Source organism: Hermetia illucens, chromosome 4 (genome assembly GCF_905115235.1).
Source record: "Hermetia illucens chromosome 4, iHerIll2.2.curated.20191125, whole genome shotgun sequence".
In the NCBI taxonomy this organism is placed as follows: Eukaryota; Metazoa; Arthropoda; class Insecta; order Diptera; family Stratiomyidae; genus Hermetia; species Hermetia illucens.
In genome coordinates, this window is record NC_051852.1 from 28,847,376 (window position 1) to 29,402,089 (window position 554,714).

The 554,714-nt window shown below is 42.7% G+C and overlaps 8 protein-coding genes and 1 non-coding gene across 17 annotated transcripts; 5 read left to right on the forward strand and 4 right to left on the reverse strand.

Moving 5' to 3' along the window:
* The first annotated feature begins 18,264 nt into the window (after nt 1-18,264).
* On the forward strand, nt 18,265-58,178 carry LOC119654451 (4-coumarate--CoA ligase 1). 3 transcript variants are annotated; one of them, XM_038059862.1, is made up of 6 exons: nt 18,265-18,444; nt 30,111-30,742; nt 38,309-38,519; nt 56,063-56,620; nt 56,679-56,793; nt 56,859-58,178. In XM_038059862.1, exons 2-6 carry the CDS (start codon nt 30,479-30,481, stop codon nt 57,496-57,498), a joined length of 1,788 nt encoding a protein of 595 aa, XP_037915790.1. In that variant the 5' UTR covers nt 18,265-18,444; nt 30,111-30,478; the 3' UTR covers nt 57,499-58,178. The 3 variants fall into 3 exon arrangements, with proteins under 3 accessions (XP_037915790.1, XP_037915788.1, XP_037915789.1); XM_038059860.1 differs by lacking the exon at nt 18,265-18,444 and adding an exon at nt 18,902-19,073 and having other exon boundaries at nt 56,859-57,498; XM_038059861.1 differs by lacking the exon at nt 18,265-18,444 and adding an exon at nt 19,139-19,163 and having other exon boundaries at nt 56,859-57,498.
* Nucleotides 58,179-68,978: 10,800 nt separating this feature from the next.
* Nucleotides 68,979-346,377, reverse strand: LOC119653564. Of its 2 annotated transcripts, XM_038058277.1 has the most exons (16): nt 345,742-346,377; nt 322,466-322,645; nt 322,343-322,403; nt 242,581-242,711; nt 210,208-211,575; nt 203,251-203,417; nt 160,156-160,322; nt 159,990-160,084; nt 158,817-158,918; nt 139,847-140,059; nt 86,959-87,160; nt 80,679-81,798; nt 80,383-80,579; nt 80,184-80,315; nt 79,899-80,080; nt 68,979-70,127 (listed from the first exon to the last, which is right to left on the reverse strand). In XM_038058277.1, exons 1-16 carry the CDS (start codon nt 345,796-345,798, stop codon nt 69,933-69,935), a joined length of 4,569 nt encoding a protein of 1,522 aa, XP_037914205.1. In that variant the 5' UTR covers nt 345,799-346,377; the 3' UTR covers nt 68,979-69,932. The 2 variants fall into 2 exon arrangements, with proteins under 2 accessions (XP_037914205.1, XP_037914206.1); XM_038058278.1 differs by lacking the exon at nt 158,817-158,918 and having other exon boundaries at nt 345,742-346,376.
* Nucleotides 346,378-373,356: 26,979 nt separating this feature from the next.
* On the reverse strand, nt 373,357-373,428 carry Trnaq-uug. The gene has a single exon. It is a non-coding gene; the product is annotated as a tRNA-Gln (tRNA).
* A 593-nt stretch (nt 373,429-374,021) lies between these two features.
* On the forward strand, nt 374,022-429,193 carry LOC119653408 (mitogen-activated protein kinase kinase kinase 11). 2 transcript variants are annotated; one of them, XM_038057973.1, is made up of 11 exons: nt 374,022-374,911; nt 374,980-375,487; nt 387,754-387,916; nt 387,991-388,157; nt 388,236-388,411; nt 394,738-394,938; nt 404,361-404,502; nt 405,183-405,368; nt 421,958-422,336; nt 422,395-422,762; nt 422,828-429,193. In XM_038057973.1, the coding sequence occupies exons 1-11, from the start codon at nt 374,564-374,566 to the stop codon at nt 423,718-423,720; spliced, it is 3,531 nt and encodes a 1,176-aa protein (XP_037913901.1). In that variant the 5' UTR covers nt 374,022-374,563; the 3' UTR covers nt 423,721-429,193. The 2 variants fall into 2 exon arrangements, with proteins under 2 accessions (XP_037913901.1, XP_037913902.1); XM_038057974.1 differs by lacking the exon at nt 405,183-405,368.
* A 14,123-nt stretch (nt 429,194-443,316) lies between these two features.
* On the reverse strand, nt 443,317-495,278 carry LOC119656202. Of its 3 annotated transcripts, XM_038062589.1 has the most exons (17): nt 494,995-495,278; nt 493,858-494,920; nt 483,798-486,304; nt 476,280-476,951; nt 474,727-474,993; nt 468,106-468,535; nt 467,604-467,910; nt 460,674-461,082; nt 460,484-460,616; nt 460,291-460,422; nt 459,936-460,076; nt 459,405-459,875; nt 458,847-459,284; nt 449,331-449,509; nt 448,666-449,231; nt 443,884-444,056; nt 443,317-443,809 (listed from the first exon to the last, which is right to left on the reverse strand). In XM_038062589.1, the coding sequence occupies exons 2-17, from the start codon at nt 494,005-494,007 to the stop codon at nt 443,759-443,761; spliced, it is 7,026 nt and encodes a 2,341-aa protein (XP_037918517.1). In that variant the 5' UTR covers nt 494,008-494,920; nt 494,995-495,278; the 3' UTR covers nt 443,317-443,758. The 3 variants fall into 3 exon arrangements, with proteins under 3 accessions (XP_037918517.1, XP_037918519.1, XP_037918520.1); XM_038062591.1 differs by lacking the exon at nt 474,727-474,993; XM_038062592.1 differs by lacking the exon at nt 458,847-459,284.
* Nucleotides 495,279-495,324: 46 nt separating this feature from the next.
* On the forward strand, nt 495,325-503,854 carry LOC119656206 (vesicle-trafficking protein SEC22b). 2 transcript variants are annotated; one of them, XM_038062598.1, is made up of 5 exons: nt 495,325-495,713; nt 495,776-495,885; nt 495,951-496,206; nt 496,262-496,321; nt 503,495-503,576. In XM_038062598.1, the coding sequence occupies exons 1-5, from the start codon at nt 495,639-495,641 to the stop codon at nt 503,561-503,563; spliced, it is 570 nt and encodes a 189-aa protein (XP_037918526.1). In that variant the 5' UTR covers nt 495,325-495,638; the 3' UTR covers nt 503,564-503,576. The 2 variants fall into 2 exon arrangements, with proteins under 2 accessions (XP_037918526.1, XP_037918525.1); XM_038062597.1 differs by having other exon boundaries at nt 495,338-495,713; nt 496,276-496,321; nt 503,495-503,854.
* Nucleotides 503,855-504,054: 200 nt separating this feature from the next.
* LOC119656205 (box C/D snoRNA protein 1) lies at nt 504,055-525,543 on the reverse strand. Its single transcript, XM_038062596.1, has 4 exons — nt 525,334-525,543; nt 511,845-511,941; nt 511,036-511,781; nt 504,055-504,471 (listed from the first exon to the last, which is right to left on the reverse strand). The coding sequence occupies exons 2-4, from the start codon at nt 511,916-511,918 to the stop codon at nt 504,179-504,181; spliced, it is 1,113 nt and encodes a 370-aa protein (XP_037918524.1). The 5' UTR covers nt 511,919-511,941; nt 525,334-525,543; the 3' UTR covers nt 504,055-504,178.
* LOC119656204 (folylpolyglutamate synthase, mitochondrial-like) lies at nt 511,364-518,652 on the forward strand. Of its 2 annotated transcripts, none has more exons than XM_038062595.1 (7): nt 511,364-511,509; nt 516,368-516,534; nt 516,634-516,792; nt 516,861-517,177; nt 517,230-517,410; nt 517,560-517,900; nt 517,961-518,652. In XM_038062595.1, exons 2-7 carry the CDS (start codon nt 516,406-516,408, stop codon nt 518,349-518,351), a joined length of 1,518 nt encoding a protein of 505 aa, XP_037918523.1. In that variant the 5' UTR covers nt 511,364-511,509; nt 516,368-516,405; the 3' UTR covers nt 518,352-518,652. The 2 variants fall into 2 exon arrangements, with proteins under 2 accessions (XP_037918523.1, XP_037918522.1); XM_038062594.1 differs by lacking the exon at nt 511,364-511,509 and adding an exon at nt 515,863-516,249.
* Nucleotides 525,021-549,612, forward strand: LOC119656203 (folylpolyglutamate synthase, mitochondrial). The gene is made up of 8 exons (XM_038062593.1): nt 525,021-525,191; nt 533,782-534,082; nt 534,173-534,346; nt 540,292-540,608; nt 544,211-544,391; nt 544,455-544,729; nt 544,796-544,873; nt 549,042-549,612. Exons 1-8 carry the CDS (start codon nt 525,097-525,099, stop codon nt 549,445-549,447), a joined length of 1,827 nt encoding a protein of 608 aa, XP_037918521.1. The 5' UTR covers nt 525,021-525,096; the 3' UTR covers nt 549,448-549,612.
* Nucleotides 549,613-554,714: the final 5,102 nt, after the last annotated feature.

Consider the following 554,714-nt stretch of genomic DNA (forward strand, 5'->3'; position numbering starts at 1 on the left):
TATGTGAATGGGAAATCTTGACATTCAGATAAAACAGTAAGGAACTGTTCACATTTAGAAATATGTAATTATAAAATTATTTACATATAAACTTGACCTGGGAAGATTCACTAAGCTCCCTCAAATATAATATTGCAGGGAGATTAAAATTTCTCTAAGAAACATATGGTATGAACCTATTTTGCACTACCTTCCACGGCTGCTCTTTAAACTATTATATTTTGAATCCTTCACAAACACACAAAATATTTTAATTCGGTGGTGGATTCGAAGTGGTAAGATTTCGCCAGTATGAAGGACCTGTTAGAAACTCAAAAACTTCCTTATTTCAATGGCACCCTGGGAGACTCAATTTTTAAGGTTTTATGTAAAACAAAACCTTATTAAAATCGGTTTACTGTCTGTCTGTCCGTCTGTCTGTTTGTCTTTTCTAATGGATGGAGGTGGAAATCTTACAAAGACACTGTCGCGCCACGTTGCAGCAGTGTGTGGGATTCTCACCCGGTAAAAACCACCCCCCCTTTCTCCTTCTTCCTTCTCGGCGAAACTGCCGCAAAGCATTACTTCGCGGAGTGGACTGCGCTTTAAGCGACCAAACCTTCCATTCTTCGCGTTCTCTTTGCGCGCTCCGCTTTTGCAAGTTCCTACTGTATACTTTTGATTGCGGGGTTCACCGTACATCATTTTCCCTCCGACCGCATCATTTCCCTGACTATATTCTGTGGGCTTAGGTTGATTTTCAAGGAGTCTTCCAGGCTCCTCATATCTGAGTAAAATCGTGGACAGTGGATATAATATGCTCCGGGTCCTTAGGTGTGCTACCACATTTAAGTCCAAAGGGAGAATCATCCAGCCTGAATTGGAGCAGATTCTTCCTGTAACCACCATGCCCTGACAGAAATTGCGTCAGATGGTAGTTAATCTTGCCATGTCGTCGGTGGATCCAGGGGGAATCAAAGTACGGGTCCAGCGACCCCTCTGCGAGTCATCCCACTGTTGCTGCCACTTTTCCAGCGACTCTCGCCTTGCCGCCTATGGGTATTCTGCATCCTTTTCAGGTGGATTCATTTTCTCGTACAGACGGGGTGTCTCACTTGCAGGAATGTCTGTCGGGATCATTCCCGCAATAACACACGCTACCCCGCCTGATATTGTTGTAAAAGCGCTGCACACCTTTGGGGCCACTAAGCGGTAAGTCGTATTAACCCTCCTCCGATTACTCTTACACGCTAATGCTTCCTTCCAAACTGGTGACGGGTATAATAGTGTGGAGCGAATCACTCCGGCTACAAGTAATCTGCGACTGTATCTTGGGCCTCTAATGTTAGGCGTCATCTGCGCTAATGATTCGCTGGTATTTGCCTCTTTTTCACGCCCCCCCCCCCCCTGCCAGGTATTTGATAATAGGTTTCGAAGTGATGATATGACCACCAACACGAATATTAACCGTATTCCTCTTCCTACGGTTGGTAATCAAGACCGCTTCCGTCTTTTTTTCCACAAGGTCAAGCTGAACCATCTCCAGTTACCCTTTTAAGGGGCTAATGGTTTCGTTAGCCTACACTTCAACGTCTTCTGGTTATTTTGCGACGACAACCACAGCTAGATCATCTGCGAAACCGATTATTGTGGCCTCCTTTGGCAAGGGAAGGACAAGGACCTCATTGTACGTCACGTTCCACAGGAGAGGGCTCTTTCGAGTATTTTTCCTACCATGTCGATGAGGCAAATCGGCCGGTATGATGATGGGTGTCCTGCGTGCTTATACGGCTTCGATAGCAAAACTGATTTTTGCCTCTTCCCCCGGTCGGAGAAAACTCCTTTGTGTGGTCTTAACAGCAAGTTTAAGAGCTCTATTTGGAACAACATCCAGACCGGGCGCTTTGTTATCACCAATTCTTCGGCAAATTTGCGCAAGTTCCTACTTAGTTACCGCAAGTATGGTGTAGACGTCCAATGCTTCCTTGTGTTGTTTACTCTCCCCTTTATCCGGGGGAAGAGCGCCATTATGATATCGAACGGCAGATGCGAGTAGGTCAGCTGTGGTTTCCACCCTCTCATCTTCCTCATAACCACCCTGTACGCTGTTCCCCAGGGGCTTGAAGCATTCTCGCTTGCTGGTTCGTATAGCCTGCTTAAGCCTACCTCGAAGGTCCACATATTGTTGGAAGGTCCTTCTAGCTCGAAAATATGCATTTCGTAACTCCGCGATCATTCCACCATCCGTCATAGCCTCGGCATAGCAGCATCGCATGCTCTCGTTATGTATATCATCATTTGCTCTACCTTTTCTGTAGCCGCACCACCAGGTTTGTGGCCTCCCAATAGCATCTCTAGGAATGCATTCTCCTCAAACTTTTTTACCGACCAGCCCAGGGAGCGCACATCGCCCCATGACCCATATTCGAACTGGAGGAAAATTGCTTGGTGGTTGCTATGAGTATAATGCGTACTGACAAACCATGCCATTCTCCTCGCCAATATGGTACTCACATATCTTACATCGACTATTGAGCCCGACCATGTCGCACGAGAAGCGGAAACATTTTTCGTATTTGCAAGCACCAAGTCTAGCTCCGCGAAAGACTCGAGCTGGATACGGCTCCTGGTGCTCATAATGGGATTGCCTCGATCCAGGGCCCACGCATTGAAATCAACCGATATAATCTTGGGGTATCGACTTCTTGCATCCGAGACTAAGATACCTAGCATTCCTTCGAATTCTGTTATCGTCGCGCTTGGTGGAGCACAGCAACTGTATATGTAGATACCAGTTATATTTACCCTAACGAATCCAACTTCTGGAAACTTCATCACTTCTTGAATGGATTGATTTCCACACGCCCATATTGCCGCCTTGCCAGTTACATCTGCAGTCCAGGCACCGCTCTTATTATTACGATAAGGCTCGCTGATTATGACAGCTCCGATTCCCTTCTCATAGATGATCTGCGAGAGAAGGTCGTGCTACTTCGCAGTGGCTGAGGTTGATTTGTATCAACCTCATTTCTTTACTGCATTCAAGGCTCTCCTAAACATTGGACATCTGCTGCTGCCAGCAACGTACCGACAGTCGACGCCCTTTTTCCTCTTGCAAAGCATACATTCAGGCTCAGCCTTGCACTCCCTCAACATATAACCTTCTCTCCCACATTTTCTGCTACTTTTTGACCTGTCACTGTCACCGGTGCCTTTCGCCGCTATATGGCTAAATTGCAGGCATCGCTGAGTCGGCCAACCGCAGCATTTTGAACGCTGTTTCAGCTGATAAGCTTATAGTTGCCGTTTGCGTACCCCTGTATGCCTTTCTCAGTCCTCTAATTGCGGAGCCTTACAAGCCAAGTGGTACAAGCTGCTTTTCTAAGACGTCACAGACATGCTCCTTAGTCGTGATTTCATCAATGTTCTTACATTGTATAACAATCTCCTACTTTCTGGCCCGTACTTGTGTTTCTTCTCTTAAAGATTTCTCCACCTTGCCAAGGATTTTCATCCGTTTTGCCCGGGGACTTTTTCAGCTCCAGCATCAAATCTCCTTTTTGGGAGCGTCTGACCTTTTCTCCAAGGTCCATCTGCTCAGGATCGGATTTGACCTTCCTGAGGATATCGGCATAAGTCATATCACCTTTTTGGAGATGATAATTAATTCAGGCCATAATCTTCTTTCATGTGTCGGATTTTTCTTTCAACTAACCTTTGAAATTGCAAAGATTCACGCAACCGAGTGGAGAAATTTGGACTCTTGCCGGCAAGCGAAAATCCTTGTCAAGGAGCCTAGGGCCACTAGAGTGGCATTTTTGTTGTCCCTTAAGAAGTGGGACATGAAAACCCTAGTAGGACTTTTGATGGGACACTGCCCTTTAAACTACCATATGGAAAAGATTGGGGCAGTGGTTTCGGCTGTATGCAGCCAATGTGAGGAGCAGGAGGAGACGGCCCTGCACTTTTTAGGCAGCTGCCCGGCGTCCTCAGATCTCAGACGAAGACACCTTGGCAAGGTTTTCTTCAATGTAGAATCTGAACACTCTCTGCCTCTGGAGAATGTTCTAAGATTCGCTAAAGCCTGCGAACACCGTAGGCGGGAAACCATTGAATAGACAACTTACGGGGATAGTACAATGGGCCTAACAATGACCTGAGTGCTCGGAGCTGCAGCTCCCCCCATTTAACTAAACTAACTAACTAACTAACCTTGGTCCATGCTTTCTTGGATCCTTTTTGGAGCTTTACCTCCCTTGGTCAATTGAAGCCAGCGCCGCAGTTTCCACGATTTTGATAACTTTGTTTGCTTTCGCCTTTGCCTGTGAGGGGCCTTTTCATGTACTGTGAGGATCCGAAAGAATGGTTCGCGTCCTCTCTACTCCTCTTTTCAAGCTTACCGCTCTTTGGATTTTGAGGGGATGCCACTTGTGTTGCCTGGATGTTGCTTGATTTCTTTGAGGCATTTTTTCGTCCTTGACACGAATAGCTCGTGTGTTTATCCTTTATGAATTCGCACAACTCTACTATTTTTCCTGCGAGTAGGGCAAACGATGATTCGTCTGTATTCTGACACTACTCCCCTGCTTGGTTTTCACCCTGGGCACTTCTGTATTTATTAGCCTTCCGGGAGCTTCCCTGATTTCCTTCCTTCATCAGCATTGATTTCGGAAGAGATCGCAGGATCGTTGAGCTTCTCCTAAGTGTAGCAAACACTAAGTCCTGCGAAATGTTCCGACCAGATGTATTCACCCCACTATGGGCTAATGAATGACCAGCTTGTGGGACATCTTTTCTTGTATTTTGAACAGGCGTTCTCGAGAGTGATGTAATTCTTTTAAATGCCTCTTTCACCAGGCTACTTCTAGTATTCGATGCAACGTTAGCCAAGTAATCCGCCACCAAGGCACTGCAGTGCCTAGATCAGATTTTCTCTCTGCGACAAGCGATGGAAAAACTGTTGGAATATGGACATCAGTTGCATCATCTATTCATCGACTTTAAACCCACCTATGATTGCATAGCCAGGGTAAAACTGTACACGGCCAAGAGAGAATTCGGTATCCCGACGAAATTAATAAGACTGACTATGCTGACCCTGACCAATGTCCGAGGCCAGATAAAAGCAGCAGGATCACTCTCAACCCCATTCGACATCAACAACGGTCTTCGACAAGGGCATGCCCTATCATGCGTCCTCTTTAACCTGGCCCTGGAGAAAGTGATCCGTGATGCTGAGGTAAATGCAAGAGGTACGATCCTCTTTAAGTCCACCCAATTACTGGCCTATGCTGACGATATCGACATCATGGGAAGAACGACCCGAGACGTACAAACTGCCTTCATCCAGATCCAGCAGGCGAGATTTCGGGCTGCACATCAATGAAGGCAAGATCAAATATATGGTGGCAACGTCAGCACTAAAAACCATCCGACCTACAACATCAAACCGCACTGGTTAAACGGAAGAATAAGGATAGGAGACTACAACTTTGAGACAAATCACAACCGATAACATGATGATTAAATCCACCCACGGCTGTTGGCAGACAATAGAACCTATTTCATTCTACAAAAACTGTTCCGTTCGAAACGTCTCACCATAGGGTCAAAGCTCTTACTGTACAAGACAATAATCTTGCCAGTCCTCATGTATTCCTCGGAAACTTGAGTTCTTAGCAAAAGAAAAATGCGCACTCTTGGCCACGTCCGAGAGAAGAATCCTCAGAAGAATTTTTTGTTCTCTACATGAGGATGGACGATTCCGTAGCCTACATAACGACGAAATCTATGAACGATGCCATGACCGTCCAGTTGTGGATAAAATTCGGTTCAATAGGTTACGGTGGGCGGCAATGGAATTACAGGGAACAGAACATAGCTATTCTCACCGATAGCCAAGCAGCGATCAAGGCACTTAGGTCCAACCAGGTGAACTCTAAACTGGTATGGGAATTCCTTGAGGGACTGAATACACTTGGCTGGATACTTTGGGTTCCAGGCCATGCTGGGTTGGAAGGTAACGAGGCAGCGGATGAACTAGCCAAGAAGGGAGCAGGGATACCTTTACACGGGCCAGAACCCTTCTGTGGAATCGGAAACGGTTTCATGGCTATGAATCTAAAAAATGAACAAAAACGGTTGGGGGAACTATATTGGGCGGGCCTACTAGAGATGGAGCAGTCCAGGGTGCTTATTGGGGGATACGAACCCATGCGTACAAAGGGTTGCTTAAACCTCACCAAAAGGAACCTCCGAATCATAGTGGGAACTTTCACTGGTCATTGTCGGCTGAACTATCACCTAGGGAAGCTAGGGATATCTACGGACACTGCCTGCAGGTTTTGTGAGGAGGAGGACGAAACCTCTATACACGTCCTGGGACAGTGTCCGGCACTTGTGCAAAGTAGGTCGAGTCATCTGGGAGAACACTTAATACGAGATGCAAATCTGAAACATCTGGAAGTAGGGAACATACTGAAGTTCCTAACGGTTACAGGCCTGCTTGAGATACTATGATCAATAGGTACACTATAACCAATAAAAGGGGCAGAATAGTTCTTCAAGGACGCGGTGCAACTTTCCCTTAACAGAATAATAATACGGTGGGCGGGTCACTTCTAGCAATGCGTAGGTCAGGACGCCAGGTAGCTTTTAGAGATATCGAATTGGTGGACCTCGGCGCAAAACCGGGATATCTGGAGTTCCTTATTAAGGCAGGCCTAGACCGGGTACCGGTTGTTGCGCCGTTGATGATGACAAATAGCTATTGATTTCGCGTATAGTCTATTATTCAAATTCACTGTTACAGTTTCCAAAAGATCCAGATTCCATTTTCTGCTTTTTTTTCAATAACTATGAAAAGACACACGAACTGTACTGTCGAGATAAGCACTGAATTCCTCTGTAGGATTTATTCGTTTACGCATTCTTCTCAGTAATTTATGTCAATTCCTCGAAAAAAGTCAAGATCACATCGATTTTGTCGACTCTATTTTCTGTCTAAGCTATTTACCATTAAGCAATCTGTTCGTGTCATGGACCACTTCAGAGGCGAGCCCCCCAATATCTGCTGGTCAGAAAAAAAATATTTTCAAATTTAACACAACCTCTAGACTCAGACAAAATCCAATCGGCTCATAAATACTATTTGCTCACTGATAATGCTCATTTGTCTACAGAATATTTAAAATTTAGACTAGATTAGAATTTTACTCGTGCAATACATGGTCGCTGATAAGAAACCTATTTACAAGTCATGCACGTGCATTTTTCAATTCCTTATACAAACTGTGAGGTCAACGATTTTGGAATTTGAGACGAGAGGCGTGACTGTCTTCGATCCAAAGGTTGCAGGCTTCTAATATGTTTGTACAATGTATATGCAACTTCATTCTGATAAGAAAATCATTTAGTATATTTTAACTTCGAACATAAAACTCCACCTCGCAAGCCAACTCCAGTTTGTCGTGTAAAATGTTGTTGGCTCGAATGGGTTAAGAGGAAATGCTGCAACTGCTTAATCGATAATTTTATATGACTCAACATATGTATGTAGGTCAAAGCGATGAATACACTCAAAATAGATTTTCCTCAAATCGTATGCATTTCTATTTATAAAACCACACCACCGACGACAAGCCCTTTTTCTTAGCCTATAAAATGGAGTTGAAACAAGTTCCTGACCCCGAACGCAGCGATAGTGTTGGCACGTCTTATTCACTTCTGCGTCGGCGTGGGAGACGCTTGTTGTCTTACGCTTGTTAAATTGTTTATTTCGGATATTGCAACAAGTGGCTAGATCACCCACCAGTTTCGACATATTCGAAAGTATCCACATCAACGAAGTGTTGAGAACAATGACTACTTAAAATACTTAAGGTAAGCACTCCAGAGTGGGGCATGAGTGAATAGATTAATAAGTTGTTAGATGCAGTCTTAGTAGAATAAGTTCTTAAATACGTTTGTGGGAAAACCTGTTTTTTATTTTGCTCCCTCCTATTAACAAATTCACAAATTCACAAATTAAACGCTAAAACCATCAAAACAGTAGCTTCTGGTATCCGAAAGAAATCCATTTTAATTTTATTATTATTCACACATCGGACAAGTGCCGGACACTGTCCCGTAACGTATATAGACGTTTCATCACACTCCGCACAGAACCTGCAAGCAGTGTCCGTGGATGGAGTCTCTTTTTGGTGAGGTTTAAGCAATCCTTCATGCGCTTGCATCCCCCAATGAGCACCCTGGACTGCTCCATTCCTGTTAGGCCCGCACAGTATAGTTCCCTCAACCGTTCCTCTTCATTTTTTAACGTTGTTTCTGGCCTGTGTAAAGCCCTTCTTGGCGAGTTCGTCCGCTGCCTGATTCCTTGCCAACCTAACATCGCCTGGAAACCAGAGTATCCAGACCTTGTTGAACGAGCCGAGCGTATTCAGTCTCTCAAGGCATTGCCATACCACCTGGTGAGAGTGTCGGTGAGAATAGCAATGTTCTGCCCCTTCTAGTTCCTTTGGAGATTAAAAGAGGCGCATCTGTTTATGGCGTATATTTCTGCTTGGAATATGCTAGTCTACCTACCCATTGACTCCAAGTACATTTTCCTTGGAACAATGACACCAGCACCCGCTTCCTCTGCTGCGACGGATCCGCCAGTGTACCAAATAATCAGTTTCTGGTTTAAGCCGTATGTCGCAGCCACGCTCTCCCAGTTTGCCTTGTTACTCCAACGTCTTTCAAACCTCGTTGTCATATTATCCCTTGCTTCGGTTTAGGTAGCTCCGCGCCTCGCTGATACTCCTGGAATCCTGAATATTGCCCTCCTTGCCTGCAACTGTATGTGCAGATGGAGAGGAGTTAATTCCAGAAGGACTAGATGTGACATTACATTGGGCATGTCCTCACTGCCCCACTGATACACACACAAGCCAGTCTTTGAAATTTGTGTAACTCCCTGGCTTCTGTACTGAGTTCAGTTCTTTCTGTCCAGATTACCGCACCATAGGTAATCATTGGCCTTACAATTGCAGTGTTTTTTTTCTTCCTATGGGCCTACAAGTCATCAGAGCCCTCGTAGCTCTCCGACAAGTGTTTCCGCCATGCGCTTTCCAGAGTAGTTTTTGTCTAGCGTAATTCCCAAATATTTGACCTCTGTTTTTCGTTTAGCCTCCATACCATAGAATCTTATGGCGCTCAGGTGATCAGGCTTACGCTTCCTAGTGAATGGTACTATGGTGGTTTTGGCTGGGTTGATACGCAGTCCCACCTTCCTGCACCAGCCACTAGTAACCTTTAGTTCAGTTTGGATTCTATCACATAGGGTGCCCTCATACTTGCGCCTACAGATTAAAACAATGTCGTCCACCCCTTGAACCCTTGACCTGTATTCCAGTATTTATTAGTGCGTCCAGGAGCTCGTCCACTATCATACTCCATATCAGCGGTGATAGTACCCCGCCTTGTCGACAACCTTGAGTAGTATTCATAACAATAGAACTTGTACCTGTCGGTACTTCTAGTTGCCTACTCTCTAGCATTTTGCCCATCCAAAAAGGCAGGGTGTTGCTCACTCGCCTGCGGGTCAGGGCATCTTGTATTTCTGTGTGCGATGTGTTGTCGAATGCTCCTTCGATATCCAAAAACGCACACAGTGCTATTTCTTTTGTTGCTATGGCATCCCGTAGTACATCCATCAGCTGATACAGTGTTGACAGTGATGTAGGGGATTACACTTTAGAACTTTACTTCAAATATAATTGCCTATGACCTTCTCCTACGTTTTGAGTACGAACTACAATTTTGGGCAAATTGATCTGAATGATTTACGGTGAAAAGGATCCTTTTTATCCGCTTTCGGAATAAAAACCACCTTTACCCGTCTCCATGCCCTTGGTATATATCCCAAGGAAATGCTGCCCCTTATTACCCTCAGAAGGGACTCTAAGATGATTCCTATGCCTCTTTGAATTAGTACTGGAAAATGCCATTTATTCCAAGTGATTTATTTCAGTGATTTAAAAGTTCCCATTGCCCACCTTAGCCTAGCTTCTGAGCATACCTCTTTTGCTAGCTTCCTGTTCTCCTTTCTTCTCGTTTTATTCGTTGTTGGGGTATCAGACACAGTGTTATCGCCTGCCGCCGTGGAATAGGACCCCGGGAGATGAGTTCTGAGGAGCAGGTGTACTCTGCCCTCTTCATTCTCGGTAAATGTCCCATCTTCCTTATTCAAACAGACGGAGGATATTGCCCCGTCTTTGGCTACAGACTTTTAAAATCCTAGTTGTTTCTGTGATCTGTTCGATCCCTTTACAGAATTTCCTGAAGCAATCAGTGCATTTTTGTACCTCGGCCAGTCGCCGGTTTGTTTTACCCGGTTAAATAGCTTTCGTATCTCTGTTCTCATTCTGGCTAGGTTTCTGTTCCACCATGGTGCATCCCATGATGACTTAACTATCTTAGCCGAACACCTGGCCTCATGTGCATCAATGATGACTATGTTGAGATTTTCCACCACCATTTCTAGTTCCAGTTCGCTTCTGATGTCACCGCCCACTTGAAGGTGGGCCTGTTGTTGCTCAGGTGCGTTGCATAGGATCCCCAATCTGTTCACCTCGGATTCCTTATTATTCTTTTTATTTCGGAGTTACCGTCAATCTCGAATCTGATTATTCTCTGATCAGACTCAGAGGTCTCATCCGACGCCCTCCAATTCCTGACCAACCCGTTCATTAGAGTATTTCCTAGAGTTATGTCTAGTACTGTAGCTGGTCAGAAATGTTGGAGTGTTCCCTAAGTTATATATTTCTAACTTATTGCTAAGAATAATTTGAAGAAGGTATTCACCTTTTCGATTAGTGTCGCTGCTCAACAGACTTCGTGATGCACATTAGCATCGCAGCCAAGGAGAAGTGGTAACACCCACTTTTCACAGTACTTTACCAACTCAGCGGCTTGTATCTTCTTAGAAGTATCCCAATGCTATGACTGCCTATCGAGTGCTCCTGCCGGCTTCCAATGAGTCTTGGATAACCACAAGGTCCCCAGTCAGGAAGTCTGAGAGACGTTCGTTTTTCACAAGAGGATCATTGCATGCATGCCTCCTCCTTGGAGACCGCACATCTGCTTCTGGTACACCTAGGGCTCCTGAGTCAGCACTATTCTAATGTTTTTGGAATGTCCATAGAACTTGCCATTGCAATGCGATAACTGCAACTTAAATGCAGCTTCAGAATCGTAGTGGTTTATCTGGACTATCTTAATGTTGGCCATTGGCTCTGTTATTGTATGGAGCTCTTCTCCAGTGACAGAGTATCGCCCTCTTCCTCCGACATGGCGCTTTCCTGCGCGTCGCTGTCCACCCTGAGCCCTCGACGTCCTAGGTGTCGACCGTCCAGCTTCTGCTCTTCACTGGACAGCAGGTCTACTTCCCTGGTTGATCCAGTCCTCTCCGCCTCTATGACTTTGAAGGCTTCTTCGGGGACCTCGGTATGCTTTTTCACCCGGTGTTTCCACTGATATGTCTTTCCTCGGCTTTTCCCTGTGGGCGTACACAGGTATGTTGATATGGCAACTCCGAAGTTTGATTGCCTCCAGGGATCGGTCATCTATCCCGATCGGGAGGCGTCTCTTGCCTTCCACCTTGCTTCTGAACACTCTTAATAATCGCGTATGGAGATCCTCATTTTGAGCGATTAGGAGGTCGATGAAATCTTCCGCCTCTATTGTTGTGGCTTTCGTGAGAAAAACTGTTACGGTGTGGGCTCATGGTATATCATCCCCAGTACATATTAACAGTTCTGCTCCTTCTCAGGCTGATAATTTAGAAATTATGGTCCTAAGCCCCTCTGCAGTGTCTTCGTAGTGCAGTCCACCAGTATATGACCTGGTCGAAAGCGTATCCCGGTGAACACAAATTTCGCAGTCCATCCCTTGCACATCTGCCTGACAGCAAGGTCTTCGATGGTTTTCTGGCCATCACGAGTGAGTATTTGCTCGGAAAACATTTTGGCCAGTCGAATGCCCTTGACCGCACTAATGGCAGGCTTCCTGATTCCTTCCTTCGCCCCTGACCTCCCCGGATTTTTCCCCACGAGTATGAGGGTTGGGAGGTCTGCCGTGCCATAGCCCCCCGCAGCACGGTAAGATTTAACTTACTCAAAGAGGCGACTAGATGTCAGGGCAGCTTCGTTCGAATACTATCAGTTACCCCCAGTTGCAAACTATCGAATAGGCACGGTTCGCATTACACCCTGGATTGAGAGAGGTGTGTTTCGATTCCCCAATCTAGATTCTTAGCGTTTTGTTAATAGTAGGGTCACATCGTACAGGGTGTAGCTATCACCACTCACTAACGGTATTGGTAGACGAGAGACTTGGCTAGTCACACATCGCTCTAGAGGAGAGACAGCTCAAAGAGAGATGGGTTAGCCTAGCTATATTCCGCGTCAATCTATCCTGTAGTGCACAGCTTGACTCCAGATAAATGGAATAACGAATGTACCCGCTTCGAGACTTTCAGTATTATATATTGTGTATGTAAGCTTCTTGTCAAGGGTTAAGCCTAAATAGTCGATGGAGGAACTCCAGAGAATGCTTTTGAATCAATGAAATCCAGATTCTTTCCTGCCAAGTTTACTTTTTGGAGTTTTTAGTGAAAAAATTGATCTGGTTTGAGAAGCATTGTTCGGTAAAAATATTGATAAAGTTTATCCAAAAATGTTTCTAATATCGTGCGCTTCTTACCCGACGTAATAAATACAGGTACCGTCAGCGAAAACTGAAAGCTGCCATAACAGTGTTTCTGGGATGCCTGCTGTAAATATGTTGAACAGAATCGGACTTAAGCAAGAGTTTTGTGGCACACTTGCTGGAATTTCTCTTTGATAGGAAATGTCACCATTTACCTTCACGCGAAACGTACGATTCGCAAGAAAGGTTTTGATGATTCAAATAAGATATAGTGGGAACTTAAGGGGGTCACCCCGTGTGAAGGCCCTTTTTTTCACCTTTTTTAGAATTTTTTTGTGAAGAACTAGGTGCAGGCACAAATGCGCTTCTTTCACCATATATTTATTAGTATCTTGAGCATGCGTAGTAATTTTGCCAGCTCGATACCATAGTTAGTTATTAACTTAACTACAGTCCGCAAACTAGGATTATTAAAAAAAATTGAAAAGTGAATTTTTGGTGCCTCGCTAACCTTTTTTTGTGAATTTTGGTGGTTTTTCAAGGCTTCTTTAATGAATAAAAAAAACTACTGAATGAATCGTAATTATTCTAGTTTGCGGACCGTAGAAATATGTTCTGAATAAGTCGTGAAAATTTCCAAGAATTTCGTTGGGTAGATTTTGGGCTATAGTGGCAGCAGAAAAACGCATTTGTAAAGTAGAATGCGATTTTTGAACATAAAATCTTTACTAACCGCTAATCTGCTATATCTACTCTATATACCTTAGGTTTCTTGAAGAAGCACAAGTGGAGCCTTGGCTTCAATTCTTAGGATTTTAGCGAAGTCATTCCGACCGATAAATACGCGCTTTATAAACCTGGCATGTGACATTTTACTTATTTAATAATCAATTTTAAAAATCACTTTGCCCACATATTCTTATGGTTTTGGTTTATGGAAATTAAAACGTAATACCGTCTTCGTCGCTAGAAGTGACTATTTTATTAAGCAAATATCGATATTTCAGGAACCACTTGTTCCCTTCTTCAGTGCACGGATGTATACTGCTGTGAACCAAGTTGAGTCTCTATTGGCGCCCCTATTTGTTCTGACATTCATCAAGGCTGAGAGCTGGCGGCGTTCGATCAACAGGTAGTCAATTTAGTTGAAAGTGGTCCCGTCTGGAGAGGTCGATGTATCTTTGTGGGCCGTTTTCCGCGCAAACCAGGTACTTCCACCAACCATTTCGTTTGACACTGTTAATTGAATAATCCGCAGTCTCACCTGTATGAAGAATTGTTTGACAGTTTGTCTGAACTCCTTACCGTCAGATTCCCTTCCCTCCCTTTCTTCCTTTGTGGAGATTTCAACCTCCCCATGCTCAACTGGCCTAATCATCCTAGTCTTCCAATTCCTTCCAACAACCTCTCCCATTCTTCCCTCCCACTTTCTTTCTTTATGTATACTTGCTCTGCTCTGAATTTCAATACCACCAAAAACTCCTTGGGCCGCACTCTCGATCTCTTCCTTTCCAACCTCCCCGAGCGCCACCTCTCTTTATTTCCTGGCACATCCCCGTATGTAAAAACCGACGCTCACCATCCCGCGGTTGAATTTGAAGCGGAGCTCCCTCGTTCAAAACCCAAAACCAAGCGTAAACCCACTAAGTTCAACTTCCGCAAAGCCAATTTTGACAGTCTAAACTCAGCTTTAGCGTCTTTCAACTGGGTACATATATTAAGTAATTCATCGTGTGATCAAGCTCTTAACACCTTCTACAATATCCTCTCTGATCTCCTCTCCTGTTATGTCCCTTCTTCCCCTCCGTGCCTACGTTGTTACCCAACTTGGTTCACAACGGAACTTCATATTAACATTCGCTTCAAACATACACTGAGGAAGAAGTTTCGGGCTTCTAAAAATGACGCCGACCTTGCTCACTTTAAAGCTATACGATCTACTGTGAAGTCAATGGTCAGAAAAGCGCGTAAAAGGTACCTATTGAGCGTCGAAGCCGCCCTTGCCCACGGTAACTTAAAACCCTTTTGGTCTCACGCTCGCAACTCTCGTAATCCAACTCAATCTGTCCCTTTTTCTATCAGCTTCGCTGACTCCACTGCCAACTCCCCACAACAATCATGCGACCTTCTCTGCACCTACTTCTCTTCAGTGTTTTCTCCCTCGAGCCCTTCACCCTCTACACCTTTCATAACCACAGACTCCTCCGAATCACTAGCCATTCCTCTCCATACGCCTTCCTTGGTTGAGTTCCTCATTGGTAACCTTGACCCCAATGTCGGACCTGGCCCCGATGGGCTTCCTAATCTCTTCCTCCTTAACTGTAGAAAACGTATTTCCCTCCCCCTGTGTATAATCTACAACAAAAGTCTAGACGAATGCTACTTTCCCCGTCTCTGGAAAGAGGCCCTTATCATTCCTATCCTCAAGACCGGAGACCCTTCCCTTGCCGTGAACTACCGCCCCATTTCCCTTCTCTCCGCTTGCTCCAAAATCCCAGAAAGATACGTCAACGACTGGTTGACCGCGCACTTCGGTCACCTCATTGTCAAAGAGCAGCATGGTTTCGTGAAACATAGATCAACGGCTTCAAATCTTCTGGTCTTTACCAACTTTGTTGCTAAACGCTTGAATTCACGACAGGAGGTACATGTTGTTTATACTGATTTCTCCAAAGCCTTTGACACCGTTGACCATAACATTCTCCTCTCTAAACTTTCTTTGCTAGACTTCCCTCCCTCAGTCATCTCCTGCCTTTCCTCCTATCTCTCATACCGTTCCTGCAAAGTTTCTTTTCATGGTCACTCATCTCGTTCCTTCTCTCCTTCCTCTGGTGTCCCCCAAGGCTCTATACTTGGCCCCCTACTCTTCCTGTTTTTTATCAATGATCTCGCCTCCATCCTCACCTCCCTGTGTTTGCTTTACGCAGACGACCTTAAATGATTGGCCTCTGTTTTGTCTTTGCTGGACTGAGCTCTCTTGCAGTCCAACCTTGATAATTTGGTCCGTTGGTGTTCGGTAAACAAGCTAACGCTGAATGTCAGCAAATGCCACTGTGTGTGCTATTCGCTTAAACCTTCGCCAACATTCTTTTCCTATTCTCTTAATGGACAACCCCTTTCACTACTGACTTGCTTCCAAGACCTGGGTATAATATTCGACGACAAACTTCGTTGCAATTCCCACTTCGCTGACATCATCAATAGAGTTTGCAAAATCCTGGCTTTATCCTAAGTTCCTCCTCTGACTTTACCTCAATTCAGCCCTTCTTAACACTCTTCAGTTCCCTTGTCATAAACATCCTTGAATACTTGACTGCCCCACTCTTGAAGTTGTACAACGCAAATTCACCCGAACCCTCTTTCTGTGTACCTCCCATTCTGTAAATGTAAATAACCCAGTTTCTGGCTACGTTCTTTTACCAGAATCCGCTTCAGCTTTGAGGTTCCCTCAAAAGAGTTAGTGTCTTCGCAAAAGCGTCTCCATGATGATCATTTAGCCGATCTTATGCTCTTCCTTAGAGCCCTCTGCGCCTCCGTGGATCTCGGTGGAACTTGGTGTTTTACCCTTCTTTGGCATCCTAAGTAGACAGCTTTCTTCGAAAGCTTCTCTCATGCTAGTTGTGCTCTACAATGCTCTACACTTGGCCCCCTACTCTTCCTGTTTTTTATCAATGATCTCGCCTCCATCCTCACCTGTCCGTATTTGCTTTACGCAGACGACCTTAAATTGTTTGCCTCTGTTTCGTCTCCATTGGACTGTGCTCTCTTACAATCCAACCTTGATAATTTAGCCCGTTGGTGTTCGGTCACCAAGCTAACACTGAATGTCAACAAATGCCACTGGATGCGCTATTCCCTGAAACCCTCCCCATCATCCTTTTCCTATTCTCTCAGTGGTCAACCCCTTTCACTACTGACCTCCTTCAAAGACCTGGGTGTAATATTCGACGATAAACTTCGTTTCAATTCCCACTTCGTTGACATCATCAATAGAGCTTCCAAAATGTCTGGTTTTATCCTACGTTTCTCGTCCGACTTTATCTCAATCCAGCCCTCCTAACACTCTTCAATTCCCTTGTCAAATTCATCCTTGAATATTGCTGTGTAGTGTGGTCCCCCTGCCGCATCCGTGACGGTCGCGCTCTTGAAGCTGTACAACGCAAATTCACCCGGACCCTCTTTTACAAAAAGAACCTTCTACGGGTTGATTATCCGTCACGACTCCGCACCCTCAATCTCCCCTCCCTACAGCAACGCCGTATCTTCCTTGATATGTGTACTCTTTTCAAACTCTGCAATGGTCTGATGGACTGCTCCGCCAACTCGGATATTACTTTCCGTATCGCCTCGTCTCATAACACACGTAATGCGGACATTTTTGATGTGCCCTTTGCCGAGCTCGAGATTTACTTTCACTCTCCGATCCCGAGGATTTGCCGGTCCTACAATGCCCGACAGCTTGGTTCCTTTGACGCTATGTCCCTCTCTAGCTTTAAGCGCAAAATATGCCATTTACTTGCTTCTCCCTCTGAGGACAATATGTAATAAGAAATTTGCTTTCTGTGTATTGTCCTCATTAAATAAATAAATAAATAAATTTGTATTTTGATGTAAGCTATGGAAGCCGACCCTACTTAGCTGTTAAAATACCCAAGTATGATTTTGATATCATATCTGGGACAGGCTTCGAGGGTTCGTTCTATTGCCTCCTAGAAGGTTTCCTTTTCTTACTTTGCAGTCTTCTCTGCAGGGGCGTGAACGTTAATAAGGCTTATATTTCTAAATTTCCCTCGTAAGCGCAGAGTGTGTAGCCGCTCGCTTATGCTTTCAAAGCCGATAACAGCAGGTTTCATGTGACTGACTAAGAAACCTACTCCGAGTGCATGGTTTACTGGATGGTCACTACAATATATGGTGTAGTGACTCTTCTCCAGGAAACCGTAACGCTGTTACATTAGTCCTATATTGGAACAGGGTGTCGGCGGGTGTTGTGGCTTCGTAACAATTTGTTTTCCGTGTAGGGTTGTCAGCCCTGCTCAACCCCCAACCTGGAGGAGCAGTTGGTACAATTTGTCGGGGAGACTCGCCTTCATCCTTCTCCGTCTGTAGGTTTTCGTTAAGAAAGAGCTCCCAGCGGTCACCACGTGGAGGTGGAGATATGGTTTGGTAGTAGAGCTGTTGGTGTTGGTTCAGTAGTCGTTTCGCAGGTTTTATGCTCCATCGTGGGTACCAATCCACGTTTCGGCCTGGGACCTATACTACCCTTTCACCATAGAAAATACAATATCTTTTTAAAATTTCCTAACTGGATGATACACCAAGGATATACTCTTTTTCAACCTTGCATCAAATCATGATTGGTATTGATTTTACCCAATCCTACAAAAAAATATCCATTTAATTTATATAATTAAACTAAAAACTCTCTCGTTCACACTTACTACTCAGCACAATAGTTATGCAGTTTTAAACAAATTCTGTTCAACAATTTTAATAACACTCCGATATCTGGAGCTGTTCTCCTAAAATCTACTTACTAACTGATAGTGGCTAACGGCTAGATGGTTGTTCGAATTGGAAACAGTCGCTCTTCGAGTCCCAGTGAATTGACTAGGGAATTTGAAGCGCACAATTGATGTGATACTAAGACAATAAGTGGAAAGTGTAATTAAAGTAATCACGCTACTCGTTGAGTTCTTTAGCATTGAAAATCTATAAAAGTTGAAGTGCCTTCCATTCCAAACGTACCCAAGCTCAGTCGTTCATGATTTTCAGGTGATATATATTTATTTCTCAGAATTTTTCTGTGTTTAAAAATAGATACTATCTGAGTCTGTTTACAATTGAATTATAAACACATATGAGTGTATATCTGGTTAGTGCTCGATCCCCCTGCGTGAAGGAGGGCCCGTCCATACTGAGAGTTCTGCTTGACCCTATTAGTGATTTGTTCGCAAAGCTAATCTGAGAGGCAAGTCAGCTGTATCTAAGCCTTGTTAGCACTTTGCTCGCATCTAATTTATTGCACTTCATAAATTAAGATAAATATAGAGCGGGTGCTAAAGTTAGATAGTGCAGTATCAGTCTGATGTCAGTTCGCCGGGGTACACAGACACGTACAACTACACCACAGAGTTCAAGTGGCTTCTCCGATTGGACTTTGGCACCGGGTTGAGCTCGAATCAAAGAAGTTGTCCAACCACATCCAGTCTCACAGTGAAATTTCAAGAGTTGGAATCGATTACATCCAATATGCTTGTTGGCTGAAAAACTTTAATAAATTGTGGACTTTGAACTTGATAGAGTGGTTTCGACGAAAGGTGTACTATTATCTTCTATATTCGGACGCGTGCTTGCAGTGATCTTTGGACGCTAAAAAGTTAATAATAGACAAATTAGAACAGGTTGGTTCAGGACCACAATAGTTGGAAAAGATACTCACTCATTTGAGCTTAGCCAAACGCGCCACGCACTCTTTAATTCATCACACACAGGTGAAACAAGAGGGACATTTGAAATACAACGTATCTGGTGTTGAGATAAAATTCACTAATTTATTGTAAAATTAACTGTTGCGTGTGTTCGTTACTTATGTATAATATATTATCTATGACGGGCGAAATCTTTATGTGGCTGCTATTGAAATGTCTTTATAAATTTGTTATCGGTTATGCTGATAAAAGGATTACATATAAGTAGCTGATGAGTTTTTTCAGTCGAGAAATAAGAAAGAAGAGAAATAAGAAACTGAGGAAATAATCAAAAGATACTGTGCTTCTCATTCATATGCGAATTGAGATATTTTCGCGCATTAGACGTCACTCGTCAATATTGAATACTACACACTTTTTGAAGATTTCTTGAGGTGAAAGTGAATGTGAGTTTCATTGACCCAAAGTTTGTAATGCTTTACGTATCTTGACTTTGCGAATATTGCACTCAGTCAATTGGTCCCAGTTGCGCAATGCAATGAATGCGAATTTCAATATTTTGCTTTACCGAATATTTTCTTCACTGCAGTTTGTATTTCTTGGGTAGATACTAATCTTTAGTACTTATGTCTTACAAGTCACCGCGAGTTGCATTTAACCCCAATTATCTTTGATGTTTTTGTTTGTTGCTTTAGTAGCTAGTCCGAGAAAGTGAGTGATGCTCTTCACATTTCTTCTCCTTAAGCCATTTAAATTGAAATGCTCATGTCTATTAACTGTATTTGAAATTTGCAAGAATATGGAACTTGAAACCCTGTTGAAAATCGATAATATGTCTCTTGGGAAACCCTGAGAATTATACTTATCAATTAAACCTTTAAAAAGGTCTTCTATTGTATTACTGCTGACTATCGACCATTGATTATTCACTAACAACTATTGACTCAACCTCACAAGATCGAATCGACACCTAGCTTTCTAATCCTTAAATGAAGGAAATTCACAACTCTTCCAGAATACAACTACATTTACTACATCCATCGACTCTCCACATTCTTCTTTTTCTTCACCCTTTGTCCCGTTCACAAGCAGGGTCGGCTCCTCCTGATTAGTTTTGCCATTTGGCTCTATTGAATGCCTGATCTGGGTGCAATCTCGAGGCTTCTAAATCACCACCCAACGTGTCAAGCTACCCTTGTTTCGCCCTACCTTTTGGTCGTTTGCCTTCGACTTCAATGTTCAGACCAATCTTGGCAAGTGAATTCTCCTTAGCACGAATTCCGTAACCATACCATCGAAGACGCCTCTTTCGCAATTTTTCCACGAACGATGCAACCCCATAATGATCCCGGATATCCTCATTTCGGATGTGATCAAAACGTGTCACCCCACTAGTCCAACGTAACATCTTCGCCTCCATTCCCGCAAGACGTCGATCATTGTCTTTTATAGTCGACCAACACTCAGACCCATAAAGGGCGACAGGACGGGCGACAGTGCGGTAAATTTTAGACTTGAGACGTTCGTTAATACGTCGATCACAAAGGACACTAGTTGTGGAACGCCAGTTCATCCAGGTTGCGTTAATGCGTAAAACAGTTTCATAACGCAGTTCTCCATTGGCTGATAGCGTTGACCCGAGGTATTAAAATCGCTCAGTTCTGGGCAGATCACTGCCGCTGACAGTGATTGTGCCTGTTTCATGGGGATCGGTCGTCAAAAATTCAGTTTTGATTCGAATCAATCTGAGACGGTATTGCATGAGGCGATCATTCCATTTTGGACAAGTTGCTCGAGATCATTTTTGCTATCAGATGCTAGGAAAACATCATTTCCATAAAGCACGTTGGATATCCCGAGTAACTGTATCCATAACAAGAACAAAGAGGAGTGGTGAAAGGGCACTTCCGTGATGAACACCAACAGAGACACGAAGCGGTTTTGATACATCCGCCATACTTCGAACTTTACTTTTCGGAAGGTGGTAGAGCAATTAAACCCAGCGCACGAGTTCTTCTGACACGAAGTGTTGTCGTAAAGCATACCAGATGAGTTCGTGTGGTACACGGTCAAACGCTTTCTCTAGATCCAGAAAGGCAATGTAAAGAGGGCGATGCTTCTCACGGTGTTTCTCCATGAGTAACCGCGCAGCGTGTATTGCGTTAGTAGTTCCGCAGTGTTCGACAAACTCGGCTTGATTCACGGTTATTTCAATGATTTCGTGAATACGGTTGTCAAGAATGCGTTCAAAAATCTTCATGGTATGGGAAAGTAACCGGATCGGACGGTAATTTGAACATTCTGCTGGACTACCTTTCTTTTTCCATATTGGAGCAATGGTACTTTCTTGCCAGTTAGATGGTATTCTCCCTTCCTGAATAACCCGATAAAAGAGTTCACTGAGCCACAGTGTTGGGTCCCAGCTCTTCGCTTTCCAGAGCTCAGATGCGATGTCGTCAGGTCCTGTGGCTTTCCCCGATTTCATTCCTTTTATAGCCTCCTCGACTTCAATTGCGCTGACAGTGAGTCCTTGAGGGTTTAACGTGAGCACCTGTCTGGACGACTTAATTCCACGGTCTTCTTAAGACACGGATTGATTTTGTGACCACAATCAGAGACCCGCAGAGACAAATAACAACGGTACCAGTCTATACCAAGTGCATGGCTTAGCATTTATACTGGTGGATGCAAGACATACCTAAATCGCTATCGAACTAAGGAGTACGGCACCCGTGTTGAAACGCAACACCACGTCGAGATCTCTTCTCGCTTGAGCATCACCAACAACTCCCATGAAGCTCCCACTAGGGGGCCAACCGCAACCAACCGAGCTATACTCACTTACAACGGGAGTTCACCCGAAGTATGAGAGTCCAGGAGCTATTCCGGTTCCTATGGTACCAGTATATCCCTGGTAAGGTTTCTTGACCAATTACCACTTCAGATGAGTCCCCGTGCAGACTCGGGTCTGAACGCCCTGATTAGGCCTTTGGAGCATTCGCCTACTGCAACCCGGCCGGCAAGCCAAAGTGAATACAGCGTAAAGATTTTTGTAATGGTTCGCTCGTATGACAGCGACTGTTTCCCGGTTGACATTCATATAAATTTGCCAATTAGTTAGCGTTTTATCGTCGAGAAATTTGTGGTAGAGGCGTTTCTTTTCACGGACCTTCATTTTAAAATCATTATTCCAAAGCCAAGTATCTCGGTTGATGTACCGCTTATCCGGCTTGGTGACCCCGAGGGTTACAGAGGACGCTTGGTATGTAGATCGTGTCTTTCATTTGGTTCCACGATTCTTCCACATTCGTAATGGTCGGTAATCGTGTGAATGAGATCGTTTCTTCTTTCTTCTTAGCAAATCGCCACCATTTAATGCGCCGCGGGCCAGTGCGTTCTTCGCGCTGTTTTATCGGTGGCTTAATTCGCCTTCCTGCGAAACGGCCGATGTTGAGGTGTAATGGTCTCATAGGGAACGGCTTTGCAATCAGTGACAGTGGTAAAATATCGGCGTTTTGTGAGAATATAGTCGATTTGTGATTTACTGTTCTCACCTTTTCCGAAGGGCTCTTGCGAGTTCCTCGGTCTTTCCGGTTAGGGTACCGACATTTAGCGTGCAGACACGGATTTGTTTTGTTCGTTTTGTTCGGACTGACTTGCTTACGTCCTGACGGCGTCCATGCGTCAAAAACCCATTTCTCGACAGGACCCTCTCCATATTAAAGCTACCAAATTGTCTGAAACTATGAGGTCTATGAGTTATTTCATTGCAATTTATTATGGATTGACACAGTTGGCCAAAAGACCATCTGAGTTGGCTGTAGCCAACCAAGAGGCAGAGCTAACCCAAAAGGATAAAGAAATGGAAAAGTTGCTAGCTACACTAGAGTCCTGGAGGAGGTGCCCTTTAGTCCTTTAATCCCGGCGTTATCAAAGTTTCCGCGAATCCCTTAATCTATGCTTGGGATATGCGTTATTTTGATTTCCATTTTCTACATTTAAAATGTATTTTCTTTAAGTATGAGTGAATGCGCATTCCTTTCCGTGGCTATTCATTTCGTATGACACCTATATACATATATTTTATACTTTAAAATCTTTGTGATGCATCCCGCAACAAACAATCTGAGAAGTTTATTTAAATTTCACTTCCAGCAAGACCATTATTTCCGTAACCAAAAGTGTGAAAGCACTCCCACAATTCGATTCCTAGAAATGTAAATTTTCAAGTAAGCTGAAGTAAGATAAAGTAAAATATGGACTTCGATGTGTGATTAGTAATTCTAAACTATATCTATGTAGGTAGTATTGCAATTCATGATGACAGGAACAATCAATATTTTTTATATTTCTAAGTATATCTTATAACTCGTAACACAGAGTTAAGATAATAACCCTGAATTGTTTTATAACTATCAGCTTGAAATGCAATCGGAACCGTATCACTCGACGATATCAAGTTTGGTTATATATGAAATGTATGCTTATCACATGTCAGCTATTCACAGCGTAATGAGGGGGGATAAATCAAAGAATATGATAAAATATCGCGTTATCCTCAAAATATGAGCGCAATAAATTTGTCAATTTTTCGGGAAGCTGATATGTAAAATCAATTCGCAATTTTGGGGCGGTTTCGCTTCATTGAAAAACGAAATCAATCCTATTTTGAAATATATTTTTTTTTGGGAGTAGGCTAGGTAAATCTGTTTATGCACAGAGTGTTGGACTCCCGCAAAAGTACGCAGTCAGACTATCAATTAAACACTTCGCTGTCATCAGAAAACTAGCCTGGAACCGTTTGACACATTACTTCGGGCTAGCCGTCCCGCTGTCCTGGCTTTGGAAGCCTTTAAGTCAGGGTTCAGGCAACCCCTTACCATCCGGTCCCCCCCGCCGGTCGAGTTCAATCGCAATAAGAAGAGCCCGAACATAATGCGAATTTCTCTGACAATGTTTTCTGGAACGAGCTCCAATGTATCTGTATAAAGCTGAAAACGAAAGCCATCTCATCTTTCGCAAGAGCAAAAAGGTGTGTTCAGCGTCGTCTGTCGCTCCATTGACGAATACACATTCAGGAGATCGGGCCTTCCCAATCCTGTACAGGTTAGACTGAAAACCTCCATGTCCGCTTAGAAGTTGGGTTAGGAAGTAATCAATCTCACCGTGGGTTCGGTTCAACCACGGGTCTAAATTGTCAATGAGCCGCGCAGTCCACCTGCCCCTTAGCTCATTTTGCCAAGAGAATTGTCACTCGGTGAGGGTCCGCTGACGTTCTTCATGGGCAACCACCTTTCTTAAGTTTTCCCCCTTACGACGGTAGATAGCTTTACGCTCCTTGGCAAGGAGAGCAACGGGGATGACTCCCGCGATCAGCATCACAGCCGGTTCCGGGACGGTGCGATAAGCAGACGCCACTCGCAAACCTCCCCGCCTCTGCACATGAGCAAGGCGCTTACGACGCACCTCCTTGTCAAGGGCATCAGCCCATACCTCCGCACCATAGAGCAGGACCGACTACATTGCTCCATGAGGAGACGTCTCCTAGTAGATATGGGGCCCCCCCACCATTCGCCATTAGCCGACTCAAGACCGCGACTCCAGCTGCAGCCCTGTCTGCTGCTGTTTTGATTTGCTCCAACAAGCTCATCTTCGAGTCAAGCATTAAACCATGGTATTTAACCGTTGGATTTGGTCAACTCACCAATCGATATGGGACGCAGAGTCGGGATTCTCTTTCTGGTCAAGATAATTACTTCGGTTTTTGCCAGCGCCAGGCTGAAACTATGAGCAGTCATCCATCAATATGCCAGGTCTGCTTTGCGCCTGTTCAACAGTCCGTCCGGCAACAAGTGCTGCAACGTCGTCTATATAACCGACCAGGTGCGACTATTCAGGCATATCGAGTCTGAGCAAACTATCGTCGGAAGCGTTTCGGAGGTCAGGCCCTAGGATGGATCCCTGCGCTACCACCACGTGATTTCCATCCTCCCCTAGCCCTGTAACGTCTCATAGAGTAGGGAGCGATCTTTCAGGTAATCCCTCAATATCCGCAAGAGGTAGCTTGGCACGTGAAATGAGTTTTCTAATGTGCCTATCATATCTGTTCATCTTGCGGAATTGAAGGCATTTCTGACATCAAGTGTTATGAGGAGCACTATTCGTCGAGATTGGCGGTTGTGTGCCTCGGTTCAATGGACAGCATCCACGATCTCCATAATAGCATCTGCCATAGATCCTCTGTTCTGAACTCGAACTGCCTTGGGAATAAGTCCCCGGCAGCGCAGATCGCTTCAGTGATGAGCTTCTCGAGCACTTTCCCGGCCGTGTCTAGCAGACGGAAGTTTCGGGTCTCCTTTACCCTTGCTGATCAGCGCGAGTTTGGCCACTTACCAGCGCAAAGGAAAAACCGCCTCCTTCAAGCAAGCGTTGAACGCCCCAAGCAGCAAGTCTGGCCGTTGGCGAAACACCAGTTTGTAAACTTCCGCCAGGATGCCATCAGGACCTGGCACCGTCTTATTTTTCATAGTGGAAACCGCTTCTTCGAGCTCTCTCATTGTGAAAAGGGGGCAATCCCCGACGCTTTCTGCACTACTGCCATCAACCGGTTGACATTTAGTATGCAGGGCTTCCGCAGAGCCCCGATTTTCTGGGTAACAAGCTTATAATCAAGTGTCCACGGGTCCTCTTTAACCTCGTTAACCAGATTTTGCCAAGGCTTCAAAGTCGCCAGCTTTGCTTTTATACTGTGCCTTTATGGCGCATTCCCCCTCGTTGACGTGTAAACGTTTTTCCAAACCGCGGAGCTTATAACACTCCCTCCGTAGGTCGGCAATTTCTGCTGTCCACCAGTACATAGAAGTCTTGCCGCGACTGGGGCCCCTCCGGGGCATGGAAGCCTCACACGCTGTCGTTATCTGGCTCATCACTGAATGTACGACGGTGCCAACTGCGAGGCTATGAACCTCCGGAGCGCCCTCCAGCGCGGCTCTACCTGCTCCAAGAGCTTCGACGAACTTCCCGATGTTCATCCTCGTGACATTTCACCCGCAGGGGGAGCGTCGCGTTGATGCTCGCCGGCAAGTAGCGTCAACTACTTCGAACGCGATATACTGGTGATCACTTGCCGAAAAGTCTTCCAGGACTCGCCACCCGTCAACCGTTGATGCCAGAGATGAGGCCAAGTCCCTGTTTCGATATTGCCCGCTGATTAGCACTAGATCAGCATTTACCTTCACAGCAAACTGTGCTAGTAACTGGTGAGCGGTTGCACTCTAGTGCATGTTAGTTTGTAAAATGTGGAACATACCATTCGCACCGTAGCCCTTTCCAGTTCCGCCCTACAGATTGGACATGGTCTCGAGCCCGCAGTGCGTGCAACGCTCTCACCAAACGCGCCACGATCCCTGCAGAAAATGCAACTTTCGCTTTCATTGCAGGTCCTCGGTTGGTGACCTACCTGGCCCTACCTCCGGTATGCTGTCCTCCTATCCGGCTCTTTGCAAATTGCTGATGTGTGTCCATAGTCCAGACACCTATAGCACTTGGTAGGGACTATCCGCATTCGCATCCTGCATACTACTCATCCAATTTTGATACTATCGCTGCTAAAGAGTTTCCTCGCATATTGCTCGAGCCTTTACAGAGGTGATACCTAACCGGGCTGTCGACGCTCCAAGTGCGCCTAATGTGTCCCGACGTGTATCGGCCATTTGCGGTTCACCGAGAGGCTTTCTCCACTGCCTAGGACCCAAAAATACTGCCAGCTAGGGGGTAAGAACTGGTTACTCGGGCACCTCGAGGCGTCATACCCCGTATCGGAAGCGACCACTTAAAGACCGCTGACGACCCCTGAGGGGGAGAACACCTCGTAGATGGAACTGAACAAGCGTTAGAAATCTATCATTGTTGCAGTACGTGATATCTTTTCGTCTCCAATTGGCGGGACTTCCATCATCATTATCTACGGCGCAACAACCGGTATCCGGTCTCAGTCTGCCTTAATAAGGTACTTCGCACAACCCAGTTTTGCGCCGAGGTCCACCAATTCGATATCCCTAAAAGCTGTCTGGCGTTTTCTTTTTTTACCGCTGATATTGCCCTTATGGATTTTCCGGGCTGGATCATCCTCATCCATACGGAATAGCTAACCCGCCCACCGGAACCTGTTGAGCCGGATTTTATTCACAACTAGACGGTCGTAGTATCGCTCATAAATTTCGTCGTTATGTAGACTACAGAATCGTCCATCCTCATGTAGAGGCCAAAAACACTTCTCTCGAACGCGCCCAAGAGTTCGCAGTTTTTCTTATTAAGAACCCAGGTCTCCGAGGAATACATAACGACTGGCAAAATCATAGTCTTGTACAGTAACAGCAACCCTGCGCGAATTTCGTCTTGCCTTCATTAATGTGCAACCCGAGATCTCGTGCCGCTTGCTCGATCTGGATGAAAGTAGGCTGTACATCTCGGGTTATTTTTCCCATGATGTCAATATCGTCAGCATAGGCCAGTAATTGGGTGGATTTCAAGAGGATGGTGCCTCTCGCATTTATATCTGCATCGCGAATCAACTTCTCCAGGGTCAGACTAAAGAAGACGCATGATAGAGCATCCCCTTGCTTTAGGCCGTCGTTGAATGGTTGCATGGACTCCCACATTGGTCAGGGTCAGCTTAGTCAGTCTTATCAATTTTGCCGGTATATCGAATTCTGCCATGGCCGTGTACAGTTTTACCCTGGCTATGCTATCATAGGTGTCTTTAAGATGGTGCAATTGATGGCCAAATTCCAACAGTTTTTCCATCGGTTGCTCGAGAGGGAAAATCTGATCTGTTGCTGATTTGCCTGGAGCGAAGCCTCTTTGGTATGGGCCAATGATGTTCTTGGCGTATGGGGCTATCCGGTCTAACAAGATAGAGGAGGATATCTTATAGATGGTACACAGCAATGTGATACCTATATAGATGCTGCACTGCGGATATCCCCCTTGTTATGTATGAGACAGATAATGCCTCATTGCCAATCGTCAGGCATTGGTTCGCTGTCCCATACCTTGAGCATCAGTAGATGTAATTGGTCGCCTCCATATTTAACCAATTCGGCTGTAATTCCATCGGCTCCTGGCGACTTATGGTTTTTAAGCCGATGAATTGCCCGGACTGTTTCTTCTATGCTTGGTGGTGGCAGCATTTATCCGTCGTCTTCAGTTGAGTAATTCATAAAAATACTCTACCCATCGCTCCAATATCCTCATTCTGTCGGAAATCAGATTTCCCTCTTTATCTCGGCAGGATGAGCATCGAGGTGTATAAGGCTTCATCCTGCTGACTTGTTGGTAAAACTTGCGCGCCTGGTGCTGTCACTCCCTGTACTTTTCGAGTTCACAAACTTGTTGGTTCTCCCAGGCTTTTTTCTTCCATCTGTGAAGTCACTTGTCCGCTCAACGGAGCTCTTGGTAGGCTCTCCCGCGTTCTCTGAGAATCTAACATTACTTGGTATGCGGCATTCTACCGTGCCGTTGCTAGCTTACATTCATCGTCAAACCAGCCACTCTTCTCTATTCTTGCGACTGTGGCCGTTCTTAAGATGGTTGTGAAGAACATTTGTTGGTGTTTCATCTCCAGGGCATCTGTTAGCTGCGGTTATTGCGGCATCCATTTACCCCTTATAGGTGTTATGGAGGGCTGTGTTGTGAATGGCTTCAGTATTCACTCTCACCTGATTCTCAGAGGAGATTGTAGGTGGTGTTGAAATTCAGCAATATGCCAACTCCTAGTGATCATCACGTGGAGGTGGAGATAGGGTTTGGTAGTAGAGTTGTTGGTGTTAGTTCAGCAGGCGTTTCCCAGATTTTATGCTCCACGTTTCGCCCTGGGACTTACACTACCCTTTGAACGCCGGGTTGGCAATCTAGAGTTACACTGGTTAAATTTTTAACGCGTGTCCTGCCTATTCGGACAGGCTCCGACACAATTGTGCTTGGAAGTATCATCACAAAACGTATTGAAACATTCGTGGTTTATCTAACCTACAACGAGTCTGGCAACACAGGGTCCAGTGCCCAAAACCTAGTGACAGCTGCCACCCACAGGCCGAAGTCCTGGCCAATTCCGGTTCCTACGTACGATCATCATGGGCCAGGCCAGAGAACTTAGCTCTCTCTCTGTTAGCATGCCGGGACGTGATAGTCAACTAAAATTTTCAACACACAACAACAATTACAAACAAAACACAGTTGCAACAACTACAAATGCACTCGTTCAAGGGCTTGGCGCCAAGTATTTAAAAATACGCTACTTACATAGCGCTAGAAGATTACAGTGGCAGAGGGACTCAAAGCCACTATCTCTTCCGCAAGCCTGAGCCTGTACCCGATAATCGTTCTACGCTGATAAAATCTAAACGAACACGAATTTCGCTTTGACATTTTTGCAGCCCTCCTTGGAATAGCCTATCTATGGATCTATCTTTGAAAATTCTATTCTGAAAGCCTCCTACTATGGCTTCCCTCTTAAGAGATTTCGTCTAGTTCGTACCGCAATCTAGTGAGACAGGTCTACGGTAATAGAGTGTAGTATTTAAGCGAACCTTTCTGGACTACGCATAAATATTCATATTACGAAAGTATCTGGATATTAAGCAACTAGAGCTTTGGAAGTGTCATGATGTTTACAGCAGTAACCAATTCCATTCCAGAAGGCTCGGTAATCATGTATCTGTAGACGCAAGTTACCATTTCCATGCCCAATACATCATACTATCCAAGGAAAATGACCCAAATCTTTGGACTTCCTCATCCTCAATCGTTATTTATCAATAAACATGTTTGACCAAATGTTTTTAAGTGAAACTATGAAAATAGACAACATGCTAAAAAAAATTTTACCATTCTAATATGTTCCCAGCTTTATTTTCAGCAAAAAAATTAAACTGCTGCAGATCATAATTTACAGTTCCTTGCGAAAGTCATCATGACTATCACTAATTCTAATCTTTTTTCTCATTGCAGCATTAAATCCACGAAATAAAATCCGTTTATTGTCTTATCACATTTTAAACGCAACGGTCCATAGTGAAAAATTTCGCGGATTTCTGAATTTCACATATCATCACTGCCACCCTACTTTGTTTACAAAAACTACGGGACTTTGACCGCATATATGATAACCTTATCAGCTGGTTATGTTTTAAACAATTCCTTTCGTGCCGTGAAGCTTTAATTTATTAAAAGATACCAAAGTGTAATCATTTGATTGTCTGTGCTCAGTGAAATCGGCGACTGGCAGCCACAAGATAGTGAAATAATTTGTGTTTAACAACGCATAAGTACTCGGTGTTAACTAAGTCTAAGTGAATTAACCCCTCAATTTGCATATAATGAATTCGTCATCAGGACGAGTCTTAGTGCGACAGATTGTCAGTTCTTTGAGAGCTGCAACTACATTGCAAAATCAACAGTCGAAAAGATACGTCCAACAACAAAGTAATGCCGTAAGTGAGGCTCATGATAAGTGCTCATGCTACACCCCGTCGGAAGGATATATCAGAACCTCGCCGTTTGACCCTGTTGCGATCCCCGACCTCACATTAGATAGATATGTTTGGGAGAATGTCAACAAGTGGCAGAATAAAATCGCAGCAGTAAGTACCCTTTAATATCTATAAATTATTTGAGAAAGATTCATTTATAATTTGTTCATTGTCTGGCAATTTTTTCATAATCATACTTCGTGACCATTCCCTTATTTCTTATCTTGTAACCTTCATGAGTATATTTAGACAAGAATGTCAGTTCGGCGGTATCTTGAATTGACTATTGTATAATAGAGACCGATTAAATTACAGTGCGGTCACGAACAGTAAGAACACCCCGAAGCGGCTTTTATCAGCTTTGAAACCTCATTTTAGCTGCTTCCTACTATAATATCTTCCGAATGTGCATTATCTTTCCCACCCCATTTACTGCAACTACTGCAGGTTGCATAAATACGACTTATCGCATTATGACATGGCATCTCTGAGGTTTACAGTCAGTCATACGCCGCGAAGGCAGACTTTACGAGCAACCCTCTCATTCAAAGCTTTTGTACTTCAATTAAATTATAGTGTTCTGATTAAAGCATGTAAGTTATGTAACTGAAGCAGCAATTGAACAGCACTTTCTGCTCTGATGTTTATTTATACGTGGCGTATACTTACACATGTGTTTATCGGCCCCCTGAGCGACCTTGAGGCCGCCGGCGCGACCAGACCTACCTAAGTCCATTTCCATTGCCCAACATCAACGCAGGCCGCCAATGTTTTCTATTTTTAATATTTGCTTGAAACGATTATTTTTATTTTGATGATAATTCTGATTCAGCGGAAAATTGTCGTTAACGTTCAGATTTTCGATTCTAGATTTCAATTGAGTTCGCTATCTGATATTCACATCATTGAGGGCTTGCGGAATATTTTCGAATTTGTACAGAACTAAATCACATAGCGTTCCAGATCAAGTCCCAGGGTCTCTAGGTTTATTGCTTTTGTATAATTTCCTAGAACTGATAAAAAAAAATAATGGGAATTTCCATTTTTTTAAAGAATCTTTATTTATTAATTAACATTGTGCCCTCTACCCTCCATTATGTACATATAATACACTTATTCCAGTTTTAGAACCTCAGCTCCTTCAGAAAAACCAACATTTTTTGAAAACAACTTTCTCATTTAAAAATAATGGACATCACAATTTTAAAAGATACTTAATCTTAGCTTATAGATATGGAATTAAATTAATAAGATTTGCTTGCGTTGTTTGTATCGTAGCGGATGCGCTGCACCTGGAGGAAAGACGGCAAAAATCTCCAATTGTTGTAGATGGTTTATTTGGGTGGAGAAAGCGAGGTCAAAGGGGTTGGAAGGGTTTGGGAATGGTAAGCCGTTTTGTTTGGGTGAAGGTACATATTGAGAATGGGAATAGCGACCGGTACCTTCTACCTTCTCTGGCGAACAGTCGGTTATCACTTATAGGAAGTGAGGAGTTGTGGGAACTGGTTCTTATGGTGGAAATATTCCTCATCGGTCTCGATCCGCAGACACTGGGGGACTAGTGGATTCGGATATGATTGACCCCTTTCTAAAAATTTCCACATATCTGGCCGTCATGGTATCAATGCACGGCTTATGGGAAGAATCATAGAGGATTTGGTTTGATATGTCTCCGTTCCATTGTCCTGGTGAAGGATAGGATTTAGTGATTTTTTTTTTTGTGAGTGGTGGTGTAAATCTTAAAAGACGCTACTGCGTCAGGTTGCAGCAGTGTGTGGGATTCTTACCCACTAAAACCACCCCCACTTCTCCACCCATATCCTCGCGGGACCACAGTGAAGTATTACTTCGCGAGGAGGGCATCGTTCAACTACTTCTTTCATTCGCACATCTCGGCGAGTGGAATATAACATGCTCCGGGTTCTCGAGTGTAGCTGCGCATTCGAGACAGTCTGGAGACTCATCCAATCAGAAGTAATGCAAGTACTTCCTGTATCCACTGTGTCTCGTAATGAACTGCGTTAGGTGGTAATTTAATTGCCCATGCTTGCTTACTTCGCCAGGAGATCCAAGCAAATCATTCCCGCGATGACACATACTGCCTCACCTGATACCGATTGGCCAATATGCCGAACATACCCTTCTCTGGTTCGCTGTGTTATCCAGTGCGCACGCCCAGACAGGAACCGCGCATAGCAGGATGGATTTCATGACCCCTGCGATAAGCAGCCCACGACTAGATTTATATATTTGGCATCACCCTTGCTAGAGATGAACTAGCCTTTGCTGCCTTTTCGCGATAGTCCAGGTACCCCTTGAAGCTCAACTTGGCATCGATCATGACCCCCAGGTATCCAATGATCGATTTTGAATCGACCTCGGAATTACCAAACCGGATTTTGACAGTGTTGTTTTTCCTGCGATTGGTAATAAAGACCGCCTCCGTCTTATTTACCGCCAGGTCCAATTTCACCATTTGAAGCCATGCTTTGATAACATGAATGGTTTCACTTGCATACAGTTCCACGTCCTGGTGGTGTTTCTCAACTACTACCACTGCCAGGTCGTCTGCAAAACAATCAATGCGCGAAGGTTGAGCATTCAGCCGTACATTATGTTCCACAGCAGGGGCCCCAGTACAGGACCGTCGCCCGTCTCGTACCAAAGAAGTCTCTTCAAAGTCTCGATTATCCAAGCTAAGTAACCAGGGGTACCCAGTTTAGCCAGGGTGCCCTTAATATAATCCCATTTGGCTGGGTTAAAGGAATTCCTGACATCCAGCGTTACCACCACGCAGGGCCAGGTCCACGATCTTTGCAATGCAACCGTGAACCGCACTCTACGAAACCCATACTGCCGCTCCGGTAGACCAGTCGCTAGCTCGACGAACGGAAGCAGCCTGTTGTATATCACCCCCTCCAACACCTTTCCCATAGTGTCTAACAGACAGATAGGGCGATATGAAGAGGGTGCGCCAGGTGGTTTTTGGGGCTTCGGTAGCAGAGCCAACTTCTGCCTCTTCCACTGAGCGGGAAACACTCCTTCAACCATGCATGATTCAAATGTACTTATGAACCATTCAGGGCTTTGTTTGGAATCCCGTTCAATCCCGGAGCTTTATTGTCTCCAATTCGTCCACAGATCTCCCGTAGTTCCTCCTCGGTCACCCCGGGGATTGTGAAGACGTCCTGTTGAACCAATGGATGTGGTCCGCTTTCTTTTTGTTGTGGGAAAATAATTGCGATTATTTCGAACAAGAGTCGCGAGCACGTCATTTGGCGTAATTTTTGCCCACGAATCTTGCTCATTATAACCTTGCAGCGGTTCATATAGCCTTCTTAAGGCTACTTCGCTTTATTCTTTCTCCGACTGCTGATGTTCTGGCTTCCCTCTTGTCCTTTGACAAAGCTTCCTCGCTCGCAGACACCATGCTCTCATCAACGCGATTTTTTGGTTCCACCAATAGTTTGGTTTCCTACAGTGATGGCGTCGCGGCATTGTAGAGTCGCAGGCATCAGTTATCCGGTGACATAACTAGCTGACTTTTTCCAGCGCCGTCCCCTTGGGGACGGAACCTTTTACTAAAGCCGCGAGGAATGTGTCTTCCTCGAAAACTCTGAGTGGACCACCCAACTATCCTGGTTTTTCCGCTTATGGTGCTCAGTCGACTGTCGCCTCCCCCGTTCCTGATGTCGACAAAGAGGGTCTGATGGTCACTGTAGGTATAGTACTCACTCACCCGCCAGACCATCCCTCTCGCCAACGAGGTACTGAGGTAGGTTAGATCGACGATTGAGCCTAGTCCTCTGCCTCGGAAGGTGGGCACGCATCCAACGTTAGCTAGTACGATGCCCAGCTCAGCGGAGATTTCAAGCAAGATTTGGCCCCTGGTGTTCGTCACTCGACTTCCCTAGTCTAAGGTCCACATGTTGAAATCGCTGGCAATGATTTTGGGGTTGTGGTCTCTATCGTCCAACACCAAGCCGTCTAGTGTCTCCTCATATTGCGCTAATGTTGCACTAGGAGGAGCATAGCAACTGTAGATATAGACGTATTTGACTTTCGCCCGTACAAACTCGGCTCCCGGGAATGCCATTGTTTCCCGATGAGTCTTTCACCCACGTAGCACTAACGTAATTTTGGTACGGTTGACATATTACCGCGACGTCCACATTCGAGTCTCCAATGGTTTGCGAGAACAAGTCTTGAACTGCCTCGCAATGGTTGAGGTTGATTAGTATCAATCTCATTTAGCCGAATCGTAAATTCAGCTCCCTCCTATATGCCGGACACCTGCCACCACCACCAGGGTATATTGATTTGAAGGTGTCGTTTATATGGTTTAGTAAAGTGAGCGATATTGGATAAATTAGAGGTGATTGTGCCGCCTACATAGACGACTTTTTTAACAGTAGGAATAGGAATTGAATTGATATTGAGGAACAGGTTCTTGGTAAAATATCGGTAAAGATCATTCAAATATGAATTCAGACGAGCTTGCCTGCAGACTATGGCCTTTTCGGATGTATAAATTATAATGTCATTGGCATATTGTAGGATCTTGACAGGAGGATCGGGCTTGGGAATATCCGCTGCGAAGAGCGAGAAGAGGGTTGCAGAAAAAACATAACCTAGGGCAATTCCAGCAGGACTGATATAGGACGAAGACAATTGTTGCTAAGCGTTGACTTTGGATTGCCAACCACCTAGAAAGCTAAAAATTAGCTTGCAGAGGTGCGGGTGGAAATTAAGGATGTTGCTGAACTTGTAGACTAGTTGCCATACGGAGTCGAAAGCTTTCTTTATATCCAAGAAGTAGGGTATTGTGGGTCTTTTACTATTAATTTCGAGCAAGATATCGATTTTGAGAGGGCGTGTTCAACCGAATGACCAGTTCGGTTGGCGGACTGGAAATCAGGGATAGTATTGTTCTTATCACAATCCTCATCGATGATTAATTTGAGGTTGAAATTATGGAGATAGGCCTGTAGCTATCAGGAAGAAAAGGATTTTAATTTTGCTTCGGGATAGGAGTGATTTGAACACACTTCCAACTCATAGAAAAGTGGGCGTTCAGCAAGCAATGTTTAATCAGAGAACCCAGGAGAGCGCTGATGGTTGCAGAGCATTTTTTTTAGGGTAATGGTTGGAATTTTATTAAACCCAGTCGACTTTTTGTTATTACTCTGCTGAATGGATATTACGACCGTATTGGATTTAAGGAAGTTAATTGGTGAGATAGAGCCAGTGCATCTGGGTGTGAGATCACAAAGATTGTTCTGTTGTTTTGTTATCAAGCGGTACTTCATCCAACTTACTTTAGTGCATAAAGCAATTTCATAACACAGTTCACCATTGGCTGATAGCATTGACCCGAGATATTTAGATCATTCACTTCTAGGCAGATCACTGACAGTGACAATGTCGGACTTTCCGACAAAAATTCAGTTTTATACAGATTCAATTTGAGACTGTTGATGCGTAAAGCGATGATTCTATTTTTGGACAAATTACTTAAGATAAGCTTTACTACGAGACGCTAGGAAAACATCATCTGCATAAAGCAGTGCAAAGGGCGCTGGACGTTGAATGTCCCGTGTGATAGCCTCCATAACAAGAACAAAGAAGTGTGGCAATAGAGCACCTCCTTAAAAAACATCGAAAGAGACTCGAAACAGTTTTTATACACCGGTCACACTTTGAACTCTACTTTTCGGATTATGGTAGAGCAATTGGACCCAGCGCGCGAATTCTTTTGGCACTAGGTGTTGCCACAGAGCATACCAAATGAGTTTATTTGGCACACAATCAAACGACTTCTCCAAATGGAGAAATGCAATGTGTGGTATTTTCTTCCCAGTCAGATGGTGTTCTACCTTCCTGAGTAACCCGATAGAAGAATTCATTGAGCCACAGTGTTGGGTTCTAGCTCTTGACTTTCCAGAGCGATGTCGTAAAGTCCTATACCTTTCCCCGATTTTCGATTTTATTCGTTCTCGATCGCCATTCCAAGTGCCCAGTTTATCATGAAGATTTTTGTAATGGATTCCTCGGGTAACAGCGGTGGTTTCCTTTGGATCCCATTCTTACAATTTTCTCAATTGGCATGCTTTTTATCAACGAGAAACATGTGGTGAAGACGCTTCTTTTCATGGATAATACATAAATGAATAGTGCACCAGCTAATGTAATGGTCAGCTTCATCAGCCGGTCATCAAATCGTTTGACATTTTTTAGTGGTATTATAGAAACTTCCAGGGACAGCAATGCCAACGATCTAATGTCTGATGCGTTCATAGGCGACCCTCGTTCGCCAGGGCAATATTCATGTCCACAGTAGCTACCTCACAAGACTTATTGGCCTCTACTGTTTCCTCAGCAATTTTTGTCACCGTACCTTTTTTTGAGGCACGTTGTAAATGCTTCAGCGAACCACCTTGGAGTTGCATTAACGACCACTACCAGAGCTTTGTTTGGAATGCCATCAAAGCCTGGGCTTTATTTCCACAATTTTCTTTGCGACTTCCAGGACTTCTTCAGTGGTTACCTCAGATGTTTCATCGGAATCTCTCTGGACAGTGGATAGATTCGATTCATTTGAAACTTTCGAGAAGGGGGTACTAATGATATTACCTAGCAAATCAGGGTTGGTGATCGGTGTTGAGCGTTTACCCTTGTTTGATACCAGGACTGCCTTGTATGCACCTCCCCATGGGGCAGAGTCCGCTTCTGTCTGTTAAACGAATTTTTTTCGGAAACGGTTATAATGATTGACACAAAATTTGAGGGAGATGTGGCTCACGCATACAGTTGCATTATTCCACGTCGAATTTTAAGGGGGGGGGGGGGGGGGGAGGGGAGTGCCGATGGATGCAAAAAAGGGGTGTATAGTCATGTGGGGTATCAAATAACGGTATCGGTTAGTACTTTCCGAAACCTGTGTTAGTTTTAACATTTGTTGGAAATGTGTGGAGTACGGGAGGTCGAAACTGATCATTTCTTTAACGGACCCATTCTCAGAAACTACCCAACCAAAAAAATCAGGAGGCTGCCGCTATATGGTGCCTAGGCACCGAAGTGCCCTACATACTTACTATAGTTTTTAGTTATTGGCTACAGAACCCCCCTTAAATTTGTTCTAGCACCACGAAGCAATAACATGGAGCATGATTCTACACACTAGGTGCGAAGGTGATAGCCTTTGTTATAATCCCTAGTATGCCACGAAAGATACAGTCAACATTCTTTTCTCTGGTCCTGAGGACCCTGTTAACAGTATTTAAGACTTAAATTACGGAGGAGACAGAATTGGTGCATAATAATATATTGTATAAATACATCCATTTTTACACCTTTAACTCACCAGGATTATTTTAAGCTGCGAAACTATTGCCACGTAAAAGGCAACGAGTTTCTTGGAAATTTTTTAGCTAGTGTTGGAATGTATCCTACCGGATGAAACTATTCTCATTAGATATTGGGATGTTGTGTAACATAAATCCTGTACTCTGCATCTCGGTACCCTTATATAGGGCACAATTCATGATGCCACATAAGATGGAAATATTAGTCAACTAACAATATGTCACAGCCTCTTTATTCTCACTACTGATATTTGCAATAATTACTGAAATTAAATTTGTTCATAGAAGTAATAATAATTTTGGTTTTTTTCAGACATGCATCGTTACAGGACGACAATACACATATGCTCAGTTACGGGACCGTAGCGCTGCCTTAGCCCTCCGACTTCAGGAAAAATTCAAGCTGAAACCGCGAGATGTGTTAGCAATTTGTCTTCCAAATATTCCTGAATATCCTATTGCATTTCTAGGGAGCGTGGAAGCTGGACTTACAATAACTACCGTCAATCCGATGTACACAGCAGGTAAGAAAAACTTTCTTATTTCAGGGAGGTCAGAGAAAGGGAAAGATTCAAGTAGGATAGAGGTTTATCCTTCAGAAAGGAAGAACGAAGGTATCTTGAGCCTAGGCAAATGGTTGATCTAATAAGGAGACACTTCTCGAACATAAAATCTGTATCGCTGTTCGATTCTATCACTTATGTCGCTATAATTGTCGGCAGACTGAGATTGCTTTCCTTCAATTAACGCACTACATTCCGAGCAAGTGCATTGTCCTCCTTGCATATTCTCCCACAAACAACTGAACTGCATCTTGCAATCATATTGCAAAGTGAAATATTTACTATGAATGAGTAGCGAGTCTTTAATAGGTTTCAATTAAATCCAATTGAACTTTTTCTAGAACAAACCAACACAGAATAGCGACAAACGTAACACTTCATTAATTCGAATCATTTGTAAATCAATTTGAAAAAATTACATTCTCGGTCAACAGATTATCAATTGTATTAAAATTAAATGCTAAATTCAACATGAATTTGTTTGCTTACGCAAATGTACGAGTGTGCAAATGTCAGCACTGTTTATAATTATAATTCATTTATTTATTGTTGTCTATCATTATGGGTGGGTTTTCCCGGCGCTTTAGCAGATCTCGAAGGTATGGAAATTATTTTTTTAATTCAGAGATGCCAGAGTTATAATGACCAATAATGGTTCCATCTGTTCTAGATAATTCGGTGTCAGTGACATATTTGTAATATAATATGAATACATTACTTGATTTTCAAAATATAATTATAGCGAGCAAAAATATATTATATGAAGCAATAAAAAACAAATTCGAAGTGGTTGTGATAATACATATTAATACCATATGAGGGGACTTTGGCACCAAATCTGAACACTGGTCATGGTTGAACAAAATGATCCGGAAATATGCGAACTTGACTCCATGAATTGTGGAACCGTTTTCATTCTTCCACATAACTCTGAGCAGAACCCAAACTGAACAAATCGCAGCTTCAGAAATCATGGCCAGAAAATGCAAAGGTAGAGTGGAGACGCCAAAAACCACACCTTGCTAAGAGGCGAAATAGGAGAATAACTGATTAGGGATAAGGTTCCTTATAGATCTTGCATCTCAATCGTGGTATTATTTTCGGCCCCATACGCGCGATTCCGAATGAGAAAGACTGAATTCTCGCGATTACCTTTTTGTTTGATTTAATGATCTGACGCCTTCATCAATCTGTGCACAAATTGCTAGTTTTGGGGTTGCTGTCAATACTGGAGTGGTGTGGGGCCGAAAATTTTGGGAAGAGGATGAATGAGTCATCACAAAGGGGTGCCTCCGAAAAATTTTGGAAAATTTCAAATTCAAATTTCTAATTTCAATTTCCGAATGTTCCGGCTATGTCCGGCTGAGCTATAAACACATAATATCACGAGCTAATCCTCGCACTGAGATAGTTCGAAATTTCGGATTTTTATTTGCAATGACTCATTGAACTGAAGGGTGGCCATCTGATCATCCAGGTTGACCAGAAACAATCATCCAAAAATCTAAACTGTTTGAAAGGCTCTATACTAACCAGGCTCAACAACAGCTAATAGAAAACAAACAGTCATAAGACCCTCCCCCCCCCCCCCCCACTTTTGCCCGTTTCAACGCCCTTGGTATATATCCCAGGCCCATGCTGCCCCTTACCACCCTCAGAAGAGACTCTAAGATGATTTTTAGGCCTCTCTGGAACAGTGCTGGGAAAATGCCAGCTACTCCGGGGGATTTCAGTTGTTTAAAAGTTCCCACTGGCACCTTACCCTAGCTTCTGAGCATTCCTCTTTTGCTAGTTTCCAGTTCTTCTTTCTTCCCCTTTTATTCGTTGTTGGGGTATCAGACAGATTGTTGTCGCCTGCCACCGTGGGGTAGGACCCCGGGAGATGAAATCTGAGAAGCAGGTGTACTCTGTCCTCCTCATTGTCGGTAAATGTCCCATCTTCCTTCTTCAAACAGACAGAGGATATTGCCACGTCTTTGGCTACAGCTTTTTAAAATCCTAGTTGCTTCTGTGATTTGTTCGATACCTTCAGAGAATTCGCTGAAGCTGTTCCGTTTTGCTTCCTTGATCGCGTTGCTATACGCAGTCTGTACATTTTTGTACCTCGACCAGTCCCCGGTTTGTTTTGCCCAGTTGAATAGTTTTCGTACCTCTGTTCTCATTCTGGCTAGGTTTCTGTTCCATTATGGTGCATCAATTGATAACTTAACTATCTTATCCGGACAGCTGGCTTCATATGCGTCAACGACGACTGTGTTGAGGTTTTCCACTACTGTTTTTAGCTCCAGCTCGCCCTCGATGTCACCGCCTCCTTGAAGCTGAGTCATGTTGTTGCTCAAGTGCGTTGCATAGAATTCCCAATCCGTTTTCCTGGGATTCCTTGTTATTCTTTTTATTTCGGAGTTACCTTCAATGTCGAATCTGATTATTCGCTGATCAGACATAGTGGGCTCTTCCGACACCCTCCAATTCCTGACCAGCCCGTTCATTAGAGTATTTCCTAGAGTTATGTCTAGTAGCTCCTGGCTAGCACTGGTCACAAATGCTGGGGTGTTCCCAATTTCTCCCCTATTTCTAACTTATTGCTGAGAATAAATTCAAGAAGTTACTCACCTCTTCGATTAGCGCAGCTGATTCCACAAACTTCGTGATGGGCGTTGGCATCGCAACCGAGGAGAAGTTGTAACGCCCTCTTCTCACAGTACTTCACGTTTGATTGCTTCCAGTATCGGTCATCTACCCCTTGCCCCTCACCATGCTTCTGGAGACTCCCTATAATCGCGTATGGAGATCCTCATTCTGAGCGATTAGAAGATCCATGAGATCTTCCGTCTCTATTATTACGGCTTTCGGGAGAAAAACTGTCACCATGTATGCTCGTTGTATATCATCCCTAGTACCTGTTGGCAGTTCTGCTCCTTCCTAGCCTGGAAATTTAGAAATTATAGTCCTAAGCCGCCCTCAAGTATCTTCCGTCGCGCAGTCGACCAGTATATGACCTGGTCAAAAGCGTATCCCCGTGGACACAATTTTCGCACTCCATCCCTTGTACATCACGACGACAAGGTCTTTGATAGTTTCCTGCTCCTCGTGAATAAATATTAGCTCGAGAAATATTTTTGGCAGTATGGCCAGTCAAATGCCCTTAACCCCACTAGCATAGCTAATGGCGGGCTTCCTGATTCCTGCCTTCACTTCTGACCTGCCCGGGGTTTCTCCCAAGATGTGGATTTTTTGGAAGCAATTCCTTCATGCGGGCTAATCTCCGCTTTTCCCCGCTTCCTGGACTTAGGTCTAGCCTGAGCCTTCTTAAGAGCCTCTTCTGGTTTCAGGCCTTCCTTTAAATAACACAGGTACTATTTAGCACCTGCGCCACTGAGACCTGTCTCCTTCCTGACATCTGATATATTTATGTCAGAAGTTCGTTTGCTTGTCGTTGGTTTTAGAGCAGTGGTGTTAATCACCTGGCTCTCAGTATTTCGGAGATGTGCCTCCGAATGGTTAAGAGGTTTGTGTGGTGTACGGGGTCTCGCTTGTTTGGTTGTAGTTTTTTTTTTGTTTTGTTTTATTACTGGTACTCAACAAGTATGGGCTTTAGGAGGTCCGCCATGCCATAGCCCTCTCACTTGAAGTCGATTTCAATATGGGTGCCCCCATTATCGGTGCGGGCAAAAATATTGAATGAAAAAAATTTGTTTACACTTGCCAAGCAGGACCTTAATATTCTCCTCCTTGGCTCGGTCACTTTAAGTGCGGAGCGGTAGATTTTGATACAGGGGTCTCCACAGCACTCCACACCCAGCTGAAATCAGTTCAGCGAAAGTCCGAGATGTCACTCTCTCAGCTTAGAGAACCGAACCGGACGCGCCTCGAGCGGTTTCCCCGGGAGTAATTGTCTCCCGGAAGACATCGCCACTGTCGTTACTGATAATTAATGTCATTTTGTCTTCGCCGCTTTCCACGTCGTCATTCTGTGATATGTTGCCAAGAGTGTCAGAGAGGTGATCAGTGATGTCAGCAAATTTATCCACTTCGACGATGGCCTTGGGGTTCTCTTCGTTGACTAGGGTGGTTGAGTGTGATGACTTGGGGGGTGAAGCGCTCCGTAGGGTAGTTTCTTCTTCGAGCCACCAGCAATGTGGCCACGACACCGTTCAAATCGGGGTCACCACTGGAAATTACAGGCAATTGTACCACCCGGAACCATTGATCACTAGCAGGGAGGACTTCGTCAACCCTACACATTTGGAAAGAAAATCGTCGACTTGGTCTTGGATCCCATCGGTAAATTAGCCGATCAATGCACTGAACTCCAAGGTTTCCTGACCTACTTCTCCTTCGGTGCTGGCACGGGATCCGCTTTCACCTAACTGTTAATGAAATGTCTCTCTGTTGAATCTTCTTCTTCATTTTCTTCAGCCTTTTTTCCCGTTCACAAGCGGGGTCGGCTCGTCGTGATCGGTTTCGCCATTTGGCTCTATCGAATGCTTAATCTGGGTGCAATCTTGAAGCTTTTAAATCCCCATCCAGCGTATCAAACCACCGTTGTTTCGGCCTGAATTTTGGTCGTTTACCATCGACTTCAATGTTCTCTCTGTTGACTATGATAAGAAATCAAAATTGCAAAGAGAAAATAATATAATAATTAAACGCGTCTACACCTTCATGAGGTTGCGACCAGAAGAAGGGGGACTCGTGGCCAAATCTAGCAGTGATGCTCTGCCGCTCGATCCAACGAAACTTTTCCTCGCTGGACCGGGCGCTTTGAGTGTGAGCCGCTCTAGTACTCCAATGCAGGTACATTTACGGAGCGGTAGATTTCGTCGTCCGGTCGTTGGTTATGAACACTCCCTCCGTTTTTTGTTTCGCTTTTTTAAGCTTCACTTTCTCCACACTTATTTTTAGAGCGCCGATATCTTTTATGTTTACCTTAACATCCTCAGATTGCTCAGCGACGGCAACTGCCGCCAAATTATCCCAAAAATCTTATACTCCTTCGACACAGGGAGGACAAGGACCCCATTGTACATTACGTTCCAGGAAAGAATAGTCAAGATTGAGTTTTGTGCTACCCTAGCCAGATAGACCCTCACCACTACAGTACCAAAGGGTCCGTTCCGAGTAACTAGAAACACAGTAGGTGAAGACGTCCAATGTTTGTTTATCCCTATTGATGTCTCTTTTTGCAAGGGGAAGAAAGTCGTCACTATATACGTCCTTCCCTGAAACCGAGACGATCGCAACAACTGCCCTGTCCGCTTCTTCTTAACAACCGGGTAACTCCTTTCCTAGTGGTTTTGGTTTACGTCCACGAAAAAATCTTTAAAGCATCTCGCTTGCTGTTGGGTATTCCCCGCTTAGGCCTGCCTCGACGATTCTCAGAGGTTTTCTGTTTCTCTTTCTTACTTCAAAGTATGCAGCCGACAATCCGCCAAGCCACGCCCTCCCATTTTAGAGGATTCGCGTCCTCGGCAATGCAGCGTTGCATGCTTATATTATGAATGTTGTTATTTTGAAACCGCACCCATCGTGGCTTCCCCAATAGCATCTCTATGGAAGCATCCACCTCAAATGTTTTCATACATCAAACCTGATTTCTAGCTCTGTATCGGCAGAAAAGCACACTTTCGATTTAAAGGAAAATAGCCTTACGGTCGCCATACATCCGCGGTTCCTTTGTGGAACTTTACCTGCCATTGAAACTGGCCGTGCTCTCCTTGTTCGACTCTTTCCCATTCCTGATGAGAGGCCTTTTTGACTTTATCGTCGATATTCCGACACTACTCCTCTTCTTCCTATTCGGTGTGTGCTTTCCCATAGTTGATAAATTTTCGGTAGCTGCCCTGAAGATCTAATTAATCTAATCTAATTTCTGCTTTATCTCCCGATCCCCACCCCTCCCTTGGTTTGTTTTCTAAGATGATTCGATGTATTTCAGCTACCAAACAGGCGATGAGTTGTCTCCCGATCGCGGCCTTTGTCAGTTCAATACGTCCCTTTTTTCAGATAATGCGAAATCACGTACTATTAACTGCGTTTATAGAAAGCTGCCGCCTTATCCTTACCATAGCCGTCATTACAATATTTTTAAACTCACTGATTTGTATACCAATGAATCACGATGTAGTGATTATCAATGCTGTTGCAAGTGATTGATTTGAAATAATTCAATAAACATCTGAACTTATCACTGCCATCATCTCAATGGCTGATTTTTGACAATGCAATATATGACTGCTTCATTTACAATTTTCTCAAAATAGACCTTTGGTAATCGTCAAAACAGTCGACACGTAATTGCAATAAGTTTATTAAACATGTCTGGTCAGATAATGTTGACTTTTGCTCTTCCGATCGTTGTGAATTCAATCCCGTTCTTATCTCTATATCTCCATGGCATAAAGTTCACTGTGTGTCATATTCATCATTGGAAATCACACTGATAGGATCTTCAAATTACTGGCTGACTCAACTTATTAACGTATTTCGCATGACTAAATCCATTGAAGAAAGGTAAACTTAGGCGTCATTTTATCCGGCGCCAAGTAAAATCCGGCTATATCTCCAATAATCACCAATTTGAAAAAAATTGTGGTTTTCCTATCAGGTACCCATTTGTTCATCAAAGTTCAATGGCATCTCTCCCTGCTTTGTTTCTATTTCCTGCGGCCCTAAACCTCTTGTTGCCTAACCAGTAACCCTTCATTAGTATTAGAAATTACTTCAGTTTCTTAACTCTGTTATGAGTTACAAGAAGGGTGTATCTAATTACCAAAATATCCTATATGGAGTGTACCCCAACGACCATGCCTATGCGCCATAGCTGCCAGAGAAACTTGCACTCCTAACCCACTATGCTGCTCCATATAACTCTAGAATGGTCCATTCTTCAGCCATTCTGCGATTGTAAGAGCCATTTGATAGCATAATCTGCAATGAAATTGTACCCTTTCTTCATGTATAGCCTAGCCACTGATATATCCGTCTTCTCATCTCGTCCTCCCAACCAAGTTCTTCATTTGATATTATCTCAGATCAAGGTACTCCGATGACACGTCGGACACATATAGCATTGAACTTTCGAGTAACAGCGACGGCGACTTTTTCAAATAATTGGCATATCCAGATTTTAGACAGAATAGCAAAAGCGGATTTGCCGCAGTCAACGTCCCAGGCCATTCATTTGGGTGCCGCCACCTTGACCAGTAACAACCCTACCAGGTTAAACGAATTGATCAACACTTTCGATATTTTGCCCATTAATTCAAAAGGGGAGAATACAATGACCTGTCAAACTGAGAATATTGGGTTTGTTAGTGCCTATCTCTCCAAATCCAGAGCCACTTAACCAAGGGCCATGACTCCAGCAGTAAGAGTAAATAGATGTCATCAGTGAAGTTGAGTGTTTGAAGGAAGATGTCATGGTCCATTAAGTCACTCCATATTCTCTGGAAGAAATGTTCCTTGATGCATTGTAGGATGATTTTAGCTAATACCATCACGACGGCAGAGAGCGCACAAACTCCTGCCCAATTATCACAATCAAGACGGATGCAGCGCTTCGAAATTTTGATGATCTTTCCTTCTTCCACTCACTGGTAAAAACTTCAAATTCCCAGGTTTAACGAATAGTCCTGGAGAAATGATGTTAGAAGTGGCGACTTTACTCCGCTTGGAAACGCAAGGATGATTTTGCTTCCGTTGAAACGAGAGATTACTTTGGCATCTCGGACAAGCTTGTCATATGGAATTCGCCCTTTTTATCGGTTATAGCCTTGGTCCAGGTGTGGTCGAAGAACTTTCAAATCACCGTCTAGCGTATCATGACATCACTGCTTCAGTAGAGCTTTTGGTTATTTCCCACCGAAGTCGATGTTGAGGTCAATCGATCCTCGAGATTGCCCGATATTTGCACGATGGACGTAGCATTCCTTCCTTCTGCATTTAACGTAAAGTTGATAGCTTACAGTAAAGCCTTCATATAAAATTTAAATCGAATTTAACAATACCTTTGGAAAATGGCTCCTTCCAATAAGATGGGCGTATTACGTTCATTTAGTCAGTTTGTTAAAGTCAAATTCAATCATACTCAGTATGCAGTAGACCCGTATCCCAGATTTTGTCATCTCAAATCTCTACCAGCGGGGGGGGGGGGGGGGACCATGGAGAACTAATTTGAAACCGTTTGTCACATTACTTCGGGCTAGTCCCCGAACTCTCCCGCCTTGCGGAGTCTTCAAGTCAGGGAATTCCTTTCACCAACGGGAAGGGAGAGGAGGAAGGGAACTGTCAATTCAAGGAAACCCCTGCCATCCTCTCTGGTTTCTCTTCAGTATCGAATAAACCTTTCGACTTTTACCAGGCTCATAGTAACGATCAGAACTGTGTATTAATAAGTTATAAAGTCATACTGATCTGGAATCTGTTAGAAGGCTATGGGGGATCTTTGGCGAATGTTTGTTGAAGTCAGAGGTTATATCTCTCTTTCCCCTTCGTTGTGATTCTATAAAAGAAGGCAGTGTTAAAAGGATTAATTTCCATAGTTTATTTTATCGAGTACCCATGGTGCAGTGGTGAAAAGTTTCCGATCAAGCCGATACAGTAGACGAAGTAATGGTCGTTATGGTATCTAGCCGTCAACCGAACTACTCCACTGTAAACGATTTTGGCATCTCTCTCAACAACATATGGTAAGAGGCCAATTTGGGCACAATGTCACGGCACTCCTGTTAGTCACAACTTACCGGACCTTAAGACGTCTCTTCCCTTTTTCATAACACGCTTCACTCATTTCCATTCATTATATGGATTCTCTGAATATTTCGGCTCCGCCCGGTTGATTTTCACATGTTCGCTGTTCTACTAAGGATATGATACTGAGTACGATAGTTTTTCAATTCAAATTCTTTTCCATTTCCGTCATACCAATAGATATTGCACAGCTGTTTACGGTTTTCCGCATTCCAGTGGAAACCAAAGGTAGAGCTTCCATAAATGGAATCACTGAGCAGATGATGCTTTAAATCCCTGCATGGTAAGTTTGGTGGAAGCAAACATGTGCAACATTCTCAGCAATAGATTCATGTTTGCTGTCCTAAAAAGTGAGGAAATAAGTAAATTCATCCAAACCAATCTTTCGGATGCATCCGCTTCCTGTTGGGATAAGATGAGAAAACACACACAAGAAAACATCTTAGCGACATCGACATCGGGCCAGTTATCTACTTCGTCCCTACCCTAACGATGCCCAAAGATTCCATACCCTTAGTAACTTGAAAAAACAAAAGGGGCATCGCGCGATTCTAACGAAAGATCAACACGCGAACAAAACCTGGAAACAAAAAAATGGGGTCTCGACTGCCCACGTTTAGGAGTAAAACTCCGGACCTGAATGCCGCGATCAAGAGGGAAGGTGCATGACGGATCGGATCCTCAATCGATGCGTCTACTGTCTCAGATGTGCAATGAAACGCGGCCTTTAGGGCTTCTTTCCTGCCTTGACACCCTCGAGCCATTATATTGGTGGATGCCCCTTGTTTGTTTGTTCTCAGGTGCCGCTGCGAGCTCACGTGTCGGTTAAGGAGATGTGAAGTTTTTGTAAAATAACAGGGACTGAAGTGTTCTTTTACTGCCAGTAGAATGGCATATAACTCTGGAATATAGTCGCTATTTTGCGGAAACCCTTCTAAACCCGGCCACAATCTATATCTCAGACGTGTCGGTAAAGATGATTATATCTGCAGTCTCGAAGCTATCCAAAACAAAGAAAGTAGTGAAAATTGACGATGCAGGTCTACCAGATCCTAAGTGTAGGTCCACAGAAAGGTCGCGCTGATACCTACTTCTCTTCCGATGATCACGAAAAAGTATATATTCTCTAAAACGAATTGGAAATCCTAGAAGCCTTCTACTGTTTGGCTATGGCCACCTGTTATCTCACTTTTACAGCACCAGGATACCACTTTATGTTGCGGAGTCATCAATTTTGGGTCCCTGGTAGAATCGTACTCTTTCCTCGTTGAGAAACCAAACCGTTCTAGTCCCAAGAACGATAACAAAAAAAAAGCAAAGCCCTCTAATGGGCATTCCCACAGACATCTTATTTCTATCGACTTTATAATGACCACAATCTGAACCTTCCGTGACAAAACCTCTTCGTTGTCTTTTTCAGTGCTTTTCGAACCTCTATGACCTGATTTCAGTATTCAGTTGATTCGGTTTTCTGAGCGCTGTTAATAAGTGCTTTTGCTCATCTTCTCTATCTTATCAAATACGACGTGCTTCTCCCTTTTCATGCGTATGTTGAGGGTAGTTTTCCTCGAAGATTTCTCTCATCCGATTGTCTCAATTCTGGTAATTCGATTTGCCGTGGCTCCGGCGCTCCATACATGTTTTTTCGTCTCCCGGTCGTGCTTCTACCAATTTCAAAATGGGGCAAGTGAAGATAGTGTTCAGTCCCTAAAAAAGTATACACATGTGGTCTGAAAATTTAATATCATTTTATACCTGGCGCTTCCCGACAAGAGGAAACTACCATGCTATCGATCACTGCTCGTCTCAAAGAAGAGCCTTCACCGAAAAATAATATATATTGAATTTTTGAGGGTAAAGTTCTTAGGCTCTGGCTAGCGCTAGTACCCATTGGTAATCGCGTTTTCGCATGCATGGTACCAGTAGACCGCGAAATTTGAGCCACCCATGAGTACAGAATCAGCTAAGCGTAGAAGAGCCCTCAACGAACTGGGACAGAGACTTTGTTCCCCAAAGTAGACTCATTCTAGACTATTGCGGCTCACTATCTTCCATACGATGCGCTGCTAAAAATCACATGGAGAACAAGACAGAGTAGGAAACAAACGGAAGAAGAGGTGACTGCTTTCGGGCACCGTACGAAAATGTGTAGGTTTCCCAGCACCCAGCGCGGAAATACCCGGCAGGATTTCAGAGTGCACAAGACCTCGCAAAATGATGCGACTAGTGGTATGGATGCGAAAAACGACTATTTTTTTTTATTTTCTAGATAGATGAGTATAAACTTATAACTAACTTAGGTAGTCCCCAAGTTAACAGTTAAACTTAATCTGAGATATATAATGAAGCCTAATTTAACTTATCACTAAAGAAATATATGAGAAAAATATTTGCAGATCATTTTGGAGGAAAAGCTGAAAAAACCTCCACCCGTTGAGTATATTTAAAAAAAGGGTGGGGCGGGGAAGGAAAAAGGAATGTGGCAGGATTGGTGACATGCGGACGGGGATGCGAAACAGGGGCTAGGAGAGGTGCGGTTTAAAAAATTGGGAGTCAGAGTAATTGCCTGCATAGAAGATTACTCTACCTTGGGGATCAAAGAGACGGTTATGTGTTTGGACGGATAAGAGGCACAGAAGGCTCTAAAGAAGAGCATAAGATCGGCTAAACGATCATCTTCGAGACGCTTTTGCGAAGAGACTAACTCTCTTGAGACAACCTCAAAGCTGAAGCGGATTCTGGTCAAAGAACGTAGTCAGAAACTGGGTTACTTACGTTTACAGAATGAGAAGTACACGGAAAGCGATGAAGAAATGGCAAATCATTTGCTTGAAGTACACTTCCCAGGCAGCATCCAAAATCTAATCTCGGGGACAACAGGTGCATACAGCCCTCAACCGAGAGATTGGAATCTGGCATGCAAAGTAGTATCACTGGAGCGAGTGAAATGGGCATTTAACTCGTTCCACAGATATAAGTCTGCAGGTCCGGATGGCATCATTCCTGCGCTAGTAATAGAAGGAATGGATGCCCTGGGTCGACACATTCGGAATATATATCGGGCATGCCTAGCACACGCTTATATTGCAATTATATGGCGGGATGTGAAGGTGTTGTTCATTCCCAGACCAGGAAAGCCCACCTACACAGACGCAAAAAGCTTTCGACCGATCAGCCTAATGTCCTTTCTGCTAAAAGGACTAGAAAGATTAGTAGATCGGTTCATAAGGGATACACACATTCATAAATGGCCACTTCACCATAGGCAACACGCCTACCAGAAAGGCAAATCCACGGAGACAGCACTCCATGAACTTACGGCAAAAATTGAAAAGGCGATGTCCGATAAAGAATACACTTTAGGCGCATTCATGGACATCGAAAGTGCCTTCAATTATGCCTCATTTGCGGCAATTTGTGATGCGGCAAGACAGCATGGAATCGAACCGCTGCTAATCAGTTGGATCCTTCACATGCTAGAGTGGAGAAAAATCCGCATATCGGTCGGCCACAAGTCTATTGAAGCAGGATGTCTCAGGGCCTGCCCACAGGGAGGGGTTCTCTCTCCACTGTTATGACTCTTGGTGATGGATACCCTGCTGTGGCTCCTGGAGGACAAAAAAGTCTTCTCGCAAGCATTTGCGGACGACCTAGCCGTAATAATTACCGGCAAGTTTGCGGACACAGTATGTGACCGCTTGAATGCAACTCTGCATCTAATCCACAGCTGGTGCCTCCGCAATGGACTCACGGTGAACGCTAGAAAGACTGAACTAGTTATGTTCACTAGGAACGTCAGGTGGGGCAGCTATACGCTACCCACCTAAGCAGGGGCGGAAATCCAGCTGGCACAAACAGTCAAGTACTTAGGAGTACATTCCGACTCCAAGTTAACGTGGAAGCATCATATCCAGGAACAATACCAGAAATCCTGCAGATTGCTCTGGTGCTGTAGGAATGCGATAGGTAAGACCTGGGGACTTTCACCTAAACGGATATATTGGATGTATACATCCATAATAAAACCCATTTTGATGTATGCATGCATCGTCTGGTGGCCAAGACTGAACTTTGCTAACAGCCGGAAACTGCTAACGCAGATTCAGAGACTTGGTTGCCTAAGTATTACTGGAGCAATGAGTACTACGCCGACTGCGGCACTTGAAGCCATCCTAAATTTACCCCCCATCCACTTGGAGGTGAAACGGAAAGCAGCCAACGACGCATATAGGCTCGATACCATTGGGGCGTGGAAAGGCGGCCAATCCAACGGGCATGCGTCTATCTGAAAATTCCTTGAAAAACATGCGGTAGCCCTGATGCCGACCGATCATATGGTTTCCAGATTCGTCTTTGAAAAGACATACACTGTCGTAATCACCGAAAGAGAAGAATGGTCGAGTGGCCATGAGTCTTTTCAGATTACAGACCTAATAATCTTCACCGACAGGTCAGTCACGGAGGATGGATCGGGTGCAGGCGTGTTCTCGGAGAATCCGATTATAGAACTGGCCCGACCCCTCGGAAAAATGACGACCATATTCCAGGCGGAGATATATGCCATTTCATTGGCAGCAGAAGAATGTCTGCGACAAAAATGGAGGGGTCGCACCATTCGAATCTGTTCCGACAGTCGGGCGGCATTATCAGCACTAGATGGCAACAACATATCAAGCCAGTTGGTGTGGAGTTGTCATCAGGTGCTGCTGAAACTTGGCCGTCTGAACGAAACATTCCTGATGTGGGTGCCGGGGCACTCTAACATCGCCGGTAATGAGGGGGCTGATAGACTGGCTCGCCGAGGGTCTGGATCCACAATGATGGGGCCAGAACCAGCTCTTGGAATCCGACCATCTACTGTCAAGTCTACTCTGAAGGGTGAAATTGCAAGGATTCACGCAACCGAGTGGAGAAATTTGGACTCTTGCCGGCAAGCGAAAATCCTTGTGGAGGAGCCTAGGGCCACTAGAGCGGCATTTTTGTTGTCCCTTAAGAAGTGGGACATGAAAACCCTAGTAGGGCTTTTGACGGGACACTGTCCCTTAAAATACCATATGGAAAAGATTGGGGTAGTGGTTTCGGCTGTGTGCAGCCAATGTGAGGAGGAGGAGGAAACTGCCCTGCACTTTTTATGCAGCTGCCGGCATCCTCAGATCTCAGACGAAGACACCTTGGCAAGGTTTTCTTCAATGAGGAATCTGCACACTCTCTGCCTCTTGAGAATGTTCTCAGATTCGTTAAAGCCTGCGAACACCGTAGGCGGGAAGCCATTGAATAGGCAACTTACGGGGATAGTACAATGGGCCTAATAATGGCCTGAGTGCTCGGAGCTGCGGCTCCCCCCATTTAACTAAACTAAACTAAACTTGGACGGATAAGAGGATCTGGGCAAACAGATGAGTCCGAAGAAGGTTATCTTCCACGATCTCATCTGTATGGCTTTGGAGACAGGAGGATTGGGATGCGATTGACACCTGATCAGGAAATTGAGGGCATGACGGACAAGGAAGGCATCAATACGTGGGGTTTGGCAGGACTCGTAGACGATCAGTTTGGAAATGTATTTCGAGCGGTCTTCGTTTTTAAAAATGTTGGAGCAGTGGCCAACGATTCTGCGCTCTTTGAGGCGGAGTCGTTTCATTTGGAATCGGGAGCAATCGGACCACAAAATGAAGCCGAAAATGAGGAGAGGTCGGATAAGCTGCTTATAACAAAACAGCTTAATCCTTTTCGAAGTAGGGATATTGTATTTAAGGATAGGATATAAGGACCTGAATGCACCAGTTGCGCGGTCTAGTGGGATGGGGAACGTGAGAGAGGCGGGAATTCATTGTTACTTCTTTTACAGTAGAGATGGGATCGTCGTGAATTTTGAGTGATAAAGATCTGATGTCACTGCACATTTTCGGCGTCATTCTCATGTTTCCATGGAAGACAATGGTCTCACATTTTTCGGGATTTAAGGAAAGTTTCCAACGGATGAGACGATGTTAAAGCTCGTCTAAATAAGCATTTAGACGATCTTCATCGTGTGAGATGTCTTTGGTGGCGGTATAAAGGAGTAGGTTATCCGCGTATTGAAAGATTCGGATAAGACACGGGTGTGGAGTTGGTTTTGCGGATGTCAGCGATGAACAGGGAGAAAAGGGTTGCAGAAAGGACTGAACCCTGAGGAATGCCGAAGGGACAAATATAGGACGAGGAAAGGTGCTATTGGATGTTGTCTAACGATTGCCGCCCATCTAGAAAGATAATAATTAGCTTACAGGAGTGCTGATGGAAATTGAGACTACCGGTGTGGATGATAGTTCTGGACTTAGATATATAGGGAGCATAGTCAAAAGCAACTGTTAACCTGAAGACGAAAAGCTCATTTGAACAAGCGTGTCAATTGTAAAATGTATGCAGTCTGCAATCTTTCTTCAAAAATACATTAGCAAAGGCAGGAAAAACGAACGAATTAGGAAAAAGCGAAAAGATTAAAACGTACCTGAAGGGGACTTCATCCAGGTACTCTCCAGATAAATAAATAGCGAATACGAATGATGGAGCAACGAAAGGAAAGGCAATAAAACGAAGAGGACTAGAGCGAAAGGATTTGCAGTCCTTGTCAAGATCCGCTATAAGACCAGACCAGAAGAAATAGGAGGGAAAATAGTTTCCCTGTTAAAAATAAAACGGAATGCTTGTTGAATTAGGTCCGAAACTAACCGACAAAAGTACATTTCGGAAAGCGGTGAAGGAGCTACTGAGGGAGATGGCTTTGGTTTCTAGCCTGGAGCTTATTTGCTTTTTGGAAATCCAAGAACCTGACTATCCTACAGGAAAGACCGTGGGAGAGGCCCAAAGGTAAACAATACCCGCGTAGTACTTCTACAAATTCTAGAAACGAAAAATTCACTGTGGTGAAAGTAGTCTAACAAGACCGGGAAAATCAAAATTAGTTTGGTAGTATGTCGGACACGAGTAGAAGCACCTCCCCCCCCCCCGCCCTAGCGTTATAGGCGTTTTAAGTATGGGCCGTAAGTAGGTCACAAAGCGTGGGCTTGCAATCAAGAGGACAGTATCTTTTTCCATAGGAATCGTAGCCCGGCAGTGAGAGCGTTGTTCTATGTCCTTCAAGCGGAGCGTAAAAATAAAAGTACAACGCAGAACGAGACGATGCCCGATTTTGGACGCAGGAAGGGTCTTAGGCACAAAGCAGCTTATCATACATGAAGGAATGCTAAGGCACCTCACCTCACTTGGGCATGTTTCATCAAGACTCAAGAGGAAAATAGAAATTGAAACGTGTGGTCCATGCCGAAATTCCGCCTTGGAAAGAAACATCTCCCCGTAACCTTCGTGTCAAAACCACAACCGTCTCCAAGGTTATATTGGAAAATTTGTTGAACCTCCCGGAAAAGATAGAGCTACACTGAAACATTAACTTCACATTTGCCTGAAGGAGAATATTTTTCCTTATCATTGGAAGATACCAAGGTATTCACAGATCTACAAAGAAAAAGCAGACCGTTAGTCGCTTGCATGCTTAATGCAGCCCTGGTACTTGAGAAGTGCATCAGGAGTAAACTCGATGAAGCGATACGTTTAAGAGATTTATCAAATAAATTCTGCGTGTTGTGGGGGATAATCTTGGGGGCACCTCCTACTCTCTGAGACACTGGAGAGTGATGTGGCGCGGCAGGATCTGCGGCATTCGAAATTTATTTCGAATGTCGCGGATACGGACGGGTAGATGGCGCGGAACTCTCCACTCACTCATTTTCTGAACGCACCAGGGGAGTGGAGAATTAGCGGTGGAAAAATGCCGTTGGTTGGGACAGTAAGGACCGCATGGAAATAAGTCGGTCTCTTCTGTTCCCAACCGCGGCGGCGAACTGATCGTTATCTATTTCGCTATTAAATAAATTTAAATTTGATCGTTGTCTATTTCGCTATTAAATAAATTTAATTTAAAAATTATCTTCAGAATATAATTCCAAAATATAATTGCAGTCAAAGATTCCAACGACAATTAGCACACGTGTATGAAGCATTAACTCAGATCAAAATGGTCGAATATTCTAAGAGTTGCCATTAAACATGACAGACACAAGGTTTTTCATTTGTAGATTTAGTTTAGTTGCTTAATGGCTGGAAGGTTTGAAATCCTTCTGCTCAAATAATAATAGATAAATAACGAAGAAATACATTTTTTTCTGCGGACTGAGATAGTCCTCCGTTCACATTAAGTGATCATGGACTGCCAAAACTTTAAGGAGAAAGTGTCTACTTTATTTTTGGTACATGGAACCCTCAATTTTCCAAAAGTTGAACTTCGGTCTTATCGAGAAGAGAGGCCACTCACCAGATGCAGTCTCACCTCTACTTTTCAAGCCGCATAATCAGAAGTAGTATTGGTTGCTTACTACTGAATTATATCCAATGAAATCTTTTAATGTGAGCCTAGTCCGACAGAAAAAACATCATTTTCTTTTAGGGAATCAGGCCTCAACTTATAGGTTGTTCCTTGGTCAAAGGTGGAGCAGCGTTTCTGGGCGGAAAGATTGTAACATACGTGCGCCTTCTATTATTCCCCTCTTCCGAAGAAGTTACCCGTTTGCAGTTTCGCAAGCTCATGAAGCCTCCAATCCTTGGAGAACAAGGCCTACTTATCTTGCCTCTTATACCATGTAAACACAATAAAAAAAACATACAAAACAATCAAAATGTTTAAAATCACTAAATTTATGTCTGCTTTCATTTTTCAGAGGAAATCGGTCGTCAACTAAACAACAGTAACGCCCAAATGGTTATCGGCACAGTAGCAGGGTACCAATTACTAAAAGATGCCTGCAAAGCAGCAAACAGACGAATTCCAATTTGTTGCATTAAAACCCATAAAAACGATTCAATTCCCGAAGGGGCTGTGGATTTCTCCGAAATTATTGATCCGAAACACTGTGATTTTAGCCAACTGAAACCTACTGGAATCACTATCGATGACATGGTTGTCTTACCCTACTCTTCGGGTACAACTGGAATGCCCAAAGGAGTAATGCTATCACATAAAAACATCACTGTCAACTGTGAAATGACCTATACAGGGTCTCCATATCCACCACTATTAGAGGACACCACAGAAACTGTGCAAGAGGTTTGCCCTGGAATTTTACCATTTTTCCATATTTACGGATTGTCGTTGATTATGCTGGCTAAATTGAAAATGGGTTGCAAGCTAGTCACGATGCCACGATTTAATCCAGATGACCTCATCAGCACACTTTACGAGCAGAAGGCAAGCATCTTGTATCTGGTACCGCCAATTAGTAAGTTTGAGGAGTCTTTCATGTTTGAACGCCACTAAAATCTCCATTTTCCTTGCAGTCCTATTTTTGATCAACAGTCCAAAGGTTCAAAAGAAGCACATGGAACACCTCAAGGTTGTAATGTCTGGTGCTGCTCCCATAGGTGCCTTAGATGCAGAAAGGCTGGTTACGAAGTAAGCGGAGTTAATCCTAGTTATCTTGCAGTTGTTTTCATAAAAATTACCACACTATCTTATAGATATCCCAATGTGGCATTCGTCCAAGGATACGGAATGACAGAAACCTCCCCTGTCATAATGATGGGCCACCGAGGGATGACCAAGTATGCTTCAGTTGGATTCGTTACACCCAATACAGAAGCGAAAATTGCATCTTTGGATGGTGAAAACCGTATTGGACTCGGACCCAATGCCGTTGGCGAAGTTTGTGTACGAGGCCCTCAGGTAATGAAGGGCTACCTGAACAACGAAGAAGCAACAAAGGACATATTTCTGGATGGAGGCTGGATTCGAACAGGAGATGTCGGCTATTACGATGAGGAAGGGTATTTCTTCATCACCGATCGAATGAAGGAACTGATCAAAGTGAAAGGTTTCCAAGTACCCCCAGCAGAACTTGAGGAGCTACTACGGGATCATCCCAAAATCTTGGATGCTGCAGTGTTGGGTGTACCTCATGAGAAACATGGCGAAGTGCCACGAGCCTTTGTCGTGTTGCGCCCCAACATGCAAGCTACTGAGAAGGAAATCCAAGAATTCGTTGAAGAGAAAGTGGCAGTTTACAAAAAACTCGACGGAGGAGTTAAGTTCTTGGATGATATTCCGAAAAGTGTTGCGGGAAAGATTTTGAGGCGCGAATTGAAAGAGAAATATTGTTAGGACGTGGAAACTACGTGGTTGAATTTGTTGTCCGTATTGGAACGCGCTATATCTGCGTCTTTCATGCATTTGTTAGTTGTGGAAAGCGAAATTTTATTCTGTTGAGTGTTTTACGGTGATATAATTTTGTATGTAAATTCCACTCTAAATTAATTAATCTAAAACGTTGTCATCATGTAAATAATTGTCCTAAAAAATTTTTTAGCCCGGACAGATTCATTTACTGAAGAGGTTTAAGTGTAGACGTAATTTTTCCTGGGGACGCACGAAGTAATCCGAAAAAGGGCACTTGCCCTAAAGTTGACCAAAATCATGCTGTACCTTTGGGACTGTGAATGCGTTTAATGATATAATCCACACAAGAATTTTGTGAATTATATTAACCATTCCGACTAGAAATTTAGGACTTAAATAAGAGGAAGTGTTATGGCTGGCAAATGTAAAAGATATAAATGCAGATTTGAGTGTTTTTAAAAATAGTGCGGTTTTTCTCAGTGTTTGACAATAAAAATATCTTCTCATTGTTGAAACTATAAATCCTGGACCACTATATTTTGCGAGGAGAACTTTCGATATCACATTTACAATTTTTTCGTGGCGATAGTCAATTTGTATTTGTACGATATTAAGAACTATAAGAATAAAACATAAGCAGTATTTCTATAGGTTTTGTAAATATTTACATAGTAAGAATAAACGTGTGTCTTTCAAAGTGTTTCTTAATCAATCCTGTTCTTTTATGGCACTACAGTCTGATGTTGATCCCAAGTCTCCTTCCGTCTTCCCGCGGGGTTCATAGCTACGCTTTCCTCACTACTTTTGCTCTTCGCAGTTTATCCTGGATTGCTCGCATCCCAATCCTCGTGGCAAGCTACCATTCTCCGGAGAAAATTTTCTTTGCCTCTAAGTTCTTTCTTAATTCCACGGACCTAGGACATTGGAAGAAAACATGCGCTGATTTTTTGGGCCCTGTCGCAGCTCGGACAATTACGTGAGATATCCAATTTAAACCTGTACAGGTATTGACGGTATCCTCCATGGCCGGTGTGAAACTGGCTGAGATTATAATTGATCTCCCCATGCTTTCTTTCCAACCACTCCCCGATGGAAGGGATCAACCTGTAAGTCCAACGACCCTCATCTGACTGGTCCATCGCTGTTGTCAGCTGCTTATGGATCTCTCCTTTTCGGCTTTTTTCACCTGCGATAAAAGAGAGATGGACCTATTGTTGTATATGTTTAACTGTTTGGGATGTCAATCGGCATTATTTCCGAGATGACGAACGCTGCAACTTCTGAGGCAGTAATGCTTTTACGCAAGTATGATTTAAGTGCTGCTTAAAATTGAGTTTTCCGTCTATCATATAATATTTGATGGCCAGCTTGGAAGTGATGACAGGATGCCAATTCTAATGCAGGGGTAATTTCTCTTACGGCGCTTAGTGATGAGGACCGCTCCCGTCTTTTCTTCTGCAAGTGCCAGTCCAGCACTCTCTAACCAAGTCTGAACAACACTGATTGCTTCGCTTGAGTACAACTCAGCATCTTGAAGGTGCTTTGCGACCACAACCAGTGCTATGTTGTCGACGTAACCCACCATCGTGGCCTCCTGGAATCGGAAAGTTAAGTACATGATGTTCCACAGTAATGGGCCCAGTATAGAGCCCTGTGGGACACCCGCGGAGACAATATACTCCATCATTGGTATTATACCAAAGCGTCCACTGTTGCAAGTAGCTACCGACAATAACAGCGAGGTAGGTGGGAACACCAATCCTCACCAGGGACTTTCGTGTAAGGTTCCAATTGGCCGAGTTAAATGCATTTCTCACATCCAAGGTGACCACCGTACAATATTTGGTGATACAATCCCTTCCGTGAATTGCATTTTCGGCCAAGCCAGTAACCATTTTGATGGCATCAATAGTTGATCTAACTTTACGGAACCTATACTGCCGATCTGAAAGCCCTCCTTGACTCTCGACGACCGAGAGTAATCTGTTATAAATTACTCGTGTCTGGAAGACATGTGTCTATAGGAAGACAGTTCCCCTGGAGGTTTGCCAGCCTTGAGCAGCAGTACCAGCTTCTGCCGCTTCCATGGTGCAGGAAAGATAACCTTGGACAAGCACGTTTCAAACAGCTCCGCGAACATACCCGGTCTACATTTGACGCAAGTTTGAAGGCCTTATTTGACTTATTCGACGGCAGATTTCCATCAGCTCGTCCCTGGTTGAATCGGCGTCACATTCAGGGGTGTTGAAAGGTGTCAGTACCCACTTCTGATTAGAGATTACTTTCAGCAACAGCACGTGATCTGGGGAGATGTATGGCCTCTGAATTGTCCTGTCATGATTTTATAGGCGCTATCTCAAGGACTTATGTCCGCTTTCAAACAGAGCTCCTTAATACATTCCCTCTTACTCCGCTGGATGCGGAGCTTGAGGTTCTTGTGGGCTTCCCTATAGCCATGCTCCTTTTGCCCTTGATCGATCCTACCTATTGGCCTCTGAGCCGTTCATCTGGCTCGGTGACAAATCAATCGAAGACTAGTAAGTTCACTATTCTGCCAATAATTGAGTCTTCTAGTAAAGAATGAGCTTCTCCTAAGCATCGATGCGTCACGTGCTTTAGACATGCTTTCTGTGACATGGAGAGCTCTATCCGTGGAGATGCCTGCTTTGTTAGGCAGATCTAACTACACCTTCATGAATATCATCATGAATTATCCTGGTGTTTCTTGTATTTCGGCTTCCAGGGTGCGGATATCCTGCCCTGTCGCTCCGTCTTTTGTTCAAAGGTGATTGCCTGGCGGTCGCTGTACGTGAAGCCCTAGCTGACAAAAGTCAGATCTACAATTGAACCAAATCCCCCTTTCCGATAAGTGTTCACATCACCTTCTCTTTGCTGCCTCACTCGATGGCCCACGAATTGAAGTCACCGGCTATCACCTTTGGACTCCGTCCCCTTGCGTCGTGAACAAGAGTATTTAACAGGTCGTCAAACTCAGGCAGTGTGAGGCTCGGTGGGGCATAGCAGTTGTATACGAATATACCGCTTGTTTTTGTGCACAAGTCACTAGCCGCGTGACCCATTCTGTATTGTGAATCTGCGACCCATATACCACCATTAAGATTTCTGTACGGTTCACTAATGGTAGCAATCTATGGTCTATGGTCAGCGCAAGCAAATCCTGTGCGACCCTGCAATGATTGAGGTTTATTTGTATTAACCTCATCTTTTCACTGTACTTTACGCCGGGGGCATTTACCATTTCCGGCAATATCCCTCCTTTCCTTCGCACAAAATGCATTTGGGGTCTCTATTGCACTCCAGCCATAAGCTTTTCTTAGGCTCACGATAGATCCATCCCTGAATTCCTTCAATTTGAATTGTTGCTTCAAGGCAGTGCAGCTGTCTTCTCTGAATTTTACCTCATCGAGATAATTGCACTGTATATAGATCTCATGTTTTTGCGACATTCTCTCCAAGTGAGTTTATAATTTGGTTACGAGAGTCGTCAGTTTTTCTCATGCCAGATTTCTTCAGCTCAAACATGAGATCCCCTTCCTGGGTTCTCCGGATTTTAGTGACATTTCCGCCCAGTTCTTTTAAGTCGGGGTCAGATTTCACCTTTCTCAGTATCTCCGCATACGATAGATTTCCTTTGCTGGAGATTGCAATTGCCTCTAGCCGAATTCGCACCTTTAACTTCTGTTCCTTTTTTTATTTACGACCTTGGTCCAACCACTGATTTTATTTTCCATCGGTTTTGCTTCGCTAGCCAGCATTCCAACTTTGGGCACATGTTTTCCCCCTTTTTGAATTTTTAGTTCCATTTGTTGGAATGATCAAGAAGCCTTTTTTCCTTTTTTGACGCCTGTTGATTCCCCACAGTTTCCTGCTTTTTGTTTCGCACTCTCTTACTTCATCGAAGGCTAGGGTCGCCACTGATGGGAGATCTGGAAATTCTTCGCAGGTCTGTCTACCTGCCTGTCTGTCACATGCATTTTTCTCGGAGACGGACAGCTATTTTGGTGAAAAGGTGAAAATTGCGAATGCTCACGCACACAGTGGGGGGTTCCCATGCATGCAAAAGGAGGGTGCTAATTTTTTTTCACCAATATAGTTATGTGGGGTATCAAATGAAAGGTCTACGTTAGTATTTTCCGGAGCAGGTTAGTTTTGACATTTGTTTGAAAGATAGGGAGTGCAGGTGGTTGGAAGTGATCATTTCTTTAACGGGCCCAGAAGAAACTTCCCTATCGTAAAATCTGAAAAAAAAAAAATCAAGACGCTATATGGTGCCTAGTCTCCGAAATCCCCTCCTCCGTGCGTGTTCAAATAAAGTTAAGATAGTATATTACTATAATTTTTAGTAATTGACGGCAAAACCCCTCTTAAGTTCATGCTAGAACGACAATGTAGGCTATAACATAAAGCATGATCCTACCAGGATTGGTGGAAATCGCGCTGTTACTAACAAAGATATAATAGGCCAAAGTGGTCGCGTCTTTTCAAATTCAAAACTTTGAATGTCAATATCACACGAAGGAAGATATCCTCATATAATATGTGCATATATTACGCCCCAGGCACTAATGGGACAAATGCACACTCAAATAGCTTTATAAAAGTAATATACAAAACCTTTCATACCTGAAGCATCCAGCTTCCGGTTTCCCAACTTGTTTGATGTTATAGCCATGAACCCGTTTCCGATTCCACAGACGGATTGTGGCTCGTATAGAGTCGTCCCTGCTTCTTCTTGGCCAATTCGTCCACTACCTCATTACCTTTCAACCCAACATGACCTGGAACTCACAGTATCTAGACCTTATTGTGGGAGCCTTATTCAGTATATCAAGGCATTCCCAAATCAGTTTATAGTTCACCTGGTTGGACCTAACCGCCTTTATCACCGCTTGGCTATCGGTCCCAATAGCAATGTTATGCCCCTGTAGTTCGTTTGGAGGTTAAAGAAGGCACATCTGTATATGGGGTCCGTCTGGAGTATGCTAGTGTGCTTACGCATTGGTTGTAAGTACATTTTCCTTGGACCAATGGCCCCGGCTCCCGCTCCGTCTTAGTAATCAATTGCTGGTTTACGCCGTATGTCACAGCCACACTCTTCTAATTTGGCCTGTGTTTGAAAATGATCCGTAGGCTGTTGACGTGGTCTACCCAGGAGTATTCGGAGCGGAAGCAAGCCTGCGCTCTGTTCATCAAACTTTCGAGATGTTCTTTGATGCTTCCCTGGATTACTTTAGCTATTATCTTTGCGACGGCAGGGAGTAGCTGAATACCGCTTCAATTGTCATATTCAAAACGGATCCCTGTCTTTGGAATCTTAATGTTCATCTATTTCCTCTTCATTTTTTCTGGGAACGGTCTCGAGTTCCCATGACTCCCGTACGAGTAGAAGCATCAAACCTGCAGTAACTGAAGGTGCTCGGATAAATAACTCTGCGAGGAGATTGTCAATCTCAGCGACTTTATTATGTTTTGATGATTTCTCTTCTGCTTGGAGGAACAGTTGGTATCCGCATGTTACTCTGACTAGCCACTTTGTCCACAAGAGGAGGAACGTCACCAGATGTGATACGATTAAGAACCGTGATGAAGTCTTCTTTCCACTTTTCTAGCTGCTCGTCATCGTCGATGAAAAGTCGACCGTTAAGGAAAGATTTGTGACCGCATACAGGTTCTTTCATGATACGGTATACATTCCTGAAATCATTGTGATCTGCGGCATCTTCTGCTTCCCTGACCACCGCAATTGCAAATTTTCTCTTGTCACGGCATACACTATTATGACCTTCTCAGGATTTCGTATTGGAATTCGAGCGCATCTGCCATAACTTACAGCACTTCCGGGACGTGGCAGGCGATCTGTGCAGTACCTGAGAAAAGAGCATTTTTGATAACAGCCCAATATGCATCAATATTCTTAGGCGGGTTACTCTGTTTATTTGCGTCCGATCAGCGAGATAGCTCTCGTTCTGTCCAGTGACAACTAGCTAATACAAGTGGTCGATGTTGAACTTGAAGGGTAAGGTCGCAACTTCCCAACCCCATGAGAACAGAAAAAGAAGAATCATCGCATTCAGCGCCTGTCTTTTTTATGCACATCCAGGAGGCTCCTAGGTCTACTGCTGATCGCGAAGTGGTTGCTCGTGCAAGGTCCGTCAGTTGAAACCCAACTGACCTTCTGGCAGCAGGCTCTGTGCTCGAACAATGTGCCGTCAATGACGAGACAGTGGAAATTGCATAAATCAACGAAGACTCGTAGAAAACATCCTTCTCCACTATATCGGAAATTTTCTTTGGTGCATTGCCCTGTACAATTGTGACGTTCCTTAAGTTGAGCCGGAATCTTGCAATAAGAAGTCTATCAAAAACCGGCTTCCAGGTTAAGAGAACGCGTCTAGCGGTGGCTGCCAGAAATAATCCGCTACTGGATTCGCGTCTACTACCATTTGGTTTCCAGAGTACAAAACCACATTACCGCAAAAGAAAGAGGAGTACTCTCCGGAGTATTAGTTCACTTAGACCCAGAATATCCCGCTTATATCAGTGGAATTCCAGCTCAAGTTGAAGATAGCGAGTATTCTGAGGGCCCACGATGCTCATATTCCAGAACCATACTCAGCTGTCGATCGCCAATGTTCGCAGCCTTGAGGTCAGTGCATATCCAAGGTAGTGTTAACGGTTTCAGTAACAATAAAGTTTCAAAATCTGCAGGTTGCTGAAAATGAGGATTAGGTACACTTACTTCCGGGGTGGAATCGTGTAACCTACGAGTTAAGTACACGTCGGCTAGTCGGGAATAAAGCTGAAAACTATTGTTTCTTTATCCGACAGAATGCAGGGCTTATCGTTGAGCTTCATCTGTGATGACGAATGTTTGGCGATTTCCACCAGTTAATTTGTCATTGCGATTTTTTGGAGTAGTATATACATATATATAGTAGCATACATCTACACTGCGTTATACTCAGAACCAAAGCGTCAGAGATGTTAAATAAACCACTGATACCTTCTTCACGTATGTATATCTAGCCTGATTAAGAAGATTGGAATATTGAATTTTCATCTATCAATTTCGCTCTTCGTTCCGTAAGGTGCACTTTCACGTTCATTCATCATGGCCTACATACGGCGTTTTACTAAGACTAAATGCATTCGACAACGCAAAGCTGGACATGTGCTTTGAGGAAAAGATTGCTCATCTCAAGGTGCAGGTTTAAATAAAAGCTCATCTAACAAACAAGTAAGATTTCGAGTTCATAAATTTATAATTTGAGATATCGAGTATAAGCGGACCTTTGTCTGTGTATAATGTCTAGCTCGATTTTCAGTTTCTAACGGTAATAGTCATTGGAAAAATGAGAACGGGTCAACATATGCTGGACAATATAGGTGGCCATAACCTAGGGGTGACCAAATACCCTGGCCGTCATCGTTTGAAGGGAAACTTTGTAACTTATCTCTCATGTAGTTTCCGAGGCTTCCAGGCGCAAAAATCATTGCGGGCGATTTCAACGCGTGGGCGCTGGAGTGGGGAAGCCGATCGACGAACACCAGAGGTCAAATTCTGTTGGAGTCATTTGCGGAGCTGGACATCGTGCTGGCCAACGTTGGATGCGTGCCTACCTTTCGAGGAAGAGGGTCGGGTTCGATCGTTGACCTGACATTTGTTAGCACTTCACTGGTGAGGGAGATGGCTTGGTAAGTGAGTGAGCACTACACCCACAGTGACCACCAGGCCATCTTCCTCCGCATTGGAAACCGGGGAACCAGTCAACGACGCTTTGGAGGTGGAAAGGCTAAGGCGGTTGGCTGGTCTATCGGAGCTTTCGACGAGGAGACATTCCTGGTAGCATTAGAGAGAGCCCATGATCCGGATGGAACAGCGGTGGAAAGGGTCACACAGCTGTCTCAGCATGTAATCGAAGCATGCGACGCTACGATGCCACGACGACGTTTGCACCATGGCAAGAGGCCAAACTACTGGTGAAACACGGAGATCACTGCCTTGAGATCCTCTTGTCTCCGAGCGAGGAGACTTTCCCACAGGACAAGGGGAAGGCCGGACCACCAGGAGCGTGAGAAGGAATACAGGGATCTGCGAAGCAACTTTAAAAAGGCCATTCGGAGAAGCAAGCGGGAATGCTACCAGAAGCTCTGCATGGAGGCTAATACGAATCCGTGGGGTACAGCCTACCAAGTTGTAATGAAGAAGATCCGCGGGCGAAAATCACCTCAAGTGACATGCCCACGGCTCTTGTTCCAAATAATCACAACTCTTTTCCCGCAGCAGGAGCAGGACGAAAGAGAACCCCAACTGGCAGCTCAGCAGGACGTCTTCTCGATCCCTGATGTTCCCGAAGAGGAACTTTGGAAAATCTGCGGACGTATTGGGGACAGTAAGGCTCCGGGATTGGACGGAATTCCGAACAGGGCTCTGAAGGTGGCGGTCAAGGTCAGACCAAGGTGGTTGGCAACCACATTCGAATCGTGCATGGCGGAAGGAGTGTTACCCGCCCAGTGGAAGAGGCAGAAGCTGCTGTTGCTACCGAAGCCCCGGAAACCAACCGGCGTGCCCTCTTCATATCGCCCTATTTGTCTCTTGGACAACATGGGGAAGATGTTGGAGAGGGTGACATAGATACAACAGGCTGCTCCCGTTCATCGAGCTTGCGGGTGGTCTTTCGGAGCGGCAATATGGGTTTCGGCAAGCCCGTTCTACGGTCGATGCAGTAGCAAAGGTCATGGAATTGGCTCGAAATGCAATGGCCATGGGCAAATGCTGTGCTCTGGTGACGCTGGACGTCAAAAATGCTTTTAACTCAGCCAACTGGGGCTGGATTAAGGGTGCTTTGGCCAAACTGGGTGTTCCTAGCTACCTGGCTCGGCTCATCGGGAGTTACTTTTCGGACAGACTTCTCTGGTACGAGACGGACGACGGGCCGAAGGAGTACATTGTGACAGCAGGTGTGCCTCAAGGTTCTGTATTGAGACCGCTGCTGTGGAACATAATGTACGACGGAGTGCTTGGCCTTCGCGTGCCGGAGGAGACAACGCTGATTGGTTTTGCGGACGACCTGGCGGTAGTTGCAATTGCAAAGCATCCCGAGGACGTGGAGCTTTATGCAAATTAAGCCATTTACACCATCAAGTCATGGTTACGATGGCCAAGCTGGACCTGGCGGACGAAAAGACGGAGGCGGTCCTCATTACCAACCGTAGGAAGAACAACACGGTTACCATCCAGGTTGGTAATCGTGAGGTCGTCTCAAAATCGCTTGTCAAATACCTGGGGGTGATGATCGATGCCAAGCTGAGTTTCAAGGGACACTTGGATTATGCGCGAGAGAAGGCAGCAAATGCCAACTCATCCCTTGCAAGGATGATGCCTAACGTGGGAGGGCCGAAGTAGTCGCAGGTTACTCATCGCGGGAGTGGTGAGGTCGATCCTGCTATACGCGGCCCCTGTCTGGGCGGGAGCGTTGAACCACGCTGTCAACCGGAGGAAGATATGTTCGGTATACCGGCCAATTGCGCTAAGGGTGTGCAGCGCATTTAGGACGGCGTCGACGGAGGCAATGTGTGTCATCACAGGAATGATCCCTATAGATCTTCTAGCGGGCGAGGCACACTGGCTCTACGAAAAACGGAAGGCAAATCCAGCCGAGGTGAATGCAGATTTCCGAAAAGCCATCAGGAGAGAGTTGTGTGGCAAGTGGCAACAACGATGGGATAACTCCGACAAGGGCCGGTGGATCCATACATTGATCCCGTGTATCGAGAAATGGGTCAACCGCAAGCACGGAGAATTGAATTACCACCTGACACAGTTCCTTACGGGACACGGTGGCTATAGGAAGTACTTGCATCGCTTCGAGTTGGACGAGTCTCCCAACTGTCCTGAATGCGGTGCTACACCCGAGGACCCGGAACACGTTATGTTTCATTGTTCCAGATTTCTGCAGCAGAAAAGGAGGTTGAATAGCATCTTAGGGGCGGACATCGAGCCCTCGAACCTGGTGGAAGAGATGCTGAAGTCGGAGGAAAACTGAATGGCGGTAAATGAGACAGTAGCCGTGGTCCAGACAAAACTCCTGGAGTTGGATCGAGCTCGGAAGGCGGCGCGACGGAGACGTGACATGGACGAGCTATAGCGAACCAGAGCCTCCCCCGCGAAGTAATACTTCACGGTGGTCCCGCGGGGAGGGGCGGAAGAGTGGGGGTGGTTTTAGTGGGTGTGAATCCCACATACTGCCGCCACCAGCGTCTTTCTAAGATTTCCATCTCCATCCATAAAACCAAAAAAAAAACAAAAAGGCGCATGGTTGACATCGTTCGCTCTGCCCTTGCGTTTGGCAATAGTCATATTATTTAAGAATTCCCAACTTACTTGTTAATTCAAAGAGCAAATCTGTCTAGGATATCAGTCTTTAAGGTACATTCTTTCTTCAAAGAAGAAAAGAATTGCATAGTTTGCACAGTGCCTGCATAAACAATTAAGTAAGTACTTCTTCATGTTTGTTTAAACATAGTGATCCCTTTAAACTTGAACAGTGACAGTTGATGGACTCCATGTTGGATATCTTAGGTCAAGCAGAACCTTCCGTGTAACAAATGAGACTTCATGCTGAAAGCTCTGAAAACACAATGTCTTTGGAAATCTGATCCTTTTAGGACTTCTGGATTAAACCTCCCTCTCTGTAGCAAACAATGCCAATGATAGCATAGTCAGGATAAAACTATACATGGCAATGAGAAAATCGGTACCCCGACTAAATTGATGAGACTGACTAGGTTGACCCTGACTAATGTGCGATTCCAGATAAAAACCAAATCACTTTCGAGACCATTCGACACCAATAACGGTTTAAGACAAGAGGATGCCCTATCATGTATCCTTTTTAACTTGGCCCCGGAAAAAGTGATCCGTGACGCTAAGGTAAATGCAAGAGATACCATCCTTTCCACGATGATCTTGGCAGTTCTCATGTGTTTCTCGGAGAGTTGGATTTTTTGGCAAGAAAAATTGCGAACTGTTGTCCGCGTTCGAGAAAAGAATCCTTCGGCCCACTACAACAGGATGGGCGATTCCGTAGTCTACATAATGACGAAATCTATAAACGATACCACGACCGTCATGTTGCAGGTAAACTCCACGTCAACAGGTTGCGGTGGGTGGGTCCTTAACCCATATAGGTGAGGATGATCCAGCCCAGAAAGTCCATAAGGGCAATATCTATGGTAGGAAAAGAAAACGTGGCAAATCCTGCCTGAGATGGAACGATGGCGTAGGCCAGGACACTAAACAGCTTTTAGGGATATCGAATTTGTGAACCTCCGCGTGAAACCGGGATGTCTGGAGGTCCCTACTAAGGCAGGCCTAGACCGGATACCGGTTGTGCGGCGTTGATGATGATGATCTTATAATGAAAAGGATACGCCAGTTTTCAATTTACATTTTATTTCATTCTTACTTTTTTCTTCGAAATTCCTAGTTACACCAAACAAAAAATAATATGTATAATGTATGGTTTCATTTTTCATTATGTGAATGTTTTTTTTCGTCTTTTTAACTTCGGGTTTGTCTATTTCTCATTCGATTACGCTCCTAAGGTTCGAAACAATGCTATCTTTATTAATTTTGTCTCCATTCTTCATTTCCTATTAGTTCACTTGTCTAGATACTTCGCACACCCGCTCGTTCCATTCATTTATTTCTTTAAAGTCGGTTTTATTATCAATAGAATAATAATAGGGTTTTGTCTTTGTCTCTATGTATGTATGCATATATTCTTTTTAATAATATTAATTTCATTAATTCCGTTCTAGATCTCTGTATAATGTGTGTGTATGTATGTTTGTCTCCTCCTCAGGTTAACTGTGTTCAAATCTAAGTTTTGGAATGGAATCGGTTCTTAGTTTGCTCCTCCAGCTTGTCCCGTACAATAATATTTATTTATATAGTTTCATTTTCTTCTTCATATTTACAATAAAAACTAATTTCTTTCATATTTAATAATAACATTTCTTATATATTCCTTTCAACGCTAGGTTTCTCTGCTAAAAATTAATGTTTAGTCATAAACGGGTTTTACTTTCTGTCCTTGTTTGTGTTGAATCTATTTTAGTACGTAAGTTTTTATCTATAATATTCTATATATGTGTTGGCTGCTCCTTCCTTTTCCTCCATAAATACTTTTTCTGTCTTTCATCCTCTTCCGGGGAGTTAAGTAATTTTGATTATACGAGGGGTTCCACTTATGCATGTGTATATTTATGACTTGGATACAAATACCTACATAATCCAATCTTAAAATTTCAACGTATTCGTTCTATTCTCGTTTTGTGATTTTACTGATTTTTGGTAATTTGTCTTGATTTTTTCATTAAAAAAATTAGTAAAATTATGACTCATCTCGGGTATTATGTACCCAACTGGCTGGCACCCATTGCGGTTCACGTTCGAGTGAATTGATCTCGGCCAGAAGTTGATGGTACGCACGTTCGGTGTCGTTATTTATTATTATCATATCGAATAAATGTCCCCAACGGGCCTCCATATCACGGGCGGTTGCAATGATTTCTTTTAGCTCCTCCTCCTGGAATTATAATAGAAAAATAGCAAATTAAATTTTCGTAAATGATACTTCTAAAATTAAATTGTTGGAGAAAATATTTTAGAAAATGCACAGGATTTTCACCCCAGAATCGTACAATTTTCTCCCCGAGCCTCGTTTTACCGAATAATTTCCACCCTGGGCACGGATTTCCGCGGATACCATATATGCAATTCTTCAATATCCTATAAGACAGGACATTGTGGCAGATGAATTGGGTAAGAGCACCCAACGACATACACCTTTGGTAATATGTAGACGGAGCATAAACTTTTTCATGGCTTTATCTAAAAAAGTCCTTACAACCTACAGAGTCTGTCTGTCCGTATATCTGTTTTTGGGAGGTGGAAAACATCGAAACTGTGATGTGGAACTTTAAACCACTAAAACTACTGTTCGCTACCCATCTCGCCCCAGAACTATCAATAGACATTACATCGTAGGCCGGTTTACAGCTCTAAGGACTAATTCAAATGGCAAGAATATTTCCTTTCCTACTTTTTTGTAGGTGTCATTTACTGCATCCTATCCCTCTCTTGGATATATATTGCTGTGCATGTGAATCTCCCTAACCTTAGCTTTAGTGGTTCCATCTCCCCACCAAATCTCGGACACCATTTAAAGTTGATACTCGTGTTCAGTGCAAAAATGGGTAGTCAATGTAGATATCGACGCCATCAGCTATAACTAGGTAAAGTCTTCAGTTGTGTGTGTCGTTTTCCGGCTTATATTATAATGAAAAAAAGAGTAATTTAATTTTTTAATGCTGAATAGTGAGTTTTATATTCCTCATATACCGGTATTTCGAGGACCAGTTGTCTTCTTCCTCAGTTAGTTTTTGTCTCACTGAGGAAAAGGACACCGTGTTCAGTGAGAAACTGTGCGAGGTGATAACTCACCTCCCTGTGTGGTCGGCCAAGCCACTCCCTAATATCGAGAATAAGCCTGTATGACCACCGACCCTTCGACGACTCGTCCAACCGTCGTTGCCAGAGTCTATGAAACTCCTCTCTTACCGTTCGCCGGTGATCTGCTTCCGCTCCTGATTCTCTCGCATCTCTCTCACTAACAGGTCAATAAGGATCATCCCCGCGATTATGAATACCGCATCGTTCGAACCAGTTCGGAATGCGCTGCATACCCTCAGCGCAATCAGACGATAGGCAGAATTAATCTTCGTCCAGTTCTGTACGTTGCCCAAAGCCTCCGCCCAGACAAGCGACACGTACAACAATATGGACCGCACGATCCCAGCTATCAGCAGCTTGCTACATTGTTTTGGCCCACCTACGTTCGACATCATCTTTGTAAGGGCCGTGGTGGCCTTTGCAGCTTTTTCACAGGCGTACGATATATGCCTTTTGAAATTCAGCCTGGCATCGAGAGTCACGTCAGCGTATTTGATGGTAAGCTTTGAGATGATCATATGGCTTCCAACCCGCAAACTAATCGTATTTCTTTTCCGGCGATTTGTAATGAGGATTGCCTCCGTATTTTCCTCCGCCAGGCTCAGTCCGCCACCCTCAAGCCAGTACCTTACAGCCATAACCGTCTCGATGACGTAAACTTCCACATCCTCCGGGAGTTTTGCAACGATCACTGTCACACTCCTCTGCTACGGGAAGGAAGAGCACCCCGTTATACATCACGAGCCTTGTGGTACCCCCGCTGTGATGGTGTATTCATTGGGCCCGTCGTCCGTCCCGTATCAGAGAGCTCTGTCCGACAGGTAGCTTTCGATTAGCTTAACCAAGTAACAAGGTGCATTCTGGCCAATGACTCCTTAATGCGGCTCTAGTCGGCATTGCCTCTCGAGTCAAGTCCACCACTCGTCCCACCGCGCCAACAGCAGAGCTAGCTTTCCGGAACCCTATTGTCTATCCGCAAGACCATTCCCGTCTAGCAGGATTGAGAGCAATCTACTATAGATGATACGCTCGAACATTTCCTCATGGTGTCCAACAAACAGATAGGCCGATAGGATGCTGGGCCCCCGGTCGCTCGCCGGGTTTGGGCAACAACACCAGCTTTTGCCTTTTCCATTGTGGAGGAAATACGCCTTCCGCCGTACACGCCCCGAAGGTACTTATGAATCAGGTCTAGTCCCCACCGCCAGCTTCAGTGCTTTATTAGGGATGCTATCCAAACCTGGAGACTTGCCATCGCCGATCCTTTCGCAGACCTCCTGAAGTCCCTTCTCGGAAACGCGAGGTATTACATCCGCCTCGAATTGACCTCCGTTTGATACCTGCTTCCCGTATGGTGAGGGAAGAGCGTGATTACAATTTTTCGTATAAGCCGTGGATTAGGGCGACATTTGCCCCTGCAACTTGTTAATAGCCAACCTGTACGTCGTGAGCTAAGGGTTTCTATCCACACACAGTTGCCTAAAACAATTTCTTTTGCTCCTACAAATGGCCTCCTTTATTCTGTCACGCAATGTCCTATAATCCCGTTCGCACTCCTCGTAATCGGCTCTTTCCCTGGATCGCTAGACTTGCCTTCTTGCTCAATGGCATGCCGATCTTAGCTTCACCATTCCGTTATTCCAGCAATAGTTTAGCTGTTTGCTTGCAAACTCTCGGCTCCGTGGCATAGCAGCGTCGCATTCGTCGGTCACCCATCACATGATTCCCGATGCCGTTTCGATCGGTGAGCCATTCAGATCGTCATGACTCGCCAGAGCTTCAAAGAACATACCCGGCTCAAATGCCCTCGTCGTCCAGCCCGACATCCTTACTCACTTTCTGCGAGCATTCAACCCGCCACTATATATATGATATATATATGCGACCTTATGTTATAAGGAAAAAGTTGAAAATCTTTACTCAGTAGACCTTGCATTGAAGCCTCCTGCAATAGGAGACCAGCTTCCCAGCTTGTACATTTTCTACTTTTGTTAAAGGCCTAAACCGCGCTGTTTCCTTTCACAATAATGACCGTATCCGCATTGGCCTATTGGATAGGCTTGTTGATGACGTTTAGTACGGCTTAAAATTGGTTGAAGTTTATGCATTTGAAGTTTGTTTGCGAGCCGCTCCTAGATATTAGGCATCTTCCACATCGAGTTATGTGGCGCCTAATACTCAAACCAGCTTCCTTGTATAAGATCTTTCTAGGGCCTTGCTTGCAACTACTTGCAAGAGTCCTTCATCTATACATCATCGATAAAAAGTGTCGCATTTTTGTTTTGTTTAAAACTCACCTTTACCAATGACTGACAGTCGCCGTCTGGGTACCGTGGATATCTTTTACAAAGTTTTTCTTGTATTCATGCTCTTTTCTGATATCCCAAATCGTCGGGTAAACATAATTACAGCCGAACTGGTTAAATATGGAGACGACCAACTGCGGGTATGTGTGGCAAGCCATGGAAAAACTCTTGGAATATGTCAGCAGTTTCATCATCTCTTCATCAAGGCTGCCTATGATAGCATAACCGGGGTAAAGCTGCATATGGTCATGCGAGGCTATAGAGGAGCACCAAGATCACTCTCGAAACCTTATCATACATTCTTTCAACCTGACATTCGAAAAAAGTGATCCATGATGCGGATGTAAATCAAATCCACTTAAATACTGGCCGAAAGAAGAATCCTCCAATGAGCCTCTACATAATGACGATATTTATGAGCAATACCATGACGATTATAGATAAAATCTGGCTCAATAGGTTGCGATACGGTCACTTAATTCGTATAGGTGAGGATTATCTAGCCCGGAAAGTATAAATCAACGATATAAAAAAAGGACATAACAGAACCTGTGTGAGATAGAGCGATGGTGCAGGCCAAAACGCCAGGCAGTTTTTAAGGATCGGTGGACTTCGGGGCAAAACCCGGTTATCTGCAGTTTCTTACTAAACTAGGCTTAGACCGAATACCGTTTGTTGCTGGTAATGCTGATGATGTCTTCTGTACTCCAAGAGTGGTGCTCAGATGTGACAGTGAGAAAAACGGAGCAGCAATCCTCTCGGCGAAACCAAAACAAAGTGGTCGAAGAGAACCTCCATAGTGGTGGCACAGGTAGGCGCTATATCACATTGGTTTCCTAGCTGTGATGCAATAGGCAAATACTACACGGACCTAATTAGGGCAATCAGATCCGGATCTGCACGGGAACTCATCTGAAGTGGCAGTGGGTCACGAAACCTTCCTTACCAGGGGTATACTGGTAACATGGGAACCGGTATAGACAGTGAATTCACATGTTTCTGGAGAATTCTTGTTTCATATGAAGTCAGCTCGGTTGTTGCGGTTGCCCCCTGGTGGGAGCTTCATAGGGTTAATAGGTCCAAGCAGGCAAAGAGAACATCGCCCATCAAACGTACAGTCGCGTTTAAACTCGGTTGCCATACTCCAAAGTTCGGTAGACATTGGGTACGTCTTGCATCCACCAGTATAAATGCTGAGCCATACACTCAGTCTAGACTCTTACACATGTTATTGGTCACAGCAAGGCTCTGATTGTGGTTACTGAATCCGCCTCTTACGAATACCATGAGGTTAAATCAACTCGACAGGTATTTATGTTAAACCACTAAGAACGTAACCGTACTCTAAAAGTGTCGTCACTACGTACTCGAGGAGGGCGATCGAACCCGAGTCTGTAAGGGACTCATCTGAAAATGGATTTTACTAAGAAGCTTCACCGGGGGTTACCTGGTACCATCGGACCCGGAACGGCACTCTGAGAGCTTATGTTCCCGGATAATTCCTGGGGGAACTTTCTCGGCCACCTAGTGGGATGGGTTTCATGATGCTTATGGTTATGCCCATATCGCAAACAGGACTCCTCGTGGACTCAAGAGTGGAGTTGCTGTGCAACTCTGTCATACTGTCATACTCTTTAGTTGCGGCAGAAGTGTTAGATAGGCTTCGTATCCCCTGGTATAAATCCTAAGTCTGCTCTTAGTAGAAACCAGTACGACTGTGCCATTCATGGCAGGGCTCGGATTGTGTTCTCTAACTCAACCCGTTTCCGAAGAAGACTGTGGGATTATGCCTACATTGAGGGCCTGTGGTACCCCCCTAGTGTGCTTTACGAAGTTTTTATGGTGAAAAAAAAGTTAAAGTGTTAGGTTATTATTTTTTGAGATGATGCAGATGAGATGATCTCGGATCACCTTCACTATTCTAGCCTTTTAGTTACTTTCCTGTCAAGACTTATATCGACTTTCCCACACCTTCGTGGTCCAATCGGGTAACCCATTCAGCATTTTGTAGGCTCTCTTATTATTCCGCAAATCTGATGCGCATGGGCACACAAAACGGCACTACCCATTAATATATAACGTTCACTGCAGGCTTCCTTTTCAGAAAGTTTTTGTATTCTCGACAACCAAGTACCATGCCCACCCCGCTAATGCGCTGGGCAGCTAAAATTTTTGTGCTGCGTCCTCTTACAGAAACTACTTGGACCTTTCCTTACATTCTGCAAGATAACAACTGCAGATGTTAAATGTTTTCCTTTCGCTCCTGCGAACCCGACGTCAGATAGTTAGATGACCTTGTGAAGAGTCTTTTCTGCCTACTCCCTTAACTCTGTATGAGCTATTTAGTTTCTCACCTTTGTGATGCTGATATGGAGGAGTAGGTGCGATGCCATCTCGCAGTGATTAAGGTTGATTTGTATCAATTACATCCCCTTTTCCTTGAAAACTTTACTCCCCCTGACAATATACAGATCTTCCAAATCCTCCTTTCCACTGCATAGCTTCGAATTTGAATCAGCTCAGTAATCCTTGCTGTTATGGCCCAACTCTTAGAGTTTATGTACGTCTGACACAAGGCTTTTATCATCGATTCTTGCATCCTGGTGAATCTACTTCCTCTCTTTAAGATTTCCCAAAAATACACCTTCATAATGATTCTATGAATGATCTTGCAATCAGTAATAATATTTTACTTATTGCCTTTATGTCCTTCTCCTACCCGAAAGACTCCTCTAGCTGATCTGAGAGCTTTTCCGTGGTTACATCTACAGATTTCTAATGTGACAGCGTAAAATCGCCGCCCTAAGATCTTCTAATGCAAATGACATTTGATCCCAGGATGATGAGTTGCAGATCTGTTTTCAATTTTCCCGAAATTATTGATTGACATATGACCCTATTGATATGACGTGATACTCTACTTAGCTTTCGTTTTCTTGAACTAGCTTGCTCCAGAAATTAAGGTTCTCCTTATGAGGTTCACCCCCTTCACAAGCACTGGAGCTATTTCCTCCCATATTCTGGTGGGTCACCACTTACGGGATACAAGACGAGCGGGAACAACTTTCACCTAACGTACTAATAAAATAATGTGTGAATTCCTCAAGAAAAGAAAATTTCCTCCTCCATAAGTAGATGTCGGAATAATGTCCTTCCAGTTTACTTCTATTACCCTCTTCTTACTCAACGAGAAGGTGTGAATATACAGGGCATTCTGCTGCCTAATAGGTTCGGGTGCCTCTTCCGCACAAAGGAAAGTGGTTCATAAGAAATGTTACAACTACATATGAAAACAATGGCAATGGGTATACGTCAAACAGGATACAAGGCTCACTAACGGAGGAATGTTTTAATCATCAAGATTACCATCATAACAACGCGATTCATAGATTTTAGCAAAAGGAGCAAGTCTATAAGCAAAGACGTGAAAATTTAAAGTAGTCCTTCAACAAGGAAACAAGGATGTTACTTAGTTATTATTCACAGAAGTCTACACAAACTCATAGCAGAGCATTTCGATTACCTGCAGTCTACTTTAAAAGGACCGGAAGCGAAAAGGATTTCTTGTACGGGGTTTCGATGCAGCAAAGAAATGCCCCTGTATCTCCTCAAACCGCATACTGCTGCAGACGAATTAAAAGAACCATAATATACATGTGTAGCCTCTGCCTGAGTCACTCGCTTTTACTCGTCTATTTCAATTCAGGTGTTCAGTGGTGAATCCATATCTCATCACAAGCGTACACTCGATTAAGGCACCCTTCTCTTTTGTAATCATAACGAGCCAAAAACAGGTAAATCTCCAGCTACAAGAAAGATTTCAATTATCCCTTGATGCCAAGATTCTTACGAAGCCAAGTCATTGCCGAGACTTGTCTGGAACTAAAAACAATTTCGTGGACTACGGGGTGACAATCTTCATCCAAAACCTCCTTTATGGCAAAGATGTTTTCTTCTGTGATAGAAGTTCACCATTTTCTGCCCTTCAGAAAAGCGTTCATTTCCTTGGTATACGCCAGTTTCATGGTAGAATTGGGCCCCTTGCCTTTTTTGGTTTGCAGGCTTTGTAAACTTATCTGTTGTCTAATGAGCTACCTTGCTTACCCACAATCTACCCTTGCCATCTTACTATAAATCTGAATATTAGAATTTACGATCTATATTTTTCAAACTGCGATTCAGACCACTTGGTGAAGGCAACATATCGGTGCAGAAATTCCCCAGTGCATCAATCGAGAATTAGCCCTACCAAAATCTTCACGGCTGATAAACTCCTGAGCGATGCTACGGCGATGTGCACAGGTTCTGGGGAGAACTTGAGGGCACTGTCAAGGAAGTCGCAGAGAAGGTCGTAGAATACAATTCCCGACGAAAGCGAATTAACTGGTTTGACGATGAATGCAGAATAGCACCCGATGGGGAGAATAAAGCCTACAAACAATATAGAAATAGAAGAAGTTGATTTCGCCGTGCAATCACTGAAATCGAACAAAGCGCCAGGCGAGGACGAGATACCAGCCGAGCTGTTAAAACCATGTGGAATGGGTCTACTAAATGAGATACACCAAATACTGCTGCAAATCTGGGAGGACAAGGAGATCCCAGACGACTAACGCAGGAGTATCATCTGCCCCACCCGTAAAAATGGAGGTGGATTGCGTTGTGAAAACTACAAAGTCTGACAAAAATTCTGGAGCATAGAATAAAAGCATACGCCGAACGACTCATTGGTGAGGCTTCAGGCCGTGTCGCTCCAAAGCCCGGGAATATAAGGTTGGCATATACTAAATCTTTGTCGACTTCAAGCAGGCCTACCACAGTATAGATCGTGGAGTACTGCACAATATATTGTTCCAATTTGGTATGCCAGCTAAACTGGTACGACTGACGAAAATGACTACGACCAACTCCATCTCACAGGTCAGAATCCAGAACATCTTTTTGAAACCCGTTATCCGAGCAATAGATATCAACATTAGCGGAATGCTACTCATCAGGACACAATTGTTAGAATACGCAGATGAAATCAACATCATGTCTCGACAACTAATCGCCGCAGAGGAACTTCTGCATACTCTTGACACTGAGGACAAAACGGAAATAATGATGAAAACAAGAAGTAGGACGCCAACTTATTCGAGCATCAACATAGGGGACCTCAACATCGAATTCGTAGACAGTTTCATATATCTGGGTAACCGCCTGTCAAAGAACGCCAATGAGACTGATAAGGTCAAGCGTCGGGTGCAGCTAACGAATAAGAATTTCTTCTTGGTCCTTCCCATAATGAAATTGAGGCATGTGTACAGAAACACGGAGCTCCGCGTATACAAAACCATCATACGACCACTGCTATGCTATGGGTGCGAAACCTAGACTCTAACCCAAGCCTCCGAAAATTTGCTAAACACAAGGAAAGTCCTTCGGCAGTTCGCGACCGTGACGGATGACACAACCGGTACAACCATGAGTTGTATGAGTTGTGAGGTGAGCTAGAAGTCTCGAAATTCGTTAAACTACAGCGCCTTCTCTGGGCAGGGTATGTCCAACGAATGAGCGACCATCGCATGCCTAAAAAGGTTAAGAACGAACGACGTCTCGAGGGAGCGAGACTACGAGGAAGACGGAGAGCACGGTGGGAGAACACAATATATGCGGACGCCGAACAACTATTAGGCTCCCAAGATTATAGGACGCTATTACGTGACCGACATAACTGGAGGACAACGATTTAGGCGGCCAGAGCCCGAAGTCGGGCTGTATTGCCATGATGATGATTTCTTATAGTCTCTTACCCGTTTTAAGCTATGAATTCGACAATATGTGATGTGAAAATCCTTAATTAATGATCTATACCAACCAGCTATGCCAAGAGGAGGGTGAAAAGGGGGAATTCCCCCCGGAGTCAGAGTTTTCCAGTGGGCCCAGAATAGACATTTCAATGGAAGAAAGAGAAAATAAGGAGACCCGAGTAGTTTTCTCCCAGATCCGTATAATCATCACCTGGGGCCTAGTTGTTTCGCCGGTTTGGGATGTGTGGAGTTCCTTATTAAGGAAACCGTTTGTTTCCCCGTTGATGATGTTGCAGATAACGTATTACGAGCTTACTGTCTATGCTTCGCGACTTAGTAATGGTAGGATTATTAACTCCCAGAAGATTGGCCGCTATTCCATCTCCTATTTCCGTTTTCTCTGTGAATGAATAACAATTGACCAGGAAGCTCAGGTTGGCTCAACAGATAATCACTCCATGGCCAAAGTCTAAACAGGCGGGAGTGGGAAAGATCATCCTAATCCTGAGCGCAAATAAATGATCAACAAAGGTACCTACTTGCGACCCATAATACATTGTCAAGGTGAAGTGCAAATGGGCCTCTATCAGGTGCAACACAGCCTTATCACTTTTTAGAAGATGATTCCCCATTTCAATGAAAACGAAATTCCATAGGGTGGAATCCTTTGTTCATCAGAGAATAGATACCTTGCGTTAAGCTTCTTAAATTTGGGAATATATTCTGAAAGTTATGATGTTTACTTACCTTGAATGGTTCACCATTTCTCAGCTTCTTCTGCCTCAATTTTTCTAAACTTGGTGGTGCAACTAAAACTACGTATGGTTTTAAATCGGAAGCTCTTAACAGTTTTAGACTTTGTGGGTGCAAATTTAATACACAAATTTTTCCGCTCGCTACTACAGTTCGTATTGCTTCAAGTGATGTACCTGCAGAGTGAAGGGAAATATTTTTTATTATTCCATCGCTCACTGGAGAACCCTTTCAAAATAGACAGAAAAATCCAAATAAACCGATGAAATCCCAACTCACCATAATATGCCTTTTCATATTCGCCATGCTCGACAAATTTCCTTGCCAAGATATCAGACTCAAACTGGGCTCGTGTGATGAAGTGATAATCTTGGCCAGGTACTTCGCCGTCTCGTCGGGCTCGTGATGTGTCTGAAATATCGAAAAAAAAGTCGCAATTATTTTACCGGAAAAAGATACAAATCCCGGGAAAACTTACGGGGAACAGCTGCTGCAAACCGATCAGAATCCGCCATAAGCCTTTGCCGCAATTCATGACGTCCAATGTTCGGTGGTCCTATCAGAACGATAGGTCTCTTATGTGTGGCACGCGGATAATACAAGGCTACCTCCTCATATGTGAGTATTTCCTCTGGTTCCGTCTCATCGGGGGCGGTTGTGGCGTACAGAGGGTAACTGAAAATCATCAAGAAGTTCACATTAAATTGAGGTACAAATTTTCCTAATGTATTCTCTACTTTATTAGAACGGGATTTGAAAGAAATAACCACTTACCCGGCCTCCGAACTGGCCTTCTTCTTCTTTTTCCTCGTCTTTCGTGCACATAATAAAGTGGCACCCTTACTACTCTCCTTTCCACGACTCCGTGCAAGTCCAGCTTCCTCGGCAATGGCCAATTTCATCGTCTCCCTTTGATGTTGAAACGATTGACTAGGTATCAGTCCAGCTAAAGTTTGATCTTCTTCGCCCTCTCGATATGCTTGCCACCAATTGGGATCCTCTCGCGATATGACATGCAAAACATCACCCTTTTGGAAGCTTATGCCCAACTCTCTACACGGTATATACAAATCATCTTCGGGATCATAATCGAAGTGGGCTCGAACGTGGAGGATTGCAGAATCACGGCCGCCTCCAGGTGGAGGTGTACCAGCTGGTTTTATCAGGAAGGTCAAAGTACCGGACATGGCACCTAGCAGAGCACAAACATCGTTTACAGATTTTCCACTCATTTCAATACCGTTGACTTCTAGGATCTCATCGCCTTCATGCAGAAGTCCAGACTTTTCAGCAGCTCCACCCCTCACAATTCGTCCAATAACCACAGCTTCGCCTTCATTTCGAACGGTTGCTCCAAGGGGTTCAGATGACTTTTCAATTTGAATGATTCGAATCTGATCCTGTGAACCATCATTGATCACCCCAAACTGGTTACTCAACTGAGCCTCCGCCGGTCGCTTCAGTATGTTATTATTCATAAGATGTGAATTCTGATGTTGCAGTCTTTGGCTACTCATGGTCGATGTTGCGGAATGGCTTCCAATCACAGCAGGCGTCCTGTCTGTGAGTGAAGCTATCCGATCGTGTGCCTGAAGCAATCCTTCCATTTCGTGACTCGTGAGGAGATCTCCTAATTCTATGGCGGCTGCTGAATTGGATTGAGCCAAAAGTTCGATAACATCTTTGGATAAGTGTTGAGCATTCGAACAGATGGGATTGGGTATCCGAGGTCGACGTCGTTGCAGAACCTCACTTCGGACAGCCAACGCATGAGCCATTCCCGGGCCAAGTAGTAGATTTTGGGCAGCTGTAACTCGACCAGCGAGTGATGCCATGCCATTTTTATTAAGCTGTGATTGAAGACGTTGCAGAGCGGCCACCAATTCGCTGTAGCCTGTGAGGATCAAATTGAGTTTATTGTTATTTACGGAAATTGAATAATTATTTTAAGATTAGAAGACAAGAATATCAACAGAATTTGACAATAATTGATAGCGGAGGACAGAATTGCGTTCAGTTGCTCATAAGAGACAGTGGAATTTCTAAAGTGGATTACCAGAAAGTGTTCAGCAGGGGATGTTTTTCCTACCACAGCTGGATACTTTTCGATGTGGATCCCAAGATAGAAATGTTAAAGCTCTGTAGCAATTCCAATTAAATAGACTGGAAGAGAATTTCCCAGGTCTTTAAATCCAAGCCAAGCGAATTAAAATATTGACCTTCCAAGAAAACTAGACTCATAGATAGGAGCCTTGAAGAAAATTGTGGAGGTTGGTATAGTAAGAAATACTGCATGAAGCCTCACCTGGGTAGTGAACTATTGGCTTTTCTAACCTCAGAAACCTAACTAGAGAGATCAGGACTATTTTCTGATTTAATTATAATTGAAATTTTGAGGATGCTTAATAAAAACATTAGAGCAGTTACGTATGCGTTAAATCCGGTGATTTAGTGTCCCACCGTCAACAGTGGGATGATGAAAGGTTAGTTAGGTGGCGAAGCAGCAGCTTCCGGCGCTCAGGCATTTGTTGGGTTCATTGTACTGACCCCTAGAATCGCCTATCCAATAACTTTCTGTCTGTGGAATTTGCAGGCTTTTAAGAATCTCAGTAAATCTTCTAGAAGTTGACAGTAGCAGATTTCTCTTTGAAAAAAAAACCTTACCGAGGTATCTTCGTCTGAGGTCTACGGAGACCGAGCAGTTGTATATGAAGTGCTGCGACGTTTAGGTTGACGAAAAGCCAAGCAAGGTGTTCATCACCAAGGGCCAGAAGAGAGAAGAGAGAGCCTCTCTCTTTGGCCAGTCCCTAAGCCATCCTGTATTCTGATCGATTTGACGCTATCTTGCCGCGTCCGGAATTGCAGTGAATAAGGCGTAAATGAATATAGACATCGCCTCTTCGATTTTTGCCGTGAGCTCATGGAGTGCTGCCTCTGGAGATTTGCTTTTATGGTAATCATGCTGAATATGGTGAAGCGGCCACCTAGGAATGTATGAATCCTTTATGAACCCATCTACCAGTCTTCCCAGTCCTTTTAATATGCGCGGTATATATTCCTCTTAGAAAGTGTACTTCGAACACATGGTTTGCTGTTTGTTCATCATTTTTACGTAGTTCTCGCTCTGTAAGCGTAGTTTATATAGCCGCTAGCCGCTGATTACGATTCGCTTTACCTAGTCGCCCCAAGCGAGCTAAATTCTTCGCAAAAGCGTCTTCAAGATATTCATTCGGCGAATCTTATGCTCTTCTTTAGAACTTTCTGAGCCTCTTTTTAATAATTCCACCCAGCAGATGAATCAGACTTCATAACTCTCGTGACGAGTACCCTTGTCGTTCTTCTCTGTTTTACAAATCATAGTGCCACCATCGTGCTTTATCCTTCTTTGGCATATTAAGTGGACAACCACCAACAACCCAGGGTTCTGGTATGAAGTATATAAATGTTTTCCCTTCTACTCTCCTGCTAGGCAGGTGGAGGTGTGGAGGTTATTCTAAACACCAAACAACCATCAGCGCCTTCGCAAAAAGCAAATAGGGAAGAGCAGTAAGGCAATCGTTATAGTTTCGTCAGCCGGTTCAGAACAAAGTTTGATGCCCTGCGAAGATGCAGTGGTACCGCTCACTACCGTAACAGGGAGGATTGGTGACGTCATATAAGACCCATCCGTCGGTGTCAATATCTTTAGCTACAAACAAAAATAAGTTGTTGCCGGCAGGACCCTCTTTACTGCACTTTGAGCTGAAGAGTGGGATCGCTACAAAACTGCTTCCGTTTTTGTTTGTGGTTAGCCGCAGATGCTGCGGAAGCTCCTTTCTTCTCAACTTTAGCACAACGCGGTGGGGTGCAACTCCGATTGACTGTTCATCAAAATGGTTTCCAGTAAGAAGAACACAGCTAAAGGTGAGCAGCTTACCGAAGTGACCAGACAGGGTTCAGCAGGTTAGCTACAGATTGGATTTTTTTCCTTTTTTAATAAAACCGAGATCAGGGAGCATGGGCTAAGTACCTACACCACATCGATGAAGAAGTAGTCGCCGAACAGCGGAACATTTGCTACACTTACCATGCGCTGGTATACCATACACCGAATCAACGGCACAGTTATAGGATATTGGCCTATAAGTCTCCAAAATTAATCTAACTTATAACAAACACTATTACAGTTGTAGAGGAGAGGAAGAAACCCTTGTATACTTCACCTGAAAATGTCCGCTTTTAGGAGAAGCTAGGCATCGAACTCTATAGAAGATATCCTTCGATGATCATAGGGATGCTTCCAACAAGAAGATCTCAGTTCTCTTAGCTCATGTGAATTCTGCCAAATGGATCCGAACGTCAATATCTTGCAAGTATCACTTATAGACTTTAAGCCAATACGTTCAATTGCACACCGATATCTGCATAAGTTTTTGCATATTCACTACCTTAACCAAACAACAAACCGGCGTTTTTAGGCTGTCTACTTCACATAGGCTGCAAATAGACGAACCCCCCCAAGAGCAATCCATAGAAAAGAAAATTAAGGTGAAACCCGGTCCGGTCCGCCAGCAGAGGATGATGGCGGATTCATGACCCGCTCAATTCCAAAACACCACCTTATGTATCTTTACCTGGAATATCATCATCAGATGCCTGAAAGCCGGGAAAGTTTCATAATCACCCCTTAGCCCGATTGCCTGCCTGTAATCCCATATAGTTTAGGGCAATTTTTCTTTTGGTGAGTAAAACCTTCCGTGCAATTTATCGGCTTAAAAATCATAAGTCGCCAGGAGCCGATGGAACTACAGCCGAATTAGTTAAATATGGAGGCGACCAGTTACACCAAGTGGTTCATTAACTTGTGCTCAAAGTATGGGAAAGCGAATCAATGCCTGACGACTGGCAAAGAGGCATCATCTGTCTAATACATAAAAAGGGAAATATCCCACAGTGCAGTAATTATAGAGGTATCACGTTGCTGAGTACCATCTATAAGATATTCTCCGCTATCTTGCTAGGCCGGACAGCCACATGCGCCCAGAACATCATTGGTCCATACAGAAGATGCTTCACTCCAGGCAAATCAGCAACGGCAAGCAACGGAAAAACTGTTGGAATATGAACATCAGTTGCATCATCTTTTGATCGACTTTAAAGCCGCCTATGATAGCATAGCCAGGGTAAAACTGTACAGGGTTGTGAGAGAATTCGGTATCCCGACGAAATTGATAAGACTGACTAGGCTGACCCTGACCAATGTGCGAAGCCAGATAAAAACAGCAGGATCACTCTCAAGACCATTCGACATCAACAACGGTCTACGACAAGGGGATGTCCTATCATGCGTCCTCTTTAACCTGGCCCTGGAGAAAGTGATCCGTGATGCTGAGGTAAATGCAAGAGGTACGATCCTCTTTAAGTCTACCCAACTACTGGCCTATGCTGACGATATCGACATCATGGGAAGAACCATCCGAGACGTACACACTTCCTTCATCTTGGGCTGCACATCAATGAAGTCAAGACAAAATATATGGTGGCAACGTCGGCACCGAAAATAAACCAACCAACAACATCATGGTCAAACGGGAAGAATAAAGATAGGAGAATACAACTTTGGAACCGTTGATAATTTCCCCTATCTAGGGTCGAAAATTATAACCGATAATAGCTACGACGATGAAATCCGCGCACGGTTGTTGGCAGCCAACAGAGCTTATCTCAGCTTACAAAAACTGTTTCGCTCGAAACCTCTCACCATAGGGTCAAAGTACTAAGAGCTTACAAGACTATGATCTTGCCAGTCCTTATGTATTCCTCGGAGACTTGGGTGCGAACTCGGCCGCGTTCGAGAGAAGAATCCTCCGAAGAATTTTTGGCCCCCTACATGAGGATGGACGATTCCATAGCTTACATAACGACGAAATCTATGAGCGATATCATGATCATCACGTTGTGGATAAAATCCGGCTCAATAGGTTACGGCGGGCGGGTCACTTAATCCGTATGGATGAGTATGATCCAGCCCGAAAAGTCTATAAGGGCAATATCTATGGTAGAAAAAGAAGATGGCGTAGGTCAGAACGCCAGACAACTTTTAGGTATATCGAATTTTTTGATCTCGGCGCAAAGCCGGGATGTCTGGAGTTCCTTATTAAGGCAGGCCTAGACCGGATACCGGTTGTTATGCCGTTGATGATGATAAGTACAACAGAGTAGATCTTCTCAGATGCATATCTGGAAATCAAATGAACCGCAAACATCACGTTCCTCGATGCTTGTTCAGATATTTCGAAATCGATGCATGATCGTATGACTGGTTATCTTCCAGGGCTCCAAGGTGCCAAACCTGCATGCTTCGTAAACCATTTTCTGCTTCAACTCCAAGTGGATGTGTGGGCGATAGACTATTCACCGAATGGCGGATGGATTCGTTTTGGTGGCTCCGAGCCTCTAGATTTGGGTTTATCACTCTTCGTTTTTAGGAAAGTTTGGTCCCGGCCGTTAGACAATGGATGTTTATATGCAACGAACTCTGTAGGCTTTGGTTTTGTCAATGGTAACTTGAGGAGGAGCTTTCCTATTTGACATTTTATCCCAACCAAACGAGGACACTTTTAGAATCTTCCTTCTTAATGTGAATCTGTTTATTTCCTCTTTTTATCTAATTTTATCTAACGGATAAACATCACTAAATAATAGGTTTTACTTCCACGAGGACATCTAGTCCAAATACTAAGCCTTAAGGATGAACGGAGGATTATGCTCTCAATAATAGAGAAACAACTAACCAAAGAAAATGACGTCCTTAGTCCTTACAATAGGTGGATGACTATATGCTAACTTGCTACATATGCATATTTAGTTTCATCTAACCAAATAAGCTGCCAAGGGTTGGCTGACACCACGAGCTTTTTAATTGTAAATTAGGACGATTATCCTAAAGTTGATTAACATCAGCTCTGTATATAAATTATATTGTATGATTATATGGGAATTACCAAAATCTGAACTTAGGAAGAGAAAAGCCCACGGATCTAGATTCACCACGTCACATATCCAGTCAACTTACCAATAATCTTCTCTGCTTCCTCGTCATCAATATATGCATCATTATCAACTCCAGTTGACACACGTTCCAGAGCCTGTTGTGTCTGTGGAATTGGTCCATCCTGTAATGCCTGCAACTTTCGGGAACCGCGCAAGCTGGCACGTAGGAATTCATTTTGCTGTGCTATTCGTTCCTCTTCTTCGCGACGGCGCCGTAATTGTTGCTGGAATAACAAAACACAAGAAAAATGTTAAATTCCATTATTGTCCAGGCGAATGATTAATCGGCTTAAAATGTTGTTTACAGAGCGGTAAACGACCATAAAGGTTTAAGGGTCAGAGTCCAAAGCTACGATGTTGAATGGCTTCCCCTATTTATGCATATTTACGTCACGCTCAAAGGGCACTAGTCTATATTGCCCTCGGTACGTGGTAAACATGATTGGATTTGATGGGAGTATGTCGAGTGTGCTGTTTATTAATAAAGTGCTGAGTGCAATAAACACCCTTCAAGGGGGTGTCTAATTGCATTTTTAAGTGTTCATTCAGAACTCACATGGATAGTAAATGTAGGCTTTGAATGACTGGCAAATTATGAGGGAGTTCATTAGTTAAAGGCATGACTCTATAGAAATATCTTATTTCAAGTGAGACTTTTGATCATGACGTGACGGGATGGGCAAATAAAGGAGTAATTTGTCTCTTACTTTGAAATTACTTTTTAATTACATCCAAACATAGTGCGTAGCTGCAATTCCTGTGTCTCCCGTACAATCTTTTACCATCAAGGTCAATAAGCCTCAATTTACAAGATGTTCTCCAAGATAAAAAAAATGCAGTCCTTGATCATCGTTGCCCGCACTGTAGAATTACGCGAGGACTACCTACAACCAGTGAGGAGAAAGTATCTCTTTTGCAATTTTGGACTTGTTTAGGAAATGAACAATATACGTTAGTATTTCGCAACTTTCCATTAGACTATTTGGTGATTTGTTTCCGTGTGGACGAATCATCCTTCAATCGATATGACTGGATGCTCCACTGAAAGGCCTGATAACCTACCAATTTTGAAATTCTATTGCTACCAAAACGTCAATAACGCCTTGGATAGGGACTGACCTCACGCCAAAGACCGTTGGCTGTCGGCTCAAAATGGTCGCTTTCTTCAACTTGATATGTAGCATACGTCCCAGATGGACACCACAAAATCTCTTAGATCGTTAGGGAAAAAACACTCCTTCTTTCATTTTTGAGGACGTTCCCAATTCACGTATTCGCGCTCTCCTCCAAAACTATTGCAACATTACTACCGAATGTATTATATGTTAGCCAGTTAAATGCTGAGCAGATCAACACTACTGGCTCCTGACTCTTCGGCACATCCTTTATCAGGACCGGAAGCCCAATACCTATTGGTCATCTTCTTCCATCTTATCCCCAAGGCCAACGACGAATGTTCACGCGATTTCGTACATTATTTAGTAGTTTCCTCCATCTTGGATCTCACCTAGGCTTACCACCGATTCCTGTACCTTCCGGAGATAATCCAAAGACAGCAATTTGCGAGTTAGCACAGATGACGTTTGGCCTGTGTAATGCAAACCTTCTAGAGGTTAATCCACTCTGTAGTACGAAACTTGCACTTCTGTGTTGCGTCTATTTGGATGTCATTCAAGTCACATCTTCCACCGCGTCCGAGCATTTGGCACAACTTAAATCCATTTTGCAAAGTCTCCTTGACAGTGGCCTAATTCTTAACGCTGAAAAGTTCAGATTTGTAAAGCAGCAGATCAAATTTCCAATCCAATTTATTATCCCTGACGGCATGCAATCCGGCCCTTGAAAGGTTCGTCAATTCCTGCCTAAAGCCTCCAACCATCAGGCTTTACTTAAAGTCTTCCTATTTGGTCTCCAGACCAAAGAATCGAGGGAGATTGTGTGTTCTTAAGAAGCCGTCCAAATGTTTAATACCATCAAGGAACAGCTGGTAGATGTTATACTTTTGACAACTAGATGTAACCCCAGCCGTGTTCATCCATGCAACAGCAGATGGTGAACCAAAGCTGACAGCGTTTGAATTTCTTCTCAAGGCAAACGGATTCTGATCAACGGAATTATAGTGCCTATGATTATGAATTACTAGCCGCATATCTAAGCATCAAGTACTTCTGCTTTTCTCTTGACATTGGCAGGCACAGACAATGGTCTCGAGCGAGATCATCACTTCGTGGTCACTTACTTTCGCTTTCGTATTGCGCCCGCTGGTTCTTGCAGAGTTAGGTAGGTTCATTTCTTACTACTTACGACGGCTAATATCTCGAACAACTTGCTGGAAAATATTGATGTGCTCTGTTGTCTGGTACAATTTAAATTGAATTATCCCGCGTGCCTAAAGGTAGGTTTCCATTGCCGCTACAAGTAGAAGTGAACGTGATGCACGATGTACGATACTCCGTGAAAAAATGGAATTTGTTGTTATACTGACCAGGAAGGCAACAACTACAGTGTACAGTGTACTTCCTGTCCCCCACTATGGTCCTGAATGTTGGTCGGCTATATGGGATAATGAACGGCGCCTCGCGGTAATGGAGACGAAAATGTTGCGTTGGGCTATTGACGTAACACGCTATCTTGATATACGAAATGAGGAGATGCGGTTGTGCCGATCGTGGAAAAATTGCCATATAGGCACCTTCGATGTGTTCACGCAATCCGCGTCATTTACCAAGATTGATTTGAGCATCTCTTCTGAACAGGAGAAAGGCTAAAGAAGAAGGAGAAAACAAACCAGGAAGGCAAAAGCTGCCGTAATACCATAACAATTAATTTGATGTCGTATTCCGAATCAGGAAAATACTGGCAGATGTTAGCAAGTGTTTTCAGGGTCCCATGGAGGACGTCAACGGTAGGGTTCTCGCCTATAATAATGAGCAGTTAAAGAGGTTAAACTGTATAATACCAGGTAACGTTGCACCTCGAGTGCATAAAGCGTCCTGCCGCTAAAGTCAGGGAATGTAAAAGCTTATTGGCCATCAATGTATTTTGTCTAGGCAATGCCGCTGGGCTTAGCGGTCCCCCCACTGAGCTGCTCTTGTTCCGCACAAACTAGTGTATATAGCTTCTTCCAAAGCTGTAGATGACAGCCTAAGGTAAATTTACAGCGGATTCGAAATCCGAAAGCGAAGTTCGTCAGGGTTGCATTCTATCAGTCTTTACTATTTCTTATCATATTCGATGACGTTCTCCATACTGAGAGCATAGAACAGTGCAATGGACCATGGCATTCTTTCAAAAATATATCTGTTTACTCTCTTATCGGGTCATGGACCTCGGGCCAATGGCCCTGCATTGTGAGAATGAGCAGGTCGATTCGGCTCGAAGATAAGCAATAACAAAACCACTGGCGCAGTGGTTGGGTTAGTTGAGCGTTTACCTTTTGATTTCGTTGCCCGATTTGGAATATTCGAATTCTGTTCACCATGGACATTTGTGTTTATCTTATGCGGTGCTCTGAGGAAAACGGAGCAGCAAGGAGAACCTCCATGACAGCGCCGGGATGCACTATGCTCACTATGGTTTGCTGGCTGTGTTGCGGTAGGCGAATGTTCCAAAGGCCTAATTAGGGCGATCAGACCCGAGTCTGCACGGGGACTCATATGAAGTAGCACTAGATCATGAAACCTTACCAGTGATATACTGGTATCATGGGAACTAGGATAGTCCCTGAATTCACATGTCTTAGGACAATTTCTGACTCATGTGCGTTTAGCTCGGTTATAGCGGTTGGTCCACTAGTGGGAGTTGGAGTTTTGGTTACGTTCAAGCGAACAGAGACCTTCGGACCTTGAGGTGGCGTTTCGTTTCAACACGGGCGCGGTACTCCTTAGTTCGGTAGAGATTTAGGTAGGCCTTGCATCCACCAGTATGAATGAACTGAACCACGCACTCAGTATAGGCTGCTACCATTGTGCTTGTCTCAGCGGAGCTCTGATTGTGTATTAAAAAGACCGTGGGGTTAAGTCAACTTGACATGTACTCACGTAAAACCATAGAGACGTAATTGTTCATCTCGTGTTTGTCCCGCTGCTGCAAGCTAATCACTTCCACAGCCTTCAATATAATGACAACGAAACTGAAGCACAGTCTTATTGGAAAGTAAATGTTGGGAGAAAATAGCAATAATATCGAAGCGACTGTGTGAATGCGCAAAGAAGTCAACAGAAGAATATTCAACGCATTGATTTGTATACCAAGGAAGCATTGTTTCTGCCGAGGCGACACGGAACTTGATGAATTATCTCATCATCAACTTGAGATTGTTCCTACTAATGTTCTTTGTGTGCTGCTATATGGGAATAGCACATGGAAAGTAACCGCCACTGACACTTGAAATTACCTAGCTTTTGTCAAAATTTGTCTGCGTCCTATCATGTACCCGTGAACGTTTTGGTGGGAAGGCAAAAGTGGCAGTGGTTAGATTATACATTAAGAAAGGGCAACAACTCCTGCAACGGATCAGATTTTGTCTCTGAGACAAGCGATGGAACAACTAATGGAATATGGCCATCAGTGGCATCATCTTTTCATCGACTTGAAGACTGCCTTCGATATCTCAGCTAAATTGATAAGACTGACTAAGATGACCCCGAACCCGAACCAGATCAAGACAGGATCACTTTCGAGACCATACAGCATCAACAACGGTCGAAGACAAAGAGATGCAATATCATTCATCCTATTTCGCCTGGCCCTAGAAGTCCACCTAACACTGACGATATTGACATTATAGGAAGACCAAACCGTGATCTACAATCTACATCCATTCAAATCGAGGAGGCTGCGCAAGATCGTTGCTGCCCATTAATGAAGGCAAGATGAAAGCATGGTCACACCGTGGCAGCAAAAACCAAAGAACGAACAATGTCGAATCGACGACGATTTTGAGACCGTTCTCTTATTTATATCTAGGGTCGACAATCACAACCGATAACAGCTATGATAATGAAATTCGCGCACAGTTGTTGACAACCAACCGAGCCTATTTCAGCTTACAAAAACTGTTTCGCTCGAAACGTCTTAGCATATGGTCAAAGCTCTTCTTGTACAAAACAGTGATGTTGATAGTCGTCCTCAAAGATCTGGGTTCTTAGCAAGAAAAATTGCGAACTATTGGCCGCGAGAAGAATCCTTGGAAAAATGTTTGACCGCCTACATAAGGATGGACGATTCCGTACTCTTTACAATGATGAATTTTATGAGCAATACTATTGTCGTTTGGTTATGGATAAAAATCCGGCTCGATAGGTTTCGGTGGGCGAATCACTTAATCCGTATGAATCAGGATGATCCAGCCCGGAAAGTCTATAAGCGCTATGGCGGATCTATGGTAGAAAAAGAAGACGAGGTAGCCCCTAACTCAGATGGAGCGATGGCGTAGACCAGGACGCCAGACAGCGTTTTGGGACATCGAATTGGTGAACCTCGACGCAAAACCGGGATATCTGAAGTTCCTTACTAAGGCAGGCCTTAGACGAATACCGATTACTGCGCCGTTGTTGATGACAAACAACTTCATTGCTGACTATGTCATGCAATGGACTCCACTGTCGCAGGATGGCTGGCAAATTTGTCACCCTAGAAACACATATACGTAGAACAGTGGAGGATAAGTGCATGCTTCTCGGAAAGTCCGGGGGGAGCTGTTAATGATGTCGAGTAGGTGTAGTTCGTGCACTGCACTCAATTTACGAGCAAATAGCGACCATATATTTAGATATGTTCAAATAACCTACTCACCCTTCAAATTGAAACTTCTAAAAAGGATCCTCTAAAGGCCGAGATCATAATTAACTTATTCTTAATTAGAATGGCTGTTCCCAATTACTGGTGGTCCCTGTTACGTTTTTGTTCAATCTCCTGACCTAGTTGAAAGTCTGCAAAATACCTGAAATAACTTAAGGTAGACGAAAATACTCGTATTTTCAAAAGTATGAGAAAAACAGACTTTCTAGTCAGGGAAAATTCAAACTCCCACCACGAATTCTAATGAAAATAGTTAAAAATTGGAAGCTGAACTATATCTAAGATTTTATGGGTTTCATATGTACGAAATCTTAAATGCGTTTTTTGACATACACAGTGAAAAATCCAATCGCGTATTATCAGCCCTATTCATTTTAAATGATACTGTCAATTTATGATGCATCAAATTCATCGGGAATACCAAGTATTGACCCACTATGAGTTTAGTGATATCATAATGATTTGCAAGAGTTCTATTTGTGGTCGTTTTTTTCCCTAAGCGAATTAAATTCCAAAAATCATACACTGGATGACGTGATAACTCAGTCATTTACGAGAGCATTGCATGTGCTAGACGGTTTGACGATAAGCTTTCGTTTTCCACGAGGTCTAAGAACTGAAGATTGGTAAAAAGTAACATTACTGACCATTCATATCAAATTTATAAGCACCCACTGTTCCAGAACATAATCAAATGAAATATCCTCACATTGCTCTATGAAAGCTTCAATTTATTTTTAATTTCAAACCAAGTTAGCTCCAAGTTAATACCAAGTTACCCCCTAATTTGGAAATTTCATTTCAATTTCTGATGAGATAAACTAGTTTATAGCTTGGTCAAGGTTAGATTGATGATTTATGATTCTTGCGCCTTACCATCGTAACTATTCATCACCAGTCGGGTTTCTCCACTAATAAATAAACCACCACAGGAGCGGAAAAACAAAACCACGAAACCACTTGAAAAGAGAAATTAAATGAAACTTGCCTGATGGTATTCAATTCGATTACGTGTATCATCACATATCGGAGCTGATTCTGTTTTATCTTTATAACTTAGATTATCATTTTTATTATTATTCAACAGATTATTTCGCGTATCGCTGCCGTTCGTGGTAATTCGACTAATAACACCAATGTTTCCATCACTATTGCCATTCACCGAATTATTGTTGTAATTGCTATTGTTATTGTTACTATTGTTATTATTGTTAACTAAATTGACATTGAGTTTTGTAATAACCATGTTTACGATTTTTATTGCATTATTATGATTTATTCGTATTTAATTCAATTTAATTTGTTGATTTTGATAAACTGATCAGACGCAACTGTGAACAGGTGGAAATCGCGAATTGTTTCCATTGATTGTTATGATGACGACGAAAAAACGCCTTTGTGGGAAGTATTTTTCTTTTTTTTTAATTTTTTTTATTTTTGCTAAATGTAACTCGTTTGTGTGTGTACTTTCTCTCTCTTGGCACATTTATTAGCACTTTTATCAATTTTTGCACAGCACATGTTTTTTATTTCGATCACAGACTTGTTTATTTTGTTGTCGAGTTGATTGATGTTGATTTTTTTTTAAATTTGTTTGTAGCAATTATTGCAGCAATATTTACGTCGGCTTTATGGACAAATGTGCATTTCACAAAAATGTTCGTTCGTTTCGAAATAAATGGGCTAATTGAGAAAGTAAACAGTTGGTAAGGACTTATTTGCATTTTTATTTAGGAATCCTATTTGGTTTTGTGAGCAAACCATTTCTTGTTTGATGACTGAAAATAGTTGACTATTTCCAAAATGCTTTTGCATATTTTTCTCCCCGACTTTTCTCAATGCAATAATGTTTAGTTAATCAACCAACATAGATTGAGAAGGGGAATGGCCAACCCTACCATTCCATCAATGCATTCTCAGAGATGGGACACGAGTCCAGCATAAATTGCAAACAGGATTACCCTCTCAGTTGCCAACTCGAACACACCAACAAAGTGACGGACTTTGAACACGAAGAGGGAAACATCACAGGAGCCACACACTAAATATTGCTTCCTGAGCTACCAAATTATGATATGAAGGCAAGTACTAATTAGGTCCACCAAGGTCTTCAAAGCAGGGAGATTTTCAGCAACCGAAAACAACCTATGGATGCAATCCAGGTCATCATCAACGGCGCACCAACCCGTACTTGGTTTAGGCGCTGAGGTCCACCCGTTCGATGTCCCTAAAAAGTTAATTGTTTCTATGACTCCATTTCCAAATTAACCTCAGCACTAATAGCTGCGAGCCTACTAAGCTGATATAAAAAAAAACCTCTTGGATCAAACCATATCATACCATACGCCCTGTGATTTGGGGTTTAAGAATATACCCAAAGTATTCCCGGCTTCCAACCTGAGCAGGATGGAAGACCGGCCACGTGCTGACAGACTATGACCAACAGATCAGAGATCTTCCAGGATTCGTCAGTGTATTCCGACCGGAAGTACCGGCGACACTAGAAGCGAAAGATAGCAACTCTGACCGACAGTCAAGCGACGATTAAGGTCTTGTACTCAATGGCGACATCCTGCAGGCTAGTGGGGCAGTACAGAAAATGCGTTTTGGCGAAGAGACATGCTCAAGGTCATCCTCTTCTAGGCCCCAATCATAAATAAATAAAAGGAAATAAGCGGGCTTACAAACTGGCCAGGCAGGGCTCTGCTCTTGGCAGTCCTTCGGTGGGAACAGTGTGTTTCCATTGGCGACTGTTAAGGGTGGAATCTACTCACAGTACTGGGAAGCCGCATACCTCAGATGGCGAAGACGCACCACATGCGCCAAACGAAGGAGGATTTGACCCGCCTACAACAAAACTCGATGGCGAGACGCGTGTAAATGCACACAAGATTGGTCTATAGGCGACCTGCCGTCAGACTGAGAAACCTATTTTCCTTCGAGAATGCTACGGACTTAGGAGTCTGTCGCATTTAAATGGCGCATCACAAAGCTAATTGGGCTCCTCTGAGCAAATTTCGATTGCAAAATTCCGGTCCAGGTTAATGAGCACCACAATTGTTCGGTGCTTTGTATCAACAGAGACTTCCGACGTAGTGGAGAAAGATGCTTTTTATGAGCAATTGCACGGAGTTCAGGGGAGGCTTCCTAAAGGTGACATTGTCACTGTGATGGCTAATCTGAATCCGAAGGTAGAATCTGACAACATCTTACTCGGGAAAGTGATGAGGAAACATCGTCTTGACGACCGTACCAGTAATGTGGGAAACTTGTGGATTTCTGCAACTTTCACGCCTGATTACCCGTTGCAGATTGTTCGAGCACAAAGCTTGCCATAAAGTCAGTTGGGTGCGAACCGATCTAATACCATACGGGGAACTAGATTAATCACTTTGTGATCAGCAATAGATTTAGAAATTGTCTCATGAAGTGCGTAACAAGAAAGATGCTGACATCGCCCTCGATAGGGATCACCATCTGATGATCGCTTATGGTCGCTTCCGTGTTGCGTTCGCCACTTATCGCAGCGTTGAAGAACTGCGATTGTCTCGGTTCAATCTCAAATAACTCTCCCACTGTCGTTCGACAGTGGGTGCTGATCGGATGACAGACACACTGAGTGACTCGCCTGAGAATAACAATGAACATCAGGCCACCATCAAAAATGCTCTTTTTTCGGTTACTACTCACGCCGTTGGCCACGTCCTCATAAGATCTGGCTGACTGCGGAGTCGTGAAAGCGGATCGATGATCGATTTGTTGGTCCTATGGAGGAAGTTAACGGTCGGCTCCTCATTCACGAAAAGATAGAAGGAGCACTTCACCACGGTTTTTAACCGTATTACATCCGGTAGGGTTCCCCCCTCTTGTGGATGAAATGACTAGGCTTATGAAGATACGGACTGTTCCTGCAAACGGAGAAATCATCTCGCCCTTCAACGATATCCCCGCAGACTTATTTATTGCTGCACCTACAGTTTCTGGATATCTGCTACTTCCAGTCGTATGAACATTTTGGGAATTCGAAACCTTTCTCAGCGAAGGGCATCGATTTTGAGTGTGATAACTGCAAAGGTATCAGCATGCTCCGTGCCGTCGCAAAGATAATAATTAAAATAATCGTGGAACGCGTCAAAGAACATCTCGAAATCTTGATCGATAGGGAGGTAGGAGTGGTTTCCGCTTTACATCCTCCTGCATTGACAACATTAATACCCCGAGGAGCATTTTGGAACAGTGCGCGGAGTTTAGATGTTCGCTATCTGCTACCTGCTTTTCATTGAATTCAAAGGAGCTTTCGCCAGCATGAACTGGAAGTGTATCTGGCGTGCGCTACGTGCGTGGGGGGATTTACATTTTTTAGCAATGGAAGGACACTCCGGAAAAAAACTAATAGCTATCATCAGAGCGACATATGAGAACGCAAAATGTCGCGTACTGCATCCAGGTAAAATGTGAGCGGATTTTGAGGTCCAAAGCGCAATCTGCCAAGGTTGCATCTTGTCAACGATATTATTTCATCTTGTTATCGGTCCAATTCTGCACGGACGATGACAATTCTTTCCTCATGCACCGCAGCATCAAAGGCGTCAATCAAATTGTTTATCTAGGAAGCGTGATTTCTGTCGATGGTGGTACTGAACTGGACGTCGTTCGACGCATTAACAGTATGAGATCCGCTTTCGTTGCCATGTCTTAAATTTGAAAGTTCAATTATCTCAAGATCAAGTCGGAAGTTAGAGGAGTTACATATGGAAGTGAACCCCACTGTCAGTCAAAAGTTCCAATCTCTCGTCAATATCAACGTATCATCGGAGTATGCTGCCCTGATACTGTTTCAAATACCGAACTCAACCGGGGCACAGACCTGTTACCTGTAGGTGACGCGATCGGAAAGCGGCAGTGGCAGTGGATAGATCACACATGAAGGAGGGCCGACAATTGCATTAGTGGCTATGCCATACAGTGGAATCCATTCTGCCAGGATTGCCGACGAGTCGGTCGTCCCAAGGGCATTTTGCGCAGAGCAGTGGAAAAGTAATGCAGGCGTCTTAGAGTTCCTGGAGGAGTTGAAATGCATTTTAGCGAACCGTGAACCATGACGCGTGGGTGAGTTTGGCGCGCTATACCCCACCAAGGGGTGAATAGGAACTATATATATAAGTATAGATCCACCGAAGCACCTTGCCCTCTGCTTTAGAAAGTCAATTGCGTCCTCGGTTCTACAGTCCTTCTCACATTTAACTGTTCTACGCCTAACACATTTTGGACTTCCCCACGTTGGGTGCCTTTTTGGTAATTAACACAGGAAATGCAATTCGCCATTTTGTTTTTTATTTTTAAGGTTTTGTGTAAACCAAAACCTTATTAAAATCGATTCACTGTTTGTGTGTCTGTCTCTGAACCGCACTTTTCTGCAGAACGGCGAAACCCGAACGAAATTTGGTGGGAAGATGGCAACTATGAAATCCCACGCACACAACGAGTGACATAAAGTTAGGTGGAGCTTAAACGGGGCTCCTCATACATGCAATGGGGGGATTTGCATTTTTTTTCACCGGTTATAGTCGTGTGGGGTATCAAATGAAGGTATCAGTTAGTACTTTCCGTAACTGATTAATTTTGGTGTGAATTGGAAAGTGCGCGAGTAAGGAGTCAAAATGTACATACTTAGAGTGAGACAGGACTCATTTTCGGAAACTACCGAATCCAAAAATTAGGGAAGTGTGCTTAGATGAAATCTAGGCCTCAAAATATGCCCCCCGCACCGGCATAAAGGATAACATTTCATACATAGCATAGTAGTTCAAACTTAGCAGTTTTGCGTGAATTTACTGCTTCCAAACCCACGCAAAAAGAAGCTGACGTCAAAATTAACGAGAATAATTGACATGAATGAAATGTTAAAATTCCATTCATAAAGAATCTACTTCCCCCCAGCCCTTTTTAAGGTTTTGTGTAAAACAAAACCTTATTAAAATCGGTTTTCTGTCTGTCTGTCTGTCCGCCTGTCTGTCTGTAGCAGCAATTGACATCAAATTTGGTGGAAAGGTGGGAACTGTAAACGCTTACACATACAGTTAGTTACATCCTTTTACATGGAACTTAGGGGGGGTCCCCATACCTGCAAAAGGGGGGTGACATTTTTTTTCCACCAAATATAGTCATGTGGAGTATGAAATGAAAGCTCTCAATTAGTACTTCCCGAATCCGGTCTTAGTTTTGACATCTGTTGGAAAGATGGAGAGTGCGGGGGGTTGAAATTGGTCATTTGTTTAACGGGGCCATTCTCAGAAACTGCTCAACCGAAAAAAATCAAGAGGCTGCCACTATATGGTGGGGGGACAAATTCACATTTGGTGAAAAAGAATTTTACAGTCAACTGTTTTTATAAAAGAAATACACAAAACCTTTCATACCTGAAGCGTCTAGCTTCCGGGTTCCCTACTTGTTTGCAATCATTTAGACATTTGTATCACAAAATGTGAATTTTTCTCAGAGCTAAACACCTCCTTATTCATTATTTGCTGTTGCCAGGGTTTTTCGATGAGGTGCATCGGATACAAGGAAGGGTAGTGCTAAGAAAAAGATACGGAGCACTGTAGAGCCAAACTTCATAAAAACAAGTCGGGAAACCGGAAGCTGGGCGCTTCAGGTATGGAAGGGTTTGTTTGCTTCTTATGTGAGTATATTTGAGTGTAGAACTATCTCATTTGTACGTAGCACATTAAAAATATGCATTTAGCATGTCAGATTTAGCACTTCGGGTTGTAAATTTACACGGTAAAGACAACTTTGAGCTACTGTAACTTTGCTACTAATAGTATGATATTGATGAAACTTGGAGATAATATGCTTCATATTATATTTTATACTACTACCAACTTTTATAACTCTGAGATAAACTTAAGGGGGGTTTTACTCAATTTGCCCAAAAATATATTAATATACTATTATTAACTTAATTTGAATCTGTTCAAACCGATCGATATGGAGAGTATTTTGAGGTCTGGGCACCATATAGAGGCCGCTTCATGATTTTTTTCAGATTTTTCGTTTGGGTAGTTGCTGAGAATGGGTTCGTTAAAGAAATCATCACTTTCCATCCCTCTCACTGCTCGCCTTTTTAACAAATCTCAAAACTAAGACCGGCTTCGAAAAGTAGGATGTCTTTGGCGACAAAACTAGCGATAGGACTTGACGTAGATCTTTTGAAGCGGCTCAACGACAATAATTGGAGGAGGTTCTGGGGTCAACTTTTCGTTGGCGGTTTTTTGGAGCAGTGGGGCGGGGTACCTGCTTTCGCGTCGCTAGCGTGGACCAGTTGATTGGCTTGGAGCTGGATCTATCGTACGTTGATTTGTTAGTTAAGCTTTCCAGAAACATATTCTGGTTAATTAAGATCTTTCATTTGATACCCCACATGACTATATTGGACTACCCCCCTTTTGCATGCATGGGGACCCTCTCCCCCCTAAATCTCAACGCAGGAGGATATCACTCACCGCATGTCTGAGGGTCCACAGGTTCCACCTTCGTACCAAATTTCGTGTCAATCGACATAGCCGTTTCTGAGAAAAGTGGTTGTGACAGTGTTTTGCAAACAAAACCTTAAAAACATTGTCAAATGCCTTTCAGGATTAAAATTCAGTAAAACAAATGCTACTAGTAATATAGAATGTTCGGAAAAAAACTTTTTAACCACGAATAATCTCAAATCAAACAATCCAAATTAGTTTATCTATTTTTATGTAAATTAGATAAAGCTAAAAAGACTTTTCTGAAAAATCCAACTAACGCCATCATTATACCAAGTTGAAATATAGGTATTTTTATAAAAAACCGCTACTTGGAACACTTTTTTGAGTAATTTTAACCAATCAATCCAAATTATATCCCCATAACATCCAATTAAGCATGACCGCCCAGCTTCCTTATTAGCCAATATCAATTCAAGCCAATATTCAAATCAACTGCTCAAACAATTAGGTCAAAATCTCATCATTAAGCCAAGCTCTACCTTAACAAGCAACAGCGCTAATTTCTCCAAACTTACACATGAAATCGATATCTGGCTCAGATTAACTGTTCACCAGTAGACCAAGAAATAAATCTACGAAAAGAAGATTGCGGAGGACAACAAATCACACTTTCCAAATAAAACCGGTAAGCGAAGGTGAACAGACAGTACGACAGATAAATAAACAGAAAATAAGATTTGGATCAAGAAAAAATCCCACAACGATTGGGTGGTAGCTGGGAAATAAAGACGAGCACTTTAGAAAAGAAAAGTGACTGACCAGCCAACAGGAGAGAGTACAATGGACGAATTAAAGAAATGTGTGAAAGGTAGCTGGATGCAGACTAATTGAAATGTATAGAATGCCTTCTCGTCTCTAGCGTTTGTTCGTTGATAATCCAAACAGTGACTCGTATCTAATCTAATAAATCGAACAATAGCCGAATTTGCATAGAATTCCAGCGTCTATGGGCAAGCATAATTGCATAATTAAGGCATTTTGTGCATTGCGGTTTATTTATGAGTATTTATAATAAAGGAGGTTCGTTGATACCAGGATCGAACAATAGACAATTGAGATCAGGAGGAAAGATACAAAAATCAATTGATCATTGGTGAGAGCTAATATTTTTTTATTCCTTTTGTAGTGTTTTATGGGTTATTGCTTGCATCTGATGAAGCATCTACTCTAATATTTAAGGTGTATCTTTTGTAAGTAGAAACCACGGAAAGTGAGCCAAAATTATTCACAATTCCATATCAATGGGATTTCCTCAAATTATTTCACTACTTACAAAATTTGAAGTAGCTAAAGTGTACCACATGTATAAATAAGGCAAATTGGATTAACAAGATTTTTAGATCAATCTTCAATTAAATAAACATGTAGTTAATAAGTTTCATGAATTTGAATCATTGAACAAATTTTTGGTGTATCAATTTATGTATTTTTTTCTTTTCAGCCGCTGCCACTTTCCACTCAAACAATGCGAAAAAACCGAACTTTCTTTAGGTAAGATTGCATTACTTATATTATCTTACATTAATTTTTGCGTAAAAATACCATAGAATATCTTTATTGATATAAATGAAGATTACCACGCTAGATGAACACAAAATTAATAATTTAAAAACCATGGCATAGGCATAGATGAAAAAGTTACTAAGTTACTCAAATAAATTTCAAGCCGTGGAAATTTTGTGACACACTCGAATCAAAGAGGACCGAAAATAGTCCAGTCACGAGCTCACTAGTGCTCTTGAGATTCCAGTAAAGAAGTAACAAAACACGTGCGCAATGTCAAACGAAATGCCATAAAAGTAACTCTAGAGGCTAAAATTAACGATCTTTCTTGTTCTATAAAAGATAGCGATGCAGCTTCTCCGGCAGAGACAGATAAAGATCTAATGGATTCCAGAATGCAAACAAGTCGGTACCCAGATTTTGAGTACTTTAAGTATTAAACAAGAAGCATTTCATGCATTTTTACTACATAAGTGGAGTTTAATATTTCCTACAATTGAACCAAATTTACAACAGGTCAAACCGTAATACAAATACAAAGACGAATTGTAAGTTGAAAATGACAATCATCAAATCAAATGATTCTGGAATCAAGGTTAAATCTTTAAGGCGAACCTGAACCGATAGTGCCAAAAAGCTGATAAGTGGGTCTATATGAGAAAACTCATAAGGGCGAGATTGACCTCAATCTGATGGGACGGATACACACAAAAAGGAGAAGCTAATTTATTGTACCCATGAGTGACGAAATAGTATTAAAAGATCCGCCTGCTACGTTGAGGTAACAGGTTTCCCAACATACCACTAAAAACCAAGAAACGTCTACATAAATAACATCAAAAGCTCTGCCAATTCCTACTTGTATTTGCACGGGTTGCACGAACATTTTTTGAAATATGGCTGCAAACCGTACACATCCTTGCGGAAGGATAACGATGAAGAACTGCAGGACATAATTTATATTCACCTGAGGACACTGTTTAACTCGTTACCCGCGAATTACCCAAAAATAATACTGAAGCCGGCATCACTAGATAATATTAATTTTTCCAAATTGATAACTTTCTCACCCCTTGAACCTCTGTGCTCATTACTTCTTCAAACGTACCAACTCCTTGTAGAAACATTATGAACGCCTCCAAAGATCGGAAATATTATCAAGACCAACTCAGACGTATAAGCGGCAGCTTAGCGTACAGTAAAACAACCCAACACAACAAGTCACTCTAAAGTAGTGAAAAATGCACATGCCAGCCGAAAATTGTACATTGTAAAGACGAAATTAGTAACATTATTGATGACAGTCGGTTTCCTGGCAAGACAAGGGTAACCCTCTCTCCCCCTCAAAGGGGGTCAAGCAGTGGACAGCAAAGTAGACTGCTGCGGAATACAATCTTCTAGGAGGCAACCTATCTCTCTTCAAGGCCGAACCCATGAGAAATTGCCTAACGGCAGCTGTTGGTACGAGCAAGCTTCAACGTCTCCTCATCATTCAAAACATTGATATTTAGATTGGGGTAGATGACAGATCTTTACAAGCAATTAAGAACATCATAGTTAGAGTCGGCATTAACTGCAAATCAGAGTAGACAGCATAATAAGGAACCCGAGGAGAATAGACTGAGACTCCTGCACAAAGCATCTAAGTGACAAAATGGCTCATCTACGGGTAAACCCCTACATCAGGAGGAAATAAAGCTAGTAAACAGTACCAGAAGACATCAACAGAGCCGTCATTAATGCATATGAGGCCAGTTACTCGGCTAAGGTAGTCAGGTTGCATACGGCTTAAACCAGCAACGGATTACTTGGTACACTGATGGATCCCTCACAGCGGGTGCCGGTGTCATTGGTCCAAGGAAAATGTACTTTGAGCCAAGGTCTGGATACTTTGGGTTTCAGGCCATGCTGGGTTGTAAGGCAACGAGGCAGCGGGCGAACTAGCTAAGAAGGGAGCAGAGACGCCTTTACACGGGCTAGAACCCTTCTATGGAATCGGAAACGGTTTCATGGCTATGACTCTAAGAAATGAAGAGCAACATTTGAGGGAAATATACTGGGCGGGCCTACCAGGGATGGAGCAGTCCAGGGTGCTTATTGGGAGACACGAATCCATGCGCAAAAAGGATTGCCCAAACCTCACCAAAATGAACCTCCGAATCATAGTGGGAATTGTCACTGTCGACTGAACTATCACCTAGGAAAGCTAGGGATATCTACAGACATTGCGTACAGGTTTTGTGAAGAGTGTGACGAAACCTTCATACACGTTCTGGCACAGTGTCCGGCACTTGCTGCAAAGTCGGTTGAGGCATCTGGGAAAACACTTAATATCAGATGCATGAAAGATCTGGAAGTAGGGAACATACTAAAGTTCCTGACGGTTATAGACTTGCTTAGGATACTGATCAATAGATACACTATAATCAGTAAAAGGGGCACAATAGTTCCTTAAGGACGCGGTGCGACTTTCCTTTAACAGAATAATAATAAAGATGAAATAGCAATCTAGCTGAAATGAGAAAAGACGTGCGAAAACTCTACAAACTGGTCAAACAAACCAAGGACTAGCAGAGGTAGAAGAGAATATTGGCGACGTATAGCAACCCCAGAAGCGAAGCAAAATGAATCAAATCGCAAAAACATTCAGGCTATACAACAGCTGTAGTCAAAGACAAGACGGGCAAGAGTAGTTTTCATTTTCATCTTTTTACTCCCAACCCTGTTAGACCAATATACCTGCATTGTTCATACTTAACAGGGTGTAGAAAAACTGGGACAACTATATTAGAACTAACGTCAACATTCATGTCAACATCCTTACCAGGACTATCAACTGAAACTGCGCTATATGAGTTTACGGATGTAGCACGAGATGTCGTAGAAACAAATGCCATTCTTGAATATCAGAAAGTGGATCCTTGCCCAAAACGAGTGGTCTGTCAAGATTAGTGCAATGCGCCGTCATTAAGGTAAGAATTCAGAACCAACTTATTTCCTCAAACAAAATAATTGTTGCAACCAAAATCGGAATACGAAAAAATAAGCTTTCCACTTCAAAGAACTAACTCTCCGGATAGGTCCTGTTGATGAAAATTGCACCCAAATGCTAAAATTCCGCGAAAGAAGCGGTCGATGGATTATTTTGTCAGCTGAGGTCAGGTTGAAAACCCAAAAGAGAAAGCCCTAAATGAAAAGAATTCAATGTACAAGTTTTGAATAGGGCACATACTAAATCGTTTTAAATTATCTATGGAGCAGAGGATCTCCACCCTTTGATTGGTTCTTTATTGCATGTAGCATATAGTTAGCTACTCCGCACTTCCCTCTTTTCTCCGGAAATGGCACTTTCCTCGTTAACTTTTACACCTGATTGTTAACTCCCCCAATTTACTTTGGAGGCCATAACTATTAGAATTTATTTTTTATCATTTATTTTAAAAGCTTGATTCCATCAACCCCTGCGCCTCAGAAGAAATAATTCATTTACTGTTCATCTTGTGGTTATTATTGTTGTGCTATTGTTGGTATCAAGGACAGCTTTATGGTCGGTGTAAACATTGGATGATGATTTTTGCTTGCAATCAGAGTAATTAGCCGGAAGGAAGTTTTGTGTGTCATTAATTTGCAGGTACAGGTGGAAATGGATTGTGATATTAGTGCCGCCAGTAAAGAAGTAAACAAATTCGTTACTGTAAAAATTATAATGCAATAGAGTTCATAAGTGTAAGCATCAAAATTTTTGGGGAAGTAAAAACAAAAGTGCTGGATTCGAGAAAGTCGGTAAAAGTACGAAAGTATATTTCGGTGCTGAAAAGAGACTGAAAGGCCAAATTAACACGAAGATTAATCAGGAGACGAATCCAAATTTCGTATAGACAGATCTTTAGATTTTGTTCGGAAAGCCACAACGAATCTTTCGAAATTTCTATTGTGACCACAGAGAAGATGTTGTTGGAAGAAGCCTCTAACTCCTTCGTTTACATGAGCTTCAAGAAACAATTTTGAGCCACTTATGAAGCAGATATAAGATCGACAGATAATTTCATGTTGCTTACTGAACTTTCTTTCATGTTACATATATTTGCTACCTAAGGCTACTTAGGTTTACGCAGTACACAATGTTGAACCTTCATAAGGCCAATATTATTGGAATCAAGTAGAAAGTATAAGAAGTAAGCTAAACAAATATAAGTGAAATTGGCATGGCGAATTCCATTTAATAAATTGTAGAAAAGGGACCGGATTTTCTGATTCACATTATTGTTCAAGGAAACGTACACGGACTTTTCTTCTCTGGGTTGTCTTTTTTCATGAGCACTAGAGTGAAGGTGTAGACTTGGCGTATTTTCTGTCTGTTAGGCCTACTTCGTTGCAAATTCGGATGTACTCGATGTCCAGAGGCTCTGAAAATATAAGATTTGTGCATTCTCTGTCTATAAGGCCCACCGCGTTGTCAATTTCAGTTGCACTGTATTCAAGTGGATGTGGACTTAGGATTCTTCAACCCTTAGACAAAAGATCGAGCTCCTGCTAAGCTTTGGTCGAACTATGGTTGGATTTGCGCTGGTTATAATTCGCACTCATATTATATTTTCTGAATGCATAAAAAGAAGCGATAGCATCTGCAAATCGCTTCCGTCACGTGAATACCATGACAGAAGTGAGGCAGCGTCTGATTAGTTGCCTCCGCCTTCGACAAAGTCGTAGGCCTTCTTAGACTCTAACTTTTGATAGCTGTAAGATACATGGTCTTTTGTTATTAACATGAAGTGAACAGAACTTCCGAGAATCTGACACACCTTATTGAAGCGGCTAGCAAAGCAACGGGCGTGCGCATTTCGACGAGCACTTTGGTTATAGTTCGTCTACTTTGCGTAACTTGAAAAGGCATTAACCTCACCAGGAACACAGCTAATATATTCGTTTCTGGCAATAGATTATCACCGAAATTAAGGTCGTTTTCCATTGCCACTGACGCGAAAATTTGTTTCACTTGAATATGAAAAAAACGTTCGTGTCGTGTCGTGCCGGTGGTATAAGTACAAATGATACAAAAGAGTCGTCGCAACGGAGTAGCAACGGAAAACGAGTCGATTATCCCAAGTGCTGCATGGAAACTGTTTCATCTTGTTTAAAACAACCACACCTACTTCAGGCCATTTTAATTTACCCCAAAGATCGACATGAAATGAGAACGATCTCAGTTGACTGTAACGAAGTCACTGACTTCATCTCTTAAGAAGTACAGGCCAATGACAGCATAGAAAATTTTATCCAGCAGCTACTTTTTAGATACATTAACTGTAGTTAGAGCAAATGTTCTTCTTTTAATTCGATGTGACAATTTTGCTTATTTACGACGCCATTTGACTGAAAATAAGCCCTACCATCCAAGAAGATTTTTCAAAGAAATTTCGAATCTATCTCCAGCTTCAATAAAACCTGACTAGAGAAAATTGGGTGAACGCAACCTGGCTTTACTTCTTGGGTCAATACAATCTTCTAGGGATATATACCTAAGTCTTTCGCAAAATACGTCAGAAGAATGTAGGCCTAATTCTTTGGGTAAGAATGAGAACGATGAAGCTTCAATATTCTCAAAAGTTTCCGCATTTAATCTTTTCAACTGAAGTTGAACTTTTTCGCTGAATACCCCATACTTCGTTCATTGGAACTTGATGTATGTCCATTACCGCGTAGATGTAGGCTCAAGACTCACTTAATTCTTAAACAAAAGCGGTTTCCACACTGGATATAATTTGCACTCATGACGTATTTGCGATTATATACAAAGAAGCGATTACCAACTGTAGCCACTTTCGGTCTCGCAGTTCCCAGTGCACAGGCGAGGCACCGTCTGATGGGTTGTCTCTTCACTAGACAAAATCTTGGGAAGCTAGTCCCAAAAGTAATGTTCGTGAAGCAAAAAATGTTGGAGACAGTCTCTTCCCAATTGGTCCAGGCCATCATCAAGTGGATGTAACCTCAAGATTCTCTCAATGTTTAAACGAACAAAGGCAATAGTCCGTAAACCTTTTGGATTCGGATTAGCGGCAATGGGATAACCAAACTCGGCGATCGTAAGGACAGGGAACAATTATACCGAAAATGGCGTGCAATGGAATCCGGTATCCGGTATTTCGATTGATTGCATTAGATATTTGGATCGCTTTTGGATACTATACACATGAGTAACAATGCCATTTCTATACTAGGGCGTATGACCAACATAAGTTGCGAACTCAATCTAGACTAGTTAACCCCATTACCGAACAGGAAAAAGACTAAAGACGAAGAGAATTACACCGTATAAGCCATCGACAAACGTTGAAGCTATATGATGTACAATCTCAAGAGCTGGGCGTTATGATACATAACTTTTATATCTTCTGACGAATTCGTGTCGAATCTGTATCTACAGCTGTTAAAGTAACAAAATTGTCGCCCTTTCTTAATGTGTAACCTGCATGCTGCGACTTCTTATTTACATTTCAGTTTTTCCCTCAAAATTGCATCGAGTCAGAGACTACCGAGACACGTGTTGCATGAATATAGCCACACAGAGGGGGTACTAGCATCGAAAAGCCTCGGCTTGGTATTAGTAGTGAACTATGTAATTAACTAAACAAAGCTCGCAATTTATTTGAACACTAAAGCCAGCAGGTTCCACCCAATGGACGTCCTAAACATACACTTCCTTCCACTTTACCCCAACATTAAAAACATTATAACGTGTAATGCATATTATGCTCCGCGAATCCGGAATTGTCCAAGGAGGCCTGACAGTCAGAGCAACATCTTAGACGTGCTACCTAGAGTAGTTTGGATACATCTAAGGGCTGTGCTACACACAAAATCCGCTTCAGAAGAAACTTCGCTACTATACTCCGAACCAGAGCGGAGTGGAACACCGGTGAAAGCCGAGTTGACAGATTATGACATCATAATTTTTATAGACAGGTCAAAAATGAGCTGTGCAGTTGATGCAGAAGTTTATGAAGGGTTAACCTTTTTGGCACTTCTTGTCAGTAGCTAAGTCCACATGACGGCAGCTCACTATCTGTGATGAATCAAAGAAGATTTGACCCTAATCAAATGGTTATCAGATGAGAGTGATTCACTCTAGGCAGGAGACAATAAAAAACCATCTCGTCAGACTCGGCAGTCCTTAAAATACGCATTGTCAAATTTTGGGTGAGAAGGATGAGACCATTATTTGTCTTTTTTTGAAGTTACCCAATTATATATCGAGCCAGACAACGGATACTAAGTAAACTATTCCTTCGTGATCTCAAAGAAACCTCTAATTGCGAGGCAAGAGACTTGTTGTCTTCAGAGATTCCATGGAATATCTCAAGTATGGGAGAATTTGCTTCTTCCGCCTTATAACGTTCAGGGACTTGAAAATTGTGTCACGATGCACTTCAACGCTGTATTCCATCTTGTGGAGCGGACAGGTGCCTTGCGCTGAAGTAACTACTCTCTCATATTTTAGACTCTATCAGCGATACCAAGACCGTCAGATTGTGGATAAAAGGGCAATATCTATGGTATAAAAAGAAAACGAAGCACATCCTGCCTAAGATGGAACGATCGCATACGCCAGGACGCCAGTCGCTCTCTATGGTTCTGAGTGTTAATAATAATAATCGTTGGCGCAACAATCCATATTGGATCAGGGCCTTGAAGTGTGTTAGAGCACTTCATTCATGACCGTAACGGTACACTAGGAGGCAATGTGGTCAGCATTGCGCTCGCCCGAGATTATTACCCTGATTTGACTCAGGTACTCATTCACAGCTGAGTCGACTGGTATCCGACGTCAAATCACGATGCAAATTCCACTGCCACCAGTGAGATTTGAACCGCGACCTTCCGTATGACAGCCTAGTGCTCTAACCACTGAGCTATCCGGACACTTCTGAGTGTTGGCCGACCATAAAAGACAATGAACGGCGTCTCGCGATAATGGAGACGAAGATGCTACGTTGGACTAGTGGCGTCACACGTTTAGATCACATCCGAAATGAGGATATCCGCGATCGTTATGGGGTTGCACCGATCGTGGAAAAGTTGCGAGAGAGGCGTCTTCGATGGTATGGTCACGCAATTCGTACAAACGAGAATTCACTTTCAAAGATTGGTCTGAACATCGAAGTCGATGGTAAACGACCAAAAGGCAGACCTAAGCAACGGTGGCTTGATACGCTGGATGGGGATTTGAAAGCCTCGAGATTGCACCCAGATCAGGCATTCGATAGAGCCAAATGGCGAAGCCGATCACGACGAGCCGACCCCGCTTGTGAACGGGACAAAGGCTGAAGAAAAAGAAGAAGAATTGGTGGACCTCGGCGCAAAATCGGGGTGTTTGGAGTTCCTTATTAAGGCAGGCCTAGACCGGATACCGGTTGTTGCGTCGTTGATGATGAATGCATGGAGTGAAAAAGAGTTCCTCAGAGTAATAAGGTCACCGAGATATACAAATTGGCAGATCGTTTCAATATTTTGTCAAGCGATGCAGATTTGGTGGCAAGAGAACCTGAATACTTCTGGAAAAGGAGTTTCCTGGAAGTCCTCTCCGATCAGGCGAGATTTTTATGATAGATTCGCACTAGTGATGGCTGACATCTTAAACTACGGGGATGAGAGAGGTCCAATCACCTGGGAAGGAGATGTCCAAAAGTGACGGATTGCATAAGCTATATGCATGCTTATTGGACAAGAAGACACTTTGCTTGCGATTGTGGCGAATCGAGCTCATATGTAACGTATTAATTCAAGGAACCGATAATGATATGTGTATGACTTGTATATTTGGGTCCTCAATACAACAGTAAATAAAGCCGAGTGTTATTTCTCTGCCAAAAATAGGCGATGCACTCTCTCCTCAATTAATACGATGGTACTTCTGCCTTTGGCTGAGGTCATAGTAGACCTTGGAACTTAAGCTGGAATAGCTTCTTCCTCCTATTTGACATCAGGTATCCCTTCATCTGAAATTTTCCCAGAAATAAGAGGGAAAATGGAAATAGAAGCCGCACCTAAATGGGAATGAAAATGCAACAGTAAATAATTTCTCTATCCTACCACTGAGGAGATAACTATGCTCATTCAATTCGCTTAAGAAAAAGTCGATATTGGCGCTTCAAACATTCTCAAATGTCTCCAAACTTTACTTGGAAGAACTATCCAAAAGTATTGTTCGTCTCATGTTGTTGAAAATGCCAGCCATATGTGCATCTTTACATTTGAATAATACAATCGCTTCGTCATAAACAATTCCAAGAATAGTGTTTCACTACATAACACCGTCTTTAATAACAAATAAAAGACAACAGATAGCCGGTTTTGTGGATAATGGATTATCCGGAATGCGTGAACGTTGACGAATATTGAAACAATAGTCTTATACCCATATGTATGCGCGGGCGGGAACTTTACATTGTCAAAGAAAAAAGAAAAGGAAAACATCTTAAATCACTTGGACGTGTCTTAAATTCATAAAATGCTCACTTAAACCTGTTACCGCATAACACGCCAGATATAAACATAAAAGATATTAGATAGGTGACGCTTTAACGCGTCGAGGTTCAAGAGTTAAAGCTTTTAAAAAATCTGCTTTTGATGCTTAAATAATATATTTGTTTGCTTAAGAAAGAACACTAGCAAGGGTACAAGTGAACAAGGTTGTCACTCAACTATTCCGCCGCCCGCTATTTGCAGATTAAAAGATGGACATAGAAATATTTACACTGGTTGCAGGCGCAAAAAAAAAGATACTAAGCGTTCAGATTCGTTTTGATATTCACATGCTTTGCCTATAAATGACACTACTGTTGTAAGATAGTTATGAAATGTATCTGCGCAATAGCTGTATTACAGATTATCCACATGATATAAACAAGTTTAAGGTCAAATGCGGGCTCAATGTCAATTAGCATCACTCGTCGCAAAATTGAGTCGGTGGAGCGACATTTCATTCTGATATTCTAGTTTTTTATTTGGATTTATTTATGTAAATACAAGATACACACGACGAGGAATTAATTAACTTAATTATCATATTTCGAAATTTGTGGCTAAAAGTGTGCATATGATTCATGAAAGTAACCTTACCATCTTAGGTACCGAAAATTCGATTTACGCAAGCATACTCACGAAAATGTATTTGGTTTCATTGATATTTATAAACTACTTAAATGGAAAAATATAAGTGAAGTGATAACTGAAATACTCGAGGTATATCTCTTACAAAGAAAAAAGATACACACGTCACGACATTATAATATCGATGAAGTAAATGATAACAGAGTCCTATTTGAATCGACTCCTTTTTCTTAGAAAGAATCTTAGTTTTCCCAACCTTCAGAAGACTGTAAGTTTATTTTAAAAAGAAGTATCCTTTTTCGAATTGTTACAGGGCATTCATTCATTTATATTACAAAACCCACGGATTCAACAGCAAAGTGACCACCATACCGTATGCGGTTGTCCTACATCGAATGCTTTCAGTCTATAGGTTCCTATCCACAAAGCTGAGTAGGATTTACTTGGTTATAATTGAATTCTTCTTCTTTTCCTGTTCAAAGGCCTGATCTGAACGGAGTCGCAAAGCCTTAAAATCAGCATCTGAAGTATCAGGCCATTGTTGTTTCGGCCGAATTTTCAGTCGTTTCCCATCGACGGCAAATGATTTCCAGTCGGCGCAAACTGCCTGTACAATCCCATATCAATCACGGATGTCCTCATCTCGGATGTGATCTTTGCATATTATACCACTGATCCAACGACTCCATTACCGTGAGGCGCCATTCACTATATTTGACAGTCGGCTAATACTCAGAACCATAGAGTTCGACATAGTGAACAACACTCCGGTAAATTTTGGGTTTGAAAAGTTCGTTCATGCGTCGATCACAAAGGAAGCCTGTTGTGGAACGCCACTAGTTCCACTTATGCGTGCACTATTTTTTAGTTCTCGGAAGTTTGCTTCATTAGGATCGGTTGTCAAAAATTCTACTTTATTCAGATTCACTCTGAACTGGATTGATCGTCTCATATAAGGCGATCATTCCATTTTTGAACAAGTTCCTCAAAACCAGCTTTGCTATGTGACGGTAGGAAAATATCTTTTGCATGGAGCAATGTGTAGGGATCTGGACGTTAGGTAACCCGTGTATCCCCGTGAGACTGATTTTATTGCGCGCTTGTGGTAAATCTGCAACCTTCAAATTCCCTTCCCCGGCATCCTTCCTCTCTCCATTGATATATTCACCATCGCTCTAGCTTGTTTAGTTCGATTGCTTTGTCGTATTGAGTAGACGTGTGTTGATGGTGCTCGTCACGAAAATGTAGAAACGGGCAACGCGTTTCGATAAAATTATGTGCCAGATTGGGCGAAACAGCTTCGGAAACGTACGCTAAAATTGTAAAAGTGCACGGTGATAATGCTCTTAGTCGCGCCCAGGTGTTTCGATGGCATAAATAGTTAAGGAGGGGGCGTGAAAGCGTGGAAGACGAGGCGCGGAGTGGGAGACCAGTCGAGGTGTGGACTGACGCGAATACGCAGCGTGTGCACGCCTTAATTCGTGGAGACTGGCGTTTAGCAGTTCGAATATTGGCCTCAAAACTGGGTATGAACCGTGAAACAGTCAGACAAATATTAACAAGCGATTTCGGGATGAAAAAGTTGTGCGCGAAGATGGTTCCAAAGAGCTTTTCTAAGGAGCAAAAGTAGCATCGAATTACCGTCGTAGAAGACTGTTTGGAACAAGTGAAAAACAATCCCAGGTTGCTTAATCGGGTTATTACAAACGACGAGAGCTGGTTTTTCCAATACGACCCGAAAACCAAACGCCAAATGATTATTACCTGTTTTGATAGCCGTGAAATCGTCCATAAAGAATTTGTTCCACCGGGGCAAACCGTAAATCAAGTCTACTATCGCCAAGTATTCTAAATATTGCGAAAACGAGTCAACAGTGTGCGCCCAGACATCGCTGGTAACTGGATCCTTCATGATGACGAGCCGTGTCACACCGCCCAGTATTTATCCTCAAAAAGTGTTGCAACAGCCGTCTTATTCGGCCGATATGTCACCCTCTGGTTTTTTTTGTACCCTAGTACAAAATCGGTGGTCAAAGGAACCTATTTTGAGTTAATTACGAACATCCAAGCGGCCGTAACGAGGATACTCGCGGACATCCCAGTCGAAGACTACCAGAAATGTTACGATGAGTGGAAAACGCGCTGGAATCGCTGTATAGTTGCCCGAAAGGGACTACTTTGAAGGGGATGGTAGAGTTGTAGAATAATTTTTAAATATACGATTTTTATGGAATCAGTCTCATTACTTAATTGTCAAACCTCGTTACAGTCTTCATTATAAGAACAAAGAGGGGTGCTGAGAGGGCGTTTCCTTGATTAACACTGAAAGATTCAGGAAGTGGTTTTGATATACGTGCCGCACTACGAACTTCACTTTTCGGATCGCAGTAGAGCAGTTTAACCCAGCCTACGCGTTCTTCTTGTATTAGGTATGTTGCAGAGCACACCCGACGAGTTTGTGTAGTACATAATCAAAGGCCTCCCCAAGATGCAGAGAGGTCGTTGTTTCTCAAGGTGTTTCTTCATGAGTAACCGTGTAACGTGTATTGTCTTAGCAGTTCCGTGGTTTTTGTTAAGCCTGGCTTGGTTCACGGTTATTTCAATGACGTTCCGAATACGTTTGCCAAGAATGCGTTCAAAAGTCTTCATGGTATAAGATAGCAACTGGATGGACGTTAATTTGAACATCCTATTGAACTGTTTTTCGTTTTTCATGTTGACGAGGTTCTGCTGTGCGGTGATTTCTGGCCGTCTCGAGTATCCGGGTTTGTAATGGACCACTTGGGTAACAACAATCGTTTTCTTTGCTTCCCTGTTGCCATTCTTGTAAATTTGCCGATTGGCCAGCCTTTTACCGATGAGGAACTTATTGTAGAGGCATTTTTTCTCACCGGCCTTCATTCGGACATCATCATTCCAAAGTCAAGTCTCACGGTTTATAAGCCAAACAACCTAAAAAGTCCTTTTTCACTTCACTACTTTCATATTATAAATAGCGCCCAACGTGGGAGAGGGTTCTTAGAATATTTGAATTTTAAATATTTTTGAAGTATGGTTCGATGCATAAGTTAATTACAGAAATTATTTTGTGTACGCTGTTTTGCTTCAGTGCTTCGGTGAAATACGCGAGGACCAGATTGGTACAATTTCCCTCAGCCTATAGTGGCAAAAGATATATTAGTCACCTCACAAGCTGAGTGATAGTTTCAAGCAAAATTAGGTCTGTTTGAGACGTCGAAACTGAATTCGATTCGTACAGCGCTAACTAAAATTGGAAAAAAGATCGAAATATCCAGCTTGACAATGCTTTGATGCTAATCGTGACTGCTATCCCCATTTTTGTTTACCACTATTGACCCGGGGGCTTAATTCTATATCAGCGGTTTGTAATTTCAATATCGTTCCTTCCTTCATATCCTTGGAGGTGGCATTTCAAAGCCCATCATTAACTGTTCAAATAAACCACTCACTTTTCTGAACGAAACAGCTTGATTAGCGGAACCTTAAGGCAGCGTGGAATTGCTGCATGAGCACCCGCATCAATTGTCCTTAGTCATTTAAGAATGATGGATGCAAAGATTAAAGCACATCACATCGCCCTTGTTTCCTAAAGGCATTCCTAGTCGATTAAAGGGCCTTTGAGTGAATGGAATATCCTCTAGCTAATGGAAGACGCCACAAATGGTACATCCTATATATATATACACTAAACAAATGTCTAGAAGATTCCTTAATAGAAACCCAGAAGGTGGAATCATCAAGTCACTCTACCTGTAATTTCGCGGTGCTTCAAGCGATTAAATTATTTGAAATAATTAAAACTTTTTTTCCATTCGCTAGTGATATTTATTGTGATTGCCAAAACCAATATTTCGGGAACCACTTTTTCCCTTTATCAGTGTTCTTCTTTCTTTTTCTTCCGGCTTTGTCCCGTTCACAAGCGGGGTCGGCTCGTCGTGATCGGGTTCGCCATTTGGCTCTATCGAATGCCTGATCTGGATGCAATCTCGAGTCTTTCAAATCCCCATCTAGCGTATCAAGCCACCGTTGTTTAGGTCTGCCTTGTGGGCGTTTACCATCGACTTCGATGTTCAGACCAATCTTTGGCAAGTGAATTCTCGTTGGCACGAATTGCATGACCATACCATCGAAGACGCCTCTCTCGCAACTTTTCCACGATCGATGCAACCCCATAACAATCGCGGATATCCTCATTTCGGATGTGATCAAAACGTGTGACGCCGCTAGGAATATCGCATAATAAATATCACTAGTGAATAGAAAAAAGGAAGTCTCAATTATTTCAAATAATCATGCCAGTTCCTTTCATAAGATTACTCCGGATATAGTCAATTGACTTTCGAGTTGGTCTTGAATGTGCCAAGCCATTGCTTTCTCCAGCTACCTCGTTATTTGTTAGCCACTGATTTAAGTTTCTGGGATATCATCAGATCGAATGAGACGACGGTAAAGCCTTGAGTATGTTACTATGAATATGCCCATTTGGGATATTGTCCTAGCAAGTTATCTCATGACATTCGTTGTCCTTTGTGGTTGCCTAGGTCTTATAACTATAGAGGAAGATAGTGCAAATGACACTGCAGTGGATTTAAATATTCGTTGATGCGCCAATCACAAAGAACGAGCGTGTAGGACCATTTCATACAGGGACCGCCTAAGATAATAATTTGTGTCGCACGAGGTCAAAAGCGCTCTCTCAATCTATAGCTCCTGTGTGCCCATGCCTCCTTCACACAATACTCTTTGATTTTACTGCTGATCTTTCATATTTGCTAACCCAAGGAAATGTGATGGCACTTCCTTCTCCCATATTCTACCGGGCTTTGGATGGTTTTTGGTCGAGTTAAGGTATAAAGTAAAGTGCAACAGATGCAAGTTATCCTGGACTTCTAAAAGTTACTACCCTTCGTAAGCGAATCCTACAGATGTTTTGGTAGTGTTATATGAGTCGAAAACTCAACTAGGGCTGGAGGACCGTGCAGTGCAATGGGTAAACTATATAAAATTGTATGCCACCCCCAACTACTCCTTTTTCTTGAGTCGATGTCCTTTCATCCAAAAGGATTAAAGGACATCGCTTTGGAATGGGAAGTAGAACAATAAACCTAACATAGGCACGTCTTCTTGTCCAGTTGGACATGATCAGCAAAGCTGAGATGAGGAATTGGAATAGGAAAGGGTGCTAGTGCACCTTCGAATCTGATCCTCGACCGCGCTCCTCTGTCTGACAATATGCTTCTACATATTAGTAGGGGCTGAACTAGAAAGGTAAATATAAAGCAGCAGAGTCGCCTAATCAAAACTGAGAAAGTGATGAAAGTGATGAGTAAGTAATCCGCCAAATAAATGTGCCCGGACTATGTATCAAACTTGATGTAAGGAAAAAACGCCTCAAATAATGAAATGAATAGCGACTCGGATGACAGTAGGACAGTGGCAAAAAGTAGGAAAGGAGCAAACCAACACAGAAACACATAAGAACGTTGATGAGCGAACTAGAGAATTGAAATGGAGCAACTAAAAGGCCATGCATTATGACGTATCATAATATCTTGCTGAAAGTTTCCAGCTCAGCAAACCAGATGTGTTGACTACCTCCACAAAAGGACCTTTTTGAATCAGAATGGGGGACAATAAACTTTTGGGCTCGAAAAATATACCGACTAAGGCTCTCAAACTGGTAGTTGATGATAGGTTGGTTATAGTTACAAAGCTTCATATGGGTGCTCAATTATAGTGCTTTAGAAGTCTGCAGAAGGAAAAACTAAAGGGGTCCATCACGGCTGATATCTTGATAGAGATTACTGGAAACCTACTTTGTCAGCATCGTAGGTGAAATGTATCAAAAAGGTCTAAAGGTAGACGACAATAGCGATGCGAAGACTGAAAATAGGTATTGTCTCGCTATTCCCGGAAAATCATTACCAGATAACAAAGAGAATTCACTGGAGGTAAATTAACAAGACCTCAGATGTTCTCTCTACGCATTCGATGGAAGAACTGTTGAAATTTGGCCAGCAGTTTCCCAGAGTAAAATTTAAGGCGGCAATGAGAGATATGTGTCCCGATAAAATCAATAAAATTAGGCTGACTACGCTGACCTTGATCAATATACGGGATTTACAGGATTTCACCATCAAGAACGATCTAAGGTAAGGGGATGCTCCATCATTTATTACACATTAGTGTCAATCTCAGGCCCGTCGCACCCCTCTCTTTTCTCAGACCCTTATTTGAAGTCTACTGTAATTGATTCAATGTAGCACGTAATTGCCACCTTTAGACTCAAGAGTGCAACCCCAAAATGAAGTGGGGCAGCTACAGAACATGATTTCGCATGAAAATCTGTATCTGCTTTTGCTTCCTTTTTTTTGAAAGTTTATAATTCTGCTTTTTCAGTTATGCTCATGCTAAATGCGGAAAGATCGCCGCCTTACCATGATAGTGGCAAGGATGTTACTTTAGCTGATGGTCGATGTATCTGTAACCATTGACAGTCGCCTTCCCTAGTTTTAGTAACACTAGAGGCGGAGACATTCATTGAGGAACATTTGATGACTTCATCGGGAATTTTCCTTATAGTCGGTACTGAACCATCCATCTATATTCGTCTATCTGCTGGTATAAGGCAAACATAATGAATATGGAAGCACCGAATGAAGTCAATGAAAGCGCCCGTTGTCGTGGCATTTTGATTAGAGGCAATAGAAATTACATCCGTGTTTTTTCCAATAATAATTAACACGTAATTTTTGGTCGATGCAGATCAACAATATTCCCATGAGGCGCCTCCATTCTGCCACGTTCCCTATGAGGCCATCGCAACCCGAACTTGGCCATTAATTACTCATCAAACCACCTTTGAAACAATGCAAGGAACACGTTGTTCCACCAAGAATTAAATAAAGGTGATTTTGCGAGAAAGTAGGTGAACTGATTTCATTTACAGGACCGCCAACCATGAGGGCCATCGGAGACATAGAGAATCGAGTAAAGACCACAAAGTGGCTTATGCTACCCCTGCTGTTACCTGGGCAACCCACTAAAAGATTATTACGATGAAGTGGCTATTTGGAAGGTGGGAGACCCAAAACATTGGTTCAATTTGATTTTGAATCAAATAATTGAGGAGGTCAGATCTGCTTGGCAAGACAGGGCAACTGTTCCAAAATGAAAGAGAAAGGCAGTCCCGTGGAATATTCAAATTACCATCCGATTTGGTTTTTGTCCCATACGATGAAGTTTTTTGAACATATTTGTGATAACCACGTCGAACGTGATATTGTTCAAATTACCGTAAACTAAGCCGGGCTTGTCAAGAGCTGTTAACCTACAGAGGTAATACACGTTCCCCGGTTCTTTATGGGGAAATACCATGAGAAGCATTGTCTTGATTGCATTCATGGATCTAGAGAAGGTGTTTGACTGGATATCAGCAACTAAGTGCAGATTTTAAAGTCTACCAGGTATATCAGAACTGCTTGATGTTTCTGTCGTTGTTCACCAGGAAAATGCTTTCTCCCTATTCCTCTTTGTACCTGTAATAGACACTCAACCTAAACACTCCCCTCTTTTCAGATGATATTTTCCTGTCGTTTCGCAGCACAGACCAAAAATGGATCATCATCATCCATTGTAGGTCAGTCTACGATTAAAGCTGCAGAAAATAAAGCCTCTGATCACTGACCTTAAAGAAACCTGCTTAGCGCTTAGGGATTTAAATATCTTGGATTGGTGTTTTCATGATGATCCGCAATTGCAATTGCATCACGTATTACCCCCAGTTATTCTAGCTCATAAAGTCAACAAGACACAGAGTGAAGACAGAAATTAGGGATATCGAATTGGTGAACCTTAGCGCAAAGCCGGAATGTCAGGAGCCCCAGATTAGATATCGGTTTTTGTGCCATCAGTAATGATTATGATCTGCGCAATTTAGGTGAATTGTTGCTCCACAGCTGGCGATCTTTACAATTAATGCATCAAGGAACATTTCGTGGTTGCAAATTCTTGGCAGCCACCGCAGCTAATAAATCGGTCGTTATGGAGTTGCGCGTATCAGAGAGACATCACGGGAGAGGCATCTGCACTGTTACTTTCATATCACCCGGACAGAAAATAGGCCAAAGATCGACCAGATCAATAATGAGTTCATACGCTAGATAGGGAATTAAGAACCTCTTGATCACTACGGCAGTTACAACGGATTAAGGGAGAAGGAAAGTTTTCTTCTTGAGGTAAATGAGAAAATGTAACTGAAATTTATAAATGCTAAACTGAACGAAGGCAAGAAGAACATTTCTGAGAAGCTCGGATGGAAAAATCTTGCACTATATATTCGTTGAGGTCCGCACTTCAATAGATTTCTAGAAGGGAATAACTTGCAAGATGTAACACGTTGAGGCAAATAAAAAATCCATTTCAATTTACTACGGAAGACAGACGACTGTACCGACAGTTAGCACTAAATAGCAACGACACATCAAGCCAGTTGGTGTGGAGTTGTCATCAGGTGCTGCTGAAGCTTGGCCAACTGAAAGAAACATTCCTGATGTGGATGCCGGGACACTCTAACATCGCTGGTAATGAGAAGGCTGACAGACTGGCTCGCCGAGGGTCTAGATCCACAATGGTGGGGCAAGAACCAGCTCTTGGAATCCCACCGTCTACTGTCAAGTTTACTCTGAAGGGTGAAATTGCAGGAATTCACGCAGCCGAGTGGAGAAATTTGGACTCTTGCCGGCAGGCAAAAATCCTTGTGAAAGAGCCTAGGACCACTAGAGCGGCATTTTTGTTGTCCGTTAAGAAGTGGGACGTGAAACTCTTATAGGGTTTTGAAAGGGACACTGCCCCTTAAACTACCATATGGAAAAGATTGGGGTAGTTGTTTCGACTATGTGCAGTCAATGTGAGGAGGAGGAAGAGACGGCCCTGCACTTTTTATGCAGCTGCCTGGCATCCTCAGATTTCAGACGAAGACACCTTGGTAATGTTTTCTTCAATGAAGAATCTGCACACTCTCTGCCTCTGGGGAATGTTCTCAGATTCGCTAAAGACGGCGATCACCGTAGGCGGGAAGCTCCCCCCAGTAAACTAAACTAACTAACGGAAGACAGGCAACTTTATCCTACGGGGCAGAACAGTATAAAGAGCAATGGAACATAAGGTATTTGAGATAAGTCGGGAAACCAATCAATGCAAAGAGCTGTTGCTGACCTGTAGTAAACTTTAATATATTGATCACATATTTATTCGGCAATCCACCCCACACTGGGCGCCATTTCTGCTTAGAAGAGGATTACGGTTGGACACTTTGGGGAATATATTTAGAACTACAGAAAGTCTTTTCAGTTGTTTGGTTTTGAGAGAGCCCTGCATTTGCCTTCAAGTTGATGGCAGAGCGGGCCAATTGGCGAGAAACTTTCTCCCACTTTCCTAGTCCATTGATCCCCCTTTGGTACTTTCACCCAAACTCAGAAAAATATAGACGAAAACGATTTCGTCCAAGACAAAGGTGGGTCATCAGACGGTGAGTCAACTCTGGCCTCTGCATAACCGAATCCTTCAATAAATAAATATAAATTAATTCAGTTTCGGCGGGGTTAGGCCAGGGTTTTTTCCTTTCAATAGCATTTTCAACCATGACGTGTTTGTGGATCAATATAAGGGAAGCATCTAGTCACTACTTCGGCCATGCTGCTCCCAGCGCACAGACGAGTGCCCTTTGCTCTAGATGAAACTGTAGTGGTCGGTGTTTTTCGTAAAAAGTTTTAGGTTGAATTAGGAATACTACCAACAGGCAGTGTCGACCGAGATAAACCTGAGATTTTATAATTTGACGAGTTTACTTGTAAGTTTAAAGAGGCCAAGGGTCATCACAAACAATGGTATTAATAATATTTTTATAGAATTAGGGACGACAATAGACAATTTCAACATCAAAGCGGAAAACCAAGTTTAATGGAATCTTGCCGTCTTCATCTACCTTTCTATTTTCGTCCACTGCGTTCCACTTTCAGGATCAATGAGCCACAGTTTTGCTGTTTTTCTGGATTCTTTGAAGAACTCAAATCAGTAGAGATTACCCAACTTGAGCGGCTCTATGTTAACAGTTCTGCCTACTTTCTTCGAATTCTAAATTTGGCGTCTTTCGTAAGCTCCGCTTGGCTTCAAATAGATTCTACTAAAGCCGCTGATTTAATACTCTCCGAACTGCGGACCGGTATTGTGGCTTCTCTTTCCTCCAATGCACCATACAAGTCAGGAAGAAAAATCCAATTAACACAAAAAGTATGGAATTTCAGGTATTCCCAATAAAAATGCAAATAGCCGCTTAGGAAAATCTCGCGGTAATAAATATTGTTGGTCATAAAATAAATGAGTAAGACAGCAAGCAATCAAGATACATAAATGGTGATACTGCACCAAAGCTGAAAAGTAGGCAAGTCACAATCATAAAACACAATTAATGTCGACACTTGGACTGCACAGTGCGCTCTTATCAAGCAGGCACCCGTGATCCAAGTATCAACAAGGTAAGGTACGGAACGGATTAGATCATCACAATCCAGCTTGACTGCGCGAGAATGCTGGGAAATATTTCAATTAAGATTTTCTCACTTTCCCGGGTTTTTTCTTTCTTATTCGATTAAAATTTAGTTTCGGCACAGAACTTGGCAGTTTTCATTTATATCGACGATGATAGCCACTTTGATATAAACGGCGAACATTCTGATAAGACTGGAACATGTTGAAAATTTTCAAAGGAATAATTAAAATCTAGATAAACAACGCTAGATGAATCATAAACTGCAAAAGCGATTGAAATTGTTGATACAGAATTCCACTGGTATCGCGGGCAAGCACAAAACAATTTCACAGGGGCAGCTAGCGGAAAATCACGACTATATTATTGGCACCGACCGATTTTGGTGATAAAGTTTATTTGCAACATCATTCCTGCGAAATACTGAAATCTGCACATTCATTTCACCCACATTTTCCAAAGTCGCTTAGCAATTAACGTTTTAATGGGACTGGAAGCTGGAATGCATGATTATTTCCGCCGTTCCCATAATGCACTCTCTCTCGCTACACTTTTGGGTAAATAGTAAACATTTCCGATGTAATCACGAGAAATTTTTATTTAAATCTTATTTGGGACTATCTGAGCATCTGGCTCTTTGGACAAGTTGTAAGGGAAATCACTATAGTAACTTGACTGGCCAACACAAACTATTGACGGGACACTACAGCTGGGGAGATGCACCCGTAAATTGCCACCAGAAACAAATTCCGGACACTATGGTGATTTCACTATCAACGCGGGCGAAACGCATTTACCAAATTGGAAAATCATTCGGAAACTCATTCAATTGCAACAGAGGGACACCTCATTTCCCGTAAAAACGACTTAATTTCATAAACGTTGACCCGGAAATTGTCGGTGCGCGGATTCAATTTAAATATCGTAGCGCTAACTACCTACCAGATGCAGGTAGGAGCCAGAAAGTGTTTAACGAGCGAAATGCACTCACTTCACGTTCACGATGCGACATTGACGACAACGTTAAGTGATATAAAAGTATATATAAGATATTCACACTAGTTTCTCGACAACGACGCTGGTGCAATGGGTAAGTATCTACACCTGTCTGTATCTGCACACCTTTCCCAAGATAGACTCGCGCGGTTGATTTGATAACGGCACGCCGCGAATTTCACTCAAGCCGAGGTGTTCGCTTTTACATTGCTCGCATTTTACTATCGCATGTGTAGAGCCATATGTAGTCTAGATTCCAAAAGTATCTAAACTTCGTACATAGTGTACTTGATACTGGTACTGCCCGTACTATCGACTAAGGTATCAGAATTGGGGGAAATATCGGAATACGTTCGCGTAAGTATCTTCGAGGCAACTGGATATCCAGTCATATGTGGAATGAAATGCGAAGAGATCCACTTCATCTAGTCTTCACCGTCATGGTTGTCGTCAACACAACACACAAGACAGGTGGTGGTCAGGTGTGTATATATCGTGGACATACGTCGTACCGCCGTCGCACCGTGTCGCGCGGCTACACGGTTGTCCCAGCCATATAGGCTGTGTAGGCTCTTCCAAATCGGTAAGCTTGAATCTGGATATAAACACGATGTACCGTATAATCAGCCAAGTTTTGTACTACCTAATATCTATGCAGATTTGGACAGTGATGGCGGAAAGTATTGTATCGGATCTGATTGTGAATCAGAAACTGAAAATACTTTCTTGTGGGGAATATGCAGTTCTTTTAGGCAAATTTTGAGATACCTACTCAATAGAGTTTTACTGATGAACATAGAGATGATAACTGACCAGAGGATGCAGCAACTATACTTGAATGCCCCGCCATGAGAAAATGCTGCTACATTTAGCTTCTAAGATTTTTTGAAGGCAGTTGATTCCTACAAGTGTGTTGCAGGATCTACTTTTTTTCAAGGATATCATTGTGATTTTTCAAACTTTAGACACGTTCTAAGCGCAAGATTCTGGAGTACATCTTGAGACCCATTTTTCTCAGTTTCAACTAATGTCAAAAATCAACCTAGCAGGAAGGTACTAACTGATACACACTGACCAGTCCACAGAGGGTGGGTAGGAGAAATCCGCTCGGGTCCAGAGCTCTCCGGAGCGGCCGGAGAATCAAATCTTTAACAAAATGAAGTTGATTAAATGATTTCTAGCGAAACTCGTATGATTTCTACAACGGGCCCCCATTTTCCTTCCTACGACCCTTGATACACAATAGGATAATATGTCAAATATTGGCAAATTAATGCAGTAGGCCTGATTATTTTCGGAAAAATCAGATGTGGTGGACAGACAGAGAGAGGTAACTGAAGGATATTACAGGTTACAGAAAAGATCGTAAGAACGGTTGCTGCAATAAAACCTCCAGCGAGGGTACTTCTGCTATCTCTTCGAGAATATTTGCCTTAGATAATCGACGTAAGGTTTTGTGAATCTGTATCAGAAGTCGGTGACAAATAGACGAAAATTCTAGCCATAGGTGGGACGGCTGTTATAATAATCAAGGGTGGACAAAGCTGTCATTGAAATTAACTATTGTGAACCACAAAGGAGGAGCTATACAATCATACTAAAAAAGCGGTGAATCGTAGCCATGCAGGCGCAGATTTAACAAAGGAGCCGTAAGCTTGGAAAGGCAACCCGGCTTCTTTGATATTTCGTTCTTTTCACACCATTTACAAATATGATGCCTGATGCATTTGATACTAACACCAAGGTGGCCATCATAACCAAAAACATGGCAAATTTCACAATGAAAAGATTTGTCTCGGACGAAAGGGAAGCAAAGAATAAAATTACGGACCGAATCGAGCCGCCTTAAAGCCGAACATTTCCATATCTGGTTGCGGCGAAAAGGCAATTCAATACATATTTCTCCACTAATGTTGATAGTGCTACCTTGACCTCTGTTGTGACCCCAAGTTTGAGTAACCTTAGACGCTCATTTTGGGCATCTCGCAATCCATCTTCAAGTTCCTTTCAAATGGCGCTCACCGTGGAACTGTTGGATAGTTAAATTTTACTCGAGGATAACTCTGGCAAATGATCTATTCTGGCTCCAAACTCCGTTGTTAGATTCACAGGCAGCGGTAGTTTATGAGCATGCTTCCTAACTGTACTCCATGCACATTGGACTTCAACTTCGCTAGCGATTTAAAGCAAGTATACCACCTCGCGCATCCCTTGTATATTAGAGTTCTATGTCTATTCTTTCATAGTACAACTTTACTGTCATCTATATGTATATGTTTGGTATCCATCGTATGGTTTGTGCCTGTTTCCTTCCCAGAACCAGTCAAGGTTCTGCTGTTCATGCTCTGAAAGCGGTCTTTCACTTACATTTGTTGGTGTTCTGAGTTAAGATTTTAAGTCTTGTAGGGATAGCCTCCAACAAATGTCCAGGTTAGCGACGTTTGTGCCTCAAGGTTTGAAGATTTTGCTTCCCAAACTGTTGGCAACTATTTTCCCATGCATATCTATCAATTGCAATTATCCTCATCCACTTTGGCACGCGGTTATTGATTATTTCTTCCTTATTAGTAGGAAGAGGCCGATTGTCTGAGTATTAGGTTGGATAAGGACCTTTACAATGATCCCCTATGCTTGACCTCAACCAGGCCTTACAGTCTTTTAACCCCAAGCAAGGAGGAATTATCGGATACAGAACAGCTTTCCTTCTGTGTTTTTCTGGAGTGACGATCGAAGTGAGTATTAAGTTTGACGTGTAGGATTGCGGCGGGGTGCTGGACCTCTGTGGCCGTCCCAAATGCTTCATTATTTTCGACTTCTCAAACATGAAGCGTGGAATCCCATATTCCCCCTTCCACTGGTAGACTCTTAGGGTCTTTTCTATAATACTTTGTCTGGAACAAAAGGTTAATGCAGTAGAACACAAGCGGGGATATATATACTATGCCTGGCCGCCATTTTTCACGTTCGGGTAATTTGCAACAGCAGAAGAACGAAGATATATAAATTCCATCGTGGTTTGTATATATCCCCGTCTTTTTGAAAGGACAGAGGGATGAGTGAATGTGCCACGTTTTGTTCTATAATGTGACTTTATAGCATACCAGGCCTAACAAGAGGGGATCTGAAGAGAGGATACCCCTGGGCCCGGAGTTTTCTGGTGAATCCGGAATAAAAATGACAACAAACAAGTCGGGAAACCGGAAGCTTGACGCTTCAGGTATAAAAGGTTTTGTGTTTCCCTATATGAGGAGCATGACGTAGTTCTCCATTGGTTTATAGCATTGACCCGAGATATTGAAATCGCTCAGCTCTGGGCAGGTTACGGCCATTGACAGAATTGAGCGATTTAAATGCGACTTCAATATTTCAGGCGAATGTCAATTATTCCGGGTAATTATGACGTCAGCATCTGATTTGCATGGCTTTGGAAGCAGTAAATTCGCGCGAAATTGCTAAGTTTGAACTGGTATAACTTTGACGTTAATTGTCAGATTTCCACGAAATTTGGCACGTATATACGAAACATTGTCCCCTATGATACACAAAATTCGGAAGTCCTAGGATGAATTTAAGGGGGGTTTTTCAGTAAATTTCTAAAAAGTAGTAATATACTATTAGTAAGTTTATTTGAGCAGATATCGGGATGGGACATATTTTGAGACCTAGATTTTATATAGGCGCACCACCCTGATTTTTTTCGGATTTTTAGGTTGGGTAGTTTCCAAAAATGAGTCCTGTCTCACTTCAAGTGCGTACATTTTGATTGCTTACTCACGCACTTTGCAATTTATGCCAAAACTAATGTCAATTTCGGAAAGTACCGATCAAGACCTTTCATTTGACACCCTACACAACTATATTTGGTGAAAAAAATTTTTGAATCCCCCTTTGCATGTATGGCCACTCGCTGTATGCGTGGGATTTCATAGCTCCCACCTATCCACCAAATTTCGTTCGAATGGGTTTAGCCATTTTGGAGAAAAATGCGTGTGACAGACAGACAGACATTGAATCGATTTTAATAAGGTTTTGTTTTACACAAAACCTTAAAAAGGGAAAACAGGGGGCTGCATAATTTTCACCTCAGACACGTAAAGTTCGGCTGGAATCTTTAAATAAACAATTTGAAGGAAGATCTCGTATTAGGTAGTTTATGAGAGTTCAGAGAATCAAGAGGCTGTGAGTTAGTTCTATTAGGGGAGAGCATTAGATGAGGAGGCAATCTAAATTTTATCTCATTCGACGTGTCTAGGTTTGCGAAACTTTCGGCTCGATTCCGTTATCCAAGCGCTAGCAATTTTTAGCGCGATGTCGATCACACTACCACACCAGACCTAACACACATGATTTGCAACATAGCAACTGAGAAAACCTGAACTGGATAGGAAGAAGAGTTACAAACGCATCTTGACTGTATTTCGACAGAGCTGCAACTTTTTTAGTTATTTGGATTCTTTCGCTTTTATTGACAATAGTCGCCTTAAATAACTCTTTTATGTATTGCCCAATCTATAAATCTTAACAAGATTTAAAAGACTATGAATCACCGTTGATACAAAACAAATTGAAACCTACTTCGGGATTTAAAGCAAGTAGTGAAATCTTGCAGACTGATGAGCCGGTACAGGGACGAACTGAATAGCCTGGACGATTCGCTCACAATCAAATAAAACGGAAGGATGGTCCCATCGGCTAGTTTCCCAGAAGAGGTGGTGATCTTAGCTGTCTGTCACAAAGCGCGATCGATTGTAGTCGTAAGAGCGGAATCTATTCGCACTATCTGTTAGTTACCGACTTCAATTGGCATAGCTTCACTATGGTACCTGTGCTAAATCGAGGAAGATTTGACCCTCCTGACAAAATGTTGACATATACAGATACTTATGATTATTTACATTGGACCAATAGAAAACCAGTCGGACTCGATACCCTTTAACAACCACTTCCTTTTGCACTGTATGTATGTATGTAAATCGCCCTTTGAAACTAGAAGAAATCTTTGACTGTACGATACCCTTTCGTTGGCGTGGCGTGAAGCCCATTCTCATGGAGTCCTTCCTGTCCGTCTCTTGATAGGTGAATCTCTTTGGCCGTCTATCTCCCCGTGTGTCTATATCGACAAGTCTTCCCACCTGTTTAGTCCGTTTGTCACCATTTAAGCTCTATTCATAACATCCAGCAGCTAGTATGTCAAGCACTGCAGGTGTCAGATTCAGCAGCAGGCGTTCCCGGTCCGCACAGACATAGCACAAAGCAGACCAGAATTCTTGCAAAGAATATTTTTCCCTGGACAGTTACCAGTACCAGTAGTCAAATTGAAGAAGCATAGCTATGCGTATGAATTTTTTTAGGAATTCTTCAGACGAGCCCAATCTATATCAATAATTCTATTCGCAAAAATCTCTCACTAAAGAGATTGAGCCCATGCAAGGAGATGTAATACGACCAGGCTTGCCGAAAAGTTAGGAAATATTCTCCTCTGGACAAGACCTTCCTTCGAATGCCACTGAATGCGACTACATGTTTCATTGAACTCGTTCACTATATATGACACATTTTCCGCGCATAATATATACATGAGGAGTCTCGATAAACATTTACTGAAAACAGCGTTACTGTTGGCGAAAGCGTTGGAAAATAAGGGGTCAAAAGCGGTGTAACCTTAGTTGTTCACACGAAAAGTTGTCGTCTGTTGTTTTTAAGGTTTTGTTGAAAACGAAATCTTATTATCTATCTTTTTTTTAAGTTGGTGGAAATCTAAAAAAGACTCTGGCCTGGGCACGCCAGAGTGTGGGACTTTTACCCACTAAAAGCACCTGCAACTCCCCCATATCCCGTAAAACTACCTTTAGGTATTATATCATGGAGCGGAGTTAGCTTAATTAGCTTACTTAACTTAGCTTCCGTCTTCCCGTAGGGTTCGTAACCGCGCCTTCCTCACTTCTTCTGCTTTTCGCAGTTTCTGCTGGATTACTGCGATCATAGAATTGATCGCATCCCACTCTTCCAGGCAAGCTGCCATTCTCCGGACAAAATTTTCCAGTGATAGCTCTTTACCTAGAGTTTCCTCTAGGTTCCTCCTTTCTTCCACGAAGCTAGGACATTGGAAGAATACATGAGCTAGATCCTCTGGAACCCCCTCGCAGTTTAGAAAATTAGGTGAGGTCTCCAATTTAAACCTGTACAGGTATTGACGGTATCCTCCATGGCCGGTGAGAAACTAGGTAACATTATAATTGATCTCCCCATGCGTTCTCTCCAGCCACTCCCCGATGGAACAGTTCAACCTGTAAGTCCAATGACCCTTTTCTGACTGGTCCTATCGCTGTTGCCATCTGCTTATGGATCTTTCCCTTTCGGTTTTTTCACCTGCGGTAAGGAGAAATGGACCTGGTGTTATAAATGTTCATAATTTCGATTGCCAAGATGTCAATCGGCATCATTCCCGAGATAACGAATGCAACATCGTCTGTGATGGTCTTGAAGGGAGAACACACCCTTAAGGCTGTTTTTCTATGCACCATACTCAGTTTATATGCATTGCCTAAAACCTGCAGCGCGTTTCCCCAAACTGGAATTGCATACAGCATGATGCCGCGGTCTTCCTACGTTCGGATCCTCCTTGCCAGAGCCATACTAGTGATAGATACTTTTTCGCAAGTATGCTCTATGTGCTGCTTAAAATTGAGTTTTCCATCTATCATCACTCCCAAGTATTTGATGGCCGACTTGGAAGTGATGATACCATTCCCGATTCTAATGCAGGCGTAATTTATTTTGCGGCGCTTAGTGATAAGGACCGCTCCGTCTTTTCCTTCGCTAGTGCCAGTCCAACACTCTCCACCCAAGCCTTGACAACACTGATTGCTTCGCTTGAGTACAACTTAGCATCCTTGAGATGCTTTGCGACCACAACCAGTGCTATATCATCGGCGTAACCCACCACTGTGGCCTCCTCCGGAACTGGAAGGTTAAGTACATCATTATACATGATGTTCTACAGTATTGGGCGCAGTAGAGAACCCCCACCTACGGAGTCAACGTACGACGTGGGTCCATCGTCGGTATCATACCAGAGTATTCGCTCATGCAAGCTGCTATCGATAATAGCGGCGAGGTCGGTGGGAACACCAATCGTCGCAAGAGACTTTCGTATAAGGTTCCAATTGGCCGAGTTGAATGCATTCCTCACATCCAGGGTCACCACCACACAATATTTGCTGGTACAACCCCTTCCGTGAATTGCCTTTTGGGCCAAGCCAGTAACCATGTTGATAGTATCAATGGTTGATCTGGCTTTACGGAACCCATACTGCCTATATGAAAGGCCCCCTGGGTTCTCGACGACCGGGAGTAATCTATTATAAATAATCCGCATCAGCATCTTCCCCATAGTGTCTAGAATTATTATCTATCTATCTATCTGTCCATCCGTCTGTCTATTTGCCTGTCGAGCTGTATGTTTGTGTGTCATGGCCATTTTCTCAGAAACGATTACTCCTAATGCCTAGTTCTCTTACAGGAAGTGAGTAAGTTCTAAGTTGAGCGGAGGTCGTCCCCACACAACGAAAAGAGGAGTGTATTATTGTTTTTCACCGAATATAGCCATGAGGGGTATCAAATGAAAGGTCCCGATCACTACTTTCACCGCGGGTCGCACCGCTCCCCTTTGCTACCAATGTCAAAACTAATATTTGCTTCGGAAAGTATGCGGTGAAAGTAGTGATCGGGATCTTTCTATTCAACGTGTTTTTATTTTTTGACTCGGTGTAGCATACCTTCAAGTTTTATCAGGAACCCACCAACTCATTCTTTTTTTGCTTCGAAATTCCTCCCTAAATCCATTCCACTCCTGGACAATTAATTTGAAATGGTAGTGTCCCGAACTTTCAACGACTTTCCATTAGCTTCTGTTCATTCCACACAACCATGATCATCTAAAGTGCTTAGAATATTATTTTGGCGACCGCACTAGCAATGTTTGCAGTACGTCAGCCCGGCCAAGTAAACATAACGTAATTTGGACAAATAAGTCTCGAAGTGGAATTCTTTTTTAAACGTAGGCCACCATACACCTCCTATTTCCCCGCTCCTATTCATTCTCACCTGAAAACTCGCTGTACCTGAACGTACCGCATGCACAATGCAATCAAGTAGCTGCTTCACATGTGTCGTGCGTTATCACTTCTAACCCAAGTGCTTTTTCAGGCATTTTTTATTATCAGCTTCTCTTACCAAATGCCATCTATGTAGCCCCATCTCACCCTGAAAAACCACTTATTAGTTCCATTATCCATTATCATGACCACTCGACGGCGACATGACGTGATGACTTCGACGTCACCGGGTCAGCTTTTAAAGGCCGAACGTGTGTGCATAGGTTTTAATTAAATCTGGGAAATCAGTGGACTATGCAAGTTTTAAAAACGTGTAGGTCCCCTTATTTGCATACATAAAACGTACAAGATGTGTTATGTGAAAATTGATACTATATCGGATGAAAACCGCATCATAGCAGACTTCATACTCCGGCATACACGCCTATATAGATATGTGGTCCAAACACGTTACAGGTATCACATGAGAGTATATAGGAAATTTTTGTCAACATTTTCTCCATACATTGACCGACAAAAAAGCCGTTGATTGCGGAGGATGGTCAGGCAAGAGTGAGTAGCCGAACTGGTTGGTTTGTGGTCAGATGACCTATAAGTAAACGCCCGTAAACTCCAAACGACCTATTAACCGCACTATAATGAGAATCTTCATCATATTTTTTTTCGCTGAAGCCTTTTATGGTCCATTGGTCAAGAGAATATTTTATTAGGTTTAAAAGATGATGATGGGATCCGATTGGAGCTGTAGATGGACCCAAGTGGAACGTCCTCGTGTACGATGGGAATAGGTCCATTGGTGAGGATTTCTTTGAAGATATTAGATTGGGATAATGGAGTTAATGTGTTCGGAATAGGTTTCAGTAGATAAGCATTTGTAATTAATGGTGCGAAAGAATTTTGGGTCCATTTTAATAGTTTAGAGGAGTGAAGACTTTGTTGAGTAGCGAAGGGGCTTCCATATACGTACAAAGCCTTGAATTATAATTAGTCGTCAGTCTTTCTGACTAAATAGCTGCTCGCCATGCACCTCTTCTTCCCTCAATGATATCAACCTAACCCATTCGTGTCGATGACACTGTCCCTTTTGTGGTTCACCAAGCACCGTCTTTGTTTCCTTTTAATTTGCCTCTAGTCGTCACAATATTGACCGCATATTATTCCAATAATAAAGAATTAGCACAAAGTGGCTAAGCGCTCTGCAATATAAGCTAGAGAAGCCCTTCAAGTCTGTGCAGTTTCTCTGAGCAGCGAATGCATTCTTGGCATTATTCAACTGCACATCGATTGAACAAAGTAAAGAGAAGATATTGACCTGATTCACAATCTACCTGCATAGTCACAGTCAGAAGAACCCAAGCAGGGAGACCTTCTACGTCCAATCTACATATTATTCCAATAACCATCACATGATATCCAATTTCTCTTATCGTATTATTATAGATTCATGATTTTCCACTGAGGGTTATTCATGATTAGCTTCTGGCCTATTGGATCTAATCTAATATCTGCAATCAAGTTATGCACAATCCGCAAATAATAATTAACACTTGTCAATCATGGTACCAGTATTTATAAACACTATCATCTAAGCTTTTTCATTATGAGCCTTTCTAGTCGACCCCACTGTTATTGAAACTAATTTGATTGGCGATTGATCATTTTTGCGTCAGATTTATTGTTTATGGGGGGAATGTCCATCAAAGTCTGGCAGAAAATGTATAATTTGATTAAATTAAGACCAAGGCTAATCTGAAACCGTTTAACAACCAACTATAGATTCGATGAATGGAGACAAATTAAATAATATCAGGCTCTGGGTATTATGTAATTGCAGCCAAATGAATTTCAGATCGGATTAAAGTATTAGGGGTCGGAATAGTGGGTGCGAAAGGCCGATGGATTCATATCACCACTGAACACGTGAAACCGATAACGATATCAGTGGTTCGACAGAATTATCACATTTCCAAAAATGTGCTGAATGGGGTGATACGGAATGTGAAAATTTCTAATTTATTGGAGATCAGTATCTTCACAAGTCGATTTCCGCACACTTATACACTTCCTGAACAACTCAAAAAACAAATCTAAAAGTAAGGGCCATTCTCTCTGCTCAGATACCACTAAGAGTGTCCAAAAACTATCTCCAAGTGATAAAGAGTTACAGACTTCGAATCCACCTGTGACTTTAAAAAATCAGGGCGCAACCGAGGCACGGATTTTGGAAGCCTCACCAGATTCATGTTCTCCCACAGAGAAATCTCTGGAAGACAGGCTCTCGACATTAGGGGAAAACCTACATTCAATGTCGGCACCGTTAGCCAGAAAAGATAGTAAAGGAACTTCCTTAATGAAAGTTGCCTAAAACTTCCAGAGAACGGAAGAGGAAGGTTCTGCAGAAAGAAACTGCAAAGGGGAGGGGGGCTACGGGTTGGTCTGTCAGAACCTTCTCTTCCGCCTCTAACAGGCAAACCGGAAGAAAGAGAAGCTGGTGATGTGGACACAACTTGTCTAATTTCGGTATGTGGAAACAAATTCATGCAGCCCGGAGACCATGAACCTGGGAGGGCGATACCCAATCAAATCGGACGCAAGAAAGCAGAACTTTCGGTGGAGTGTGAGGACAAGCTGGTAACCTCGGTGAGATCCACACTGGCTTTTCAATTAGTGGCGTTTTCCGCAATAAAACTACACTTGTGTCTGCAAACATCAAGGTAAGTCAAATTAAGCTGCAGCCAGCCAAAGCCTCTTTCTATCTGCTAGCAACAAGGCTGGCAACGTTGCAGGACCGTCCTAATTTAGTTCTGGTGCAAGAGCCATGGTTTCCTTCTAATAAAATCTGTGGTATTCAATCACTAAAGAGGACTAGCTTCTTCTTTGATGCGAAATCCTTGATACCGAAAGCTCACGTCCTGAGATCAAAATTATTACGCTGAGACAATTCTTTTTCCAAGACCTAGTTGCAGTCAACTTGCCATACCAGGTTATTGGGAAGAGAAGAAACGTCATAGTTGCCTCTACTTACTAACCCTATGATTCTTTGTGTCCTCCGACGACGAAGGAATCTGGTAGTATATGCAGGATCAAATTGCTTAGAACTTTTGATAGGTTGTGATGCGAGCATATTTGTTGGGGCAGTAGCAAATGGAATTCTAGAGGCGACAAGCTGTTTGAATTTAGCACTTCAGCTGGTCTGATGACCGCAACCGTAGAATGCCAGCCACCCCAGCATGCTAAACAAAACAAAAAAAACAGAGACTCCTTGAGAGCATTCTATAAAGAACTGGAGGGAAAATGAGAGACTTCCAGGCTATGCAAAGTCTTTAAACTTGGGCGACTCATCTTGAGTCGCCCAAGTTGCACTCTCTTAGAAAACTGAATGGGAACTTTCACAAACTCCAGAGCTGAGTTTATACAGGATCTCTCCCGGAAGGTGGAAGTACAGAAGTGGGAGGGAGAGAATTGGCGGTTTCTGTAAAACTTTCAACACGAAGGTATTGTAAGTGGAGTTTGGACACTGCGCTAGCGGTTTTCACCAACTTAAAGGTAAGAACTGCAATATAGCCCTTTAAAAACTTCAGAACACCTGGCATAGATGGTAATTATCCAGCGTTACTTACAGAGGGTAAGAAATATTTTCGAGGATGTCTTGCTCTAGGGTATGTACCTACATCCTGGCAAAAGGTAAAGGTAGCCTTCAGCCTGGGAAAGATCAGACAAATCAGCTTAACATTTTTTTCACTGAAATGCCTGGAGAGACTGTTGAACGTCACATTTATGAGAAGGCCTCGCCTAAAAGAAACCAACATATTTGCCAGCGTGGAAAGTGCTGTGAATCTGCTCTTCACTCTTTGGTTTTATTCTGAAAGTCAAGTATGCGATTGGGGGTTGACTGGGCGCCATTTTAAAAGCTCTGTGATGCCGCCAAAGAGCATGGCATTGATTAAACTTTAATTAAGTGGATCTATGTTACCTAACTCAGAATATGCTGTGTACTGAAGTGGGGGTTGATCGCTACCTAACAATCAAAGTGATGAAAGGCTGTCCCCAAGGAGGTATGCTCTACTCGTTGCTATGCGAACTGCGAAATCTGTCAATGCACACTGAAGCTATTGGCCAAGGACTTTTTGTAAAAATGCACAACGCGCAGTTGATTTAATTGACAGTTGATGCCTGAGGCATAGACTTCCAATAAATCCATATAAAACCACAATGGTATTGTTTATAAAAAGGAGGAAACTGAATGGTATTTCAGAGACGAAAGGTACAACCCTTCAACACTCCAAAAAGTAAAATATCCGGGAGTTATTCTAGACAAAAGTTTCTGTGGAATAAACATGTAGAAGCAAAGATGAAACGAGCTCTCACGGCTTATGAGCTGTGTAGGCGAATCTTTGCCTAGATACGGGAACTTAGCCTTAGGGCGGAATCCAGTTTTCGCAATGCTTTCTGATTCTCGGAACCTCATACATCTGTTTGGTAGAAGATATGAAGTTATCTTGAAACGAAGAGAAAACTGGGAAGAACCAGAAGAATACGTGCCAGAATACATTGGCGTCTGCTTAAAAACAGAATATAGTTATGTTGCAGGAGTCAACCTCCCGAATAAAATCGAGAAGTGGGCTTTCCCCTTAGGACAATATTTAACTGTTTTCAGACTGAAGTGTATGCGATGCTACGGGCAGCAACCTGAGTGAATTACGAGCAATTGAAGGGCAGGCGCATCGCAATCTGTGATGATAGTCATGCTGAATTGTAGTCCTATCATTACTTCAAAAATCTTTCAGGAAAGTGGAAAACAGTTGAATTTTGTTTCTAGATTCGGTACAGTGGAACTACCCTAGGTACTCGGTCATTGTGGGGCAGAGAGAAATAAAATGTCAGATGGTTTAACAAAAGAGGGTTCAATTTCCCGCATGATCGAACCGGAACCAGCAATTGGAGTGTCAGTATCATTGGCTAATGCTGTTATCAAAAACTGGGAACAAGCTTGCCATAATGACAGGTGACTGAGCCTTAATGCTGTCAAACACACCAAACTTTTCCTGTCAGAACAAAACAAACATACAGCAAAGTTTATCCTGTCGAAAAGTAGGAAGACTTGCAGAAGTATCGTGGGCTTTTTGACTTGTCATAATTCACATTGTCCGTAGCGGAAGGTCGCGGATCAAATTTCTCTGGAGACAGAGGGATTTGCTATCGTGACTGGATGTCGGATAACAGTCGACTCAGTTATGAACGAGTACCTGAATAAAATCAGTGTAATAAATCTCGGGCGAGCGCAATGCTGACCACATTGCCTCCTACAGTGTACTATAATGTACCGTTACAGTCTTGAATGAAGTACTTAAACACGCTCCAAGGCCCTGATTCAATTGGATTGTTGCGCCAACGATTATTCTTATAATTCACTAGCTGTGAATATGTTTAGGATAGGAATTCAACAATATGATACGTATCCATCCTGCAATGAATAAGCGGGATCCACGGAACATTTATTATGTAAGTCCCCTCTGATGTGGTCCAACTGCAGCGGGTAGCATCACTTCCACTAACGGAAATTCTGCGATCCAAAAACTAATCCGGGAACCGTTTCCACATAAAATACCTGTGATAAACAAAGAGACTAGATCGACTTCGATAGAATCAGAATCAGTCAGTTAGCTGGCAGAATAGGCAAAAAAAAATATGTTCTTCGATGACAAAGAACAGTTAGATGGGCAGTCTCATAGAAAAACTAACCCTGGTTGGTGGGTAGGTATCAATGGCCTCTCCAAAGAACTGTGGTGTGCCACTTTGATGCTACAAATTCCTAAAATTATGACTGCTGAGGTAAGAACAAGAGGGCAGATTCCACTGGTTCAAATCTGCAGAGCCAGCACCCTGCAATCAGGAGTCTCTTTGAGATTATTAAGAAATGGTTTACCTAGTGCCTTTAGGCTAGGTCTAGTTAGAGCTGGATAATCGCAAACGAAGTGCCTGCAAATTGCAAGGTATGCCGAGTCTGGTACCATGGTTCGGTAATCAGGGTGCAACATATCTGCTGTACAGATGGTGCATAAAATGGATATAGTATTTGCCTCTATTATTATGGCTCATAAAACGCTGAATAAATCTGTCGAGATGGAAATAGAACTTTCAGGGATGGTATTTGACTCTATGCATAGTGCCCTTAGGTAGAACTGAAAAGATGGATTTGTAGGACCAAAAATGGCTAGCCAATTTTAGTTCCATCGGTATTGAAAAGAGACTTTCTAGCAAGATAGAAATAACCATGTATTAGAAGTCGACGGAGTTCCCAAAGGAGTACGGAAACCGGGGGCCGAAAAGAAAGAGGACGCATTTACTAACAGCTTCATAGGTTGCCTAGTATAGGAAAATTCAACTGTTGATTCTTAACCTACAGAAGGCAAAACCTAAATAAAATATTATTATACGTCTAACATGCCTATTGAGCGCGGGATTAAGTTACTGAACGGAGTGATTTTAGAAGGCATACACCCGAGAAAAAAGAAGATGTTGACATTTACTAGCGGTTTCATTGCCAGTCTACAACAGGAAAATCCAATTATTGGTACTTAAGCCTAAGGAAGGTAAACCCCAAGTGAAACACCATTATGGCACCAACATATTGTCCATTATGCCTAGTGAGTTTTCGAGTACGATGGGTCGCTAGGGTCCGAGTGCTCAGAGACTTCGTCTCTTCCCCCACCTCATGCCTATTGAGCCCGATAAACTAATTATTAAAGTGGCTTACCTCTAAAAAATTGTTCATAGTCGGGGCATGTAAGGACTGCATATCAGAATAGCGCTATAAATTCAGAATGACAAGGATTACTGCTGTATTGAATACAGTCAGCAGTCTGACCAGAAATGTCTTCGAAAAATACGAACGAGTAATAGTGCCAGAAAGTGATACACAGCCGGCACACATCGAATGAAAAATTGAGCCAATTCAGCTATTTAGGAATACAGAACTCGCTATGCATTTTATATAATCAAAAAATATTTATAGCGTTCAATTCGAGATTCCTTCCCTGGCTTCATAACAGGCACTTTCTATGAGTAGGGTTAAAAGCACTACACAACGCCAAACCTAGAGGACCAATTAGCACTTTTAGGCGCTTAAGACTCGCCTTCAGTATTCTCCGCTGTTTTTGGGCTAGAAACAACTCCTAATGATCAACACATGCAATCGGAGGTGGGCAGCAAAGTATTGAAGGGGTCTCTAGGATTGACGATAATCAGACCCCTTCCATTTATACTGAGTGCAAGCTGAGCATTCGTTTCTATTGTCATTTCTGTGGCAGTTAAAGGGTAAATGAAAGTCCTGGGGGTTCAACGTGAGTACCTGCCGTATAGGCATAATCCCACGGTCCTCTTCGGACACGGATTGATTTTGGGACCAAAATCAGAGCCCCGCCATGACTAGCACAACGGTACTGGTTTATACTGAGTGCAGGCTCAGTATTCATACCAGTAGATGCTCAGTATTCATACCAGTAGATAAGGCCTATCTAACACCTCTTCCGCAACTAATGGGTACGGCACCCGAGCAGCGCAACTCCACGCTTGAACTCCGAGGAGCTCTGCCCGCGACGTAGGTATAACCACAACCACCATGAAACTCCCACTAGATGGCCAACCGCAAATAACCGGGCCGAAAACACATCCTCCAGGAATTTTCCTGGAGCATATGCTCTCAGAGGGCCATCCCGGTTCCCATAGTACCAGATAACCTCCGGTGAGGCTTCGTGGCAGAGCCACTTCAGATGAGTCCCGTGCAAACTCGGGTCTGATCGCCCTCCTCGAGTACGTGGGGACGAGTTAAAGGGTATCGCCCCGGAGTGGTAAATCGCAACTATACGCCGTAAACCCACTAGGCTAAGACAACCGCAGCCATCATCATACTCCCACAAAGTGGCCAACCGCAACCCAAAAGCACATCGTCCAGCAGTTCCCATGGTACCAAATAACCCTCAGTGAGATTTCGTGGAAGAGTTATTTCAGATCACGACCTTACAGACTAAGACCAAATCGTTCTCTTGGAGATGGTGATTCAAATAATAAACGAGTAATTTCAATAAACAAAGATACAAGATGTGTTGAATTTTCTCGGAAGGCTTTTGCTATATTTCCAAATAAGGTACCTTTGTAACGTACTAGACAATATTAGAGATTATGTTGAACTAAAGGCTTCCTTACAAACCATAAATTTTTGGACTCTGGCCCTGTATATCATGGTCATCCTTGAATATAATGAAATTCACTTACCTGATACTTTTTAATACTATCCAATTGTTCAACAGTCGGTTCAACAATTTGCGCTATTTGATGATTTTGATTATGATTCGGAGTACTCGTTACTGATGATGGTAATTTGCGATCTGGAACTTGAGGGGCTGGTGCTCGATTCACCATGCGTCCATCCTTCTCCATACGCAAATGATCGCGAGGCGGTGGCACAGGCTTAACAGATCCATTAAGCTGGAAAGCACGATAGGATTTTATGGTAGTCATAACTTATTTTATCGGAAAAAACATTTATATAAACAAATATGAGCAAAATTATAATATTAATAGGAAATATATTGAAACTACTGCGTGATAAGCATATGTGTGTACTTAATGAGGTATTAAACGTGAGATATATGAGTCAAGGCATGGTGTAATGTTAATGCAATGTGTGCTTTGTAAAGTGGGAATATTGCATGTAGCTGGGACCTGTGCTCGTGAAGTCAAGCAGGATATGATTTGACTTTACACAAACTATTGTAGCCAAAAGTAAAACATTAGGGAAACACTGTATTAGAATATCTACTCTTGAGTTATCTAAGCACAAATATCTGGCGATGCTTCTTATTGACACTTCAACAAAATGTCAAACTTCATTATAAAACATAAAAATACAAAACTTCATTATAATCGCTTCCCAGCCTGCCTGCCACACTTCATCTACGTAATAAATTCATCGTCCCTAAATTTAAGGAGAGGAAGGAAACTCTGGAACACTACGCAGTAAATAATATGATTCTTAGGGCTCATACTACGTACGGAAAGGAAGAGCATTCGTTTTTTCGAATATGGCTACGAGGATGTCAAGCGAAAATCTCCAAATCAGTACTTCTTGAAATTATTTCTCAATATTAATTAAATGAAGAAGGGAGTGACAGAATGAACAAGCCTAAGAGCCATAAACTCGAGAACTATTTGATCGAAAAATCTTGAAAATGAAAGAACTGCCGCAATTGAGCGATAAAAGTGGCAGATAATGTAAGTTCTATGATAAGGGAATATCTATTTTCGAAGTACGGTAAGATTACAGCTACGAAAATTCTACCCTTTATTACATTTACGATGATTGTGTATAAATTCAACAACGAATCATTGTTGACAGCTGTGATATGTCCTGGGATAGAGCAGCTTGAACTTGACAAACCAAATTTGCCAAAGCCAATATCAAGTTAATCAATTGAGAAAATCAAGTATATGCAGAGACTCAAAAACGTAACGTTTTCGTAAGAAAGATACAAAAGATAGCAAGCTGCATGGCAATTAAAATGCCTCCTTTTTTAACGTAATTTTAGGTGGGTTAAGAACTAAAGTTAAGCTCTTAATTCTATGAGCCTGCAACATTGTGTCGTCCTAGAATTTTCGAAACAATGGTAGACGAACAGGTCACTAATAAAGTCAATTAGTTGATAGAGATAGAGAGAAATAAACAGAGTTTATAATACTAAACGGAATCAATAGAAAATAGTTAGCGCTTTGTGAAGATTCACCCTATTATGAAGTACTTCGGCAACGGGAATAAGACCGAAATTGCTACGAACTAGTTAGTGCTACATCATCCTGCATAAAACCAGATTTGTGTCAGGCGACTGCAACGGAGAAAAAATCCAGCATACTGAAAAGGTCCCAAAGGATAGCATGGTAGAGGAGTTGGCTTCGGTATCCAAGAGAAAAGGAGCAAGAACTCCGTCGCTTCTAGAAAATAATAATCATGGAGCTCAAGAAGAAGTATAAGCAGTTTTTTGCAGAGTTTGAATCTCAGCGGGAACCCTTCAAATGGTGGAGTGGAAATTAAGAGCAGTGAAGCCATCACTATGTAATTAAATACATGCAGCGCAACCGACGACAGTCAGGTCAACGGCACCAACAGCGTGTAGTGTCCGCGGCTTAGCGATAGAAGCTATATTCCATTCGCATTTTTCCGAGGCCAGTTTGACCAAATAATTCACTCAATAATGCGTAATAGTATTTTTATCCTGACATTTCTTCTATCCCTTTAGTTTTCCTAATTATCCGTCTTTATTTCACAATTCCCATTGCGTCCTTAATTTAAATAGAATACTTAATACTTCAAAACTAATTAAATGTTCTTATTTTTAAAAAGAATCCAGCAATTGGTCCGTTTCCCCTAATTTTAATAGTCCAAATTCAATTAACCATTTCAAATTCTATTTTTTCATAAACTTGCCCATATTGCACATCACTGGGTGCAGGCCAGCTGATTGTTTGTGGCTAAGGGGGATGACCTGCCTCACACTTCAACACAATAGTGTATATTGCTATTGATACTTAGTCCGGCATGGACTTTCATATTCTAGACCATGGACCGGGAAGAAAATCAATAATTGTCCGAAATTTACCCAGGAAATCGGACCCAGCAGATATTACGCTAAAACTAACGACGAAGTACTCCCAATTGAAACAACGTTTCGTTGCAAACTTTGTGACCAGAAAAGATAAGAGTCTTTGCATGCTGCTACATAGGAGTAGCACATGAAAATGATCACCATTGTTACTAGAAAGCTCCAAACCTTCGTCAACAATTGTCTGCGTCGTCCCATCGGGTATACTCTGATCAGAGGCAGTTTTCAAACGAGGAACTTCATCAGCATACGGACCAGATACCGGATGGGCTGGGTCTGGGCTGAAAATTATGCCGGCCCCTATGATCTCTTTAAGGTTTTGTCTCTATCTATCTATCCGTCACACACAATTTACTCGGAAACCGCTGAATCTATCATTACCAAATTTGGTGAGAATATGTGGTCTGCGAGTCCGTTTACATGCAACTAGTGGCATCATTCTGCGTTGGAATTAAAGGGGCTAGCCATATATGCGAAAGGGGGGTGTACATTTTTTTCCAAGAATATATTTTTATCGAGTATGAAATGGAGTGTGAAATGAAAGGACTCTATTAGCAATTTTCGAAACTGATCTTATTATTCATATTAGTTGAAACAAAGGGGAGTGAGAATTCAAAAAATGTATCCCGAAAAGTGATACAGATATCGTTCTCTGAACCTATCCAACCGAAAATTCCGAAAAAAAAAACTAAAACGGTTCCAAAAAAAAAATTAAAACAGTACTAGATGTACATATATAAAATCTCGGCCCCTGGTTAGATAAAGTTCTTCTTCTTTTTCTTCAGCCATTGTCCCGTTCACAAGCGGGGTCGGCTCGTCGTGATCAGTTTCGCCATTTGGCTCTATCGAATGCCTGATCTGGGTGCAATCTCGAGGCTTTCAAATCCCCATCCAGCGGATCAAGCCACCGTTGCTTAGGTCAGCCTTTTGGTCGTTTACCATCGACTTCGATGTTCAGGCCAATCTTTGCAAGTGAATTCTCGTTTGCACGAATTGCGTGACCATACCATCGAAGACGCCTCTCTCGCAACTTTTCCACGATCGGTGCAACCCCATAACGATCGCGGATATCCTCATTTCGAATGTGATCTAAACGTGTGACGCCACTAGTCCAACGTAGCATCTTCGTCTCCATTACCGCAAGACGCCGTTCATTGTCTTTTATGGTCGGCCAACACTCAGAACCATAGAGAGCGACTGGACGGACAACATTGCGGTAAATTTTAGATTTGAGACGTTCGTTGATACGTCGATCACAAAGGACACCAGTTGTGGAACGCCACTTCATCCAAGTTGCGTTAATGCGTGAAGCAATTTCATAACGCAGCTCTCCATTGGCTGATAGCGTTGACCCGAGGTATTTAAATCGCTCAGTTCTAGGCAGATCACTGCCGCTGACAGTGATTAGATAAAGTTAATAACAGCATATTGACATATTTTATAAATTTGCGCCCGTAAGTGAATCATAGTAGTAGAAATGTTGGCACAATTCTAACCAAACAAACTAGTATTAAAAAAGTTATGGGAAGTCAAAATTGCATATGGCGTCGTCATGCTATAAAGTCAACTGAGTTTTAAGCTACGATTGGAAAATGTGCATAGGAAATTTCTGCCACAAAATGGATGCAAAACTTTTATACCTGAAGAGTCCAGTTTCTTTTTCTACAATTCGGTTACTGGGAGTTTAGGGAGGGTGGAGGATCAAGTAAGACCTTCAAATCAGTACTTTCCGGAACTTATTTCTTAATATTAGCTGAAAAGTAAAGTGCCAGAATGAAGAACCCGCAAAGATGCGTTATGCCCTGTAACACAAGTAAAGAAAGGAGGAGGGGAATTTTACACAAAAATGGTAAAAGAGGCGAGACAACTGAGTGAGGTGCATATAAAAGGCAGGACCGTTTCTTCTTCATATTGTCTACATACATCAACGTTCCCAAGTCCCCGTTCTTAAAGAATAGTAAAATGCCGTTCTAAAGGCATGGGCTCATTCAATTTTCTCCATTTGGCTGATGGCCGGATGCCAAATACTGCCTCTGGTCCCACCATCTTTGGCGACCCAGTCTGTCAGCTGCTTTACCATCAGCGATGTTTGAGTGTTCTGGCACCCATACTAGGAGTGTTTTTTTCAATCGCCTAAGTTACAGCAGCAATTAATGGCAACTCCGAACCAAGTGGATTGATATGGTGTCACTATTTAACATCGATAACACCCCCTCACTGTTCGCACAAGCTGGAATTGTGAACCCTCGCTATTTTTGTCTGAATTCTATGATTTGATTTTCCGAAAACACCCCTAAGCGCGATCGGTCATATTAGTGTGCGCGTAAACATGCCAATAATTATTAATGCTAGATCGTCCGCAAATGCCTGGGCGAAAACCATTGTGTACTAAACCAGCCATAGCAAGGTTCCACTACCAGAAGCCATAATAAGGGGAAGAGATAGGGAACCTGCCTCACCCATCTTTCCCTATGAGTAGTCCTTAAGAAGTCCTACCTCAATGGATTTTCGGCCACACTACGTTACAAATAGCGGCAAACGAGGACCTGTTGAAAGTATCTTCCGCGATGATGAGAGATGATGATGATGATGAGAGTGCCTACAGTTCTAGGAATATATTTATCCCCTATGAACCAATCCACTAGTCTTTTCAGTCCTCTTACTAGGGTAGGAATTCGACTGCCCGAGAAATACAGCGAATTAAGAACTGAAGTTTAGGTCTTAATTTTACAAACCTGCATCTTTTCATCGCGTAGATATATTAACCTTAAGCTCACTGTTACTGAAATAGCAACGAACAAAAGATGTCGCTCATAAAGCTAATTCATTTTTAAAGATTTTGAAAACTTGCACTTCCATTGGAAACAAAACTGAATTTGCTTGATGGTAACAATTGGAAATATCTATGGCTATGTAGATATCGATCCTATGGTCCAGTTCAAAGGCAATAGGGGCAAGCCACGCGATATTTTAAATTATGACATATGAGAGAGTCAGTCCCGGTATTCTCGAACTAAATATCATTATAAACATGCAATACATACCGACGTGCCATCCATGGAGCTACACTTAGGCCTGCATGATGACCTATATCAAATTCAATATATGAGGTATAGCCCCATGGTGAACAAAAGTCAATTTGAGATAGCCGCTGGACTACCCAACCATTAGGAATCATTATAAATGTCACAATAGAGATATTTCCACAATGACAAAAACTCGAAAATACCCTATTCTGTAGATGGAAACAAGCAGTCAGCAGACAGAGAAGCCGTAATGCCATACAGGAAATCTAAAAGTAACGATGAAGATACTTTTTTATAAAACCAAAACTTGAAAAGAAAAGCGATTTGAATGGCCTATAACATCAAGTTAACAATATTGCTCCCCTCCGTACACCTGAGATTTAGCACACACATAAGAAAGCTTGCAGTAGTTCACTTCTACATTAGGAGTACCGTGAATATAATTGATAAAGATACGTATGTATTCAGAGGAAGGCAATCAGTCCGAAGTCTGCAAGGGACTCATTTGAAATGGCTCTTGCCACGACGCCTCACTGAAGGTTATCTGGTACCATGTAAAGCAGGATCGCCCTCTGAAAGTATACCTTCTAGGAGAATTCCCGCGGGATTCCTTCACTGTGCGACTCGTACTGCTTAGTTACGGTAGATGCTTTAGGTAGGCCTTGCACCCACCAGTCTGAATGCTAAGCCTGAGAAACTGATACCATTGGGGTATCCAATCGATCCCTGTCCGAATAGAACCGTGGGATTATGTATACAAGGCATATACTGACGATAAATACCCAAGCCCCTCAGGTATTCAGGAGAAGACGATCAAACCCAAGTCAGTGATAGGACTCACCTGAAGTGGCTCTGAAGAGGACCGAGAAATTATGCCTAGCCGGCGGGTCCTCACAATAAAACCCCAGCACGTTCATGTCCTCAGAGATCTTCCCGAAAGAGTAGAAGAAAGGTCCGCCAAAATTCCGAAAAAAGAGTATCTCTCTTTAGTGTAAAAATTGGAAGGGTATTTACGTAATTCTTGCCTTCGCAAAGATAGTAGCTAAAATAATCCTGGAATGAATCAAAGAACATTTTAAACGCTTGATCAACAGGGAGCAGGTTGGTTTCCTCTTTGGCTCCTCCTCTACACACCACATTAAAACTCTTCGAAGTATTGCGCGTAAAAAGAGAGTGTATCTGGAATGCTCTATGCAGGAGAAACATTTTGGTAAAACCCTCCTATCAGCGACATGTTGGAAGATGTCAAGTGCTACATAGAGGTAACATTTCAAAGGAATTTGAGTTCAAAAGCAAAGTCCGCAAGGGTTGCACTTGTTTCATATTACCATTGCTGTGAATGTAAAGAGGTTTAACAGACCATGTTATTTTCCCTCAAATATCTCAAATATCCTGTTAACATCGACTTCCCGAAGCATGGTCCTTGGACAGATGGCTCTGGATTTAGAAAAGGAGGCAAACCGAATCTTACTGAAGGTAAATACTAACAAAGTCAAGATTCCCATTGCTGGCAATGTTGCTACCACAATGTCAATGTTAACCCTATGCTGCTAAATAGGAATAGTATATGAAAAGTGAGTGCCCCAAGTTTTCAACAACTCATATCTGAGACAATGACAAATAAAGAATTTCGGTAGGCCGCACACTGAAAAAGAGCTCCATGTAATGAAATCCACAATCCCAGGATGGCCGCAAGAAGATGGTGAAAGAAGCATCCAAACTTCTCGGAAAGTTGAAGAGGGAAGAAAGGAATTGTAGTATGTTGTCAGGAATCGATAGCGATAGCCCATAGGTGTGGTTGATCCGCTATACTCCACCTACGGATTTCTTGCAATACTAATTAAGAATAGGGTCAGTAGGTATAAATTTGGTCCAAATAGGTTAACTTTGACTTCAAGATTCAACCAGGGTACTGAAAGGGTACAGAAGAGAAGTCGTTGATCTTTCGAAAGCCATAACGAAGCGAGTTCTTGAAGAAAACAAAACTAAGAATAGAGTTTTGTTCATTTTGAAAGTCAGGCAAGAAGCAGTCTTGTCACCGTTTTAGTAACTCAGTTGAAAATAGAAATTGGAAGTTTGCTACAAACCCCACAATAATGAGTATAGTTACAATCGGACAAAAAGGATTTGCAATATTAAACCCCTCCATTCTTATTTAATATAAAATGAAACTATCACTATAACTATATTGTATGGAATGCCATATCTCGATCCAGGGTAAACACATAAGAAAACTGAATCAATAACTTTCCAGTTTCCGGCGTCCTATTTGTTTTCTAATTAATCAGATCCAAAACATAGTAGTAATCAAACATGTAAATACACAAGGCTACCCAAAGTGATCAAATTTCTTTACTAAAGATAACTATTTTCAAAATAAATTTAGATTGCTTTATCCAATTTTTTTCACAGTGTCCCACGAGTGTTCTACTTCTTCAAGCATTTGATCGACTCATGTTTGTTTACTGGTTGTTGGTTTCAGTTTAACCAGCAGAGGTGTCTGCTTTTGATAGCAGCGATGTTATACATGCATTATAATCTGTTATTGTCGTGCAGACAGATTGATATGTTTATTAAAGCATGCATGCAGCTTGTGTAAAGATCTAACCTATCATCATCTTTGACTACTGTTGTTTATACTAAAGGAGTCAAAGACTTTTAGAAGGAATTTAGTCGTTTCCGCATGTTTATATATCTAACATTATAATATTGACATTAATCTGATATTTAAGATATGAGGAACATATATCTTACACCAAAACAGGTTATTAAATTTTTCGGTTCGGACCTATTATTTGAAAATACTCAAGACCCCAAATATGTAGTTTTATGTAATTCTTCCGTTACAATGTATAAAATGGCAAGAATTCAGAAAGAGGGATGTGGAAAGGCAGGGATTTCCCTTGGTCACGAAGTTTTCCTCGGGGCTCGGAATAGATAGTTCATAGAAAAGAGGAAAAATAATGGGGACCGACATAATTTTCATACCAAATTTATATCATTATCACTCGGAACCCCGTTTTTTCACATTACTTTGAACCCCTGGATTTCCTTTCTAAAACCCCGCTGGTCATCGTCAATAGTAACTTGACAAATGTCAATAATGTTTAAAGATCAATCTATAATGTTTACTAGTTTCGGGTAACATTATCTAAATATTTTATTATATTAACACTTGTTTGCATAGAAATACCAAGCATGTGCTGAAAAATTATTTAAAAATAGATTCGCTTCAAGGAATACAGATGGATGGAGAGTGGCTACCTCACCTGCATACTATAGAACAAAATATGCCATATTAATTTTCCGGCAATGCAAGAAATAAGGATTTTAAAACCCTTGAGAGAATAACTTTGTCAAACTAATCTGTTGGTTCATCATGGGAGAATGGAGAAGTTGTCTCAATATCGGAAAAACAGATATAGATTTCGGACCCCGTGGTTAACGTCAAACTTTCTTTGGATATGAAGTTGTTGGTAATGATTTAAAAGAATACCATCAAATTGAACAAATTTCGGGGACGTAAGAGTGACAATTTCAATATCCCAAAAAACAGAGAAACATAACAAAGGTTGGTACGAATAAAAGTGATTGAACTTAAATATAGGCAATGAAATAAAGGAGCGCTTCGTCGTCTGTCCTGTTCACAAGCGGGGTCGAACCGACTTGATTGGTTGCACCATCTTGTCCTGTCAAAGGCCTGATCTGGATGCAGCCGCGAGGCTTTTAGATTACCAACCAGCGTATCAAGCCACCCTTGTTTCGTCTGGCTTCCCGTCGATTTCGATGCTCAGAACAATATTGGCAAGTAAATTCTCGTTAGCGTGAATTACATGACCATGCCATCGAAGACACTTTTCCACAAGCGGAGCAATCCCATATCAATGGCGGATCCTCATTTTGGATTTGGTCATGGCGTCTTACACCACTGGTCCAATGTAACATCTTCGTCTTCATTACCGCGAGACGCCGATCATTATCTTTTGTAGTTGGCTAACATACATTAAGAAATAATTTCATTCCGGGTTATCCCAGCATGACTCACAATTGGAGCGCCATTTAGCTGCAGTTTTCTGAATGGTTGAAGGGAAGTGTAAGCAGTCAATTGGGTGGGATAGTTGGAGAAAATATACATATTCTTTTAAAGACGCAGGATTATTGGATAACCGAGTCCATGCACGTGATAAGAAATAATAGATCAAGATGCGCGGCCCACGAAGAAATTAAGGACTTCAACCAACGTCAACCACCGCAAAGCACATAATCGCAGGTAATTGTTGGACTTCAAGGCCGCCTATGATATCATCGGCAGGGTAAACCTATACACGGCCATGAAAGAATTCGGTACGAACGACAAAATTGGTAAGACTGACTAAGCTGACCCTGACCAATGTGCGAGGCTTGATAAAAGCAGCAGAATCACTATTGACCCTTATCTAAGACAACACGATGGCCTATCGTGCACTCTTTTGAATCTGGCCCTGAAAAGAGGAATCCTTGATGCTGAGATGCACCATCCATCTTCAAGTCCAACCAACTACTGTCCTACGCTAACGATATCGACATCACGGGAAGAAGATGCACAACATCCAGTAAAATGTAGATGAGCTAAATAAAGCAAAATCTACCTCGCGCAAAAATAGCAACACACAAAGATCTCCGGTAGAAGACACATTGACAAAAAGGACAGGGCGGTGGTAAGAGCATAGCCAAACACTTACCTAGGATGGAAAAAATGAACTCCCACAAGACTCTAACTAAAGAGCCAGCGACGAACGAAAGCTAACTTTAGAAATCTTTCTAGTTACCCACTGAACCTGTGTAGGTTCTGAATTAGGAATGAGTAGTAACATCTAGTTCCATTCCATACTAAAGAGAGTATAGAGTAGGCGACATGAACTAAATGAATTTCATGGCCTAGGTTAAGTTTACCCTATTCTCTCAATGCAAGAGATTCCACCTGTGGACCAACCATTATTCTATTGCGCTTTATAGCTAGTAAAGCAATGACAATATGACACCCAGGTTAAAGTCAATAAACCAATAGATCCTACATCCTTCCTTATTAAAACTCAAAAATTGATTGCAAGACAAACTGAGCTGATATGCTCCTCCTGAGACGACGCTACATCAGTTGGCAACGAAGATTCATACCGCAACAAAAAGCAATGAGGTGACTATCGTAGTCCTGATGGATCAATGATGTCAGTCACCAGGAGGTATTATATTATATAAAAGGGACGATATGCAGGACTCTACAATCGTTACAGGAAGACACATTTGTTCAAACACATCTGTGTGATTACACTTCGTACGTGGTCCTAGGAAAGGGTTACCCACAATGGGGAGTCAAAACATTTCTACAGTGTAACCTTGTAGAAAACGCGTTGCTAGTTTTACCGTAGGCAGGGACGTTTTATGTTTAAGGGTATGTTGATACCATCAATAGATTTGAATCGAGAAAATTTTTGTACACGACTTCAAAGCAGGTTCAAGCTCTAACAATAATAAAAGAATACTAGACTAGTCTACTGGCATCCCGTCCTCTTTTGATGGTCGGATTCAAGTATAGCATGAGGCAAGTTATTCAGAAATGTTTTTCCCCACAAAAAGAACCGCAATGTAAGCATGGATATTGAAACCACACAGAGTATACTAGGTATACCAAGTCGTGATGAAGTCCGCGCATACCTATAGAGCACTAGTAAGGCGATCAGATACTACCTCGCTCCAAAGCTTTACCTGCCTCCGCATTATTGGTGCCATAAACAGTAAAGACACTTTTGCTCTGGAAACCCTGCTACACTTGCTATCTTACCAAAGACATTCTTGGAAAGCAGATCTAAGCTGGTATGAGAATGCCAGAAAATACTCCACAACTTTGGCTCTCAGGAACTAGTTACGATTGACTACAAGAACATATAACAAAGAGGTGCCAAACACTATTTATGAGGCCGGGGTCTGCACAGAATAAAACCGCAATTGTGTGAGCCGCACGAGACTTGAAACACAAGCTATCCACACCACACTTCGATGAGAGACGTAGAAACAAGAGTAAGGACAGGACTTTTCCGAAAACTGAACTTTGGCATGATATGCTCGATTATGGAACAACATAATTCAATCCCAATAGATAATCAATCGGATAACAATGAATTAGCAAAAATTCAGCAGTATCACTCTCAAGACAAAGGGATGCCCTATTATGCGTCCTCTTTAACCTGGCCCTCGAGAAAGTGATGCGTGATACTGAGGTAAATGCGAGGGGTACGATCCTCTTTAAGTCCACCCAACTAGGAGACTACAACTTTGAGATCGTTGGTAATTTTTCCTATCTAGGATCGAAAATCAGAACCGATAACAGCTACGATGATGAAATCCGCGCACGGTTGTTGACAGCCAACAAAGCCTATTTCAGCTTACAAAAACTGTTCCGCTCGAAACGCCTCACCGTAGGGTCAAAGCACTTGCTGTACAAGACAATGACCTTGACAGTCCCCATGTGCTCCTCGAGGAGAAGAATCCTGCGAAGAACTTTTGGCCCCCTACATGAGGACAGACAATTCCCTAGCTTATATAACGACGAAATCTATGAGCGATACCTCGACCGTCAGGTTGTGGATAAAATGCGACTCAATAGGTTACGGTGGGTGGGTCACTCAATCCGTATGGATAAGGATGATTCAGCCCGGAAAGTCTATAAGGGCAATATCTATGGTAGAAAAAGAAGACGAGGCAGACCCTGGCTGAGATGGCGATGGCGTAGGTCAGGATGCCAGACAGCTTTTAGGAATATCGAATTGGTAGACCTCGGTGCAAAACCGGGATGTCTGGAGTTCCTTATTAAGGCAGGCCTACACCGGATACCGGTTGTTGCGCCGTTGATGATGATGACTGATTCTTTCTAGAATCTCTTTGCCTTCATTCTATGTAGATAGGCAACACGGATAGGTAATTTTCACCAGATAGCGATCAGAGTCGTGTATGAAAATCGGAGATGCTGGAGGCCAATTTTTAAGATTTTGTTAAAATTTTACGGGATATCAAATAATAGCCTTCGATTAGTAATTTCCGAAGCAGATATTAGATTTGATACTTTTCGTGAAAGGAAGAAATAACTGGAGGGCTGAAAGAGGTCAGTTATTTCAAGGACCCTTCCTCAGGAACTATCCAACCGGAAAATCTGGAAAACAAATTATGGTAGTCTGTGCGCATGGTATTTATGCCTCAAAATACTCCTCATTACGAAATCTGCTCTAATAAAGTTAATAATATTATATTATGATATTTTGCAAATTCTCTGTGAACTCCTTAAGTCCATCCTAGATCAACAAGATAGGGGTTAATAGAAGGCATCATACTGAAAAGTTTGGTGGAAATCCTACTATTATTAGCAAAGTTATAGTAGGTCAAAGTTATTCCTATCGTGTCAAATTGCTACTCTCTAAGATATAAAATGTCTGATCTTTTTGAAAGGTCGGCTATCAGGTTCTTTTGTTTATACGCCTATATGAAAAACACGTGGAGTATCATATCCCTGGTAGAGACGAAGTCCACAAAGCTATTTTTAGTTGCCTCATCCTTTTCTTCAAAAGGATTATATCAAGTGACCTAAATATTTTATCAACTCTGAATGCCACTTCAAACCAATTCCCCCCCTTGGATTTCTAGCTTTCAGAGCTTTTATACGATTTCGTGTTCATTATCTCGCTTGTTTAGTAATTTCGTTTCCTAGACTGCTATATTCAGTTTGTACTTCACGATTTGTTCGAGGAGGGAGTTTAGTGTTCTAGGCCTGTACAAGGATTGCACATTCCCGGATCCAAGAGAGTGTTCCAGTATCCGTTTGCGTTGTGGTTCCCGTTGATCTTGTAAGTTCCAAGGATTATGTTCGGCTCTCGTTACAATAAAATAAATACCATAGAGGATTACCATCCGAGAATGCAGTGTTGCGCAGTCACTACTTCCATCATCGTGGAGGTGGTCTGCTCGATTTTAGTTGATTGGATTGGGTTGGAGAAGTCTGGCTCAAATATAAATTTCGAAATTTATGTCAAAGAACCAATGAGAATTCTCCTTTTAATCTTGAAACTAGTCAATCGGATTTGGTCCGTCGGGCCGGATAGCGCGTTTGGAGAAGCACAAATCGATCACCAGATTTTTAACTTTTGCAACAAAGTGGAAGCAAAACTTTGACAACGCGCTTGGGGTTTTCAACACAACACGCCATTTTACAACCACTTTGAACTTGAGGGCTTGATGACAATCAGCAGCGAAAATTTGGACATATGCACAATCTGAAGGAGTTGCTCAAGGCCATACGGAACTTCAAGAAGGGTTCGATGACTCGATATATCGAACTTTACTTTGAAGCGAAACTGGAAAGACTATTCAAAATGGAAGACTTGCGAAGACAATCACCAGCAGCCGAGACCGAATGCGAATGGAAAAGCAGGAGTTCAAGAGCCGATATACATACCAATGGTTCGGCGGATGGAACCTTATCAGAACCAGACGTGGTCAGACAGGAACGGATTAAGGTTCCAACGTTTGATGAAACCTATTCAGCTTGGATTTCGTTCAGAGACCTATTCAATTCTCTTATCCACGACAACGAGATGCTGCCCAGGGTGCAAAAACTACAGTATCTTCGGGCATCAGTTCAGGCGTGAAGCGTCTCAACAAATTGGGCATATTAACATGTCGAATGCCAACTACTATGCAGTTTGGGACCTCTTAATGAAAAGATACGACAACAAGCGCACTATTGGCCAGTACACCAGCGCACAAACTATAGAACTTATACTTCTCGCAGAGAGCGCGAAGAAACTTTTGAAAGTAGGAAAAATAAAATTAGGTTGGGTCAGTTTGTCTATCTGTCGCATCCGGGAACAGGCAAGGATTACAAATATTTCAAATGTTTGGAATTTGCACACTTTTCCAAACATTGTAAAAATGTTCAAAATTATGTAGAAGATGCGGAGGTTAAGGCCATATAGCGAAGTATTGCGATAAAACACCATCGTTTATGTTCTATAGAAAAAAGCAGGCAAAAAAAGCTAGCCACATAACTGACAGTAATAAATGTCCAGTGTTCAGGGGAGCCTTGAATACTGCAAAATCAATATTAAGGTAATACAGATAAACCTCAGTCACTGCGAGACGACTCAGGATCTATTGGCACAAACTGTAGTAGACGAGAGAGCAGACGTGGTTCTAATCAGCGAACCATACAAAATGCCAGATAATAATGTGTGGGTTCATGGTGGTACTCGACTCCGCTGCCACTGCCATACAAGATAAAGAGATGGCAGTGGGGTTTAAAAGAGTACTGCGCAGTGGTCACATTGGAGGTAAAGAATGCTTTCAACGCAACTGGTTGGCCATCAAAACGTCCCTTATCCGAATAAACATTCCACACTACCTGAGAAACATAGTGTCTAACTACTTTACAGACAGGGAGCTAAAGTACGAGAGCGACAAAGGCACAAATTACTACCGTGTCTCAACTGGAGTCCCTCAGGAGTCGGTACTGGGTCCACTCTTATGGAACATCGTGTATGATGGAGTTTTCCGGGTGTATTCACCAGAAAGGGTAAGGGGGTAAGGGGACGATATTACTGTGGTTGTAGTTGCTAAGCACATTCATGGGATTTAGGCAGAAGCCAACGAAGCGATCCGGAAGCTTAATAGTTGGCTGGAAACTGCCGGACTAGGACTCACAAAGCAGATAACAAGCCGAAAGACCCTGGAATTCTTCAAAGTTCGAGTTGGAAGCCAGACTATAAGAAGCAAGGAAGCGGTAAAGTAGTTAGTTGTGATGCCCGACATTAGACCCAAATTCAAAGTGCATGTAGAATACGTCCAAAAAAAGGTAGCATTCTCGCGAATCTTGCCAAATATTGCTGAATCCCAATACGTCAGTAGAGTGTTGCTATCTGGTCATTAGCTCAGTGTTGCGCTATGCTGCTCCTGTAGGGGCTGCAGCATTGACGACTAAGGAAATCAGGAGTCCCCTATTGCGCTCGTACAGAGGCTGTTGCTGGTAGATATCTTGGCTGAAAAAATGTCACGAATCTACATCAGGAAAAGGACAACCCAAGACGTTATGCAATTGATCAAGAACGAGGAAAGGGCATCATCAATGGTCAGATGGCAGACTCGATCGGATAGCTCAACGAAAAGCCGATGGACGCATAAGCTGATACCGATCATCCGTATGTGGGTCAATCGTTGCCAAGGAGCTTGTAGTTACCAGTTAACGTAGTTTCTATCTGGTCACGGTGGTTACCGCCAATATCTACAGAGGTTTGGGCATCACGGCTCGCCAGACTGCCCAACCTACCCAGGCGAGGAAGAAGACGCAGAACATGCAAAATGGAGGATCAACATTCGGAGCTTCAGTCTGGAGAAAAATGGCAGGAATCAATGTCGTTCGTAACCAACGTGCAAAATGTGTTCCGTTTAGCGGAAAGGAAAAGGGGAGCGAACAGCCATACCGAAATGACAGCATAATTGCTAACTGGCTCTGCGAAGTAATATCCAACGACATTTTCGCGGGGTGATCAGTTGAAGTATCCGGATAGCTCAGTGGTTAGAGCACTAGGCTGTCATACGGAAGGTCGCGGTTCAAATCTCACTGGTGGCAGTGGAATTTGCATCGTGATTTGACGTCGGATACCAGCCGGCTCAGCTGTGAAAGAGTACCTGAGTCAAATCAGGGTAATAATCTCGGGCGAGCGCAATGCTGACCACATTGTCTCCTAGTGTACCGTTACAGTCTTGAATGAAGTGCTCTAACACACTTCAAGGCCCTGATCCAACATGGATTGTTGCGCCAACAATTATTATTATTATTATCAGTTGAAGGATGCACGGGTGTGGTTTAGTACGCAGGCACGGTTTCCACTGATGTCTTTAGAAGATTCCATATCCTGGCATGGCTAACAAAAAAAAAGTCTACAGTCTATAAATGTGCCCACAATTTCAAGTCTACACCGTAGACAACCGAAGAAGTTTTGCCAAAATAAACAATCTGTGCTTCAACTGCATACTTGCACATCGAGTGTACGAATGCACGTCAAAGCCCATGTCCAAAGCATGTGCGAAGAAACATCATTCCATGCTACACCCTACAAATACGGACACTATTAAAGCTCCAAAAAGGGAAGATAGGTATAATTTCGAGCAATTCAAAAGAAACCTGGTTAATCCGGGTAATATATAATGGCGACAATTGAAATACGCAATGATAACGCCGACTTCCTTAAACTGCGAGAGCTGATAGATCAAGGTTTCCAGAATTCCTCCATCACGGAATACGCAGCCAATCAATTCGGGTTAAAACGAGAGCGTGCCTCAGTAATCATATCCAGAATTGGAAGGACAACCAAAAAATATAAAGGGCAAGCACCAATAACCATAAGGCAAAGGTGGTCAAATTATGAAATTGGCACTACCTCCTTAATAATCGATACAATCACGAAGCGTCTACCGCCTTCGACGTTAGTCAAAGATATTCACATCGGGTTGACTGGCGCAGATTTGACCACAAAACCAAGGGTAATGATGGTGATTTGGATAGAAGACCAGAGTAATTCTGGAAACAGGGAGAAGTAATCTCTAGTGAGATGCTTAGCAAAGAAGAAGAGTGTGAAGCTCACTATCAAGTGGCTACCAAACAACTGGAAGATGGCCGATTTGAACTACAACTCTCATTCAATGTTGACCCGAGGAAAAGCCTGGCCCCATCGCGTAAGTTGGGAATTCTAAAATACGAAGCGCACGAACGCGCAACGTGAAATTGCTTGAGAATTACAAGAAATGCCTGCAAGACTCCGAACCTGTGAAAAAGGTACCAAAGGATGAAATTGGTTTACCCTTATATTATCTTCCACATCTTGGAATCTAGCATAACTTACCTACGAGTGGTCTTCAATGTATCAGCAGAAACCGGATCTGGAAAACCTTGAATGACTTGTTTATGATAAGACCGATTATTACCGCACTTTTCTTGCGATGGTGGATGTACCCTGTCGTGTTTACAGGAGACGTTCCCACAATATATCGGCAGATAACAAGTAAGAAGTAAGGGCACAGGTTTCCAAAGAATCGTGTGGCGATCAAACGAAGAAGAAATAAGCGCTCGCTTCTAAACCACCAGAATACAGAATGTGTGGGCCTGAAGAAGCAAGAGCGATTTCCGCTTTCAACAATGTTCGACGACCTGCTGACTGGGGTAGACACCGTCGAAAAAGCGAAAAAAACTTGCTTGCAATGGGTGCGTTCAATCTTCGCAAATGGAATTCGAACCTAAATGAAGCCATACCAGAGTATCATCGGGGATAAGTACATCCACTTAGTTTCAACCCGAAGAACCGAATAAAGGCACTTAGGATCAATTGCATCCACAAAAAGAGATGTTTATGTTCACCATTGGTGCAAATCCACCATAGATGGGCAGACTGACCAAAAGAACAATGGCGTCAACGGTCGCATCCCTTTTTGACCCACACGGATGGTTGCAGCCCATTATCATCAAGAGAAAGGTATTGATACAGAAGCTATGACTTCAGAAACTGGAATGGAATGACGACTTACCGCCAGAGTTAGCATAAGAATGGCAGGAATATATAACGGATTTCAATAATATTCGGGTTATTGAAGTGCTAAGGTAGATTGGGACCACCTCCAAGGATCGAATCGAACTATATGAATCTTGTGACACATCGAGAATGGTGATTGTTGTTGTCATATACATTCAGATTCTCAGAGACAGTCAGAGACTGAAAGTTGGAGTACTGACGGCTATAACTAAGGTGACACCGCTGCTAGTCAATCTGATGAATCTTCAGGTAACGATTGGATTGATACTGTCACCCACTACTGGACAGTTTCCACAATTGTTCTCTGATGGTTAACTGGATGGTCCGTTCGGTGAAATACTTTGTCACGAATCGAGTGAGTGAAGTTTACGTAAGCAGCACCCGGGAACAATTGCATTATGTGGGGACTCACGAGAATCCGGCTGACTACGCTATACGAGGACCTGTCACCAACGCAGCTGAGCGAATTTACATTATGGTGGCCCGAAAACTCTCACATCGGATGCTGTCAACATGCCAAAAGGAAGTTGAGAACTACGAGGGATCAGAGCTGACTGCAAATGGAACAAACTACATCGAACTTTACCGACATTCAAAGGTTTGACTTTTTGACAAAAAATAACCAATTTTACCTACAAAATTCAGTTTCCACTACACAAAATGAATGGTTAATGATTCAGGATTACAAAATGGCATATATTAGTAGCTATCTAGTAACTACGAGGAAAATATAAATCTGTAAGTACAACTTAGTTATGCAAATGTTAGATGAATGCTTTCACGTTAAATATATGTGATATACTGCAAGGGAAACTACTCTGTTGTTAAAATGTCACCGCAACACTACATATAGGAATGAAGTTAAAGGCCAAGACAATGTAAATACAAAAGAAGTTTCTAGTTAAAAGTGAAATCCCTTATAAAAGGTGCTATCCCAAATGTAAATGAAGATGAATACCTCATCATTTCGCTTAATAGCCACTTGACCCTGCGCTCTTTGCTTCTCAAACGACCCATGCGACGACAGGGAGCGAGTCGTCTTCACGACTTCCTTAACAATCTGTGGTGGTCGTTTAGTTGTCGCATTCATCATATTCATCCCGATATTAGCAGGAAGGGTGGCAGAGGAAGCGGTAGTTAGATTGATATTATTATTATTGTTGTTGCTCTCATGCTTCTGGATAGCCGTACTAGCACTACTGCGAATTCGCGACGATGATGCATTCGACGACGATGACAACGATGACAGATGAGCCGGTGGTGGATAGCGTGGTGGAACCTTGACAATCTCAATGAAGCTATCGGGAACATCAACAGGTAGCTCCCGATGAGAGGATGGTATTACAATAATCGAATTGTTCATCTCGTCATACTCGGGCGGACCAAGATTACCTGAATCGGAACTATGAGTACTTATCGAACTGGTGCAGATTGCATTCTGTTGCCGACGACGCATCGATGACGATGATGAGGTCGACATTGGTGGCTTTATGGTCATGTTATTGTTCATGAAATTCACCGACTCAATATCGATTATCACCGATTCGCATAGGGATCCGTCTGTTGACAGGGAAGGATCTTTGCACAGTGATGATTGCTTGGTGGAATCATCGAATGATGATGAACTTTTGCGATAGAGATGATTAAGGGGTTCCAGTTCGATAGAGACGCCACTGTGGGTACTACTTCCGCCACCACTTCCACCACCATTGCCCAATGTGTTTAGTGTTTTAAAGAATTGATGATTGTGTTGTTGTTGCTGTTGGTGTGGTTGATGTTCCTGTAATTGTTGTTGGTGATGATGGTGGTTATTGTTATGATGATGTTTTTGCTGTTGAGATGATGTAAAATGGTGTTGTTGCTGTTGTGTCTGCCGATGATGAATGTACGAGTTAAGATGCTTGGCAAAACTAAACCAAATTATCAACCGTTTACCAAATCATGAATTTTAGTTTGATGCATGGATTGTGTTTATCATTAAATGTATTATTTACAAATTTGTATGCAAACATGCTGTTAAAATTAATGATCTGTATCCGGTTGTTATCATTCATGCGTTTATAGAAAAATAAATCAATTTCTCCACAATCCAAGAAGCACTTGACAGTCCTTAAATTTATATTTAATTTACCTGGACAGGTGGACGAGGCGGTGGATACCGCGGTGGGGTTTTATTTCTTGCTATAAATGTATCAGGAACATCGACTGCCATCTCACGATGTGGACCTAAAATATAAAAGATTTCAAGGATTAGTGGTTGTTCCTTTGGAAATGCATGCAGGAATTTATATGAATACCGTTATCTTGATTAACCGAAAGCATTGTCAACATGTCCCTGTCTATATCTTTACTATCTGAAGGCTGATAATGTATGTGACTGCCACTGATATAGTCATCAGTTAGACAGGGCTTTAGATCTTCACCATCTAAGACGACTATGCTCGAGCCCGAACGACGCCGAGGCCTGAAATGTAAAACGATAAATATTTAGTAATGAATATTTGATGGAAGGAAGTTCAATCAGGAAAAATAATTGGGAACAAATAAACGAGATACCAAATATTGCATCGTCCTATCTGCTTATTGGACATAATGGAGGTGACAACTTTCCGTCATAAATTGCTGACTATCAAACAAATTGTGAAGGACTGATCCTTCGCCCTGCTAGGAGGGAAATTAATAGAATGGTCCGCATTCATAAAGGACAAACGTAATCTTTGGCAAGGGATTAAAAATATAGCCAACGGAATTTGAATTCTCTCAATAAAAGCAAACATCACTCAGGCAACGCAAATGATGTTTCCTCAACACACAAAGGACACTAAACTCGAAAAGAGGAGTAGTGGTAGTTCTTTTGGGCCCTCGTAGGACGCTAAGAAGCATCCCACTAGAAAAGGGAAAGCCCAAAAAAATAACTAAAATTTTAGAAACAGCGGCGCCCCCAAAAAGTAACCGCGGAAGCATAACAAGACAAAAGTGATATGCAAAAGAAAATTATGACCCATCATCAAAAAGGTGATATGGCATACTCTAAAGAGTCAGCCGAATCAGACTTTGCCAAAAGGGAGATATTGGAGTTGAAGAAGTCTCCGGACAAGATGGCTGAAAATTTCATCGGCAGCGTGGCCGTAAAAAAACAGTTCGGATCACTCGGTTTGCAAAAGTGCGCAATCAGGCGACTCAGGGGGGCGTAAGGAGGCACACAAATGGCAACTATTAATTTCCCGGCTGAAGCAATGTTGGGTTGCTGGGACTCGAAAATAGGATCCATCATTTGCCGACTCAGAGAGCAGAGAATTAGGCAGTCGAACTACGAACAACAAGGGCCGTATTTTGCTCGAGGGTTTCCCGGAGCTAGAGTTGGTGCTTGCGAACATCGAAAATATGTTGACTTTTTAAGGCAAACTCGGGCTCAGTAGTCGATTTAACACACATACATATATAAGTACCACAATGGCCAAGAGAATGGTTTAGTTTACTAGTGCGCACTATACTCATAGTAACCACTAAGCGATTTTCCTTCAGATCGATAATAGGATATGCTCCAATGTGCTTTCCCGCCGAATTGGAAACCTGGGTTCATCCGTTATTAAAGGGGACGTATTCATAAAGATGTTATCCGAAGGTCATAATCCCTGTGTTGCAGAGGGATGAATCCTCGTCAATAGGTGGTCAAACTATTGGTGAAACGAAGATATTGCGGAGTACAAAGGGTCTGCGAGTACAAAGGGTCTGCGAACGATCTAGGGGAAGACTAGAGCTAAGCGAGAAACGGGAAGTGTATGCGGACCTTCGATATTGACTTAAGGCATCAGCAAGTGAGAATGCTTTAAAGAATTTGCGCGGAGACAAACCAAAACGCTCGAAAAAGATCATACCAGATTGCTATGAAAGAGATGAGGGGTCGAAAATCACAACTGACCTGTCCGTAACTTCTTCGCCCGCAAAGGAAGCGTAGAACGTATACACAAGCATTGGACGTCTTCACGGTACTTGCGGTAACTAAGAGAGATTTGCCGGAAAATCAACGATGACAAAGATCCCTGTTTAGATACTTTTCCCGATAGAGCGCTTAAACTAACTGCAAAGTCCTGGGGTTTCAGCCTCTTTGAGGCATGCATGGTAGAAGGACATCTCCACACTTACTAGAAGAGGCAAAAACTAGTTTCGCTACAGAGGCTCAATAAGCAACAATAGAAAAGGTCATCTACAATAGACTTCTTCCTATCACAGAATTCATTTTCGTCAAGGTTATTCAACGATCGACGCCGTAGACGTGATTTTGGAGCTGGCGCGAGATGCGATGTCTTTCAATAAATGCTATGCCGTGGAAGTATTGGACGGCAAAAATTCTCCCAAATGAGAAGGGGTAAAAAGCACACTGGCTAAGAGAAGTGTCTTACTCGAAAGTTACCTCTAGGAAAAGACACTTTGGGGGATGATACCGTAGGGCTCAGCTCAGCGATGACAGAACCCATCACGAACATATCCTTATCGTTCCCAAAGAAATTCCACGACAATCGGTTTCGTGGATGATTTAGCCGTGGTGGTCGTTGCGAAACAACGTAAAAATGTTGAATTGTATGCAAATGAAACCTTCAGCGCCATAAAAGTGTAGCTAGAGATGCTTCACCCTAACCCTCTGTAACAAAAGACGGAGGCACTCTTGACTACCAACCTTAGGAAAAGAAACACTATTAGCAGTATTACTACTCTTGTTGGCAGCCACATCATCCACTTCAAAGTTGTTTTCCAAATACCTGGGGGTAATGATTGACGCGGAGATCAATTTCAAGAGACACATGAACATAAAAATATCAGAGCCCAAGGTACAGCCGCAGACTACTTGTGGCCAGAGCTGTTCACTCTACACCATTATAGGCAGCGCATGCCGGTCTGAGAGGACGCTCTAGAGTGGGAGAGTGATCGGGGTAGGGAATACATGATTTACCGCTTAATAGCGGTCCCGATGGATATTCAAAGAAGTGGTCCATATGAGAATAGTAGAATCAATCTACGTGGAGAGAAGGCAGAATGCCAAAGGGCAGCAGGACGGGAGCTCCTGGAGAAGGGGAAGCAACGTCAATTTGACTTGCAGAGGGGACGCTGCAACGATACGCTGATTCTAGTTATTTGTGATGATGATATTTTACGCATTCTCCTCCGACAAAAACTTCAAACCCTTCAAAATTAAGACTTCACAGTTCTCTCTTTCTTCCTTTAGGGTGTTTTGCAGTACTGATAACAGATAAATAAGCCCCAGGTACCGAACAATAGTGGTGTCCTCTTCGAAAATAGAAAGCACCAGAACCACGGTGAACGACAACCCACACGTAAGCGTCACATTTTACAGTAGCAAATCTAGTGTCGACCCGAGGTAAAAAACTAAATAGATGATTCAAATGTTAAAAGCAAAACCTATTCAGGAAGGCATCGTGAGAACAGATTCTTCGAAAAGTTTACAGAATAGGATGGATGGGAAGGGATGGTATGGGGAATGCGATGCAACTATGAGTTACATCAATTGTTTTGTGTACAAATGCATCACGAGACGAGTTCTTGAACACATACTGCAAGGAAACCGGACACAGGCAAAACGTTGCACACTTTTCAGGCACCCTCGAAAGTTTTGATAAATACCGGTGGTGTGAAATATACGCTGGTAACTATACACTGTCGCACATAGCGAGTGAATCTAATTGTTATTCCCGCTTTCAAACTTCCAAAATTGTCGGTTTCGCAGGCCAACCTTATTCGGAAGGAGACGCTTAAATGTTTGGTTTAATGTCAACCACCGTACTACCAATTCGTTAATGGGTGAGGCTATTGGCCACGGCTCAATTGAGGGTGAGAAATGCTTCGCAAGAATTAGTAACGCTACGAGCGCTGATGGACTCGGGCTCACAACGAAGTTTAATCATTACTTGGACTACACCTAAGTATGCCAGAATCGAAATTTGCGATGTTGAAAGTTCAAACTAAGGGCATAATAGTATCAAAGACCCCGCAAGATCTGGATGTGCGGTGATTAGCGTGTCGACAATGGTAATACCAAATAGTACCAGCATTTACCCTTCGGTCCCCGCTCAAGGGACTCCCTCAAACAAGTTATCCTTCAATGATTTAGCAAATCCATCCTGCGATGTACCTGGACACATCGATATCCTACTCGGAGCAGACTTCTGTAGCTCGGTGACACTGCCTGGATTCATCAAGGAATATCCCTGTGGGCTCAACACGAAATTTTGTTGCGCGTGGCTTGGGCCAATATCTGCTAAAAACTGTCTAGCGAGGAATGTATCTCTTATTAGCACCAATGAGCAGACGGACCAATTAATACAATGATTCTGGGAACTCACGGAAGCACCTATCAGTCATGATTTAACACCAGAAGAGACAGTGGTATAAGAAGGATACGAAACAATGAAGAGGCAGAGCATGCAAAAGATTTTCGCACTTCTCAACGAAGGCGCACCTTCGTTTTCCTCAGTTAGAAAAAGACTGAGTAACAACGAGAACTTGGGGCAACGATATAAACAGTTCATGGAAGAATACATACAGTTGGGTCACACGGTTGAAACACCAGAACAGAACAGACATTCGAAGTATAATCATTACTTACCACACCATGCTGTGTGCAAGGAAGAAAGTTTAGGAACAAAATTGAGAGTGGTGTTTAACGCATCTCAACCAACCGCTCAGCGATACACTTCCAATCGGTCCAAAACTTCAAAATAACCTATTCCACATCGTGATGAAATGTAGGAGGTGGATCAGATAAGTCATACCCACATACATAGAGAAAATGTATCGAAAAATACTTACGGCCCAAGATCAGGATTACCAACAGATTCTATTGCGAAGCCATCCTTCAGAACCGATCAAAAACTATAGACTAACGACAGTTACGTACGAAACCGCCAGTCCTCCATTTTTGGCCATAAGGACCTTGTATCAACTCGCAGACGATGAAAAATCGTATTTACTTCAGGCGTGTGAGTAAATAAAACACCAACTTTATGTGGACAATGTGCTAAGTACTATCAACCAAGTTAAAACTCTCCAATAAGGTGTAATAGCGGTACTTCGGAGAGGAGGTTTAAAATTGCAAAAATTAGCAGCTAATCACGAGTCCCTTTTTGCATCTATTCTTCCTTATGATCGAGAAATTAAAACAGCACTCAACATTCATAAAGATGACCGTATAAAGACACTTGGTTACGATGGTATCCTGCCAGAGATTCATCCTCCTTCAAGGTGTGCCTCGAGCCGATGGACAACGCACAGCTACTCTCAGAAAGAGCGAAACTCGCCGACCTAGTAGGATGGTTACAGCCCTGCATTGTTGTCGACAACTTCATCATGCAACAATTATGGCTAAAAAATGGATTAGGACGAGCCGGTGCACAACGAGCTCGAGGAAAAATGGCAAAGGCCCAATTGTCAGCACTAAAAGAAATATCTATATGGTTGAATTAGGCAAGTGAGAGATTGATTGAAGCCATTTAAACAGCTGCCGTTTACATACGCATACAAATTCTAGAAGGAACGATGAATTGCCAGACTCCTGACGTCCAAATCAAAGGTAGCTGACAATTGTACTGCATGGACATCCAGCATCCAAATGGAAGGTTTTCAAATAGAATGAGCTAGATCCAAACCAACTCAAATTTAAAGCAATAGAGACATATAGACAGCAGGTCAAATCCTGCAGATATGCTTGACGTGGAACACTCCCCTTACCTCTAATCAGCAACGGATTCTGTTGCAGTGGACCCAAATGGTTAAACAAATTCGGGGACCAATGGTCAAAAGAAGGTTTGACTACCGAGAATGCTGCAGCTGGTATCGAAATATAAACCCACAACGTGTACCTCATGAGCTTCAAAAGTAGCTCGAAAATCTCCCAGAAGAAAAAAGCGGAAACCTGTTGCATCCGTATAATCTAACATGAAGCATTTCCAATCAGAATCAATTTTTTTACAATGACAGACCCTTGCCTAACTCCAACCATTTTATAAGGCTAGAGTCATTCCTGTATCCTGGGCGAGTGCTCAGACTAGGTGAAAGAAAAGAGAAAAGTAGTGTGAAGTATCAAATAGTTTCACCGCGTTCCCACTTAGCCAACTTAATCATCAAATATTAACACTATCTCACTGTATGTGGAGGACAGCGGTTGGTTTACACTACGATTCGTAAAAAATTTTGGATTGTGGATGAAGCCACGGCAGTTAACTCAGTTATCAGGAAATACGTGACGTACTATAAGGTCAATGCGAGACCGAGTCATCTAATGATTGCCCAACTACCGCAGGAGTGAGTTCGACGACATTCGGGAAAGGTTCTCAGCTCTTATCTGCTGAATGTTGGAGAGGAATAAACTATGCTGGCCCAGATCGAAGCCTGCTTAAATACCAGACCTCTAACTCGGTTAAGCACAGGCCCAAAAGATTTAAATGCTTTGACGAATGGACAGGGTCTCAATAGTATAGAGATTTTATTGTCCTGACTTATAAACGAAACTAAATCTTCAATTTTCTCAGACCATTTCGATCTGTGAACAAAATGGTACAAAGAAAAAGGTCTCAACCTTCAGACATTCAACGTAATTGATAGTACGCTCACTTTAGCCCACCCATACGCACATGCGCTTTCACTGAAGGTTCCAATTAAGTTGAAATCCCCAATAAAAAATTTACTTTTCCATTTAAAACAATTACCCTAATAGGTGGACGCACTAGACTGGCTTAATGTCTACATCTTAGATACGCAGTGCATTCACGATCTGCCTCCTACACAAAACGAAAATATCTATGTACACTAGTACCAGCACTTAAATATCTAAACCCACTTATCATTCCAATTGATCAGAATGCTTCCAACAAAAGTTTTTTAAATCACTCACACTCATTTTAGACGTTACTTGAAGACTATTCATTTAAGAACTTAGACCACGGGATGTTTTCATCATTAAATCTTACAGACATACTCCTATGTAGCTGCGCACCTGTATCTTGTTTCAAATGGCAGTAAATTTAAGAAAAGAGAAAAAAAAAGAAAAAAGCTACTTCTCATTATCTTCTTACATAAAAGAATGTTAATGAAACAATTACATCTTGATAAAAAAATATCTCAAGAATTGTAGTTAGGTGTGAGTGGTCGTTTGAGAATGCTTGGGTTTTGAGTTTTATCTTTTCGTTCTTGTTTACATGGAATAAAAGTATCTGATAAAAAAAAAACATTCTTCGAAGCTTATGACGCGTTTGTCTTATCATTCGTTGACTGGAATCTGTGACGAATATTTTTGGAAAGCAAAGATAATTTGGGTAAGTTGATAAGACTATTGAGAGCAGATGACAGGAGCCAATAGAAAAAATTCTGTTTTCCCAGAAATTAGTCACCTGACAGAATACTGACTACTGATATGGTAGTACTGATTGGAGGAGGTTATTTGCTTCATTGATAGAATTAGGCCATATATAGGCATGCGAGCTCACAAATCTAAGATGGCAAATCAGAAGTAGCGTGAGACTGAAAATCACTTCACTTTTGCTGCTCTAAACTAATTTGTACTCATTTTGTTCCTATAAGTCAAAATAATTTCAGGCAAATCCAAGAAGTATGGACGTCATAAGTACCCTAGAGGAGCTCTAGATTTCTTGCGAATCTTCGAAGTTAATATAAAGCTCTCCCAGAGCCAAACCCATCCTCTACCCTTTGTCGGGGGTATGTGACTGACTGTATTAAAACGAATAATACCTAGCCATTTCGGTAAGTAAGCATGACCTTATTGTCCTACTGACGGCTATGGCACGACAGATGTCTTAAACCCCAGACCTGTGAGAATACAAATGAAAGAAATGATAACAACCAGCAAGTAAGACTCCATAACTGACGCAAATTGTCACGTCAGGTAGTAGCACATCTCCCCAGGACTCCTAACCTGGTGGCAAAACTAAGTCAAGCAATCGAGTTAAGCTCAACATTCACCTGCTGCGAAGATGGCTACCAGCAAAGATCAATCAGAATGAAGGGAGGATATCTGCATAATCTAAAGAAAGACCTGAAACCATACTCCTCAAAAGGGATCACAAGAGAACTAAGTCTCCAAGAGCGAAGCTGATGTGAAGGTAAATAGGAACGATTAAGCCAGATACTCCAGTCCGAACTGAAGAGGAAGGAAGCCGCGGATACGTTAGAAGTGGAGATAGAAAACAGAACGGCGTTAGATATGCAAATACCGTCAAGAACATTGACCTATCTTTTCCACCCAGGTAATTTCCTGAACCAAAGCTCGGAGCAAATGGAAAACCTGATCATCAGCCAGATGTGTATTGAATGAAATGGAAAGTTTGTGTTTGACGGTATACGTTTTCGGCTACATCTGATAAATAGGGGAGACGGAAAACACTCTACAATGGCTTAGGCTTAGGCACTGGTCTCTAAACTACCAGGTTGCGACGTGTACCGACGTGCGCCAGAGACAAAATACCAGGAGCACACATAATCACACTCAGAGTATCTTCCCAAAGCCTCAACGTTGGAAACAAAGAAGCCTTCTCTCAATCTCATGATTGCCCAAATTAAGAGATAAGAAGGAAGTCCCAGAGGAATGCATGGCGGGATATACGGAAGTCTTCTACACAGATAGCTCAAAAACAGGAGAGGGCTCTGGAGCTCTACCTCTACCTCTCGAATAAAAACCAGAAGTGGGGTTTTCCTTTGGGACAATATGCAACGGTCTTTCAAGCCGAAGTTTATGCGGTCCTAAGGGCGGCAAATTGGGTGATTAACTAGCGGTTGAAGGGCAGGCGCATCGCAATCTGCAGTGATAGCCAGGCTACATTGAGGGCGTTGAGTAATCCTTTGATCACCTCGAAAATCGTTCAGGAATGGAGAAACCGTTTGAACTCTATCTCTAGATTCAATACGGTGGAACTACTCTAGGTACCTGATCACTGTGGCGTAGAGGGAAATAAAATCTCGGATGCTTTAGCGAAAGAGGGGTCAATCTCCCCTATACCGGGACCGTAACCAGCAATCGGAGTGTCAGTAGCATTGGCTAAGTCTGTTTTCAAAAACTTCAAAAATTCTTCAAAATTCTGCAAGAAAACCAAGCCGGGGTGAAAATTATACGGCTTTAATTATATGGCCTACCATATTGTGAATGGAATCCCCCCCCCCCCCATTTTTACCCCCTTTTGTCAGGCCTAGATGCGGACAAAATAAACCTACTCACAATGGGAGTGGATAGACGATCGTCAATCGGCAATCAAGGGCGCAAGTGCCATATCAACTACAGATTGAGCAATTCCCAGGGGAAGCGCACATTCAGAAACCGGAGAAGGATACTTCGGAGGATGCTTTCCGATGCATCCTGCAGAAAGATCGTCGAGGCCAAAACTGCAGAAGGAGGCAAGAGGGTGGTAAACCAGTTGTTTGTTGAGAAGAAGAAACTGGATGATCTCGATTTAGATCATCTACTAAAATAGCACAGATAAAATTACACTATGCAAAAGCTACCTTTGCAATTCCCAGTGATGCCATTAGAATAATGCTGGCTCAAGAACTCTGGGTCAGACCCATGGGCTTCCTTCCTACCAAGTAAACAGATAATTTAGGACACCGGTTGTGAAAAACGAAAGGTTTACACCATTCTTCCAAGGTAAAGTGCATAGAGAGGGTTGCTGGGTATCTCGAGAGACGACATCATCGGAGAAAGTTAGTAGTCTCGTGAAATATTGCCATTTAACCTTCTCAGCAGCAAGCTGGAAATAATGGTTAAACCTTCAACAGAACCAATAAACACGTATATGAGGCCAGCTATGTGGCTATGGTAGTCATCTTATGAAATGACATACCCCAGTGAATAGGATCGGGATCGGACAGACTACACCATCATCCAGACTATGCTAGGTTTTAGCGAGAAGGGCAAGGGGGCCTATCCTTAAAAAGCTCGTTTCACGCGATCATATCTCACTATGAATGACAGTACCATTCTGACGAACATCCCGATAACGGACAAGGGAAGGAATAAAGAAAGTTTGAAAATGTTGAAGAAGCTCTTAAAAGTCTGAAATCAGTGGCAGTGGATGGTATCTTCCTAGCCCTATTCCAAAAGTGCCTAGAAATCACTCAAGCTCTTTTGCTGAGTTTTGTAAAAGCCACTGTTGTGCTTAGACATATACCAGGGGCATGAGGACGAAAGCGGGTATTCCTATCAACTAGATCTTTCGGCCAATTTGCCGGACGAAACAGCGCAGAAGATTTTGGACTCTAAATCTAATGCGTAATCCTCTATATTCATACTAGCATGCATACGAGCATGAACACCAACTGAGACCGGTCTATACCAGCTGATGGATGCACTATGCGACAAATAAATAGCAAAGAAATCTATGTGCATTTCCGGACATCGATAGTCAATTTGACAATACATCGCATGCGGAAACAGAAGGCTCTTATCCCCAAGTGAGCCAGGAACAAACTTATGCATGCATGTATCACTGGAGCCATGAGAACATACTGAACAATATATCTGGAATTGTTTCCTCTTCATCTTCACGTACAAATTAGAGATTAATCTTCAAAATGCCCGAGGTAGCAGTGAGGCGGAGAGCTGCCTAAACCGAACGAAAGTTGATATTTTTTCACGCAGCATCCCAAAGTACTGACACCGAGGAATAAAATGTCAATGAAGTCTCGCTTGTTCCAAAACAATTAGAAGGGTATAGCAACAACTTGCCAGTTTAATCAGCACCGAATTACCTGGTATACCGGCGGTTCTCTTACAGCAGAGGAAGTGAACGCAGAAGGTAAGAATACCAACATATTTCAAGCGGAACTGTACGCCATAGATAGGTGTGTCTACTTCAACTTTCAAATGAACTATAGGAGGTAGAACATTGCAATCTTAACTGACAGCTAGAGGGCTATTCACACACAAAGATCCGACCAGGAAAACCCTACCCAATTACGGAAAAGCCTTGATGAATTAAATATGTTTGGACCGGGATCGGGACGCAGCTCGTGGTCATAACTCCGAGAGAAGAGGAGAAATGAATAAGAAAACTATCCTGCGCGAACTGCCGGAAAAAGAACATCCCAGGATCCTTATAGAAATAAAAGAACCCAAACACTCGAATTTGAATCACACCAAGAAGAACTTTTGTGTTGATTCTACATGGCTCCCTTGATAAATCTAGACAGTACCCTCAACTATAGATACCGGCTCTGAACAGGATATAGATTCATTTAGATGTATCGTAGGATAGGTCTGCAAAATCGGCACGGGATAACTTCTTTGATAGAGTCACTTGAGCATGAACCTAAGGGCAAATATAGGTAATATTTAGTAGTACCAAATTCGACGCGCTGATTAGCTCACGTCAGGTCACGTTGAGATCTTGCGTGGATCTGCAATACTATCATACCCTTGGTTTGAACATTCAATGCTGCCCCAAAACCCCAAATTTCGATTCTGCCGTACTTGTGGTTTATTCCTCATAATTGAGCGGGGAATATTCTAAGACCACCTCAGGTTAAATTGCCGTCTAAAGAGTTAATAGGATTCAAATAACCACATGCGCGGGTGCCACTGGAGCTATGCGTTCATGTTCAAAGATGCCTTCAATGTACTCCTACACTTCTTTCCCCTGGACCTCCACATTAGACACACTATAGCGTGCAGTGATTTAACAGCACAAGTCGAGATGTCCTAGCCGATGTACCACGGGAACGTTGGGCGTTGCCAACGGACTATGCCTTACGGAAGCAGAGCTCTACGAGGAATTTCGCTGTGTATCTTCCAACCAGGATAGAGTGAAAGACCGGCGACGTGTTGGAAGGTTATGACACAGTTGCATGGATCAAAAATGGTCCTTAGATTCAGTCCGGCGCTTTTCTCAGTTACTTACAGTGTAGCCTAGGTGCGCTCTCCGAGGCCAGGCTCTGCATACTCTATAATTCTAGAAAGGCACTTCCTTTGCGATTGTCCAGCTCTAGTTAAAGCCAGGCCACGGACACTAGGTAAACCATCCTCAAAGGGATTTCTAGCTGCTGTTGCCACCTTTTGCGAATTTTACGAGCTAACTCTGAAGATCTGATGCAGCTAAACTCAACAAACAAAACAGGTGTCATGGCCTTAAGAATTTGTGGCATAAAAACGGAGGACCATAGCGAGAATTGCGCTCCTGGATGCGACTACTGATACCTATCTACCCTACCACCTAAGGAATTTGAGGATATCTGATGAAATTATCTGCAGATCCTGTGGAGAGAGGGGTGATACCTCTATAGATATTCTAAGCCTATATCCGCTACTTGTGCACAGCAGGGAAATATAACCATCGAAAAGCACAATAATAAGGACGCAATACAGTCCTCCTCGATATCAATTTTTAAGGTTTTGTTTGCAAAACAAAAAAAGTAGTGAAGGTAAGAAACAGGGAGAAACTGCAACACTGCAGTCAACGCCTAGAGTGCTCCCATCTAAGGGCAGCCCCTTCACTATTAAGGATGCACAACGTATACTGGGCACAAAGTAAACTCCGGAACCCCGTAAAAGAGTGAGAGAGTCTGATGGACAGTAAAATGGAACGCCTCCACCGCAAATTCGCAAAAGACTACCAGACTCTACGACGAAAGACGGAAACTGGAATCAAGATTCCACTTGGACTAAGGTGGAAAAGAAGAAAAAGCTGCAGAATAGAAGCCGGCCCGATGCGTTAATAACAACAAAAACAAGTGAGCTTACGTACGCTGATATTCTGCGGAAGGTCAGAAAAGATACCTCGTTAATAGAGCTAGGTGAAAGTGTGAACCACATAAGGCGAATGCAGAATGGCAACCTATTGCTGGAATTTAAACTAGGCGAAAACAAGTCAGAAGACTTGCAGAAAAAAAATCAGCAAAAATCACGTGGTTATTGAGTGTTAAGACTTGGACGAGATCACAATGAAGGAAGAAATTTGTCAAGCCTCCCAGCTGGGAATAGAGTTGGTCCAGGAGCGAGATATTTTACGGCTAAGGAAGGCATATGGCGGCACGTAAACTGCGTTCATAAGTCAAACACTTGAAAAGGCCAAAAGGGCTATCACTGCCAGTAAAGTTCGGATTGGCTGGGTCGTCTGCCAACTACGAGAGCAGATAACTCTGAAAAGATGCTTCAGGTGTTTGGAATTCGGGCACGTGGCGACAAAATGTACTAGCGTTCACGATAGGTCCGACCTGTGTCGAAAATGCGGAGAAAAGGCCACATTGCAAATGTCGAAGCGAAGAAAATCCCAATTGACTGTTCTGCAGGCAAATAAACGACATTGACAGCGCCCATATCACAGGCAGCAGCACATGTCCGGTGTATAGGAAGGCGATCGACACTATGCGCAAATCAGGTTCCTACAGCTAAACCTGAACCATTGCTAAGCGGTTCAGGACCTGCTCTCCCAGACGATATTTGAAAACAAAATCGACGTTGCTATTATCTGCGAGCAGTACAAAAATCTAGACAGTGGAGTTTGAGTCGTGGGTAAGAGCGAAAAGGCAACGATATCGACAGGCAGAAATCGGGCCATAGAAGAAACCACGAAGATCCTCGAGAATGGCTTCACTAGAGCAAAAATAGGCGGAATATCTATTTACAGCTGTTATGCCGCTCCAAGCCTTACGATAAAGGAATTCCATTCTTTGGTGGGGAGGCTAGCAACGGATGCACACAACCATAGCCCTACGATAGTGGCTGGTGATTTCGACGCATGGGCTGAAGAATGGGGCAGCCGAGAAACGGACGCAAGAGGACGTATATTACTCGAAGCTCTTTCTCGTCTGAATCTCGTAGTTGCTAACACTGGATGCTTGAATACTTTCCGTAAGAGAGAAATGGGGTCCGTGATATATGTCACTTTTGTTAGCAATGTTTTAGCTAAGGATCTGCAGTGGTATGTCAGTGACGAATATACACATAGCGACCACAAGGCCATCGTTTTTGAAATGTGTCTGTCTGTCTGTCTGTCACAAGCACTTTTCTCAGCACGGCTATACCGATTGGCGCGAAATTCGGTGAGAGGGTGGGAACTGTGGACCCCCAGACATGCAGTGACTGATACCCTCCTACGTTAAGATACATACATGCAAAAGAGGGGTGTAATATTTTTTTTACCGAATATAGTCATGTTGGGTACCAAATGGAAGGTCTTGATTAGTACTTTTCGAAGCCGGCCTTACTTTTGAGATTTATTAAAAAGGCGGGGAGTGGGAGGGGTGGTAAGTGATCATTTCTTTAACGGACCAATTCTCAGAAACTACCGAACCGGAAAATTTGAAAAAAATCCTGAGTAGTCAAACATGCTAAATGCATATACATAACGGGCTACGTACAAATGGGACAGTTCTACACTGAAATATACTCACAGAAGAAGTAAACAAAACCTTTCATTTCTGAAGCACCCAGCTTCCGGTTTCCCGACTTCTTCACATTAGTTCGTCGCTAATAGTCATTAAGAATCTGAGCGCAAACCACTGTTCTGTGAAAGCAGGATGAAGGCTAATACCTGGAAAGCCGGATGAGAAGAACGAGACTAAACATCATCACGCAGTCAGAGAACACATCGGTCTCCTTGGCAGCCACTACAGTCGGAAAGGATAGTTGATTATTTATAGGTAACATATGTAGGTTCGTTCCAAATTGTGAACTGGCGTATAGGCAAAATGCGCTAACCTTGTTAATCTAACAAATCTGCTCTCATATTAGACTTTTCAAAAAATGTAATCAATCCTATTGAATATATCTAACTTGGTGATCAACTTTAAGCAGAGTCAATGGGTCTCTTGAACTTTCTATCCATTTCAGCCATCCGCTGGTATCAAAAGATTCCGCCTCATTTCACAACTCTGAAATTGTAAAGAAAACCTTTAGCTGCTTCAAAGCAGACACTACTATCGCCATAACAACTAAACAATCCCATTTTATTGTTTACTCTGGCCTGAATGGCATAAGCACATGATGCCTCTAACTAGTCTCATTTTCACCAACATTTTGACCCAATTTATAAACAATTCATATCAAAAAACATTGTTTTCTGTCCCCCCTCACTTAGACAGAATGCATGCACTTGACTTATTCACGTGGGACGCTGGAACAGGTTCAGAACCTTTTCAAGTGTTTTCTATTTCAGTGAATTCATGTCATACCTGTAGAAATAAAATACGATAAAATGTAGCTTATGTACGGTCGGGATGGGTAAGAATAGAATAATGGCTGCATTGTGCATTCTCCTGTAACGAACCCACCGTGTACACCGTGATTTCCTCTTGCAACACTTGCTTCTGTTCCTTGTTACGTCTTCAGCACTCTAAGGTTTTCCGCTACTATGGAAATTGAAGATACTTTTTATAGGACGGACGTTAGTGATGGTTACAGCTATGATCCTGACCAAGAGACCGGGTGAAGTCGAAACAATGCATGTTTAGAGGACAAGTGGACTACAAACAGGAGACAAGGATTCTATCTCATAGGGGATTTCTTTCCTCTGGTTTCATACTTTAGATACATTTTTGTAAAGTACAATTTCCCAAGCTCTAACTTTCCCCAAATGTGACGCAAACTCTTGCAAAAAGCGTCATCAAGTAAAAAACCTAGCGTCACTAGACCATGTCTCCCCTACGTATTTCCAAACGTACGTATGAACTTTATTCCGGCATGCATCTTCCGTCAAGTGACAATACAAACAAGAGGGCATACACTGGTTGCAAAGTCACTCTTCACTTCCATTCTACATGTCTTCTCCCTCCAAAGTAAACCCAACATGAATTTAAAAGGAATCTGAAAAAAATGTGTAAGATGCCACGATTTTCAATTCTAGAGGGATTGTAACTATATAGTCTCGGAAAAAATGGGGTTGATACGGAACAGAAGTGTAGGATGCACCTGTCCCTCTTTGTAGAAGTAGCACGGAATCTATTGATAGGTGTGGCAAGAAAATACAAAAATTGAAATCAGGTGAGACGATCTCGTATGGAATCAGGTGAATTTATATGGTTACGGTTCGTTTGTAATAATAGAGGTGAACAATAGTTGAAAGATACCTTGGAAGGAATCTATCTTAAGAGTCACAAGTGTGTAAAATTCAAGCAAACAGTTGAGAAAATGAGCTTGTTATCGAAGTAATTTCAAGGTAAGCTAATGAAGGTAGTCAAATAGAAAATATTCCTCACAGTAAATTTGAGAAAGCCACCCCATTATGCTTGTGAGTAGGAGCTTCTGCATAAAGTTGACACAGAAACTTTACTTATTGTCAGTTGCAGGAAACTACCCCTTGGAATTTTTATATAAACTGATCAAACATACATATATTGACGTGCTGGATAATCTCGGTACATTCATATCTTCTTACAAATGTGTAGGGCCAAAATCGGAGGAAACAAATCCAACTAATGGTAATCTCGTCCCAAAGGCCATACTTCAAATCAAAAAATTAGATGTCGTTGTCAGAATGAGGGAGAAGGAGTCGGTAGAGGATATCCCCTGAAAAATTAATGAAGAGAGCTGAAATTCAGCGGAAACCAAACACCAAGCTAAGGTACGACCAAAGTGTCGCGAGTTTATTTGTCACTGCGATCAACATGTGGAAATGAACACAATGAAGGACTTAAGATACCAATCGCCCCAGCTTTCAAGTAGCCTTGTTTCGATAAAAGGAGACTCTGGCGACTCTCTTTCTCTATTGGATACCCATTCCTCTAATGGCAAGGCACCCAGGGCTTCACAACTTGAACATCTTCCAACTGTTGAGCCGAAGCGTTTTCCAGAGCGAAACAAAATCTTTTGAACTTTTCGAAAAAAACTGCTTTCTATCAATTTACCCGCGGGTACAGGCCTAGAAGTAATTCGAAACCCTCGAATTATACTAGGGTTGATTGGAACCGACTCTTCGAGATTTCGATGACCAAACATATATCGAAATAGAAGAAATCATCTGACAATTACTGCTCACAAACTCAAAAGGCAATGAAGAAGGTTCGACCGGCAAGATCACCCAAATGGATCGAAGGAGCCTATTCTTGGCTGTGATAACTGCATCGCTAGAAGATGCTAATTTGAGTCCATACTCTAATAGCCTATCATATTACGATTAAATTTTACCGACCCAAGCAAGTGGCCGAGTTCACTCCCCAACGGCCCGCAGGAATGTTTGTGTATTACCAATATTCAAAAAGGGCTTCATCTAGCTTTCAAATGCTAATCGAACTGGCGATATGGTACTGGAATAACTCAGAGTCAAGAATAACTGCAGGGAAACGGAACTGTAGCCGATGGTTCTCCTGATTACTTTCGGCATTAAATGAACTAATAATTTTCTATGGATTTTGGAGCTTGATCAGTACCCAATGCCACTGAGGGAGATGCGAACTCCCCTCCACCTTCTTCTTAGGTATGAATAGATGCAAATTGCAGCGTTGCAAAACGGATTCATTGTTGTAAGACATTCAAGAAGTTAAGATTGTGGAGAAATTCTCCGAAGAGTAGATTAATTGAATACCGGCGGAATCACCAGATTCTATTCTTACGTTGCGGTTTCGAAAGACCACTAGGTTGCAATCATTCACAACCTGTGTGTTGATTATGCCACGTAAACGGGAGATAAGGACAACCTTTAGAATTCTGTCTCATGATAAGGACACTCTTTACAGCTATCTAAATATGCAAGATCCGATCTTAACCCTCAAAATGTTTTCTGGAGAATGTTCCACCAGCAATAGGATATGAATTCTCAACTTAAGCAATGACATTACTTCCGCTAATGCAACCAATCGAGAAGACATCGATATTACGGTAACATGTCCTAACATAATGTATCTCGTTGAAGTGTTAAGGATATCAAACGATATTACCATACGCTCCCTGGACATGGGGTTACAATTTAGAGGCAAGCATTGTGGAATCACCTCATTGCATTGTAAAATCTGTAGAACACTGATCAAGTGATGTACAATTCCGGTCCTTTGGAATCGCATTAAACACAATTCCGGGATTCAGGTAGCAACCCAGCTAATCAATAACTGCCATACTGATCCTGTTAGAACTGAAAACTTGTGGAAATGATACTGCTCAACTGAAATCTGAAGTCCAGATCAATTGTAAACTTCAAACAGTAAAGTAAAAACTAGAAACATCAGACGAAAAGAATAAGAGCAGCTAAATGATCAAAGGGTAGTATAGGTGCCAGGGCGAAATGTGGATTGGTATCCACGATGGAGCATAAAACCTGAGAAACGCCTGCTGAACTAACATCAACAGCCCTACTACCAAACCCTATCTCCACCTCCACGTGGTGACCACTGGGAGCTCTTTCTTAACGAAAAGCTGCAGACGGAGAAGGATGAAGGCGAGTCTCCCGCGCCTAAAAAGGAGACGAATTGTACCAACTGGTCCTCCAGGTTGAGGGTGCGGTAGGCCGGAAAAAACTTCTTACGAAGCCAAAAAAGGAGCCTCGGATAGGATAGATTTTACGACGACAAACCCGGCAACGAAAAAGAAATAACGGTTTGCGCATTTTCTCATGGAACGTGCACTCCGTGTACAGGGACCGGTTTCCTGGAGAAGAGCCGCTACATCATATAAATATTATATTATAGCGCCATCCAGTAAGCCATGTGCTCGGAGTAGGTTTCTTAGTCAACCAAAAAATGAAACCTGCTGTTATCGGCTTTGAAAACATAAACGAACCGTTATGGACCCTGCGCTTGCGACGCAAATTTAGAAATATAAGCCTCATTAACGTTCACGCCCTTACAGAGGAGACTCCAGAGTCAGAGAAGGATACCTTCTACGAGGCAATAAAACGAACCCTCGAAGCCTGTCCCAGACATGATATCAAAATCATACTTGGGGATTTTAACAGCCAAGTAGGGAATGAGCCCGTATTCAGGTGATACATTGGCTCCTATAGCTTACATCAAAATACAAATGATAACGGACTGCGAATTATTCAGTTAGCAGTGTCACACGAAATGGTTGTTGGAAGTAGCTGGTTTGCGCGGAAAGCGGTCCACAAACATACGTGGGTCTATTCAGACCATCTTACATCTTAGCCTTGATGAATGTCAGAACATATAAGGGGGCCAATATAGACTCGGATCACTATCTCATTGGGACGGAAGAATGTTGCATACCTGGTAATGTTGCATTCTCAAAGGACGAAGACTTATCACGAACTCCGGCGAGCGGAGAAGCCACTTCACAAACAGGAAAAGTACAGGGAGCAACCGTAGCAGGCGCGGAAGTTTTACCAACAAGTCAGTAGGATGAAGCCTGCCGAGACAAAGAGAGGAAATCTGATTTTTAAGCCGATAAGGCAAAAAGAGCTATGCGATAACAGCTATGATAATGAAATCCGTGCACCGTTGTTGACTGCTAACAGACCCAAAAACTATTCCGCTCAAAACGTTTCACCATAGGGTCAAAGCTTTTACTGTACAACACTATGATATTGCCAGTCTTTATGTACTCCATGGAGAGCTGGCCGCATTTGAGAGAAGAATCCTCCGAAGAATTTTTGGCCCCCCACTTGAGGACGGACGATTCCGTAGCCTACGCACCAACGAAATCTATAAGCAATACCACGACCATCAGGTTGTGGATAAAATCTGGCTCAACGGGCTGCGACGGATTGGTCACTAAATCCATATGGATCCAGCCCGGAAAGTAATGGCAATATCTATAGTAGAGAAAGAAAATGAGGCAGGCCCTGCCTGAGATAGAGCGATGGCGCTGATCAGGACGTCAGATAGCTTCTAGGCATATCAAATTGGTGGACCTCGTCGTAAAAGCGGGATGTCTTCTTACTAAGGCAGGCCTAGACCGGATGCCGGTTGTTGCGCCGTTGATGTGATGCTTCCAACTTGCGATTGGAGCAGTCCTCCAACAACGGATGAACTCTAGCTGGTAGCCATTGGATTTATTTTTAAGAACTAATGTACCTAGTGATAAAATAATTTCGTCATATTGTTGAGACAAGGGAATTCGCCATTTTTACCGATCACGAACCGCTAACCTTCGTCTTCCAAAAAAAGGAAGGAGCTCACCACGTCAATTTCGTCATCTAAATTTTATCGGACAGTTTACTACCAATATCCAGTTGCGACAACCTTATTGGGGGCACATTGTCACGCGTTGCGAAGTTACAATCAATTATCGATTACGCAAAGTCCGCGGACGAAAAGTTCAAAATGCAATTTTTATCTTTCCAAACGCTTTGTGTGGAGTGTCGTTCAAGAATGACATTGAACTGCGGGCCTGGTTGCACGTAGGTACGGAGATGAATGACATGTGAATTGTTCCATCACAGTAATTGCGTCTTTTAGTGTGGAATGAGTATCTCCTTCACCGATGCATTATGTGGCATGGAGAGCTCTATCTGTGGAGGTTTTTTAGGCAGGCTTTGCAGAGCATCCTGGAACTATTTTCGATTTTAAGTTGCGACGTACCCTGTGATTTCGCCCTTAATTCATTGGTGATTGCCTGCTGGTTGCTGTACATGAAGTCATCGCAAACACGCCAAGACACGTGCCAGCGCAGGGCTGACAAAGGTCAGATCTACAATATACTCATTAAAGTCAGGAACATGAGTGTCTAACAGCTCTGCAAATTCAGATAATGTGAGGGTCGGTGAGGCATAGGAACTGTATACATATATATCGCTTATTATTGCCCACACAAAACCGCCTTACCCACGGTATATTAAGTGGCTTAGCGACCCATTTAGCCCATTTCGCCGCTCCAGTCGAATCTAGGACACACCATCATTAAGGTTTCTGTTGGCTTCACTTATAATGGCAATCCCCATCGTGAATTCATTAGTGATCTGCGCAAGCAGCTATGTACATATGCTCTACCTATCATTCTAACATAGTTGCTTCTTGTAATTCCACTTGTCTAACCCCCGAAAGTGGTCTGGGAATACAAATTTAAGCGACTCTTTTCATTCAGTTCCGTTCCAATTTCTGCATTGAACGAGATAATCGATAGTAGAGCCGTGGGGGGTGAATATGGTTCCTGCTATCTTACTATCCCATAATGTGAAAGCCCCAGTGAACAGGCCATCCAGAGTTAATGGACATCAAACGAATTTCCAGGCGCCTCCTCAAAGAAAAGGTAAAAGAACACTTGGGAAACCCTGAAACGATGGAGAGGCTTAGTGGGTCAAACAGATTTCATCCTGGTCGGATTCGTAAATTGGAGGATTCCGGCACTCGGCAGAGCCAAGCGGAAACGCATACGAACGAAAACGAATACAATTAGCTGCCCAGGCATTGGTGTCACCGGCAATAATCTTGGGGTTTTGCTCTCTGGCGTCATTCGCTAGGCTGTCTAGCATATTGCAATTGTCCTAATTGGTGTGGCATAACAGCTGTAAATGTAGAGGTCGTCGATCTTCACCCTTACAAAGACGTGTTGGCGGTGCTCTATTGCTTGCTGGAAAGCTTGGTTTCCGTAGGACCACACCGCAGCCTTTCCCGTTGCCTCCGTTTCTCAAACGTCTTGGTGGAGGTTTTTGTACTGCTCTCAGACCATAGCAACATCAATTTCCTTTTTCAAAGACTTTTTTGTAATAGCAGGCATTTAAAGCACTTTTTTAGAAGAATTTGCTGGCATAGCCTGGACATGACCTCTCCAACGCGAACTTTACGCTGTGACAATGCTTTCGTAGCTGAGGCAACTGACATAGTAAGAGTTGCTGTCTGCGTTCCGCCGTATCCTCGCCTCAGGTTCTTCATATCCGTTTTTTGTACGTCTACAAGTTTCAATTGACGTCTGAGTGCTTTGAAAATTTCCTTCTTACTGGTAACCTCGGCAAGATCTTTGGATTCGATTACCGACTAATGCGGACAGTGGCTCGCTCGCCGAATGAAGCCTGGATGTTTTCTTGTAGGTCGCTGTGATCCTCCTTCCTCTTTGATAATTCGAATAGTAATCTTTTTTTTGTGTTCGCCTAACTCGCGTCACATTATCGCTTAACTCCTTAAGTGCAGGATCTGCTTTTATCCTACGTACTCATTACGCAGTTCTCCATTGGCTGATAACATTGACGCGAGATATTTAATTCGCTCAGTTCTGGGCAGGTTATTGAAGCTGACAGTACTAAGCAATTTAAATATCTCGACTCAACGCTGTCAGCCAATGAAGAACTGCGTTATGCTTCTCACATAGGTAAACACAAAACCTTTTATACCTGAAGCGTCAAGCTCCCGGACTTGTTATATATTAGTCTGGAAAATAACCATCCCCGGGTATTCCCAGTAAGGCAAAATAGAAACAAAAATCTATCAAAATGTGAAGTACTCTTCCGAAGGAAGTTGAAACTCTACTAAGCTTGGCTGAAGGTGGAGCCTCTTTCTAAGTACAGTCGGCCCTAGTTTACACTCGCCTAATAGCCATATACGACAGACCAAATCATGGTAATTCCACTCCAGAGATCTTAGAACCTTCATATATCAAGGCTCCATTTTATGTAAAAAGGGGGAAGATCTGGTTAGTAACTAATGCTATAAATAATGCATTGAACACTAATTAAGACCTTTATTACCGACGTTAGGGATATTTCTTGCTGCAGGTGCAATTTGCAAGTAGTGTGACAGCTCTACTACCAGATCGTTAAAAAAAACAGCAACAATTATTCGAACATTGTTTAATAAACGCGTAGATTCGTTTGGTTTCCAAATGCAGGTTTCACCAATATAGCCAGCGTCAGAACTCAAAGCAAAAAATGTTGAGTAGGAAATTTCCGTCCCAATATTTTCACCAATAACAGTGAATGTTATTGGACGCTTGTCAACAACATCTAAAGACTTCCTTCTTCAAATATAATATCTTATCGTTCCTTTTTGAAGAAACAAACCGCATACGGTTCAGAATCTAGTTCTGTGTACGTGCCAGCGTGAGAAATGACTTGAAGGAGGGTTGAACTATGACTATTGTCGCCCATTGTTGTTCTTACTGAGAAGATTGCGCAGGTACGGTCGCCAGGTAGATTAAAAAAAAAACCTGACTCAAGCAAGAATCTATTCCAAGAAGGAAAAAAAAAATATGTTCAGTTTTCACGATTATATTTCATCTGAACTTAGCAAAAGATTGGAGTTCTTTGAGGACAATTTAGATATGATTCATTCAGATATTCCCGGAAGATTTAGATTTGATTCCATGGGAGGTTCGGAATTGGGTAATTTGGAAGTTGGTAAATATTTATGCAGTAGATAAGGGCGTGGGAGTAGGAAATCGAGACAGGAATAATCCGAAGGACGAGATTTTTTTGAGAAGTAATTTCTTTGGACTGCTACAGATTCAAGTTTTTTTTCTAGAAAAGCTAGAAGCAAGGGTGGTATTGTTCTTGAATTTAAGATGCAGATTTTCGATCATTAAAGTAGATAAAATCTCGATGCTACCAGTTAGCTTAGAGATGATTTGGCCATTCAATGTCTTACCAATTTTTAAGTATCCTCATTTTGATGTTTGAATTTCTCCTGAAGAATTGATTCGCATGAATTCAGATAGTTTCAAATTCCATTTGCAGACCCGTTCAGGTCCTATGAGTACTTATCCGATCGCGTTACTATCAAACCACACACGCCAATAAAATTTGGTCTACACTTCCCAAGAAATTTCCACTTAGGGCGTGTACATGATTTCACTTGCAATTTTCATTTTATGTAGGAATAATAAATTTATTTTCTTTCTTTCCATGTAACCGTGGATATTTCTCCTTCTTCCACAGAAAACTGGAAAACATTTTTCACAAGAACAACAACAAATCACTGTATCTCGTTACGTTTTGCATTTTTCACCTTTATTTTTTCTTTCCACTGCATTTATTGCATGCTAACATCTCAGCTCAAGACGGTTTTAATGTATGTATTTCACTTAGAAAGTCACTGGACTACGAGGGGATATAGATATGTGCATCTATATCTGAAGATTGTGGAAAAAAAAATGTAATAATATAATTCAGCTTTTTGCACGATATTTTACAGCAAGTTGATTTGCTTGGATTGGCTTGCACAGGTGAATTTAATGTAGTGAGTACGTACGTAATGTGGCGCGATCGCGAACCGTAATTTAAGCGGATTTCTCGTAAATATCTCGAATTCAAGTTTCAGTTATTCAAAATGAACTTGATGCACTTGTTATAATTTCGCGAATCATAAAAATTATCTGCCAGACAGGAAAAGATACTAAAATCCAAGCGCTCGAAATTCGTTTAAAATATCTTTCGTTCGTAACCGTTCACTATGAAGCGATCTACTGAGGAACGCACAGAAATATCCTCACAGAACAGGTATCTACAAAACACAAAGGGTCTCAACAACAGATCTTCGAATCTTGGCTAGAGAAAGGCCGACAAGTTCCCTTAGAATTCCATACACGATTCGTTTACAACAACACCGTAAGAAACCAACAAGAATTCTTAGGGCCTCGCCTTTACTAATGAAGAATGCGACAATGATGAGACGAAAGGTTCTCTAACGTATCAGGGTTAAAATGCACTTGTGAAGACGAAACGTGTATGCAACCTGCACCTGAGGCACAATGCACTGCACATAAGATACTCTGTAGAGCAGCACAAAGTCTAGAGTCTTAAGTAAAACTTATGATGGACACCCTAGGAATGAAGTGATGGGTGAGTTTGAGGCAGGGTTTGCAATCAAAAGAGAACGATTTTTGCCAAAAGAAAAAGAAAAGAGATAGGATAAGATATTTTAGGTGGTATGATTTGTGAAGTACTGATGACCAAGCCTAAAGTACTTTAAAAAGTGGATAAACTGCAAATTATGCCCGTACTTTCAGGCACTAGTGGAATTCCAGAGAGTTCGGAACTAGGTCCACTACCTTTACAGGCACCTGAAAGTGCCATCCATCCTTACTTCTGTGAATGATAGTAACAATGCTCGGACATATAGTAACCACAAGAAAGCACTCAAATAGACCCCTGGATGGCAACCCACCAGCTTCAACTAGCCACCTATATTAGCTGGATCCATTTTCTTAGGTAGGTGCGGTGCCTTAACGTTGCACTTGAAGAAATTGAAATTTATGTTGCGGCGACGATCTATGTATGATACAATAGATACAACGATCTTATTATGGTTACACTGTTGCAGTGGCGCAAAGGCTTCTCAGCAAACTGAAACAACATATATGTACGTAAAGGTCTCACAATCAGCTCAGGTTCTTCCCATATATTCACATGCCTATCTGAAGAACCACCGGTAGCTCTATATACGGACGTTTTTAGAGTATGTTTACAGCAACATAAGTACACACATAGAATACAGAAGCATATTTTATTAATCTGTGAAATAATACCTCAAGATTGTGGATATTTATCAGAAGATATGGCTTAGTGGTTTCATGTTTTCTGCTGATTATAGTGTAGCCGCTAGGGAAAGGTTACAGAATATGTGAAGAGCCATACATAGGTGTGTACATAAAGTTATGAAATATAATCATTCTGGAATGGAATTCCAAAGAGCATCAGATCAATGGGGGCATAGTGGAGATAATATGTGTGTTTACGATGATTGCTAGCACAATAGCCTTCGACTGATAAGAACTGGCACAAAGTTGTTAAAACTTGACGTGAGGAGGGCTAGGTTTTAATAGAACCGTTCAGAACAACTATCGGAAAACACGTTTGAAAGAGGCCAATGCAGATCAATATCGAAGGAAGTATAGTCCAGTCAATCAAAAGTTGCAAGACAACTATTGGGAAAAAACGCTATCTCTCTCCTTCTTAACTGAAAACGACTCGGAAAACCCGAAGCATGTCGTTTCAGGTTTGAAAGGTTTTGCGTATTTCTTTTATAAAAACATTTATCCCAATAATATCTAGCATGCAATGTATATACTTATATTATGCCAGAAAGTCCACTTTTCGGTGCTACTGATACTCACAGACATTTTCCAGACTCCGCCGTCCACCATTGTGCATTAAATGTCACAACTGAAACACGTTTGAAAAGTACTGAACGTGACCTTTCATTTGATACCCCACATGGCCATATTTGCTAAAAATTTGCACCCCGCTTTTGCATGTATGGGGACCCCCCTTAAATTCTACGTAGAACGATGTATGCGTGGGCTTTCACAGTTCCCAGCTTGCCACCAAATTTGGTGTCAATCGGTATAACCGTTTCCGGAAAAAATGCGTGTGACAGACGGAAAGACAGGCAGAGTCAGCCCAAGAAATAATGTGCACCACATCATCACAAACCAGGTGCAGTCCATCAAAGTTTCCTATAATAAATCCCGTGGAGAACTTGCCACGGGTTGGCCAATTCTGCCCAAAGAAACGAAGATGGGAAAAGCTATCCAAACAGTCGAGACCTGCCTTCAAAAGCAAACGTCGCCGCCAAGAAACAGGCTCAAAGAAAAAGGAGGATGCCCTACGAAAGCAGCAGGCCGAAAGGAGCCGACAGGCAAAGGGATCCGAGCCCAAGCTAGACATTAGTTAAATCCAAAAAAAAGCGAAGCCGAGAAAATAATTCGGAAACGAAACCGCCAACAAGCCTTGGTGATAACAGCAAAAGAGGACATGTCCTACGTTGACATTTTACGAACGGTAAAAGCACTTGGAGTTAAGCGACAATATGACGCGAATTAGGCGAATACAAAAAAAGGATTGCTATTCGAACTACCGAAGAAGAAGAAGGATCACGACAACCTCTAAAAACATCAAGGCTTCACTCGACGAGCATGCCACCACCCGCATTAGTCAGCCAATGGTTGTAATAAAGATCTTCGTGAGATTAAAGATCTTGGTGAGATTACCATCAAGAAGGAAATCTGGAAAGCACTCAGAGGCCAGTTGAAACTGAAAGACTTATAGGAAAGGGATGTGAAGAGCCTAAGGCGAGCATACGCCCTGGCAACGACAGGATGACTTCCATACCCCGGAGAGGCCCCAGCCGTGACAAGCCTTCTATGTACTGGTGGACAAAAGAAATTGCCGACCTACGGTGAGAGTGCCATAAGCTTCACCGTTTCCACGCCAAGGAGGAGGCATGGGCCATAAAGGCACAGTATAGATCAGCAAAAAGGAGACTCTGCAGTGCGATCAATAAAAGCGAAGCTCGCGGCTGGAGAACGTGGTCAACGAGGTGAGTGAAGACCCGTGGGGACTTGGTTATCAGCTTGTCACCCGGAAAATCGGGGCTATGCGGAAATCCTGCATCCTAAGTACCGACCAGATGGAACCCACTGAACGGGCATTATTCTCCAGACATCTTGTACGAGTTGATGTCAATGGCGCGAAAAGCATCGAGGATAATAGTATGGAATTGCAAGAAGCAACTATGTTAGAATGGTAGCTTCCACACTCTTGCAAGTCTTATTTTCAGATTTCGTCAGCATATTTTTCGACCAGACCGATGATGGTTTATTAAGAACGAGGGAAGAATTGAACCCAGAGCACGAGTTTTTCTTATACTAGGTGTTACCGCAGAACATAACAAATGAGAGCCACCAGATCTCACGGTCAAACACCGGATGATGTTGAAGGTATAGGGAATAGAGATCCCAAATGCATTTTGTGCAATAGAAAAGAAGGACCAAATAACCGAGATATTGCCGGAAGTGGTAAATGCCCGGAATTTCAAAAGACATTAATTTCAATGAAAAAATGAGGTTATTCAGGTAAACCTCAATCAATACAAGGTCGCACAGGTTTTGCTTGCGCAGACAACTTACGAAGCCGCGATGGTGGTGCACGGGTCATAGATTCGACTAGAGTGGCGATATGGGCGTGCGGTAGCCAGGCCATACAACATACTATAGATCAGGCGACTTTCTGTAGGCAAAAATAAGCGGTATACATGTATGCAGCTCCTATGCCTCACTGAGCCTCACATTGTCTGAATTTGAAAACCTGTTAGACAATCATGTTCCTGACTTTAATGAGTGGGCGATCGAGTGGGGCAGCAAAAAGACTAACGCAAGGGAGTAGTGCTTATTAGAAGCACTCATCCAGTTAAATATGGTATTGGTCAACGAAGCCGATGTGACCACCTATCGGAAGGAGGTAGTCCCGTCCAATTATAGATCTATCCTATATCAGTCCTGCGATGGCACGTAATATGTCTTGGCAAGTTAGCGCTGACTTCATGTACGGCGACCGTTAGGTAATCACCTATGAGCTAGTGACGGAGCCACAGGGTCTAGGGAGCCGCACGCCAAGAGTCAAGATCGAAAATAATACCAGCATGCTCTTAAAAACCAATGGATGAAAAAACATTTATGGAAGTGTGGTTAGGTCAGCCTACCAAGATAGGCACCTCCACGAATAGAGCTCTCCATGCCACACAAAACATCGCGAAAGCATATGACATTTCAATACCTAGGAGATGCTTATTCCTTAATAATAGACCCAATTACTGGTGAAATAATGAACTGGCCCGCCTTCCACCGACTTTCCACCGAGCCAGATGAACGGCTCAAACACAAGTGGGATCGATCACGGTCAAAATGGGCATACCCATAAGAAAGCCCGCAAGAACCTCAAGCTTGCTATCCAGCGGAACGAGAGCGAGTGTTTTATGGAGCCCTGATCACAGGCGGACATAAATCCGTGGGGTAGCACTTACAAAATCGTGTCGGAATGATTTAGAGACCGCTCATCTCCCCAGATCACGTACCTTACCCTCTTGATAAAAATCATCCAGGGGTTATTTCCCCAGCAAGAACCAGAGACGAGCTGCTGGAGATCTGCAGTAGAAATAGAGTAAAGCGCAGATCTGGACCGCATACCGAAAGGGCCCTAAAGCTTGCCATGAAACCTAGACCGGACAGGTTCGTTGAGATATTTGAAACATGCATGTCCGTGCGTCATGGAAGCTGTTGGTACTGCTGCCTAATGCTTTTAAAACATTCTTCTATTGACCCATATATCTCCTAAACGCTATGGAAAAAATGTTGGAGTTGGTAATCTATAATAGATTACTTCCAAGGACTAGCCGAAAATACAATTCACGGAAGGGGTTGTGCAAGCAAATATTGCGTGGTGGTGACCCTGGACGTAAAAAATGCAATTTGGAAAATTGAATTCTTGTGTGAAAGTCCTCGGCGACAATTGGTGTTCCCACCTATCCCGCTGCTATTTTCGATAGCTACTTGCAAGAATGGATCGATAATGGACCCAAGGAGTACCTTGTCGTCGCGTTCCACTGGGTTCCGTTCTGAACCCACTACAGTGGAACATCATGTACAGTGTTGTACTTAATCTTTTGGCTCCGGAGGAGGCCATGGCGATAGGCTACGCCGACGACATAACACTGATTATGGTTGCAGAGCATCTCGAAGATACTCAGTTGCACTCTAGCAAAGAAATCAATGTTGTTGCGAGGAAAAACGGAAGCAGTCTTCATCACCAAGTGCTGCAAAAGAAATTATACCCCCAAATTAGACTTGGGAATCATATCATCAGCCTGCCATCCAACAGTTGGGAGATGGAAAACTCAATTTTAAACAGAACATCGAGTATACTTGCGACAAAGCATCCCCCACGAGTATGGCTCTATTAAGAAGGATGCCGAACATAAGAGGGCCGCATACTGGTTATAACCAGAGTGGTGAGTTCCATATTGCTGTACGCAGTTCTAGTTTAGGAAATAGGGTGCATGTTTCAGACAATATACATCGACAGAAGAACAGCCCTAAGGGTGCCGACCGTCTCAGATAATGCGGCGTTTGTCATCTTGGGAATGATGACGATTGACTTTTGGCAGACGAAATGATAAACATATATAACGTCAGGTTCATCTTTCCTTTATCGCAGGTGAAAAAAGTCGAACGGGAGGGGCCAATTTCAACATACGTCAAAAAAAAATCAGCATAGTTGAGCGGTGATTGCAGTAGAAGTAATATACTCTAGCTGCCTTACTAGATATAGGGGAGCATTCAATAACGTTAGTACCAACGCCAGCAATGAAGCCTTGACCAGTATTCAATTGGAGGAGTATCTTACGCAATGGATAATGCCACGAACCAGGATAATCCAGTATGATCAGGGAGACCAGAGCTATGAGCAGAGGCACGCCTAAGGGTGGCGCCATCTCTCCCGGTGTTGTTCCGGCTGATAGTGATGGACGAAATTTCTCGGATATTGGACAGGAGCGGGGTGAAGGTGGTGGCGTATGCCGACGACTTGTTAACATTGTTGTCAGCGATGTTTCCCTCCATTATGAGTGACATCATGGAAGAAACGTTGGCAAAGGTGTACTTTTGGGCCGCAGAATACGGACCCGGCATAGATCCAACAAAAACGGAGCTGATGCTATTCACCACCAAGACAAAGGTACCAAAATTCAACCTCCCACGGCTGAATGAACAAACACTGGTTCTTTAATCCAATGTAAATTATCTCGATGCTGAAACCGAAGCTGAATTGGAGGTTGAACGTAGAACTTCGGATTAAGAAGACCTATTCTATGCCTGCAAGGGGATCTTTGCAAAGAAACAGGGTCTCCGGCCGATAATGGTTCACTGGATGTACACAGCTGAAGTACGTCCTAACGTACCGCTCTATTGTATGGTAGCAGACTTTTCAGCGAAAAATACAATAAAACTAAGGATTCATTGAAGTGCTCCTACACCTCCTCCTCCTAGACCTTCACATTAGATGCGTTGTAGCGTGAAGCGCTTTCAGACTAGTCTGGATGCTTATGGTCAACCTAGAAGAGGTAGCTCGGGAAATCTGGGCATTCCCCACGAACTGCGCTACAAGCAAGTTGCACTTTACTAGTGAACAGTCGAACCAGGACAGAGTGGAAGACCGACGACGAGTTGCAAATCTACATATGACACAGTATTCTTCCCGAGTTTTCTCGGATACACACAGTGTCCAAGTCATATGGTCTCCCAGGTTACGACAGTCTGAAAGGGTAGTACCAGCAAATATTGCGTGGCAGTAACCCTGGATGTGAAAAATGCATTCAATTCGGCCAATTGGAATCTAATACGGAATCTTTAGCGAAGGTTGGTATTCCCGCCTATCTCGCTGCTATCGTCAGTAGTTATTTAACTGAAAGGAGGCTCTGGTATGCAACCGATGACGGACCCCAGGAGTACGTTGTTTCCGCGGGTGTCCCCCAGGGCCATCCGTACATCCGCAATATCATGTACAACGATGCACTTAATCTTCCCCTTCCGGGGGAAGCCACAGTGGTGGGTTACGCTGGCGACATAGCACTGGTTGTTGGCACAAAGCATCTCGAAGATGCTGAGTTATACTCAAGCGTGGCAATCGGTGCTGTTAAAAGTTAGTTAAAGAGCTCTGGTCTAACACTTGCGGAGGAAAAAACGGAAGCGGTCCTCATCACTAAGCGCCGGAAGAGACATTACGCTTGTATTAGAATCGGGAATCATATCATCACTTCCAAGCCGACCATCAAATAGTTGGGGGTGGTGATAGACAGGAAGCTTAGCTATAAACAACATGTGCGGTATGTTTGCGACAAATCATCAACTGCAAGTATGGCCCTGGCAAGGATGATGCCGAACGTGGGAGGGCCATGGCATACCTCTAGGTTGCTTATAGCCAGGGTGGTGACCTCGATCATGCTCTATGCAAACCCCAGTTTGGAGGGAGGCGTTGCGAATGTCATGGAACGCTACCAAACTGAGTTCAGTCTACAGGAGGACAGCCCTGAGGGTATGCTCTGCCTTCAAGACTGTCTCAGATGATGCAGCAATCGTCATCTCTGGAATGATGCCGATTGACATCTTGACAGATGAGATAGCGAACGTATACAATGCAAAGGCAACCTCTTCCTCATCGCGGACGAAGAAGACTGAAAGGGTGAGCTCCATAAATAGATGGCAAGAGCGGTGGGAACGCTCGGGAAAGAGTCGGTGAACTCACAGGCTCATTCCTGCAATCAAGGAGTGTTTGGAGAGACGACACGGAGAGATTAATTATAATCTCACGGGGCATGGAGGATATCTCCAATACCTTCACAGGTTTAAATTGAAGACCTCACCTGACTGTCCAAATTGCGATGGAGTCCCAGACGACCCAGAGCATCTATTCTTTCACTGTCCGAGATTTGTGGAAGAAAGGAGGAATCTAGAGGAGACTCTAGGAGAGGTGCTGGTACCAGAAAATCTGGTGCCGAAAGTGCTAGCACATCAAGAGAATTGGGATGCGGTCAACTACATGATCGCATCTATCCAAAATAAACTGCGAAAAGCAGAGGAGAGGAGAAAAACCCGGTCACCTGCGCCGCGTATAGAAGAAAAGTGACTAAGCTAGAGTGAGCTGACTCCGTCCCGTGATGTAATATCTTATGGTGGTTCCGTGGGGCAGGGAGGGAGTCGGGGGTGGTTTTAGTGGGTAAAAATCCCACACGCTGGTGTGTCCAGACCAGTGTCTTTTGAAGATTTCCACCTCCTCAAAAAAAAGGTTACGACAGTCTATGCCAAGCAGAAGTACTGGCGATACTGGAAACATGTCGATAGCTGAGACATAATCCGAGCCCCCAGCGTAACATGACCATTTTGAACGACAGCCAAGCAGCCATTAAGGCCTCAGCGATGACATCATCCAGGCTGGCGGAACAGTACAAAAATGCGCTAAACAGTCTGGCGGCACGGTCACCCTCCTCTGAGTTCCCGATCATAGGAATATGGAGCGAAATGAGCGGGTTGATGGATTGGCCAGGCGGGGCTCTACTCTAGGTACTTCTTCGGTGAATGCAGTCTGTGTCCTGCTGATGACTGTCAAGGATGGAACTCACTCGCATTACTTAACAGCCGTGGACTTCAGATGGTGAAGGTTCACCACGTGCGCCAAGTCAAGGAGGATTTAGCCCGCTTATAACAAAGCCGGATAGCAAAAGCTCTTATGCCAGACGAAAGCAAATGCATACAAGATTACATCGGTCTGCACGGGGCACTGGTATATAGGGGACCATGCCGACAGACTCGGTATACCTTACAATCCGCATTGCCAAAGTTATGGAAAAAAGGGGGAAACCCTCAGGCACTTCCTTTGCGATTGCCCAGTTCCAGCTAAACTACGAACAGTAGAATGGGTAGAATGGTTTAGTAGAAAGATCTTTAGTGGCTCGGTGGGAGAGCTGCTTTGCTTCATGAATGCTACGGGCTGACTCTGAAGATCTGAGTCGGCCGGACAATGCCTCCGTGCCTTTATCACAGCAGTCATGGTGTTAGGAGTTTGTGGTATCAAAACGGCACTAATTGGCACTACCTGCCCAAATAAAAATCCAATTGAAGAACTCGCTGAGCCAAACATAACACTTGTAGGTAACAAGATGCCAAACATTAGATTGGTATCGCCCTAAAATGGCTGTTAGATTTCTATGCACAGAAATAATTTCCAACATCAAGCAAGTGTTACCGGATACACCACAACAAAGCGTGAAATTGTTTCACTCTGTATAGCGCAATGAGCATCTTACGTGACCGAAAGAAAATTCAGGTGGTCCAAACCGCCTTTCTAGATTTTCCATCCCTAAAATGCGAAGCATCCAATATGACCTGATCTGTAAACTGACAGTGCACGCAGACTGCAACCAGTTTCATGGCCTGTTGCGTAAATTGAATCGGACTGAGATGAATCATTTCTTTCATATCGCACGAACTCAAAAACAATTAAGAACCCCTACCGAAACCTACTTGTAACGCAAGCTGGAGGCATACCATACTCTTTTTCCTTAAACTGAAAATCAATTTGCGATCCCCACATACAAAATCGACCGTAAACCATGTCCAAAGCAGAAGCATGGCATGGAGCAGCTCGAAAAAAAATTAAACTTTTTCATTTGGAAATTTAACACTGCATACAGAAGTCCTCTCCATTTTGAGATCCCCGGGGCCAGCAAAAACAATATAATTCCAAGTCTGATGCAAGGGAGAAAAAATGGACCATTAAATTTGAGAATGCCATGGATCACATCACGATGATAGACAAATCTTGCGGCCTTCACTAACTTTTTCAGATCTCAGAAAGTGTTTTTTCTTCATTTCATTTTTCAGAGCTCGGGTTAGAGCATCGTCCCTCTAAGATCTCTCCAGGAAAAAAAGATAAAATGGAATTCTAAAACCATAATAATAGGAACCAATCTACGTGACCTCTACGATGGGTGGACTTTTTGAAAACAACAAGACCAAGATGCTTCCACGTTAATTGGATCGAAGATTACAGAGAGGGTCGTCCGGCTGGATTCCCTAATGGATGAACTGTTGTGCTGATTGTTGTTTACCTGTATCTTGTATCTTGTGCTGGTTTCACCGCCTGTGCCTGTTTGAACCAGGAAGCCATCAAAAATCCAAGAAGATGAGATTTTTCTTCCGTACCATCATCATCATCGCACATTTGGTCGTTGTGGACGTAATCACCCGTTGTTTGTGTTCTAGTCGCCGGGACCAGCAGCATCCAAGCGAAACGGACGGAGTATGAAGCGGATAGGTAATACTAGAGGTAGGTGATGGTCATGTCATGATTGTGATGGAAATTCTTCTTTAACAGTTCCCGCAATACAACCTGGGCCACAGGTGAATGAAATGAAGAAGAACAGTTTGTTGGGAGAGTATGTGATGACTGACTTTGAATATTGCATTGCAGAATAGGAGGATAGTGGAGGGCTCAGCAATTGATTGTATATAGAATAACAATGTACGAGTTCTACCAAACGCTTTGATAACATATGTTTCTATGGACATACAAGTATCTGTAGAATGTTTTATTGAGGAGCAGGTGAAGGTGAAACTCGAGATTCGAAATCCACATGAGTAGAGGCTGCGGTCAGAGATCATATTATTATTGAGGTGGATTTGTATTTTATTGAGGATATTTGAATGTGGTATAAATGCGTTTTGTTACTTTGCAGTCTCTGATCTTACAGAAAATAGTTGCTATTTTTGATAGGTGAAAGTTGAATCGATAATTAATAGATGACATACAAGTTTTTGTCCTCATTGAGCAAGCTGAATCAAATTGGGTGACGTCTCATTATCTGAATGAGCGTCACACATCCACAAACCTTCATTGTTTTCTGAAAATTCGGAAGTTCCATATCGCTATTTTCCTCCAAAAAGGTGAACGAACAGCTAAAAACTTATCCCAAAGGTAGGCTCATCTTTAATTCCTGCTTCAATCGGAAATCGGACGCTGAGATATAAAAGAAGTAGTAGAAGTTTAGAGCTAGCGAGAATGCCCTTACAATGTACCTTTAGTATGCCAGAATAATGGAATATTGTCATTGTTCGATGCTTCGGAATTCAGTGAATCAAACTGAACCTGTGGAAACTTGGCTAGCAATAGTAACATTTGGACCAAACTTTTCAAAACCATATCAAAACCGTCCTCTTAGAGTGAAATTATGGTTTATTTTTCAATATATTTCCAAAATAGAGTAATATGCTGGTACCACACGGCTTTTTTTATAAGTTAGACTGTCTCATTTCAATTTTTCACTTTGAGCCTTCCACGCCACTTCCCCTTTGCATATATAAAGAGAATATGGTCATAGGAACGAAAGTTAGTTAAGTTAAATTCGAAATAATAAGGGAACCAAACTCCGCCCTAGCCGGTTCCAAGCCTGGTTGTGAAAGAAAAAAGATAGATAGCTTCTATCTGAATGGATGTACGCCATCGCAGCGTCTCAGAAGACAGGTGAGGAAACTGTAGAATCTTGGCAGTCTTGCAGATTACTCACTGAGGAAGCTATCACCACACCTGGTAGTCAGGTATAAAATGCAAATCCATTAAATGAGGAGAAGGAGAAACCTAAGATCCATTACAGATAATCGGAGGGAGTCGTCTGACTTGCTGACTAGGTCGGGTTTCCATAATAGACAGCAAGGCATTCAAACCGCTAGTCGTGAGGCGGTTAGACGTCTAGGCACTACGATGACCAGGAGCATGGCTCCGCCCGGTGCAGCTGTTTCACCACAATCTGTGACGACCACCTCAGGTTCGTGTAGGTAGCGGATGGAGTGAACTGAGGAAATCTACCTCTTTATCACCTACTCCCACGGCGAAATAACGGGGGGTTTACCGGAACTATGCCATCCACAGTGACGCAGATGAAGTTTTCGACATACTAAAGCAAAAACTTTAAGCTGGTTACGACGGTATGGCGAAAGTTGCTCCAGGCGTGAAATGCAACGTACGAGAGGAGCTAGTGGAACTTCTTCAGATGACTTAATGAATCCCAATAGTACAGTTTTCGGTAACGGAAGTAAAAGAATATTGGGGTGGACTTTGGAAATTAGACGATTACCGCTGAAGGGACCCGCCATGTCATTCTGCCGGCTATCAACTTTGTGGATGTTACCGCAGAGGAACCATAAACAATTCGAAAACTTGAGGGGCCCAGATCTAGATCGGGTGACACAAAAAGTTCACCAGTATACGTGGTCGGTTAGTACACAGCATAAACCAGGTCATTTCCACCCTTCCTCACGGGGAATACCTTATCCTTAAGAAAGACATGGTGCAGGACCCCGCAGACACAAGATCGATTACTTGCTTCAAAACTCTCCATACATTCATAATGTCCATTATTAGTGAAAGGGTTAATGTACACCTCGAGAGGAATAACATTCTGCCCAAGGAGGAGAGGGGCTGCCGAGTCGGGTCAACGAGTGGCAAGGAACAACACATTATCAACTCGATAGTTGTAGGTTAAGAAACTAGAGACCAAAGAAACCTCTAGTTGCTATATCGATTATGCCAAGGCTTTCGACAGCACACCTGATTAATCGATGTTGTACATCTGTACCACATTAACCTAACACTAATAATGTTTTTGACGACAGTCATGGAAGGGAGGCATACCATCTTATCAGTGCCATCATCTAAGGGTACCAACAACTCAGAGTCCATCCGCATACGGGAAGGCATCTTCCAGGGAGATTCGTTGAGTCCCCTTTGCCGGACATAGCATTGGTGACCTCCACATCCAAACTATGACCGAGACAGACTTCTACAAATGCAAGGAACCCATGTCCGAATTGATGGTCTGAAGGATGCTCTGCTGTCTGAATTCCTGCGAGGTGTAAGGCATCTCTCGCATCTCTCGGAGAAAATTAAAATAAGCGCTTCGAATGCATTCGCTATGCCTTCACTTGCTTAGACATGCGTAATATTGGTAGGGTGTGGTGGACGTGGCAGCACATCACCGCCAAGTCGACTCGCCATGAACTTAAGTTCACAGCAAAGAGCAGGAGAGTCGCTTTCATGCGGCTGTTTGAAAAAGTTCTCCACTTAACTTGAACGATCGATCTTACAATCCTGTGTGTAGGGTGAAGTCAGACTAGGACCGGAGTGATGAATGGAAGTCAAAGGCAATGAACGGCAAACACGTGAATTGTCTTTGGCAGCCATTTGTTTATTTGCGTTTGTCTAATAGCTGGCGGTGTTCTGGGAGCTCTTTGCTGAGATGGAGGGGGGCAATTAAAAAGCTCATAATGAAAGAGCGGGTGGAGAATGACCAATGCAGAATGTATGGTTCGGTGTTAAAGACGTTTGACCATCTCATTTCTGGCTGCCCTGTATGTGCACAGACGCAATACACGAACAGGTATAATGCTGTATATAAGGTTATTTACTTAAACCTTGCATACAAACATGGGCTGATCACGGAGACATGTCTGGTTTACTGACATGAGCCTTCATAGTTCTGCTTACAGCATGTACTGGGACAGGCAAATTCTAACTGATCGTCATTCACCACACAATAAGCCTGAAGTGCCGGTAGTTGAAAAGACGGGTGGACGTTTCTATCCCCTCTAATAGCAACATTGAACGAAAATACGTGGAGAAGAAAGTGAAATGGCTCGGGAAATCAAAGAAGTTTGGCCTCTCGAGCAGATGGTTTTAGTTCCCATAATATTATCAGCTACAAGTATTGTACCTAAATCCCTCACGGCTTCCCTTGATGTCCTGGGACTCTCACACAGTCTGGTTCAAACCATGCAGAAGTACATCATTCTGCATGCGTGTTCGATGTTGCGGGGAGACGGATTCTTCCATTAACCTACCAGCGGTCACCACCACCAGCGCCCCCTTATTTTTTAAAGGGAAAATCTGGATGTACCGAGATTGTGACAACTCAGGGAATCACAATTATATGAAAACCTTACTGTAAAAGCCCGAAACCGCAGCAGCCGTGGTTCTTCGAAGTGAGCAAAGACCCTCCCGATCTTAATTATCTAGCCCCTCCGCTACCCAAAACAGTTTAGTAACGAAAGTAGAAACTCGCCCCAAGCTATCTCTTCGCTATCAGCATAGTAATTTTATAACGTGTATACCAAGACGACCACATACAGGAGATCCCTCTGCCAGCGCATTACTTGAATTTATACTATGGAAGAAAAGCATTACGCATGTTCGATGTTCTTCAATCACTTACGTGTGAAAAACTTTGCGCATTTTTTTTTCAGCAATAGTGTCATGTATGTGATGCCTGGGAAGGAAAAACATGCACAAAAAAGCCAGCTAGATGTCTCGACACACACGCCAGTTAGCTACCTCGTACCTAACTCGCGTGTATGCAATGACATATCGTGTAGCTTGGAAACTCAATGTGCTCCTCCTTTTGCAGTCTTCTTGGTGCATACTAATTTCGCTTGGTGCTGCTTGTACAAAAACTGGCTTGCGCCCGATAGCAGAAAGGTCTCAACCACCAACATGGAAGTCATACATCTTAGACAACTTTGTGTCCAATTAATAGTTTCATTTGCTTCCGTTGAATGATGCTTATAATTCCCGGACCCTCAACTCCTAATTCACAAGCTCAGAGTGATTTTGTCAAATCAAGGCACTAAGTTGTGGCCTGAACCAAACTCGTTGATCATCGTTGATAGTCTATGCAACAAAGTTCACTTATTTTCACCGCCTCACGCACAAGCATTTAGTAAAAATCTTTCTTTAGTGCTATCAATAACGTGTTTAGCTCAAGGAGGTTACATTGGGCCGTCTCGTCATTTACCCTCTTTCGTGTTTTTTCAGCGAAAAGCTTAGCATCACTAGCAACCAATAGCAGCCAAGAGTCTGGAAGATGAACCCCGAACGGTTGTTCTTAAAGGTGGAATCGAATATCCATTGGTCGAAAAGGGATTTCTGACACTCTGGTGTGTTCACCAGTTACGGAGACATATAATTTATCTAATAAGCAAGTGTACAAGTTCTGCATCGAGCCCAAACGTGGCGGCAACCCTCGAAAGTCCACAGGGAGATACACGCAACGAGTGTGACTGAATTTGGTGAAAGTTCGCAAGGCTTAGAATCTCGACCAAAGCAGGGAACTCTCGTGGACCAACTCGATTCCCACTCGGTTCCCTCCGTCAGTCACTCCCTAGAAAAACAGACGGCTACCCTGTATCTAAGGAGCTAACACCACTACAAGTCAATATGATCTGATCTTGTTGACGCGGTAGCCAATCAGGCACTGGGACACCACCTAGTTAAGGAAGAATAGCAGCCAGGGCCGCCCAAGTCTAAGACACCCAGTCCACATGGAATTTGTTTCAACTTCCAATCAAACCAGGATTCCATTCCAGAAGGGCAGAGCATTATGCACCTCCAATATTGAGCTGGTGGCAGGGGGACGCCCGAGGATGGCACCATCTCTCTGGTGCTTCGGTTGTTAGTGATGGATGAAATTCTATGTATATTGGACAGAAACGGTATGAAGGTGGTGGTCTATGCAAGCAACTTGTGGTGATATTGGTGTCAGGAATGTTTGCCTCCGTTATTGGTGAAATCTTGGACGTCGCGTTGGAGAAGGGCTGCCTGTGAGATGCAAGATCCGGGCACGGCATAAATTTAATTAAAGCGGAGCTAATCCTATTTACAACCAGGACAAGGGTGCCCGAATTCCACCTACTGCGGCTATATGAACAAATGTGTTTTTCATCCAATTTAAAATATCTGTATATGATTCGGGACCCTTGGTTACATTGCAGATTAAATTGTTGACAGTTGAGAAAGTCTATATAGCCTACTACGCCTGTAAGAGGGCCTTTGAAGAGAAATAGGGTCGCACGAGGACGGTTTTCTAGATGTATACAACCGTAGTTCACTCCATTTTAACGTACATGGTTTTATTGGCTGGTGCGACAGTGCAGAGACGTGCTGTATTGTGTGGACGTCACGATCAAAGTTACCCTCCTCTGGTTTGCCCGTCATAAGAACATCGCCGGGGATGAACAAAATAACGGATCGGGCCTCTGCTCTTGGCACCAACTGTCACGAGGGAATCTACTCGAACTGCTTAAAAACCATTGACAGGGAGGGCTCACCACCTGGGCCAAGTCAACGAGAACTTTGCGTATCTATAACAAGACGCCATCGCGAGAGATTTTGAGGTAGACGCGAGCAAATGTGGACAAGACTACGGTGGCCTGCTCGAAGCACTGGTCTGGAGGAATCATGCCGCCGAACTCGGTATACTCTACAATTCGCATTACTGAAGATGTGGAAATGAAAAAGAAACACTCAGACATTTCCCTTGCAATTGCCCAAGTCTAGTTGGAGCCAGACTGCGGACCTTAGATAAGCAAATTTTTGGGGATCTCAAAAAGGTCTCTAGTTGCAACTCTTATGTCTGAGGTGTGCAAATTCATTCAGATTACGGCGATCTACTAGGAGCATTGACCAATACGGAACGGTACCGCCAGACCCTAAAATTTGTATTTCCGAAGCTGCAAAGGCATTTCCCTAGCAATTGTGCAGCTCTAGCTATAACCAGGTTAACGACACTAGGTAAATCATTATTTGAGGACCATCTCCGTTGCAGGGTGGTAGAGCCGATTTCTTTCGTGAATACTACGGGCTGACCCTGAAATTCTGAGCCGACTGGACTCTGCCTCCATTGCTCTTCCCACAGCGATCATGACCTTCAGAGTTTGTGGAATCAAAACAGCGCACGAAAGCACTAATTGGGTTTCTCGGAGCGGCCACTGATACCTATCCTACCTAGGACTTTGACTTATGAGTTATTAAAATTAAAGGAAAGTTCCAAAAAAAGATAGTGAAGAGAGTGGGAAACATGGTCATCCTGGTCTAAACTAGAGCCTTGTAACGCAATATTTCAGGGGGTTCTGCAAGAATAGTAACAGGCGGCAAATGGGGAGGATCCATAGACTGACAGTAAGAACTTTAAAAAGCCCTCACCACCAAGAAGAAGTAGGTCATATTTTGCCCTTGAACTTGCATGCGAAAGAGGGATTCACGTTGACAATACAAAAAAAACAACAACGTGGTGTGTCACGTCAGGATGCATACATGTCGAGCCCAGAAACCATATAAATTCATCGTGGGAAGACACGTTTTCTCAATAAACCAAATTGAGGGACAAGCAGCTTCCACTATTCTCACAACCGTGAACATAATAGAAGTCCGACACAAAATTACCGGAAAAAATTTTCACACTTCCTGTCCATATTTACGGAGATGACCTGCTCACCTAGCGCCATAAATTTTCCAAGTCTTTCCTCAAATTCTCTGTTAATTCTTTAAATAAACGAACATACCTGAAGACATATTTCATTGAAAGGTGATTACGATTATCAATGGAAATTTGTATGTTCCGATGTGTGCACTCAAGTGAGAGCTATGTCTCTAAGTACTCTTTCAACCATTCATGGTTCCCACGAAGATTTCAATGCATGTTGTTTCCAAGGGACAATCGCATGCCTAAGCCATTTTAACTCTTATGAATGGTTCTTTTGTAAGTGGAAGGAAAATATGTCCCTGTCCATGTACCCAGAATTTTTGTCATCTTCTGCCGAATATTCTGTTAATTTTTAATGCGCTTACATCTTTTATTGTATCTTCTTTAGCTTGGTAAGAGAAATATGACTGAAGGACCAACCGCGTCATAATTCAGATTCCTCGGAGCCGTTTCTTGGTTGACTACGTGCCATGGTTGCTACTATCAAAGAACAAATATGAGATATGGCCATCGGTCGGATTGAGCCAGTACGTTCCGAGCTACTTTGTCTAGCTCATGTGTACACTTCTGCATAATACATTAAAAATAAATTAGACAATAAGAGGGGCTGGAAAACCAGCAGCGACCAGGCCAGGCACAAGACAGAGAAGTTTAAGACATTCCTCAAGCACCTGTACGTATAATTTTAGTGCATTACTCTATGCGTTTATGATAATGATGTTGTGTATGGCGCAGGTAGGAAAATAATTTCTTCTTTCTCTCGTGTTTGGAATTTTTATGATAAGCCCAAGGCGAGGTCGTTGGAAGCAGATTATGAGTGCACGTGGGATAGTTATGCAACCGAGTTAATCTTCTCCGACCACGATGTCCCGGTCGAGCATAAATTTCGCTTAGATCTCATTTTAATATTTAATTTGACTAGAATGAAATTTTAGATGAGAATCTATAGATACCAGTTTTTTTCTCATAAGCGAAAGGTCTTGTGTGAGATTCAACTCCGCGAAAGAAATCTTAATGACTGTACGGTGTGCAAAGGTGCCCCACAGGAAGTTCAGAGAAATCAAACGATGCAGTGTCTGTTGGCAAACATGATTCCACTACACACAATAAGAAATACACATCCTTTGGATTCCACTTAACACTATCTTGTTCTATATATGTAGGTTCAGCAAGGCGCCATCGTGCAACCTAAATAAACAACAATTTCCACTCCTCATTAGACCGTGATATTCCTCCTCTCTTGCCGGTTATTAGCCATGGTTAGAAACTGCTACGATCAGCGGAGACGGTGCTTGTATACGAATAGAAGACTGAAAATCCATCAAATGTGAGAGATACAGATACATTTAACTCTTCACCACTTAGCACATGTGACCACAATTTAAACAAATCCAAAACCGGAAATATCATTAAACAACAATCGTTCCGGACGTTGTATATTAACTATTTTCCTGTCTGCAGCGATTATGTACCTGTTGTTGGTCATTAGCGATACAAACGCGTATTACCATACATTGATGAGGAGCGTATGCATGCACTTAGGTCAGATAATGCCAGTAAGTCCCTCATCGAAGCAAAGGTAAACTGCGTATATGCCAGATTGCATAAACACGATAGTCCCTGAGGTTCGTGCCATCCCATACTTGGGGGTCAAACAAAAATGTTGCGGTCCGCCAACTATCAGAGCCTCCTCTTAATGGGGAAGACTCTGCGTCGAAGGGAGCTACCAAGTTTATGCAACAATAAGCGTAGTGATTGTCACACACTGTTCACATTGTATTGATCATATATAGAGAAACCGTTAGCTAGTTTTATGGCCAATAGAATATTTCAGCAACGGCGGTATGTAATCGCACCGCAGTCGATCGTGCCAATACCTTGACTTGGCAATTTATGCAACAGCAGGTGTACACTTTAAGACTTACCTGGAATCTTGCCGTAATGACTGGTCTCCTAATAGTAATTCGGTTCGACCTTTTGATATGCTATTACCACTATTACTCAGCTGCTGCTGTTGCTGGAGATGACGATCGTTTAGTGAAGAAGTGTTGTCCTCAGTCGGTTCACTATCACCTTCCGAGAGTGTAGATAACTGGAAAATTGAAAAATAGAAAAGAGAATATTAATCAAGTGGTTACAGGTATGTTGCGCCTACGGCAGGGTAGACTGGTATGACACATGCTACAAATAGTGAGTACTGCTAAATCACCATTAAAGATTCAAAATAATAGATATGTCTACTGGTAGGCCTCAGGGAGAAATGTGGACTGATACCCACGATGGAGCATAAAATGTGCTGGACCAACACCACCAGCTCTACTACCAAACCTAATCTCAACCTCCACGTGCTGACCGTCCTTTCTTAAAGAAGAGCTGCAAAGGGAGAAGGATGAAGGTGAGTCCCAGATGCCTTAAAACGCGAGAAATTGTACCAACTGGTCCTCTAGGTTGGGGGCTGAATAGGGCTGATAACCCTACACGGAAAACCGAAGTTACGAAGCCACAACAGGAGCCTCGGACTAGATATGTTAGATATTACCACGGCAAACCCGCAACGAAAACGGAATAACGATTGCGCATTTCCTCGTGGAACGTGTGCTCTCTGTGTAGATCGAATGCAGGCCAGCAACTAGCCGATACCCTGTCCCAAAATTGGGCTCATGTAATCGCGTTACAAGAGATTCGCTGGACAGGGAACGGTTCCCTGAAGAAGAGCCACTACACCATATATTATAATCGTCATCCAGTAAACCATGTACTCGGGGCAGGCTTCTCAGTCAGCCAAAAAAGGAGACCTCCTGTTATCGGCTTTTATAAAATAAACGAAAGAATATGCACTCAGCGCTTACGAGGCAAATTTAGAAATATATGTCGCATTAAGGTTTACGCTCCTACAGAGGAGACTGCAGAGTCGGAGAAGGATACCTTCTACGAGGCAGTAGAATGAACCCCGGAAGTCTGCCTCAGAAGTGATATCAAAATCATACTTGGGGATTTTGGCAGTCAAATAGGGACGGAGTCCTTATACGTTGGCTCCCATAGCGTACATAAGTACACCAATGATAACGGACGGCGGATTATTCAATTGACAATGTCGCACGAAATGGTGTTGGAAGTACCTGGTTTGCGCGGAAAGCGTTGTTTGGCCTCTTCAGGTGTGTTGATTGTACGCACGTCAACACTGAAATCATTTATAACACAACCCTTCGTAAGGGGGAAATGGATGCCGAAATAACCGCAGTCAACATAGATCCTGGAGGCGTAGCATCGATAAATGATCTTAACAACCACCTGAGAACGTTATCATTGACACGGCCACAAATATACTTGGCCCCAGTCGCAAAAAAAGTCGGAATGGCTGGCTCGACGATGAAAGTCAGCTAACAATGCGGCATATCAAGTAATGTTACATTCTCAAAGAACGCGGACACCCTCGGAGACTTATCATAAACTCCGTCGAGTGGAGACGGACGGAAAAAGGAAGCCTGGGAGAACCCACTAGAAGCACAAGTTTTACCAATAAGTCAGCAGGATGAAGCCTTATACACCTTGGCGCTTATCCTGACGAAACGAAGAGGGAAATCTGATTTTCGACAGAATGGACATATTGGAGGGATGGGTTGAGAATTTTTGTGAACTGGTGAATAACCAGAATATCGGCGAGTTGGAGGTCCCGCCAGCTGAAAACGACGGACAAATACTACCACCACCAAGTATAGAAGAAACAGTTCGTGCAATTCATTGGCTTAAAAAATCATAAGTCGCCAATGCAATTACAGCCGAACTGGTTAAATATGGGGGCGACCAACTACACCAAGCGGTTCATCAACTCATGCTCAAGGTGTGGGACAGCGAATCAATGCCTGACGACTGACAACGAAGCATTATCTGTCCCACACAAAAAAAGGGAGATATCACGCAGTGCAGCAACTATAGAGGTGTCACGTTGTTGAGTACCATCTATAAGATATTCTCCACTACCTTGCTAGATCGGATAGCCCCATACGCCCAGAACATCATTGGCCCATACCAAAGAGGCTTCACTCCAGGCAAAGCAGCAACAGATCAGATTTTCTCTCTGCGGCAAGGGATGGAAAAACCTTTTGAATATGGACGTCAGTTGCACCATCTTTTCATCGACTTCAAAGCCGCCTATAATAGCACATCGCATATCCAGGGTAAAACTGTACACGGCCATGATAGAATTCGAACTAGGCTAACCCCGATCATTGTGCAATGCCAGATAAAAACAGCAGTATTACTCTCTAGACCATTCGAAACAACAACGGTCTAAGACAAGGGGATGCCCTATCATGCACCCCGTTTAACGAGGCCTTGGAAAAAATAATCAGTGATGCTGAGGTAAATACGAGGGGCACCATCCTCTTCAAGTCCACCTATGATGACGCTATCGATATCATGGGAGAAACTGCCTTCATCCAGATCGAACCGGCGGCGGGGCACTTCAATGAAGTGAAGACAAAATATATGGTGGCAACATCAACACCAAAAACCAACCAAACAACCAGCAACATCAAACCTCACCGTCCAACGAGAATAATAAAAGTAGGAAACTACAACTTTGGGACCGTTGAAAATTTCTCCTATGATCGAAAATCATAATCGATAACAGCTATAACGATGAAATCCGCGTACGGTAATTGGCAGCCAACCAGCCCTGTTTCAGCTTACAAAAAGTGTTCCACTGGAAACGTCTCACCATAGGGTCTTACTGTACAAGATAATAATCTTGGCAATCCTCATATCTTCCTCGGAGTCATGGGTTCTTAGCAAGAAAAATTGCGAACTCTTTGCTGCGTTTGAGAGAACAATCTTCGTAAGAATTTTTGGCCCCCTGCATGAGGATGGACGATTCCGCAGCCTGCATAACGACGAAATCTATGAGGGATACCATGACCGTCAGGTTGTGGATAAAATCTGCCTCAATAGGTTGCGGTGGACGGGTCACTTAATCCGTACGGATGAGGATGATTCAACCAGTAGTCTAGAAAGTTGATATCAATGATGGAAAAAAAAGACGAGGCAGACCCTGCCTCAGATAAAAGGATGGCGAAAGGCAAGAAGCTTTTAGGGATATCGAATTGGTGGAACTCAGCGAAAAACCAGAATGTCTGGAGTTATTAAGGCAGGGGGGATTGTTGCGCCGTTGATGATGATGATTTGTCTAAAAGAGGGACATCATGAAAGGGTGATCAATAAAAAGAACCACGGTGGAACGGACCTCCAGCTACTAACGAAGGCAAAATCAATGAAAGGACAACAGTTTTGAAAACATATCCAAAAATTTGTTAGGAGTATATATCCTGGTGGTCAAATGATAGTAAGGATCACAGGGCGACACCGTGATCTGAACAAATCCTGTGAAACGTCTCTTATGTTATCAAATCCTCCTTTCGCCATCAAAACAGCAGACGAAGAAGGGTGAAAGCGAGTTGTACGTGTCTTAAAACGAAAAAAAACTATCCAGACCATTCCTCCTGCCAGGGGGTTGACACGAAGCCCAGGAGTCCAAGATACAGCTCCGGATTGGACGGATCAAACGGCAACATGGACTACTCTTTTGGGTCTTGGATTGTGCGATCCAGACACGTGTTGAATGTCGGAACTCCACTGGCGTATAAAGTTCAAATGCCGAAGTTGGCGGGGGGATGCTTTATCGGGCTTTTGTTTCAAAGCAAAAGTCATTGGCTTATCGTCCGTGAACACTGTGAATGGCCTGCTTTCAAAGGAATACTGAAAGTATTTAATTGCGAGGTACGCGGCTAATAACTTATGATTATAAGTACTGTAGTTCTGTTGAACAGGATTCAACTGTTTGGAAAAGAAGCTCAACGGCTGCCAGATTTGATTCACTTTTTGGTGAAGAGCAGCATCTATGGCAATGTCTGAGGCATCGACGAATACAGTTACGGGTGCATCTTGCTGAGGAAATGTGTAGAAGTAGTACAGTGTAGTAGCCACCAGCTGTTGCTTGGTGGTGACAAGCGCCTGAACAGCCGCTGGGGATCACACCATCAGGCGGGAGTCTTTGCTCTTCGGCCCAGAGAAGTTTAACATGCCCAAAAATCTTTTCAGATGCTTAACAGATTTCGAAAGTGGAAAGCTAGAAATCTCTTACACTTTGACTGGATCCGGTTGGATGCTTCCAGGGCTAATCAGGAGGCCGAGGAATCTGACCTAAGATTATAGGACTTTGCATTTCTCAACGTTAAATGCTAGATCGGCCTCAAGAAGATACAGAGCACAAAATCGTGAATGAGTGGAATTGGGTGGGTGTCGACCTGGAATCGTCTGAGCATTTCCGCCAAAGGTGCAAAAGGAAAACGTACCTTCCACCAATGGGTAAGCATACCAACATAGTACAGACGGAAGTATACACCGTAGGTAGATGCGCCTTCTTCAACCTCGAAAAGAACTATACAGGGGATTGGACATTGCTATTCTAGCAAACAGTCAAGCGGCTGTTCTAGCCAGGTGAATTCCAAACCCGTATGGGAATGCCTTAACAGATTGGACACGCAAGACTCGTTCAATAAAATCTGAATAATTTGGGTTCCAGGCCTTGTTGAGTTGAGAGGCAATGAGGCAGCGGACGAGCTGGCCAGTGGAGTCGCAGAGACACCGATGCACTGGGGAAGGTCATTCTTTCGAGATTTGTGCTAAAAAAAAAAACGATGAAAAAAATGTACTGGGTGACGTTCGAAGGAGTGGAGCAGTCTACGAACAGACACAAACCCATGCGTTTAAAAGATTGTTTGAACGTCACCAAGAAGAGCCTCTGGATTATAGTGGGAATACTCACAAATCACTGCAAGTCAAACTATCACCTAGGGAAGCTAGCTTCTACGAAGACTGCCTATACATAACGAAACCTATATACATGTTCTGAAACAATGTCACTTGCGCAGGTCGAAGCACTTGAAAGAATACTTAATACCAGATGTCACTTGGAATTAGGGAACATAAGTTCCTCTCCTTTATGGACTTAAAGGACATACTATAGATAATAAGTATACTATAATTTTCGAATGGAGTCCGACTAGATCCGGGGCCGGGTAGATAACCACTAGTAAAGGCAACATTCATTGATTTTGCAGACGAACCGGCAGTGGTAGTAGTTGCGAAACCCCACCAGGACGTGGAACCGTCCGCAAGTGCATGGCTTCAAATGGTGAAATTTGGTACGTTAATAGATACGACGTAGGCGGTCCTTATTACCAATGGCAGAAAAAACAACATTGCTAAAAGCCGAGTTGGTAATCACGAGGTGTTTCAAAATCTATTATTAGATACCTGGGGGTAATAATCGATTCCAAGTTGAGATTCAAGGGACACCTGGACACCAAATATTGAGGGGCCAAAATGTAGTCGCTGGCTGCTTATCGCAGGGGTGGTAAAATCTATCACGCGATACGTGATCATATCTGGGCGAGCGCACTGGATAACACAATGAGGCAGGGAAGGGTAAGGCAGACCGGTCAATCGCGCTGAGGATGTACAGTGCATATAGGACGGTATCAGGTGAGGCAGTATGTGTCATCGCGGAGATGATTCCCTTCGATCTTTTAGCGAATGAAGCACACTATCTCTACCGTGGACCGGGGTGAATTCGGTCGAAGTGACTGCTGGCTTCCTAAAAGCCACTAGGAAGCAGCAAGCAACGGTGGGATAATTTCGAAAAAGGCCGCTGGATCCATACACTAATCGCACGTATTGAAAGATGGTTCTAGCGCAAATATGGAGAATTAAATTATCATCTAACGTGGTTCCTTACGGAACGCGGTGGATACAGGAAGAACCTTCATCGTTTCGGAATGGATGAGTCCTCCAGACTGTCCCGAATGCGCCGCTACACCAGAGGACCCGGAGAATATTATGTTCCACTGTCCGAGATTCGCGAGTGAAAGTGGGGGGTTAAACGATGTCCTTGACGCAGTTATCAAACCCCATTATTTCGTGGAGGAGAAGCTGAGGTCCGCGGCAAACTGTAGTGCGATAAATGGAATGGAATAGTAACTGTGATACAGGAGAAGCTGCAGGAGCCGGGACGACCCCGGAAAGCGTGACGGACGCATGACTCAGTTGTGCTGGTGTAAAGCAGAACGCTCCTTGCGAAGTAATATTTCACTGTGGTCCCTCGAGGATATGGGCGGAAAAGTGCAGGTGGTTTTAGTGGGTGGGAATTCCACACACTACTGGAACCTGGCAGAGCACCATCTTTTTATGACTTCCACCTCCACCCATAAAGAAGTCCCTAGTAGATAGTAGTTATGGAGGATAGCCTCTCCTGCATTCACATCAGCATAACGGATTACTTCTACACTTCTAGGTTGACAAGGATGCATAATAGGGCATCCCTTGTCTTAGAACGTTGTTGATAGTGAATGGTTTCGTTCGAGCAAAAACATGCTTTCGAAATACTGCAACTTTACTATAGTGGGGTTTCCACCAAACTTTCCAATATTGTGCCATGCGCTACGACGTAAATTGCTGCAAAGTTCATATTGATCATCATTACCTACAACTGGGAGCCATTTGAAAATGTGTTATAAAAATACTAACAATTGCCCAAACCTTTCTAATTTTATTTTATTTTTTATATAGTATTTATAACTGAAATATTCACTTGTTAAAACCGATCAATCGTCCATCCCCCTTTTAAAAGATTTCAAAGTTAATGAGGTTGGTTCGAACCATATACATAGATTCCAATCTTAAGTTTGAGTCTATTTCGCTAGAATTTCCCATTAAAGGTAATAAATATTTCAACTCAACCTCAAGCCAAACTAATTAATTATCTTGAAAATAATTGGAAACGATTAGAAACCATGAGAAAATCTTATCTTTAATTTCACACTTACCTCACGTATCGGCGGATGACCATTAGCTAATAGTAAATCACAATTATTTTTTATAGTAGTTGCAGTTAAATTACCACCACTACTGCTATACGTACTAAAATTATTTAAAGTGTTACCAGCACCACAATTACTAATATTATTGCTATTATTGTTATTACATAAATTATTATTTATTAACAAACTATTATTCGCGGTTGCGCCGGCGGCTGCAGCTGCAGCGGCATTATTATTAATATTCACCAAATTGTTATTAGTCGTACTCGATATCGTGTTTAAATTTAAATTATTAACATTATTATTCACACTAATATTTGTTGTTGTCGACGGTGCCAACGATGGAACTGTTGCCGTTTGAGCCTGGGGTTGGGTGGTTGTTACGCCGACGCCTACCACCTGAACAGCCACACTAATAGTTGACGCTGGTACCGCCAATGACGATGCACCTATTGTACTACTATTACAATTACTACACACTTGGGTACCGCCACTGATGCCCTTTTGCTGCTGGAACTGTTGTGGTTTGTAATTTATGTTATTTGCACATATGTGACCGCCACTAATTAAATTCGAACTAGAATTACTGCTAAGGAAATTCGGTGCGCCACTGTTTGATGGCGCCGCTGCCTTTGATTGTTGTTGATATTGTGGTTGATGAAGCTTGGGTACTTCCCCGCCCGGCAGGTTCTGAACTGCCACGGATGGGAGACCTGTTATGGTAGTGGTCGACTGGCCAGTGACTGTTACTATGTTCGGTGGAATTATATTGCTACCTCTTTGACTATACTGGACGCCCTCATCAACAGTTGCTGCAGACTTGCTGACGTCTAGGTTGCTGTTGTTCGCTAAGGATACGGCTGAAGATAGTGATGAAGTAGATACCACGGCAGTGGTGGTGTGATACTGATTTGGAATGGATTTACTATTGATGTAATAGGAAGGCGCTGAAGATGTCCCTGTGAGAATAGGTTTCCCAGCTGCTCCTGCACTTCCTGCTGTCGTTGCAGGAAGCGACGAAACGCTTGCGTTCAACTGCGGGTTGATGCAGGACTGATGGACGCTCGCAATACTAGTGGTATTGACGCTGGTATTGCTGGACGAAGCAACTGATGTGGTGGAAGTAGTGGAAGAAGTAGTGATAGTTGTTGCAGATGGTCCTGTAGATAGAATACTAGCAGCTATCGTTGCCGATGCTGATGCAGAGGCTGAGAGAGAAGTTCCTGTTGCACTTGATGCTGACCCGGCTGTGATTGTTGGTGCACCGGTTTGATTGCTCGAAAGCGAGGTTACGTAGATTGGTGACGCTTCCTTGAGGAAGCTCAAGTCGTGTGTTGTTGTTGGACCACCCTTGGCTTGAAGCTGTTGATTGAGCTGAAATCGAAAAAAAATACAAAAGTTATTTACTTCAAAAATTAAATTACATAGTAGCATTCGATAGCACCCAAAACCATAAAATTCTTCATCAATTCTTTTCTTCCCCAGAATTATTAGTTATTAAGCCGCACCTTGACTCCTTCATAAGAAGACTCAAGAATATCAAGCATAATCAAAGTGATCATAAATTAACCTTCCGCCGATACTATCAACAACTTTAACAAATTGAATGTTGAATGAGTCTGCACTTAACCCGAACCTGAATATGATAATTAAGTCTACCTTTGCCTTCAGATCACAATCGATGTCACCTCAGAAGAGTCATATGGATTTCCACTCCAACATTTACATAATAACACACGCCGAATAATGGATCCAAAGACGCAACCACTCCTCGAAAGGGGTAAACGTATGATTGTCCTAATTACGACCATACATTTATCTTCCAGATTTGTAAGTCTAGACTTAGATTGATGCATCTTTGGTGGGATTTTTCGTGGAGGTGTGGGTATGATAATTTATTCAGTGATTCTTTTGAAATTTTGAATGTGCGACTTTTATACATTGTCTTATAGGACCGAGGATTTGAGTCATCCAAGCGCGTAGTGAAATTGTCTGTTGGATAACAATAGTTTGATTCACATTTTCCAATTCTTCCTCTCTTGGTTTGAACGCAAATTTCTGATCATTCCATGGTTTCAAAACCAAAAAGAAAATCACAGAGTTCCACTTTGGGCTTGCAAGGCAAATTTCGAAATATAAGTCTCATTAACGCTCATGTCCCTCCAGGGTCGCAGGAGAATACCTTTTACGAGGCAGTAGAACGTCCCTTGAAGCCTGTCCCAAGTATGATATCAAAACCACACTTGGGGATTTTAACAGCCAAATTGGGACGGGGCTCGTATTCAGGCGATACGTTGCTCCCATAGCTTACATAAGGATACCAATGGTAACGGACTGCGAACTATTCAATTAGCAGTGTTATACAAAATGGAAGGACCCGGTTTGCGCGAACACTTTCACCCAAATTGACCAAGTGTTGATCAAACGCCGCCACCTTTCAGCCTTGATGGATGTCAGAAAATATAGGGGAGCCAATATAGACTCGGATCATTATCTCGTTGGCATGATGCTCCACACTCGAAAAACGGCACCGCCTAGTAACCTCTCTGACAATAACGTAGACACTGAACCGATCCACAACGAAACCCTCGATAACACCTATAAGGGGAAATATATGCCGCAATAACCGCAGTTAACAGAGGTTCTAGAAATGAAGCTTTAACAAATGATCTTCACAACCGCCTGAAGGACGCTATTAATACGACCACAAAAATACTTGGCCAATACTCGCTAAAAAAGTCGAAACGAATGAAAAATGATGCACACAGGGCATTGCTGCCCTCTTAAAGAACGCGGGCACGCGCGGAAATTTATCACGAACTCCGTGGAGCGGAGAAACGAGTTCGCAGAAAGAAAAAGGAACCCTGGGAGAACTGACACAAACCATGGAAGAAACACACCGCACAATCCATAGGCTTAAGAATCATCAATCGTCAAGAGCCGATGGAATTACAGCCGAACTGGTTGAGTATGGGGGCGACCAGTTACACCAAGTGCTTGTGGGACAACCAGTTAATGCTTGATAACTGGCAAAGAAGCATTATCTGTTCCATGCATAAAAGGAAAGGTATCACACAGTGCAACAATTATAGAGGCATTATGTGACTACCTTCTATTAGATATTCTCCGCGCTCTTCCGAAGAATTTTCGGCCCCTTACAATGGGATGGACGATTACATAGCCTACATAATGATGAAATATAGGAGCGACACCAGACAGATGTCCTTCACGCTGCTCTACCTGTTCCAAGAGCTTCGACAAATCCTCTGATGTTCACCTTTACAAAGTTCTGGACACAGAGAGAACGCTAAACCAGGAGGTAGCGTCAACCACTTCAAACGAGATGTATTGATGGTCGCTTGTCGAGAAGTCTTCCTGAACTTCCCATCTGTTACGTTGGAAATTTTTCCTTTGCGAACTGAGCGCTGGAACATTGGCGTGGATCCGGCATCTAAGACTACGATCATTGCTCTCGCTGACATTTTGAGAATCCTGATATTAAAGTTACCGTCAACCAAGATTCGCCCCTCCTTTTCCAAGGCAACGTCCTCCAGAGCATGTGGCTTGTGTTGAAACTCCGGCATTATCTTATTCAGTATTATTATAGTCCCAAAATCATTCCTCCCACCTTTGGTAAAAACCTAAAGACGCATGCCGTCGCAAATGAAAATAGCGACGATACCTGATAAGTCTACGTAACATGAATCTGGGTCCTTATTCCGGTACTATTCACCGACAAGATCAGCTTTTACTTCAGCGGTGAACTGCGCTAGCAACTCCTTAGCCATTGCATTCCAGTGCATGTTACTCGTCAACCGCGTCCTAGCTTGTTCCAATGCCGGAAAATACTGGACATACACAGAGCCCACAATATGTGCAATGCTCTCAAGAGGCACCTAACATAAGCTACAAAGAACCCGAACCTACTTTTCGTTGCAAGTTTTCGCTTTGTGACTTTCAGATCCCCGTAAGGTTGCAGACATATTCCAATAATCTAAGCACCTGTAAAATTTGATGGCATTTGCGCTCAATTGCGTCTTCTACTTCGGTCTTCTCTGTGAATAAGTCAAGATCTCGTATTAGTATTTAAATTCGGGGCTACAAACCAGAGCCTTCTCTCCCAGTAGTCCCTTGACCTTACCACAGGACGTACCCTTGTTTGTTGTCTCCGGACCAAATACGACGGGGACTCCATCACTTTCCGTTTTCCAAGAAGGACACTTCTGTTCCATTGTCTTCGGGGGTGATAATTTATCAGATGGCGCTGAGGATTTGCACAAAAGTGTTTCCCTTTGGCGCTTTAATGAGCAAAGCTGGCGGTCTAGTCATCCTTGGTTTCCCCACCGTTTCTCTTGGTCCTACACTATTTGAGTCCTTTTTGAATAGGTGACTGTCTGATTCCTGTAGGCTGAAAACCTTGTAGAGAAGCGATAATAACCGCAAGCACAGCGTCGAAAAAAAGAGAATATGCTCACTACTCGGTTATGCGCTTGTTTGCTTAGTATGTCAGACTACTCACTTTAGTGTCATATTGTTATTTAGTAGCAGTAAGTTTACATAGTAAAGTCAACTTTGAGCTACTTTAGCTTTGTTAGTAATAGTACGATTTTGATTAAACTTGGGGATAATTTGGTTCATATCATATTCTATACTACATACATTTTTATAACTCTAGGATAAACTTAAGGGGGGTTTTTACTCAATTTCCCCAAAAATATTGTAATGTACTTTTATTAACTTAATTTGAGCAGATATCGATCATCATCATCAACGGCGCAACAACCGGTATCCGGTCTAGGCGACGTCCACCAATTCGATGTCCCTAAAAGCTGTCTGGCGTCCTGGCCTACGCCATCGCTCCATCTCAGGCAGATCTGCCTCGTCTTCTTTTTTTACCATAGATATTGCTTTTACAGACTTTCCGGGCTGAATCATCCTCATTCATACGAATTAAGTGACCCGCCCACCGTAACCTATTCAACAGGATTATCCACAAACTGACGGTCATGGTATCGCTCATAGATTTCGTCGTTATATAGGCTACGGAATCGTCCATTCTCATGTAGGGCGCCAAAATTCTTCGGAGGATTCTCCTTTCGAACGCGCCAAGAGCTCGAAATTTTTCTTGCTAAGAACCCAACTTTCCGAGGAATAGGACTGGCAAGATCATAGTCTTGTACAGTAAGAGCTTTGACCCTATGGTGAGACGTTTCGAGTGGAACAGTTTTTGTAAGCTGAAATAGGCTCTGTCGGCTGCCAACAACCGTGCGCAGGTTTCATCATTGAAGCTGTTGTGGCTTTCGATTCTAGATAGGAGAAATTGTTAACGGTCTCAAAGTTGTATTCTCCTATCTTTATTCTTTCCGTTTGACCAGTGCGATATCGATATAGAGAGTATTTAGAGGCCTGGACACCATATAGAGGCAGGTTCATGACCTTTCACGGATTTTTCGGTTGGGAGAGAATGGAGAATGGATCCGTTAAAGAAATCGTCACTTTCCACCCCTGCCGCTCCCCCCATTTCTAACAAATGTCAAAGCTAAGACCGGCATCAAAAACTACTAATCGAGACCTTTTATTTGATACTCAACATGACTATATTCGGTGAAAAAAATGTTATCCCCCCCTTTTGCATGCATGGGGACCCTCCTTAATCTCAACGTAGAAGGATATCACTCGTTGCATGTCTGGGCGTTCACAGTTTCCACCTTCTCACCAAATTTCGTGTCAATCGGTACACCGGTTTCTGAGAAAAGTGCGTGTGACAGACAAACAGGCAGAAGCAAATATTGTGTGGTGATGACGCTGGATGTGAGGAATGCATCCAACTCGGCCAACCTTATACGAAAGTCTCAGGCGACGATTGGTTTTTTCACCTACCTCGCCGCTATTATCGATAGCTACTTGCAAGAGCGGACACTCTGGTATAATACCAATGATGGACCCAAGGAGTACACTTTCTCTGCGGGTGTCCCACAGAGCTCTGTACTGGGCCCACTAGTGTGGAACATCATGTATAATGATGTACTTAACCTTCCGGTTCTGAAGGAGGCCACGATGGTGGGTTATACTGGTTGTGGTCGCAAAGCATCTCGAGGATGCTGAGTTAGGGAGTCGGAGGTGGTTTTAGTGGGTAAAAATCCCACACTCTTGCATGCCCAGGCCAGAGTCTTTTGAAGATTTCCACATCCTTAAAAAAAACAAACAGACAGACGAATATTGAACCGATTTTAATTAGGTTTTGTTTCCCTGTTGTCTTCTAGAAATAATATACTCGAAGATAATTAACAATATTTTTGAAATGATGATTGGTGGGCACAGACCAAAACCCCAGAATTAATCAAATTTTCGTTATCGAAGCCTATATTCTGGTCATATATATCTAATTATGTGTTTCAAATATTTAATTTAGAGAGTAGAGAGAGCTAGGTTTCAAGTTTCAAATTTTCAATATCTAAAATGTTTAATTTTTCATTCAGACAAAGCAGCGAAATGTCAGTCAAGTATTGTTCCAAATACCAAGCAAAAAATTAAACAGATTTGGATACAGTAAGTTACACTGATCGCTCCAAATTCCAATCTTCGAAAGTACTTAAAATGAGATTAAGTACTAGTAAACGCTATTTCACTAACTCGCTCTTCAAATTGATATTACAGACTTTCGATTTCTAGCTAAGCCTATTCACTGCCATCATATTTTCTACTCCCAGTCGCAGGCATTTCTACAAACGTTTCGTTTTAACGATCATTACACCGCCCCCAAATCAACTGAACTTTCTCATATGAGATCAGCGTCATTCAAGCTGTAATGAATCATTACAGGCTTAAATGTAGCCCAATAATCAATCATTTTCCGTAGAGAAGAGAATACGATCTGTGTAGGATTTTTTTTTTTTTGAAAAGTAATCAGAATGCCCCCACGGTTCTGGGTAATGAGGTTTGGAGCTTGGAATCTGCTGGTAAAGTCGTCATCAGCAATATCAATGCCGGAAGATCAGAGTATTTACGATCGTAATCAGATGATTTTCAAAGTAGGAATTAGGGAACTTGAAAGGTAGACTAGGTTGAATAGAGGATGGTTGAAGGTTCGGAACTGAAGGGATTTAGTTGTTACTGGTTTGTATAACAAGGAAAATGAAATGTCGACTTAATTTAGAGATCATAATCATAAGAAGCAAGAAGTAGAATTGATGGTCTTGGTAGGATTCAGGTTTTTGTACATAGCACGGGCTATTCTCATTGATACGGTTTGTTCGAATCAAAATTTATTAAAATTAATTCACTGTCGCCTGTCCTTTTTTCTTTTTTTTTTCGAATGAGGAGGAAAATCTTACAAAGACTCTCTTACACCAAATGGTAGCATTGTTAGAGACCATCAACCATTAAAGCCCTCTTCCCATCCCGTAAGAAAACCTTGTTTTCATCAGGTCTCTGCAGTTTCCTGCAATGCCGCTTTAAATTTGGCTATTTCAATCCCGATTTATTTAAGGCTTTAGCTTTTCGCTCTCATATATTCTGAGTTAAGGCTAGTACATTTTTTAACTTCCCTTTATGACGTCAAATATGATTTGCTATAAATCTGCAGCTATTTGTTCAGATCAATTAACCAACATTGTCCAGAAACTATCACATATCCTTACAGATACACTTTATCACTAAGTTCACTATTTTTTTCCAACAAGCCTTGTGTAACCACAACTTCTACATGGATCCAGACAATAGCCTTTGGAAAAAACCTAGGAGTGATAACTAGCTGCAGATAGCTGATGCCCTATTTTGAAGTGAAATATCCAGAGTTCTATTGCAGTAGAGCCACTAAGCGTTCGATCGAAAAGGTCGGGATTCAAATCTTAATGATAGGCTGGATGGGTATTCCACCTATGAAGGTCGGTCTCAAGTGAAAGCTATGCTATTTACGTTGATCTCCTGAACCCGAAATAAACTACTCTAACACGTTTCAATCATGAATATTGAATTACTAGGCCATCGATTAGTATAATGGTATTATCGACGTGGTGCTCCAGGATGACAGGAAAAGCCTTATTTTCCTTAAGTCCTGAGAGTGGTTGATGCAGCCAATTCCTCAGTCAGTGAGACAGAAAGACGTCAAGCAACTACATGGCCTGACAGATGCTACTAATCCTCCCTGTAGCTACTCTACTCCACCTCTGAATTTCCAAGATTGCTGTTTCTCAGCGGGATTCAATTTCACTCCTGCACCGTGCGAGGATCTTCTAATTCACTGGCATGAAAATCATAACTATTGACTTGGTCACCTGGAGGAGGATTGTCACGTTGGAAGCATGCTAAAATTTAAGTAATATCTCAAGATTTGGGCTGACTTTTCTACAGTCAAGCATTCTAAACTAGGTGTTACTTATTATCACCACTTTAACAATCATATATCAAGTGGATTGGCCGAACTACAATCTCGATGAATCGTGCTGGATATAATTAACTCTAATACGACGGATTATTGTGGGTAAGTCTCAAACATCATGTGACTCCTCGTAATTATAATCCACTTATATTATTCCATGACTAAATGCAATCGAGTTGCAGTTTTAATTTCTGTATTAAAAGCACCCAGACGCAAAGCTAAGGTTTCCATTATCCTGTGTGGGGGTTCCAAATCTCCCATCGACCGCGTCTCTTTGTGCGGATAAGGGAACGCTCGGTGCATGCATTATGGGCATGCACGCATCAGGAAGACTACGTCCTCAAATTTGACGGAAAGGAGAGTCGACGGCTCGTAAACCCGAACAATGGACAAAGGTGGGCGGCAAAAAACGGCAGAAGGAAAAAAAAGAAGATTCGTCCGGAAATAATCATTATTTTCAAGAAAGGAGATATGTCTTACGCCAATATCTTTCGGAAAGTAAAAGCCGATCTAGAATTGACAGACCTGGGAAACAGTGTGAGTCGTATCAGGCGTACGGTGAAGGGGATCTAATGCTGCAGCTAAACAGATCCAGTGAGAAGACAGCGGTTAAGTGGAGAAGGTACTAGGTGAGCAAGCTGAAGTTAAACAACTAGACGAAGTTACATAACGCGAGGATATCTATGCTGCTCTAAGGGAACAAGTCAACCTTAGTGCAATAGAAGAAAGCGCAATAAAGAGAATGAAGACGGAGTATGGACGTACACAGACCGCTATCATTAACTTGCCGGTTGAATCAAGGATTAAACTCATTACCGTGGGCAAGGTAAAAATAGGCTGGGTCATGTACCGACTTAAGGATCAAATATCCCTCAAGAGATATTTCAGATGCATCGACTTCGGTTACTTTGCAGCAGTATGTACTAGTGAGCATAATAGGTCGAGAAAGTGCAGGAAATGTGGATTTAAGAAAAATTAGGCCCAGAGTGAAAGTTATACGAATCTGCAGTAAAAATTACACGGACTCCCTAATAGCCCTTTATTACATGCAAATTTATACTCCAACCCAAAAAAAAATTTGCGCAGGGGGAATCACCCCTTTCCACTCCCCTATAGTTAGGCATGTTCATACCAATAGGTGCTCCAGTTTCTGAATAAACCCTCCTACTCGACGGTTTCGCGTAGCTCACTCCCAAGCCGCTTAGAGAACAATGCAGTTGAAAAATGCTTTTCATACCCGTGAACTGAGGCCATGCAGGAGAAATTCATTGATTTTCAATATCCAAGGTGGTGAGACATGGAAATACTCAGAAATATGGAAAAGCAGAGAACAAAGTCATCCTGGTGCAGAATATGGCTAATTAGTAGAGAGTCTGTTTGGAGTTTTACTTAGCACCCTAAATTAATCAAGGCAAGTATAACGGTCACCAAGCAGTTGGCGGGAGCCACCACAGTATTGTGCAGCAAATCGTGGCAGAGCGGAAAAGAACCGAAGGAAAGGCCCGAGACGACATTCCCCAAAATAACGTGATAACTACCAGTGCCGATATACAGACCAACGGATATATACGAGTAAATGAAGGAGAACATCCAAAAAGTCTCTATGAAATAAAAAGATTGGGCGCCCAATCGGAAAAGTAAGACAAAACCCCGATAGGCAGTAGTCTTACGTAAGATACACCATCTAGCAGAGCAGATGATAGAGGTCCGAGGAAAAGGATTAGAGGTTTCAATGAAAAAGTAAGAACAGCTATACTGTCCTTTGAACACTTAAAAGTAGCAGGCATGGATGGCATCTATCCAGTGATACCAAAGGAGTATATAGAGAACTTAGGGCAACTTCTAAGACATATTCTTGGAGGATATCTTGCTTTGGAGGACGAAAACCGTAGTTGTCTACAAAAATTTGTTTACTTTGGATGAAAACTCAAAACGAGAAGCCCATGGACCAGAAAAGTGAGAGACAGTTTCTCTACAATCAGTCCAGTCCGCCATCAAATGGATCGCGGATTCAGGACTCCCTCAATTCCAAATAAGAATTATGTGCCTACTTCTTGGTAGAAGATTAAGGTGATCTCTATACCAGCCTGGATAAGATGCCTATTCAAAGTCAAAGAACTTCAGACAAATCAACTTGACATCATTCTAACTTAAATGTCTGGAGAGACTTGTTGAGTGTCACATGGGTTAGATCCACTAAATGAAAACTAACACGCTTACCAACATGGATCTGCCAGCACATCCTCAAGCTTATGCGGATGACGTGGCTGTAGTAGTTGTTGGGCGGAATCTCGGAACGGTGTGCAGACTTTCAGTAAATCCAAATAAAACTACGATGGAATTATCTCAAAATCCAGTTTTCGCAAAGTTTTCTGATTGTTAGATTCCCATACATCTGTTTGGAAAAAAATATGAAGTTGTATTCAATCGTAGTGAAAACTGGGTTATACCGAGATCTTCTACACCGATGGCTCAAAAGCAGAACAGGGAGCAGTAGTCTGTCTTTCTAATAAAACCAAGAAGTGATCTTTTGCTTTGGGACAATATGCAACAGTCTTTCAGGTTGAAGTGGTAAGCGCATCGCAATCTGCAGCAAGAGTCAAGCAGCACTGAGGGCGTTGAGCAGTGCTTTGATCACCACAAAAATCGTCCAACAATGTAGAAACCTTTTGAGCTCGATTTCTAGATTCAATTCGTTCTACCGAATCTAGGTATCTGGTCATTGTGGTGTAGAGAGAAACGAAATTTCAGATGCCCGGACCAGAATTGTAGTGTGAGCAGCTTTAGCTAATACTGCTGTCAAAAACTGGAAACAAGCTTCCGTATGGCAGTTCCTGTCAGAGTCAAATAAATATACTGCAAAGTTTATCCTGTCGAAAAGTCAGAGGCCCCGCAGGAGTATTATGGGTATTCTGAATGATGAAAACTAAACCAATCTGAAGTACCTCCAACGAAAAAGCCGGCATAACCTTGAGAAATCGAAATTGAGACTTTTAAGGGGTGAACAGAAGCAAAGCTAAAAACTTCCGCAGTAAATAAATTCCCTGAAAAGAAAGCTGCATTATTTGCTCAAAAGCGTGGGTTCCATATCAAATGGAAGGACCTAGGGGGGGATCCCATCTATGGCAGAACTATGCAATGCCCTTAGGGAAAGGGGGAACTTAAGGAACTATCGGGAAATCTATGTCAGCCTCCGTAGGATGGCTTACCTGTCACCTTAGAATGCTGATCTGTTTGAAAAGGTGCTTAAAGTATCCCATGCGAAGGCATGCATAAGTACCATTGATGGGTCAGCCCAATACAGAAGATGCGTCAAAAACGATAACACTGCCAAAAAATTTAATAAAAGCCCTAAGCATACCTAAGCATAAGTGTGACGATAATGAACACCTGCAGAACAAGCGCACCTCCGGAAGCTGCAAGCGTTCTAGCATGACGTTGGCTACGATGGGATAATAAGGAGGACTCAAACCTACCTCAACTATTGTCGAATTATCCGGGATTTACCGTCGCAGGCCATCTAGGACTCGAAAACGGAAAGTACAGTAGTAAGTCAGCACCCCAGAAACCTTGATAATATGCACAGGTGACCGATTTAAGGGGTGCAGTGGTGCATCGGTACAAGAATGTATAAGGCAGCTCAGGTTTGTGTGGACGAAAATAGGCGACATATAGGGCTATAGTTGCTATGCTCCCAAGGAAATTAAACAAGCTGCAGGTTCAAAAAAGTGAAGATAAAAAGTAACTGCTAGTAAGTTGTTGTTGAATCTGTAGGCCACAAAATTGAGAGGTTTAGTAAGGGATGCACAAGCATGTTGGCATCCGTGCATTTTAAACAATTAAATTGTATTGGTTGACGAAGGGAAAGTGAATAAGACCCAGTTTGTTTGTTGGTCTAATTTTCCTTAGTTTACAGTCGCGTGCATTTTTTCTTGGAATGAGAGGGAATACAACATCAGAAAAATCAGAAAATCAGATCTGGAAAATAAGCGAATAAGAATTGATAGAGCTCTGAGTTCACCATCCACTGATGGCGGACCGGATCAATTGTAGAAAAACTCTCGCCCACCTTTTTAGTCGACGGACTCTTCTTTTTGGCTTACAACCGAACGTTTGAAAATTTCAGACGACTAGAGTTTCGTCCACGGCAGATGCAACCCATCCGACGCTGCCTCTGCCTCTACCCTGGGAGCAGTGAAACCGAAGCAGATCCAGGGCTTAGACCAAATTTTGTGTTAAATTTGCAAAATATCATTAGCGAGCAAACTTCATTCACGCTGCTCCCAGGACATAGAAGCTATCAATGAGTTGCATCTGCCCTGGATGAAACCATAGTCGTTTAAAATAGCCAAAGGTAGGGGGCATGAATAACCAAAAATGAGAAAGACGTTAGAGTGATTTGTGAAAGCAATGGAGAAGCAAACATCCATAAAGATTTACCTGGGTCAAAATAGCATAGCAGGCAAATTCTTTCATAGATCCTTTCATATAATGGAGTTGATCGTGACCCGTCAATGTCGAACCAATACACGTTCCCCAGTATTAGATCAACTTGTTCATGGAATTATAAATTGTTGAAACTTTAGCCAGCGGGTCATCGTGCCGCTTGCGTGCGGACCTAAAAGTAGCGAAGCAAGAAAAATAGCTCCAGACACTCTAGACAGGGGCGAATATAATCCCGCTGCGAAGTGTCTATAGAGTTCGTCCATATCCGTGAATACACTCCGACCTCCTTGCGAAGATTGTCCAGAGATTGTTCCGTCGCAAGCGCAGGTAATAATAACAATCGTTGGATCCATATTGGATCAGGGCCTTGACGTTAATGGTGCACTACAGTACACTGTAGAAGGCAATGTGGTCAGCATTGCGCTTGCCCGAGATTATTACCCTGCCTCAGGTACTCATTCACAATTGAGTCGACTGGTATCCGAATTCAACGAATTCAGGGAGATTTGCACTGTAACCTCCAGTACGACAGCCTTGTACTCTAACCAATCAGCTATCCGGATACAGTACAGGGCAGAAAGTAATGTTGCCTCTTAAGGCTTTCTAACTTCCTTCTTAACTATCGCCATACAGATCCATATGCCTTTTATCTGCAGTATCCAAAGGATGAACGCGAATTACAGAAGAAACGCTTTGGATCATCTCGAGTGAAACGGTGAATGACATTACTAGAACGATGTCAGTTAACATTCTGTTCGTATTTTTAATGGAAGGCTCAGTTTTCCTGACCGGCATATAAAGAGCATCGAAAGGAGAAAATCACTAAGTATTTCGATGGAGACAATAATGGGGATGAGTCGATAATCCGTCCCCAACGTCAACATTTGGACACGGAGGCTGCACAGGGAGATTAGCTACCTAATTTTTCGTAAAGCCTGGAGTATACCACTGATACCAGCAAGGAAAGATCCAAAGCACATCTGCTTTCATTGCTACAAATCTTCAGTTCAAAGGAAGGTCCTAGAGGTGACAACAGGTAGAACGGAAGCACCAAAAAATATAGTTATATAATTGCAGAAATGCCTGTGTAGCGGGGAAACTTGACTGACATTAACAGTATAATAGGAAGCTATTTCGGATATTGCCACAATGTAAAAATCGAAAAAGGCTAGAAAGGCATGGGTACGAGCGCTCGATTGCGCGAGAGAAAAGTTAAGCGAGTTCTGGATAACTAACAAAGTTCGTCCTGCGATGTAGCAATTTGAGGTAGTTTCTCAAGAACAAGGAAAGGAGTGGGGCCGAGGTAACTCTGTTGACCAGCATTCCATGTTTCAAAACCATTAGTTGCATCTGTTGTAATAGTATTTGGCAAATGCGCATTTTATTATTTCTGTGAACTTCAATTTCAAAATTGTCAGGGCAGATTTGAAGGTTTTGTCTACTTTCATGATTCACCTTTGTATCTCGGGTTTGCTATTACTTGTGCCTGAGAAAATTTGTTTTCTTGAGGACAGTAGGTCATTGTGATCTCGACCTCCTTGGCAGGGAACGTTTTTTTTTTTCTGAATTACAATCTTCACAGAAAATAGTAACCTAAAAAAGATCGAAGACTATGTGAATAAGATCATCTCCTTATTGCAGTCTGCAGCTATAGATCAGCTCGTTTTAGATTCGAACCTGGCACTCTCTACCCACATTAATTAGACAGATCAGTTTCAAAAATATATCTATCTGCAATAATATTTTATATTGCACAAAAAAAACCTGTCGTTATTGCATTTTTGTTGCTTCCGCCTGCATTGATTCTTTACATAACGATTTATTTCATTATATCTGTTCTTTCTGCCTTCAGTCAGCCTTTCTAATACGTATAGCCGGTAAACATCGCTCTTCCTTTTGACCACCTTGTGAATTTAGTAACTAAAAATTCCACGTACAGAAAAAGGCAGGCAAACAAGCAAATAGCCAAACAATAAACCGTTTAATAAAGTGGCGCCCAACGTGGGGCCCATTTCTAATAAGCATGTGTCATTAAGCTGCTCTTTTTGTGTGTAATTCTGACATTGTATTAAATCTGCAATGCATTTTTTGTAAATCGTATAAGAGAAGACTTAACACCAAAGATTCCGAACGAGTTCACTGAACTGGCGAGCAAAAGGATAAGCAAAGTTATGCTCACGGGTGTTTCGTCAGAGCTGTATTTGGGGTGGAAGTGGACCTCAATGATGAAAAGTCGCCCCTATTTCTGCTTGGTTGTCAAGGTCTACTCCTACTTAGTCTATTGTAGAGTACCTTATAACTTACGATAGTAGTCCTGTCAGTCCCAACTCCCTATTCTGCAAACGGATATTCCGGTTGAAAGTGTCAAAGTGATATGTCCCCAGATAATGTGAAAGTCCCCTTCATTTAGTCCTACCTTCGACTCGTTGATTGTAATCGAAATTTCAAGTAAAAAGGATGCAGCAAAAAAGAGGGAGCTCGTCATCGCACTATATATGCCAGGAAATCGTCCAAATAACCAAAAATGTGAGCCTAGAAATGTAAATCAATTGCAACTACCTGCATATGCAGCTTTACTTTCATTCAAACAGTCCCTAAAACATGAACCCTTTAGCCTCTGACAATCTGTGGCTATAAAGTCATTAACTTTCGCTATAAAGAAATTTGTTGAAATGATGTACAGTACTGTAGTTGTAGAGGCCATTAAATGCAAACTAAATAAGACAGCTTTAATTATATTCTGCTGGTGGATGATTGTTGACCAAAAAGGTTTTACTTTTCACATTAAGGGGCAGAAAATTTGAAAAGTCATCGACTTTGAAAATATCATCCCCCAAGATCGCCTCGTACTGAGCTTTCAATGATGATAACAGTAAGCGGCATTTGAAGAGTCAAAGGCGGACATTAACCGAGGAATATTTCAAGGAGAATATCCTGAACGCATAGCACCCATCAGCTCAAAGCACCCACGCCGCCTTTCAGACGTCTAATCAATCAATCATATTGATGAAATGCCAACCGCCTACAAGATGTTTATTAACATTTTACAAGGATCAACCACTGTAAAACAACTATATGAATACCAGCGAGGATGTGACTCACTGACATTTGCTGCACAAACTTCTAGTAAGCAATCCCAAAACCGCTGCCAGCTCCTCTTCTTAATGAAAATTGCAATCAACAACTCATTTCAGTTTCAACCAACACGAGCTGGCAATCAACTAATTATTCTAGTCACATCCCAGCTTCATTTACAATTTCACTAAACCTCTCTTAACGGAAATGCATTAGGTATCGAAATCTCCGCACATAGTCAGTATCTTGCCGTCACTTAATCAATCCGCAGATATGCAGCCTTCGTCTTCTCGATATAGACATCAGAAAGACTTATATGATGTACTATTGTCGCGCATTTCAACCTTAACTAAACTTTTCCTTTCCATTTCGGATCAGATGCGGACACCATGTCAGAAGATACAAATATAAAAACTTTTGAGTTTTTTTCTCATTCCATGTGTCGTTTAGCACACACGAAAATAGACCTATCCCACATGTGCGGTGCGCATTTAACACCCCAACATGATATCAACTAATTTGAAAATCATTTCAAGTAGACATTACGTGACGGGATTATTAAATCAATTGAAAATTTATTCATTAAATACTTAACTGACGACTGGATTATTGGCTACATATGCACATGGTCGGCTAGATGAGACGGGGGAGACATGTTTGTGGTAGTTATTTGTATTGATTGCTCCTTTTATCTTTTTTTGGTTTGATCGTTTTCAATATAACCGCCAGTAATTTTCAGTAAGAGACGCATTCTTACATCAGATGTCGCCACTAGATAATCGACTGATGGACTAATGTCGTTATTTGACAGTTGACATTTCATAAAACTGAATGATGAGGACATGAAAATCCCATTTGACGGGTTACTCATGTTACTGAACGAATTCAGTAATTGAGATAAGCATTTTATTTTTGATGGATCGCAGTAGCCCAACTTCATCTAGGCCTTAATTTCTACTATGGTGACATGCTAGAAAGCATTAAATGTTATTTTGATTTGACTCCGATACTCATTCGCAGCTGAGTCAAATGATGTCCAATCATCCCTAATCCCTTTGCCATCAGTGAAATTCGAACAGAGTCCTTTCGGTGCTTGGTGCTCTCAAACTTAGAAATAAGCAACCTTATTTAAGACGAAAGGTCAATACCTGCCTCGACAAAGTACAATAGGAAATACTTATGGTATGCTAAGATCGTCTAGTATATAAATTCCTCGTGTACCCCACCTAAGAACTAACCATTTCCTAAACACTTAACCACGCCATAGCTTGGCAATTAGAGATCCTATATTAATTGCTAATGCAATGTAGCATCATGAGTGAAGGTAATTAAAAATTTTATAATTGCTTAAAAAAATGATGTTGCTGGGGTGGGGCTGATCGCCCAATTATTAATACTCTCGTCATATTTGCTTGTATGTGTCTTTGGTACTGTATGTTAGGCCCTTAATTTTTGCCTTTCACCTTGATTCAATGCTAACGTCTTATGGCTTAATGTACAGCAAATACATACGACAACTTTGACCTATTATAGTTTTGCTGATAATAGTAGGATTTTTATCAAACTTTCCATTAATCAATCTTCTCTTATGCATTTTGTTGTGCATCTTAGACACCACCACATCATTCTCCCTTCACTAAAAATATCCAAATTAAGACATACGTCGGGAGTAACTAATCAGGACCTTTCATTTAAAACCCTACATGGCTATATATGACGAGTAATGATTTTGAAAATGTCGATACCCATATAAATCATTAATTTTGGCAATGTCCGGATGAGTGCTAGAGTACTAGACTATCGTAACGGTCTGGTAGCATAGGGATTTGTATCGTAATTGGATGGTGGAATATTATTCAACTGTGAATGATTATGTACCTACGTCTAGTCAGGGTAATAATCCCGGATAAACGCAACGCTGATCAAATTTTCCTTCTATTGTGTCGCTTCGGTCTTGAAATAGAATATTCTAACACACTTCCAGGCCTAACTCTAAATTGGCCATTGAATCATCGATTTCTTGCATGTATATGACCTACCCCCTCCTTAAACTCAAAATAGAATGTTTGCTCAATACATGCGTGGCCCTTCACTGTTCTAACATTTCCAAAAATTTGGTGTCAACACGAGCAAATGTTTCCAAGCCAAATGGGATAGGCAGACACACATGTACAAGGGGAAAATTAGTATGTGCCTCTGGCGACTTGTGCAGCCGATACTGCATATGACATAAAACAGAGGACACATCCCTCAAAAAGAAACAATTTATTCTGCTACTAAAACTTATTCCCAGCTCCCCGAGGTAACCCCCCGGCCAAACTTTAGTAGCCGACAAGAAAGAACGAAGGACAAACCGCTCAAATAAGAAATAGCAACTCTTCATCAGAAAAGATCCCAACACATAAAACTTACCAGAAAAGTTACCGAAGGGGATGATACTCGGACCTATAGGAAAAAGTGTGAGGAGCAATCCTGTAGTGGTGAGCAACTTAGCCCCTGCAGAAGACATAATTACAAGCCGATCCAGTTAGGAACCGAAGGTTGACTTGAACTTGGAAAATCTTTTGTATCGAAGTTCGCTACTATCTCGAATACCTCCAGAAAATGATGAAAAGCAAACCTTAACTGAACCAAACTGATAGAATACACTAAGCAGGGCACCCTCATCGTATCATTCATGGAATTCGTTAATCAGAACAATAACCACTTAATCAAAGATCAGGCTCGAACTATAAGGGCATCCTACAATATAGCTACGGTAAGACCCAAACCAAATATTTTCAAGTTTGTGGACATCGAAGAAACGTTAAAAGAGCTTTCGATGGGTTCCATCATGATCAACGTTAAAATCGCAGAGTGTCCCAGGGAAGCTTCTTCCAAATATATCCGACGAAACATAAAGAAAAATAACTATTTTTCCAATATTAGAATCGTAGGTGCAGTAGTCCACCAATTCGATATCCCTAAAAGCTGCCTGACCTACGCCACCGCTCAATCTCAGGCAGGGTCTGCCTCGTCTTCTTTTTCTACAATAGATATTGCCCTTATAGATTTTCCGGGCGGGATCATCCTCATCCATACGGATTAAGTGACCCGCCCACCGTAACCTATTAAGCCGGATTTTATCCACAACTTGACAGTCATGGTATCGCTCATAGATTTCGTCGTTATGTAGGCTACGGAATCGTCCATCCTCATGTAGGGGGCCAAAAATTCTTCGGAGGATTCTTCTCTTGAACGCGGCCAAGAGTTCGCAATTTTTCTTGCTAAGAACCCAAGTTTCCGAGGAATACATGAGAGCTGGCAAGATCATTGTCTTGTAGAGTAAAAGCTTTGACCCTATGATGAGACGTTTCGAGCGGAACAGTCTTTGTAAGCTGAAATAGGCTCTGTTGGCTGATAACAACCGTGCGCGAATTTCATCGTCATAGCTGTTATCGGTTGTGATTTTCGACCTCAGATAGGAGAAGTTATTAACGGTCTCAAAATTCTAGTCTCCTATCTTTATTCTTCCCATTTGACCAGTGCGGTTTGATGTTGTTGGTTGCTTGGTTTTTGGTGCTGACGTTGTCACCATATATTTCGTCTTGCCTTCATTGATGTGCAGCCCAAGATCTCGCGGCACCTGCTCGATCTAGATGATGACAGTTTGTACGGGGTGGTCCTTCCGATGATGTCGATGTCGTCAGCATAGGCCAGTAGTTGGGCGGACTTAAAGAGAATCGTACCTCTTGCATTTACTTCAGCATCACGGATCAATTTCTCAAGGGCCAGGTTAAAGAGGATGCATGATAGGGCATCCCCTTGTCGTAGACCGTTATTGATGTCGGATGGCCTTGAGAGTGATCCAGCTGCTTTTATCTGGCTTCGCACATTGGTCACGGTCAGCCTAGTCAGTCTTATTATAATACTTTCGTCGGGATACCGAATTCTCTCATAGCTGTGTACAGTTTTACCCTGGCTATGCTATCATAGGCGGCTTTAAAGTCGATGAAGAGATGGTGTAACTGATGTCCATATTCCAACAGTTTTTCCATCGCTTGGCGCAGAGAAAAAATCTGATCAGTTGCTGATTTGCCTGAAGTGAAACCTCTTTGGTATGGGCCAATAATGTTCTGGGCGTATGTTAAACAGCTCAAGCTAAATTGTAGTTAGATTAAAGAAAGTCCGAAGCGAAACTGATAGAAGGGAATGAAAGCGAAATGGGTGCGTATTTAAGTCGTCTTCTGAAAGTGCGAAAGCTGCAAGTTTCTCATTAAATATGAGCCTTTCTAAGTCTAAAAAGGAGTGATAGTTAGTTAGTTACACTACTCCTGGCCAATTTTTGCATCATCCTCAAATTAGCTATAGATAGTTAACTAAAACATTTAGCATAACTTTTTGGAAGTGACAGTTTAGTGCGTAATGATTAGCTGGAAGAAACAGCATCTCTATGTTCTCCTTTTTGAGGGATAGTCAGAAGAGTTGCTTCGCAAACATGTTCGCCTGCCAACAGCTTTCCAAATTATAACATTTAGTTGAGTGAATCTTTTCAACCCCGTCCTTCAACCAGTCAATGATTTCATGCTAGTCAACAGTCCATTTTTCGACTCAGTGCTCAGTTCTCTTAATACCAATATCTGGATCTCTATGTTTATTCGAGCAGCAATTCTGGACCAACTAAGTGGATATGATATCAAATTTCATCACTATGATCACTATTTTTCCTGGAGGTCAGACAAGTCCCACTTTTGAATTTTCCAAACATATCCCATGCATGGGTTGAGGATCTCAAAAAAATCTCTAGTTGTTCGTGAAATTTGAAATGAAGCCTACTGGACACTACTTTGCTCCCCTTGCTCTTCCCGCAGCGATCATAGCATGGGCTACTCCAAGCAGTCACTGATACCTACCTATCATACACACTTGGTCGAATGATGCGATGCGCGGCATGGACGTCATACACAACGAAATCGAATCTACAAGATAAGAACAAGAAAAGAGGGTTCGTCCCATGCTGAAAGAGCTTAGCGATTATGTAATTCTAGTTAGAAAGATGGCTGTTCATATCTATGCACGACAGCCTGCAAAGAAATATAAATAAAAAATAGGGATAGTTGTGTGAGCAAGCTACCAGCTGCATAAGTCGACCACTAGCTACAAGGACCTTCAAGACCACTAGTAGAGAGTAAATTTACATTGCTTTCAAGAAAAAATTGGACAAAAAGCTTAGAGGACTGTATGTGAATAGCCTAAGAAATATTATACATAAAATGGAAAACAGACAGGGATCATCGCAACGTCTGCGAAATTGACCCACGCAGCGTCTTCAGTGGGAAAAGTTCGCAATAGATGGGTAGTGTGCAGACTACATGAATTAATATCAATAAAAGTGCCTTTTAGCTACTTCGGCTTGGAGCACATGGCGAAGAATTAACCACAGCAGGTCGAAACTGTTACGAAAATGAAGAGAAAATCATTCGCCGAAAGGCGGGGCTTACACTGCAAGCATCGCAACTGTAAGTATAGTAAAGATATCACGAGATGCCCAGGCTAAAAGACAGCTTTACCTATATTGTGCAAATGGAAGTCCTTCCGATAAGCTTAATCTGCTACAAAGCTGCTCAGGATTAATTGTCACCGCTTGCAAAAATATAACTCCCTCCACTACGGTGTTTGGGAAATAGACGCAAAAGGAAAAGCTGCAGCTATCCGGCGAGTAATGAAGCAACATGTATGAGACTTTGTAAGCTTCACGATCGATGGCAGCACATTAATTTAGAAACATATTAGACAGGCTATCTAGAGACGCAAAGCATCACAAACGGGACATTACTGCAGACCTTCTCCCACCTGAACATCATGAGACCACATGCTGTAACCAAATTTCATGACAATCGGTTCAGCCGTTTCCGAATAAATCGGGTGTGACAGACAGATGGACAGACGGACAGACAGGAGTTTTCAGCTAAATTCCTAAAATATGGCAATATGCTATTATTAACTTTATTTGAGCAGGTATTGAAATGAACGGTGTTTTGGTATGTTTTATCAGATTTTGTATTGATGCACCATTGTGATTTTCAGATTTTTCGGTTGGGTATGTTCTTGGAGCGAGACCTGTTGCACTTTTCTCACTCCCTTATGTTTCACCCAACATCAGTTTCGAAAATTACTAATCAAATCCTTTCATTTGATACCCCACCTGACCATATTCTGTAAAAAAAAACTTTTGCACACCCCTTTCGCATGTATGAGGAGCACCCCCTTAAACTCAGCATAAAATGTCGTCACTTCCTATATATAAAGTGATTCACAGACCACATGTTCCCATTCAATTTTCTGATAATCGCCTCAGCCTTTTCCGGATAAATTGAATGTAACAGACGAACAGACACCTATTTTTTACTCTAATTTGCTGAACGAAATAGTAACGAATCGTTTCCCATAAAATATGAATATGACGAACTTTCCCACTGTTGAGATAGACACTACGAAAGTACCCTTGTTAAGTAAGGAAGAGATACTAGAAGCTCCAGAAAAAATAGTTAGAAATGAAGCGGCTTGGATAGTATCCCCAATAAAGCTCGTAAGACAGTAATCAAAATAACGCCAAACATGGTTGCCGAGGCATTTACCAGATATCCTAAAGAAGGAGCATTTGCTACACAATGGAAGAAGAAGAAACTGATAATAATCCCCAAACCAAACAAACCTTTTGGGTGAACCTTCGTCCTACAGGCCGATATGCCTTCAAAATAATACTGGCAAACCATTCGAACGAATAATCTACAACTTCCAATTGTCGAAAAGGAAGGCGGTCTCTCTGAGAATCGGCTCAGTTTTCAAAAGAGGGGATCTACGACGGATGAAGTTAGCCTGGTGGCTAACACAGCTAGGGCCGCACTTGACGAGGATATATGTTAAGCATGGTCATACTCGATGCGAAGACGTGATGCGAGATGGAGTGGAGTACTTGAGTCCCTAATCCATTTAGATGGGCCAAAGTACCTGGTGCATATCGTTGCCGACTTCCTAATCAATCCTCACGAGGGTACCTCTTGTGGATTATTCCGTTATATATAATAACGGATTGGTTTCGCGGGCGACATTAGTGTGACGGTTGTTGCACGCTTTTTCCAAAAAGTCGCGCTTTATGCGAATGAATCAGTCTATGACATTAAGTCCTGATTAGAGAATTTTGCCTATTGCTCACAGAATAGACGGAAGTGATATTCGGAGAAGGTGCACGTTTCTGAAGATCAAAGTAGGAACACAAAACATTCCTGCGCTCAAATGCTTAGGCGTGATGATTGACCAGAGAGTAAACTTCAAATCACATGCGGAGTGTGCAGCAACTAAGGCATATAATACCGGAGCACTGATTGCGAGAATCTTACCAAATATAAGTGGACCAATACCGAGCCCTCGAGGAGCCCCAGTGTGGACAGATGCAGTGAAAAATACACAAATAAGAGAATGATTGGAGTTGCGTATAGCATAAGTGCACTCCGATCATGTTGAATAATATCCTATGAAGCAGCCTGCACGATAGCAGGACAGATCCCGATTGATGTTCTTGCGAGAGAAAGACATAGAGAGACTTTACGATCGAGCGTATCTCACCGAACAATCTACTGCCCGTCGGCGACAGTTCGCGCGAATTGAGTCAGAAAAAGCTACTGGACCCACAGAATCATATAGGCTCTTCGGATTGGATCCAGCGACCCCACGTCAAAGTAGGTTTCGAGCTAACTCAGTTTTTGTGCGGGCACGGAGGTTATCGAGCATATCTTTATCGATTTGATCGAGTATTGCAGAGGACGCAGAACAGATTTTATTTTATGGCCCGAAATTGACAGCTAAGAGGGTTACATGAGAAGTTACAACCAAGGAGCAGCAAGCATTATATGTTAAAGGTCAAAGGCGATATGGACTGAAGTCAAAAGGTGATACAGCCATCAATAAGAGGCTTAGGCAGCATGAAAACAGCCGACATTGTAGGTTTGCTAAGGGTTGAGAGGGGTGGCTTAAATAAAATAAAACAAATGGAATCAATTTAAACTGAGTTCACAGAGCCCTTGAGGTCAGCACTTGATTCACCACCTGTTAACATAGCAGTCAACCACTTTTCACTTGCCTAAAAAATCGAGTATTGAGAGCGTACATTCTCCAACCTCCAGAAAAGAATAGTAGATACGCTATTTTCAACGGGGCATCCTTTTTGAACTCTCGGCTCCCTGAATCAAAACAATCTAAAGAAAGAATAAAAGAAAGAAAATGGCTTAAAAGTAACTTTGCAGCTAAATCGAAGTTATCTCTAGCTGAAGTGATAATTATTTTGTAGCCTCATTCGTCACGAATTTGGTACTCTTCCGCGCACATGTGGCCTCTAAAAAATAGCATCATATATCTAACAACTTTTGACATTAATAAGCAAAAAGTTATTTTTACTTTCATCAACGACCTTATACCCTTTTCCATTGTTTCAAACTCAAGTGACTCTTTCTGAAATTATAGGAATCATCCAATCTAATCATGCCTAAGATACCGGTGAAAATATCTTTAAGATCGTGCCGAACGATTAAGTCAAAATCTAAACGAAACTACAATAACAAAATAATAAATTCGAGTGTCCGGCGAAATGAAGATTGGCCGAAACCATGACATGATTGCAGACATGGCCGAGAGGTTTCGAGTCATGCAAGTTGACCGGGTACTTGTCGGTGATGGAAAGCGCAAAATGAATTTTTAAGTGAATGGCCGGCCGCTATTCATAGTGGAACTCGTGTGCACTAAGTGACTTACTTTCGCTCGATTTAAGCAGAAAATTTCGCTTTTGTAGTACTTGAGCAGATACAAGATATGTAAACATTCAAACTAATTTATTCTCTTTGCGGGGAATATGACATGATTGCAATTTGTCTGAGAAAATTAGAAATTATGCGGTCTGCGGTTGGTGACAGTTTGTTGCTTTTTCGAAAAAAAGTTATGTTAGGTTGTGGTCAGTGCACTAATTAGAAGGTCAGTTCTAGACTAGGGAAAGTTCGTTGGCACTAAAGATAAGTTTTTGAATGTTATACTCCTTCAGAGTCACTTCATATTATGAACAATTTCAACTAAAAAAAAATTTGTGGACACTTTCCACTTCCTACAGCAACAAAACACGTAAATTCATATTTTACAAGAATTTCAAAACTGAAAGTTCAGAAAATTTTCTAAAAGAAGTACTTGGATTTCTAAAGACATTTGGGACACACTATCAACTACTGTCCTCTTAAAGACTACCTACGATCTGAATATTCCAATTATTGGAAGTTTCTTTAGTAAATCTGCGCCCAATGTGGGGTTCTGAGAGTTTGAAATGACTCCTACTGCTAATTTTTCAAACCATCAAGGAGTCAAATTTCAATCTGACGTAACACTACAATACCACCGGTTCAAATCCCGGCTATTGTCACGGACGATTGTGATAGCCTGAGGATCCAGCCTTTTTTAAAAACAAAACTTGACTTCTCTTCACAGAGGATCAAAGAGAAGAAGAAGCCCAGGAAACGAAGCTCCTTATTTATCTTCGAAACGCCATATTTGAATGTGACAGCTTGAAAGTCAGTAAAAATAAACGTAGAAACCACCACCGATTTCTTCAACTATCATCATGGAGACGGATCCTGCTATAGTTCCTTAAATTTATGAAAAACCATGCACCTATCCCTGATGAACAGAGTTAAAAGGCTCCGGTTCCAATTCTGATATCAGAGTAAAAATTAGATATAAGCAAGAAAACGTTGAAGATAACTCGCGGCAACAAATTCCTCCTCAATTCGCACATATGGCAACAGGCAAATAGACATGAGTTTAACACTGCACAGAGCGTTTTATTGGTACTTCATTATCGCGGGTATCAGCATTGGGCGCAAATTTCCTGTGCCAGTATAGATTGCTAGTGGATCTACACAACAGGTCCCTCATTGACCCTATAGCTTCCCTTAGGTCATCAGGAGGAATCTTATCCTGCACGACCAATACTCTTTCCATCGTTTCTGAAACCTTTTTTGACCCACGTATTGATGTATTTCTTCCAAAATACCACAACATCACTACTGAGTCCCTTTTAGCAAATTAAGCGTGATGTGCGGCACCACATCAGCACTACTGGCTCCCATATTTTTAATAAGGTGTGTCCATTACCACCCCAAAAGCTCGTAGTTGCGCAGAAAGAGTTCGAAAAACTTAAGCAGGATATTTTCATACCTTCATGCAATTGTTGGTCGCTGAACCCAATGGCAAACGAAGACCTTGTAGTGATTACAGACTCGTAAATGATCAGACGATTCCAGATCGATACTTATCCATGATTTCGCACGTTAGCTTCGGAAGAAATTCCGAAAACGGCAATCATGGCACATCTTTCGGAGTCTTTGAATTCACTAGGAAGACTGTACAATGCAGTGCAGGCCTTTCAGAAATTCATTCATTCTACACTGCGAGAACTCAGAACTCAACTCCTCTGATTTCAAGCATTTGGACCATTCAAAGGCATTTTTCAACAGCTCCTTGACGCCGGTCTAGTAACCAATATTGAGAAATGCGAATTCTTATAATCGCAGCTGAAATTTCTGGGACCTCTGATTACCCCTGAAAGAATTAAAACCGTGCCCAAAGTCGAAGCGATTTCAATTTCGTTTGGGCCACCTGATTGCGTGGTCACCAGAGGCATTTGAGGTCAGGAAGCAACAGCTAGTGGAGGCTATACTTCTGGTATTCTTTCAGCAAGATGCACCCCTAGCCATATTCGTAAATGTTTCAGACATGATCTTAGGTGCTGCCCTTCAACAGAATATCAACCAAACCTTTCGTTAGAAGCTAAACCCCCCGAAACTGCTGCGTACCATGCAATTAAATACTACTGGTAATCCCAAGAAGACAAGCTGGTCACAGAATTCATGGACCAAAAGCCACTTTCCTTTGAAACAGAAGGTCGACAAAGCATCCCCTCACCAACTTCGGCGCATAAGCTTCATCGGGCAGTTTAGTTCCGATGTTAAACACGTGTCTAGAAATGATACCAGAGCTACTGGCGTTTTGTCAGTTGTTGGAGAGACCTCCGTTGATTTTCTGACAATCACGGTGGGAAAGAAGGACGACACAGTTTTTCAATGTCTCAAGCCAAATACACATTTAAGGAGTTTCCTATCTTCAGCTCAAAGTCCAGTATATACTGCAAAACCTCAGAGAAGGGACCAAGGTTCCATCAAGCATTCGGACAACAAATCGGTTAGTCATCACAAAATATTTCTGGCCCTTCATGAATAAAGCCATTAATTCATGAACCACACAGTGGAAGTGTAAGGAAAACGGTAAGTGTGTTCCCTCGCTCCATCAAGCATTTCCACACAATCTATCTAGATTTAATTGGCCCTTTTCGAGAGTCACACGGTTTCAGGTATTGCCTAACAATCGTCGATAAGTTCACGCGGTGGCCTGAAGTAATACCCGTGAAAAACATATCGGCACAATCTTGTGGTGACGCCCCCTGTTGAGAGTAAATTCCATGCTTTGGCATGCCCGCGGTTATAATCACTGGGCAGGAGTTGCACCCCCCCTTTTCTTGGAGTTGGCTAAACTCCTCGGTTTTAAACGCCACCGGACAACCACGTACCAACCGCAGTCCAATGAGGTGCTTGAAAGATAGCGAAGAACGCGGAAGATCGCTATAATGGCATCTTGATCGCAACTCCTGCCATTCATTCTACTTGGCCTCCGCATAGCAAATCGTGAAGAATTTGCGAGAAGTCCTGTCAAGTGGGGAGAATATGAGACTTCCCAGCGACCCTGTATTCGACATTAAATCGGGACTAACAAGGTACCACAGCGCGGTAACGACGCACATCAATGTGAACAAAGAAGAAAATTCTGTTAATAGGAACGACAGTATTCATGCTGTATAAGTTTGAGGTCTCTTCTGTTTACCGGAAGAAATCACGTGAAACATTTACCGAGAATGAAGAGGACTCGAAAAAGGATGTACACTAATGATAATTGGAGAATAGTAAAAGGGCTGCTCTCGGAAGCCTCGGAAGGTTTTGGCATTGTGGAAGTCCTGAGTTTACCATCCACCTGATGGCGAACCAAACCAATTGTGAAGAAACCTCCCCCCTTCCCTGTTTTTAACTAGTAAACAATTTTTAAAAAAAAACCGGTTCAGGTTCCTGTTTAAAAACAAAAAAAGAATTGTTCAGTTTCACCCGGCTTAGCCTGGAACTTGCTCGACAGTGTTGCATCTCTTTATAGTTCACACCCACCTTCTGCTTGTGAATCTCTATGAGGAAGCGAATAATACCTACTAACAACTTCGATCACGCTGCTCCCAGGGAAATTGTGAAGCCGTATTTGATGCCATGAGCAAAACCGCGAGTCTAAAGTAAAATGTGGTATGGGAGATTTTAAACCACTAAAATCACCCCATGAGGATAATATCTATCCAACACTATGGCAAAGAGACCAAATATCTTCTAGGCTCCATCGTGACCGTGGTGGGGACTAGTATGGCCATGGAACACACATGGAGCTTACAGGAGGGTAAAATAAGTCCTGACACCGAAAACGGGGAAAAAGGATCCTGTCAATCCATCTGCTAGTCATCCTTCATATTGGTAACAATCAAGAATGTTTGGAACAGCTATATCAGAGCTGACGTTCTAAGGTGAAACCATTTGCAGAATATTCTAATTCACAAGAGATTCTAGGACACATTGGCCTTCTGAGTGGATAAACTGATAAAAAACGGTCAGAAGCAGAACCAATGGGTAGAACTTTTATTGCCACGAATACAAACCATAGTTGTCCACAGGACAATGTGCGGTGGGCTGGGATGCACCGTGAAATTACTATGCCGGATATATACTGCAACAGTAAGGCCAGTGATCACCAAACTAAACAGAATCGCATCATTATATTTCCGGGTAAAACATACGTTAGATAGGTGTACCTACATTAACCTACAAAGAAATTATAGGAGACAGAATATTCCAATCCTAAATGGCAGCCTGGAACTCTAGACTGAATAGGAATGCCTTAATAAATTAAATTGAATAAAGGCTGGTGCTAAGAAAGCGGATGAGCTGGCAAAAAAAGGAGCAGAAAGACCGTGCAACGGACCAGAATCTTCCTGTGGAATCGGGAAGATGTACATGGCCATGACAGTAAGGAAAGAAAAGGAGCGGTCGATGTACGGGAGAAACTTACTGGAAACATAACAAGCAAGTATTTTCGTGGGGAAATATGAATTAGAACGTTAGACCTCACCAAGAAGAATCATAGTGGGTACGGTCACGGGTCACTCCAGGCTAAACTATCACCTTTAGAAACCAAGGATATCTACAGACACCCCATGCGTATTCTAGGACAATGTCTTTTATTTACGAAAAATAAGATAATGTGCTTGGGAGAATACTTAACAACTCCTGATATACAAACTGTTCAATACACTTGGTATTCCTCCCACTCATCATTCCAAAGGGCAGAGTTCCATGGTCTGTATGACTGGGAGCCTTAGTTATACTTTATCTTCAGTCTGACACTGTCTGCCATTGAACGACCCCACATCCTGATAATGAAAAGTAAAACCTAACAAAATGGTATCAGATTCCCGGGATTTGTGGGTAAGACATAGCATCTCCACAAAAACTCCATGGGCTCCGTGTGTTCCGTGTCGAGGGCGTCAAGCCCAGAAGCTTTATCGCGCCTGAGCTCATTGGTGGGTAAGATGATTCAACTTTTGTTTCGAGGAGATGTCCATATCATCCTGTCATCATATCATCATCCTAAAGAGGTGGAATTTTGCAGGATGTTATACCATTGAGAACCGTGGCACCTGGTCCTTCGATGCGGAGCCAGAGCCGGATTTTGATAGCACACCTTGATAAAATGAAACCTTTGCGAGTGAACTTAATAGACACTAGTGTGACATTTTTTATTACTTCTCAAAATGGGAAATTTATACCCTCAAAATGCTAACATCACTGCTAAAAAAGCACACCCCGCTTAATATATAATTTTAAGAAATTCGAATTAGAAGGAGGTCGCAACCTGAAGGGAATGACGTAAGAAGAAGTGAATCAACTATGTCAGCGAGTAATTGAAGCATGCGGAATGCCATAATGGAGGTTCCAACTCAGTAGAAAACTAAACTACCAGGAAATCTCGCTGCTGAGATCATCGTGTCTGGGAGCAAGGAATCTTTGCCAAACGGCGAAGCCTAAATATCGGCAGCCGGAGAAAGTATGACGCGATCTGCGAAGTAGCCCTAGCCTAGTGTGGGTAAGTAAACGGAACTGCTACAAGCAACTGTACTTTGAGGCAAATATGCTTACAATATTGTAATGAACAAGATTCGCAGCCAAAAATCATCCCAAGTGACGTGCCTACGATCCGTGGTCAGCATAATTGCAATTCTTTTCCCACAACAGTAAGAAAGTGGACCTCAACCAACGTTTCAACAGGACGTCTTTTCAATCCCCGGGATAACCGAGGAAGAATTATGGAAGATCTGTAGACGAATTTTGAATAACAAGGCTCCAGGATTCCAATTAAACGCTGAAGTTTGCTGCTAAAATCAGCCCCAAGTGGTTCATAAGCACATTTGGATCGTAAATGGTGGAAGGAATGTTTTACGTCCAGTGGGAGAGGCAGAGGTTGGTTCTGCTACTGAAGCCCCAAAAACTATTTAGGAAGACGTTGGAGAAGCTACTTCCGTTCATCTATCGGGTGGTCTATTAGAGCGGGCGTATGGATTTCAGAGAGCATATTCTACATTCGATGCAATAGCAACGGGCCGAGAGGCATCGACCGCTGGCAAGGGCTGCGCGGTGGTGACATTGGATGCCAGGAACGCCTTTAACTCGCCAACTGGGGCTGAATTGAAGGTACTCTAGCTAAACTGGGTACCCTGGTCACTTAGCTCGGATAATCAAGATTTACTTCTCGGAGAAACTTCTTTGGTTCTATCTCGTACCAAGCAAGGTTCTCCTGGCCGAAAGAATATGTTCTGACAGCAGGTGCTCCCCAAGGCTTCGTATTGGAGCCCATGCTGTGGAATATAATATATAACGGATTGGATTGCAGACAACCTGGAAACGATAGTAGTTATGGAACACCCCGAGTATGTGGAACTGTGAAAAGTGAAATTATACTACCAAAGCATGGACTTGGCGGACGATAAGATGGGGGCGGTCCTTATTACCAACCGCAGGAAAAACAATACGGTCGAAATCGGGGTTGGCGATCACGAGGTCATTCCAAAATTGATCATTAGATACCTGGGAGTAATGATCGATGCCAAGTTGAGCTTCAAGTAATACCTAGACTGCACGCGGGAAAAGGCAGCAAGGACTCATACGTCTTTACCAAAAATGATACTTAATATTAGAGGGCAAAAATCTAATCGCCCGCTGTTTATCGCAGTGGTGGTGAGATCCATCGTGCCATACGCAGCACCTGTCTCAGCGGGGGCACTGAACAACACGGTGGACCAGAAAAGAATGAGTTCGGCATACCGACCAATCGCACTATAGAACAGTATGGAGTGAAGCAGTGTGTGTCATTGCGGTAATGATTCCCTTGGATCTACTAGCGAATGAAGCACATTGTCTCTATCAGAAAAGGAGGGAGAGCGAATTCGTTGGTAGTGGATGAGAATCTCACATACTGCTGCAACCTGACGCAGCAGCGTCTTTTTAAGATTTCCATCTCTAACCACAAAAAACAACTGCTAACCTAGGCATGCCAATATAAAAGTGATTGAAAATATCCACACAAATTTGAAAGCTTCCATTGTTACACCTTGAACTGCTGCTGGATTTCAGTTTTGTTCGTCAGTTATTGAAGCCGGCAGGGGTCCGGGCACTCAGTCGTCAGCGACCGATAAGACCCTATCAGCGCAATCGGGATGAAGTGACAAGTTACAATCGCTGCGTGAGAGGACACCTTAAATCCAAAATCTATCTCGCGATCATTAGCTCTGTCGTCCTTTATGGTTCCGATTGCAGGGTAACCAATTAACGACAATTAACGCCACCATGCAATTATGGAGGCGACGATGATGTACCAGATTAGAAGCATAAATTGTTATGATCAAGTCTGAAATAAAGATAATGGTATTCACAACCGATATGGCACTAAACCAATGTTCAAACAGTTGCTTGCAACCACAACAAATGGCGAACCCGGCCCAAACGAATTCATCCGACTACCAAAACGGTCAATAGCTAAAGGAGAAGAAAGAGGATTGTATGATTGTGTTTATTTTTAGTTAGTTGAGAGTTAATTTCAACGAGAAAAAGTGAAATAACCCTCAGGAAGGGGATGAATAATGTGAGGTTAGGAAATGCATCCACGGATCTACGCTGTCCACTTAAAAACTAGTAAAACCATAGGTACAACACAAGATGAAACCAAACTACAGATATATAAATTGAATGATCAATTTTTCAACTTACCTTTATTGAGAGCTGTGACATATCAACTGGTGTGACCCGTTTGAGCGCTGACAATCTTTGCAAACGCTCACGGGCCTGCTGTTCAACGGCAATAACGAATGCATCTTGAACAGCATTTGTTAGCTCACCAGCTGTAAAAAATGAAAGAATCAGTTAGAAAATTCAATTCAATCTGTAAATTTAATAATGAATTCATGAATCGATAAAATGAAAGAATCCTGTTTATCAAAACTAGCAATTCTAATAGGACAATTTTCAAGCTATGAAGGCACTAGCTGCCCTAGTCAAAGCCTATTGCCATTTGCATCAGCAACACCGCACCAAAAACCATTTGCCCTAACACCCTGTAATAAATTATCTATTAGGACCAATAAGCGAATATAATGAGCTATTAAATCCTTCTTTTCTGCAAAGCCATGGTACGGAGACCGATAAAATTAACCCCATCCTAAAGCGATACCTTCCCACATATATAACATCCGTGGATGAAATCGTCAATTTCTTTTTTGTGAAAGTGGCTGCTTTGCTCAAAACGGGGATCAGTTTTTTCCCAATCGATGTGGTCCATCATAAAGTTGATACTGGCCAAGAACTCCCTCAATCACTCTGGTCAGCTTAGTCCTGATTCAGGTGGTATAGCTCATTATAATTGATTAAATTGGAATTAAAATGCGGCACGACTGCAGGCGAAATATCTCTTTAAAAATTTGTACGGTATGACTCAAGCCACCCGTTCCGCATCTCAATTTATCTTGCACAACATCATAAATTCCTAACAGCTTCAGATATTTGCTTCAACATTTAATAATGTAATCGCTCCATAGTAAAACTCACATTTTTATCCTCATAAATTGTCACTAATTATTTTCTCTCTACACATTTTCATATGCCAAGCATAGTATCTTCCACGAGGCTTTCATTATCTCTTCATACTCTAATAATTTTCAGTATGTATGCAATAAATTTTCGTGATTCCTGAACGATATCAACCGATATTCGACAACTAACGCACGCTTGTCTGGTGCTGGTCCGTACTATTAATTAATGCCTAGAAGAACACGAATTCTACTCCAGAGTGCATTTCGTTACTCATTATTTATGATGGAGGAGTTATTTATAAACCAGTAACGTACCATTATTTGTAACGGATTAGAATTTGAATCAGTCATGCGATTAGCAGATAAAAGTTAGATGTATGGAGTTGTATTGCAAATATGGGACATGGCTCATGAGAAACGTTGCAAATATGTGCATGTCATTTATCATATTGTTCACGGTTTCTGCAGGCAATGGTGGAGTCAAGAAAAGCTGATCAAATTTGAGAGAAATTTATGTAAAAAGATGTATTGAGTGATGCTGTTCCTCTCAATAATGAACTTATTCAGTCTTGAAGAATACATCAGTAACCCATTCCCTTGAAGATAACTTTTGCCTACATAGATTCTCTCAGATAACTGCTCTCCACATGAAGACCCTTGGCAGATTAACGACACTTTAAAGGAATCTTAAAGCTTCTCTTTATCACTGAAGAGATCTTGCTGTTAGTTCATCTGCATTAATTTTGTATCTTTATCGAGATCATGGTATTCTGAAACAGCAAGAGAAGTCGGTGCGATCTCTCCACTTTCTATCAATAAAATGAACACCCAAAGTTTTTCATTATATAGAACTGTTTGCTTACTTACATTTGATCCGATCATTTCCCATTCTTTCAGGCCAAACCCGGTTTGACCATCACAACTGTCTATCCAACCAAATGGAATGAGGCATGATTACGCTGGGATTTTAATGTCAGAATAGTAATAATTGATGCGCATGCATGAAAATATGTATTTATGTGAGCATTAAAACCGTTCAATCGATCGACTTCTCTATGGAGTGGAGACATTATTATAAATACACAACACATAAGAAAACGAGGAGGCGTATCCAACTGTTTTTAGCACCAGAATGGTATCTTCCCCAACTAGATCTTTTATGTCATCTGCTAACTGAAAAGCGTTACTCATTTTTTCATCTTCATTGTCTAAAATATGAGATAATATCCTTTTTTTTTGTTTAAAGGTTGATGGAAGCCTAAGTCTACTTCGACTCAGTGACAGAGCGGACTAATTGGAGAGAAACTGTCCCCCACTTTATGATTCACTAGTCACTACGTTAATGAAGCGTTACATATCAACCCTCTCCATCGTACACGGTTACCCGAAATTCGCTTCAGCCTCCCCCAGGACTTTACGAGATGTCCGTACTTCTCCTTTACTGTTCTGCGCCAAGTACTATGGAACCGACCGACTCGTCCGCCATCTTGGAAGAGTGCATTCCACTGCGTGGCTTAAGCAAGGCAACGAAAGCGGATCTAGCGGTGTTAATACGTCGCGCAACATCCAGTTCGGTTCGCTTCATAAATATATAAATTGATCAATGCCTTCGTTGCTGTGGCCATTCATGTAAATGGAGAGAGTACGACGACTCGTCAGACTCGGAATCTTGGTTTTGTTGGTGTTTGCGTTCTGTCCAACTCTACTTGTTTCTCTTCCGAATCCAGAGCCATTTGGCCAAGGTCCATGATGCCGTAAAAGAGCAAACAGATAACATGTTTTAGGAAATGTCATGTGCATTGAACTCCTCCACGTCCTCCGCATCAGACAACATGAAAAACATCACCCATTACAAGAGTAATGCTCCTTAACGTAAACTGGAAGCTTGCAGTCAGAAGTCTATCAGAACCCTGCTCCCAGATCAGGAGAGCGGTATACGTAAAAAGGAACCTGACACCGGATTGGCATCTACTACTACTTGGCTTTAAAAAGTACAATAGCACATTGCCGCAAGAGGGAGATATTACTCTCCAAAGTGCCACTATCTTATTACGCTTAGGCGAAGCTTGTATCGCTTGAATTCTCGATCGAGTTGGAGAAAGCGAGCATTCACAGGACCCTCGCTAGGAGTGTGGACACATTCCAGAAACTAATCATAATCCATTTTCAAAAGCCAAAGGTCGCAGCGGTAGAACACACTTTAAGACTGTTATCTGTTTGGTCTTCGAATTTAAGATTATATACTCCATTGAGAAAACTTCTTATTAAACGTTCAGTAATGGCATCTCAACACTTAAGAAACGGCAGGTCTTCAGCAATAACTTAAAGATTCGTAGTGAGATTATGCCCGCTACGCGTTGGAGTCATACAAAGTGCCACAAGGCAGCAGCTACTGATTTTGTATAGACGCTCACTAGCGGTAATAGCGTGTAAAGATGATACCATCTCTCAGGACTTACTTCAATAAAAACTTCACCATTTGACTTCCAATACAAGAAATTGGAGCCAAAAAGTGATTGCCGATGGCTTATACCTTCAACCTTCAGCCCCTTGAAATCGAACTTAGAATATCCGCAACGAAATCCAAATACCCTTAGGAAATCATACAAATCCAAACTATAGCTACATTCGAATGGATCGACCGAAGATGTACCAAACTATCTTAGCGGCCAACCAGATACCCAAATGGTTCTATCTACACACTCATGTGATACCCTAGGCCAATACAGCATTGTCTGTCAAATATACCTGCAGACGATAAAGGTTTACTTGGGAGGGTTGCTAAAATTTGCTCTCTGACAACCAGGCAACCTTAAAAGGTACAGCATCATCTCAAACAGATTAAATTATTATTAGGAGTTCTAGCAAAATTTGAAGATTTTGACAGCTGAAAACGAAAACCGAGAGAAAGGAGAATGCTAGGCTGCCCAATATTTTCGGCTGCGTTGTGGCGTCATCTGTCCAATGCACGGTTAAGCCCCGAAGTGATTCATCAGAACCTTGCATATAAGCTTGAACTGATCATTCAAACATGTCTGGTTTATCGGTATACACCGCAGATAATGCTTGATTATTCTGACATTCTCTTAGCTAACAAGGTAGCACCGATGGATCACAGCATATTTCGATTTTTTTTAACTATGACTTTAAATGATAAATGATGAAATCCGCGTACGGTTGGCAGCCAAGAGAGTCTATTTCAGCTTACAAAAACTGTTCCGCTCGAAACGTTTCACCATAGGGTCAAAGCTTTTACTGTACAAGACAATGATCTTGCCAGTCCTCATGTATTTCTCGGAAACTTGGGTTCTTAGCAAAAAAAACTGCAAACTCTTGGCCGCGTTCGAGAGAAGAATCCTCCGAAGGATCTTTGGCCCCCTGCATGAGGATGGACGATTCCGTAGACCACATAACGACGAAATCTATGACGATGCCATGACCGTCCGGTTGTGGATAAAATCCAGCTCAATAGGTTGTGGTGGGCGGGTCACTTAGTCCGTATGGATGAGGATGATTCAGCCCGGAAAGTCTATAAGGGCAATATCTACGGTAGAAAAAGAAGACGAGGCAAACTTTGCCTGAGATGGAGCGATGGCGTAGGTCAGGACGCCAGACATCTTTAAGGGATATCGAATTGGTGGACTTCGGCGCAAAACCAGGATGTCTGGAATTCCTTATTAAGGCAGGCCTAGACCGGATACCGGTTGTTGCGCCATTGATGATGATGATTACTTTAAAATGAATGAATGTCGGGATGACAAATAGGGAATTAAAAGGAGTGTAATGGAAGTGTAGAAGGAAGTTAAATAAGAGAAAAAGAAATATGTTAGATAGGCGTACAAGGAAATGAATCTCTTATCCGCTCGCCATAGGACAAAGAGAACTGAACTACGGATACTGAGAAGCCACGTGCAGTACAAGAGGTTTCCCAATCACACAACGGTAGGCTTTCCTATATAAAAACAGAGTTAAAATTGGAGCCATACACGACTTTCATTAAAATTATGAGCGAGTTTTATTGACCAACAAGCGCAATGATGGTTGCCATTTGCCACTTGGTGAGGTACAACGCGACAACCACACCTATTCGTCATTGCTGACGGTTACCTGAAATGTGCTTCCACCTAATGTGGACCTATCCATTGCCATTTCCGCCTGCCCACCTGTAACCTATGGATCACAGGCTTGCGCTCATCAAGTTCTTCGCTAACCCAGATGATAAGTCGCAGACAGAGATGATGAAGACTTGGAGCTTTCGAGTGACGGTGGGGGTCACCTTCCATGTATTAATCCTATAGAATAACATAGAAAGAACACTAGCACAGAATAGTCTCAACTTGATCTTAGTGTTGAGACAATTGCATTTCCGGTTTTTAGACAGGCCGGCGAAAGGGGCAACATTCAGTTCGGTGGCACTTCGCGTCGACATGAACCAGGCTTTCTAGATATACAAATTGATCGACGCCTTCAATACTCTCTCTGCCTATTAAGGCAGATAATGAAAGTACGAAGTCCCGTCAGACTGCGAACATTGGATTTGTTGGTGTTTATCTTCAGTATAAGTTTACTTGCCTCTCTTTCCGAATCCAGAGCCATTTGGCCAAGATCCAGGACACGGTGGGAGAGCAAGCACAAGTCATTAGCGTAGTCGAGGTGTTTCAGGAAAAATGATATAATCAATTGACTTCCTCGACGTCCTACCGACAAGACAGCAATGAAAACGTCACCGATAACAAGAAAAAGTAATATTGGTAGCAAGATGTAACCCTGGCGAACTTCACTTTTATACTTAGGATCCTCCGAGATTTTACCCTGATGCAGCAGGTGAGATTTTGCCATCATATGTCGCCCTGATAATAGCTATTAGTTTTTCCTGCAGCGAAGAAAAAATCAGATACACTCCTTGTTCACAATGTCGAAAGCTTTCTCGAAATCAATAAAAAGCAGATGAAGCGAAGATCTAAACTCCGCCTATTGTTCCATCATGATCCGAAGAGTGTTCATTTCGTCAATGCAAGAAGATCCGGAGCGGAAACCAGCCTGCACTCTATCTCTCAAATTTTCGAGATGTTCTAAGATGCGTTCTAGAATTATGTTAGCTATTATCTTTGCGATGGCAGGGAGCACACAGATGCCCCTCCCATTTTTTCGGTTAAAACGGGTGCCTCCTTGGAACTTTTAACGACCATCCCCTCTTCCAATCTATGGGAAAGGTCTCGGATTCCCAAGATTTCCATACGAGTAGAAGTAACAGATGTGCAGTAATTGCAGGTGCAGCGACAAATGAGTTTGCGGGGAGACCGTCAAGCACAGCGATTTTGCTCCATTTGAGTGAATTGAGGGCCTAAACAATTTCTCTTTTGCTTAAAGGATTGGTTCGTCTCCGCATGTTATGGTGGCTAGTCATTCCATCAACAACAGGAGGAAGTTCACCGGTTGTAATATGGTTAAGAACCACGGTAGACCATGGAAAGATTTGCAGTCACTTACAAAATCTGTGTGATGCGGTGTACATTTCTGAAAAAATGGTATTCTGCGGCATCTTCCGCCTCCATCACCAGCGCAATATAAAAATCCCTTTTTCACAGAGCACACTACGCTGAAGTTCTGGGATTTCGCACGATATTGGCATTTGAGCGCTTCGCGCCCACTATTACTCGAAGCGGTCAATCTAGCTGTTAATTCCTTCTATTCATCGAACCGCTAACATAATTCCACAGTTAACCAGATCTTATGTCACTCCTGCGGAACGTGGCCGACAGCGTAGATAGCGCCCGATAAAAGGGCATTTTTGATGGCAGTCCAATACTAATCGATATTCTCAGACGGACTATTCAGGGTATCTGCCATTCGTTCAGCAAAATAGCTATCCCTTTGTCCAGCGACAGCTAGATCATACAAGCGGTCGATGCTGAACTTGGGTGGTCCCAGTTCTCAATCATGTGGGAAGTGAGGAACAGAACACGCAAACGACCATCAGATAGTGATTCCATTCGAGGTCGATGTCGGCTACTCTATACTTACGCACATCCAGGAGACCACATCTAAATCTACTGCTGATCGCAAATTGATAGATCTGATTGCTTGTGTGGTGTTAGTCAGTTAAAACCTAACTGACCTTATGGCAGGCTCTATGTTCGAACAATGTGGCAATGTGGCAATGTCGCCAAGACTGTGTTTCCTCATCACATGTCCGAGTGAGTTATTATCAGAACCCATCTCATTCAGATCATTCAACACGATCTCAATGTCAGCTTTAGGGAACCTCCCCTCAACAGCGTGTAATTGCTCGTAGAAAGGATGCTTCTCCACCATATCGAAAGTCTCCGTTGGTACACAGCGCTGTACAATTGTGATGAGCCTTCACCTGGACCGGAAATCTGTAAGAACCGGGGTCTTCAGTCAAGAAGGCGTGCCTTACGGTAGCGATTCGCGTCTGCTACTATTCAGCTTTTCAGAATATAGGAGCACATTGTCGCAAGGAGGAGAGTAGTACTATCCAGAGTCCCGACATTTTACTTAGTTTAGGCTAAGAATGTCCAGATTATTATTGGGCATATTAGAGCGATGGGTTGAGTACTTTGATGAGCTACTGAACAACCAGAACATCGGCGAGTTGGAGGTCCCGCCAACTGAAGACGACGGACAAATACTGCCACCACCAAGTTTAGGAGAAACAGTCCGTGCAATTCATCGGCTAAAAAATCATAAGTCGCCAGGAGCCAATGGAATTACAGCCGAATTGGTTAAATATGGAGGCGACCAGTTACACCAAGTGGTTCATCAACTTTTGCTCAAGGTATGGGACAGCGAATCAATGCCTGACGATTGGCAGCGAGGCATAATCTGTCTCATACATAAAAAGGGAGATATCACACAGTGCAGCAATTATAGAGGTATCACGTTGCTGAGTACCATCTAAAAGATATTCTCCACTATCTTGCTAGGCCGGATAGCCCCATACGCCCAGAACATCATTGGCCCATACCAAAGAGGCTTCACTCCAGGCAAATCGGCAACAGATCAGATTTTCTCTCTGCGGCAGGCGATGGAAAAACTGTTGGAATATGGACAACAGTTGCACCATCTGTTCATCGACTTTAAAGCCGCCTATGATAGCATAGCCAGGGTAAAACTGTACACGGCCATGAGAGAATTCGGTATCCCGACGAAATTAATAAGACTGACTTAGGCTGACCCTGACCAATGTGCGAGGCCAGATAAAAGCAGCAGGATCACTCTCAAGACCATTCGACATCAACAACGGTCTACGACAAGGGGATGCGCTATCATGCGTCCTCTTTAACCTGACCCTCGAGAAAGTGATTCGTGATGCTGAGGTGAATGCAAGAGGTACGATCCTCTTCAAGTCCACCCAACTACTGGCCTATGCTGACGATATCGACATCATGGGAAGAACCACCCGAGACGTACAAACTGCCTTCATCCAGATCGAGCAGGCGGCGCCAGATCTTGGGCAGCACATCAATGAAGGCAAGACAAAATATATGGTGGCAACGTCAGCACCGAAGACGAATCATCAACCAACAACATCAAACCGCACTGGTCAAACACAAACACGAACAAGAATAAGGATAGGAGAATACAACTTTGAGACCGTTGACAATTTCTCCTATCTAGGGTCGAAAATCACAACCGATAACAACTACGATGATGAAATCCGCGCACGGTTGTTATCAGCCAACAGAGCCTATTTCAGCTTACAAAGACTGTTCCGCTCGAAACGTCTCACCATAGGGTCAAAGCTCTTACTGTACAAGACTATGATCTTGCCAGTCCTCATGTATTCCTCGGAAACTTGGGTTCTTAGCAAGAAAAATTGCTAACTCTTGGCCGCGTTCGAGAGAAGAATCCTCCGAAGAATTTTTGGCCCCCTACATGAGGATGGACGATTCCGTAGCCTACACAATGACGAAATCTATGAGCGATACCATGACCGTCCGGTTGTGGATAAAATCCGGCTCAATAGGTTACGGTGGGCGGGTCACTTAATCCGTATGGATGAAGATGATCCCACCCGGAAAGTCTATAAGGGCAATATCTATGGTAGGAAAAGAAGACGAGGCAGACCCTGCCTAAGATGGAGCGATGGCGTGGGCCAGGACGCCAGACAGCTTTTAGGGATATCGAATTGGTGGACCTCGGCGCAAAACCGGGATGTCTGGAGTTCCTTATTAAGGCAGGCCTAGACCGGATACCGGTTGTTGCGCCGTTCATGATGATGATGATGATGAATGTCCAGATTATATCGTTGGAATTCCCGCTCGAGTTGGAGAAAGCGAGCATTCGAGGAGCGATAACCAAAGGTCTTCGGCGTGCGGGCAATTAATGTGTTGGTAGCAGTAAAGTTTCAAAACATGAAGGTTGCTAGCCTACAAATTTTTATACTTTTTAGTCGGCTTTTACGACAAACGGAAAAGACTTTGAGAGTATTCTTAATCCCCATTTCACGCGGATTCCTATAATGAACAGTACATTCGAATTCTAGATATATTCAGTGTAAATAGGTTAAAATTCATTGGTTTGGATGAACAATTAAAAAGCAGAATGAAAACCCATGCACACGTGCTCATAGTTATATCCACTACAAAGCCTCCCATTAACTGAATTTATTAATTATAATTGTAACCACAATTGACCTCATATCTACTCTGGTCTAGTCCTCATGACGAGTGAAACTTCAACATATGTTATTGAACTCGAGTAATTTCCTGGGCATAACTCGCTCTCTCCTGCCTGAGAGCTTCACTATTTTTATGCTACGGCAGATTTTTAATATATGAGGTACTCAATTAAAATACGAAAGTAAAAGGAGTTTCCTGTGAAGCGTTGTATAAGGAAGAGAGGAGCTGTTCTCTCGCAGGCTCTTTTAATCATGACCTATGTACGTACTCAATTTTGCATAGCTTACCGATCTAATTGGTGTTTATCCAACCTCATGTCGGCTCATTTCCTTCCACATTTTTAATTGATTTTTGATATTAATTCAAACTAATTAGGATGGCTCAATTTAGAACACCGAGTGATACTTTTTTACGGAATGCATTGCGGCAAGGTGAAAAATATTTAAAATTTAAAACTAAATTTTGTTTCTGTTTGGTTGTTATTGGCTGACCTACCCAAGCAACTCCTGTTTATCTAATCAGAGCAGATATTTAGATTAACTCACGAACTGGAGAACCTCACTACTCCCCTTTAATGAGTCGAATCATCAAATCATATTTCGAATCGTCAAATCATATTTCGGGTACTTATGTATAGTATAACACCTTTTATTTGGTATTGACCTTTTAAATTATCATCAGAGCGGTGGAAACCGCATCAATGCAAGATATAACTTTGAGTAGAAGTAGCAGATCCATCATACTCAACGCAAACTTACTCTGATGAATATTCTTAAGAAACGTTAAATAATTAGACAGTTCTATCTTGTTACATTATTACGCTTTGCTAGTGCAGAAAGACTTTATATGTAGTATATATGTATGTATAAAAACGCTGCATATGATATGTAACAATTCCTACCAACGTCAACCGTTTAAAATGTCAACTTTTTCAAATGCTCCAACAAAACAGTATTTTCTCACAACTATCACTGGATAATGCAATAATTTAGAAGAATAACAACATGACGTAGTACAATCGCATGCACCATACTTAAGTTAACAAACCCAGCAACATCACAAGATAGATAATAGCACCTTGCGCCAAGTCGAATGTAACAACCAAGGTTAAGGTGATCTCTGAAAGACACAGGGCATGAATATATCAAACAATAGGTGAACCTGATAAATCTACTGAAAAGAGTCGGGTTACATTCATCACACCGAACCCATGACGTGTTCCGGGCCAATTATGAAACAGAAAAAATACAACCACGATGAAGATTTGCTAATTTTCCGGAAAGTTACATGGGAACCATTCATTAATAAGATGGAAAAAGGTGGCAATTGTAAGATAGTTTTAAGACATTTTTAGATTTTTATTGTGGTCTTTTCTCTATGCCTACGCTTTCTAAATTATTAAATTTTTAAAACACAATTCCTAATTATGTAAAGTGTTATGTAATATTTTGCGAAAATCTAAGCAACATAACATTAATTAATGCATAAATATGTTTGAATGGTGTTCGCTCTAATGATTTTACTAATTAATTCATTGCATTAATCTCTTTTGACGATTTGCTTGATTTTGTGGAGGAAAACACACCAATGTAATATCCCATTGGATTAAAGGCCACATGCGTATGTGTACTATAAAATATGATTTGGTGAATGCCCCCTCAGACCAAAAGTAATTAAAGTTTACCAGGAAAATTCCTCCCTAATAATTACCACCTTTACCATTGCGAATTCATTTTTTGATAGAGTGGGCGCATTGATGAGTTGGATATGAGAATGCAAAAAATTGCATTTGATACATATGGGAGCATACTTCCTGGAGTTCAGTGAAAATCAAAAGTTTTATAATGAATAAGTTGGTGAAATCTGGACGATACCAAAAATGAAACATCAACAATGAAACAAACAAACATTGCACCATAGTGAATTGAAGTAATCATAAAAAGTGAATTCAAAACAAGGTGGTGGCAAGCAAAATGACCAGGCAGATTTCACTTTTTGCAGTTACGAAAGCACAGCTACACTTAATCCTGGGATTTAGCAAACGAGGCTGTACAGATTCGTCTGTTACTAAATTGGTACATGCGTTTCTTTCCCCCCACCCCTCTTCTCCCCTTTTTTCCCTGTTTGCTATGCCCGCAACCTTAAACTCTTTTCCGCTATATCGTCCCCTATGGACTATGTCTCCCTTCGATTAAACCTAGGCACTCTGGTCCGCTGGCACTCTGCTTATAGGTTAGCTCTAAATGTCAAAAAGTTTCGCTTTATGTGCTACCCGCTCAAATCCTCACCAGCATCCTTTTGCCACTCTCTTGACGGATCTTCCTTATCGAATCAGAACTACACTGAAGACATCGGAGTCACTTTCGACAGTAAACTCCGCTTTGACACCCATCCCCTCGAAGTCACGAACCAGGCTACAACCGGGGTTTATACTACGGACCTCCTCTTATTTAGGACTCCATCAACCCTCCTCAACTCTCTTTAACTTCCTACTTCTCACTATCGTCGAGTACTGCACTGTAATATGGACACCCTCCCATAACTGTGATTGTCTTGTCCTTAAAAAGGTACAGCGTAAATGCACCTATTGCCTTTTCTTTAAAAAAAACTTTCTCCTTCCCGACACCCCTCGTTTAACCTCCTCTTCCTAAAATCGCATAGAACCTATCTGGATTTATGTGCATTATTCACACGTCCCCCGTGCCTGACTGTTCCGCCTCTAACGACATCACTTGCTCTGCTGGCTTTCACAATAAATGCAATGGAGGTATTTTTAACGTGCCTTTTGCGAAGCTCGAAATCCACTTTCATTCCCCGATCCCTAGACTTTGTCGATGCTACAATTTTTCTTCTTTCAGTAGCTTTAGACATAGGTCAAGGTTCTTGCTTTCTCCTCCTTCTGAGGACAATCCATAATTTGAGTTTACTCTGTTTACTGTCCGTTAAATAAATAAATACATTTTTGACAATCAAACACTGTCGTTCGTCCTTCTTACACTGCGCTGATCGTAGATGTCTGAGGGTGAAGCGCCAATTTTCGCTAAGAAGGATTTGTTTAGAATGTGATTTCTCAGTTAATGATCTTGGGGATTTCGGGTTTGGTGTTACTTTTCCTCAACCAAGGGATGCCGTGAAAACATAGGCCAATGGTATCTAACTTCAGTTTATACTCTTTTTTTCACTGTTTTCTTGTGTGGGCTGCAACTAGTTAAACCAGGCCAGCTTCCAATGACAATATTAAAATTTAGGCCGGCGGTCGTTGCAGCATGGGCCACTTCATTAAAGGAGTTACTGCAGTGAGCTGGAGACCATAATATTTTACAGCCCGATATCCTGGAATTGGAGACGGCAGTGTAAATTTGGTTGACTACGTGCGAACTGTTAGATTTTTGGATTTTATACGCACTTAGAGAGTGAATGATGTTGGCTCTTTTGCTATTCAGTTAAGATGAGTCATATGGCTCATAGTTGAGTCGTTAAAATGAAGACATCGCCGGTTCGGAAGAAAATAATTGTAATGCAACTAATGAAAATAGGATCATCAAACGACCATCCTGAGTGGCCGAAGACGACCTAGAGGAAAGAGCTACCCCAAACCCTAAAAGATATTGGCTAAGTGACCGTAAAGGTCTAGCCGCAAATACTGAAGCTCCATCAAAGTGCTCGGTTGACACATTCTTGCACGCCTCTGTGCTAGCCAAGGGGGGGGGGGGCTTTGATCTCCCGCGTGTCATTTTTACAAAATCAACGTATCTATACCGATGTGTGGATCCGCTCCGGATCTAAAAATATCTCAACGAACAAGGTAATTCACGACGGCCTAATGAGACAAGCCAGAACGCGAGCTAAACCTGGAAAATAAAAAAAACGTGTGAAGCCATAAGTCTCCGGATCCCAAAACCGCATTCGAGGGTGAAAAATCCACAACCGATCACAGGCAAAATCATTTTTGTTTAGAGTCTTTTATTTAAACAGTTCGGTTTACACTTTATTATATCGTAATTCTACTTTAATTTGTGCAATTCTTTTCTTTACGTTTTTCTCCGGTCGCCGGATGTGACTCTCAGCGAAACAAACCGTCCGCGTGATCCCGCCGGGCGAATCTGACGCTTCGCGGGCGCTCTTTCGAAGCAGCCACCTGCTCGTCGAAGGCCTTTAGCTTCGACAAGGACACCCACTTGAGTTGAGACGTCGAGTTTGGACGACTGCTCGCCTCGTTCCAGAACTGTAAGGGGCCCTCGTATGGCGGTTGCAGTTGTTTCCGAGAAGCATCCACCCTTATGAGGACCTGATCACACGTCTCAAGATGCCTGAGGGTGTTGACCACCAAAGTCGTGTGTGGAGTCGGCCGCATCTTCGAAATCGCGTCCCTCAGCAGACACAGCATTCCCTAGTCGGGTAACCCTGCTCTGATGTTCAAAATAGAATCGGCGGGGAAGCGTAGATTCTCCCCGTAAGCCATCTCCGCTGGGCTGGCCGCAAACTGCTCTCACTGGACTGTACGAAGGCCGAGGAGGACGAAAGGCAAGGACCGCGACCACGACGGGTGGTCGTTCATAGCCAAGCAGCTTTCCTAACTCCGCGAAAAGACTAGATTCGAATTGCATGCCCTGTTCCGTGCTGATGACGGCTGGAACACCAAAGTGCGGAATTCATTTTCGATAGACGGCATCGGCACATGATTACGCCGTAATGTCAGACAGAGGTATTGCCTCAAGCCACCGCGTAAACCTGTCGATGATTGTGAGGCAATACTTGAATCCGTGCGAATCTTGCAAAGAACCGATGATGTCGAGATAGATGGTGTGAAAGCGCTTGGTTGACCGAGGGAACACACTTACTTCTTTTCAAACGTGCTTGTTGATCTTGCACTTCTGGCACGCAATACATTGTCTGGCCCAAGAATTTACGTCCTTGTTTATGGATGGTTAGAAATATTTTTTCAGTGACTAGTCGGTTCGTCGTCCTGATGCCTATGTGCACAAAATCGTGAATCACGTGGAATACTTCCCTAAGAAAATTGGCTGCAATTAATAGACTGGGTCCCTTATTTGAGTTCTCACAGAGTAAGTAAGAGTTTGAGCCTAAAATAGAGAACTCATTGAATTTATATTTAGAATTTGTCTTCAGGTTACGAAGCTCCGCATCCGCGATTGCCGTACAATCGACCGCGAAAGAACGGGATAGGATATAATGTTGATGACTTTAATAGGTGAAGATCCTATGAAATAACTTGGCTCATGTGGTTGAGTTTAAAAATTATTATTCTATTAGATCAATCACATTTTTTTTCTGATCGCGCCATTGTGTGTGTCACTACTGGATTCCATCCTTTCTTTCCGTTTTTTGGAAGAGTTCTCCAGGGCATACAAATGTGCCCATATTTTCTTGATTATTCTCTTCCATTGCGATATTTTACCTGCTTAATGCCCTTTTTCTAGTGCAGATCATGATTATAGTTTCAGTAGAATTTTCCTGGTGGTGAATACCCGATAAGGTATTCCAAAACCAGAGCACGGGGATCCTAGTCTGTTCGAAAACTACCGGTAAGCACTTCTTGTATTTTGACTCGGGATACATTTTGGTGGTCAAACGGTAGTATGGGTTCCAAGGCGAAACGTGGATTGGTACACACGATGGAGCATAAAATCTGGGAAACGACTGCTGAACCAACACCAACAGCTCTACTACCAAACCCTATCTCCACCTCCACGTGGTGACGGCTGGGAACTCTTTCTTAACGAAAAGCTGCAGACGGAGAAGGATAAAGACGAGTCTCCCGCTCCTAAAAACGGGACAAATTGTACCAACTGGTCCTCCAGGTTGGGGGGTTGGGTAGGGCTGACAACGTTACACGGAAAACAACTTGTTACAAAACCACAACAGGAGCATCGGAATGAATGGATGTTACAACGACGAACCCGGCAACGACGACGGATTAACGATTTGCGCATTTTCTCACGGAAGGTGGTCTCCCTGTACAAAGATGGAGCAGCCAAGCAGCTAGTCGATACCCTGTCCCAATATAGAGCTGATGTCACGGCGTTACAGGAGATGCGTTGGACAGGGACCGGTTTCCTGGAGAAGAGTTACTACACCATATATTATAGTGACCATCCAGTATACCATGTGCTCGAAGTAGGTTTTTTAATGAGCCAAAAAATGAAACCTGCAGTTATCGGCTTTCAAAACTTAAACGAAAGGCTACCCACTCTGCGCTTGCAAGGCAGGTTTAAAAATATAAGTCTCATTAACGTTCACGCCGCTACAGAGAAAACTGGAAAGTCGAAGAAGGATACCTTCTACGAAGCAGTAGAACGAACCCTCGAAGCGTGTCCCAGATGATGTCAAAATCATACCCGGATCACCATCTCGTTGGCATGGTGCTCCGAGCTTGAATAACAACATCACCCAGAATCCCTTCTGACAATCAGGTGAGAGTTAACACTGAAGTCATCCACAACACAGTCCTCCGTAATACCTATAACAGGGAAGTGGATGCCGCAATAACCGCAGTCAACAGAAATCCTGGAGATGAAGCATCAACAAATGATCTTCACAATCACCTGAAGAACGTTATCATAAATACGACCACAAACATACTTCGACAGAATGGGCATATTGTAGCGATGGGTTGAGTACTTTGATGAACTACTGAACAACCAGAACATTAGGGAGTTGGAGGTCCCGCCAGCTGAAGACGACGGACAAATTCTGCCACCACCAAGTACAGAAGAAACAGTCCGTGCAATTCATCGGCTTAAAAATCATAAGTCGCCAGGAGCCGATGCAATTACAGCCGGATTGGTTAAATATAGAGGCGACTAATTACACGAACACGAGTGTGAAGCCAGATAAAAGCAGGAGGATTACCCTCAAGATCAATCGACATCAACAACCGTCTAAGACAAGGGAAAGCACTATTATGCGTCCTCTTTAACCTGGCCCTGGAGAAAATAATCCGTGATGATGAGGTAAATGCGAGGGGTACGATGCTTTTTAAGTCTACCAAACTACTGGCCTGTGCTGACGATATCGACATCATGGGAAGAACGACCCGAGATGTACAAAATGCCTTCATCCCGATCGAGCAGGCGGCGGTTGGCGCGAGATCTTGGGCTGCGCATTAATGAAAGCAAGACAAAATATATGATGGTAACGTCAGTACCAAAAACCAACTAACCAGCAACATCAAACCGCACTGCTCAAACGGGAAGAATAAAGATTGGAGACTACAACTTTGGGACCATTGATAATTTCTCCTATCTAGGGTCGAAAATCACAACCGATAACAGCAATGCCGATGAAATCCGCGCACGGTTGTTGGCAGCCAACAGAACCTATTTCAGTTTACAAAAACTATTCCGCTCGAAACGTCTCACCATAGGATCAAAGCTCTTACTGTACAAGACAATGATCTTGGCAGTCCTCATATATTTCTCGGAGACTTGAGTTCTTAGCAAGAAAAATTGCGAACTCTTGGCCGCGTTCGAGAGAAGAATCCTCCGAAGAATTTTGGCTCCCTACATGAGGATGGACGATTCTGTAGCCTACATAACGACGAAATCTATGAGCGATACCATGATCGTCAGGTTGTGGATAAAATCCAGCTCAATAGGTTACTTTGGGCGGGTCGCTTAATCCGTATGGATGAGGATGATCCAGCCCGGAAAGTCTATAAGGGCAATATCTACGGTACAAAAAGAAAAAGAAGACGAGACAGACACTGCCTGAGATGGAGCGATGACGTAGGTCAGGACGCCAGACAGCTTTTAGGAATATCGAATTGGTGGACCTCGACGTAAAACTGGGATATCTGGAGTCCCTTTTTAAGGCAGGCCTAGACCGGATATCGGTTATTGCGCCATTGATCATGATGATGATACATTTTGGGTACCCAGACGATTTTGCAGAATTCGAAATCCAAGCATTATATGGTATAGCGCATTTTCCATCAGTTGCTTTACTGAGGATATCCGATGTACATGGTCCACTTCTTAATATTCATCTTTTTTTAAAAAGAAAGGGGGGAATACTGAATATTCTCTCGCACGATCTTGGATTTCATCCATCATACTATCCATGAAAGGACACATAATCAATTAGTATCTTTTGGAACCTAATGCCTAGTAAAATATAAAAAAATAAGCGACGCACGACCTTAAAGAATTTCAGCCCCACAATATTACTATTGGAACCACACCTCTTCTACTCTGAGATGCTGGTCAGTACTGCTGGAAAATTTAACATCCCGTGTTGTATTACTGAGTATGAATATCTGTCATTAATATCTCGAACCTATGTAAAAATAAACAACACTTTGTTGGTACCTTTTTCATCCTTATGTGATGTTATACCCTTGAAAAGAGTTTCCTTACCAAAAGCCAGCTGTTTACCGCCCAGTCAACAATTTAGGATTGGCGCCCAATGTGGTCTTTCATTTAAACTTTTATCAAGGATAACATTCATTTGTGAACACCAGTTAATATTTACCAAAAGCAATGCATCTATTTTTATAGATTCATCCCTATCCTTGGAGCTCTTCCTTGATGTTTTTCCAGGGATTGATAATTCCGCCATCTATCGGTTAATCACACTGGGCTTCTTTGAAAGAAGGAACATCTAAATGTTACGCAACATATGATTAAGGGTACGCGATTCCAGCGATTAGCTTGAGAAAAAAATGAACAAACTAACTTGTTTGGAATGTGGAGCGCCTACCAAAACTACTAACAGCAAACCCAATGGAAAATGCCACCATATTCCGATAATGGTCAGTTCGCAACACATTTGCCCAAGCTTCGTTCAATCGGAATGCAATGGAGCAAGTTACGTAACGCTGCAATTTTCATTGAACTTTAAAAAGAATGCAACAAACAACATCAATTCAGTTGTGTACTATGCGTATGGATTGCATACAAGTGAGCATTGATTCAGCAAATTCCTACAAGTGTACCTACGAGCAACAAACGCTTCCTCAATAATTACGAAGACCAACTTTATTGATCCACCAGCCAAGCCACCACGAAGTTGGGAAACAAATTCACACTCGCCGAGATGGTAACAACGCATTGTCGCGAATTTCACGGGCATTAAACAATAACAATAACAATAAATGTATAATTTAAACAATATGTAACATGATCGTGTTTAGTTTGCAATTAAGTCGTCAAAATGGTAATAGTGGAAGCAGCACTCATTTGTAATTATTGTCACATTTCGCATTCCTATTTGGTATTATGTCACAGTTTTGTGCTAGGTGAGCGTTTTTTAGTCCGCTTCAGGTATCGTTGCAGGTGTAACATACAGAAATTGTTTTATTGCATTGGTTTAATTGCAAGAGATGCTTTTAGTGGGTAGTAGCAGTAAAACTGAGGCGAAAACCTCCAAAATTTTTTAGATTTTTCCGATTTGAGGAAATCTTCTCATGATTACAACATCATCAATCCAGATGAGTATACTATATACTTATAGTAGATATAATAATTAGTTTTTAGTGATTTTAGAAACAAAAAGAAACAAGAAGAAAAGGAAGGGAGGTCATGAAGGCACACGTACGGCAAGCAGAAGACAGTCGACCTTTCGCGTGACATCTATGTATGCGGGAGGAGAATAGAAAGGATTGGGATTCCTATGCAACACACTTGAGCAACAACATGGCTCATTTTCAGTCGGTGACATTAGGAGCGAACTGGAACTAGAAACAATGGTGGAAAACCTCAACGTCGTCGTCATTTACGCATATGAGGCCAGTTGTCCGGCTAAAACAGTTAAGTCATCAAGGGATGTACGCTCGTAGAACAGGAACATTCTGCCTGATATCCAGCAACGAATAAAAGGGGAAGAAAGAAGAACTGGAAACTAGCAAAAGAGATATGCTCAGAAGCTAGGGTAAGGTGATCAGTGAGTATTTTTAAACTCACTGAAATCACCCAGAGTAGATGGCAGCACTAATCCAGAGAGGTCTAGAAATCATCTTAAAGTCTCTTCTGAGGGTGGTAAGGGGCAGCATAGCACTGGGATATATACCAAAGGCATGGAGAGGGGCAAAAGTGGTCTTTATTCCGGTAGCGGGTAAAAAGGATCCTAATCCCTAAATCCTTCAGACCAATTTGCTTAACATCGTTCGAACTCAAAGCGGTGAAGGAGGTTATAGACAACTATATTAGAACTAACGTTCTAAAACGTAATCCCCTACATCAGTGACTCTCCACAACAATCCTGCGACCCTCTCTACATTTACTTCTCTTCCGTGTTTTCTCCCTGGGCCCCGCCGCCCTCTACGCCTCTTCCAACTGCAGACTGCTCCCAATGTCTGGCCATTCCTCTTCTTTTGTCTTCCTTGGTTGAGTTCCTCATTGGAAATTTTGATTCCAATGTCAAACCTGGCCCCGATGGGATTCTTAACTGTAGCAAACACATTTCCCTCCCCCTATCTATAATCTACAACAAAAGTCTAGAAGAATGCTACTCTCCCACAGCTCTTACCATTCCTATCCTCAAAAGCGGAGACTCTTCCCTTGCTGTGAACTACGCCCCATATATCTCTCCTCTTGCTCCAAAATCCTGGAAAGATACGTCAACGACTGGTTGACTGCGCACTTCGGTCACCTGATTGTCAAAGAGCATCATGGTTTTGTGAAACATAGATCTACGGTTTCAAACTTTCTGGTCATTACCAACTTCATTGCTAAATGCTTTAATTCACGAAAAGAAATACATGCTATTTATACTGATCAATCATATCCTGGCTTTCCTCCCATCTCTCATACGATTCTTGCAAAGTTTCTTTTCATAGTTACTCATCTCGTTCTGTCTCTCTTTCCTCTAGTGATCCTCAAGGCTCTATACTTGGCCCCCTACTCCTTCTGTTTTTTATCATTGGCCTCGCCTCTATCCTCACCTACCCGTGTTTGCTTTACGCAGACGACCTTAAATTATTTGCCTCTGTTTCGTCTTTGCTGGACTGCAACCTTGATAATATAGTCTGCTGGTGTTCGGTTAACAAGCTAATGCTGAATGTCAGCAAATGTGCTATTCGCTTACACCATCGCCAACATCCTTTTCTTATTCTCTTATTGGATAGCCCCTTTCACTACTGACCTCCTTCCAAGACCTGGTTGTAATCTTCGACGACGAACTTCGTTTCAATTCCCACTTCATTGACATCATCAATAGAGCTTCCAAAATGTCTGGTTTCCTACGTTCCTACGCCCTACGTTTCCTACGTCCTACGTTCCTCCTCCGACTTTACCCCAGCCCTCCATAACACCGTGACTGTCGCGCTCTTAAAGTTGTACAACGCAAAATCACCCGGACCCTCTTTTACAAAAAGAACCTTCCACCGGTTGACTATCCGTCACGACTCCACACCCTCAATCTCCCCTTCCTGCAGCAACGCCGTATTTTCCTTGATATATGTACTCTTTTTAAACTCTCCAATTGCCTGATGAACTGCTCTGCCAACTCAGATATTAGTTTTCACATCGCCTCTCATACCACACGAAGTGCGGAAATTTTTGGAATACCCTTCAGGTATGAAAGGTTTTGTGTATTTCTTTAATAATAATATATTATTTTAGTGTATATTTGCACCTAATGTATGTATATATTATGTGAAAATACCCACATTCAGTCTTGAATTTGCGAAGAAGCGACAACTTTGGTCTATTATAACTTTGTTACTAATAGTGCGATTTCCACCAAACTTGGTAGAATCATGTTCTAGCCTAGTTTTCTGGAAAATTTCCTAGTGCTAGGAAGAACTTAAGCGGGTTCTGCAGTCAATTACTAAAAATTGTAGTAATATACTCATATTAACTTGATTTTAACAGATATGGGTATGGAGAGTATTTCGGAGCCTAGACACTATATAATGGCAACGTACTGATTTTTTTCAAACTTTTCGTTTGGGTAGTTTCTGAGAATGGGTTCGTTAAAGAAATGATCACTTTCGCCTTCCCCCCCGCACCCCTCACTTTCCCAGCAACTAAGACCAGCTTCGAAAAGTACTAACCGAAACCTTTCATTTGATACCATACATGTCTATATTTGATAAAAAAAAATGTACACCCCCCTTTTGCATGTATGGGGACCCCCCCTTAAACTCGCTGTAGATTTATGTAACTCAGTGTATGCTTGGGCGTTCACAGTTTCAACCTTTCCACCAAATTTGGTGTCAGTCGCTACAATCGCCTCCGATAATGGGTGTGACGGACAAACAGTAAACCGATTAAGGTTTTGTTTTACACAAAACTCTTCAATCTCTGGTTACACTTTGTTGACTAACAAGTTTCGCGAATTTTGGATAATCTGGAGTTTTTTAACTGAGTCATATCCAATTGCTTTCAAGTAATTTTTCAAAGTGGAAAGATTTCTAACATTTAAATAATTTAACCTTGTTCCACAAATTATATCTAATTCAAAAATAAGAACGATTTGCCATATCTTTATAGCTTTGACCTAGAACTCTTGCCGTCTTTTGTTCAACTACATACAATTTACGATCATGCTCGAATCAATTTTTTTCCTCTGCCTTGCAAATAGTGGATAGATAATGAGTCCCAAATATTTATCTTTTTTTTTCAGGAATTTCTACCATTCTTACCTCGCTGCCTTGGGCGGCGCTTTTTCTGAATAAAAAGTAATGGAGCGAGATTCCCCGTAGGCGTTTATTTCTCAGCACCCAAATCTTCACTAGAAATTGTTTGTCTGCATTTTAACCAAATCTTATATACTAAATTCGACGGCTACCAATTTATCTCCGTAATTTCCTATATCACCTATCGAAAGTCGTCCAAAATTTGTTTGTACACAGAATAATTCTAACCAAATCGTATTTATATCTTCCGACATTCCAACAAAGAAAGATAATTTTCTTCTAGTTTCTTCCATAACAATGATTAAAATCTAGAAAACAACAAAAGCCAGATCAAATACCAACTCCTGCTGTGTTTTAATTCAAAACGTATCCGTTTTTCAATTCAAGCAGCATCACTCACGAAATTAAGCTTCAAATTTAGCAAATTTGATATTAAACGCCTCAACGAATTGGCCGTAAATCTAATAAAAGTAGACAACAAGCGTAACGTCATGCATTTAACATTTCTCCACGCCATGTGAAAGTTTCGGCACTTATTGAACTTGGTCAGAATTAAATTGCTTCAGGGTTCAGGCCCTCGGAAAAAAACACCAAAATGCACATATGTAAGTCTGTAGACTTTCAGTGAAATCCTCTTCAATTTTCTTTTCACAAACATTACGCGAAGGAAGGTGGGTAAGGTTATCGCTGCCATTTCGATGATTCAATGTTTGTCTATTTCTAGCCAACTGTGTACAGCAATAATAACAATACGAAATGATTGAACAATAAATCATACATGAAATCTGTGAGGAAAGCAAAAAAAAGTCCAGTTTAGATGATAAACACGTTACTCATCTTTTTCAGCCCCCAGTTCGCTTTCCCAGTAGATATCTTATGTACAATGGGAAATTTCGCTTGGAATTCTTCTTAACGCGTTTTGCACCCATACGAGCTTCACTGTTCTTGTATTGTCAACGATGATGGCGGATCATTAACATCTACTTTGTCAACATCATTTAGAGTCGTGCAAGTATGCAAAGTAAATATATCTCGTCGCAGATATTCGAATGTCTATTGATCAGCTCCCGGCTTCAGCTCACTTCAGACGATGCGCCCATTTCTTTGGGTGGACGCGGAAATGGCATGCCAATGAGAGGTAAAAGTCCTTCAATCAACATTTGAGACATTCACTGTACATACATATATTGGCTGTGTATATGGAAAGGTAGCACGCAATGAGCTTCCAGTTTCGGATTGCAAGAAAAAGAAATTACAAGAATTCCGACCAGTATTGGTTTCCTTCTTTTTCTTCCTCGTTCAAGTCGTGGAAGTTCGGAACTGAAGCTGCAGAATAGGAAACGGAGTTACCTTCTTGGCTTTGTTAGTTTGGGAAGTCTAGTTTTTAGTTCTGGAAAGCAACTCCTGATATTTTCCTATCCTTAAACCATATGAATGAGTAACGCACTCACTCAGGTGTTAGGAAAGATGAAGCCAATGAACTCTGCCTAATCGTATCTTCAAAGGTATGGCATAACACCATCTTGCCAGACTATATATTTATCAGGGATTCTACTGTTCACAATAAATTATTGGGGTAGTTATCCATATCCCCAAGGGGGATTCAGACGAAGGCGACAAAAACTGAAAAGAGTAGATCAAACAGGTACACGCTTCTGCAGTACATAACTGGAGCCTGGAAACGACCTCTCAATTCTTTTTGCATATTGCTGTCTTTATCCGTGATCTTTCAAAGCAATCAGGCCGCGACCAAAATTGGCTTTAATCTTGATACTCGCTCAATGGAAAGATAGCACCTGAAGAGTACTAGACATCCGTCGCACTATACGAAATCTCTGGTTCCAATACTTTTTACTCAATTTCCTTAAAAATTTAACTCTGAATAAAAAGTAGCATTCGATTTCCTTTGGTATCAAAGAAAGACGTGGACATCTTCCAGCTTTAGATATTTTCCAGAAAAAAAATATTTTTTCTCATCTCTAAATGAAGTAGAGGCACTCAAAAACCATCCTTCTGCAAAAGACACCAGTTTGCGAAAACCAAACACTGGTACAACGGAAGAATAAGGAAAGGAGAATACAACTTTGAGACCGTTGATAATTTCTTCTATCTAGGGTCGAAAATCACAACCGATAACAGCTACGATGATGAAATCCATGCACGGTTGTTGTCAGCAACAGAGCCTATTCCAGCTTACAAAAACTTTTCCGCTCGAAACGTCTCACCATAGGGTCAAAGTTCTTACTGTACAAGTCTATGATGTTGCAGTCCTCATGTATTCCTCGGAAACTTGGGTTCTTAGCAGGAAAAATTGCGAACTCTTGGCCGCGTTCGAGAGAAGAATCCTCTGAAGAATTTTTGGTCCCCTACATGAGGATGGACGATTCCGTAGCCTACACAATGACGAAATCTATGAGCGATACCATGACCGTCCGGTTGTGGATAAATCCGGCTCAATAGGTTACGGTGGGCGGGTCACTTAATCCGTATCGATGAGGTTGATCCCACCCGGAAAGTCTATAAGGGCAATATCTATGGTAGAAAAAGAAGACTAGGCAGACCTGCCTAAGATGGAGCGATGGCGTAGGCCAGGATGTCAGACAGCTGATCATCGAAAATAATAACTACACTAGTTTAGCCAGGCCAAAATAAATGGAAATAAAACCTGTAAAAATGATGAAGAGTATACTAATGTTTCGTAGATCTTATTCAAGGTTAGTGTGGTCACTTCATCAAGGATCATAGACATGTTTATAAGCGGAAGCCACCGCATTGAATGACGCAGGCTCTTCTTCTGTCTTATTCGTTGCGAATGAATTTAGATTCAAAGCCGCGAAATGACCCAATATCGATAGAATTAACTTATCAGTTTTTGTAGTAAATATAGGCTCTGCCCCCTGAGGAGAAGGATCATCATTACGTGGACGATATCTCTTACATTGTCTACCCCCTGACAGCGGAACCTCAAGAAGTAAGTGACGTAAATCGTAACACTAATTCTTCTCGTTTATATGTCCAAATTCCAAACGAATAAATTACCGACTAACACTATCAATTGGGGCACGTAAACCTGCAAAGAAATTGGATGCATGGAGGAGATATGATTGACTAATGGCACCCCTAGTCCTCGATAGCAGGCTATAACTTTTTTGGTCTCAAGCCTTAATTAGAAATAATTGTTGACATATGTAGTTTGTGACGTTATAAGGAACACTATTGGCATCCAGTCGTCATTGATTTTTGCTACTAATAAGAAAAGCCCGGACAACTGTGTAAAAATTAGCTTACAATTTCTTTTTTCTGATCCACTTATTTAGCGGCGAGGATTCTTTGATGGTAATTGTTAATGAAAACGTTGTCGGAAGTACTCTAGAGTACATATGTATCTTTAATTTGGCATTATGAAAGTGTAAACATCTTACTTGACTCAGAAACTTCGGTTTAGCACCGTTGAAAGATGCGTAAGCTATGTACATTGTGCGAATGTGGAACTCTTGTCCACTGAAAAATATCACCTGTCTCTAAGCGCTGCCCCTCTCATCCCATCATATGGACATCTAGATATTACTTCGAGACGTGAGCTTGCTCTTAAACCTTCATGGGTTGAACGTAGATTTTGAGAAATCAACAATGGCTTTGCCCAGCCTCATTTAAATTTCTTATCTCCACTTTAAGTTTTAAGCATTCATAATTTGGTATTCTCTCACGTCGAAAATAACCAGCCGTACTGCAGGTGTGCCTCATTTCGAACTACGAAACAGCTTGTGTGTCAGCGAATTCCTCGGTTAAGTAATCCTACTTTCACTGTTACTGCCTATGAAGATTTGTCACACTAAGTAATGATTCGTTCCCCTATGAGCCTAGGCAAAAATAGGTTTGTTCAAGAACCCATCCACACATTCATTGCCACCACAATGAGAAGTTGAAACCACTAAATCCTTCAAAGCACAGTGCTGGAGAATTTCCACTCTTTATACCACATTAAAAATATGTAAAAACCTGGAAGCATCAGAAGTGATGAGGCTCGACTCTGCTAAGACAATCAGAAGTCCTTTTGAATACAAGGAAGGCTATGTCAATACAGTATAGAATAAAAAAGCATAGAGTTGAGGGCTAGTTGAAGGAAATTCCAATGCCTTCTTTGGTCAATTCACTCGGTAGAAAATCAAGAGGGGGCGTCTAAAGGAGGATTTAACCAACCAAGAGGACGACTTAAACTTAACTTTGACGACAATCGATTGATAGAATCGGCCCTTTAGCTAAGAATCACCATTTTATTTTATGAGATGCTATAGCCATACCTTGTTCAAAGATAATTATGCCTTCAAAATTTTTGGTATGGATTTGAAAAAGAGGCAAGAGTCGCTTTTGCCAATGAGGGTATAAAGTCAAACGTTTCAGTTGTCCTAATAATAAAGGATAGCATATATCCCACTGAACTGAAATTACCTGCTCCTCATAAAGGCTGGCTTAAAAGGGGATAGAAATGTTCGAAACAAAGAACTTTGATATTTCTATTTTACTTTTGAAGAAGGACGACTGGCGGTTTTGTCCAGGACAAAGGCGCTGTCTCACTTTTGCTCTGGAAGCAGTAGCTGTAGGAGGGAACTGCTTTTTTGAAACAAGGAGATTTATTGCAACATTTTTTTAGAGTAGATATTGTTTTTGACCCATGACTCGTGTCAAACTCTCATGCCACATTCATTCAGTACTGTTTGGCAAATCATCATAGAAAGACTGACTTTGCAACAACGTCTCCAAACTGTTCAACTGAACTACGAAAATAAGCGTTGAGTTAAAAGTGTTCTTCGTGTACTTATAGGTATTAGGGGATGCACATCAGAGAAGCCTTCCTAGCTCAATTGATATGTTAGTAAACAGCTTCATCATATTTGCGCTAAGTAACAACGCGGAGAGTTCCAAGAGCTGACACTGCATCCACAGGAAACGACGGTTTAGTTTGGTTTATGCGCAAGTGGAATCATCGATATGTATTCCTTTGAAAATTAGGTCGGAGATAGAACGTAACTATCAACTATAGAACCATGATAATGGATTGCTGCTACCCAAAAGTCCTAGATCCGAGTAACTCTCGGTTTTCACGTCATGGCGTCATTGCCATTACCAACTGAGAGACGGTAACTTATTGGGAAATCATTTTGATTTCACGTTTTACCTCGGTAACTTGGCACCTAGCTCGGGCGAAATCACTCCATTGGACCATTTTCTTTCGGTTCATATGAAATGTTTGGTTTTCAGCGATAAGGTATTCACGTCTTTTATTTGAATTTAAAAAGGAAAAGATCTAAGTGAATTATAACGCAAACACGACGTAGGCACGAATTATATCCAAGCAAAAACGGCTCTATGTTCAGACCGAAACTAGCCCGAAGTGATTTTTTTTTTATTAGGGATTGAGGGCGCCCTAAGTCAGACTAGACAAATTATGTTGACCACAAAAAGGAAAAAATATTCTTCGCAATAGGTTCGGTCCATCATCAAGAGGATGTGGACTCAGGACTCCTTCAATAATTAAAAATTCAGAAAGGAAATTGCGAAATTCCAACCAAGAGTAAAGAATATTCCAATAATATGGTACAATGGTCGGTAACGGTGACTTCCGATACGGAGCAAAAGGAGTTCTTCTAAAGGAAAACTGAATGCAGCCGGAAAAGAGCGTACTCCTTGTTATCATGAAGGCTGATCTGAATGCCAACATGGGCTCAGACAACAATTCACATTCCAGGATACGGATCAGCAAACACAAATATCTGTGATTGTAACGACACCGATGCAGATTTTTTCAGGACAATTGTTTTATGCCCACACCTGAGCATAATTTTCCAAAAAGACCTCAAAATCGACCTCATCACGATCAGCAATAGATTTAGAAGTTACCTTCTAGACTTTCACAATGAAAAGCGAATTGAGATAGCATATTAAACAGATAGATAGATAATGGACGCTTAGTTAGTTTAGTTTAGTGGTGATGAGCCGCAGCTTGAAGCACTTATGATCTTGTTAGTCCCATTGTAGTATCCCCGGAGATCGCGTATTCAATGTCTCTCGGCCTATGGGCATTCGTAGGCTTTTGCAAATTTCGAGAACATTCTCGCCAAGACAGAGAGCTTAAAGAAAGCTTTACCAAGGTATCTTTATCTGATGCCGCTCTAGCGCTCTGTTAGCGCATGCTAACAGAAGTTCAAATTTCCCCATTCGGCTGTGTAAATCCTTGCAATTTCATTCTTCAGGGTTGACTTGACACTGGATGACCGAACGCCAAAAGTTGGTACTGACCCTAACATTGTGGATCCAGAACCTTAGCGAGCCAGTCTACCTGCTCCCGATCCATCTTCGATGACTGACCCATCGATGAAAATTACTAAGTCTTTAATTCCAAAAGACTCGTGGCCATTTATCGACCATTCTTCTCTTTTGGTGATTACAGCAGAGTATATCTTTTCAGGTCAAATTTGGAAACCATATGATCGGCGGACATCAAAGCCACCTGACATTTTCCAAAGAATTTCCAGATAGATACATATCAAGCCCATATGCGTCGTTAGCTGCTTTCCTTTTCACCTTCTAATGAATGGAGGGTAGTTTTAGGATTACTTGGAGCGGCGCTGTCAACATACTACTCATTCCTCCAGGAATACTTAGCCAGCCGAGCCTCTGAATCTGCGTCAGCTGCTTTCTGCTGTTAGTAAGGTTCAGTGTCAGCCACCAGACGATGCGTGCATACATCAAAATGGGTATTATTATAGATGTATACATCCAATGACTCCATTTTGGTGAAAGTCTTACCTATCACATTCTTGCAGCACTAGAGCAATCTGCCGGATTTTTGATATGTATTGTTCCTGGATATGGTGCTCCCACGTTAACTTCGAGCCGAAAAGTACTGCTAAGTATTTGACATGTCGTTTCTCTGGGGGAACGTGGCTGTAACATGCGGCTTAAACCAGCAACTTATTACTTGGTACGCGGATCCCTCACAGCAAAGGGAGCGGGTGCCGGGGTCATTAATAATAATAATAATCATTGGCGCAACAATCCATATTGGATCAGGGCCTTGAAGTGTGTTAGAGCACTTCATTCAAGACCGAAACGGTACACTACAGTATACTGTAGGAGGCAATGTGGTCAGCATTACGCTCGCCCGTGACAGCTGAGTCGACTGGTATCCGACGTCAAATCACGATACAAATCCCACTTCCACCAGCGAGATTTGAACCGCGACCTTCCGTACGATAGCCTTGCGCTGTAACCACTAAGGTATCCAGACTGCCGGGGTCATTGGTCCATGGAAAATGTGCTTGGAGCCAATGGGTAAGCACACTGGCATATTTCACGCGAAAATATATGCCATAGACAGATGTGCCTCCTTTAATCGTCAAAGGAACTACATTGTTATTCTGGCTGAGAGCCAAGTAGCGATCAAGGCTCTTGAGTCCAACCAAGCGAACTCCAAACCGCTAGGGGAATACTTTGAAAAACGGAATACGCTCAGATCGCTTATCAAAGGTCTGGATACTCTGGGTTCCAAGCCATGAAAATGAGGTAGTGGAGGAATTGGCCCTGAAGGGAGCAGGGTCGTCTTTACACAGGCCTGAACCCTTCTGTGGAATCGGAAATAGGTTCATGACTATGACATAAAAAAATGAAGAGGAACGGTTGAGGGAACTATACTGGGGGAGCCTACCAGGAATGGAACTGTCCAGAGTGCTTATGGGAGGATACGGACCCAAGCACACAAAGGACTATTTATCCCTCACCAGGAGGAACCTCTAAATTATTGTGGGAATTCCCACTGGTCACTACCGGCTAAACTATTACCGAGGGAAGCTAGGGGTGTCTACGGACACTACCTGCAGGTTCTGTGCGGAATGTGTTCCAACCTCTACACGGAACGGTCTAGTGGTTTCCTAATCTGCCTGTTGTTCGTGATCTTTACTCAAATTGTCAGGCACCTTTCAAAGGGTATCGTCACAAAACCAAGGTAAGTTCAAAAACAAGCATAGAAAACTGAAACCGCCAAAGATTGCAGTTAGAGGAGACGAGTGTAATGTACCTGACTTCCAAATAGAAAAAGGAAATGATCTTGAAGTTCCCAAAAAAAAGTATCCGTCTTGAGTGCGAAAATAATAGCTAAAATAACCCTATAAAGCAAAAAATAGTAGTCCCATAGCCTATCGACAGAGATCAAACTATGTCCTGCTCTGGATCCTCCTGCACTGGTTACAACGATTTCAGGAGTTCAGACCTCTGATTCAAATGATTTTCATACCGGAGGAAAATGACTGCCGGAAACTGCAAACCTTCGCCAGGGTTCAATTCCCTTATTTTACGAAGGACTCTGATCTGACGCAATCTCAAACAAAGAATAGCGTCGACGTAGACGTGCTGATTAGAAAGCGAAAGTGATATTGTGGCATACAAGTCATGTATTGGGGAAGGACAACAATTTCATAGCTGACTATACTATGCGCTATCCCAAGATGAACCTTGTATAGTCGTAGATAGAAACCGGTGGCGTAGAATGATAGAAAAGGAGTATAAACTGAAGTATACTAAAAGACACTAAAATCCATTGCTAGAAACTGTTAGCAAGCTGTGGAGGTATGCCTGACACATTATGGTCTGCTTAGAGGTCATTAGCAGCCGTATACTATTTTTACCATCTAGAACACAGAAAGATCTTTGCTAGCGTGAAATATTAAAACTAATGGAGACACTTGAAAAGGATTCACAAAAGAGTTCAGAAGTTCACTTATTCTTCACGTTGATCAGCATATTGTTGAACACAGTATATCAATGAAGAAAGAGTTAAGCTCTCATTTAAAAGTCATGAAGTTTTTGACGATCAATATCAAGTCGTACATGACCCTTTAGTCTAAGTGAGGACTGGTTACTCAAGTTGACCCCATTCTAGCAATTTTTAAACTTAAAACATTGGAGAAATTTTTAAGTTTTCGTGCCATTGTGGTGACTATTGTTAGAATTCAGACGAAGTCGTTGTCTTCATTTCTTACCCATTGAGTATAGACCATAATTTAACTCTGCTCTCGCGGCGTATCCCACCATGTTAATATAATTAACTCGCGCCTTTTCCCCGTATTTTTTCTTTTTTCACTTCATCCTTCTACATGATCGGTAAAAATTTTATAAGGATCGATTTCACAGGGGCTAAGCTCTCCTCCAGCCTGACGGATGACTCCCTATTTCATAGGTTCTTATTTAGACCAGCGGGAAACTGTTACTCTATCTAGTTTTCCGGACCATATCTAGTTCTTGAAGCTTCTCTTGTGTAGTCAGTATTGCGCCATCGATTAGTTTTCATCTCACCTCGATATAAATCCGAGGGAGTACGATTAAATTTTCGATGATCTCAACCTCTTGATTATTACGTACAGCGGTGCATTAAAGGCAGTCGAGAGACTTTTCTAACCCAAATAAATACAAATACTTCGTATAACTACGACCCCTTACAAGGAATTGTGTCAAACGGCGATTGCTTTTTCCCATCTTTCGCTCAACGCACTCTAAGTTAAAGAAGAAGGAAGGAGAGGTTTCTTACAAACAGTTTAACAACGAAACCGCTACATGGATAGCCTCCAGGACATATCCTACGAAAGCACGAAATACACCACAAAGTTTTATAGAATTTAACACTTCTCAATCGAGCATATTTAAGGGTCTAACAAGACCTCTAATAAAATGGCTAAAAATGAGTGAATGGGGACCTTCTACAGCATCTTTTCCATGTCCTTTCTGGATGAGCCACATCCAGCTAAAAGGAAGCATAACACCAAGCGCAACTTAACGAACTCTCTGCTGAGATTTGCAACTAAATAAATAGGGCAAGAAGGAAAAAGCTTATGTCTAGTGTTCCAGTCATATTCCGAATCAAGATTGGGTATCCTGTACCTCGGAAATACACTATAAGACGGACAGAAATACCATCAATAATATCTCATAGATTTCTCTTTCCCTCTCTCACTTTCTCTATTTTTGTCCGCAAAAATTAACCTTCCTTCAGAATATTCACGATGTTTCAGCGAGACTTCCTGCGTCCATCCGAAAGCCCGATACAAAAAGGCAATGCCAGATAACAGTCAACGTTAATAGATAGGCCTACAGCCATTTTCAGGCCTTGACCTGTAGACTGCACACCCTACAAAAAACAACGATACTTCGATCAAGTCCCTTAATTTCACTCTCTCCACCAATTAACTCCGCCTAGAATTTCCTTGCCTTTCCGATTAATTTTTGGCCTTTGGGCCCCCCCTTGAGTACCTTGAATTTGGCCAATTTGATTCGTCAAATACTTAGCACGGCTATAACTATCTTCATCAAAGCAAAGTACTGTGAAGATGCTGAGCTAACCCATTAAGTCAAAATAAAGAGCTGAATTTCAGGAAGAAAATATTGAATAATAGGCAGCACAAAGACAGATTTGAGAAAAAGTGCCAACACATGCCTAATAAAAAAGCACTACAAAGTGTCAACCCATGTTGAGAATGGTTGCAGGGTTCCAGCACAGAACATTTGATAGAGAGATTCTAGGTCTGAAGGGAAATATGGCAGGTAGGATCCGGTCTTCGACAAGAGATCAGGTCTCACAAAGTCGGGGTTGGTGCGTCTGCTGAGGGACAATCTCCGACGCATCAAAGCCACACCACCCACCCGACACTTGTCCGCACGTGCCTGTGCGCCCAAGGAACTGGACACGTGCACGCACGTCCTGGTCAGGACGGATGCCGTCCGGAAGCCGCTGCAGCCTCCATATGAAAGCCCGTACCGCGTTCTCGAGCGGGGAGAATGTTCCTTCCAGCTCGAGATCGAGGGACGCAAGAAGGTGGTCTCCCTGTCCAGGCTGAAACCCGTGTGCGCCCCGAAGCAACGTCGCGTTCACTTCGCGGACCGATGAGGAACGCAGTTCCGGGTTCGGTCGCTGAAACCCCCTAGGTTTCATCTGGGGGCGGAGTGATGTGGCGCGGCAGGATTCGTGGCATTCGAAATTTATTTCGAATGTTGCGAATACGAGCGGGTAGATGGCGCACTGGAGCTCTCCACGGAAGTGGAGAGCTGGCGGTGAGAATGTGCCGTTGGTTGGGGGCAGAAGGACCGCATGAAGAAGAACCGGTCTCTTCTGTCCCAGCCGTCGGCGAGCGCACCACGGGCTCAGTAATTAAAGTCTTTCATCCTTTTTCGATTTAACCGCTGCTGAATAAATGGATCCGCGCATAAATAGGACTTAAGGATTTCTTGTGTTCGGCCCCAGTAAAGACTAGGACAGGATTAGTTCAACACTATAGGGTGGGATCAACCACACAAAGAATTTCTAAATATCCTTGCTATAATAACCAATTTTGTAGAATTCCTATTTCGAAAATGCATATTTGAGCTAGCCAAGTGTGCTTTGATTTTGAAACCACGTTGTCAGAAAATGGAGCAGAAAGTAGTTCTTCTTTAACAAGGATAATAGCTAGCATAGAAAGGTCATTTCCTGACTATGTAGCAACCGAAGTGATATAATGCATCCCACTTTTAGCAGCCCTTCTCTAGTAAACTAGTAAAGTGAATATTGTGGTTAACTATGGCCGAGGCAGCAAGATGGAGTTGTGATATATCAAAAAAGTAATCGTATGTCGAAATATAGTTTTCTGGCCCTGTAACTCTTTTGTCCTAGTAACTCCTTCTATCGAAAAAGTCCAACGAATGTTTGTACCAAGGTTGAATTTCAGTGCAAAACTAACCTGTCCTACCATGATTAATGAGCAGGGTAGTATGATAAGACCAATTGTTTATTTGCTTCCTAAGAAATTTCCAAAAGCAAATAAGAGTTGAGGAATACAGTTCTATTCCAACAAGAAGGCACTCTCGATTCATTATCAAATAGTCACCCCCTAACCTCTCCCAACACTTCTGCCTTGCTCAAGGAATCACTCATTAAATCAAAAATCGGCAACATTGTCCCTTGTTATCATTCTTGTCCCCACATTGCATCATTACCATCGCAGCATACACTATCTAACCATCATCTCCGTCAAACGCCTGAATGGAGAGTTAAACCCGATTCCAAGTCAGTCGTTATGTTTATTTGCTGGTACTCTGTGTTGATGTTATTTCCATTGGTCCACTCTTATACTATGACCAAGATGTGTAGCCACCACGAGCCAAGATGTTATGGGGACAGTTAGGTCGTTGCACTGTGTGACTACATAACATTCAGTAACTACGTCGCCGTTCGTCTAGGCTCGTTTTAACTAAATTAAAAAAAAGAGTCCAAAAAGAAATCAACCAAGCAAAGAAGAAAAACAGAATATAAAACTGGAATTCTAGTAAAAGCCTACTACAACGCAGACTCGTAATGTTTTGAGTGTTGGTCACTAGCCTTAGCTAATATCTTTTCGCTGAGATGCTTTCTAGATGTCATCGATACAGTTTCAGATCAAAGACGTTTCATCTTAATTAGATGCAGATTCAGATTCATCCCACTATTGGGCCTTGGTCTTGATGTGATTCTGTCGATTCATTAACATATAAATAACATCTTAATTTAACGGTATTCATAGAATAGAAATTGAATTCAGTGCAGTATACTGGCTAGCAATATGGGTTAATTTATAATTGGCATAGACGCTATTGAGGATTAGATTGGTTAGTGTGGTTTCGACTCATATGTGATGGACGTCTATGCGTCGTAGTTCTGAAAGATATTCTTAAGACACTATAAGAATTAGAATGTATGCAAACTATGGACGCTTCATAGGTTTGAGAATAGTTTGACCTAGAATTTAAGCAACTTTCTTCATGCGTTTTATGAGTAATATATAAATAATTTGATGAATATTAGGCCAACAAATTTGATAGAAAGTTTTCTCAAAGAAGACTACTAGAGTATCGAAGTGTATCCTCCTTCGAACCACAGCTCTTAACGTTATTATTCTGTTAAGGGAAAGTCGCACCGCGTCCTTGAAGAACTATTGTGCCCCGTTCTTAACGTTATTCGAAACAATAAACTGTAGCTTCTTATATCGTGTGACCCATAACTCCAAAAGGATTCGTCTTACAGGCCAGATAGCCCCAGGATAATCAACCGTCGTATATTAAACTACACTAGACATTTCTCACAGCTTGCAAAGTTAGTATTTCATAAGACTTTTAAGCACCATGGAGTTTTAGAAACTACCCACAAGAAAAAGTCCTTTCTTCCTTGCTCCTGTTAAAAAATTCCTTCAAATACATTGGCCTAGGTTCATGCAGCCGAAAGGAGCAGTTCGAAGTCCTGTAGGTAGACGAAAACCTTTGCCAAGAAACCTGACATCTGTGCGAATTTTTTTCGTTATCGTTCAAGAAAATAATCCTCCATCTGGCCTCTAACGAGGCAATGTCCCTTAAGCGGAACTATTATATTGATAAGGTCCTCACGGTCAGTTAAGTTATCGGCAGCAAGTGTGAGGAAGAGGAAGAGATAGCTTTGCAAATATCGGGCTTCATTAGACTTAAGAAAAAAATACTTTGCGTTACACCAAACAATACAAATCGTCCCTATTTTGTGCTGGCCAAGGCTGTGTTGAGAAACAGGTCATGTAATTCCTTATCCCCAGCCATCTTTTACAAATATCTGAACAAATCCATATTAATCCTTGGAAGTCCTTTTGGTACCCTGGGGGCGACTAATTTTGAGCTCCATTATCAATTAACTGAGCCCTGCTTCCTTTTCATTCCTTTATTAAGCATGACCCATAGAGTCCTCCTTCCTTATTATATTAGCACAAGGCCCAGAACACATATACATCCCCGAATAGTGGATATTGGATGGTGGGACTGTAAAGAACGGGGCTATTTGATGACGGAAATTGAATAATATCTCAGAGAGCATCAGTAATAACTACGACATAATCAAAAATCGGTTTGCTACTGGTACGAACCAAAAACCAGTAGATTTCTATCAAGAAATGACTACCATAAGCACTGATACTTGCGCAGCTAAGTGCAAGTAACTTTGCTCGTCATCAAAAAGCAAAGTTTAAGATATAAGTCGTTCAAGGGCTCTATTGATGATACAAATCCTCACGAGATATAAGAAATCGATCAAGAACGGTTGCAAAGCTTAGATTGACGTACTGTTGGTGTCGCAAAATAATCATCCGGTGTAAACTTTTCAACATATTCTCGAATAATCTAGTTCAAGCAATGCCGAAATATTCAAATCTACATAGGTGTCTAGGCCTGCTGGATACAATCCGCTCTTCCCATCCCAGAGCGGACTACGATTGTCAGCTTTGCTGATGAACTAGCTGTGGTTGTTACAGCAAAACACCCAGAAGATATGAACGTCTACGCGACGGAAACAGTAAGGGCGGTAAAGTCCCGGCTAGAAAGAGCCGGGCTGAGCTTGGCGGACGGGAAAACGAAAGCGTTCTTAATAACCAACCGCAGGAAAAATAATACTGTGATATACGGTCATATCAAATACCTTCGGGAGATAATTGACACCAAATTGAACTTTAGAGAACACCTAGAATACGCATTCCAAGAGGCAGCCAGTGCCAGCACGGCACTTTCAAAAATGTTGCCGAATATTGGTCGATCAAAACACTGTCAGAAGTTGCTTCTCCAGGCAGTGATGTGCTCCACCTTGCTCTACTCGTCACCTGTGTGAGCAGGATGCGCTTGCAAACACTCTCAGAGATAGAAGCAGGTGAATTCGGTTTAACCAGCTGGTGGCTATGTGCAGTGCTTTTAGAACCACATCAGATGAGGCAGTATTGGTGGTAGCAGGCATGATCTCTGTCGACATTCTTGGCGAAAGAAATTAATGTACTGTACAATGCAGGACGGATGGAGGGGCACACAGAGCGCAGATAGGACGAGTCTTACCAAGCGTCGGTGGACGCACAAGCCCATTCCCAACGTTATGGTTGTGGCTGAGCGGGAGCATTGGGAGACCAACTACCACATTGTCCAGTTCCTCACGGACACAATGGTGCTACAGGCAGTATATGCACTGCTTTGAGTTGGATGATTCTCCGAATTGTTCTAGACGCGGTGGTTATACCGAAGGATCCAGGAGCATGCGATGTTTGGGGTTACGATTTGCTTCGCAATCGTGCAAATACAAAGAGGAAGTGGCTAACGGAGCAAAAGATGGAAAAAAGCCGAAAGGAGGGGAAGGCCTAGTGGCCCAAGGGCAACCCTACTCCCACACGAAGTAATACCTAATGGTAGGTTCCGCGGACGCTTGGGCAGGAGAGGCCCAGAGGTGGTTTTAGTGGGTGCGAATCCCACACACACCCGCTGTAGCTCCCGGCGTTTTTGCCTAAGATTTTCCCCTCCGTGTACGAAATAAAAGCACATCGGTTGTCTAGTGCTACGGAAAATTATTAGCAAGCCTAGGATCTAGCTATCCACATAACCATAGGCACTCCAAAGAACCTCGACATCATTATCAGCAGTGGCGTAAATCACATAAAAGACCTCCCTCGAACCCGTTTATACTTCAGAAGCAAAGGGTTTCTACCTGCTCATGCATTCCACGAAGAACAAATCCCTTTATTCCACTACTTTGGCCTGTTTCTCCACCAACATCCACCCACATAGAACCCCACACAACTACCCTGATCAGCTGATGAAGTCCTTAATAATATAAAAATGAAATCCGATTCTCTGGCACTTCAGACCTATGTACCCCTGACTAAGACCGCAACCCGAATCGCATAACCTACTCATACGATTTGGATGGTATTAATCAGTCGTAATTCTGAACTTTTGGTGTCCTCGTCATATCAAAATAAACTTCTGCTCCTTCTTCTTTTCAGTAGCCTTTGTTATGATCGGCTCGTTATGATCAGTACGTTTGTTCTGGCAAAGGCCTAATCTGGATGTAGTTGCGAGGTTTTCAAATCACCACCCAATGTACCAAGTCACCGTTGTTTTGGCCGACCTTTTGGTCGCTCACCATCGACTTTCATATTCAAACTTGGCAAGTGAATTCTCGTTAGTGTGAATTACGTGATCACACCATCAAAGACACCCTCTCACAATTTTTCCACGATCGGTGCAACCCCATATCGATAGTGGATATCCTCATTTCGGATCTGATTAAGACCAACGCAACATTTCCGTCTCCATTACCGCAAGACGCCGTTGTCTTTTATATTCGGCCCAACAATCAGAACCATAGAGGGCGGCAGGTTGGACTACACTGCGGTAAATTTTATATTCGTTAATACGTACACCTGCAAGCATCCAAAACGTAAAGAATATCATTAGATTAAAGAACTATGATTCGTTAATCGAGTCGCACATTTCACTTGAAAGCAACAAACGGAGGTACTTTCACTACCGCAGGGGCACACTAACCGCATGAAACAATTTGACTCCATGACCATCCCCCCCCCCCAAATGTGACCGCATTATAATACAGGTTCGCCTCCTCGCATTTTCCTTGCGCAAGGTCCCCAAGACTAGATGATGAACACTTCAACTCCTTGCCAGAAATCCTCACCTGAAATCCTGTACTCTCCCAATTATTTTGCGTGATATTTACTCCCAATCACTTTGCATGGTAATTCTGTTGTTTTTTATTTCTCCTGTTCACTTGTTTGTGGAATAAAGGGCATCCATACAGTCTCAAGTTTCAATGAGACTCTGCTCAGTTTAATTATCATCACATTGAATGCTGTGCAAGTGATAAGCCCACCAAATGACGAAATGTCCTGAAAATCACAAGGTGAAATGTAAATGGACTGCAATAGCACCTAATCAAGTTGGAAGTCTCTTTAATGCTGAGAAGATAGGCATAAGCCTTATCTCAGAAAGTCACCTAACGGGGTCCACGAGTCCTGAGATCCGTGGCTTTTGCTCAGACCATGCAACACATCCCAGTCAGCAAACCTTTTCGTTTCATTGACTTTTCAAATTTATCGGAAGCTCCTTCATTTTGGAAGATCTAGACTAACAACAACCAGAGGCAGAACATCATTTGAAGCAGGAAGAGCATGAAAGTTCAATTTCCATTCCAACGCTAAGCCTACATGTTGGCCGACTAAGGTAACAAAAACGACAGATATCATTGATTTCTTCGTAATTAAGTGGAGAAACATGCATATACGTTATCGATACCCCCATAAATGTTAATGAGCTGAGAGCAGAAATTAAATCAAATGTGCCTCCTAATAAAGCGCTTGGCTATGAACTCAGGTACTTGCCAAAAAAACGGGCTAATCAAGTTGTTACAAGTAATCAATGCAGCCTTCAGATTGAAATACGTTCCTTAACAATAGAAAGTGGCGGACGTTACAATGGTCCCTAAATCAGGGAGGAAGCCAAGTACAGTCGAATTCTATTTGAAATACTTCACCTTAAAGAGACTGAGACTAATTATAGTGAATCGAAACCTAATTCCAGCTCACCTATTCGTGAAAAGCATTCCACAATCTAACAAGTGCACAGAATCACAAATCCAATAGAAAATTCAATGAAAAAAAAGGTTGTCCACTCAGCAATTTTCTCGATATCGCCCAGCGTTGATAAGCTGTGCCACCAGATCGTAAAAATATATGTATCGGAGCGAATCAAATTTAATGGTCATACAAATGTTCCAAAATAAAGTGCTTAGAAGCATAGTAGACGCTGTCTGGTTAATTCGTAATGAGGATCTGCGCAGGGACCTGAAAATACAGTTGGTTGTGAAGTCATCAAAGAGCAAGCAATTAAGCATAGCCAAAGGGTATACTCCCATAAAATAACGCAATCCGAAAATGAGACGACTGAAAAGAGGTAAAGCCAACTCAAATATGCAAATATTTATAGCGTGTAGTGCCGTCAGACTACATGAGTCCGGATCCCTGGATAGCAAAGCCTCATGGCCATAGTAACATCCTAGACGGAGTAGCTCCGAAAATCTGGGCATTCCCCACGGGACTATGCTCCACGCAAACTGAACTTCACGGGAAACTTTGCTGTAGACCTTCCAGCCAGGGCAGAGTGGAAAACCGGCGGCATGTTGCAAGGCTATGTCACAGTAGTCTCACCGACGGATCAAAGATGGTCTATAAAGTCGGTGCGAGAATTTTCTCGAATACACACGGTGTATCGAAGTCATACAGACTACCAGGTTTCGTCAATGTATTCTAAGCGGAAGTACTAGGGATACCGGAACCCTGTTTGACGTCTGAAGCATGATTCGAGCCCCAATAAGATAAGAAGCCATTCTCACCGACAGCCAAGCGGCCCATTAAGGCCTTGTACTCGCGACATCCTCCATGCAGTTGGGACATTGCACACACGCGCTTGAAACAGTCTGGGTTAACATGCTCAAGGCCACCCCTCTGGGTTCCAGGTCATAGAAGCATAGAGGGGGAAAGACGGCCTGACGGACTGGCCAAGCGGGACTCGGTTCTTGGCAGTCCTTCGGCGAGTACAATCCGTGCCCTCTGGCGACTGTCAAGGGTGAATCTATTCACACTACTTAGCAACCGCGCACCTCAGATGGCAAAGGATCACCAGGTGCGCCAAGTCAAGTAGGATTTGGACACTAGGTAAAACCATCTTTAGGGACCTCAGAGAGATCTCTTGCTGCAGGATGGCAGAGCTGCTTTATATCGTGAACGCGACGGGCTGGCTCTGAAGATCTAAGCCGGTGAGACTCTGTTTCCTTGCTCTTATAACAGTAGTCACGGTCTTAGGAGTTTGTGGCATCAAAACGGCGCACCCACAGCGCTAATTGGGCTGGATGGGAAAACCTCACTCTTAGCGTGGCGAGAGGTGGTTGTTTGTGGATAAAAATCCCACACACACTCAGGGTGGTTTACGTTCCGGAGGGTAACCTTTGAAGATTTCTACCTCGACTTCGTTTCTGCCGCACAATCTTTTCATCGATTTTAAAGCTGCCTATAATAACATAGACATAACTTTTCATCCATTTTCAAACCACCTCTAATAGCATAATCAAGATAAAACTGTACATGGTCCGATGACACCCGTACAAAATTGATAACGCAAAGAAGGCTGACCCTAATCAATGGCCAAGATCAGATAAAAGCAGCCGAATCACTTTCGAAACCTTTCACCATTCATAACGATGTCAGGCAAAGAGATGCTCTATCATGCATCTCTTTTATCCTGCTCCTAGGAAAAGTGAAGAACAAAGTAGCACAATATGTAATCTGTAAAAGTAAAAAATTTCTTCCTTACAGAGAATATTGACTCAGTCTCTCCCCCTCCGCTACTGCTAGAAAATCTTCCAACGTATTTCATTGCCTGGTCGTCCACCATACGTTGGTTACCTTACAACGAAAGTACAACGAGTCAAACACCTCAACTCGCGGAATGAAATGATTTACAAATGATCTCTACTAGTTTTCAAAGGTCTTTAACTCAGAAAACCTTCAGATACTAATTTTTAACTCGTACTTTTTGGTCATCTTTTCTCACCTATACCGGCTCTACACTTATCTATTTGTCTACGCGATTTTCTCAATGATTGCATATCTCGGCCATATTTCCCCAACTTCAGGCATCACGCAGAGCTCTATCTTAAACCCTTTATTATTCCTGTGGGTATCAATATCCCCTACCACTTCTCACTTATCCAAGCTTAAAGATTTAAGACTGTTTCCTTTTATTTCGACCCCTACTCACTGGAATGCACAATCGGCAGGGCTCGATCTAATACACACGGAAGTCCTCTTCTACTCCCTTCATACTCTGGACAATTTAAATTTCGTTGAGGATACTGGTATTATTTTCATCAATATGATCGGTTTTGACAAACTTTATAATGATATCATTACCCATGCTTCCACAAAGTCGGCCTTTGCTCTTCGTTCTTTCCTGTATTTCACTCCAGTTCAACTTTCTGTGCCAGGATATATGCAACCTCGTCCTCAAATCCATTCAACGTAAATTCCCTCAGTCTCCTTGCTTTGAAAATGAACATTTCACCCCAATATATTCTGGACGCTTGGGCTTCCACTAAACTTGTAGGTTCCTTAATCTAGGCTCCCTTACTACTACAATATCATACTTGATATTCATGAAACTTGAAATACCATTCTCCAGTCCCCGGAATGTTTAGGTTTCCTACAATAAACTAACAACTTAATTCCTCTGACCCTGATCGTTTTGCTTCCTAACCACAGTACCTCAGCAGGTTACATCCTAGGTCTGGCCTAAGGTAAGAGCATATGAAGATATATTTCGCCACACAAGATAGTTTTAAATAGGCGTGGCCGAGACACTATAATTCATCCTACAGTTTGCAGCAACTACATATTTCGAACGTAAGGCTATGTGGAAGTAACAAGGCCAGGATCAAGATCGCAACGCCGCGCCATCAACTCAAATTGCTTATTATAATTACCGACATCCTCCGATTTCTTAATGGAGAGAAGATACGTCATTCCAGATAAGGGTCTTTGGCTTGCTGCGCAAACCTAGGAGGTCACCTTGAAAGCACAAAAAGTTAAAGGGAGGAAGTGCTGATCCGCCATGTTTCTTAGCGCTCCTCACAATTAATTCTAGGGAGGTGCACTTAAAAAAAACCAATCGTATTTCCAAGATCCTTAAACAGGCATGTGCTCTGGTATGAGAGTGAAAGATGGATTCCTCCTTAAGTTTTGGAAAGACGTTGGACATCTGTAAAAACTGTGCGAAGAGTGTAATATAAGCATATCGGGTACAGTTCAAGAGTGGGGTACTGCTACCATGAAGTTACATTTTCGTCTATGTTCATTGAATTAAAAAATTGCAATGAGGTAGCAGACCTGGAATACCACCATACGTGAAAAGCTCAATGAACCTATAACCAGAAAACTCCAAGGAAGCGTTTGGAAGAACTCCGACTATGCCGATAGCGAACACATACTAGACTGATAGAAAACGCTGTTAGAAACCAAGCGCGATTTAGGCAATCACTCCCTTAATGATGACGGGAAAATCATTGATTGCTAACCTATTTCTGCTTCTACTTTCATATTTTCCTAAGACCTGGGTTCTACCTAGACAACCTGGTACTAACTGTTCGAAAAAACTTAAGACATCTTATCTCATGTATTATAGTCCTTCAACTTTCCCAGCTAGCTCAGATACCTCTGAAGGTAACATCTGTGAGAAAAGATTTGACTTTAAATGTATCGAATGCTGATCTGATAGATACAGGTAATACCATATTCATTTCAGTACTGAGGTCGAAAACGATATTCATCAGCAACGAACAGATTTTTCGTCCACATGAAACTAATTTGCATTGAATAGCTCCACCGAAAAAATGACGGATGACTTTTTGTTCTGAATTTTGATAATACGTTTTTCTGGTGTCATGAGACCTTGTCTAGTGCTACCGTGGAACCTTAGTGAACGAGACCAGAGTTGAATTACCAAAAGATTGATCTTCGCATGTCATGCACTGTACCCGGTCTGAAATCTATGTAGTCAATAGAAGCAGATGATAGTGTCCATGCGTTGTAGGTGCCTGGACCGATCTTAACATAGTCAGATACTCAGGGGAACACGCGATACTGACTGCAAATGACGACCATTAGACTTGATAAATTCGCATAACTCAAGTCTAATTGAGATGAGATGATCAACCTGTTAGGCAACCAGGTAATGGGGTACTAATTCGTGTTGCCTTGACAGAATGATTGAATACGAACGATACGTGTTCGCTAAGCTGAATAACCGCAGAATAATATTGTAAGGCGGTTTTCTGTAGTTGCTATTTTATCTTTTTTATGATCGACCAGTCGTGGACAGGCAAACATTCATGAACAAATTCTTACGTGGGCATACGGACACTAATGACAATTTGATGTGATGGAATTTTATGAAGTTTGAAAATATCTGACCCTGAATTGCGTCAATATTTCTTCGTTAGTTTAGCACCGAGCAAGAATCTTTGTCATGATTTTAAATGAATGGCTGAGCAGCTAACCCAAAACGAAGAAAAAAAATCCAGCGATCTTGAAAATGGAATAGAGGAAAAAGGCGCGTGTCAATGATTCTTGTTTATATGAAATCTTTAAGACCTCATGTATTACCCGGAAAACATTTAAGTGAGGATGCTTTTGAACTGCTAAGAGAAGCTGCCAAAGGGACTGCTTGTCATGATTCTTCACAAACTGGATCAGCAGATCCAAATTTGCTAAGTGAAGAGTCATGTTCTCAATTTCTCAATACCAGCAGGCAAGCTAGTTTTCTAGGTACGAAATCTAGATCTGGGAGCCCACACTTCAACTTATTACACACTTATCAGCTCAACTTCCGAGGGCCACCCTGTGTACAATATATGCAGACAATTTGCATTAGCGATTCATCTATGTTTAAATTAAAAAGTGCTAATAAAACCACTAGTGGTCCTCTGCGGAGTTGACAAATCTCCCTTCAGACTTGTCCCTTTCGTACGGAGAAGGAAACGCTCGGCGGATGCCCTATGAGCATGCACAAAATATGGAGGACGAGAAAAGAAGATTCGTTTATGGTGTAGGGTCGGAATCAAGACACCCCAATGCCTCAGTAGTGGAGAAGTAGGCTACTTTGACATCTGATGCTACAAGAGACTATAGTGGATTGAAATAAGGACCTTTTTCTTCGTTTTACCCTTTTCGAAAGAGTTCGAAGCTTGGAAGGTCATCACCGAGGGTGTTACACCTCAGCAGTGGAGATTCGCCACGGGACTCAGAAAAGAATACGGATAGTCCCCGGATCGACGTAAATGCTGCTGTAGTAAAGATGAAAGTGGACGACTAAAAGCTAGAACAGCGTTTCTTTACTGGATGAAAGCATAAATGAACTCATGACTCTAAAACGGACATTAAATTGTCCCATATTATGGCAGTGGAGCAGGCTCAAGTGTTATGTGGCATAGTCTTGCCAGAAACGCAAACAAATGGAGAAGAGACGGAATTAGTAAAGCCCCTTCGCCGAATCAGCAATTTTACCGATCACTGCCGTCAAGATAGGAAGAGGTTGGAGTGTGCTCTCACTTAAGGAGCAAATATCTCTCAAGGGATGCTTGAGATGTCTTGATTTCGGTCAGTTTGCAACAGCATGCACTGATAAGCACACGATAGGTCGAACAGATGCAAGAGGTGTGGAGAATAGGGCCATCTCATCAAAGATTGCACTGCATATTGTGCAAAGAGAAAGAGAGCGTGAATAACCGGGATGCTGAGTTGGGTTGATACAAATCAACCTCAACCATTGCGAGGCAGCCCACGACCTGTTCTCGCAAACCATTCGAGAGTCGAATGTGGATTTCACTGTAATCTATGAACCTTACTAAAATTGCGTTAGTGCTACTTGAGTGAAAGCCTCATCTACAAACACGGCGACGTAGGCATGCAGGAGGCAAGCTATATAAGCAACAATGACATTCCCGGCAGCCGACTTTGTGAGAGTAAAAGCCACCGGCGTTCATAACTACAGCTGTGTTGACTCTGGAGACCAGGGTCCTAAAACTATTGCCGGCGAATTCAGTGAGTGGATCTTGGACTGAAGAATCCAAATCATGGACATCGGGAAATCTTCACGCCCTAGCCAATTATAAACAGAAGAGGTGACAGTCAAATGCGCAACAGACATGGGAAAAACCTGAATTGCTGGCTGATCCACTGGAATTTACCAGGAGGAGACATTCCAGCAGCATTAGAAGGTGGTTATGATCCGAAGGGAACGACATTGGAAGAAATGAGTCAACTATGTCAGCAGGTAACTAAGGCATGCGACTCTACCATACAATACGCCGAGGGCGTTACCACCACAATAGAAGACCTTGCCAAAAGAAAGAAGAAAGCCGCAGCATCGGAAAATGAAGAAAGAATCTTCGAATTAGCCTTCTCGCCGGATATCAGGAATACTTTTAACTCGGTCAACTGGGGTTGGATTGAAGGCACCCTGCCTAAACTAGATATCCCTGGTTCCTTTGCTCAGATAATGGAAAGTTACTTCTTGGAGAGATTTCTTTTATACGAAACGGATGACGGACCGAAAGAATATGTTGAGATAGTAGTAGTTCCCCAATGTTCGTAATGTATGACAGAGTGCTTAGCTTTCGCGTGTTGCAAAGCACATGAGTGGACGTCAAACCATTCATGCCATTAAAGTAATGGTTAACCTAGCGAGCGAAGAGACGAAGACGGTCATTACTATAAATCGGTAGTTCATCTCTTGCAAGGATGATGTCCAGAATCGGATGGCCAAAATATAATCGCAGGTTGCTTATCGAAGGGACGGTAAAATCTATTCTAGGCGGCTCCTGTTTGCACTGATGAATGCGGTGAATCGAAAAAAAGCGAGTTGCAATCGATTTTCAAGGCCAATTAGAAAAACCAGTAGATAAGGCAAGTCAAGAAACTTCCCAAAGGCTATAGGATTATAGTTCTACTTGTGAAACTTGTGCCACTTCGTATCAAACTTATATATAAAAAAGTAGGAAAAATGGGGAATAAGTAAACAAACAAGTGAAAACCGGGAAGCTAGAAAGGCAGAAGAACACTTGACTTTGGTATGCCTCTAACAGCGGCAGGCGCTCAGTATTTAGGAGAGCCTTGAATGTAAGGAGACTGAAACACCCATCATTGTTGCAAGGCAACGCAAAAATCGCCCGTAAAAAGGATATATACTGGTCATAATCTACGAACCTTACAGTAAAGCAGCAGTGAGGTCACACTCATAGATGCAACGGGCAAGGCAAGTCGCAATTTTCTATCCAGGCCGATTCTAGTCGAATATAGTGTGGTCCTATCTGAGTATTTTAGATAACGCCGTTAAAGAAGCAATTCCATTCAGAAGGATATTAGCACAGGATACAGTAAGTCATTAGATCCCTAGGCCCAGCAAACATATGTAATTTGTTGCGACTGACATCTAAACCTCTAGATGACATCGTTCCTGGTTCACTAAAATGAGCTCCGACTTCATCCAAGACTTCTGAAGAAGGGTAACCTTTGGTCATCCGAAGACGTGACATAGACACCAATCAAGTTATCACCTATCTTTAACGTGCGATCTATCCACTCCTTTTTCACAGACCTCTCTGGAGGGCAATGGTATGGTTTGGTCAATGGAGGATAATCTCATGTCAATTCCTGGGCACAGCGTAGAATGCTTTCATGAAAAATTTAATGGAATATTAACCACAAACTACCTTCCCCATTTTTTCCTCAGTATAGCGATCCACTTTCTAAAAAAAATATACCCAAAAAACATTTATAAACAATCGTCCAAATCTGTGAACTAGAAGGCTCTGATGGAAAAGAGTTTCTATCTTTTTACTAAGCTAATTGGCAGTCATCGTAGGAGCGTCACAGGGCTCAGTGTTGGTTACTCTCCATGAGAATATGGTGTACACCTAGGTTCACATCGCCCCTACACCAAAGAAGGCTACACTAATCAGTTTCAGATACGATTTGTCGCAGTGAATGCTGTCGTAAAACATCCTAAAGATTTTGAGGTATACGCTAATATTACCAGCGCTTTAAAAACATGGCTAGAAATGGTCATGTTAACATATTGGAACAAAAGGTCAGCTACCGGAATGGAGAAAAAACTGTCACTATTCAAGACAAGGCAGACCCTACCTAAGATGGAGCGATGGCGTAAGTCAGGACGCTAGATAGCTTTTAGGCATATCGCATTAGTGGACCTCGGCACAAAACCGGTGTGACTGGAGTTATTAAGGCAGACCTAGACCGAACACCGGTTGTTGCGCCGTTAATGATGATGATTCAAATTTGTAGCCATATCCGCCATCACCAGAAAAAAATAGGCTTGTACATGGTGGGAGGACCGCCACGAAGGCATGAATAAAACTCAACGTAGCCAGGTCGCCCAAATCAGGTTCTTAACTTCTTGTTATCATAAACTTAGCTCGGATGGAGTCGGTAGGTTCTTAAATCAGCATCGCATCGAATTCGATGTCCAAGTGTTAGCTAACGGGCTATCATTAGCGCAAATGAAACTTCTTCAAGATGGATGTCTCATATCGAAAGCGAACGTCCGTTCTTTAGACGTGATCATAGTACTTTATGATAAAACGTAGCATCTTCATACCGATAGCGGTAAGGTGGAGTTCGTCGTCTTTGGTGACTCGATGTGAAATAATGCTTCTCAGCAGTTCCATTGGAAAAAAAGGAAAAAGAGGAGAAGGGATACAAAACCTTAAAAACCGAAACCAAGCAGCTGAGATCTCAAGTTTGAATTGCAATTGGCGTGAAAAAAAGAGAAAGAAAAGTAGTTAGCCAAAAACATGCCTTTGTTAGTTGAGGGCAGCCCAAAAGTTACTTTCTCATGCGCTCAAAGAGAGCCGGATATACAACCTACAAAATCGAGAGTCATCTCTAAAGGTAAAGTCTTCCTTAGGAAGTCCTAAGTCTAAACTAAAATTGTAGGAATGCAATAGGAGAAGAACTACCCGAAGTAAGTTTAGGAGAATACTTGATGGGCAGCATGTTTGTAAAATCTTCATTTTGCTTTGATTTCTCCCAGCCAAAGTCAGTCTCTTTTAACATATTCATCAAGGAAGCGCACTTTCACCCCTCCACCAAAATTTACCGCAGTGTAGCCAGCCCTGTTACGCTTTACGGTACTGAGTGTTGGCCGACTATAAAAGGCAATGCACGGCGGCTCGTCGTATTTTAGACGAAGATGTTGCTTTGGATTACCGGCACACCACGCCATGATCACATCCGAAATGAGGATAACCGCAATCAATATGGAGTTGAACTGCTCCTGCCAAAATTGCGAGAGAATTATTTTTCACCCACATGGGGACTGCTTTCCAACAAATATCAAAATTAAGATCGGTTTCGGAAAGTACTAATCGAGACCTTTCATTTGATACCCCACATGACTATTTGGTGAAAAAAAATTACACCCCCTTTTGCATGTATGGGAACCCCGCCTTAAATTCGATGTAAAAGGATGTAACTCACTGTATTTGTGAGCGTTCACAGTTCCCGCCTTTTCACTAAATTTGGTGTAAATCGCTATAACCGTCTCCGAGAAAAACACGTGGGACGGACAGGTAGACAGACAGTAAGCCGATTTCAATAAGGTTTTGTATTACACAAAACCTTAAAAAGTTAAAACCCTTTTTACACATGTTAAGCTAGATTTGAATTTTGGTTGCCAATAAAATGTGGTCTTAATACCGTACTGTGTTCATTGTATCGTTGCGAATCAACGCTTTGAACGCTTGGATTTGGGTGGGTTAGCAGAGAGGACGACAAATAGACAGAAAAGAAGACCTAATTCGGTAATCTAGAAGATAAGCAATGAACTAAGGCAAGGACGAGATTTCGTGTTTAATGCCAACTGATGACAAAGTTGTTGACAATCTCCATACATTTCCAACCTCCCCCGCCCCCTCTGCCTAGCTCCAATGCACAATTTCCCGTAATTCAATAACACAATTAACGCAGCCACTCGTCCGTCATATTATACCACGTTAACAGCAATTTACCCCACGAAAAGCTCCAACGAAGTAATTGCTCATGTTATCCACTTTTGAAAACTCATTCACGACAATAATTATTATTTACAGATCTCATTTCATTTCGTCTCATTCCATTATTATTAGCAACATTTTTCCGTCTCTCCGTTTCACATTCAAACATTTTGTTTTTATACATTTCGTACATATGCTGAACGCTTCAACGATTTTGTAGAATGCACGGATGCCGGGGGGTTGGCGAGGGGGCGAGATGATAACGTTGCTCCTAGCTAGCCATCAACCACGTACGAAATACATTATGCATTATTATAACACGGACATTTCAGACTCGTACATCTCATATCTGAAAGTTTGCATCCATTATGCATGTGCATATGCGAGCGGAGAAACAACATTTGTTCCGGAAAATACTGGAAAAGTGGAGCACATACTCTTACACGTAGCAATAATTTATATTTGCGTACAGTGTGGAATGTCAAAAGTAATGAGCTCGTTTTTGAATGAATCAGTTAAGCACAAAAAAGTGGAAAATGTAGCTATTGTGGCAGAAATTGAAATAGAGATTCATAACGGGCAATAGACCGTGTGATAGTGAGACATTCAGATGCGAATGATACTCAGAGATAACAGATTTCTATCTTTTCCAAAAGTCCTTCCAGCTTTGGACTACTTAATTTTTGTCCCTCAGATTTGAGACAGATGAAAACCAACTAAATATCTTTTTGAGATTCTGTCTACGGGTATGCCTGGAAAATTAGTCACAGAGGCAACCCTCAACCCTCAGGATATGTTATACCCTTAACGAGATTCTCCTTATAGAAAACTGTCAGAGCACCCCAGAAGATCAAGATTTCACCAACCCACAACCCCATGTAATAAGGCGAACACAAATATCGGTTGCATACACCAACGAGTGCCTTTCCCTATTGTGAAGGATTACCTCAGCCATGAATATTTGCCTTTGTGATTACGCCTCATCTGGGTCGAGTGTTATCAATTATGGCATCCATATTGCTTATGATGTTAACTTGATAAAACCGGTACGAGCCATGCATTCCATAAACAGTCCAGTTTTTTTCCTACGAAAATTCTCTTGATAGGCTCCACTTCAATAAGAAAACTGGATATTCTCTATCTTTAAGGTCCTCTCTAATTCGTGGGCAATGCAAGAAGACGACATACAGGATGTTCATCTCCCAGCGCATTGCTTGAATTTGTATGGTGGAAGAAAAGCATTGCACATGCACACCATTCTTCAATTGTATACACAAGGAAACCAGTTAGTTGCTATCGACACACCAATACACCAAAAACATACGGAGAATCCACTCTGCCATAGCATTTTTGACTACACGCAGCTAGGGGACCTCGTTCCTAAGTGTCGCCTAGAAACTTGACTTACTTCTTCTGTATATAATCTTCTTGGTGCAATGCGTGCAGAAAAATATCTGAATAGTTACATTACAGGATAGTAGAATGAACCTATTCTTGCCTCATTGTCTGAAGCTATACTTTGGTTGCTCTGGCTCTCGTCTGATAACACCTTTTTTAAGCCATGCAGGGAAATCTTTCTTCACTGACAACATTATCTATAGAAATATTGTATTTCTTTATTCGTTTCCCAGTATCCCAGTCCTCTTCTGCTTTTCCAGTTACCATACTCAACTCTGTGATAATTCTTTTGCCCCGATTAAAAGTGTCATTGTGTTTTTGTGGATAAAAATTGTACATGTTGTCACTATCCTGAATGCATTTTTATTTTCATTCCTGTCTTTTATTATTTCTTTATAAATCTCCAGAAAAATCTCCCTTTTGTCGTTACCAACAAAAGATACACAGGAAAACACTTCAAACTGAAATAGGACGGAAGAAGCAGTACTAGCTCCAAATTGGTAAAAAGGATCACGATTGAGTTTTATTGGCCATTTGCAGTATCCTGAGTTGACAGATTACTTCTGGTAACAAAATGTTACCGCAGTGTTATGTCTTAAGCTTTTCTAAAAAACGAACCACTTTCTCCCAATCCTCCGTGTCAACCCAATCCCCCAAGACTTTCCGAGCAGATTGCACTGCTCTACGACATGTAGTTCAAGAGCAATTCACTTGTCGGTCATCCTGGGTTAGTGAGTTCCATTGCATGGCATAACCCGCAATTGATTTGCCGCCCTTTCTTAACGTGTGGCTTATTCACTGCCATTGCCACCTTCTGCTCTACCCATCCCTTCTTCCTTTGATGTTGCCTTAGGCCAGGATACTCCGATGACAAGCTTCTTCTCTTTCTTAAGCGTTTGCCCCGTTCATAAGCAGGGTTGGCTCGTCGTGATCGGTTCCAAGATTTTGTTTTATCAAAGACCTCACCTGGATGCAGTCGCGAAGCTTTCAAATTCCCATCCAGCGTATCACACCACCCTTGTTTCGGCCGGCATAAGTACCGCTTTCATATAACATCACAGAATGTATGAAGATTTCAAATTTTAGACAGAACGACGAAGATGGACTTAAACCCGATCAGTGTATCGGATGACATCTAATTCGACACCTTAATCGAGTGAAACGACCATATTCAGATATACAAGTTGTTCGAAACCCTCTACAGGTAGGAAAAATGGGACGAGGTGTGTTAATAAAAGCCTAGATTTCCCTTGCATTCTTCTTCAAATTCATCAACATTTGCCCAATTCTACTCCAGCTATACTCCAGATATGCCCAAACTACTTCAGATATACACTGCCGAAGGTATTCTAGATAGCGATGAAGAGCAAATGAAGCGGGGATCTACACTCTGAGTAAAGAGTGTTAACATGGTCAATATTAGAAGAGCCGCAACAGTTTTTCTTAGAGAAGAGCGAACGGGTGAACTTACGTTGCACGTTTTTAAGCGCAAGACCATCAGAGTTGCTGGAGGGTAACCAGATCACAGAGCTGTACTCAGAGATACTTCTCATAAAGGAGCTGAAGAGGGTTGGATAGATTCAAAATCAGAGGAGAAGCGAAATATAGAGCTCGACAATTTGGCAGCCCATTTGGTGAATTCGAAGCAGTTGATGCCGAGGCGGAGCCTCCGAGGTCTTGATTGTTGTTGTGATTTGATAATGAATACACGTAGGAAAACGATGCGGGTGAGGATTTGAGCTAGTAGCACATAGAGTGGCGCTTTCTGACCCTAAACCAATAGCAGAGCACCAACAAATCAGAGTTTCTAGGTTTGATTGCAGGGAAACACAATCCGTAGGCGAAAATATAGGAAAAAAACTGCTTAAGATCGTAGGCATAGAGCAAGGAGGATAGGTAAGGAGGGGAGATATTGGGAATAAAAATAATAAAGGTCCCATATAGAGCCCTTTGGGACGCCAGAGGGGTAGAAAAGAAACAGAATGTGCAGCCATAAAAAAAGCGACAGGATCGGTTGGAGAGGTAACAGGCACACCATGATATAAGTGGTATGGAAACGCTGGGAGAAATGAGTTTTGACAAAAGCATCTTATGACCTTCAGTGTGTAGTTCCTACCGTGAAATTAGACATTTGACCACAAAATTCATGAGCAGATCGAAGACAGTGGACCTACGTTTAACAAAGCCGTGTTGCTCTTTCGTTATCAGATAGCCACAAAGAGCAGACAACCAGTCGCTAACATACCTTTCCAAGATTTTGGACCAGGACGAAGGGAATGAAATGGGACGGTAATTCTCAGCAACCGTGTGGTCGCCAAATAATAGAGAGGGAAATGGATTGACTGGATTTAATCAAAAAAAGATCGGAAAGATCGTCCTGACCAGGGTCAACATTAGCATGAAAGTTGACAACGAGATACTCGACAAGGAGTAGGGTAAGGAGGGGGATGGTAGGAGAGAAGAAGCAGGCTGAATCCTCAAGTGGAAGAGAAGAATAGGGAAGTATGGACCATAAACGAAGGAACGGTAGCGGCAAAATAAATCACAAGATAGTTGAGGGGAGTTAACAAAGGACCCAGAGAATTTAGAGGGGATAGCTGGGCAGGATTGCGGGAGTTGCAAATGCAGGACCCGAATGGGTCCAGAAGACAGGAACTTTTTCCTAGCAGTAAGATTTTCAAAAAGTTTTGCTGTGAATTTCAGTGGCAAACCACGCCGGGTAAGAGCGCAGGGATTTAAGAGAAGAAGAGGAGAAGATGCTGAGTGCTTGGTCACACATTAATGGTGTTTTAGTAATACCCGCAGTATTCAAAACAAGGCTAATGAAAATTTGCAGTAGAATATGGGAAACCAAAGCCGCGGGTCTGGAAGAAAAGCCTTAAAATGCCTTCAAGTTCGTGGTATAGACAAGGGACGTGCAGGTTTGCCTATTGATGCGGAGTATGCACTGCAGAAAAGATCTTTCTAGGATTAAGAAGGTGGGATAATCTTGTGTTCGTGTCCAAAGTTGATAACCGTCAGGCGATCTATCATCTTGTTACCCCACACATGTGGAAAGTGCTGAAGCGGATAGCGACTGGTCTCGGTAGTTGATGATCTGGAAACCATAAAACTTATTAGCGGCTTGACTAAAAGTGGTTGGATGTAAGAAATATATTAAATTCGTTCGCAGGACAATTGTACGTGCACTTACAAATTATGAAGCCGACCCAATAGTGTGTAAATTAAGAATGAGAAAGGTAAGAAATTGGCCACACAATTATTTTAAAATTATATATAAAGCCGAGAATTTCAGTTTCCTAGCTTCTCCATATGAGAATGGCCAGTGTAACAGGGTCTATGCTGCACTGAAAGCCGTCGAAGCTATTTGGCTGCTCACCCCGATATAGTCTTTACCACGGTACCTGGTCAGATCTATAGCGCTCTACGTTGCTCTAAGCACCAAATCGTGCTTATCCATATATTCAATATTTGAGAACCAACAATCGTTGGCGAAATTATGTTGCTTACCTACTAAATTTTAATCTAATTTTGTGTTATAGGTGGCGGAATAAAGGCGGGTTCTCTACCATGCGTTTTCCTATTACTATGGCTCTTAGATTTGCGGGAATTCAAAGCGGAAACATGACAAGGAAGGAGCTAAGGAAGGTGGGTCCGTAAAATGACAGTGATCTACATTATTTTGAAATTATGGATGATGGATGGTGACTATGCGGAAGACAAGTACCACTGATTTTGGCAACTCCCTCGCCTGGGCCACTGACTCTTAACAGGGATCCTACAGCGTCAGTATGGTCCAAGGACCTTTTCACCATAACAGGTTCAAAAAACAGGCATCCTACACAACCTTTTCACCATAAAAAGTTCAAATAGGAAATATTCTCCACAACCCATTCTCTAGTGACTTCTTTTGTAAGGGCTCTGGAAAACTCTAAGAGTATCAATAATGACAACAAAACTAACGGTGCAGCAAGTTTTCTCCTGATAAATCAAATCTTTGATCATTCTAAACAATTTGGAAACTGCAAACTGATCAGAAGTTGTCTCCTGGATGTGCGTACCAAGGGAGGTGCTGACATCGGCCTCGAAAGGCCCCGTAGGGTTGAAGTGCTGCGACTCCCCAAGTTCAACATCGACCGCTTTTATGACCCGGCTGTTGCTCGACAGTGGGAAAATTATTTTCCTGAAAAGATGACAGATAGACTAAGTAACCCGCCGGAGAATATCGACGAGCATTGGGTCGTCATCAAAAGTGCTCTTTTCTAGGCTGCTGCACAGGTTGTCGGACACATCTCGAAATGGTAGTATAAGATATGTCTGGCTGCGAAATTGTGGGAGCAAATCGATGAACGGAAAGGACTGAAAGCTCCATTAACTACTGCGAGTGGGAACTCCTGGGAAGCTCAGCGACAAAAGGGAATTTGTTATTGAGCTGGTCAAGGAAGCGGGATATCGCAGAACGGAATGTTCTCACAAGTGCATACCGCATCACGAAAGAACTCGCATGTGGTCACAGATCTTTCGATGGTCCTGGGAGATCACGATGACGAACAACTGAAGGGGCAAAAGGAACACTTCACCACGTTTCTTAACTCTATCACATCCGGGAAATTCCGCCGCTTGTAGTTGGAATTCCCACTCGCAGCAAAATAAGGGTACGGACTATTCCTCCAAATAAAAAAGAAATCATTTCAGCCATCAATGCAATCAAACGGAGTAAAGTTGCTAAACCTGCAGTGATTGCATGTCTGCTACTTTCACCCATACGGGAAACTTGGACATCCGAGACCTTTGCCAAAGAGTGGAAGAAGGGGATGATTGTTAAATGTTCAAGAAAGGGCATCCGTTTTGAGTGTGGCATGCTAACCGGCGTTGCAAAGATAATGTAAAATAATCGTGGTATGCAACAAAGAACATCGCGAAAGCTTAATTGACAATGAGCAGGCTCCCCATCTTCCTCCATTGAACATATCAACATCTTACGGATAATTTTGGAGCAGTTCAAAGAGTTTAGGTCGTTGCTTCACGTGCTCTTTATGGATTTCGAGAAAGCTTTCGATAACATTAACAGTGAGTGTATCTGAAGTGCTGTACATAGGAGAGGCAGGAGAAACGTATGAGAGCGCAAAATATCACGTACAGTATCGAGCTAAAATCTTTTCAGCGATATTATTTTTTTTAGTCAGCGGTGACGTTCTTTATGCTGCCTTATGAGGAGTTCAATGGACAATGACATCTTTCCTCAAATACCTCGACTACGCTGATGACATCTCTTTGCTCTCTCACTCGGTCAAGGACATTGGCCAAATTGCCCTGGATTTGGAAAGATAGGCAAGTAGAATTGGGCTGAAGATAAATACCAACAAAACCAAGTTTTTCACTCTCCGTCTCTGCATTAATGGGCAGAGCATAGGAGGCGTCCGTTGCCACCGAACTGGAAGTCACTCGACGCATTATCAGCGCTACATCCGCTTTCGCTGCCCTGTCTAAAATCTGAAATTGTAGTTATCTCAACACCAAGATCAAGTTGAGGCTATTCTGATGTTCTTTCTGTGTCACCGCATGGGAATAGCACATGTGAAAGTGACCCCCACTGTCACACAAAAGCTCCAAGCCTTCGTCGGCACCTGCATGCATCGTATCATCGAAATATGCTACCCTGACACTATCTCAAACAAACAACTTGGTGAGCACATAGGTCTGGCACTCCTATGCACTGTGATTGGAAGGTGGAAGCGGCAGTGGTCACACATTAAGTAGGAGTGACAGTTGCATTGCTCTGCCTCTTTGGCAATCTAAAATCAAGGTTTCATTCAAAGTGTCCAATTTCACGGATCCCACATTGGGCGCGTTTATGACAAATGAGTAAATACAGTTCTTTAAGACCCAATAATGGACTATGATCGGTAAAACATAAAACTGGATTCATACCAAGGTTAGACAACTGTGGAAATTAATACAATTAAGGGTTCCAAACTTCCACCTCTCAAGTGCACAAGAAAGAAGCTTTAGAAAAGATGAAGGCCGATCGAAAGCTGAATTGGCATCATCAGCACCATCGGTGTCATATACAGACCATTTACGATATTTGACAATACAATCTACCGACCTTTAAGCCATTTCCTCCGCCAAATCGGTCTAAAGAAGTGTAAAATGGCTTAGTGGAAATAGTAAAACAGTTGTTGCTGAACCGGCCAATAAGATTAAGCCCTACAACACTTTGCGTGTGACACATAAAAGGATAAACCCTACGATTTAATGTCATGATTTGTCGACTTTTTTAAAAACTAGCAAAATAGCAAATCCGACCATTCTCCGCCAGCAATCCGCACCCCATTATGCTTCCACAATGCCTTTCACAGCCAACATGTGACACATAAACGTTGAATCATTCACCAATGAAGCTTTAAAAGTCTCATTGAAATCCAATTAGTCGTGACAAATAGGAAATACTATACGAAAATCGAAAATCGAAAATTCACTCCATTGTTCTGAATGGCCCCGTAAACACTGCAAATGGACGGGCCAAATATCCACTCATCGACTCTACATAATCGAGTAGAGCGCCTACAATGGAGGCGAATTAATCTTGCAAATCAGATACAAGGAAACATGCCAAAGGGTCAGTACGGAAGGTGGAAAATAAAAACGCATTTAAATATGTCGTTCCCGGACAGTTGATGTTATTGAAAATTGCTTTGTGCAATCCGGGAGAGAAGACGGTTTTTGTTGATACCCAATAACATGGTCGTTGTTTGCACTATCAAACATGTCTCGCTCGGTGACAGCGATAACCATTTCTTTGACCGCCTCTACCAGTTACGCAAGTTGCGGAAAAACATTTTATCGCACGTTAATACCCACGTACGTAAGTCTGAATGTGTGCCCATAAAATGTTATGTCTTCTGATATTTACATCAAGCGGAAAAACTTGTTTCCGTGTTCCACTTTACCGGGACTGAAAAATGCCCAACACCATTTTCGAGTGTCTTCCCAGAATTCCGGGTGTCTTTTGCGAATTCAAGTTTTCGTCTCCATCTTGCAACTTGTTCTAATTTCCTTCTGGCTTTTCGGGTACTTTCGAAGGTAATCTCTGCAATTACACCAGCTCTTACACCGCTCGTACCAGTGTTGATTGTCTCACTGAGATGTTTCCCCGAAAGAATAAAAGATACTCTCGTGTATGCAGAGATTGCAGAGATTTCGACAAAGATGCTGATGGGCTGACCTAGAGATACATTTTCCGGTCTTGTAAGTTGGTCAAATGGCATCACGTTTTCGGAAGTTTATGCCTCGTTGAACTGTTAAAGTGTTGGCATAATAGGGATAATGAATTCTTCAATGGATTCTCATTTTCTTATTATTGGATAATATTTTCAATAGACAATACAGAACGGCAATTGCCCGTTAAAGTGCTTTAACAAAAAAAGCCTTTGTGTGGAGTTCCACCGAATGCTTTCTCAGGTAATTTACAATTATTTTTCAAGTCAAACTATTAAGTATTTCATGATGTATTATTCATGCTATCAACCAAACGATCCTCCCATTCTTTACGAGAATCATAACCCCAAGTATCCTTCCTGAACTATTGCGCCACTATGAGTCTAGACTAAACTTTCAATTCACGTGGGAAACCCAAAGGAAACGGGACTTATTTTGTGGGAAGCGAAATTTTGGTTACACTGTTGTAGAGGCGTATACGGCAACCGTTGTCAAATCAGTAAACCCAACCTGGAATCTGAGGCAAATTGCGTTTAATATCAATAACTCATTTCTTGATAGTTTTGGGGACCCAATGTGGCGTAGGAGTAAAGCTCCGGAAAATTGTTAAGCCCAAAAGGTTTCCCTCTGTTCAGTAGGCCTTGTCCGTAGAGGGTTCGGCGGACCTTAGTTGACTATGATGTCTTTTCCTAAACACTCCGCCATATTACCGAGGTACGCTGTTCAGATAGAATATGGAATGAAGAACTACGTCGGCATAGTGGCAGTGAATAGGTCACATTTTAAGAAAGGATGACAATTCCATTACTAGTTTTTCCATCCACTATCTTAGAGGGGCCGACGAGTGAGTCTCCCCAAAAACATGTGACGCAGAACAGTAGAGGCAGATTGAAAGCTTCTCGAAATAATCTGAAGGAAGCTGAAGCACATTTCGGCGGACGGACAACAATGACGCGTAGGTATGTTGGACGCGATATGCCCTATTTGGAGAATGATGGATATATTGTGACATAGACACTATAAAAATAGTGCAAGCACCCAATAAAGACTATATAATGCTACTGGAAAAAGTCGAATATTTAAGTAGTTTCCTTTTTCAAAAAGCAGGACAAAGTAGAGTTGGAAACAATGGTAGAGGGCCTCAAAGGAATCGTCATTGACGCGCTGTCAAGTTACCAAGGGATGTACCATAGTGGAACAGGAACGTAGCCAGAACGAGAACCAAGGCGTGAAAACTCTTCAACCAGGCGAAACAAACCGGGGACTGGCAGAGGTACAAAAGAGCACTGACGGCGTGTAGCAACGCAATCAGAGAAGAAAAAAAGAAAACAGCTACAGGCAATTCTCTGAAGGCATAGAACAAACCACAGGAGCATTCAGTCTATACAAAGCTATAGCCAAAGACAAGACAACATCGTCTGTCTGAATAAAGAAGATGGCACATTTACCGAGAATGAGAAAGACAGAGTGCATCTACTTTTCAGAACCCATTTCCAAGGGTCCTACCCCCGGCGGAAGACAGCAGCATTCTGCCAAACATGCCAATAACGGACAGAAATGGGGAAAAAGTTGAATTGGGAATTGACAAAAGAGGTTAGCTCGGAAGCTAAAGTAAAGTTAGCAGTGGGAACCTTTAAACCACTGCAATCACATGAAGTAGATAGTAGAGAGTGGCAAGAAGCAGCATAGCCTTGGAATATATACCAAGGGCATAGATGTGGATAAGAGTGGCCTTTATTGCGACAGCGGATAAAAAGGATATCATTCACCTTAGATCTTTCATCACCTGACAGCGTTACTAATTAAAACTAATGCAAACTAATGTTCTAATACCCAATCTCCTACATTCATACCAACACGCTTACAGAGCAGGATGGTCAACCGAAATTGCTCTGTATCAGCTCATGGATGCCATAAATACAAAAGAAATGAGCGCTTTTTTCGACATTGAAGGAGAGTCCGATAATACATCGCACAGAGATACGAGGTGGCCTGATTCGCAAAGGAGTGGGTAACACCCTGGTAGGCATACGAACACTGTAAAAGGTTGTCCACAAGATGAGGTATTATCATCTTTAATGTGGAGTATGGTAGTCGGAATATAGGTCCAGGGTTACGCTGATGACATTGCTTTAATCTGTTGGGGCAAATATGAGAATACCCTATGGGAGGCAATCCAAACTGGATTATAAATCACTTGTAACTGCTGTAGAAAGACGGGCTGCGCTTCAATCCAGCCAAGACCAGTATATAGTAAGTAGTACTTAACTGGGAAGCGCAAGCTTCATTATATGAGAGCTATTAGATTACATGGCATGGACGTGAAACGAGTAACAGAGGTCAAATATTTGGAAAACACACGGAGCATTTATCCCGACTCGAAATACTTGTACCCATCATCATAGAATCAAAAGTCATCCAGCTGGTTACTAGGCTGTCAATCTTTTATAACGTACACCGACACCATCTGCCCCTTCTGATCACACTAGGGAGTCAATGCAATCACCACGATGTTTTAGATCAGTTCAAAAGACCATCGTCGCCGGTTTGTGGTAATACTCTAAAGAACTCAATATTGGTACTCTTCTCCGGTGGAAACAAAATAAAGTTGCCCTGGATGTCCTCATCATACCCACAGATTTGTAAGAGAGCCAAACGAACGACTTCCCAGCTTAATTATAGCAACTCATAGACCCCCTGAGCTCAATTTAGGCAAGGAGCGGCGCCCTCTAGCAAAGCTCACAGCGACGTCAACGACGTTAAAAATCCGCTAGATTCTACGAACGGAGGAAGAGTTAAGACCTCATTCGTTGTAACAGGAGCCCCTGATTTCGCTGAGCTGGTCGACAGTAACTCATGAAAATTCTTCCAAAAGGGACTTTGGTATGATACACCTAAAGTCATAATAGGTACACCCCCAAAACAGGAGCCCTCTAGATGTCAGTGCAGACCGTAAAGTGCAATGAGGTTCTCGTGATCTATAGCTTAGTCTAGGGCGCAACTGGTTTTAATCTGGTTGACTATAGTCAACAACATTGAATTTGAAAAATCTGCAAAAGTGTTGAAAAGTGGACACGTCTAACCCTAATTGTAGCTCAACCTTCTTTTGCGCCTGCCAGGTTCAGGAATGTGGGTGTAGTCCTTTGCAGACTTAAACTGGATCAGAGAGATAGGTGGACCCACATTGTAAATGTTGACCACTTTTACAGATTCCTGGCATAGTTCCGCTTTGGTAGCTAACTATAACCAAACAATATGCTCATGTCAAACAACCACAACATTAAGATTCATTATAATGGCGTCCAATGTGGGACAAATCTGATTGATTCTGGCTCGCAACATCGTTTTTTTTGCCTTTTTACGAATATCAGTCCTTTTATTTTCATCATCCGTTCTCTTTCGTCGGGAAGATGGAGGGAAGATTGACCTATCAGAAAAATTACAAACAATTTCTAGGCCGCTTCTGTCCGCATCATAATTTCGTCCTCTGATTTCAACTTCTGATGTCTCACTGTCAAATATTCAAAGTAGAGTAGTCATTCAACTGGCGCCGCTTAGGAGTTAGTTGGTGGTGCGGTTGATGTAAAATATTTGGAACAACATAGGACCTATGGACACCGAGGTAGGGCAGATTTTCTAAAGGCCAGGCTCCCTTTTCTCCTGAAGCTGCAGAAATATCGGACTAAGAAGCGATCTGAAATGGATATTTCATCCCTCAACCTTGGCAATTATTCTCAAATTTTTGAGCTCCGCGCACCCAGTTCAACAGTTATTCTTTTTTTTCTTCCATTTGAAATGAAGACGTGTGAATGATACAGAAAAGTGTGTCTTGAGATGAACCTGAGCGGCTAGAGTGCTGCCTAGAAAGTGGTTATGAACAAGACTGATGGGTAAACATTACCTGAAGTCGCCCGTCCACGGCTTTGGTGCAAGACAAGAACAATCCTTCTCCCAGAGCAAGAAGAGGATAAAGCCAACTACAATCAACAACTCTATCGCCTCCACCATTGGAAGGATATACCGAAGGCGCGTAGCAAACACTTCAGCACTAGAAGTAGGTGGCATTCTAGCAGAGCCGCTAAAACGAGAACAGCGTTAGAACAGTGGAAATACAAAGTGCAGTCTAAAATTATGGATTGGAGGCCTTACTTCAGAAATCTTTTATAACTGATGATTATTAAAGTGGATTTATGGCAATGGCTACATTATTCATAGCAAAGCAAGCAACTGATAAATTCTGGGAATGCTTCTGATCGATTTATACCGCTGAATGTCAGGCTCACTTTATAGGGAGTGGTAATTTGATGTAAAAGAAGCAATATTGACCTACTATAACTAGGTTAATAATAACAGAATTTGCATCAAACTTTCCAGTATTATGCTTCATATTAGAACCTATTTTACGGATCTAGGATGCCCTTAAGACGGGTTTCCAGTAAATGTTTATTTTAAGACCTAGACACCATTCGCATTGAACATCATATTTTTTTCAGATTTTTCGATTGGATAGTTTCTGAAAATGAGTCATTGAAGTAATTATCCCATTTCTGACCCCTACTCCCCGCCTTTTCAGCCAATCTCAAAACTATCATCTGCCTAGAAAAAAACTAATCGAGACTTTTCAAAGTGCGCCCATCTTTCATGTGTATGGGGACCCTCCTTAAATTCAACGTGATATAGTGTGATTCAAAACACGTGCGGGGTACACAGTTCGAACCATTCTACCAAACTTCTTGTCAAAAAATGTGACCATCTCTGAAAAAAGTGCGTGTGGCAGACAGACAGACAAACAGGTAGACAGTATTAAACAGTATTAAACGCATAGCGACCATCAAGCGATTATCTTTCAAATAGGATGCACCATTAGACCACAGCAGCGCAGAACTCTAGATGTAGGGTGAACTTTCAAAAGGCTCAACAAAGAAAAACATTCTCGAAAGCGTTGCCACAAGGTACAAATTTGTCAAGGAATGCAATGGATATCGCTACACAAATTCCGCAGTGGATGCAGATGCCTTGTGATGCTTCTATACCACGGCAAACAGGACCACTGAAGCGAAGACCAAATCTTAGGTGGAATGCGGAAATCAGAAAATATCGTAGAGTACGCTTAAATACGAGAAGTTAATGTCAACGTCGCAATAATAAGCTAGAATATGAGGAGTTACACAGTTGGTAGAAAAAAAATCCAAACCGCTACCGCTCTGCATGGAAGCTGACTCTTATCCTGGGGAAGCATTCTTCTTGCCTGTCCCAAGTCGCTGAACGATATAATTAACGTCCTGTCCTCTTTAAATATTAATGATGACCTTCCGAGCGTTCAGATCAACCCCGATGAAGTACCAAAGATAAACAACGAAGAGGTAATAGAAGCGGCCAACATCAATGTCAACAAGACTCCCGGCTTAGATGGCAAACCCAACAAGGCTGTCAAATTGGCAGTGGGAACAGCACCAAAGACTTTCGAGCAAATATTTACTGCAAATTTGAAAGAATTTATTTTCCTTGCACAGTGAAAGAAGCAAAAATTGATATTCATCTCGAATGCGAGCACACTACTATGCGTACCTTTGTCTTAAAGGCCAATATACCTCTCAAATATATCTGAGCGTAATTCCGCGGTATTTCTAGCGATTAAATTATTGAAAATAATATAAACTTGTTTTTCCTATTCGCTAGTGTTGATTTTTATTTTGCAAATACCGATTTTTCGGGAACAACTTATTCCCTTCATCATCAACAACATTGCAAAATAAAATCAACACTAGCGAATAGGAAAATCATGTTTTTATTACTCTCAAATATAATCGGCAAACATTTCGAGCGAGTCATCTCTAATAGATTATTCCCAATCGCAGAAAGAGAAGGCCGTCTATCAGGGATTCCGGAAAGCGAAATTAACGATCAATGTGGTCAATTTAATGAGAAATCTAGCTACGATACGATGGTAGCCCTCGACGTAGAAAACACCTTTAACTCAGCGAGATAGAAAGAAATCATTGAGGCGCTTGCCAGACTGGGTATTATAACCAAGTTTCTGATAGGGAGTATGTATATTGGACAACCTGTGGAGTACCGCAGGGATCGCTCCTAGGCCCTTTGTTGCGCAACATAATATATAAACCGAGTGTAAGGTTGCATCGCTCTTTCGGAGATCATCTCTATTGGATTCGCAGATGACATTGGAATTATAATTATAGCAAGCCACTTTGATTAGGATCCCTAAAGTATGTATATCGAACAACTTGTGGAGTACCGCAGGGATCACTCCTCGGCCCTTTGTTGCGCACATTATATTGCGCAACGGGGTGTAACGTTGCGTCTCACTTTCTGAGGTCATCTCTATTGGATTGGCAGATGACATTGGAATTACAGCCATAGCAAGTCACTTTGATGACGTCGAAATATACGTCAACGAAGCAATCCAGCAGAAAGTGCTGGACTATAACTAACAAAGTAGAAAACAGAATTAGTGCTGACCACTAAGCTAAAGAAGAATACGTCCATGTAGATGAAAGCCGGTGACCAGATTATACATTCGCAGCCTGCGTATAAATATCTCAGGCTGATTTGTGATCAAAAGTTCAACTTCAATCACAACAAAAACGTCTACCACGCTCATTGATCGCTAGAATGCTATCGAATAAAGGGGGGAAAGCCAAAACCACCGACAACTCAGTAGTGTTACTTGTACGCAGTACCTGTGTATTGTCTTTACCAAAAAACATTCGGCGACAAAGCATGTATATTACGTGTGACGATATCGTGGCAACTGAAGCCCTACGGATCCCTGAACCAACGACAATCAGCAAAGAATCTATCACCAGCAGAAACCAGCAGAAACGATGAGACGAAAGCAAAAAAGGTCGCTAGATACATATGTTGATACCGAACATCGAGAGCTGGATTAAACGAGGACATGGTAACCTAGGCTACGACTTGACTCAGTTTTTAGGAGGACATAGCAGGTATCGAGGATACCCCTACCGATTTGATGATGACAATTCGCTGAACTACTTGAGATGCGAGTAAGTAACGAAGGATGTGGACCATGTACTCTTTCATTGCCCAAGATTCGCATCATAGAGAACGGAAATGGAAGCGGTAGTCAATACTCACTTATCATTCAGTTCGATTAAATTGCGGAAAGCGATAGAAGAAGCAATAGAATACTACGACAGGAGGCGACAACTTTGACCTATTGTAACTTTGTTAGTAATAGTGCAATTTCCACCAAGCTTGGTAGGATCAAGCTCTATATTATAGCCTACATTGCTGCAAAATTCCGAGTGCAAGGATGAACTTAAGGGTTATGCAGCCAATTACTGAAAATTATAGCAATATACTATTATTAACTTTATTCGAAAAGATATCGGTGTGGAAAGTATTTCGGAGCCTAGCCACCACATAGTGGCAGCCTTTCGATTTTCTTGATTTTTCGATTGGGCAGTTTCTGAGAATGGCCCCGTTAAATAAATGATCACTTTCGACCCCATGAACTCGCCCCCCCCCATCTTTCCAACAAATGTCAAAACTAAGACCAGCTTCGGAAATTACTAACCGAAACCTTTCATTTGATACCCCACATGACTATATTTGGTGAAAAAAATGTACACCCCTCTTTTGCATGTATTGGGACCATCCTTTAAATTCGACGTAACAGGATGTAACTCACTGTATGCTCACCTTTCCACGAAATTTAGTGTCAATTGCTGCTACAGTCTCCAAGAAAACTGCGTGTGACGGACAGAGAGACATGCATATAGACAGTAAACCGATTTCAATAAAGTTTTGTTTTACACAAAACCTTGAAAAAACGGACAGATCGTGAACCGATTTTAATAAGATTTTGTCAAAAAAACCAACCAAACTTTAAAGGAAGAATTAGAATAGAATAGCAACCGGTGGGAAACACAGAAACCGGTGGGAGGTCGCGGCTGACAACACCAGTTAAAAGCTGATTGGTTTTATTAATCGCCCAGTGAAAAGAAAAGAAGATGGATTTGAAAGGAAAATGCTAAAAATGAACTGTAACGTGGCAGTGGCAGTGGCAGGAAAAATACGCTGAAAGTTGCTTTACTAAAGGTGCCACCACAAACTCAATTCCGATTAAATGAAATATGTGTGTGTGTTTCTTTGTGGTCGGAGAGAAGCTTAGCCTCTGAGCACTCAAAGGCATTGTACTGGACTCCCCCGTCTGACGGATTCCCGGATTCGTTAATTTATCATAGAATTTCCATTAGTGGATCCCGTTGCAACTGGAGCACATCAGCTCCAAAGATGTCTGATGTGTCCATAGGCGAGGCATTCACATAGAAAATGCTCCGTGGATGGCGCTTCCTCATTACAGGGGGGACACGTATTATCTTGAATAATTCCTATTCTGAACATATGTCCAGCTAGGAAATTATGGCTTGTCAGAATGCCTACAATACTCCTGCAAGTCTTCCTGCTTTTTCACAAAATAAACTTTACGATATGCATGTTAGGTTCTGACAGTGAAAGGTTGGTGTATCTAGCAGCATTTAGGCTCTGCCACCTGTCATTGTGGGAAGCTTGTTCCCAGTTTATGAAGACAACCTTAGGCAATGCTACCAAAAGTCCAATTGCTAGTTCCAGTCCCGGTTAGGCAGAGATTGAACCCTCTTTTGCTAAGGCATCCCAGACCTCATTTTCAGTACACCACGGTGACCGGGTACCCAGAGTAGTTCCACCGGATTGAAAATAGAGATAGATTTCAAACAGTTTCCGCATTCCTGATTTAGCTTGAAAAACCGTTGGATATTGTGACGAACCAAAAGCCTACTTCTCGTTTATATTTAAGAGATAGACTCCAGCTACAGAATCCTGTTCTGTTTTTGAGCCATCGACGTAGAAGACTTCCTTGTATCCCGCCAGGCACTCCTCTGGCACTTTTCAGTCCTCTCTACGTTGCAGGGTAACTTCATATCAGATTTTGAGGACCCGAGAATCAGAAGGTATTGTAAGAATTGGTTTCAGTTCTGCCAGGAAGTCTTCCAGTGCCTTATGCCCTCACGTCCGTTGCTTTCCCACAGATCTAAGCAAATTAGTTTATGAGCTGCTCTCAAGACATGACAGGACTTACTCTCATTATCTAGAGCGTACAGTTTTCCAGCTTTAAAGCGCCTGAAATCAATGAAACTGATTAACTATCATTGAATCTTTAATGCCTGTTATCTTTTCTGCATCAACTCAAACTAAAAGCATTTAAAACGTAATATTCAACACTTTGCCTTAAATATCTTTCCTAGGAGAGAATTCAATCACAATTGACGAGTTGAGTCTTCAAAATGCAAGTTCGACTAGTACCTTCATAGCTTTTCTCATTTTCATTTATCGAGTTTTTGAGTCATTCAAACTGAAAGCAAAAAACGTTATCCAACCATCCAATTTCCAGCTAATCAGACTAAAACAAAATATGCCACAATAAATAATAGTGGCAGCAATGGAGCAGACAATCACTACCACAGCAGTAGCAGCGATAATGGCGCAACGCTAATAATAATAAATTAGTCAAGCCAAAATAGGTAGAGTTAGATGTATCTAGATACGAATGGGGAGACTCAGAACACGTGTTGAAATTCCGAGGATAATGACTAATAGCGCCCAATGCAGCAGCCCAGTCGGACGGCGGGTTTTCTCCCGGTGTTTACTTTTTGTTTAGTGTCTTATGTTTTTTACTGCCTTGAGTTTTTAGCATTGTTTTAAGCTTTTAGGACTGTCTCAAGCTTTTAGCATTAATCATGGAGTAGTGCCGCGAAAAGATAGACCGCTAATAGCTTATCGATTTCGCAGATACCAGACAGTAATATGAGGGAGGGTATGAATTCAAGCTGATGTCGAAAGAATGGAGCTGGAATTTGTACCCAAACTCCACTGAAAACCTTTCAAACGCAAACCAGATTTGGGTTTGTCATCGAATCTTTGTTGGAGACTGGTAATTCGAAATAGAAAAGATGACTAACAGCCTAAAGAAGGCTCACCTTCAGTGTAGTCTGACGAAATAAAATTCCAAGAAAGGTTGTCAAAACCTCTGAGGGCCTTCAGCGGTTATCTGGGTATTGCATGAATATCTATAGATCGGTTGCTGAATATGCTAGCAGCATGTCAAACAACATTGAATACTGACCTTTTGAATATCAGCACTGCACCTTCTCTTCTGTCAGAGGTTCAAGTTCCAAAAACGTCCTGCGACTGTAGCTAATCCTTCTCTTGCACAAGATCACTTCTTTTATCTTTATCGTTCCAACCAGATTTCAGCACTAATATCTAAAACTTTTTGCATGAAAAAACACAAACTAGTAGTAAACCCTCTGGGAGAAGGTACACCTATACAACATTCTTGCTATAGCACAGCAACATTCCAATTGGGACAGAGGATCAACTAGCGAAAAATCACTGCAGCATCCTCAAAACCAAGTGCATTTTCCACGAACTTTCCACCAAACACCATCCGGACTTTTCACTAACACTCAAGTGCAGGTTTGCTGATCCTTCTGCAGGACAATATTATAGATTCGAAAATTTATATTTCACATCCACGTATTCAACTTTTTTCCCGACATTTAATTCTACTACATCGCACAGCATCCGCACGGGCGCGATCTTCACGTACCGATCTTAAACCTCTCCGGCTCTGGAGTGTATGTATGTTTCCCAATTGGAGTCTAAGACTCTTTCAGGCTTTTACCACCTTCTCGTGGTTGTTGTGTAAAAAGATGGATGGCTGGAGGCGAGCTCACGATCACTCGCTTAGAAGATCAGCTTCGGTCTCAGCAATAATTGCGTATCTTCAGTTAAACTGCAGAGATATCATATCGCGGAAACTATAACGCCCCTCAATTTTTCCAGATAACTTCATTCAGTGCTGGAATGTTTTGGCGAACACAATAATTAAAAACAATTTCCTACACTGGCTCACAAAAGTTTCGAACTTAGCGAGAAGCGATCGGCGCGATACTCGTAACTATCTGGTCGGTACAAGACTCCGGAGATGGAGACTGCGACACTATCCACTAGTATGTGGGGAGCAACAGTCATATGAGAAGTGAGCGACTCCACCAGCTCAGCTCACTATGCGGCAGCCAGGTAAAGGTGAGCGTTTTGAAATCGGCAAGCTCTACCTGTCTCCCCGGTATGGCTTTGGAAGTTCTATCTGGAAAAGTTAACAGCTCAAGCTAAAGATACTATGCTTGCTACCAGTCTCCATCCATAGCTGAATACCATTCTTCCGAGAGAGAGTATCTACAGTGCGCTTGGGAGATACTCAACCAACCTATAACCTTACAGATAGCACTCGCTAAAGGTATCGCAACAGCAGAACAGGTATTTTGTAAAATTCAAATACAAACACGCAGTTACACCTGAAGTGATAATGGTCGTATGCAACACACACAGGTGAGCTCAGGTGAGTTGGTTTGTAAAGCGTTTTGTGAGCATTCGACGAGAGACTAAACAAATGCAGGAATAGAAAGAACAAACGGAGGCGAGCGCAAATAGAAATGAGCAACAATACCAGAACGAAACTGGCGTATTAAAGTTTGGCTTTTGTAGGCCATCGACTAACGTGAAATACCCACCAGCAACCCACGAGCCCCCCAACAGATTGGTATGTGGCGGCGTAATGAAGCGTGGAGGGTACCTGTACATATGCGCTGATTGATTGTTTTACCTGTGCAAGTTGTATGGCTTTTCAGACGTTCTTGGCTTACAATTGGCATGAGTGGTACTGAAGGTACTACGGGTATAGTACTTGGAGAATGAGACTGGAAATAGGTGTATGGAAAGTCGGACGGAAGTTTAGAGACGGCTTAGTTTGATGCGTTCGTGGATAGTGTAGCAGAATAATTGTATGTTGTACTGTATATGCCAGGTATGTACTCAGGTAATCAGTCATAGATTTAGCTCAAGATAAGTTTCTTTTGAACATGACACCAATTATATTACTTCAACTTCTATAATTCAAATGTCGCTCAAAATTTCAAGTAATTCAAGGATATGCCTTAAAATGAGAGTATGTTAAAGGATCTTAAGTCTTGGGAGACAATTTTCTATAACAGGAGTTGAAAAGCATATTTTTGCAAACATTAAGAAGAACTGCGGTTGTTAGTTAGTTTAATTTGGTGGGGGGAGCCGCAGCTCTAAGCACTCAGACCTTTGCTAGACCCATTGCACTATCGCCTATTCATCGGCCTTCGCCGACGCATTCGCAGGCTTTCGCGAATCTGAGAACATTCTCCAGAGACTGAGAATGCACAGACTCTTTGTTGAAGAAAACCTTACCATGGTATCTTCGTCTGAGGTCTAAAGAGGCCCGGCAGCTGCATACGAAATTCAGGGCCGTCTCTTCTTCCTCCACGCATTGGCTGCATATGACCCACACCACCACTCCGATTTTTCTGCATGCCGGCAAAAGTTCAAATTTCTCCATTCGGCTGTGGGAACCCTTACCATTTCCCCTTCAAAGTAGACTTGACAGTGGATGGCCGGATACCAAAAGCTGGTTCTTGGCGAGCCAAGCTGTCGGCTTCCTCATTACCAGCGATTTTTGAGTGCCCTGACACCTACATCAGGAATGTTTCGTTCAGTCGGCCTAATTTCAACAACACCTGATGACAGCTCCACACCAACTGGCTCAAAATTTTGGTTCCTATTTAGTACTGATAATGCTGCCCGACTCTCGGAACAGATTCGAATGGTGCGACCCCTCCATTTTTGCCGCAAACATTCTGCTGCCAATAAAATGACGTATATCTCGGCCTAGAATATGGTCGTCATTTCTCCGAGAGGTCGAACTAGTTCCATAATCGGATTTCCTGAGAACACCCCTGCGCGTGATCCGCTTTCCATGACTGACCCATCGGTGAATATTATTAAGTCTGTAATCTCAAAAAAGGTGAGAGTTAACACTGAAGCCATCCATAACACAGCCCTCCGCAAAACCTATAATAAATAAATGGATGCCGCAATAACCGCAGTCAACAGAGGTCCTGGAGATAAAGCATCAACAAATGATCTTCACAACCACCTGAAGAATGCTATCATTGATACGGCCACAAACATACTTGGCCCCAACCGCAAAGGGAGTCGGAACGGCTGGTTTGACGATGAATGTAAACTAGCAGCGGAACGGCAGAATGCTGTATACCAATTAACGTTGCATTCTCAAAGAAAGCGGGCACGCGCAGAGACTTATCACGAACTCCGCCGAGCGGAGAAGCGACTTCACAGACGGAAAAAGGAAGCCTGGGAGAGTCAACAAGTCTGTGAACTAGAAAAATACAGGGAACAATAGCACCAGGCGCCCAAGTTCTGCCAACAAGTCAGCAGGATGAAGCCTTATATACCTCAATGCTCATTTTGCCGAGACAAGGAGGGAAATCTGATTTCCGACAGAATAGGCATATTGAAGCGATAGGTTGAGTACTTTGATGAGCTACTGAACAACCAGAACAGGAGGTCCCGCCAACTGAAGACGACGGACAAATACTGCCACCACCAAGTATAGGAGAAACAGTCCGTGCAATTCATCGGCTTAAAAATCATAAGTCGCCAGGAGCCGATAGACTTACAGACGAATCAGTTAAATATGGAGGCGATCAGTTACATCAAGTGGTTCATCCACTTGTGCTCAATCCGCACACGGTTGTTGACTGCCAACAGAGCCTATTCCAGTTTACAAAAACTGTTCCACTCGAAATATCTCACCATAGGGTCAAAGCTCTTACTGTACAAGACAATGATCCTGCCAGTCCAGAAGAATTGCGAACTCTTGGCCGCGTTCGAGAGAAGAATCCTCCGAAGAATTTTTGGCCCCCTACATGAGGATGGACGATTCTGTAGCCTACATAACGACGAAATCTATGAGCGATACCATGACTGTCCGGTTGTGGATAAAATCCGGCTCAATAGGTCACGGTGGGCGAGTCGCTTAATCCGTATGTATGAGGATGATACAGCCCGGAAAGTCTATAACGGCAATATTTATGGTAGAAAAAGAAGAGGACGCAGACCCTGCCTAAGATGGGCGATGGCGTAGGACGCCAGACAGCTTTCAGGGATATCGAATTGGTGGACCTCGGCGCAAAACCGGGATGTCTGGAGACAGGCCTAGACCGGATACCGGTTGTTGCGACTCTTGATGATGATGAATCCCAAAAAACTCGTAGCCATTTATCGACCATTCTTCTCTTTTTAAGGTTTTGTGTAAACACAAAACCTTATTAAAATCGGTTTACTATCTGTCTGTCTGTCCGTCTGTCTGTCTGTCCGTCTGTCTGTCTGTCTGTCTGTCTGTCTGCCCGTCACACGCATTTTTCTCGGAAACGGTTATAGTGATTGACACCAAATTTGGTAAAAGCTGGGAACTGTGAACGCTCACGGATACAGTGAGTTACATCCTTTTATGTCGAATTTAAGGGGGGGGGGGTATATATAATACATGCAAAAGGAGGTTGTAAATTTTTTTTTCATCAAATATAATCATGTGGGGTATTAAATCAAAGGTCTCGATTAGTACTTTCCGAATCCGGTCTTGGATTTGACATTTATTGGAAAGGTGGGGAGTGAGGGGGGTTGAAAGTGACACCATTTTTTTAACGAACCCGTTCTCAGAAACCACCAAACCGAAAAATCTGGAAAAAATCAGGAGCCTGCCACCGTATGGTGCCTAGGCTCCGAAATACCCTCCATACGGATATCTACTCAAATAAAGTTAATAATAGTACATTATTATAATTTTTAGTAATTGGTAGGAAAACCCCCCTTAAGTTCATCCCAGAATCACGAAATTTTGCAGCAATATACGCTAAAGCAAAGAGCATGATTTCACCAAATTTGGTGAAAATCGCACTATTACTAACAAAGTTATAATGTGCCAAAGTTGTCGCTTCATTGCAAATTCAAGACTTTGAATGTCAATATCGCTTGAAAGTGGATATTTTCACATAATATATGCATATATTAGATGCAACAAACTAATGGGGCAAATGCACACACAAATCTCTTTATAAAAGAAATACACAGAACCTTTCGTACCTGAAGCGTCTAACTTCCGGTTTCCCGACTTGTTTTAATTACGTCGGAGTATGTCTTTTCGAAAACGAACCTGGAAATCATATGATCGTCGGGTATCAGAGTCACCTGATGTTTGCCAAGAAATTTCCAGATGGACTCATGACCGCACGATTGGCCGCCTTTCCACGCGCCAATAGTCGTCAGCTGCTTTCCGTTTCATCTTAAAATGGATTGGAGGTAAATTTAGAACAGCTTCGAGTGCCTCGGTTGGCGTACTACTCATTGTTTTAATACTTAGGCAATCAAGCCTCTCAAAAACTGCGTCAGTAGTTTCCTGCGTTAACGAAGTTCAATCTCGGCCACCGAACGATGCATGCCTATATCAAAATGGGGTTTATTATGGATGTATACATCCAATGAATCCGTTTTGGCGAAAATCCCCAGGTCTTACCTAGCACAGTCCCACAACACCATAGCAATTTGCAGGATTTCTAGTATTGTTCTCGGAATGCTGCTTCCACGTTAACTTGGAGTTGAAATTTCCTAAATATTTGACTGGGTAGAGCCTCTGCTAAGATGGGTATCGTGCAGCTGCATCATCTGACGTTCCTAGCGAACATAACTAGTCCAGTCTTCTTAGCGCTCACCGTGAGTCCATTATAAAGGTACCAACTCTGGAAGACATGCAGTGTTGCATTCAGATGGTCACATACTGCGCCCACAAACTTGCCGATACGTGTGTCCTCCAGAAGCCGTAGCAAGGTGTCCATTACCAGGAGCCATAACAGAGGACAGAGCACCCCTCCCTGTGGTCCCAACATTGCCTTCTTAATTTTTACTCAAGGGATGCTATCTCCGTGAATTTGCCTATCTAGCAGGTTTTCGCGATGGGCTTTTCCATTTGGAGTGCACTGACGAGGCTGCCTTAAAGTGGCTCCAGCAGGTAATCAAGACTTTGAATTCTGGCAGTCGGCCCAAGTTCACTATTGTGAACCCTGAGGTACGCAGGGCAGAACATGTCGGATGTTGCTTACCGGGCCCTCAAAGGATGGCAAAGGACATCATTCGCATGCTGGGTAAACAGAACCCGGGCATGGATTTTGGACGCTGGAGGGTACCAAAAGAGTCTAAATGTGCTCAGGAGAAATCACCATGTGGTGCTCCACTTTTCCCTAGATATGGTAGATTGAAATGCAGTCATATCAGGAAACTAGAGAGCATCATCTTCCTTTTGAGACCGATCCGTACAATACAGAACAAATTGCAGCATCTTCGGTGCACTCTCAATGGAGCTACGCGCGGAGGATAGTGCATACAGTGGCGCAACCCCTCTATGGAAATTAAACTTGCAGCATGCCAAACTCTCCTTCAATCTATTGGCAGCAAGGCTGACAAAGCTGCAGGACTGCCCCAATATTTTTCTGCTGCAAGAGCCGTGGGTTCGATTTAACAGAACCTGTAGCATTGGATCAGTAAAGAAGGCTAGGATCTTCTATAATGAACGATCCATAAGACAGAGAGCATATGTCCTGGTGTCAAGACGGTTAGAGGCAACCATGCTGAGACAGTTCTGTTCATCGTGTCATCGTACAATATCAGATTAATAGCAAAAGGAAAAACATCATAGTTGCATCATCTTATTTACCCTATGATTCTTTGTATACTCTACCGACGCAAGAACTTAGGGATCTGCTAGTGTATGCAGAATCAAGGTTTCAATGCGAATGCCCAACATATTTGTTGGGGCAGTAGCAAGTGCAATCCACGAGGAGTGAAGCTATTTGATTTCATCATTTCAGCTGGTCTCATGACTGCAAACGTAAAGTGCGCCCCTACATTTGTGGGACCGAGAAGAAGCGAATGACAATCTGTACCTCAAAAGTGTTAGAATTGATTACACACTGGCGGGTACTAGAAGATGTCTCACTGTCAGATCACCGATACCTAGAATTCAATCTCACAATTGCAGACTGTTCGCCCGCAATACAAAGGACCAAAGAACCCTAGGAAGACGGATTGGACAAGGTTCAATGAAATTCTTGGCAATAAAGTACAGCTCCCTAGGACGACTAAGGACTCCTTTGGCGCTGGAAGACGAATTAGAAACTCTGAACTACACACTTTTAGAGTGCTATGAAGAGGCTTGCCCTAGTTTCCGAGGCCAAAGCGATGAAACGGTTGCCTGGTAGAACCGGAAACTGCAAAAACTCAGGAAATCAACCAGGCACTTCTGAGCCGTGCTTGCAAAGGAAATAACAACGAAGACTGGTTAAATTTCAGGAACTCACAGCGTGAATATAAGAGGCTCGTTAGGTGCTTGAAACGAGACTACTTTCGAGCGTACTGTGGCGAAAGACTGGAAGGCGAAAGAAAGATTTCAACGATGTGCAGAGTCCTTATAAGGGATGAATCGGCCAAGTTGGACTCGCTTAGAAAACCCAACGGTACATTCACGAGCTGGATGGATCTACCCACCAATGTTAAAGGAGAGTAGGGAGCACTTAAAACAACCTCCAAGAAATATTTTTCGAGGGTCTCTTGCTCTGGGCTACGTGCCTTCCTCATGGCAAAAAGTTAAGGTAGCCTTCAAACAGAAACCTAGGAAAGATCACTATTCTAATCCAAAGAACTTCAAACAGATCAGCTTGACTTCATTCTTGTTGAAAGGTTTGAAGAGACTAGTTGAGCGTCACATTCGTGGGAACGCATTTAGTTCGCATCCACTTAATGAAAACCAACACCTGGTAAGCGTGTTGGTGGTGAAAAGTCCTGTGAGTCTGCTCTTCATTCTTTGAATACAAAGATAGAGGATACAACTCTGAATGGTGAGTACGCGAGGGGAGTGTTCGTGAACAATGAAGAGGCTTTTTGATTCCGTCAGAGCGCATGGTGTTGATGATGCTTTAATTAAGTGGATCCATGCTATGCTAACGCAGAGATTACCTTGCGCTGAGGTGGGTGTCGATCGTTGTCTAACAGAAAAAGCAAAGAAGGGCTGCCCCAAGGAGTTGTGCTTTCTTTTGCCACAACTGTGGAGTATGCTGATCGACCTCACTACTATACGAACTGTAAAATTTGCCAATACACGCTTAAGCTCTCTTCTTTGGCTTTGGGAGACCTGAATCTAGTTTGCGCAATGTCTTCCGATTCTTGGATCCCCATACCTCTGGTTGGTAGAAGATATGATGTTATCTTGAAACGAAAAGAAAACTAAGATGAACCAGAAGAATGCGTGTCAGGATATACTGATATCTTCTACACGGATGGCTCCAGAAGCGAGAAAGGTTCTGGAACCGAAGTCTACCTCTCGAGTAAAAGCAAGAAGCGGGCTTTTCTCTTGGGACAATACACAACGGTCTTTCAGGCAGACGTGTATGCGATCCTGAAAGCGGCAACCTCGATGATTGACGAGCGGTTGAAGGGCAGGTGCATCGCAATCTGTAGCGATGGTCAAGCAGCATTGAGGGCATTGAGTAGTAATTTGATCACTTCAAAAATCATGCAGGAATATAGAAATCGGTTGAACTCTGTTTCTAGATTCAATACGGTGGAATTACTCTGGGTACCTGGTCATTGTGGTGTAGATAATAATGAAATCTCGCACGCCTTAGCAAAAGAGGCTTCAACTTTCTCCATGCCCGAACCAGAACCAGCAATTGAGGTGTCAGCAGCATTGACTGATGCTGCTATCAAAAACCGAATGAATTGCACGGACTGTTTCTCCTATACTTGGTGATGGGAATGCAGTAACTCCAACTCGCCGATGTTCTGGTTGTTCAGTAGTTCATCAAAGTACTCAACCCATCGCTCCCATATGCCCATTCTGTCGGAAACCAGATTTCCCTCTTTGTCTTGACAAGGTGAATATCGAGGTGTATAAGGCTTCATCAAAAAAATCATAAGTCGCCAGGAGCCGATGGGATTACAGCCGATTTGTTTAAATATGGAGGCGACCAGTTACACCAAGTGGTTCATCAACTTGTGCTCAAGGTATGGGACAGCGAATCAATGCCTGACGATTGGCAACGAGGCATTATCTGTCTCATACATAAAAAGAGAGATATCACACAGTGCAGCAATTATAGAGGTATCACGTTGCTGAGTACCATCTATAAAATATTCTCCGCTATCTTGCTAGGCCGGATAGCCCCATACGCCCAGAACATCATTGATCAGATCAGATTTTCTCTCTGCGGCAAGCGATGGATGTTCATCGACTTTAAAGCCGCCTATGATAGCATAGCCAGGGTAAAACTGTACACGGCCATGAGAGAATTCGGTATCCCGACGAAATTAATACGACTGACTAGGCTGACCCTGACCAATGTGCGAGGTCAGATAAAAGCAGCAGGATCACTCTCAAGACCATTCGACATCAACAACGGTCTACGACAAGGGGATGCCCTATCATGCGTCCTCTTTAACCTGGCCCTCGAGAAAGTGATCCGTGATGCTGAGGTAAATGCAAGAGGTACGATCCTCTTCAAGTCCACCCAACTACTGGCCTATGCTGACGATATCGACATCATGGGAAGAACCACCTGAGACGCACAAACTGCCTTCAACCAGATCGAGCAGGCGGCGATCGATGCGAGATCTTGGGCTGCACATCAATGAAGGCAAGACAAAATATATGGTGGCAACGTCAGCACCGAAGACGAATCAACCAACAACATCAAACCGCACAAGTTAAACAGGAAGAATAAGGATAGGAGAATACAACTTTGAGACCGTTGGCAATTTCTCCTATCTAGGATCGAAAATCACAACCGATAACAGCTATGGCGATGATGATGAAATCCGCGCACGGTTGTTGTCAGCCAACAGAGCCTATTTCAGCTTACAAAGACTGTTCCGCTTGAAACGTCTCACCATAGGGTCAAAGCTCTTACTGTACAAGACTATGGTCTTGCCAGTCCTCATGTATTCCTCGGAAACTTGAGTTCTTAGTAAGAAAAATTGCGAATTCTTGGCCGCGTTCGAGAGAAGAATCCTCCGAAGAATTTTAGGGGGATGGACGATTCCGTAGCCTACACAATGACGAAATCTATGAGCGTCGAGGCAGACCCTGCCTAAAATGGAGGGATAGCGTAGGTCAGGACGCCAGACAGCTTTTAGGGATATCGAATTTGTGGACCTCGGCGCAAAACAGGGATGTCTGGAGTTCCTTATTAAGGCAGGCCTAGACCGGATACCGGTTGTTGCACCGTTGATGATGATAAGGCTTCATCCTGCTGACTTGTTGGTAAAACTTCCGCGGCAGGTGCGGTTGTTCCCTGTACTTTTCGAATTCACAGACCTCTTGGTTCTCCCAGGCTTCCTTTTTCCGTCTGTGAAATCGCTTCTCCGCTCGACGGAGTTCGTGATAAGTCTCTGCGCGTGCCCGCGTTCTTTGAGAATGCAGCATTACTCGGTATGCGGCATTCTTCCGTTCCGTTGCTAGCTTACATTCATCGTCAAACCAGCCGTTCCGACTTTTTTTGCGGCTAGGGTCTGCTTGCCCTGCATTAACCAATTGCAGCATGCCCTGTACAAAGGAACTTCCCTATTTATTCGATCCAATGGGAACTCTGTGGAACTGAATGTGGAAGCAATCTCTCTCTAGCCAGTATAATTGATACGAAAACATGGTGGCATGGGTTGTTTCCTACGTTGCTGCCTATTCTTCACATAGAACTCTGCATAGACTATTGGGAATACCATCATTGAGCTCTGACTGCTTTCCAACGGAAAACTAGTGGTGCCTTTAAAACAAGGGCAATGTGCGCCACTACGCGGTTTAAATATAGATAGCCATCGGTTTCAACACAAACATTGTTGGACTTGTACATTTCATAGGTTGTTATCTCTGCAGTTGAAAGCTTAAGACTATCGTCTCAGTAAATGACATGTGTTCACACAATTTCGTTCTGCACTACCAAAAGGATTCAGTATCACTCATATGTCTACCAGCAAATCATTCTGAAAATTGTTGGGGAGTCTGCAAAGAATTGTCAACACCTACCTCGTAGGACCGACCTCTCCAAAAAGCTAATGCATAAAAAAGAACACCGAGAGAACACAAGGGGCGATCTTGCTGACAGACCTGCCCTGGTGCTCGGGGTTCTTATTTCAGTTGTGAGTGATTATTCCCCAGCCAATGTGATTTTCCTCACGATAAAAAGAGCATTATTAAAGCTGGTGTGATTTCCATGTGTCTTTTAAACATAGATTTAGATAACAACTGGAAACTGGTATATCCAAATAACCTAGGCATCCTTATCGACTACTATTTGAGGAAAACAAACCTCTAATATGATCCAGATATTGGCCTCCGTGAGCAGTTTTTTTTTAATTCGATGCTGGATCTACTATTTTAGCAGCCAAATTCCCAGCCCCATAAAAAATTATTGTTGTAAGATATATTGACGATACAGTAAAGGTAATCGATGCATACTGCGAACCTTCAAAAGGAGTCACATACATTCCTTTGACATAGATCTCTGGACAGAGTTGGCTCGATTACTAAATCCGGGAATTTACTCTTTTGACTGCACAAAACAAAGCTTCAATAATATCGAACTCTTATTTAAGTACTTACCCAATCGCACCGAATCACTCCGTCGTTTAACTCGAAGTTTTACCATACATGATTGTATACACTAAAATAAAACAACCTAAATTAGTATTAAATTAAATTTTTGATAAAATAAAATATACAAACCTCATGTATGTGTCGTATAACTTCAGCCCGATTCAGGTCTTCCAGTTTTCGTTCATTGATATCGAGTATCTCATCTCCCACTTCAAGATTATCCTTGTCCGCCGGCGAACCGTACAATTTGATTTTTCCATCGCGACTTTCTACTAGGATAATTACATAACCGTTCAATTCAACGACTTGCTGCAAATATAAAAAAATTAATTAGTTTTATATTATTGCAATTATGTACATAGTAAAAGTCAATCATAATCTCCCTTGGTATCGAATTCTCCTTCCTTTCTCGGGAATAAAGGACTCCAGAATATGAAATTGATTTAATATCATTACCGAGCTGAGAATTAGATACCAAAAAATTTGTAGGTTAGTAACCATACGCACAAGGAAATAATCCAAAGAGTTTCGAAATAAAAATAAACCCCTTAAACCCACGGTATCACGAAATGATAAGTGGCCATAATGTCCCGACTTTCCTAGAAATTCGGGTGACGCAAAAGGAATGACGCCAAGATAGTGACTTAAACAGGCCAAACTAAATAAACCACTTTGGAAAATGAAAAGTGTCAGCAGATATTCCAATACAATTAGAGGAACTGCCATAGAGGATAACGGAGTCCGTAAAACACCATTCCAGGACAAAATATCCCTCTTTATGGACATTACTCGTTATAATTTATAAAAGCTAGCAGACTTCGGATCTCATCTTAAATGGAGTGCCTACAGCACAGTGTGCCAAAAAGAAGGGTACGACAACTTTCATAATGGGCGATACTGGAAATGCAACTACAGTCGGCCCTTCCGCGATACTATTACTCAAATCGTCCTGAAAATAGAAGAGGTAGGCACAACAGATCAAAACTTCAGTCACCGAGAACAGAAGTTACAGATTAAATACTGCCTGTCACAACCTTCTGCTCAGTTCTACCAGGAAAAGCGAGAAAAAGGAAAACCGATAGTATAGATACCACTGACCTCATACTGAGAAAACGGATTCATCCAGAAGGGACACTATGAACCTAGTCAGGCTCCCAGCTGTTGTTGGCTGGGTCAAAAATGCTGCGAAACAAGGCAAAGCTCCTTGGGAATGAGATCACCACCTCAGATCACGACGCTTTTCAATGAAAAGTCCGAAAGGGGGAGAAAGCAAATATTTTCGATATTTTATTAAAAATATTATCCTGTCTTATAATAAGGCTCTGAAACAGGAAAAAACTCTCCTCCTAAAGAGGAACATTCGGGCAAAGAGTATATAAACAACCAAAACTTGGATTATGCTTCAGGTTAATGTTGTATAATTTGACAAGGCCTCACAAGAACTCCCACAGTAGCCGCTGCAAACTGTCTTCGGATGGCCAAAGAGTGTGTAGATCACACTCACGTTCAGCCAATCGACAAGGATCTATTTCTCTGCTGCCATCAGGCGCATCGTCGGAGGCCGAGCTGCTAGCATCCAGCCGGGAGACAGTACATTGCTGTGCTGAAACCAACAACAGGGACCTTCGGGAGCGAAGCAGCAGACGAACTAGTAGTTTCCAACGTGGAAACCGCTGTCGTCGAGCTAGGTGTAACCAGTACCGGCCATACTACTCCTAACCCGAAATGGTGAGGAAGCCGGTACTGTTAATGAGCGGGATAAAAAGGATCTCACTAAATGCCAAGCAATTGTTGAAAAATATAACAGCAAACGCCTGAAAAACCAGCAGAAGGCCACCGTTTTCAGATGCAATGTATTTCAAGATAAGATGAAACAGTAGCACAAGCGCAACAGAATATTCCAGACTAACTAGAAAACCCCTTCAACAATGTGGCCAGGAAGCACTTACGTGTGGCGCTGGGGATGGTATTTGTGCCAGCGGCAAACTAACGCCGGGGGTGCGGACCAATCCTTGCGCCTGCAAAACCCCAGGTGAACAGGCAAACTTTTCTGCTCCGCATAAATAGATCTCTTCGACAACGACAGGGGGGTCCCCAGAATACTGAACGACTCCGCACGAGCAATCAAATGTACCACCTTGCGATCAACAACAGATTTAGGAGTTGTCAGCTGTATGTACGTAACAAAAGAGGAGATGATATCGGCCTCGAAAGATGTCACCGTCTAATAGCCGTTTACGGTCGTTTTCATGTTGTCTTCACCACTACCCGCAGGGTTGCGGAGCCACGACCACACAAGTTCAACATCGACCGTTTGTATGATGCATAGAAAATGATATCAGTGGCCGCTCCGACGATTGAAATTAGTGCCGTGGTGCGCCGTTTTAATGCCACAAACTTCTAAGACCGTGACTGCTGTTATAAGAGTAGGGAGACTCCAGCCGGCTCTGATCTTCACAGCCAGCCCGTAGTATTCACGAAGGAAAGCAGCTCTCTCACCCTGCAGCTAGGTCCCCCTCTGAGCTCCCCAACGAGTGGTTAACCCAGTGTCCGTAGCATAACTCTAGCTAGCAATCGCAGAGAAAATGCATGAGGGTTTCCCTTCCGTCTTCGCAGGTTCGGCAAGGTGAATTGTAGGGTATGGCGAGCCTGGCGTGTTAGGCTTGGGGCTCGGATCTCGCTTCAGCTATCGAAAGATTTTCAATATAACCGTGCTTCCGCTTGAAATACACTGGCGAAACTTGGGACGCCATACGACTCGGATACAGTGTGTATATTCGAGAGAACCCCCGCACCGACTCCACAGACCATCTTTGATCCATCGGTAAAGAATACTGTGTCCTAAACTTGCAACACACCACCGGTCTTCCACTTTACCCTGGTTGGAAAGTCCACAGCAAAGTTTCTCGTGAAGTTCAGTTTGCGTGTAGCATAGTCCGTGGGGAATGCCCAGATTTCCCGAGGTACTTCGTCTAGGAGAGAGGGAGACCCTTTTTCTTTGCAAAGATTCTCTTGCAGGCATAGAAGGCTATACAGGCCTTTTTAACCCTCAGTTCTATGTTCAATCTCCAATTTAGTTTTGGGTCCAGGATTACCCCGAGATACTTTACATTGGAGGAAAGAACCAATTTTGTTCATTCGGCCGTGGTAGGTGGAGTTCAGGTATATTTGGCTTGGTGGTAAATAGCATTAGTTCCGTTTTGGTTGGGTTTATGCCACACACATACCCTTCGCAACACTTCTTCCATGACGTGGATCATAATAGACGAAAACATCCCTGACACTAATATCACCAAGTCGTCGGCATACACCGCTGCTATCCAATATACGTAAAATTTCGCTGATTACTATTAATCAGAACACCGGATAGATGGCGCCACCCTGAGGCGTGCCTCTGTTCACAAGTCTGGTCAAGTGGTTGCTTCCCAGATCGAGTGGATTATCCTGGTACTTAGCATGGATATAATCCAATGCGTAATATACCCCTCCAATCCAATACTGGTCAAGACTTCCTTGATGGCGTTGGTATTAACGTTGTTAAAAGCTCCCTCTATATCCAAGAAGGCACTAAGGTATACAACTTGTACTGCAGTGACCGCTCAACCGTGCCGTGCTCGTGGAGAGCATGCTGGCAATTAGAGAAAGGCGTTCTCTCCATAATCGTCCTTAAGTGGATGTCCACGATTCCCTCTAGGGTCTTCAGCAAGAGATCAGGCTGATTAGTCAAAAGTCCTTCGCGGACTCATGACCATGCCTGCCCGCTTTCGGTATGAAAACCACTCGTGCATGTCTCCAGGACTGTGCTACGTATCCTAGAGGGATGCAGCTCTGGTAAATCTCAACAAGCCACGACACAACCCTTTCCTTCAGCTTCTGTAACATGACTGAAATGCTGACATCTGGGCCTAGAAATTTATATGCGGAGAAGCTGTTTATAGCCCAGCTGATCTTATCCTCGGTAATTACCGATTTGATAGTCTCGCCCAGCTGGGGTGGCCGCAAACCCTCCAAGCAAGGTTCTGACTCACAGTCCTCCTCATTGGTAGGAAAGTGGGTTTCAACCAGCAGTTCACAAGAAGATTCCCTCCAGGAGCCTTCCGAATTTTTAAGAAAGGATGGACACTTTTGTTCCTTGGACAGAAACTTGCTGAGCCTCGTGGATTCACTGGTGCTTTCGATGTTCTGACAATAGTCAGCATCTTGGCGGTCTTGATGGCCGACTTGTACTTCTTTAGACAGTCCTTGTATGGCTGCCAATATAGTCGCAAATTTTTCAATGATTCTGTGAGGAACGTTGACAGTGGACTTCTCATCCACGATGATGAGCAGCTGAAAAAGTGGAATGGACATTTCGTCACTGGTCGTAAGCGTATCATATCCGAGGAGGTTCCTCCTGTTGCGGATGAAATGACTAGTCACTGTAACATGCAGATACAGGCTGTTCCTCCAAGCAGAAAAGAAATCCTTCCGGCCATCAAAGCACTCAAACGGAGTAAGGCTTTGGGCGTGACGGTCTCCCTACGGAGCTATTTATCGCTGTATCTGCAGTTATTGGAGATCTGCTGATCGACGGAGAGCAGGCTGGTTTTCATATCGCAAATTCCTTATTACATATTGTCCTCAGAAGGAGGAGCAATTAAAAGGCTTACTATACTCTTAAAACTACAGAAGGAGACAGAGTCAAAGGACCCAAGCTGGGGCATTGTAGGACTAGCATAGCCTCGGGATCGGGGAGTGAAAGTAAATGTCGAGCTCCGCCAAGGGTACTCCAAAAATTTTGTCGTCGAATATTATATCCAGGTCTTGGAAGCAGGTCAGTAGTGAAAGGGGTTGTCCACTAACAGAATAGGAAAAGGATGTTATGGAGGATTTAAGCGAATAGCACATCCAATAGCATTTGCTGACATTCAGCGTTAGCTTGTTGACCGAACACCAACGGACCAAATTATCAAAGTGGAACTGCAAGAGAACACAGTCCAGCGGAGAGGAAACAGAGGCAAATAATTTCAGGTCGTGAATCCCTTACCAAAGCAGGCCTAGACCACATAGTTGTTGCGCCGTTGATAATAATGATGCGTTATTTGGTAACCGAAGTTAAACTTAGATAATAATAGAAATCTGCCTGCACAAATACAGAGACTAAGTAGCCAAAGCATTGCTGAAGCGGTCAAAGCCGGGCGGATCATGACACTCGAAACTGACCGAACCATACCTACACTTATAAACTAACTTTTGATAGCAAAACGTTCATATCTGTAGATCTACAGCAACGGTTCGAGCAAAAACTGCAAGAACCACCACTGAAACCAGGATTCGAGCCTGCAGCGGACAGACTTTTTAGACAATCGAATAATTTAAGAACCTGAGATATGATGGTGCGAAATAGGAAGTTGCAGTGATCATTCAGAAAATTCTTACTTTCATCATGAATGGCTGCGTTTGCCTAAAAGGCGCATGTAGAGACACTCAATGAGCAGTGACATCTTACTTCAAACGCATCAGTAAATGCTGACCCTTTTGCGGAGTCATGCTTTTCAACCAAGGACTCCAGGATCTAAAAAAAAGCCAAAGGAATTTAGACTACTGTATTTTATCTAAGGATCACACCAACCAAATAAATATTTTTAAAGGTAGGCTCCTCAGATGTTCAAGTAACAATTGGAGCACGAACACTTTTACCGCATGGGGGAAAAAATAAAAGCTACCGTGGGGAACCAAGTACAGTAGAGGTTAGGCTCGTGAGATTTGTGATTGACGTCCATGCGAACAGGCCGGGTACTCGACATGATGCAGATTTAACTAGGTCTCGGTAATATGTAATGTTGGGGGACCACATTCTATATTAACTAAGACCTCAGCAAAGTGCTTTTTGTTCTGCGACGCTCATCTGAATGACCATAATTTTCAACTTATAATCTTTGTTAAATGAACCCATCATCATATAAAAGAAGATACTTCTTACAGATTCTGTGCAGTGCCATGATGTGTCCATCGTGGTGAAAAAATGACATATTCTGTTGATTATTCCATAAGCTAACGTTGAGATTGTTGGAATATGGACAACAGTTGCACCATCTGTTCATCGACTTTAAAGCCGCCTATGATAGCATAGCCAGGGTAAAACTGTACACGGCCATGAGAGAATTCGGTATCCCAACGAAATTAATAAGGCTGACTAGGCTGACCCTGACCAATGTGCGAGGCCAGATAAAAGCAGCAGGATCACTCTCAAGACCATTCGACATCAACAACGGTCTACGACAAGGGGATGCGCTATCATGCGTCCTCTTTAACCTGGCCCTCGAGAAAGTGATCCGTGATGCTGAGGTGAATGCAAGAGGTACGATCCTCTTCAAGTCCACCCAACTACTGGCCTATGCTGACGATATCGACATCATGGGAAGAACCACCCGAAACGTACAAACTGCCTTCATCCAGATCGAGCAGGCGGCGCGAGATCTTGGGCTGCACATCAATGAAGGCAACACAAAATATATGGTGGCAACGTCAGCACCGAAGACGAATCAACCAACAACACCAAACCGCACTGGTCAAACACAAACACGAACAAGAATAAGGATAGGAGAATACAACTTTGAGACCGTTGACAATTTCTCCTATCTAGGGTCGAAAATCACAACCGATAACAACTACGATGATGAAATCCGAGCACGATTGTTGTCAGCCAACAGAGCCTATTTCAGCTTACAAAGACTGTTCCGCTCGAAACGTCTCACCATAGGGTCAAAGCTCTTACTGTACAAGACTATGATCTTGCCAGTCCTCATGTATTCCTCGGAAACTTGGGTTCTTAGCAAGAAAAATTGAGAACTCTTGGCCGCGTTCGAGAGAAGAATCCTCCGAAGAATTTTTGGCCCCCTACATGAGGATGGACGATTCCGTAGCCTACACAATGACGAAATCTATGAGCGATACCATGACCGTCAGGTTGTGGATAAAATCCGGCTCAATAGGTTACGGTAGGCGGGTCACTTAATCCGTATGGATGAAGATGATCCCACCCGGAAAGTCTATAAGGGCAATATCTATGGTAGGAAAAGAAGACGAGGCAGACCCTGCCTAAGATGGAGCGATGGTGTGGGCTAGGACGCCAGACAGCTTTTAGGGATATCGAATTGGTGGACCTCGGCGCAAAACCGGGATGTCTGGAGTTCCTTATTAAGGCAGGCCTAGACCGGATACCGGTTGTTGCGCCGTTGATGATGATGAACGTTGAGATTGTCAGTTTTCAAAGAGTTATGATATAAAATATTGATATATCCCCAGAAGGCAGACATCCCCAATGTAATAATAATAATAATCGTTGTCGCAACAATCCAATTGGATCAGGGCTTTGAAGTGCGTTAGAGCACTTCATTCAAGACCGTAACGGTACACTACAGGATTACAGTACCCTATAGGAGGCAATGTGGTCAACATTATTAGATTATTACCCTAATTTTACTCAGGTACCCATTCACAGCTGAGTCGACTGGTTTCCGACGTCAAATTACGATACAAATTCCGCTGCCACCAGTGAGAACCGCAACCTTCCGTACGACATCCCCAATATACAGACGCAAAACTTAATTTTGATGAATAGACTCAATAGAAGAGTATTCAGTATCAATTGTTATCACTGATAATCCAACGCCCAAAAACCTTATTCGAAAACAGTTCTTCCACTTCGTTTTGACTACCCAGAGACTACGACAGGGGAAATGGGGGGGACTTTATCCTGGGTTTACCTCTTCACACCCTGCGAAGGAACTGCCTGAGACTTCAGAGGTTTGCTCAGCGTACAAGATGCGAAGACTGTAGAATATAGAGGAGGGGAAAAGGAACTCCGCCACGAAATCTACAAGCAGAAGGCACATTGCTAGCAGCAGTTAATCAACGACGTTAACAGATAACCATGGGGCCTTGGGTATAGTCTGTTTACCAAATGCTCGAGGCCCATCGATCACCCTGTTTCATGCAACCAGCGATGATGGAAGAAATCGTTTAAGCCATTTTTCCTGTCCATCCCATCCGAGCTGACGCTGTCGATGATGGAATGAGTACTGAGTAATGCCCACTCTTCACTGGAAAATAACTAGAGGAGGCGATCTTGTCCAAGAAGGACAAAGCAAGCACCAGGATTGTATTTCCAGCAAAGTGTTCAAACTTGTCTGTAAATACAAACCGAACTTGGTACTCAGAGTATTCAACGTATGTTTAAGAGAGGGTGTCTTTCCCTTCCCCAGGAAAGTTGCAAGATTTGCACTGATAAGCAATAGCAAAGGCAACCTCGAGGCGCCGTCAGGGTATCTTCTCAATATGTTGGGCATAGCGCAGAAGCTGCTTGAGAAGCTCATCAAGCCAAAACTGGCTGACCTAATACGTGCTGCTAGAGACTACTCACCAATACAATATGGTTTTAGGTCAGGGCGGTTCCACAATTAATGCGATTGAGGAGATGCGCCAAACTGGCTAAGGCATAAAATCCTTATGACCGTAGATGTAAAAAACGCCTTCAATTCTACGAGGTTTTGCCATATGCTTAATGCACTGGCAAATCTTTTGTGGTTATTGAGGGACTGTTTAAAGGACTGTACCCTGCTCCACGAGTCCCAAGGAAGACAGCGCAGAATAGCTTGGACCTTTGGAACGCCTTATATGATATTCTTCTACAACTCGAAATGCCTGATTAACCGTATTTAGTCGAATATGCAGATGGTGTTGCAGGACTAGTTCAGCACGCACGGTTGAGCAAGCTCAGCGTACACTTGACAGGGAATGGTGATACGTCGAGTAAGCAAATGGGTGACTGAATATTCTCCCTAGCTCTGGATAAACCCGAAGCCCAGTGACCAAAGAGAGGGTCCCCACAGTTCTCCCTATTCAGCTTGGTGAAACCATGGGTTTTTCCAAGCCGGCGTTGAAATGCCTTGGCATCATGATGGACACAAAGATGAGCTTTTTCGACTAGATTCGCAACACCACAGACAAATCAGCGGAGAGAATGTGTGCGATTTGCCGGGTGATGTCCCATGTCGGAGGTCCATTTATCCAGCAGGCGTCATTTGCAAATAAATATGATTCAGGTCGGCCTTCTTTACGGTTCTGAAGTATAGGTTGACTCCCACAATAACGAAATAATGAGTTACGTCCACCTATCGTATCATCTCGGAGCCAACAGTAATGATGATAGCAGGAATTATTCCGATCGCTGCCGAGCGAAGGTTTATATACCTCGAAAAGGCGTGCGGCCCTAGCTCAATCGAAAGCACGTTGAGGTTGGCTATTACCCAGCTGCTCAGCGGACATAGGTATTTCAAATCTTACCTGCCCACAATTAGGAAATCACGAGCGCCCGACGTCATTATATTGAAGGACGTGGTGGATGATACCTGCCACACTTTTTTTTTTTCTGCAGAAGGTGAGAGTGCAATCGCCATCACTTTTCGATGGAAGAGTGTCAAGTGTCCACGGACACCATAATTGAAGCGATGCTGCAGAGGAAGGACACGCGGAGCCGAGCGGCACATTACACTCAAGGCATTCTTAAGCCGAAAAATAGGGAGATCGATAGGAGAGATGCCAGGGTAGATAAGGCTCCCTGAATCACGGGGTTTTGCTCCAACACTAAATAAGCCTAAAGGCCTGAAGTAATGTGTCAAATGGTTCCGGGTTAAGAGTCCTAGTCGCTCCAGACGGGTGTTTTGGCCGGTAGTTTGTCTTAGGCAAGTGTTCTGAACTTTGTGCGTAAATGCATTTCACCTCCCTACCCTAAAAAACCTCTTCACTGCTAATATTGTTTTTTCATAAAACAGCGCCCAACGTGACCAATGTTTTTATAACATACAATATTTATCTTTTCATCGACCCTAAAACCAAACAACGGAACGAACACCACAAAAAACTACTTCGCTGACCAGAAGAAATGCCACTAAAATTGGAATAAAAGAGCCAGGACATGAAAAAACAACTCCACACCTTTCGGAAAATATCTAGTTGTTTCGACTGCAGAACCCATCTCAAGAATAAGCCCTTGAAGGCAATAATCAAAAATATTATACTGGACAGAGCGTTCATAAGCATGTCCTGAAATCCTCAAACTCAACGCCAATCTGAAGCTTACTTCGGAGAAAACCATGCTATGCGGGCAAATCAAGTCAACCCCTCACGGCAGGGAATATGTCGCCACAAAATCTTGAATTGAAGCTCTACATCTCTGCAAGGACCGAACATCCAAGGAATAAAAATGTTCAAGTACGGTGGTTATCCCTGGGGTAAAATATTTAAAACCGTATCCATTTTCCCAAGCCAGCAACCCTTTTTTCACATCAATAACGCTTCACTGGCTAATCTCAAGATACGTGTCTTAATTGCAGTCTGATTTGCTCAAGAAAAAAATATGATATGGCGAGAATATCGAAAATCGATACAGCACTTTACTATCCTTTACTACTTCACTTTGCCACTTCTTATCCCTCCACCGAAGAGGCCACTTACATCCTCAACCGGAGAGGCTGCCGTAGTCCTTCAGCAAAGTTCAGGTTCATGTATGTTTATGTCCTAGGTACAAATTATCCAATCAACTTTGGCTGGTAAACAATTTTGATAGACGCACATTTTATTGCAATCTATATCTAAAACGACAACTTCGACGACACAAACATCCACCCAATAACGTGAGTGTATTAAAGTCCTAGCCCTGGCACGACTATAAGGGATGAAATAAGAAATTCACGTGGACTCACTGCAAGCGGGCGAAACTTTACGAATATCATAAAAATAATATGGTTTGAAATCCCATCAAATTTTCCTTGTTTTTACGAGTAGTATAGCTGCTGGTACCAGTAACGATAGAAACTATCTGGGTGGATGGAGGAAAGGATTCCAGTTGGAGTCGTAGGGGGACGCGGGAGGCAACCTGAGTAGGGACTGAAGGACGACTGGGAGATGTGAGCGGAGAAGGTTTTATATGTACACGAGGTTTTTATAAGTTGTCCTGTAATTTTCTCGAAGGATATGTATTGTGGATGATGGCTAAATGGAATAATGTTTATGGCAGTTAACAAATCAGCAAGAGATGGCTGTTGTTGTGCCCCTGCTGAGCGATTATTCGCTCGTGAAAGGTAAGTCTGTCGCAGGAGGAAGTAGATAAGTGCCGAGGTTGAGTACCCTGAGAAGAAGCAAAGGAGGTAAACTAGCATGCAAGGAATAGCAATGAAGCCTCCTCTGTAGGAGGTAATTTTATTGTCCCTGTGGAACTGATTTGAATTATCCAAAATATGTCATGGACTGATAGTATGCATATTTTCACTATCAGATTATTCCCTTGTCTCCTGTGGTTGTGATGCAGATATTTAATTTCCGTTCACCAAATAGTTGGCATAAACCAGTTAAGCAATGAGGACGGTATACATACTTAGAATCATTTGGTGTATAAGGCTACATACAGTAGACACATCAGAGAATGAACATCACAGTAAAGATCCCAGCTCCCTGGGGTGTCATCTGTTCCAGGCAAGTCGCAAATGAACTCCATACAGGTTAAGTTGTTGTCCTCAAAATAAGCTTCATAGAATCAGTTAACTTTCCTCATTGAGAAGAGCAATGACACTGCGCTAATAGAGAAATCCTGAGTTTGAAGAACCTAATGACGCATTTCGTAAGAAAGGCATAGTTTACTTTTGTGAATAGCATACTCGTTGTTCGGTTCTGTGTAAGGCCAGTGACATCCAATATTATGCCTGGTCATCTTTAAACCGTAAACACTTTGCCGTGTATAATATTCAGTAAGAAGGTGAGATCTCTCTCCCTCTTCAGCTTCTGTATGTCATACTTAGCTAGCATCACCTGAAAAGTTTGAGAACTTTGGTACTCGCTGTTTGCTCCGGGATGACAAGTTGTTGAAGGACTGCGGTGCGAAAAAAATTGTATACTTTGAGGTATCCTTGAAAGAACAAAACAGATGGGCCCTTTCACAGACAGAAGTCATGATGGTAGGACCTGTGCTGCAGAATGTCCTTTGTGAGAAGTGTAACTTATTTACTCTTTCGAAAAGATTCTGCTCAAACCTCGTGTCGCTGATTCAATGCCTCTGAAATTACATCGCAATATTTTTGGAAGCCCAAAACGAAACTGAGTATCACGATAAAAAAAGGATGAGCCTTTAGGCGGGCGTTGCGAGAATGGCTCGTCGTAAATGTTGTATTACTGGAGGAGGATTTCCCAAATTATTCTGAGGCTCACAAATTAACACCTGATTCATCTTTGCAAACTTGCAAAATGGATACAAATTGACCTAATCCACCTTCAAAATTGTATTCGAACTGGAGAAGAAAAAGAACAATGTTAGCGGCGGTCCTCAGAATGCTCGCTTTCTCCAACTTGAGCAGGAATTCCAACGATATAAGCTAGACATTCTGGGCCTAAGCGAAGTAAGATAGTGGGGCTCTGGAAAGTACTCCTCTCCCTCTTCCCACGCTAATGACAATGTGCCTTTGTACTCTGGAAAGTCAAGTGGTAGCAGACGCGAATCAGGTACCGAATTGCTTCTGAGGGCTACCACAATGCGCACTCTCTTACCTGGGAGGCGATTTCTGACAGACTTCTAACTGCAAGATTCCGATCCATCACAATTATAAAATGTTACTAACCAACGGAGACTTCAGGTGTAGTGGAGGCGGATGCTTCCTACGAGCAATTATACGCAGCTCAGGGGATTTCGTAAAGCTGATGGGTGATCTGAGTGCTAAGGTGGGCTCTGACAATACCTTGCTCGAATGTGTGGTGAGGAAACACAGTCTTGGCGACTGTAATGATAATGTTGTGAGGTTCTGATCTCTGCAACTTTCTCCAACTCGTCATTGTTCGAGCAGAAATCCTGAAATAAAGTCAGTTGGGTTTCAACTGACCTACACCGTAGAAAAAACCAAATCGACCAGCAGTCGATTTAGGAGTTGTCGCCTACTCCCAAAAGGATCTCCATCCGATGGTCGCTTCCGTGTTGCGTCCACCACTTCTCCTGAGGTTGGGGAGTTGCGATCGCGCAAGTTCAACATCGACCGCTTGTATGTTTCAACTGATGGCCGATAGTAACTACTGATCTGCTGGCAAATATACTGAGTAACCCGCCTAAGGAAATGCGACCCAGCATTGGGTCGCCATCGAAAATGCTCTTTTCTCAGGTGCTACATAGGTTGTCGGCCTTAAGGGACGTCATAAGATAAGGGATTGACAGCTCTATTGACCGCCGCGATTGATGGCGGGCGTGAAGGGCTCGAACTTCGATACCGAGCGGAATCCCGATAAGTTCAGCATAGAATACGCCGTGACAAGCGTGACGCCGAGAGAATTTACTATTGCGCTGGTTAAGAAAGCGGGAGATGCAACTGAAGAGGTGGAAATAACACTTCACCACGATTCTTAACTGTATCACATCCAGTGGAGTTTCTCTTCTTGTAGATGAAATGGCTAGTCGCCCTAACATGCAGATACGGATTGTTCCTCTGAGATCGATGGACTTAAACAGAGTAAAGCCGCTGAGCTTGACGGTCTCCCCGCAGATCTGCTACTCCAACTCATATGAAAATCTTGGGAATCCGAAACTTTTTCCAGAGATTGGAGGAAGGGGATCAACATTAAGATTCCAAAGAAAAATATCCGTTTTAAGTGTGACAATTGGAGGATTATCTCATTGCTCCCTGCGGTCGCAAACATAATGGATAAACTAATCCTGGAACGCATCGAGCAAGCTGGTTTCCACTCCCGATTTTTCTGCATGATGTGCTCACATCAACACACTACGGATCTTTTTAGAACAGTGCGCGGAGTTTAGATGTTCGCTTCACCTGCTCTTCATCGATTTCGATGAAGCTTCCAATAACATGAACAGGAAATGTATCTGGAGTACTCCACATAGAAGGGCATTCCGGAGAAATTAATAGCCATTATCAGAGCGATATATGATGGCGCAAAATGTTATGTGTTGCAAGGAGATAAAATCTCGGCGGATTTTGAGCTCCAAAGCGGTTGCATCTTGTCACCGATATTATTCCTTCTTATTAGAGATGACGTTCTTTATGCTGCCTTCTCCGGAGGACGTGGAGGAATTCAAGGGGCTATGATATCCACCTCGACTATGCTGATGGCATCTGTTTGCTCTCTCACCAGGTCCGATTCTTAGCGCTTTTAGCTTGATGGATTCGATATCAAAAACACTCAACTAGTTGAAATGCAATGCAGTTGGCGGTTCTTCCCTCCGATGTGCCGCCACTGGGTCATAGAGATTGGCCAAATGTAGCCAAGTAGAGTTGAACTGAAGATAACCACCAACAAAACCAAGCTCTAATGGGCCATCGCACTCACCCTAACAGCATTAATGGGCGTTAATTGCCCCGCCATGCAGTGGATTCCGCTCTCCCAAGATTGCCGACAAGTGGGTCGCCCAAGGGCACGTGGCGCAGAACAGTAAAGGAGGGGTGCAAACTCCTTCGGAGGTCGTGGGGGAACTGAAAGACATTTCAGGCAACCGCTAACGATGACACATCAGTATGGTTGACGCGCTATATCCCACCACTTCCTTTTTTTAAAATACACGCCATTCAGTCCGTTCATGTCGCAGAAAGCGTTAGGGGTCTCGTTCAATAGCTAAGAATATAAAGTTTTGTTTCATCAGAGTTCAGTCACCATCATTCGTTGGAACAGTGAGAACGCCTTTCGGCGATTAATTTAGTCTCAATGGTCCTTATCCTCGACTGGAAATCAATTGTTATGTAGGTCCCTCGGTTCGGACAAACTGCAACTATTAAAAGACCAAAGACTTGAGTTTCAGTGCCAAAATACGGAGGCAGCGAGAGCTTCAATGTTGCGATCACCACGACGTTTTGCTTGCTACCATGAGTCAATCCTTTCATGAGGAGAATTCTTCATTTTCATCCTTACAAGATGGGAATTTTACAACACTTTGTGAACGTGACTTCAATTATCAGATGAATGCCTACGAGGCTCTTCTCAAAGTCATCCCTGAGGACGTTATTGTTTTTTTCGTAAAGAAACCCATTTTCATTTGTGTGGACCCGTCAATAAACAAAACATGCGCTACAGGGCAGACACTAAAAAATGAAGTCATGAATTTGGACCGGTATGTAAACATGTTATAAGGATTTTTTTCGCACGGCCAGATGAGTTGGACTTAGGGGACATTTGATCCCAACGAGATCCCCTTAGGATTTTGGTTTATGGGGTTTGCTAAACTACCGTGTTTATTTAAACCGTTCAAGGGCCCTACAAGATTTGAAGACCAGCATCCAAGAAGAAATTGCTAACATAACGTCTGCTATGCCAGAAATCGGGGAAGGACCACCCCACATTTCCAAGCCTGGCTAGCATAGAGGCTTGCAAGCAAGTGTCGACGGAACACTTTGATGGAACTTCAATACTCATGGTCGGTTAGGTTTTTGCGATAGTTTTCCCTTCTTGGTCGATTCTGGCCACTCAGGATGGTAGATTGACCATCGCCCTTCCCATCAAGCCATTACATTAAGCCCAATGTGGGGCCAACATTTCCTAGATTCACGGCCCAACATTCGTTCGAATACATGATTTAGTGGAAGTTAACCTATTGAGGCTCACGACTTTGTTTTGATGTGTCAGATAGAGGGGCAGCCACAACAAGTAGTCCGGTCCGTCATCAAGTGGATGCGGACTCAGGACTCCCTGCATCCTCAACAAAAATTAGAAACAATAGTTTCTCAAAATTGTTCCTGGCTATCCTCTGATGTCCTTGACTTCATCTTTCCTGTTATAGGTTGCACGCATCTTGCCTCTGAACCAAGTGTTCTTATGCCTCATTTTCCCGTTACATCCCACTTTGTAGAGTAGAGTTTCCTGCCCTGTTCTCGGTAGTATACCTCAAGAGCTGGTCGTTTGTTATCTTCATCTTTGAGACTAAGCATCTGGTAAATGATTGCCTTCAATAAGTCTCTCTCTCTCAAAGCTATCGTCGTCCAAGCTTTTGAGGAGTGTCTTTCCCTACCTTTTTGTCAAATGGCAATCTCTACGTTTAGCAATTGAAACATTTACTATTCTTTCTTCTTCGCCGGGATTGCCGAGATATTGCCGTAAAGGCACTGAAACCCCTAACAGTCGTTAAACAGTAAACTGAATTTATCTTTTCGGATGGTAAAGCTTGTCGCCGTCTCTATCCACACAGGTCCAGTATTCTTCTCATTACTCCAGCTCTAAGTACTGCCAATCTCCAGCAGACAATAACATTCACTGTCCTTCAACAGACATATTTCAGGTGTGCTTTGGAGCAAAACTTAACGTCGATCATCACCGGTAGGTATATAGCCAACTTCAAGGTGATCATATGTCCACTATCTTCTTACTTTGATATTATTCTTTTTCGTGCGATGTATCATCATAATCGTTACCGTCCTCTCTCCACATGCTCCGAATCTGCGAATCCGATAATTATTGTTCCTTCTAGAATCTAGCACCGATCTTGTGGTACTTCACTGTGACGACGTATTCTCTTAATCCATCGTTTGCCTCTCACCAAAAACTCCTCCCCAGAAAGTACAGAGTTCTCTACCAGTCTATCTGATTGGCATTTACTCAAGAACATCCATTTCATTTAATAATTTTTCCGAGAATCATCATCGATGAACATAAATAATCTAGTCTTCCTAGAGTTCACAGTGAATTCATTTCGGGACTTCACCTGTTGGGTCACTTGCGAAATTAAATACTATATTGTTCGCAAATGATTGCCTAAGGGTGCTTGCATCGTTCAGAAACCTTAACGAGGTAACCATTTTCAAATGCCATAATAAGGGAGCAAATCTCACCCGCATAACCCCCAATATATCTTGCTTCAATCCAGGCACGTAAGACGTCTTCCACCTAAGGCTTCCAACCAGCGTGGAAATTCGCTGAGAACGAGGCATAGTTAAAAGTCAAGGCATACTTAGGAAGCTCAAATGGAAAGTTCTACGATGCGCTTTGTATTCCCCATACATTGCTCCCCCTGAATATTATTTTTGTTCACCGGCAGAAGGCCTGACTGACCACGGCTTCCATTTATATAAAGGAATCAAAAATTGATTGATTCATTTCTGGATTACCTCGATAAATTATCAGTTTTTTCAACGCGGGATCGGTACCCAGTTGTAGATAAAATCCGGCTTAATAGATGGTGGTGGAGGGATCACTTAATTTGTATGTATGAAAATAATCCAGCCCGGAAAGTTTATAAGGGCTATATATATGGTAGGGAAGGAAGACGGACACCAGACTTTGGCGCAAAACCGAAATGTCTACAGTTTCTTACTAAGGCAGCCCTAGGCCGGATACCGACTGTAAGTCTTAGCATCCTGAAGTAGCAACGAAGGAAGATGAAAAATAGTGACGGCTAAAATAATCCATAGACAAAAAATTCTCATTTAAGAGCAAACCACAGGTCAGTATTACTCGAGAGTGCTTCTAACCAGGGAGCTGAAGAGCCAAGGAAGGGGGGGACGCAATATGAAACCAACCATCCGAAATCTTGGATGGTACTCAGATATGACAACGATTGTCCGCTAAGATGAAGGAAGTTGCAATTAATCAACAGAGCGGCAAAAGAGGCCCAGTGTATTGGGCACTATGAAGAACAGAGGAGGTCATCAACGTAAACTAAGCAAGGGCAAGTGAAGAGTGAGCTCGATGATGAAGAATATAAATACGGGGAGACCCAAAAATGAACCTTGTGATGCAGGAGAGGAGGGAGAAAGGATTTACAGTCATGGAAAGAAACGCTGGAGGATCGGTTAAAAGGGTAGGAGACGAATCATATAATGAATAACGCAGGAATGTTAAATGAGACAAGTTTGGATAGAAAAAGTCGATAGCCTCAAGGAAATCTGTGTAAATAATGTGCCCTTCGGATTGCCACTTTTGTCTATAAGGATAATAATGGCTTCTTTCCATTCGGATGGAAAATGTCAAACTTGAAGGCTCCTGTTAAAAATTATGCAGAGAGGGAAGGAAATATATTATTGACTTTGTACCCAAAGGGAGAGAAGAAGGAAGAGGAGAAATATACCGAGGAAAGGTAATTGAAGGATAGGGGAGGTGAGTCAACAGAGAATACTGCAAACCTGAAAGTGCGGTAGGATTTGGCGATGTTGCAGGTGCTGCGTATATGAGACGTCTACGCAAAGCAATGGAGCCAGAAATGTCAAACCAGGGAGATTCAGGTCCCGTGCGTTATTCGCGGGTGAGAGGGACCAGGACAGAGGAAATATACACAGATATTGGCAAATGGTTTTACGTTGGACAAAGGATCAAGAAGGGTAGGTAACAGTCGTAAAATGAAGAAGAAGAGAAGGAGGAAAGGAAGGATGGATTCGGCGTGGAAGGAGAACTTAAGAGTGATCAATAGGCTTTAACCTATTACTCTATCCAAGATCGCGTAGTCTCTGTCGTAGCGGAAGACAGAGTAGCATTCAAAAAATGGGAGAGGGGCGGAAGATATTTTTTCTTTACAGTGGGTTTCGAAGTTTGCGAAGTTTTTCACAGATGTCAGCGAAAATCCAGGAAAGGAACGCAAGTTAGGTAGAATGGTATTGGAGATGTTGAGATCTTGGACGCACATTAAGAAAAATGTTATCGTCACCGGGGCTAAAAAAAACCCCTCCTCAAAAACAAGATGGACTTCTCAGCAACAGAAAATCTTCTCGTGGAGAACAAGCATAAGTTGGTCTTATACCCTTTTTCCTCGAAACAGAACAGATCCCTAATAAATTGATTTTTCGGAAGTTGTACTTAGCAGGTTTGCTATTTGTAGCAACATATAGAAGAGTATCTGGAGATTACGAAAAGCAGCGCATAAGCAGGTTGAATAAGGCAAGATCAAGAGCGAATTTAAATAATTTTTGGTGGGGTTCCATTGAGAAGCGGCACAAGTGTTCATAAGGAACAACGTCTCGAGGAGTAGGTGACGAAAATACAGGAGCTTGCAGATTACTCACTTAAGAACCTATACCACACCTAGCCTGCTGCAGCAGGTTCGCATAGGCAGCGGATGGTGAAACAACCATCTATTCGTGCACCAGATATTCGTAAGCGTTTCCCGCAATTCACGCACGTGACTGTGCCGCTTTTTTACTCGCAGCGATACCATCCTGGCCACCATCAGGGAACATGTTCGACTTGAGGTCATCGCCAAGAAGTCAGACCAAGAGCCGATGGGGGCAAAGACGGCGGCATCAACAACATCACGCCGCACTGCAGGCAACAATTTCAGTAATCGCCGAGGCACTCTCCTCCACCGTCCAGCTGAAGTCTCTGCTAAGGTTCGGGACGAATTCCAAAGAGCGTGTATAGAATTCTCGCAAATGGATCCATTGCATAGACCAGGGTCTTCCCAGACTCTATGCATCTCCAGCGAATCCGATTACAACCCGACTGTGTGCTGATATGTTATGTCGCTACCGCAACTAAAATCACTAGTGTATTGTGTTACGGCTGTCAGATTCCACGGTCAGAAGATTCGCTTTCGCGTTATTGGTTTGAGTGACCAAAGAGATCCACCATGGAAAATTCATCCGTAACGTCGACAGGACTCACTAAGGCAGGACATTGCTAGACTGATTCTGATCAGCATTGGCAACGCCAACAGATGGGTGAGAAAGTGCAGAGGGTTTACAGGAACTATGCCATCCCCAGTGAAACACCCGTAGTTGAAATTCTGGACACACTAAAGCAGAAACTTTCTGTCATATACAGCCGGTTTCGACGGTATGGCGAAAGCCCAGAATGCAACTTACGTAAGGAACCAGCGGAGTTTTTCAGATCAGTCAACGAATCCCAACAGAGTGTCCAAACAGTATAGTTTTGGGTGACGGAAGCGAGAGAAAACTTGAGTGGACTTTGGGGCTTTGGGGAATTTCGACGAGCCATAAGCAGCTCGAAGAACTGGATGGGCCGTGGTCTAGATCGAGTGCAGAATTTCTGGTATAAGAAATTTACCAGTATACACAGTTCGTTGGCACATAGCTTAAATCAGGTGATTAGTCGGTCGAAGGAATTTCCACCGCTCTCACTGCGGGAATTACCTACCTTGTCCCTAAAAAGGGCACGGTGCAGGACCCCACGGGCACAAGACCGATTACTTGCTTCCCAACCCACTACAAATTCATAACGTCCATTATTCGTGGAAGTGGGTCTCAAGGAAATGCGTACCTAGACCAAACAATAGGAGCAGAAGGGTTGCCGAGTCGGGTCAAACGGTTGCAAAGAGCAGCTCATTATCAACTCGGTAGTTATAGGACAAGCAACTAGAGGCCGAAGAGACCTCTTTAATTGAGATATCGATTATGCAAAGGCTTTCAACAGCGTCCCGCATACCTGGCTAATCGATGTCCTACACCTGTATCGCATTGATCCGAAGCTAATAAAGTTTTTGACGACAGTCATAGAAGGGTGGCATACTACCATATCAGTGCGTACATCTGAGGGTGCTAATACCTCAGGGCCTATCCAGAGACATCTTCCAGGGGGATTCTTTGATTCCCCTTTAGTTTTACATGAACCCCATACATACTGAGTGTGCTAGAGAGCATGGTTTCGCAATTAAATATGGCCTACATGCTAAGTGCGAACTGACACATTTGATGTACTTAGATGACATCAAGTTGTATGCTGGTAAAGATATTAGAAGTTTATTGCGAATAGTAGACATTTTCAGCCGTGGGATGGGATGGGGTTTGGATTAGACAAGTGTCGAATCCAAGCCATCCGCAAAGGTTATCACGAGCCGCATGCCGGACATAGCATTGGTGACCTCCATGTGTAAGCTATGTCCGATACAGACTTCTATAAGTACCTAGGAATTCTACAAAGAACGCATGCTTGAGTTGTTGATCTGAAGGATGCTCTGCTGTCCGAATTCCTGCGACGTGTGAAGTTGGTGCTGAAATCGCAACCCTGGGGAAGAATAAAATAAGCGCATTGAATGTGTTCGCTATTCCTTCACTGGCTTATGCATTCGGAATATTGCCATGGGCGAAAACCGGTCTGGAAAACGTCTGGCGCCGGATACGGGCTACTATATCCCAAATCAGAATGCATCATCCAAACTCTGCCGTGGAGCGGATGAATCTGCCTCATGAGATAGGAGGTAGGGGCGTGGTTGACGTGGCGGCTCAACATCATCGCCAAGTCGACTCGTTATGCGCTTATTTTTACAGCAAAGAGCAGGCAGACTGTGACCTGACTCCACTTATCTTCGACCTTTCAATCCTCTCTGAGTAGGGTGAAGTCGGACCAAGAGCGGATCGATCAATGGAAGTCGAAGGCAATGTACGGGAAACACGTGAATTGTCTTTGGCAGTCATTTGTCGAACATTTGGCTGTGTGCGGGGGAGCTGGTTGGTGGTTGTAGTTCTCATAATATTGTCAACTGAAAGATCACAGCATCGAGTCGATGTGGATTCGTCACCTTGAAGGAGGTTATTATATGGCCGGGAGGGTCCTCTTCCTCATCTTCACACAAGAGAAATGCCGGAGTTGAACTAATTTTTCTTCGGAAAAATAAATAAACTGGCCTGGGCATAAAAGACGCAGGTCCTTGGAGTAAGCTGAATGATGAAAGTCGTAGCCTGTGGTGCTGCCGCAGTATGCAGGAACATAAAACCAAATGTATGGTCAAGGTCTTCAGAAGGAGCTGTACTAGTTGAGCACTGTTAATTAGAACCGGTTCGAAATCTTCGCCTGGAACCCTCTAAGTCGACTAGGGCCTAAGGACAGCTCCTCAATCAATACGCACTTGTACGCCGATGTATTAACTAGTCCAGATTATTACGCCTTCCCTACACAGAGTTCTCATCTTACCAGATTCTTGTGACCAGTCCTATGCGGGTGAAATACTAAACAGGGAAATTAAGAGATATAAATCGACATATGGGTGGTGATGAAATAAAAAATAAGGAAGGAAGAGGGACTACTTAAAATCAACAATAAAATCACATCTTCCCTGAGAACACAGTGCGCTAAGTGCTTCTTTTTATCAATCATCAAATGAATTGTAACTAACACTTGGTTTAAGCAAGCATAGTCACTTCTTTTTGTTGAATGTGACAGTTCCGAATCCATATCCATTTGACGTAGGACCGCAAAAAGTTTCTTTCTCATCTTTAATTCACGAATTCCTTGTTTTGGGTCAAGCTTAGGGCAGAGAATCCGTTCCCCGACCAAACTGAACTGTTCTTTATAATTCTACCTTGAATTGTCTAACAATGGAACAAAGTTCCAAATTCAATTCCAACCAGGTAAGGAGATAATTTTACTGCCAGTCATGAAGCGTACTTCGCCCCAACTCAATACTTCCAAACTTTAAAGCCAGGTCAATTTGAAATTCAGATCGGAAAAATAACCTTCTTTGATATGGTCCAAAATTCATTACATTGTTAGCACTATGAACCCAGCTCAAACTACATGATACGATCAAGATACAAAATAACTCGATTAGAATAAAATGTTTAACCTACATTCCATTCTCCATCAAGCCAAGAAACAATCAAATGTCCATTAGATATCCTCCAACCCTTCACACCAACTCCACACATTATTTCAAATGGAAATTATTAGTCCCATTCAAAACAACAAAACAACTACTAACTAATCACTGAAAAGACATCCTTCATCATACATTGTACTTCGTACACACTCCCAGGACAGAAGAAAGGCCGAGTTAGACTACGCGGCAATATTAGCAAGGATACAAACAACTACAACGTTATATATGCATAGTTTGAGAGCTCAGGGGATATACACATTCAGTCCTATGTCAATCGGTCGGAAGCTGTCCATCGCAGGATATCTCAACATACAAATTCTCTGACAGTCAGCCCATCATCTCTCAACCAATCTCGCAGCCATCTCCCAGCCCGCCGACAAAAAGCACAAACTCTTCAGTTCGAGTTTTCATATCCTGGCGGCATTGTGAAAGAAAGATTCTTAGAGAGGAGTAGCACCTTTCAAAATCCATTCGATAGAAAAGCTGAGATCCAGGACCGCTAGGGGACTATGCGGGGCGGTTTAATGGAAAAGAGAGCGTTTGATACAAGGATCTACTATGCGAGTGAAATATGGAAAGAAGGGACCCTACCCTTAGCCTGCGCACGTCATCTTCTATCCACATGGACCAAAAAAAGGTGAACCGTGAACTTGCTGGCGCTTATAAAACGTTGAAAACAGCTATCCGGTCCCTAGCCAGGATTTCTTGAAATTCACAGGCCACACGGGAATAACTTTATATTTTTCGGCTAACCACACGATATCCTGCCGATTTGTTTAGAAGCCCTTAACACTAGACAACACCTCAGGGATCCTCTTCAAGAGGACCCCCTGCTAAGAAGCCATACCTTTCCGGACGATGATGACGATGATGTTTGTGGCCCTAATGCCGCCCTAGGCTGCATTTCACATTCAAAAATCGCTAATCCGCGCCCCGTCCGTGGATTTTACTTAGACACATAATACGAGTATTTTCGCTTGGTCTTTGCTTCACCTGTCGCCGCACTCATAGCAACCATTCAGGATTCCCGGGCCACAAATGTCCTATCTCCCACTGAATGTATCGCGGTTGCCTTTCCTACCGTCACTACATTTTGTAATCCACTTTCTAATTCATATCGTAACCGAATCTTCACTTTCTATTTCAAAGGACCATAATCAAACACCTTTCAGGACTCAGAATTAACGATAAAAACCCGCCTGAGAAAGTATAGAGTCAACGAACGAAATGAACCGAAACCGAAAATTTCACACACCCCGTGGATGTCGCTTTTGGTACCGTCGCCGTCGTCGCGTTTCCATAACCAGTCGCAAGGACGACAGACCGTCAAATTTTCCGATTAATGAATACAAAATCTCTCAGTCACAGAAATCTTACAAACATCACTGGATCGTCCTCGTAAAAATCACAAACGCACCAGTAAAAATCTTACAAAATCATTTCGTTTCCCTACAAATTTCACTGATTTTTTTCCAACCCTCGATACACGGTGACGGAGATCAATACTCCATAGGTTTCGAATAACCGAAATAGATTCCAAGAGAACCGAACGGGAGCTGCTCCTGTAGCAACGCGATTTAGAACAAAATGTCCTGCGGAGAAGAAGTAAGCTGAACATACGGAGATGGATCCCAGTGTGAATGAGAGCAGATAACACTTCTTTAGCGGGGGATGCTCCAGAGATGTGGATGGCGGCAGCTGTGCGCAGGACCTTCTTTGATCTGAATGATTTACGTTTCGGATTTTTGTTTACTTCGTTTCAAGCAGTTTTTAGGGATATGTGACGTCTAATTTTATTACTTAAAAAATTTAAATGAAATCTGGCTTAAAAACAATCAAGCTCATACGAAAGGCAGGACCTCAATTTCTGCAAAAGAGGACTCTGCTAATTTGACAGAAAGCCGGTTAGGAAACGCTAAAATGCAGCTATAATACCAACGGTTATGCTATCTTGAAGGGTACCATAGCATTTAACTTTGCTTTGCTTGGAGGGAATCCTTGTAAATTATTAATTGACCGAATCATATCCGAGCCTATCCCATGAAAGTGATAGCTCTTTGGCAACAACAGAAGGTCGTTGCAGGAAAAAATCCTTGTTTGAGATGTAGGGATTTCCTAAGAAGAAAAATTATTCATTTTTACACCATTTTAAGTATTTAGAGTGCAAACAGGTAGGGATCATAATGTAAAGAAGTTAGGCCACAACTAAAGAAAGTGAAGACTTCTAGGAACTTCACATTTCACTTAAAAAGGGTAGAAGACAAGCAAACGAGTCAGTTGTGCAGAATGGAGGACAGTAAAATCTTTTTCCTTTCCTTTCTCTTTTCGCCTGGAGGTGCAGAAATATTAGAAACAAACTTCTCTTCAAGTGCCTAAGAAAGAGGAATTATTGTTTTTTACGAGGATAATTCAGTAAAAGCTGTCCCCATATCTCCGATCCTGTCCACCACCATCACCATTGATATATTTTATTAGTTCTCTCAGTAGGCGAACAGCTAGGCCCTCATGATGCTCTCCTGTCTCCTTCCATAGCTCGTTCAAAATTTTTAAAATTGCAGAGGTAACGAAACTCAACGTAAAAAGATGCAACCTACAGCCTGTGTTATGTCATGTCAATCGGTGTAGTCATTTCTGAGAAAAGTTCGTGTGACAGACAAACAGATAGACCTGTCAGGGACAAGCCATACAATGTACTGGGAGTCAAACATACAGCGGCTTTGTGTGGGCGATAATAAACGGGGTATCTGTGTACAGCTGTTACGCCTCACCAAGTCTGACATTGTCCGAATTCGAGGAATGCTTTAAGGAACGCCTATAGAATCGCGATGAGGCGATTCAGAGGCCGATCATCTCCGCAGATCACGTGCCCTTCACTCTTGCTAAAAATTATCTAGGGGTTATTCCCCCAGGAAGAAAAGGGCACAGACAGCTTCCAGTAACCTCTGAATATGACGACAATACTACCAGTCACCAGTGACGAGCTGCTGAAAATCTGCGCCAGGACAGGAGATAACAAAGCTCCGGGTCTCCATGGCGTGCCAAATAGGGCCCTTAAGTTTGCCGTGAAATCCAGACCTGACATGTTCGCTGAGTTGTTCGAAACGTGCGATATTTTCTGCATCATGGAAGCGACAGAAATTAGTACTACTGCCTTAGGCTGGCAAACCTCCAGGTGAGCCAACCTCCTACAGACCTATTTGTCTTATGGACACTGTGGGGAAAATGGTAGAGCGAGTAATCTATAACAAGTTACTCACGGTTGTTGAGAACCACGGAGGCTTCTCAGATCGACAGTATGGATTCCGTAAAACCAGATCAACCATTGATGCCAACAAAATAGTTACTGGCTTGGCCGACGATGCAATCCCCGGAAAAGACAACACTAGCAATTATTGCGTGGTAGTCACTGATGACGGTCCCCAGGAGTACGTTGTCCTTGCTGGTGTCCCACAGGGCTCCGTACTGGATCCACTGCTGCGGAACATCATGTACAACGATGTACTTAATCTTTCCCTTCCGGAGGAAGCCACGGTGGTGGGCTACGCCGACGATATAGCGCTGGTTGTGGTCGCAAAGCACCTGGAAGTTGCTGAGTTATACTGATACGAAGCGATCAATGCTGTTAAGGGTTCACTAGAGAGTTCCGGTCTGACACTTGCGGAGGAAAAAACAGAAGCGGTCCTCATCACCAAGCGCTGTACAAGAAATTTTGCTCGTATTCAAATTGGGAATCATATTATCACTCCTAAGCCCACCATTAAATACCTGGGAGTGATGATAGACGGGAAGCTTAGCTATAAGCAACACGTGCAGTGTGCTTGTGAAAAAGCGTGAGAGGACCACGTCATGCTTCCAGGTTGCTTATAGCTAGGGTAGTGAATTCGATCGTGCTCTATGCAGCCCCAGTTTGGGGAAAGGCATTGCAAAGCCCACTTAACGCTGACAGTCTACAGAAGATCAGCCCTAAGGGTGCGCTCGGCATTTAGGACTGTCTCAGTTATGCAGCATTCGTCATCTCGGAAGTGATGCCCATTGACATCTTGGCAGATGAAATTGCGAATATATACAATGTGAAGTCTATCTCTCCTTTGTCGCAGACAAAGAACGTCGAAAGGGAAAGATTTCTAAATAGATGGGAAGAGCGTTGGGAAGGCTCGGAAAAGGGTCGGTGGACACGTAGGCTTATCCCTGCCATCAAGGAGTGGTTGGAGAGACGGTACGGTGAGATTAATTATAATCTTACTCAGTTTCTTACGGGGCACGAAGGATATCGCCAGTACCTGTTCAGGTTTAAACTAGATACCTCACCCGATTGCCCAAACTGCGATAGAGTCCCAGTCTAAAAAAGTGCGGTTACGTACGCCGCGCAGAGACAAAAGGAGGTCAAGCTAAAATGAGATGACTCTGCCCCGTACTGTAATACCGTATACCGTTGGTTCCGGGGGGTTGGAGAGAGTCGGGAGTGGCTTTAGTGGGAAGAATCCCACACGCTGGCGTGTCCAGGCCAGTTTCTTTTGAAGATTTCTACCTCCTCAACAAAAAACAATAAAAAGATAGACCTGTCCGAAGTTGTCAGATCTCCCATCAGGCGCGACCCTAGGTGACGGATAGGGGCATACCTCTTAATGTGTAAATATGTGTTCATGTACTTTTCTTTTCGGACTGTATATGGGCACGTGTTTGCTCATCACGTGAACCAAAATAGCCATGGGAAGGATACCTAGAAAATAAAACGAACATGAGTAAAGTTACGGTGCAGGGGCTAGGAACTCCAGTGCCGGCGACTTTTGGGAGTGAGCAAACAAGCTCCCGGCCATCGATTTCCTTCAACTGCAATGCCTCGGTAGTGGACAACTGGAGAAAGAGGTGTTCAAGCGTGTTCAATAATGAAGGCGAAAAATAATGGGTTGAACAGAAATCGCTGACCCACAATGGCGGTTGCATCCACCGCATATATCTCAGAAGGACGACCGCAGGAGATACTCCAAAAGCTCTTCAATTCTCCGATTTCCAACAATGGCAAAGACGGCAAACAGTCTGAAAAGCATATTAAATGCTAAGGGTGACGGAGTGTTTGAAAAGGGTGATCTGGCCAGGACTCATGGAGGAATAGCCATTCTTGCAGCTTAGAGCAAAAGTTGTTGAACTGTCCGAGTTTATCAAGGACGAGCACAACATGCACCATGCTACTAAAAACGTGATGAGAGCCATTAGGATTCTCTATAATAAGTCGCACGAGAAGGACAAAGCACCCAAGCAGAAGTTGAAATCAGCCATCCAAACAGTGTCACAAGCGACCTGCCACCAAATAAAAAAGTAAAGGCTGAGCCTTCAGTGCGTTCATAGGCAACTGAAACGAAACCTAAAAGGACCGAAAGTGGTGGATGGACCAAGGTCATTCACAAGGCGAAGATCTGAAAAAAAAATCTAGGCGGAAATATCAACAAAATCTGAAGGACCTTGGAAGGCAATCTCATATTTCAGCTGAAAAAAATCCACCTTGGGCCAAACTGATGACTTTCGTAACCAAGCTAAGAGCTCACTTGGTTAGAATGTCCTGGCATGGGCCCAAAAACACGAGATCTATATACAGTGCAAGGATCCCGACGAAGTAACATCCAGGGGAGAAAATTGCACTGCACTAAAAAAGCAATTTAAGTTGAAAGAATTGGGAGCAGAATCCATTGTGAGTCCGAGGAAAGTCTACGGTAATGCTCAAACAGCTACAATGCGACTACCAGTAGAGGCAGCACATAATCTATTAGCGGCAAGAAAAGTTCGAATCGGATGGAGCAAACTTCATTAAAGAGGTGCTTGAAGTGTCTCATGTTTGGACACCTCGCGAACGCATGCACTAACGACATCGATCGATCCGATCGATGCAGATGGTGCGGGGAGAAAGGCCATATTGCCAAGGAGTGCAATAGGGGCCCCAAATGAAGGGACGAGATAACCAGCATTTTGCCGGAAGTAGTAAATGCCTAGAATTCAGAAAAGCGCTAACTGCAATGAAAAAATGGGGTTAATTCAAATAAAGCTGAATCATCGCAGGGTCGCTCAGGATTTACTTAAACATACCACCCACGAGTCTGGTGGAGCGGCGATATTGCCCTGTGGCAGGCAAGCTATACAATGCACCATGAGTCAGTCGACCAGTGGCTTTATGTGGGCAAAAATAAGCGACATGTAAGTGTACAACTGCTACGCCCCACCCCGTTCCACAATGTCTGAATTTGAAGACATGTTGGACAACTTTGTTCACCACGCAAAGAGACGAAGTCCCAAGGTTATTGCAGGTGATTTTAAAGCGTGGGCCCTGGAACTGGCTTTTGCCAAATTAAATGTTGTTCTGGCCAACGAAAGTAATGTAAGTAGCTTTCGGAAATGAGGGTCTGCTTCAATCGTAGGCCTCACCTTTGTTAACACTGCACTGACGCGTTGTATAACCTGGCACGTTAGCGATGACTACACCCACAACAATGACCCGGCAATTACAGCCACACGGAAGGCAAATAACGACATTAGGCTACTCCCGTATTTCTCCTAAACACTATGGAAAAATCCTGGTGCGGATAATCTATAACAGATTGCTCCCGGTCGTTGGGACCCAAGAGGCTTCTTAGATCGACCGTACGGGTTCCGTGAAGCCATATCAACCACTGATTCCAGTTTGGCTACAGTCTGAATCTATTTACCTCCTTCTTTAAATCTAGAGACATTTGACCAAGATACATCACTCGGTAAAAGAGAAAACAGATTCTTGAGCGAGGTGTTTGAGCCTTCGAAATCATTCGGACAAAATAACATGAAGGACACGAGTCTAAAAGTAGCTGCTAGTTTTTCCAGAATGCCCCTTCTGGGTACAGCATTCCAGATAACCTCTCTGTTCACGTTGTCTAAAGAATTCGCCAAATTGATGAAAAGCAGGTCTTGAAAGATCGTTTTGGGTTCTTCAGAATCTATGTCGTTTGCCCAGCACGTTCGTTGCCTGTTAGTCGAATCCCAACTGACCTTGTTTCTGTTTAGGAATGACCTTATGCAGGGCTGACTGAAAGGAGTTGGAAAGAGAGAGGGGGATATTTTCCCGGGCCCGGAGTTTTCTCGGCGGCTCTTAATAAAAATTTTAATGAAAAACGGGATAATAAAAGTGCCTTAATAATTTTCATCCTACACACATATATCTTTCACGCCAGGCCCGGTTTTTCACCCCGGGGCCATATTTTCTCTCTACGACTCTTGACTTTGTGGAAGAGTCTATGCTCGAACAGTGTGCAACTGATTAGAAACACTTCATAGTTTTTGTTAAGGGGACCAAAACCTTGTCTCCCCTATGACGCACTCAAGCAAGGTATTGTCAAAACCCAACTTGGCACTCAGATCATCCATCACAATCGCAATGTTACCTTTAGGAAATCTCTTTTGAACTAATGGTGCGTAGTAGTTTACACTTGTAATGCCCTCTAACCTAGACCGGAATCTGACGGTAGTTGTCAGCAATAGTTCGGTACCGGATTCGTTTCTGCAAACGCTAAAATTTTCAAAGCAAAAAAGGCACAGTACCGCCAGAAAGAATGGAATACCTTGCAGACCCGCACCATTACGTCACTTAGGCCCAGAATATCTATAATAGTTTAGGTCGACCGAATTCCCGCTCATCGCAAGAGAATTGCGAGAGCGTATTTTTCCATTCAATTGGAAACGACCAATGACTTAATACGCTAGACGGTTTGAGAGGCTCTCGACTCTACCTGGACCAGGCCTATAACCAAGGACAAGCCAGCCCCGCTACCGAATGAGATAAAGGTTAAAGAAAAAGAAGTAAAAAGCCATATCCATGTCATCAGTCTTTATCCAAAATGCAATGGATGTTTCAATAGCAAGAAAATTTCCAAAATTGTAGGTTCCTTACCTTTAAGTGCATGGCAATTAACTAAAATCCTTTCAGGATAATTTTCGCCTCCGGGCCGGATTTTCTCAATACGGTCCAGACGATTCTTTATTGTTGAGGACGCTGGGGTCCTGAGTCCGCACCCACTTGATGACGGACCGGACCACTTGCAGCTTGCACCCTGGTTTTTCCAAAAAATTGACTGACGCTTTCGTCCAGGGCAGAAGCAACTCATCAGACGCTGCCTCACCTCTGCCCTGCTTCTTTATCTCTCCTGCCGTTCGAATTCTCTTTCGTTCTAAGTTGAGAGCCAGATGCATACATACTCGTATAGTAAATTCCTAGAAAAAATGGCTGACAGATTTCCCTTCTTCAATTTTATAATCTATATTTCTTTTGTGGGGTAGGGTGGTTGAATTTTTAATGCGCCGCCGCACTACCAACTAAACCCCTCCCCATCGTCAGAGAGCTAGCATGGAAACATTTGTCACATTACTTCCGGCTAGCCCTCGAGCCCTCCCGGCTTGGGAAACCTTCAAGTCATCCCTTCCACCAACGCCACCAACGGAGAGGAGGAATAGAATTGCTAGTTGAAAGAATCCCCCACATACGGTCCCTTAACTGGTCTTACTCTATCTTGTTTACAACAAGAAGATCCCGAAAACAACATCTCCTCGATGGGATTCCACCTTCCACCGTGTGATGGGCGTCATCCTCAACCCCATTGCAAAACACACATTCAAGAGATCGTGTCTTCCCAATCTTCCGCAGGTGAGACTGAAAACCTCCACCTCCACTTAGAAACTGGGTAAGAAAATAGTCAGTCTCACAATGCTTCCGATTCAGCCACGTACTTAAGTTGCCAATGAACCACGCAGTCTATCTGCCTCTTGCTTCAATTTTATCAAGAAAGTTACCACTCATGTAGTATAAATTGTCATTCTTCACAAGCAACCACCTCACTTGGCTCTTCTTTCATGCGAAGGGGAACGGGAATCACTCCCGCAATGACCACCACGGTCGGTTCAGCGACAATGCGGTACGGAAAGCTCCCCGTCTCTGTACTTGCCCAAGGCGCTTACATATGCTTCCTTACCGAAAGCGTCAGCCCATACCTCTGCGCGGTAGAGCGAAATAGATTGCAATGAACTCATCAGGAGACATCTTCTGCTACACAGAGGATCCCCAATGTTTGCCATTAGCTAACTTAAGGGCGAAACCCCAGCTGCAGTCTTGTCGGCTGCTGCTTTGATTTGCCCAAAAAAGCTCATCCTTGAGTCAAGTAGGGTCGGGATTCTCTTTTTAGTAAGACGACTACTTCGGTTTTTACCAGTGCAAGTTTGAACCCATAAGAAGTTATACAACCACCCACGCGACGCATCAATATACCAAGTCTGCTTTGCGCCTGTTCGACAGTACGTCCGGCAACAAGCGCCCTAACATCATTTGCTTAACCGACCAGGGGAGACTCTTCCGGAGTATCCAGTCTAAGCAGACTATCATAGAAAACGTCCCAGTTCGGATGGCGCTAGGATAGATCTCTGTGCTACTTCCAACGTAATCTATATCCTCCCTCAAGCGTTCCGTAGGGCAGAAAACGGTCTTTCAGATAATGCCTCAATATCTACAAGAGGGAACTTGATAGTGTGCCTAGAATGTCTTTCCATATTATGGAATTAAAGGTATTCTGACGTCAAGCGTTACAAGGAGCACCACTCGTCGAAATCGGCGACTGTGTGCCTCCGCTTGATGAGCGGCATCCATGACTTGCATGACAACATCAACTGTGGATTTCCCCACTCTAAACCCGATCTGCCGTGGGAATAAGTCTATGACAGCACGTATCGCTTCAGCGAGTCTACTTCTAGTTAGCTTTTCGAGCATTTTCCCGGGAGTGTCAAACATACAAAATGATCGGTATGAAAACGACAGCTCAGGATTGCCTTTCCCTTTGCTGATCAGCGCAAGCCTCGCCTGCTTCCAACGAGACGGGAAAATGCCCTTATCAGGCCAACGTTGAATGCACCGAACAGTAGGTCTGGGCGATGTTGGAGCACAGTTTTTGTACTTCTGCCGGGATATCATTGGGTCCTGGCATTCTTGTTTTTCATACAGAAGATTGCTTCTTCCAACTGTTTTGTAGAAAAAAGTAGGCAGTCCTCGGCGCCCTCCGCGCTGCTGTCACCATCCCCTACGGAATGCGCAGGGTACATATTGGTACATAAGGATACACTATCGGTTATTTCAAACAACATCTACGCTCTCTCAATGTAATTTCGGGGCTAAAACAAGTTCCACGGAGACCGAAAGAGGAAGGGCGACAAAGACAGAGATGTACATTTCTAAAAAACTCTATTAACTAATGGCTGCCAACCGCAAAAACAAACAAAGGCCATAAGCCCATTATAAATTTGGAGGGACGATCTTGGATAGTTTTCTCTCTTCATCGCTTTCTCTCTCGCTTCAACTCAACCAAAAAACCAGATGAATTCTTAGGAAAAAAAACCGTCCGTAAAAATGGCGACTGACGTCGATTCCTCAAATTTTTACCTGAGTTTCGGAAATAAGACAATTAGTAACCCCTCTCCAGCAAATAAGTGGTTTTGTTGAAACAATATCATTGGAGATCGGAAGAGAAACCAAGGAAAACGTAAAAATGAAGAAAAAGAAGTGACTTGACATTGAGAGGCTACCATCTGTACCTTGTAAAATCCCCCGACAAGATGGCGATCGGTCTCTCAGAAATCTCTCTTGAACTTTAAATCATACATTTCAGAGTACATAGGAAAGCCTTCAAGTTGAGTAATAAAATATATGTAATTCCAGAAAATATAAGAAAAGGGAGCGAGGAAGAGAAGACCTAGATTAGGAAGGAATTCAGAAAAAATAATGGCGGCAGGCCAAAAGAAAAATAAAAGAGGCCCATCGTAAAATTTTATGACCAAATTGGAAATATCTCCAAGCCCTTTCCTCCTCTTGCGGTTTCTTTCTGTTCAACAAGAGATCATGGATGAAGATCCACATAGAGGGGTTATGGGCAACTAAGTCCATAGTTAGCCAAAAATATGTATCAAGAACTCGCTATAGTTTTAAAGTATAGAAGCTACCAGACTGGAAGAGGAGTAGAACTCCTAAAGGGCAAAAAATGGTAGCAGCATACTTACCAATAAGTGGTGACCTTAACTAAGCAAGGAATTGAGGCCGAATAGGTCCCGGTTTACCCTATTTCACTAGAGTTGTGGATAAATTTTCCTGAAAGAAAAAGAAAAAAAACAGGGGGAGGAAAAAATGAGTGGTGGAAGCAATAGGGCTGTATTTGTTTTCAGTCATTGAACTATAAAGATCATTGTTTGGAATGGCAGCCCTCGTCAATTTTGGCAGCCATAATTGAATGCGACCTACTCCTACTTTTCGTCCCTCCTCGTTCCCGCCGTCTCAATAGTCGGGCAGGGGTGGAAGTTCGGCTTCATTTTTTACAAACGTTGGGCTTGTGGGAAGCATGAGCTTCTTTAATTTTATTTGACCATAGCAATTGTTACCGATTTTAGGAAGGATTTTTTTCTCTCCGTCCAGGGCCGTAGGGAGAAAATTTGGGCCCGGGTAAAAGTGATGCAGAAAATGGGGCCCGGAGAGAAAATTATCCGAATTTGGGGTGAAAATTGTGCAGCCCCCTATTATCCCCAGTTTTCACTGAAATTTCTGTTCGGACCCCAGAGAAAACTTCGAGCCCTGGGCTCTTCCCATCTTCTCCTTCGTTGTTGAATACATTTGCCGGAAAAGTTGGTTAGATGAAAAGATTTAAGATTAGAGAATTTTCGGATAAAAAGGCACCAAAACTTTGGTCAGCATTGAAGCTTTTGAAAAGAGCAAATCGGAAACTAGCAGCTTGGACCTCTCCTTCTCGAGTTTCTTAGCCACGAGTCCCTTCCCAATTTTCTTCGCTAGTAAATCTGCTTCTTCATTGCCTGCAAAACCCTTATAGTGTGGAACCTAGAGTAACCAGACTTTGATGTGGAGGTCGAGATTGCTCATTTTATCAAGACTTTCCAACTTTCCAGTTAGGTGGCTGGTTGAATTCCAGTCTTAAGAACCGCATGGCAGTCAATTCAGTTATTCTTCCCACAATCTCTATGAAGGTTGAATGTTCCTATGGTGGATACATAGTTCCACTTAAATACAGTGTGTTTACCGAGAAGTTCGAAGTAGTTTTTCCTTGGCCCAAAAACTCTCGGACTTGCTTCCATTGCTAAACTCTAATCCGAGAAATTCTTTGGAGGTTTCGTTCCAGCTCTACTCTGACAAGCCTGACGAGAGGGAGGTAAAAAGGGGGGATTCCCCCCGAGCCTGGACTTTTCTCTAATAGAAGGATCCGCATAACTTTCACCCCCGACGCGGATAATTTTCGCTACGGGCCCCGTTATCGGTATAATTTTCACCCCAACATTCTCTCTCTACATGATTTTTTCCAGGTCTAGAGGTTCCTAAGAAAAATCATCCATAATTTAGATATTAATACTTCCTTGAGTGGGTTGGCCTCTTTCTATTCCTATTTCTTTGACAGTTGGTACAGGACATGAATAAGAAGATATTTGAAAAATACTCTTAAAATGTCCTATGTGTTGGGGCTTAAGAACACACCCAAATAATGGAGGGAGGTTCGTGGATTTCTGTAACTTCCACCGTCCCGTCATTGACGGTACATTATTCGAGCACAGAGCCTACGATATGGTCAATCAGATCGACCACTTCGCGATTAGCACTAGGTTCAGGAGTTGTCTGCTGGTTGTATGCAACAAGAGAGACAGTGATATATGATGGTCGCTTACGTTCGCTTGCGTGTTGCGTCCGTCACCTTGCGGGGTTGGGAAGCTACGACCCCCCAAGCTCAACATCGACCGTTTGTATGATCCAGCTGCCTGGTCTGATTACACTTCAGGTTAAAGTCGCATAATCCGGCAAGTCCTCGAACGACCTTGTCGCAGTGGCCGCTGGAAACCGCAGTAGTGTGTAGGGCCGGGCTGGGAGTAGGCTTATCCAAGTGACGAGGATCTGCTTGTATGCTGGTCATGTGTTAGAGGCAAGTGGATCTGACGGGGGAGTGAGCTGAAGCAACAGCCCGGGGATCGTCCTCCCTGCACTGGAGAAGATGCTAATAGGACCCCAAGTCAAGGTGGAACCACATATGCCGAGGGCTGCGTGGCCAATGGGAAGCTTGGTCTTTAGTATGCGAACTTTGAAAACCTTGGGCACGTTCAGTTTCAAATAAGTCCCTTACCCTGGTGACCGGGCTAGCCAGGGTAGACTCGATTATTAAAAAATAAACAAACCCACGAGAGAAAAAGAGGTGGCGATGCAAGGGGCATCAGCGGAGGACGAGTTGCTGGGATCCAGCCAAGAGACAGTAGCCGTGGAGAGGAGCACATTCGGTGCCAGCCATAGCTCCACTGTGCTGAAAATAAACCGGAGCGAGGCAGCGGACGGACTAGTAGTTTGCAACCTGGAAGCCACTGTCGTCAAGCTGGGTGTAGCGAGTATAAAACATAGTCCCTGAAAAGTAAAGACCGATAAGAACGTCGGTCCCCGGAAACCGGCTAAGAAACGAAGGTCTACTGGTATCCTGCTCGAGAGCCAATACCATAAGCAAGATTGCTAAGAATAAGGAGGCTTATACTGTCGATAAGCGGGGTTAAAGACCAGGTGATTGTTGAGGAATATAACAGCAATGGCCTGGCAGACGTGCAGAAGGCGAAGCCTACCGCTCTCAAACGCAATCGATCTCAAGACGAGGTCGAACAGGCTCACAAGCAGAGCAGAGTGGGCAAGATCTCAGACGCTAAGCAACATCTGGAAAAAAGTATGCAGCAGCAGCCAGCCGATGAGCCACGAACTGCGAAACTCTTCAGCGACCTGGCCACATGTCACTTACGTGTGCCGCTGGCAGGCGGTAACTCCGCTAGCGGAATTTTTGAAGCCAGGCTGTCGCAGATGGTCATTGAGCAGCTCCAGGACGCCAAAGGCAAACACACGGGGTTCATCCCTGCTTTGATTTCTCACGGACGACCTGTCCGTGAGTTTCACGTTAGAGCTTGCGAGGACCAATTTTCCAGGGACTTTCTTGGTTCGTACGTGCCTAAGATCAGTGACGCCTGGAAGAGGGTAACGCTGAAAGTCATCCCCTACGACGAGATTCCCAGGAGACCGGTCGCTCGCATTTGGTTGTCGAGGATCCGCATGGATAAGGACAAGCTCGTCCAATCCCTGCGCCTTCAAAACCCCAGGATTCCCATGGACGACTGGGTTGTTATAAAGGAGGAGAAACCTCAAACATACAGTCAACCTTTTCTGCTTGGTATAAACGGAGAGTGCCTCTAGGGACTGGAAAAGATCTACTATAAAGTGCGGTTCGAAGTCAGGAACGCAAAGGTGAAAGTGCTCCGCTCTGCAAAGCCGGACGACGAGCTGGATCCAACCGACGCCGCCAACGAGCTGTTGAGGGAAGTCAGCATCAACCGTCCGACGGGGATTGACGAACCACCCTCGCAAGCAGATCATGCTGAGAGTAACGCAGATAAATCTGCAGCAGTCGAAGTGCACCTCGGCTAACCTGCTTGTCTTCCTTCTAGAGGAAGACATCGACATCGCACTAATACGTCGACCGAACCTTCAAAGGGCTTCAAAAAATATATTTTAATTTATCCCACAGCACAAGAGACGCTGATCAGGACAGACCTAGAGCATGTATCCCCACGAAAAAGAGTCTGCACGCTTTTGTGTCCGGACCTGAGTTCCAGCAACCTAGCCATGGTCAAGCTCAAGCAGACAGGGGCAGAAAACGTGTATATTTCCTCGACTTACATAGCTCACGACCGATCAACTCCGCCAGAAGAACAACATTTGACGAGCACCTGTTGATAGGCTCCGACGCCAATGCAAGGCATACGCTTTGGGGCACCTCGAAAATCAACGAGAGAAGTGAGTCATTCTTTGATTTTATTATTACTACAAACCTATCGGTATGTAACAAGGGCAGTACACCAACCTTCCATTTTCCCAGCTCGGAGAACTGTGATGGTTGGGAGGAGGTCCTTGATATCACCGTACTAACCGGCAATGGGATTCTCAGGGTGGAGAACTGGAGAGTGTCTGACCAGAGATCCTTCTCAGATCACCGTTGGCTAGTTTTCAGTCTATTTCTCATCGCAGAGATCTCCAAACCCTTCAGAGACCCCAAGTGGATCAACTGAAGAAAGCTTGGTCAGGTAATTAAGAAAAAAATCTCCAGTGCGCAAATTCGCAAAATTGGTACTACAAACTGGAGTCGAAGGCCGGGGCTCTGGAAAGGCATTGGATACCGTCTTTAAAGTCTCGTCCTCTGCTAAATACAGTAAAAAGAACTGCCACCATGATGGAATGAAGATCTCTCCAGCCTCAGGAAGCTGATCAGGGAAATTTTCAACATCTGCTACAGGCGCGAAGAGGCGGTCTTAGTTGGACTATTGTCAGAACATCGGAAGCACCAGCGAATCCGCGAGGCTCAGTAAGATTCTGTCCAAGGAACATAGGAGCCCATCCTTTCTTAAAAAGTCGGAAGGCTCCTGGAGGGAATCTTCTGGTAAAACCTTGAAGCTGCTGCTTGATACGCACTTTCTCGCCAGCGAGGACGACTTTAAATCAGAGCCTTGCTTAGCGGATTTGCTACACCCCAGCCGTGTGAAACTATCAAATCGGCAATTGCCGAGGATAAGGTCGGCTGGGCTATAAACAACTTCTCATATAAATTTCCGGGCCCAGATGACATAATGCGGATCAAGATACAGAAGCAGCAGAAAAGGGTTGCGCCGTGGCTTGTTGAGATTTACGGGAGCTGTATCTCTTCAGGATACGTACCACAGTCCTGGAGATGCGCAAGCGAAGGACTTTCGACCAGTCAGCCTAACCTCTTTCGTGTTGAAGACCCTACAGCACGTCTTGGGCGTCCACTTAAAAGCGATTTAGGAGAAAACACCTTTCCCTAAGTCCCAGCATGCCTACCTCAAAGGCAAATCCACAGAAACCGCTCTCTATGAGGTAATTAGCACGGTTGAGCGATTGCTGCAGCACAAGCAGTATACCCTAGCTGCCTTGTTGGATATAGAGCCAGCATTCAACAATGTTAGTACCAACGCCATCAAGGAAACCTTGACCGGTATTGGATGGGAGGAGTATCTTACGCATTGGATTATATCCATGCTAAGTACCAGGATAATCCATTCGGATCTGGGAGGCAACCACTTGACCAGAGCTATGAACAGAGGCACGCCCCAGGGTGAAGCCATCTCTCCGGTGCTCTGATTAATAGTGACGGACGAAATTTTACGAATATTGGACAGCAGCCGAGTAGTCGTGTACGCTGACGGCTTGGTGATATTAGTGTCAGGGATGTTTCCGTCCATTATGAGCAAGATCATGGAAGAAGCGTTGGGAAAGTGTGCCTGTGGGGCGCAAGACGCGGACTCGGCATAAACCCAACCAAGACGGAGCGGATACTATTCACCACCAAGACAAGCGTACCAGAATTCCATCTACCATGGCTGAATAAACAAAGATAGGTTTTTTCCTACAACGTAAAGTATCTGGGTATAATCCTGGATCCAAAACTTAATCGGAGATTGAACATAGAAGGGTTAAGAAGACCTATATAGCCTTCTATGCCTGAAAGAGAACCTTTGCAAAGAAATGGGGTCTCCGCCCGAGGATGGTTCTCTGGATGTTCACCGCTGTGATGTGTCCAATCCTAACGTACAGCTCTATTGCATGGTGGCAGGCTTCGGCCTTTCACTGCGGCATAAAAATAAATAAAATCGCAGGTTCCTTATCAAGAGAAAGTTCGATTTTTGGTTCCATAACATATGTGGTGGTGTGAGTGGTCATAGGGTAGTATGGAGTGGTCAAAGAGTAGTATAGGTCCCAGGGCGAAACGTGGATTGGTACCCACGATGGAGCATAAAACCTGGGAAATGCCTGCTGAACCAACACCAACAGCTCTACTACCAAACCCTATCTCCACCTCCACGTGGTGACCGCTGGGAGCTCTTTCTTGACGAAAAGCTGCAGACGGAGAAGGATGAAGGCGAGTCGCCCGCGCCTAAAAACGGGACAAATTGTACCAACTGGTCTTCCAGGTTGGGGGTTGGGTAGGGCTGACAACCCTACGCGGAAAACAACTTGTTACGAAGCCGCAACAGGAGCCTCGGACAGGACGGATTTTAAAACGACGGACCCGGCAACGACAACAGAATAACGATTTGCGCATTTTCTCATGGAACGTGCGCTCTCTGTACAGAGTTGAAGCTGATGAGCAGCTAGCCGATACCCTGTTCCAATATAGGGCTGATATAACAAAGTTTTTTTTTTTTTTTTTTTTTTTTTTGGAGTAGGGTAGGTGAATGCGTTTACGCACAGAGTGTTGGACTCCCGCAACAGCACGCTGGCGGACTACCAACTAAACACCTCCCTGTCATCAGAGAACTAGCCTGGAACCGTTTGACACATTACTTCGGGCTAGCCCTCCCGCTCTCCCGGCTTTGGGAGCCTTCAAGTCAGGGAATTCCTTTCACCAACGGGAGGGGAGGGGAGGAAGGGAGTTGTTAGTTCAGGGAACCCCTTACCGTCCGATCCCTCTGCCGGTCGAGTTCAATCTTCTTCGTAGTAAGAAGAGCCCGAACATAATGCGCAATACGATTCCAGCTGCCAGCGCTCTTCAGCATCTCTCTGACAATGTTGTCTGGAGAGAGCTCCCCTGTGTCTGCATAAAGCTGCTGGCGGAGGCCATCCCACCTCTCGCAAGAGAAAAAGGTGTGTTCAGCGTCATCCGGCACTCTATTGCAGAACACACAATCAGGAGATCGCGCCTTCCCAACCCTGTGCAGGTAAGACTGAAAACCTCCATGCCCACTTAGAAGTTGGGTAAGGAAGTAATCAATCTCACCGTGCTTTCTGTTCAACCACGGGTCTAATTTGTCGATGAGCCGCGCAGTCCACTTGCCCCTTGGCTCATTTTGCCAAGAAACTTGCCACTCGTTAAGGGTGCGTTGACGTTCTTCACGGGCAACCACTTCTCTTAAGTTTTCACCCTTACGGCGATAGATAGCTTTGCGCTCCTTGGCAAGGAGGGCAACGGGAATCACTCCCGCAATCACCATCACAGCCGGTTCGGAGACAGTGCGATAAGCAGACGCCACTCGCAAAGCTCCCCGCCTCTGCACTTGAGCTAGGCGTTTACGATGCACCTCCTTGTCAAGGGCATCAGCCCATACCTCCGCACCATAGAGAAGGACGGACTGCGTTGCTCCCATGAGGAGACGTCTCCTAGTTGATATAGGGCCGCCCACATTCGCCATTAGCCGACTCAAGGCCGCGACTCCTGCTGCAGCCCTGTCCGCGGCTGCTTTGATTTGCTCGAAGAAGCTCATCTTCGAGTCGAGCATTAAACCAAGGTATTTAACCGCTGGTTTTGACTCTATAGTCAACTCGCCGATCGATATGGGACGCAAGGTCGGGATTCGCCTTCTAGTCAGGATGACTACTTCGGTTTTCTCCAGCGCATATAACAGCGTTGCAAGAGATGCGATGGACAGGGACCGGTTTCCTGGAGAAGAGCCACTACACCATATATTATAGCGGTCATCCAGTAAACCATGTGCTCGGAGTAGGTTTCTTAGTCAGCCAAAAAATGAAACCTGCTGTTATCGGCTTTGAAAACATAAGCGAACGGCTATGCACTCTGCGCTTGCGAGGCAAGTTTAGAAATATAAGCCTCATAAACGTTCACGCCCCTACAGAGGAGACTGCAGAGTCGGAGAAGGATACCTTCTACGAGGCAGTAGAACGAACCCTCGAAGCCTGTCCCAGATATGATATCAAAATCATACTTGGGGATTTTAACAGCCAAGTAGGGAAGGAGCCCGTATTCAGGCGATACGTTGGCTCCCATAGCTTACACGAAAAAAACAAATGATAACGGACTGCGGACTATACAATTAGCAGGGTCACACGAAATGGTTGTTGGAAGTACCTGGTTTGCGCGGAAAGCGGTCCACAAACATACGTGGGCCTCTCCAGACGGGACCACTTTCAACCAAATTGACCACGTGTTAATCGAACGCCGCCACCTCTCAGCCTTGATGAATGTCAGAACATATAGGGGGGCCAATATAGACTCGGATCACTATCTCGTTGGCATGGTGCTCCGAGCTCGAATAACAATACCACCTAGAATCCCCTCTGACAATCAGGTGAGAGTGAATACTGAAGCCATCCACAACACAGTCCTCCGCGACACCTATAAGAGGGAAATGGATGCCGCAATAACCGCAGTCAACAGAGGACCTGGAGAGGAAGCATCAACAAATGATCTTCACAATCACCTGAAGAACGTTATCATGGATACGGCCACAAATATACTTGGCCCCAGCCGCAAAAGGAGTCGGAACGGCTGGTTTGACGATGAATGTAAGCTAGCAACGGAACGGAAGAATGCCGCATACCGAGTAATGTTGCATTCTCAAAGAACGCGGGCACGCGCAGAGACTTATCACGAACTCCAACGAGTGGAGAAGTGACTTCACAGACGGAAAAAGGAAGCCTGGGAGAACCAACAAGTCTATGAGCTAGAAAAGTACAGGGAGCAACCGCACCAGGCGCGCAAGTTTTACCAACAAGTCAGCAGGATGAAGCCTTATAGACCTCGATGCTCATCCTGCCGAGACAAAGAGGGAAATCTGATTTCCGACAGAATGGGCATATTAGAGCGATGGGTTGAGTACTTTGATGAGCTACTGAACAACCAGAACATCGGCGAGTTGGAGGTCCCGCCAACTGAAGACGACGGACAAATACTGCCACCACCAAGTTTAGGAGAAACAGTCCGTGCAATTCATCGGCTAAAAAATCATAAGTCGCCAGGAGCCGATGGAATTACAGCCGAATTGGTTAAATATGGAGGCGACCAGTTACACCAAGTGGTTCATCAACTTGTGCTCAAGGTATGGGACAGCGAATCAATGCCTGACGATTGGCAACGAGGCATTATCTGTCTCATACATAAAAAGGGAGATATCACACAGTGCAGCAATTATAAAGGCATCACGTTGCTGAGTACCATCTATAAGATATTCTCCACTATCTTGCTAGGCCGGATAGCCCCATACGCCCAGAACATCATTGGCCCATACCAAAGAGGCTTCATTCCAGGCAAATCAGCAACAGATCAGATTTTCTCTCTACGGCAAGCGATGGAAAAACTGTTGGAATATGGACATCAGCTGCACCATCTGTTCATCGACTTTAAAGCCGCCTATGATAGCATAGCCAGGGTAAAACTGTACACGGCCATGAGAGAATTCGGTATCCCGACGAAATTAATAAGACTGACTAGGCTGACCCTGACCAATGTGCGAGGCCAGATAAAAGCAGCAGGATCACTCTCAAGACCATTCGACATCAACAGCGGTCTACGACAAGGGGATGCGCTATCATGCGTCCTCTTTAACCTGGCCCTCAAAAAAGTGATCCGTGATGCCGAGGTAAATGCAAGAGGTACGATCCTCTTCAAGTCCACCCAACTACTGGCCTATGCTGACGATATCGACATCATGGGAAGAACGACCCGAGATGTACAAACTGCCTTCATCCAAATCGAGCAGGCGGTGCGAGATCTTGGGCTGCACATCAATGAAGGCAAGACAAAATATATGGTGGCAACGTCAGCACCGAAGACGAATCAACCAACAACATCAAACCGCACTGGTCAAACACAAACACGAAGAAGAATAAGGATAGGAGAATACAACTTTGAGACCGTTGACAATTTCTCCTATCTAGGGTCAAAAATCACAACCGATAACAACTACGATGATGAAATCCGCGCACGGTTGTTGTCAGCCAACAGAGCCTATTTCAGCTTACAAAGACTGTTCCGCTCGAAACGTCTCACCATAGGGTCAAAGCTCTTACTGTACAAGACTATGATCTTGCCAGTCCTCATGTATTCCTCGGAAGCTTGGGTTCTTAGCAAAAAAAAATTGCGAACTCTTGGCCGCGTTCGCGAGAAGAATCCTCCGAAGAATTTTTGGCCCCCTACATGAGGATGGACGACTCCGTAGCCTACACAATGACGAAATCTATGAGCGATACCATGACCGTCAGGTTGTGGATAAAATCCGGCTCAATAGGTTACGGTGGGCGGGTAACTTAATCCGTATGGATGAGGATGATCCCGCGCGGAAAGTCTATAAGGGCAATATCTATGGTAGAAAAAGAAGACGAGGCAGACCCTGCCTAAGATGGAGCGATGGCGTGGGTCAGGACGCCAGACAGCTTTTAGGGATATCGAATTGGTGGACCTCGGCACAAAACCGGGATGTCTGGAGTTCCTTATTAAGGCAGGCCTAGACCGGATACCGGTTGTTCCGCCGTTGATGATGATGATGATGATGATGATAACATATCAACCCCTTAACGAGGCAGCGGAATTCTAATGGAGTGCCCCTTGTCATGGTGGGGTTGCCTATAGTTTTTCGCTACTCCATTCACAGTGCCTAAATATGAAAATCGAACCTAAAGATACTGACTCTGCAGGTAGTAAGAATTCACAGATTTCGGGCCCACCAGTGACTATAAGCAAACAATCAATCAATCATCAGGTTCATATTCCTCAACGAAAAAATATATGTAAGGCATACATCAAAGCGGAAATCTTGCAATTAGTGCCTAGGGCGCAGTCAGCCAGATAGGAAAGTATGGCAGCTCTCAAGTTGAGAGAAATTGGAAATGCAATCATGTTTGGGCTGTCCACGGCACTACTGTTTCAATCAACCAGAAAACAGAAGAGCGTAGAGGGAAACTTCAGCCATTAGAAAGGGCGACTACAGGCTGAATCCTGCCTGTCAAAACGCTTTACACCACCCTAACCAGGATGAGTGAAGAAAGAGCGACTTGTGATGTGCACAAAGCTGGTCTAAGTGAAACCATGCGGACGGCACACAGTAGAAAGGAGATGCAAGAAAGCGGAATCTTTGCCAGAAGTTGAAGATAAACTGGTAGCCCCTGTGAGACCTAACATAGAGTGGACACTGAAGACCCTTCGGTCAGCGGAACTGCGCACAAAAAGTGAAAACTAACACATCTGTGATGAACAACACCGTGATCTGCTTCGCGCTAGAGCCAGCTTCCACGCTTTCTGCGGTACCCACGACCAGTGCGCCAGCAAGTGATTAAATCAACGAAAGAAATTTCAACGAAGTTGGTCCCTTCCATATCAATACTAACACGAAAGCGAGAAGGAAGAAGACGTATGCCCAAGCAGCAGCCCCGCTTCCGACCGCTCCGCTAAGATTGGTAAAATACCGAAAGGACAATTTACCATCATGTGGGAATGCCTGTGAAAGAAATGTCAGCTCAATTTCAGCATATAGACACGGTGCTGACCAGGATAAAATACCTCGAATATTGGAAAACAAACCGTCGAAGGATAGCAGGGAATACTTCTACTACTAAATTCATACCCAACCAATTCTGATTTTCTCCCTGTCAAGAAGCTTTCTCGCGTATTCCTCTGCAATTCGGACATTGATTGCCTCCGGACATTGGTGGTTGATGGCCCCTTCCACCTCTCGTCAAGGACCTCTCAGGGGTCGTTACGATACGGGTGTGACGTCCCCGAGGTGCCTGAGTGAGTAGTTCTGACCCCCTAGCTAGCAGTATATATACCTGCGTCCTAGGTAGTAGCCTCGAGAAAGCTTCTCGGTGAAGAACGAACCGCGAATGACCGGTACACGTCGGGACACACTGGGAGCCGTCGACAACTCTCTGTCGGCGTCGACGGAGTGATGTGAGGGTAGCTCTGCCAAGGTGGTAGTTGTGACGTGTATCAGGAGCAAGCCCCTTCGGGACCCTGGTCGGGTAGTGTGCATTGAACCGGTGTTAATAGACCGCGATGCCCCGAGCGGGCGCTGATCCGTCCGTGAATTCCAGGATCAGCTAAACGTAGGTCAGGCCTCAGAGAACTGGGGTAGGGGCTGTTTCCCCAAGGATACACCCGTTCCTGACCATTGTGGCCCGCTCCCTTGCACACGATGCGCTGGTTTCTTTTTCATGGAGAATAAACATAAATTAACAAAAAAATCGACGAAACAACAGGGAAGGAGGAAGAACTGAGTGTGTTTGGGCGGAGCACAAAAATGCGTCATTCACCGCAGCGATCAGCGAAAGAGGTAGCGAGGGCTGACATATCCGATGTGATACCGAGGCGACCAAACAAAGAGGAAGCCTTATCAAGTGGCGCGACTGACTGTGCGGATATGGCAACTCCAATACCTTGTAGTACCCCGGTTCCAGAAGTAAGCTCAGTCAGAATCGCTAGTCTTGAGCAGATGGATTCGGACACAAACCGAGTGGAAGTGAAATCGACGTCCTCGCTAGAGCCGAAAAAGAAAAGCTCATCAGAAAATGCGCAGCAGTGGTGAAGCGTATGCGGTCGGCAACGTTCCCCCAGAGGAATGTCAGCAAAGGCGTGAAAAACGGGCTGATGGAACTGGAGGAACTATTCGACCGCATCTCCTTCTATAGGCGAACGTGGAGAGAAGCGGAAGACGATTGGAGAGCAGAAACAGCCGCACTCCCCGCTGAGAACGCTGCTTGCCTCAAACGGACCGCAGATAGCCCACTGCAAAGCGAACTAGGGAAAAAGCGGAAAGAGGACGACATACCCGAAGGCGACTTTATCGAAGTAGTTTCCAGGGCCCAAAAAAAGAAGGCCAGGAAAGGAAAAAAAGAAACAACTGACTCTGCCGCCAGAGACAGATCTGTCCAAAGGCAAGGAGGCTGCCAATCAAAAGCCAGGAGCAGAAAAGACGAGGAAGCGAAGAAGGACTAGACCGTCGGCTCTGCTCATCAAGCCGACGGAAGGCAAGGCATTTGCGGAAGTCCTTAGTGAAATCCGCTACAGAATTAAACCCGAAGTCAACGGAGCAGAGGTGTTTTCTATACGGAAAACGGGGAGTGGCGGAGTTCTCGTCGAACTGGGCCCAAAGATGACCAACAAGAATACATTCTGCAAAGGGGCTATTGGGGGAGAAGGCTCTTATTTCCAGCCTAGAGCCCATGTGCTCTCTAGAAATCCGGAATCTTGACTGCCTCACAGAAAAGGTCAAAGTAGAGGAGGCGCTAAAGCGTGAATGTCCAGAGGTAACCAATGCCCGGGTAGGTATCACCTCTGTAAATGCTCGAGGCTAAGAACTCGCCGTAGTGGAAGTCCCCGAGCAATATGCGAGGAAACTCCTTAGCAGCGGGAAAATCAAAATGGGATGGGTAGTGTGCAGGGTGCGAATGCGGATAGTCCCCACCAAGTGCTATCGGTGTCTAGACTATGGACACACGTCAGCAGTTTGCAAGGGTCCGGACAGGAGGACTGCATGCCGGAGATGCGACCAAGTGGGTCATCAAGCGAAGACCTGCAATGAAAGCGAGAGTTGCGTTTCCTGCAGGGATCGTGGCGCGTCTGGTGAGAGCGTCGCACACACTGCCGGCTCTGGACGGTGTCCTATCTTCTTCGCTAGGGTGTGAACGGCATGATGCGCATTTTACACTCACCAGTTGCTAGCACAATTCGCTGCGGAAGTAAATGCTGATCTAATGCTGATTAGCGAGCAGTACCGAAACAAGGACCCGTCCTCATGGCATCTCGACTTAGTGGGCACCGCTGCCATTTGGGTTCGGGACGATATTCAACTTTGTGTTCACGCCGAAGGTTGGGGAAGGGGTTGTCTGGATCCGGTGTTTGGGGATAACGTTTTCTAGCGTTTACCTGACGCCGAATGAGGCGATGCCGGACTTTCGGCGCCGGCTTGATGCTCAGGAGGACACTGTTTCGAGCATGGAGGGACGAATCCTGGTAGGCACTGATTTTAATGCCAGGGCCCTTGAATGGGGCATGCGTCAGTGAGATTCCAAAGGGAAATGGATTCTGGAAATGGCGGCGAGAACCGGGCTCGTAGTTTTAAACACCGGATCCACACCAACGTTTCGGCGCCCAGGCTGTGAAGGAAGCATTCCTGGCATCACTTTTGCGTCGGAATGTCTGGCATCATCGGTGGACGGGTGGCGAGTCCTAGAAGGCTTCTCGGCAAGTGATCACCAGTACATCGCGTTCGAAGTGGTTGACGCTACTTGCCGGCGAGCACCAACACGACACTCCCTCTGCCTGTGGAATGTCGCGAGGGGGAACATCGGGAAGTGCGTCGAAGCTCTTGGAACAGGCAGGACTGCGCTGGAGGGCGCTCCGGGGGTGGTAGTGTCGCAGCTGACATCATCGTAAATTCAGTGATGAACCTAATAACGACGGCGTATGAGGCTTCCATGCCCCGGAAGGGCCCCAGCCGCGACAAGCCTTCTATGGACTGGTGGACGGCAGAAATTGCCAACTTACGGAGGGAGTGTCATAAGCTCCGCCGTTTGGCACAACGTTTGCACGCCAACGAGGAGGCCTGTGCCATAAAGGCACAATATAAATCTGCAAAAAGGAGACTCCGCAGCGCTATAAATAAAACCAAAGCTCGCGGCTGACAGAACCTTGTTAACGAGGTGAATGAGGATCCGTGGGGACTTGGCTATAAGCTTATCATCAAGAAATCGGGGCTCTGCGGAGGCCCTGCATACTAAGTACCGACCAGATGGACCGCATTGTGCGGGCATTGTTCCCCAGACACCCTGTACGGGTTGATGTAAACAGCACGGAAAGCATCGAGGATTGCTCCCTTTTCACAATGAGAGAGCTCGAAGACGCGATTCTCACTATAAAAAACAAGAAGGCGCCAGACCCTGATGGCATCTCGGCGGAAGTTTACAAAGCGGTGTTCCGTCAACGACCAGAATTGCTGCCTGAAGGAGGGCATTTTTCCTTGTCGCTGGAAAGTGGCCAGACTCGCGCTGATCAGTAAGGGTAAAGGAGACCCGGAGCTCCCGTCTGCATACCGACCGCTGTGTATGCTTGACACGACCGGAAAAATGACCAAGAGAAGCTCATCAGGAGTAGACTCGCTGAAGCGATCCGCGCTACCGAGGACTTATCTGCAAGGAAGTTCCGGTTCAGAACAGGGAGATCTACAGTGGATGCTGTTATGGAGGTCGTAGGTGCGGTTAATCGAGCCAAGGTACACAGCCGCCATGTCAAAAATTCCTTCAATTCCGTAAGATGGACAGATATGCTCGGCACACTAGAAAACTCATTTCACGTGCCAAGCTATCTCTAGCGGTTATGCAGACGACGTTGCGGCACTTGTTGCTGGACGCACTGTTGAACAGACGCAAAGCAGACTTGGCATATTGATGCAACGGGTAAGCGGATGGATGACTGCTCACGGTTTCAGCCTTGCGCTGGAAAAAACCGAAGTAGTCATCTTGACCAGAAGGAGAATCCCGACCCTGCGTCTCATATCGATCGGCCAGTTGACTATAGCGTCAAAACTTGTGGTTAAATACTTTGGTTTAATGCTCGACTCGAAGATGAGCTGCTTCGAGCAAATCAAATGTCGGGGGCCATATATCAACTAGGAGACGTCTCCTTGTGGGAGCAACGCTGTCGGTTCTGCTCTATGGTGCGGAGGTGTGGGATGATGCCCTTGACAAGGAGGTGCATCGTAAACGCCTCGCTCAAGTGCAGAGGCGGGGAACTTTGCGAGTGGTGCCTGCTTGTCGCACCGTCTCCGAACCGGCTGTGATGGTGATCGCGGGAGTGATCCCCGTTGCCCTCTTTGCCAAGGAGCGCAAAGCTGTCTATCGTCGTAAGGGTGAAAACTTAAGAGAGGTGGTTGCCCGTGAAGAACATCAACGCACCCTTACCGAGTGGCAACTTTCTTCGCAAAATGAGCCAAGGGGTAGATGGACTACGCGGCTCATCGACAAATTAGACCCATGGTTGAACAGAACGCACGGTGAGTTTGATTATTTCCTTACCCAACTTCTAAGTGGGCATTGATGTTTGCAGTCTTACCTGCACAGGATCTGAAAGGCGCAATCTCCTGATTGTGTGCTCTACGATGGAGTGGCGGATGACACTGAACACACTTCTTGCTCTTGTGAGAAGTGGGACGGTTTTCGTCAGCAGCTTCATGCAGACACAGGGGAGCTCTCTCCAGACATTTTCTGAGAGAAGCTGAAGAGCGGTGGCAGTTGGAATCGTATTGCGCATTATGTTCGGGTTCTTCTTATTGCGAAGAAGATTGAACTCGACCGGCGGAGGGATCGGACGGTAAGGGGTTCCCTGAACTGACAACTCCTTTTCTCCCCTCCCCTCCCGTTGGTGAAGGGGATTCCCTGACTTGAAGGCTCCCAACGCCGAACGAGCGGAAGGGCTAGCCCGAAGTAATGCGTCAAATGGTTCCAGTTTAGTTCTCTGATGGCAGGGAGGTGTTTAGTTGGTAGTCCGACAGCGCGCTGTTGCGGGAGTCCACGTGGGTTCTAGGTTAGAAAAAAAGCTTTCTCTCCCAGTAACCCGTTGACCGCTGCACGGAGCGTACCAATCCTCGGGGTTAATTCGACCAGAACTCCAGCACCCTTCGTTTTAAGAATGGAAGACACTTCCGTCCTGCTATCTTCGGGTTTAATCCTATAACGGATTTCGCTGAGGAATTCCGCAAAGGCATTGTCTTCCGTCGGCTTAATAATCAGATCTGGCGGTCTAATCTTCCTTCGTCTCCAAACCTTTCCTTTTGATGCTGCATCCTTCATGTCCACCTTAATTTTAGGCAGAGTGTTATCTGATGGCGCGGCGTGTTGTTACCTCTTGTCTATCTTCGTCTTCTTCTTTGAACTGTGGAGAGTACCTAGGTGAAGTCTCATTCAGATGCTCCTTCCTCCTTTTGTTTTTCCCCAGTTCGCTGCTTCATGCATTTCTTGATAAGCCTTTCCTCTTCGGCAAGAATAGTCGACAGCACTCCCACTTGGCTTCTATTCTCCTCATTTATATTTTCAAGGAAGGAAGTGCAAGGAAGCGGGCTGCAATGTCAAGAACGGGTATACCTTCGGTGAAGAAAGCCCCTTCCCCAAGTACCTGAGGGCCGACTTACGTTTAACTCATTCCGGAACTCGCTCGAGGCAACGCGGTCTACTATAATAATATCGGTTCAATGCACACTATCCGACTAGGGTCCCGAAGGGACTGGCTCCTGATCCATACCACAACTACCGGCTTGACGGAGCTAGGCTCACAACACCTCATTGACATCGACGTTTCCGGGAACTCCCAGGGCGTCTCGGCGTGTATCGGTCATTGGAAGTTCGCTCTTCATCGAAAAACTTTCTCGGGGCTACTACCTAGGACGCAGGTATTGTCAGCTACGGAGTCAGAATTACTTGCCCACGCAGTTTGGGGATACCAACCCCGCATCGTAAGCGACCCATTAAGAATCTTTGACGACCCCTGAGGAGGTAGTGATTAAGTCATATACGTTTGTACATTGAAAAGGGTATTAAGGATAATTCCTTACAGTAGCATTTACCGTTACTGCATAAAAATTGACCAAGAGGAAAAAAAATTGCAGGTCCCACCGAGATTCGAACTCGGATCGCTGGATTCAAAGTCCAGAGTGCTAACCATTACACCATGGAACCAGCTGAAAGTCGCGTTTCACCTGTTTCCCACAAACAGGTGCCCAGTCAAATCTCATAAATACACGCATTTCCCACAAATCTTTCGCATCAAAATGACAAAAAATTAACCAATGTGGCGTAAATAACTTACTCTTTGACCATTTGCATAGCTTCATCTTCCTCTGAAATATCTTGAATGTATTTTCCATGACAGCTCCTAGAACTGGACTCTATCAAAAGAAAGATTTCCTTCATTAGAATCCGCGAAAACAAAACTCCCTTGTCCACTCGCTCCAAACAATCTAATCAAGCGGAATCTGAGAAAAACAATTCCCTGAAAATCTCAACTTCTTCTAATTTCACGGAAACCTCCTAACCCGTCGTCATGCCACCACAGGTTCCAATCAGAATCACCTAATCTGACAGCTCTTCAATCCACACGCACCCCATCTCCCTCCCACTTGCACTGAAATTCCAACACACAACCATCCCATCCCGCTTGCTCTCGCATCTCCAACACCCGACCAATCGTTCTGTCATCGCCCTCGCCTCCCGTCGCCCATCCCCCTCTCCTAAACACCATCCACGACGACTCCCAACGATTCCATGACATTCAAGTATGGCCGTCGTCGTTCGTGCAAGTTGTGTCGCCCCGTGAAAAAAATCCGCAAATGATGAAAATTCCACGAAAATCGAGCGCAAATCGCAACCCGACCAGTGCACCGTGTCCCAAAACTGCCTGTCGCGTGTGAAAATCGCCTTCAAGTCGGCGCAAATGAACAGTTTTCCAGTGAATTTCGCGAAAATTCCGTCATGTTTTGAGTGTCGTCGTCGATGTCGTTGTCATCGTTGCTGCCGTCGCCGTCGTCGTCGTTTGCCTCGAATCGCCGCCGTCGCAGCCTCGCCATTTCGTAGCGCGCCCCCTGCGAGACATTTCGCATTGGAATTGACAAAAATCGAAGGAGACCCCGTCGCCAGAACGCGAATTGATTTCGCGCGAATTTGCTCGTCTGATTGTTTTGAAAGTGCCAAGTGAGAGTGCCGCGCGCCCTAGTCGCCCAGTCGCCCGCCGGAGGCTGTTCGCCGTCCAGGCCGCGAGCGAGATCTTTGTGCTGCGTGAAGTGTGTCCCGGCGGGTTGTGCCCGGTCCCCGTTGAATGCCGCCGCTGATCCTGCTCAACGAACTGGTGGACGCGAACACGTCGCTGAATGGAATGCAGACGACAGGCTCAGTGTCTCCCGAAACGTCGCCAATTGGAACGCGCGTGCCGTCGTCGCAACAGCCCACGTCCGCCCATCCGTTGGAGATGATCACCAACGCAGTAGGAAGCGACGACTTGTCCCAGGACCCCATCAAGTACCCTCTGTGCACAGCCCTGCACGACTACAAGGCTGCCGGCGAGGATGAGCTGTCACTCAAGATGCGCCAGGTCATCATCATCCTGTCCAAGGACAGCAAGATCTCCGGCGATGAGGGCTGGTGGACGGGGAAGATCGGCGACAAGGTACCGCCCTATCTGCTCACTTCGTCTTCCTTCCGTTCGCTCCTAACTTCCGAAATTGTCCATTCCAGGTTGGCATCTTCCCGTCCAACTTCGTCACGGAGGAGGACCCCATTAACTTAGACTCGGACGACATTAACTCCACCATCGGCAGCATTCAGCCCCGAGAGGTTACCTTCGAGGAGCTCGACATCAAGGAAATCATCGGATTGGGGGGCTTCGGCAAGGTCCACCGCGCCTTCTACGGCAACGAAGAAGTGGCAGTGAAAGCAGCTCGCCAGAGCACCGAAGAAGACATCGAGGTGGTCCGGAAGAATGTCCTGCAGGAGGCGAGACTGTTCTGGTCACTCAAGCACCCCAACATAGTCGCCCTGAGAGGTGTCTGCCTGCAGGCGCCCAAGTTTTGTCTCGTGATGGAATTCGCGCGGGGCGGCTCGCTCAACAAGATCCTAGAGTCGCCGCGCAAAATCCCCCCAGAGGTGCTTGTTGACTGGGCTCTGCAGATCGCCCGGGGCATGAACTATCTGCATAACGACGCGCCGATCTCCATCATCCACCGTGACCTGAAGAGCTCAAACGGTGAGTAGATTCGCCCTTGTTTGCTTCCATTTCCCGCCGGCGGAGCGAAATTTACGTCATTCCGCGAAATGTGCGATCTCCCGATCCAAGCCCCGTGCCGGCCGTGATAAGAGGTAAAACCCAGGCGGCAAGCATACCGCGGCGGTCGCTTATCACTCCGCAGCCCGTGGGTACGCGATTAAGCGCTACCAGCGTTGCGTGCCTGCCACCGCTTCGAGTAATTCGCAATAAAACAACTGTAAGACCTGGAAGCCGCCTCACCTGGCCTCCCGCCTCTCAACCAAGTGGTTTACGCTTCCTTCATAATTTCCGCGCTCGAGACTTTCCCAGGCAGTGCCAAGGACTCTCAAGACCAACAAAAAGACAAAAGCAACTCCAAGATTAGATAAAACGATGATTTCGGATGCAATCACTTATGATAGCGCGGCGGGACCGGGGGGCACAGCCTTTAAATTTTCATGTTTTGTAAGAAGCTAAAAATAGACGCGTCGTGTAATTCGAGTTTTTCACTCTGCACGGCTTGATCGAAAGTGTTTGGGCCATTTACACAATGCTCTTGGCCGTTATCGTTGCGCGATAAGATTCTGGTGACGTCAAGAAGGCGACATGTAGGACAGTTTTGCATTCGGATGATTTCCATTTTCATGCGAATCGCAGATGGGTTTGCATTTCTCTACAGGAAATGGGAATTTTCTACATGAGTTTGATGGGCTTTCATCTGTGGCGTTTGGAGCGGGTTTTGGACGGAGAATTTCTTGGGAAAGAACCTTATTCGTAGGGAATTCATGGAAATGTTGAGGAAGAGAAATGACCATTCAGATTTAGGGAGGAAGCTCTGCCGCAAGGTTTGATTCTTGATGTCTGGATTCGGGGAAATTGGGATAGCGACATGATTCGTATTAATTTTTTCTGGAAATTTGTAAATGGAATTTGAGCCCCCAAGTGAGATTCTCTAATTATAGCGGATTAGGATGAAATTGTTCTCGTTTGGCTATTGTACAACTGCAAGGACTGGTTATCCTGCCACCGACGACATTCCTTCCGTCGCTATTACCACTTGGAATCGCTTCTAATAAAAATCAAGTCGTTTGAAGCTCAATCAAATCTTTTAGTATCAAAGTGGAAGTAGCCTTCTGGAAGGGGGACTTTTCCGAAAGTTCCTCTTCGACTCTGTTTTGTTGATAGAGAGGGTTTTTTTTTTGAGTAACTAAACACCTCCCTGTCATCAGAGAACTAGCCTGGAACCGTTTGACACATTACTTCGGGCTAGCCATCCCGCTCTCCCAGCTTTGGGAGCCTTCAAGTCAAGGGATTCCTTTCACCAACGGGAGGGGAGGGGATGAAAGGGAGTTATTAGTTCAGGGAACCCCTTACCGTCCAAACCCTCCGCCGGCCGAGTTTAATTTTCTTCGCAATAAGAAGAGCCCGAACATAATGCGCAATACGATTCCAGCTCCCAGCGCTCTTCAGCATTTCTCTGACAATGTTGGCTCCCCTGTGTCTGCATAAAGCTGCTGACGAAAACCGTCCCACCTCTCGCAAGAGAAAAAAGTGTGTTCAGCGTCGTTCGCTACTCCACAAAGAACACAAAATCAGGAAATCGCGCTTTCCGATCCTGTGCAGGTAAGACTGAAAACCTCCATGCCCACTTAGAAGTTGGGTAAGGAAGTGACCAAGCTCACCGTGCGTTCTGTTCAACCACGGGTCTAATTTGTCGATGAACCGCGCAGTCCATCTGCTCCTTGGCTCATTTTGCCAAGAAAGTTGCCACTCGGTAAGGGTGCGTTGAAGTTCTTCACGGGCAACCACCTCTCTTGATTTTTCGCCCTTACGACGGTAGATAGCTTTGCGCTCCTTGGCAAGCAGGGCACCGGGGATTACTTCCGCGATCACCATCACAGCCGGTTCGGAGACGGTGCGATAAGCGGACGCCACTCGCAAAGCTCTCCGCCTCTGCACTTGAGCAAGGCGTTTACGATGCACCTCCTTGCCAAGGGCCTCAGCCCATACCTCCGCACCATAGAGCAGAACCGACTGCGTTGCTCCCATAAGGAGATGTGTTCTAGTTGATATAGGGCCCCCAAATTCGCCATTAGCCGACTCAAGGCCGCGACTCCAGCTGTAGCCCTGTCCGCTGCTGCTTTGATTTGCTCGAAGAAGCTTATCTTCGAGTCGAGCATTAAACCAAGGTATTTAACCACAGGTTTTGACTCTATAGTCAATTCGCCGATCGATATGGGACGCAGGGTCGGGATATTCCTTCTGGTCAAGATGACTACTTCGGTTTTTTCCAGCGCAAGGCTGAAACCGTGAGCAGTCATCCATCCGCTTATCCTTCGCATCAATATGCCAAGTCTGCTTTGCGCCTGGTCAACAGTGCGTCCGGCAACAAGTGCCGCAACGTCGTCTGCATAACCAGTCGCGACTCTTCGGGCATATCGAGTCTCACCAGACTGTCGTAGGAAGCGCGCCAGAAGTCCGGCCATAGGATGGATCCCTGTGCTACTCCCGACCTGATTTACATCCTCCTTTGACCGTCGAGCGTCTCATAGAGCAGGGAGCGGTCTTTCAGATAATCCCTCAATATCCGCAAGAGACAGCTTGGCACGTGAAATGAATTTTCTAGTGTGCCGAGCATATCTGTCCATCTTACGGAATTGGAGGCATTTCTGACATCACGCGTTATGAGGAGCACTATCCGTCGAGTTCGGCGGCTGTACGCTTCGGCTCGATGAACTGCATCTACGACCTCCATAACAACATCCACTGTAGATCTCTCTGTTCTGAACCCGAACTGCCTTGGGGATAAGTCCCCGGCAGCGCGGATCGCTCAGCGAGTCTACTCCTGACGAGCTTCTCGAACACTTTTCCGGCCGTGTCAAGCATACACAGCGGTCGGTATGCAGACGGGAGCTATGGGTCTCCTTAACCTCACTGATCAACGCGAGTCTGGTCACTTTCCAGCGATAAGGAAAAATGCCCTCCTTCAAGCAACCGTTGAACACTTCAACAGCAATTCTGGTCGTTGGTGATCAACGCGAGTCTGGTCACTTTCCAGCGACAAGGAAAAATGCCCTCCTTCAAGCAACCGTTGAACACTTCAAGCAGCAATTCTGGTCGTTGGTGGAACACCAGTTTGTAAACTTCCGCCGGGATGCCATCAGGGCCTGGCGCTTTCTTGTTTTTCATTGTGAGAACCGTGTCTTCGAGCTCTCTCATTGTGAAAAGGGAGCAATCCTCGACGCTTTCCGCGCTATTTATATCAACCCGTACAGGGTGTCTGGAGAACAATGCCCGCACAATGCGGTCCATCTGGTCGGTGCTAAGTATGCAGGGCCTCCGCAGAGCCCTGATTTTCCGGGTGACAAGCTTATAGCCAAGTCCCCACGTATCCTCATTCACCTGGTTAACAAGGTTCTGCCAGCCGCGAGCTTTGCTTTTATTTATAGCGCTGCGAAGTCTCCTTTTTGCTGATCTATACTGTACCTTTATGGCACATGCCTCGTCGTTGGCGTGGAAACGACGGAGCTTATGACACTCTGACACTTCCTCCGTAGGTCGGCAATTTCTTCCGTCCACCAGTACAAAGAGGGCTTGTCGCGGCTAGGGTCCCTCCGGGGCATGGAAGCCTCACACGCCGTAGTTATCAGGTTCATCACTGAATTTACCATTCTCGAGCAGTGCGCGAAGTTTATATAAATGGCACGTGCCAGAGTTCTATCTTGTCATCGATATTATTTCTTCTGGTTATCGAAGTCGTTCTTCAAGCTGCCCTGACAAGAGAACGTGGAGGAAGCATGGGTTCTGCAGACCGTTTCACCGAACTGGGTGTTGTCTGATGCATTGTCGCGTGTGCTATATCCGCTTTCGTTGCCTTATCTTAATTTTTAATTGCCATCTGAGGCTGGTCCGTGCTAGTGTTCCTTCTGTGTCGTATCGTCGGAGTACGCTACCCTGATACTATTCCAAACAACGAACTCGATTACCTGTACGCGACGTGACGCGGCAAGACAGCATATTCTCGATCTGCTGTTAGTTATTTGGATCCTTAAACATCAGTTGGCTTTGATGCCTGTCGCTCATATGGTTTCCAGATTTGTTTTTGAAAAGACATATTTCATTGCAATCAACAAAAGAGAAGAATGGTCGATAAATGCCCACGGGTCGTTGGATTGCAGTCCTAATAATATTCACCGTGTCAGTCATGGAAGACGGATTGGGCGCAGGGATGTTCTCGGGAAATCCGATTATGGAACTGGCTCGACCTGTCGGGAAAATGACGACCATATTCCACATGGAGGTATATGGCATTTTATTGACGAAAAGAGAATGATTGCGACAAGAATAGCTAGGTCGCAATATTCGAAATTGTTTCGAGAGTCGAGCAGCGTTATCAGCACCAAATAACACCAGCTGCTATTGAAACTTGCCCATATAAAACATGAAAAATTCCTGGGGTGGGTACCAGGGAACTCGAACCTTGCTGGTAATGAGGAAGCTGACAGATTGGCTCGCTAAAAGCCTAGATCTCCAAATGCACTGTCAAGTCTACTTTGAAGAGGGAAATTATAAGGATTAACGTAGACAAAAGGAGAAATTTGAATTCTTGCCGACAACCGAAAAGCGCCGCTAGAACGGGTTTCTTATGTGTGTTTCACCGTCGCATCCCAGCAGGAAACAGATGCAACCAAAAGATTGATTTTGGATGCATCTACTTATTTGCTCCTGGATGAAGCAAATCACACCTATCGGACTACTCCCTGCAAATGGAGATAGAAGCAATAGCTTCCTGATGCCAGTGCATAATAAACCACTAGCAACGTAGGAAAAATGTTAGTTCTATTTAAGAAACAATACTTCGTTCACTTGCTTCAAAAATGAAACTTATTTATGTTTTTCTATAAAATGCTTAATACTATATAATATAATATTTCCGCTTTCCCAATGAAGTTTATATTCACAACACTGCACTGTTAAACTTAAATCTTTTATTCGTTTTACTGCCCTTGAGTAAGTGGCTTAGATCAGTCAAAAAATTACCAAAAAGGTCATGCACGATAACAGAAACGAAAGAGTAAAAATGCATTTGCGCGTGCATAGCCGTGTGGAAATCTCCTACTTCACTTCCTAGGAGAGCAAACATGGATCAACAACCAAGATTGTTGTGCATGGAGAGAAATTTTGAAGCACCATTCGCTCATTGATCCTATTAAGATCCATTGCCTTTGGTTGCCACTGAGATGTGGCAAGCCATAAACAGCTGTGCAATGTTATGACAGATATTAAAACGTAGGCGCAACCACGTGGCCACATATCAATGCATTGCATCCCACACCCTTCACTAACGCCGGATCTTATAGGCGGAATTTTTCTCGCGCAATTACCGACTGTAGAAGATGCGCAATGATTTTTCTCCACCATAAAATTTCAAACAATGTGCTGGGTGTTGAATATCCTGTATACAATTTTCTTGGCAATCGCATTTATAGTTCTTTTAGTTTTCCTCCACTTGCTCGTTTTATGTCTTTGCAATTGTGGATGAAATTGCAAGCTAGTTCTACCTCAATTTGAGCGTCTCCCCAACGAAGCAACAAATGTTCTCGATCTTCTGGTATGCTACCACATCCGAGAGAGTTCGGGGTATTATTCAATCGAAAGGGACGCTAATACTGTTTCTGGTAACGACCGTCTTGCTTAATATTTTCTGTATTCATTTTAGCACGAGTATGTCGACTGAGGCTATCCTCCTGCCACACAAAATGTTCTTCACCAGGCGTGGTTCTAGGAATATTACGGCCCTTAAAGTCTTCAGCCTTTAAAACCCAACTCACTTGATTTCGTCTGCGAGTTTGCAAGACGACGTGTATAGTAGAATAGATCTCGCCACTCCAGCTATAAGCAATCTTCTATTGTGTTTCGCAACGACAGCATTGCGCAATATTCCTGCAGTGATAAATCTCCATGGCAGGGCTTCGCCGTAATAACCACGATCAGGTAGCTCGGTATCGCATCTCTTGCCATGTTCACTATCGTACTTATTTCATCTACAGTGGAGGGGGTGCCTCAGATCTCTGGTAGTCATCTTGCCTAGAAGTATTTGGTTCAGGACATCGCAATTTCATTGTTCATCCAACAGTCGAACACCGCGGAAAACGTGTCGACTTTTATTCTTTCTCGTCTAGCTAACAGAAGACGTTTGTCAGTGGCTCTATAAATCCTAACATTCACGAGCACCATTTCTAGCTCCATAAATAAATCATCCGCCCTAATCAAGAGCCCCCACATTAAGATTCCCCGCTGTGATTTTCGGTTTACATCCCGTCCCTCCGCCTCCATATCTTCTCATATATATGATATATTATATGATTCCGTTAATCTTCGCCCATATAAAACCCACTTTCGTATATTCATTCCTAAAAGGACAAATGATACTGCGTAACTTGTTTGGTTTCTGCCGCAAATGCCGTCACCGTAATTCCGTTATGGTTACCTAAGTAGGGCCACATTCATTTCCTGTGGATAGTCTGCAAGTTAAGTCTTGCGAAGTCGTACAGTGTTTGAAGTTATCTGTTTCAACATCGCTGGCGACTGCAGATCGATAGGTATCTGGAACATCGCACTTGTTCTTTAAGCCGCTGCGGTATCCAGGTCTTCACTTTCCTTCTTTGCTGCTAATTCCTGAAGTTCGTAAAACTCGAACTTCCCGCCTTGGCAACGTCTTCCTTCTTGCTGGTCTCATATACTACCTTGATTAAAGAGTTCCTGGAATTGAGAAAGAAATAGCAGTGAACCGAGGGAAGTGAATTCGAAGCCTGTTGTATGGTATTCATAGAATCCTTCGTCAAACACATTATGCACCGTTGTTATCGATGACTTCTTTTTCGACTGAAAGCTTCTGGTCTTTTTCGCTCATGGCTCTTTAGCAGCATGCCATTTGTGTGGTATTCGGATTACATGTGGCAGTCATAAACCCACAACTTTCAGTTTTTGAAAAGCAATGTCCATACTTAAATGAAGATGAGTTGGATGCTGTTTACAGGATACTGGCAGCATATCCTCTCCAGTTCGGATGGTAATTTATCATTTTTGTTAAAAGGAACAGCGTGAAATAATTTGGTTTCCAAAAAAAAAAATCGTATAATTCGTAGTCATGTCGTGTTCTACGAATTATATAAAGGAGCACTCAACATCTGCGAGCCGCTACGGTCACGCTGCTCCCAGGGCAGAGGTGAGGCAGCGTCTGACGATTTGCCTCTGCCCTGGTAAGAAACCGTAAAGCCGCCATCGCTTCACTTTTTTGGTATAAAAGTGTTAAGGACGAAATAGCGCGCAGGAGTTATATTGCAACACAGGCGGTTTTAGGCGCGAGAGACTCGTCTTTATCTTTCTCCGTCTGCAGTTTTAATTAGGGAAGAACTCACAGCTATCATCGCATGGAGGTGGAGATAGGGTTTGGTAGACCTGTTGGTTCATCAAGGGTTTCGCAGGTTTTATATTCCGTCATGGGTACCAATCCACATTTTGGTCCTGGGAGGTATATTATCCTTTGGCCCTTTTAATGATTCCGCCAAAAAACTTAATTTCGCTATCGAAGAAGAGATAAGCAAATTTGTATACGATCCACTAGATTCAAAATTCAATGCAAATTTCCAGCAAGCTATGAGACATCGTAATCCAATCCAATTTTCAAAAGAAAATTTTGTAGGATACAAATAACTTAACTAAACGCCCAGTGAAAGCCTCGTATTTATCAGTTAATGGTTGGGACTTTATCACTTAGTTCGGAGGATGCGGTTGTTTTGGTTCGTTTCATAACTATAGGACCACGACAAGCAGGATCATAGCGTTGGCGCTTTCTGAAAATTTTCACGTGTCCTTCGACCTGAGACGTGGAACTGTACCGGCTTATCGTGTGACTTTTCGCAAACACTGCCAACGCGACATTAAAAAAAGGGGGGAATACCGGGCCGACCTTACTTTATATTTTAAGAGAGTGCGGTCATTGTGGTTCCTACCTTTTCTTGGTATCTTTAGACCATAATAATGTAGGTTACTTCTTTTTTAATGTGATTTCTACGTGTTAAGAGAAGTTTGAAAAGGGATCCTCAAATTATAGAAAATTTGTGATCCGAATGCCAAGGTAATCTCTGACAAACGCTTCCTCAGACTTTGATGAGGATTTTGGCGGCTGTAACCCCAACTGTGAAAGGTTTCTTGATTTCTTCAATGTCTTTAGTGAGACACTGTTCGAGCATAGGATTTGCCACAAGATCAGCTGGATTTCGACTAATCAGATCGACTACATTGCGATTCAGTACCACTTGAATTCCCGAAAATATTAATGAACGCCATTAAAAGTGTCTTTATCTCTGACACTGATGAAGAGGTTGACGACATCCCAGAAGAACCGTATACCATATCACGAAAGAAATTGCAGATGATCGTAACCCTTTCAATGGCTCTGTAAAGAACGTTAAAGTTTGGCTACTCATCCACGGCGATGACCAAGTGAAGAACTAGGAAGAAGATTTTACCACGATTGTTAATTATTGTAACATCCGTGAATTATATTCTAAGCAAGTGTAATATGTGAATACGTACTATTCCTCCAATTATATCCTCTGTGCCATCAATTTATCCATGCGAAGCAAAGCTCTTGTTCTTTCACTTAGACGGAAATCCTGAGACTAACATTTCCCAGGACTAATTCTCCTCTAAACTAGTGATTTCGAATTTAGCTCCTCTTCCTGAAATTCTCAATATTAACGGAAGTACGAGGAATCAAAAGATGCCTCCATTTTGCAAGCAGCTATCAGGGGCAAGTGGCTGGGATAACCGGAGATTCGTAGTTTTCTAAAAAAAAAATCTTATATAGAAAATGCATTATTCAAAATATACACTCCTTCGCTTACCACACATTTCTGCCAGTCATTGCGGGTGCCTTTTTAGAAAAAGGGTTTTTGGTTAACTTGAACCCGTTGTTCGACTTGTTCGACGGAAGTGAATGGGCTATGGACGAGGGTCGAGGTCCGGGAAATAGGGCGGACAGGGTAACAGTTTCCAGCCAAGAATGGAAATGGTGTTTTTCACCAAAGTTTCTTAGTAGGTTGGGGCGCTGTTCTGCTGCAAAACCCTCTGATTTGCAGAGCATTTGGAGCTGACGCAGCAAACGAACGAACGACACAGCGGTGGTTCGAAAAATTCCGATCAGGCGACATGACCCTCCAAAGTGAACCTCGTGGACACCCAGGACCATCGATCGACAACGACGAGTTGCGTTTGATAGTGGAATCTGATCCCCGATCATCGATTCGTGACATTGCAGAGAAAATAGGCGTACACTATTCGACAGTATCTCGGCACTTACAACAGCTTGGAAAGGTGAAGAAGCTTGATAAGTGGGTTCCGCATGAACTCAACGAGCAAAACATGGCGCTGCGAATGGAAATATCCAGTTCCCTACTCAACCGCAACAGGAACAATCCCTTTTTGCGCAGAATAGTGACATGCGATGAAAAGTGGATATTGTACGACAACCGTCGCAGATCAGCGCAATGGCTAGATGCCGATCAGCCTCCACAACACATGTCAAAACCGAGCCTTCACCCGAAGAAGGTAATGGTAACTGTTTGGTGGTCTGCATCTGGAATTATTCATTAGTCGTTTTTGGAGCGTGGTGAAACAATTAATGCAGAGAAATATTGTGCCCAACTTGATGAAACGCACGAGAAATTACGTGTTCAGCGGCCTAGATTGGTCAACAGAGATGGAGTGATACTGCTCCATGATAACGCCCGACCTCATGTTTCCAGAATGACGGTCCAAAAATTAAATGAATTACGATATGAGACTCTTCCTCATCCACCATATTCACCCGACCTCTTGCCAACCGACTACCACTTTTTTAAGCATTTGGATCACTTTTTGGCGGGGAAACAATTCAGCAATGAAGTAGCTGTCAAAAGTGCCTTTGAAGAATTTCCTAGCTCTAGAAACCCAGACTTTTACGAAACTGGAATAAATGCCCTTGTATCTCGTTGGGAGAAGTGCATTGAAGCTGCTGGATCTTATTTTGACTAATAAAATTAATTTTCATAAAAGTTATAGTTTTTTGAAATTTTACTCAAATATCCGACATTTCATTTGCAACAACCTAATAGTTTTGACATCTGTTGGAAAGGTGGAGAGTGCGGGGCGTTGAAAGTGATCATTTCTTTAAGGGAGCCATTCTCAGAAACTACCCAACCGAAAAATCTGAAAAAAATCAGGAGTCTGCCACTATATGGTGCCTGGGCTCCGAAATACCTTCCATACCGATATCTGTTGGAATAAAGTTAATAATAGTATATTAGTATAGTAGTAATAGGCTGACCCTGACCAATGTGCGAGGCCAGATAAAAGCAGCAGGATCACTCTCAAGACCATTCGACATCAACAACGGTCTACGACAGAGGATGCCCTATCATGCGTCCTCTTTAATCTGCCCCTCAAGAAAGTGATCCGTGATGCTGAGGTAAATGCAAGAGGTAAGATCATCTTTAAGTCCACCCAACTACTGGCTTATGCTGACGATATCAACATCATGGGAAGAACGACCCGAGACGTATAAACTGCCTTCATCCAGATCGAGCAGGCGGCGATCGACGCGAGATCTTGGGCTGCATATCAATGAAGGGAAGGCAAAGTATATGGTGGCAACGTCAGCACCGAAAACCAACCTACCAACAACATCAAACCGCACTGGTCAAATAAGAAGAATAAAGACAGGAGAATACAACTTTGAGATCGTTGATAATTTCTCCTATCTAGGGTCAAAAATCACAACCGATAACAACTACGATGATGAAATCCGCGCACGGTTGTTGTCAGCCAACAGAGCCTATTTCAGCTTACAAAGACTGTTCCGCTCGAAACGTCTCACCATAGGGTCAAAGCTCTTACTGTACAAGACTATGATCTTGCCAGTCCTCATGTATTCCTCGGAAACTTGGGTTCTTAGCAAGAAGAATTGCGAACTCTTGGCCGCGTTCGAGAGAAGAATCCTCCGACGAATTTTTGCGCCCTACATGAGGATGGACGATTTGGTAGCGTACATAACGACGAAATCTATAAACGATACCATGACCGTCAGGTTGTGGATAAAATCTGGCTCAATAGGTTACGGTGGGCGGGTCATTTAATCCGTATGGATGAGGATGATCCAGCCCGGAATGTCTATAAGGGTAATATCTATGGTAGAAAAAGAAGACGAGGCAGATCCTGCCTAAGATGAAGCGATAGCGTAGGTCAGGTCGCCAGACAGCTTTTAGGAATATCGAATTGGTGGACCTCGGCTCAAAACCGGGATGTCTGGAGTTCATTATTAAGAGAGGCCTAGATCGGATACCCATTGTTGCGCCGTTGATGATGATTTATTTTCTTGGTCGGCCTGCCGCGGGACATATGACCAAGAGATCAGATAGGATTTAACATTGTGAAAACTCCAACCATACTTTATTTGTCTCTTTACCTGATCTCAGCATTTTATTTTTGCTTTACTTAGGGACGTTAGCTCATATCCTCTTCCTTTATCTGCGCTTGGGACCAGTATGCTATGTAAATATCATGGCGTAGTTGCAGAGGCTAAGGAAGCTGTTCGTAACAATTCCGCAGCGCAGCGGCCTTACCCCGATTGAGCGCACTAATGGCCCAGATTATTGCACCTTTGTTTAGAATAACAGTTTGTACCCGCACGTTACGGTGAAACTTTAAAAACGATGTGTTGCGAATGGCTCATAGGAATCATGGGAATAGCGAAACATTATTGGCGTCGGAATCTTTTGTTTGGATATTTTACTTTTCTAAAGTCTTGGAAACATTTAGAAATATTCCAACAGAAATTTATCAGATATTTTCTCTCTGCCAGCACATGTTTTTTCCATTTCAAGCACAAATAATATTCATCAAATGTTGGAAGCTTGCAACTATATCAATAGACGAGCATTAGCCACAATCAGAATGTCATTCGAGCGGAAGTATAAATTGAACTTACATGATTGAACGATTGATCAATGTCCGCATTTGAACTTAATTGAGCCAATCAATTAGAGAAAAAATATTGAGAAAAAATTATAACGACACCATTCAATTTTCAGTCATTCATTGATGTTTGCGAATGGGATCGGAATTGAATTGAAACATGATTTAAATTATATGAGAAGCTTTCCCCATAAAAAGCCATCGCATTTAGCCAGTTTAACTGATTTTTGTACATTTCTGCTTTGCAGTTTTGATCTACGAAGCAATCGAGGGAGACAACCTTCGGGGCAAGACTTTGAAGATTACAGACTTTGGACTTGCACGTGAAGTTTACAATACAACACGAATGTCAGCGGCTGGAACGTATGCTTGGATGCCACCGGAAGTAATACGTCGTGGAACCTACTCCAAGTAAGTTAGAAATTCATTTCCTAGAATATTTTCAGAGTGTATGACTTTGCTTTGTGCGCTTCTATTGCTTTCAGAGCGTCAGATGTTTGGAGCTACGGTGTCCTACTATGGGAGCTATTAACAGGTGAAGTGCCATACAAGGGTTTCGATTCGCTATCTGTTGCATATGGTGTGGCGATTAATACTTTAGCATTGCCTATACCCAAAACGTGTCCTGAGGCTTGGGGTAAACTCATGAAAAGTAGGTCAAGTTGAGATTTGTATGTTACCTATGATCGTAACAATCGGGTTTCCTTTTGTTTGTATCCGTTCAATGCAGGCTGTTGGGAGTGTGACCCACATACTCGACCATCTTTCAAGGACATACTCAAGCAATTGGAGGTTGTGGCACAATCGAGTTTCATTCAAACACCACAAGAATCATTCCACACTATGCAAAATGGTTGGAAGAAGGAAATTGCTGATGTTCTCAAGGAATTACGCATAAAAGAGAAGGTAAGAGTTCCTTTCAAGTCTTGCTGTTGCCTCATAGGAATTGATTCATATTATATGGAATTGAAATGTTATCCATTATGTCTTACTTTCAATTTTTTTCTTTCTTCTTTTTTTGTAATGTTTCTAATGCTGCCAAAATAATTTTCAATCAATAATTGTCCATAATAATAAAACTAAACGCGCCTTGTCAATATAAAACTTAAAAATGATTTAAAAAAAAACAAAAACTTCATCTGATCAATGAATGTTTGTTCAAATCTGAATTAAAGGCTTTTAAGACATTCGAAGAGGTAAGGAAGGCCCATTCTCGCTTTTGTTCTTGTATGGATTTTAGTTTGAGTTTCGTTTTTATACGATTTTATGCATTTGTGTTCGTATTGCTATGTTGTTGAAAATTAGACTTTATATTTGCATCTGAATCTTCATTTTTGTTTGGTTTGATAAGTTTTTGAGAAAGAAATTATGGAATTCACGAGATTTTCAACTATGACGAGTATATATTAATCAAAAAATGGAAAGAACATTTCTAGTGAAGTGATTTTGAACTGTATTTACCAGGACTGTCAGCTATTGGAAAAAAAGGCTTGCATATAATATTTTTATCAGTCATTTTCCTTATTATTATTATTCTGTTAAGGGAAAATCGCACCGCTGTTCTCTACTTCCAGATCTTTCAACTTTGCATCTGGTATTAAGTGTTCTCTCAGATGCCTCGATCTACTTTGCACAAGTGCCGGACACTGTCCCAGGACGTGTATAGAGGTTTCGACATACTCCTCACAAAACCTGCAGGCAGTGTCCGTAGATATCCCTAGTTTCCCTAGGTGATAGTTCAGCCGACAATGACCAGTGAGAATTCCCACTATGATTCGGAGGTTCTTTTTGGTGAGGTTTAAGCATGGGTTCGTATCCCCCAATAAGCACCCTGGATTGCTCCATCCCTGGTAGGCCCGCCCAATATAGTTCCCTCAACCGTTCCTCTTCATTTCTTAGAGTCATAGCCATTTCCGATTCCACAGATGGGTTCTGGCCCGTGTAAAGGCGACCCTGCTCCCTTCTTGGCTAGTTCGTCCGCTGCCTCGTTGCCTTTCAACCCAGTATGGCCTGGAACCCAAAGTATCCAGACCTTGTTGGACGAGCCGAGTGTATTCAGTCTCTCAAGGCATTCCCACACCAGTTTAGAGTTCACCTGGTTGGACCTAAGTACCTCGATCGCTGCTTGCCTATCGGTGAGAATAGCTATGTTCTGCCCCCTGTAGTTTCTTTGCAGATTAAAGGAGGCACATTTGTCGATGGCGTATAATGCGAATATGCTAGTGTACCTGCCCATTGACTCAAAGTACATTTTCCTTGGACCAATGACACCGGCACCCGCTCCCTCAGTGTACCAAGTAATCCGTTGCTGGTTTAAGCCGTATGCCGCAGCCACGCTCTCCCAGTTTGCCTTGTTACTCCAACGTGTTTCAAACTTCTTATCGAAGTGAAACCTCGTCAAGTTATCCCTTGGTATCAGTAATTCGGAATACCGCTTAGAAAGAATATCAATCTTCCTTCGATTTAGGCAGCTCCCGCCTCACTGATACTACTGGCCATCCTGAATATTACCCTCCTTGCCTGCATCTGTATGTGCAGATAGAGAGGGGTTAATCCCAGAATGACCTCCAGGGATGCCGTTGAGCATGTCCTCATTACCTCACTGATACACACATAGGTAATCATTGGCCTTAATATTGTAGTATATATCCAAAGTAGTATCCTCGGGCTGCAACCCTATTTTTTCCTGCTATGAATATACAAGTCATCAGAGCCCTCGTGGCTTTCCGACAAGTGTTTTCGACATATGTCTTCCAGAGTAATTTTTGGTCTAACGTATTTTCCAAATATTTGACCTCTGCTTCTCATTTCACCTCCATGTCATGTAATCTTATGGCTCTCAGGTGATCAAGCTTACGTCTCCTATTGAATGGTACTATGGTGGTTTTGTCTGGGTTGATCCGCAGTCCCACCTTCCTGCACCAGGTACTAGTAACCCTTAGTCCAGTTTGGATTCTATCACATAGGGCATCTTCATACAGGGTGCGGCAGAATAACTTCCTTTTTTCAAAACTCAATAAAAACTATTGTATGCATCGGAAAATATTTATTTATTTTTTATAATGTAGGTACATGTCTAAAGTTTTTATTTACATTGTTTTGAAGATCAAATCTATTAGGTGACGTCCCCCATTCTCCATACATTGCGTAAACCGATTTCTGGCGTTTGTCATGACTCTTGTTAGCATAGCAGATGTTATGTTGGCAATTTCTTCTTGGATGTTGGTCTTCAAATCTTGTAGGGTTCTTGGATGGTTCACATAAACACGGGATTTCAAAAAACCCCATAGAAAAAAATCACAAGGGGAGAGCGTGCCGGCCATTCCAAATCGTCTCTAATTGAGATAAGGCGCTCTGGAAAGTGTTCCCTCAAAACAGCCATCGATGCTCTGGAAGTGTGTGCTGTTGCACCGTCTTGTTGGAACCAAGTGTCCCCCAAATCCAAATTTTCTAGCCGTGGGAAAAAAAATGCTGTAGCATGTTTACATACCGGTCCGAATTCACTGTCACTGTAACCTCATTTTCCTCAAAAAACCAGGGACCAATAATTCCAGCTGAGGAAATTGCACACCACACTGTGACTTTGGGTGAATGCAAAGGCTTTTGATGCAATTCTCGAGGGTTGGTGTCAGCCCAGTAGCGCATGTTTTGTTTGTTAACCGACCCACACAAATGAAAATGGGCTTCATCGCTAAAAAAAACAATAGCACCCTCGGGAATGACATCAAGAAGGAGCTCACACGCGTTCATCCGAGAATTGAAGTCACGTTCTGAAAGTTCCTGCACTATCGCCATCTTATAGGGATGAAAATGAAGATCATCACGAAGAATTCTTCTCACAGAACGATCGGATAGTCTAAGGGCAGATGCGTGTTTGCGCGCAGAACGCCGTGGCGATCGCAACATTGACGCTCTCACTGCTTCAATCTTCTCAGGTGATCTAACGGGCCGAGGGACTCCAGTTCTTCCTTTTGTCGCACTTGCAGTTTGTCTGAATGTAGTGACCCATGTAACAATTGATTTGCAGTCTGGGACGGGAGCCAACGGGGCTAAATTAAAGCGATTCCGAAATGCACGCTGTGTGGCAATAACCGAACATCCGCTTGAAAAGTAAACTTCAACGGCGAAGGCACGCTCCTCACTATTCCAACGCATGATGGCGACTGAACCGTGTCGGGACAAAACTTTACAGTATCCCCTCTTGAACGAGACCACTAGCGCTCCGCTATGACATCAACTAACTGAGTGGCGCGCATTTTAAAAAAGGAAGTTATGCTGCCGCACCCTGTATTTGCCCCTACAGATTAAGACAATGACGTCCGCGTAATCCTGGACTTGTATTCCAGTATTTCTTAACACGTCCAGGAGTTCATCCCACCATACTCCACATTCGCAGCGATAGCGCCCCGCCCTGTGGACAGCCTTGAGTGATGACAATAGAATTTGTACCTGTCGGTACTTCTATTTGCCTGCTTTCTAGCAATCCTGTGGTAACGCCCTCTTCTCACAATACTTCGTCAGTTTTACGACTTGTTCCGATGAAGCCCGGATTTCGTCTCCTGGGAAATATCCCGATGCTACGACTGCATCTCGAGTGCTCCTCCCGGCTTCCAATGAGACTTGGATAGCCACAAGGTCACCGGTTAAGAATTCTGAAAGACATATGTATTTTAAATTACGTTTAAGAATTATGCAAGCTCTTGGTTTTTCACAAGAGGAGTCCCAAATTACCTGCATGCTTCCTCCCTGCAGACGGCGAATCTGCCCCTGGTACACCCCTGAGCCAGCACTATTCCAATGTTCTCCTTGGAACTTGCCCTTGCAATTACCGCAAATGCAACTTTCGCATGGTGGAGATTTATCTGGGCTATCTTAGTGCTGGCCATTGGCTCCGTTATTGTTTGGAGCTTTTCTCCACTGTCGGAGTATCGCCCTCCTCCTCCGACATGGCGCTTTCCTGCGCATCGCTGTCCACCCTGAGCCCTAGGTCTAGGTCGTCCAGCTTCTGCTCTTCACTGGGCAGCAGGTCTATTTCCCTGGTTGATCCAATCCTTTCCGCTTCTATGGCTTTCGAGACTTCTTCGGGGACTTCGGTATGTTTTTCACCCGGTGTCTCCTCCGAGGTATCTTTCCTCGGCTTTTGCCTGTGCACATGCACGGGTATGTTGCCAAATCGGTAGTTAATTTGGCAATTCCATGGTGCCTCCAGGGATCGGTCATCTACCCCGATCGTGAGAAGTTTACCCTTGCCCTCCACTTTGCTTTTGAAGACTCTCCATAGTCGGGTATGGAGGTCTTCATTCTGGGCGATTAAGAGGCCCATAAGGTCTTCGGTTTCTATTGTCCCGGGTTTTGGCAGGAAAATTGCCACCATGTGGGCTCCTGGTATATCATCCCCAGCACATGTTGGCAGTTCCACCCCTTCCCAGCTTGGCAATCTAGCAACTATGGTTCTAATCCATTCTGCAGTGTCCTCCGTCGCGCAGTCCACCAGTATAAGGCCTGGTCCAAAGCGTTTCCCGGTGAACACAAGTTTCGGAGTCCATCCCTTGCACGTCTGCCTGACGACAAGGTCCTCAATGGTTCCCTGCTCCTCACGAGTGAGTATTTTCTCGGGAAACATTTTTGGCAGTATGGCCAGTCGAATGCCCTTGACTACACTAGCATAGCTAATGGCGGGCTTCCTAAGTCCTGCCTTCACTCCTGACCTGCCCGGATTTTCCCCCTCTTGGGTTCAGGTTTGGATTTTTTAGGAGCATTCCCTCCATGCGTGCTGATGTCTGCTGCTCTCGCTTTCTCGGCTCCGGTAGAGATGGCCACTTCTGGTTTCAGGCCCTCCTTCAGATGGCGCAGCTACCATTTAGCATCGGCGCCACTGAGACCTGTCTCCTTCCTGACGTCTGTTATATTTATCTCAGACGTGATTTTGCTGGTCCCCGCTCTTTGAGCAATGGCATTCGTTGGTTGTTATCTACGCAGTATACCAATGCTAACCTTGGATCCACTGCTTGACGTCCCTTCTTGGGTGTAATCACTTGGCTCTCAGTAATTCGGACATGTGCCTCCGCCTGATTAACCAGTTTTTGTGCGGTACGGGGCCCAGCTTTGTTGGTTTTCGTCTTATTTTCTTTGTTGTTTTCATTCATTTGATTCCCACAGGTATGGAAGTTGGGAGGTCCGCCATGCCATAGCCCCCCGTAGCACGGTAAGGTCTAACTTACTCATTGAGGTAACCAGGTATCAGTGAGGCTCCGTTCGAATACAGTCAGTTCGCCCGACTGCAAACTATCCAATGGGCACGGTTCGCATAACACCCTGGATTGGGGGAGGTCTTTTTCCACTCCCCAGTCTAGATCCGTAGCGTTTTGTTAATAGTAGGGTCACGTCGTACAGGGTGTGGCTATCACCATTCACTAACGGTCTTGGTAGACGAGAGGCTTGGCCCCTGAAAAGCCACGCACCGCTCCAGAGGAGAGACAGCTCATCCTCAGAGAGAGATAGGTTAGCCTCAGGGAGCTATGTTCCGCGTCAGTCTATCCTGCAGTGCACTGGTTGACCCCCGTCATTAGGCAGAGTAGAAGTCAGGCCCGGTTAACGAATGCAAATCGTCTCGAATGCTAAATGAGGCTAATGACCTTGACTTCTAAAATTGACTATTCCTACTTAATCCTTCGTTTTGCTCCGGTTTAGCAATATCTATACTAATATCAAATTTGTAAGTTCACATTCCTTAACAACAAGAACATGGGACCAACTGAAAACATCCACTGGAAATTTTCCACACTCTTGTCTTATTTCCAACAGATTATCAGTTTCAGTCCAGCAATTCGATCTCTAATTACTAAAATCTATGAAATGAGATGAAAGAATAGAATCTTTCAAGGACAGCATACTCCTCACAGTACGCATATATCTTTCTCAATTGGCAGTGCATGAGTCTCATGAGGGGCTTCAATATGACAGCTCCTAATGTCCTTACTACAATTGCCTCATTCGAATATAAATACCCGAAATAAAATCGAAAAATTTATGACCACGCAATTTTCGTTTTATTTTTGAATTTTACACCATTGTATTCCATAGAAGATTTTGTGCAGTATTTATTTAGTTAACTTTTTTTTCTCTATTCACCGTTTGAATAATTTATCAAGTTTTATCTTGAATTTTTATTTGAATTAAGATTTGGAAGATATTTGATATTTTATTTAATTTTTCGTATCTCTTCATATCAGGAATTGCGTTGTAAAGAAGAAGAACTGGCACGAGTACAAAATCAACAAAGACAACACGAGAGAAGTTTACTTTTACGCGAACAAGAACTAAATCTACGAGAGATGGAATTAGTTGGGCGTGAGCTTCATATGACGTTAAATTCACAAAATACACCTACACCGAAAAAACGTTTGGGTAGATTTAGTAGAATGCGTTTGAAGGTAAGTTTTATTTGATTTATTCTATTGGATTTCTTGTAATTGCATCTTGCTGGAAAATTGCCTATAACTTTACTAGAAGACGAAATTAGTCTCGGGAATTTCTCGGCAATATATTTTTCATCCTTGTTGGGAGCATACGGTTGCATTGAATATCACCGCTAACAATGAAATGATTGGCTTTCCTTGTCATATACAATAAAAATTTTAAAGCTTAAATGTTCGAGTGAACTAGAAAAAATACTATGGAACAATTAATGGCTGAACCGATTAGGTAGGTCGGTTCAAGCCTTTAGTTCTCATATATCAGGCTCATTATACTATCCACTCAAACGTCTATTCAGACTGCGTTCTGCGCTAATCGTAGGATTTTTCCAATCTTATTGCAACTCTCAAAGCAGGGAGGGCAAAGCTATTTTATTGAGGGAAACCTTTCCGACGGTTTTTTGTCTGATTCTTCAGGAAGGTAGAGCAGATAACAAACGCAAAGCGATCCCAAAGCCTAAAGAAAAGTGGCGTAGTTGACCCTACAGGTTCGCGTGCACTCCTTCTCTATCCTAGCCACTTCACTTTTTTTTAATCCATTTGTTTGGAATCCCCCCGGAGCTCGTAACATTTAAATGGGAAAATTGGGAGAATTTACCAAATTGGTAAATAAAAACACATAATTTCAAACACGCGCGTAAAGCAGGGAAAATTGTGATCCAAATGCCGCGACCGTGATTGACCATTCGCATCCTGAACCGACGTCCCTCCTACCTCAGTTGTTGATGAAGATGAAGGGTGAGGCAAAAAAGCATTGAATTAAGGCCCCATGACGTTTTGCCAATGGCGTGAGAGAGAGAAGTGGTCAAAAGAAATCCCCATATATCCCAGAGGCGTAATAGCGCGTGTCCATGAGGCAATTCAGTGGGGCTACACTTAGCTGGCGGTGGAGCTGCACGGTTAATTTTACCACTTTTTTTTAAGTTGTTGAGATGGCTCTGCCCTCGTGGTTGGCCATTTGTTGGAAAGGTGGGGAGTGCGGGGAGGTGAAAGTAATGATTTCTTTCACGGACACATTCACAGAAACTACCCAACCAAAAAATCTGAAAAAAGTCAAGAGGCTGTCACTAGATGGTCCCTAGGCTCCGAAATGCCCTCCATACCTATGTCTGCTCAAACAAATTATTACTATAATTTTTAATAATTATCTTCAAACCCCCCTGTCTTTCTGTTTGTCTGTCACACCCGATTTACTCGAAAACGGCTAAACCAATTATCAGGAAGTTTGTTAAGAAGGTGCGGTCTGTGAATCCCTTAACATATAGCCAGCGGCGCCATTTTGTGTTGAGTTTGGGGGAATTACCCATACATGTGAAAGGGGGGTGTAAATTGTTTTCACAGAATATAGTCATGTGATATCAAATGAAAGCGTTTGATCAGTACTTTTCGAAAATAGTCTTGCTTCTGATATTGGGTGAAAGATAGAGGGAGTGAGGGCTCAAGAAGAGTGCCCAAAAAGTAAAGCAGATACCGTTCTCAGAACTTATCCAACCAAAAAATCACAGTGGTGCATTTCTAGACCTCAAAATACATCCGATTCCGATACCTGCACAAATAAAGTGACTTTAGAAATTTATCCACCAACCCCCCTTAAGTTCATCATAGAAGTATAATGAAATTTGTATAAGGAATAACATCAGGCACAATTTGGTCAAGTTTGGAGAAAATCCAACTATTATTAACATACTTATAGAGGGCGAAACTGCTTTTTTTTTTAATTTCGTGAATTCTAGAACATGTATGACGTCATCATCACATATGAATTCGTAGATGTCACAGCAAAGTGAGCTTACATGAATGGGCGATCGCAAAACAATATTTTGTTTTAGTTTTTTAGTCATCATATCATGTATACCAATGTCATTTATTCCCGACAGACACATGTGTGGATGTAGGTATATATACATACTAATTAAGTTTGCCGGCAGTGTCTAATTGAGACACAGGCATACCTCGACTTATCACATTCACGGTCGGGGTATCGCTCCGAAATTTCTCCGTTATGAAAGCTACGGAATCGTCCATCCTCATGTAGGGGTCCAAAAATTCTTCGGAGGATTCTTCTTTCGAGCGCGGCCAAGAGTTCGCAATTTTTCTTACTAAGAACCCAGATTTCCGAGAAATACATAAGGACTGGCAAGATCACAGTCTTGTAAAGTAAGAGCTTTCACCCTATGGTGAGACGTTTCAAGCGAAACAGTTTTTGTAAGCTGAAATAGGCTCTGTTGGCTGCCAACAACCGTGCGCGGATTTTATCATCGTAGCTGTTATCGGTTGTGATTTTCGACCCTAGATAGGAGAAATTATCAACAGTCTCAAAGTTGTATTCTCCTATCTTTATTCTTCCCGTTTGACCAGTGCGATTTGATGTTGTTGGTTGGTTGGTTTTCGGTGCTGACGTTGCCACCATATATTTTGTTTTGCCTTCATTGATGTGTAGGTCAAGATCTCGCGCCGCCTGCTCGATCTGGATGAAGGCAATTTGTACATCTCGGGTCGTTCTTCTCATGATGTCGACATCGTCAGCATAGACCAGTAGTTGGGTGGACTTAAAGAGGATCGTACCTCTTGCATTTACTTCAGCATCACGGATCACTTTCTCGAGACACAGGTTAAACAGGACGCATGATAGGGCGTCCCCTTGTCGTAGACCGTTGTTGATATTGAATGGTCTCGATAGTGATCTTGCTACTTTTATCTGGCCTCGCACATTGGTCAGGGTCAGCCTAGTCAGACTTATCAATATCGTTGGGATACCGAATTCTCTCATGGCCGTGTACAATTTTACCCTGGCTATGCTGTCGTAGATGGCTGTAAAGTCGATGAAAAGATCGTACAACTGATGTTCATATTCCAACAGTTTTTCCATCGCTTGGCGCAAAGAGAAAATCTGACTTTGTTGCTCATTTACCTGGAGTGAAGCCTCTTTGGTATGGGCCAATGATGTTGTGGGCGTATGGAGCTAACCGGCCTAGCAAGATAGGGGTGTGGAGTCGATTTTCTGCTTCAGCAGCTCCAGGCGTAAGGGTACGCCTCTTCAAAATGCGCTAGGAGCAATAAAAAAAAATAAACTAAGAATTGAAAAAATTTCAAGGCTTCACGCCAGTTGTAAGGATGTCAAAAATATTATATAATAGAAGCAAGCTCATTCCATTTCTATCCTAGAGGTTGTATTTGCAGATTTAACTCCTCAGGTTTCGGAAGCTATATTAAAAAACTGACTATTCTTTGCATCTTTACGGATTAATTTTTACCCACAACTTGTTACACGAATAAGGTACTACGGTAAATGGATGAAGATTATCTTCTCCACTGCTATATCAGCTGCCATCGTCTGATCTTAGTGACAAAACTTTGTTAATACAATAGGCGATAAGCAGCTTTGCAGCTCTTGTCTCTATTGATCCCTCAATGCTTCATGTATCGATCGACTTGCTATGCTGTTATCGAACCAATTTGAAGCTTTGGTTATTTACGATATTTGCGTTCTTTACTTTTCAAGTAAAGAAATAGTAAAGACTAACCCTCGGGATTCTTCACTTGTTTTGGTGAATTAGTGAACAGTGCCTCTTTTTGCAACGGAAATATGTATGCCTTGATTTACCTACCATTGATCGTTTCTCCAAGAATTAAAGTAAGTTATTGATATATGGGGTTAGTCAAGGTATAGATCTGCTTGTATCGAACAATCGTAGAGTTTTTCCTTCTAGCTTCTTCAACTATAACCTACACGACAGTTGGACTCAGTTTGCTTATATTATTGTGTTTACATTTGAGGCTGCACAAGTTGATCCTGTGCATCACATGATCTACCGAAAGTGGGCAACGGGAACGTTGATATTGTTACATGTAGCTGGTGACGAAAATCTCCTAGTTATACTAGTAATTCAATCAAAGGTCCAAATTGCTAAGTGCGATTTTCAGTAATTCATCGTTTCTCGATTCTATAGTTTGAATGACGACCCAAAGGGTATTTGGGTCGTCGAAAAATGGTTTATCTAATGTTTAGTTGTGGCTGCAGTCTGAAAATCGCGAAGAGAATATTCAAAAATTTGTTTCTTTTGTCCGCAGCTTCGACTTTGCGTGGTGGACTAAGAGTTGCTGCTCTCAGACGCCTAATCAATTTTTGGTCAACGACCCCTTACGAAGTTTTACGCAGGGTTTAAATTATAAGAGCATCACATGTCGCTGGATTAAATGGTGATTACAATGCTAAGTAGATGACCATTAAGGACCATGATCAGAGCATCAACATTATTTGGTGAGGTACCATAAAGTGTGTAAATTCAACTCCTGTAATCTGAACCAAAAATTGTTCATGACGAAACCGCAAGTGTTTGATGAAATGTTTTGCATTGCCTTACACATATTTTTTTTCTTGAATTTTCAACAGACTATCTTGTAGGTACCTAAATAGATCATTAAGAAAATATTCGGAATGCGAAGTGGCTAGTTACAATCAATCAAGGGATTGAAAATAATGTTTTTGTTCTTTTTGGCCTTTGCACTGAAGTGGTTCTTGAGAAACTCAGACTTGTTGTATATCGAGATGAGGAAGAAGTCTGCGTAGTTGTTGCTTGAAGCGGTACTGAAACACTTGATATAGAACAGGCCTATTAGTCGTTGCGTAATGCACCGCGGTCGCTAGTGATGCAAGAGGAGACGTTGGTGTACCTCGTTGGCCAAGTCACTACCGTAGCTAAAGTCGCTTCAAAGTTTAATCTACCGATGCTGGTAATCCACAATATTGAACATATGATTCATGACTAATAATAATAATCATCGTTCCCCAACAATCCACTTCATTCAAGACCGTAACGGTACACTACTACAAATGCGTGTGTCTGAGTGGAAATGATCAGAACATTTGTCCATAATAGGGGTATGCTCCTTTAGCTAATTTGCGTGGTCTGTCATGCCAGGCAATTATGGACCCAGACCTTGATATACTTCACGACACTCGGCCATGAACTAGCGCCGGAAAATCTCAGACGCGCAAAAACATAGAACATGGAATATTCTGGTCATGCGTTACAGTCGGCTGATTCGACGCGGCGACAATATCTTGTGGTTGTTTTTTTTTCTGTGAAAAATTGTGATACACTAGATTTACACGAGAAACGCAGCTTAGGATAGTTTGAAGCTCCTATTCATGGGCAACCTATTTCATTTTCATCAGGTTGGGGGAGAAATTCTCTAAGTCCTATTCTGCTCTACCTTGAACACGGCCCCATGGCTGTATTGGGCGTATTGCTGTAGATTGTTGATAACGTAGAAATTTTGTTTGTTAAATTAATTGTTTGCAGGAGTATACAAGTACTTGGCATACCATCTTTTTTCTTGATGTATTTCATGTATTCATTGAACGGACCTTAGACTGTTTTTTTTTATGAGTTTCTGATAGAAATTACCCCAACGATCTTGTGATTTCGATGACGTGGCTTGACTTAGGTCAATTCAGGACGACTTTAATTGTTTTTGGCAATGGTCCTACAACCTTGGATCCAGTGAAGTATCCAATGTATTTCAGTTCAGGCCGTTCGTACACAAATTTCGAAAACTTCTCTGGGGTGTTTCGATAAGATTGAATTATCATTACTGCATACGTAACAGAATTCTATTCCTTGGAGAGTTGAATAGATATACCTTTAAATAAGTGTGGTCCGTTTCTCAGGCCAAGTGTCCTGACTAGAAATTCAAACAAGCCTAATGAGAAGATAGCTCCTGTCTACGAAATGGGAACGATATCCGATGGAATGCCTTGGTTAAATCCAATATTGTTAAGAAGTTCCATTCGTTCAAGAAATGGAAAAAATTATGAATTTGGGCTGTTGAATACTTGTCAGAAATAATAAAAAAAAACCCAATCCTCGATAGTCTCCAAATAGCACGTTCATCGCCTTCCTTCGGTACCTGATGAAGAAGATTGGTCTATTGATTGTTTGAAAATCGTTTGAATGATCTCTTGGTGTAGCCGAATTTCTCTGTAAGTAGTTGTATTACTCCTTATGCTGGTGCTCCTTTTGTGATAATGTGGTGACATATGATGAGACTTCGTAAAGTCGTTGAAATCTTTCAAGTCCTTGAATTGAAATAATAAAACTTGTTGTTTCTTTTTCGTTGGTGTGTGTATTTATTCTTGCAAATACCGATATTTCGGGAACCACTTGTTCCCTTCATCAGTGCAAACAAGTTTGCTCATCTATAGACATTATGTTCTATTTATACTACTCTATACTATGATATTATAATTACGACTAAAAACTTATATCTAGGTCCTGAAAAAGAAAATAAATATTTAATTTAACTACCTAATAGCTAATGTATCTTAAAACTTATATCTAGGTCCTGAAAAAGAATATTTAATTCACTTCCTAATAGCTAATTTATCAATCCTAAAACAAGACGAGATTATTTTACTTTAAGAGTTTTCTAAACAAAGGGGAATAGCAGTTACCCAAATCTGAGTTCAACCTAGTGTCAACCGGTTGTTTGTTGATGAACCAGCTTTCGTAAGCATCCAGTTGGTTAGTCTTTCTTACTTGCTTTAGGACTTTCAAGTCATCAGCGCTTACTTTATGGCCGCATTCGACCATATGTTTTGCCACCATAGATTTAGTGGGTTTTCGGGAGTGCTTTACAGCCAGCTCTGCCTCCTTCATGTGCTCCCTAAATCTAGTGGTTGCTAATCTTTTTGTCTGCCCGATATATACCTTCGGGCAATCCGAGCAGGCGATTTTATAGATGCCGCTCATCTCTTCCACCGTTTTCGGATCTTTTTCCCCCGCCAGCTGGGTTTTTAGCTGGTAGATACGGCTTGATCCTACCAGCTGTATGTCAAACCTTTTCAATGTCCTTTGTATGTGTTTGGACAAGTTTGAGAAGGTGACACTTGATCTTTTCACCAACGAAAAAGAAACAACAAGTTTTATTATTTCAATTAATTAATCGTTGGAAACACCGCATAATTTCACTCTGATTTCAAGTCCTGATTTTCAATATCATTCTGAATCTGTGTTGCTCACAGACCAACCTTCAAAAACTAGCGAAGATGGAAGATGGTGTTTGAACTTCTTTTGCACCCGGAGCGAATTTTGTTCATTGAATTTGTTATTTATTATATTACTAGGTATATCAAAAATTTTACGGAATGGAAATGAGAAAGCGGATTTATGGTTGTAAAAATTACTTTATTTTTCTGTGTAATCTCTCTTAACTTTGATACACGTATTCTAACGATTCTCTAATTTAAGGATCCTACCCCTGTAGTGATTTTATGGAGGATCTGTAAAACAATCGTTTATATCGGCTATTATCTCTTCATCTGATGAAAATCGATATCCACGTGAGCATTTTTTGAGGTGCAGGAAAGCCAAAAGTCAGGCTAAATTTATTGAATAGAGTAGATTTTGCAACAATTCGAATTTTAATTCCGTGATTTTCGCCATGGTTTTTTGAGCCTTGTGAGCAGGTGCATTTCGGCGCAAAATTATTTTTTTCTTCTGGAAACCACGTCTTTTCTCATGAATTTTCATATTCAGCTGGTACAAAAGTTTACAGTAATAATCTTGGTTTATTGTTTAACCAGCTTGGAGCTAAACCAACAATAAAATTCTTTTAGCATCCCAACACACTATCGCTAATCCTTTTTAACTGATTTTTGCTCACAAATTCGATCCCGTCCCGAAAATTAGTATGGATACCACTCCTTGTTTCGATCCAGGATCATGGTTGTAGATCCGGGTCTCATCCATGGTGCTGAATCGACGCACAAAATCTTTTTTTATTTTTCTTTAAACGCTCCAAATGCCACTGAGAATAACGCATTCGGATGCGTTTTTGTTCTATTGTTGAAGATTGCGGAATCTTGCTGAATCCAAAATGTCAGTTAAGATGTGGCTTACTCTCTCTGCCCATGGCCTCCATGTTTAGATGACAGAATCCCTATCACTGGAGAGTTGAATAGATATTTTTAAATGTCCAAGCTAAGAAATCCAAACAAGCCGAATGAGAGTATAATTGTGGTCTATTCCCGGATGTGGTCGGTATCTGATGGATTGCTCTTGTTAGATCCAATATTGTTAAAACGTTATATTCTCTCTCTGCGAAAGAAAAAAATGGTCAAAAGATTCAGTCCATGTAGGATCCAAATGTATATTCGTCGCTTTTCCTGGGTACTAGAAGAAGGCGCATCATGGGCTCTCTTGGCCTAAGCGAGTTTCTCTGTCAATAGTCGCATTGCTCGTTGTTCGACTGGTGGACCTTCTGTGATAACGTCTTGCACGTATTTCTCATTTTCAGATTCCAGGAGGTCTCGATTTGGAAAATTCATTTAGTATCTGCGTTGCTCGCAGGTGCTTGTAAGAAAAGTTGCGTGCGTTACATTGTTTTGTACAAACGAAAAACTGAGAGAAATGCTGGCTCGATATTAGTCAGAAATTTCAACTCAGTCGCCTTGTCTGCAATGATAAGGCGATACATCCTCCTTCATCGCTTCAGTTGAGTTCAATTGAGTTTTCCAAATACGAGCATTCTTCCCTTTTGTAAACCAGAGCACAATCGACATCTCTAATCAAAACGAGCATCTTAAAAGCAAAGCCGATGTTGTCTTAAACATGGTTTTTGAAGGGAATTGCATTATCCGCATTGGGGGCCTGGAAGCGATCTTAGCGACGCTGGCGGACACGAAACTCCAGTCGGTTAATGCGTGCGGTGAGCTAAAGAACCCGACTCAATTGAGGGACTGCAGGTACAGATGCAATTGGTATAGATTGAAAGATGAGGCTATAGCTGCTACACATAGAACAAGATTCCTGCCTAGATGCGCAACTCTTAAAAATAATGAGACTGCTTTCCTTCCTGAGCCCCTTAGAGGACGCAAGTATTCTAGTCTTCTCTGCTTCTCCGAAGGTTTCGTCAAGCCTTTGTGAAAATGAAAAATGTGCACTTTGGTCCATTCAAGCAGAAATAGCTAGTGGAAGACTCCTGATTGGAGGTCAATTATAGCCTGACAGCCTGAGTCCCTTTCGGTTCCCTCATTACAAAAAGCTTACAATACTAACCACAAGAATCACAGCGCGGATTAATCGCCAAAAATGCGTGCTTTTTGGTCGATTTGACCGAGCACACTGATTGGTTTTTTCCGTTAAAGTTGCTAAGTGGTTTCCTCTGTGAGACCTTATTTTATGTGCCGACATAGGTCTACGACTACTGTTTGTTATCCGCAACTAACATTGAAGATTTCTTAGATCCTTCATCTAAATACCCTTTCGGTTTCTTAAGTTTATACCACAGTAGTAAGAATTCTAAACTGGATACCAGAAATGAGTGTCTTGATCATACAATACTAATCACCAACAATTTTTTCAATATCTTTACAGCTCCTGAAACGAGACAATGCTCAAATCTCCTACCCAGTGGATTTTCGCCATACAATAACCGCAATTCGTAGTGATAAGCCATGTGCAAGAACCGGTACGCCACCTGGTTCGCCAGCAGTGTCTGGATTAAGAGTGATTAGACGTAAGTAACATTTCTTTAGCTAAATCATCAAGTATTAAAACTAACTGAACTTACACTGTATTTAGTCCTTCCATCTATCGCTTTCCATTCATTGACACTGTAGATTTTAGACTTAAATGTACGGAGTTCAGAGTTTCTCACTGCATGCTTGAGTTGTGTGTGAACTAGAGGAGACTACAGTTTCCATTCACGTAAATTTGATACTTTTTCGTCTTTCATTGTCACACTTTGCTAATACACTTTACCGTTGGTTCCTAGGATCCTTAGTAGTAAGGTTCAAATTCGTTTCACGAACAATACACATTAGTTGCACACGTACTTACAATTAGACTAGGTTTGCTCTTTTTAGTTGCTGCTGAACATTTGGAAATATCTCTCTTGTACACAAAAGACTCTAATTTACTAATAATTTTCCTCCTATCTGTGAATAAGTTGATTAATCAGAAACTTTAGAAGGTGTCGGTAACTTACAGGTCCCCGCTCAACAGTAATTTGTAATTATTCGTTAAACAAATTAATCGGGAAATCGTATCACAATCTATTTTTCATAACCTAACAAACTAAACACATATCTCATCACTCATCCTTGTTATTGTTAATTTCATGTTTATTTTTAATTGAAAAGAGCCGTTAAATTTTTTCAATGAAAAACATCTTATTCCCCTCATGAAATTGTTCAGTTCCCCCGACTGACGGTTTCAAAGGTAAGACGTGGGGCCCATCGACGGCACATCAACGTGAACGTCCAACCTTAATGTATCCAACGCCCGCACACTTCAGTAAAAGTGCTCCAAATCTGGATAAGTCAAGGATAATTGGTGGCGGCGTTGCAGCTGGCGGTATACCAAATTCATCATCTGGTACAGGTATTACTACTTCACCTACAATGAGTCCACTATCAAACAATAACCCGAAAAAATCATCAAATGCAATGATTGGTTCACGGCATGGTACTTTAGGTAAAAGTCATGATCGTGGTTTAGATATGATGTGTAAGACGTCAAGCTTAAATCATAAATTTCGTAAGAATTCGACACCTGTGACAATTAACAATCACCCGCAACATCATAATGCCTCCCGTCCGCATCCTAATTATCCGTACCAGAAGGCACGTGATGATTTCACGGATGACGATGATCGGCACTATGATAACGACGACGACGAGGAAGTAGTTACGAACTGTTTCGGTTTCAGTCGCAGGACTAGTGATTATGGTAGTAATAACAATAATAATAGTAGTAACAATAATAATTCTAGCTATAAGCAAGACGAATCATCGATTGATTACAGTCGCAGTCGCAGCACTGAGCATTATCGTCCCGGTAAAAAGTATAGTTTAGATAGTAAAATTCCAGATAATTATTCGAGCGCATCGAATGAACAATGTAATTTAGACACTGTAACGTATGATCGCGTGTTTTATCGCGAGATGCAGAAGAGCTTAGAACAGATATTTTCTCGCGACGACACCTGGCGTTTGAATCGGGCCGAGAAGGTTAGCTCCAAGTCAAGTGGGGATCTCAGAATGTATAATTACGAAGAGAATGGTACCAGCGACACGGATCGGTTTTTCCGTAACGGTTCTGGTTCAAAGTTTCCCCGCGAATGTTTCTTCCGGACTAAACAATCAAATTCAGTAGACGAGGATCGGTTACAAGATAGCTCTGAGCATAGAGACGAGCTCAATAACGAATTCAATGAAAGCTTTGCATCGCTCAATTTAGCAAATAACGACCATAGCACGGTAACGAACACCTCGTATGATGAACAAAGCAATTCGATGTGTAGCGATCGTTCATCCTCGTTCGACATCTCATCTCCATCTCGTAAAAGTTCCGTGACCTTCCGCACCGGCAATGGACAAACTCAGATGGATGTGTCAGAAGCAAGTTCCTCTTTTAGTGACAATGACAGTCATAACTTCGAAGGGAAGATAATTCCTCGCGAAAGATACAATTATCAACCAAAAGCAAAAAGTGAATATATGATCAAAAGTACTTTGATTCTACCCCGCAAATCTGATGATTTTAAATTTTCAAATTACGGCAATGGAAATGGATCATCCAATCATATGTCCCCGAAGAAAATCATCTCCCATGAAAAACCGGAAAAGATTAAACATAGTAAAATGAAGGCTCTCGGTCGTCTGTTTAATTTCTCAAGTTTGAGAGGTTCGAAAAAATCACGTAATTCCGAGATGAATCAAAGTTTATTGAGTTCAAGTGACTGCGAGGATCCTAATGCTATTTTTCCAGGACATGGTAGGCATTTTGATTCTATATCACTTAATAGCAAACAAAGAAAATTCTTGAATAATGATCAGGTGAAAAGCAACGGCAGCAATAGTAATATCAGCCACAGCAATAGTAGTCGGAAGAATTCAACAAAATAGGAAGGATGTTTTGTATGCGCAAGTTCGTGACGGTTTCAAATGCTCAAAAATGTGTCGGAAGTTGTTTGTTCTATTTTCACCCTCGTAAGAAGTCATTCCGAAAAAAATGTCGCTCCGATTCCAATTTATCTATTAGAACTGAGTGTGTTGGATCCAAAGGCTGCAGTGCGTCTTTGGCTTAAGCATTCAAAGTTCTTATTTTCGGTGTCTTGCCTAAATTCCAATACTCCTTCAATTCCCAGTTGATGTTTTCAAAGAATGCGTTATACTATGTATAACGCTAGAAACTAGAGCCGCGCTTACGCAGTGATTTATGAATTATATTCGGTTGGGGAAAAAGTAATGTCGTATTTGTGATCGAATTTTAACGTTTTATTTAACATACTTACAATTATCCGATTTAAGTCAAATATGCTGTTTTGTTCGCAAACTTGTTGCCATTTAGAATTATCCCCCTCTTATAAAACCCCCTCCTTATTTGCAAAAAAACTCAGATAGCCAGTTTTCGCAAGCCTCTTTTTTATGGCCAATTTAGTAGCACCAAGAGCGTTTTGCATGGACTGGAAGAGATGGTAATCACTTGGTGCCAGGTCCAGACTATACGGTGGGTGCGATAGGATATCCGATCCGAGCTTCCGTAGCTTCCGGCGGGTCATCAAAGATGTGTGAGGCCGAGCGTTGTCCTGGTGGAACAGAACACCATTCCTATTGACCAATCCTGGCCGCTTCTGGTCAATCGGCTGCTTCAAATAGTCGAGTTGCTCACAGTAGAGGACTGAATTAAGGGTCTGACCATAGTTGAGCTGCTCCCTTCCAATCCCACCAAACACACAGCAAAACCTTCCTGGCCGTCAATCCGGGCGATGGTTTGGGCCGGCTCGCCGCACTTCGACTAAGATCTTTTTCGCTTGAGACGTGATCCACTTTTCATCACCAGTCACCATCCTCTTCAAAAATGGGTCGAATTCGTTCCGTTTCAGCAGTCTATCGCAGGCGTTGATTCGGCCCAAGAGATTTTTTTCCGTCAACTCGTGTGGTACCCAAACATCCAGCTTTTTTCGAATCCAATCTTCTACAAATCGTTCCAAACGGTTTTATGGGCTATACCCAGTTGCTGGCCAATCGAGCGAATGCTCACATGCCGGCCTACTTGGATGATTTCGACGATTTTATCGGTTTCTACGACGATTGGCCTACCAGTACGGGGTGTATCTTCGACATCCACTACACCAGAACAAAAGCTGTGCTGTGCGAATCGTTACAGTATAAACTTCACAAATTTTTTGGTCGCCTTGGTTGCATTTTTATCTCTTAGGTAGTAAAAATGTAAAATATGACGAATTTCTTCCTTGGTGGACTCCATCTTTGACGCGCTATAACTTGAGACTGAAACGTACGATCATAAAACTATCAAAGAGACACCTGTAGCTCAGATTGTCGTCTTCAAATCGCCGTATAGTATGACCCGATGCGATAAGTAAAACACAAGATATGTTTAAGTGTCGCCATCCATTGACAAAATTCGACATTACTTTTTCCCCAACTTAATACATTGAACATTTTTAGTAGCTGGTATACTGTCTGTTACGGTCGAAAAATGTGTATAAATAAGTTTTGTACTGTGCTCATGGACACTTGACCTAAAAAATGGTTTTATTTGAACGTGTGATTAGCAATAAGTGAAAACTTTTCTGCAACTTATGTGCCTTTTAATAGTTTTAAATTGGAGGATATATCCAGGTTGAATAATTTGAAATCCATTGTTCATTGTTAATTTTTCGTCGCTTAAAATAAATCACGGTACGGGGATCCACAATCAGGACTTTGCCGTTTGATACACAACAGAACAAGCCTTTTTAATGCTGGCTTGGAGTTGCAAAGCGACCCCTTCGTCATTTTGATCAATGCATGTGTACTTGACGTATGAAATCTATTTGAAAAATGGAGAAATCTCAAAATTTTATCATAATATTCTGGATTTCATTCATTTTAGTTGCAATCTGTGGATTTATTGCTATTATTACATTATTATTGTTAACTGAAAAATATTATATATCATACTCAGATATGAAACTGAAATAGTTTTAAAAACTACAACTACAACCTCTAGACACTTAAGTAAAAATATAATTTATGAATTTCTAGTAGTTTCCTACTAAGAAACAAAAAAAAAACGTGAGTGATAAATTCAATATATTTTATTGAAGAATGTTTACCAATTATTTAAAGTCAAAATTTTAAAAATTGTTTTTTATCATACAACACACAAAATGAAATTAGTTCATAGTTTTTCTCGTAAAATTATCCGGGCTTCTAAAGCAATGGTACAAGGAGAAAATCCTTTTGGAAATTTCTATCATGAAAGCAGGACAGTTGCTCTATTCCTTCCCTAGTTTGTTTTTTTTATTTTAATTTAAACCGATTACACCTAAAGTTTATTCAGTAGTTAGCTATCCTCTTCTAAGACAATTTTTACAATTAAACTACTTGAAATGTGTTTTACAACTATTTTATTTAAATTCCTATTTATTTTCAAACCAAAATGAAAATCATTTTAGATTTTTATGACTATTATATTATTATTTTCAAAACGAAAACCCCAAAAAACAACTTTTTTTTAATGATATAAGCAACATAAGTCACTTATATTTGCTAGTGATTAGACAACTCTAAATATTATTTATATTTTTAATTATTTTTTTTTTGTGACGATATTTATTTTTTTTTTTTATGTTTCAAAACAAATTCCAGCAAGGTATCAACTTAATTTTATAATTTGACATAAATAGACATAAAATTGATTTTTGTTAAATTGAAATGGGCAAAATTTGCACACAAAAAAAAATATGAAACAAAAACTGCGTAACGTTTGTAAATAAGCAAACATTATCCTTAATGCAAGCCAAGCCTAATATTTTTTATTTGTTAGATGCCAAATAAATTTTGTTTAATCGCAAAACATATTAACTTTGACTAATCTTTTTATTTTTATTTTTATTGATTATATTTTTTTTCCATTTTTAGTTATTTAGTAGCAAGTTGAAAAGTTCATTGAATTAACCGCTTTTTGAAGGGATAATAATATATAGTTAGATGTCTCACAATTTCGATAGACATTTGAATTCACTTTACTTCATTTTTTAACTCCGGAATGAGTTTTCAGTTCTGTTTTGTTTCGAATTTGGGGTAAGTATTATTCTAGTATCGACAACTGGAGAGATCTAGCCCAGTTTTCAACTTAACTACCAAATTTCGACCATTTCTTGGACGATTTAAAAAAAAGCTAACCAAATTTTTATCAAACATTTCTTTCTAATAATTTTGCCTTGTCAACCCACTCCGTGAGAAAGTAGTAATTAGTAGTCACTGTCCTCGTATATGTCGAGAATTGGTGGTGTCTCTTTTTCTGTCGAACAGCGTATTTGTGGGTGCGGTCTGCCGTAGTCAGAGTAGAGCCTTTTAGAATTCGGTACAGCCGCGTCATCGACAACACTCGCGTCGTTAACTTAGCTTTTATTATGTTGATTGACAATAAAGACGCGGCAGGCCCATCGGACTCTCAGGTGACCGCCCTCGCTGTGCGCGTCCGTCCCTTTTGGCGACGGAATCCGGAGCTGTGGTTCGTCCATCTGGATGCGCAATTCCAGATGTCCGGGATCACGGCGGACGCGACCAAGTTTAATTATGCCATTGTGGACCTGGATGAGGAGTCTCTCCTCCTGGTGGTCGACATCGTAAAATCGGCCTCCTGCACCGTATTGAAAACAGAGTTGATCAAGCGCCTGCCGGTAAGTGAGTCAGCTAAGCTGGATCACTTGCTGCAGGTTTGACGTTGGGCGATCGAACTCCCAGTCAATTGCTTCGCGAAATGAGGCAATTGGGTGGAAGCAAGATCGACGACGATCTGTTGAAGTCGCTCTGGCTGCGACGTCTTCCAGAGAGCACCGGTGGTGGCATCTGTCAGTCGAATTAACAACATTTGAAATAAATTTCGAATGCTGTTAACCCTGCTGCGCGACAAATTTTCACTCAGGAAGTAGATGATATAAATGCCGTCGGGTTGTTTGGTATATTGAGCTGACAAATTAATTTTGTATTGAAAACTCCGTCTGGATTTACGAGAATAATACCATATAACATCCGTAATCAGCCCTAAAACTTTGAACCTCCACGTTCAATTCAGCCTGTCGGTTACGACGGAAGAGCCTGCATTCCACGTACCGGCAACCCGTAACATCATTAGTTCAACTCTCGATGTGGACGGCCTTGAGACGAGATTTTGAGATATTTTTATGTGTGAGCTTTATCAAAATTGTTCACTAGCGATAAAGATGCCCAAAAAATTTTCGCTCATAGCCATAGAAACATGTCTGACCGGCTGACCGAATCATTTTTCATTCGATCACCGGCCGCCTGAACAGTCAAAGCTAACAAACTAATTTCATCCCATCCACGTTACGATCACCGGTCATATGCGAACTTTCCAAGTGTAATTGACAGGCCGAATTAAACGTGAAAGGACAGCAAACTTGGTTTTTTATCTTTTGCAAGCTTCTCACTGACAAGTTCTTGTGGCTGTTGAGATAGCCTCCTACGATACATTTTGCTGGTTCCTCCTTACCACACGAACGATAAATTAACTAAACTATTCCGCAAGTTTTGACAATCAAGATGTGAGAACCATAAGCTGTCGGATCTGTAAACAATACAAAAGAATATTCCTTTTTCTGATTATGGTATTATCGAGAGAAATGGTAATCTCTAGAGGAATTCAAGTTGCTTTCATGATATTTGATCCCTCTTCAAAACGTCGTTTACTTATTGCTAGGCTTATCCGGAGGAATTCCAGTTAGAATCTGTTTCCAACGATCAAATCCACCGTGATTGCATCCCTATGTCTCTGCTTCTTGCTCTATAGATGCTTTGGCATCACCATCAAGTGCATAGTAACAATCCTTACTCGGCAATTGTGATCAAATAACCTAAAATGCAACCTTCTTCTTTAGCCTTTGTCCCGTCCGATAACAAAGTCGACGGTCTAAAACGAATTATTTACTTTCTCGGTCATAGTCTTAGCCTGAGTGCAGCCTAAAAGCTCTCAAGCCACTATTTAGCGTATCAAACCGTCATTGTTTCAGTCGACCTTTTGTTTGTTTTCCATCGACTTTGATGTTCAGGCCAACATCAGCCTCTGAGTTCTCATTAGCGCGAATTACATCATCATATCGAAGACGCCTCTCTCGTAATCTTTCCGCAATGGAGGTATTGGTCGCGAATGTTCTCATTTTCAATGAATCCGGTGATATCCTTAATCTGCATACAATCTGGTTACGAGTCACCTCTCTTTCTCTATGATGATCGGAGCTTAATTTCCTACAATTTTAATATGTTTGATAAAAAATCTATTAGCCAAATTTTTCCTTGATATAATGATCTCCACAAAGCGAATTGACATCCTTTCTTGTACATCAGCCAAGGTAACTCTCATATCTTTTATCTCAATTTTAGAACGTTTTACCATTTTAAGGATAGCAAATTTCAAAAATGAAATTAGTGTCTCGGCGTTCCCATAAACTATTCTCGCCACTCCTCAAACAATATATGGTTTATATACATATCGTGATTGAATTTTAAGTTCGAAATCTGATTCCTATTACGAATACCGAAAAAAATGCAACAATATTCCTTAGAAGCCTTCAGGAAAAATGTTTATTTAAAATAAATTACAAGAATTTATCGTTTAGAAATAATTTTCTCATGAAAAATATAAAAACTATCACTAAGCAATCGGTGAACAATGTTTCGAAGTCATGGCTTCTTCAGAAACCTAATACATAGCTGCTAAATTTCATTCAACGCAGGTCGCAGTCACTAGTTAAAACTGCGGCGAAACCCTAAACCTTCGCAACTGACGAACGCTCTCAAACTGCGCCAAGTTACCCTGCTTGTCCACATTCGCTGTTGTATTCATTTCCACCTCCATTCATCATCATCAACGGCGCAACAACCGGTAATCGGTCTAGGCCTGCCTTAATAAGGAATTCCAAACATCCCCCCACCAATGCGATATCCCTAAAAGCTGTCTGGCGTCCTGACCTACGCCATCGCTCCATCTCAGGCAGAGTCTGCCTCGTCTTCTTTTCCTACCATAGATATTGCCCCTATAGACTTTCCGGGCTGGATCATCCTCATCTATACGGATTGAGTGACCGTAACCTATTGAGCCGGATTTTATCCACAACCTGACGGTCATGGTATCGCTCATAGATTTCGTCGTTATGTAGGCTACGGAATCGTCCATCCTCATGTTGGGGGCCAAACATTTTTTGGAGGATTCTTCTCTCTTCTTCTAAGAACCCAAGTCTTCGAGGAATATATGAGGACTGGCAAGATCAGTGTCTTGTACAGTAAGAGCTTTGACCCTATGGTGAGATGTTTCGAGCGGAACAGTTTTTGTAAACTGAAATAGACTCTGTTGGCTGCCAACAACCGTACGCGGATTTCATCATCGTAGCTGTTATCGGTTGTGATTTTCGATCCTAGATAGGAGAAATTATCAACGGTCTAAAAGATGTAGTCTCCTATCTTTATTTTTCCCGTTTAACCAGTGCGGTTTGATGATGTTGATTGGTTGGTTTTTGGTGCTGACGTTGCCACCATATACTTTATCTATCGTCGGGATGCCGAACTCTCTCATGGCCGTGTACAGTTTTACCCTGGCTATGATATCATAGGCGGCTTTAAAGTCGATGAATAAGTGGTGCAACTGATGTCCATATTCCAACAGTTTTTCCATCGGTTGCTGCAGAGAGAAAATCTGATCTGTTGCTGATTTGCCTGGAGTGAAGCCTCTTTGGTATGAGCTAATGATGTTCTGGACACTATCCGACCTAGCAAGATAGCGGAGAATATCTTATAGATGGTACTCAGCAACGTAATACCTCTATGATTGCTGCACTGTGTGATATCTCCCTTTTTATGTATGAGACAGATAATGCGTTGTTGCCAATTGTCAGGCATTGATTCGCTGTCCCATACCTTGAGCACAAGTTGATGAACCACTTGGTGTAACTGGTCGTCTCCATATTTAACGAATTCGGCTGTAATTCCATCGGCTCCTGACGTCTTATGATTTTTAAGCCGATGAATTGCGCGGACTGTTTCTTCTATACTTGGTGGTGGCAGTATTTGTCCGTCGTCTTCAGTTGGCGGGACGTCCAACTCTGGTTGTTCAGTAGCTTTTCAAAGTACTCAACCCATCGCTCCAATATGCCTATTCTGGCGGAAATCAGATTTCCCTCTTTGTCTCGGTAGGATGAACTTCGAGGTGTATAAGGCTTCAGCCTGCTGACTTGTTGGTAAAACTTGCGCGACTGGTGCGGTTGCTCCCTGTACTTTTCTAGTTCACAGACTTGTTGGTTCTCCCAGGCTTCCTTTTTCCATCTGTGAAGTCGTTTCTCCGCTCTACGGAGTTTGTGATAAGTTTCTGCGCGTGCCCGCTTTCTTTGAGAATGCAACATTACTTGGTATGCGACATTCTTCCGTTTCGTAGCTAGCTTACATTCATCGTTGAACCAACCGTTCCGACATTTTTTGGGACTGGGACCAAGTATCTTTGTGGCATATCAGTGATAACGTTCTTCAGGTGATTGTGAAGATCATTTATTGATGCTTCATCTCCAGGATTTCTGTTGACTACGGTTATTGCGACATCCATTTCCCTCTTATAGGTGTTGCGGAGGGCTGTGTTGCGTATGGCTTCGGTATTCACTCTCACCTGATTGTCAGAGGGGATTGTAGGTGGTGTCGTAATTCGAGCTCGGAGCACCATGCCAACGAGACAGTGGTCCGAGTCTATATTGGCTCCCCCTATATGTTCATCAAGGCTGAGAGATGGTGGCATTCGATCAACACGTGGTCAATTTGGTTGAAAGTGGTCACGTATGTTTGTGGACCGCTTTCCGCGCAAACCAGATACTTCCAACAACCATTTCGTGCGACACTGCTACCTGAAGAACCCGCAGTCCGTTATCATTGGTATCCCTATGCCCCATTAAATACATACTCTAAATCCTTGGTCAATCGTGAATGGAAAGCCCATTTCAAGATTCTGAACATTGTGAAGTTTTAGTGAAGAAATTTATAATTAATATGCAATCTGCAATATTATTTCTAGAATTTTTCTTCATGATAGTTGATAATTCTATGTGTTATAAATCGACTAAAAACTTGAGTTAAACAAGATGAATTTTGGGAAAATGAAAACGCCGCAATATCCAGGAGCTAAGGTTACAGAACTACGGAAAGACATATTTCTAAGAAATTCGAGGTTAGACAAATGAAAGATAATCGATTTCTCGTAAGAAAGCGTGTCAGAGCCCAGCTCTAGCAATTGAAATTAAGCTCCAAAAAACCCACGACTGGAATACCTCTCGGTTGATAGTTAGCAACGTTAATATCACATTCCGTTCGATAAAAACTATAGGAATTTCTCCACTAGTACAAATCACGCAATTATCGAAGTTAAGAAATGCCTGCACTCCCAAAGTTTTTGCTACAATTAATTTTTATTGATCCTTCTTTAAGATTTTGTGTTTGTCTACCTGTTCGTCACATATATTATTAGGAAACGACTGTACGTGTTGGTGCGAATATTAAAACTATGGAATTCGACGCATGCGATGAATGGTATTATTTTGCTTTCGGAGTGCCGTTTGTAGGCTATCTCTCTGCATCCCAATAATCTCCTTGGGCGCCGACTGCGGAGATTATCGACTTCTTCAGGCCCCCTGAAGAATTCTTTAAGCCACGAAAATTCTCGTTTCCTTGAAAGGGTATTTTCTCCGAACTGTGCGTGCAATCGTTCCAAAATTTCGGTGGGATTCACTCCCTCCTTGACCGAAAACTTAATAATAATAATTCCTTGCTCTGCGGACACGTACATTTCTTTCCCATTGATGGTTTGTTTTGACATCAAGGGGTTCGAAAGAATTACGGCCGGTTTCCTTTTTTAATAAAAGTACCGCCTACCTCTGCATAAATCCTTTCCAGATCCCTTCGGAACCTTAAAAAAATCAGTCCCGTTTAAATTTGAGACACCCTCATAGTTTCTTCTATAAAGAAGCTTTCTGAGATGTCTTCGGCTTAAGTCCTTTATTTATTTGCTTTTCTGAGCGTCGTTCGCCGGCTATCTCTCTGCATCCCAACCAGCTAAGGACTCCTAAGGTCTCTAAATTCAGATGATATAGTTTCTTCTATGAATAAGCCTTCTGAGATGTCCTAGGCTTAAGCCGGAGTAAGCCAGCCCGTTGCGTATGGAATACTGAAGAGAGTAGTTTAAAAGACAGTATTCTGATAGTTTTAATGTCACCTTTTAGCACGGTCACAGTTAATATCTCAAATGTCCGCCTGTCGACAGCAGTTGAAATTCACTTAGATACGTGAATCCTTAAATTTTCCAGAACAATTTCTACAGTAGATGGTATGATATAACTCAAAAGCCTGTTTTTATCCCAGCATTGTGGAGCCATACGCTTGTCGAACCAATGTGTAGGCATTTTCATTACCAATTATGCTGGCGAGCTCTGACACCTACATTAGGAGCTCTTAATTCAGTCAATCGAATTCAACTAGTACCTCGTAATAATTCTGTACCGTTTAGTGCACTTTCCTTGACCGTTTAAGCAAATTCGATTGGCGCGGCGATTCCAGTTTCCCACACACATTCCTCTACTGCCAATAGGACGGCGTATAGTTCTGCCTGAAATATGATACCTGTTGGGTCAATTTAACGAACATTCATTTATATTCCGGGCTCCTGAGGTAACTTTGGGCTCGGTGGAAATTCTCCCATTTCCAACCCTTCCCGTCTGGCCTAGCCTCATTCCTTATAAGCCGTAAACATAAGACGAAGATGGCGGGAACTACAGTGACTCTGAAAAGCTGTTTTGGGATAAGCTCCACGGTTGATTTTCGTATTCTAATACTAAAGCCTAATTTAGAGGTTGCTTGTTCAAGAAGGCATTCCAAAAATGATCGTTTAGTCGATTTAAATCGTTGGTGGGTTTGGTTTTCAGAATTCGGATGAAGTATACTTTTACCACCCACCTTTGCGTTGTGAATTTTAAGATTCATCGAGACATTTTGCTAGTTTGGGGAACTAAAAAGGCACATCTCATCTTCAAAGTTTCTTTAATGCTGCTGGTTTTCATCAGCGTTGCTCACTCAATTGTAGTAGTTGATTTGGTATGCTCGGGCTTGATGAGACGGGGGTGAAAAGGGGCATTATCCTTTGACCCAGACTTTTTTGGAGATTGGAGTAGACATTTTTGAGAATCGTTTATTCCATTAGTTTGGAACTACCCCAATATAATAACCTATTAGAGCAATCCAATAAAACTTTGCCATTGGGATATTAGTTAGCTCTAATAGATGCTCCACCAATATGTGCATCCTGGTTGTAGGGGAAATAAAAAGCGGTTGTTTATCACAGTAGACTTCGAAGTCACCATGTAAGAGGGGGGGGGGGCTTGTATCTTCGATGATATATTGTCAAACTTTATGTTGGGATTTTAAGTCAATAATATTATTGTTCCATGGTTTTAGGGCGAAAACTTAGCCAAACCGAGTTTTCTACGCTACCGTATTAATCAAAACTTTGGATCATCAGACGACTGCCACCGTTTACACGTAAACATCTTGAAGGATACCTTTGGATAAGTCGTGGTACAAACTGGGGGTGGTGCCTTGGCCGAAAGAAATTTTATACTGTCCCATGGGCAAGGTTGTCTTCATAGCAGATCGGGCTGACTGAAGTCTCGTACCCGTTATTTTGACAATAGGATCTTACTTTGGCTTCTTTATGACGGCTGAGTTCCTGATTTGACCCATTGAAAAGGATTAGATCCATGGGAGCCTCCAGTTTTTTTCACTTTCTAATAACCAACCTAAATGAGAAAGTCATCTCTTACTAACTGAAACCCTGGGTCTATAATGGCTGTAAACATTATTCGTCCACAAATGCCGGCATAGGAAAATAAATGTAAGTACGTTTCAAATAATGTCCTTGATTATAAATTAAATATTAAACTTGACAACAATATATACTCTTGCTTCGCATCTTCTACGATCCATACTTACTAAAAATATCTCGTCTTTTAAACTATTCACATCCCGCGGTTGTCTTCACTTTTCATCGTCTTCAATTCAAATGTCTATCATTGCCTGTGCAAATAACCACCTAATCATCGCAAAGACTATAATATTTAATAGCCAAATAAAGGATAATGCGCTACTTCAATATAATTCCTTCTCAAACATTCTAAATTTTTAACAAGTAATTTTGTGACAGTTTCCGACCCCTGAAATAGAACTCTAAATGCCCCTAGAAAGATGGTGACGGAATAATGATTAAATCTAGACGAATTATTAATTGTTAAGTCTCTGTAGATTTAAGCACATTTTGCAGGACACTTAGTTTATTATATCCATTTTCTTAATTTCATAATTTTATATCTCAGTTTCTGCGATTTTTAGTTTGGCCTACACAAAGGATAAAAGGAAATTGTAGAATTGCTGAAATTATTGTTGACGATATAAATTTTCTTTGTAGAGGAAAATCGCAGAAAAAAATTCATTACCCAGAAAATATAAAAAAATGTTTAAATAATTTGGTTGTGGTTCCTTATTTCAGATTTATACTTCTTAATTTATTAACTTTCTCGGCAAAATGAACGTCATGCTGTTTTTGTATAACCTTAGTTTTAAAGCAGTTCCCTTTTTAACGTCTATAAATTTAAAATATTTTTCATTTATTTATAAAAGGGTAAGTCAAATATAAACGGGATGTGTCAGGTCAGGCCATTTTTCCAGAAATTCGGTTTGGCTCTTGTCACACCGCGGTAGCCATTTTGAATCTTATTCAGTCGATGGAAGAGCAATGAGTAGGCAAAAGGTTTCTACTTTCATTGTACAACGGATCATTATAAAACTTTTTTTAAAAAAAATTGAAACCTTCAGAAATTGTAAACTAGTTAAACAAGCCCAATTTGGAGATGATACTTTCCCTTAATACCCCTGGGTGCAAATGACACAAACATTTTTGCGAAATCCAACATATGGTGGAAAATCAGTTATGATCAACGTCCCCGAACTCATACCTCAGCAGAAAATATATTAGGTTGTTGTACATGAAATGGCAGATTTGGTACTAAAATTTGAAACGGCTGTAAAGCTTACAAAAATTTATTTAATTAATCAAAATAGGTGCCAGTCGATTCAAAACACTTCTCCAAGCGAAATACAAGAGCATGTATGCCAGTTTCTTAGAAGTCAAATTTTCAGGTGTTGATAAAATCGTCGAAGGTAATTTTGGTGGCCTCTTCATTCCTAAATTGTTTATCCGCCAAAAAATGATCCAAATGTTTAAAAAAGTGGTAGTCGGTTGGCGAAATGTCCGGTGAATATGGTGGATGAGGCAGAGTCTCATACTGCAATTCGTTCAACGTTTGAACCGTTGTTCTGGATACATGAGGTTGTGCATTGTCGTGAAGGAGTATCACACCATCTCTGTTGACTAATCTCGGCTGTTGAATTCTCAATTTTTGGTGTATTTCCTCGAGTTGGGCACAGTATTTCTGTGCATTTATCGTTTCTCCAAGTGCCGAAAAAGAATAGTGGATAACTGCAGCTGTAGACCACCAAACAGTCACCATTACCTTCGTCGGATGGAGGCTCGGTTTCGGCATATGCTTCGATGACTCATCAGCATCTAGCCATTGTGCTGATCGGCGACGATTTTCGTATAATATCCACTTTTCATCACATGTCACTATTCTGTGCGAAAGGGGTTCGGTTCTGTTGCGGGAAAGTAAAAGTAAATTTCCATTCGAAGCGCCACGTTCTGCTCCGTAAGGGCACGCAGAACCCACTTGTTGTGCTTTTTCACCTTTCCAAGTTGTTGCAAGTGTTGGAAAACTGTTGAATAGTGTACGCCCAGTTTCTCTGTAATGTCTCACTTTGAAGGTTTATGTCACCTGACCGGAATCTTTCGAACCACCGCCGTGTGGTTCGTTCGCTTACTGTATCAGTTCCAAATGCGCTGTTAATGTTCCTAGTCGCCTCCGCTGCTTTATGACCGAGTTTGAACTCATACAGAAAAAGATACGTTCTTGGCTCTTTTCCATCCTTTTTTCCTTTTTATTCACCGTTATCACAACAATAGTCAAAACTGAAACGATTCCTTGATTAAATGTAAGAGTATTTATACTTCATTATCCGACACCAACAGCGCCAACTGGTGGTGGTTTGATACACCAAAATCGCAACTTACTTCACTTGATTGCCAAATCGACCATTTCATATGGAACAACCAAATACTTGGAATAAAAATAAAATTTTTGGAGACGGACATACACCTTAGCCTCAATGAAATTGCTTCTTCAATTGGTCTAAGTCATATTCTATAATCAGGGAGGAACCTGACTTCTCAAAATTCTCAGGGCGATGGTTTCCTTAGCTACTTTCATCTGAATACAAAAAGAAAATGACTCTTTGGACATACACCAGGAACTTTTGGCCTGTTTCGGTAATAATAATCAAAAGACGACGCACTGCGTCCTAAAAGAATTATTATGCTCCTTTACTGGCTATGGTATACCTACTAACTACAGTATGTCAAGCAAGCCCATTACTGACAGGAACTGTATTATGTACCCTATTTCTGGGTATTAAGTATTCTTCCAGGTGCCTCAACCTACCTTGCACAGGTGTCGAGCACTGTTTCATCAACCTCCTCACAGAATCTATCGCCAATGTTCGTAAACATCCCCAATTTCCGCAGGTGATAATTTAGCTTGCAGTTACCAGTGAGTATTTTTTACCACGATTCGGAGCCTCTTCTTGGCAAGATTTAAACAATCTTTCGAGCGCTTGAGTTCGTGTCCTCCCACGAGAACCCTGGATTGTTCCATTCTCAGTACAGTTCCCCCAGCCGTTCCTCTTCGTTTTTCAGCGTCATAACCATGGTCCCATTTCCGATGACTCTGGCCCATATAGCAGCGTCCCTGCTCCTTCCCTGGCTAGCTCGCCCACTGCGTCATTGCCTTCTAACCCAATGTGGCCTACAACTCAGGGTACTATTATTCTAACGAGACCGGCATAACGCTGCCGCAACAAACGTCAGAATGCAATAAACTTCTTGTTTGCCATTAGCTTTAGACTTAATATTTATTTTTTTATGATGACAAAATCAGGAAAGCGTTTAAAATCCTATAAAAAATGGTACTAGAAAAGTAAGAAAAAATTAAGATCATTCATATTTGACTGACTCTTGTATTACTAAAATAATTCAGCATTTAGACCCTCTTTTGAAGAGGTTCGCGCTTTTACCGCATGTTTTTTTTAACACTTGTTTCGTAAGGCTTGTAGCGTTTGATAAATTGAAGGGTAGAACAGTTGCAATGATAATTGAGGGAGGATTGCACAGGAAAGGTTTTCATATGTTTTGCGATGTTCGATTTATACTACCCAGACAGACTGTTTATACGACACAATTGAAAATATCTAACAAATTTCTTATAATCTCCGTTGGTCCTGACTGTAGGCGCAGGAAATATTGGATAAAGTGATTTTGACTTTACACTCATGATTTTGACTTTTATACTAAAATTTATTTTGTGTGAAATTTGCTTGGACTTTATTTGATGGTCCACTGGTTTTTTGGACTTTGTTTGACCAATCATTAGTTTTCTGTTGAAAATAAACTGACTTGAAGATATTCCTCGAATGCAATTACAGCATAGAATAGAATCAAACTAATTGCACTCGTTCCATTGTAAACTGATCAACATAAAACTAATTTTACCCCCACCATATCATCCCGAAAGTATCACAAAGTTAAAAGTTCCACCCCCATATGAATATTTGTTTCTTTCTCTCTTTTTCTTCCACTTCATGCCCACCCACACTATTTGCATGTGTGTGTCTCTACCAATTCTAATATGGAAATTGCTGCTGCCTGTGTGCTACTAAATATTACAAACAACGTCGCAAACAAAATCATAGGTTACAATAATCAGGATGAATGGAGTCCGCCAATAGCTTTAGGTCCCGAAGTGCCACTTTGTTCACCAAATCTACTACTAATGAATCGATTCACACCGAATATACCGATGCCGACGTTGTATTCGGGCGACTATTATCGAAAACCAAAACTATCAGTTATTGAAATTTTACTGTATAATATGGCGGCCCTCCTTGCGGGTGTTGCTGCTGGCTATGATGTTCGAATGTCGAATGTTTCGCCAGTGCATCCAATGCTGCAACCGCCATCTATTCTAAATAGTATGGATGTAGCCAGTGAGCCAGATGAGAATGAGTTTGCAGCAACGAGTGATCGAACGCTTGGAAGGAATACCTACCATGGACCGACCAAGCATACTAGGTATGAGCAAGGCAACTCCTTTAAATAGTTCAATCGCAATAATTCATTTATATTTCAGGCCGATGCTTACTGCAATGACTTTAGTTCCGGACGATACGCCTCTGAGGCACATCGACTCACCGCAACACTTTCTCCCATCGACAATATCAACCACTAGTGGTTTAGGTTCAAATTTCACAACAAACACTTCAAGTGGGCTATCTTCTTCGTTAGGCGGAGTAAGCACACTACCGCCAACTCCTTCCCCACGACGAAAAACTAGTGTATCATCGTTCACGGATAATAATACTAGTGACTATGCAGAAAGAGATCATCTGATTCGTTTGGACGGTCGTGCACCGATTTATGTGCCTGGAGATTACTTAGTTAGACAACATGTTCCAAATGTAGAGAAAGATTCAATGCAGTATGGAAGCGGCTATTTTGGTTAGTGAAACTTCCCTAGTTTTCATTAAAAATCCATTAAAATTCTTATTTATACGTTGTTTTAGGCTCAAATTATTTTCCCTATCGACCAGAAGTTAACATGGCATACGAGCGGGACTGTAAATCGTATCCAGACTACTCAACCGAACATCCACGCTACCACCCCGAATACGGCTACGAACAACCACGACCGGCGCGTGTCCCTCAAATGGGCATCGCAGCTGGACATCGACGAACTCTTTCGAATATATCTTCGCAATCTAACATTAATCAAGCTTTTCGATCAGAACCGGACGAATTGACATCTCTGTACGACTTCAGCCATCTGAATTTAAGCGATACACAGCGTAGAACAGAAAGACCAAGTGCCGGACCTGTAAATAACTTACAATATCCAAATGTAAATAGAATACGAGACTACGAAAACTTACCATTCCACCAACAAAATCATCACAACTACCCAAGTGGAAGTCAGCCAATGCCACCGACGAGTGCGCATAATTCCTACGACCAATCCGTACTGAATAGCCCTAACAACCTAGCCTTCGAACACGGCGGCTTATTAGAACAGACGCACGGCAATAAGCTGCGTTCAAGCTTGAAAAAGTATTCAACGTCAAGTCAAAAAATCAATACATGCAATTCAGATGCAGGAACACCAACAAATCCTACTCCTCCGGATTCACTGACTAGTGATGACAGCTCATACCTTAGCGCCAAAGAATCAATTTCGTCACAACAAAGCCGAGTTAGATTTAGTCCAGATCAACAGCAACAGCTTTATTCCTACCCGCATTTTTCACCACAACAACAGCAATCGTTACTGCAGGCAAATAAGATCGCTTTCGACTTGACGAATAGTCCTTTGCCACAGAATCATTTTAGTTCAAGTAGCGCAACAACTACCCCCAATAAGAGGATGTCACGAAGGCATACTGGAGGCGATATGACATCCTAGCAGTTTCTCAATGTGAATTATCCAACGAATCGGTGGCATGGAAGACGCTCTCTTTCCGCACATTATGAATATAAGCTGTAAAGTGGATTGATATAGTGTAGATAGATTACAGACAGGTGAGCTATTTTAATTATTTGGAAGTTGAATTTATGCAGAACATTGTGGATACAATACTATAGTTCTATAAAAGCGTGTGTGCAGCAAGTAGGATTGGAATTGGTTGATAGAAACGCAGCAAATTCTTCATTGTATTTTTGGTGAAAGCAATTCGCATTTGTGGGAAGGAATATTATGGACTCAATCCACGTGCTTCTCCACAGAATAAGATCAAAATTCTCCCTGGAACTCCTTTTTATTTGTTTTTTATCTTATACAGGTCACTTGTGAGGTATAGCGCGTCAACCACACCTTCGCGCCACCATTCGCTGAAATACTCTTCAACTACCCCTAGGACTTCCCGCGATCCCTTCTTGGAGCGACCTCCTCGCCGTCTTGAGAAAATGCGTTCTACTGCATAGCGTAGTAACCAATAGAATTTTCGCTCCTCCTTAATATGTGACCTATCTACTACCACTTCGGCCTTCCGATTATGGCCCGACCATGTTCTTCGTTGCAGCATGAAAAAAGTCATCGATGACAAGATGCAACCCTGGCCGATTTCCTTTTGCACTCTGAGATTGTACCTCGATACAGCACGTAACATTTTACGCCATCATATGTCGCTCTGATAATAGCTGTCAGTTTCGCCGGAATGCCCCTCCGGTGTAGAACACGCCAAATACAGTCCCTGTTCACGCTGCCAAAAGCTTTCCTGAAATCGGTAAAGCGCAGGCGAAGCGAAGATCTAAACTCCCCGCACCGTTCCAAGATGATCCGTAGGGTGTTGATGTGGTTAATGCAGGAGAATGGAGAACGGAAACCAGCCTGCTCTCTGTCTATAAAGCTTTCGAGATGTTCTTTGATACATTTCAAGAATTATTTTAACTATTATCTTTGCGACGGCAAGTAGCACGCTGATATCTCTAAAATTGTCACACTCAAAACAGGTCTCCTTCTTTGGGATTTTAACGATCATCCCCACTCTCTGAATTTCCGTACGAGTGGAATTGACAGAACTGCAGGTGTAACGATAAATAATCTGCGAGAGACAATCGAGCCCATCGGCTTTACCCGCTTTGAGTGCATTGATGATTGAAATGATTTCTCTTCAGCGAATGTGATACGTTTAAGAGCCAATATGAGGTGTTCCTTCCACTTCTTCAGTTGCTCGTCATCGTGGATAAAGAATCGACCATTAAAGTCATCATTCTTGAAAGAACCGTACCAACATCTCAAATTCAGCGGTCCCCTTTCTCCGAAAGTTTCATGATCCCACCCTTTGAACTGTATTCCATACATTGCCACTTTTAGTCAGCATTTCATGCCAACTTTAATTCATGGAATGGCATAATTTATAGTAACCGAGCTTTGATTCTTGTAAACTTGTGTTTCCATTTTTATCCAATACAATTGAAACTTTCAGACCATAAAACAAATGTCTGCGGTAGATGGACTTCTAAAGAAAACTCTTATAGCCTCTTGTAGCCGGCGAATTGTTTATTGCTAAAAGGTAGTATCATAAACCCATATTCGTAAAGCAAGATAAAAATGTTAGTTGTGTATCTTGCTCATCAAAGGAGATATGAAAGGAAGCATCCTTGAAGTCCAAGTGAATTAAAAACTGTTGGAGCTATTAGCATATAAATCTGATACTCAAATGGAACCAGAGAAGGGTAAATGTCAATTATTAATTCAATTGTTCAGCCAAAATTCAAAAATGACTTCTTCAGCTACTTCGTTTTTGTTTCCCTTTTAACATCATTCTTTTTTGATAGGAAGATCTGTATAATGCCTTCAAGTTCAGCACTCCAGATTCCTGTTTCGAGGCCTCTCTTACCTCAAGCTCAATACCCTGGAACCGTTTGACACATTACATCAGGTTAAGTCTCTTCATTTTATGAACTTACGGCCCGAAGTTCAGAAGTCCTCAGTTACTATGCCGTCTGTCCTATAAATCTTCGTCTTTTTCGCTTTAAGAATGCCTCTAGTGCAAGAGACCATTCAGGCTACAAATGTTTTCACTTTAATATGATTTCAATTAATTCGCCTTCCGGCAGAAAAGCGATACATAACACGATAATATGAGGGTCATCACTAAGGAGCCCTTTGCACGACCACCGTGATTTATGGATCTTGTGCAAATAAAACGGAAGATATCCCTGCAAGCTAAGTTATAAGGTTAAGTAATAATCAACCTCGTCATGCCTTCGGTAAAATTATAATACAATCTTTGATGAATCATGTGACCCATCCACTCCTCGACTCGCTCTCCCAGGATTATTGCCTTTGGCCTCCTTCTGATAAAGCGACTCCTTCCTTGTCATCCATACCTTTTCGAAAGTATATAGATCTTGCTCCCTGGTGCAGAGAGCGATCAGAATAGGTGGCTGGTTCCTAGACAAAGTGCTAGGCGGACATTACTCACACTAGGTGTTCAGGGTACATCTTATTGGAAGACCCCAGCCCGCACTTTAGAACCATAGAGAAGAACGAACTCGTCCTTGTTACCAAAGAATGTCGGGTCTTTGACATTAGCCATTAGTTGGCTAATTGTAAGTTCTTTTCCTCCACGAATTTTGTGGAATAAGAGGCGGTCCCTTCAGTAGTCGTGCAATATAACCAGTATAAAATATGAAAATTATTTTCCAACGCTTCAACGCCACTCCGCAAAATCGGTGTGCAATTTTAACCATATAGTCCTGGATAAAGTTTTCAAAGTTTCGTTTTAAATCCAGAAATAAAAGAAAAATTTTATCTCGTGGATCTCGAAAAGCTTGTCATTATTTGGATAAAGTCGGACTATTCTTTGGGTATGACAATGCACGTATAACGACAGCTACGCAGATGAATCGCTAGTTAGGGGATGTGATGATGAATTAACCAAGGAAATGGTATTTGCAGTTGCATTTACTTTCGCTAGAAGCACCAGAAATGTACCCATGTGATCCAAGGTTTCGTCATCGTCAGAATCTTTGCTATTCATACATCCGATTCCGCAATTCGTCTTCATATTGCCAATGCAGTAGAAAATTGTCCGCTGGAAAGAAACTGATTGAAAATTCAGGCAAGAAGTGGTTTAAGCACCTTTCTTGCGGATAATATTGGGGATATTGCTTGGAACGACGTGTTCTTGGTAGGATTTTGCTTAACTGATTATAAATGCTTGAACTGAGTGGAATATGTGGAAAAGGCGATTATGTGGGTAGAATGGCATACACATTCCCAATCTGGAATATGCATTATACAATTTACAAGTTCATAACTTCACATTCAGATGATCTTCCAAAACAAGCAAGAGACAACCATCCTTCAAGTTCACATGTGCTCTGTAGAGAGCAAGGCAGAATTTATCAACAGTACTGAAAGTTGTCCAGACCATGCAGTACTTTTGTTCTTTATTAACTTATTGGGAGATTGGTTGCGACTTTTGGAAGATGCATCGCTTAATGTGTTTGAAATATATCGTTTTCCTTAGAGAGCTAGCTAAAGCTGGGTAATTGCAAAGGAAATGTCTGAAGGCATTTCCCCTTCTCCACAATTTCTAAAATGCAAACCGCATTTGTGTGGGTGGCTCAAAGGCTCTCACAATCGGGTCTTGCTATACTATGGACAGATCGTCCTTGACTTACCGCAGGTGGTGAGCCTTTGTCATTTCTCCATAATCGCTTCCAAGAAGCCGACTGCACTGGCCGAATGAATGCCAATAGCACAGCTCCATCAATCCAATCCGCCCACCCGCCCATTTCCCTCTATGTTCCTATGACTTTGAGACCAGAGGAACGTGCCCACCCAGACAAGACTTCAGTCTCTGCACTGCCTCATCAGCCATCATCATGATCGCTCGGATCATGCCCCAGCCATCGACTGGCCGCCAGAGAGAGCAACACAGTGCCGGTCTTCCAGTTTTCTTTGTTGCAAAAACCACAGCAAAATTTTTTAAAATTATCTTTAATATCTTAAGAATCACATAGTAAAGTTCCATCTACGAAAAAAGACAGTTAAAGCCTGAATGGTCCCTTTCATTGCTCCAATTTAGGTGCTGAAAACTTCAAATGCATTTTTCTCAAAACAACAAATTTCAAGTCTGCCGGAACGATATTTCAAACAATATTTTTTTCGTGCATGAAATTTTGCTACGTGATACTTAAGGTTCTAGAGTGGGTTTCCCCCTTAGTATGGAGGCCCAGGGAAGGAGATGTAGTACATTTAAGTCGTCTGTCGGGCAGGATTGCAGCGTGCCAGTAGCACCCGCACACATGGTTCTTTGGTCCTTTTCAGCTTGGCTTTTTCGTATTTCTTACGAACCACTCTTGTAGACATAGAGGGCTGTACAGGCCTTTTTAACGATCAGTTCTATGTTTAGTCTTCAATTCAGTAGAATCCAGGAAAAGGTCGGTTGTAGGCTCACCTGGAGAGCGGAAGAGTTCTGTATGAACGAGATGAATACTCTCCTGCTTGAAGTCTTACCTAAATGATAGATTAAGTAGCGTCCCCTCCAACAGTTGCATTTCAACTGCTTGCCCTCATCTGGATTCCTCCAAGGTTTCATCCTTGGTTAATTTCTATTCTCTTCTCCATTAATGACTTTCCTTATTTATTTACTTGCCCCTATTTTCTTTATCGAGATGATTTGAAACTATTTATTTTTTGTTGTTGATTCGGCTGTAGAACCAAATCGCTTCAAACCTAAACACTCTGGCTCGTTGGTGTACACAAAATAAGTTGGCACTTAATGTTAGCCAAAGTTTCTCGTCAATTTTCCCCGGAAGTTTTCTGTCTCGACACCTCTTTCAACTTATATTATTGGATTTCCATTACTTTCTCTTATAAGGATCTTGTCGTGAATACTCGAATTAATCTTCACGATCTTTATATCCTCAGCCGAACTTAAGGCAGCTATACACAATCCGGCATGCCTGTGAATTAACCCCTCTATTGGACTGAAAACACCATACATGTACCGACAAGCAGGACGGCACCATCAGTTCAACTCTGACCGTGCAAGGCATTGAGACGTAAATTTGAAAAAAAATTGTGTTTGAACATTTATTTATGGTTCCTAGCGATGAAGATGCAAAAGCAATTCTCGCTTAAGAGTATTTCCTTTTAAGTGAATGAGGTTCCTTTAATTCTCTTCAGCGGAATCGAAATATGTATACGGAGAATTAAAGGAACCTCGCTGTTGTCGGTTGTGATTTTCCTGGTGATCCTTGATAGGAGAAGTTGTCAACGATTTCAAAGATGTTGTAATCTTCCATCTTTATTATTCTCGTTTGACCAGTGCGATTCGATGTTGTTGGTTCTGTCGCTTTCGGTGCTGACGTTGCCACCATATATTTCCTTTTGCCTTTATTGATGTGCAACCCAAGATCTCGCGCTCATTACCGGCTGCTCGATTTGGATGAAAGCAGTTTGTACGCCTTCCCATAATGTCGATATCGTCAGCATAAGCCAGCAGTTGGGGTGCCTCTCGCATTTACCTCACCATCACGGACTACTTTTTCCGTTGTTGATGTTGAATGATCTCGGTCTTATTAATTTCGTCGGAATACCGAATTCTGGCTAGCTTGTGTGAGCTCTCACCTGATTATGAGATGGTATTCTAGGTGGTGTTGTTATTCGAGCCCGAAGCACCATGCTAACGAGATAGTTATAAGCTATGGGAGCCAACGTATCGCCTGAATACGAGCTTCGTCCCTACTTAACTGTTAAAATCTCCAAGTATGATTTTGATATCATACCTGGGACAAGCTTCGAGGGTTTCTACTATGTTTCTACATTTGCCTCGCAAGCGCAGCCGCTGGCTTATATTTTCAAAGCCGATAACAGGTTTCAATTTTTGGCTGACTAAGAAACCTACTCTGAGCACATGGTTTACTGGGTCGCCACTGTCCAGCGCATCTCTTGTTACGCTGTTACATCAGCGTGATATTGAGAGCGGGTATCGGCTAGCTGCTGGGCAGCATTCGATCTGTACAGGGAGCGCACGTTCCATGAGAAAATGCGCAAATCGTTATTCCGTTTTCGTTCCGTTGGCAATCCAGTTCTTTTGTAGCTTCGTAACAAGTTGTTTCCGGGTAGGGTTGTCAGCCCCACCCAACCCCCAACATGGAGAATCAGTTAGTACAACCGGGAGACCTCATCCCTCTCCGTCTGCAGCTTTTCCTTAAGAAGAAACTCCCAGCGGTCTCCACATGGAAATGGATAAAGGGTTTGGTAGTAGAGCTGTTGGTGTTGGTTCGCCATCGTTTCTCAGGTTTTATGTTCCATGGTGGGCGAAAGTGGACGTCCTGACAATATATGCATATACATTACGTGCTAGGTACTAAAAGGATCAATGTTCTTCAAATGTTTTTATATAAGAAATACGCAAAACCTGAAGCATCCAGTTTCAACTCGACATCGTAACCAAACAACACCGACTACAACTTATTTGTGTGAAATGCAAATAACTGCACATGCACACACTAATTTCTACGGAGTTAACTTCCATGACTCGCACTCATAAACTTTGAAATTGAATGTTAAGGGTGGTCGAACTAACTCCCTTGTAGTATCTTGACTGCTGTGTCAGCTCCGATGAAGTTCGACAACACGATAATTTTGCCATTAATTAGAGCGGCGTTAGACGACCATTTCGGTATTAGTCTTTTCTTCAATCAAACTGATGATGCAAATGCCATGACTGAGAATGAGAACATTTCCTAAAATTGAAGATATAATCTGTCAGTCTGCTGTGGTGGAGCTAGTGGATTAAGACTGATGGGAAACAATTTGTGGGAACCCGCTCTTTGCATGACGCCAAACTGATCATGCAGACGTAATGGTTAATAGACTGATTAGCCAGACTGACAAATATTTTCTGAACTTTTGAATAACACCGTGGATTTGTAAAGCATGGCTAATTCATTTGTTGATGCGCTCTGCAAAGAAGGCAAAAGTGGGGCGAAATATTGACCAAACCGAAAATTGAGATGCTTTCACCAAAAAAACAATCAATTGATTTATGGTTCCATTAAGGTTTCAAAACTATGGTATTGTCTATTATTTATAATTCTAGCTTCAAAGCTGAGTGAAAAATGAAACGTTGGTTATTTAAAATATGTAAATAAAACAAAAAATTCCACCTTAAACCACAAATAGGCTAGATGTAACTCCTTGCTGTTTAAAAATCTAAAAAAAAAAAACATTTAAACATCTTCCACCTTCCAAAAGCTGTTGCTTGTCTTTTCTAACTTTCCTCTAAGATATTAGATACAACACTTCCTGGAGATAAATTGAGAAAAGGACCTTCTAGATGTGAAAGTGTACTCTAAAAGTTGGTGCTCAAATTAAAATACATAGAACTTGTAGCGTGCATATACTATTCGTAATGAATATTTACATATACTCGATATATACTTAGATAAGGGCAATATAAACGAGAAGTGTAGCTTATTAACATTATATATATACAAACATGCATATATCATAATGACTTCGTATTGCTAAGATGTTTTTTGTGAGATAATGTGCCGCTAAGAATGTAACATAAACACCATCATAATAAGTGAAAAATGTACCTTTTTTGTAGTTTGTCGGTTTTTATTTTGACAACAGTTTCATCGAAAAGAAAAATATCCTTTCTTGTATTTTAATGTGTAAATATGAACCAACAAACTTTTTTTTCAAAATTGTTCTCGTTTCCTGAAAATTGCAAAATCCACTGATGCGTTAATCGCCTGAAATGATTTGCCTTAGACATTTATATTGGAATTCAAATTGTGCCATATTCGTGTTACCGAAAGGACTAAGGAAGAACTTGTTTGTCAGGATGATACAAAAATTGGACCCACAGATATCGACATCGTCAGATCAAGCGTATTTGAAAGAGGATCTCCACGACAGCAAAAAATACCAAATACCTAATTTGATAATCCAGAAATAGTCTCCCTTCGCTCTTTCCGCGTCCTTAAAGAACTATTGTGCCCCTTTTACTGGTTATACTGTTCCTATTGATCATAGTATCTCAAGCAGGCCTATAACCGTCAGCAACGTTAGTATGTTCCCTACTTTCAGATCTATCAGCTTTGCATCTGGTATTAAGTGTTCTCTCAGATGCCTCGACCTACTTTGCACAAGTGCCGGACACTGTCCCAGGACGTGTATAGAGGTTTCGTCATACTCCTCACAAAACCTGCAGGCAGTGTCCGTAGATATCCGTGGCTTCCCTAGGTGATAGTTTAGCCGACAATGACCAGTGAGAATTCCCACGATGATTCGGAGGTTCTTCTTAGTGAAGTTTAATCAATCCTTTGGGCGCATGGGTTCCCTCAATAAGTACCCTGGACTGCTCCATCCCTGGTAGGCCTCCCCCAGTATAGTTGCCTCAACCGTTCCTCTTCATTTCTTGGAATCATAGCCATGAAACCGTTTCCGATTCCACAGAATGGTTCTGGCCGGTGTAAAGGCGTCCCTGCTCCCTTCTTCAGTTGCTGTTTTAAGCCGTATGTCGCAGCCACGCTTTCCCAGTTTGCCTTGTTACTCCAACGTGTTTCAAACTTCTTATCGAAGTGAAGCCTCGTTGTCGTGTGATCCCTTGGTATCAGTAATCCTTCCTTCGGTTGCGGCAGCTCCCCGCCTCCCTGAATATTGCCCTCCTTGCCTGAATCTGTATGTGCAGATGGAGAGGGGTTAATCCTGGAAGGACCCCCAGGGATGCCGTTGGGCATGTCCTCATTGCCCCACTGAGACACACGCAAGCCAGCTTTTGGAGCTTATGTAATTCCCTGGCTTGTGTGCTGAGTATGGTTCTTTCTGCCCAGATTACCGCTCCATAGGTAATTATTGGCCTTACTATTGCAGTATATATCCAAACTAGTATCTTCGGGCTGGAACCCCCTTTTTTCCTGCTATAGATCTACAAGCCCCCGTGACTGTCCGACAAGTGTTTCCGACATGTATCTTCCAGAGTAATATTTGTTCTAGCGTAATTCCCAAATATTTGACCTCTGTTTCTCGTTTTACCTCCATATCATGTAATCTTATGGCTTTCAGGTGATCAAGCTTACGCCTCTTAGTGAATGGTACTACGGTGGTTTTGGCTGGGTTGATCCGCAGTCCCACTTTCCTGCACCAGGTACTAGTAACCCTTAGTCCAGTTTGGATTCTATCACATAGGGTATCTTTATATTTGCCCCTACAGATTAAAACACTGTCGTCCACGTAACCCTGGACTTGTATTCCAGTATTTGTTAACACGTCCACTACCACACTTCACATCAGCGATGATAGTACCCCACCCTGCGTACAGTCTTGAGTGATCTCCATGACAATAGAATTTGTACCTGTCGGTACTTCTATTAGCCTGCTTTCTAGCATTTTGCCCATCCAGAATGCCAGGGTGTTTCCCACTCCCTTGCGGCTCAGGGCATCTTGTATCTCTGTGTGCGATGTGTTGTCGAATGCTCCTTCGATATTCAAAAACGCGCACAGTACTTCTTTTGTTTCTACAGCTTCCCGTAGTACCTCTGCCAACTGATACAGAGCAGTTTCAGTTACCGTCCTGCCCGGTAAGCGTGTTGACAGTGATGTAGAGGATTACGCTTTAGAACGTTAGTTCTAATATAGTTGTCTATAACCATCTCCACCGTTTTAAGTACGAACGACGTTAGGCAAATTGGTCTGAAAGATTTAGGGTGAAAAGGATCCTTTTCCGCTTTCGGAATAAAGACCACTTTTGCCCGTCTCCATGCCCTTGGTATGTATCCAGTGTAACGCTCCCCCTTATCAGACTCAGAAGAGACTCTGAGATAATTCCTAGGCCTCTCTGGATTAGCGCTGGGAAAATGCCATCTACTCCGAGAGATTTCCGTGGTTTAAAAGTTCCCACTGCCCACCTTTGCCTAGCTTCTGAGCATACCTCTTTTGCTAGTTTCCAGTTCTCCTTTCTTCCCCTTTTATTCGTTCTTGTCGTTCAGCTTCTGCTCTTCACTGGGCAGTAGGTCTACTTTCCTGGTTGATCCAGCCCTTTCCGCCTCCATGGCTTTCGAGACTTCTTCGGGGACCTCGGTATGTTTTTCACCCGGTGTCTCTTCTGAGGTATCTTTCCTCGGCTTTGCCCTTTGCATATGCACGGGTATGTTGCCAAATCAGTAGTTGATATGGCAACTTCGACGTTTGATTGCCTCCAGGGATCGATCGTCTACCCCAATCGCGAGAAGTTTACCATTTCCCTTCATCTTACTTCTGAAGACCCTCCATAGTCGGGTATGGAGATCTTCATTCTGGGCGATTAGGAGGCCCATAAGGTTTTCCGTTTCTATTGTCGCGGCTTTTGGCAGGAAAATTGTCACCATGTGGGCTCCTGGTATATCATCCCCAGCGCATGTTCCACCTCTTCCCAGCCTGACAATCTAGGAACTATGGTTCTAATCCATTCTGTAGTGTCCTCCGTCGCGCAGTCCACCAGTATATGATCTGGTCGAAAGCGAACCTCAGTGAACGCAAGTTTCGCAGTCCATCTCTTGCACATCTGCCTGACGACAAGGTCCTGAATGGTTTCCTACTCCTCACGAGTGAGTATTTGCTCGGGAAACATTTTTGGCAGTGGCCAGTCGAATGCCCTTGACCACACTAGCATAGCTAATGGCGGGCTTCCTGAGTCCTGCCTTCACTCCTGACCTGTCCGGGTTTTCTCCCCCCTTGGGTTCAGGTTTGGATTTTTTGGGAGCATTCCCCTTCATGCGGGCTGATCTCTGCTGCTCCCCACTTTCTCGGCTCCGGTAGAGGTGGCTTAGGTCTGTCCTGAGCCTTTTTAAGGGCCTCTTCTGGTTTCAGGCTTTCTTTCAGATAACGCAGGTATCTTTTAACACCGTCGCCACTGAGACCTGTCTTCTTCCTGACGTCTGTTATATTTATCTCAGACGTGCTTTTGTTGGTCCCCGCTCTTTGAGCAGTGGCGTCCGTTGGTTGTTGTCCACGCAATATACCAATGTTAAGCTTGGATCCACTGCTTGACGTCCCAACTTCTCCCTTCTTGGGTGTAATCACCTGGCTCTCAGTATTTCTGATATGTGCCCCCGCCTGATTAACCAGTTTTTGTGCGGTACGGGGCCTAACTTTGTTGGTTTTCGTTTTGTTTTCTTTGTTGCTTGTACTCATTTGATTTCCACGAGTATGGGGGCTAGGAGGTCCGCCGTGCTATAGTCCCCCGTAGCACGGTAAGGTCTAACTTACTCACTGAGGCGACCAGGTATCAGTGAGGCTCCGTGCAAATACACTCAGTTACCCCCGACTGCAAACTATCCAATGGGCACGGTTCGCATAACACCCTGAATTAGGAGAGGTGTTTTTCGACTCCTCAGGCTAGATCCTTAGCGTTTTGTTAATAGTAGGGTCACCTTGTATAGGGTGTGGCTATCACCACTCACTAATGGTTTTGGTAGACGAGAGGATTGGTCCCTGAAAAACCACACACCGCCCCAGAGGAGAGACAGCTCATCCTCAGAGGGAGATAGGTTGACCTCAGTCTATCCTGCGGCGTACTGCTTGACCCCAAATTTTAGAATAAAATTTATGCAAAAACAAGAATAAATCAAGGCAAATTCAGGCGTTTTCGAGATTTATTTTGTAGTTACTGTAAAGTAATCATGTAACACCGTTGTTCACGCATCTTTAAGTGTAATCGACATTAACGCAAATACATTTCAACCGAATATTTAGACTTTTTTAAAAAAAAAACACGAGAACAAAAAGCCAATAAGTATCAATCGCCTTATATAAAATTAATGGTTTTTCCAATCCTTGAGAACGTTTAGCTTTAATAACTGTAGCCAATAGTCGAACAGACACTTGTATTACCATAGTTTAGTTAGAATTCATCAAAGTGTATTATATATTCAGTTACATGGCCCTTTGAGATATATCTAGAAATGAAATGTGAAACAAGATGGAAACTTTTAGTTTTAAAACTCTAAGGAGTCGACCATTTGACCATGTTTTAAAGACAACCTAACATTCCTTTGTAATTTTTAAGTACATATAAGATATTTGACGCAATACTAAGATATTTATTTCATCTAAGAAACCTAGAAGAACTTCATTATAAACACTAGAGGAAGACTCATCCATAAGTTCTTAGACTATTTAAATACAGTCATCGTGGCGGTAGCACGCCCTTGCTTTCCCCATCACAGAGTTAAAAAAAAGTCCCAATGTAAAGGTTACAAAACTTTGTTGCTGCCGTTTTTTGTATATATTTATGGATCAAGTCTTGTTACTACCAAATCACCGATATGTTAGTATCATTTTTTGAACCCCCTGTAAATAATTTCAACCAAAACAGATCAACTCATCCTGTACAAATATGTTTGGAAGCAAATTCTTTCAGTATTTATTATTTAAGAGTCCACAGGATATGTAAGTGTACAGAATTATCTACAGAGATTGGATGCCGGTGAGGGTGGTATTGATAGAAATTTATACCTCTTTTCACTGTTAACTTTTCATGACACACTGGAAACAAATGATACTCCACAAGAGAAATTATTACAAAAATCTTATTTCTAGTCTTTAAGAAATTGTGTACTTACAAATATTTTTTACAAGTCATCTAATTTATTTCCATTGAATTAAGACAACTTTTCGAATTAAGAATATTTTCAATCAAAAATCTTTTAATTAAGCAAATAATTTAGTTTATCAAGATTTGTGTACATTCCAAGCTTCTTGTTTGATGAAAGATGAAGATTTGAAAAAGATAATAAAATTCATTTTGATAAATATTTAAAAATTAGTTTTCCTTCAGTTCTTATGTCGAATTTCCCGAATCTTAGATGAATACTACTACATGAAAGCTTTGGATTTTAACTCCAAGTGGTAAGAAGTCACGCGGCCCAGGCGTGAGTTGTGGAAGCCCAACCAAAATAGTTTTCTCCTACGGAGAAACCTGTAGAGGGCATGCTTTCGAACTCAATGGAAAACTTGCATTTAGTGCTTACGGCAGCCAGTCAGAATGGAAAGTACGGCAACTCTCACCTTGAGAGAAACTGGAAATCCAACTATAACCGGCCCGTGCGCGGTGCTACAGCTCAAATCTACCCGAAAGCGGAAGAGAAAGGCTCGGCAGAAGGAAACTTCACCCACTAAGGAAGGGGGCTACAGGCTAAATCCTGCCTGTTAGAGCCTTCCCCTCGACCCTTATCAAAAAGAACTGGAGAAAGGGAAGCTGGTGACGTGGACACTACTGGTCTAATGCCGCTTTGTCAAAATGGAGCTAAACTGCCCGGACACCGTTAATCTGGGCAGGCTCCACACCGCCGGCAGAGAAACGCACTGCGGAAGAAGGCGCAATGAGGATATGAACGTGGCTGTACCATCAGGTGCGGTAATGTCCCGAGAAACCGAACGCAAGGAAGCAGAAACTTCAACGGAAGGTGGGGACAAACTGGTAACCCTGATGAGACCCACACTGGATGCAACAGACACTTCTGTCAATGGTTATGCGCACAAGAACCGTAAAACCAACACATTTGTGGTGAGCAATTTCGGATAGCCATCAGAATTCCTGGCAAGTCTAGTTTTTTTAGTGAAAATTTGCATGGGGTGGTACATTTCTTAGTTTTTAGGGGAACCAACGATGGTACCAGCATGCTCCGACACTTGCCGAAAGTCCCGACGACCTACTATCGGATCGCGCATTTCGGGGGGCGGATCTAGACCTTGATGTAGTCCTACTTCCCGAACGCAAGGCACCGACAGCGTCTGCCAACTCGGAGACAGTAGCTGCTAATGCTGCCACCACTAGCTGCAGCTGAGCCACCTGACTTGATGTGTCGCGAGACAGCTCGCTATCCATGGGTCACATGTGCACCTCATGAATTTTGTCCGCGGTGGCGGTTAACGTGTTCAGAGACTCCAAATCCGCACATGCCAAGATGGCCTGTGTCCTCTCCTGGAGCCTCTGCAGCCACAAAGACTTTAATAGTTCGGTGCCGTGACTTTGTCACCACCCAACTGCTTTATTTCATGCGGCAATTGACTTGGCGCACAATCACCTAGCGTTAGCTCTGCCAGTAGCTACTCTTTATGAGTTGCTCCTTTAGGCTTTTGTAAGAGAGAGACAATCTCCACTGTCTCCTCATCTAGCGCTTCACTGAAGCAAGCGGCGATGGCGCTGTAAAAAACTTTTTTTCGATTCCATGGCCACCGCGATTCGTATATGGGTTTATTTGACACGTAAGTTACTTGCTCCACCACAACAGGAAAGAAGAGGATATATGCGCAAGCTGCAGTCTCATTTTTTACCGCTGCCAGAGGAGTTTGGTAAAATGTCAGAGGGACAATGTACTATCATCCGGGAGTGCGTAAAAAAAAATGCTGGGTTTATTTGGAGTGCACCGATGATGCGACCCTCGCCACCTTCCAGCGACAAGGAAAAAGGCCCTCCTTCAGGAAGGCGTTAAACGCCCTGAATAGAAAGTCAGTAATATTCTTTCGGAGGAATAACATCAGGACCTGGAGCCTTCTTATTTTTCATGGTGAGAATCGCTTCTTCGACCTCTTTCACGGTTAAAAAGGGGCTGTCTTCGACTTCTTCTGCGCTGTTCACTTCAACACATACGGGATGTCTGGGGAATAATGCATCATCAGTGCGGTCCATCTGATCGGTATTAAGTGTCCGAAGAGTCCGTTTTTCCGGATGACAGGTTTATAGCCAAGTCCCACGGGTCCCCATTTGCTTCGTTGACTAGATTCTGCTAATCGCGAGCTTCACTTTTGTTTATCGCGATGCCGAGTCTCCTTTGTGGCATATGCCACATCGCGGGCGTGTAAACATTGTGCCAAACTGCGGAGCATATGACAAGCCTTCCGTAGGTCAACAATTTCTGTCGTCCACCAGTATATAGAAGGTTTGTCACGGCTGGTCCTTCCTTTTGTTCAAAGACTCAATGCTGAAATCGTGAACTCTATTGAGTTTATGACGATGGCATGTGTGTATATGAGGTGAGGGAGAGGCAAACCCTCTAAACATTCAGACCGTAGTAACCCATTGTACTCAATTCTCCCGTCTAATCGCGGATTTGTGTATGGATTGAAGGATTTCCGTTAGTGGTTGTGATGCTGGAGCAGATCGCCACTAAAGATAAAGCAGATCGTCACCAAAGATCTGACGTCTGGTGCATTCCTAGGCGGACATATGTGACATAGTGACTTCTGGCGTCAGAATGCTAACAATACTGCTGCAAGTTTTCCTGTTTTTCGGCGGAATGAATTTTGCAGAATGTTTGTTTAGCACCAACAGGAAAAGTTTGGTGTGGTAGGCATCAAAACTCTGCCATCTGCCATGATAGGAAGCTTGTTCCCAGTTTTTGAAGGCAGAGTTGACCAATACCACTGACATTCCAGTTGTTGGTTCCGGTCTCAGCATGGGAGAAATTGAATCCTCTTTTGCGAGATTTCAGTTCCCCCTACATGACCCTTGTGATGTGAGGCACTCAGAGTATTTTGGTGGCGGTACAGCAGAGACGTGACCCCGACCCGATTTGAACAGGCAACCTTCTCATTTGAAAGCGCAACGCACTGACGCTGGCGACCGTACCCCCAGCCAGCCGTTTCGAAAAACGAGGAAGCTATATGGGGATAAAGTCGGCTCAGAGCTTTCAAAATCTCTCTGGTGGCAGCGGCTCCCGGAGAGCACTCGCACTATCTTGGTCTGCGCGGACTCGGAGTCGCTCAAGATACTCTCTAGCAAAAAAAAAATATACCACCGAATGCAATTTCAATGCAAAAAAACTAGGCCCGCTGAATGCCTCTGCAGCGGCTACCCGAAGCGCAATACCACGTCGCCTTACAATTTTCGACCCTCTGAGCAGATGTTGTTTTCTGGTCGACACAGGCACGGACATATTAGTTCTCCCCGTACTCCGTGAAAGCATCTTAATACCACAAAAGCGGCTGCAACGAACTCCTTTCCGTTCCGTACTTACGGCTAGAGGCAGGTGGACGTGGGTCTCGGATTGCGCCAAACGTTTCCGGTTTTGGCTGACATTAGTAACACGATTTCCCCAACTCCATCTTTGAAGTCGTCAGGAAAAATTTCCGCCTGTGCAAATGACACTCTTTCGATTGTTTTCGAGGACATCTGATCATCGTATTCACGAACTCCTCCGAAAATATCACAACATCACTACTGAAAGTAGTTTCTCTTAGCCGGTTAAGCGCGATGTGTAGCACCACATCAATCCTACCGGCTTCCCGATCGTCTCAAGAGTACGTCACCTATCAGAAGCTAGCAACTGCAAAAAATGGATCCATGATCTCATGAAACAGGGTATCTGTAGACCTTCCAATAGCTGTTAGTCATCTCCATAAAACATATGCGAAACGGCGAGTGGATGCCTTGCGGAGATTACAGGCGTCTGAATGTTCAGACAATTCGCCACCAATACCCAATTCTACTCATTCATTGCTTTGCGCATTCGTTGACAAACTGCTATGTTTTTAAGACCTTAGAGCCAAGGCGTATCATCAAATCTCTGTAGCCCCCGAAGACATACCGAAAATGGCTCTTAGCACACCTCTCGGATTGTTCGAGTTCACCAGGATGACATTTGGCGTGTGCAATGCAACGCAAACATTCCAAAGATTCATCCACTCTGTCCTAGAAAACTTAAACTTCTGTTTCGTCTACATGAATGATGTTTTGGTCGAATCTTCTTCAGAATGTCCGCATTTGAACCATCTCGAGCGCATTTTTGAATGTCTCCTTGAGGCCGGGCTCGTTCGAAATACAGAAAAATGCAAATTTCTACAAAAGCAGATGAAATTTCTCGGCCACATGATCACCCCTGACGGAATTCAACCAGTCCAAACAAGGTTGAAGAGATCTAAAACTTTCTCTTGCCAACCATGTTGAACGATTTGCGAAGGTTCTTGCCCATGGTAAACTTCCATCGTTGTTTCCTGCCAAAGGCCGCTCATCACCAAGCTATCCTTAACGCTTACTTGTCTGGGTCCAAAACAAAAGACTCTCGCGAGGTTGCGTGGTATACGGAGGCCGTTAAAAGATTTGGAACCGTCAAACAACAGCTAGTCGATACTGTACTTCTGACATTTCCTCGCGCAAATGCACTCCAAGTCGTGTTCGCCGATGCCCCAGACACAGCGCTAGGCGCTTCTTTTCACCTACGGGTGAATCAAACCTGGCAACCGTTGGGCTTCTTTTCGAAACAACTTAACCTAACTCAATATAACTACTCACGGACCAGGGAATACAATTTTAGTCTACACATTTCTCGGAATTAGGCAAACTCCAGGGTTTCAAACGCCACAGGACCACTCCATACCATACACAGTCCAATTGGATGCTCGAACGTTGACACCCGAGGCTGAAATCCGCCTTAATGGTTCGCGACGATCCGTCGTGGAAATAGTGTACGGGGAGAATCTGCGCCTCCCCGTCGACCCTGTGCTGGATATCAGATCAGGGTTAAGTGACTGCAGCATGCTGCGTCTGTTCAAATAGGCCGAAGCTCGTCACCTCCACAAATCTCGACACTTGCTTGCAGACCCTCATTGGGGTGGACGCTTCTCGGAAGCCGCTGCACGCATCATTTGAGGGCCCCTTTAAGGTCCTGGAACGGCGGGAGCATTCTTTCAAGCTCGACGTCTGGGGCGGGTCCAAACGGGTCTCCTTGTTGAGAATGAAAGCTTTCGCTGAACCGGGAAACGCGGAGATGTGAATCTCCCATCGCCTGCAGTGTAAACTTCTCCACCGATGCACTGAGCTCCCGCCGGCACATTTGGCGGTCTGGCACGAGGGGGTGCGTTACGGTTTTTGTTTCTTGCAAGATCCGCCGCAGAGAGTAGTCATTCTATCCAGGCATGAACTAAAAGTTCGGGAGATTCGTTACAAGAACATAGTTTTCCTGTTAAATTGTAGTGAAGTGCAATACCCACAGTTTCACTGTATTGAATCTACAAAGACTTTAATCGGTTTCTACATCCCGGAGCGAAGTGAAGTGATCAAAGACTGCTCAACGCCCTCAATGTAGCTTGACTATCGCTACAGATTACTGCTCTTCAACCGCTGGTCAATTGCTTAGGCTGCCGCCCATACACTTTACCCGAAAAGACCGTTGCATATTGTCCTTTTATGATTCAAGTGTCATATTTTTCCATATCACTGCAGTTTGTTGAGATATTAGAAAAGACATGCACCAAAAAGACCACATTTAGAGGTTACACCTTGAGCAGATAGTATAGCCTCAAGTTACATTCACAATAAAAGAATGCTAAAACAAGTTGGGGTTCCTCCATTAAGTCCAAATGTCTCCCTAGCATGTTAGCCTAGTCAAAAGCATGAATTCGAAAATAAAACTAAACATTCTAGTTGCGTATTAAATCTGATTTTATTTTTGATAATAATTTGTATATCAATTCAATTAATGTATATATATTTTTTTGTAAATCAATTTGCATATTATTTTATCTAATCGTTTATTGTATCTTTTGTTATATATTTTTTTCATTTACCTACATCTCTGTAATAACATAATATGTATCCTTACAATCGTTTCTTTTCTATCCCTACAACCATTCTACTCATAAAATTTACATAAGCATACATTTCATGTATTTTACACCACTCATAACATATATATGTATAACCTTGCTCCATATTCCTTTTCTCCTCCGTTTTACATCATCTTCTTGTTTCGATTATTTAACTATGTTTTCATTAAATATCTAGGCTCCTATTTATGTATATAAAAACAAAAAACAAAGAATCTGCTTTATCTCGTCACGTCAAAAAGTCTTTTTAGGTTTACTCCTCGCCACGTCTGCTTTTATAATCTTTTCTTATGTTTCGCCAAAAGAAAATATTATATCACTCGAAAACGAAAATATCTAAACGAAACTGTGAACACACACAATATAACAAACCTTTCGCGACGATCAAGATTGAATTGAAGAAGATATAGTGTTTGTTTAGATTTGATAAAATTGTATTGCGTCGTCGTTTCAAGTATGTTTTTTGATATTATTGAATTTTCGCTTTAATTAACTAAATATTAATTAGACTAAGGTTCAAGTGTTTCCTGCACCATCGTGTTATATATTCCCTAAATATCTTTTAATCCTGTTAGAACATAAAAATTCGACATCCTGTCGATATTGAAGAACAAAATATACAAATTAAATTCTCTTTCAGAAAACTGTACATAGTCCTAAATAAGCTGAAATTCGCATACTTAATCTCTCTGGCGTTGTTCAAGGTTAGTAATAATAAATTGATAGAAGAAATTTAGCCAAATATGCCATTGGAGTAATTAATCCGTTTAAACATGAAGATGGAATTGCTTCTTCAGGAAGAGGCTGGAGTTTTACTCGTGCATGGACAACCGTAAAGGTCTGCATGACTGCCTGGGCTGGTTCATCTATTTAGTACCTCACCTCGTCCTTTTAGGAGTATTTTTTCCAATAAGTCCTTGCAGCAGAATAAAATGCAGTTGCTCTTGATACTAACTTTTCGCTTTTATTAGATTTTTCCTAAAGTCGCTGCAAATGCCTGTATTTATGTTGAAATTTACAAACCTTGGTTTCTTTTTAAATTAAACACGAAAAATGTACAATCTTGTTATAAAAAAAATATGCAGCCAACTTAGGTTCTGTTTCCTCTGTACACGATTACAAGTGACACGAGCATCGTAACATAATTTGAAAGAATATTTTAACTAAGATTCCCCTTCATTTTACAACCACAAGAGGTTCAGGTTTCTTGCTGACTTGCTTTATATTCGCTCTACCTCTCCCTACTTTCCGTCTTTTCTAGTTGACGCGAACTACAAAGGGAGGAAAAATCCCTAACAGATAACAATTAAAACTAAGAAGAAACAAATCGATAATAACTACTATTACAAGAATTCATCACCGTAGATAATACATCACGCACACGTTACTGCTGGTAGCCACTGAATTGGTTGGGGTTGTAGAATTGAGGCATTCCCTGTTAAGAAATATTTGAAATGGGAAATCCACGAATTAAATAATTGTCAACTCTAGGTTAGGGTGGATACTCACCTCTTGTGATTGTTGTTGCTGTGCAGCGCTATCATCAGCTGGTACCGGCGCAGGAACGAAGATACCACCCTGAGGGATAGTTGGTTGTGGCAGCATTGGAGCTAAGACCGGCTCGATTGGCTTTGCTGGGGCCCCGGAAGGATTGAAGACATCGACGTATGATTTTTTGAGGGCTGGAGATATAGGTAAAACACATGAGTACACAATTTCCAAAATGTTTATTGTTGAATAATAAATTCGGAGAGTGTCAGAGAAAAAAACTTCAAAGTGAAACTGAGCGAAATCGGAAAAAGGAATTTCTTTCAAATCAATCTATTAATACATACATGTACACAGAAGACTCTTTGAGCACTCCTGGCCTAGATACCGGCTACTATGTACTTGGATAAAAACATGACATTAATACGACTCGCCGATGAATCTAGAATGGTTTTCAACTATTTTCGGCCATGCATTTTTAAGGTTGGCCTTGTAAGTTGGGACTTAAAAATACACTCAAAGTCTTCCTGCTCATCTTAAGAGGTGACTAAAAGAGATAGAAACTTATGGTTGCAAATTTGGAAACTTTACTGCTACCGAAACGTCAACAACGCCTCGGATCGTTGGCTACGACCTATCAAAAAGGGATTATTATTGGTTTCTGGAATATGCACACGACGCTCCCTTACGACGATAGCGAGGTCCCTCAGAATTTTTGCTTTCTCCAACTTAAGCAGAAATTCGAACGATATAAGCTAAGCATTCTGGACCTAAGCGAAGCAAGACGGTGGAGCGCTGGAAACACTTCTTTCCCCCTCTTGCCACACTTATGGCAATGTGCTTTTGTACTCTGGAAAGTCAAGTGGTATCAGACAAGAATCCGGACGCAGATGCACTAAGTAACCCATTTAAGAATATAGATAAGCATTGGGTTGCCATCAAACATGCTCTTATCTCGGGTGCTACACAGGGCACCGAGCTCGTTTCGAAGGGGCGTCATAGGATCTGGCTGACTGTGGGGGACTGTGGGAACGGATCGATAAACAAAAGAACAGAAGAACGCGATGATTTCAGAAGCGTATACCGGATCATAAAAGGGCTCGCATGTGGTCGCAAATCCTTCGCTAGCCCTGTGAAGGACGTCAATGGTCAACTTCACATCCACGATGACGGGTAACTGAAGAGATGGAAAGAACATTTCACCACGGTTCTTAACCGTATTGCATCCGGCAAGGTTGCTTCTATTGTGGATGAAATGACTAGGCACCGTAGCATGCGGATATGGACTATTCCTCCAGGCAGAAAAGAAATCATTTCCGCCATCATCTTCCATCTTATTTCCTCTATAGATTAAGTAGTGACCTCAAAAGCTAGGCCCTCTATCTATATTAATATTTTCTCAGCGTTGTTTGTAAATGATGAGATCTTTTACATCTATGCCCTTCGAAGCTTACCTAACATATATGCAATTTGAAGTTAGGATACTGCTGAACAGAAAATTGCAGTAATTGCATTAGGTGATCGCAGCGTTCAAACTTTTGATTCTTCACTAAGTCAAACATTTCGCTTTCTTTAATCGTCATAAGGTCTTAGAACATTTCAACATTTGAGCCTGTTGAACATTTATTGTTCTCGGGATTTTACGCATTCACCGACATACCTACTTTTCATACTTTCATACCATCAGTTGCTTTCGGCTCCATACAATTAAGAAAGCCAAACATAGCATACAGGCTAACTTTGTGAAGGGTTGTTCCAAGCCTGATCAAGAAAAAAGAGCGAAAAGTCGCTATCATTTGAATTTTCCAAGAAATGCAGCATATAAGCACCTCAGGGAGTAGGTACTAATGATCTCCCTTTAAGTTGCTGATTAACAATTCACTCAAAGTATTCCCTGCTAATCGATGGAAGGCAAGACATTTGCGGAAGTCCTTAATGAAATCCGCTACAGGATGAAACCCAAAGACAAAGGAGCAGAGGTGTCTTCCATACGGAAAACGAGGAGTGGCGGAGTTCTCGTCGAACTGGACCCAAAGACGACTACCAAGAGTACGTTCTGCGAAGCGGTCAAGATGTTATTGTGCTCTCTAGAAATCCGGGATCTCAACTGCCTCACAACTGCGGGCTCGGGACGGTGTCCAATCTTCAGGGCGGAATTGGAAAGGGCTAGGATGGGAACGACATGATCCGCATCTTACAAATTAACATGCACCGGAGTGCATGTGCTAGTACAGTTCGCTGCGAAAGTAAATGCTGACCTAGTGCTAATTAGCGAACAATACCGAAACAAGGAGCCGGTCTCATGGCATCTCGAATTATCGGGCACCACTGCCATCTGGGTTCAGGACGACGTTCGACTTCGTGTTCATGCCGAAGGCCGAGGGAACGGGCTTGTCTTGATTCGGTGTTTAGGGATAACGTCTTTTAGCGTTTACCTGACACCGAACGAGACGATGCCGGAAATTCGGCGTTGACTTGATGCTCTGGAGGACGCCGTTTCGAGCATGGAGGGGCGAATCCTGGTAGGCGGTGATTTTTATGCCAGGGACCTTGAATGGGAAACGGATTTTGGAAATGGCGGTGAGAACCGGGCTCGTAGTTCCACGGATCCACGCCAACGTCCAGGCTGTGAAAGAAGCATTCCTGATATCACTTTTGCGTCGGAATTTCTGACATCATCGGTGGACGGGTAGCGAGTCCTAGAAAACTTCTCGGCAAGTGATCACCAGTACATCGCGTTCGAAGTGGTTGACGCTACTTGCCGGCGAGCACCAATGCGACGCTCCCCCTGTGTGGGGAATGTCGCGAGGGTGAGCATCGGGAAGTTCGTCGAAGCTCTTGGAGGTGGCAGGGTCGCACTGGATGGCGTTTCAGGGGTGGTAGCGTCGCAGCTAACACCGTCGTAAATTCAGTGATGAACTTGATAACGACGGCGTGTAAGGCTTCCATGCCCCTGAGGGGCCCCAGCCACGACAAGCCTTCTATGTACCAGTGGCCGGCAGAAATTGCCGACCTACGGAGCGAGTGTCATAAGCTCCGCCGTTCGGCACAACGTTTGCACGCCAACGAGGAGGCATGCGCCATGAAGGCAGAGTATAGATAAGCAAAAAGGAGACTCCATAGCGCTATAAATAAAAGCAAAGCTCGCGGCTGGCAGAACCTTGCCAATGAGGTGAATGAGGACCCGTGGGGACTTGGCTATAAGCTTGTCACCCGGAAAATCGGGGCTCTGCGGAGGCCCTGCATACTAAGTAGACCCGGAGCTCCCGTCTGCATACCGACCGCTGTCTATGCTTGACATGACTGGGAAAGTGCTCGAGAAGCTCATCAGGAGTAGATTCGCTGAAGCGATCCGCGCTGCCGGGTACTTATCCCCAAGGCAGTTCGGGTTCAGGATAGGTAGATCAACAGTGGATGCTATTATGGAGGTCGTAGGTGCGGTTCATCGAGCCGAGACACATAGCCGCCGATCTCGACGGATAGTGCTCCTCATAACGCTTGATGTCAGAAATGCCTTCAATTCCGTAAGATGGACAGATATGCTAGGCACATTAGAAAACTTATTCCACATGCCAAGCAATCTCTTGCGGATATTGAGGGATTATGTGAAAAACCGCTCCTTGCTCTATGGTACGCTAGAGGGCCAAAGGAAGATGTTAATCACGTTGGCAGTAGCACAGGGATCCATCTGAAGAGTCCCGTGTGATCGGTTATGCAGACGACTTTGCGGCACTTGTTGCCGCACGCACTGTTGAACAGGCGGAAAGCAGACTTAGAATATTGATGCGACGCGTAAGCGGATGGATGACTGTTCACGGTTTCAGCCTTGTGCTGGAAAAAAACCGAAGTAGTCACCTTGATCAGAAGATGAATCCCGACCCTATGTCTCGATCGGCGAGAGCACAGGCGACTCATTCGCAAATTCATTTCATATAAATTTTTCTACGCAAGCGTGCATGTGATCACGCCGGCGGTTGGAGCAGAAGAGAGATGCGGTCCCTCTTTCTTCAAACGACGGGACTCCCTCACCGCAGGCTGGACAGCGTCGACGTGTTTGTGGAATTTTTCATCGCAAGGTTTCCGCTCTTTTGGCGAGCTATTGTTCTTTTCGGTCTGCGCATTAAGCGTCCGCTTCGGGGTGCGTCGTTAGTTGGGCGATTGGGCGATCCAACTCCCAGCCAATTGCTTCGCAAAATGAATCAATTGGGTGAGAACAAGATCGACGATGACTTGATGAAGTCGCTCTGGCTACGTTGACTCCCGGAGGACACCCAGGCAGTCCTCGCGTGCGTCTCCGGTTCTTTGGAGGCACTGGCAGCTGCAGCCGACAAGGTGCACGAGGTGCACGCTCGCTCGACCATTGCGGCCGTTCAACAGCCGCCGGACGAAGTTGGCGAGCTGAAGCGCAAGATAACCGCCTTAGCAGCCAGTATGGCTGAAATGCGGGCGATGCTGGACGCTCAGCGTTCGGGGAACAGGTCGCGGGCTCGCTCGTCGTCTGCTTCTCGAAAAGGGCGATCGGGTAGCAGGTCGTCAGGACAACCTCCGGGCCGATGTATTTGTTGGTACCATCGCAGATTCGGGGAGAAAGTCACCAAATATACGATCCCGTGTAAATTCGCGCCTACCCCAAAAAAACTAGGTCATCATCAGAACCGGTAAGTCTACTTTTCACCAAGTATTAAGTTTATTCTACAGTTCAGCTTCCTTTGTGTCTTTTTCTCTCGAAATTCACCACCATTTTATGAAGTAAACACATATATACAACATATATAAGAGAAATAAGCAATCTAGGATACTCACTTCGATTTCGTTGCATTTTAAACATATTTGATTGAAGACTTGGCGTTTTCACTTGTTCACCACCAGCTCCAGCAGCTGCAGCTGCATTAGCTGATGCACTCATTGAATTTGTTGTAGTTGCACTTGATATTAGTCCCGGACTAGTGGAAGGTTGTTGTGATACATTAGACACTGTAGGATTAGTAGACATCATAGGAACATCTTGTTGACCATAATTATATTGTTGTTGTTGCTGTTGTTGTGGTATTTGTTGCTGCTGTGGTATTTGTTGCTGTTGTGGTATCTGCTGCGGCTGTTGGTTAGGTGGCATCGTATCATTGCCAGAGCTTTGTCTTCGCACAGCGTTTGCATTGAATGCTGATTGGGTAATGTCAGACATTTTTGGAGGTGGCTTGAAGGCTTCTTGCTCATCTTCACCGCCATCCGTATTAACCCAACGTTTCTTATCAGGATCCCAAACAATGGATGGGTTCTTATCGTCAGGAAGAATCATTTGATTTTTCGGTTTCAATGAAAGTTTATTCCAAATGCCTCCGAACCAGCCGGAATTTGTTGAACCGCTACCACTGTCGATATGAAAACAAATAAAAATTAATTAGTTAAATTAAATTCTCATAATATAGAAGGAGAAGCAGCTGCTAGCGCTACAAATAAATCGTACATACCCGGCTTGTTTTTTATTATCAGATTTCGCTGCTGCTGGTTTTTTATCGGCCGAAGCATTTGCAGTCTCACTTGGCTTACTATTTCTCGATGCAGCAGAAGCACTTTCATTTGTCGTATCATCATAAAATCCCGGTTTATTCGAAATTGTATTTGGCATGGAAATTTGTGGTCGCGGGGTCTAAAATTGTTACGGACGTTACGACGATAGGAGCAAAATTCACATAAATGATATAAGAAAGAAAGCATGGAGTGAAAATAGGAATAAAGGTAAGTTGAATGTAAAGCAATGAAGGTATGAATTTAAACACAAATTTAAAGGAGGATAAATACAGCACAAAGTCATATTAGCTACTTTTTCCTTTGTTATTTTTTTTTGTTTCTAATGTGGGCTGAAAATCAACTAAACCAAACTCATACACATGAAATACATTCGTGTTATTACAAACTGATTAAAGTCACTCATCTCTTACCAATAAATAAAACCAAACAATAAGAACGCCATCAATTTTTATTTTTTCATAATATCCATTTTATTCAAAGCTCATTTCAGTACTTATAAGGTGTTAGTGGAAAACATAATGAACAATTCGATTTTCAGTTAGTTTGGCTACAATTCGATAATTTAGATGATTTTAAGATACAAATTCATCTTTCTTGCATTTATAGATTCTTTGAAAATAATATGTAAACTTGTACGATTTTTATAGGAGAACAAAATCTGTAAAATATTCTGATTTTCATTACAAAATAGTAACAATGGAGAGAAACAAAAATTGAGCTTAAGTATTCGTGCGTACTATTGTTTGATCTATTTATTTTGCTTCTATCGAAAATAGATTTACTTTTATACAAATTCTTGTTGAAGACGTTTTTGAACTATAGTAAAATGTACAGGATGTTTTATACGACGCGTAGTTAAGATTATTTATCACACTGTCATGTTTACGAAAATATACATACGAATTCATTATGACAATCTTTAAGTGGTGATCGTTATCAGTTGAGATTGCAAGCTCAAGTTACTTAGCATTCTACTAAAATGAATTTTACACACTTGCAATCGTAAAGAAATAGACTAAGTGTGCATAGGTCCTAAACATAAATATGGACATATTTATGCGCAGGACAGGTAACTGAGACTAGGTGGCATTTCCTCAAAAAAAGGGGAGTTAAGAAAGTGAGAAAACGGATAGGGACGGTATTCGTGATACCTTGAGATTCCAGGAAGCAATCAAGAAATAAAAAGACTCTTTACCAATGAACGCCGAGCAGCTCAGCAACGGCAAAAGGTGGAAAATGAGCAGCAAAATATACGAAGGTGGGGACTAAGAGAAATAATTGCAATATATAATATTAAGACGTGGCTAATCCGGGAATTTACTGAGGCCCAACTAATTAGAAAACTACGGGATATCGGCAACAAGGACGCAAATCACAAACAAGCGAACTAAAAATGGATCCGTAGTGTGATGGGTTAAGGTGAAACAGAAGAGTTTTCGCTGTAAACTAGCCACATTGCAAAGAACTGTGTGTCTGGGTATCACCGGTGCCATGAGCACCACATCCGGCGCAGCTCTGAATGCATTACTCAATTTGCAGCCCTTGGATTTGTTTATACAGAGCACTGCGATGAGAGCGGCTCATAGACTAATTCGATTAGATCTATGGGAAAACAATGGACGTGGGGGGCACAAAGCATTGGAAGAGTTATTGGGAGAATTGAATCTAGTTTTCGCGATGCCTTCCGATTCTCAGATCCCCATACATCTGTTTGGTAGAAGATATGATGTCATCCTGAAAGGAGAGAAAACTGGGACTGACGTCTTCTACACCGATGGCTCAAAAACAGAAAATGGTTCTGGAGCAGGAGTCTACCTCTCGAATAAAAACGAGAATTGGACTTTTCCTTTGGGACAATACACAACGGTCTTTCAGGCTGAAGTGTATGCGATCCTAAAGGCTGCAACCTGGATGATTGACGAGCGGTTGAAGGGCAGGCGCATCGCAATCTGTAGCGATAGTCAGCTAGACTATTGAGGGCGTTGAGTAGTACTTTGATCACTTCAAAAATCGTTCAGTAAGGTAGAAACCGATTGAATTCTGTTTCCAGATTCAATAGGGTGGATTTACTCTGGGTACCTGATCATTGTGGTGTAGAGGGAAATGAAATCTCGGATGCCTTAGCAAAAGAGGCTTCAACTTTCCCCATGCCCGGACCGGAACCAGCAATTGAGGTGTCAGTAGCATTGGCTGATGCTGCTATCAAAAACTGGGAACAAGCTCCCACCAAACTCTTCCTGTCAGAACTAAACAAATATACTGCAAAGTTTATTCTGTCGAAAAACAGGAAGATTTGCAGAAGTATTGTGGGCATTCTGACTGGCCATAATTCACTAGCTGGGCATATGTTCAGAATAGGAATTATCCAAGATGATACGTGTCCATCCTGTAGTCAGGAAGCAGAATCCACGAAACATTTTCTATGTGAGTGCCCCGGTTACGGACGCATCAGACATCAGATTTTTGGTGCTGATGTGCTCCAACTGCAGCGGATAGCATCACATCCACTAACGGAAATCCTGCGTTACATAAACGAATCCGGGATATTTCGTTAGACGGGAGAATCGAGTACAATGGACCACTAAGATCTGAGTGCTCAGAGGCTCTGCCTCTCCCCCACCTCAAACAGACACACACACACAACTAAAAATGTGGCTCGGCTATTTTGGGAAAACGTCATTACTTTGCCTGAACGAAAATTACTTTACATTTAGAGGGACCAAAACCACATCGGGGTTTTCGATGAGGAACCGATTGTAACCACTCGTCGCGGAAATATCCATGACGTACATCGAGTCAATTATTGAAGAAAAGGGGATACGGCCAAGTTTATGGTTGCGATATATCGATGAAGTATTCGGTATAGGACAAGGTTGCAAGATAAATCTAAAAAGAAAATGTGTCACTACCATTCCCAGACCTGTGGATTAAAAACAGCGCATTGAATAATAGCTATAATGGAGTGGCGTAGTTATCGTTTGCGCGACTATTGTCGGCCTTCATAAGCTGTTAAAAGTTAAAGAAACTTTCGTATATCGTGTTCTCGAGTTATACAGAGAGACTGGAAATGTTAACCCACCGAAAAGTGGGCGGCCCGTTCGAGAGCTGTACGTTCGTGCATGAGCCGAAACCCAGCGCGACGACAGAAAACGATGGCTAAAGAAATGAATATCGCACCAACAACTCTTTCGCTTATATTAAAAACGATCTACTTGTACTAGCAAATAAAATGCGCACTGTACAGTTTCTTACACCGAGTTTGAAGACCTTGCGACGCGAACGTGCGAAACAAATGTTGCGCTTGTACGGTAAGGACGATTGTTCACAGATCAAAAAATTTTTTCGATAGAGCAGAAATTAAATCGCCAAAAGAATAGAGCGTATGCTCAATCGTTTGCTGAAGGCCCTGCAAAAGTTCAAAGGAACCTGCGCGGTCATCACCCCTCATCTGTAATGGTTTGGTGGGGCATATCATGATATGGTGCTTGTCGCATCCATTTCTGCGAGAAAGGACAAAATAGCATATTAGAGCTGGTTGTAAGGCTCTTGAGTGATACTCTATTTGCCTGTTTTGATTGGGTCGTCCGACACGATTTTGCAGAGGCACATTCCACAAAAGCACAATGACTAGAACACAATTTGTCGCCCTTTATTCGGAAGGAAGATTGGGCTTCGGGCAGTCCCGATTTGAATCCATTAGATTGTCAAATTTGGGGTAAGTTAGAGGAGCCTGCAATAAACCTCACCGAAATTTAGAACCTCTGAAACGCAGTCTAACCCCAGCAGCCGCCAATTCTCCGATTGAAACCATATGTAGGGCGATAGAGCAATGATATAAGCAATTGCGAATTTGTATTGCGAAAGGGGGCGATCATTTTGAATAATATGCTGTGGTTTATATTTATAATTGTTCCCTTTTTCTAATAAATTTGCTCATTTTCTTTTCTAGACCTGCAATGAAAATTTCACCTAACAGTGCCGACGCCCATTGGTCGTCTTTTAAAATCTACCCCTTAAAATAAAAGAATTTTTTGACATATATATCGCCGCTAGTAGTAGAAATGTTCCCAATGGTTAGACTTCAAAGATAACATCGAAGAAATCCCGAGGAATTTCTTCTAACCATTGCAAAACAACAAATGAAAGATGACTAAAATGCAGCAAAACCCAGCATGCGAGAGCCCAAAGTAAATATCTGCAACACAACCAAATAGCTACCATCCAAAATGTCACATCTGAAGAAGTCCAAAGAATTCAGCCAATTATTATGATTTCACCAAAAGAACATAAACCCGCAAGATGATATCAACAAAACTGTGAGAGGGAAACACTCCTAGAGTACAAAACTTTTGCCTCCGTTCAATCATCGATTATCTGCAGAAAGAAACGATATTACTGAAGAGTATTTTGCGGCGTTATTGGACGTAATGAAGGATGAAAGGACGATCGTATTCTTCAAACTTGACTCTATACGGCTATTACCTGTCCCCAAATATGAAGGGATGGTTCCAGGGAAAGGGATTCACAATGAACGAGGAAGTCTTCGTATAGAAATCAACTGTTCTCACTAAAAATACAGAGACTTTTCAGCCCAAATAGTATATTGTACCAGATTGCATGATCGTTTTCGTTACCGACGTACGTACAATAGGAACATACATACTGGTGGATAGAAGACCTACCTAAATCACAACCCGGCTCCCGTGTAGAAACGCAACACCACGCTGAGCCGTTCAAGCGAACGTAACCACAACCCCCATGAAGCTCCCACTAGGGGGCCAACCGCTACAACCGAGCTGAACGCCAGTAATATCTCCTATGATAACTTCCATTAATGGGGTAAACATCTCTCCACTGACCCGCCTTGAACCTGATGAATTCTTTGTCAGACAACGCTAAAATAGTCTTCCTTCAGTACATGACATTTTGGCAGTGATTCCAAAAATAAGTATCAACAATATGCTGACTAACATCAACACATCATCATCATAAACGACGCAACAACCGGTATTCGGTCCAGGCCTGCCTTAATAAGGAACTCCAGACACCCCGGTTTTGCGCCGAGGTCCACCAATTTGATATCCATAAAAGCTGTCTGACGTCCTGACCTACGCCATCGCTCCATCTTAGGCAGGGTCTGCCTCGTCTTCTTTTTCTACCATAGATATTGCCCTTATAGACTTTCTGGGCTGGGTCATCCTCATCCATACGGATTAAGTGACCCGTCCACCGCAACCTATTGAGCCAGATTTTATCCAAAACCTGACGGTCATGGTATCGCTCATAGATTTCGTTATTATGTAGGCTATGAAATCAACACGCTACACCCAAAATCTCACTCATGAGATTGGAAGTTAATAACCAATTGCCTTTCTTAAATATATTAATCAAACGTCACAATCAACAACTTCCTTTTTCTCTTTAACGGAACCAACATCCAGATACGATGATCCGGAGACACTCTCTACACTGTACACTCAACAAACGACTTCTACCCCATTAAAAAGATCAAGTGTCACCTTTTCAAATCTGTCAAGGCGTATACAACGCACATTGTAAAGCTTCGACTTAAAATTGGTAGCATCAAGTCGTATTCACCAGCTAAAATTTCTGTAGAGAAAAGGACCAAAAAGCCGAATTTTGACATATATTTTTGTTAGATGAATTGGGAATTTTTATCCTTTACAAAAAGAAATAAAGAGTACTCAATATACTAGCCGGTGACTGTTACTAGCTGTCGAACAGACCGGACGTGGTTTGTGCGCGCTCTTGGACAAGTGGAAAAAAATTGAAAAAGAAAATAGTATTAGAGCCTAGTACTGTGTTAACTGCGCTCTATGATCTATAGTTATAGTACAGTCAGTTGCCAACGGTAAAGTGGCCTCCGGTTAATAAACAGTACAGATTAGTTTTCAAAGGTTATCGGAATGGCTGAACCGGAGACAAAGGCGCGGACCGTCGATGCTATCAAGGGGAAAAAGCAGTCGCCCTGAAATATATACATACTTTTAAAAGGAAGTCGTCCGAATACCAGCGGCTCCTAGCATCGATAAAGGAAAATCGGAGAAGGGGACTGCTGCAAGAACGACAATCGGTACTGTCAACCTGCAACGACTCCACCGCCAGACGTCAGGGTGGCGCGACTGATTAATACCACACCATTCTTTAAAATTGGCGACAAATCCATCAGGTCTCTATCGGTGAAGGAAACTTGCAAGCACGTGGGGGCCAAATATGAAACATCAGGAGCAATTACCACCCGCATCCAGGAACCCGACCAGCAACTTACAGCCATCATGACAGCGTCACTGAAGCCTGAGCAAAGGCTGAAAGCAATTAAACATCAAGTAATACCCCGTTTTGTCCACCGCCTTACCACCCAGGGAGTCACCCTTAAAACACCCAAAACGTTATTTTTCCAGCTACCATGGAAAACAGTTACACTCGAAGCGAGTGCAGAATATAACGCTGCGTGTGATTTATAAACAGCTCAGCTAACGGGAGTGAAACATCATAGATTTTTTTCGAATTACATCACATGGTGACAACTGAGGCGAACTATTCAGGCAAGCTTGTAAACCAGTTCAGTCAAACTAATAAGAGGAAAAGGAAAATAGCCTAAGTACCAGCGGCTTTTAACATCATTCCAGGAGAGCCGCCGAATATCGGGTCTAGGAGTGTCGGTCGTTACATAGATACCTGTGACGACCACGCCGATCAAAGATCAGAATGGCGAGATAGACTACGGAGAATCTCCGGACGCCTTTTCCAGCGGGGCCCTGTACAAGCAGGCTCGGTTACGCAATTCCCCGAATCCAACACCGCTCTACCTCTATCATGTCGACGATGATATAAGGCACAGAGTTAAGTACAACAAATCATTACAAAATAAGCACTGAAGAAGGGCACATGTTGTGTCCGAAACACGTGTTTGCTACCTCAACATAAATAAAATTCTATAGTTTAATTGGAAACCTTTCCTTTTAATAGTCTTCTTTTAAACGGAACTAAGGAACTATTTTTATAAAACTTATAGATAGAAGACGGTATAAGAGAAAAGATTTCGGTCGAATACGACGCGAGCACGAAAAATTTGAATTAAATAAAAATTGACTGATTTATTTTGTGTTCCTTTTTATATTAGAATAAGTGTATTTAAGTACTTTACATTGTCCAAGGAAGAGGCCTTCAGATCAATACCAAGACAACAACGATCATGGCAGCACCATTAAAACCCAAACAACGCAGGTGCCGGGCAGGATGCTTTAAAATGAAACGTACGTTGCGAGGCGCGTGGCTATCGAGGCTCGCAGGCAGGGGTGAACCGTACAAGAAGAGTCCTCCTGCACCGAAAAATTGAGCAAGTATTGTACAACTACCTTTATTGCTGCGCTCCGATAACAACACGAGGAATCGTCCATCAGGCTTCTTCCACTCATTAGTGCAGGCCGTGGCGCTTGGTGCCACCTAAACAAGTTCGTGAAGGAAGCCGTAGAACTATCGGATGGGGCTATGTGCTCTATCTTACATGGAGTTCTTCACGGAGACATCGAGTGTCACCGGAGTTTTGTGCAACTTGTCTGGAGATGACGTAAGTTAGAAAACTGGTCGACATTCTCAGTTGAAATAAGCTCATCGTGGCATTTCATAGAATATAATAAAATACATGAAAATTGTAATAATTTATAACCTTGAAAGTGAAACGAAATGGAGCATATTTTAACTAGACTCTTTTGCTGACTGTCATTCAGTACGGAAGAGTTTCGTGCGCGCTCCGGACCACACCTGTTTTTGAAAGCTTGACCGTCTTACAGTAAGAAAAGACTTCAACTGCGTGATTGCGTTTCAATATCTAATAGTGCAATAGTTCGACTAGTTTTAGTAGGGTGAAGTAGTCCTTGGTGTCAAGTAAGCCTTTATATCCACTATTTAGTGAACATTCTTCGAATGGCGAAACCGGAGAGGCAGGAAGTCCAGTTCGACTTCGATTGCGATAACAGTTTTCGTAGCTCGAGAGGGCTGCAGCAGCACAAACGTCGCTACTGCCGTGGTGTTGAAGCTGTAAAAATGCGAATATTGTGGTTGAATCTTCTCCAACTATCGAGAAAGCAAATACACATGAAGCGCGTGTACCCCGCACAATACAATGTGCCGTGCAAGCAAGAAACCGCCCAGTTAATGGGAGTGAAGACCGATTGGGCATATTCAGGACTTCATTGTATGGTAACAGCGGAGGTCAGGTACACCGGCAAGTTTGTTAACTTATTAACAGTTGTCCTTTGTACCATTGACGCAATAAAAGGTAAGCGGAAGTCGGCTGGGTACCAGCGGCTTCTAGCATCGATTCGAGAGAATCATAGAAGATCAGATCTGCTCCACGAGGATCTTCCGTTGCGCACAAATACCAGCAACGACCACACCGATCCACCTATGGACACATGAGACCTCACATCTTTGTGTTGATGCGCTCAAATTGCAGCGGGACGCATCTCATGACCTAATGGTATTCCTGCGATACAACGTGTTTGGGATATTTCCTTAGACCAGAACCAGATTGTACTTGAAAATAAGATTTGCACATCTAGAAATTAGATAAATATGAACAAATTCGTAAGGAGGAGCGAAAGTGTGCGAGATTTCTCGATTTCATTCATCAACACAAATCGACTTTTTACAATTTTTCCTCAAACTTTGGATAAGAACTCAACAACACCCTTCAAGTGACCACCACTCAAGAATTGCCACTATCAATATTAATTCTACTACAAACAAATTTACATTACTAACAACTTTAGTACTGACTACAACAATCCCTATAACGGGCCGTCAATATCAAACGTTCTAACCGGTCTCGCTTCATTCTTTTTCGTTAAAAACCTCTCAAACTGTTCAAAACTGTGCTGAATTTCATCACACATTTTACTATAGTTAAAATGAACCGATTTATCAGCAATCAATTCCTGCATAGTCCACGATGCATGCGAGTCTTCATCTGGATCTTCGACATCCTCATCCTCGCTTGTTATATCCTCATCATCATAATCATCGTCATAATCCGAATACCGGGCACGATACGGACGACCAGCTTCGTGATCGATATCATTATTATCAAAACGACTTTTCAGCGGATAATCAATTGGATATGTTCCGTTGAAAACAATATTTTTAACAGTACTCGCGCGATAGGAGTTGGCGTTATGATTGGTTCGAAAGGTACCAGTAGCGCGACTTATATCCGAATTGTTTAAAATATCATCAGTCGCGGTATCATCGAGGGGTGTCAAGTTGAAATTAACGTGCTTAGTAACTACATTCACGCTACTTGCTATCACATTATTGTTACAGTTGTGAGTGGTTTTCGACATTATCGAACGATTAGTAACGGAAAACTGTTCGTTATTTTCGCGATACGCGAGATTTTCTTCCGTTTTCGGATTCTTACTGGAGTTACTTACTTCTTCGACATGCGGTGGCAACGGTGCATGTTCCCTAATATTACTATTATTACTAGCGGGCGCTGACGGACTCGTTGGCGGTAATTTTAATCGATTATTAACATCCTCTCTCGTCGAATCAGCGGAAATTTTATTTTGATCGCAATTCGTTAACTTATAGGGTGACCTGTTCGGTTCTAACGACGTTTGGTCAACAGTAGGCGGAGCTGTGTGGCTTTCAATATTCTGTTTCTTTTGGTTCGTTACGGCTGCCGGGTCAAATTGTGTCGAGGTCTTATTCGTACTATTATATACAGTCAAATTATTTGGGGCAGAAGATGTAGATATAGAAGAACAAGGTCTCGTCGGAGTCTCGAGAAGAGGTGGTGATGTAGTAGCAGTTAATTGTGACGGTGTTGGAGTAGTAGATGGTTGGTCGACCGTATTTTGACCTTTTGGCTGCATTCCGTGAATGAGTTGATTTTATGATTGAAATATTTATATTACATTATGACCTCAACCAGGTGATATAGAAATGAATTAAGATTAATAGGAATAGAAATGACTGGAAAGACTCACCTCAGTTTGTTGTGATTGTTGATCCCAATATCCATAGTTTTGGCCTTGCTGTTGGCCTTCTGCTGGTGGATATTGTTGGTATTGTTCCTGGTCATAGCTTGGCTGCTGCTCATGACTTTGCGAAACGTAACTTCCATAGTCCGATGTGACACTACTTTGTCCCGGCAATGAAGGCATTTGCTGTTGATTGGGGTTGTAGTATTGTCCATACTGATCCATCGATTGCGGTTCAGAATCAACACCATTGTTCGGTTGCTGATGTTGGTACTGCATTTGATACTGCGGATCATTTACAACTTGCGGTTGTGTGCCAGGATATGAATGTTGGTCTTGTTGTTGCTGGGACTCAGCATTTGACTCGAAATTATTATATTGTAGGCTGAGAGCACTGAATTGTTGATTGATTTCAGTGAATTGCTGATCGATTTGGGATATTGTTGGAACTTCGGTAACTTGCTGGGCAGTATAAGCCTGGGAAATTTTATGACACTTAATAATGGAGAGTTTCAGAAATTGCTAGCTTAAACTCACATTTGACTCGTGCAAAATTCCACGTAAGCTTTGAAGCCAGGGCTGATCCTCAACTTGATTCATCTCAAGGTTCGGTTGGTCATCCATTGATTTTTCCAGCATTGGGTCGACGAATTTTAAACGGTCTGATAGGTTATACACCTATAAAGAAAGGGGAAATATTAGTCTTTTAATTCGCTCAGATCTATTATATAAGCGGCATTTCTGAATATATGAGCAGAAACCTTCATTTTATAATAAAAACTTTTATTTTCGGGAATATTGTTTGCTATATATCTAGGGCAAAACTACTACTCATTTATTCTTAAATTTCTTTAATTTGCCTAAGCAAAGCAATGAACAACCTCAGACTCACCTTTTCAATGAAGCTAGATTCGTACTTCGCTGGATCCAGTTGAATGTGCCGCGAAATTTGTTCCATATACATAAGAGTCTTCAATTGCATTCCATAGTCAAGCATTCGCAATGCTAACAAATATTTATAAGGCTGCAAATGACAAATTTACTTAGATTTTGACCTAGATATATTTATAAATTTCCCGCAATACCTGAAATTCGACTATCGAGAACTTATCATCATTCAGCGCACATGCATACTCGTAGATTTCAGTCATCATAATCGCTTCGTTGGTAGCAAATTCCCTAAACGTCTTGTGATGTGATGATCCCAGCAAGACAAGTCTAAGTATTTATTTAATAAGTTAGAGAAAGATCTAACCCCAACAATATACTTCTCACCTTATAGCATTCACTGAATTTGACATAAAGCTTGAATCTTGATTAACCGATGAGTATCGTCCAAAACCGACCTGTGCCATTAAATAGCAGAACTGGGCACCAAATAAATCACCACGATTGTACAATGAATCACCGAGCGTTGTGATTGCCTTGCGATCCAAATCTGGTCGTTGTGATGTATTCGAAAGGATCATGGCCAAATGTGGTCGCCAATCGCCCCATTTCTCATCCTGTACACTTGTTACGGAAGACGGTGTTCGTCCGCTCATCAATTGATACAATGTTTGTAGCGGATCATTTAATGATAATTTGTTAGCGAATTTCATCATAACATTGGCGTGCATCCGCCGATCTACTTTTGATGCAAGGAACAGAGCATGACCCCATAGATTGTTGTCGGTCGCCCATTCTGGAATAAAATAATTATTGTTTTATAAAAATAAGATGGTTTTGTAGCAATTTCAATTATTCAAGGTATGGAAACTGTACACGTCTTCTACCTAAAAGGGCGAATTGTCAACAAAACAGCAAAATATTCAGATATGAACGAAACAGTTGATAAGAATTCGAGAAACGCCAAAAACTTTAGTTAGCTTGATCTGTAGGTAGGGCGAGCATATAGTCGATTTACGGACACTCATGACTTTGTACTTGTCAATACATGGTTCATCAAATGATTGTTTCATCTTCCTACATTTTATAGAGAGAGCAGTAAAACGCAAATCGACTGGATCAGCGCGGCTCGGATGGAAGTTCGGTCCTATTGGGGTTCTTTTTAAGGGAGCTGTCGCCGACGGAACAGAGGTACTCGACGTACAATCGCGAGAGTCTCGTTACTTTCGACGCCGTTAAAAACTTTCAACGTATCTTAGAAAGCAGACAGTTTACGCTTCTCACAGACCATCGCCCCTTAACTATGGACTATATTCTTCAATTTAACATGAAATTTGCTCATACATCGAGTGCACATAATCTCGCAGACGCGCTCTTACAAGTTAACACTGTGAAGATGCCTACGTTACTAGGCGCCAAGCGCATTAGCGAGGCGCAGATTTCTGACGAGCAACTTCCGCATCTATTAAACAGCGCACATATCAAGCTGCAGCAACTCGCCTTAGAGGAATATCTGATTTACAACGCAGTCGTCGGCGACACGCTTACCTATTCTACCTGCCGGCCCGCCTTCGCCGAGAGGTTTGCGACATCGCTCATTCCACCCTAGCGACTGAGCGACGGCTAAGCGGGTTCAGTTACGTTTCTTCTAGCCAAGGCTCCGTAAAGAAGTCCTTCGTTGGGATAACCAGTATTTACCCTGTCAGCAAGCCAAAGAACATCAGCACAATCAGGCAAAACTGGGTCACTTCGCAACTCTGGACGGCCATTTCAACCATATCCACGTTGTCTTGGTCGAGCTGCCATTGTCAAACAGTTTCAAGCAATCCCGTTGCCGAGCATGAAATCCCATACCGTTGCTCGAGCCGGATTCGATGGATGGGGCGCCTTCGTCACTGCCGTTACGCCCTAAGTCGCACGTTGAACACAAGAGGCTCACTTTTGCCTGCCCTTTACTCATCGTCAAGGTCATTGGGAAGGAAGTGGCATTCGACCAGCAACGCACTGCAGTATCCGGAGCCACGGCAGTCACCGAAGTAATCTCTCCGTAGCAGCGCAACCGACAGGACGCAACTCTTCGATCTCGTCGTTTTCATCGTACCGTCTTTATCTTTCTCGTTGCGCAATTTTGTATTCTTTCATCTTTATTTAGACGTAAATAAAGTCCTTCTTATCGATGTCGTGTTTATTTCATTAGAGTGTGGTCGAGATCGAACTGATATGTGGTTCCTCACGCAAAATTCCACCTGTTAGCGCCACTGAAGCTGAGAAAACAATAAAAAGAATGCAATCGCGAAAGTAACAGGATCTGACGACATTTCATCTTAACTCTGGAAAGCAAAGAACTGGGACCCTACGCTGTGGCTTAGCGAGTTCTTTAATCGGGTTATTGAAGAAGGTAGAACATTTAACTGGCCAAAAAGGCCCATCGTTCCAATATAAAAAAAATAGAGGTAATCCGGCACAATGTTCAAATTTCCATCCGATCCGGTTACTGCCTCAAATCATGAAGATTTTTTAACGTATTCTTCACAGCCATATTCGCGACAACGTTCAAATAACCATGAAGCCGAGTTTGTCAAGAACTGCGGATCTACTGACATGATACATGTTGCGTGGTTACAGGGTATACTTGGAGAAACACCGTGAGAAGAATTGCCCTCTTGATATTGTATTCAGGGGTCTAGAGAAGGCTTTTCACTGTGTGCCACACGAACTCATCTGATATGCTTTATCATGATTCGAAAAGGAAAATGCGAAGTGGGGCGAAAATATAAAAACCGCTTCGTGTTTCTGCCGATATTCATCAAGGAAGTGCCCTGTACACTACTCAATGCAAATGATGAGCAAAGCATAGTCTCAGATTGAATCTGAATAAAATTGAATTTTTGACGGCCGATCGTCATGAAACAATCACTATCACTGTCAATGGCAGTGACCTGCTCAGAACTGAGCGATTTATATATCTCAGGTCAATGCTGTCAGCGAACAGAAAACTGCGTTATAAAGTTGCTTCACGGATTAGCGCAACTTAGATGAAATGGCGTTTTATAACTGGTGCTCTATGTGATCGACGTATCAACGAACGTCCCAAGTAGAAAATTTACCGTATTATCGTTCGCTTTGTCATCCCCTATGATTCGAGTGTTGGCCGACTACAAAAAATGAACGGCGGCTTGCGTTGATGGAGACCAAGATGTTACGTTGGACCAGTGACGTAAGACATGATCGCGTCCGAAATGAGAGGCGTCTTCAATGGTATCGTCATGTAAATCCCGCTAATGAGAATTGCCAAGATTGGTTTCAACATCGAAGTCAATGGGAAAAGACCAAAAGGGCGGCCGAAACAACGGTGGCTTGCTACGCGAAATGGTGATTTGAAAGCCTCGTGATTACATCCAAATTAGGCTTTTTATAGAAAATGGTGCAATCGATCAAGACGAGTCGACCCCGCTTCTGGACAGGACAAAGGCTGAAGAAGGAGAAGATGGAAATTCTGACGGAGAACCAACTGTCAGACTACTAAGAACAAGTTTCACTTATAGTATAGAGGAGTGCTGAAAGAGAGATCTCATACAAAATGGTTTTACATACAATTTTTATTAGGCAATTTGGAGACCTCTCTTTCCAATTTTCAATATAGATTTCTCAAAAGCTTTCTATTTATCTTCAGCCGTAGCCATGTAATCCGAGAAATTAAGTCAATGGCATTTTCGTAATTGATGTGTATGCCAAATATTTTTTTCTTCAGTATCACCTAAACAAGGCTGATGAGAGAGAAGGGATTTATATCTTATCCGACTATGCAAAAAGGACAGAAAAAATGGAAAAAACTGACGTATGTGCAATAGATTTTCATTAAAAGTAAGCAAAGACATTTTTATTTGTAACCATTGAATTTTAATATTAAAGACTCAATGAATGATACCCTTTTTTAAGCATTTAACATTAAAATAACCACTTATATGCTGTTGCAACTCGAATAGGAATTAACCTGACGCCGAAGACCTATGATTGGCTTCTGGAACGTGCGCCCGGTGCTCGAGAATGGTATCGAGGGTCCCCAGAATGTTCGCTTTCCCTAACTCAAGGGAGAATTCTAGTGATATAAGCTTGGCATTCGAAGTAAGATGGTGGGCCTGTGAAGAGTATTCCTCTCTCTTGCCACACTTAGGGCAATGTGCTTCTTTACTCTGAAAAGCCAAGTGGTAGCAGACAAAAATCCGATGTCGGGTTGTTTCTGGCGGCGGTATTCCAATCCAGGTGAAGGAGCATCACAATTGTGCAGTGCTATGCACCTACGGTGTCATCGAATATAGTAGAGAAGGGCATTACATTACATTACACGCAGTTCAGGGGAGGCTTCCTAAAGGTGACATTGTGATCGTGATGGGTGATCTGAATGCCAAGGTAGGCGCCGACAACACCTTGCTCGGATATGTAATAGAGAAGAACGGACTTGCCGACCGAGTGTTATCTTGCTGATCGGACGCCAGATGCTTTGACTAATCCGCCTGAGAATATTGATGAGCATTGGACCGCCATCAAAAATGCTCTTTTCTCTCTTGCTATACAGGTCGTCGGTCTCGTCTCGAAGGGACGCCATACCGCTGACTACAGAATCGTAAAAGTGCATCGAAGAACGGAAAGGATCAAAGGTTCTATTGACCATTGCGAATTGTGGCCGGGTGCGACGCGCTCGAACTTCCATACCCCGCTTTCGCGCTGGGAAGTTCAATGTAATGTGACGCGTAATAAAAGGGAATATGTTACTGCGCTGGTTGCAAGGGGCCACCAGCCTTTCGATGGGCCTGTGAAGACGTTAACGGTCGTATCTCATCCGGTTAGGTTGTGCATCTTGTGGATCAAATGGCTAGTCACTGCAACAAGAGGATAAGGAATGTTTCTCCAAGCAGAAGAGAAATCATTTCGGCCATCAATGGAATCAAAAGAGAGTAAAGTAGCTAGGCTTGATAGTCTCCCTGCAGTTTCTGCAGATATGCAGCTACCACCCGTAAGGAAATATTGGAAATTCGAGGCCTCTGTCAGGAAATAGAAGAAGGAGATAGTTAAGATTCCAAAAAACGACACCCGTTTTGAGTGCGACGATTGGAGAAGTACCTGCGTGGTCCCTCTCGTCGCAAAGACAATGGCTAAAATAATACTAGAACGGATCAAAGAACACCTCGAAAGCCTGATCGACAGAGCGCAGGTTTGTTTTACGTTCCGGACCCTCCTGCATTGATCATATCAACACCTTAAGGATCATTTTAAAACAGCATGCGGAGTTCCGATCTACGCTTCACTTGCTCTTCATCCACCTAGAAAAAGCTTTCGATAGCGCGATCAAGGAGTATATCTGGCGTGTTCTACGCAGGAGTAGCATTTTGAGGTCGCAGACGGAGTTCGTCAGGGTTGCATCTTGTCGCTGATATTATTTCTTCTTGTTATCGGTGACGTTCTTCATGCTGCTTTGTCCGGAGGACATGGAGGAAATCAATGGATTATGATATCTTTCCTCAAACATCACGACTAATTTGATGACATTTGTTTGCCAAATGGCTCTTTATTTGGGAAGAGAGGTAAGTAGGTGAGGGAACTTCTATTTGTATTCATGGGCAGATCATCGAAGACGTCAATCAATTTGTATATCTGGGAAATTTCGTTTCTGTTGACGCATTAACGCATTCGCTGCCTTGTCTAAAATTTGGAAATGCAATTATCTTAACAACAAGATCAAATTAAGACTTGTCTGTGTTAGTGGAGGGAGTGCGGACGCCACGAAAAGGCCTGGTGAAAGATCGCGGGATACCCCGCAAGGGATGAATAGCAACCATATATAATATAAACGTTAAGCAAGTTCTGTCAGAACCAATCTTATTAGAAGTTTGCTCAACCCATTCAGTTCGTGGTTCTACACAATGCTTTGGGTTAAGGAAAGTATGTAAAAAAGAAGTATGGTGAGAAAGAAGAGAGGAATATTCGGCACAAAAGCATAATAATTATAACGTTCTAAATAATTCACTTCCAAAAAAGAAGTAAACACTCAGTACATAAGAAAGTGATGGTGAAAAATACCGAAAACGTATGAAAACCTCTTTCCTTCTTCCTTGGCCTTTGATCTGTTCGGGGACATTATATATTGTACCAAATCTCGTTGTTCCGGAAGACTTTTGAAACGGTTTTTTGAAAGGGTGCTTGTGTCAAGCTCGCATCATACCACCAGGCAATGACCAAAAACAACACTGAACGATATCACATATCTGCAAAAAATTGCTGCGAACGCTCAAAGGTAGAATTCGTTCACACAAGAATTACATGCTGCAATTATCATCAAGATGGGTTCTTTATAAAACCAAATTTTGTTTTTTACCATCATAATAGCGTCTTTGTGATAAAATACTAACATACCTACATATTACATAAATACGATAACAAAAGTGGCCTCAAATTAATGTAGGTAATACCTGCATTACTTGGTTGTCTGATCCACGTGGGTTGTTCTTTCAGTCTATTCGCTGACAATCCTATCACTTTTCTTACCCAAAGAAACCCTTTTTAGGAGAATAGTTAAAAGCACTCGAGACAACACGATGTGAAACCAAGAAAAGCGAAAGCAACTGTCAACAGGTTACAATCCCTTTCAAGAAAACCCACTTGTTGGATGAATACTAACGATACACTTGACCCTCCGACGAATGAAGGTGAACTGCTGTTAGTGTAACCCACGAGTACGGACTCATACCAAGAAACAGGATAATGATGTTTCAGTTTGAGGATACGAAATTGATTGACAGTGAGCCAATATCAAACAAAAATAGCCGTTAAGTACCCACTTACAGGTTTTTCAATGTTCACTTGTGGTAATGAATATCTAGAAATTTTGGCTTCTTGTCTCAAGACCATTATGGGACCGTATTATTGACTTTCAAGTAAATACAATTGCAAGACTAGTATCCTCACCAAGAATCAAACTTGGCAAAAGATTATACAAGAACCAAATGCATTGGGTAGCAAACATACATTTATATGCCGTAGACTATCTCATCTGCTGAAATTTTGAGTCGATTATCTGAGAGGTGCGTAAAATAGATTGGTGTAATTAAGGCTCCTCATCAGCTAATATATTAAATTTTCTGGGTTTATTGTCCTTTCCAATAATCCAAGCATTCTACTTTCCCTCATTCGAAACTAATAAATGTTTGCTTCCACGTGTTTTACTCAAGCAACGTGTACATTTCGTGGGTGATATTACAGCTTGCTTCTGTGACCAATGAGACCACAAAAATCAACTAAACTTATTCTACTTTAACTTACCTAAAGCTTCATTCACATTTCCGTATAACAAATAATTTCGGAATTTCTCTGTAATTTCTTCCTCGCCAGGTGATTTCTTTGAATACGATTCCTCCGAATCATCTTCCTTATCTTCCATTGAGTCGGCATCATCATCGTCGCTCTGTGAATTACGATTATCATGCGATTTCTTCTGATCGGATTGAATGGAATTACGACGACTGGCACTTGATGATTTTATAGCGTTTGAATTCGATGTATTCGTTTCGTATGGGAACTGAGTTTGGTTTTTCATAAGGAGTTCAGCAATGTCAGTTCCAACAACCATCTGTGGAAAACAAATCAATGGTTAGCTGATATAGAAACAGCGACTGAGGGTTAGAAGGACAGGAAGGAAAATTATGAAGGATTAGAAAAAGACAAGTCATCTAAATTTTACACAATTATTTCATATTAAATCGATAATCGGAACTGATTCCAGGACTAGCAGTGGCAATAGATAAATTTTGGAGAGTAAACCTACCCCATTTTGACGCAATAACAATATCAGCAGAGTCCACATCAACGTAAATGAAGCTTTATTAGCTTGTCCTACGGAGCATATACTGCTCACTGAATTATTACGTGATCGCAACAACATAGATGGCGGTCCCAGTCGTATCTGGTCTTCGCAAAACTCTATAATGGTCTTCTTGTGCGTAATTCCCCGTACCAATGGTCCAGGGAATGAGTGGAGCAAACGCTTGGTCGAATCATTCGGTGCGAATTTCCACACTTTTATAACATTCGTAATGCCATTAGATGCGTATTTCGGTTTCACACAAACCATCAAACCATTCGCCAAAGATGCTATTGAATGATCATTGGTGAATTTGCATGGCGTTGATCGTTGTGGTTCCTGAGTTGTTGACGCACCATCGATCAGATTCAATGATGCATTGAATTGGTCCGACCTAGGAAAGCAATGAAAGAAATTATAGCAACTGCTCTCTTGCGTGGCCAATTAATTAGAAACTACGAAGCAAATAAACTTCACTAATATCTATTTACTCATCAAACAAGAAATAAAACTGAAGAGCATGAAAGTTTCAACCAAATTAAAAAGTACATAAAAATAGAGTAATTGTGAATGCAAATACCGAAACATAAAATTACAAAAGCAAGCAATAAAAAGGTAAATGAGATGAAATCAGAATGAAATGAGGGCAAACCTGGCATTTTGATAAGAAAAATGGAAAATGAAAAATGAACAAGAAGTTCATGGTGTAGAGACGATACAAGACAAAGAGAAGTAAGAATAAGTGCAAAAGATAGTACAGATGATGTCTTTATGTCCTAGAAGAGATCTTATTGTTCTTATTGAATTATTTTTTTACAGACCATTTAGTTGCGCTATTGAATATTCGCATTAAAAAGCATTTGTAAATTTGAGAGTGGATTTTCCCTGAATGAAATGATATTCGTTGTCCGTTGCTGAGGACGGTATTGAAAGAGAGTTCTCCTCTACTTAGATAGTACGACATAGTCTATTTGCATAGTGCGTTGGTAAAAGGCTAAAGTATTCAGTTCAGGTTGGAGTGAAAGAATATTGTATCTATTTAGTAGAGATGTGGCAGATAAAATGAATCAAAACTTCCACCAAATGTGTACTTCTATGACATACAAGAACGTATTTCATGCCGACCTCATTTCAGTCATCCTTCTGTAGAGCTATCGCGTTTTTTGGCTGTTTTATAATAGCGTAATTCCTCTCCTGATTTTATTCAAAAGTCGTCAAAAATTGCGCTCAATATGCGAGGAATAATAGCAAGCTCGACCATATGCTAATCTTTCTACTTTCATCTATCGCGGTTAGGTCGACAGGTATTCAAGTCTTTTAGCTATGGCATAGTTTCCCCAGTTTTTATGCTCATGTTTGGTATCATGTTTTGTACCCTAGTATCCATTCAGGTTTGCGCACCTGCAATCGCATTCTTTGTGATGAAAATGGTTAAACTTTATTTCAAGGAATACTCGTAACTTGTGATGCTTCTTGTCCCTTTTTTTACGCGATTTCAAACAATTTTAATGAAAAGCCCCATTTGAACCTAAACTATGAACTGTGCTTGCAGCAGTTTATTTCTAGACCGTAACAGTACACTAGCACTCAATGTGGTCAGCATTATCCCGATTTCACTCAGATGCTCATTCGCAGCTGAGGCGACCTATGTTTTTTGCCTAATATCTGCCGGTTATGGCCCACCTATTATAAAGGCGAAAGATTTCGGAGAGCAGCTAAGCGACGTTCCTGTTAACTTCTCCCTAAACAACATCTCTAACCTTCCAATAAACTGTTCACTTTACCGAAAACCTTAACAAAAATTAAACAAGTCGGGATACCGGAAGCCGGGCGTGTCGGATATAAAAGGTTTTCTGTTTCCCTATGTGAGGAGCATAACGCAGTTCTCCATTCGCTGATAGCATTGACTCGAGATATTTCAATCGCTCAGTTCAGGTAGCGACAGTGACCTGCCCAGAACTGAAAGATTTAAATATCTCGAGTCAATGCAATCTGCGAATGGAGAACTGTGTAATGAAATTGCTTCACGCATTAGCGCAACCTGAATGAAGTGGCATTGCACAACTGGTGTTCTTGGTGATCGTATCAACAAATGTTTCAAATCGAAAATTTAGTGCAATGTCGTCTGTCCTGTCGCTCTCTATGGTTCTGAGTGTTCGACTATAAAAGACAATGAACGGCGTCTTGCGGTAATGGGGACAAAGATGTTGCACTAGGCTAGTGGCCGGCCGAAACAGCAGTGACTTGATACACTGGATGGAGATTTAAAAGCCTCGTGATTACATTCGTATCAGGCATTTAATAAAAAAAAATGGCGAAATTGATCACAACGAGCCGACCCCGCTTGTGACAGGACAAAGGCTGAAGAAAAAGATGTGAGAAGCGATGAGTGCATGACAGTTCCATGTCACAGTCAAAAATTCCATTGTGCGTGTATATAAAATATGATCCTCTATGCTGGTGCGAAATTTGGTAGTCCTAGGATGAACTTAATGGTTTTTTTTTAGTCAATTTCTAAAAGTTGGTAATATGAGCAGATATCGGAATGGGACATGAAGTCTAGATTTCATCTAAGCGCACCTTCATGATTTTTTTCGGATTTTTGAAAGACGTTTGCATGGTTGTCGGCTAGCTAACGCTTCATCATTCGAGCCAAAAGCTTCAGATTATTTTCGTGTATAAAAAGCCAATTGTTGCCCAATTTAATGCGAGAATGAGATAGATCCCGATAATAAATTACAGTGTTCGGCTGCAATCCTTAGACCCATGACCTTAAACAGAAACTGTTGTCAGACCTGAAGAGAATGCTCACTCACAATTTAGTGCCGATGAAGGTGTAATCGCCCAAACTGAGACCTATTTTAAGGCTAAAGACAAATTGTACTATCAAATGGTATCGAAAAATTGTATGACCGCTATAATCGTTGTATCACCCTCGATATTGAATAATAAAATTAAATTAAAAAAAATTTTAATTTAACAACTTGTATGATACTCGATATATCGAGAACTAACTAAATAGCTTCATACCATGCCATGGCAGGTCAACATAAGAACAAATGTTCGAATATTATCACAAGGTTCGAGCAGGTGCACTACAAAAATATTACGAAAGTCGTCGCTGATCATAAAAAGTTCATATTGAACTTCTCATACTTTCAGGGTATAACGAGATGGGACAGGGTCGTGAAATTTTTACTGAAATTCAGAATGGAATGCGCATATGGTTAGAATGTGTGAACTATTTCCAAAATATATTTCAGAAACGAACTCGCTATGAATTCGTGATTCAGCGTGAGCGAAAAAAAAAACTTATCATGTTTGTTCCAGATAATGCTACGAACTGCTCCCAGTGTAAAATTGAACATCCCTGCTCAATGTTTGGATCTTGAGAAATTGCAATATTGAAAAAGAGATTTTCTTGATATAAAAGGACTCCTCATCCTCAACAATCCTCGAGAAACTCAAGCGAGCACACAGGAACATTGAGTCCACCATGGAAAACGGAAAGCAAGGGGAGATACCCTTCTTAGACTTAAAAATAATCCGGGAAAGAGGAGATTTTGAATTCGACATCTAAAGAAAACCGACCCAGACACAACGAATCATCACATACACCTCAACCCACGATTTCGACCATAAGATGGCAACATGCAACTTTATAATTCATACGATGGTCACAACACCGCTCAATGAGGAGCGAAGGAATAACGAAATGAACTACATCTTGGAAACAGCCAAGAAAAACGAATACAACAGGAACCTCATCAAAAATCGGATCAAAAAGAAACGACGCCAGGTCTCAAACTAGCATCTTTCAACATTTCTCCAGGAGGTAAACACAGAACCTAGCCAATGGATAACATTAAGCTGCTCGGATCGGACGCAGAACATCAAAAGGCGACTACATGAACGTAGATTCTAGGTCAGCTCGACCAGCAGACGATACCTACTTAGGATCCGGTTACAAACAGTTAAGGACAAAAAAGAGTGCTCTGAAAAAAGCGGCATTTACAAGATTTCCTACCCAGACTGCGACAAGATTTACATAGTGCAAACAGAACGGCTAGTCCACACTAGGATATTAGAACACATAAAGAAGGCCAAATCCACTAAAAATAATAACCAAGTCCGCGGTCGCCAGACATATAATAGAGTAGGGATACCATTTGTCGTTGGACAACGCCAATAATTTGAAAGAAGTGAACGAGGTTAGGAAACTAGACTCCAACGAGAGTTACCACATCTCGAAAATTTCCCAAAAAAAAGGCTAAACAGGGACATGAACAACAATTTTTCCGCCTTGATGGAACTTTTAGGAAGGACTAGGAGAAGAATAGAAATTTAATTAAACTATTATAATCACAGGAATAACTACAAAAACCCAAATTGTAAACAAAATTTTCAGAAGGTAAAACTTTGAAGAAGGAGACAGCTGGTCCTCGACCCAAAAACTTTTAGTCAATAAAAAGGAAAAATATCTAAATATGTTGCAGCGTGCAGTGCCGTCAGACTACGTGAGTCCGGATGCTGGGCAGCGAAGTTCTATGGCCACAGCAACATCCTAGATAAAACACCTCGGGAAATCTGGGCATCCCAGATTTCGCCAGTGTATTCCAGACGGAAGTACTGGTGATATTGGAAGTCTGTAGATGGCTGGAGCGAGAGACTACGTGAGTCCGGATGCTGAGCAGCGAAGTCCTATGGCCACAGCAACATCCTAGATGGAACACCTCGGGAAATCTGGGCATCCCAGGTTTCGCCAGTGTATTCCAGACGGAAGTACTGGTGATATTGGAAGTCTGTAGATGGCTGGAGCGAGATTCGAGCCCCAAGCGTAACATAGCTATTCTGACCGACAGCCAAGCGGCCATCAAGGCCTTGTACTCAGCGACGACATCTTCCAGGCTGGTGGGGCAGTGCAAAGACGCGCTGAACCGTCTGGACGGCACGCTCAAGGTCACTCTCCTCTGGGTTCCCGGGCATAGGAACATATAGGGGAATGAGCGTGCTGACGGATTGGCCAGGCAAGGCTCTGCTCTTGGCAGCCCTTCGGCGAATACAGTCGGTATTCCGCTGGCGACTGTCGGGGGCCGAATCTACTCGCACTACCAAGCAGCCGCGGGCCTAAGATGACGAAGGCTTACAAGCTGTGCCAAGCCAAGGAGAATTTGGCCCGCTTATAACATAGCCCGATCACGTGAGCTCCTGTGCCAGACGCGTGCAAATGCATTCAAGATTACGGCGGTCTGCACGGCGCACTGGCCAATAGGGGACTATGCCGCTAGGCTCAGCATACCATACAATTAGCATTGCCGAAGCTGCGGAGAAGGAAGGGAAACCCACATGCACTTTCTCTGCGATTGCCCAGCTCTGGCTAGAGTCAGGCTGCGGACATTGAGTAAACCATTCTTTGGGGACCTCAAAGAGATTTCTAGCTACAGGGTGGGAGAGCTGCTTTCTTTCGCGAATGATACGGGCTGGCTCTGAAGATCTGAGCCGGCTGGACTCTGCCTCCATGCTCCCATAACAACAGTCACGGTCTTAGGAGTTTGTGGCATCAAAATGGCGCACCAAAGCGCTTATTGGGCTCCTTTGAGCGGCCACTGATACCTACCCCATCTGCGAAGGCAATCTTTCATAAAAGGACTGTTCTTTTATTTGAATTAAAGAATAACATTTTTCCAAGCTGCTGCATCACAATCTCAAGAGGGCAGTATCAGATTTGGAGTCGCGTTACAGATAAATGACGTGGAGTTGAGTGAAGATCAAAGCAACAATGACAGGTAACGCGAAAGAAAACAGGATAATTGATAAGCTGATGAGGATAGGACCATCTATGGATTCGGCAGATGAAGAGCAAATCGAGATAGTTGATGCTTAACTCGCAGCATCAATGATGATGATGATGATAATAATTCTGTTGCCTGAATTGATTGAGTTGTTAGCAATGTTAGTAAGATGAGGCAATGAAAGCTCAATAAACAAAGTAAGAGTGATGTTTTCAGAACATTCATTTCCATGATGTGAGACTCAAGAAAGGACATTGCTAGTGTGAAAAAGAAGAATAAAGAAAGAATGAAGAATTTAGGGTTCTGTGTTGAGTGCAATTTTAAAAATGGATCAACATTTTTTCTGAAAAACTGTAGCCTGCTGTTCAATGGATGTGACTCTTCAATGACTTTTATGTACACTTTGTATCATGGTATCGCAAGATAATCCCCAAGTCCAACATTGTCAAGAATGATATTCAATAGCGCAATTCAAGTTACAATCTTAAAACTAAATTACGTCGATCGTTACTCGATTATTTCACTACTTCTCAAAATGCTAACTTATATAACTATATTATTACATTTCGACTCAAATCTGAGATCGATTCGTTCAAAAATTTGATCAGTTAATCCATTATTGTGCAATTCAACATTATTATTGATAAAGTCTCAAATTCTATGCATCGTTACTGTAGTTCCCGAGAGTTAATGTGTCTGCAGTAGTATGATTTGTGTTCCCCTACTAACTGATCTTTAAAAACTAGCTATACAAACTAAAGAATAATAATAGTTTGTTGATCAACTTAAGCACCTTATGTCCAGATAATCATTTTGCGAGTAATACGATCGTGCCGATGATACAGCAGGATATCCACCCGCTACTTGTTGTTGATGTTGTAAATGATATTGTGATAGATTTCCTGTTGATGGCCCGCCATTCAAGTGATATGCCTGTTCGGCTATAGTTGTTGAATTTAAACTTGAACTGATCGATGGCGGATGCATGAACTGACGCTGCTGTTGCTGATAATCGTTGGAATGTTGTTGGAAATATTGATGGTGTTGTTGATAGTTATACCTAGATTGGTTTGGTTTCAAGTGTTGGTTTGTTTTGGTCAGATGGTTATATTTTTTGACGATAATATGATTGAACGTTGAGGGTATTGATAAAGGGGCACTGGTGTGCATTTTTAGCCGTGGTGCACTGGCTCAAAATCCATTCCTTTGCTATGCGGTTTCATATTATGAACGCATTTGAATTTTCTCGCAAATACAAATAGTCCTTACATTAAATTTTATCTAATCCCGTGAACATCACCAAGCAGCGAAGGAGTAGGATTTGAGCCAATCACATCACGAAGCCAAGCAATGCTCTCATACTGAGCCATCACTTTCATTAAGTCATTTTTCTACGAAACCTTATTTAGTCAGCATAAGGATCAGGGGTCGAATTTCATAAATACATTATTTGTGTTTCAAAGTGAAATTAAATGAAATGAAATAAAATAGCAAATTAAATAAACAAACAAAATTAATAACAATTGTGTTACAATCAATAGAATTAGAGCACTCACAATATGTAAAAGGATAAATCCATGGATAGGAAGTCAAACAAAGGAAAATGTTATTGAAATCTGATTGAATTGAAATGTAATCGAAAGACTGATAATCATGTTATTACAGCTTGAACAGAAGAACTTCTTTGTTATTACAAGAGCTCCGCTACAAATTTTCCATCTACAAGATTTCTTGTGTGTAATTACTGTGCATAGTGTGAGCTTAGTGACACTTGGAAATAAATTGAAATAGTGCTTTGCAATTTAATTGCATCCAGTCGTGTGTCTGTCTAGCTATGTATTAATTTTGTTTTTTCCCCTCAAGCGTTTTTTGCGATATTTGTTGGATTCTGAGCATTTTTTGAGAGGGTATTTATGGTGTCCTCCACCGAGACAAAACCAACAATTAGAAGCGTGAGTGAGTGCAACGAAATTGATACAAAAGTGAAGTTATAATAATAATCGATAGCATCAAATTTTAGCATCTGGTTTTGAATCAATACGAAGGTATCAATGTTCATACCCTTGCGAGCACGACTATAATGACCCCTAATATGGAATTGGAATTGCAAAAAAAAACTTTTGTAAACATTTGGTTGCGTGCCTGTTTCTACTCAAGTCGAATACGACCATGTTTAGCCAATACCACTGGAACGTTACTTTTGAAGACATTTCCAACAAATATCGCTCTTCTACATTATTCTTCTCAAAAAAGTATGTACAGGGATTTTTACACACTTAACAGCCTCCCTTCACTCTTACTCGCTCTAATTATGAAACACCTTTAAAACACACAACGACTACTTACCTATCCTTCTCATTATTAGCTGAACTTCTACCTGAATGTACCGACTCCCGACCATCATGCCCCATCACATCACCTTGCACTTGACTGTAATATTTTCGATACAATTCAGCATAGGCTTGTGGATTAGTACGTCTCAGCTGTTCGTAGTATTGCTGCTGCTGCTGATAATATGAATATGGATCATAGCCATATCCTTGTGGGTATCCATACATATTAGACGAATACCGAGGATCTTTCACATCACGCATCGATCGATCCTTATATTCTCGATCGGTTTCACGAGCATTTCTACTACTTGCTGTACGTCTGCTATATGTATCATCATCATATTCGTTACTGCTACCACCACCGCCACCACGACCGCGATCACCACCACGTCGTCGATCACGATAGTCACGATCGTTGTCACGACGTCGATCACGATCGTCGCGATCATTTCGTTCACCACCATTGCGACGGTGTCGTTTATCTTTATCGTCACGTCGATAATCGTAATCGTGTCGATCACGATCCCGATCACCACGACGACGCTCGTATCGTACTGATGTTTCAGTTTCGTATTTTGAATCGGTTTCATATCGATTACTATTGTTGTAACGTCCACCCCGATCGCGATCTCGATCACGCTCGCGATCACGGTCGTGTTTTCCGCGCTGACGATCGCGATCATATCTGAAAAAAAGATAAATAAATTCTATTAGTTTTGCGGCAATTAACAAGCAACTACTATCCGCTAACGTGTGGAATCCACTCTAAATTCCAGAGAACACAAATTTTGGCAACTGGCAAAAATATTCAAATAAGAAATAGCTGCTTGTACTCGACATTTACGGCAAAAGTCGAAAAGAAAAAGGCGAAATATCAAAGGTAACTTCTCGATCAGCACAGATCAATTCGAGTTCTAGTCTATACTACATATCATATATAATCAGGGTCGTCTGAGCAAATGCTGCATATGTAGGAAGTTAGTGTCTCGGCCAGTACGCTGTACACCAGGCTAGAGACCTTGCAACTGTAAGGTATTAAATCAGAGTAAGTAGGTTGGTAGGTATCAGTGGCCGCTCCGAGGAACCCAATTAGCGCTTTGATGCCACAAACTCCTAAGACCGTGACTGTTATTATGGGAGCAGGGAGGCAGAGTCTAGCCGGCTCGGATCTTCAGAGCCAGCCCGTAGTATTCACGAAAGAAAGCAGCTCTCCCACCCTGCAGCTAGAAATCTCTCTGAGCTCCCCAAAGAATGGTTTACCCAATGTCCGCAGCCTAACTCTTACCAGAGCTGGGCAATCGCAGAAAAAGTGCATGAGGGTTTTCCTTTCTTCTCCGCAGCTTCGCAATATGAATTCTAAGGTATGCCGAGCCTAGCCGCATAGTCCCCTATGGGCCAGTACTCCGTGCATACCGTCGTAATCTTGAATGCATTTGCACTTGTCTGGCACAAAAGCTCTCGTGGTCGGGCTATGTTATAAGCGGGCCAAATTCTCCTTGGCGGCTGCTAGATAGTGCGAGTAGACTCGGCCCCCGACAGCCGCCAGCGGAACACCGACTATATTTGCCGAAGGACTGCCAAGAGCAGAGCCTTGCCTGGTCAATTTGTCAGCCCGCTCATTCCCCTCTGTATTCCTATGCCCGGGAACCCAGAGGAGAGTGACCTTGAGCGTGCCGTCCAGACGGTTCAGCGCGTCTTTGCACTGCCCCACCAGCCTGGAAGATGTCGTCGCTGAGTACAAAGCCTTGATGGTTGCTTGGCTGTCGGTCAAAATGGCTATGTTACGCTTGGGGCTCGAATCTTGCTCCAGCCATCGACAGACTTCCAATATCGCCAGTACTTCCGCCTGGAATACACTGGCGAAACCTGGAAGACTATACGACGTGGATACATTGTGTGTATTCGAGAAAACCCCCGCGCCGACTCCGCAGGCCATCTTTGATCCGTCCGTAAAGAATACTGTGTCATAACCTTGCAACACGCCGCCGGTCTTCCACTTTGCCCTGGTTGGAAATTCCACAGCAAAGTTTCTCGTGAAGTTCAGCTTGCGTGTGGCATAGTCCGTGGGGAATGCCCAGATTTCCCGAGGTACTTCATCGAGGATGCTGCCGTGGCCTTAGGACTTCGCTGCCCAGCATCCGGACTCACGTAATCCAACGGCACTGCACGCTGCAACATATTTAATGTGGAGGTCTAGGGGGATGAGATGCAGGAGTACATTGAGAGCATCTGCCGGGCAGTACTGCAAAGCCCCAGTAGCACCTGCACACGCGGTTCTTTGAATCCTATTAAGCTTCATCTTATTGTATTTGTTCTTTAAAGCCTGCCATCATACAATAGAGCTATACGTTAGGATCGGACGCACTACAGCGGTGTACATCCAGAGAACCATCCTCGGCTGGGGACCCCATTTCTTTACAAAGGTTCTCTTGCAGGCATAGAAGGCTATACAGGCCTTCTTAACCCTCAGTTCTATGTTCTCCAATTTAGCTTTGGATCCAGGATTAGGACTGAATCGCTTTTCGTAATGCTTTAAGCTCACTTTGAATTGTTAGTTCGTTTGTTCGTAAGAACATTACAAAGATTACATCTAATATCCCATTGTAGTTCGCAAAAGGAAAAGGCAGCGTGGATTGAAGCATCCGATGTGACACCGGGACATCCGAATAGGGAGGTAGCCTTCCAAAGTGACACGGCTGCGGTGCAGAGACGGTAATTCCAGCATCCTGCAGAATTTATCAAATTCCACGGGATTCGAGACGATGATACGCGAAAGGCTGTAGTGGCACATCAGAGTATTGATGGCGACGATTGTATTGATTTAGTTTGTGGTGTTGACTGTGCAGAACTCGGGGTAACAAAAGCAAATATAGCCTATAATGAGAAATGTATGGCTGTGAAAGGGTCCAGCTTAATCGGAATGAAAGCATGAAAAGGTGTATGCTTTCTAGCCAAGGATGTAGGTTTGTTTTGATTGGATGCTTAGCAAAAGGGCGTTGTCTAGACCTTGAATAAGTGCTCTGAAAAACACAGAAGACTGTAAAATGGAATACGCTTGATCATCTGCTTTTTCTGTATCTATATTTTATCAGATGGCAGAAATAGGCGCCAATGCCTCTTTTTCGATACATAACTCCATGGAGACAGAGACTATCAATATCAGCAAAAGCGACCTACCAGGAGCTAAGCGGTTTAAATATCTTGGATCAATGCTCTCAAACAACTGTGGAAACAATATGAAATTGCCTCACACTGAAGCGCATCTTGCAAGTGGAGAAGTATTCCACAATTTGCTACTAAAATTCTTGTCTTTTTCTGATTTTCTAACTAAAACCCAGCCGAATAAAACGACACAACTGAACAACAGTAGAATGGCGTTATTTGCAATCGATGCATCAACGAATGCCTAAAATCCAAAATTCGTTCGCTCTGTTGCCCCCAAAGTCTTGTACTACGATACGATAACGTCCGAAATAAAGACATCCGCGATTGGCACACGATGCGCTGGAGAATAAGATAAGAGAATAAGAATAATATAAATAACAAAAAAATCGACGAAAATGCGTAGCGCACCGTAGCGCCCAGCGAAAGAGGCAGCAAGGGCTGAAACACCCGATGTGACACCGGGAGTCCCAAATAGAGAGGAAGTCTGCAGTGTTCCTGTTCTGGCAAAAAAAGCCCAGTCAAAATCGCTAGACCTGAGCAAGTGGATTCGGACACGAACTGAGTGGAAGTGCAATTGATCGTCCTAGCTAGTGCCGAAGAAGGGATCATCAGGAAATGCGCAACAGTGGTAAAGTGTATGTGGTCGACAAGATTCCTCGTGGAGAACGTCAACAAACACGTCAAAAACGATTCCCTTCTTCAGGCGAACATGGGCACTGAGGACACTGGGAATATTTTAAGCGTCAAACGAAACTGCAAAACAAACTGGAAAACAAGGGGAAAGAGCAAGACGCGCCTGAATAAAGTCTCCTTGTTTCCAGGGCCTAAAAAAGGAAAGCGAAGAGAGACAAAAGGAAACAACAGGCTACGCCATAAGAAACCCATCTGTCCAAAAAATAGGCTACGAATAGAAAACCACTAACCGAAAACGAAGAAGGACTAGACCGTCGCATGTGTTCATTAAGCCGGCAGAAGGAAAGATATTTGCGGAAGTCCTCAGCGAAATTCGCTACAAGATGAGGTCCGAAGATTATGGAGCAGCAGCATCTATCATACGGAAAAATCCTTAACAACAGATGCTAGGTACGAATGCGAATAACACACATCAGATGTTACAGGTTTCTGAACTATGGGCACAAGTCTACAGCTGCTAGCGTAGTTCGTTGCAATAATAAAAGGTGATCTAGTGATAACTACCGAACAATATTGGAACAAACACCCGGCTTCATGACATCCCGTAGGATACCGCTGCCATCTGGGTTCAGAGCGGCATTCGACTTTGGGTTCTCGTTCAATGCCGAGGGAATGAGTTTGCCTAGATTCGGCATTTAGGGATAACGTTTTTAGCGTTTACCTAACGCCGAATGGGACGATTCCGCATTTTGGGCGCAGGTGCGATACCCTTGAGGACGTTGTTTTGAGGAGGCGAGTCCTGGTAGGAGGTGACTTTAATGCTGGGGTCCTTGACCCATCCAGACTCCAGAGGGAAACGGATCCTGGAAATAGCGGCGAGAATCGCGCCCGTAGTTCTAAATACTGAATTCACGTCGACGTTCTAGCGCAAAGGCTGTGAAGGAAACATCCCTGAGGTAACTTTTGCGTCAGGATCTCTGGTATCATCGGTGGACGATGGCGAGTGCTAGAAGACTTCTCGATAAGTGACCACCACTAGTACATACACGTTCAAAGTGGTTGACGCAATTTGTCGGCGTGCACCGGGGCTCTACCTGCGTATGGAACGTAGCGAAAGTGAACATCGGGAGATTCGTTGAAGCTCTTAGAACAGACAGCGTCGTGTTGGAGGACGCTTCGGGGGGTGATAATGTTGCAGCTAACACTGCGTAAATTCAGTGATGAACCTGATAATGACGGCCTATGAAGTTTCCAAGCCATCTATGTGGTAAACGGCAGGAATAGCCAATCTACGGAAGGAGTGTCATAACCTCACACTCCTTCGAGGAGACATGCCACACAAAGGCAGAATACAGATCAGCCAAAAAGAAATTTCACAGCGCCATTAATAAAAGCAAAGCTAAAGCAAAGGTCAACCTAGTCAACATGTAAATGAAGACCATGGCGATTCAGCTAAAAATTTGTCACCTAGAAAATCGGGGCTCTGCAAAAGCCATCCCTACTTAGTGCTGACCAGATGGACCGTATTGCACGGACATTATTCCCCATACATCCAAAATGGGTTGATGTCAACAGCGCGGAACACCATGAAATAGCTGGAAGAACACCAAGAAAGAACTCTAAAAGACAGTTCTCATCATGCAAAATAGGAAAGCTCCAGGTCCTGACGATATCTCGACGGAAATTTACAAACTGGTAAATTGCGAAAGGTCTGACTTGCTGCTTGGGTGCTCAACGCTTCCCTGAAGGATTTTTTCCTCGTCACTGGAAGCTGGCGAGCAGCAAAGGAAAAGAAAACCTTGAGCTGTGGTCCGCACGGTCGGGAAAGTGCTCGAAAAGCTCATCAGGAGTAGACTCGCAGAAGTGATACATGCTGCCGTGATGGTGATTGTAGGAGTGATCCTCATTGCCGTCTTTGCTAATGAGCGTAAAGCCATCTACGGCCGCAAGAGCGAAGATGTAAGGGGTGGTTGCTCATAAAGAACGCTAACGCACACAACTTAGGCAGATGGACTGCTCGGCTCATCGGCCATTTAAATCCGTAGCTGACACAAAGGATGGTGAAATTGATCTGCTTCAGTTGTACCTGCACGAGATTGAAAAGGTCCGATCTAATGATTGTGTGTTCTGCAATGGAGTGACGTCGAACACAATTTTTTCTCTTGTGAAAGTTGGGATGGGTTTCGTCAGTAACTTTATGCAAACACACGGGAGCTCTTTTCAAACAAAGTTATCAGGTGAAGTAGTGTTGCATATTATGTTCTTCTTGTTGCAAAGAATAGGTGGAGGAACTAACTAACAGCTCCCTTTTACCTCTCCCCTCCCGTTGATAGAAGGAATTCCGTGACTTGAAGGCTCGCTAAGTCGGGGGAACGGGAGGGCTAGCTTAAAGTAAGTCAAATGTCAAACGATTCCAGACTAGTTCTCAATTCAAGCTCAGTTGAACGGCCTCTCTACACAAAATTCAAGGGCAGACCAGTCGATCCATTATCCTTCGCCATATTCCTAGACCGCTTTTTAATCATTTGGCAACCATTCACTTTTTTTTCCAAAAAAAAATAACTAGTCGTGGCGCCAAAAACAGCATTTTTCGCTGTTTTTCCTGCAGTCAGACATTTTGAATATTCAGCAAATGCACCCTTCGTCATATGTACTTTTTACAATTTATCGCAGACATCAGCTAGCCAAGAAAGGCTAATTTTCGTTACCTTTCTCTAGACTTCTATCGTCTGCATTAACTGTTGGCCACGTAAGTGCCAGCGGCAATGTTCATTCATTCTCAACACCACGTTTCGGACATACTTTCAAGTGTTACTCCATTTCAAAAAACGAACAATGATTTACATAACAAACACCCTTTAGTGGTCAATTTCATAGACTTCTCCTGTAAACCAGCGCGATAAAATAAAAAAAAATGTAGATGCAAACCTAACCGCTGAAAGTCTCTCGAAAAAGGTTTGGTGCAGGATTTTAAGGTTATCTTTGAAAAGCAATATTCCCACGTATTTGGACAAGATGATGAAATTTGTAATGATACAGCGAGTTGGGAACATTGGGGATATTTAAGGTAAACATTCAAGCTGGCTATCGTCAATCACGAGGGCTAAACCCAATATAGTGAAAAAATAGTCAATTTTCATCATTTATAGGTCTCTGCGATAGTATCTTCTTATAATAAACGGTTTGACCGGCCGTATAGGGCCATACTATCCGATTACTCGAAGGTCGCCAGCAAGGGAAAGAAAATCCACGGTGCATATTTGGTACCGTTGATCATTTTACCTATTGTGGCTCCTCTTGTACCACTCTACTCCAATATCTCTAATATCTCTAATATCTGTCGTCCATAATGATTGAAAGTACCGTGCATGTGGTCTGAATAATGAGCACATCCGCCGGGGCTGCGATCGCAAAACTCATCAGAGAAATGTGAAAGTTCTGCTTCAAATACAGCATCACCCTACCTTTTATTCAAGATGCACATCGGACGAAAAGATTCAAGAATCGAATTTACAAGGGCATGATATCCTTCAGTCCTTCGACTAACAGGGATCGGAAAAAGAAATGCTCTTCGTTTAAATTGGGCCAGGGAAATGGAATAGTGGTAGTAAGCATTCGGGCTGCAATCAGCAAAGTTTAAAATTGTTCATTCAATGCTGATGTTTCGTGGCGACTAAATTTCATTTGCTAATAATTCATTATCAATGCAGAAAAAATCAAATCAATGACTTACCTTCTCCTGTCTCTATCATCCTTATCATCACGATATCTATCCTGATCGCGTGCGCTTCCCTCTCGTCTGTCACGACGATCACGTTCCTTACTAGGTCGATCCCTATCACGATCACCTCGTACGCTACCCTCTCTAAATTTCCTATCGCGATCACTCGAATAATAATCTGATTCTGTTTCATACCGCTCCTTTCGTTCTTTTCCATCATTTCCTCCCGGTAAACGCCTTTTATCATCTTGTTTCCGTGAATTTGACTTTCCATAATAGGATCCGTGCCGACCCTTGTGATCACTATCATCATTACAAGTTGATGGATTTGATAAATCCTTTTGATTTGTTTCCACTGTAAGACTTGATTCGGTTTCATGATTTGCATTTGGGTTAGTCAATGAATCTAGAGTATTGGCACCCTCGATTGGTTCTTCTCGTGTGATTTCAATATCTGCTTGATGATGATGATGATGTGGATGATGTTGTTGCTGATGTGAATGATGTTGTTGTTGATGTTGCTGCTGTTGCTGGTCCTCAATATTCTCTCCATCCAATTCGACTTCTCGCTGCTCGGTTGCAGTTTCTTCTGCTCCGTTCTCTAAACCTGTTACGATTCGTTGTTCGTGAGTATCAACTTCGCCCGGAACCAAGTATAAATTTCGGTCGGTTGTAATATCAATGTTTGAAGATGAGTTGTTTTGAGGTATTGGAGCAGCATTGGAGAAGGCAGAACGTGGGGCCGGGATGGTATCTTGACCATCTGCCTGGCGTTCCATATTTATTCCAGCCGTGACAAGCTCTGTCCCAGGCACCATACGATCTAGGCCTGGTGGTATTTCATTTTGATTTATCGAATCCAATTGAGGATTTTCAACCTCAGGTTGCCCTAGCACCAGCCTCGACAGGCCTGGTGGTGGGAAGTTGTCTTGCTCATTTTGTTCTTGAGCAAGCTCTACATTATTGTACCCTTCTTCAGACAGATGATCTGTTTGTAAGTACTGATTACGATCGTTGCTTGGTGCAACGTCTTGATGATGATTACGCTGTTCGTTATTGGGAGCTACTTCCAAATTTTCTACTTCAAATGCTTTATTATCTACAATCACTTCTGAATTGTCAGGTGCTAAGCACTCTTGATTACCGCTTGCATTCTGCTGGAAGTCACCCACAACTGGGCCGAAGAATTGAGGCTGCATAACAGCTGGCTGCTGGGTTTTTGTTGGCGCCAAAGCTACCCGATGATGCTGTGCCGCACCTGCTCTTTTATATGGGTTGTTCCCGGCAGATGAAGATACTGGTGGTGGAGGAGGAGGTGTTTGATTGGTTGATGGCGGAGGCGGTAGGGCGCCTCCCAATGGAGTTTGGGATGGTGGAGGAGGGAGGGGATCTAACTGACTGCTCACGGCATTTGGTGGTGTCGCTTGTCCAGCAGAGGAAGGTGTCATTGCATATTGCCTTGCTGGTTGTGAAACAGGTTTCGCCTGTGATACGTATACGTTATTTGCAACTGAGTTTGCAATACTTTCAGGCGTCACGTTAGATTGAAGAGACGTTGGCTGTGATTGTTGAATAGACACTTGCGGTGGTTGTTGAAGAGGAGCAGGTGGCTGTTGATTCGGCAGGGACAGTTGTTGCCCTGTCGATTGGGGAAGTTGCATTGTTTGTTGGGTTTGTTGTGCAGAAAACTGTGGTGGCTGTAACACATTCTGAACAAATCCTGACGGAGCCGACCCGACCGAGGGTGGTCTTACGATTTTGGAAGAATCTTCTAAACTAGATGTGGAGACAACTCCTAACGAAACTGGTCCATAGGAGTCTGCAATATGTTGTCTTTCCTGTGATATAAATTGGTTTTGAACAACGTCATTCGACTGCTGTATTGTGTTTGCATTTTTCGCATCATCGTTGCTCCAATTCCAACTGTCCACCTGATTAGTCGCGAAACTATCAGCGATCACGTCTTGAGTTGATAGATTTTGAATATTCTGCTGTTGTTGTTGTTGCTGCAGATTTTGGAATTGCTGTTTCATCTGATCAGATTGCAACGATTGATTGTTATTATCAGTCCACTCCCAATCGTCCCAGCCTTCATTCGCTGCTGGCTGATTATCGTTTTGCTGAATTGTCGTAGTCATACTGCCAACTGCTGATAGCTCAGGTTTCATGAACGACTGTTGATTCGGAGCATTGGAAATATTTGAGTTCACACCTAAATTTGGTTGAAAGAAATTATTGGCTTGGGGTTGTTGTTGCTGATAGTGTTGCGGTGTAGATTGATTCGATGATACCGGTGGAGCTATTAGATTTTGTTGCACATAACTATCAACGACGGGATTTTGCTTATTGAAATATTGATTATTTACAGGTGGAAACTGTTGTTGTTGCTGCTGTTGCCAGGATTGCTGTGGCGCAATTCGCGAATTTTGAGCCGATTGAGTGCTATACAGGTTATTCTGCTGTGGTGGATACTGGGGCGTTTGATGGCTGTAGGTGTGAAGTGGTTGCTGCTGCCAACCCTGGAAGATGAGAAATTTAGTCTCGGAAGTCCACAGTGGTGTTAGACAAATGTTATGATTATTGTTGTTATGGTTTTAATGACGAAATATACAGGAGGAAGACATGCAGGGAAGCGAATTTATTTGGGTTAAATTTGAAACGTAAAAGTGAGATAGTAAAGCATGGACAAAAAATATATAATACAAAATTGGCAGAATAAATCAGATTTACAACATAGACTCTCATAATGATTGCTTAATCAAAAATTTCTGACGATAAATCCGTTTGATGAAATTTATTCCTGTGTAAGATGTCAATTTAATCTTGATTCGGTAGCTAAGGCGTACTCTCCCGGCGCACTGTTAACGTCGATCGTTTAATTTAATCAGCTGTAAGCAGTCTCAGCAAATGTGGAGAACTAATACCGCATTTTAGGTTATTATGAGGTATGTAGTATTGGAGGGTACCAAAACGTTCTACTGAATGATAAACATTTTCATCACATACAGTATCGTGGCCATTTGCCACTATTCAATTACTTTAAAGCATGGCTGGCCGATATCGAGCATCAATGCTTTATTGCATTGAAAGTCAGAAGCTTTTTCAGTGACCAGTGCGACGTTGACACTATTGCCAACCACATTTTTGGAAAGCCATGTAGACATGACACATGTATAAGACTAATATTGAACTGGTAAAAGCACTTCCAGCACACCGGTCGAAGAAACTCGCACTTCAATCCCTGGAATTAGTACCTCTATAGAACGAATCCTAGAACAACACAGCTGTACCGACACGAAGTTGTTTGCCAGTTCGAGAAGGTGTATCGGAACCTTGGTTTTCGATCCTTTACATCTCATTGCCTACAATCATGTCTTAAATTCGATCCATCTGAATTAGTACCGAAACTGGCATGAACACCCCATGGTTCGTGTTTGTTAAACGACTCATACGTGCGCGTGTAATTGAAAAAAAAGCAACGGATTAGATTCTCATCTCATACTTCCTTCCACCTCAGCTGATACCTTATGGCCTAAATCTTCTTCTTTTCTTCAGCCTTTGTCCCGTTCACAAGCGGGGTCGGCTAAGTTATTTGAAACATAAGATGCAACAGTGGCCAAGTTATCTGCCTCCGAGGCGCTTTAATTAAGGGATATCGATGGACGCGAGCTTGTTTGCCATTTCCGAAAATATATTCTCAAAAAATTCGGATTTTCTTCAGCTACTTGAGGAAGTGAACCAAGATGATGATACACTTGTCTTGGTGCTTAGAGGTGGCACCGCAGCAACCCTGTCGACTGAGTCAACACTAAGTGGCCAAGGAGAACCTCCAAGTGGTGCATGGAGAAATGCTGCATTCACATTGACTTGCTGATCGTGAAGCAATATGCGAATGGTCCGAGTCTTAATTTCGTCGATCAGACCCAAGTCTGCAAAGGACTCATCTGAATTGGCGCTGCCCACAAAGTCTCATTAGACGAGACGAGATAGCCCTCCGACGGCAATGTCTAAGGAGAATTCCTGGAAATGTGGTTTTAGCCCGGTTATTTGCAGTTGACCCCTTATGGCAGTTTTATGATGGCTATGGCTGTTGCCACATCGCGGGCTGAGCTACTTTTGGCCTCAAGAATGAAGTTGCATTGTACAACTCGGGCCCCGCACCACTTAGTTGTGGTAGAGGTTTTAGGTAGGTCTCACATTCACCGGTATGAATACTGAGTCCCCATTCAACAGATGTATTTTGAGGCCTAGATTTTGTTTCGATGCATTACTGTGCATTTTTTCAAATTCTTCGGTTGGATAGGTTCTGGAAACGAAACGTATTTCAATTTTTGGGGCACACATTTTTAGTCTTCACTCACCTAAGGGAGATTATTTTCAAAAAGTACTAATTGAGCCCTTTCGTTTGATACCCTATATGACCATACCCTGTTAAAAAAAAGTCTCCCTCCCCTTTCGCATATATGGGGAGACTACTTATGCTTAAGTCAGCTAAGAAATCGTTAGCAAATTTAATTGCCTCTGCATGGAAGATTCCTATGTCCAATTCCTGGTCCTCGGAACCGCAGCTAGTCGAAGGATTTTTACTTTGATCAATAATGTCATCATTCCATAATTCGACCTCAGCACCAATTACTTCCTTCAAGAATCAGGAATCCTTACATTGTGTGTTGTGCCAAGCAAACAAATCATAATTTACTTGATCATGCTTCCTTAGATTAGCAAATGGAATTTCCTACATCTCGATTGAAAGTACAACCGGAGAAACCGAATCCCAAACCGATTGTAACTTTAATTTCAACGCCAGGCCGACGAGAATGGGACTTGAAGTTTTAAATATTGGATTCACACCAAAGTTCCGGCGCCCAAGCTACAAAGGAAGCATTCGCGACGGAAATCTCGGAAGATTTCCCGGCGAGCTTCTAGCAATACATCGCGTTCAAAATGATTGACGGTATCTCGCGCTATAGGCCTGGCACACCGTGAAGGTGAACATTGGGAGATTAGTCGAAGTTCTTCGATCGAACTGAGACATACGCCGGGACTGTCGTAAATTCAGACATGAATCTGATAATGACAGCTTGCGGCACTTTCATGCTTCATGTTTGGCGCAACGTGCAGGATAAAAATTTGATAAAAGGAGACTCTTCGAACAATAAACAAAAAGCAAAGCTTACCGCTGGCAGGACCTAGCTAATGAAATGGATGAGGATCGTTGGGGACTCGGTTAAATACCCGAGAAACTCTGTTTCGTTAATGCCAAAACAATGAACCGAACTTTGCGGATTTATTTTCTGCGGATTCTGTTCGTGGAAGACGCCAAGGGTTGCTCGCTGTTCACTTTTAAAGAGCTGAAAGAAGCAGTTCTTTCTAAAGAAAAAGAAGAGACGCTAAACCTAGGAGGTATGCCGGCAGAAGTATATAAACTGGTTTCTTTCCATCGGTCGGACCTACTGTTCGGCGCATTTAATGGCTCCTTGTAGGGAGGCATTTTTACTTGTCGCTGGAAGGTGAAATGAGTAAACATCGTTGAAAATGCTTGCCGCAACGATCCGTCATGTCTAGGAATTATCCGCGGGACAGTTCGGTTTTAGACCAGGGAAGCGAACAGTGGTTGCTGTCGTGAAGGCGAGTAGTGCACAATGTAACGCTTCATGTTAGAAATGTTTAAGATTCCTTAAGATTGCAAATATGCTAGGCACACCAAAAATTGGAAATTAATTCCACGCACTATCTCTTGCGTAAGTAAAAAATCCAAACCGTTTCTGTTTTCTTTACTAATTTTTTTTTTATTTTCTGCAAATATACATATTTTGGCGAATTATCGCCTTCCTCAGTGCTGTTTGATTCAAGTAGTCGCTCAAATAGGTATATTTGTAAAAAATGAAAAACAAATAAGTAAAGAAATGGAAACCGTTTGGATCTTTTGATTGTAGTATACCGGACGCACTGTTGAACAAGCGCAAAACAGACTTGGAATATTGATGTGTTTCAGCTTAACGTAGGAAGAAACCGAAGTAGTAATCTTGACTAAATATTGATTTCTGATCCTGCGTCCCGTATTGGCGAGTTAATTATAGAGTTAAAACCAATGTTAAACTCCTTTAGGTTGTTCAAGCAAATCAGGTCGCAGCTAGAGTTTCGGCCTTAATTTGGGTAATCACAAACGTGGGGGGTCTTACCTCTAGCGTGAGACGTCTTCTCATAAATGCAACGCAGTCCATTTTAATCTATGTGGCGGGGGTTTGATACTCTTGACGACGAGGTGTACCGTAAGCCCTTGGTACAGGTAAACAAATCGGGAACTTTGCAGCTGTCGTTTGCCGTTGCGATCACCACCGGGGGAGTGATCCCCGTTCCCCTTCTTGCTAAGGAACGCAAGACCATCGAGAAGCGTAAGGGAGAGGACTCTAGGGATGCGGTTACTTGTGAAGAACGGCAATATATACTAAAGGCGACTCTCTTGTGAAAGCTGCTAGGAGGGCAAGGAGGTTTAGTGCTACTTACATAAGATTGTGAAGTCCCGATTCTCTGACTGTGTTCTGCAATGGGGTGGCGAGCGACGCCGATTACGCACTTTTTTTTGTGGAATTCGTCAGCCACTTTAAGCACATACAAGGGAGCACTTTCCGGACAACATTACATCCGGTTCTTATTTTCGGGAAGATTGACCTCCGCCGACAGAGGAACCAAATAGCAGGTGTTTCTTTGAACTAAGAAAATACTTCTTCCTCTTTCCTACGTTTGGTGAGAGGCATTGCCTGAATTGAAGACTCCCTAAGACGATAGAAAGTTATAGCTAGGCCTAAGTAAAATGTCAAGATGTCTGACGACAGGCAGGTGTTTAGTTGGGGAGGCGGGCGAACTGCCTCCTACAATGTATCGTTGCGGTCTTGAATACAGTGCTTCAACACACTTCAAAGCACTAATCTAATATGGATTCAAAGTCCCTTGACGAAACACAACTCACCCTCCTGAACTTGTTCCTTCTAAGTTTCCAAATTTTTCATACTGTAAATGAAAGGGCCATGAATTCAGACCTTAGAAGACCTTATAAGGGATATGAGGGGCGACACCTGCGCGTTGATTTTGGTAGTGGTAAAATTGGGGGAGTAGTGAGTAGCAGCTCAAGAGAAGTGCTTGAAGTTAATTAACATTAAAAAATTTAATCTTTTTGGATTTTCCAGATGAGGTTAATGGTTGGCAACACAAATTTGATAAAAACCTTTTTTTATAAACTTAATGAGTTTATTTGAATGGAACATCTGATCCGCTTCTCATTGTGGTGTCTGCGAAGACTAATCTTCTTAACCCTCTAGCAATTAGATAACTTTAAGGGAGTAGATCATATTGGTAGAAAAGAAAGTGCGATGTGATTGAGTGCAGGGAAATAACGATTATTCAGCTGGTGGTTGTGTGTCGTGACGCCAGCGATGAATTCGTGGTGTTATGGTTAATGGAAGGCATTGTCATGAAGGTTTCCTGTTGTTGTTCGGAGATTATCCTCTCTTCGATGCCATCGCGATAGCGTAAACAGGTTTGAGTCGATCGATGAATACTGTGATGATATGTCTGACAACTTCAACTTTAAGAAACTTATCCGTTCTGCTGATCCCCTTTACGGATTTTGGATTTTGGGCCTTTTTACGGATTTTGGAGTATTTTCTTGTGCCCATCGTTACGGATGAAAACATGGCTTGTTGTCGCAAGGTCTTTGACTATGAAAAACTCTTCTGTTGACGTTCATTGACTGCACGTAACATTTGGAAACGCTGTCTTAAATCCTTGGCGAAATTAAACGTGTATACCTACTCGTTGTTGGACTGTGAATCGAAAAATTCGACTGGGCAGCGTAATGTCCGACCATGCACCATTTCCGCTGCAGTTGCGCTGCGGTCTTTCAAGTTGTGCGAATGCCTAGTAGTACGACAGGTAATACTTGTGACATCGTATTACTGCTTTGAGCTGAAGGTGAAAACGCTCGACAATGCCATTAGCTGCCGGATGGTATGCAGCAGTTTTGATGTGGATTGCGTCAGTCAGGTTGCTGAGTTGTTTAAACAACCTCGATTCAGCCTGTCTTCGTTGACCTGTAGTGATCGGAAGTGTTATGCCGAACCTGGAAATCCATGTGTCAAGGAACGCTCTGACAACTGAGATGGCTTTTTGATCGAGGATTAGTGCTACTTCCGACCAACATGAGAAACAGTCTACCATTATCAGGCAGTAGCGTTGCCCCTTACAATATGACATAACGATAAGATCCAGATGAACGTGCTCGAATATATTTGATGAAGGCACAAAGGTCCAGACTGGGACAGTCACATTATGAGTCGCTTTTGAAGCTTCCAAAAGTGGACTTTAACAGGCAAGATGCTTTCACATGCAAAATTTGATGCACCTTTGAGCATTTTCTGCGATGCTTCTGATTGAAGCAGTCCTCCGACAACGGATCAACTGTAGCTGGCAAACATTGGCTTTCTTTTCAAGAAAGATTAGTGCAGGGGAATGTAAATACGGAACGTACGACCGGGAAACAAAACACTTTCGTCATATGGTTGAGGCAAGGGAGTTCACCATCTTTATGGATCACAAGCCGGTAACCTTCGCCTTCCATAAAATGAACGAATGCTCATCACGTCGGTGTCACCACTTTGGGAATTTCCGGGGGAGGTTAACTGTTGAGAGCAGAAATTCGATAAAAGCACCGCCACAATCTCAATAAATGTTGATTGTCATACTTTAAAAGGATTTGAGGCGCAAATTACATTCACATTCACCACATTGTCAGGATTTAGTTGCCAGTGACTGTATCCTGTTTTCAAAGTTGATAAAAAGTCTTGACAGGAGGACATTTGGTTCCGACGATGAAATTTTCTCATCGTAGTTGTTTAGGATATGCGAGATCCTAAGTCTACATCCAGATGATGGTGGGCCGGACCAAAAGGAGAGCAGCTTACTCCCATGTCCTTTGGTCCACGGATCCCTAGTTTAGGGCATAGCACCCAAGCATTTAAAAATCAAAAAACCAAAAATGACTAACGGTTTCGTCCAGGGAAGAGGCAACTCTACAGATGCTGCCTCACCTCTGCTCTGGTCTCTTCGCGTTTTTCCACCTGTTGCCACTTTCGGTCACGCTGCTCCCAGGGCAGAGGTGAGCCAGCGTCTGAAGAGTTGCCTCTACCCTGGACGAAATCGTTAGTCATTTTTGGTTTTTTGATTTCCTCATCATAGTTTGACGAGGATCCCAAGGAATAGCAAAAAAATCAACCGTAGAATGCGTAAAAAGGTCAATTGACTGCGATTGCATTGTGGAAAAATCTCTAACAGCGTCACTTTCGGAAAGACCCAGTCACAATTCATTCCGTGCAATTTACATTCCATTGAAATCGAGTAAAATTTTCGCAGAGAATACAAATAAAATGCAAAACAGTGATTACATCCAAAGGTCGTGACTGTTCAGTCACATAAAAGCCGAGCATTTGATAAAAACGAAAGTCGGAGGGAAGGCGAACTGAACATGATTCCGATCCAAATAGCGCACCGTTAGCATTACCCAACAAAAGAAAATTCCGGCCGATCTCCAGCAGGTTTGCAAAGTGCCCACCGACTGCAGATTACGTACCGAAACACAACAAGCCCGCTCGCCGCCTGCTCGCTCAGCTTCCACCGCGACTAGTCGACCAACTCAACTTTTCCATTCAGTTCAGGTGGGTATGTAAATTGTTTTCATTTTCTAGTGGCAATTCGCAGCCTAAACGAGTTCTCCACGGTTGACGGGGCAACTAGAAACCGACCCATGGAGTGCCTAAACGTTCGCCGATGCGATTTGTCTCAAGTCATTGGCGATATGTCGCGGTGATTGCAGCAAATTTAGCGGATTCAGGCTCTCCAGTGCGTCGGCTGCCATGGGGCAGGTAGTACACGTATGCAAATCGCGGGAGGAGGACTTAGCGAAAGGAAAACAAAAAGATGAGATGCATAACAACAAAGCAAAGTGTACAGCGCAAGGAAGGAAGGTTAGTGGGATTCGGGCATTGTTACGGCAAGGGGACTAACTGAAATGCTTTACCTGCTGCTGCTGGTGCTGTTGAGTGGCACCTCCACCGACACCACCACCAAAACCCACTGAACCACTTTGCGGGCCCGTCGTCGCCGCCGTCATGCTCGCAGGTGGCAACGGCTGGCCGCCAGCATGTTGCCGACTATTTATCCACGACATTATCGATTTTCAGGCGAGCAAACGAGATGACTTTCCAATTACAATCAATGGCGCTACTTTGCCGCTAATTTGTTCTATTTTTAATTGCTTCGTTCGGGTCGCCCAGGTCGTTCACATCCTGACTTTGTCAAACGCAATTGGGAGCCTGATTCCGTGCAGGTCACGCGGACGTGGAACGGGCACAATAAGACACTCTGAATGCGGCAACCGGGGCCGGGGTGGACGACTCTCCGCCTCCCCGTGGCAAATCGATTTCTGCACCACTTCCAGGCAGAACCCGTCAAATATCACATGCAAAAGCGACTCGGCCCAAACGTCCACGTAAAATCTTAAAATCGCACCCGTACAGGCCGGGGAGAGCAGAAGCACAGAATCCGCACACGCAGAAATCAATAATACAAGTCACACTGGGGCTCTCCTGGTTTTTCTCGCGATAATTAACTCGAGTACTGATAACTTTTGCGGCCACAATGAAAACAATAAAAATCCCGATTGAATGCAAAACAACGGACAATGCACTGATAAGGCGAAGCGAATGTGATGGCCGAGTACGCACCGATAATTTTCTCGAATTGAAACGGGAAATATTCGTACGGAAATGCGGAAATATGGGAAAATTTTCTCAGCGATATTTTTGTGGAGCAGTGACTTTCCCCCCGAATCAATCGAACGTCACATACAAAATGCCAAGTTGACAGTCGACGGCATTCACCTCTCGCTCGGGCGGGTGGCTTGCGCTCCCTGTCTGGCAAACGGCATTGAAAATTTACACGTCAAACAATCCGGATTGGATGTCGATCTCGTTCTGGCAAGTGGGCGCCGAGTCGTAGAACAGTCTGTGGTGGCCTAGTGCGATCCTGCTCCAGGCGGCCGGTGCGTTGTATAAAAGAAACTAAGGGAAATCCACTACCAACTGAAATCGTGCATGAATGAGCGAGATGGCTGGATGGATTGTGGCGAAATTCTATTTCCTACTCGTCTACTCACTATGCTCTACTCGCTTATCGCTATTCGCCTCACACTCTTCCGAAATTATTTACAACTCTTTTTCCTTTCAAAATTGGCAGCTACGAAAAATCCGTTTTTCTCACAGACCGTCCGGGAAATTCACTTGAAACGTTCACAAGGACACTCACGTGGACACGATACGCTTCACGCGAGCCAACTTACCAACGGTCGCTCGTCACAAACGTGTGAAAATCACGAAAACCCACGGCCCCGAAACACTGTGTCAAGGTGCCAGCTTGGAACTTTCATTTTTCTGACGTTTCGCTTCGCACTCGGTTCGTTGGCTGACTGGTGCCAGCGCTGCTGTCACGGGGCACTTTCCCGTCAGGCGAACGGGTCATTCCCCGGAACGGTGGCCCGCCTAGCGGGAAACGCTCGCGTGCTGTTGACAGTTACTTGCAAAGTTGTAATTTGTACTTTGACAGGTCGGAGCTGACGTGTTTTCGTTTCTTTCGACACAATCAGGCTCCGCACGGGAAAGCGCTCATCACCGTGAAATTGTCCAGTTTTGGCAAGTCGCGTTTTGTTTTATGTTTTCCGGAGTTTGGAGCGTGGCCGTTGCAAACGTGATTTTTATGTGATTGAGGAATTTGGGCGCGTGACAATCGAAAAATTCAGGTAAAATGGCTTTGATGACTATGATCGCTCGCGTAATTGACGGTCTGCCGCTTGTTGGGACGATGCAGGATGACGAGCAGGTAATGTTTCTGATGGATTAGGTTCCCCTGCTCCCTTTTCACATCATCTAATTGAACCGCAGTCAGGACGAAGCATTCTCGAGTACCAGAACCAGGCGAAGATGCTCTTCCGGAAGCTGGGATCACACTCGCCGGCGCGATGCAGTATTGAGACAGGACCCTATCTATTCCAGTAAGCCCTTACGGTCCTTGCGTCTCACCCACCCAGTAACCCTCCGAACCCCCTTCCAATTGCAGTTATTTAATTGAAAATGACGTTTGCTACCTGGTCATGTGTGATAAAATGTACTCGAAGCGGTTGGCGTTCAACTACTTGGAGGACTTGGCACAGGAATTCTACAAAAACCACGGGCGGCGCGTGAACTCCGTGACGAGGCCCTACGCGTTCATCGAGTTCGACATCTACATCCAGAAGGCACGGAAACAGCTGACGGATCGCAGGAGAAACATAAACACCATCAACACACAATTGCAGGACGTGCAGCGGATAATGGTAAGGCCCTGATCCTGCTCTCGTGCAGATCCTCGTGAGGATTGTTTGAAAGAAGTGTTGCAATTTCAGGTGCAGAATATTGATGATGTGCTGCAACGGGGAACGGTATTATCGGGTGAGTGTGTCAGTGATTGTTCTCGATTTGTTTTTTTTTGTTTCTTATCAGATTTCACCGGGAAATTCGAGACAAAGTACGATGAAAGTCAGGTGTTCATTGCATTTGGTGGATGCGGCTGAGTTATTGTCAAAACTCAGAGGTTTTCCTCATTCGGAGACGACTCAAACGACGTTCTCTGGTGCGTCGTGCGAAATATGCAAGTCATCAGTGTGCCCTCTTTCTGACCATCGAACGAGATTACTTCTAGTGCCCATAAAAGTTGGTCGAATGACATAATTGGGTGTGCTCTTCGAAATGGATGAATCTCCGAATCAATGGTGGACTGCGGAATGAGGTGTGCGACGTGAAGATTCAGCCGGTCATGCTGATAATGGCAAATTGAACGGCGGAAGGCGAAGGCCGGGCTTGAGGAGTTAATTTAGGCGAAAGTTCACATACTTTTTAGTCTGACAGCTGAACTCGATTGATCTGTAAGCAGGTTTTCTTGGGGAAACACACCTTCATCATGTATTCTTTTATAAGAAGGCCGATTTAACGGATTTGATGATGCCTGATGACCTGTGTGAAATACAAAATGTGTCCCTAATTAGTTCCGGTAAAAATACAAAACGGATTTGCTTCCGACATGCGGCCTCATAGATATAAAGAACGCAATTCTAAGAGTGGAGCAAACGGCATTGGTGTTCGTTCGCATTGAAAGACTCAACTTGTCGCTAGAGCTTGCAATGAGTTCCGTTGAACAGATAAGACGCTATTGAAAAGTTACCTGGAGTGTAATGTTCCACGTATATTCGCGATTTCCCGATTGCTTGTAGGTAAGGCTGAAAATACCCGTGCCATTTGGCTTTCGATTGAACTACGGCCGCAAGTCTTTGATAACAAAGCAGAAGAATCTGGTCCCCCTTTTCCAGAATTACTGCTATGCGCTCTAAGTGTCTCACGATCGACGGCTTACTTGTTTTCTTTTCTGAGGTGTATAAATATCCGCCCTGCAGCCATCACCATTACTACTGACTATCACATGTGCTTGCGCTAGTGGTTTACACATGTAAAGAAGTATGGATTGAGCCATACTCATCCGTAAACGACGCCTACGAGATAAGGGACCTCCGAAATTGGCAATCAACTGACAAGTTGCAAACATTGCATGATTTTGCCCACCTGAAAGGAGGATTGTGGGAACCTACTCCTTGGCCAGAATGATCACTTCGGGTTTCTTTAGAGCTCTATCTGCTGATTCTTCATATTACGATTCCCAATATATGCTGAGCATATTCGACCGTGCGGTGATCAAGTACTATTCATCATGCGTCTTGAGCCGTAGCGGACTATCGTACGGGGCGCAGTTCCGGATGTGACCTTAATTCTACGCTGTCCTTTTTGGGGACACGTTGAATAGTGCCTGTAATATGGAAACAATTTTTCATTGCCTTCAGCATGTCGTATCAACTTGCAGAACTAAAGTCATTTCCTACATCTGGTGTTGCAAGCAACCTCACTCGTAGACAGTGGCGACTGTGTGTTTCAGCTAGTCCCACCGCTTGTACCATTTCTTTAATTGCAAAAATTGTAGATCGCCCCGCTCTTAAATCATATTGTTCTGGTGAGAAGTCTCCTGTAGTTCGCTGACGATGCCTCGAGGTCGCATTTGGCGCATAGACGGCGTCAGGATGTAAGTAAGTTAATCAGAATAAAACAAATACGTGTCTGCACTCTAAATGTTGGCACTCTAACTGGAAAGAATGAGGAACTCGCAAGAGCCCTTCGAAAAAGGCACATTGATATCTGCGCTCTGCAAGAAACCCGAACGTGGTATAAACTTCTCTATTTTGGTAGCCGGTGTGGGCTTTACTATCTCAGAGGGTTTCCGTGATGCCATTAAAGAAGTCGAACGATTTGATGATCGGCTGATGAAGCTCACCATTATATCAGCTGATCGCACTATTCACTTCTTCACCGCGTATGCACCACAGACAGGCCGACCTGATGCCGAGAAAGATGCCTTCTGGCAACTTCTCGATGAAAAGACTTGTCACGTGCCTGCTGACGACTATATCATCATTGCCATCATGTTTAATGATCATGTGGGTGAAAAGGCAGATGATAACAGTTGCCTTGGGGGAAAGGTGTTTGGAACGTGCAATGAGGGTGGCGACCGTATAATCGATTTTGCGGACACCCATAACCTTGTACTTATGAATACATGGTTCATCAAACGATTGTCTCATCTTCCCACATTTTATAGTGGGAACAATAAAACGCAAATCGACTATATTCTCATAAGACGCCAACATTTTACCACTGTCACTGATTGCAAAGTCGTTCCCTATGAGACCATCGCACCTCAATATCAGCCATTGATTGCCGTCCTGTGAATTCAGCCACCGATAAAACAGCGTGAGGAACGCACCGGCCCGCCACGCATTAAATTGTGGCGATTTGGTGAGAAGAAAGAAGAAACGATCTCACTCACACGATTGCCGACCATTACAAATGTGGAAGAATCGTGGTACCAAATGAAAGAATCGATCCACAAAGCGGCTTCTGCAACCGTCGGGGTCACCAAGCCGGGTAAGCGGTATATCAACCGAGATATTTGGCTTTGGAACGGATGATGTTGAAATAAAGGTCCGTGAAAAGAAACGCCTCTACCACAAATTTCTCGACGATAAAACGCTTGCTAATTGGCAAATTTATAAGAATGCCAACCGGGAAGCAAAGAAGCAGAAGCAGTCACTGTCATCAGAACGAACCATTACAAAAATCTTTACGATAAACTGGACACTCGGGATGGTGAGGGAGATCTATATCGACTTGCTAAAAGTCGAAACGGACGTACACAGGATCGATGCGTGATTGACAAAAACGGTACTTTGCTTACCAACCGTTGAGCTGCGACGGATAGATGGCGAGAATACTTCGAACAGATTTCAACTGGAGAATTCGCTCATCCTCCACTTCCACAGTCATTGCCGACATTTGGAGCAGTTCCACCTGTCACCACCACTCGTCCCCACGTACTCGAGGAGGGCGATCAGACCCGAGTCTGCAAGGAACTCATCTGAAGTGGCTCTGCCACGAAGCCTCACCGGAGGTTATCTGGTACCATGGGAACCGGGATGGCCCTCTGAGAGCATATGCTTCAGGAGAATTCCTGGAGGATGTGTTCTCGGCCCGGTTATTTGCGGTTGGCCCCCTAGTGGGAGTTTCATGGTGGTTGTGGTTATGCCTACATCGCGGGCAGAGCTCCTCGGAGCTCAAGCGTGGAGTTGCGCTGTGCGCTGTGCCGTACCCCTTAGTTGCGGCAGAGATGTTAGATAGGCCTCGCATCCACTGGTATGAATGCTGAGCCTGCACTCAGTATAAACCAGGACCGCTGTGCTTGCATGGCGGGGCTCTGATTGTAGTCCCAAAATCAATCCGTGTCCGAAGAGGACCGTGGGATTAAGCCTTCACGGCAGGTACTCACGTTAAACCCCCAGGACTTTCATGTCACCACCACTGGTGCTCAGAGGTGGCGGCGAGGAAGATGGGGCGGCAACCCTATCGGCCAAACCAAAACCAAGTGGTCGAGGAGAACCTCCATAGTGCTGGCACCGGGAGACGCTGTAATTACTTTGGTTTGCCGGCCGTGATTCAGTAGGCAAATGCTGCAAAGACCTAATCAGGGCGATCAGACTCGAGTCTGCACGGGGACTCATCTGAAGTGGCAAATTGGTCACGAAACCTTACCAGGGGTATACTAGTACCATGGGAACCGGGAAAGCCCCTGGACTCACATACTTCGGGTGAACTCCTGTTGTATGTGAGGACAGCTCGGTTATTTGCGGTTGGCCCCCCTAGTGGGAGTTTCATGGTGGTTGTGGTTGTGCTCAAGCGAGAAGAGACCTTCGGGCCTCGACGTGATGTTGCGTATCAATACGGGTGCCGTACTCCATAGTTCGTTAGAGATTTAGGTATTTCTAGCATCCACCAGTATGAATGCTAAGCCATGCACTTGGTATAGACTGGTACCGTTGTTGCTTGTCTCAGCGGGGCTCTGATTGTGGTCACAAAATCAATCCGTGTCTGAAGAGGACCGTAGGATTAAGTCTCACGACATGTGCCTACGTAAAACACTATGGGCTTCACTGTTAGCGCAACTGAAGTCGAGGAGGCAATAAAACGAATAAAATCAAGGAAAGCAACAGAACCTGACGACATCGCATCTGAGCTCTGGAAAGCGAAGAACTGGGACCCAACAGTGTGCCTCAGTGAATTCTTTAATCGGGCTATTCAGAAAAGGACAACACCATCCGACTGGCAAGAAAGTATCACTGTTCCAATATGGAGAAAGAAAGGTAGTCCAGCGGAATGTTTAAATTACCGTCCGATCCGGTTATATTCCAATACCATGGAGATTTTTGAACACAATCTTGACAACCGTATTCGCGAAATCGTTGAAATAACCGTGAATCAAGCTGGATTTGTCAAAAACTGCGGAACAACTGACGTAATACACGCTGCGCGGTAACTCATGGAGAAACTCCGTGAGAAGCATCGCCTTCTTTACATTGCATTTCTGGATCTAGAAAAAGCGTTTGACCGTATGCCACACGAACTCATCTGGTATGCTTTACGACAACACTTAGTGCCAGAAGAACTCGAGCGCTGGGTTCAATTGCTCCACCACGATCCGAAAAGTAAAGTTCGAAGTATGGCGGGTATATCAAAACCGCTTCGTGTCTTTGTTGGTGTTCTTCAAGGAAGCGCCTTCTCACCACTACTCTTTGTTCTTGTTATGGACACTGTCACGCGGGGTATTCAGCGTCCTGCGTCCTACACATTGCTTTATGCAGATGATGTTTTCCTAGCGTCAGATAACAAAAATGATCTCGAGCCAAAAATGGAATGATCGCCTCATGCAACACGGTCTCAGATTGAATCTAAACAAAACTGAATTTTTGACGACCGATCCCCATGAAACAGGCACAATCACTGTTAGCGGCAGTGATCTGCCTAGAACTAAGCGATTTCAATACCTCGGGTCAACGTTATCAGCCAATGGAGAACTGCGTTATGAAATTACTTCACGCATTAACGCAACCTGGATGAAGTGGCGTTCCACAACTGGTGTTCTTTGTGATCGACGTACCAACGAAGATCTTAAATCTAACATTTACCGCAATGTCGTCCGTCCTGTCGCTCTCTATGGTTCTGAGTGTTGGCCAAGTATAAAAGACAATGAACGACGTCTTTCGATAATGGAGACGAAGATGTTACGTTGGACTAGTGGCGTCACACATCCGAAATGAGGATATCCGCAATCGTTTTGGGGATGTACTGATCGTGGAAAAGTTACGAGAGAGGCCTTTTCGATGGTATGGTCATGTAAATCGTGCTAACGAGAATTCAGTTGCCAAGATTGGTCTGAACATTCAAGTCGATGGTAAACGACCAAAAGGCAGGCCGAAACAACGGTGGCTTGATACGCTGGATGGGGATTTGGAAATCTCGAGATTGCACCCAGACTAGGCATTCGATAGAGCCAAATGGCGAAATTGATCACGGCGAGCCGACCCCGCTTATGAACGTGACAAAGGCTGAAGAAGAAGTTACCATGGCTAAGTCCAAGGTTGAGAAAATACGACAGTCTGCGATAGAGTGCACAAAGTCGTAGATGAGCTTATAGAATGTCGTTCTGGAAACGTCTGTGCATTTGGACGTCTGTAATCGTCACAAAGTTACCATTCACTATTAGGTTCACCGATCATGTGAGGATCAACAGCTGTCTGAAGGCCTGCAAATACCCTGCTTAAGAAGTTCTTCAAACACTTTCCGTTTGCTGTAACTGAGCTACCTGGTTTGTCGTGTCACGCGAAACCACACCAACCACTCGCAAGCGTATCTTGAGGATTTTATCGACAGTGGCGTCCAATGTGTTCAGAGATACGCTAGGATGGCCAGGGTGCTCTCCGGAAGTCTCTCTCAAAAGCATGCGACACCGCGCCAACTACGGGTCGATTTTGTCGACTGGATGCGAGGATGGGTTGTATACTTTCCGGAAGTTTCCGCAGCCATAAAAACTGTGGCAGCTGGATGCCCAGCGAACTGGAATCTCGTTGGATCGAACCGTTCAAATACCGTAGAAAGTATCAATACTAACTACTTCGACGACCACAGCAGACACTTCACTCAAAAACGACGCTTGCCAAACACAATTGTGTCTGACATCAGAGGAGTGCAATTGGGTCCCGCAAAATATTTCTAAAGGCTGCACAAAGCCAGTCCGAGTCCGCAGCAGAGATCGGGAAACCTCTATTTTGCATCGGTCGCTCACATTCGGTTTTCACGCGGCCTTCAAATGATCCACATTCACGAGTTTCCCTGGTAGACGGGAAGGTAACTTTTTGCGAGCGAACTATATCAATAAAAATTCATCCGAATTCTGTGAAATTCCGACAATGCAACTCTCTTTCTACAACAAGTTATATTTCGTTACCCCCAGTAATTTGGGATGCTCAGGTGAAAAGACAGTCAGCCGAGATAGGTTTTTTTAACTTCACGATTAATCTGTAAACTGCGTTCTTCATTCATTTATTCACTCACTGCACATTCCGGCCGGAAATTGAACATAGCCCGCTGGTGATAAGTGAGAGATTTCATTATGGATTAGGGAATGGTCACCTTTGTTGGTCTATGTGGTTATTTCCTAGCTTAGTTGGTTATCTTAGGCTGATGTTACAGACAGTTAATGAAAATAAAAATAAAAACATTGCAATTATACAAAGTGCCTAGACCACTCTTTTATTTTATGTTTTTTTCAACCGGGCTATAGCACGACAATCTGTGAATCTGTGAAAAACAAATGGTTCGGACGTTAAAGGAAATTCCACTTAGCGTAGAAAATGAAGAAAATAAATTCTTTACCAAAACATCATTCACGTTCGTTTTCAGTTTCAACAAATCCGAACCCATAAAACTTTGTTCCACCCAAACGCTTCCGTTTGCACATTATAGGCAAACTTGCTGAATATTAACTTTTTTTTATTCTGACAAAAAAAGGGTTGAAAGTAGATACAGTATAGTGTTTTCGGTAAAAGGTACATATTACAGTACGGGTTCATCAATAATGTATTTGAAATATCCATACAACACCAAACTAATGCAAATTATGTCCTATCTTTCCAGAACTTGATACGAAAACTCAGAACCTATCTATTATGTCGCAGAAATACAAAAAAGACGCAACATATTTAAATCGTAAATCGATGTATGTGAAAGCAGCTGCGATTGGAATAGTTTTTATCGTTTTCATTTTATATTTTTGGGTTCTATAGGTCTTTAGTCCTCCTGACAATAAATTTATATAAATATATTTAATGAAAAGAGAGAACGCAAAAAACAAAATAAGAGATCGAAGAAAGTATGAGAAAATACAGAGAAAAAATATAGCCAGGATGAGAGATAATATTCGAATTTTTGTTTTGTTTCCTTTGCTCCAATTTTAAATCAAATAAGCATGAAAAAGGGAATGAAAAATTGACCACGTAATACTATAGAAAACAGAAGTTAGGTGACCTTCCTCGGTAACGGTTCTTCTTATGTAAACAAAAGTGAAATGAAGGAATGTATGCCACCATCTTAATGTTGATTTTTAAAAAAAAAAGAAATGTAATTCCTATTCAAGATGTTTACGTGTTATATTTTGTAAAAAAAAAAGATGAAAATTTAAGTAAAAAATATTTATAATTAAAATCCATTGATCTTTATTTATACATGCATTTGATGCACAAGGTACAAATTTGTGTTGCAGAAAATAGAGCTTCTGTTTGCTTTTGCACAGGAAACAGAAGTGAAAGCCAACATGGAATATTATGCTTTAGTAGAGCTCAACTCTACTTCCTCCTCTGTTTCGTTACTGGCTTCACTATCAGACGATGTGTCATCATCCGATTTATCTTCTGTAAATAATAAATTTTTCGGTTGTTTTTCACGTTCCGCTTGACGTTTCTTGCGCTCAGCACGCTTTCTTCGCTTCTCATCAGCATCAGCTTCGCTTTTCGTTCCTTCCTTAGCTTTTAGTCGCTCCGCAGAGGCATGTTTTGATGGATATAATTCATCCAGAGTTTGTTGGTATTTTTTTGATTCCGCGATTACATCCTCATCTGAAAAAAAAAATAATTTGGTATTGTTAGAGGTGAATACGCGGATCATTTTTATAATCGATGAAATTAATAATTTAGATTACAGGTTTAAGCTGGTCAGCAAATTACAGTGACTTTGGTACCAAGTACTATCCTCAGTAAAATGAAGTAGTTGAGATCAATCGAATAGAAATAGAATAATTAAACCACGTTAAATCCTACTTAGCCTCTGGTGATAATTCCCATAGCACCATAACCAAAAAAGCGGATTTAAAGTCGTTAACACGTAAATACTCATTGCCGAGAAGTAAACGTTCCATCACGCAGAGAATGTATGTAAGCCAATTAAAACAAACCAAGGAAGCAAGAAGACAGAAGGGAGCAAGAAGAATCGAAAGAAAAAGCAGGATAAAAAATGAATCATCCGGTTTGAAGTCGAGTCAAGATCGCAGTGCGTTCTGATTTGATTTTGACACCAAGTTAGAAAATTTCTGTAACAAATGCAGCCACACGCACTAACACCATAAAAAAATGACAAATCTTCACTGAAAAGCCCCGTACACCGGACGCCATCGTTCTTGTCCTGTAAAAATTCAAGCTTGCCTAGACATGTTCATCTCCCGTGTATAGTCTTCTTGCCTACCTGCCATAGACAGACCGACTCCACTGGCTTTCAACCTACTGCTCCAAACAAAGGTCTATTACATACATGATAAATATGTATATTATCATGGTGGATGCCTTTAGTGTCATCCAAAAGGTAGCAAAAAGTTATAATAAAATAGTAAACGTTTCGGGGTTTGCAATAAGAGCGAATTGTAAACGCTATTTTGTGAATAGACATCAAATGGGCAAACCTTTCACAGTGCAACACTAATAGGCAAATCGACTGTCTCATCAGACGGTGCCACTTCGTCACGATCACTCCTATCAAGGTCGTGGCTCACGAGTCCATCAGACCTTAACATCAGTCGTTCATCGCAATTCTGCTTACCAAGTCACAATTGGAACAATAGGGGCAATGTACCTGCAAATCATATGTTTATGATTCCGCAAAAAAAACAACGAAATGATATTCACACAATTTTCTATCATTACCGTTCAACAAACCTGCTTCATTATCATCAACGGCGCAAAAACTGGTATCCGGTCTAGGCCTGCCTTAATAAGGAACTCCAGACATCCCGGTTTTGCGCCGAAGTCCACCAATTCGATATCCCTAAAAGCTGTCTAGCGTTCTGACCTACGTCCTCGCTCCATCTCAGGCAGGGTCTGCCTCGTCTTCTTTTTCTACCATAGATATTGCCCTTATAGACTTTCCAGGCTGGATCATCCTCATCCATACGAATTAAGTGACCCGCCCACCGCAACCTGTTGAACCGGATTTTATCCACGACCAGAAAGTCGTGGTATCGCCCATAGATTTCATCGTTATGTAGGCTGTGGAATCGTCCATCCTCAATTCTTCGGAGGATTCTTCTCTCGAACGCAGCCAAGAGTTCGCAATTCTTCTTGCTAAGAACCCAAGTCTTCGAGGAATACATGAGGACTGGCAAGATCATTATTTTGTACAGTAAGAGCTTTGACCCTATGGTGAGACGCTTCGAGCGAAACAGTTTTTGTAAGCGGAAATAGGATCTGCAGGTAGCCAACAACCGTGCGCGGATTTCATCGTCATAGCTGTTATCGGTTGTGATTTTCGACCCTAGATAGGAGAAATTTTCAACGGTCTCAAAGTTGTAGATAGATATCATTGTTTTTGTTTGACCAGTGCGATTCGATGTTATTTGTTCTTCAGGTTTTGGCGCTGACGTTGCCGCCAGGTACTTCGTCTTGTCTTCATTAATATGCAGCCCAAGATCTCGCGCCGCCTGCTCGATCTGGATGAAGGTAGACTATACATCTCGGGTTGTTCTTCCCATGGTCAGCGTAGGCCAGCAGTTGGATGGACTTCAAGAGGATGGTGCCTCTCGCATTTACATCACCATCATGGATCACTTTCTCGAGGGCCAGGTTAAAGATAGATGCATGCATGATAGAGCATCCTCTTGTCGTAGACCGTTGTTGATGTCGAATGGTCTTGAGAATGATCCTGCTGCGTTTATCTGGTCTCGCATATTGGTCAGGGTCAGCCTAGTTAGTCTTATTAGTTTCGTCGGGATACCGAATTCTCTCATGGCAGTGTATAGTTTTACCCTGGCTATGCTATCATAGGCGGCTTTAAAGTCGATGAATAGATGGTGCAACTGGTGTCCATATTCCAACAGTTTTTCTATCGCTTGCCGCACAGAGAAAATCTCATCTGTTGCTGATTTGCCTGGAGTGAAGCCTCTTTAGTATGGGCCAATGATGTTCTGGGCGTATGGAGCTATCAGGCCTAGCAAGATAAAGGAGAATATCTCTTAGATGGTACGCAGCAAGGTAATACCTCTATAATTGCTGCACTGCGTGATATCCCTCTTTTTATGTACGAGACAGATTATGCCTGGTTGCCAGTCGTCATACTTTGAGCATCAGTTGATGAACCGCTTGGTGTAATTGGTCGCGTCCATATTTAACCAATTCGGCTGTAATTCTATCCAAGTATCTTTGTGGCCGTATCAATGATAACGATCTTCAGTTGGTTGTGAAGATCATTGGTTGATGTTTCATCTCCAGGACATCTGTTAGCTACGGTTATTGCGGCATCCATTTTCCCCTTATAGTTGTTAGGAGGGCTGTGTTGTGAATGGCTTCAGTATTCACTCTCACCTGATTGTCAGAGGGGATTGTAGGTGGTGTTGTAATTCGAGCTCGGAGCACTATGCCAACGAGATAGTCTATATTGCCCCCCCCCCCCCCTATATGTTCTGACATTCATCAAGGCTAAGAGGTGGGGGCGTTAGATCAGCACGTGGTCCCATCTGGAGAGGCCTAAGTATGTTTGTGGACCGCTTTCCGCGCAAACCGGGTACTTCCAACAACCATTTCTTGTAATACTGCTAACTCGATAATCCGCAGTCCGTTATCACTGGTATCCCTATGTAAGCTATGGGAGCCGACGTATCGCCTAAATACGGGCTCCGTCCCTACTTGGCTGTTGAAATCTCGAAGTATGATTTTGATATCATACTTAGGACAGGCTTCGAGAGTCCGCTCAACTGCCCCGTAGAAGGTATCCTTCTCTGACTCTGCAGTCTCCTCTGTAGGGGTGTGAACGTTTATGTGGCTTATATTTCTAAATTTGCCTCACGAACGCAGAGTGCATAGCCTTTCGCTTATATTTTCAAAGCCGATAACAGCAGGTTTCATTTTTTGCCTAACTAAGAAACCTACTCCGAGCACATGGTTTACTGGATGGCCACTATAATATATGGTGTAGCGGCTCTTCTCCAAGAAACGGATCCCTGTCCAGCGCATCTCTTGCAACGCTCTTAGATCAGCCTTATATTGGAACAGAGTATCGACTAGCTGCTCAGTAGCATTCGGTCTGTACAGTGAGCGCACGTTCCATGAGAAAATGGGCAAATCGTTATTCCGTTGTCGTTACCGGGTTCGTCGTTTTGAAATCCATCCTGTCCGAGGCCCCTTCCGTGGCTTCGTAACTTTGGTTTTCCGTGAAGGGTTGTCAGCCCTACCCAACCCCCCAACCTGGACGACCAGTTGGTACATTTTGTCCAATTTTTAGGCGTGGGATGCTCGCCTTCATCCTTCTCCGTCTGCAGTTTTTCATGAAGAAAGAACTCCCAGCGATCCCCACGTGGAGGTAGAAATAGGGTTTGGTAGTAGAGCTATTAGTGTTGGTTCAGCAGGCGCTTCCCAGGTTTTATGCTCCATAGTGGGTACCAATCTACGTTTCGTGAAGCGAAGTAATCAATCGCTGTTACCAGAGCAGCTACTCACAGCTCTATGATAAACTGAAGTTGACCATAATCAGCAATTCTGCTGCGTTAATAACAAGAATGGCAATTTGTTTATTGAGGAGATAGGGAGCGGAAGAATATTTCCATCCGCTACAGAACCTCCTTGCTATCGAACCAGCCACGATGAACAGATGGCGAGAATACTTTAGATAGATATTGCGATATTTGGAGCAATTCATCGTGTTAGCACCACAAAAAGAAGTAGAAAGGAAATAAAGTGAAAAAATCCCGGAAAATCACAAAACCTGACGAATGCAAGAAGCTGTAATCCAAACAGGCTCAACGAGTTCTTTAATCGCATCGTTGACGGGGAAAGAACAGATTGACGACACAAGCATTACAAATGGAAAAAAATATGTAAAATATTGCCCTTTCTACCTTGCACAGTGTTAGAAAAATTCACCCGCTTGGTTGGTGATAGAGCGATTTTATCGTGGTCCATTGGTTATGCAGGCCAAGATATTGCGCTAGACCAACGGCACAATTCATTTTGATAACGTCGACGAAGATGTTCGGAGCCGGAGTGACATCGCGCTCATCATAACTTCATGTTATCCGGTTTGATGGGAACTCGCTAGCTAAAGTTTGCTTCAACATTTAACTCACCGGATTCGGCACATAATACAATTACGATTGAAAAAACGAACATTTTCCAAGCGAGCCAGCTCCACTATCGAATTGGAGAAAAGGTGAAGAAAATTTTCATCTTCATCACACATCGCACAGCGCAACTCCACGATTGAGCTCACAAGGAGGTCTGCCCGCGATATGAGCACAACCACTAACTACCACAAGGACGTCAAACGCATACAACCGGGCCGAGAGCACATCCCCTAGGAATTCTCTTGAAAGATACACATATATTCTCAGAAGACCATCCCGGTTCTCCTCTCCCCGGTTCCATTGAAGTCACTGATAAAACGGGGCTCTGCCGACTTTTCAAACGAATGAGGTTCCTACCTGAAAATCGACATTCCGTCAGGTACTTAGCCCACAAAATTTAAAACAATGGTTTCAGGATCCAACACACACGAAGGTTATCGATCAACTTTGGAAGCCTGTCGACCGGTTAGATAACTACGTACGCTAATCGCAGGAAACAACTGAAGATGCCATTAGAACAATTGATATTGCGATATAACGAAATACTCCAGGCCGCCAAGGACACGTTGTTGCTGAAGTATTCGACAATAGTTTGACGGGTGTTAAAATGCTATCGACTGTTTTTCTTACATGGCTACGCAGAGGATAACGAAAAGGTCATCACACACATAATAAAGCTAGAAAAAGAGAAGCTAAACATTGCAATCGAACATTTTTACACGTTCATATCGGGACCTCGATTTATCTTCCAGATCGATCAACGTCCCCTATTGGCGTTCTTTAAACAAGTCACCAGCGAAGGGCTCAATAACCGTAATGTGCAACGCATTATTATAAATTTTTTGTCGCATGAGGGCGACGCGTCCAAGGTCCGAGATCTACCACTGGCCCAAACAAATTTCTGATGGTCAAGAGCCTCTGCAAAATGAGATCTATACAGGCCCAGACAAGTAGCAGTGAAATGAATATTCTTGCGATTCGTGAGATAATTGAAGGAGACCACCACCTTATAATATGGAAAATTGCTGCGCAAGCCGATTTATTGTAGAGTGCCTGATCAATAATTTCAGATGATTTGGCGGGTTCCTTACCTCTTGACGAAAGATCAAAAAGCAAAACCTCTCGTCACATGTGAAAGACTTTTGACGATATCGAACAGAGCATGACGATTTCTTGAGGTGCACTGTCCCCTGTGATGAGACATGGGTGCATCAGCATCCTAAGCACGTAAAAATGAAGTGGCAAAAATCTGGAGAAGTAGCACCGTGGAAAGTCATGATCCGTCTTTTGCAAAGAAAGTTTTCGCAACGATTTTTTGAATTTCTGAGGCCTATTGTTTATTGCTTTTCTTCATGAACAGCGTACAGTTAATGCTGCAAATTATTGCCAACTGGTCGATGACGTGAAACAGTGTGCGAGTCTGCTCCAAGACAATGCTCGGCCCCACAGAACTACATTAACCCAAGAAAAATCAGACACAATTCATTGGAAAACATTGCAAAATTCGCCTTACAGTCCCGATCTGTTTCTAGGTAGCTAACACATGTTTGGGTCATTTAAAGAAGAACTTTGATGTCATTATTTTGATGACGACGAAGTTGTAGAAGCGTTGGTGCGCAAAAGGATTTGCTGTCGTGACTGTATGTCGGATACCGGTCAACTCAGTTGTGAATGTGCGCCTGAGTCTACCTGACAATCAGAGTAATAATCTGGGGCGCGGGTAGTGTTGATCGCATTGTCCCTACTGTGTACTGTAGTGTTCCGTTACGGTTTTGAATGAAGTGGTTTAACACATTTCCAGGCCATTTGTTAGTCAAACAAGCAATGACTATACCAAGCTGATCTGTATCCAGATTAGGCATGTCAGTTCGAAAACTACGATAGTGAAAAATGGAAATGGCCGAGACGAAACGGGAAAAGTTTTTCGCATTTGATCATTATTGTAGTTATTTTTGTTTTGAAATTTTTAAAAACAAACAATTGAATTTGTTTGAATCAAATTTAACACAAGCTCTAAAACAAAGCCCTAAATCAGCCCAACCTAAAACATTAAAAACTACAAATTGGAACATTAACTTACCGCTATCAATAACATCATATTCCTCAGCAACGGCATCATAGCAGATATGAACTATTGGGTATTCGACTAAGATTTTTCCAGCTAAATTCTCCCGCAGGGTCTTCTTGCAATCCAACTCATAATATCTCTTTCGACATCGTTTAATTCCCTCCGCTTTCAGAAGTATCTTCACATTACCAACACCTCGACTTTGGTAGACTTCAAGGGACTTCTTCATAGGCACCTCCTCATGATTCTCAACATTAAAATATTTATCCAACAATTCATGCAGCTTTATATCCTCACAACATCTCTCATCAACATACTTGGAGCTATTTGCATTCACAAAAATCCACTCCACACGCCAATAAATCACTTTTTTCGACCAATCGTAGTATGTTGTGTTTGATGTGTGTCTAGTGAAATTTGGCAGTAAAAATCGGATTGTTGTTTTACGCTCGAGCGCTGCATTGCGTAATTTAAATAGGTGTGGGGGTAAGGTTTTATTGTATCTTGTATACCGCTTGATTTTATCTGTTTTTCGATCTTCTACGAAACGTGTGCATTCTTCGAGAAAGTAGTAGTCGCTCATGAAATCCATCTTTGTCATTTTCTTCAACGGTATAAATTTGGTACGATCACGGATTCCGTCACAGTTTAACTCCTTCTTGTGAATATTTAGACATTTGATGCAACATGTTTTTACCTCGCATTTTGGGCAGGTATATTTTGCATTTTCATAGTCGCATACCTCACATTTGCCTAGTCTGTAAAATAAGAATGAACGCAAATATTAGTTGTGAATGGAATGCCTATCTTTCACTAAATACCTGGCAAAGGATGATGGGCTCGCAAATGACTCCGTCGAGTCTGTATCACTTTCCATTTTTAACTGTCGCTTCATTTTGATACCAAGTTTTTTATCGCCTAAAAACAGTTTTTGATACGGTTAAAAATCGATTTATTCTGTTAGTGTTTTATTAGTGTGATACAAGTTAGCTCTATCTAGTTAACGCTTGGGGCAGATGGGAACATGTATATTCAAAACACCATTTAATATGAAACTTGAAATGGGGGGTGATTGCCAGTGAATTTCTCAAGAATTTGTGTCTTCCCATTTGAAGAAAAATAGATAAGTGGGGACAACTTTTGCGCAACGTTTAGCTTTCCAATAGTCTTTTTGAAATAACCATTTTAGGCATTACGAATCACAAATGGAAGAATTAGTAGTGAAAAACAACCAAAACAGTTTCATTAAACATAAATCGTTACCATATCAAATAAAAAAAAAATCTCTAATGCTATTTTGCCAAATATTTTATTTGCGCCTTTAGATATTAGAACACTTCTCAAAGAACAACAAAAATGCCGCTCTAATGACCCCAGGGTCTTTCACTACTGGCAAGAGTTCAAATTCTCCACTCGGCTGCGTGAATCATTGAAATTTCAGAGTAGACTTGACAGTGGATGGCCGGTTTCCAAAAGCTGGTTCTGCCCCCACCATTGTGGATCCAGACCCTCGGCGAGCCAGTCTGTCAGCCTCCTCATTGCCAGCGATGTTAGAGTGCTCCGGCACCCACATCAGGAATGTTTCGTTCAGTCGACCAAGTTTCAGCAGCACCTCATGACAACTCCACCCCAACAGGCTTGATATGTCGTTGCTATTTAGTGCTGATAATGCCGCCCGACTGTCGGAACAGATTCGAATGGTGCGACCCCTCCTTTTTTGTCGCAGACTTTCTTCTGCTGCCAATGAAATGGCATATATCTCCGCCTGGAATATGGTCGTCATTTTCCCGAGGGGTCGGGCCAGTTCTATAATCGGATTCCCCGAAAACATCCCTACGCCCGATCCGCCCTCCATGACTGATCCTTAGGTGAAGATTATTAAGTCTGTAATCTGAAAAGACTCATGGCCATTTGTCGACCATTCTTCTCTTTTGGTGATTACGACAGTGAATGTCTTTTCAAAGACGAATCTGGAAACCATATCATATGATCGGTCGGCATGAGAGCGACCGGATGTTTGTCAAGGAATTTTCAGATAGACGCATGACCGTGTGATTGGCCGCCTTTTCACGCTCCAATGGTATCGAGTCAATATGCGTCATGGGCTGCTTTCCGTTTCACCTCCAATTCAATGGGGTAGATTTAGGATAGCTTCAAGTGCCGCTGTCGTACTCATTGCTCCAGTAATACTTAGGCAACCAAGCCTCTGAATCTGCGTTAGCAGCTTCCTGGGGTAGCGTATAGCTGCCCCACCTGACGTTCCTAGTGAACATAACTAGTCCAGTCTTCCTAGCGTTCACCGAGAATCCATTGCGGAGGCACCAGCTGTGGATTTCATGCAGAATTGCATTCAAGCGGTCACATACTGTGTCCGCAAACTTGCCGGTAATTTTTACGGCTAGGTCTTTCGCAAATGCTTGCGCAAAGACTTTTTTGTTCTCTAGGAGCCACAGTAGGATATCCATTACCAAGAGCCATAGCAGTGGAGAGAGAATCCCTCCCTGCGAATATGTAGACCTAGGGCATCCATTCCCTCTATTACTAGCGCAGGAATGATGCCATTCGGACCTGCAGACTTGTATCTATGGAACGAGTTAAATGCCCATTTTACTCGCTCCAGTGATACTACTTTGCATGTCAGATTCTAGTCTCTCGGTTGAGGGTTGTATGCACCTGTTCGCTCCGAAATTAGATTTTGAATGCTGCCTGGGAAGGGCACTTCAAGCAGATGGTTTGCCATTTCTTCATCACTTTTTGTGTACCTCCCGTTCTGTAAACGTAAATAACCTAGTTTCTGGCTGCGTTCTTTGACCAGAATCCGCTTCAGCTTTGAGGTTGCCTCAAGAGAGTTAGTCTCTTCACAAAAGCGTCTCCATGATGATCGTTTAGCCGATCTTATGTTCTTCTTTAGAGCCTTCTGTGCCTCTTTATAACGATTCCAGCTAGCGCCTCAATCACCCTTCCGAGCACGATTGAGGAGCATTCTTGTCGTTCTCCTCTGTTTTGCCAAATCCGAGTTCCACCATGGTGTTTTACGCTTCTTTGCCATCTTGAGTAGACAGCTTTTTTCGAAAACTTCTCTCATGCTAGTTGTGATCATCTGGGTTGTCTTCTCAATTCCAGCAATGGATTTGATGCGCTTCCCAGGGATCGTGACTCGGGCGCTCAATTCTATTTTATACATCACCCAATCTATCTTTCGCGGATTCCGAAATGGAGTGGGTGGAGGCGGATCCATGCCCATTACGAAATTAATGTGTCTGTGATCCGAGAGTGTGATATCGTTTGATACTCTCCACTCTCCGATCAGAGCCGCGATGTCAGGAGATGCCACCGCGATGTCGATGACACGTTGAAGAAAGTGGGTTCATTATCCAAATTAAGGATCTGCAAATCGGTTCCTAATAGATGTGTATGGTGGGGGAGAAGCTACAGCTTCTGAGAACTCAGGCCGTGTTGGCCCATTGTACTCGCTCCTACTAGATACTCCAGTAGTCTCGATCCTCTTGCATTGATGTTCGAACTTCCCCAGCATATGTGGTGAGCGTTGACATCACATCCTGCTATTACCCCCATGCCTCTACTTTTGACATATTGGATAGCTCTGATGAATGTTCTACTGGGAACGTCTTCTGCGTCGTAGTGAAATTATGCAGAGCACCATAGTATCTCTTTATCTCCCTGTTGACTTTTTATGGTTAACTTAGCCGATGTGGTATCACCATCACATAGGTCGTTAACCAAATTAGCCTGGAATTCTTTTGAGATTACCATGCAGGAGCGGAGTCGATCGCTTCCATTGGCAGACAATAGGTCAGCATGTTGGAAGTTTAGGCCCCTGACTACCCCACCAACAACCCACGATTCTTGTATGAGGTATATAAATGTCTTGCAGCTATTGATCCGACGACTAATAAGTGCAGTCGTCGCTTTACAATGCTGCAAAGCTCTTACTGTACAAGAGTATGATCTTGCCAGTCCGCGTGTATTTCTCCGAAACCTGAGTTCTTAACAAAAAAAAAAACGGCGAACTCTTGGTCGCGTTCGAGAGAAGAATCCCTCGAAAAATTGTTGGCCCCCTTACATTAGGATGAACGATTCCGTAGCCTACATAACGACGGAACCTATGAGCGATACCACGACCACCTGGTTGTGGATAAAATTTGGCTCAACAGATTGCGGTGGGCAGGTCACCTAATCCATATGGATGAGGATGATCCAGCCCGGAAAGTGTATAATAGCAATATCTATCGTAGAAAAAGAAGACGAGGCAGACCCTGCCTAAGATGGAGCGATGGCGTAGGTTAAGGCGCCAGACAGGTTTTAGGAATATCGAATTGGTGGACCTCGGCGCAAATTGGAGCGTCTGGAGTTCCTTATTAAAGCAGACCTAGACCGGATACCGATTGTTGCGCCGGTGATGATAATGATGAGCGCAATGCTGACCACATCGCCTCCTACGACACACTTCAAGGTTCTGGTCCAATTGGATTGTTGCGCTAACGACTATTATTATGAAAAATTACAAGGACGATGGTTTGACACTGGGCAATGATTTGAAAACTTCATGACCTTCAACCGAAAAGATTGGTAAACTTAATCAAGATGAGCCAGCCTCGTTACCAAAGGGACCCAAAGTTGACGAAGAAGAAGTTACTAAGAACTAGGGTATCTTTCATAAGTAAGGGAAACATTGAAATAACAGCAGCTGTCCCTAGCACCTTGGCTAAACTTGATATATTTGCCAAGTCACTCTGAGAATCATTTCTATCTAAACACTGTGACTTTGCCAGACTACATAATTGAAATGAGCGCAGCAATCTAGTCTGGAAAGGAACCAGCTGTCATTGTTTTTTTTCCATTTAAAGTTTTCAGATATATTTAGTTTTAATGTAAATTGGACACGCTTGGTCAAAATTCGAAAAAAAAGAAGTTTACCCTATTCACCGCACTGGCTACTATAACAGATGTTCAACTGGCCGCTCATAGACTTCTAGTTGATGCATGCCTGGACCGGGCAAGTAATAGCAAAATGCATGGCTAAAGAAGAAAAAAGTTGTCTCGTCCTTAATATTGACAAACTAAGCAATTCTTATGTGAAGAATTTATTTATATTGCGTGGTGTGGAAGAAACCTTATTTTGTAACTGCAAAGAGGATACAACCAAGGAATTTAAGGTGTCTATGCGAAGACTACGTATAGTTGTCATAAATTAAAGTCAAGCAGGTAATGCGTGCATTTGCAAGATTTCCGAGAGCTGCGCTGTTTCTTGTTGTTCACAATTTTTATTTCGAGTAGCTCCAGAATGACTACCGCCGCAATTTTAATTTCCTATCTTTTTCAGGCCATTAAATCTTCACCTAAATCATTAAGGAAAAAATTATGTGGCGGATACAAAAATTTCCATTGAGCATTTTATCAAAAACATGGGCGATGCCCTTTGTTCCAAGGAAAAATTCGACGATATCGACGTCCTATTATAATGAGCTTGGCGAGCCGGAATCATACAAGGTGCAACCCTTCTTATCTTTCCATCTTAGAAACTTTATCCACAATTTAAAATGTTTTGTGTTGTGTTGAGGATTGAAGAGTTTCAACTCCATTTTACAGGAAGCCATGGCTGCACTTGGTATGCTGCAGTCTAAACCAAAGGAAAGCGCAGACCCGAATAATTTGAAGGACACCTGGAAGTATCTCTATCGTTCTGGGATAACTGCTAGGGACATAGATACATTGTCTGTGATACATGTTGCTGGCACTAAAGGAAAGGTATTCGATTTCAAATTTTGGACACCCAGTCCTGTGTTTCTGATGATTAACTATCGCTATCTTTATAGAGTTCGGCCTGCGCAATATGCGAGTCAATCCTACATTCATTTGGATGTAAAACAGGATTTTTTAGTTCTCCTCATTTTATATCTGTGACAGAAAGATATCACATAAACGGGCGACCTATAACTGAAAAGTATTTCTCAAAAGTGTTTTGGAAGTTATACAACACCCTTGACAAATATAAGGAGCATGCAGCAGATTTGCCGACGTATTTTAAATTTTTGACTATTTTAGGATTACATATATTTTTTGATTCAAATGTAGACGTAGCTATTATTGAGACCGGTGTAGGAGGGCTTTACGATAGTACAAATATCGTACGGTACGTGATTTTTGAAAAGTTAGCAGGTGTTGTACAATTGTTTTCGTTACAGCAATGTACAAACAATTGGCATAACATCGATTGGATTAGACCATAGTGACGTCCTTGGAAAAAGTTTTGAAGAAGTGGCCGCTCATAAGGCGGGAATTATTAAGCCGAATGCTAACGTTTTCCTCGCACCTGTTGACTATAGAGTTTATGATATATTTAATGCCCAAGCCCACGAGAGAAATGTGAGTAGATGCGCCCTTTTCATGGTCTAATTTTTGTCATGAAGATTGTTGGTGGTAGGCTGGCGATAGTGAGATAAGGTCCCTACCCATGCCTTGGTGTTATTTAATAATTTTTATCCTTCTATGTCTCATATTTTAATTCCAAACAGGCAAATTTATTTATTATTCCGGACATGAGTGAATACGCTTTCAAGAAAATACCAAAGCAGCTGAGTTCTCGAGATCAATTACAAAACATAAACTCCTCATTGGGCATACAGTTGGCTTACGATTGGCTCCGGAGGTACCGATCCAATAAATTGAAGAACTTTAAATCTGGCATTGTTTTGGATACAAGTCCCGAGGTGGTGAAGGGGATTGAGTCCTGCCGTTGGCCCGGGATGAGTCACATCGTGCAAGTTGGGAACAAGACCGTATACTTGAATGGTGCCGATAATATAAACAGTCTCAGGACGTGTATCGATTGGTTCAAGAATTTAACTGATTCAAGGTAATTCGAAGAGTCATCCCTTGTAAAAAATGAACTTTCTGCCTAATTCTCCCATTCCAGCAACAAGTACAGATGCCTGGTGTTCAATCCCATGCCCAACACCGATGTAAAAGTCGCCCTTCTAGCAATTGGTAACAATATAAATTTAGAAATGGCTCTTTTCGTCCCCGATATACATTACCATAACAAGGAACGACACTTGGATTGTGAGCACACTTGGCAATCGAGCACTTTACAAATTGACATGGCCGAAGCTTGTTCCAAGTTTTGGTCGAAAATATCCAACATGCCCCCGATGAAAGTGAAACATTTTACGTCCGTACTCGATGCATTTCTTTATTTGGACAAATTTTATCCGGACGTGGAATTCGATATTCTTGTCACAGGTTCAATGTCTGTTATTGGTGCTACAAGAAGAGCTCTAGATAGATACCGAATATTAATAATTTAAATAAAATAATGAAGCTAGGAGCTGCACGCCGAGTATAGAATTTAGATATTTTGCGGAATAGGCATCCACCGCTTGTGGTCCCTGTTGAAGAGAGTGTAAAGGAGAGTTGTATCAAGGCAACAAAAATGATAGTTTTATTGTCTGTACCTCAACGTAGCTACTGTCAAAATTTTGTCGATTTGTGCCGCGTAGATATAATAATGAAAACTCCTTGAAATAATTTAATAGCTAGCACATATTTATTCAAATTATCTGTAATATAAAATTTATTTTTTTAAAATTATTTCCGGTTAAACTACTATAGTCGTTTAAATTTTGATGAGTCGTTTAATATGTTTTAAGTACCTCAAGGAATTCATCTTATGCCCACACCTGCTGGTTTCCTTTAGCGCTGAATGCCGTATGTGAAGTCATTAAAGACTTCTATTACATGTTAAGAGAGTAGCGTTTCTAAAAATGCTCTGTGTTCTCGCTTTTTGACCCTATTCGTCTCCGAGGAAACATTCAATGTTTGTTCAGTCACAGTTAGCACTGGTACTCTAAAGAAGTAGCTTAATTCACCAAAGAATCAAGAGGTAAATTAGCCAAGTCCAGTGGTAGCCGCTGTTTTGGATCATTGTTCCATAGTGGAACAGGTGATGCTTCAAAATTCATTCCTATACCTCCCAAAGAGGAGCAGACATAGAGAAAATCATAATTGCCTTCTCCAGTGGTTTTACCTAATGTTCTTAAGGTCACAGCTTTAGCGCCTACGACTCGAGTTACCCATACCGACAGGAATGCGCAATATGGGAAGATTGAGGGAGTCCTAAGTCTACTTCTATTTAATGCCGGACCAAACCAATTTTGAAGAAACCTTCTTACCATTAATAGTCCACGGATCTCTCAATTTGAGCTAAATACCTAAATTTGCAAAAGAATGACGGTTTCGTCCAGTGCCGTAAATGTGGAAGAAAGTTTCTTTCCACTTTGTCCGGTCCGAAATCAACTGGATATGAGTTTCTAACTCCCTCAATTCTCAAATAAAATAATTTCGCTTCGGCCACGTTTGGGTCTGAATATAGAAGGCTGTTTCCACTGGGATATAACTCCCTCTCATGTCGTGTTTGCGATTATACATAAAGGAGCGATTACCACTTGTAGCCACTTCCGGTCACGTAATCGACAGGGCAGAGGTGAGGCAGCATCTGATGATTTGCCTCTGCCCTGGACGAAGCCCTCTAGTTATTCCTATGGGAAATGTATTTTCAAAAAACTCTCTTTTCAGCCTTTATCCAGTTCAGAAGCGGGGATGGCTCGTCTTCATCAGTTGTGCATTCTGCTCTGTCAAATGCTTGATCTCGATACAGTCCTCATGCAGCGTATCAAGTCACCGTTGCTTCTGCCGGCCTTTTGGTCTTCTCCCATAGACTTCAATGTTCACATCAATCTTGGCAAGTGAATTCTCGAAGACGCCACGCGCAATTGGACCGAACACCGAAAACATTATAACTAGGGAAATCCAAGTAAACTCTTCCAACTGATACATGCACTTAGTAACCACTCGCTTCCAGTAATAGACTGCAATAAAATGTGACCAAAATCGTAAGAGAAAAACACCCTTTTGGCGTAGTTGAGCACGCTCGAAACACAATAATTATATCTGCTGCCTCCCTCACCGAAAGGACAATCTTTCTTTTAGGGCAAAAGCGATCAGTAAGAATTCAGGAAACACTACCCTTCCCACTCAAGGTGGTCAAATTAACTCCTGTCTCCAGTCAGAAGAACCGAAAGCCACTTTTCATACCAATAATTTCTCCACCGATGGAAAACCTGTTAAGTATGGGCTCAAGGTCGCCCCTTTGTGATTACCGTAACTTGCCGCGGTATAAGAGCTTAGTGAATAATCTCGCGCAGAGAACCACTTAGGAGGGAAACTCTAGTTTGAGCGGTAACTAAACCCGAACTCAAAGGATAATCCGACCAATACTGATGAGTAAATGGTAACAGGGGTAAATGATGTAACGAATGGAGCAAGTACCGATCGCTCCACAATGTAAATTGCCAAATATAGGTCACTGAGCGTGGATCTCAAATTATCGCCATATTTTTGGGATTATAGGTATATAATGAATAAATACAAAAAATACAAACGTTGACGACAACAAAAGGCCATAACACTGACAAGAGACTCGTTGAGATAGAACTGAGCTAACCTCTGAGGTTACTGGAGGCTGAAACGAAACCCCGGATCCAGCCTACTGCACCCAACAGTAGCAATACTATTATATCCGGTAAAGGTTTTTGGAATCCAAAAGCAAAAGAAAATTATAGAACAAGTGAAGTCGACCTATACCCAAACTTAAGACTGGAGGCCATGAAACCTTTAAAGGAAACCAAGCGGTAGCGATTAGAATCAGAGACACCAGCAGAAGTGGGCTTCACTTCGAAAACTGTATTTAAAAGATCACGGAGCAAAGATGGCTCGGAAGCAAAACCTGGCGACGAAATAATGACAGGTTGTTAGGAGGAATGCCGCTTGTCACACCTTGGGATTGTGCTATTCTGTGGGCTACTCAGATTAAACATGTCGAGATGAGTAAAGCAGGTTCTAGTTTCCGTTTAGTGGTGAGGGTGATGGAATTGCAGGGTCTGTACTATTTAGTGCGCCACCTACAACAGAGAGAAGACTTGAAGATCTACTGCGAAACCCATAAGCTCCAGACAATGATTGGTGCAAAAATAGTTGCGTACCATATTATGTGCAGTAGCCTTAACAGTAACAGATGGGGTGGGTATCTTCACGAATTTGTTGTCAAACATAATCTGGAAGTACATAAAAGTATTGAATCTTCTCTTGTCATTGGACAGCGAGATGTATGGCTGCTGTTCACTTTTTTGTGGAGTGTAGAGCATCTACACTTGTCAGTTTCATGTTACTAACCATCACACTTAGTGCTGTGCAAATGATAAACCTATAGCAACAGGGGAACACAGAAAAGAACAACATGATGATCGGGATTCGAACCCAAGGAACGAAATTGAGATGCTTCCTCACAACCATTGTGACCACTCCTCTGGTGAGGTAAGGTAATCGATATTACGCTTTTTACCATTCGGGGTTCGTTGCGGAAGGGACCGGACACACGCTGAAGATCTGCTCAATCCCGTTGAGGCGTTACAGAAACTGATCGGGAAATATACAAGAACTGGCAAAGAGACGCTGCAAAATCCTTCTAAGAGCCACTTTCAAAGCTTCTGAAATAAAAACGAATAGCGAAATCTAGTTAGGTAAACCAATCCTATATAATAATAGCCATTGGCGTGACAATCCAATTGGAGCTGGGCCTTGAAGCGTATTAGAGTACTTCATTCAACATCGTAATTTTACACTACAGGGCTACAGTACACTATAGGAGGTAATGTGGTCAGCATTGCGCTCGTCCTCCGATTGTTACCATGATATGATTCAGATACTCATTCACAGCTGGTCGACTGGTATTCGGCGTCAAATTACAACACAAATCCCACTGCCACCAGTGAGATTTGAACCGCGACCTGCCTTACGACAGCCTTGTGCTCCAACCACTGAGCTATCCGGACAAACGTTTTACTTAGGGTTAGCTTTAACATCCTCCCAGCTTAAGGAGCCTTCAATTCAGGCATCGCCTTTCACCAAACGAAGGGAAGAGGAAGAAGCAAATTCTTAGTTGCTATTCGGTCCCTCTGCCAGCCGAGTTCAAAGTTGAGTAGATTGGTAGCCGGCGTTCAGTTACAATTCAAATCCTTTTGCCATCAGTGAGATTTGAATCGCGACCTTTCCCTACGGCAGCTATCCGGGTCCTGTATACCAAATTCAAAATTAGCGAATTCGACCGTAACTTAGAGTAAGGAAGAACGAGCAATAAGCTCATTTGAACCCTAAAAATGAGTAGGCATGAACGCAGAAACAGGCTGACCACAATATCAGTCAGTTGAAACCAAAATCATTGTCGTTGCCTTTGCGACCCCCAAAACCGTGTCCCTCCTCCGTATGGCCGAGGGACCCACTATCAGAGTCCACTATTATATTCAAGTTACTTATCACGATAATAATATCACTTTTAGTGAGCTACTCATGAACTGTTGCATGTTAAAGCCTTGTTTGCTTTGTATCGAAAGCCTCCGTTGGTGAGTAACAATGTACTATTGCAGTCAAAGGGTAGTATAGGTCCCAGGGCGAAACGTGGATTGGTACTCACGATGGAGCATAAACCCTGGGAAACGGCTGCTGAACCAACACCAACAGCTCTACTACTAAACCCTATCTCCACGTGGTGATCACTGGGAGTTCTTTCTTAATGAAAAACTGCAGACGGAGAAGGATGAAGGCGAGCCTCCCGCGCCTAAAAACGGGACAAATTGTATCAACTGGTCCTCCAGCTTGGGGGTTGGGTGAGGCTGACAAACAACCTTACACGGAAAACCGACGTTACGATGTGACAGGAAGAACAGGATGGACTTTACAACGACGAACTCGGGAACGAAAACGGAATGATGATTTGCGCATTTTTTCATGGAACGTGCTGCTCAGCAGTTAGTCAATATCCTGTCTCAATATAAGGCTGATGTAACAGCGTTGAGAGGCGCTGGACAGGGACAGGTTTCCCAGAGAAGAGCCACTACACCATATATTGAGGTGTGAGTGAATACTTAAACCATTCACAGCGCAGCCCTTTGTAACACCTATAAGGGGGGAAATGGATGTGGCATTAACCGCAGCTAACAGATGTCTTGAAAATGAAGGAAGTCTTACCAACAAGTCAGCACCTCGATGCTCATCCTGCCGAGGCAAAGAGGGAAATCCGACAGAACGGGAATATTGGAGCGATGGGTTGAGTATTTTGGTGAACTGCTCAACAACCAAAATATCGGCGAGTTGGACTGAAGACGGTGGACAAATGCTGCCACCACCAAGCATGAAAGAAACAGTTCGTGCAATCCATCGGCTTAAAAACCATAAGTCACTAGGAGCCGATGGAATTACAGCCGAATTGGTTTACTATAGAGGCGACCAACTACACCAAGCGGTTCATCAACTGATGCACAAGGTGTGGGACAGCGAATCAATGCCTGACTGCTGGCAACGAGCCATTATCTGCAGTTCAGCAATTATAAAGATATCTCGTTGCTGAGTACCAGGTATAAGATATGCTTCACCATCTTGCTAGGGCGGATAGACCCATACGCCCAAAACATCATCGGCCCATACCAAAGAGATTTCTCTCCAGACAAATTAGCAACAGATCAGATTTTCTCTGTGCGACAAGCGATGGAAAAACTGTTGGAATATGGATATCAGTTGTACTATATTTACATCGACTTTAAGGCCGCCTAAGACAGCATAGCCAGAGTGAAACTGTACATGGCCATGGAAGAATTCGATACCCCCACGAAATTGATAAAATTGACTAGGCCGACCTTCACCATTGTGCGTTCGAGAGAACAATCTTCCGAAGAATTTTTCGCCCCCTATATGAGGATGGACGATTCCGTGGATTACATAACGACGAAATCTATGAGCGATACCACGACCGTCTGGTTGTGGATAAAATTAGGCTCAACAGCTTGCGGTGGACGAGTCACCTAATCCTTATGGGTAAGGACGATCCAGCCCGGAAAGTCTAGAAGGGCTATATCTATGGTAGAAAAAGAAGACGAGGAAGACCCTGCCTGAGATGGAGCGATGGGGTAGGTCAGGACGCCAGACAACTTTTAAGGATATCGAATTAGTGGACTTCGGCGTAAGACCGGGTTGTTTGGAGTTCCTTACTAAGGTATGCCTCGACCAGATACCAGTTGTCGCGACGTTGACGATAACTGCACTATTGAGATGGTTTCTCATTCTATATCCCAATATTGCAGTGAATTTCCTGTCTAAAAACAGGTTCCCATTAGCCTTATCCGACACTGAATTCACAACTCTTTGCGGCATTAATTCCAAAGTACAAATTAAAAGTATCACAAGAAAACAATAAAAGCTTTTCAGAGTCCACCCCACTTCACTCAATCCCCGAATAGAAACCTCTTTCGAGTTGGAGAAAAGGAAGATTCTTGGGAGACTTTGATAATATTGTCGAAGAGTGTATGCACATTCCAAAAATTAATCTGCGTAACTGAGAATTCTGACTTATTCCAAAGGATTTCAAACAAAGTGTTGTGTCTAATTTATTGGGTCAGAAAGTTATAAATTCGGGTTAGTCTCAAGTAAGTAAATTGGAGGCCGCTTTGTTGACCCCAGACATGAAAAGCACTAAATAGGACATGGTTTGAATGAACCCCAGAATAACGAAGTCCTCCATTCGCAGATAACGGCCTTTTTGAAAAATGATCCCAAAAGTTTTTCTCTACTTCTCGTGTACAAAAAAATCTAAATACACATACACTGGGGGATGCACGATTTCTGAAATCGGCTCTTCTCATATTCTACGCATTGGATGGATGATTGGACCAAATGAGATTTGCATTTTTTTTTCAATATACTTTTATTGTTTCCTTTGAATTAATGAAGAGACCAATAAGAAAGAAAACTCTACTTCTCCTGCGAAAACTAATAAACAGGAAACAAATTGAAATTTCGCGCCATCTCCAAACAATAACGAAATCGTCTGATAAGCAGCTCCCCAGGAACGATTGCGCTAATGTCATTTGGCGGAACGATGCTTTCAAGCGAAGTGAATAAGGAATTCTTTGTACTGTTGTTATCACAAGTTCTAGGTATAAAAACATGAGAAGATCGATTCGAAATAATTTCGCAACTCAACTAAGTTCGTGGTGTGTGGAAAGTGCGCGCTGGTTTTATTGTAGGAAATCCGTGGGAAGGTATGTTTTTGTTGCCATATAACCTAGACTAAGTCAGCAATGACTTACAAAAACGCAATAGAACATAGTTCAACTGATTACTGATTGAGAACGACCATTATCTGGATCTTTCCAATCGCGCCTTTTTTAAGATAGCACTCACCTTGCTAAGCACAGCTTACTATCATTTAACTTAAACAGCACTTTCAAATTAAACACCTAACTTCCTCTCACACTCCTTAAAGATAATCTTGAATCGCGAATCGACCTTATTTACTAAAAGATACAAATTCGCATTAGAGGGTCCAAGATAATTGTTTAGATAATCGAGAACTGTCAATCCTTTGCCACACGTGTTTACGATTGTTTTGGTTGCATCTCTTTCTATCTCATGTAAATTCAATGCTGGGAATATCGTGTAGTTGGATTCTCATCTAGTTGGTGTGAAGAAAAGTACATTATTGGTCAAGATTTTTGTTCCATAATAAGCACTTGGCTGTTAGAAGACAATGACGAGAATGGTAGCATAAAATATACATATTTAGATACAATCACTTTATATCATATTAAAAAATATTAAACTAATCAAAATAAAAGAAAAATTAATATACTGACATATATACTACTCTTAGAATTTACCTTCCAATTTAATAATCAACAATATATGCCTAAAATGAAAAAGGTGTAACATGTACCTTCACCCTTGTTAATGAAATACTACGTAACTGTTGGTTTAGAATATAACAAATTTAATGTAGAGGGGAAATGGCATTTAGGCGACATCTGTCAGATCTGTAAATCTTTCCCTTAGCAACAGGAGCTCCAAAAAGCCTTACTGGTAGAAGAAGAAACGACCGATGATTTTCACTGCCCACAGGGAGCACCACCTAAAGGTAAAAAATGTATTTATTACAGTAGACTCCCGGTTACCGCAACCAACTCGGATAATTAACATTATTGGGATGTTCAAAAACTCTGATAATCCTACGCAGTGATCAAAAAATGTTCAATTCGAGTTTGTTTCGAATTTTTCTAACTCTTTTTATCTATTATACATATCGCGCCATTTTTAAGGTTTTGTGTAAAACAAAACTTTATTAAAATCGGTACGTTTGTCTGAATATGTGTCTTTCTGTCTGTCACGCGAAAACGGCTGGAGCTATCGTCACGAAATTGAGTGAGAATATGTGGTCTATGAACCAGTTACATCATTTTGTGTTAGGTGAAGCGGGGGCGGGACTTTCTATATATGCGAAAGAGGGGAGCAACATTTTTTAACAAAATATGATCATGTGAGGATCAAATGTGACGCTCAATTAGCACTTTTTGAAAATGAACTTACTTCTGATATTGGATGAAATACAAAAGAGTGAGGATTCAAAATGTGTTCCCCAAAAAGTTAAACAAGTTTCCTTCTCAGAACCTATCCAACCCAAAAATGTGAAGAAAATCACATGGATCTATTCAAAATGATGCATCTATACAAAATCTAGGCCTTAGATACGTCCCATTATATCTGCTCAAATAAAGTCAATAATAGCATATTACCATCACATTTTGGAAATTTACCTGAAAGAGCTGCGAATTCTGCCGCGCCACAAGTTCATTCTAGAAGTACAGAATTTGGCATCAGCATCAGTGATAATATTAGCTATAATTCCGAAAAGTCCGAAGACAATCCAACTATTATTAGCAAAGTTTTAGAATGTCAAAAGTTCGTATTTAACGTAAATTTATCACTATGATATGTATGACGTCATCATCATATAAAATGAACTCATATAAACGGCGGAGTTGGAGTTTGGAGACATGTTAAGAAACATTTTGAATTTTTAGCTGTTCACGACGGGAAAAGCGTGCATGGATAGTTTCTCGCACAAGATGAACACAAAACTTTTATATCCGAAACGTCCAGCTCCCGATATCCAGACTTGTTTAAGAAGTAGTGCGTCAGCTGCATTTATTTCTAAATATTGTTCTACATATAATACTGCCTTTTTCAATGCACAAAGTCTTTCTCATGGGAAATACGATACGATACGACTTTTATATTTCCCATATGGGCAACAGCATATCTCGCTGCCAGTAAGTTCTTAATCTAGATTATTGCAAGGTTTTATTTTGTGCATGTAGCTGAAAATATCCTTGTATTCCGGATTGTTTTGCAAGATTTTCAAGAAGAGACGGACTATAATTTGTCTTTTCGTTCTCTAGAATTACTTGACTCATTGAAATTTGAAATAATATAAAACCTGTTTTTTCTTTTTCGCTGGTGTAGATATTTATTCTTGCAAATACCAATATTTCGGGAACCACTTGTTCCCTTCATCAGTGCTAACAAGTCGTTTAATATGATTAGCAAATGTGAAGAACTTAACCTACAACAGATACAAAAAGGACTGGCGAGAAGCAGATTCTTCATGAATGGAATTTTAATATTTCACTTGAATGTCAATTATTCTCGTTAATTATGACGTCAGCATCTCATTTGTATGGCTTCGGATGCCGGTGCAAAATTTAGTACTCTTAGGGTGAACTTAAGTGGGGTTTCCAGTCAATTTCTAAAAGTTGGTAATAAACTATTAGTAAGTTTATTTGAGCAGATATCGGAGTGGGACATTTGAAGCCTAGCTTTCCGAAAATGAGTCCTGCCTCACTTTAAGTGTGTGCATTTTGACTCCTTACTCGCGCACTTTGCAATTCACGTCAAAAATAATATTAAATTCGGAAAGTACTAATTGAGACCTTTCATTTGATACCCCACATGACTATTCGATGAACGAAATTTTTACATCCCCCCTTGTTTTCTTGCAACCAAGGAGGATAAATTATAAAATGCTCCCCAAATTTTATAATTTATCCTGATCTAGGCTGTAGACCTCGTTGTTGATCAATTTACTGATATTAAAAAATAGTCATCGTTTCTGATTCTTCTAGTCTTCTCCAATAAACAAAACACTTAGCTTTATCTCCTATAATTTTTTTATTTTATGTATAATAGATACGTATTTTGAGTAGCTATTCCTACTCTACTCCTTACTAGGTAGCTAGGATACTGACGTCACTTAATGTTTGCGTCCTTAGTTACTATTCGTTCCAGCTTCAAGTTCATACGGGTAGATTTAGGATGGTTTCAAGCGCCATAGACATGGCAGTAACTGGCAGCCAACTGGCAGCTTTCTGATGTTAGCAATCTGATTTCTCGGTCACTATGCGATGTATACATACATCAAAATGAGCTTTGTTATGGATGTCTACGTCGCAATGAACCCATTGTGGTGAAATTTCCAGGTTTTACATATCGCGGTTTTACAAATCATTGTGATCTTAGTCGTCTTTTGTCGACCGGGGTCTCGTAAACCCAACTGCCCTGCGGTTTCTTATTTTTGTAGTAGATCTGTGTCTGTTCGTGAGTACTTTGTCGTCCTATAAATTCCCCCGTTAAGACCGCCGGCAAATTTGCATGTCGGCAAATTCCTCTACTAAAATTGCTGAATGATGCGAAAGTCGATTAACCTCTACTACAAGGTGTTAAATAGACCTCGCATCCACTGGTATAATTGGTGGATCTGCACTCAGTATAAATCACCATCTGTTCAACAAATGGCTGGCAGAGACAATGTACGAGTTTACTGTGCTTCGTCTTCGATTTCTAGTCATCGATTCGCTTTTGGTCTGACTTTACTAAGAGGATTGAAAGATCAATTCTTCAAGTTAAGTGGAGTCGACCCACAATCTGCCTTTGGAACACCCGAATGTAAGGAATGCTGTAAGAATAAGCTGTAGCGAGTTAACTTGACGCTGATATTGTGTCGTAGCGTAACCCATGACCCTGCCTCCGATGTCGCCAGGCAGGTTCATCCACTCCAAGGCAGATTTTGGATGATGGATTCGGAATTTGGAGATAGTAGTCCGTAGTCGCCTCTGAACGTTTTTCAGGTCGATCTTCGTCCACGACAATATTCTATGCAGTGAAGAGATAGAGTATATATTCAGTGCCCTTATTTTATTCTTCCCCGATAGATGCGATTTCCGTGCTAGCTTTACAGGTCGCAGGCATTTGGACGACAGAGCATTCTTCAAATCACCAATTCCATCATGGGTTTCTTACAGAATTCCTAGGTCCTAGTAGAAGTCTGTCTCGGTCATAGCTTGGATGTGGAGGTCACCAATGCTATGCCCGGCATGCGGCTCGTGATGACCTTTGCGGGTGGCTTGGATTCGACACTTGTCTAATCCAAATTCTATCCGAATATCACGGCTGAACATGTCTACTATTCGCAACAGACTTCTAAGATGGTTATCAGCACCAACATAAAATTTGATGTTATCTAAGTACATCTTAGGCCATATTTAATTGCAAAGACATACCCTATAGCATCATTCAGTAGCCATGAAAGGGGGTTCATTGCCATATAAAACCAAATGGGACTCAATAAATCCCTCTGAAAGAAGCCTCTCCGAATGCGGATGGGTGTGAGGTGTTGGTATCTTCAGATGAACGCATTGATAAGTTTGTATGGCATTCTTCCATAACTGTCACGAAAAATTTTATTAGTCTGGGTTCAATGCGATACAAATGTAGGACATCGATTAATCAGGTGCCTTAGCGTAATCGATATAGGAACCAAGGAGATTTCTTTGGCCTCTAGTTGCTTGTCTTGCACCTACCGAGTTGATAATGGGTTGTACTTTGCAGCACTTTGATGTAACGCGGGAGCCCGTTTTCTCCTCGAACAGAATGTTGGTGGTCTCGAGGTGTGGATTGACCCTTCCACTAGTAATGGATGTTATGAATTTGTAGAGGGTTGGTGAGCTAGGAATCGATCTTGAGTCTACGGGTTCTGCACCATGTCCTTCTTAAGGATAATGTGGGTAATACCCACAGTGAGGACAAGGGTCTATTCAGTTCTTGGAACTGTTTATAGCTTGTCGAACCTCCTCTTCGATAACATCAGCAAAATTCATGCTCGGCATAGAGGTTTGGCGGGCAGTGATCCACTCGCCATGCTCAGTATCAATTTCAATTTTGTTGATTTTATCCACGCTTTCTACTAGAATAAAAATAAATAAAAAGAGTTAATTTATTTCTAAAACAGCAAGTTTTGCGGGTAATCCCCAAAGTCAATTTTAATAGTCTTTTGGCTCCGTTACTGAAAATTTTACTGTCTGCACGCTCTGTTGAGTGATCTGAAGCCTATCACAAACTGCGGCGAGTGGAGAAGTGACTTCACAGAGGGAAAAAAGAAGCTCGGGAGAACCAACAAATCTGTGTTCTCGAGAAGTACAGGGAGCAATTCCACCAGATGCGAAAGTTTTACCAACAAGTCAGCAGAATGAAGCCTTATATATCTCGGTGCTTATCCTGCCGAGGCAGATGGGCAAAACTGATTTCCGACAGAATGGGCATATTGGAGCGATGCGTTGAGTGCCTTGATGAACTGCTCAACAACTAAAATATGGACGAACTAGAGGTCCCGCCAACTGAAGATGGCGGAGATATACTGCCACCACCAAACAGGGAGAAAACAGTCCGTGCAATCCATCGGTTTAAAAACCATAAGTCGCCAGGAGCCGATGGAATTACAGCCGAATTGGTTAAATATGGAGGCAACGGACTACACCATGTGGTTCATCAACTGATGCTCAAAGTGTGGGACAGCGAATCAGTGCCTGACGACTGGCAACGAGGCAATCTCTGTCCCATACATAAAAAGGGAGATATCAATCACTTATAGAGGTATCACTTTGCTGAGAACTATCTATTAGATATTCTCCGCTATTTTGCTGGGAAGGTAGTCCCATACGAAGAAAATTTTCGGCCCATACCAAGCAGGCTTCATTCCAGGCAAATTAGCAAGAGATCAGATTTTCTCCCTGTGATAAGCGATGGAAAAACTGTTGGAATATGGCCATCAGCTGCACCATCTTTTCATCGACTTTAAGGTCGCCTATGATAGCATAATAATAATAATCGTTGGCGCAACAATCCAACATCATTCAAGACTGTAACGGTCCAAAACAGTACACTGTAGGAGGCAGTGTGGTCTGCATTGCACTCGCCCGGGATTATTACCCTGATTTGACTAAGATACTTATTCCCAGCTGAGTCAACTGGTATCCGACGTCAAATCACGATACAAATCCCACTGCCACCAGTGAGATTTGAACCGCAACCTTCCGTACGACAGCCTTGTGCTCTAACCACTCAGCTAGGCGGATACCTATGATAGCATAGCCCGCGTAAAAGTGTACACGGCCTTGAGAAAATTCGGTATATCGACAAAATTGATAAATCTAACTAGGCTGACCCTGACCAATGTGCGAGGCCAGATAAAAGCAGCAGGGTCACTCTCGAGTCCATTCAACATCAACAACGATCTAAGAGATTTAACATGGCCCTGGAAAAACTGATCCTCTGTGCAAATGTTAATGAAAGAGGAATCATCCTCTTTAAGTCCACCCAACTACTGGAATACGCTGACGATATTGACATTATGCGAAGAAAAACCCGAGATGTGTAGTTTACCTCCATCCACATCGTGCAGGCCGCGGGAGAGCTTGGGCTGTACATTAATGAAGGCAAGACGAAGTACATGGTGGCAACGTCAGTACCAAATGCATGAGGATGGACGATTCCGTAGCCTCTATAACGATGAAATTTATGAGCGACCGTCTGGTTGTGGATAAAATCCGGCTCAAAAGGTTGCGATGGAGAGGTCATTAATCCGTATGGATGAGGATGATCTAGCCCGGAAAGTCTATAAGAGCAATATCTATGATAGAAAAAGAAGACGTGGCAGATGAATCGAATTGGTGGTCCTCGGCGTAAAACCATGATGCCTGGAGTTCCTTATTAAGGCAGGCCTAGACCGGATACCGGTTTTTGCGTCGTTCATCAGCGAAAACTTCAGCCGGACAGTGAAAAAGAGTACTCCGACGAAATATGAAATTGTTGCCTACAATGCGGCATAATATTGTTGATGCTGTCGCCTGTACCCCCATCGACTCTTCGTTACCAGTTTCCGTGATGAACTCAAATCGAACACGCCGCCTACAGACGTCCGGGGTTGTGTCGCTATGGCTTATGGAGCGATACTGGTCTGCGCCCCGCTGCACAGTCACGTACGCGTATTGTGAGAAACGTTCGACGAATTTTTGGCGCAACAAGAGGTGGTAAAATGTTGTACTGCCCTCGCCGTTATATCGTAGTAACGGATGATAAAGAGGTCCCTCAGTTAATTTCGTCAGCTGCTACGTAAATATGCTGAATTGCTTTTCCGGCATGAAATTGTAAAAACAGGGGATATGAAAGTGGCTACCGGCAGATACAATTTTTTGTGACATTTTTTCCGATTTTTTTTTACAGAGCGCCAATTTTAACGAAAAAGATCCTTTTGAAGGTTCTAATAATTTACTATGGGGGTCAGTGAGCTGAGAATTAAGAGTCAATACAAAGTTCTGTCTTCCCAAATTTCGGAAGTGTTTACACTAATGAAACGTTATATATTCTTGATATAATTCCCGCATTCTTGGGTTGTATGCAGGGCCGATATTCAGCGAAGCGTGATAAATGGTTTGAATCTGAATCTGTCTCTTTATAGCCACTTCCAGAAGGCCAAGAATGTTTGCCTTCTACACCCTGAGTAATAATTTTAGTCTCTAAATATTGGGGATTGTGGGATAATCCTGTCTCTAATTCTTCACTATAGTACAACGGAAGAAACGCCACTTCTAGGCTTTCAGTCTGGGAGATCTAATTCTCTATGAGTTCTCGTAGATTGATAGATATTTTATATAAACTTTTATGAATGAAAAATTCAAATTATATTCTTGTGTAACATTCCCATAAACTGTTCAGTGTCAATGATTAAATCTACATATTGAAAGTTGAATAAATTAAATCGAACTTAAGTGCTTACAATCTTTCTTCAAAATCCTCTCTGAAAGATCTGTGTTACTTTCGGTTGTTGTTGAAAAAATCGACAGCGTCAACCAGTCTCAAATTGTGCAAAACCGAGACAGACTGCTGCATTTACATAGTAATGGGATAGTCCCAAAGCATCTAGAGTATTACCTTCTAGAAATTTTTTGTTTAGTTCCCCTTCCGAAAACATATCAATTGATGTCATTAGTTTTTTGTAGGTTTTAGATGATGAATAGACAGGAAAATGGTAAACCGGTTCAGAGCGGTATAGTAAAAGATGTCAGAGGACAAGTAGATAGTATTGACCGTGGTGCCTGTGGAAATACTTTTTGAATAGATTAGAACCGAATAAAACCAAAAATTGAAACATACTTACAACGAGTCTTTGTCCCCGGATTATTGACCAAATAACTGCGATTTCTATGTATGGTCAAGTTTTTCATGTAAATACTTAGTCAACAACTTATGAATGAGTTTACTACGCATGATTGGCGTACTATCAATTTCGACAAATTGCGGAAATGGACTAATCTCAAAATGTACTACTGAAACGATATAAGCGTCACTTGACAAAGAAAATGCGAATATAAACCCAACACGTGGTTTCACCATAAAAAGTGCATGCAATGAAAGTCTTAGTATTATCCATGACTGATACTCTCTCTTTAAAATTTATCTTTTTAGATGTCCTACGTATTTCCACAGAACTGCGCTAAGTAGCCTGCAGCCAATCCCACGACACTATCTCTTCGAGACAAGCAAAAACATTACTTCCCCAACAACAAATTCCCCACGATTGAGAATGGCTAAAAGATTCATACCGTCTGGTTACGGTCTCAGTTCACTCAGTCACTTCACCATGTTCGAGACAACACCATGTGCTTATGGCGCTTTGTCAAATCAACATTTGCCGCGTGCACTCCATTTATCAAGTGCAAACGATGTGGAATTGAGTGCGAAAGTATCACATTTTGGTAACTACAAGGTGAGGGCTAATTTTGGTTTTGACTTTGTGACTTTGTAACTTTGAACCTTACATTTGATAGGAAAATTTCTAATTTTTGTTTGATTTTAGGACGCGATACATGCGTTGAACGGGCTACAGTCCAACTCACAAACTATACAGTTGGCTGCAACGAGACAGCTGAACAATATAGACGATACATTGATATACCTTCGGAGATCAGGGATCGAGCCAGAGCAGCTGGATAGGCTCTCTGTAATTCATGTCTCAGGGACTAAAGGGAAGGTGAGTAGCTTAGTCTAGTTTAGAGTAAATCAAACTCCTAGTTGACTATTTTCAAATTGTTTTAGTTCTACTTGTTAAGCCATTGCCAGTGGTTCCCTTAGCTTTGTATTCTGTCCCTTAGCCCTGTGTTCCCTCACAAATTCTAATTTCACTCACTGATTGCTATTCATCTCTGTTCAGGGTTGATCTCTAAAACTGCACAAATATACAATATTTGAGTCGTAATCAACAACTGTTGACTTCTTAATCATTTTCGCCATCAGTAATTCGATCCCAATTCGAACATTCTGAGGTTCCTGCCTCTCTTTATCAAATTATCACTTTCCGTAGATCTAAACAACTGCACAACATCTCGGTTGATTGCCGGAATTGAGTTGATATGTTACTTGTTTTATAATTGAACTTGCTGGGGTTCAATTTTATCAGTGATGCAAATATCAATTAAAATATTGTTGGAAACTAGAATAGCGTAGCATATATAGAATCCGGTGATTTAGCACTGATCTCATAATCGCTTAAACATTTCAGAACATTGCCATTCACACTGAAGCTTAAAAAAGTAATTTTCCCAGTTTTATTCGGCTCTGCTTTGTATAATTGAAGGTGACTAATAATAATAACATGATAAGAGACTGCGGATTCGTAAACATTTGTATTTCAGCTTAATAACAGGGAATATAGTGAGCATATGTATTTCATAATGCTTCATAATTTTGTCGGATGTCTCGGTGTTCAAGAACGTAATAATGACTCGGCATTCTGTTATGTTGCTGTTACATTAAGATTTGTTGAAATCGACATTCCGCTCCTATCTCATTACACTTGGTCGAGTTAGTTTTCATATGTGGGACCCTTCACACCAAGAGTCAATTTCTTAGGAATATTCTATGATGATGTAAACTTAATGTTTGTCGCTATCTAACGAAGTAGTGATAGAACTATTACGCTAGTAATGATTTTTATAAGCGGATGAATTCAGTCATCTCTTAGAGATTTATTAAACCATTACTGATCCGATTTTCGCAAGAGATTTGCTTGTAGATTTTCAGGTTTCTATCCTGATCTCAATCTGCTATCATTCACCTTTTCATACCAATTACTTCTCATCCTTTTCCATAATCATCAATGTTTCTGTAGCTCAATTTGGGCCTGGATCACTAGGATATGTTGCCCCAAATTGAAGTTGTTCTTCTTTCTTACTCCTCCTCAACATTGGAGTCTTTAAGAAAGGATTTCATAGGTCAGATATTGTCAGTTTTTTAGGTATTAGATCTTCGTCATAGCCTGTCCATTGTAGATTTTGCAGTCTTATAATTGTGATCGCCATTGATCTCTGCTTTGTACCAAAAATTCACCTAAGGGCCAGCCTATCGAAGGCATTCAATAAGTTTCGATCTTCGTGAAAAAGGCACTATTTATATATGAATGGCATAAACCCTATGTGGGGTATAGTGCGTTAACTACACTTACGCTTGCACCCTGGCAATGTGCTTCAATTCTCTCCACGATTTTCCGAAAAGTTGACATTCTTCTTCCAATGTTCTGCGCCACGTTGATTCCAAGTGAACTACTCGCGGGTTTCCTGTAATAATGGGACACACATGGGTACACCAACGAATTTTGTTTTTGCTTTTGTCCCAGGCTAGAGTAATCCGACAATAGGACGCATACATTAGTTAATAAAAGCCTGGAGATACCGAGTAACAATGGCAGTCACTTTCTATATGTACTCCCATATAGCAGCACTACAGAAAATTGGCATTAGAGAACCTCAAATTGATGTTGATATTGAGATATCTACATTTCCCGATTTTAGACAAAACGGGGAAGGCGAATTAAACGCTCGGTACCACGCTTCCTAGTAATACAAACTGTTCAATGCATGTTTTGCCCATTAACGCAAGTAGGAAGAGTGTGATGTCCTCCAAAACTCTGTTACTGGTGTTTATCGTCAATTTGATTGTGCTTGGCTTTTCGTTCAATCAGAGTGAAATTATGCGGTGTTTCCAACGATTAATTAATTGAAGTAATAAAAACTTGTTGTTTCTTTTCCGTTGGTGTGGGTATTTTATTCTTGCAAATACCGATATTTCGGGAACCACTTGTTCCCTTCATCAGTGCAAACTTGTGCACCCACACCAACGGAAAAGAAACAACAAGTTTTTATTATTTCAATTTTTCGTTCAAGTCTAGCGCCGTTTGGCCGAGACCCATAATGTAATCGAAGGGTTTAAGGGGAGATAACATCGTCTATTGAGTCCCTCCACGTCATTCAGCTAACTCAACATCATAAACGATACTGGTAACCACAAGAAAAAGTGTCGGTAAAAAGATGCAACCCTGGTGGGCTTCGCTTTGGGCTTCAGATTTCTCTGAAATTTTACCTTAATACGTGACCTTGTACGACCCCGTGAATACGCAGTGTCATTCCGTATCTCCTAGAATACAGATTTGCTTCGCTTGTGTGTAGTTTAGGTGACTTGCCTTATCACCCAAACGAGGTGGAACTTCGGCCGGATGTTATATGAATCAGCATCGCGGTGAAGTGCTCTTTCCACTTCTTCAGCTGGCCATCATCGTGGATGAGAAGTCTACTGTTAATGTCCCTTATAGTCCCATTGAAAGGCTTTCGATCACCTGTAGCTCTTTAGTGATGCGGTGTATGACAGCAAAATCGTTGCTATATGCGGCCACTTCTGCTTCCCTGACCAACGCAATGGTGGGATTCCTTTGTCATGGTCTATACTACGCTGCACTTCCCGTGTGTGTGTGTATTTGAGGTGAGCACTCAGTCCCTAGTGGTTTATTGTAGTTAATTCTCTTGTCTAACGGAGTATCGCGGATTCCTTTATATATCGCAGGATTTCTGCTAGTGGATGCGATGCTACATGGCTGCAGTTGGAGCATATCAGCACCAATCTGATGCGTCCATAGCCGGGACACTCACAAGAAAATGTTCCATGGGTCCTGCTTCTTCATTACAGGGTAGGCATGTATTATCTTGAAAAATTCCTATATACATATATGCCCAGCTATTGATTTATACAGTGGTTTTCGACAGGATAACCTTTGCAGTATGTTTGTCGGGTTCTGATAAGAAAAGTTTGATATGTTTAGCAGCATTAACGCTCTGTCACCTGCCATTATAGGAAGTTTGTTTCCAGTTTTTGATAGAAGTATTAGCCGATGCTACTGACATCCCAATTGCTGCTTTCGGTACAGGCATGGGGGGAATTAAACCCTCTTTTTCTAAGGCATCCGAGATTTCATTTCCTTCCACACCACAGTCACTGGGTACCCAGAGTAGTTCCACCATATTAAGTCTTTGGTAGAAACGGAGTTCAATCAGTTTCTATATTCCTGAACGATTTGGAAGTCATCTAGTTAATGTCCTGAGTTTTGTGGTTCTCAGTTTCAACATGGGTCCGTTTTACCGCTTTGGCCTCAGGAAATAGGACAAGCCTCTCCAAAGCACTCTAAAAGTGTACGAGTCAGAGTTTCCGCTTGATTTTCTATCGCTAAAGGAGTCTTCAGTCGCCTAGGAAGCTGCATTTTGTTGCCAAGAAGTTTATTGAACTTTATCCAGTCTGTTCGCCTGCAGTAGTCAGACTATATATAATTCTAAGTGGCTGCAGTCTGAGGGTGAGACTTCATCTAGCACTTACCAGTCTCTAATCAACTCTAACAACTTTGTAATGCAGATTGTTAGGTCAGTTACTTTACTTTTTCTTGGCCGCACGATCGTAAGGGCGCACTTTACGCTTGCGGTAAGGCCAGCTGAAGTGATCAAATCAAACAAAATCATCTCTTCTCTGCGATTGCATTGCCCCAACTAATATGCTGAGCGTTCGTATCATAACTTATCAAGAGTTCAAGGCCACGTGGTCTGCATACACTACCTGATCCCTTAGTTCTTGCGTCGACAAAGGATACAAGGAATCATAGTGTAAGTAAGCAGAAGTAACTATGACGTTTTCTTTCTTGTAAGTTGACCGTAACTACGTCCTGAGAACAGAATTGTTTCAGCATGATTGGCTCTAACAATTTTGACATCAGGACGTAGGCTCTTGATCCTGAGGATCTCTTATCGAAGAAGATCCAAGTCCCCATTACTGATCCAATATCACAGATTTCGTTTAAAACGAACCCATGGCTCTTGTAACAAAAATATATAAAGACAGTCTAGCAATTTTGTCGGTCTTGCCACCAGTAGATAGGAAGAGGGTTTGACATGTTGCAGGTTATGCTTGTAGACAAGCAGAATTTATGCTTGTAGACAAAAGTGTAGTTTGATGTGAAAACCACTGCGAACTGAAGAGTCTGCTGCGTCTAGTGTCCGGGATTACCAACTTTTTCTCACCTTTCGCCCAAAGTTCCGCTTTCTTGCGTCCTCTAGATATCCTTACATTTGCTAGTAAGGCAATGCCCATGTCCTCATTCTAAAGCAACTTTGCCTTCTTTTGCAGTGCCTTCTGTTGTCGTCAGTTGGTAACCTCCGCAGGTTCACGGTGTCCGTGCATGTATCTGTCTCCACATACCGGAATAAGACCAGTTGTGTCCACATCAACAGCTTCTCTTTCTTCTACTTTTGCTGATAGAGACGGAAGAGAAGGTTCTGAAAAGTAAGTCGGTAGTCCCCAATTCTTTGCGGCTGAAGTTTCCTTCTGCTGAGCCTTCCTCTCGCATTTTCTGGAAGAATTGTCATGTGAATTGGTGTCACCGACGGGCCGGCCGTAATTAGACTTCCAATTCCTCTCATTAAGGGAGCTGCTGTACTGTCATTTTTGGCTGACTGCGCCATATACACAGGGTGCAGGATTTGCACTAAAGTGGAGAACATGCCTTCGACTGATTTGTCGGTGGGAGAACATAAATCTGATCAGGCCTCCAAATTGCATCTTCCATACTAGCCGCGATCTGATTTCTCGAAACCGCGAGTGGATTCGAAGTCTGTACAAAGTTACAATCCATTGCATCCATGTTCATGCGCCTTAGACAACTGTAGCAATAACTACCCGTTCCCCCTACACCACAAGGTTGAGTGGTGAATTTGTGAGCAGCCCCTTTAGCTTCGGTTGCTCACATGCAACGATGTAAATGAAAGTGAAGATGTGCCGGTGGTGTTGTGGCTTTGGCATTGTCGAGGAAATGTATGCCCTTCTATGGGAGCGTTTGAAGAAACAATAATTTACTCAAAATGATCGAACTCAACAATATAAATTGCGGATTTAGTTCTCTCTCAGTCTAACATAGGTTACGTTTTTCCTCTAGTTAATTTACAACCACTTTTTTTCTGTTTGAGGATTGAGGAGTCCTAAGTCCTCATCCACTTGATGTCGAGCCGGACCAAATGAAGAGCCACTTACTCCCATGTTTTTGGTCCACGGAACCCTCGCTTTGAGCTTAATGCCCATAGTTAGACGGTTTGCTTTTAGTAGGAAAGAAATTTGCTATTTTATCCAGGCGAAATAGGGGGTTTTCTCTGTGAATACGCCTTCATGGGGCTACCATGAACGTCATACGATGCCAGAGTTAACTTTAACGCTACTGGAAGTCACACCACCGGGTATCATGATTTAACTATGAATAATTAGCTTGAAAATGCAGCTCCACCGCGACTCAATAGTAAGGAAAAAGTTGTGCGAATAAGGTAATATGTATTCTCATCTTTTATGCCCCGATACGCTTAGGTATTCCTCTATCATTTGATTTATTCTGCTCTTTTTCTTGTTGGAGATTAGGTGGCGTTTTTGAATTTCATCGCAACAGTATTATCACTTTGGAGACGATCATTCGAGCTTGAAGTCCTCTCCAGCCATTTGTACTAGTTCCTTTTTGCGAGTATATACATAAGAAGATGTGAAATATGTCGTCTATATTCTTAATAATAATTTTCACATTCAATTTAATCCAACTAGATTAATATAGCTCTTCTCTACTTCTAGGGATCAACATGTGCGCTTACAGAATCTATCCTGCGGTCATTCGGAGTTAAAACAGGTTTCTTCAGTTCGCCGCACTTAGTCTCCGTTACAGAACGTATACGCATCAATGGCCAACCAATTTCTGAAGAGATGTTCACAAACTACTTTTGGAAAGTGTATAATCTCCTCAATTGTCACAAAGAATACGAAAATGATATGCCAGCATATTTCAAGTTCCTAACAATTTTAAGTTTTCACGTGTTCCTTGGAGAGAAAGTCGATGTTGCTATTTATGAAGTTGGAATTGGTGGAGAAAGGGATTGCACCAACGTTTTGCGGTAAGTTTGTGCATTCAAACTAATTGAATAATACAATAAAGTGATATGATCGTCATGAAGTGAGTATAACTTATTCATGATCATAATTCACACTACATCATTTGCTATAAATAATACATCAAAATTTAATTGGTCTAATAATATATAACGTGTATTGTAAATATTAGATAATAATCTGTCCCTCGTGCTTATTATATTACGTACAGCTTAATATTAAAGGAAAACTGATCGGTTTTAACCAGTTTCAATCGTAGACGGAAAAATTTCGCTATCTTCAGTAGAATCGTCAGACCACGAATTATTCTTTTTCATTGCCATGACCTGGGCTTAAGTCATTTTGCTTGAAGAGCTGATTAGATGTTTTTTTGGGGCAAATTTTGGAACTGAGATTCATTCTTTAGAACAGATTACGCGTCCAAGAAAGCTTGTCAGTCAAGAAAGGCATACGCACATAACATGATAATGTAAATTAAACTTCCAGTCGCTAGCAACTCTTAGTCCATTTTCCAAACATCTTTTGGTGCTGATTTTCTGAGAGTAGAGCATGGTATGCATTTCAGATATGCTTCCATAATCAAGACAATTTGAAAAATCATGCAGCTCTAAGCGGTACAGATAATAAGATCTGCCTTGATCCGTCTGTAATTGCAGATAGTGGTGACTTATTTCATGGGGCTGGACCTTTCCCCAATAATTAATGAGCTTATGAATCCAACGACTTTTTTGGAATACATCAGGTGGTCATTGATACTTTTTCAGTGAGTTTTTTGGTATCGCCTCTTGGATTTGAATGGATCAAATGTTTTCCTTTATTTCCTTTAAAAAAAAGTCGAGCCATGAAATTTTTTTGATGATAAATTCTGCTTCATTTGAGATAATTTTGAAATAATAGCATACTGTTAGTGCTTTGAAGGCAAAATTCGGATTTAATCTTCTGTAGTTCAAATCTTAGGTTTATGAATTTTGATTAAGCCAAGGTTTGTCCCTCTCTTCTTATCTGCATCAATAGACATAACACCGACGCATCAACAGCGCTAGATTCGCCTTCACTGTTTTATTTAAGACCTGGGACTGCAGATATCCCATCATCAACATTTAGTCTGGCTTATTCTGCACCAATGTTCAGTCTGTGATGCTAAATGAGTGCAAAACCTGGAAAATGACCGCCATTATTACTCAAAAGCTTCACACATTCGTTAACATCTGTCTCCATCTTAGGAGCGAACCCCTGTGGATTCGGGGAGCTTCAACTACCCTGGCATTTCTCCTATTTATCTTTCCTTCTTTTTTGCCTTAAGAATGCCTTGAATTTAACGTGCCACTCGGTTCCACGTGTTCAGGAACGCAAAACACCCTTCCATCATAGCGATGACGCCCCCACCTTCTGTAGAAGAAAAAGGTGTGGCAGGCTTCATCCATCACATCCTTGTAATAAATGCCGTTGGGCGACCGTGATTTCCTGATTGTGTGCCGTTGAGCAGCTGGGTTAGGTCGCATGTCTTTTATGAGATGCGCAGTCCATCTACCCCTCGATTCTATTTTCTAATATTGCTGCCATGCGCAAAGAGGACAGCTTTCTTTCTTTCCTTCATCTTTTCTGAGGCATATAAGCATCCGCCGGGCAGCCAGAAGAGCGATCAGAATAACTCTCGCTATCATCATTACTGTTGACTCCGAGACTATACGATAGGCGGACACAATTTGCAGAGACTCTCGTCTTTGTACTTGCGCTAAGCGGTTGTGGGACATTTCCTTACTGAGGAGGACGGACTGAATCGAGCTTATCAGCAAACAACGCCTGCTGGATAAGGGACCTGTTCGAAGAAGCTCATCATCATGTGTACCATGATGCCGTTGTATTTCACCGCCGGCTTCTTGGTCAACACAACAACAGCGCTGTCCTTCCCGGGTCTGGTAGAGTAGAGCACGGTCCTTAAAATAGTCCATCAACATCTGCAGTAGGTAGCCTGGAGTATGGAAACGATTTTCAAGTGTATCAAGCATGTTGCACGCCTAGGGTCACAAGGATCGCCACTCGCCGACAGTGGCGACTGTGTTCCTCAGCCAGTTTTACCGCTTTGACCACTTCCTCAATAGCATCAATTTTGGCTCGCGCAGCTCTAAGGCCATATTGTGTTGGTGAGAAGCCTCCCGCATCACGTATTGCATCAGTCAGTCGTAGCTTGATGAGCTTCTCAACCATTGAAATATAACGAGATTATTTTGGCCGTGTTTGGTTATACTTTCGTGACGGTTGCTTCCCCACTTCAAAAGAAGTACATATGTGTACACCTCGTTGATTTGGGGTTGGGTATCCGTTGAGAATAAAGACTTTGTTTGTTGGCATCACCACTATACATTTATTCCGTTTTCGAACAAACTCATTTAAATTAGTTGAAATGATCTGAAATCGTCCAGGTTTTTCCTTCTTCGCTAGTATTTTTCGATTTAACACGTTTATATTGATATTTTGGGAACCATTTAAATTCATTGAAAGTTAATGGAAGTATGTGGCGGTTATAACCGATTAACCTGAAATTTTAAAGGAGCTGGAAACCACCACGTCCTTTGAATGTTGTGTAAATCATGCATGGCGATCGACGAGCCATTTTGAATGATCTATGTATTTTAGTTTCTGAGATTTGTGGATCGACCTAAAAACGAGCGTCTCAAATCTAGAATTTATCGGAGTTTTGTCTGCCCTATCGGGCTCTTTGGTCCTGAATGTTGGGCAACTATAAAAGACAACGAACAGCGCTTCGCGATAATGGAAATAAGCAAACGGCCGGCCGAAGCAACGGTGACTTAAGACACTGGATGAAGATTTGAAAGCCTCGCAACTGCATCTAGATCAGGTCTTTGTCAGAGCAAAATGGCGCACCTCGCTTCTGAACGGGACAAAGGCTGAAGAAGAAAAAGACATTAAGAATTCCAGTTCCGACAATGAAGACACAGATATGACTTCATGACATGGTCATATCAACCCAATTTCGTACAAAAATGCATCGTCGAACTGAAAATTATGTATGTAGAAAAATAGATAAACGTTCAACGAAAAAGTCAGTTTCAACTTTGTTGAAAATGCCTTGAAATATTGTATACTGTGTCCTCTCGTGAACCCATCATTAGTGGCGTATGTCACCTAGAAATCTTTATGCATGACTTTCTGCAGCGATCCTGGATGTGGGTTGTTTTTTCTGCTTCTCTAATGATTACCGTCTGCGGTATTCAATCTTAAGCTTAATCGGGTCTATTTGTTGAAAATTTGTTAAGATGTCACGCGTTCTTTAACGAGTCCTAGTAACATCGTCCAAAAAAATACAACGGTAACAGGTTCACTTCACTAAATATATACCCGATATCCTGCAGCTTTAAAGGCAATTATTCATGTCTCTGAGGGGGTGATTAACTTAAGTGCAGCATTAAGTTCTAATGTTAAAATTGTGACTACCACTTTTAAACTCCACAGTTATAAAATCAGACTTGCAAGAGAATTAGTAGTTCTAAAGGAGGCAGAGACAAATTAATGTTCTCAGCGAATTTTTCTAGTTTCTTCGAGTTTTTTAGTTACACGATATTAAAAATATTTATTTTATTTGCAGGACAACAAAAACAGTTGGTATAACATCACTCGGTCTTGAGCACACAACGCTTCTAGGCAACACATTAAGCGAGATCGCTCGACAAAAAGCAGGTATTATAAAACCAAATTCGGATGTATTCACAGTGAACCAACCAGACGAATGTTGGGACGCTATCAAACAAGTAGTTAATGAAACAAATGTAAGTCATTTCACCATTACTAAACACATCTTAATTTACTCAATAATTTTTGTTTTTTTGCAGGCCAAATTACACATAGTTCCTGATTTTAATGATTATAAATTTCCACACAATCCTGATTTACAAATCAAAAGCAAAGTGCAGCATTTAAACGCATCTCTTGCTATTCAGCTTGCCTATAATTGGCTGAAGAAAAACCATAAAAATCGGTTAAACGGTTTAGTACCTAAGCATAGAGAATCTCAGATGATAATCGATGGCTCGAAAGAGGTCGTAGAAGGTCTTGAAAAATGTATTTGGCCTGGAAGATGTCAAGTACTGGAACTTGGCAATAAGATGTAAGGACGAATCAAGGAAATCATTCTGAAGTTTAATTATTGACGAAATTATTTTGTTTTGTTTAGGATCCATTTGGACGGAGCACATACCAAAGAGAGCTTAGAAGTTTGCGTAGATTGGTTTTTAAACGTAACGAAAAATAGGTAGGTAGAAGAAGCTTAGCTTAATGGAACGATTATAAAGTTAATATACAGTAGAAGAGGTGAAAAAGTTTTTATGCCAGGTTCTTCAATATAATTTATAGCTCTTATGTTCTGAAAAAAAAATATTTTCAGCTCTTATGGTTTTCTGTATTGGAAATCTGTTCTGGCTCTTTTGTTGTCTCTATTCGGCTTTTATGTGAAACTATTACGCTTCCTTCTCCAATTCTCAATAAGAGCCTTATTACTTCGGGCTCGATTTGGTTAAGTCCATAAGCTCCTCTCTATTCTGACGTCTTCATGGCGATTACACAGACTGGACTGCGGAACTTTGTGTTTTTAGGAAAAGGGTAAACAATATTGAAAATTTCAAATCCTTGCAAGTTGTATCTTTCTCGAGCAATATAGTATTGTTGCTTATTGCTGAACACTCCTTTATCGAGAGACCATCCACACAGTCTATTCGTTGTTGTTGTTTTTTTTCGCAAAATTAAAAAAAAATATCTAGTATTAAGTTTTAAATTATATAATAATAATAATCGTTGGCGCAACAATCCACATTGAATCAGGGCCTTGAAGTGTGTTAGAGCACTTCACTCAAGACCGTAACGGTGCACTACAGTACACTGTAGGAGGCAATGTGGTTAGCATTGCGCTCGCCCGGGATTATTACCCTGATTTGACTCAGATACTCATTCACAGCTGAGTCGACTGGTGTCCAACATCCAGTTACGATAGCAAATTCCTTTGCCCCCAGCGAGATTGGAACCGCGACCTTCCGCTACGACAGCCTAGCGCTCTAACCACTTGAGCCATCCGGACACAAGTTTTAAATTGCATTGTTTTAAATAGTGTATCTGTCAAATATCATCCTTCATTATCCATACCCTGATGTTTTTATGGACTGGAGAAAAACCGTAAATCCCTGGTGGATATGGTGTTCAAGGCATATTTCACCATGATAACGGTACGCCTCATACTGTCGGTCTCACTCAGAAAAAAATCCTTGTACTCCCCTGACATATCGTTGCCGATTACCTGTTGGTGATATAGCGCGGCAAACAGACCTAGGTGCCATCCTTCGCGGTTGCCTGAAATCAGCCTTTCTAGGAGACTGGAATGGACTGTGTGGTGTAGCTCGCAATGCAATTGTCGGCACTACTTAATCTGTAACATATCCGTTCACTTCTGCTTTCTCATCACAGTGTGTACGAATGCCAGGCCTGTGCATCGAACAAGTTCTTAGTTCGTGATAGTAGCAGGCCAGCGTAGTGCGATGATACGACGCAGATAGGTGTTGACGAAGGCTTGAAGCTTTTGAGTAAGAGTAGAGTCCTGCTTTCATATAGCAACATAGAAAAAACATTTTGGTGTTGAGATAATTGCATTTCCAGATTTTAGACAGGGCAGCGAAAGCGAATCTAGCACTGTTAATGCCTCGGGTAACATCCAATTCGGTGTCACCATCAGTAGGAACCACGCTTCCTAGATATACAAATTGATCGATGCCTTCGATGCTCTGCTCATTAATGCAGAGGAGAGGAGAGTGCGATGATCCGTCAGATTGACACAGAGTTTATCTTCAATTCAACTCTCCTTCCCTATCTAAATCGGTAGCCATTTGGTAAAGATTCATGACCCCTCTGAGAAAGATCCCGTATTCCCAAGATTTTCGTACGAGTACAAGTAGCAGAGCTGCAGTAACTGCAGGTCCAGCGATGAATAACTCTGTGGGTGGGACCGTAAAGTCCAGCGGGTTTGTGAGATCAAACCTTACGGGTGAAATCAAATCTTACGATCACAATGCCATCTTTGGTGTGTAAAAGTAATGCAGTTAGATTGAATTGAATTACGTAACCTTAAAACAGAGCCCTGGTGCGTAATGGGGTCAATCCGTCATGGTTTTCCCTTCTTCGATTGCGGTTGCGGATCTTCAAATTTCCCGGGTCCACACAAGCGTTGAAGCGTTCATACTTTAATATTTACTGTTTCACGTCGCTTCGAAACATGTTGTATCTTTGCCGTATTTATTTAGATTTTCAGATTCGGGAGAGGTTCCAACGAACCAGATTTAGGGGCTTAGAGACTATTCGACTGCACCAATATACTCCCTTACTTCGCTAAGCATAGCCCGTGAATCCGGATAAAAGCGAGTCATTAGATATCTCGGATTGTAATGGTTCTTCATATGAGCCGTCCCAGAAGTTCGAATCAAGAATAGATTTGGGGGTGCCTCCATTAAAACTTATATTTTCTGATATTCCTCTTGAATCTCGTGCTGGTGCTGATGCAGAACCTATTTTGTCAGTGAGCCTCGTTTTAACAAATTTTTCAAATGTGTTGGTTAGTTAATCTGCAAATTTTAGCTTAATAAGTTTCTATTTTTGAATTCTCGCATACCCTGAGTTTCGACGACTTTTCCCTTTGTGCGTAGCATACTGAGAAAGTAGTACCCAGTGGACTCCTCAGTATACCTTCTGGAGTAGCTGTTGCTTCATAAGCCGTTTTGGTGAAAATTCATGTGCTTTCTTTTGTTCAATATTTCATTTATTTTTTCTTCTTTTTTCTAAGATTGCGAAAGGTTCTACTTATTTTCATAAAAAGCAATATTTCAAATTCCAGTATACAGATTGCAAGCTCCAAGCTCGTAGGGAATTCCTCCTGACTATTTGTTTTCCGCGCTGTTTCCGCAGGTTCCCTGTCCTGCATTTTGTCGGACATACAGTTGTGGACTACATAGATACCAACTAATGATCACTGATTTGATTAAGCTTATTTATTTTTCATATAACGAAAATTATTTCACTTTTTTCGTCGACGGTTTGCTCGATTGTTTCATAAACTTCTTGCTCAATAAATCCTTTCAGTGTCTTTTTTGGCTTCTGTATTACTGTACCCTCCAACAATTTAATGATTCTTCTTTCGACATCTTTTTCATTGTCTCTGTTTTACTCGTACGTCTCTGTTTTCTGTATCATTTCACTACTTTGAGTGGAATTCAGTTTCAGCAAAAGTGGTTTTCAGTTTTAAGCAAAAAATCTTCAATCTAAATGTTGCCATATTTTGGGGTAGCAAATCGTGACGATTGAAGAAGTCACCATCTAGCTACTCTATCCTTTTATTCGACAGAGTCATATATGGTGAAGAGTTGCCCTTGTTTAAGATTTTCAACTTTTAAATATTGCCTACAATTTCATGTTTCGCTGCCTACAATTTGGCTTCCTGTTACGATATTGAATTAGTAATGTACCTGCCGATGAAGGAGTATATTCATGCTCTAGGTTGGAACAAGGCTGCTATTTTCTAGGATCCACCTCTATCATGGAGGTTGGTTACGATTTTATTTTGCTTAGAATGAGGCCTTATTTATGTAATAACATAGACTATTAATTATATTATCCTTTGGTTTCCATAATTTTTGTTCACGGATTGAGGAGTCGTCCTAAGTTCGCATTCATGTCCAACCGGCCAAGCTTTGGTCTGAACTGTGGGCGGATTCAAGTTGGATTACGTTCATACCCTTGTTTTGTATTGCGAATTATAAAAGAGAGCGTATAACACTTGCTAGCCACTTCGTCACGCTACTCCCAGGGCAGAGGTGACGTAGCGTCTGACGGGCTGTCTCTGCCCTTATACGAAACTGTAGCCGTCTTCGTTCCTATTTTATTTTTGGGTTTTCCTTCGTAACTGTTTAGTTATTTGGAAGTATTCAACTATATGTCATCAGCCAACTTATTTGTTTAAGGGGGGTGGTAATTTTTGATTAATCGAGTTTTTTAAAAGTTTGTCATCACTCAAATCTTCTCAACTTAGTTTTTGACTTCTTACGGCTATATATGTATGTGATGAGTTTCTATCTTTTGGATACTATTTAACTTTTCTTTGTCTTTATATTGGCATGAGTTATTCTGAGTATTTAATTTCTTGGATGCCACGTTTCCATCGTGTTTCGTATATTTTATAAATGAATAGCGCCTGACTTGGTAGACGGTGCTTGAACTTTAATAAGTTATTTACCTACACAATGCCATAATGCTGGTTTATGGTAACATATTTTGTCTGCTTCTTTCCGTTAGATAAATTTAAAAAAATATTGACCATTTTTTCCTATCAAATTCTCTCAATAAAATCATGAAAATTGAATTATCTTTACTTATTACTTTCTTTTCAGTTCAAAACCCAAATGCTTACTATTCAATGCAACGGGTGATCGAAACTCTGAAAAACTCATGAGAGTTTTAGCTTCACAAATTCAATTTACGGCAGCTTTATTTGTACCGAACGTAGCATTCATTAGTGAAAATGAAGATGATACGAGTGATGTCCTTTGTGCAAAGAGTGACGAACAAACTCAACGGGCCCATTATCATGCCCGACTCTGGCCAAAGCTGCAAAATACACCTATTATTGCCTCGTTCTCATCAATTTTGGATGGCATTCTATTTTTGGATGAACAGTATAAAGATAGGGAGATCGACGTTTTAATAACAGGGTCACTTAATCTTGTAGGATCATCGTTAGTAGCTTTAGGAAGGTATACTTCTGCTAGCGATAGGGGACTAGTGACCAAGAGCTAGCAGAAACTTAAATTTTATTAGCTTTAGTGTGTCGAAATTGATTGTTTATATTTTTAGTAGCCTACTAAAAGAGAGCTTACTATTTGTTTAAGTAATTTTTTAATGAGTATCTTTAACAAATAGGGTTTGTCATTTATTAGATATAAATAAATTTATAAAAAAATTGTCTTTTTTTGTTAAGGGTCTTCAGCAACTTTTTTAAGATAAGGTTTCGCCATTTGGCTTTATCAAATGCCTGATCTGGATGCAATCTCGAGGCTTTTAAATCCCCATCCAACGTATCAAGCCACCGCTGTTTCGGCCTGCCTTTTGGTCGTTTACCATCGACTTCGATGTTCAGACCAATCTTGGCAAGTGAATTCTCGTTAGCGCGAATTGCGTGACCATACATCGAAGACGCCTCTCTCGCAATTTTTCCACGAACGGTGCAACCCCATAACGATCGTGGGTATCCTCATTTCGGATGTGATCAAAACGTGTCACGCCATTAGTCCAACGTAACATCTTCGTCTCCATTACCGCAAGACGCGGTTCATTATCTTTTATAGTCGGCCAATACTCAGAACCATAGAGGGCGACAGAATGGACGACATTGCGATAAATTTTCGATTTGAGACGTTCGTTGATACGTCGATCACAAAGAACACCAGTTGTGGAACGCCACTTCATCCAGGTTGCGTTAAGGCGTGAAGCAATTTCATAACGCAACTCTCCATTGGCTGATAGCGTTGACACTAGGTATTTAAATCGGTCAGTTTTGGGCAGATCACTGCCGTTGACAGTGATTGTGCCTGTTTCATGGGGATCGGTCGTCAAAAATTCAGTTTTGTTTAGATTAATTAGATTAATCTGAGACCGTGTTGCATGAGGCGATCATTCCATTTTTGGACAAGTTGCGCGAGATCATTTTTGCTATTAGACAATAGGAAAATATCATCTGCATAAAGCAGTGTATAGAGCGCTGGACGTTGGATGTCCTGTGTGACTTGAAGAATCGACCTGTCAAGATCCGCTTCCATCCCACTTACGCGGCTTTAGAATGAATATCTGGCGATATGCTTCAGTTCTCTTCAGAAAGGTTACAGTTCCACTCCTTTTCAATTATCCTGCGACGCTTCACTTCAATGCAATCCGTTTATTGGCTTTACTTGGGCTCTATTGCATGGTATAGCAGTAGATTTGTTACCCTTTTTGGAAAGTATTACTCATCCATTGCCACTTTCTCCTTTTAATCAACACGTCTATAAGAATCTAATCGAGGTTCCGAATTTACCTCAGTCCAAAGTACCTCACGATGTTGCATTGATAAGAATTGATGAAAGTTAGTAGCTTTCGAGTGAATAGCTTCAACGGTCGCTGGTATGCGGATTAAATGCTGTTAAGGGGTCGAGCGACTTCGAGCTCAGCGCCAGAAATAACACTTCCTAGATATAGAAATTATTTTAATCCTACGATTTTTTGTTTGATTTTGTTAAGTGTGTCTAGACTTCTTTTGCCACTTCTTTTGCGCTTAGAGAGACAAGTGCAGAGTAATTTTTCTGGAGCGTTCACTAAATCAATATGACAACAGGTGGAGGGATTTATTAATAATAATTTTGGGCCTTGTTCCATTATAACCTACAGGGCGTTGATCCTGCCGGAAGGATCGAGAGTGATAATCACCATGGTGATACTTCTTTGTATATTCCAGTGCTGGCATAGCTATTATCTTTGCAACAGCGAAGAGAACGTAAATACTCGTCTAATTACTCAAGCCTTGTGAATTTCTTCAGAAACCTGACAAACATCATTTTGTTTCAAAACATGTTTCTGTGGAAATATTAGAGGTTGTAAATAGCTTTTCCATTACGAGGATTGATACCCGAGATGATTCCGTTTTTGGTTTGAGGAGCAGTCGTACATCCATGTGTTGCGGTCCATGAGAGGTGGGACGAAAATCGCTTTGAGAAAAGTATGTCTGACGTCACCTTAAATCGTAGTAATGGCAATTAGCCATGCAAGCAAATTTTTGAAAACTTGTGGTAAGCACGTTTCTGGGTTCAATTTGACTGTTACTGTTTGACCAGTTTCCAGTCGAATACCAGTTTGATCCTGGTGAAATAAATTGATCTGGTACTTTGTTGCTGACTTTTTTTAGATTGCGGGCGGATAGGTTTCTTCTGGGCTCTACACCATAGGCTGCTGTTTGACTTCCAGCCCGTATTTATGAATCGAAACTTCGTCACCTGTAACGACTTTATTGAAAATGCTAGATTGGTCGTTTTTAAATTTCACAACGAAATATTTAGCGAGATGAAAGCATGTTTCTTTTTCAGCGTTACTGTGACAAGCGTTAAAATGTGACAAGCCCAACGAGAAGATCTTTTCGTGTATGCCATATGAGGGTCAAATATAAATGATCCAGGTGTGGCATTCAAGCTGACTTCATTATCAATCATTTCTTTAGTCAATCTGGAATGTCTAATTATTTTAAGTTCCTTTAGAGTCACATTGCTAACATGAGTTAAAGATTTTTGGCGACCTTCACGAGTTTCGACCTGCAAAGAAAAATGTCCTGTCTGGAATCTTCCAAACCACTGACACAGTTTTCAGTAAGGATGCATTCACCCCTTGTGAATTTTGATATCATGAAAAATTTGCGTTTGCTTCGTCGGCCCGTTGGGAGAGTGGATTCCCCTCCTTAATGTGTGACCTATACACTGCGATTTCCGTCTTCAGATCACAGTGCGTACGAGTGCCAGGCCTGTGCGCCGATCAAATTCTTCTTGCCTCTCCTTCCAAATGTAGAGTCATTTGCGTAGAGCACTCCAGATACACTCCCTGTTCATGCTGTGGAAAGCTTTCTCAAAATCGACGGATAGCAGGTACAACGAAGATCTAAACTCCGTGCACTATTCCAAAAGTATCTGTAGGGTATTGATTCGATCAATGCAGGAGAATCCGGAGCGGAAACCAGCTCGCTCTCTGTCGATCAAGCTTTCGAGATGATCTTTGATGTATTGCAGGATTATTTAAGGTACTATTTTTGCAGTGCGCAGATACCCCTCCAATTTTCATACTCAAAACGGGGCCCCTCCTTTGGGATCTTGACATTCACCTTCTCCTTGCACTTCCTGGGAAAGCTCTCGGGTTCCCCATGCTATAACTGCAGGTGCAATGATAAATAACTTTGCGGGGAGACATCAAGCTTAGCGGCTTTACTCCGTGTTAGTGCATTGATAGCCGAAATGATTTCTTTTCTGCTTGGAGAAACAGTTCTTATCTGCATGTTACGGTGACTAACCATTTCATCCACAAGAGGAGGAACCTCACCGGATGTGATACGGTTGACATCCACCCTGTCAGTTGTTCACCATCCTGAATGACGTCCTTCACAGGACCATCGAATGATTGGCGACCACATCCAAGTGCTTTCGTGGTGCGGTATACATTTTTGAAATCATTGCGATTTGTCGCATCTTCCGCTTCCATGACCAAAGCAACTGTAAATTCTCTCTTACTACGGCGTACATTAAGCTAAATTTTTCCGCATTCCGCTCGGTATCGAAGGACGAGCGCATCATGCCCGCTATCACTTACAGCGGTCAGTAGAGCCTTCAACCCCTTCCGTTTGCCCGTAATACAAAGACGAATATTTAGTTAGAATGATTGATAAGAGATAACTCTAATCTACTTAAGCAATTACATAACGACATTGCACTAAATTTTAGAGTTGAGACGTTTTTTGATGTGTCGATCATAAAGAACACCAGTTGTGGTTGCGTTCATGGGTGGAGCAATTTCAAAACGCAGCGCTCCATTGGCGGATAACATTGATCTGAGATATTTAAATAGCTCAGTTCTGGACAGGTCGCTGCCACTCATAGTGATAGTGCCTATTTCATGAGGATCGGTCCTCATAAATTCAGTTTTATTCAGATTCAATCTGGAACCGTATTGCATGAGGCGATCGTTCCATTTTGGGCAAGTTGCTCGAGATGATTTTTGCTATTAGACCCTAGGAAAACGTCATCTGCATAAAGTAGTGTATAAGGCGCTGGACGTTTGATTTCTCGCATAACAGTGTCCATAACAACAACGAAGAGGAGTGGTGAGAGATGGTAGAGTAATTTAACCCAACGCACGAGTTCTTCTAGCACTAGGTGCTGCCGTAGAGCATACCAGAGAAGTTCATGTGGCACACGGTCAAACGCTTTCTCCAGATCCAGAAATGCAATGTAAAGGGCGCGATGCTTCTCGCAACCACCAGAAGAATTTTGTAAAAGTCGAAACGACTGGTTCGACGATGAATGTAAGCTACCAACGGAAGGAAAGAATGTTGTATGCCGGGCAATGCAACAATCTCAAAGAGAGCTACCATGACCTCCTTCAAGTGAAGAAGCGACTTTACAAATAGAAACAAGAAGCCTGGGAAAATCAACAAGGCTGCGTACCAGGCACGGAAATTCTACCAACTAGTCAGCAGGATGATGCCATATACATCCGGATTCTCATCCTGTCGAGACAAAAAGGTTGGACAGGTTTGGGACGAATCAATGCTTGATGGTTGCAACAAGGCTCATACATATATCATCATGCAATACAGCAATTATATAGGGATCACGTTGCTAAGTACTATCTATAAGATATTCTCAGCTATCGTGCTAGGCTGGATAGCCCCGTACGTCGAGAACATCATCGGCTCATACTAAAGAGACTGCACTCAAGACAAATCAGCAACAGGTCAGATTTTCTCTGACCACCAGTTGCGCAATTTTTCCATCGAATTCTAGGCCGCTTATGATATCATAGCCGGGGTAAAACTGTACACTACCATGGAAGAATTCGGTATCCCGACTAAATAAGACTAACTAGGCTAACCCTGACCAATGGGCGAGGTCATATAATAGTGGCAGGATAAGGATTGACACCATTCACCATCAATAATGATCCAAGCAAGGAGATGCCTTATAATCCATCCTCTTCAATCATCGAAAAATGATCCGAGAGGTCATCGACATCACAGTGGCATTTCATGTGATTTAGACGCTAGCTGGAATCGCTATAAAGAGGCACAGAGGGCTCTAAAGAAGAGCATAAGATCGGCTTAACGATCATCATTGAGGCAATCTCAAAGCTGAAGCGGATTCCGGTTAAAGAACGTAGTCAGAAACTGGGTTATTTACGTTTACAGAACGGGAGGTACACAGAAAGCGATGAAAACACGACAAACCATTTGCTTGAACTGAACTTCCCAGGCAGCATCCAAAATCTAATCTCGGAGCCAA

Excerpts from the sequence above, each read along its gene's own strand:
- LOC119653408 (XM_038057973.1), top strand. The coding sequence starts at position 374,564 with ATGCCGCCGCTGATCCTGCTCAACGAACTGGTGGACGCGAACACGTCG. Across the intron at positions 388,158-388,235 it reads TTGGGGTAAACTCATGAAAA|GCTGTTGGGAGTGTGACCCA; the intron begins GTAGGTCAAGTT and ends CGTTCAATGCAG. Across the intron at positions 405,369-421,957 it reads AAATTCATCATCTGGTACAG|GTTACAATAATCAGGATGAA; the intron begins GTATTACTACTT and ends ACAAAATCATAG.
- LOC119656206 (XM_038062597.1), top strand. The coding sequence starts at position 495,639 with ATGGCTTTGATGACTATGATCGCTCGCGTAATTGACGGTCTGCCGCTT. Across the intron at positions 496,207-496,275 it reads AGGACGTGCAGCGGATAATG|GTGCAGAATATTGATGATGT; the intron begins GTAAGGCCCTGA and ends TTGCAATTTCAG. Across the intron at positions 496,322-503,494 it reads ACGGGGAACGGTATTATCGG|AACTTGATACGAAAACTCAG; the intron begins GTGAGTGTGTCA and ends CTATCTTTCCAG.
- LOC119656202 (XM_038062589.1), bottom strand. The coding sequence starts at position 494,007 with ATGTCGTGGATAAATAGTCGGCAACATGCTGGCGGCCAGCCGTTGCCA. Across the intron at positions 467,911-468,105 it reads TGTTATTGCGTCAAAATGGG|ATGGTTGTTGGAACTGACAT; the intron begins GTAGGTTTACTC and ends TGTTTTCCACAG. Across the intron at positions 460,423-460,483 it reads TCTCGATAGTCGAATTTCAG|CCTTATAAATATTTGTTAGC; the intron begins GTATTGCGGGAA and ends TGTCATTTGCAG.
- LOC119656204 (XM_038062595.1), top strand. The coding sequence starts at position 516,406 with ATGTGGCGGATACAAAAATTTCCATTGAGCATTTTATCAAAAACATGG. Across the intron at positions 516,535-516,633 it reads GCGAGCCGGAATCATACAAG|GAAGCCATGGCTGCACTTGG; the intron begins GTGCAACCCTTC and ends TCCATTTTACAG. Across the intron at positions 516,793-516,860 it reads TTGCTGGCACTAAAGGAAAG|AGTTCGGCCTGCGCAATATG; the intron begins GTATTCGATTTC and ends CTATCTTTATAG.
- LOC119654451 (XM_038059862.1), top strand. The coding sequence starts at position 30,479 with ATGAATTCGTCATCAGGACGAGTCTTAGTGCGACAGATTGTCAGTTCT. Across the intron at positions 38,520-56,062 it reads CAATCCGATGTACACAGCAG|AGGAAATCGGTCGTCAACTA; the intron begins GTAAGAAAAACT and ends TTCATTTTTCAG. Across the intron at positions 56,621-56,678 it reads GTATCTGGTACCGCCAATTA|TCCTATTTTTGATCAACAGT; the intron begins GTAAGTTTGAGG and ends TTTTCCTTGCAG.
- LOC119656203 (XM_038062593.1), top strand. The coding sequence starts at position 525,097 with ATGAGAAGATCGATTCGAAATAATTTCGCAACTCAACTAAGTTCGTGG. Across the intron at positions 544,392-544,454 it reads AAGTAGTTAATGAAACAAAT|GCCAAATTACACATAGTTCC; the intron begins GTAAGTCATTTC and ends GTTTTTTTGCAG. Across the intron at positions 544,730-544,795 it reads CTGGAACTTGGCAATAAGAT|GATCCATTTGGACGGAGCAC; the intron begins GTAAGGACGAAT and ends TGTTTTGTTTAG.
- LOC119653564 (XM_038058277.1), bottom strand. The coding sequence starts at position 345,798 with ATGCAGCCTAGGGCGGCATTAGGGCCACAAACATCATCGTCATCATCG. Across the intron at positions 242,712-322,342 it reads GAGTGATTCGGTGCGATTGG|CTGGTGAGCTAACAAATGCT; the intron begins GTAAGTACTTAA and ends CATTTTTTACAG. Across the intron at positions 211,576-242,580 it reads TGTCACAGCTCTCAATAAAG|CTCAATCAACAGCTTCAAGC; the intron begins GTAAGTTGAAAA and ends TTTCGATTTCAG.
- LOC119656205 (XM_038062596.1), bottom strand. The coding sequence starts at position 511,918 with ATGAAGCGACAGTTAAAAATGGAAAGTGATACAGACTCGACGGAGTCA. Across the intron at positions 511,782-511,844 it reads AGCCCATCATCCTTTGCCAG|ACTAGGCAAATGTGAGGTAT; the intron begins GTATTTAGTGAA and ends CTTATTTTACAG. Across the intron at positions 504,472-511,035 it reads ATATGATGTTATTGATAGCG|ATGAGGATGTAATCGCGGAA; the intron begins GTAAGTTAATGT and ends TTTTTTTTTCAG.